Source organism: Bos taurus, chromosome 5, assembly GCF_002263795.3.
Source record: "Bos taurus isolate L1 Dominette 01449 registration number 42190680 breed Hereford chromosome 5, ARS-UCD2.0, whole genome shotgun sequence".
NCBI classification, from domain to species: Eukaryota; Metazoa; Chordata; class Mammalia; order Artiodactyla; family Bovidae; genus Bos; species Bos taurus.
Genome location: NC_037332.1, coordinates 77,480,952 through 78,057,667, shown reverse-complemented (window position 1 = coordinate 78,057,667; position 576,716 = coordinate 77,480,952). Strand labels below are relative to the sequence as shown.

Here is a 576,716-nt window from a genome sequence, read left to right as displayed (position 1 = left end):
ACTAGCTTTGTTTGTAATGATGCTTTCTAAGGCCCATTTGACTTTGTATTTCAGGATGTCTGGCTTTAGGTGAGTGATCACACCATCATGGTTATCTGGGTGATTAAGATCTTTTTTGTATAGTTCTTTTGTGTATTCTTGCCACCTCTTCTTAATATCTTCTGCTTCTGTTAAGTCCATACTGTTTCTGTCCTTACTGTGCCCATCTTTGCATGAAATGTTCCCTTGGTACCTCTAATTTTCTTGGAGAGATCTCTAGTCTTTCCCATTCTATTGTTTTCCTGTATTTCTTTGCACTGATCACTGAGGAAGGCTTTCTTATCTCTCCTTGTTATTCTTCGGAACTTTGCATTCAAATGGGTATATGTTTCCTTTTGTCCTTTGTCTTCAGCTTTTTTTCTTTTCTCAGCTATTTGTAAGGCCTCCTCAGACAACCATTTTGTTTTTGCATTTCTTTTTCTTGGGGATGATCTTGATTGCTGCCTCCTGTACAATGTCACGAACCTCTATCTGTAATTCTTCAGGCACTCTGTCCATCAGATCTAGTCCCTTGAATGTGTTTGTCACTTCCACTGTATAATTGTAAGGGATTTTATTTAGGTCATACCTGAATGGTCTAGTGGTTTTCCCTACTTTCTTCAATTTAAGTCTGAATTTGGCAATAAGGTGTTTGTGATCCGAGCCACAGTCAGCTCCTGGTCTTGTTTTTGCTGACTGTATACAGCTTCTCCATCTTTGGCTGCAAAGAATTTAATGAATCTGATTTCAGTGTTGACCATCTGTGATGTCCATGTGTAGAGTCTTCTCTTACGTTGTTGGAGGAGGATATTTGCTATGACCAGTGCGTTCTCTTGGCAAAACTCTGTTAGCCTTTGCCTTGCTTCATTTTGTACTCCAAGTCAAATTCGCCTGTTACTCCAGGTATCTCAGCAGTATCTTCTAGTTTTCATTGTTTCCTATTCACCACTTGCTTTGGGAAAAAGCTGTTTTGTTAACAATGTTCTAGAACAGGTGACATTGTCAGTACCTAGCTAACTTTACTTTCCAGGGAACATTTTTGAGACTACTCTGCTCATTACATGAAGAGTAATTATAAAGATTTTAGAGAAGAAATCCTGTAGCCTGCGATTTCCCCTTCATCTTTTTTTTTCTTTTTGGCTGCCCTACGTAGGATGTGGGATCCTAGTTCTTGGACCAGGGCTGGAACATGTGGTCCCTTCATCAGAAGCATAGAGTCTCAATCACTGTGCCACAAGAGAAGTTCTTCCTTTTTCATCTTTAATTAGGTTTCTCTCTTCCACTCCTGTAACATTCCTTATAGCTACTTTAAAAGGAAAACTCTGGGACTTCTCTGGCGGTCCAGTGGTTAAGAATCCACCTACCAGTGCAGGGGACATGGGATTGATCCTTGGTCTGGGAAGATTCCACATGCTGTGGGCCGACTAAGTCTTGTACACCACAACTACTGAAGCCCTTGGGCTCTAGAGCCCATGCTCTGCAACAAGAGAACCCATTGTAACTAGAGAGTAGCCTCTGCTTGCTGCAACTAGAGAAAACCTGTGTGCAACAAAAAGTTAATTAGTTTATTTTTTAAGAAAGAAATTGGGACTCTGGGACTTTTCTAACCTTCCAGTTGTTAAGACTCTGAGTTTCTAGTGCAAGGCACACAGGTTCCTGGTCAGGAAACTAAGATCCCACATGCTACGGGATGCAAACAAAAAAGCATTAAGGAAAAAAAACAAAAACAAAACTGAGGCTTCTGTCATCAGCTGTTACCATTCTATATACCACCTTCTTTCTGCAATGTAAGGTCTACTGGCTCTATTCTATTAATAGATCTGTGCAGGAAGCCTGTTCACTTTTTCTGGATTTGTGTTGTCAGTCAACCTGAAGCAAGAGGCTCTTTAAATACTAGTACATGGCAAGAGCAAAAAGATTGCTTTAAAGGAGAGAAAAAGGAAGCAATTGGCAGTTTGTTTTAAGAAAATGAACTTCCATATCTTTAACTTCTGTATATCAGATCCGATGTTGGTTGAAAACGCAGATGTGGAGTGCCAATTGTAAAAGATTTGAGCTCCTGAGGATTTTGGTATCTGCAGGGGCCCCAGAATCAATTCCCCATGGATACTGAAGAATGGCCATACTTTTCCTTAAACTAGATCTGCTTGAGAACTTACCTGTAGTCAAGACATCATGCTGGTTCTCAGATGTTAAACATGTCCCACTTTTCCAGCTTCCCACTTTTCCACTCTCCTCCCAATTCATGAACCTATTACAGATATTGCTTGTGGAAGAGGAAGACTCCAGGGTTCCAGGAAGGATTAACTTGAAACACAGCATTGGCTATTGAGAAAGTGATGGACTCTAATGATAGAGCAATGCACCCTTTGCAAGTCAGGTGTTTCTAAATTCTTTGCTTTCAATAAAATTGAAGGAGGATATGAAGAAGTTGACAACCAAAATTACATTCAAAACTCAACATTTGGGGAACTTCCCTGGTGGCCCAGTGGCTAAGAATCCACCTTGCAATGCAGGGGACTCTGGTTCAATCCTTGGTCAGGAAACTACGATCTCACATGCCATGACGCAACTAAGCCCGTGTGGTGCAACTAGAGAGTGACAGTGAGACTACTATGGAGCAGAAGCACTCTAGAACTGGTTCTCCACAACAAGAGAAGCCTGTGCACCGCAACAGAGACCCAGTGCAGCCAAATATAGAAAAATAAGACAAAATAAAATTTTTTTAAGTTATCTCACACTCTCAAAGAAATCAACATTTGGGAACTGCCCGGTGGTCCAGTAGTTAGGACTCCATGCTTTCACTGCCAAGGGTGCAGGTTCAAACCCTAGTGGGGCAACTAAGATCCTGCAAGCTGCTTGGCACGGCCAAAAAAAGAAAAGAAAAGAAATCAACATTTTCTGATGGATAATTATTGTCATATATTTCAGAAAGACTTTAAATAAACTAATGACATCACTATTATAAAATCTCTTTCATTTCCATTTCCTCATTTAAACTACAAGGCATCAAAAACAAATCCAGAGTAGGTAAGGAGAAACTTTTTTCAGAAAGACTGTTGTATTGGGATACTCTGTTGGAGTAAACAAAGTCAGAAGGAACAGGGTGTGGGTGAATGGCATCAGCAGATAGCACCCTGAGCAGAGGGCATAACTGGATAGTTTTTCCTTGCAATCACCAATCTTGGTAATGCCATTAAGGAGATTGTTCCACCTTCCAGGGCTTGTTTAAGCACAAGGGTCCAGGAAAGATTAGGAGTCCTGAGGAAGGAGAGAAGTCCAATTAAAGCTTTGTCAAGTCAGATTGTTACTGTACTCAATGGGTCCGTCACTCGAGGTTCATGGCCAACAGACACGCTATTGCAGGAGTGGGAATCCCTCCCAGGACCTGAAAGTGGGCTCTTGTCTAATGCTCAGAAATGAATTATCTGAGGAGATACATAGGCTGACAAAGCAAGAGATTTTATTGGGAAGGGGCACCCAGGTGGAGAGCAGTAGAGTAAGGGAACACAGGAAGACTGCTCTGCAAGTTTAGGGTTTTACAGTGATGGGATTAGCTTCTGGGTTGTCTTTAGCCAATCGTTCTGACTCAAAGCCCTTCCTGGTGGTGCACACCTTGTTCAGCCAAGATGGACGCCAGCGAGAAGGATTCTGGGAAGTGCTCAGACATGTGGTGTCTCCTTTTGACCTTTCCTGAACTCTTCCGGTTGGTGGTGGCTTAATAGTTCTGTGTTCCTTACCAGGACTTCCTGTCATAAAACAACTCATGCAAATGGTTACTATGGTGCCTGGCCAGGGTGAGTGGTTTCAATCAGTGTGCTTCCCCTAACAACTCACCCCGTGAAAGACTTCTACTCAAGATACTTCTTGGGAATTGGGGAGGAAGTCTCTTTCTTCTGTAACTTTTTCCTGCTGTGTATGGGTGTAGGCCTGCATAGCAGAGCAGAAGTCTCTCTCTACCTGATCTAAGTAAAGGTATTCTGTGCCTGAAACCAGCATTCAACCTTTTAAGAACAGCAATTTAGCTTAAAACTGCTGACCCCTGTCAGAGATGAAATAGACAGGACCAAACAGGAGGCCTAAAGGGACGGTCATCACTGGGTCCCAGAAACAGAAGGCAACATTTGGGGTGAGGGCTGCAGGGTATATGATTTTGTCCTGATTGATTAGTGGTGAGGCAACAGAGCAGTGCTCCAGAAATCTTGTGCTCAGCCTGAAGTTACATCCTCCACCGGGGTGGGGGCCCCAGTTCTGCAGATGAACTCAAACATATTGTTATGCATATTTCTTGAGTAGGAACCAGGACCCTGCCTCAAGGCTGTACCACCATTTAATTGTTCCTTCTCGGTTTCTGTATCCTCTCCCTTTCTTGATTAGCAACTGCTTGAATCTACTCTTTGGAACTCGGGGAAGGTCAAGGAGGCTGAATGAAACCTATAACCTACAGACAAGAAATGGACAACACAGAGCAGATTGGTACTCCAGAGCCCCATGGAGTTCTGCACAGTTTTAATTTAGGGAACCTGGCAACTATGACTGTGATAACTTTCTGTCAAAATGGGACATAGGACTGCCTCAGCTTGGAGAATAGACCCTAAATTGCAAGTCCTATATCTGTGTCTTGTATGAACAAAATCTCAGTCCCTTGATCTGCCATTTTGGTGTAACAGACCAGTTAGAAGTACTGGGAGTGACAACTGGAATTTTAATAGACAAAATAAATCTCATTTCTTTTCAGAAGAATAGGCCTGAAACCCAAGCTGGACATGGCACTCTGGGGAGACTTGTAGCCAGTTGCCTAGTTTTATAAAAAGTAAGGTTATTAGTTGCCAGCAGACACTGTTTTGAGAATGGTGGCATCCAAACCTGACATGACTCAAAAAACTCAAGTATTTAGCAATACAAGGTCTAGTCTGAAATTACACCCATAGAATCATCTAGTTATTTCCTTGGATGTTTAAACCATAGTGACTCTATTTTGACTTTTAATTGTAAAATTTTCTTTAATAGCCAAAGCAGATGTCACCATTAACGATGTCAGTGTTTCTCTGGGTATGAGAAGATGCAAGAACTGGGACTCATAAAAATCTTCTTCTAAAAAGATCTAACTGCCTGAAGGCCTGTTCTGTCAGGTTTTCCCAGAGCTCAGAATGCCTCATTCCTGATTTCTACCCTGAACTCCTTTCAAGGGTGTTGAAGATCAGCAGCTGCAGTGGCTATGATTTAATCTTTGTAGAGGTATATGGCAAGCGTCAGTTTTTAGTTGGCAGAGCCCTTTCTTGGTCATAAACTTGACCATGATTTTGAGGGGGGCATTTCATGACCATTTTATCCCATGGTGCTGAGAATGTCCATTCTCAGGTTATGGTAAAGATTTTGTTGACAGGCCACTCAGTGTGCTGTTACTGCACTAGGCCAAAACACAGTATTCAAAATTCTCTGGACCACCTGTCTTACTAGCCTCTTGGTCCAGGAAAACATACCTTCTTGTTGTTTCTTCCCATATCTAGAGTTACACTGTTACCATCATCAATCTCATATGGAACTATATATTATTTTATCAGAGGCCTCAGTCAAACATTTGGCAGTATAAGAAACAACAATTTTGTAAAACAGGTGAAATACAAATAACATAGCCAGCAGTATTAGTAAAGTCATAAGTAAGACTTAAGCTAAGAATTTCCACTAGATGCAGCCCAGTATATCCCAGGTTATCTGACCTAGTCTACTCTGTACAAATCTTTATCTTCCAGGGAAATTATATATTGGCATTGTCTATAAGGCACATAGCTCAGTTTTTTAGTGTTACTGGGTTGATTATCCTTCAGTCAGTTCAGTTCACTTCAGTCCCTCAGTTGTGTCCGACTCTTTGCAACCCCATGAATCGCAGCACACCAGGCCTCCCTGTACATCACCACCTCCCAGAGTTCACCCAAATTCATGTGTATCGAGTCCGTGATGCCATCCAGCCATCTCATCCTCTGTTGTCCCCTTCTCCTCCTGCCCCCAATCCCTCCCAGCATCAAGGTCTTTTCCAATGAGTCAACTCTTCGCATGAGGTGGCCAAAGTACTGGAGTTTCAGCTTTAGCATCATTCCTTCCAAAGAAATCCCAGGGCTGATCTCCTTCAGAATGGACTTGCAGTCTGTTGGGACTCTCCTTGCAGTCCAAGGGACTCTCGAGAGACTTCTCCAACACCACAGTTCAAAGCATCAATGTTACCAGGTATTAATTTAATATTGAATACTTCCCAGTTCACATGAACCTGGAATTCATTGTTTAATTTAGAATTATTTGATTTGTAAGTGCTTACTTTTCTTTAAGCCAATTAAATAGAGCTCATTTACAAATTAATCTCAAAAATATTATCCAGAGACAAAGACATATGGAGACATACACATATTCAGATATAGCTCAAGATCTAGCTTCATTTTCTAAGCTTAGTCATGAATTAAATATTATGATATAAAATGCACTAGTTTTTAAATAACAGTTGGAATCAGTAAGAATTTAAAGGCTTCTTCCTATTTTTCCTCTGTCTCAGGAGTTAGAGATGGTCTAGATAAGAGTTCCTGAGAGCCCTGGTCTCAAGGCACAGGGAATGAAAATCAAATTCTAACAAAATAGCAGCAGGTCAAAACCAAATGGTGGCCACACAAGGCAAAATGGCCATCACAAATCACAATGCAGAACACAGAGTATAAAACACACACATAGGCCTGGCAGTCCTAATCAGACCCTTCCTGAAATACAAGATTACAGTCTCTCAGAAAACTTCCTATAGGCTCAGAACTTCAGATCCAAGTACTAACAGAATAAATGAAAATGTCTCAGGTCTTCAAAGATTTCAAAGGGAGGAAAAGAAGCCAGGTTGAAAGAAGAGGCGGGAGGAGGTGGGAAAGGAGGGCAAAAAGGGTGGCCTGCCACCTGCAGATACCTAGGCATTACAGGACTTTACCCTGAGCCTCCAGAGAAGGGAGGATTGAAACTTGGCCCTACCAGAAACCAGACCAGAACAGAACCAGAATTCGAGTTCTCTGCCAAGAGGAGGTGATCAGTCTCCAATCCTCAGCTCAGGTTGAGGCCCTTCAACCAGATTCCTGTGTCCAAGATGGGGGGACTAGAAAAAACTGTAGGATAGGATAGGAAGGGTTAAGGAGAGGAAAAAAGAGAGACAAGGGGAGAAAGGTCAATAAAGTCTCTTGTTCCTTACTGGGTCAGGGCACTCTAGCCAGTTGTCCACATCAGGAGGAGACCAGGGACAAAAGGGTCCCTGTTGTGGCTTCTGGGTCTGGTCCATCGGCAGGCAAGCTGCTCCCTGAGCACCCCAAGTGGTCAGGATGTCAGTCGCAGCAGAGAAGAGTCCCCACCAGAGTCACCATTTGTTGCAGGAAGGGGGACCACTTCCAGGGCCCGAAAGTGGACTCTTGTCTAACACTCAGAAATGAATTGTCCGAGGAGACACGTGGGCTGACAAAGCAAGCGATTTTATTGGGAAGGGGCACCCAGGTGGAGAGCAGTAGGGTAAGGGAACCTACCCTACTCACAGTCTTGGTTTTTATAGTGATGGGATTAGTTGTCTTTAGCTAGGCTTTTAGCTAGGCTCAAAGTCCTTCAAGTGGTACACGCCTTCTTCAGCCAAGATGGATGCCAGTGAGAAGGATTCTGGGCGGTGCTCAGACATATGGTGTCTCCTTTTGACCTTTTGAACTCTTCCAGTTGGTGGTGACTTATTAGCTCCATGTTCCTTACCAGGACCTCCTGTAGTAAAACAACTCATGCAAATAGTTACTATGGTGCTTGGCCAGGGTGGGCAGTTTCAGTCAGTGTGCTTCCCCTAATAATGCCAGGTACTTTCCATCAAAGTGGAAGCATTTATTACTTGTGGCAAGTAAAGTCTTAGTCCCTCAGTCGTGTTCCACTCTTTGCAACCCTATGGACTGTAGCCCACCATGAAAGTGCCATGGATGACTATAGTTCCTCTATCCATGGAATTCTCTAGACAATAATACTGGAGTAGGTAGCCATTCCCTTCTCCAGGGGATCTTCCCAATCTAGGGATCGAACCCTGGTTTCCTGCATCACAGGCAGATTCTTTATCAACTGAGCCAAGTAAAAAGGTGAAGAAACATCTCTTAAAGAACTGTCTATCCAAACAACAAGATCAGGGAATTCCCAAAGAGCTTCCTTAGTGGTTCAGACAGTAAAGAATCTGCCTGAAAACATGAAAAATTACAGTACCATATATAAAATAGATAGCCAATGGGAATGTGCTGTATGGCTCAGGAAACTCAAACAGGGGCTCTGTATCAACCTAGAGGGGTGAGATGAGGAAGGAGATGGGAGGGAGGTTCAAAAGGGAGGGGATATATATGTGCCTATGGCTGATTCATGTTGATATTTGACAGAAAACAACAAAATTCTGTAAAGCAATTATCTTTCAATAAAAAATTAATTAATTAAAAAAAAAAAGAATCTGCCTGCAATTCAGGAGACTCAGGTTCAAGTGCTGGGTTGGGAAGATCCCCTGGAGAAGGGAATTGGCAAACTACTCCAGTATTCTTGCCTGGAGAATTCCATGAACAGAGGAACCTGGTGGGCTATAGTCCTCAAGTCCAAAGAGTTGGACACAACTGAGTGACTAACACTTTCACTTTCAAGCTAAGGGCGGCTGCATATTTATGAAAGGACAAGTGCAATCTTTGACATAGAGGTGAAGTTCTAGAGGTGCTTGGGCAGTGGGACAATGGACTCAGACAGATGTCGCTGTACAAAGCACAGCAGCTATCCCTGCCCCTGGGGTGGAGATTTTAGCATTAAAATGAGGCGAGGTTACTCTAGGTTGACAAAATCCAGGCATCTAATTGAATGAAGTCAAGAGGGTCAACAAAGGTCAGCATCATCAATTCTTACACTCCACTTACTCTTGAGGTTGAATTCTCCAGGGGGTTTGGATCCTGCAAAACAGCTCAAGAATGTACTTCAGGGTGATCTGTACCATTATGGTCTGGGCACATGTTGGAAAAGAATTTCCAGTCATGAGACAGAATGAGAGGGAAATAAAGTTTATTAGAATGGCTCAAGGGAGAACCAACATTGAACAGGGGTCCCAGGTCCACTTTTATAGCCAGGATACAAGGAGTGGGATAGGGATATTGTGGGTCATTTGCTGATTGGATGAGGCATGTATACTGGGTAGGGGGAAGAATGAGGTAAATGCCTTCTCTTTATGGAGTAGGAGGGGAGACAGGTTATACTGCTCTGAAATCCATTAATAGTTAGAACATGGGGCAGGGAAGGACAATAAAGGCTTGGTTTTTCAATTCCTGTATTGCAAACCCTCCTGGGTTTTATCTGCTCTTTCGTCCTTGGATCACCACATTCCTCTCCTCTTTTAGGGCCAATTCTTTGGCCCCTGTTGATACCCTGCTCATGTTTAACTATCTACGTATTTCCCTTCTCAGGCATTTGGGAACACAGTCTCAAAGGAAAAGGGGCAATGACCGCTCTGACTTCTTCAGGCTGTACAGGGGCATTGTGGGGCTCTAGGTTCCCTTTGCTGGCTCTCTCTCAGGGTGCATTTACAGAGGGAGATGACAGTCCATGGACTAATAAGGTGACTTGTTTCAGCATTGTCTAGATGTTGGTCAGGGAATATTCTTGTCATACTACAACTTTTTTTTTTTTTCATACTACAGCTTTAGATTTGTTATATTCTAGAAGAAACAAACTTAACAAAAAAGTTAAAGGTACATGGCCCAAAGATTAATAGAAATAGAAAAGCTGATCAGGAGCTAGCCAGGAGAACCAGGACCTGACATTGGTTCGTGACATTAGTATTTCTCTAGGTATGAGAAGATGCAAGAATTTGGGCTCATAAATTCTTTACCTGAAAACATCTGACTATCTGAAGGCTGATTCTTCTGGGTTTTCCCCAGAGCACAGAATGCCTTATTTCTGATCTCCACCCTGAACTCCTTTCAGGGGGTGTTGAAGGTCAGCAGCTTGCAGTGGTCATGATGTAATCTTTGTAGAGGCAGCTGGCCAGTGCCAACTTCCAGTCAGCAAGGCCTCTTCATAGCCCCATGTTCAACCATGCTTTGGGGCATTTCATGGCCATCGTGTCCCACGGTGCTGGGAAGGCTCATTCCCAGATCTACCAAAGATTCCATTGACAAGCCACTCAGTGTGTTGTTACTAGACCAGGCCTTGCAAGTGGCAAAAGTGTCTGGACCATACCTGTCTTACTAGCCTCTTGGTCCAGGAAAACATTCCCTCTTGTTGCTTCATCACATATCTAGAGTTCAGTTCAGTTCAGTCGCTCAGTCGTGTCTGACTCTTTGTGACCTCATGGACTGCAGCACGCCAGGCCTTCCTGTCCATCACCAACTCATGGAGTTTGCTCAAACTCATGTCCATTGAGTCGGTGATGCCATTCAACCATCTCATCCTCTGTCGTCCCCTTCTGCTCCAGCCTTCAATCTTTCCAGCATCAGGGTCTTTTCAAGTAAGTCAGTTCTTCACATCAGGTGGACAAAGTATTGCAGATTCAGCTTCAACACGAGTCCTTCCAGTGAAAATTCAGGACTGATATCCTTATCTAGAGTTACACTAGTACAATCATTGATCACATATGGAACTTCATATCAACATTTTATCACAGGCTCAGTCACACATTTAGTAACATAAGAAACAATCTTCTGAAACAAGCAACATAGAAAACAATATAACTAGCAGTTATTAGTAAGGTCATAAGTAAGAATTATAAGTCAAGAACTTTCATTAGGTAGAGCCCAGTATACCCCCAGTCATCTGACTTCATTTGTTAAATGACTGGTGTTAATCTCCTGGTTGTATATCATGGAGCATCTGATCTTTATCTGAAGATTGCTTACTGAGATAAGCTTTAGAAACAAACTTAGAGTGTCCTTTTTAGTAACTTAATTAAATCTTTCAGCAATATAACACAACAACAAGGAACTATCTCAGAACTGAGTCTTAGTAAACACTAGACCTTAATTAACAAAACTAGAAACTTAGTTTTACAATTAACAAAAACTTAATATTCAGTGAAACACAATTTTTTCCCAAGAAGATTGGAAAATGTACCTTTAAAACAGAACTAGGAGTCTTTGTAACTGATTTATTGCATTTACTATTGTTAATGTTCTTGCTTGATAATAGTGCATTTGTTCCTGAATTCTTTTCTCTTTCAGAAGTCTGATGGGACAGAGTAACTGCTAGATCTAAAGCTGATCAGATTTGTTTTTTTCAAAATCATTGATTACTGAAACCTATTCTTTGATCTGTATGAAAACCTAGAAGACCATAATTTACCTTTCCCCAAATCATCAGTAAAGAGAAAAAAGATGAATTTTTAAGTTCACTCTGAAATAAGTTTTGTCCAGTGTGTTACAGTTTCTCTGATTGCCTGGTATTCTACTTCTGAAAGATATGACATACTGATGTAAACATATCCCTTCCTTATTACTGTCTTGCTAACAAGATTAGTGGCATTTTGTTTAGACTGGTCAGTGAAGACTGTTCAGCTAATCATTTATGGGACAAAGAATGGAAATTTAGAGGATCCGAGTCTGGCTTTGTCATAGGGATGTGACATAGACCTTGAATTAAAAGGCAGTTGAAGACAGTATTATGATAGGAGTGGAGGCTGAACTCTGTAACATTTGCAAGTTTTCTTCTCCACAAAATGTTAGAGATAGTAACCTAACTGGTCCTGTGAAGTTAATAAAAATAAACCCCACAAAATCAGATGCCAAATGTGTTTTTGTGTTTAACTGATGTATCCCTGGTACATAGCTGGTACATGCTAAGGATCCTCAATAGATATTTACTGATTCAAAGATCTCATAAGGCAGAAGGACTCCTGCTTCTCCAACATACATAAACCCTATAAAGTGATGACTCAAGGGTCTTGGAAAGGTGTTTCTGTTGTGATGACGTGGCATGTATAGATCTTATGCTATTAATTTATTTTCAGTGTGTATCATCATCCTGCTACTGAGTCCAAGCTGACTCTGCTTAATGCACAACAGACCAATGAATCTGAGAGACAAGTTGCTGAGGCAAGGAATATGACTTTATTCAGAAAATTGGCTGATCAAGAAGATTGGACTAACATCTCAGAGTAACCATTTTGTTGGGTCCTAGATGCCAGGTTTTTTTAATAGAGTCAGAGAGAGAGGCAAAGAGGAGCTTAAAGTCAAAAGGCAGAAAAGAGAGGGAGAGGCAGTGAGGAAGTAAAGTAAAAAAGGGTCTTCAGTCATGCAAAACATCGGGAAGGGTCAGCCTTTAGAGGGATGTGTTAATTTCTACTACTTACAGGTGGCCAGGGTCAGATTATCTCTCTATGAGCTGAACAAAGGCACTTCAGTTTATAGGCAGGCAGAGGACAGGAACTGAAGAACTATGGACAGAGATTCCTAACATTGAACAGGAGGCAGTGACCAAAACCATCCCAAGAAAAAGAAATTCAACAAGGGAAAATGGTTGTCTGAGGAGGCCTTACAAATAGCTGAGAAAAGAAGAGAAGTGAAAGGCAAAGGAGAAAAGGAAAGATATACCCATCTGAATACAGGTTTCAAAGAATAGCAAGAAGAGCTTTTAAAAAGCATTCTTAAGTGAACAGTGCAAAGAAAAAGAGGAAGAAAATAGAATGAGAAAGACTAGCAATCTTTTCAAGAAACTCAGAGATACAAAGGGAACATTTCATGCAAAGATGGGCACAATAAAGGACAGAAATGGTATGGAACTAACAGAAGCAGAAGATAATAAGAAGAGGTGGCAAGAATACACAGAAGAACTATCCAAGAAAGATATTAATAATCCAAATAACTAAGATGGTGTGTTCATTCACCTAGAGCCAGATATCCTAGAGTGTGAAGTCAAGTGGGCCTTAGGAAGCATCACTATAAACAAAGCTAGTGGAGGTGATGGAATTCCAGTGGAACTATTCCAAATCCTGAAAGATGATGCTGTGAAAGTGTTGCAGTCAATATGCCGGTAAATTTGGAAAACTCAGCAGTGGCCACAGGACTGGAAAAGGTCAGTTTTCATTCCAATCCTAAAGAAAGGCAATGCCAAAGAATGCTCAAATTACTGAACAATTGTACTCATTTCGCATGCTAGCAAGGTCGTGCTCAAAATCCTTCAAACTAGGCTTCAGTAATACATGAACCAAGAGCTACCAAGTGTACAAGTTGGATGTAGAAAAGGCAGAGAAACCAGAGATCAAACTGCCAACATAAACTGGATCATAGAAAAGGCAAGCGAATTCCAGAAAAACATCTGCTTCATTGACTGTGCTAAAGCCTTTGACTGCCTGGATCACAACAAACTGTGGAAAATACTTCAAGAAATGGAATACCAGACCACCTTACCTGCCTCCTGAGAAATCTGTATGCAGGTCAAGAAGCAACAGTTACAACCTAAACAGAGTACAGGGGAATGGTTCCAAATTGGGAAAGGAGTACATCAAGGCTGTACATTGTCACCTTGCTTATTTAACTTATATGCAGAGTACACCATGTGAAATGCCAGGCTGGCTGAAGCACAAGCTGAAATCAAGATTGCCGGGAGAAGTATCAATAACCTCAGATATGCAGATGACACCACCCAAATGGCAGAAAATGAAGAAGAACTAAAGAGCCTCCTGATGAAACTGAAAGAGGAGCATGAAAAAGCTGGCTTAAAACTCAACATTAAAAAAACGAAGATCTTGGCATCCAGTCCCATCATTTCATGGCAAAGAGATGGGGAAGAAAAGGAAACAGTGACAGACTTTTTATTCTCTTGGGTTCCAAAATCACTGCAGATGGGGACCTGAGCCATGAAATTAAAAGATGCTTGCTCCTTGGAAGAAAAGCTATGATCAACCTAGACAGCATATTAAGAAGCAGAGACATCACTTTTCTGACAAAGGTCCGTATAATCAAAGCTATGGTTTTTCCAGTAGTCATGTGTGTATATGAGAGTTGGACCATAAAGAAGGTTGAGCACCAAAGAATTGATGCTTTTGAACGGTGGTGTTGAGAAGTCTCTTGAAAGTCCCTTGGACTGCAAGATCAAACCAGTCACTCCTAAAGGAAATCAACCCTGAATATTCATTGGAAAGACTGATGTGAAGCTGAAGCTCCTATACTTTGGCCACCTGATGTGAAAAGTCAACTCATTGGAAAAGACTCTGATGTGGGGAAAGATTGAGGGCAGGAGAAGGGGGTGACAGAGGATGAGATGGTTGGATGGAATCACCAACTCAATGGACATGAGTTTGAGCAAACTTGGGGAGATAGTGAAGCACAGGGAAGCCTGACATGCTGCAGTCCATGGGGTTGCAAAGAGTTGGACAGGACTGAGAGACTAAACACCAACAACTACAAGAAACTGTTGATATAAGAAGGACACCTTGACCTCTTCTCTGTCTTCCTGAAAGAAGGAAATGAATCCTCAATGTGAAAGGTGCCCTCCCTGCACTGAGAGGTAGAAAGACATCCTTACCACCAAAGACAAGGAGTTCAGATGGAGAAGCCTATGTAGACAAACTCACCACTTCTTTACTCATATACTCAGTTTAAATTCCTTACTAATTAGGCACACAAACCTAAGTTTTTTTGTCCTGTCAAATCCTCACAAATGTATTGTTTCTTTATATGTGTGTGTATTTAGTCGCTCAGCCATGTCCTACCCTTTGAGGCCCCATGAATTTTAGACCACTAGGGTCCTCTGTTCATGGAATTTTCCAGGCAAGAATACTGGAATGGGTAGCCATTTCCTTCTCCAGGGTATCTTCCCAATCCACGGATCAAATCCCAGTCTCTTACATCGCCTGCACTGGCAGTTGGACTGTTTACCACTAGAGCCACCTGGAAAGCCCTATTGTTCCCTTATATGACAAGATATAAGAGTTCCCTGCTTTTGGTCACTCTCTGAGTATCATTTTATAATCTCCTGTAGATGTGAAATTTAAATGGCTTCTCTTCTGTTATTCTGTCTTGTGTCAGTTTTATTATTTGTCTAGCCACAAGTGCTCAAGATGGGTAGAGGAGGAAATTTCGTCCTCTCCAACAAGGAACTGCCAGGCTGTTATCCAAAACAAATGCACCATTTTATATTCTCAACTGCAACATGGCAGAGTTCCAATGTCTACATCTTTACCACATTTTCTGTCTTTTTGATTATGACCATTCTAGGAGCTGGAGTCGGAAATGGCAACCCACTCCAGTATTCTTGCCTGGAAAATTCCATGGACAGTGGAGCCTAAGGGGCTACAGTCCAGGGGGTCACAAAGAGTCAAACACGACTGAGCACACACACACACACACACACACACACACTGTAGGGAGCATGAAGTATAGGTATCTCATTGTAGTTTTGATTTGCATTGCCTTGATGGTTAATGATATTGATTATATTTTCGTGTGCATATTGGCCATTTATATATCTTCTCTAGAGAAGTATCTGGAGAAGACAATGGCACCCCACTCCAGTATTCTTGCCTGGAAAATCCCATGGATGGAGGAGCCTGGAAGGCTGCAGTCCATGGGGTCGCTGAGGGTCAGACACGACTGAGCAACTCCACTTTCACTTTTCACTTTCATGCATTGGAGAAGGAAATGGCAACCCACTCCAGTGTTCTTGCCTGGAGAATCCCAGGGACGGGGGAGCCTGGTGGGCTGCCGTCTATAGGGTCGCACAGAGTCAACACAACTGAAGCGACTTAGCAGCAGCAGCAGCAGCAGAGAAGTATCTATTCGGATACTTTGTCTATTTTTAAGTGGGCTATTCATCTTTCTATTGTTGTGCTTTAAGATTCTTTAAAATATATTCTGGATATTAATCACTGGATATGATTTTCCCAAATTCTGTAAGTTGTCCCTTTACTTTCTTGATCATGTCCTTTGAAGCACAAACTTTTTAATTTTGATGAAAACAGAAATTCTTTTCTTGATTGCACTTTCAACGTCATGTCTAAGAAATGACATTGCCTAACCCAAAGATTTATGCTTAAGTTTACTTCTAAGAGTTTTAGCTCTTACTTATACATCTTTGATCCATTTTGAGTTAATTTTTGTGTGAAGGATATTAAGTGTTGGAAGGAAGAAGCTTGAAGTGGAGCCCAACATCATAATTTTGTATGTAGATTCAATTGTCCCAGCACCATTTGTTGAAAACACTAGTCTTTCCCCCACTGAACTGTCTTACATCCTTGTTGAAAATCAAGTGACCTATATTTTTCTTAAACTCTTTTCAATGTCTCTACTTAAATGTGCAGTTTCCTACTGGATCTTGACCACCAGAAGTGGTCCCAGGAAATAGCCCTTCAAAAAGTGACACTGAGATTAGGTTGCTAACATACTTGAGAAGCAGTGGCTACCCACCTTGCTGAAGGAAAGTGAACACTGATAATCCACAGAGTAGTGGCATCATGATTACTCAAGTATCAGTTGTAGCCTAGGTTGATGTGCAGGTTGAAGGCCCTGGGAGATCAAATCACTTATGGCATGTAGCTGCTGTGGTGACATTAGAGATTATAAGCATTTGGGATATTTCTGGTGGCCCTACAAAAGGCAAAGGACAAATTGATTCAGAAACTGAGTAAAACATTAAAAAGCCTTAAAAGCAGCTTTGAGGTTGCAAAGCCAATGTAGGCAAACATCAAGCACAGGGCCTAAATGTAATTATTAGTGTTGTAACAAAACATACTCAACCCTATCAGGATCTCTTTTATAAAAGTAAAGGTACTTGTGGGTGAGAGGTAGACCCTAAGACATAGGATAGACTCATAGGCAGATGTGAATGAGGTGAAGAATTTTAAAATCCTGAATACTCACTGGTCCCCATCCACCACCAAACCATTTTCCTGACAGAAAGCAGATCCTCCTTAGCTATTTGAGGAAACTGGTCTTCCCCTGAATAAAATTCCTTTGATGAATGTACCTTCACTTCCGAAGACCATGATAATTCTCTGAACCCCCTGTACTATTTTCATTCTTTGTAGTCCCACAGTAAGGGTTATATCCAACATAAATGTCTTTGTTTGCTTTGGTTGCTGTAACAAAGTACCACAAATTGGGTGACATAAACAACAGAATTTATTATCTCACAGTTCCGAAGACTAGACTCCAAGATCAAGGTATCAGCAAGATTGGTTACTTCCAAGGACTGTGAGAGAGACTGCTCATCTGTGCTGCTGGTTTGTTGACACTCTGGTATTTCTTTCTGGTAGAAATATAGTTTCATCTGCTTTTGTGTTTACTTGGTGTTCTCCCTGTGTGCATGTTCTGTGTTTGTAAGGACAAAAGTCATATTGGATTAGAGTGTACCTAATGCCTTCATTTTGACTTGGTTACCTCTATAGAGACCCTATTTCCAAATAAGGCCATGTTCTGAGGCAGCGAGCATTAGGACTCAACATATAAAATTTGGAAGAGATACAATTCAACCTATAATGATAACACAGGTACAGGACCTTCAGTTCAGTTCAGTTCAGTCACTCAGTCATTTCTGACTCTTTGAGATCCTATGGACTCCAGCATACCAGGCTTCCCTGTCCATTACCAACACCTGGAGCTTGCTCAAACTCATGTCCATTGAGTCAGTGATGCCATCCAACCATATCATCCTCTGTCATACCCTTCTCCTCCTGCCTTCAACCTTTCCAGCATCAGTGTCTTTTCTAATGAGTCAGTTTTTCGCATCACGTGGCCAAAGTATTGGAGCTTCAGCTTTAGCGTCAGTCCTGCCAATGAATATTTAGGATTGATTTCCTTAAGGATTGATTGGTTTGATCTCCTTGCAGTCCAAAGGACTCTCAAGAGTCTTCTCTAGCACCACAAGTCAAAAGAATCAATTCTTTGGCACTCAGCCTTTTTTATGGTCCAACTCTTACATCTATACCTGACTACTGGAAAAACCATAACTTTGACTATAGGGACCTTTGTCGGCAAAGTGATGTCTCTGCTTTTTCATATACTGTCTAGATTTATCATTGCTTTTCTTCCAAGGAGCAAGTGTCTTTTAATTTCAAAGCTGCAGTCACAATCTGCACTGATTTTGGAGCCCAAGTAAAGAAAATGGGTCACTACTTCCACTTTTTCCTTTTCTATTTGCTATGATGTGATGGGACTGGATGCCATGATCTTTGTTTTTTGAATGTTGAGTTTCAAGTCAGCATTTTCACTCTCCTCTTTCATCCTCAAAATTTTCTGCCATTAGAGTGGTATCATCTGTATATCTAAGGCTGTTGATATTTCCCCCAGCAGTCTTGATTCCAGCTTGTGATTCATCCAGCATGGCATTTCCCATGATGTACTCTGCATAGAAGTTAAAAAACGAGGGTAACAATATACAGCCTTGTTGTATTCCTTTCCCAATTGTGAACTAATCAGTTGTTCCATGTCCAGTTCTAACTATTGCTTCTTGACCTGCATATAGGCTTCTCGGGAGACAAGTAAGATCTCTTTAAGAATTTTTCATTGCTTGTTGTGATCCACACAGTCAAAGGCTTTAGCATAGTCAATGAAGCAGAAGTAGATGGTTTTCTGGATTTCTGTTGCTTTTTCTATGACCCAATGTATGTTGACAATTTAATCTCTGCTTCCTGTGCCTCTTCAAAACCAAGCTTGAACATCTGGAAGTTCTTGTTTCAGGTACTGCTGAAGCCTAGCTCAAAGGATTTTGAGTATTACCTTGCTAGCATGTGAAATGAGTACAATTGTGCAATAGTTTGAAAATTATTTGGCATTGTCTTTCTTTACAATTAGAATGAAAGCTGATGTTTTCTAGTCCTGTGGTCACTCATATAGTCACCTGGAACAGACAAATTCACAGAGACAGAAAGTAAAATACGTTACCAGGGGCTGGGGAGAGAGGAGAATGGGTAGTTATTGTTTAATGGGTAAGGAGTTTCAATTTAGGATGATAAAAATGTTCCAGAAAAGAACAGTGGTTGTACAACATTGTGAGTGCAATTAACGCTACTGATTCTACACTTAAAAATGGCAAATTTTATGTTATGTATATTTTATCACAATAAAAATGTAGACAAACATTACTAGCTCTATAAATTTACATATAATGTAAGCTTTTCCTTCATTTTGTGGTAGAAACATTAAAGCAATGATTCTTAAATAATTGAAATTAAAAGAATTTCAAATATCACTTATATTAGAGAAGAAAACACCAAAAAAGAGAAAAGCCCACCACGCTTTTAAAAATAATTAACAAAATGTACTCCATAACATGTGCATATTTTTTATTTATGTTCATATGTTATACATATGAACATAAATGTTATAAAATTTTTAACTATATATGTAATATATATTTGTGGGAAATGACATATATCATGAGAAAGAAAAGTTATGTGACAAAAAATAAATAGCTTTCAGGGAAGAATACAAACTATCTTAAACAATTTACAAAATTCACAGTTTCCTGAACTTTAACAGCATCAACAAGGACCATTTACTGAGAGGATGTGGCTAGAGGTTTTCTAATGAACTCTGTTCATTTCCAAAGCAAACCATTCAATATCACAGTAATCCAAGTCTATGCCCTAACCAGTAACGCTGAAGAAACTGAAGTTGAACGGTTCTGTGAAGACTTACAAGACTTTTTAGAACTAACACCCAAAAGAAGATATCCTTTTCATTATAGGGGACTGGAATGCAAAGTAGGAAGTCAAGAAACACCTGGAGTAACAGGTAGATTTGGCCTTGGAGTATGGAATGAAGCAGGCAAAGGCTAATAGAGTTTTGCCAAGAGAATGCACTGGTCATAACAAACACCCTCTTCCAACAACACAAGAGAAGACTCTACACATGGACATCACCAGATGGTCAACACCAAAATCAGATTGATTATATTCTTTGCAGCCAAAGAAGGAAAAGCTCTATACAGTCAACAAAAACAAGACCGGAGCTGACTGTGGCTTAGATCATGAACTCCTTTTTGCCAAATTCAGATTTAAATTGAAGAAAGTGGGGAAAACCACTAGACCATTCAGGCATGACCTAAATCAAATTCCTTATGATTATACAGTGGAAGTGAGAAATAGATTTAAGGGCCTAGATCTGTCAGATAGAGTGCCTGATGAACTATGGAATAAGGTTCGTGACATTGTACAGGAGACAGGGACCATCCCCATGGAAAAGAAATGCAAAAAAGCAAAATGGCTGTCTGGGGAGGCCTTACAAATAGTGCTGAAAAGAAGAGAAGTGAAAAGCAAAGGAGAAAAGGAAAGATATAAGCTTCTGAATGCAGAGTTCCAAAGAATAGAAAGGAGAGATAAGAAAGCCTTCCTCATCGATCAACCCAAAGAAATAAGGAAAACAACAGAATGGGAAAGACTAGAGATCTCTTCAAGAAAATCAGAGATACCAAGGGAACATTTCATGCAAAGATGGGCTCGATAAAGGACAGAAATGGTATGGACCTAACAGAAGCTGAAGATATTAAGAAGAGGTGGCAAGAATACACAGAAGAACTGTACAAAAAAAATCTTCATGACCCAGATAATCACAATGGTGTGATCACTGACCTAGAGCCAGACATCCTGGAATGTGAAGTCAAGTGGGCCTTAGAAAGCATCACTACGAACAAAGCTAGTGGAGGTGATGGAATTCCAGTGGAGCTATTTCAAATCCTGAGAGATGATGCTGTGAAAGTGCTGCACTAATATGCCAGCAAATTTGGAAAACTCAGCAGTGGCCACAGGACTGGAAAAGGTCAGTTTTCATTCCAATCCCAAAGAAAGGCAATGCCAAAGAATGCTCAAACTACTGCACAATTGCACTCATCTCATACGCTAGTAAAGTAATGCTCAAAATTCTCCAAGCCAGGCTTCAGCAGTATGTGAACTGTGAACTTCCAGATGTTCAAGCTGGTTTTAGAAAAGGCAGAGGAACCAGAGGTCAAATTGCCAACATCCACTGGATCATGGAAAAAGCAAGAGAGTTCCAGAAAAACATCTACTTCTGCTTTATTGACTATGCCAAAGCCTTTGACTGTGTGGATCGCAATAAACTGTGGAAAATTCTGAAAGAGATGGGAACACCAGACCACCTGACCTGCCTCTTGAGAAACCTGTATGCAGGTCAGGAAACAACAGTTAGAACTGGACATGGAACAATAGACTGGTTCCAAATAGGAAAAGGAGTACGTCAAGGCTGTATCCTGTCACCCTGTTTATTTAATTTCTATGCAGAGTACATCATGAAAAACGCTGGGCTGGAAGAAGCACAAGCTGGAATCAAGATTGCCAGGAGAAATATCAATAACCTCAGATATGCAGATGACACCACCCTTATGGCAGAAAGTGAAGAGGAACTCAAAAGCCTCTTGATGAAAGTGAAAGAGGAGAGTGAAAAAGTTGACTTAAAGCTCAACATTCAGAAAAGGAAGATCATTGCATCCGGTCCCATCACTTCATGGCAAATAGATGGGGAAACAGTGTCAGACTTTATTTTTTTGGGCTCCAAAATTACTGGAGTTGGTGACTGCAGCCATGAAATTAAAAGACGCTTACTCCTTGGAAGGAAAGTTATGACCAACCTAGATAGTATATTCAAAAGCAGAGACATTACTTTGCCAACAAAGATCCGTCTAGTCAAGGCTATGGTTTTTCCAGTAGTCATGTATGGATCTGAGAGTAGGAATGTCAAGAAAGCTGAGCACTGAAGAATTGATGCTTTTGAACTGTGGTGTTGGAGAAGACTCTTGAGAGTCCCTTGGACTGCAAGGAGATCCAATCAGTCCATTCTCAAGGAGATCAGTCCTGGGTGTTCTTTGGAAGGACTGATGCTAAAGCTGAAACTCCAATACTTTGGCCACTTCATGCCAAGAGTTGACTCATTGGAAAAGACTCTGATGCTGGGAGGGATTGGGGGCAAGAGGAGAAGGGGACAACTGAGGATGAGATGGCTGGATGGCAGCACTGACTCAATGGATGTGAGTTTGAGTAAGCTCCAGAAGTTGCTGATGGACAGGGAGGCCTGGCGTGCTGCGATTCATGGGGTCTCAAAGAGTCAGACACGATTGAGTGACTGAACTGAACTGAACTGATTTTTAGGTAAGCATGTCAGGTAACACCAAAACAATTACTGTTAAAAGATACATAGCAACTGTCTTATAATTCTTCACGTTGTTCTATAGATGAGTTGAAATAGTCCAAAAGAAGTGTAATTTCATATTTCAGAGTATTTTCAAAAGTTTTAAGTGCTTTATGTAATGTGAAAATGAAGAGTATGATGTGAATGCCTGACCCAATGACAATAAGCTTCATTTTGGCCATGAACTATCAAACAAACCTCTTTTTTCAACAAACCCCATGTGAGTGCTTACATGGCATAAGCTCTGGAATCCGACAGACAATGGGGTCTTCTAGAGGCTCCATTTGAAGCTGTGTAGAATACACAGAAGAACTGTACAAAAAAAATCTTCATGACCCAGATAATCACAATGGTGTGATCACTCACCTAGAGACAGACATCCTGGAAAGTGAAGTCAAGTGGGCCTTAGAAAGCATCACTATGAACAAAGCTAGTGGAGGTGATGGAATTCCAGTGGAGCTATTCCAAATCCTGAGAGATGATGCTGTGAAAGTGCTGCACTCAATATGTCAGCACATCTGGAAAACTTAGCAGTGGCCACAGGACTAGAAAAGGTCAGTTTTCATTCCAATCCCAAAGAAAGGCAATGCCAAAGAATGCTCAAACTACTGCACAATTGCACTCATCTCACACACTAGTAAAGTAATGCTCAAAATTCTTCAAGCCAGGCTTCAGCAATATGTGAACCGTGAACTTCCAGATGTTCAAGCTGGTTTTAGAAAAGGCAGAGGAACAAGAGATCAAATTGCCAACATCCGCTGGATCATGGAAAAAGCAAGAGAGTTCCAGAAAAACATCTATTTCTGCTTTATTGACTATGCCAAAGCCTTTGACTGTGTGGATCGCAATAAACTGTGGAAAATTCTGAAAGAGATGGGAATACCAGACCACCTGATCTGCCTCTTGAGAAATTTGTATGCAGGTCAGGAAGCAACAGTTAGAACTGGACATGGAACAATAGACTGGTTCCAAATAGGAAAAGGAGTACGTCAAGGCTGTATATTGTCACCCTGTTTATTTAACTTCTACGCAGAGTACATCATGAGAAACGCTGGACTGGAAGAAACACAAGTTGGAATCAAGATTGCCGGGAGAAATATCGATAACCTCAGATATGCAGATGACACCACCCTTATGGCAGAAAGTGAAGAGGAACTCAAAAGCCTCTTGATGAAAGTGAAAGAGGAGAGTGAAAAAGTTGACTTAAAGCTCAACATTCAGAAAAGGAAGATCATAGCATCCGGTCCCATCACTTCATGGGAAATAAATGGGGAAACAGTGGAAAGAGTGTCAGAATTTATTTTTCTGGACTCCAAAATCACTACAGATGGTGACTGCAGCCATGAAATTAAAAAAGGAAAGTTATGACCAACCTAGATAGCATATCGAAAAGCAGAGACATTACTTTGCCAACAAAGGTTTGTCTAGTCAAGGCTATGGTTTTTCCTGTGGTCATGTATGGATGTGAGAGTTGGACTGTAAAGAAGGCTGAGAGCCGAAGAATTGATGCTTTTTAACTGTAGTGTTGGAGAAGACTCTTAAGAATCCCTTGGACTGCAAGGAGATCCAACCAGTCCATTCTGAAGGAGAGCAGCCTTGGGATTTCTTTGGAAGGAATGATGCTAAAGCTGAAACTCCAGTACTTTGGCCACCTCATGGGAAGAGCTGACTCACTGGAGAAGAATCTAATGCTGGGAGGGATTGGGGGCAAGAGGGAAAGGGGACGACAGAGGATGAGATGGCTGGATGGCATCACTGACTGGATGGATGTAAGTCTCAGTGAACTCCGGGAGTTGGTGATGGACAGGGAGGCCTGACGTGCTGCAATTCATGGGGTTGAAGACAGTCGGACATGACTGAGCGACTGATCTGATCTGATCTGATCTGAACTTGGGAACAGTTACTTAATTTTTCACTGCTTCAATTTCCTGTCCACAAAATGGCAGTTAATAATAATCTTGTTTGAATGACTAATAAGATAATGTATATAAGATTCTTATATCTCAGATGGTAAAGAATCTGCCTATAGTGCAGCAGACCTGGGGTTTATCCCTGGGTTGGGAAGATCCCCTGGAGAAGGATATGGCTACTTGAGTATTCTTGCCTGGAGAATCCCATGGACAGAGGAGCCTGGCAAGCTACAGTCCATGGGGTAGCAAAGAGTTCGACATGATGAAGTGACTAAGGCTTTCATTTTCACTTCACATATAAGATTTTTAGTACTATGCCTGGCACAAATGAATGACATGGTATTACAAGTGATGGACTGTGTAACGGGCTGAAAATGACTTACATGGCACAAGGTGCAGTTTGAGCCTGTGGTCTGCTCACTCTAGGTTCGGACAATGTGGTGGGTGTGCTAGACTGGTGGCCAGATTTAAGAGGAAGAGAAGAATCTCCTGAAAACCTCTCTTTCCTCCGAGAGGAAGACAGGGTTAAGAAGAAAAAGTTTAGTTCAAGGAAAAGAGGCTAAAGTAAGAAAGTAGAATAGCAATGCAATACTCAGTGTAATCTACTGGTCACAATCTCTGTCTACAGTGCAATTCAATTAAAAATTTATTGTAAAAATAGAGTGAAATGTATTTGGTAATTTAAAACACACCACTAAATAACCCATGGAACCAAGCAGAAATCTTAATAAAAATTAAGAAATCTTAAACTGAGTAATAATGAAAAGTACCAAATATCAAAATTGGGGTGCATCTGAAGCAACAAGAAGTGAGTGGTTCTCCCCTGCTGGTCTAACAGCTAAGACTCCATGCTCCCAATACAGGGGACTCCCACTTTATCCCTGGTCAGGGATCTAGAGCCTGCATGCTGAATGAAGACCGAGTATAACCAAAATAAATTAAAAAAAAAAAAAAAAAAAAACCACCATGTAGAGAATTTTTTCTTTCTCTCTCTCTCTCTCTTTTTTTTTTTTGGTTTTATGTCTATAAAATGTCTATATCAAGAAATAGGAAAGGCTGGAAATTAAGCTTAAGGAGTTTTTTTTGTGTGTGTTTGTTTTATGTCTGTAAAATGTCTTTATCAGGAAATAGGAAAGGCTGGAAATTAAGTTTAAGGAGTTTTTTAAAAAATGAGCAATTGAGTAAATAAAAGTTCAGTTCAGTTCAGTTCAATTGTTCAGTCGTGTCCGACTCTTTGTGACTCCATGAATTGCAGGACACCAGGCCTCCCTGTCCATCACCAACTCCCAGAGTTCACTCAGACTCACATTCATCGAGTCAGTGATGCCATCCAGCCATCTCATCCTCTGTCGTCCCCTTCTCCTCCTGCCCCCAATCCCTCCCAGCATCAGAATCTTTGCCAATGAGTCAACTCTTTGCATGAGTTGGCCAAAGTCCTGGAGTTCCAGCTTTAGCAACATTCCTTCCAAAGAAATCCCAGGGATGATCTCCTTCCGAATGGACTGGTTGGATCTCCTAGCAGTCCAAGGGACTCTCAAGAGTCTTCTCCAACACTACAGTTAAAAAGCATCAATTCTTCGGTGCTCTCACATCCATACATGACCACAGGAAAAACCATAGCCTTGACTAGATGGATCTTTGTTGGCAAAGTAATATCTCTGCTTTTGAATATGTCATAACTTTTCTCCAAGGAGTAAGTGTCTTTTAATTTCATGGCTGCAGTCACCATCTGTAGTGATTTTGGAGCCCCAAAAATTAGTCTGACACTGTTTCCACTGTTTCCCCATCTATTTCCCATGAAGTGATGGGACCGGATGCCATGATCTTTGTTTTCTGAATGTTGAGTTTTAAGCCAACTTTTTCACTCTCCTCTTTCACCTTCACCAAGAGGCTTTTGAGTTCCTCTTCACTTTCTGCCATAAGGGTGGTGTCATCTGCATATCTGAGGTTACTGATATTTCTCCCAGCAATCTTGATTCTAGCTTGTGCTTCTTCCAGCCCAGCGTTTCTCATGATGTACTCTGTGTAGAAGTTAAATAAGCAGGGTGACAGTATACAGCCTTGACGTACTCCTTTTCCTATTTGGAACCAGTCTATTGTTCCATGTCCAGTTCTAACTGTTGCTTCCTGACCTGCATACAGGTTTCCCAAGAGGCAGGTCAGGTGGTCTGGTATTCCCATCTCTTTCAGAATTTTCCACAGTTTATTATGATGCACATAGTCAAAGGCTTTGGCATAGTCAATAAAGCAGAAGTAGATGTTTTTCTGGAACTCTCTTGCTTTTTCCATGATCCAGCGGATGTTGGCCATTTGATCTCTGGTTCCTCTGCCTTTTCTAAAACCAGCTTGAACATCTGGAAGTTCACAGTTCACATACTGCTGAAGCCTGGCTTGGAGAATTTTGAGCATTACTTTACTAGCATGTGAGATGAGTGCAATTGTGCAGTAGTTTCTGCTTTCTTTGGCATTGCCTTTCTTTGGGATTGGAATGAAAACTGACCTTTTCCAGTCCTGTGGCCACTGCTGAGTTTTCCAAATTTGCTGGCATATTGAGTGCAGCACTTTCACAGCCTCATCTCTCAGGATTTGAAATAGCTCCACTGGAATTCCATCACCTCCACTAGCTTTGTTCATAGTGATGCTTTCTAAGGCCCACTTGACTTCACATTCCAGGATGTCTGGCTCTAGGTCAGTGATCACACCATCGTGATTATCTGGGTCATGAAGATTTTTTTTGTACAGTTCTTCTGTGTATTCTTGCCACCTCTTCTTAATATCTTCAGCTTCTGTTAGGTCCATACCATTTCTGTCCTTTATCTAGCCCATCTTTGCATGAAATGTTCCCTTGCTATCTCTAATTTTCTTGAAGAGATTTCTAGTCTTTCTCATTCTATTGTTTTCCTCTATTTCTTTGCATTGATCGCTGAGGAAGGCTTTCTTATCTCTCCTTGCTTTTCTTTGGAACTCTGCATTCAGAAGCTTATATCTTTCCTTTTCTCCTTTGCTTTTCACTTCTCTTCTTTTCACAGCTATTTGTAAGGCCTCCTCAGACAGCCATTTTGCTTTTTTGCATTTCTTTTCCATGGGGATGGTCTTGATCCCTGTCTCCTGTACAATGTCACGAACCTCATTCCATAGTTCATCAGGCACTCTATCTATCAGATCTAGTCCCTTAAATCTATTTCTCACTTCCACTGTATAATCATAAGGAATTTGATTTAGGTCATGCCTGAATGATCTAGTGGTTTTCCCTACTTTCTTCCATTTAAGTCTGAATTTGGCAATAAGGAGTTCATGATCTGAGCCACAGTCAGCTCCTGGTCTTGTTTTTGTTGACTGTATAGATCTTCTCCATCTTTGGCTGCAAAGAATATAATCAGTCTGATTTTGGTGTTGACCATCTGGTGATGTCCATGTGTAGAGTCTTCTCTTGTGTTGTTGGAAGAGGGTGTTTGCTCTGAAAAGTGTGTTCTGTTGGCAAAACTCTGTTAGCCTTTGCCCTGCTTCATTCCGTATTCCAAGGCCAAATTTGCCTGTTATTCCAGGTGTTACTTGACTTCCTACTTTTGCGTTCCAGTCCCCTATAATGAAAAGGACATCTTTTTTGTGTGTTATACAAGTAAATGTATGCAAATTAATTTGAAAATTTAGATCAAAAATTCAAAATTTTAGACTTCCTTGATGGTCCAGTCGTTAAGATTTTGCACTTCCACCGCAAGCAGTGAGTGTTCCATCCCTGGGCAGGGAAATTAAACATGACTTGAGGCATGCCTCCACCCACCAAAAAAAAGAGAGAGAAAAATTTTTAATTTTAGAAAAAAGATAACTTACCAAAACTTATTGAAGAAGAAATAGAAGCTTAAGTAGTTCCATCACTAGTAAAGTACTTCAAATACAGTAGCCTTTCCTTCCTTCAGGAGATCATCCAAACCCAGGGATCAAACCCAGGTCTCCCGCATTACAGGTGGATTGTTTACCAGTTGAGCTACAAGGGAAGTCCAGAAAAATATATGAGACCCTTTAGATTTTAAATGCATTGTATTAGACCTTTAAGAAATAGATCATTGTGAGCATATGACTCTTCCAAGTAGTAGGAAAAGAGACAAAGCTCTTGGTAGGAAAGCTGTCAATTGTACACTTAAAATCTTTTCCCCCTTCTTCCAAAGGCAAGAAGGCTACAGTGGACATGTATCACCTAGCCAGAGCCTCTGTTCTCCCTCTGTTGCACTTAGATGCGGTTACGTGAATAAGTTCTCCTCAACTGAATGTGAGCAGACATAAGTACAATGTCCTTCCCTTAATACAGTTTGTGTCCCCACAGCACACACTTCTTACCTTTTCCTGCTGGATGAAACATGGATGTAGCTGCAGCTCTTGTTTCAACCATGCAAAGGGAACATAATCCTAAAATCTGGCTTATCCTCAAATTCGAAGAAATCTGGGTTCCTGAATGACAAGGACTGGATCCACCTGGCAAGTTGGGACCCCTGTCCTTGACTTTAATATATTAAATGGAAAACTATATTAAAATGAAAGAGTCAGTTTTTTAAAAATGGAAAAGATATGTCATAAATTAAGAGAAGATATTTACTATACATATTATCCCTGAAAGATTAGTATTCAAAATATATTTTAAATATCTGACAAATCAGTCAGAAAAAGACATCTTTTAAGATGGGCAAAAGCTATAAACAGTCATTGATATTGATGGTGTTCAGAACATGGTACCACTAAATATAGCAAGTTGGCATTCTAAATATCATAAGCTGAAAGAGTCTGAGAGAACAGCAGAAGCAGAAAGATCACTTTGATTTCCTTCCTTGCCCTTCTTCCCCTAAAACAGGTCATAAAATCCTTCTGTGAAAGGTCTCTCCCTATACCCCTAGGAAACAAGCATCTTTATCTCCAAAGAGGAAGGCACACTGAGAATGTAAACAAACAAGACTTGCTAAGTTTTTCCTAGTTTACTGCACTTCCCTCATACTCCTTAACCTGTCATATTCCCCCACACCTATCCACTCTTCATTAAACCTACTGTAAAAATACTGTTTCTCTGGGTCTTCATTTTCTTATCAAGGCTTCCCTGTGCATAAAACTTATACTAAATAAATTTGTATGCTTTTCTTCTGTTAATTTATTTTTGTAAGTTTTATTTTTAGACCCAACTGGGGACACTAAAAAGGTTGAGGAAAACTTTTTCCTCCTCTACACTATTCAGTCAACTTATATATCTTTGTTAACCAAATATTCAACTAAATATGTATTGAATATCCACAATGTTTTAGGCATTACTCTTCATACTGGGGCTACAAAGTTCTTGAACTCCTGAACTTAAATCCTTGTAGATATGTAATTCACAAAAGTGAAGGGCACAATTAGCCAATAAACATGAAAAGATTCTCATTGCTCATCAAAGCAGCAATCAGATACAATTTTAAACCCATCATGGTTGCAAAATTTAAGTTAGACAATACCAAATTTGGGGAAAATTTTGAAGCAGAAGATATCTTATATAATACTAGGGGTGGGGCACATGATGGGGATTGTAAGTTGCTAAAGCAACACTGGAAGATATGTTGATAATATTTAGTAAACTTGAAGATGTGCCTACATTGTATCTGTATTGTATTATTTTCATCTCTAGGTATGTGCTATTCATCCAAAATAAAAAGCTGTGATAGAATGAATATAGTATAATACCACTGTGTAAAATAAAAACCACACAAAACGATTCTATGTTTTATTTAATAATACATACATATATTGTGAAATAATATAACATGTAATGGAATGATGAAACAACAAACTCAGGGTAATACTTAATTCTTAGAGAGAAAGGTGGGGATATATAAACTAAGGATTTAAATGCATTGGTATAACTTTTTCCTTTGGCTGGGTAATGAGTATTTTTGTGTTTGCTGAGCTATTCTTTACATATTCTTTACATGTCTTAAATATCAGAAGAAAAAAAAATTGGGGAATTTCCTGGTGGTCCAGTGGTTGGGACTCAGTGCTTCCATCATGGGGGTCCTAGGTTCAATCCCTAGTCAGGTAACTAAGATCCCACAAACCACACAGCATGGCAAAAAAAAAAAAAAGGTAAATAATAAGATTGGGACTATCCCAAGTTAAATCACAATCAGAAAGGCATGATTGAAATGTTACTGTAACTAAAAAACTGAGGCTTATTGAACAGTGCTTCATTCTCTCTACGGAAGGAATGTTTTTAACTGTCTTGAATTGATCTGTAAGGCATAATAAAAGGGAAGTTGCAGAATAAGAAACTCTAAGCTGGTAAAAAATCCACCTGCAATGCAAATCGAACCCAGTTCAATTCCTGGGTCAGAAAGATCCCCTGGAGGAGGGCATGACAACCCACTCCAGTATTGTCCCTGGATAATTCCAGGACAGAGGTGCCTGGAAGGCTACAGTCAATGGGGTCTCAAAGAGTCAGACATGACTGAGCAACTAAGCACACAGAATCTGGGAAGGATGCTGGGGAGAGGATTCTATACCTGCTTGACTTGCCTGAAAACCATGTAATGTACTTTCAGAGTAACATCTGGCATGCTCATTGATAGTAATATTTATCACAGTAAAATGACAAATATAAAAGCCAAAATCTCTATATGAGATTTTGAGCCTATGTACCATAATGGCTAGGATTATGTCTGTTTTGTTCACTTTGTATTCTCGACACATGGCACCAAGATAAACACATAATTATTTAATGAAAGAATGGTTAAATGAATCTCTTGAGTTGGTTCAATCAACTTTGGGTATATTTAACAATTTAGTTTGTAAACTAAAGAACAGACCTTGAACTGGATGGTCCTGGCACGATAGCATGAGGAGCCTGTGCACAAGTCTGCTTGTCCTTGAAGAGTGGCAGAATTTGCCACCATAACATGTGCATTTTTGGCCATAAGGATTATTTTGAGGTGAAGGTACTTGAAAAATAGCAAATGCAGGAATGCTCCTTATCTGCCTAAAGACAGATCCTCCAAAGGAAACTCAGTTGTCATAAATCTCTTCCCCAAGAGTTTCATCAGTCAGGTAACATTGACTCTTACCACAGGAGAGGAGTTTAGAAGTCAACATCACACCCTGATATACTTGTCATACTATCTCTTTTAAGGATTCATTCGATTTTTCTAAAAACAACTTACTTTCCACTAAGAAGCCTAATCCTCCTTCCCTTACCTCCCTATGACCATATATAAACCCTTCAAATCTCACTGCTATGTGGGATGCTCAGTTTTTTCCCCCCTGATGTCTTCATGCTGATACTGATTTCAGACATGTGCAGCAGTAAATGGTAGCAAGCAGTAGCTGGAAGTAAGGTCTTAGTTTCCAAGACCAGGAGTGCTAACCACTGGAGCACAGGGGCCAGCAGTTAGGGCTAGAGCCGCTAGTCCTTGTCTGTCTAGTCAAGAACAAATTTAGGTGAGGTGGCAAAAGGTAAAGCAAGAAGTTTACTGAAAAGTACATGTGGAAAGGCAAAAGGGCAAACTCGGAAAGAGTCGCCCCTTTGGGAAGTTTAAATCCTTTATAAGGGGGCAGTTTTCTGGGTCTTTGTCTCCTTTCAGGCCAATCATCTTGCTTTGTCTCCTCCCCACCTCCCCGGTTAATTTGTCTCAAGACCCTCTCCTGGGGTGCCTTTGCCCTCCTCAGCCAAGATGAATCTCGAAGTGAAGGCTTCTGGAAGGAGCAAGACTCGTTATGGCCTGGAATTATCCTTTGACTTTTGACTCCAAGGAGCCTTTTTGTAGTGTCTCCCTTGTCCTAAAAAGGGTGGGGAGAGAGAATCCCTTAATCCTTTACTCAAATAGAGTTTTGCCTCTCTTTGTCCTTGCCATGACTTGAGATGTTTACAAGAGACAAAGACTGGCTGTCTGCCCTATTTCTGTTGCTACTTCCCTTTAAGAGGGTAAACAGGAATCCCTCAACTGGAGCCCATCTATCTCTTAGCTCAATACTACTAAAAATTAATGAATTGGTATGTCTTTTCTCCTGTTAATCTTCCTATTGCTGGTATTTCATAGATCCAGCTATCAAACATAAAAAGAGTATAAAGAAAGTCTTTCCTCTCATACTCTTTATTCAGGCATAATTTAATTCTTCTCACTCACCCTCCAACTTCTTTTACTCTCTTCCTCTCCTCTCTTTCCTCCTCTTCTTTCCCCTTCAAACCCAGTGTATGCTTTACATTATAATACATTTGACTTGTGATTCAGAAAATGCAAAGTAAGAGAATTTTGAAAGAGGAAGCTGTTGTTTCTGTTTCCTAATGATATACACATGAAAGACCTGAGTATTCTGAAGTTAAACCAGTTCATTGTTTACTCTTACGATTTGCTTAAAATGTCCTGAAAACAGATTTGCTATTGGTGAGTAAGCCTTTACAAAATGATAAACTCTACATATGCGTTTCCAGTGGAATGCCAATGGGAGGCCGCAAGGTTAATGAAAAAGCTTTAGAAGCATTCCAGCTTAAGATGGTGGATAGAACACATCAATCTAATCGTTCCCTCCCGAAAACTACAATTTTTATGAGTCATGTCCTACTCTTTGCGACCCCATGGACTACATAGTCCATGGAATTCTCCAGGCCAGAACACTGGAATAGGTAGCCTTTCCCTTCTCCAGGGGATCTTCCAACGCAGGGATCAAACCCAGGTATCCCACATTGCAGGTGGGTTCTTTACCCACTGAGCCACAAAAGGGAAACCCAAAACTACAATAGTGATTTTTTTTTTTTTTTTAAAGAAAAGACTGGAATGCATGAAGAAGGGGACAACAACAATAAATTTCTGGAAAGCAAACACTGAAAACTAACTTAGAAAACCTGAGAAAGCTGAAATCTATAGCAATGGTATAGAAAATTGAAAATAGACATAATTTTATCAAAGAACTACCCACAAACTCAAATCCTCTCCCTAACTCCACGCTACTGAATGACCGTTTGTCCCTGACTCTAGGAGAAACTCCAGAGTCTCTAGAGAGGGTAAAGAGAAAAGTCTCTGGACAGGGAACAGCAGGCAGTCTGCCAACACGAGTTCATGTGCTTGATGCACAGTGAGGCCAAACAAACTGAAATGGTGGCCAGAGTTTTGAGCAGAGATAGGTCTACTACAGAGCCTAGCAAGCAGAAAAGCCCCAAACTTCCTGAAGGGGTTTCGCAAAGGACTTTTAAAAGTCAGGTGAGGGAGGAGGGTCTCAGTGTGTGTGATCTGCTCGTGCACAGTTCTCTGATTGGCTGATGATGAGGTAGCAGAGTGCTGTCAAAGGGGTTAGCATTACCAGTCCCTAGGCTCCAGAAGGCCTGGGGCTAGGGGCTCATGGTCATCAAGTAGTTAACATTTTCCATTTGTTAGAAAGGAGGAGGTTTTTAACATCTGCAAAACAATTCAGGTATTGTGCATCAGATACTATTATCTAGGCACTTCAGAGAGGAACTAAAGCAGAGGATATGGAGGAAAGTTTATTACCCTCTCTCACTCCCCTGCAAGGCCCCATGGGGTCTTGCTCTGTTACAAGTTAAGGGCATTGACACCATGAGAAAGTGAAGGTTTACATAGTCACATGTATCCTGCTTGCTAAGGCTCCACCTCCTTCTCCATAGTACTCAACTATAAGATCATGGCATCTGGTCCCATCACTTCAAGGGAAATAGATGGGGAAACAGTGGAAACAGTGTAAGACTTTATTTTTGGGGGCTCCAAAATCACTGCAGATGGTGATTTCAGCCATGAAATTAAAAGACATTTACTCCTTGGAAGGAAAGTTATGACCAACCTAGATAGCATATTGAAAAACAGAGACATTACTTTGCCAACAAAGGTCCGTCTAATCAAGGCTATGGTTTTTCCAGTGGTCATGTATGGATGTGAGAGTTGGACTGTGAAGAAAGCTGAGTGCCAAAGAATTGATGCTTTTGAACTGTGGTGTTGGAGAAGACTCTTGAGAGTCCCTTGGACCGCAAGGAGATCCAACCAGTCCATCCTAAATGAGATCAGTCTTGGGTGTTCATTGGAAGGACTAATGTTGAAGCTGAAACTCCAATACTTTGGCCACCTCATGCGAAGAGTTGCCTCATTGGAAAAGACTCTGATGCTGGGAGGGATTGGGGGCAGGAGGAGAAGGGGACAACAGAGGATGAGATGGTTGGATGGCACCACCAACTCGATGGACATGAGTTTGAGAGAACTCCGGGAGTTGGTGATGGACAGGGAGGCGTGCTGTGATTCACAGGGTTGCAAAGAGTCGGACACGACTGAGTGACTGAACTGAACTGACTAATTCTGTCCCCAGACCAAGGCAGTCAGATGTTTACCCTTTAGGCCCAAGATTGGCACCCTTCCTTGGGGAAATGTGGGCAACCCAAAACAGACTAAGTAGAGAAACTGACATTTGGGATTATCCAAATGTGTGCACACTCAGTCGCTTAGTAGTATTCGACTCTTTGAGACACCATAGACTATAGCCCAACAAGCTCCTCTATCTATTGAAATTTTCAGACAAAAATACTAGAGCGGGTTGCCATTTCCTTCTTCAGGGGATCTTCCCAACCCAGGGATCAAACCCTTGTCTCTTGAGTCTCCTGTATTGGCAGGTGAGTTCTTTACTACTAGTGCCACCTGGGAAGCCCAACAAATAAATGGTCCTACGGTAAATTTAAGAAATTAATTCTTAAGCAAGTTCTCTTTGTATTCAGAATTTCCAGTCATCTCTTTAGTCCATCTCTCTCAGTCATCAGGACAAACACAAGATTACCAGAACTCTAGAGAAAGTCTCTTACTATGCAAGATGAAGCCCAAAGGAACAGAAACACACCTTGAAGGAAATAGACTGTGTAGATGAAAGAAAACTTTATAATATTTGTGTTCAGTCAAAGCTTTCCAGAAGAAAAGCATGAAAGTGAAAGTCACTCAGCAGTGTCCGACTCTGTGACTTCATGGACCATACAGTCCATGGAATTCTCCAGGCCAGAATACTGGATTGGGTAGCCTTTCCCTTCTCCAGGGGATCTTCCCGACCCAGGGATCAAACCAGTGTCTCCTGCATTGCAGGCAGATTCTTATCAGGGAAGCCCAAAGAGACCAAAAGAAATTTGTTTAGTTCAGTTCAGTTGCTCAGTCGTGTCTGACTCTTTGTGACCCCATGCACTGCAGCATGCCGGGTTTCCCTGTTCTTCACCAACTCCTGAAGCTTGCTCAAACTCATGTCCACCAAGTCAGGGATGCCATCCAACCATCTTATCCTCTGTTGTCCCCGTTTCCTCCTGCCTTCAATCTTTTCCAGCATCAGGGTCTTTTCCAGTAAGTCAGTTCTTCACATCAGGTAGCCAAAGTATTGGAGTTTCACCTTCAGCATCAGTCCTTCCAAAGAATATTCATGACTGATTTCCTTTAGGATTGACTGGTTTTATCTCATTGCTGTCCAAGGGACTCTCATTGCTGTCCAAGGGACTCTCAAGAGCCTTCTCCAACACCACAGTTCAAAAGCATCAATTCTTCAGTGCTCAGCTTTCTTTATAGTCCAACTCTTACATCCATACATGACTACTGGAAAAACCATAGCTTTGACTATCCAGACCTTTGTTGGCAAAATAATTTCTCTGCTTTTTAATATGCTGCCTAAATTGATTATAACTTTTCTTCCAAGGGGCAAGCATCTTTTCATTTCATGGCTGAAGTCACCATCTGTAGTGATTTTGGAGTCCCCAAAAATAAAGTCTCTCACTGTTTCCATTGTTTCCCCATCTATTTGCCATGAAGTGATGGGACCAGATGCTATGATCTTAATTTGCTGAATGTTGAGTTTTAAGCCAACTTTTTCAGTCTCCTCTTTCACTTTCATCAAGAGGCTCTTTAGTTCTTCACCTTCTGCCATAAGGGTGATGTCATCTGCATATCTGAGGTTATTGATATTTCTCCTGGCAATCTTGATTCCAGCTTGTGCTTCATCCAGCCCAGAATTTCGCATAAATACTCTGCATATAAGTTAAATAAGCAAGGTGACAATATACAGCCTTGATGTATTTCTTTCCCAATTTTAAACCAGTCCATTATTCCATGTCCAGTTCTAATTGTTACTTCTTGACCTGCATACAGATTTCTCAGAAGGCAGGTAAGGTGGTCTGGTATTCCCATCTCTTGAAGAATTTTCCACAGTTTGTTGTGATCCACACAGTCAAAGGCTTTGGCATAGTCAGTAAAGCAGAAGTAGATGTTTTTCTGGATCTCTCTTGCTTTTTTGATGATCCAACAGATGTTGGCAATTTGATCTCTGATTCCTCTGCCTTTTCTAAATCCAGCTTGAACATCTGGAAGTTCTTGGTTCACATAATATTGTACAATAAACACCAAGCTTGGTTTGTTAGAAACGTGCCAGGCAAGGGAGACATTGGACAAATGAAACCAGTCAAATGAACTCTCTGAGACTTTATGTAGTTTTGTTGGGGAGGAGTTAATCAAAGGATGGAAGTTAGCAAGGGTGAGGGAGGGGCAGGAAGGAAGGTTAGGCTAAGACAGGAAAGAAGTAGTCAGATTGCAAGTGAGTTGAGTCTCTGACTGCTTTGATAGGCTAGGCAAGGCTGTTTGTGAACAAGCCTGTGGTTTTATCTTTCTTGAACACATGTGTTTAAGCTGAGCTCTTGCTGAAACAATTTGTTTTGCAAGTTGTGGAACTAAGATCTCACAAGCTGCAAGGCACAGACAAAAAAAAAAAAAAGAAAGAAAAAATTCGAAGAAAATTCCCAGAACTGAAGGATCCAAATTTTCAAATTGAGAGTCATCATAACAGATTAAAACTGCTCTACACCAAAGCATATGATTGTAAAATTTAAACATTTAGAACAAAAGAAGAGATTCCCAAGCTTCCAGAAAAGTAGGTGAAAGCGAACAAGGAACAAAAAAAGAGAAAAAGAAATTAGAATACCTTTGGACTTCTCAACAACAAAGTGGTGAGAAGAGCAACATGTTTCTCATGACCCTCTAAACATCCCTGACTGGGTCTGAAAATTGAACTGACAAAGACAGATTTACAGGAGAAAAGCATACAAATTTTATAGGGATTTTACATGTCCATCGGAGCCTTCACAGGAGAATAAAGAACTGAAGAAGTGATTGGAGCCGAAGGCTTTTATACTTTTTAGACAAAGAAACAATACCTTTTGAAGAATTGACAAGACAAAGGTTTTGGAGTATGGGTGGTAAAAAGTGAAGAAGTAACAAGGTTTGTTTATACAGACTTCCAGGCCCTGGACTCCTGTCTCTGCTAATAAGTTTTTCTCCTGATACAGGAAGGGTACCTAGAAGATTTATCTCCTGCTTTTGGGGAAGTGTATGCCAAGGTGCCATATTTTGGGGGTAGCACATCCTGGTATACTGCAATGCTTTAAAAATCCCGAAGAACAATTTATTCCAGCAGACAACTCTATTCAACCAAATTATCAAACAAGTGCTGGTTTATACAAAAACTTGCAAAGAGTAAAAAGAATACTTTCATATGCTCTTCTTAATGAAAATGCTAAAGGAAATGTGCCACAAAAAAATGACAAAACAGAGAAAAGAAGGTGTGAAATATAAGAAACAAGATAGAGGCAAAGGGATGCCTGAGATGATGGTGACAGAAAATCACAGGGTGAAAACTGATATCGGGTGGCCTTGACGTGCAATGGCTTAGAACAGGACTTGGGTTCCCAGCTGGAAATTGGGCTGTGTCACAGCAGTGAAAGCACCAGATCCTAACCACAGAACAGTGGTCAGTGACAAGGGCCCTGGCCCTTCGGCTTTGCAGAAAAGAATTTCCACAAAGACGGAAAGTAGTGAAGCAAGTAAAGTATTTATTAAGGGGGAAAAAGTACAGTACACCACAGGCGTACTCAGAAAGAGAGAGAGTCAGAGTTGCACCCTCATGGCAGTTTGAATTACTTTTATGGGGTACTTATTCCAGGTTTCCTTTGGCCAATCATTTTGATAAGCTTGGCTCACAGTCTGTATTGGTATATCTCTGGATCCTCCCATATGTGCGCACGTATCTCTCAGCCAAGGTGGATTTCACCGAAAAGGCATCTGGATAGAGCATCCCTTGACATAACTACCCCTTTGACCCTCAAGGAGCCTTTTCTGAGGGAAGTCTCCTGACTTTGGGAACGAGAACTATGTGGTCTGAACAGGGTCCATCCTCCCCCTTTAACTGCCCTGCTATTCTTGTCTTCGAGTTTCAATCCACAGGGAATGGATCTCCAATCACTTTATGCTGGGTAGGGGTCCATATACTTCCTGCCTCAAAAACTAGGTACCAAGTGTAGAAGGCAACTGACCCAGATCGGGAGCAATGTAGCTCAGGAGACAGACGCATTGAGAATCATGCCAATGATGCTTACTGCCCTATTTGACCTGAGCTCAGAATCTTGTCTCATTTGGCTTGTTTGTATTGCTTGTGCTTCTCCCTCACTGCCTGATCATATGAGAATCCTTTTATCCCATAAGTGTTCTGCTTTGGTCTATTCCTGAGATCTAGATGTAGGCCACAGTTAGCTAGAAATAGAAAATATAGAGCATTGCATGCTCCCTTACCATATTCCTGCTGGATGTCCATTCCTGAGCCTACACCACACCCTTGCATTTTTCAGGATTCATGACCCTGCCCTCATATTGCCCCAGATGGGGTTCTTACAAACTCTCAGAAGACATTCAGCTCTGCCTGAGAATTTTTCACTAAACAGTGGCAATGCTACATTTTCTTATCCAGATAATTTTGTTCTTGCTATACAGTGTTTTACAACCAAAAGTACAGCAAATTATTTCTTAATGAATGATGAATGGTCACCCAAAATTGAATTGCAAAATGTTTAGGGTCATTTCAGCATAATGAAATGATCAGGTGCATCTGCACAGTTAGCTTGCTGAGAATTCCAAGGAACAGAGAATTGTCTTTCTTCCTAAAAGACCACCAAAAAGATCCAATGATCAAACAAAGCTAAGTTTATTGGGCTTACTGCTGAAAGAAAAGACACCACTTTGACACAGTCTCAGTAGTATCTCAAAAGCACAAAGTCTCAAAACAATATTTTTAGGGTTTTAGGGCCAGTGCAGGGGGGTTTATGATGGGTCTCACAAAGCAGAGAGTTTAATGCGATTAGACAAAGCTACTCTATAATGGTTTTGAATTGTGTAGGAGGGCCAGATGAGTGCCTTGATGTAAGTACTGACTAGCAAGCTTGATGAATAAACTATTTTATTTGGTTCCTAGTTTCATGTCATACTATGAAGTATTTCTATGAAAGAGTAACTATGTTATTTTTGTTTATCCTAGCATTGTTTAGCACAAAGGCAGGAAAGAATCCTTCATCTCAGAGTTACTTAACACAAAGATAGGGAAATATGTTGATTTTGCTACTGAACTCCAGTTCATGTGCCTGACACAGTGAGGTCAAACAAACTGAACCACGGAAGATTGGAGCAGAGAAAGGTTTATTGCAGGGCCAAGCAAGGGGAACAAATGGCTCCTGCTCAAAAGCCCTGAACTCCCTAATAGTTTTCAGGGAGAAGCTTTTATAGGTAAAAATTGGGGTGAGAATGAAGCCAAATCCAGCCTTTGTACCCCAACATTGCAATTAAATCACAGAGTTTTTGGTGAACTAGAAAAGAATAGCTTTTAACAAGGTCTTACTGTATACCACAGGGAATTATATTCAATATCCTGTGATAAACCATAATGGAAAAGAATCTTTAAAAAGGACATGTATATGTGTATAACTGAGTCAATTTGCTATACAGCACATTGTAAATCTACATCAATTTGAAAAAAAAAAATAGCTTTGTTGCAGGGAAAAGCCAATTTTGACTGTATGGTAGAACTGTTTCCTTGACTTGCTTTTTGTTGTTTTTGTTATTATAATCATACATAATGGCCTGCCTCAGAGAACACTTTGTCTCACTGTTACCAAGTGGCTTTGTTCAGAACCCTGTCCATCTATAGATGACAGGAAGGAAAAAATTAACACATCCTCTGCCTGAGACTTTGCATTTTAGGAGATATTTATAAGATTACTGGCTTTTTCACTTTGTTTCCTTACCTCCCCCGTCTCTGATCTATAAAAGAACCTGGCTTCCAAACCCCGACAAGATGGCTATTTTGAGACATTATTCTGCCGTCTTCTCTATCAGCCAGCTCTCCAAATAAAGTTGTATCTTTGATTCAGCACTTTGTCTCAGATTCACTTGCCTGTCGTGTGGCAAGCAGAGCGAGTTTGGATTCCTTAACAGCTTTGTGGCTTTGGCAGGCAAAGAGAGGTACAGCAGACTAATGCCCTCAAAACTGTGTGTCCCCACTTGCAAGGGGGAGTGAGGAGTTTTATAGTAATAGTTCAAAGAGGGCATGATCAGCTTGTGAGCATTCTTCTGATTGGCTGATGGTGAGGTAAGTGGAGTTAGCATCATCAACCTTCTGGTTCCAGCTGGCCTGGGGTCTCTGTGTTTACCTGCCCATGGGCAGCATAAAGATAACTTCTCCCACCTAGAAGTGAAGTGAACTTGCACAGTCGTGTCTGACTCTTTGCGACCCCTTGGACTGTAGCCCTCCAGGCTCCTCCGTCCTTGGAATTTTCCAGGCAAGAGTACTGGAGAGGATTGCCATTTCCTTCTCCAGGGGATCTTCCTGATCCAGGGATCGAACTCGGGTCTCCTGCATTGCAGGCAGACGCTTTACTGTCTGAGCCACCAGGAAAGCACCTCCCACCTAGGAGGGATTTTAGTATCTACAAAACAACTAAAAGATATTGTTATGTATATCCTTTAAGGGGGAACCAAGACTCTGTCCCAAGGCTTCACTATTGTTTCTTGACTGCTCCTCCCTTTGTCACCACACCTTCTCCCTTCCCAAATTAGCAAATGTTTGAACTTTCCCCTTGGAACTCAGGGAAAGTCCTGGCAGCTGAAAGGACAGGGAAAGAATTTGTACCCAGGAGAGCCACTCAGAGGCCTGATCAGTTTCAGTTATCATAACTATTATCTAAGATCCAAATAAGGTAAGAGACTGAAGAATGTTGGGATATTTTTATTGAATTTGTAAATCCCACTGGCATTATGGGAGAAGACTGTGCCAATCTCAAGTAACTGGAAATATTTACAAGTATTTTTCTAAATGAATCGTGACATCTACAATAGCATCAATTCCCCACAGTTAAGGCACCAAGTCCTCACCATTGGACCGCCAGGTAATTTACTATATTCTATTTTGAAATCATCAAACCTCAATTGTGTTTAAGAGTGGAACCCTTTTGGGTAGGATGTCATGAAGGAGTAAGAAAGGCAAAATCTACATGGGACATTATCATATTGGATATTATCTTCAATCAAAGAGCAAGATGAGAAAATCATAATTTGCTCGTATTTGACATTCAAGCATCTTTCATATATGTTTCCTCAAGTAAATTTGCATCTCATGAAAATGTTGCAGGAAGGGGGACCCCTTCCAGGGCCCAAGAGTGGGCTCTTGTCTAATGCTCAGAAATGAATTGTCTGCAGAGATATGTGTGCTGACAAAGCAAGAGATTTTATTGGGAAGGGGTGCCCAGGTGGAGAGCAGTAGGGTAAGGGAACCCAGGAGAACTTCTCTGCTTTGTGGCTCGCAGTCTCAGGTTTTATGGTAGTGGGATTAGTTTCTGGGTTGTCTTTGGCCAATCATTCTGACTCAGAGTCCTTCCTGGTGCACACACATTGTTCAGCCAAGAAGGATGCCAGCGAGAAGGCTTCTGGGAGATGGTAGGACACGTGGCGTCTGCTTTTGACCTTTCTCAAACTCTTTTGGTTGGTGGTAGCGTATTAGTTCCATGTTCCTTACTAGAACCTCCTGTCATAAAATAATTCACACAAATGTTTACTATGGTGCCTGGCCAGGCTGGGTGGTTTCAGTCAGTGTCATCCTCTAACAAAAAGAGCTTTGTGTGCTGTTTTCAAGGACTGAGGGAGTAGGTACAGAAGAGTATAGACTTCTGTCTCACATCTAACTTGAGACAGAAAAAAATGAGTGGTAGGTGTTTGGGTGACTTTCCTTCCAATATCATGTGAAATATTTTCTTCAAATGTTATTTGAATTGTTTGGCATTATTTCACAGTGTTATTGAACATGGCTTCTGAAGTTAGAAAGACTGGTTTAATTCTTGTTTTGCCATTTAGTTGCTGACTGGTCTTGGCACAGTTACTTAATCATTCTGAGCCTTAGCTCTTGCATCTGATAAATGGGGATAAATAATAATATCTATGCACTGTATCACTGAGAACATTAAATAACATAAAGATTGTCAAACACTTAGTACCATGCTCAATAAATATTAGTGGAGGTTTTAATAACTTTCCAGTATTGTCCTAAAAATCTTAAAAATAAAACTCAAGATGGCATTTTTTAAAAAGACTTTCCTAATCTGGCTCTTGCCAATCTCTCCAGCTTCACCAAACTTCAGATAGTTTCCTCCACAAACTATAGAGTTCCTTGAGTCCCAGCCTTCTTTAAGCCTTCACATTCTCTACTCCCAGAAATATCCTTCTCTTCTTAATTCATTATCCTCACCTTGGCATTACTTCCTCTCTGAAGTCTCCATTGACTGGATTAAGGTGCTTGTTTTTTGCACTTATCATAACTCCTGTTCATACCTTTCTATAGCTTTGTACTGATGACTTGGTTAGTTTAAATGCTGTGAGCTCCTTGGGAGTACAGATTATGTCTAATTCATGTTTTGAACTCCAGACGCTAGTGCAGTGGTTTGTAAATGGTAGACATTCAAAGAGCCCTAGATAATTAAATAACGAATGAATAAACTAATTACCTCCAAGTTCTAATCTGGTGTTTTGCAGGTCCTGGACCTCTTTTGCTTGAACATTCAGGAACACACAAGCTTAAGGGAACTGAATCACACTAAATAGACTCTCGATGTAGTGTGTAAAACAGAATGCAGCCTATTGAAAAATAACTCCTGTCAATGTGATGGAAGAAACATTCCCCTATTGAGTTTTGAGAAAGCTATTCTGGCTCATACATGAACTCGATCTCTACCAGAACAGCCTATATTATAGCCTGTCAAACATGCATTGTACTTCTACTTTAACCATTAAAAAAAAAAAGATTATCCAGAGGTTAATAGTGTCCGTTTTGAAGACAGGAATAAATATCCCTTCCTCTCTATGATACCAATGCTAGTACTCCTTCAAAGATAAGACTCCCTTTTCAGACACCAAGGTCATACTGACTTACTGTGTATGCTAATCTGTCTTTCTTTTTTTCCCCCAAAGTACAGCATGTGGGATGCTGTGAAAGTGCTGCACTCAATATGCCAGCAAATTTGGAAAACTCAGCAGTGGCCACAGGACTGGAAAAGGTCAGTTTTCATTCCAATGCCTAAGAAAGGCAATGCCAAAGAATGCTCAAATTACCGCACAATTGCACTCATCTCACACGCTAGTAAAGTAATGCTCAAAATTCTCCAAGCCAGGCTTCAGCAATAGGTGAACTGTGAGCTTCCAGATGTTCAAGCTGGTTTTAGAAAAGGCGGAGGAACCAGAGATCAAATTGCCAACATCTGTTGGATCATTGAAAAGCAAGAGAGATCCAGAAAAACATCTACTTCTGCTTTATTGACTATGCCAAAGCCTTTGACTGTGTAGATCACTGTAAACTGTGGAAAATTCTGGAAGATAAGAATGCCAGGCCACCTGACCTGCCTCTTGAGAAATCTGTATGCAGGTCAGGAAGCAACAGTTAGAACTGGACATGAAACAACAGACTGGTTCCACATAGGAAAAGAAGTATGTCAAGGCTGTATATTGTCACTCTGCTTATTTAACTTATATGCAGAGTACATCATGCGAAACGCTGGGCTGAAAGAAGCACAAGCTGGAATCAAGATTGCCAGAAGAAATATCAATAACCTCAGATATGTAGATAATACCACCATTATGGCATAAAGTGAAGAAGAACTAAAGAGCTTCTTGAGGAAAGAGGAGAGTGATAAAGTTGGCTTAAAACTCAACATTTAGAAAACTAAGATCATGGCATCTGGTCCCATCATTTCATGGCAAATAGATGGGGGAAGAGTGGAAATAGTGTCAGACTTTATTTTTTTGGGCTCCAAAATCACTGAAGATGGTGACTGTAGCCATGAAATTAAAAGACACATACTCCTTGGAAGGAAGATTATGACCAACCTAGACAGCATATTAAAAAGCAAAGACATTACTTTGCCAACAAAGGTCCATCTAGTCGAGGCTATGTTTTTTCCAGTAGTCATGTATGGATGTGAGAGTTGAACTATAAAGAAAGCTGAGGGCCAAAGAATTGATGCTTTTGAACTGTGGAGTTGGAGAAGACTCTTGAGAGTCCGTTGGACTGCAAGGAGGTCCAACCAGTCCATCCTAAAGGAGATCAATTCTGAGTATTATTGGAAGGACTGATGTTGAAGCTGAAACTCCAATACTTGGGCCATCTGATGTGAGGAGCTGACTCATTTGAAAAGACCCTGTCGCTGGCAAAGATTGAAGGCAGGAGAAGAAGGGGATGACAGAGGATGAGATGGTTGGATGGCATTACCGACCCAATGGACATGAGTTTGAGTAAACTCCAGGAGTTGGTGATGGACAGGGAGGCCTGGCATGCTGCAGTCCATGGGGTCGCAAAGAGTTGGACACGACTGAGTGACTGAACTGAACTGAACTGAAAGTGTGTGGGGCTTCCCAGGTGGTGCTGGTTGTAAAGAACCCACCTGCCAATGCAGGAGATGCAGCTTTGATCCCTAGGTTGGGAAGATCCCCTGGAGAAGGAAGTGGCAACTCACTTCAATTTTCTTGCCTGGGATATCCCATGGACAGAGGAACCTGGTGGGCTACAGTATATAGAGCCACAAAGAGTTGGACACTACTGAAGTGACTTAACACACATGCATAGTGTGTAGATTTATTTAAGCTTCCTCCAAGTTACATTTGTTACATCTGTGATGCAGGCAATGAGAAGAGAGATATAGGATGCTATCGAGAGCAGACATGCAGGTGGTGGAGAGCACGGTGCCTGGACCTCCTCCATACTCGCTCAGCTTGACTAAGGGCTCCTGCCTCTCGGCCCAGGACACAGACACCCAAAACTGTTAACGGATATAGGAACAGTTGACAAGGACCCTCCACTGGGGGCCTTGGCTCTTCATAAGAGCACAAAGAAGAATCTGAGGTCTTACCTGTGACAAAAACAAGTTTATTAAGCAAAGAACAGAAAGAACACCTCAAGGGAGAGGCAGGCCAAAGCAAGAGAGGCAGTATAGGGGTTTTCAAGACAGGGCTTTTATATAATCATTTAGGTGGGTGTGGTCTGACAATTTTGATTGACAATTACAAGCTACAAAATAACAGGCTCTCTTGTGCATGTCTTTCCCATAATTCAGTTTGTTATAATCAGATGTGTGTATGTATAGAATATTTATGAACACTTAACAGACTCTCCGGAGAAACCAATGGCACCCCACTCCAGTACTCTTGCCTGGAAAATCCCATGGATGGAGGAGCCTGGTGGGCTGCAGTCCATGGGGTTGCTGAGAGTCAGACACGATTGAGCTACTTCACTTTCACTTTTCACTTTCATGCATTGGAGAAGGAAATGGCAACCTACTCCAGTGTTCTTGCCTGGAGAATCCCAGGGATGGGGGAGCCTGGTAGGCTGCCGTCCATGGGGTCTCACAAAGTCGGACACGACTGAAGTGACTTAGCAGCAGCAGCAGCAGCAACAGCAACAGACTCTCAGATGCCTAAGGTCATTTGAGGACACAGCTGTGCACCAAGAAGGGTGTGCTAGAATTGGAGAACTCCCTGTGGTTAGTTTGTATCCACTGTACCCCTAGGGCACAGGAGCTGGATTTGGAAAAGTTGTCATTTTTGTAGCATATCTGTGAGCTCTCCTAGGCTGCAATGGAGTATGTCTGGAGGCGGAGTTTAGAAATCAGTTTGAACCTTTTTCAGCTAGGTCACCCCTTGTTCCTCCTGCTAAAGTTTCTACCAAACAAAACAATGGCATGGCTCAGGGTCACAACCACTCCCTGGTGATGTTGAGTTGGGGAGCTGGTCCTCCAGCCACTGGTGTTGGGGGAACTTAGCCACCTTCCATGCCTTGAGGGCCTGGACGGCAGCCACCCTTGTGGCCGCCTCGTGGCTGTGTAACTGCTGGGCTGTGAGAAAGGGCGATTCCAGGCAGCAGTGATTCTCCACCTGAATCTCCAGGCAGTGGACGTACACGAGCCTCAGCCTGGGTGCTTTCTGATGCACTGGCAGCCTGGATGCAGCATGGCACAGGAGCATGGTAGGAACACGGTGCCAGTCACACCTCAGATCTGCCCTCCGAAGCAATCTGTGTCTTTTGAAACTTTCAAGGAATGTTTCCCCATTATGTTTGATGTTTGTTCTTTGTTCTGACAAGATATAAAAATGTGCTGAAAACCATGCATCTCCAGACCACTTTCTTCCTTGGTGGAGACCACACTTTTGGGCAATAGTCCTCAGTTTCACTCAGATAAAACTCTTCGATTCTTATTATAGATTGTTTGTTGATTATTTGCATCAAAAATGCATTATCTCTCCCAGAGGAAAATGTTTAGTGATAATCAGTGTAATTTTTCAGGAGCCTGATGTGTTCTGGGTACTGCCCTGTACTCACCAAAAGCAAGTCCATCCCCCTAATATATAGCACAGGGAATTCTGCTCAGTGTTATGCAGCAGCCTACATGGGTGGGAGGCTTGGAAGAGAATCAGTCAGTTCAGTTTAGTTGCTCAGTCGTGTCCAACTCTTTGCAAACCCAAGGGGGAAAATCAGTTCAGTTTAGTTCAGTCGCTCAGTCATGTCTGACTCTTTGTGACCCCATGAACTGCAGCACGCCAGGCCTCCCTGTCCATCACCAACTCCCGGAGTCCACCCAAACCCATATCCATCGAGTCGGTGATGCCATCCAACCACCTCATCCTCTGTTGTCCCCTTCTCCTCCTGCCTTCAATCTTTCCCAGCATCAGGGTCTTTTCAAATGAGTCAATTCTTCACATCAGGTGGCCAAAGTATTGGAGTTTGAGCTTCAATATCAGTCCTTCCAATGAACACCCAGGACTGACCTCCTTCAAAATGGACTGGTTGGATCTCCTTGCAGTCCAAGGGACTCTCAGGAGTCTTCTCCAACACCACAGTTCAAAAGCATCAATTTTTTGGTGCTCAACTTTCTTTACAGTCCAACTCTAACATCCATAAATGACTACTGGAAAAACCATAGCCTTGACTAGATGGACCTTTGTTGGCAAAGTAATGTCTCTGCTTTTTAATATGCTGTCTAGGTTGGTCATAACTTTCCTTCCAAGGAGTAAGCATCTTTTAATTTCATGGCTGCAGTCACCATCTGTAGTGATTTTGGAGCCCCAAAAAATAAAGTCTTACACTCTTTCCACTGTTTCCCCATCTATTTCCCATGAAGTGATGAGACCAGATGCCATGATCTTAGTTTCTGAATGTTGAGCTTTAAGCCAGCTTTTTCATTCTCCTCTTTCACTTTCATCAAGAGGCTTTTAAGTTCTTCTTCACTTTCTGCCATAAGGGTGGTGTCATCTGCATATCTGAGATTATTGATATTTCTCCCGGCAATCTTGATTCCATCCAGCTTGTGCTTCTTCCAGCCCAACATTTCTCACGATGTACTTTGCATATAAGTTAAATAAGCAGGGTGACAATATACAGCCTTGACATACTCCTTTCCCTATTTGGAACCAGTCAGTTGTTCTACTGTTCAGTTCTAACTGTTGCTTCCTGACCTGTATTCAGGTTTCTCAAGAGGCAGGTCAGGTGGTCTGGTATTCCCATGTCTTTCAGAATTTTCCACAGTTTATTGTGACCCACACAGGCAAAGGCTTTGGCATAGTCAATAAAGCAGAAGTAGATGTTTTTCTGGATCTCTCTTGCTTTTCTGATGACCCAACAGATGTTGGCAATTTGATCTCTGGTTCCTCTGCCTTTTCTAAAACCAACTTGAACATCTGGAAGTTCATGGTTCAAGTATTGCTGAAGCCTGGCTTGGAGAATTTTAAGCATTACTTTACTAGCATGTGAGATGAGTACAATTGTGCGGTAGTTTGAACATTCTTTGGCATTGCCTTTCTTTGGGATTGGAATGAAAACTGACATTTTCCAGCCCTGTGGCCACTGCTGAGTTTTCCAAATTTGCTGGCATATTGAGTGCAGCACTTTCACAGCATCATCTTTCAGGATTTGAAATAGCTCAACTGGAATTCCATCACCTCCACTAGCTTTGTTCATAGTGATGCTTTCTAAGGCCCACTTGGCTTCACATTCCAGGATGTCTGGCTCTAGGTGAGTGGATACATGTATATGTATGGCTGAGTCCCTTTGCTGTCCAGCTAAAATTATCACAGCATTGTTAATTGGTTATACGCCAGTACAAATTAAAGGGTTTCTTTTTGTTCGTTTACTTTTTTAAAAAGCAAGTCCATCTCTTGATAATGGACCAATGTTAAGTAGGCTGTTGAGATTGCTTTACAGATCTGTTATGTCATTGTGAAACCATTTACCTCAGATTGGGACTTGAACCCATGTTCTGGGATTTGAACCCAGCCAAAACATTGCTTGTGACTCAAACTCACGTGGCTGGGACTGGAACCCAGCCAAAACCCTGCTTGGGACATGAACCCAGCCAAAACCTAGTTTTAGGACTCAAACCCATGTGGCTGGGACTCAAACCCAGCTAAAACCATAAGACCTGGTTTCAAGACATAATGAAGCTCAGGTTCTTGATGTCACATCACAGAAAGAATTCAGTGAGAGACAAAGTGATAGGTAAGAAGTGAATTTATTCAGATTCAGAAAGAAGCACACTCCACAGAAAAGGGTGGGACATGGCAGAGGGTGAGTGCAGCCTTGAAATTTGGCACGATTAGTTTTTATAGGCTAGGTAACTTCATATGCTAAGGAGTGGGAGGATTATTCCAACTATTTTGGGGAAGGGCAGAGATTTTCAGGATTTGGTCCACTGCCCACTCCTTGGTCTTTTAACAGTGTCTTGGAACTGTCATGGCACCTCTGGGTATGTCATTTCACTTGATTATTGAGGATCAAGGTCTAGTCTTGTCTGCCAACTTGGTCCCATTTGATTCTAATCAATTTATGTTGTGTCCTTGGGCTACGTCCTTCTTTCAAAGGTTGTGACCTGCACCTTTCCCTCCCATTACAAATGTATTAATTTACAATTTCATTGAGCTCAGAATGTTCACTTCTATGTGAGGAGCATATTCTCACCCAGCACTCAAGCACTCAAGCTTCAACAGGAAGCTGTAACAGGAGGGAAAAATCCTCCCAGTCATTAGCATATGAATTCACCCAGCATTTAAAAACTGACTACCCTGCATTTCTTAGCTGAATTCACCCTCTGCAATGGTCCACATTCTGCCTGTGAAGTGTGAGCCTCTCTGAATCTGAATAAATCCACTTCTTACCAGTCAGTTTGTCTCTCACTGAATTCTTTCTGTGATGAGACATCAAGAACCTGAATTTCATTAGGTCCTGAAACCAAGTATCATGGGTTTTGGCTGGATCCGAGTTCCAGCCAAGCAGTTTGAGTCCAAGCAGGATTTTGACTAGGTTCAAGTCTTGGTCATGTGGATTTGAGTCCCAGTCTGAGGTAAACAATTTCAAAGCCAATGACAGTCATTAAATCACAAGGTAAAATCATTAATTCACAATGTAAAATCACTAAGACAAGAAAGAAAAATACCAGTTACCGATAGTTCACTGTTGCCAATAAATCCAAGAGACGAGGGTGGAGGCAAAGGATATTTTGCCTTTATTCAGAAAGCTGGTAGACCAATAAGATGGCAGACTAATGTCTCGAAATGCCAGCTTCTTTTATAGAGCAGAGATGGGGGAATGTGAAGAAATAAAGTAAAAAGGGCAGAATAGTTAAGGAAAGGTAGTGAGAAAGTAAAGTAAAAAGGGCCATCAGAATTACAAAATGTCTCTGTGAAGGGCCAGCCTGTGGAAGGGATTAAACTCTTCTTTCCTGTAGTCATTCACAAGTGGGCAGGGTCAGATTATCTCCCTGTGAGCTGAACAAATGCACTTTAGTTTAACAGTCAGGCAGAGGAGCAGGGTTTTCTGAGGTAGGCTATTACGTAGGATTATAATAACAAAAGCAACAAAAAGCCAGTCAAAGAAACAGTCCCAACATGAAGTCAGAATAGACTCTTTCCTGCAACATACCCAGCGACTTGATGATGAGAACATTGTCTCTACAGACTGAACTACCTCCAAAGCCAAGTCAAAATTAGAATGAAAGAGCCTAGATGCTCCCATCATTTCATAGCGTATAGAAGGGGGAAAAGTGGAAACACTGACAGATTTTATTTTCTTGGGCTCCAAAATTGTTCCCAGAATCTTGGCTCTCTGCACCCAGTGCCAAACAGAAATACAGAGACAGAGTTTTGGAGGAGAAGGAAAGACTGTCTTTATTACTTTGCCAGGCAAAGGGGAGCACAGTAGACTGGTGCCTCAAGAACTGTGCCCCCATCCCTAGTGAGTAGGAAAAGGTTCTATAGTCAGGCAGGAGTATGTGATAAGGATCAAGGCAGTAGCAGTCTTGTGAATGAGTGAGTGAGTGGGTCGCACAATTGTGTCCGACTCTTTGCGACCTCATGGACTATAGCCTGCCAGGCTCCTCTGTCCATGGGATTTTCAGGCAAGAATACTGGAGTGGGTTGCCATTTCCTTCTCCAGGGGATCTTCCTCACCCAGGGATTGAACCTGGGTCTCCCACATTGCAGGCAGACTCCCTACCGTCTAAGCCACCAGGGAAGAACAGTCTTGTGATAGTGTCAGTCGCTCAGTCGTGTCCAAATCTTTGTGACCTCATGGACTGAACTGTAGCCCGCCAGACCTCAAATAGTCTTGTATTCTTCTGTAATGTTTCAAAAGGGTGGGGTTGCTGACTGGTTAGGGTGTGTGCTGGGTCTTAGGTGGTCCATCTCCTAATCTTGATGAGCCTTTCTTGTCCTTTAATCTTGCCTCAGGTGGTTTTGTTGCTGTTCTTCCTTTGACTAGCAACTGTTTTGCCATTTGGAACTGAGATAAGGTCATGGAGGCTAGAGTCTTGCCTATAAGAAATGGGGGACAAAAAGGCCTCCGTGCCCAGGAGTCCCATAGGGCCCTGCTAGGCATCAAAATCACTGCAGACACTGACTGCAGCCATGGAATTAAAAGACTCTTGCTCCTTGGAATGAAAGCTATGACAAATCTTGAGAGTCCCTTGGACTACAAAGAGGTCAAATCAGTCAATCCAAAAGGAAATCAACCCTTAATATTCACTGGAAGGCCTGATGCTGAAGCTGAAGCTCCAATACTTTGGCCAACTGATGTGAAGTGCCAACTCATTGGAAAAGATGCTAATGCTGGGGGAGATTGAGGGCAGGAGGAAAAGGGGGCAGGCAGAAGAGGATGAGATGGTTATGTCGGGAGAGTACATAATTTCTTTGGCTTAGTCTCACCACAACGAAGATTTGAAATGACAGGCCAGTGTGACAACTCTGTTACAGTTCAGAATTTTACTTGGTAAACAGAAACACCACCAACTTGTGAGGGTGGGCCGACCCTGAAGGAGAGGCCTCAATCCATCTTGACTCACTCTTTTTGTACTTTTTGTCCTCTCTCTCTCCCTCCCAACCCCCAGCCTGCCCTATGCAAATTAGGCCCGCTTCTGCTGCTGCTGCTGCTAAGTCGCTTCAGTCATGTCCGACTCTGTGCGACCCCATAGACGGCAGCCCACCAGGCTCCCCCGTCCCTGGGATTCTCCAGGCAAGAACACTGGAGTGGGTTGCCATTTCCTTCTCCAATGCAGGGAAGTGAAAAGTGAAAGTGAAGTCTCTCAGTCGTGTCCGACTCCTAGCAACCCCATGGACTGCAGCCTACCAGGCTCCTCCATTCATGGGATTCTCCAGGCAAGAGTACTGGAGTGGGGTGCCATTGCCTTCTCTGAAATTAGGCCTAGCACCCATCATTGATCAAGAAGGGGATGCATTTGTTTCATGTGAGGTTTTCACTCCAGTCCTTGGATTTTTCCTTTGTTCCCTTTTTGTGGGCTTTTCTTCTTTCTTTGTCTGTCTTTTAGCTGCCATGATTTTGGATTTTTCTATTCTAATTACCTAACAGTTAGCATCACCAACTCAGTCGACCTGAATTTAAGCAGACTCTGGAAGATAGTGAAGGACAGAGGAGCCTCATGTGCTACAGTCCATGGGCTTGCAAAGAGTCAGACAAGACTTAGCATCTGAACAGAGAATATAAGGCTAAAATAGAGATAATATGTTAAAGGGAACTGGATACTTAAAGTCTGTGGTTTAAAGCCTCTTCCTTACTGTAAAACCACCAAAGAAAACTTGTGAACTGTATCTTTTATAACATTTACTTGGCTGACCTATCACCTTCACACTAAACCACTGTGGGTGGGTTAATCTAGTAGGCAAACTTTTCCTTGAAGGTGCATGCATGCTCAGTCATGTCTGACTCTTTGCTACCCTATGGACTACAACCTTCCAGGCTCCTCTGTCCATTGGATTTCCCAGGAACGAACACTGGAGTAGATTGCCATTTCCTCCTCTAGAGGGTCTTCCTACTCAGGAAGAGAACCTACGTCTCCCTCATCTCTTGCATTGGCAGGCAGATTCTTTACCACTGAGCCACCTGGGTAGCCCCTTTCTTAAAGGACCAAGTAATAAATATTTTCAATTCTGTGGGCCATGTGGTATCTGTTATAAGTACTCAACTGCCGTCTTAGCTCAAAACCAACTACATGTACTACTTAAGTAAGGAAATTCTCTGGCAGTCTAGTGGTTGAGACTGCACCTTCACTCCAAGGATGCAGGTTTAACACTGGTCAGGGAACTGAGATACCTCCATCCTCAAAGTGCACACACACACCAAAAAAATAACCCAAAACAAAACAACAAAAAGCCCAAAACTAACAACAACAACTTAAGTGAATGAGCTTGGCTATACTCAAATAAAATCATTTATGGGATGTCCCTGGTGGTCCAGTGGCTAAGATGCCACACCTTCAATGCAGAGGGCCTGGGTTCAGTCCCTGGCTAGGGAACTAGAATTCCATATGCTGCAACTGTTTGCATGCCATAACTAAGACTTGGCAAAGCCAAATAAATAAGTATATTAAAAACAATTTTTTGGACACTGAAATTTGAACTTTCATTTAAAAATAAATCTTTCCTTTTCTATAGCTCTTTGGAATTCCTTCCTATTTGCTAGGTGAGATGCAGCCCAATTTATAAATTGTTGAATAAAAACAATTCAATTTTCAACTTATACAGTTGAATTTTGTTTTTTAATAAAGAACTTAAAAAATGTTTTTTTCCTATTAGTGATATAAAGGATTAAAGTGGAATCTGGTTGTAAAGTAAAATCCTACTATTTTCATTTATATTACACACAATAATCTGAATATTCACAGCATGCCAGTATCTAGGACTCTTCACTGAATGGTTCTGATGTGGGTTTTCCACATGTTGAGCTGAAATAGTCTACCAGATATTTCTCCAGCAGAGATGGGTTCATTTGGGATCAGTAGAGAATTGCAATTTGGGGTCTGCAACTATGAGGAGCCATGTGCCTGTCTCCACACACAAAGAAAAGGACAAAACTTTAATGAAAAGGAAAGGGAGTTGGGAGGGCTATAGTGAAAAAAAAAGCCCATGGCTCTTCCTTGGCTGAAAAACTGCCAGGAAAGAAGAGGGGTCTTTCCTCTTTCTCTTGGGCTCTGCTATCATCTCAGGATAGGAGAGTTTCTCCATCTTGTCTCTCAACTCTTTTTAACTGAAGTTTCTGGGTATTACTTTTTTACATTTTATCTTTAAAAAACGCAATAACTTTTTACTTCATATTGGAGTATAGCCAATTAACTACATTGTGATAGTTTCAGGTGAATGGTGAAGGGACTCATAACCATTCTACCCCAAACTTCCCTCCCATTCAGCCTGCTCCATAACATTGAGCAGAGTTCCATGTGCTATACAGTAGGCCCTTATTGATTATCCATTTTGAATATAGTGATGTGTACTTGTCCACCCAAAACTCCCTAACAATCCTTTCCCTCCATGCTCCTCCCTTCCCCTACTCTGGTGACCATAAGTTCATTCTCTAAGTCTATGAGTCTCTTAATATTTTACCTTATTGATCAAGGTCTTCCTCTGAAGGCATCCCAGATCAAGAGTCAGGTTTTCTAGTTTTAGCAGCTTTTTGTATCTCTGTCTAGAGGAAAGACCTTTCTTGGGTGTAGTGCTTCACATCAGAGGGAAAGTACACGAATTGGAAACCTACTGAGGTCACATTCAAGTAACAAGAGTAGAGAAGGAGACAGGATGGAGAACTCTCAGGCACATTTTATCTAAAGTTCACATGTAACCAAGATCATAAACTTTGGATAGTCTCTGAATCATTTTGTCATCATTGTAAGTTTGCTCAACAAACGTTCGTAAAGCCTAGCCTAGGTGTCTTGGGAAACTTGTCTCATCAGATGTCATTTGCTTCATTTCTGGGAAATCTTCACATTCAGGTGACCAGATGATGTACTGGTCCAGTAGGGATTCCATGTTTTCTTTAGATGTGTCATATGCGGACACGACTGAGCAACTGATCTGATCTGATCTGATGAATCCAAGAGTCTATTTCTGGAGTTTGGTGACACAAAGGTTGGTTATCACTGCCTGATAAGGGCCTCTCCAGTGAGGTTGAAGAATATTCTTCTGGAAGTGTCTTTTCCAATAGACAAAATCTCCAGATTGCAAGTTGTGATGCTTAAGGTCTTCATCTCTCAAGGGTGAAAAGATTGCTCTACAAACTGTGGTTATTTTTAATAGAAGCAATTAGGCCTTTGCAAAATTGGAACATCTCTCCATTTATCAATTGTGAGTCAAAAGAAGCAGGAGCCAAGTGGATTGAATGTCCTGTGGCCATCTCAAAGAGTGAGAGTGTGAGTTTCTAAAGGGGTAGATCTGAGATTAGAAGCACCCACAGCAATGGTTTGGCCAAGTTAGTCTTAATAAAGCCATTAGTGTGTTCAACTAAACCAGAAGATGGAGGATGGTAAAAGAGGAACCTTTGTTCTTCCTGTTGACCTCTATCATCCAAGGGCTCCTCCTTCTGGTCTCCCAATTCTGTTTACTTGAGGTTTCTATTCATTAATTTTTTATCCATGCTCTCAGCAATTCTGTGACACCAGCTGGGTATCCTACAACATAATTCTGACAGTATCTACCTGGAGATAGCATTAGAACCTTTAAGAGCTTAGTCTTACAAGACTCTTCCCTCACCTCCACTTCAGAGTCCAACTGCTAGTCCAGGTGGTAACCTGTGCTTCTGACAAGCCAGCTGTAAATTAAAATTTCTCATCACCTCCTCCTTGGGTTTGATTAATTTGCTAGAGCAGCTCATAGAACTCAGAAAAACACTTTACCAGTTTATTACAAAGAATATTAAAGGATATGGATAAACAGTTAGATGAACAGATACACAGGGCAAGGTTGGGGAGAAAGGTGGGAAAGTGTGTAGAGTTTCTATGCACTCTTAGGTATGTCAGTCTGTCAGCATTTCCATACATCCAGCCTGGAAGCTCTCCCAACCCTGTAGTTCATGCTTTATTACTTTGACATGACTGGTTAAATCACTGGTCACTGATGACTGATTCAACATGCAGTCCCTCTTCCCTCCCCAGAGATGGGTGGTGGGGTGAGACTGAAAGATCCAACAGTGTAAATCACCAGCTAGTTTCCCTGGCCACCAGCTCCACTTTAGGAGTTTACCAAAAGTTGTCTTATTAACATAAACTCCTGCTTGATTGAGAGAGGATTGCAATATGAATAACAAAAGACACCCATTTTACCTTAATTCCTCTAGAATGATTTCAGGACCTGGGAACATAACTAAATATTAAAACAACAATTGAACATCTTATATTGGAAATTACAAGGGTTTTGCCAGGAACAATGCACGAAGACTGAAAACTAATCAAAGGAAACCTCAAATAAAGTTAGAGTTGGGGAGCCCTGTAAAGAGGGCTCTCACACCCTACCACTCATCCCCAGTGACATGACAGATATGAAGAGAGGCCTAGAGCCTGGGCTTCCATTCTGAATGCTTAACTTGTGTTTTTCTTAATTTTCTAACACATAGAGGAGTTTTTCTAGTTATCATTTTATTTTTTTTTAATTTGTGGCACAGCAGGTGGGATCTTAGTTCCCTAACCAGAAATCAAACCTATGCCCCTGCAGTGGAAGCTCAGAGTCTTAACAATTAAACCACCAGGAAAGTCCCTAGTTATCATGTTAACTTATGTTATATACATGCTTTTAATCTTGTGAGTTTTGTTAAGATTTGTATTATGGCCAAATAAATGGTGTCATTTGTGCTTAAGGAGATATTTATTTATTTATTTGCAGTGCAATACAGTGTTCTATGTTTCCATTACATCAAATTTTGTAAATCATAGAAATCAAATTATCTACATTCTTTTTTTGATAATATGAATATTTTATTGATTCACTGATTGATTAACTGAAGTATTATTGATCAACAACATCAGTTTCTGGGACTTCCCTTGTGGCCTAGTAGGTAAGAATCCTTGCTTCCCATGCAGGGGGTGTAGGTTCAGTCCTTGGTGTGTGAATCCTACATGCCACACTGTGTAGCCACAAAAAAAAAAAAAAAAGATTATACTTTATTAAAAAATGGCTGTATTTCCCAGTGCTGTACAAAAATCTTCTGTGTTCTTGCTAAACATTTTTTGTCAATTACTAAACTTTTCCATGGTGATTATAGACTTGTTTCTTCTGTTAATTATGTTAGTCTTTCTTTTACATATATGTGTGTGTGTGTGTGTGTGTGCGTGTGTGTGTATTTTAAGGCTATGGTTTTATTTTCTTGGGTTCCAAAATCACTGTGGACCATGACTACAGCCATGAAATTAAAAGACACGTGCTTCTTGGAAGAAAAAAATATGACAAACCTAGACAGTGTGTTAAAAAGCAGACAGTCACTTGGCTGACAAACCATGGATTTTCCAGTAGTCATGTACAGATGTAAGAGTTGGATCATGAAGAAGATTGAGTGCCAAAGAACTGATGCTTTTGAACTGTAGTGCCAAAGAATGAGGGTCCATGGAATTGTAAGGAGATCAAACCAGTCAATCCTCAAGGAAATCAACGCTGAATATTCAATGAAAGGGCTGAAGCTGAAGTTCCAAAACTTTGGTCACCTGATTCTAAGAGCCAGTTCATTAGTAAAGACCCTGATGTAGGGAAAGATTGAGGGAAAGAGGAGAAGGGAATGACAGAGGATGAGATGGATGGATGGCATCACCACTCAGTGGACATGAGTCTGAAACTCTGGGAGATAGTAAAGGTAAAAAATATATATCAACATTGGATAAATCTAAACAAATGTCAACTACAAAATAATAATAGACTAATAATTAAATTTAAAAGAAAAAATCCAAAATAAAATTAAAATATACAGTAGGTTCATCTTTTGGAAGAGACAAAGATATTGATTAACTTTAGACATTGTAATTTAAGTAATCATATTGCAATGTATAGAATAAATACCATCAGAGAACAAAACCACATTCTAAATACAAATATGATGTAAAACTTTCAAAGTAATAGGAAAATAATAAAATTCTGCTAAAAGAAGGCAAAAGGGAATAGGAAGTAAAAGAGCATAAACTAGTATAGGAGATTTTTAGGTGACTAATTTCCTAAAAGATGAATGAACTTGATTCTTTAATAGTTAAAAATCAGTTCAGTTCAGTTCAGTCGCTGTCATGTCTAACTCTTTGCAAACCCATGGACTACAGCGCAGAGGCTTCCCTGTCCATCACCAACTCCCAAAGCCTACTCAAAGTCATGTCAATCGAGTCAGTGATGTTATCCAATCATCTCATCCTCTGTCGACCCCTTCTCCTCCTGCCTTCAATCTTTCCCAGTATTAGAGTCTTTTCCAATAAATCAGTTCTTCACATCAGGTGGCCAAAATACTGGAGTTTCAGCTTCAGCATCAGTCCTTCCAGTGAATAGTCATAACTGATTTCCTTTAGGAGTGACTGGTTGGCTCTCCTTGCAGTCAAAGAGACTCTCAAGAGTCTTCTCCAACACCACAGTTCAAAAACATCAATTCTTCAGCCCTCAGCTTTCTTTATAGTCCAACTTTCACATCCATAAATGCTGCTTATGCTGCTACTGCTAAGTCGCTTCAGTCGTGTCCAACTCTGTGCAACCCCATAGACGGCAGCCCACCAGGCTCTGCCATCCCTGGGATTCTCCAGGCAAGAACACTGGAGTGGGTTGCCATTTCCTTCTCCAATGCATTAAAGTGAAAAGTGAAAGGGAAATCGCTCAGTCGTGTTCGACTCTTAGAGATCCCATGGACTGCAGCCTACCAGGCTCTTCCATCCATGGGATTTTCCAGACAAGAGTACTGGAGTGGGTGCCATTGCCTTACATGACTACTAGAAAAATCATAGCTTTGACTAGACAGAACTTTGTTGGCAAAGTAATGTTTCTGCTTTTTCATATGCTGTCTAGGTTGGTTATAGCTTTTCTTCCAAGTAGCAAGTGTCTTTTAATTTCATGGCTGCAGTCACCATCTTCAATGATTCTGGAGCCCCCCAAAATAAAGTCAGGACTGGAAAAGGTCAGTTTTCATTCCAATCCCAAAAAAAGGTAATGCCAAAGAATGTTCAAACTACCGCATGATTGCATTCATCACACACATTAGCAAAGTAATGCTCAAAATTCTCCAAGCCAGGCTTCAGCAGTACATGAACCATGAACTTCCAGATGTTCAGGCTGGATCTAGAAAAGGCAGAGGAACCAGAGATCAAATTGCCAACATCTGTTGGATCAGCAAAAAAGCAAGAGAGTTCCAGAAAAACATCTACTTCTGCTTTATTGACTATGCCAAAGCCTTTGACTATGTGGATTACAACAAACTGTGGAAAATTCTGAAAGAGATGGGAATACCAGACCACCTGACCTGCCTCTTGAGAAATCTGTATGCAGGTCAAGAAGCAACAGTTACAACCGACATGTAACAACACACTGATACTAAATCAGGAAAGGAGTACATCAAGGCTGTATATTGTCACCCTGCTTATTTCGCTTATATGCAGAGTACATCACAAGAAATGCTGGGCTGGATAAAGCACAAGCTGGAATCAAGATTGCCGGGAGAAATATCAATAACCTCAGACATGCAGATGACACCACCCTTATGGCAGAAAGCAAAGAAGAACTAAAAAGCCTCTTGATCAAAGTGAGAAAGAGGAGAGTGAAAAAGTTGGCTTAAAAGTCAACATTCAGAAAACTAAGATCATGGCATCTGGTCCCATCACTTCATGGCAAATAGATGGGGAAAGAATGAAAACAGTGACAGCCTGTATTCTTGGGGGCTCCAAAATCACTGCAGATGGTGACTGCAGCCATGAAATAAAAAGATGCTTGCCCCTTGTAAGAAAAGTTATGACCAACCTAGGCAGCATATTAAAAAGCAGAGACATTACTTTGCAAATAAAAGTCCGTCTAGTCAAAGCTATGATTTTTCCAGTAGTTATATATGGATGTGAGAATTGGACTATAAAAAAAAGCTGATCACTGAAAAATTGATGCTTTTGAACTGTGGTGTTGGAGAAGACTCTTGAGAGTCTCTTTGACTGCAAGGAGAGCCAACCAGTCACTCCTAAAGGAAATCAGTTATGACTATTCACTGGAAGGACTGATGCTGAAGCTGAAACTCCAGTATTTTGGCCACCTGATGTGAAGAACTGATTTATTGGAAAAGACTCTAATACTGGGAAAGATTGAAGGCAGGAGGAGAAGGGGTCGACAGAGGATGAGATGATTGGATAACATCACCGACTCGATTGACATGACTTTGAGTAAGCTCTCAGAGTTGGTGATGGACAGGGAAACCTGGTATGCTGCAGTCCATGGGGTCACAAAGAGTCAGGCATGACTAAATAAAGTCTCTCATTATTTCCATTGTTTCCACATATATTTTCCATGAAGTGATGGGACTGATTGTCATAATCTTGGTTTTTTGAATGTTGAGTTTTTAGCCAGCTTTTTCACTCTCTTCTTTCACTTTCATCAAGAGGCTCTTTAGTTCTTCTTCACTTTCTGCCATAAGGGTGGTGTCATCTGCATATCTGAGGTTATTGATATTTCTCCTGGCAATCTTGATTCCAGCTTGTGCTTCAACCAGCCAGGCATTTCACATGATGTACTTTGCATATAAGTTAAGTGAGCAGGATGACAATAAACAGCCTTGACGTACTCCTTTCCCAGTTTGTAACCACTCAGTTGTTCCATGTCCAGTTGTAACTGCTGCTTCTTGACCTGCATACAGATTTCTGAAGAGGCAAGTAAGGTGGTCTGGTATTCTCATGTCTTTCAGAATTTTACACAGTTTGTTGTGAGCTTCACAGTCAAAGGCTTTGTCGTAATCAATAGAGCAGAAGTAGATGTTTTTCTGGTTTTCTGTTGTTTTTTTGAGGATCCAATGCATGATAGCAATTTGATCTCTGGTTCCTCTGCCTTTTCTAAATCCAACTTGATCGATCATCTGAAAGTTCACAGTTCACATACTGTTGAACCCTGGTTTGGAGAATTTTGAGCATTACTTTGCTAATGTATGAGATGAGTGCAATTTTGCTGGGTTTTAAAATCCATTCTAGGGTCTGCCTGCATAACTTTAGAAATGTTGAAAGAAAATAGTAATAGGAAAGAATAGAATAGAAATAAATAGACGGAAAACTTTTACCAGGCAAAATAAAGCCAGTATATACACATTAAAATGAGAAAACAATACAGTTCAATACAAGTAGAATTATTAGAAACAAAGGGGTGCTAACACTGACTGAGGTAAAAGCGTAAGGACTTCCCGGGGGTCCAGTGGTTAAGAATCTGCCTGCCAATCCAGGGGACACCGGTTTGACCCTTGGTTCTGGAGGACCTCACATACCTTGGGGCAACTAGGCCCATGTGTCACAACTATTGGTCTGAGCTCCTAGAGTCTGTGCTCTGCAACATGAGAAGCCACCGCAACGAGACGCCTGAATACGGCACCTGGAGAGTAACTCCCACCTGCTGCAAAAAGCCAGTGCACAGCAATTAACAGTCAGCACAGCCAAAAATAAGTAAATACATTTTTTAAAAAGATAAAAACATCAAATTGTTATTGGCTCACTAATTCTTGTCATTTTATAATTTGATCCAACATGGTGGTATGTCATATTCCTCATTATCAAAACAAAGATTTGTTCATAAAACTTTGCCTTTCTTCTTCAAATATCTCATTCTCCCTCTCCCCCTCTGCCTTCTCTTCATGCTCCATCCACCCTCCTTATTTTTTATTTCAATAAACCACCAACATTAATCTTATAGGGAAAAAAGCATTTCAAGATTTTACTTTGAATTTCTACTATTACTTGTAAGGTTGAAAAAAAGTGACTGGGCCATTTTTTCTTTTTCTTTTTTAATATTTATTTTTATTTATTTGGCTTCTCTGATTTTCCCTCAGGATCCTAAATACTCACTGCAGTGTGTGAAAGCCCAGCAGTGGTGTGTGGGATCCAGCTCCCTGACTAGGGATCAAACCCATGCCCCCTGCATTGCAAACAGGGTGCCCTGGCCACTGGACCACCTGGGAAGTCCTGAACATATTATCTTTTTTTGGCATTTGAATTTACTCCTTTCTGTATTATTGTCTCACAGACTACATATATATCTAATGGCATAATTACACATTTATATGTAAATTATTCAAAAGGGGAGACTACCACTCTGTACCTGTAACTAAACAGATGAATTTATGACTTAAGAAAGACAGAACTGTTAAGAAACCACTGACCTAAACAGTTCGCTTTGGCCAGGCAGGATGACAACTACCTGTCTGAGTTTTCTCACAACAAGAGGTTCTGATAAAGATGGTGCAGCTGCCTCTGAAAACTAACCTGGGGAATTCAGGAGGGACCAAAAGGAGGAAGGAGGCACCAGCCTATTGTATGTCTTATAAAACTAACCTAAAAATTTGGGAGGGGCCAGAAGGTGGAGGGACAAGACAATACGTCCTACCAACCTTTCAGAAGCCATGGAACTGCAATCCATCTTGGCTGAGAGAGGGAAGGACCCTGAGTCAGATCAAATAGAGGTAAAAGAAACATAATCGGCCAGAGGCAATCTGGAAACTAACCCCACTGTCATAAAAACTGAGACTGAGAGTCACGTGACAAAGTAGTTCTCCTGGGTTCTGTTACACTGAGGCTCTCTTCCTGAGCACCCCCTTCCCAATAAAGTCATTGGCGTTGTCAGTACATTTGTCTTTTCAGACAATTTATTTCAGAGTGTTAGACAAAGGTTAGAAAAAGGAATGCAAAAAGGCAAAATGGTTGTCTGAGGAGGCCTTACAAAGAGCTGAGAAAAGAAGTGAAAGGCAAAAGAGAAAAGGAAAGATATACTCATTTGAATGCAGAGTTCCAAAGAATAGCAAGGAGAAAAAAGAAAGCCTTCCTAAGTGAACAATGCAAAGAAATAGAGGAAAACAATAGAATGGGAAAGACTAGAGATCTCTTCAAGAAAATTAGAGATACCAAAGGAACATTTCATGCAAAGATGGGCACAGTAAAGGACAGAAATGGTATGGACCTAACATAAGCAGAAGATACTAAGAAGAGGTGTCAAGAGTACACAAAAGAACTATACAAAAAAGATCTTAATGACCCAGATAACCATGATGGGGTGGTCACTCACCTAGAGCCATACATCCTGAAGCTAGTGGAGGTGGCGGAATTGCAGCTGAGCTATTTCAAATCCTAAAAGATGATGCTGTTAAATGCTGCACTCAATATGCCAGCAAGTTTGGAAAACTCAGCAGTGACCACAGGACTGGAAAAGATCAGTTTTCATTCCAATGCCTTAGAAAGACAATGCCAAAGAATAAACTACTGCACAATTGGACTCATTTCACATGCTAGCAAGGTAATGCTCAAAATCCTCCAAGTGAGGCTTCAACAATAGTGAACCAAGAATTCCAGATGTACAAGCTGGATTTCAGGAAGGCAAAACCAGAGATCAAATTGCCAACATATGTTGGATCATAGAAAAAGCAACAGAAATCCATAAAAGCATCTATTTCTGCTTCATTAACTACACTAAAGCCTTTGACTATATGGATCACAACAAACTGTGGAAAATTCTTAAAGAGACAGAAATACCAGACCACCTTACCTGCCTCCTCAGAAACCTGCATTCAAGTCAAGAAGCAACAATTTGAACCAGACATGGAACAACAGACTGGTTCCAAATCAAGAAAGGAGTACGTCAAGTTTGTATATTGTTACCCTGCTTATTTAACTTCTTTGCAGAGCACATCATGTGAAATGCCAGGCTGAATGAAGCTCAAGCTTCAGTCAAGATTGCCCGGAGAAATATCAATAACCTCAGATACACAGATGACACCACCCTTATGGCAGAAAGCAAAGAGAAACTAATAAGCCTCTTGATGAAGGCAAAAGAGGAGAGTGAAAAAGCTGGATTAAATTCAACATTCTAAAACAAAGACCATTCCATCTGGTCCCATCACTTCATGGCAAATAGATGGAGGAACACTGCAAACAGTGACAGGCTATTTTCTTGGGCTCCAAGATCACTGCGGTCGGTGACTGCATCCGAGGGAAAGACACTTGTTGCTTGGAAGCTACGACAAACCTAGACAGAGTATTGAAAAGCAGAGACATTACTTTGCTGAATAATGTCAGGATAGTCAAAGCTATGTTTTTTCCAGTAGTCATGTATAGATGTGAGAGTTGGAGCATAAAGAAAACTGAATATTGAAGAATGGATGCTTTTGAGCCGTGGTGTTGGAAAAGACTCTTGAGAGTCCTTTAGACTGTGAAGAGATCAAACCAGTCAATCCTAAAGGAAATCAACGCTGAATATTCATTGGAAGGACTGATACTGAAGCTGAAGCTCCAGTACTTTGGCCACCTGGTGCAAAGGGCCCTCTCATTGGAAAAGACCCTGATGCTGGGAAAGACTGAAGGCAGGAGGAGAAGGGGATGCCAGAGGACGAGATGGTTGGATGGTATCACTGACTCAATGGACATGATTTTGAGCAAGCTCTGGGAGATGGTGAAGGACAGGGAAGCCTGGCATGCTGCAGTCCATGGAGTAGCAAAGAGTCAGACCAGACTGAGCAACTGAACAACAGACAAGGGCTCACTCTTGGGCCCTGGAAGAAGTACCCTTTCCTGCAACAAAACTATGCTATTGAGCACAATATCCTTGAGACAAGCTGACTTCCTGTCTTATGAGGGCTTTGGGAAGCAGAGTTCTAGTAGTTTTATTGACTATAGAGGTAAAAGTGGGTTTACACCAGTTGTAGAAATGTGACTTGTGCTAGTTCCTGAGATGAGAGTCGGTCATTCTGGCAAGACTTGTTGAATAGCTGATTTCAGGAAAACTAGGCTGTCTCTGATTAGTCAACGTTCAAAGGCATTTCCAGGAAAGCAAATTGATTTAAGAGGGTTACTTTATACCATGGCTATGAAACTATTAGTCTATCCTAGGAGCATAAGGACTTTATAATATTCAGCTTGCCATATTAAAGAGACTAAGCTTTTGTCATGTTGTATAAATTTATGTTTACACTTTTTCTTTTAATTTAGAGACTCTTCAAATGTAAAAATCTATAGTTTGTCAAATGTTCTTTTTTTCACTTTTGGCCAAGACCTACCTGCACCTTTCAGGATCTTAGTTTCTAACCAGGGATTGGAACCAGTCTGTTGTTCCATGTCCAGTTCTAACTGTTGCTTCCTGACCTGCATACAAATTTCTCAAGAGGCAGATCAGGTGGTCTGGTATTGCCACCTCTTTCAGAATTTTCCAGTTTATTGTGATCCACACAGTCAAAGGCTTTGGCATAGTCAATAAAACAGAAATAGACGTTTTTCTGGAACTCTCTTGCTTTTTCCATGATCCAGGGGATGTTGGCAATTTGATCTCTGGTTCCTCTCTACCAGTAAACAAGCCTTTTCCAAATGCAAATTTCTGAGCCCAGGTGAAATAAAGCCAGCTATTTAAGCCATTAGCCACTTCCTCCTCGGTAAACACTGAGGAGTTGGGGGGAGGTGGCCATCCCCCATATTCACCATCTTTTACAGTAAACAAGGAATTAGTATGTGAACAATAAGGAAAGCAGGATTGGCCCCAAATAGCTAGAGGCATATGAAAGAAATGATTTTGGCACACTTGGACACTTGCTTCTTCCCATATATAGAAGATAGCTAAATCTCTTCATGTGAGAGATTTAGTTTTCTCTTCATTAACAGTAATGTTTTAATATTCAGATTAACTGCCCCTTGCTGCAAACTTGCATATAGCCTGGCTCCTCCTTAGTCTCCTTGGAGTCAGCTCTCTCCAGATCACCTGAGATACTGTCTCCCAGGCTCAAGTGTTAACATTCCCACTAAATAAAACCTAACTCCCAACATTTATGTTGCATGTATTTTTTAGTTGATATAAACTTGAGAGATAATAGACTATCAAGTGCAATAAGAGTTAGTAAGGACTGATGTAAAACAAGGATAAGTTGTGTTGCAGGAAGGGGGACCCCTTTCAGAGCCCGAAAGTGGCCTCTTGTCTATCACTCACAAATGAATTATCTGAGGAGACACATGTGCTGACAAAGCAAGAGATTTTATTGGGAGGGAGTGCCCAGGTGGAGAGCAGTAGGGTAAGGGAACCCAGGAGAACTGCCCTGCCTTGTGGCTTTGGTTTTATGGTGATGGGATTAGTTTCTGGGTTGTCTTTGGCCAATCATTCTGACTCAGAGAACTTCCTGGTGGTGCACACATTGCTCAGCCAGGATGGATACCAGCAAGAAGGATTCTGGGAGGTGGTTGGATACATGGTGTCACCTTTTGACCTTTCCCGAACTCTTCTGGCTGGAGGTGGCTTATTAGTTTTGTGTTCCTTACCAAGACCTCCTGTCTTAAAGTAACTCACACAAATGGTTACTAAGGTGCCTGGCCAGGGTGGGTGATTTCAGTCAGTGTGCATCCCCTAACTGCTGGATGTGGGAAAAGATTCTGGAAGGGATAACTGAGGATTCAAACTTGATACAACTCAACTGGTCAACAAAACTTGTTCTTTTGGGCAACACAAATTTCAATCATATTTTTTTTTTAAATTCTGCCCTTTATTTGGCATTAGTTCAGTAGATTGCAAATAGTGGAGTCCTCTTGTGGGATTTTAGTAAGGGAAGATGATTAAGCATAAAGACTGGTCTTGTAAAAAGAGCCCCTAAAAACTGAACTTAATAAATCCTCAGGGAGGATTAGAAGACTGAGAACTCAGGTGGCAGCTTTATTTAAATGGCTATTCTAAACCTAGCCAACAAAAGTAATCATGATTAGTGTGCTTACCCTGGGGTGGTTCTCAAAGGTGTATAAATCCCTAAGTCATACCTAGGACATCCCTACAGATAAGTAAAATGAAAAGTTGCTTTCCATTCCCAAAAAAATTCTCAAAAAAATTTGTAAATATTGTATTATGTTAAAAGGCAGAAAGGCCTACATCTGGACCTCACATTACATGAGATAAAAAATTTCCACATGGTGATGAAAGAAAGGGGAAAAGAGTGGGGGAAGGGAAAGGAGGCAGGGAGGGAAGAAAAGAAGAGAAAGGGAAAGAAGAAGGAAGAGAAAGGGGAAGGAAAGAAAGAGAAGCAAAAGGAAAACCAAGCAGCTTAGAAATGAAAACTCACATTCAACTAATTGGTAGATGTGAAGGAGAGAGGCCTAGAATCTGGGTTTCCTTAAGAAAAGTGCTACGCCTTTTATAGGCTAATTGTATACTACTGTTTTTTGACAGACAAAGATATCTGGAAGCAACCTAGTTCAACCTAGTTGAATTTTTTAAAGAAAAAAATCAAATGCCCAAAGGTTAAATTACTTATGAAAATTTAGTACCGGAGTTGGAGCTTTAACTGAGATCTTCTGATTTGTAAACTAATAGCAGGTACTTTCGGAGAAGGCAATGGCACCCCACGCCAGTACTCTTGCCTGGAAAAACCCATGGATGGAGAAGCCTGGTAGGATGAGGTCCATGGGGTCGCTAAGAGTTGGACACGACTAGCGACTTCACTTTTGCTTTTCACTTTCATGCGTTGGAGAAGGAAATGGCAACCTACTCCAGTGTTCTTGCCTGGAGAATCCGGGGGATGGAGGAGCCTGGTGGGCTGCCGTGTATGGGGTCGCACAGAGTCGGACACGACTAAAGTGATGCAGCAGCAGCAGCAACAGCAGGTACTTTACAATATGCTTTATTGCACCCCTCAACCTCAACAGCTAATGCGTAAGAGAGGAAAAACTCAGCTAAACAGAGATGTTCAGCTATATCTTAAAGATTCTGCATAAGATTATCCCTTTGGATGAATTCCCAAGAATGTAAATTAATATTTCCCAAGAGTACTAAAGTCAAATTTTTAATTTCTTATGCACCTCATATGACCAAATTTTCATCCCAATCCCAAAGAAAGGCAATGCCAAAGAATGCTCAAACTACCACACAATTGCACTCATCTCACACGCTAGTAAAGTAATGCTCAAAATTCTCCAAGCCAGGCTTCAGCAATATGTGAACCGTGAACTTCCAGATGTTCAAGCTGGTTTTAGAAAAGGCAGAGGAACCAGAGGCCAAATTGCCAACATCCGCTGGATCATGGAAAAAGCAAGAGAGTTCCAGAAAAACATCTACTTCTGCTTTATTGACTATGCCAAAGCCTTTGACTGTGTGGATCACAATAAACTGTGGAAAATTCTGAAAGAGATGGGAATACCAGACCACCTGATCTGCCTCTTGGGAAACCTATATGCAGGTCAGGAAGCAACAGTTAGAACTGGACATGGAACAACAGACTGGTTCCAAATAGGAAAAGGAGTTCGTCAAGGCTGTATATTGTCACCCTGATTATTTAACTTATGTGCAGAGTACATCATGAGAAATGCTGGGCTGGAAGAAGCACAAGCTGGAATCAAGATTGCCGGGAGAAATATCAATAACCTCAGATATGCAGATGACACCACCCTTATGGCAGAAAGTGAAGAGGAACTCAAAAACCTCTTGATGAAAGTGAAAGTGGAGAGTGAAAAAGTTGGCTTAAAGCTCAACATTCAGAAAACTATGATCATGGCATCTGGTCCCATCACTTCATGGGAAATAGATGGGGAAACAGTGGAAACAGTGTCAGACTTTATTTTTGGGGGCTCCAAAATCACTACAGATGGTGATTGCAGCCATGAAATTAAAAGACGCTTACTCCTTGGAAGAAAAGTTATGACCAACCTAGATAGCATATTCAAAAGCAGAGACATTACTTTGTCAACAAAGGTCCATCTAGTCAAGGCTATGGTTTTTTCAGTGGTCATGTATGGATGTGAGAGTTGGACTGTGAAGAAAGCTGAGCACTGAAGAATTGATGCTTTTGAACTGTGGTGTTGGAGAAGACTCTTAACAATCCCTTGGACTGCAAAGAGATCCAACCAGTCCATTCTGAAGGAGATCAGCCCTGGGATTTCTTTGGAAGGAATAATGCTAAAGCTGAAACTCCTGTACTTTGGCTACCTCATGCAAAGAGTTGACTTATTGGAAAGGACTCTGATGCTGGGAGGGATTGGGGGCAGGAGGAGAAGGGGACGACAGAGGATGAGATGGCTGGATGACATCACTGACTCGATGGACATGAGTCTGAGTGAACTCTGGGAGTTGGTGATGGACAGGGAGGCCTGGTGTGCTGTGATTCATGGTGTCGCAAAGAGTCGGACATGACTAAGCGACTGAACTGAACTGAACTGAGGAAGAAGATAAATCACTTATGATGACTCTAACAAATGTAGCCTTTCTCCCTATAACTTGAAAAACAATGAATTCAGTTCAGTTCAGTTCAGTTCAGTCACTCAGTCGTGTCTGACTCTTTGCGACCCCATGAACCATAGCACCCCAGGCCTCCCTGTCCATCACCAACTCCCAGAGTTCACCCAAATCCATGTCCATTGAGTCGGTGATGCCATCTAACCATCTCATCCTCTGTCATCCTTAAGAACCCCATGAACAGTATGAAAAGCCAAAATAATGAATAGGGATAGCATACAACAATCCAAGAAATGACTCTACACATGGACATCACCAAATGGTAATATAGAAATCAGATTGATTATGTTCTTTGCAGCCAAAGATGGAGAAGCTCTATATAGTCAGCAAAAATAGGACCTAGACCTGATTGTGGCTCAGATCATGAACTCCTTATACAAAATTTAGGTTTAAATTGAAGAAAGTAGGGAAAACCACTAGGCCATTCAGGTGTGACCTACCCTTATGATTATACAGTGAAAATGACAAACAGATTTAAGAGATTAGATCTGATAGACATAGTACCTGAAAAACTATGGATGGAGGTTCATAACATCATACAGGAGGCAATGACCAAAACTTTCTCCAAGGAAAAGAAATGCAAGAAGGCAAAGTGGTTGTCTGAGGAGGCATTACAAATAGCTGAGGAAAGAAGAGAAGCAAAAGGCAAAGGAGAAAGGGGAAAGATATACCCAACTGAATGCAGAGTTCCAGAGCATAGCAAGAAGAGAATAGAAGGCCTTCTCAAATGAACAATGCAAAGAAATAGAAAATAATAAAATGGGAAGGACTAGAGCTCTCTTCAAGAAAATTCGAGATATCAAGAGAATATTTCATGCAAGGATGCACATGATAAAGGACAGAAACAGTAAGGACTTCACAGAAACAAAAGAGATTAGGAGAGGTGACAAGAATACACAAGAACTATACAGAAAAGTTCTTTATGGTTAGATCTTTGGCCACCTCATGCGAAGAGTTGACTCATTAGAAAAGACCCTGATGCTGAGAGGGATCGGGGGCAGGAGGAGAATGGGACGACAGAGGATGAGATGGCTGGATGTCATCACCAACTCAATGGACATGAATTTGGGTAAACTCCAAAAGTTGGACAGGGAGGCCTGGCGTGCTGTGATTCATAGGGTCACAAAGAGTCGGACATGACTGAGTGACTGAACTGAACTGAACCATGATGGTGTGGTCATTCACCTAGATCTGTACATTCTAGAGTGTGAAATCAAGTGGGCTTTAGGAAGCATTACTATGAACAAAGCTAGTGGAAGTGATGGAATTCAGCAAACTATTTCAAATGCTAAAATCTGATGCTGTGAAAATGCTGCACTCAATATGTCAGCAAATTTGGAAAACTCAGCAGTGGCCACGATACTGGTAAATGTCCCTTTTGACTCAAATCCCAAAGAAAGGCAATGCCAAATAATCTTCCAACTACCATATAGTTGCACTCATTTCCCATGCTAGCAAGGTAATGCTCAAAATCCTTCAAGTTAGACTTCAGCAGTACTTGAACCAAGAAATTCCAGATGAACAGGCTGGATTTAGGAAAGGCAGAGGAACCAGAGATCAAATTGCCAACATTCGTTGGATCATGGAGAAAGCAAGGGAGTTCCAAAAAAACATCTACTTCTGTTTCATTGACTATGCTAAAGCCTTTGACTGTGTAGATCATAACCAAATGTGGAAATTCTTAAAGAGATGAGAGTATCAGAACATCCTACCTGTCTCCTAAGGAACTTGTATGCAGGTCAAGAAGTAACAAAATCAGACATGGAACAATTGACTGGTTCAAAATTGGGAAGGAAGTATGACAAAGTTGTATATTGTCACCCTATTTATTTAATTTATATTACTTCATGGAAAATGCTGGGGTGGATGAATCACAAGCTGGAAACAAGATTGCAGAGAGAAATATCAACAACCTCAGATATGCAGATGATACTACTCTAATGGCAGAAAGTGAAGAAGAATTAAGAGCCTCCTGATGAAAGTGAAAGTGGAGAGTGAAATATCTGGCTTAAAGCTCAACATTCAAAAAACTAAGATCATGGCATCCAGTCTCATCACTTTAAGGCAGTAGAAGGGGAAAAGGTGGGAGCAGTGACGGATTTTATATTGTTAGGCTCCAAAATCTCTGAGGACAGTGACTGCAGCCATGGAATTAAAAGACGCTTGCTCCTTGGAAGAAAAGGTATAACAAACCTAAATAGCATACTAAAAAGCAGAGACATCACTTTGCTGACAAAGGTGGGCAACTAGAGAAGAGTGGGCATAACAATGAAGACCCAGCACTGCCAGAAATTAATACATAACTTAAGAATTAAAAACAGACAGGAAAGGAGATTGATTTTATTCAGATCAGAATACCTCAGCAAGGTGGTCTTGCCTTAGACTTTTATAGGTAGGGATAAGTAAGTATTGTTGGGGGTGATTTCCAGTTGACCTTGTTTTGTAAGCAAGGTAAGTCTTGGTCAATTGCTGGAACAAATATTTTTCTCTCTAGTTAGCTAGTTTCAGGGAGACAAATAGTTCTAATCTTAGCTGAAAATCCCTAATAGTTGGAAGATTCTTGGGCATTGCCCTTCTTTGGGATTTGAGTCAAAAGGGACATTTACCAGCTAAGAAGACAAAGAATGAGAAGTTGGTTGGATACAAAGCAGGTTCAGGCAAATGAGAAGAGACTGTCTGCCCTTGTTGCAGCCTTTTCCTAATCAACAATTATTGAATCACTGATTATTTTCTTCATTAAACTAGATTCCTCAAGTAATCAAATTCTTCATTGCTTTAAGTTTGATGGAAAGCTCTCAGTTAAAAAAATTAATTTATGGAAAATAGAACAGTTTGCTGTGAATGCTTTTAAGTTTTTAGTTATCAATGTTTTTGCAAATGAAATTGTCTAAAAACAGCTCTCAGAGTAGACTTCAGTAATGTATGCAGGAATTACATAAATACAGTATAGAAAAAAATCAGGTCCTCCCTGGTAACTCAGTGGTAAAGAATCTGTGGGTCAATGCAGGAGACACTGGTTCTATCCCAGATCCAGGAAGATCCCATATGCTGCAGTGCAACTAAGCCTGTGTGCCACGACTACTGAGCCTTTGCTCTACAGCCCATGCTCTGAAACAAGTGAAGCCACCACAGTGAAAAGCCAATGAGCTCAAACTAGAAAGTTTCCCCTACTTACCACAACTACTGAAAAGCCCATGCAGCAATAAAGACATTGCACAGCCAAAAATAAATTTATAAATTTATTTTTTAAAACAGGAAAAATCAGAGGATAGTATGGCAGTGACAGTTGTACATTGCGAATGTACTTAATGATACTAAATTGTACATTTTAAATGGTATATTTTTGTCACAAGTATTTTACCACAATTCTTTTAAGTGTATAAAAAAAGATGAAATCAGAAAACATGATTGGAAAAATCTTTATAACAGCAAGAGAAACTAGACTATCTCAGAAGAAAATTATAACTATAAAAAAGCATAAAAGAACACAAAGATAAAGAGAAAAGAAAAAATAAAAACAAAACAAAGAGAGACAAAAAAAAAAGAATAACAGAACATGAAGACAAGTGGAGAGATTTACTATGCTCCTGGATTAGAGGACTCAATGTAAAAAAAAAAAAAAAAAAAGGAAAACCTAGTCTACTGGTTAAGTCTTCAGGCTTCTACTAGACAGGGAATTTCCACATACTATGCTGCTGGTGATGCTAAGTCGCTTCAGTTGTGTCCAACTCTGTGTGAACTCATAGATGGCAGTCCACCAGGCTCCGCCGTCCCTGGGATTCTCCAGGCAAGAACACTGGAGTGGGTTGCCATTTCCTTCTCCAATGCATGAAAGTGGAAAGTGAAACGTGAAAGTGAAGTCAATCGTGTCCTACTCTTCACGACCCAGTGGACTGCTGCCTATCAGGCTCCTCCATCCATGGGATTTTCCAGGCAAGAGTACTGGAGTGGGGTGCCATTGCCTTCTCTGCCACATGCTATGATAGATGGCTAAAAATTAAAACAAACAAACAAGCAAGGAAGTTCTCCAATTTACCTATGCACTTTATGTAATGTAAAGGAAGTCTTAATAGAATTTACATACACCCATTCCCACCAGAGATGCTCAGAGGGCTCAAACAAACTTTGTGCACACCAGGACCCAGGGACCCCACAGAGACTGAGACAGAACTGTGAGCCTCTCCTGTGGAGGTACAGGTCAGCAGCGGTCTGCCGCAGGGACAGGGACTCTGGGTGTGGGTATGGCATAAGTCCTCTTGGAGGAGGTCAACATTAACCCACAAGACAGCTGCCAGAACTTACCCAGGACAGAGAATAGACTCTTGGAGGGCACAACAGAATCTTGTGCACAAGGACCCAGGAGAAAGGAACAATGATCTCACAGGAGATTGTCCCTGACTTGCCTGTGGGTGTCCAGGAGTCTCCAGCAAAGGCATGGGTTGGTGGTGGCCTGTTGCAGGGTTGGGGGCACAGACTGTAGCAGTACATGAACAGGATATTTTGAGGGAAGTCATCATTATCTTCATTACCTCCACCATACTTTCAGTTCAGTTCAGTTCAGTCACTCAGTAGTGTCCGACTCTTTGCGACCCCATGAATCACAGCACGCCAGACCTCCCTGTCCATCACCAACTTCCGGAGTTCACTCAAACTCCCGTCCATCAAGTTGATGATGCCATTCAGCCATCTCATCCTCTGTCGTCCCCTTTTCCTCCTGCCTCCAATCCCTCCCAGCATCAGAGTCTTTTCCAATGAGTCAACTCTTCGCATGAGGTGGCCAAAATACTGGAGTTTCAGCTTTAGCATCATTCCTTCCAAAGAACACCCAGAGCTGATCTCCTTTAGAATGGACTGGTCGGATCTCCTTGCAGTCCAAGGGACTCTCAAGAGTCTTCTCCAACACCACAGTTCAAAAGCATCAATTCTTCAGTGCTGAGCTTTCTTCACATCCAACTCTCACATCCATACATGACCACTGGAAAAACCATAGCCTTGACTAGACAGACCTTTGTTGACAAAGTAATGTCTCTGCTTTTGAATATGCCATCTAGGTTGATCATTACATTCCTTCCAAGGAGTAAGCGTCTTTTAATTTCATGGCTGCAGTCACCATCTGTAGTGATTTTGGAGCCGAGAAAAATAAAGTCTGCCACTGTTTCCACTGTTTCCCCATCTATTTCCCATGAAGTGATGGGACCAGATGCCATGATCTTCATTTTCTGAATGTTGAGTTTTAAGCCAAGTTTTTCACTCTCCTCTTTCACTTTCATCAAGAGGCTTTTGAGTTCCTCTTCACTTTCTGCCATAAGGGTGGTGTCATCTGCATATCTGAGGTAATTGATATTTCTCCCGGCAATCTTGATTCCAGTTTGTGCTTATTCCAGCCCAGCGTCTCTCATGATGTACTCTGCATAGAAGTTGCATAAGCAGGGTGACAATATACAGCCTTGACGTACTCCTTTTCCTATTTGGAACCAGTCTGTTGTTCCATGTCCAGTTCTAACTGTTCCTTCCTGACCTGCATATAGGTTTCTCAAGAGGCAGGTCAGGTGGTCTGGTATTCCCATCTCTTTCAGAATTTTCCACAGTTTATTGTGATCCACACAGTCAAATGCTTTGTCATAGTCAATAGAGCAGAAATAGATGCTTTTCTGGATCTCTCTTGCTTTTTCCATGATCCAGCAGATGTTGGCAATTTGATCTCTGGTTCCTCTGCCTTCTCTAAAAACAGGTTGAATATCTGGAAGTTTATGGTTCACATATTGCTGAAGCCTGGCTTAGATAATTTTGAGCATTACTTTACTAGCATGTGAGATGAGTGCAATCGTACAGTAGTTTGCGCATTCTTTGGCATTGCCTTTCTTTGGGATTGGAATGAAAACTGACCTTTTGCAGTCCTCTGGCCACTCCTGAGTTTTCCAAATTTGCTGGCATATTGAGTGCAGCACTTTCACAGCATCATCTTTCAGAATTTGAAATAGCTCCACTGGAATTCCATCACCTCTACTAGCTTTGTTCGTAGTGATGCTTTCTAAGGCCCACTTGACTTCACATTCCAAGATGTCTGGCTATAGGTCAGTGATCACACCATCATGATTATCTTGGTCGTGAAGATCTTTTTTTGTACAGTTCTTCTGTGTATTCTTGCCACCTCTTCCTAATCTCTTCTGCTTCTGTTAGGTCCATACTATTTCTGTCCTTTATCGAGCCCATCTTTGCATGAAATGTTCCCTTGGTATCTCTAATTTTCTTGAAGAGATCTCTAGTCTTTGCCATTCTGTTGTTTTCCTCTATTTCTTTGCATTGATCACTGAGCAAGGCTTTCTTATCTCTTCTTGCTATTCTTTGGAACTCTGCATTCAGATGCTTATATCTTTCCTTTTCTCCTTTGGTTTTCACTTCTCTTCTTTTCACAGCTATTTATAAGGCCTCCCACCATACTTTGGCCCCTGGAAAATAGCAGGGAGGGAACACAGCTCCACCCATCAACAGAAAATTGGATTAAAGATTTACTGAGCATGGCCCCGCCCATCAGAACAAGACCCAGTATACCCCTCAGTCAGTCTATCCCATCAGGAGGTTTTCATAAGCCTCTCTTCCTTCTCTGAGCCACCAGGGAAGCCCCCATCAGAGGGCAGAAAGACTTAAAACCACAGTCACAGAAAACTAATCAATCTGATCACATGGACCACAGCCTTGTCTAACTCAGTGAAACTATGATCCATGCCATGTAGGGCCACCCAAGATGGACAGGTCATGGTGGAGAGTTCTGACAAAATATGGTCCACTGGAGAAGGGAATGGCAAGGAACTTCAGTATTCCTGCCTTGAGAATTCCATGGAGAGTATGAAAAGGCAAAAAGAAAAAGACACTGAAAGATGAACTCCCCAGGTCAGTAGGTGCCCAGTATGCTACTGGAGATCATTAGAGAAATAACTCAAGAAAGAATGAAGAGACAGAGCTAAATAAAAAACAACACCCAGTTGTGGATGTGAATGGTGATGGAAGCAAGGTCTGATGCTACAAAGAGCAATATTTCTTAGGAACATGGAATGTTAGGTCCATGAATCAAGGCAAATTGGAAGTGAACAAAAGAAGACGGCAAGAGTGAACGTCAACATTTTAGGAATCAGTGAACAAAAATGGACTGGGATGGGTGAATTCAACTCAGATGACTGTTGTATCTACTACTGTGGACAAGAATCCCTTAGAAGAAATGGAATAGCCATCACGGTCAACAAAAGAGTCTGAAATGCAGTACTTGGATGCAGTTTCAAAAATGACAGAATCATCTCTGTTCATTTCCAAGGCAAACCATTCAATATCACAGTAATCCAAGTCTAAGCCCCAAACAGTAATACTGAAGAAGCTGAAGTTGAACCATTCTGTGAAGACCTACAAGACCTTTGAGAAATAATACCCAAAAAAGATGTCCTTTTCATTATAGAGGACTAGAATGCAAAAGTAGGAAGTCAAGAAAACACCTGGAGTAACAGGCACATTTGGCCTTGGAGTACAGAATGAAACAGGGCAAATGCTAACAGAGTTCTGCCAAGAGAATGCACTAGTCATAGCAAACACTCTCTTCCAACAACACAATAGAAGACTCTACACATGGACCTCACCAAATGGTCAACACTGAAATCAGATTGATTATATTCTTTGTAGCCAAAGATGGAGAAGTTCTATACAGTCAGCAAAAACAAGACTGGGAGCTGACTGTGCCTCAGATCCTGAGCTCCTTATTGCCAAATTCAGACTTAAATTGAAGAAAGCAGGGAAACCCACTAGACCATTCAGGTGTGACCTAAATCAAATCCCTTATGATTATACAGTAGAAGTGACAAATAGATTTAAGGGACTAGATCTGTTAGAGTGCCTGATGAACTATGGTCAGAGGTTCGTGACACTGTACAGGAGACAGGGAGCAAGACCATCCCCAAGAAAAAGAAATGCAAAAAAGCAAAATGGCTGTCTGAGGAGGCCTTACAAATAGCTGTGAAAAGAAGAGAAGTGAAAACCAAAGGAGAAAGGAAAGATATACCCATTTGAATGCAGAGTTCCAAAGAATAGCAAGGAGAGATAAGACAGCCTTCCTCAGTGATCAATGCAAAGAAATAGAGGAAAACAAGAGAATGGGAAAGACTAGATCTCTTCAAGAAAATTAGAGATACCAAGGGACCTTGTCATGCAAAGATAGGCTCAGTAAAGGACAGAAATGTTATGGACCTAACAGAAGCAGAAGATATTAAGAAGAGGTGGCAAGGATACACAGAAGAACTGTACAAAAAAGATCTTCATGACCCAGATAATCATGATGGTGTGATCACTGACCTAGAGCCAGACATCCTGGAATGTGAAGTCAAGTGGGCCTTAGAAACCATCACTACGAACAAAGCTAGTGGAGATGACGGAATTCCAGTTGAGCCATTTCAAATCCTAAAAGATGATGCTGTGAAAGTGCTGCACTCAATATGCCAGCACATTTGGAAAACTCAGGAGTGGCCAGAGGACTGGAAAAGGTCAGTTTCCATTCCAGTCCCTAAGTAAGGCAATGCCAAAGAATGTTCAAACTACCGCACAATTGCACTTATCTCACACACTAGTAAAGTAATGCTCAAAATTCTACAAGCCAGTCTTCAACAGTACGTAAACCATGATTTTCCAGATGTTCAAGCTGGTTTTAGAGAAGGCAGAGGAACCAGAGATCAAATTGCCAACATCCACTGGATCATTGAAAAATCAAGAGAGTTCCAGAAAAACATCTGTTTCTGCTTTATTGACTATGCCAAAGCCTTTGACTGTGTGGATCACAATAACCTGTGGAAAATTTGAAAGAGTTGGGAATACCAGATCACCTGACCTGCCTCTTGAGAAACCTATATGCAGGTCAAGAAGCAACAGTTAGAACTGGACATGGAACAACAGACTGGTTCCAAATAGGAAAAGGAGTTCATCAAGGCTGTATATTGTCACCCTGTTTATTTAACTTATATGCAGAATATATCATGAGAAACGCTGGACTGGAAGAAACACAAACTGGAATCAAGATTGCCAGGAGAAATATCAATAACCTCAGATACACAGATGACACCACCCTTATGGCAGAAAGTGAAGAGGAACTCAAAAGCCTCTTGATGAAAGTGAAAGTGGAGAGTGAAAAAGTTGGCTTAAAGCTCAACATTCTGAAAACGAAGATCATGGCATCCAGCCCCATCACTTCATGGCAAATAGATGGAGAAACAGTGGAAACAGTGGCAGACTTTATTTTTGGAGACTCCAGAATCACTGCAGATTGTGACTCTAGCTATGAAATAAAAAGATGCTTACTCCTTGGAAGAAAAGTTATGACCAACTTAGACAGCATATTCAAAAGCAGAGACATTACTTTGCCAACAAAGGTCTGTCTAGTCAAGGCTATGGTTTTTCCAGTGGTCATGTATGGAGGTGAGAGTTGTGCTATAAAGAAAGCTGAGGGCCGAAGAATTGAAGCTTTTGAACTGTGGTGTTGGAAAGAGTCTTGAGAGTCCCTTGGACTGCGAAGACATCAAACCAGTCAATCCTAAAAAAATCAGTCCTTAATGTTCATTGGAAGGACTGATGCTGAAGCTGAAACTCCAATACCTTGGCCACCTGATGCGAAGAGCTGACTCATTTGCAAAGACCCTGATGCTAGGAAAGATTGAGGTAAGATGGAGAAGGGGACAAAACAGAGGATGAGATGGTTGGAATGCATCACCGACTCAATGAACATGAATTTGAGTAAACTTTGGCAGTTTGTGATGGACAGGGACGCCTGGCGTGCTGCAGTCCATGGGGTAGCAAAAAGTCAGACATGACTGAGCAACTGAACTGACTGACTGGCTGACAGTGTTGATAGATAAGCATACATAAACATGTACATGTATTGATTCTATATTATCAATTATCTGGAATGAATTATTCAAGGAATAGTATTATGAAGAGTGACTAACTAGAAAGTGATCGTTGAACTCCTACAACTGAAACGGTGTAACTCACACTAGGACTTGAACCCACTTGGCCAGGACTCGAATCTGGCCGTACCCATGGTCTTCCAACTGAGATCACACACCTAGTTTTAACACTTAATGAAGCTCATGTTCTTGATGCCTCATCACAGAAATAATGCCATAAGAGAAAAAATGATAGGTAAGTAGATTTATTGAGAGAGAAATACACTCCACAGACAGAATGTGCACCATTGCAAAAGGCTAAAGCAGCGTTGATATGCGGTGTGGTTAGCTTTTATCGGCTGGATGATTTCATAGGCTAGTGAGTGGGAGGATTAATCCAACTGTTTTGGGGAAGAGGTGGAGATTTCCATGAATTGGGTCACCACCCACTTTGTGGTCTGTGATGGTTGCCAATGGAAATGTCATGGTGCCTGTGGGTGTGTCACTTAGCTTGCTGATATATTACAATGAGCTTGTATACTGAGGCTCAAGTCTAGTGGAAGTCTGCCATCTTGGACCCATTTAGTTCTAATCAGCTTATGCTGTGTCTTTGGTCTATGCTTTATTTTAAAGTTTGTCCCCTGCCCCCTTCCGTCCTGCTTCCCAACTTACCTTACACAAAAATCAATTCCAGAAAGATCAATAAAAACAAAGAAAATCTAGATATTTTTTCTCCAAATGTACTAAAAGCTTAAACAGGCATCACATTGATGGTGAAATTTGGCCTCTGTACACTAGTGGGTGCTCAGTCGCATCTGACTCTCTGCAACCCCATGGACTGTAACCTGCCAGGCTCCTCTGTCCATGGGAGTATCCCAGCAAGAATACTGAAATGAGTTGCCATTTCCTACTGCAAAGGATCTTCCTGACCCAGGGATCAAACCCAAGTCTCCTGTGTCTCCTGCTTTGGCAGGCAGATTCTTTACCGTTGCGCCACCTGGGATTGAATCTCAGATAGAGTATTGGGTGAATTAGAAAAGAACAGCTTTACTGCTTTGCAGGCAAAGGGAGCTCCGGTGTCCCAGTTCTGGTGCGAGGGTTGGGAGGAGGGATGAGTTGTGAGGAGTTTTATGGTCAAGGGGTGGAGTTGTTGATAAGGATCAAGGTGTGTCCAGGGCCTGCATTCCTTCTTCCTTTTGAAGATCTTCTGGAATCATTTGGTCTCCTGATCTGTTGTTCCTGAGGTTACTGAGTTGTGACCTTCTCTTGAATATCTTCCATTTGGTGGAGGTTTTAGTTTTTAGCTGCAGAAAAGCTCAAAGATACTGTTCTGTATATCCCTTGAGGAGAAACCAAGACCCTGCCCCAAGGCTGCCCTATTGTTTCTCCTCCCTGTCTCTGTATCCCCTCCCTTCCCTGATTAGCAACTTCTTGAACCTGCTCTTTGGAACTCAGAGAAGGGGACACTGAAGGGCTTTTGTGTCCAGGAGCCCCAAAGGGTCCTGCCCAGTTTCAACATCAAATAGAAACTCCATGAGGAGGAATGGAGTGGAAAGTTGCCTTAGCATATGTAAACTTTTATATATAGAATGAATAAACAACAAGGCCCAACTGTGAAGCATGTGTGCTTGCTCAGTCATTAAGTCAAGTCTGACTCTTTGGGGCCACGTGGCCTGTAGCCTACCATGCTCCTCTATCCATGGGATTTTCCCAGCAAGAATACTAGAGTGGGTTACCATTTCCTCCTCCAGGCCTATTGTATAGCACAGAGAACTATATTCAATACCTTATGATACATTATAATGGAAAGAATATAGAAAAAAATGTATAAATATGTATTACTGAGTGACTTTGCTCTATAGCAGTAATTAACACAACATTGTACATTAGCTATACTTAAAAAATAAATAAAAATAAACAGAAATTCCAAACAGCAAATAGGTTAAGGTGCTAATCAATTCCCATAATAATCAGTAATAGCACATTAAGTTATGTCTATATATGCACCAGAATGACTGATTTTAAAAGGCTGATTAAAAAAACCACATATTGGTTTTTTTTTTTAATTTTATTTTATTTTTAAACTTTACAATATTGTATTAGTTTTGCCAAACGTCAAAATGAATCCGCCACAGGTATACCTATGCTCCCCATCCTGAACCCTCCTCCCTCCTCCCTCCCCATACCCTACCTCTGGGTCGTCCCAGTGCACCAACCCCAAGCATCCAGTATCGTGCATCGAACCAGGACTGGCGACTCATTTCATACATGATATTACACATGTTTCAATGCCATTCTCCCAAATCTCCCCACCCTCTCTCCCTCTCCCACAGAGTCCATAAGACTGATCTATACATCAGTGTCTCTTTTGCTGTCTCGTACACAGGGTTATTGTTACCATCTTTCTAAATTCCATATATATGCGTTAGTATACTGTATTGGTGTTTTTCCTTCTGGCTTACTTCACTCTGTATAATAGGTTCCAGTTTCATCCACCTCATTAGAACTGATTCAAATGTATTCTTTTTAATGGCTGAGTAATACTCCATTGTGTATATGTACCACAGCTTTCTTATCCATTCATCTGCTGATGGGCATCTAGGTTGCTTCCATGTCCTGGCTATTATAAACAGTGCTGCGATGAACATTGGGGTACACGTGTCTCTTTCCCTTCTGGTTTCCTCAGTGTGTATGCCCAGCAGTGGGATTGCTGGATCATAAGGCAGTTCTATTTCCAGTTTTTTTAAGGAATCTCCACACTGTTCTCCATAGTGGCCGTACTAGTTTGCATTCTTGGCAATAGGAAACTTTATGCTCTGCTGCTGGGAATGTAAACTGATACACCTTCTTTGAAAAACAGCTTGAAATTGAACATACACAATAACTCTAAAATTCTTCTTCTATCACTTCAAAAGAATATGATTTGTTAATTAAAAAAAAAAAAAATCAGGAAGAGTAAATTCACATAAAGGGAGTAATACCAAGCTTCTGCCCCGAAAAACTTTGTGTCCCCATCACAGAGGATTTGATTAAGGGTTTTATAACAGTAGTTCTAAGTGGGGTCTCTGACAAGATTAGGGTGTGAGTGGGACTTGTAACCCCTTATTCTCTAGTGATTGGTTTCCTAATCTTGATGAACTTCTCTGGTCCTTTTAATCTTGCCTCAGGTGGTTTCTTGGCTGCTGCTGCTGCTGTTGCTGTCGCTTCAGTCATGTCTGACTCTGTGCGACCCCATAGACTGCAGCCCATCAGGCTCCCCCGTCCCTGGGATTCTCCAGGCAAGAACACTGGAGTGGGTTGCCATTTCCTTCTCCAATGCATGAAAGTGAAAAAATAAAGTGAAGTCGCTCAGTCGTGTCCAACTCCTAGCAACCCCATGGACTGCAGCCCACCAGGTCCTCTGTCCATGGAATTTTCCAGGCAAGAGTACTGGAGTGGGTTGCCGTTGCCTTCTCCGGGTTTCTTGGCTACTCTTCCCTAGATTAGCAACTGTTGGAATCCATCTTTGGAACTAAAGAAAGATCAAGGATGCTGGAGTTTTGCCTACAAGAAATGGAGGACAGAAAAGGGTCTTCATGCCTGGAAGCCCCACAGGGCGTCATTTGGTTTCACTTCCCCAACCAGGGATTGAACATGTACCCCGTGCATTGTAAGTGTGTAGTCTTAACTACTGACTTGCCAGGGAAGTCCCTGAACTGTTTTCTTAAGAAAACAGCACTGGAGACTTCCCTGGTGATTCAGTGGCTAAGACTTCGTGCTCCTCATGCAGAGGGCTTAGTTTGATCCTTGGTCAGGGAACTAGATTCCACATGCGGTAACTAAGAGCTCACATGCAACAGCTAAAGATCCTGCATGCTACAACCAAGATCAAAGATTCTGCGTGCTGCAACTAAGACCCATAGCAGCTAAATACATAAATACATTTTGCAAATAAATAAAAATAAAAACTATGCATAATAAAGCAAACATGAGAGGAAAAACATCACAACAAAGAAAAATTAATGAATAGTTGATTTATGGGAGAAATAGAGAATTTTATTCAAGTCAACTTGAGGATTGCAACCCAGGTGACGGTCTTTTAGGAAACTCTGAATATTGTTCCACTTGTTAGAAGTCAAAGATACAGTTTTATACATTTTGGACACAAAAGATGTCCACTGTCATTTTACATGAAGTTTACCAAAGATACTTAGTCTCGACCTACAGGTACCAAGAGTGTAGCAGGTCACTATGACTACTTACAGCATTAAGAAAAGAATGTTATCTTCCAAGTGTTGTGGAATCCGGAGTCGCAAAACACACCTCAGAGGACACTCAGGACAGTGGAGTACAGTTTATTACACCAGCAGGTCCAAGGGGAATCAGTTCCCTACAAGGACCCTGACGTTTCTGAGAGGCCCAGTTTTATACCCCCCACTACATGACTGGTTACATGTTAACAACCTCTTTGTTGTATATGATTGCGTTTTACAACAAGTAGGTGCTAGCAGAACAAACAATTAAGGTTAAAGGGGGGTAACGATGAGTATACATCAAGGGAGGATGTCTCCATGGTTAATCTAACAGGTACAGCTTGACCTCAACTACAATCTCCGTTTGTCATCTGTAGGGAGGGAAGTCTTCAGGAGACATGGTTTTCATAGCAACGGTTTCCTCACTTTTGGGCAGGGTTAAGGCCCAGTTTACATCCTGTCTTTAAGGTGGATGACAGGCTTCAAGATGGAGTCTCTCCTGCTTTCCTCACACTGGCCCCAACATAAGTAGTTATGTTTCTAGAGTCAGAAGAAGGGGAAAAAATTGATCTTTATGGTTGAGCGGACATTCCCACTTTTAAGGATGTCTGGTTAATGTATAATGCTGATGCACACTGCACATTTAGGGAAGACCCAATACAGACAGCTAATACGTTCTGCTTAATTTTCTTAACCCAGCTTAAAACATGAATTTTACTTCATCAATCAGTATATTAATATATATCTTTGAGAAATATATTATTAATAATATTTTATTAAAAATTTTTTTCATCGTCTAATGAGCATTTATTATTTTTAAAATTATTTTATTTTTGGCTGTGCTGGGTTTTCATTGCTGAGCACAGGCTTTCTCCAATTGTAGTAAGTGGAGGCTTCTCTCTAGTTTTAGTTCGTGTGCTTCTCATTGTGATGGCTTCCCTTGTTTCGAAGCATAGTCTATAGGCACACAGGCTTCAGTAGTTGTGGCTCACTGCCTTAGCCGCCCCACTGCATGTGGAATCTTTCCGCACCAGGGAGCAGACACAGAAAGTCCTATTATTTTTATAAGAAGGAAAATGGTGGTACAAACAAAACACAGCATGTTTCAGCATGTCCTGACTCTTCTTTTAAGATGGGTGATGCAATAAGCTGGTCTCTTGTGGGTTTTACAAAAACATGTAGTTTGTGTTTTTCCCCATGCCTGAGAATTTTACCTCATATAATGAGCATTTGATAGGTCTGTAAAACAGGGCAAGTTAATGCTTTAAACTGTGATTGAATTACACAGACTGCAGGTCTTTTCCAAGTTCTGACTAGGAAGACATTTCTGTACTGTGTGGTTAATCAAAGCAACTTCTTTGGATAGTATACTTGGAAAACAGTTAGTTTTAACCTAAGGCAATGAGAGGAAAAACCCTACTTGAAAAGGTTTACTGCCTGGAGGTGTGCTAATTAAACTAACAAGACAGATTAACAGGAGAAAAGTTTTTTTTTTTTTTTTTTAATGTGAGTAGGAGTTCACAGAAAAGAAGTGAAGTGAAGTCGCTCAGTCGTGTTCGACTCTTTGAGACCCCATGTACAGTAGCCCATCAGGCTCCACCATCCATGGGATTTTCCAGGCAAGAATACTGGAGTGGGCTGCCATTTCCTTTTCCAGGGGATCTTCCCAACCCAGGGATCGAACCCAGGTCTCCTCATTGCAGAAAGATGCTTTTACTATCTGAGCCACCAGGGAAGACCATTCACAGAAAAGAAGTGAAACTCAAAGAAGCAGAGTTTCGTCAAAAGAAAGGGGTTTGAGAGACTTCTCTGGTTGTCCAATGGCTAAGATCCTGCACTTCCAATGGGCATGGGTTCAATCCCTGGGCAGGGATCTAAGATTCCACATGCCACTAGGGTAGCCAAACAAACAAACAAACAAAAAAAGTGGAGCCTGGGAGGGATTGAACTTCAAGGGACAAAAACTCCTAATGAAGTGAAACTAGTGAAAGATAAAGGCTCTTTTAGAAAGAGTTTGTTTATGCAAATTGACATTCTTCTCTCCCTGTTGGGGTGGGAGGGTAGGGATAGCAGGTGGGAGTGTTTCTTAATGCCTTCAGCTCAAAATAGTCTTTATATCAATGTGGCATATTTAGAGGTGTCATATTCTGATCCCTTTCAAAACTCTATCCTACAAAATAAAACAACCAGTTATTTGACCAGTGTAATGGGTTTATTCAGGAATAGGAGAGGAATTGCAATTAGAGACAAGAAATTTATAGCAAAAACCATAGGCAAGCCCAATTAGCAAAGGAGAGGAAATTTTATTTTATAGAGAAAGACGAGGAAGTTGGGAGGTGTAGTTTTGAACAAAAGTCCATTGGAAAAAAGTGAGAATCAGGGTGGCCGAGCTTTTCCCATTGGCCGGACTTATTGCCTGGCAAGAAGAACTCTTCCTGTTTAGATCTGTAATTGATGGTTCCTGTTGGGATTTGTAATTGATGACAAGTGGTAGTGCAGGAGGGCTCCCCATTCTGGCCCCTTAACTCCATTTAAAATGAGGTTTTCTTTATTCTGTTTCAAAAACAAAAATGAATGAAGTCAAAATACCCATGAAGTAAAAAAAAAAAAAATTTACCATTCTGTGCCCAGAAATCACTGCTGTGCAGAGTTTATGCCCCTTGGGGAGGCAGGATGACACAGTATTTTTGAGTAGAAGCTCCCAATTCCCCAGCTTTTGATATTTTAGCAGTGTGTTCCTGGGCAAATTTATTAATCTCTTTGAGCTCAATTTCCTTACCTGGAAAATAGTGTTGTAGTAGAGATCAAAAGAGATAAGGCACACTTAGTAAAATGTCTGGTGCCTAGCACACAATGAATGTACCAAATGTAATTTTATGTTCCTTCTTTGTTGTTGTTCAGTTGCTCAGTCATGTCCGACTCTTTGTGACCCCATGGACAGCACACCAGGCTTTCCGGTCCATCATCGCCCAGAGCTCGCTCAAACTCATGTGCATTGAGTCAGTGATACCATCCAACTATCGAGTCCTCTGTCATCCCCTTCTCCTCCTGCCTTCAATCTTTCCGAGCGTCAGGGTCTTTTCCAATGAGTCAGCTCTTTGCATCAGGTGGGCAAAGTATTGGAGCTTCAGCTTCAGCATCAGTCCTTCCAATGAATATTCAGAGCTACCTGATTTCCTTTAGGATTGACTGATTTGATCTCCTTGCAACCCAAGGGACTCTCAAGAGTCTTCTCCAACACACAGCTCAAAAGCATCAATTCTTTGGCACTCATCCTTCTTTATGGTCCAACTCTCACATCCATACAAGACTATTGGAAAAAACCATAGCTTTAATTATCTGGACCTCTATTGGCAAGGTAATGTCTTTGCTTTTTAATATACTGTCTAGGTTTGCTTGGCATGCTGCAGTCCATGGGGTCTCAAAGAGTTGGACACGACTGAGTGACTGAACTGAACTGAACTGAGGTTTGTCATAGCTTTTCTTTCAAGGAGCAAGCATCTTTTAAGATGCTTTTTGCATGTGTACTGACTTCTTGTATCAGGCAGAGTTCAAAGACAGAAGCAGAAACACCATGGATAATTCAATAAGAAATTCATTATAGGCATTAGACCTTAGACAATTATGGTAGCTGATTAAGAAGTCTCTGCAAGGCTGTTGGCTCTGTATTGTGTAGGACTTGAAGTCATCCAGGCTAGTAACCAAGGGAGCTGGATATTAAAGTAGGGATGAGCAAGAACTAGAATCTATAAGGATAAACTAGAAACCACAAGGGTAAATCATGATATTGAGTGAAATGCAGGAGAAGCCAGTGCCCTTCACCATGAAACTACCTATGCATTTGACCCAGGACTAGGAAAAGTTGAATGAGGAGATATGGGTTTGCTTGAGAAACTATGCATCGGGTACTACTGTAACCTCACAATGTGCATTAGCAGATCAGTGACAGTATGTGCTCACTATGGCAATGCCTGACACATTATACTGACTTTCAATGTGAAAAAACGTGACAGTTAATTCACTCAGGCCTTCCAAAAAATGCTCATGCTTCTCCTGTGGCCAACTGTAACTCAGAATCATGCAGGGAAAGAAATTTTTGGAAAGTTAGTTTGAACTTAGCTAAGTTGACATAATACAAAAACATTATACTACTTGTATTGTTTATGATCCTGTCTACTTTGGTCTGGAACTGAAAACTTGAAGGAAAAAACACACCATAACATTTAGCATTCTTTTATTTTGAAATTTGGGGCCTTCAAATAGCAAAAACCATTACCTTCTTTGTTCTATTTAATGAATTTTTAGTTAAGAAAACAAATATTTCTTCAAAAGATATAATTTTTTTTTTTTTGGGTCATGCCACATGATTTGTGGGATCAGGAACACCCTGATCAGGGTGTTCGGCCGCTGGCCCCAACAGTGAAAGCCCAGAGTCCTAACTACTGAGCCTCCAGGGTACTTCAAAAATGTAATTTTTATCATATCACATAATTTGTTTCAGAAAAGACTGTCAAACTCTTGTGCAGATTTGGCCTTTGGTAGAGGGTTTTAGTGCATGCTAAGTCACTTAAGACTTAAGTGTTCAACTCTCTTCAACCCTATGGACTGTAGCCCGCCAGTCCCATGGACTCTTCTGTCCATGGGATTCTGCAGGCAAGAAGACTAGAGTGGGTTGCCATGCCCTCCTCCAGGGGATCTTCCTGACCCAAGGGGCAAACCCATGGCTCCTGCAGCTCCTGCATTGCAGGAAGATTCTTTACCGCTGAGCCACTGGGAAAGCAAGGCTGAGTGTGTTGTGCCAGCATGTCTAGCTTGACTGCATCCTTGTTTGGTACTCAACTAGTGCCCATCCACACAGATGTGGATGTTTAGACGAGTTTCAAAGAAGTCAGAATGAGGCAGGTAAATTCCCAAATAAGCACATGACAGTTGTGATGCCTGCTTTCCACTGAGTGAGACAGAACAGTGGTGGAGCCTAGCGTATTTCTGCAATGGATGACATATGTGCAGGAGGAGAGGATATGGTTTTTTAGGAAGGCAATCTAGAGGCAGAAAAATGAAAAGTATTTTTGTCAAAAATAGGATCTGGGATTTCCCTGATGGTCCAGGGGTCCAGTAAGAATCTACCTTATGATGCAGGGGATGCAAGTTCAATCACTAAGATCCCACATGTGTCAGGGCGGCTAAGCTGGTGCTGCAACTATTGCTTTCACACACTCCAGAGCCCATGGGCCAAAACTAGAGAGTGTGTGCACTGCAATGAAAGATCCTGCATGATGCAAAAAAGATCCCTTATCCCGTAATTAACTAATTAATTAAAAAAACAAGGTCTGAACAAAACAAAAGAAACAAACAAACAAAAAAACATAATAAGGTCTGAACTGCATCAGGGACCATGAAGTTAAATATAAATAGTAAAGTTTAGTTCCAGCTGCTGCCATTGCCCCCAAAATTGTTGGATGGGCTTTTGCTATGGGGTGAAAATAGGGGGATATAATCAACTGGTCTCTGATTCCATTGTGCTTTGTTAAGAGCCCTAGAATTTGTCCTGATATTTTATACACAAATAGAAATAAAGGCTTATGATAATTAGGGAGTCCAAGGGTGGTGAATCTATTCAGGGCAAGGATTCAGGTCTGTCTACTAGTTAAGGTCTTACAAAGAGGCAGCCAGTAGAGAAAGTTAGGAATCCATGTCTACCATGCCCCATGAATTAAGAACTCTTTCAAAGTATGCTTTGGTAATTAGCCACGTAAAGTTATGAAGAGTTTCCATTCTCTGAAGCAAAAAATACTTTCCATTTTATATGGTGATGTCATGACTAACACAAAGAACTTTGACTTAAAAATTGTAGTTTATCCATTGAAAACTTGCATCTCTCATTTGATAATACTATCATCGAGTGGACAGAATCAATTCTTCAAGAACTTTCTATCTGGAGAGCATAACAGAAGACCTACACCTTATATTAGACCTACACCTTATATTAGACCCATCTCTGGGTCTCATAAATAGATGAAACAATTGGTGGAGTTTAGAGATTCCATAGAGGGCTTCCCTGGTGACTCAGTGGTAAAGAATTCGTTCGCCAATGCCAATGAGGTTCCATCCCTGGGTCGGGAAGATCCCCTAGAGAAGGAAATGGTAACCCACTCCAGTATTCTTGTCTGGAAAATCCCACGGACAGAGGAGCCTGACCAGCTACAGTCCATGGGGTCTCAAAGAGTCAGACCCAACTTAGCCCCTAAACAGCAACAAGAGAAATTTCTCTCTTCCCTTAGGAGGATTTAGACAGTTTTTTTTTTTTTTTTTTTCTCTCTCTCACTTACCATTTTATTGTTTTAATAGCAAATATATATATAAAATATTCATTTATATATTTAAAATAACCTCCACATGGTCCTACAGAAGGTACTGCAGGGTTTGTGGGAACCCAGCCCTGTGCTTGGCCATACTCCTGACAGGGCTCCTACTCTCTCTGCAGGACCACTTCCCCAGCTTCCTAGCGTGCTCACAGACCCGATGTTTTTGTCATTGTTTAGTTTCAGTGACAGAAGATAGAAAAGCCAACTCTGTTTTGGGGAAAATGGTGTTTAATGATGCTGCCCTGTTAGCCTTAAAAATAGCCTTGGTGCATTCATTCTTAGAAAACCTTTCCCCTCCATTACGTGCGGGCAGGTTGGTCCTAAAGCTGCTGGGGGCAGCACTCACGGAAGTGGGCGCTAGGGAAGCAGTCATGGGGGCAGAAGAAAGGCGGACATGTGGCTCCATTTGCTCGTCTGAAATGTGGGTGAGAACTGCCTCCTGTCTCCTGGTCTGGCGGCTCCAAGGAGTTGAGCACACCGCCCCTCCATTTCCGGGTACGTTCCAACAGACACAGGTGAATTTAAGGGGAAAAAAAAGACAGATCATTCCTTGCGATGGTGGCTGAGCCAGCGGAGGGCCCCAGAGGGCACACAACCTCTTCCGGGCCTGCTCACCGTGCGCGGCAGGAACACAGAGGCGCTTTCCTGAGCAGCTCGCCCAGCGAAGAGCACTGTCCATCCGTGGAGCGATAAGAGAGTATCAATTCTTAAAGGCGATGGGGATGGGGAGACAAAAGTTTGTCAAGCTGCCTCAAGGAGTAGCTAGTTGGAGCAGCTGTCCTGGGGCAGGATTTCCAGTGCCCCACCTCTCTATATAACTGAACTGGGCTGGGTGGGGACGGTGCTGAGGTGCTTCTGTGTCCTGGGGATCATGCTCATTGCAATTGCAGTGAAGCTCAATAGTCCCTCCTCGCTCATCGGTCAGGCCCTCACCGAGATCCTCCAGCACCAAAAGCATGCGTGACGCCCCTTGAGTGCTGCTGCTCCTAGTAAGGGGCTCGGGGCCCTCGAGGAGGCTGCTGCAATGCACAAGAGCAGGGCGAGGCTTGGGACATCCTGCAGCACCGGGGAGGGGTGAGCAAATGGAAGGGACCTTGTCCCCAGACATCCGAGGGTCAAGCCACGGACTTGGTCCGAGCAGTGGGCACAGTGTACGGTGTCACATCCATAGCTCACCATCCTCGCCCAGAACCTGGGGTGGGGGCAGCCAAGGGGGGACCTGGCGCAAGGCCTGACCACAGCCACTTCCAGCCACGTGGCTTTCCGCAAGTGACCTTCACTCTCTGAGCCTCAACTTCCTCCAGTGGAAAGGGGTAAAACTTTACCTTTTCAAGGTTATCTTGAGGGTTAGAGAAAAAGTGAGTAGCACACAGTAGAGCCAGTAGGCAAGAACTGGTATTATCAGAGGACACGGGCCTCTCTTTACACTCAGTTAGAAGAATCCAAGCTTGACCCTGCCCTGGGCAGAGAACACAGTCAGAGCCCCCACACCATTGTCTACAGAACTGAAAGACTGTAAACCAAGCCAGGGAACAGTGACATGAAACTTGTTCTACCTTTCCATCTTGATAACCTGGAAGGCAGTTTTAATTAATTTAGAATTCGTAGCTTTCTTGGATTTCTGCCAGAAAGATGAGCCCCATCTGGGCCCTGTCTGGTACAGGCTGGCGGCTGGCACTGCATCCGTTGTTGTTTAGTTTCTCAGTCATGTCTGACTCTTTGCGACTCTATGGACTGTAGCCTACCAGGCTCCTCCATCCATGGGATTTCCCAGGCAAGGATCCTGGAATGGTTGCCATTTCCTTCTCCATAGATAGTTGTTAATGACATTATGCAAAGCTGATCTTGACCAAGCTTAAAGCTATGAGGTCAGCACACTTGGTCATCATCTTTACCTCTGATATAAGACATTATGAGGGGACATTGTTTGGTGAAAGGGGTATGTTTAAAAAGGAGCAATGGAGAGAAGAGAAGAGAATCTAGGGAAGGCACAGGAAAAAGAGGATGAGCAGAATGAGAGGTAGGAGGAAGAGGAGATACAGGGTTCAAGGAGGAAAATCAATGTAGGTTTGGATCAGAAGAAAGAGAAGAGATTTTAAGATTGGATTTTAGATCTTCCACATGTTTATTAGCCTTTCCTGAGGCATCATTAATGGCAGGAATTTTCAAATTTTCCTTTAGAGGGTTCTTCATGCTGTTGCCAGACTCAATGAGTCTGTGCCAACAAACACGCTAAGTTCAGTTCAGTTCAGTTCAGTCGCTCAGTCGTGTCTGACTCCTTGCAACCCCATGAACTGCAGCACGCCAAGCCTCCTTGTCCATCACCAACTCCCGGAATTCCTCAAATTCATGTCCATCAAGTCGGTGATGCCATCCAGCCATCTCATCCTCTGTCGTCCCCTTATCCTCCTGCCTCCAATCCCTCCTAGCATCAGGGTCTTTTCCAATGAGTCAACTCTTCGCATCAGGTGGCCAAAGTATTGGAGTTTCAGCTTCAGCATCAGTCCTTTCAATGAACACTCAGGACTGATCTCCTTTAGGATGGACTGGTTGGATCTCCTTGCAGTCCAAGGGACTCTCAAGAGTCTTCTCCAACTCCACAGTTCAAAAGCATCAATTATTCGGCATTCAGCTTTCTTTATAGTCCAACTCTCACATCCATACATGACCACTGGAAAAACCATAGCCTTGACTAGACAGACCTTTGTTGGCAAAGCAATATCTCTTCTTTTCAATATACTGTCTAGGTTGGTCATAACTTTCCTTCCAAGGAGTAAGCATCTTTTAATTTCATGGCTGCAATCACCATCTGCAGTGATTTTGGAGCCCCAAAAAATAAAGTCTGACACTGTTTCCATTGTTTCCCCATCTATTTTCCATGAAGTGACGGGACCAGATGCCATGACCTTAGTTTTCTGAATGTTGAGCTTTAAGCCAACTTTTTCACTCTCCTCTTTCACTTTCATCAAGAGGCTTTTGAGTTCTTCTTCACTTTCTGCCATAAGGGTGGTGTCATCTGCATATCTGAGGTTATTGATATTTCTCCCGGCAATCTTGATTCCAGTTTGTGCTTCTTCCAGCCCAGCGTTTCTCATGATGTACTCTGCATATAAGTTAAATAAGCAGGGTGACAATATACAGCCTTGACGAACTCCTTTTCCTATTTGGAACCAGTCTGTTGTTCCATGTCCAGTACTTTCTGTCAAAGCAGAAGTATTACTTGTAACAAGTAAAAGAGGTGAGAAACTAGCTCTCAAAGCACTGTCTCTGCAAACAGCAGAATCAGGGGAGTTCTAAGTTAAAGGCATCTGCATATTCAAGAAAGGATGAGTGTGATCTTCCACTAGAGGTGGAGTTCTAGAGGTGATTTTGCAGTGTGACAACAGGCTCAGACAGATGTTGCTGTTTAAAGCACAGCAGCTATCCCCGCCCTTGGGGCGGAGATTTTAACTTTAAAATGAGGCAAAGGTTACTCTAGGTTGACAAAATCCAGGCATCTAATTGAAAGAAGTCAAGAGGGTCAGCAAAGGTCAGCATCATCAATCCTTAGGCTCCACTTAGTCTGGTGGTTGAGTGCTCTGGGGGGGTTTGGATCCTGTAAAACAGCTCATGAATGTGCTTCAGACTGATCTTTACCTTTGAAACAGAACTAGAAGTCTTTATGACTGATTTATTATCTTTCCTGTGGCTACTTCTCCTTCCTGCTAATAGTCATTTGCTCCTGCATTCTTTGTTCCTTTTAAAATCATTAACTGCTGAGATCTATTCTTTGTTTCCACAGGAACACCAAGGAAACCATAGTTTATCTTTCCCCCAGTCATCAGCAAAGAGAACACAGAGGGGTTCTGAAATAAGCTTATCTAGTGTATGCTACTATAATATTTCTCTTTTACATGTTAGTCTACTTCTGCAAGATATGATACAATCTCGTTCAACCCCATCCCTTCCTTACTAACAATGCTCATTTGAAAATGCAAATGGTTAAATTTTTAGAAGCTTTCAACCACTGTTTCTAAGGTAGCAAGCAAATGAATTGTCTTATTCATATCCCAAGTCCCCCAGAATAACCACTGAAGTTCTGAAGTGTCTTTTGTGAGGCACTTCCCTGGTGGTCCAGTGGTTAAGACTCCCCATTTCTACTGCAGAGGTATGAGTTCTATCTTTGATTAGGAAACTGAGATCCCAGATGCATATGGTGCAACCGAAAAGAAAGAAAGAAAGTGTCCTTGGTAAGATCCTGCCAGACCTTCCAATATTGAATACTTGTTGCCCCTCAAATTTTGATGCCATTTTCAAATGACAAGAGCAAACAAGAATAAGTGGGCCAGGAAGGTGTCTTGGAGGTATGAGCCCAGTTCATCTGTGAGAACCTGAAATAGTGAAAACAAATAAGTAGGCTTGCACCACAGATAATAAAAAGAATAAAGTTTTAGGTGGTGCTTCAATACAGACAGCAGATCAGGAGCCGGGCTCCTTGCAACATGAGAGGACATGAAAAGGGGTCTCAGGCATGTTCTTTTCTCCTTGTTGTGCCCGGGGTCTGAGTAGCAAGGGGTCCAGTCCTCATTGGAACTGAAGTGCCACAATATTAGAAAATGGGCCGGAACACTGTTTGCACAAACCTTTATTGAAGAATGCTGCGTATGAGCAAGGGTGGTATTTTAGCAAGAGGGGCCCATTGAAATTTAGCCAATTTGAGAAACAGATGGCCAAAGATGGGTCCTTGAGAAAGAGAAATGATTCTTAAGTATCGGTAGCCACTGTTTGGTAAAGAGGAATTGAGGGGTGGTGACAGGTAAGGATTATGGTCAGGTGCAAGTAGGGGTAAGGAGGAACCACTGTGGAGTCAAGGACATGCAAAGGCCACGCACGTCTTTCAGTCTCTCACAACCTTCAGTATCACCTTGGATATCACCACTGAGAAGGAACAGACCCGACAGAACGGGGTTAAAGTAAGGTCTTTAAAAACAAGTTGAATTTATCCTCCTTAATCACGAATCTTGAAAGAATAGTAGCTTCAACAAAGAGTGAATTGATTAGCAGCACCAGTCTCCAAGACTCAAAGCTTTTAGCACCTGAATTGCTGGGCTATTTTCTTTTTTGATTGCTGAATCCTGTGGCTACCTTCTCCCTTTTTGTTCTTTGTTTTCCAAATTAACCTTGAATTTTGTTTTCCAGTTGGTATTTCAACTCACCAGGTCTTTCTGACTGTTCAAATACACACAACAATGAGATCACTTTACTTAGATTGAGACGTTAATACCCATTGTCAATCATAGCAAAAGAATAACTTTCTTGGCACTACTGAAAACTGTTCTAGCCTTTAAAGGAAGTAATCTGGCAATACCTGTTATGTTGAAATTCCAGTTCATCCTAGCAATTCTCCTCCTGGGAATTCTTCGAATACTTGTGGATTGTTCACAAGTGGCAAAAGTTGGAAACAAAGCAAGTTTCATTAGAATAATAATGAATTTTAGGTAATTATTAAAAATGGCTTAGTGCTATAACCTGGAGGGATTGCTATGGCTTGTTGAATAAAGTAAGAATCAGAAAAGAATGAACCATATTCTATTTAATAAAATGGTGAGTAATATCTCTGTATATGTATATTAATATATGGTTAAATGAGCATGGATAAAAGTACTGATGTACACACGGATTAGGGGGAATTCTTGCCTGGAAAATCCCATGGACAGAGGAGCCTGGTAGGCCGCAGTCCATGGGGTCGCGAAGAGTCGGAGACGACTGAGCAACTTCACTTTCACTTTTCACTTTTATGCATTGGAGAAGGAAATGGCAACCCACTCCAGTGTTTTTGCCTGGAGAATCCCAGGGACGGGGGAGCCTGGTGGGCTGCCGTCTATGGGGTTGCACAGAGTCGGACACGACTGAAATGACTTAGCAGCAGCAGTGGTTAATATTAGTGGTTTATACTTATACCAATACCACACTTCTTGGTTATTATATAGCATGTCTTTAAATCAGGTTGTGAAAGTCCTTTTTAACTGTTCTTCAGGACTGTTTTCATTGTTCTTGGTCCTTTGCATTTCCAGGCTTAGGTCTCCAATTATTCCCCTTCTTGTCAAATCCAAAGAATATTTTCCAGTTTATTCTTACTTGATCTTTAAGAGGACTGAAAGTGTTTTTTTTTTTTTTTTTAACTTACGTGAACTGCTCTCTTTCTCTGCCTCTGTGAGTATTCTTCTAGTTTTCCTTCTGTTTTTCTGGCTGTTCCCATTTCTCTTTAAGGTGTATCTTCCTCCTTTTCTATTAAACATTAGAATTTTTCAAGACTTGGTCTGGACACTTTCCTCATTACACACTTCACATAAACTAATACTGTTTCATAACCAGAACTTTAATCAACTTAAAAATGAGAGAAATTTATCTTTTTCTCTGTAATAGTCCTTTCCTGGTGGCTGGCTTAGTGATAAAGAATCCACCTGTCAATGCAGGAGATGCCAGTTTGTTCCTGGAAATGGAAATGGCAACCCATTCCAGTATTCTTGCTTGGAAAATCCCATGGACAGAGGAGCCTGGTGGGTTACAGTCCATGGAGTTGCAAAGGAGTTGGATACAACTGAGCAACTAAACAATAGTAATTTCCCCAGCTGGTGGAAAACTCTTCTTTACAGAACTTTCAGTACCTAGTTTACTTCTATTTTGTTCCTTAAACATTCCCTTGGGCAGAGGTTATAACATGGAGTTCATTATATTGATTTTTCTGTTGCTGACACAACAAATCACCACAAACTGAGCTGCTTGAATAACACCTACTTATTATCTCTCACAGTTTCATTTCCAAGCTTATTCAGGTTGTTGGCATAATTTATTTCCTTCTCATGCTTTGCACATGGCCCCTCCAATTTTAGGCCAGCAACAGTTGAGCCCTCCTCATGCTTTCATTCTCACATACTCCCTGTGATGGAGAAGGAAATGGCAACACACTCCAGCATTCTTGCCTGGAGAATCCCACAGACAGAGGAGCCTGGCAGACTACAGTCCATGGCGTCGCAAGAGTCGGACATGACTTAGTAACTAAACCACCGACGACCACAACCTGTGCCACCTCTCTCTGGCTTCCTCTCCTATCCTCATTGTTTGGGTTTTAAGGTTCAAATGATTATGCTGGCTGCCTCACCTAGATCCAGATAAATCAAGCTAATCTGCCTATTTGAAGGTATATGGTTTTTCCTGTGGTCATGTATGGATGTGAGAGTTGGACTGTGAAGAAGGCTGAGCATTGAAGAATTGATGCTTTTGCGCTGTGGTGTTGGAGAAGACTCTTGAGAGTCCATTGGACTGCAAAGAGATCCAACCAGTCCATTCTAAAGGAGATCAGCCCTGGGATTTCTTTGGAAGGAATGATGCTAAAGCTGAAACTACAGTACTTTGGCCACCTCATGTGAAGAGTTGACTCATTGGAAAAGACTCTGATGCTGGGAGGGATTGGGGGCAGGAGGAGAAGGGGACGACAGAGGATGAGATGGCTGGATGGCATCACTGACTCCATGGATGTGAGTCTCAGTGAACTCCGGGAGTTGGTGATGGACAGGGAGGCCTGGCGTGCTGTGATTCATGGGGTCGCAAAGAGTCGGACACGACTGAGCAACTGAACTGAACTGAACTGAAGGTCAGCCGATTAGTGATTTTAGTTATATCTGCAAAGTCCCTTTTGTATGAAAGCAATAATAACCGAGACTTAAACTGAAGTAAGTAAGGAAAACCACTAGACCATTCAGTTCAGTTCAGTTCAGTTCAGTCCCTCAGTCGTGTCTGACTCATTGCGAACCCATGAACCACAGCACACCAGGCCTCCCTGTCCATCACCAACTCCTGGAGTACACCCAAACTCATGTTAATTGAGTCAGTGATGCCATCCAACCATCTCATCCTCTGTCATCCCTTTCTCCTCCTGCCCTCAATCTTTCCCAGCATCAGAGTCTTTTCCAGTGAATAAGCTCTTCGCATCAGGTGGCCAAAGTATTGGTGTTTCAGCTTCAACAACAGTCCTTCCAATGACCAACCAGGACTGATCTCCTTAAGGATGGACTGGTTAGATGTCCCTGCAGGCTAAGGGATTCTCAAGAGTCTTTTCCAACACCACAGTTAAAAAGCATCAATTCTTCTGCGCTCAGCTTTCTTTATAGTCCAACTCTCACATTCATACATGACTACTGGAAAAGCCATAGCCTTGACTACAGACCTTTGTAAATGAAGTAGTCTCTGCTTTTTAATAAGCTGTCTAGGGTGGTCATAACTTTCCTTCGAAGGAGTAAGCATCTTTTAATTTCATGGCTGTAATCACCATCTTCAGTGATTTTGGAGTCCCCAAAAATAAAGTCAGCCACTGTTTCCCCATCTATTTCCCATGAAGTGATGGGGCCGGATGCCATGATCTTAGTTTTCTGATGTTGAGCTTTAAGCCTACTTTTTCACTCTCCTTTCACTTTTATCAAGAGGCTCTTTAGTTCTTCTTCACTTTCTGCCAGAAGGGTGGTGCCATCTGCATATCTGAGGTTATTGATATTTCTCCCGGCAATCTTGATTCCAGCTTGTGCTTCTTCCAGCCCAGCATGTCTCATGATGTACTCTGCATATAAGTTAAATAAGCAGGGTGACAATATACAGCCTTGATGTACTCCTTTTCCTATTTGGAACCAGTCTGTTGTTCCATGTCCAGTTCTAACTGTTGCTTCCTGACCTGCATACAGATTGCTCAAGAGGCAGGTCAGGTGGTCTAGTGTTCCCATCTCTTTCAGAATTTTCCACAGTTTATTGTGATCCACAGTCAAAGGCTTTGGCATAGTCAATAAAGCAGAAATAGATGTTTTTCTAGAACGCTCTTGATTTTTCAATGATCCAGTGGATGTTGGCAATTTGATCTCTGGTTCCTCTGCCTTTTCTAAAACCAGCTTGAACATCTGGAAGTTCATGGTTCACGTATTGCTGAAGCCTGGCTTGGAGAATTTTGAGCAACACTTTTCTAGCGTGTGAGATGACTAAAACTCTACAGTAATTTGAGCATTATTTGGCATTGCCTTTCTTTGGGATTGGAATGAAAACTGACCTTTTCCAGTCCTGTGGCCACTGCTGAGTTTTCCAAACTTGCTGACATATTGAGTGCAGCACGTTCACAGCATCATCTTTTAGGATTTGAAATAGCTCAACTGGAATTCTATCCCCTCCACTAGCTTTGTTCGTAGTGATGCTTCCTAAGGCCCACTTGACTTCACCTTCCAGGTTGTGGTGAGTGATTAGACTATTGTGATTATCTGGGTCATGATGATCTTTTTTGTACAGTTTTTCTGTGTATTCTTGCCACCTCTTCTTAATATCTTCTGCTTCTGTTACGTCCATACGATTTCTGTGCTTTACTGTCCATCTTTGTATGAAATGTTCCCTTGGTATCTCTAATTTTCTTGAAAAGATCTCTAGTCTTTCCCATTCTCTTGTTTTTCTCTATTTCTTTACACTGGTCGCTGAGGAAGGTTTTCTTATCTCTCCTTGCTATTCTTTGGAACTCTGCATTCAAATGGGTATATTGTTTCTTTTCTCCTTTGCTTTTTGCTTCTTTTCATTTCACAGCTATTTGCAAGGCCTCCTCAGACAGCCATTTTGCTTTTTTGCACTTCTTTTTCTTGGGGATGGTCTTGATCCCTGTCTCCTGTACAATGTCACGAACCTCCATCCATAGTTCATCAGGCACTCTATCAGATCTAGTCCCTTAAATCTATTTGTCACTTCTACTGTATAATCATAAGGGATTTGATTTAGGTCATACCTGAATGGTCTAGTGGGTTTCCCCGCTTTCTTCAATATAAGTCTGAATTGGAAATAAGGAGTTCATGATCTGAGCCACAGTCAGCTCCTGGTCTTGTTTTTGCTGACTGTATACAGCTTCTCCATCTTTGGCCACAAAGAATATAATCAATCTGATTGCAGTGTTGACCATCTGGTGATGTCCATGTGTAGAGTTTTCTCTTGTGTTGTTGGAAGAGGGTGTTTGCTATGACTAGTGTGTTCTCTTGGCAAAACTCTATCAGTCTTTGCCCTGCTTCATTCTGTACTCCAAGGCCAAATTTGCCTGTTACTCCAGGTGTTTCTTGACTTCCTACTTTTGCATTCCAGTCCTCTATATAATGAAGGGACATCTTTTTTGGGGGATAGTTCTAAAAGGTCTTGTAGGTCTTGATAGCACTGTTCAACATCAGCTTCTTCAGCATTACTGGTCGGGGCATAGACTTGGATTCCTGTGATATTGAATGGTTTGCCTTGCAAACGAACAGAGTTCATTCTCTCATTTTTGAAATTGCATCCAAGTAGTGCATTTCAGACTCTTTTGTTGACTATGATGGCTACTCCATTTCTTCTAAGGGATTGTTGCCCACAGTAGTATATATAATGGACATCTGAGTTAAATTCCCCTTTCCAGTCCATCTTAGTTTGCTGATTCCTAGAATGTCGATGTTCACTCTTGCCATATCCTGTTTGACCTCTTCCAATTTGCCTTGATTCATGGACCTGACATTCCAGGTTCCTATGCAATATTGCTCTTTACAGCATTGAACCTTGCTTCTATCACCAGTCACATCCACAACTGGGTGCTGTTTTTGCTTTGACTCCGTCCCTTCATTCTTTCTCGAGTTATTTCTCCACTGATCTCCAGCAGCATATTGGGCACCTACCGACCTGGCTGCATGGTGCAGGAGCAGTGGTTGTGAGGTGCAGGAGTGGATAAGAGGAGATATCCCACGTCCAATGTCAGGTGTGGCGGCCATAAGGAGCTCCCCCCCAAATCCAAGTTAAGGAGCAGTGGCTGTGCTTTGCTGGAGCAGCCATGAAGAGATACCCCACGTCCAAGATAAGAGAAACCAAAGTAAGATGATAGGCGCTGAGAGAGGTCATCAAAGGGCAGACAGACTGAAACCACAATCACAGACAACTAGCCAATCTGATCACATGGACCACAGCCTTGTCTAACTCAGTGAAACTAAGCCAAGTCATGTGGAGCCACCCAAGATGGATGGACGGGTCATGGTGGAGAGGTCTGACAGATTGTGGTCCACTGGAGAAGGGAATGGCAAACCACTTTAGTATTCTTGCCTTGACAGCCCCATGAACAGTATGAAAAGACCATTCAGGTATAACCTAAATCAAACCCTGTATGATTATACAGTGGAAGTAATGAATAGATTTAAGGGATTAGATCTCTTAGACAGAGTGCCTGAAGAACTATGGAAACAGGTTCATGATATGTACAGGAGACAGGGATCATGATATTGTACATCCCCAAGGAAAAGAAATGCAAAAAGGCAAAATGGTTGTCTGAGGAGGCCTTACAAATAGCTGTGAATAGAAGAGAAGCAAAAGGCAAAGGATAAAAGGAAAGATATACCCATTTGAATGCAGAGTTCCAAAGAATAGCAAGGAGAGATAAGAAAGCCTTCCTCAGTGATCAATGCAAAAAAGAAATAGAGGAAAACAACAGAATGGGAAAGACTAGAGATCTCTTCAAGAAAATTAGAGATACCAAGGGAACATTTCATGCAAAGATGGGCTCAATAAAGGACAGAAATGGTATGGACGTCACAGAAGCTGAAGATACTAAGAAGAGGTGGCAAGAATACACAGAAGAACTGTACAAAAAAGATCATCATGACCCAGATAATCACAATGGTGTGATCAATCATCTAGAACCAGACATCTTGGAATGCGAAGTCAAGTGGGCCTTAGAAAGTATCACTACGAACAAAGCTAGTGGAGGTGATGGAATTCCAGTTGAGCTATTTCAAATCGTTAAAGATGATGCTGTGAAAGTGCTGCACTTAATATGCCAGTGAATTTGGAAAACTCAGCAGTGGCCACAGGGCTGGAAAAGGTCAGTTTTCATTCCAATTTCTAAGAAAGGCAATGCCAAAGAATGTTCAAACTACCGCACAATTGCATTTATCTCACACGCTAGTAACATAATGCTCAAAATTCTCCAAGCCAGGCTTCAACAATATGAGAACCGTGAACTTCCAGATGTTCATGCTGGTTTTAGAGAAGGCTGAGAAACCAGAGATAAAATTGCCAACATCCGCTGGATCATGGAAAAAGCAAGAGAGTTCCAGAAAAACATCTATTTCTTCTTTATTGTCTATGCAAATCCTTGGACTGTATGGACCACACCAAGCTATGGAAAATTCTTAAAAACATAGGAATTCCTGACCACCTGACCTGCCTTCTGAGAAACCTGTATGCAGGTCAGGAAGCAATAGTTAGAACTGGACATGGAACAACAGACTGGTTCCAAATTGGGAAAGGAATATGTCAAGGCTGTATAATGTCACCCTGCATATTTAACTTATATGCAGAGTACATCATGAGAAATGTTGGGCTGTATGAAGCACAAGCTGGAATCAAGATTGCCAGGAGAAATATCAATAACCTCAGATATGCAGATGACACCACCCTTATGGCAGAAAGTGAAGGAGAACTAAAGAGCTTCTTGATGAAAGTGAAAGAAGAGAGTGAAAAAGTTGGCTTTAAAGTCAACATTAAGAAAACTAAGATCATGGCATCTGGTTTTATCACTTCATGGCAAATAGATGGGAAAACAGTGGAAACAGTGTCAGACTTGATTATTTGGGGCTTCAAAATCACTGCAGATGGTGACTGCAGTCATGAAATTAAAAGATGCTTGCTCCTTCAAGGAAAAGTTACGGCTAACCTAGACAGCATGTTAAAAAGCAGAGACATTACTTTGCCAACAAAGGTCCATCTAGTCAAAGCTCTGGTTTTTCCAGTAGTCATGCATGGATTTGAGAGTTGGACTATAAAGAAAGCTGAGTGCCAAAGAACTGATGCTTTTGAACTGTGGTACTCAAGACTCTTGAGAGTTCCTTGGAGTGCAAGGAGATTCAACCAGTCCATCCTAAAGGAAATCAGGCCTGAACATTCATTGGAAGGACTGATGCTGAAGCGCCAATACTTTGGCCACCTGATGAGAAGAACTGACTTATTGGAAAAGACCCTGATGCTGGGAAAGATTGAAGGCAGGAGGAGAAAGGGATGACAGAGGATGAGATGATTGGATGGCATCACTGACTCAATGGATGTGAGTCTCAGTGAACTCCGGGAGTTGGTGATGGACAGGGAGGCCTGGTGTGCTGCAGTATATGGGATTGCAAAGAGTCGGACACAACTGAGTGACTGAACTGAACTAAATAATAACTATGGAGTAATACCAGGAGGTGAAAGTCATATGGTCCAAACTTATGCCTACCACATCCATGGATAGAATTCAGGAATACCATGAATTTGGATGGCAAACAATTTATTTTCACTAAACATTTTATCGAAGGATACCATTTCCTTCAAATGTAAATGTTGGTAACAAAGCCACAGAAATATAGCACTATTAATGATTTTTCACCATAAAAATCACAGGTATTCTTATGTTATTAGAGTTAATGCAGATAATCTTGAAATGGCATTTATGTCTATCACTTTTAAAATCACAGTTGCTATTAGATCTGCTACTAGATCTTATTTGTTTTGTTAATACAGAAACATTATCATATCACACATTTGTTTTTTAAAATATTTTGTTAAGTTTTTATACTCAATTTCTTTTGTAATCATATATATTTTATTTTAAGCATTCCAAAACATTATTTTATGAAGGGGTCTATAGGCTCCACCAAACTGCCAGAGAAATTCATGGCACAAGAAAGGAAAAGAATTTTTGCCTTCAGGAACAGTTTTCCTTTCTGAGGTTGAAATTAGGTTACTGCCATTTCTACATTCCAGTATAAACAAATTAGAGAGAGGAATTTCAGGGTAAGACATTCCTTCACACAGAAGTTGCATACAACATTTTTTGCTCTTATGTCATTGTGAGATCTGAAATGTGGCAATATTTAGCTGCAAGGGAGGCTTGGGGAATGTATTCTCCAGGAAAGTGACCTTGTACCTAAATACTACTAACAAGGAGAAACAGAATATTGGGGACAACCAGGGCTTCCCTGGCGGCAGTAAAGAATCTGCCTGCAATGTAGGAGATATGGGTTTGATCCCTGGGTGGGAAGATCCCTTGGAGGAGGGAATGGCAACCCACTCCAGTATTCTTGCCTGGAGAATCCCCATGGACAGAGGAGCCTGGTGGGCTACAGTCTGTTTTGTCGCAAAGAGTCAGACACAACTCAGCGACTAAGCACAAGAAAAGAAAATCAATGACCTCATTTATATCTTAAATGAATAATAGGCATCTTTATTTATTTTTTACAAATTTCTTACTATGGACTTGCTAATGATGTCATGCATTTTTCCAAAACATGTTTTTTAAGTTAAGGCATTAACAAGCCTGGAGTCTAAGTATTATGCCTTTGAAAGACTGAGATAACATCTATAGCCAAAGTAATTTGACTTGAGAGACTTTTCTTTTGAATACTGTAAAACACAGGGAGAGGATCTGTAATCTATGATAGGGGACACAGCATAGAACAATCTGATCTTTTGAGGGCTCTTTCCCCAGCCTGACCAGTCAGATAACAAAGTTATTCATTTGGCATACTGAGTTATAAATGTCTTAAAGAGAAGGCAACTTATAGTCCAGCCCCTGATTAAACAACTTTCAGGTCTTGGAAATTGTGTCCTCCCCATGCAAGTCTCCTTGCTGGTGACCCTTCAGGGCTGTTGTATTGACAAACGTCAGTTGTACTTTAAGAGTGGTGGAAAGACTACACTTTGGAAAATCAGACAGGCTTTCATTGTCTAAAGCAGACAGGAGAAAGTCAGCACAAACACAGGCAAGGATACACAGCACGGAGATCAGCAACTCCATCTCAAATAGAGTTGTAGCTTCCTGGGCACTACATCTTGCTGGAATAATATCTTCCTTAGGCTTCCTTCCTTAGGCACTATAGGGGGCTTCCCTTGTAGCTCAGTTGGTAGAGAATCTCCCTGCAATGCAGGAGACATGGGTTCAATTCCTGGTCAGGAAGATCCCCTGGAGAAGAAAATGGCAACACACTCCAGTTTTCTTGCTTGGAGAATCCCATGGACAGAGGAGGCTGGCAGGCTACAGTCTATGGGGTTGCAAGAGTTGGACACAACTCAGCGGTAACAGGGAGACAGGCTCTATAGGAGTGGGATCTGTGTCAGACTTTCCTGCAACAAAACGCCTTGTTTCTTGGGTACATTTCTGTTTGCTGACTTGTGTGGCTTAGGTTCTAGAAAACCCCTTATGTGACCCAAGTATACCACCCCATATTCCCAGAAACTGCTTTTAGCCATGTGTTAGTTGATGTAAGTATCCCAACAATCCTGAGGTAAATATTAATGTTATTCTCAATTTACAGATGAGAAAACTGAGCAGAGACAGGTTAAGTAATTTCCCCAAAGCTGTATGTCTAGTGAATGGCAGGGTCATGAGGGCAAAGGAATACCCTTTCCTGTATATTGCAAGAACTAAGCACCTCTGCCCTTTCTCATTCTTATTCACTCAGATTGGATTACTTGTTTACTTTGTTGACTTTAAAAATGAAAGTTATTTTCCCAGCTAAAAATGGGTTTATTCTAGAATAGCAGGGGACTTGTAACACAGAAGAACAAACCTGACTCCATATTGGATCTGTTCCTTTAGCTCTAACCTTTTGCTGGTGCTCAGTCATGCTGGTTCTGCAGTTTTGTACAAAAGAATGTTGCCTGTAGCCTGAAAGGTACATGATAGTCCATTCTCAAGGCTCTGCTTCCCAGGCTTGACCTTTAAATGTGTAACAGTTTTCGTTTGTTGTTGTTTTGTTACTGTTACCCTTTTATGACTCCATAGACCATAGCCCACCAGGCTCCCTGTCCATGGGATTTCCCAGGCAAAAATATTGGAGTGGGTTACCATTTCCTTCTCCGGTGGATCTTCCTGACCCAGGGATCAAATCTGGTTCTCCTGCATTGGCAGGCAGAGTCTTTACCACTAAGCCACCAGGGAAGCCCAATTTTCTTTTATGCAGAGATAAAAAATTGCAGAACAGAGAATAACAATTGTCTTGTTTTATGTTTACAGGACCATCCTAACCAGACCTATGTGGATGGCTGCAGGAGCAGAGGGTTATCATATCACCTTGGGGGCATGACCTGCACCAAGAAGGTCACACCTTCATACCTGCAACACCCAACCACACTCCCTCCCCATTTAGTATAAAAGAAGCCTGAATTCTAATTCAGGTTTAAGATGTTTCTTTGGGACACTGCTCTGCCATCTCTTCTGTCTGTTGGTTTTCTGAATAAAGTCGCTATTCTTTGTTCCAACAACTGGCCCCTCGATTTATTGGCCAGTCATGCAGCAGGCAGTGTCAGTTTGCAGTTGGTAACTAAATGCAATTTGGGTCAAGCAAACTGTAGCAAAAGCCAGAGTCCAACAAACAAAGCAAAGTTACTTTATGGAGAAAAAGGAGTTTGGGGGCAGTTCTTTTGAAGGAAGTTTCATTGGGGAAAAGTGAGGGTGACAGTTTCTCATTGGCTGAGTTGTGGGGTAGTCTATTTCTTTTAGCAGCCGCAATGTATGGGTTGGTCAAAAAGTTTGTTGGACAGCTTACATCTTTTCCTGTTGGGCCCTGTAATTGACAATTCTTTCTGTAATTTACTGAGAGTGGTACCGTACTGTATGACAGCTCCCCCTTCTGGCCTCTCAACTCTATTTTGGTGAGGTTTCCCTTTACTGTATTAATTTTCACAACTTTGATCTATAGAAATCCTCAGGCAAAAAGAGTCTATTTGCTTTGAGAAAGTTTTTCTGTGTTAAAGGATGTTCCCCTTTGTTAGAAATATACATTTTCAGCCCGGAGTTAGACTTACTGAATGGGTAATTTTGTAGGTGGTGCTTTTCAGTCCCTTTTTAACCTTCAAAAGATTCTGATGCAAGTTAAAGACAAAGAGCCACTGTTGGAGAAGTTTTCTTCTTCAGATACATGAGCTAGCTGTGCAAGCTTGGGAGATAACCGAAGGGCCGGGCTCCCCGGACTCTACTTTATCCGAGCGGCACTAGGACCCCGGTACCGGATACCGGGTCTCGCTACAGCCGTTGCGCCGGGGCGGGGTTGGCTTTCCGGGAGTGGGCCTCCCCCTCGACCCGCCCCTGGAGGCGGACCCGAGTTGACTTAAACTCCGGGGCCGAGAGGAGCTGCGTTTTCCCGGCTCGCCCCTGTTGGGTTCAGCTCCGGTAGGTAAGTAGGGACCTGGTTCCCGCCGGCACTCGCACGTTTCCTCGAGTTCTCGGCGGGGCGGGGGGGCACTGGCAGCCCAGGTGACCGCAGGCGGGGACTGGGTGTGCGCGGCGAGTGCTTTTGTTCTGTGGTGGGGACTGAGCGGCGGCTACGGGCTCTCCGGGGGCTCGAGTCTCTGGCCAGCGGTGAAGGCTGGCCCGCCGGGCTCGGGTCGGTGCCCGCCCACCGCGCGGGGTGGGCCGGGAACCGGGGCGGACGTCGACTCCGAATCAGAGGGCGGCGCCTCGCCGGGTGTTTCTGTGGAACGCCTTTCCTCACCACAGAGGTCGCGGGTGGCGACTGCGAGGACGCATTTTGTTAAACTGCAAGGCGATTGGTTAGACTGATGGATGTGAGAGTGGCTTATGTTTTTAATGATTTCCTGTCGCTGGCTTGAAAAAAAAAAAAATCTTTGTTTTGAATTTATTTTTCCAGTGTTCCCTTCTTCCCCACCCCCATTAGGCCGAACCTCCCAAAACAAAATTGCTCAGCTTGGGTCTCCAAGTGGCCCGCAAACACGTTGGTGCCGGAGTCGCTTTCCGTTCCTCAGCAGTAGTTAGCCCCTCGAGGCATTTTTAAATGCACAAATGCGTACCGATTTTAGATGTTCTCGAGGGATACGAATTTCCTAAGCAGATGTCCTTTGGGAACAGCAAGTTTTCAGAGAATGGTTTCAGTGAAAACAATTTATTTGTAATATTTTAGTGTCTGCCTTCAAAATAAAAAGAAGAGTAGGTGAAGGGGATGAGCTGGGGTGTATTTAAATAAACGCGTCGCAGAGCTTGTTTGGGGATTTTTCTGATTAATGTGTTAACTCTAAATCAAACGAGTTCTATTAGGTGTTAACATGAAAGAGTTATGGTTTTATTTTTTTCTGTGCAGTTGGATTCTCATTTTCTAATTCGATAAAGAATTGTTAAGTTGAAAGTGTTTAGAGTGATAGAAGGAGTGGGTCAGGAGGCGTGCACTTGAATTATCACTTAAAAAGTAAATGGTAATATACGGCAGACCCAGTTTCTATTTGTTACTTTGCCTTCTTAAGAATTCAGTAAGCTTAGTTTGCTTTTGATCCAGCCTTAACACGGTTTGAGCAGCGATGTCATATTCAAGTAAGCAAATGAGTATGTATCTTTATTATAAGTTTAATGTGAATTTTATATAAATAACATAAAATTACAAATTTTATGTTGAATTTATTATCAATTATAAAATGTTTATTGCTGTCCCTAGGACCAAAGAAGTAAACACTGTGTGGAGTGGTACTGACAAGTTTGGAGGGAAATGGTAGCATATACAGTAATAAAGGAGTAATGATTTAAAGGTAAGTGTGTTAGCTTTAAGTAGTCTACTCTAATTTATCTGTTGTGGAACAGAATGATTAAGCTGAACTAGTATTGGTTCAGTATTAAACTACAATGGCTCAGTAAAGAATCCACTTGCAATGCAGGAGACCTGGGTTTGATCCCTGGCTTGGAAAGATCCCCTGGAGAAGGGAATGGTTACCCACTCCAGTATTCTTGCCTGGAGAATTCTGTGGACAGAAGAGCCTGGTGGGCTACGGTACCTGAGGTCACAAATAGTTGGACAGCACTGAGTAGCTAACACCACCACCAGCTTACAATGGATTTGATGACAAAGTTTGAGGAGAAGTAATACAGTTGACATAACAAGGAATTTTAAATTACTAAGGAAGAGGTCTACTTAACATTATTCTCTACATGGTCTCTTTCTTATTTTATTTTTCAAATTCATTACTTGTGGCACATGGGATAAGGCAGCACAGAGCAGAACTCTGAGAGAACCGATCCCTAAAATAGGGACCTGTACAGCCAAAGTGGTCATTTCTGGGGCGTCCATTCTGTAAACTCCAAGTAGTATTAGGAAACTTTCTGTACTGATTTGAGACCATTGTCCCTGCAGTCACACTGCTGAGCATCAGATCTTGGCTCTTCCACTTACCATCTATGCAGCCTTGGGAGAATTATTAAACTTCTCTATCAATTTCCTCATCTTTTGTAAAATAGGGATAACAATAGTATCAACCTCATGGGATCGTTACAATAAGTTAATGAGTTTTGTAGATATAACACACTTGGAAGAGCTCCTGGTAAATGGTAAGTGCTTAATAAATTTTAGCTGTTGTCATGTTAGAGAAAATATATTTTATGGCCTGTCTTATAGGAGATGTTTCACTCATTTAAACTCTAAGTCAAGTTATCAGCTTTGTGTTGATTAAACCCTTCCCTGTAGATCCTGTAAGTTCTGTTTTTGTAAGGAAGTACCAGATGCAACTCTAGTTTTTACCTGCAGGAATGTTTGAAGTCAGCAATGCTTCTACAAAATTTTCCAGCCAGGGCAGATTTGTCCAAAAGCCTTATATTCCCTGTTCTGGATATACAGGACTCTTCTTCCCTGATAGCTCAGTTGGTAAAGAATCCATTTGCAATGCAGGAGATCCTGGTTCAATTCCTGGGTTGGGAAGATCTGCTGGAGAAGGGATAGGCCACCTACTCCAGTGTCCTTGGGCTTCCCATGTGGCTCAGCTGGTGAAGAATCCGCCTGCAGTGTTGGAGACCTGGGTTTGATCCCTGGGTTGGGAAGATCCTCTGGAGAAGGGAAAGGCTACCCACTCCAGTATTCTGGCCTGGAGAATTCCATGGACTGTATAATCCATGGGGTCGCAAAGAGTTGGACAGGACTGAACGACTTTCGCTTTCATTTTTGGAGAAGGAAATGGCAACCCACTCGAGTATTCTTGCCTGGAGAATTCCATGGTCAGAGGAGCCCAACAGGCTACAGTCCATGGACCTCCAAGAGTTGGACACGACTTAGCGACCAAACCACCACCACTTCCCATTTAGATTAGCAATGTTTTAGATGTGATAAAGTGCAAATGTTCAGTGCAAGTGATCCTACCTAATGTTTAAAAAGGATTTAGAAAGGTGAATTTCAGGAATTGCTTTTCATTTTAAATCAGTCATCTCTGCACTGCCACCCCTAGCCCCACAAAGGCATATTCTGTGTGAAACAGGCTCAGAAAACATTCAATTTGAGACTTTATGACTCTGACCCATGCTCTGCAGCATGCTAGACTTCCTTTTCATTCACTATCTCCTGGAGTTTGCCCAAATTCATATCCACTGATTCCAGTGATGTCATCCCAACTATTTCATCCTTTCTCGCCCCCTTAACCAGACAGTTTACCAACCCAATCTATTGAAATGTGAATTAAAATGTACTTTGTAATAAACCTTGTAAAGAAGTATCTTACGGACCTTTGAAGAATTCTGACAGCTCTGTGGTATATCCATCCTTGATATCATAAGAGTGCTTATAAACTGAAGGGCAATGTTAGAGGCTAGCCTATTGTAAATGTCTCAAGTGAAGCATATAGTTCCATGTAATGGTTGCAGAGAATGTCTCAAGTGAAACATATAGTTATATGTAATGGTTGCAGAGATTTTGTGACAATCACCAGGATTCTCTTGATATGTATTAAATTGCAAGGCTTCACTTGTAAATGAAAACTGTGTCCAGTACTTTGTCCACCTGATGTGAAGAACTGACTCATTGGAAAAGACGCTGATGCTGGGAAAGATTGAAGGCAGGAGATGGTTGGATGGCCTCACCAACTTGATGGACATGAGTTTGAGCAAGCTCTGGGAGTTGGTGATGGACAGGGAAGCCTGGTGTGCTGCATTCCATGGGGTCTCAAAGAGTCAGACACAACTGAGCAACTGAACTGAAATCACTTGTAAATAAAATCTTGTGGTTAAAATTGCAGAGTGTTACAAGAAATTATGTTGTCCAGTTAGGTTTTAAGAAACAAAAAGTCATAAGCAAGTTTTTAGTTTTTAAGCTCCCAAAGAGAATTTATTGGATCATATAAATTAAAGGGTTCCATGTGGCTTGACTTTCAGGTTTGACTGGATCCAACATTTGAATCTGAAAGTTGTAAAGACTTGAAACACTGTCTTTGAGCTCTGCTGTCTGCTTTGGCATTGACTTCATTCTCAGGCACACATGCCTTCATTGGATAGCCCTAACATCTCCAGGTATATGATCAGTCAGCTTCAACTTGCACAGAACATGCCTTTTGTCTGTGCTCTGCCAAAAGCCTGTAGTTCATTGTGTCATGTGCCCATGTCTGTGCTAATAACTGGGGAAAAAAAAATTTAAGCTACAGTTTAGAGATATAATTCATATGTTATATTCATACAATTCAATTTATCTATTTACCATGTACAGTGGTTTTGCATATACTCAGTACTATGTAACCAATACCATCATCACTTTTGGAACATTTTCTTGACCCCAGAAAGAATCTCTGTACTCATTAACGGACACTCTCCATTCTACCCATCTGCAGGCAACCATTTAATCTAGTTTGTCTCTATAGATTTGTGTATTCTGAACATGTGGTCTCTTACGACCCTGAACACCTTGCATGATGTTTTCAAGATGCATTCATATTAAAGCATATAAAAGCATATTAAAGCATGTCTTTCATTCCTTTCTATTGCAAAGTAGTAATTCCATTGTATAAATATACCACATTTTGTTTTCCTTTCATCAGTTCACACACATTTGGATCATTTATGCTTTTTGGATTTTCTGAATGATGTTGCTGTGAGCATTCATGTACAAGTGTTTGTATGGACATATATTTTCGGTTCTCTTAGGTATATACCTGGGAGTGAAACTGATCTGTTTTATCATTTGGTAACTATATTTGGCCTTTTGAGACATTGCCCGATTTTTTTGGCCACACCTTGTGGCATGCAAGATCGGGGATCAAACCTGTGCCCCCTGCAGTAGAAACACAAAATCTTAATCACTGGACTGCCAGGGAAGTCCCTGCCAGACTATTTTTGATGAACCCTGTACATTCTCAATAGCAACATATAGGAATTTTAGTTTGTCCACATCCTTACCACACTTGTCTTTTTGGTTACAACTACTGTAGTGAGTATTAAGTGGTATCCTGTGATTTTATTGCTTTCCCATGGTAGTTGGCAACCCACGCCAGTATTCTTGCCTGGAGAATCCTGTGGATGGAGGAGCTTGATAGGTTGCTATCCATTGGGTCACACAGAGTCGGACACGGCTAAAACAACTTAGCATGCATTGGAGAAGGAAATGGCAACCCACTCCAGTATTCTTGCTTGGGAGTTCCATGGACAGAGGAGCTACAGTCCATAGACTGCAGTCCATGAGGGTTGCAAAGAGTTGGACACAACTGAGTAACTAACACTTTCCCTAGTTCTTTGTATATTCTGGATTCTAGTTTCTTGCTAGTGATCATGTATGTGAGGACTTGTTTTTGGTTTCTGTTCCATTGATTAGTGTCTATCCTAATTTAGTCCCACGTGGCTTTGTTTACTGTAGTTTTGTAGTTTAAGTTTTAAAATTGGGAGGTGTGAGTCCTTCAACATTATACTCTTTCAAAATGAATTTTAGGATCGGGTTCTCAATTTCTGCAAAGAAGACATCTGGAACTTCGGTAAGGGTTGTCCTGAATCAGATCAATTTGAGAAGTATTGCCTGCCACCTTGAGAGTGTCTGAATGTGGCATACTTTTCCACTTGTTCATTTAGGTCTTTAGTTTCTTTTGAAATTATATAATTTCTGTATAATAATTTCTGTAAATTTTCCACATTTGTTAAATTTATTCCAAAGTGTTTCATTCTTTTGCTGTTAACTGTAAATACATTTGATTTTTGTATATTGAGCTTGCTAGGCAACCTAGTCAAAGTAGTTCTATTAGTTTTTTTAGTGGATTCCTTATAATTTTCAATATATGAGATGCCATATGCAAGTAAAGGTAGTTTACTAGGTAGAGGGAAAACATTCAGGCTTTAAAGCTGTGGCTTTTTTTTAGATGTCTTACTAAATTGAGGAAGTTCCCTTCTGTTCTAGTTGTAGTGTTTTTATCTGAAAGGACATTAGATTTTAGGATGAATTTAATTTCAGTCATGTTAGATGCTTTTTATACCTCCATTTCAGATGGTCATGTGGTTTGTGTCCTTTATTGTATTGGTGTGTTACAGGATATTGGTTCTACATTAAAAAAAAGAAAAGTCAATCTTGTATTTCTGGGATAAGTCCCACTTCATTATAGCATATAATTATTTTTATATGCTGTTATCTTTGTTTTGCTAGCATTTTGTTGGTTTTTCCATCTATATTCATAATAAATTGGTCTGTAGTTTTACTGTTTGTTTTTTCCCCTTTTTCTGCTTTTGGTATCCTTAGTTTTCTTAGACATTAAGTCGCCATCCCTTGACCTTTTCTCATGACCCCCCACCATTTTACAGTGGACCAGATGAAGGGGCTAAAGATTAATGATCACCAGTTGTTTATCCCTCAGGCATATGGAACAGAAGTTAATTACTACCCTTTCCTGGATCCGAGAGCTGATAATTTATCAGACCAAGGACACATTCCTCTGAGAGCCAGGAATTCAAGACAAAGGATATAGTTTTAGGTTAATGGAGTGGGATGTTTGTTGCAACAGGCTGAGGTCTCAGAGTTCCTATACTAACTCCCTAATGATTTCTACCTCAGTATTTTATAGGATGATGGAAATTGATCTCCAGTGGGTCACTGCTTCATTAGGTCCCTAAAGAGTCACTGCCACAAACTCTATGAGATTTTACTTTTTCCTTCTATACAGTCATGTTATTTGAAAAAGTGTTGTGGCTCAGGTGCATGGGATTGCTCACTTTATACTTTCACATTATTTCTCATCCAGCAGAATTTGAGTGGCTCCCTTGTGCTTGCTGGGGAAGGAAGACAGTACTGATCAGGGGGTTGAGGGTACATAGAAGTCATTAATTTACCCTAGATTGTCACCACTATCTTCAACATAGCTGCAGGCCAAATGAAAATCTTAATTATAAGGACACTTGGAAACTCAGCAGCTGCTGATTCGGGGAGTGGACGTCCTTGGAGCTGTGTCCTTGGGCAAAGGCCTGAAAACCTCATCCTATTAGTCATGATTTCTCACGGTTTTCTGATTAAGGGGAAGCAGAACTCTCTTGTATACATTTTCTAGAATGTAGTTATGGCTCTGAATTTAACTGTTTGCTGGATCTGTCATCCTTTACTTGACCCTGTTAAGATAAGGTAGATTATGTCCTATATGTCTCTTCTGGTACTTGGGGGTCTCTCTGCGTCATTAACGTCAGCCTCTGGTTTTATAAAATCTGGATCTTAACCCCATGACAACAAAATGCCTCCATTGCAGTTCTTAGAATCCTGTCAACAACCCGGGACTACCAAAGCAATCACTATAATGTGCCTGTAATGACAGGAATAACTAACAGAGTAAAAGATTATATCAGTTGTCCCTTTAGAGACATTTCATCCTAACTTTATGGGAGCTGAATGGTGAACCTTAGTGGCCTCTGGAACATATTGGGAGCCTGGTTATAGCGTGATCACCATCTTGCTGGGACTTCCTGTCTAGTCACCCTTACCCAGTGTTAACTAAGTAGAAATATACTTAAATAGGAGGTTGAGTGCCAAAGAATTGATGCTTTTGAACTGTGGTGTTGGAGAATATTCTTGAGAGTCCTTTGGACTGTAAGGAGATCAAACCTAAAGGAAATCCTAAAGGAAATAATCCTGAATATTCATTGGAAGGACTGATGCCAAAGCTGAAGTTCCAATACTTTGGGCAACTGATATGAAGAGCCGACTCATTAGGAGAGACCCTGATGCTGGGAAAGATTGAAAGCAAGAGGACAAGGGGACTACAGAGGATGAGATGGTTGGAGGGTGTCACCGACTCAGTGGACATGAGTTTGAACAAACTCTAGGAGATGGTGAAGGACAGTGAAGCCTGGCGTGCTGCAGTCCATGGGGTCGCAAAGAGTCAGACACCACTGAGTGACTGAAGAGGGTATCTGATTGAGTTGACCTGTGCTTCTGAATCATGTTTGGAGCTGGATACCTGAAAGACTGGAGAGCAGAGATGGAGGTGAACAGTTTCACCATGGTGCTCTGGTGACCTTTTGTAGGGCCTCACAGGAAAGCTTTGATTAATCTCAGGTGACTGATACTTTGACAGGACACCCCACAGGTCTTTCTGGTACAAACGTTGATAAGCAGCTTCCTGAAAAATGGTACAAGGTGATTCTCTCTGCCTCCCTTGTTTCAGTTGCACCAAAGACTTGACTGTCTCCTTCCTTTGGGGGTGTAGTGGTAGGCTATGAAATGACTGCAGTTTAGAATTCTCAGTAGTCTGTTTTCTCATCCACCTCTGTATTGCCTTATGGGACTAAGGACACTGATGTTGGTTTTGCTATTTGTGTTAGAAAAAAAACTTCATGAGAACCCATTCAGTCTTAATCTTTTTTTCTGCAGCAGTGTAGAAAGCCAGCCTAAAAGCCGGGACAGTGGGACTTCCAGCCCTGCCAGCCCTGGTCCTTCTGCTTAGGACTGCTTGGCTTCATGCATTTGTTGTAACCATTAAATGTGACAGTGCACTCAAAGCATTCAGTACAGTTCTTGACATAAATTTTCAAAGGTTAGCTCTTACTACTTATGGAGTTGTATTATAAATGTAAAATTTAGGATAGTCTATTCTTGAAAGCCTAATTCAAGGGAAGGGACACAAAAGCCAGACCTGAAATAGCTTGAGTAAATCTTGATGCTTTGGAATTCTTCGGAAGTGGGTTTTATATTTGCTGGTATTTGTGGTCTCATTGAGTTTTTTAAAAGTATCTGTACCTTTTTCCATTGCAGATCAGTTTTTAAATGAAAAACTCTAGTTTTCCTCAATTTAACCACATCAGGGGACTCTGCAAAGAAACAGAAGCAGAATGAAAGCCATAAGGAAAAGGTCCAATTTAAAATACCAGAACAGATACAAGTGTTTTTGAGGTATGAGAAGAGTATCATATTTTTTTAAGAAATCCTATATTTTTGAGGTACTGGAATGCTGACAGATGAAATCATGCGATGTTTATGGTTGACACAGATGTGAAGGGAGGGGTGGAGACTTTCCCATCTACAACTTTAAATAGGGACTTCTCTAACTTGGTCTTCAGCAATTATAGGTAATGTTTATTCATTTGACAAACATTTATCAAAGCTTTCTAGACAACTACTATAGATATACATCCTTTTAAAAAAATTTCTTGGCCACAGAGCACTGCATGTGGGATCCTAGTTCCCTGACCAAAGATCCAACCTGTGACCTCTGCCATGGAAGCATGGAGTCTTAACAAGTGAACACCTGGGAAGTTCTTATATATGCATCTTTTAGGTTACCCTGAAACAGCCTTTTTAAAAACCCATCTCTCTTGATTTTAATAGCTTTATCTTTCACTATGATAATGTTCCAGTTTCTTTGATAAATTAATGGTTACCCTTGCATATAAGATAATCATGTGGCCTAATTTGTCCTCTCATGTTCTGTTTCTTACTATTTTGTCTAACCTAAAGTAGGCCTAGCCATGGGAAACCATGAGAGGTCCATTTCAGTAGAGTTCTTTCTGTTGGCGGTTGTATGTGCTTGTGCACATGTGCTTAAGATAGGTATTAATATGATTATTCTTTAAAGGTATGATTTTTAGGTTATTTTTTGGTTTGTAATTTTCTGTGATAAGGCTGATTTTAAAATAAAGGAGGCTTTCCAGTTAAACCATATGTGCATTGTATGGATATAGAATATTTTTTAAAAACTCACAAGTCTTAATGTTAGTGAGGTCTTCATGAAAATTTTATGTGAAAATCCACAGGCATTGTTACATTTAGTCTACTGTAGCCGTTGACTTCCCTTTTTTTTCCTGCTTCACAAATTGATCTTAATTTTGCAGTTTACAGCTTGCTGTTCACTGCTTACTCAGCCATGGATTTTAGTGACTTGCTTTCTTCTCACTTTTTCTCACCAAGTAATATTAATAATATGTAAGATTTAAATGTAGGGATCGTCAAAGCTAAATTTTTGTCTATTTTCAGGATTAAAGTTTTTTTTTAATTAGGAAATTTGAAAGATTGTTTTTGTGATGACACAGAACGTTTCCATGGATTCTCTTTGAAATAGGAGTATATGAATTATGACTGTGAACCACCCCCGCCCAGTGTAGACACTAGCACTTTATCAATATCAACACACCCGGACTGCTTGCCTCCCCTCCTGGTGAGGGCCACCTCACCTTATCAGCATCAGCAGATTAATATTGCTTGTTCTCCAAACTGTAAAACCGACATTCAGATGGATGGGTTAGTAGAGCCAAACTTTGTGCCAGCTATATCAAGGATCATTATTTAGGGCTTGCTAATTTACCTGTAGCTGTTCATAGCTAGGAGCATTCCCTGCAGCAGAATATAAAAATCTAGAGCTAGGTGGCTTACTGGCATGTGCACCCGTCACTAGACTGCTTGCTGACCCTTTTACCACTTGACAAAAGTACATGAACTGTTGGATCCAACCTGTAGTAACTGCCAGAGAGCAGACAACCTTAAAACTACAAGCATCCAATGGACAGCTGTGTACTAACCTACAACCTAAAGGTACTATAGTTTTTTAATTTTTTTAAAATCTCCAGTATAGAAAGGTGGGTGTGTATAGTATGTTCAAAACTCCTATTTCCTTGTGTGATTTTTTTCCCCCTGCCAATTCTGTTCATTACCAAAAGTGGGGAATTGAAGTCTGACTTTTGGTGAATTGCCTGTTTTTGACTTGTCTATGTTTTACTTATGTTTTAATGCTCTCTAAAGTGCATATATATAGTTGTTATGTATTGGTGGATTGACCCTTTTATGGTTATAAAATGTGTCTCTTTATGTAGAGAAAAATTTTTTGTTTTAGTCTTACTTTTTTCTGATAATGTATATAGTTATTCTGCCTTTCTTGTGGCTGTTGGCATATCTTTTTTTTATCCTTTTGTTTTCAATCATTTTTATCTTTGAATCGAAGGTATACCTATTCAAATATATAGTTGGCTAGCCCTTTTAAAAAAGTAATCTGACATTCTGTCATTTGAATTGTTTAATCTACTCACTTTTAGTGCAAATTGTTAATGTGGTTGGATTTATATCTGCTGTTTATACTTTTTATTTTCTGTCTCATGTGTTTTTGTTTCTCACTATTTTCTTTTCCATTAAGTGAATATTTTCTAATGTATCATTTTAGCTGCTTTAATAATTTTTTCAATGTATATTTTAAAAGTTATTTTATAAAAGCACAAATTACTTTTGAAAGTCATTTTGGGGGCTTCCCTGGTGACTCAGTGATAAAGAATCCACCTGCCAGTGCAGGAGATGTGGATTCAGTCCCTGGTCTGGGAAGAACCCACATGCTGCAGAGCAACACTTGAAGAAGTTTCCATACAGGCCATGGAAAACATTTTTCACAAATTCTAGAAGTCCTGTGACTAGCCTATGTGCATCACAGCTTTTGAGCCTGTGTTTTGAAGCCCAGGAGCAGCAACTGCTTAGCCCATGTGCTGCAGCTACTGAAGCTTGTATGTCCTGGAGCCCATGCTGCACAAGAGAAGCCCCCACAATGAGAAACCCAAGCACTACAACTAGAGAGCAGCCGCCTCTCACCACAAATAGAGAAAAGCCCTTGCAGCAACAAAGACGTAGCATAGCCAAAAACAATCAATAAAATCATCTTTAAAAATCATTTTTGTTTCTGTCTTTAAGGGTGTTAAGTAAGCATCCTAAAATCTGATTTGTTGTATTTGTGATTTTATATTATTTTAATGCCATAGCTCAAGGTAGGCATGTGGAATCTTAGTTCCCTGACCAGATATCAAACTCAGGCCCAAAACAGTGAAAGTGCTGTCCTAACATCTGGACCACAGGGAATTCCCAGAGGTAGGATTTTAAATACAGAGATTTGATACTGTAAATACAGATTACATTTACGAGGCTGTGATTTATAGATTTGGTGATAGTAGGGTGGCAGATAGTGCTATTTTTTTTCCCTCTGAAATATAAGCCCCTGAGTAGGGGGAGCATGTTTATAGGTTGGTGTCTCTGGGGACCAGGGAGGAGAGAAGAGTGGGAAAAATAAAACTACTTTAAAGTTACAGCAGAATAAAGTAGAATTGTTGTACACCTATTGATGTTTATATAAACTCAGTCCATTGGCTTGTGTGATTTTTTTTTCCCCCCCAGATAACTTTGGCTACTCCTGTGCAGAGAGGTTCTTAAAGTTCAGCCTTCGTTGGAATTTGTTAGGTAAGTGCCATGGCTGTCAGAAGTTGGGAGTGATCAGAGGGTATGGAGATTTGGGGGCAAAAGTTTTTTTCCAAGAAAAAGTTAAATGATACACCATTGAAATCCTGACTCTGGTAATCTCCATTAAAATATATTTTTGAAATATCTAAGAATATATTGTATCCAGAAGTAGAAACTGTAGTCAGGAAAAAGATCAGAAAACTTTTAACTCCCCCTTTTTGTGGGGGGTGGGTGGCACACTAAGCAGCATGTGGGATCTTGGTTCCCAGACGAGGGATGGAGCTTGCACCCCTGCAGTGGAAGTGCAGAGTCTTAACCTTTGGACCCCCAGGAAATTCCCTTAACTCCTTCTAATTTAGTTAGTTCAATGTTGAGTTTTTCTGTGCCAGCGCGAGAGGTCGGGGGGGGGGGGGCGGGGAGCGCGGAATCCGACAACCCCAAATTGCTCCTAAAGAGCATCCAAATTACTCCTAAAGAGCATTTTTCTTCCTACCCGTAGGCTCTTTTGGAGAAGGGAATGGCAATGCACTCCAGTATTCTTGCTTGGAGAATCCCATTGACAGAGGAGCCTAGTGAGCCACAGTCCATGGGGTTGCAAAGAGTCAGACACAACTGAGTGACAAACAGTACACTACTATAGGCTCTTTTATTAGTCTGCCGGGACTGCTCTGACAAAATGACCAAAGTTTGGTCATTTTTTTTTTTACCAGCTGAGCTTAAACAATAAATTTCTTACAGTTCTAGAGTCTGGAAGTCTAAGATAAAAGTTTCTGGTTTCTTCTGAGGTCTCTCTTGGCTTGCAGACAGCTATCTGTTTATGTCTCCTTACATGGTCTGTGTGTGCATGTACCTGGTGTCTTTCTTGTAAGGTCACTAATCCTGTTGGATTAAGGTCCTAACCCTTTTGACCTCATTTAACCTTAATTCCCTTCCTGAAAGCTGTATCTCCAAATTCAATCACACTGGAGGATAAGACTTCAATATATGAATTTAGGGGGGGACAGAATTCAGTCTGTAACAGTGTCCCACCCCCCCAAGCTCACATAAGAAACAGGGAATTATTGGGAATTCACCATCAATATTTTCAGTACTACTGTTTATGGCTGCACTGGGTCTTCTAGCTGTGAATGGGATTTCTCTAGTTGTAGTGTGTGGCCTTCTCATCACCGTGGACTCGGGGTATGCACGGGCTCAGAAGTTGCAGTGCAGGGGCTTCGTTCCCCTGCAGCATGTGGAATTTTCCTACACCAGGGATCAAACTCCTTTCCCTGCATTGGCAAGTGGATTTTTAACCACTGGACCACCAGGGAAGTCTTATAGTTAAAGCTTTTTACTTTGTATTATACTTCTCCCTGGTCACTTGTCTTATTCAAGGAGCTTTGCTGGGAGAAGGCCTGTGAGGAAAATATGGCTCTTTCTTCTTAGCACCTGTTTTTAAACCAAAATATATGCTGTCATGATGGATACGGATGATCTGGTTCCCTGACAAAGTAAAATCTCAAAGAGAGGAGGTTTCTTTAGTACCTTGATCAAATGACAGGTCAGGACAAACAGATTTCACAAGGCCTTGAAAGGCTCCCTCCTATTACATTGTGTGTGTGAGTGAGTCAGTCATGTCTGACTCTTGATGATCCCATGAACTGTAGCCCACCAGTCTCCTCTGTCCATGGAGTTCTCCAGGCAAGAATACTGAAATGGGTTGCCATTCCCTTCTCCAGGGGATCTTCCCAACCCAGGGATTGAACCTGGGTCTCCTGCATTTCATGCAGATTCTTTACCCTCTGAACCATCAGGAAAGACTATTAAGTTAGTTATGAGCAAATACAAAAGTAAACATAAATATTCCCAAGAATAATACACATAAAACCAAAACTTGTGCCTTCAATCTAGTTTGAGTGCACTATGATCCATAATGTAATAGATCTAAAAGATCTACAGATTATTTTGGATATTCTACACAACTGATACAAATAGTTTGTTGTATATTTTCCTTCTCAATTCTTAACACTTTTTACCATCTTCAGTGCAACAATGAACAGAAGTGGGTGATAGTGGTGCCTTTATTTAAATTGTTTTATTACTAATAATTTTACTGTTTGCTAAATTTTTTTAAAGTTACCATTTATCAAAATTAAGGAAACTTCTGTTCTTTGTTTCATACAATTGTCCTTTTAATGAATTTTATCACCTGTTCTTAGTCAGTTCAGTTGCCTGGTTGTTTCCGACTGTTTGAGACCCAATGGACCGTTGCACACTAGGCTTCCCTGTCCATCACCAACTTCCAAAGGTTGCTCAAACTCATGTCCGTCAAGTTGGTGATGCCATCCAACCATCTTATCCTCTGTCACCCCCTACTCCTTCTGCCTTTGATCTTTCCCAGCATGAGGGTCTCTTCCAATGAATCAGTTCTTCGTATCAGGTGTCTAGGTTGGTCATAGCTTTTTTTCCAAGGAGCATGTGTCTTTTTGTTTTGTGGCCGCAGTCACTGTCTGCTGTGATTTTGGAGCCCAAGAAAATACAGTCTGTCACTGTGTGATATTTTGCTCACATTTTGCTTAGGACTGTTGTGTTTGTTTCTGAGAGATTGACGTCTTAATTGTCTTTCTTTTCAGCCTTGGTATCAAAGGCTCAGTAAATAAGTTATGAAGTGTCCCCTCTTTTAAAGAGAGAGTATTTTTATTATGTCAACTCTGGTTAGGGTATGTTTTTTTCAAGGAATTTCTCTATTCCACGTACATTTTAAATGTTTTGAAAATAGTTAATAAATACACTATCATTTTAATGTCTATAGGGTCTAGTGATACTCTCATTTCCCAATATAGGGTTTTTTTTTAAATGACCAGTGTTGACAGAGGCTTATTAGTTTTTATTCTTCACCAACTTGTGACTTGTTTAATCTCTGTTTTCATTATTTATTTCACTCTGTCTTTTCCTTGGATTAATTTGTCATTCTTAAATTTATATGATAAATACAGAGATTATCTCCCAGTCTTTTTTTTTTAAACATACATCAACCCATTTTATTTCTCCTTTATTGACTTCTCTGTTTCACATGTCCTAGTGGATCTGTCAGCAAATTTTGTGATTTCCTCCTTCACAACATACACAGATTCTAATCATTCCTCACCACCTCCTCCAGTCTCCCAGTCTTCTATTAAATAAGTCAAGTCTTATGTTAATATGAGGATGGGACCTGTTATGAACTGAACTGTCTTGTCCAGTCTTATGTCTTGTCCTCTATTATACCCTCCCACCAAATGTATATATTGAAGCTCTAACCTCAGTGAGACTATTTAGAGATGGGGCCTTTAAGGGAGATAATTAAGGTTAATGAGGTCATAAAGTGTTGTGGTCTTTTACAGACTGGGACCTGGGGACTGGAGTAAACGAAAAGAGAGAAAGAGCAATATCCCTTGGGTTACGGGGAAAACCAGTAAAGCCCATACATAGGACTTGTACTGCTCACGAAGGCCGACTGCATCCTCTCAAGGAGGTCTTGAAAGCCTGGGTGAGAAAGTGAGCTTGGTAGGCTTCCACGCTCCGAAGAACTATCCAGAGACAGAAAGAAGGACGTGGGGGACCCAAGTCTCTAGTGGAACAAGGGTATTTTATTAGCAGAAATGCATGCTTATATATCTTCAGTAAAATGATTACTCAGCCGTTAAAAAGAATGAAATTCCACCAGTTGCAACAAAATGGATAGTGTGTTAAGTACAAGGTTACTGAAGGGAGTCACTGAAGGGAATCCAAGCAGGTGCTCTTTCCTGTGATCTCAGTCATGAGAACTGTGTACAGCTCTACTTGTTCCTGTATTCCAGGAACTGATAAGGAACAGAGAATCCTTGAGAAATGACACACAAAGAAAGAAAATGCAACATATTGGATCCGTTAAACGTCCCTGACAATAAGGGTGGAATCTTATTCAGTAGGACTGATATCCTATTGGATATTTAGAGGAAGAGACACCAGAGCCCACTGCATTCTTTGTTTCTGAATTATTGGCAATTTCCTAGTTCCTTCTATAATTTCTAGGTTAATTCCACTGTGAATTAATCTGAAATATTTATCCTTCAAAAATGAGATCTGTTTATGGCCTAGCAATATGGTCAATACTGGTAAAAATTCCCTGTGCTCTTAGAAAGAATGTGTATTCTGTAGTTGTTTGGCATATTATTAATATGTTTGAGTCAAATTTGTTTACCCTGTCATTTAATACGGTTGTGTGTGTGTGTGTGCACACATGCACACACATGCACTCATTCACGTCTGACTTTGTGACCTCATGGACTGCAGCTCACCAGGCTCCTCTATTGATGGAATTTTCCAAGCAAGAACACTGGAGCAGGTTGCCATTTCCTTCTCCATGGGATCTTCCCGACCTAAGAATTGAATTCATGTTGCTCGCGTCTCCTATATTGGCAGGCGGGTGTGTTTTTTACCAGCTTAGCCATCAGGGAAGCCCATTATGGTTACACATTTGTCCATTTTTTAGATATGTCCGTGTAAGTGTTCTGGAGAAGGAAATGGCAACCCCACTCCAGTATTCTTGCCTGGAAAATCCCATGGATCCTGGTGGGCTACAGTCCCATGGGGTCGCAGAGTCAGACACGACTGAGTGATTTCACTTTATGTAAGTGTTGGTGAGAGTATAATTTATTTCAATCTGTTTGAAAGGCAATTTGTCACTGACTATGAAAACAATTTTAATGTCTTTTGAATTTCACTTGTAGAAATTTCCAGGAACATATAGCACAAATATAAAAGCATAAATACATGCTTTAGTGTAGGATAGTTTACAAGTGCAAAAACCTAAGAAAACCAAGTATTCATCAATAGAGAAATGGTTAAATATTGATATACTCATAAAGTGGAATGTTTATGCAGACAGTGAGATAGGTATATGTGTAATGGAATGATAAGATGTCCTAGTTATTGGGATGAAAATCAGGCAAACTGCAGGCAGCATGTTTGGTAGGATTCTGATTTAAAAGAATGAGATTTTATGTGTTGGTGATTTTTATGTATAGAAATTTTCTGAAAGAAAAGTTCACAGTAGTAGATAGCCCTCGGGAGTTAGACACTGGAGATGAACAGTAGTAGTAAAGACTTCATAGTATATGCTTGATTATTTTTAAAATTTTTTTACAGTGAGTATCGGTATCTTAGAATAAAGAGCTGGTTAAAATAAATAAATACAGAAAGTACTTGTCTCTTAAGTGTAGCAAAAAAAATTGCTAATTATATTGAGTAGAATGAGTTTCTGTTAAACACCACTGAAAATTTTATTGAGATTTTCCATATTTATTGTTGGATCTTCCTTTGCCGTTTCTCTTACCTGAATTGAAAATGAGGCTTTGTCTAGTGTGAGGTTTCAGGAATTTTGATTGACATGGTCAGCATTAGTAATAAAGCATTATTAATAAAGTAATAAAGTAAGCTGAGAAAATTATCTTAAAAATTCTGACCAGGCCAAACAGCTTTTTAATAAAAGATGTTTATTTCCTACAGATTCCTGGCATTCAAAACAGTTGGCTTTCAACACACTGATACTGCATCAACTTGACAATGAATTGGAATGCAAAACCAGAGAGTGTCACCTTACCACCACAGTATCCTAAAAAACAAGCATCTTTTTTGGAGCAAGGTTTAGTAAATACACTTAGCACAACATCTCAAAGTTCTTTCCATACTGGAAGTAACCAAGAACCATGCCTGTTTCTCAGTAATTCACATCCAGTTTCACAGCCGCTACTCAACATCAGGAATCATAAGACTCCTCCACAAATCCCTATTTCTGATTTGCATAGTGGGACCATTGTGACCTCACAAACTTCAGTAGAAAGAATAACATATGCAAATGTTAAAGGACCCAAACAACTAAGTCATGATTTGCAGATTTCTTCAGGAGTTACACCAGATGTATGGTTGAACTCACCAATGGGGAGTTCTACGCTTTCTCATACAGGGGCAACTGTATCTCATCAAACTGGTTTTGGAACGAATGTACCCAATGTGCATGCACTACAGAATCAGTTTCTAACATCAGATACCTATTCTATGCAACTACATATGATCCCTTCTAATTCTGGAAGAGTTCCTATAACTTACCAAGGAAACACAAGACTAAACCTACCTTTGTCAGAGCAACAGGTTGATTGGGCACCTCAGCGAGCATCCAGTGGACTGACTTATCAAGATTACAGACCACTTCCAAAGCAATACAATTATTCACCACGAAGCTTTTTGCAGGAGCCTGCTCTTCAGAAACAAAACGCTATGTCATCTGTATCATTCCAAGTTAAAAATAATCAATCTCCAAATCCTGCACTGACATTTAAGTCAAAGCAGATTGCAGCTGTACCATCATATCAATATGCAGTTACTCAAACTGACAAAAGACCTCCTCCTCCTTATGACTGTAGATATGCAAGCCAGTCTTTGCAAAGTACTCCACGTGTTGTTAAACAATCCTCTATGGAAGTTCCTCAGAGTCAAGAAATGCACTTACCTGAAATGAGGAAAGACTTTTGTAGAGACTTTCAACAGCAGTGGCAAAACCTGAATGAAAATTTCAGTATGATGGGAGGTTCCTGTAACTTGAAAGTAAATACCAGTGTCAATCATCCTTTTAATGAACCTGTTAGATCATCTGTGACTGGTGCTCAGGCTCTTGCTCAAAATAATCAGGAGAGAACAGTGGATTCTCAAAATCTAACTTCAAATCAAGCACTAGACACAAGTGCCACAAAAGAAAAGTTAGTGAGGGATATTAAAACATTAGTAGAGATAAAAAAGAAGTTTTCAGACCTTGCAAGGAAAATTAAAATTAATAAAAGTCTCTTGATGGCAGCAGGTTGTATTAAAACACCTAATACCTCTTACAGTGAATCAGCTCAAAATTCTGGATTGTCTCTGAAACAAACTGCCAAAATCCAGTCTGAACCACAGCTAACTCTAGTCACTCCAGAGATTGTGGAGGATAAACCACCAACAGTAATGGAATCTGCAGAAGAAACTAATAGACCACAGAGGGTGTTGAGTTCCAACCTTCAGGACAGAAATTTTAACCAAGTCAGTTCTGTTTCACTAAATTCTGCCTGTTCAGAAAAGTTGCCAATACCAGAACAAGTCCATGATTTGGAAGTTGTAAATTCTTTAAAGACATCAACTGTTGAGGTAACTCAGGCACCATTAAATAACACCCAGCTTTCATCAGGAAATTCTGTCAGCATTGCACAAAATGTGCCAACAAATTCTGAAGTAACTTTTCTTCCTCATTCTACATCATCTGAGGAATATATTTCAAAATATCCAAATAAAAATAGGCTAATTCTCAGTTTACTTACTTCTGGAAGTAAAACTCAGAAGAAATTATTAAAAGACACTGGTGAATGTATTCATGATTCTAAACTGCATAATTTTGAAATGAATGCAAATACCGAAAACACTGGTAACCAACTGAAAACCACGGAAACTGTAAATCTTCCAAGGACTTGTAATAGAAATGCCAAAGTTGCAGACACTTCTTGCTTGGAGTGTAAATCATTTAATGGGGTGTCTTCTAACAGTGGCTCTCGCTTTTCCATGGAATTGCTAGCAACATGTCTGTCTTTGTGGAAAAAGCAACCTTCAGAACCTACCAAAGAAAAACAGGATAATGAGTCAAAAACAAACATAACAGCCATTGCAGTTTCAAAGCCTGCGCCCATCTGTGAGAGTAGTCCATTTTCACCTGTGGGAAATTCTCAGAATAAGATAGTAAACAGCTCACTAGAAACTATTTCATCAGTGGTAGCACAAAATTATGAGTCTTCAGGAACAACTACTACAAAAGGAATTGCTGTAGTATCACCCTTAATTCTTTCAGATGTCAATACATTGTCTGTCAAAGATACAACATCTGAAGCTTTACCTGAAATGGTGTATCCAGTTATTAAAGAAGGCAGTGTTTGTAGCTTACAAAATAAATTGACGGAAAATACTGCTGCTTTGAAGATTAATGTTAATGAACCAGTAACAAGTACTACAGGCATTATGATTTTCCCACTAATTGAGGACAAGCAAAGTGAGTCAACTAATACTAATTCAGAAGGCATACCTAATACCAATCAAGGAAAGCACAATGAATCAGAACCAGATATCCAGTGTCCTGTGAGTGATCAGCAAACGTCGTATATATCAAAGGACAGTAGTAGTGTGGGCAGTGATGTATTACAGATTGGCAGTATTTGTTCTCTTGTGGAAGGTGATACCTCTTATGATTCCCAAATAGCAGAGATATTCAACTTGCTCCCTTTGCAAAAAGTTGAGCCACAGAAACCTCTACCCAATCACCAAATGATGAGTAGTAGACAACAAAATGAACATTTAGAAAACATCACTGAAAGTAAAGACTTTGACTTTAAAAAAGATGAATTTGTGCAGTGCACAGATGTTTCAAATAAAATAACAGATCAGTCAGAATCACTGCAACTTCCAGCACTGTCACCTTTGAAATGTGTTGAAGCAAAGAGTGGAATTCTAGAGGAAGGCAGTTTGGAGCATATCACTGAAAATGAAAGCATGGCAAATGATACATGTTCATCAGCTGCTACTCAGCAGGACAGTTACCCTCAGGAAGCTGATACGTCCTGCAGTTATACTGAACAGGATCCTACTACAGATGAAAGTCTCCATGATAAGACATCTATCTTATACCTACATGATCAGCTGTCAGAACTTTTAAAAGAGTTTCCCTATGGTATCGAACCTGTGAACATGCATGAAAGTTCTGTGGTACAGCAGATGGCAAACCAAATTTCAGAAGCTCAAACTTGTGGTAAAACTGACTGTGACTCCAAAGGTTCAACAGACCAGATACAAATTACAATATTAAACACAGATCAGATGAAAGAATTGTTTCCTGAACAGGACGATCAACCCAGCGAGGTAGACAAATTGACAGAACCTCAGAAAGAAAAGCCTGTAACAAAGGAAGAGAAGCAGTGTGACCCACAGGCATGCAGAGTTGAAGAACGCTGTGCTTCTGTACCATTGGATTCGGAAAAAGATGATATCCGCTGCTGTGCTTTGGGGTGGCTCTCTATGGTTTATGAAGGAGTACCTCAATGCCAGTGTAATTCCATCAAGAAGTCAGATTCAAAAGAAAAAAAACAGATAAATCCTTGTTCTCCTTCAGAGGCCAAGAGTTATAAACAAGGAGAGAGAACCTCTGACAGAGATGTTCCTGTTGCATTAAACAGTCCTCCAAATAATCCTCCAAAGAGTCCTCTGACTTCTTCAGTTGAGAAAAAACATTTTCCTGAAACAAAGCAAAGCAGCAATATAAAAGACAAATCCAAAACAGAACGTAACAGTTCACTAAGGACAGAGCAAGAATTATCTGGTCAACTTTTATCTAAAGGTGATAAAAAACTGGATTCTTTGCAGAGTCACAAAAGAAAGAGAAATCTGCAATTTCATGAGGTAAATTTTAATTCTGCTAATAAAATTACAAAATTTTCTCAGGAGAGCCTGCAGAGGAAGTTCATGGCACAAAACTTAGGGCCACTAAAACCAAAGATGAGTTTTTTGACAAGCAAAACTAAAGATTTGAATATGAAGAATGGTTCTTCGGTACAGTCAGTATCACCAGAAAAGAGAAAATTGAAATCAGCTGGCTCTAAACAAAAATCTTTGGAAGAAAGGAAATTAGATGAAGGGATCACACTTGATTCAGAGATAAAGAGGAAGAAACATGATAAACAAGAGCAGAATAAAAATGTGGGAGGTGGTGCATTTAAATTCTGTAATTTTTCAACGCCAAATGAAAGAGCTTGGATTAAAGAAAAGACAGTATCAAATGTTAAATCCTCGGGCTCTAAGGATAGCTCATCTAAAATGAATAGAGTTCTATCACCAAAGGAGTATTTATCAAGGCAGAAGCATAAGGAAGCATTAAAGAAAAACTATCTGAAAAATAGTGATTCTCAGTATATGAGGCCCAGTAAACTTTCTGTGCAAGTGGAAAGTTCTGGGAAATCAAATGAGAGACCCAATGGCAGTGTACAGACCTGTAAGGAATCATTAAATATTGGTACAGGCCATGGTAAAAGCATCAAAACCCATCATTCCAAAGAGTCTAAAACATATATTTCAAGGAATATTAAAGGAACAGTTGGTGGAAAGCAGTCTGATAAAATGTGGATCGATAGAACCAAGCTAGACAAAAATTTAAATAATATAAATAATGAAGGTGAATTAAGCCAAATGTCTTCCCAAACAAAGGATCAAAGGAAGCTGTATCTGAACAGAGTTGCATTTAAATGCACTGAACGTGAGCGCATTTGTCTCACAAAATTAGACAATTCACCCAGGAAGCTTAAAGAAAAGAGACCGGAAAGTAAATGTAAGAACCCATTACCTGTGAAAGATACCACGGAAAAACTAAGCATGCTGGAGTTTAAATTATGTCCAGATGGAGTGTTTAAAAATACAAACACTGTTGAAGACCAGAAGGATCTGCAGCACACACCTAGGAAGGAGCAAGCCCCTGTGCAAGGTCCAGTATGATTTTTTTTTGCTGGTGTCTGCAAAAGTGTAATGCATTGTAGGTCAGCAAGTGGCAGAGCACCTCTCTCAATGTCTGGGTAGCTCGGGAACACTTAAAACTTATTTTGCGTTTACTGAGGTTTTATCAGTATGTTGATAGTTAATTGGTCAATATTTGTTTTAAAAGTTTTTGCCCCACTTGTTGTAAATTATATTGCATGCACATTAATGACAAGGTTTATAAAATTTGCAAGGTTTTCCAAATACAAAAGATCTCCCTTTTCACTAAGTAGTGAAGAACATTCTTTGAGCAGTTATAAAAGTATCAGGTAAACATTATTTTAAATCTTGCTTTTTGTTCAGTTCTTTGGGCTTACAATTTCAGACCCCCAGTGATTTTGAAGTTTTGGTCTAAATATTAATAGCTGTAATTGTTAATGAAATCTTTTTGTTTGTACAGAAGTAGTTCAACTTCTTGCCATCTTTGAGTCAGTTGGTGACTATTTTATCACTAAGGTTAAAGTGGTACCTTCTCATATACCCCATAATGGCAATCATGACTTTTCACTAGCTGAAGGATAGAATTCTCAACACAGTGCAAGATGGAATGAGAAAATAGGGGACTCAATATTTGTGGTAGTAAGGAAATATTTAAGGGTGGTGGTTAGTAAATGTAAAACATTGTGTTGCAGAAACCCAGATTGGAAAACTAAAGGATTTGAATGGAAATCTTAGTTTTTCTTGCACTGTTCAGACAGTGTCTGTTGGGGTGTATAAAATTACAATGAATAAGTTACTTTTTCTTGGAAGGTGTATGGATATGTGAGTATATAGAGTATAAATTTGTATTGATTACACTTCATTCTTAAAACTAGATTATTAGAATCTGAGGACCTGATAGTAACAGAAATGTTGGGTGTAGATGCAGCAGTGTGAGGTATGTTCTGTGTCATGCCTTTAAGTCATTGACATGTGTTGGTGTTCAGTCCAGGTGAGAGAAGCATAGTTACATTATGAAGATAAACTTTTTAATTGTGAGATTCAGTCACCTCATATGGAGAAAGCATTTTTCCAGGCCCTTTTTAGAGTTAATGTGTGAGTATACCTAATGCCTTCTAAAATCTGTTTTAGGCTTACGTGGTTTTCCTTCATTATAGTACTAGAAGAGATGAGTAGCAAAGTCTAGAGATCTGAAAATGAATATTTAAATAGTTTCAGGAATAAAAAGTACAAAAGAAGACTGGTTAAAATGTGTGACTGAGGAGAAAAGGATGCCGGAAGCCAACCAAGAAATAGGTAAAACTTATCTATTTGAAGTTTTTATTTTACTTACCTGACACTCATATCTAAGCTGGATTAGTTCTGAAACTATTGTGAAGCTTGGTTTTTATCCATATTTCTTTTAAAAAAATGATTCAATGTTTGAGTAGTGGGAAGACATTCTCCTATGTTTTCTGTCATGCTTTGGACAGAAAAGTAGTGATCTGTTTCCTTTTAAGAAGAAAATTCTCCCCTTGACTTAGGCAAGGGGTTGGCATACTTATCCTGTGTAGACCATGTCCAATAAATATTAGGTTTTGCAAATCATGTTCCCTAAATACTAGACTCTAATGTTACGATAACATGAAAAAATGGCTGTAAAATAACAAATGAATATGGGCTATGTTCCAATTAAAGTTTACTAAAACTTGTAGGGGCTGGGCTTGGCCCACAGGCCTTTTAGCTTACCCTCAGGCTAGATTATTTGCAAGTTAATTTAATTTTCCAAACCAAGTAGACAAAGATATTCACATTTATCAGTGAAAGGTTAGATCATTTGATTAAAGTTACATAGCACCAATAAAGAGAAGCAAAAGAGGAAGTGTGACAAAGGTTTATTATTGTTGTTTAGTTGCTAAGGTGTGTCTAACTCTTCTGCAACCTCATGGACGATAGCCTACGAGGCTCCTCTGTCCATGGGGTTTCCCAGGCAAGGATACTCGAGTGGGTTGCCATTTCCTTCTCCAGGGGATCTTCCAGACCCAGGGATCGACCTCATGTCTCCTGCATTGGCGGGTGGATTCTTTACTGTCGACCCATCAGGGAAGCCCACAGAAGAGTTAAAAAACAAATATATATAAACAGGCATGTATAATTTGAGTCTTCTACATTGAAGATGTATATGGGAAAAAAATTCAGCTGAATCAAATTGAAAGAAAAAGGAATGAAATCTTAATTAGAATAGGAAAACAATGGAAAGTGCAAAAAATGAATTAGTGAGAAAGTAGAAAACACACTCCTAAAGTTGGAACACAGACATGAGAAAGATGTAAATGGGTGTGGTGATTGGGGCAAAAAAGGTCTTTGGAAGTGGGAGGGGACATAACTTGCCTCATTGCCTCAGAGATGGCATGACCTGAGTCCGAAAATACTCAGAAGACAGACACATTCGCAGTGACCAGAGAGGCTCAGGAAACGTCATGAGCTAAACAACAGACAAGAAGATAACTGCAGACAGGATGAGCAATAAACAGTGAAGGTGGGACATAGTGCTCAGGTTCATGATGAAAAAAACACAAACCGGGGCCCAGAGCAGAGCTGCACGCAGCGGGGTGAGGGGAAAGCTAAGAAACAAGTTTGGAGCTCTGTCAAAAGTCTAATAAGACTCAAGGAAATCATGAAAAAGCATACCAAGATGAAGAGGCTAAAGAATTAGAACAAGCTTAAAGCAAAGGTCATCAATTCTTAGATGGCTATAAAAAATACATTTTAGATAAGTGACAGTAAATTTGGTGGCAAAAGTTGGAATGTAAATGGAGCAAGTGGTGAAACTGTCAGGCTGAGGTAGAAGAGGAGGTGACAGAATCCAGTGGAAAACCACTTAGAGCCCACCTCAGTGATCAGCATTGGGGACAGAACACTAATGTGGTCAGAGAAGAACTTGAAACATTAAGAATTTAACAGTAACCATACTCTGTTACCAAAAAATGAAGAATAATAATTAAGAGGACAGAGTACTTGACCCATCTGGCTGGAAGAAGTAAAATAAGACTTTTAATCCAGAAAGGAATGGCTAGAGCAGGAAGGCAAAGTATAGGAACTCAGAATTGGAATAGCTTCTCAGATAAAGAGGTACATTTTAAAATGCACAGAAAGAGGAATAGCTGGCTGGGCCCATCAAAGGGTAGTGAGACTAATGATAGCACTATAGTTGAAAGAAACAAATACAGATATTTCTTAGAATACCTCATGCATAGTAAGGCCAGAATATGCAAACTGTACTTCCATGTGCTCTTTGGAACTGGCTTGCCCTGGTGCATTTTATATTGCTAGTTTAAATGGCTGTTAGGAGAGTCACATTCTTAAAAGTATGCAAGTGATAAGACATTTTCCTTGGTAGGGGTATAGATAAAGGAGAATAGCCCTGGTCAGTGAAGAGGGGAATGGGGTAGTAAAGGGGAGGCAAGATGTCCTGTTTATATACATTATAATTCTGTAGGTAAAGATCCATTGTTTGTTATACTTTACTCTTTATTGCAGATAAGAATACATGTTTTCCCTCTCAATTTATATTGATTGTACTGGTCACTAACATTAAGAGTAACAAAGTAAAATTTTTGTTTCCTTAGATGATAATGTTTTGGCTAATTCAAGGCTCTCCAAGAGAAACTGCAGTGCAGATGGATTTGAGATACTACAAAACCCAGTAAAAGATTCAAAAGCAATGTTTCAAACCTACAAAAAGCTGTACATGGAGAAGAGAAGCAGGAGTCTTGGTAGCAGTCCTTTAGAATAATTTTGAGACTTTAATTCTTCTTACCACCAGAAAATTTCTGTTAAATATTTTTCTGGAAATACTCAAGATTGCCATGATAAAATTTCTGAGTCTGGTTACCCGTTAGGTTATACATATCATTGAAATTAATTAAATTGGCTTGAGAACCTTATTTTGTGGGTAGCAGACATAAGAAATAGGTGGTATTTGTCAAGGAAACCATAAGCTATTGAATTCTGACATTACTGAACCAAATGTACCATTATCTTAAATTTTTATACAAATCTTGTTTTGAAATGCGAACTATCCATCCTAAGGGAGATTTGTTCCTTATTTAAGGACTAGTTTATTTCCTCTGGGACTGTATTTTTGTTTTGAAAACTTTTTAGCAAAACTTATTTTTTCAGAAATGCTCACTGTGAATGTCGAAGTATATTCTTTAGTATTTTATACTGAATTGTTAACTTTTTGTTGGAAGTCTCATTTTATACTTATTAAACTGAATACAGTTTTTGGAATAATGTTTAAACATTACTTTTCATACTTGAAATAAACATTTATTTTTTAAAAACTAGGTTGGAAATGGTTTTAATTTTGTTGCCTATCCTCACAGCAGCACTTTTTAGAAAGGTGTTTTTAAAAGAAATGTTAAATATTTTCAGGTTTATTCAGAAGAGGAGCAAAAATTTTTCTAGGTTTAGGAAATTTCAAGGAATGCAAAATAAAATTGTTCATATGTTTCTGGGCTTTACTCTATATGACAACTAGAAGTACGGATTTGTTGTTTTCATAAAACCTTAATGTTACAAGGTTTTAAAAATACATTTTAAAATTTTTTCTGGGAGTAGGGAGAAATGGAATATTCATTGAAAGTACTGATGCTGAAGCTGAAGCTCTAATACTTTGGCCACCTGATGCCAAGACCTGACTCATTAGAAAAGACCCTGATGCTGGGAAGGAGTGAGGAGAGGAGGGAAAGGGGATGACAGAGGACCAGATGGTTTGATGGTATCACTGATTCAGTAGACATGAGTTTGAGCAAGCTTCAGGAGATGGTGAAGGACAGGGAAGCCTGGTATGCTGCAGTCCATGGGGCTGCAGAGTCAGAAAGGACTAAGCAACTGAAAAACAAGGGAGAAATGGGGAGTTACTTAATGGATGTATAGTTTCTGTTTTGCTAGTGTCAGTATTCTTAGCACTGCAGAAATATGCACTTTAATAAACATCTCTGAGGTGGTAACTCATTCTTCACAGGTTTTAAAATTATTTTCTGAAGAGTTCAGAAGATGGGGTATATCAATATATTAAGCAGCATGCTTCCATAGGAAAAGTCACTGTGCTCATCCTGAGTATTTGATGGTTTAAATGTCAATAGAAGATTCAGTTAGAAAAGCAAAATTGTAAAATGCCATCAGTTGAGGCAATGCAATAGTTGGAGACTAATAATGGTCATCAGGTTGGTCGTTGTGTTCTTTACCGATGGGATCTCTCAAAAAAAGTCTCCCTTAAGAATGTCTTTGATAAAGTAGTGCAAGTTAAGTCTTAGCCCCTGAATATACATCTTTTAAATGTCCTAGGTGATGAAATAGCAAGCACATATAAACTAGATGCATTCCAGAATGATGTGAAGCAAGAGATAAAAAAGCAATGGTGATGTTATGGTCATTGAGTAGTCCCATGGAACATCATTTTTACTTGAAGTCATCTGACATGTTTGTCTCAAACTACATCATCCTGATAATTCAAGGTGAATAAAAGTATTTGTTGCCAGTGATAAAATTTAAGCTTTCAAAGAAAAATTGGGATTTGGGGAATTTTTTATCTAAGACCGTGCATTTGATAGTATCCCACTACCTGGACCCATACTCAACTCAATGAGAATATTAATGAACATAATTATTTTTGATATTATACACCAAAATGCCAGTATTTGGAACATCTATATAGCTTAGTGGACCAATATTTCTGATGACCAATGCAAAGAGATAAGAGATCCATTCAAAATGCCAGGTAGACCAATGGATTTTAATAAAACAATGTGAAAATTTCTTTGTGGTATCAGCTTCTTACCAGCTGAGAAGTAAAGCTAAATTCATTGCCACTAAGTCTTTATGGAACAGTTGCTTGTCAACTTTTGATAAAGTATCAAGAATGATGCATGATTATCTGAAAAGGCTGTGAACACTATAAAAAACAGATTGGATTTTGTTGATGTCAAGACTGTATCAGCAACAGAAGGCGCAAATAATTAGGGAATTCAGTTGTATGCTATAAAGTTAGATTTGCAAAAATGTAAAACAATGCTTTTCTCAAATTTGTTTTTAGATAATTATTTTTTGTAACTTTCTTTTCTTTTGGCTGTACCACTCAGCATACAGATCTTAGTTCCCCACCTGAGGAAGTATGGAGTCCTAATCTCTGGACTTCCACGGAAGTTCCAAAATGTTATCATGTAATGGGGTTACTTTAAAATGAAAAATGCTTTTAAAAATGTGTTTAATCTCTATGAGAGATTAAATTTTGAAAAACATCTATTGAGTTTCCTCAGTTTTTTAAGATTGTAGAAAAAAAAAATCTCAGTGGTTAAAGTGGTGATTCTGGAACAAGCACAATTAGATGGATAAGTTTGGTCTCACCTCTATCAAATAACTTGCAAATATTTTTCTCAAATCAGGTAAGATATTTAGGGTTGCACATGTGTACTTAACAGTGTTGAGGGACTTCCCTGGTGGTTCAGTGGCTAAGGCTCCTTGTTCCCAAAATAGGGGTTCTGGGTTCAGTCTCTGGCCAGTGAACTAGATCCCACACACTGCAACTAAGTTCACATGCCTCAGCTAAAAGTCCTGCATGCCACAATTAAGGCCTGGTATAACCAAACAAGTAAAGAAATATATATTTTTTAAATGTTCAATTGGCTGCTGTCACTATTTTTTGTTTAGAATTGACTGGGTTGATCTTGCTTTCCAAGGGACTCTCAGGAGTTTTCTCCAGTACCACACTTACAAGTACCAATGAATAATTAATGACATTGAATTTCAGCAGAGAATGAAAGAAGACTGCACTGATTTAATAAAAAGAAATTAAATCTTTTAAGTGATGTGAGGTTCAGGGGAATTGTGTGTAAAATATTACTTTATGCATAATACAAAGAAAAACCCCCGGGGAAAGAAAGGATGAAGAGGTCCTTCAGGAAGAAGGGAATTTAAAAAATAGTAGAAAGTAGGATGCAAGAGTGAAAGATAAATCAATAAATACCCACCTAAAGAATTGACTGCAGAAAGTAAACTGTAATTAATAACTAATTTTAGAGGAGAAATATAGAGTAAAAATATTCATCCGAATGGTGACATTCTGGAGGAGACCCAATAGGACTTAATAGTAGGTAGACAGGGTAAGGGAGAAAAGGGAAGAACCTTGTTTCTGGATTGTGCCACTGAGTGGGTGGTGAGGTCTCCCTTGCCTGTGTGGGACCAGATATCTTGGGACTGGGGATTGATTGTCTTCAGCGAGTGGCCAGCTTTAATGGAGGTTTTGCAGTGACCAACTCCTTTTCTTGGAGGACAGGCTGTAAGGCCACAGTCTTAAACAAGTTAACCCGCACTTCTTAGTGGTTGAGTCAGGGATTGACTGTCTTAAGCAAGTGGCCAGCTTTAATGGAGGTTTTGCAGTTGAGCTATTTTAAATCCTAAAAGATGATGCTGTGAAAGTGCTGCACTCGATATGCCAGCAAATTTGGGAAACTCAGCAGTGGCTACAGGCCTGGAAAAAATGAGTTTTCATTCCAATCCCAAAGAAAGGCAATGCCAAACAATGCTCAAACTACTGCAGAATTCACTTATCTCACATACTAGGAAAGTAATGCTCAAAATTCTCCAAGCCAGGCTTCAACAGTACATGAACTGTAAACTTCTGGATGTTAAGGCTGTATTTAGAAAAGGCAGAGGAACCAGAGATCAAATTGCCAACATCTGTTAGATCATCGAAAAAGCAAGAGAGTGCCAGAAAAACATCTGCTTTATTGACTATGCCAAAATCTTTGTGTGGATCACAACAAACTGAAAAATTCTTAAACAGGTTGGAATACCAGACCACCTTACCTGCCTTTTGAGATATCTATGCAGGTCAGGAAACAACTGTTAGAACTAGACATGGAACAACAAACTGGTTCCAAATTGAGAAAGGAGTATACCAAGGCTGTATATTGCCACCCTGCTTATTTAACTTATATGCAGAGTACATCACGAGAAACTCTGGGCTGGAGGAAGCACAAACAAATCAAGATTGCTGGGAAAAATATCAATAACCTCAGATATGCAGATGACACCACCCTTATGGCAGAAAGTGAAGAACTAAAGAGTCTCCTCATAAAAGTGAACTAGGATAAGCTGTGGTACATATACACAATGGAGTATTACTCAGCCATTAAAAAGAATACATTTGAATTAGTTCTAATGAGGTGGATGAAACTGGAGCCTATTATACAGAGTGAAGTAAGCCAGAAGGAAAAACATAAATACAGTATACTAACGCATATATATGGAATTTAGAAAGATGGTAACAATAACCCGGTGTATGAGACAGCAAAAGAGACACTGATGTATAGAACAGTCTTATGGACTCTGTGGGAGAGGGAGAGGGTGGGAAGATTTGGGAGAATGGCAATGAAACATGTAAAATATCATGTAGGAAACGAGTTGCCAGTCCAGGTTCGATGCACGATGCTGGATGCTTGGGGCTGGTGCACTGGGACGGCCCAGAGGGATGGTATGGGAGGGAGGAGGGAGGAGGGTTCGGGATGGGGAACACATGTATACCTGTGGCGGATTCATTTTGATATTTGGCAAAACTAATACAATTATGTAAAGTTTAAAAATAAAATAAAATTAGAAAAAAAAAACTCAACATTCAGTAAACTAAGATCATGGCATCCGGTCCCATCACTTCATGGCAAATAGATGGGGAAACAGTGGAAACAGTGTCAGACTTTATTTTTCTGGGTTCCAAAATCACTGCAGATGGTGACTGCAGCCATGAAATTAAAAGACGTTTATTCCTTGGAAGGAAAGTTATGACCAACCTAGATAGCATATTGAAAAGCAGAGACATTACTTTGTCAACAAATGTCTGTCTAGTCAAAGCTATGGTTTTTCCAGTATTCGTGTATGGATATGAGAGTTGGACTATAAAGAAAGCTGAGCGCCAAAGAATTGATGCTTTTGAACTGTGGTGTTGGAGAAGACTCTTTAGAGTCCCTTGCACTGGGGAGAAGATCAAACCAGTCCATCCCAAAGGAAACCAGACTTGAATATTCATTGGAAGGACTGATGCTGAAGCTGAAACTCCAGTACTTTGGCCACCTCATGCAAAGAACTGACTCATTCGAAAAGACCCTGATGCTGGGAGAGATTGAAGGCCGGCGGAGAAGGGGATGACAGAGGATGACATGGTTGGATCACATCACCAACACAATGGACATGAATGAGTTTGAGAACTCCAGGAGTTGGTGATGGACCAGGAGGCCTGGCGTGCTACATTCCATGGGGTCGCAAAGAGTTGGACACAACTGAGCGACTGAACTGAACTTGTAGTAGCCAACTCCTTTTCCTGGAGGACAGGCTGTAAGGCAACAGTCTTAAACAAGTTAACCCACACTTCTTAGTGTTGAGTCAACCCGGTATAGATTTTACAGAGGAATGGAGCTATGAACTTGGACCCAGGGCACCATCTTCCCAGACAGCATTCTTTTCTTGGATGGTATTTTAGGATAAATTTTAATAGAATGTCTGAGGTTTAATATGGAACCTTTATAATTTATCCTACCATTTGCTTTGTCTAATTAGGATAGATTTATCTGTGAGATAAACGGATTTTTTTTTTAAGATAGCCAGAAACCTACACTCTTAACCTGAATTGAAAGAGAAGGGCACGAAAGAAAATATAGCCTTTCCTGTTTTAAGTCCTTTAGTTGCTTCCTTCCTGTCTTTTATTCTCTTCTCTCTCTCTGTAACTCCAAGTTGGTGATTTGCTTGAGATTCCAGGCAATTGTGGAGATCCAGTAATCTGGGAACTGCTGTATTTTAGGTATGTTACATTCCATTGGTCACTGGTATGGCATGCTCTGATTGCTATGATTATACAGTGGAAGTGATAAATAGATTTAAGGGACTAGATCTGATAGAGTGCCTGATGAACTAAGGACGAAGGTTTGTGACATTGTACAGGAGACAGGGATCAAGACCATCCCCAAGAAACAGAAATGGAAAAAAGCAAAATGGTTATCTAAGGAGGCCTTACAAATAGCTGTGAGAAGAGAAGAGAAAAACAAAGGAGAAAAGGAAAGATATACCCATTTGAATGCAGAGTTCCAAAGAATAACAAGAAGAGATAAGAAAGCCTTCCTCAGTAATCAATGCAAAGAAATAGAGGAAAACAACAGAATGGGAAAGACTAGAGATCTCTTCAAGAAAATTAGAGATACCAAGGGAACATTTCATGCAAAGATGGGCTCGATAAAGGACAAAATGGTATGGACCTAACAGAAGCAGAAGATATTAGGAAGAGGTGGCAAGAATACACAGAAGAACAGTACGAAAAAGATCTTCACGACCCAGATAATCATGATGGTGTGATCACTCACCTAGAGCCAGACATCCTGGAATGTGAAGTCAAGTGGGCCTTAGGAAGTATCACTATGAACAAAGCTAGTGGAGGTGATGGAATTCTGTTGAAATATTTCAAATCCTAAAAGATGATGCTGTGAAAGCGCTGCACTCAGTATGTCAACAAATTTGGAAAACTCAGCAGTGGCTACAGGCCTGGAAAAGATCAGTTTTCATTCCAATCCCAAAGAAAGGCAATGCAAACAATGCTCAAACTACCGCACAATTGCACTCATCTCACATGCTAGTAAAGTAATGCTCAAAATTCTCCAAGCCAGACTTCCAACAGTACGTGAACCATGAAATTCCAGATGTTCAAGCTGGTTTTAGAAAAGGCAGAGGAACCAGAGATCAAGTTGCCAACATCGGCTGGATTATCGAAAAAGCAAGAGAGTTCCAGAAAAACATCTGCTTTATTGACTATGCTAAAGCCTTTGACTGTGTGGATCACAATAAACTGTGGAACATTCTGAAAGAAATGGAAATACCAGACCACCTGACCTGCCTCTTGAGAAAGCTGTATGCAGGTCAGGAAGCAACAGTTAGAACTGGACATGGAACAACAGGTTGGTTCCAAATTGGGAAAGGAGTATGTTCAAGGCTGTTTATTGTCACCCTGCTTATTTAACTTATATGCAGAGTACATCATGAGAAACTCTGGGCTTGAGGAAGCACAAGCTGGAATCAAAGATTGCCAGGAGAAATATCAATAACCTCAGATATGCAGATGACATCACCCTTATGGCAGAAAGTGAAGAACTAAAGAGCCTCTTGATGAAAGTGAAAGTGGAGAGTGAAAAAGTTGGCTTAAAGCTCAACATTCAGAAAACTAAGGTCATGGCATCCGGTCCCGTCACTTCATGACAAATAGATGGGGAAACAGTGGAAACAGTGGCTGACTTTATTATTTTGGGCTCCAAAATCACTGCAGATGGTGATTGCAGCCATGAAATTAAAAGATGTTTCCTCCTTGAAAGTTATGACCAACCTAGACAGCATATTAAAAAGCAGAGACATTACTTTGTCTACAAAGGTCTGTCTAGTCAAGGCTATGGTTTTTCCAGTAGTCATGTATGGATGTGAGAGTTGGACTATAAAGAAAGCTGAGCACTGAAGAATTGATGCTTTTGAACTGTGGTGTTGGAGAAGACTCTTTAGAGTCCCTTGGACTGCGAGGAGATCAAACCAGTCAATCCTAAAGGAAATCAGGGCTGAATATTCATTGGAAGGAGTGATGTTGAAGCTGAAACTCCAATACATTGGCCACCTGATGCGAGGAGCTGACTCATTGGAAAGTTGAGTTGGGATGTTGGGAAAGATTGAGGACAGGAGGAGAAGGGGATGACAGAGGATGAGAAGGTTGGATGGCATCACCGACTCAATGGACAGGCGTTTTGGTAGACTCCCGGAGTTGGTGATAGACAGGGAGGCCTGGCGTGTGCAGTTCATGGGGTCGGAAATAATCGTTCACAACTGAGTGACTGAACTGAACATATCCAAAATGTGGCTCCTACCTTGTAATACTGTTGGGTTACTGAAAACATAATTCCAATTTTGGACTTTGAATTTTAAATAATTATAACTAGGCTCAAGCTCTTCTTTATTAATCAAAATAGAAACTATTCATTACATTCAACACATTTTTGACAATGAGAATTAACTTTATTTATTCCTGTAGTGTAAAAATCTGTGCTTGGGATTGAACAAACTCTTGGAAAGCATCCTGCTGGTTGTGGAAGTGTTTTCCCTACAAAAAGTTGTCAAGATGCTTGAAGAAGCGGTAGTTGTGAGAGGTCAGGTGAATATGGCAGATGAAGCAAAACTTTGTAGCCCAGTTCATTCAACTTTTGAAGCGTTGGTTGTGTGACATGTGGTTGGGCTTTGTCATGTATAACAACTGGGCCCTTTTTGTTGTCCAAAGCTGGCTGCAGGCATTGCAGTTTCCAGTGCTTCTCATCAATTTGCTGGGCATAATTCTCAAATGTAATGGTTTCACTGGAATTCAGAAAGCTGTAATGGATCAGATGGGCAGCAGACCACCAAACAGTGACCATTGCCTTTTTTTAGTATAAATTTGACTTTGTGAAGTGCTTTGGAGCTGCTTCGGAGAAGGCAATGGCGTCCCACTCCAGTACTCTTGTCTGTAGAGTCCCACGGATGGAGGAGCCTGGTAGGCTGCAGTCCATGGGGTCTCTGAGAGTTGGACACGACTGAGTGACTTCCCTTTCACTTTTCACTTTCATGCATTAGAGAAAGAAATGGCAACCCACTCCAGTGTTCTTGCCTGGAGAGTCCCAGAGACGGGGGAGCCTGGTGGGCAGCCATCTCTGGGGTTGCACAGAGTCGGACACAACTGAAGTGACTTAGAAGTAGCAGTTGGAGCTGCTTCTCTGTCCAATCATTGAGCTGGTCATCACTGGTTCATATACAAAGTCCACTTTTCATCACACATCACAGTCTGAAATCATTTGTTATTGTTGCATAGAATAAGACAAGATGATACTTCAGAACAACAATATTTTGGGTTTCTGGTCAACTTATAAGGCACCAACGTATTGAGCTTTTTCACCTTTCCAATTTACTTCAAATTGTTGACTGTAGAATAGTCAACATTCAGTTCTTAGGCAACTTTTCATGTAGTTGTAAGAGAATCAGCTTTGATGATTGTTCTCAATTGGTTGTTGTCAACTTCTGATGGCCAGCCACTACCCTGCTCATCCTCAAGGCTCTCGTCTCTGCAAAACTTCTAGAACCACCACTGGACTGTATGTTCGTTAGCAGTTTCTGGGCCAGTTGTGTTGATGCTGCCAGTTGTCTCTGATGCTTTACAATCCATTTTGAACTCGAATAAAAAAAAATTGCTCAAATTTGTTTTTTGTTGAACATCATCTCCATAGTCTAAAATAAATATAAAATAAGCAGCAAGTAATAAGTCATTAATAACTATAAAGCAGGAAATGCATATTAAAGTGATATACAACATAACCACATTATTAAAGTGTATTCTAATATCAAATGGCAAATTTTAACAATGCAAAACCACAGTTACTGTACCAACCTAATATATTTTCCAAAGTCTATTTTTAAGATATCAAATTATCAAGTGTAAATCATTTATTTACTCATGACTGTATGGCCTGAGTTAAATATCAAGTTGTTTGGCTTGGGGAGAATTACCTCAACTCAGTTCTTTTTATTTTTTGTTTTTTAAAATTGATCTATAAATTCAAAGTGCTCCCAATCTTAATCAAAACAAGTTATTTGTGAATTTCAACAAACTAATTCTAAAAAATTTATGGACAGGCAAAAGACCCAGAACACTCAATGCAATACTGAAGGAGAATAGAGTTGAAAGACTGACATTCCCTGACTTGAAGACTTACTATAAAGTCACAATAATCAAAATAGTGTGATATTAAATAATAAATAGTAGATCAGTGAAGCAGAGTAGAGAGACCAGAAGTTGTTGCTCAGTCGTTGTGTCCAAATCTTCATGACCCCATGGACTGAAATACCAGGCTTCCCTGTCCTACACTGTCTCCCAGAGTTTGCACACTCATGTCCATTGAGTTATGCCATTCAATGTGTTCATAATCCTCCTGCCCTCAATCTTTCCCAGCATCAGGGTCTTTCCTAATGAGTCAGCTCTTCACATGAGGTGGCCAGAATATTGGAGCTTCAGCTTCAGCATCAGTCCTTCCAATGAATATTCAGCATTGATTTCCTTTAAGATCGACTGGTTTGATCTCCTTGCAGTCCAAGGGACTCTCAAGAGTCTGCTCCAACACCACAGTTCAAAAACATCAATTCTTCAGCATCAGCGTTCTTTATGGTCCATCTTTCACATCCATGCATGACTACTGGGAAAACCATAGGTTTGATTATATGTACCTTTGTTGGCAAAGTGATGTCTCTGCTTTTTAATATGCTGTCTAGATTTGTCATAGCTTTCCTTCAAAGAGCAACCGTCTTTTAATATCATGGCTGTAGTCATCATCAACAGTGATTTTGGAGCTCAAGAAAATAAAATCTGTCAACTGACAGAGGATGAGATGGTTGGATGGCATCACCAATTCAATGGACATGAGTGAGCAAACTCCAGGAGATAATGAAGAACAGGGAAGCCTAGAATGCTGCTGTCCATGGGGGTCACAAGAGTCTGACATGACAGAGCAACTGAACAACAGCAATACATCTATTAAAGGAGACAAAATTCAAAATACAAAACCAAATGCTAGAGAGCCTTTGGAGCAATAGGAAGTCTCATATATTGCTGGTCAGAATGCAACGCATTTCACCCACTTTGGAAGAGAGTTTGTGGTTTCTTACAGAAATAAACTCTTTTACCATATAATCCAGCGATCATGTTCCTTGGTATTTAGCCAAAGGAGTTGAAAACTTGCACACAGATGTTTATAACAGACTCTTTGCAACTCCATGGACTGTATCCTGCCAGGTTCCTCTGTCCATGGAATTCTCCAGGCAAGAACACTGATGTGGGTTGCCTTTCCCTTCTCCAGGGGATCTTCCCAACCCAGGTACTGAACCTAGGTCTCCCGCATTGTAGGCAGATTCTTTACCATCTGAGCCACCAGGGAAGCCTTATAACAGCTTTATTCATATGAAAACTTACAAGCAAAAACATTGTCTTAAGTAAGTGAATAAATAATGGTACATCTAGACAACAGGATATTATTCAATGCAAAAAAGAAAAAAAAAAAAACCAATGAGCTACCAAGCCATGAAAAGACATGGGGGAATCTTAAAAGCATATTACTTAGTGAATAAGAAGCCAATCTTAAAAACCTACCTCCATACTATACAATTCCAACTAAGATATTCTGGAAAAGGCAATGAAAATTCTATATATGATACTATAATAATAGGTACATGTCATTATTTGTCCAAATCCATAGAATATACAACACTAAGAGTGAACTCTAAGGTAAAATGTGGATTTTGGATCACTACAGATTCATCAGTTGTAACAAATGTACCACTCTGGTGGGGATATCAGTAATGGGAGAACCTATGCATGTTTGGGGCAGGAGGTACTTGGGGTTCCTTCCTCAATTTTGTTGTGATCTTAAATCTACTAAAAAAATAAAGTCTTGGAGTGACATCAGCATTATAGGGGCATGATACCCTCCTTTGTCTCTCATCTTCAATTTACAATCAGTAAAACATCCATGACTCAACCAAGGTTCCTCTGACCAACACACCAAGACACCAGAGTTCTACACATCAATACCTCAAAAGGGTGTGCACTGGAACACATAGTGGAGGCAGAACTAGGGGAAAAGTGGAGACCACGCTTTCAATCCTAGCCATCAACCACCTGAAAGCAAAAGTATACAAACCCTTGAATAAGGTGATTATTTCAGAATCAGAAAATTACAACTCTATATCAGTATAGGCTGTTAAACAATTACAACATAAAGGTTAAAGGTGGGGGAGGAGCAGTAAAAATAACTATTTTGCTGTTGTTTGGTCACTAAGTCACATCTGACTCTTTTCCAACCCCATGGACTGTAGCCCAACCTGCTCCTCTGTCCATGGAATTCTCCAGGTAAGAGTACTGGAGTGGGTAGCCATTTCCTTCTCCCGGGGATCTTCCTGACCCAGGACTATAGGTACTTCAATACCTTACTTCAATACCAAACTTACAACATAAAATGAGACAATTTGCGACAACAAAAACATAAAAAGGTAAGAGGAAAAGGACAGAACTCACATAGGCAAGTGAAGATAACATGTTATTGACAGAAAAAGGACTATTTGAGACATTTTATAGAAACCTCATGTTGATCTTTTTGAACTGTGGTGTTGGAGAAGACTCTTGGGGAGATCCAACCAGTCCATTCTAAAGGAGATCAGTCCTGGGTGTTCTCTGGAAGGAATGATGCTAAAGCTGAAACTTCAGTACTTTGGCCACTTCATGCAAAGAGTTGACTCATTGGAAAAGACTCTGATGCTGGGAAGGATTGGGGGCAAGAGGAAAAGGGGACGACAGAGGATGAGATGGCTGGATGGCATCACCAACTTGATGGACGTGAGTTTGAGTGAACTCCAGGAGTTGGTGATGGACAGGGAGGCCTGGCACGCTGCAGTTCATGAGGTCGCAAAGAGTCGGACACGACTGAGCGACTGAACTAAACTGAACTGAACATGTTAACTACAAGGCTAGAGCAGAGACACAAAGCCTATTAAAAGAGGAAACTGAGTAGAACAGGAGTTGCAACAGCAGCTCAGGCTGCGCAGGCAGTGAGTCTGTGACCCTGAGTGCAGACAGTAAGGTACCTTGTTTTTCTGATGAGTAATGACCATGTTGGAATGAAAGGAAGCTATCTGTGCAGACCACTGTCTGTGAAATCTTTGAAGGTGATAAAGTAGTGTTGGATTCTGCAGTGAGAGCCTCTGGGTCAGCTATGTGGTAAGATGTTTCAGAAAGATAAGAAGCAATACAATAGTAGCAATTCCCAGAGCAGAGAAATCAGTAGTAAGGGCAAGTCTGTAGATTCCAGCCTTGGGAGGCTTTCACAGTCCAGCAAGGTGGCAAACCTTGACACCAATTCCACCAAGACCTCAGGACAAAGCAATAATAATTCAGATACCTGTGCAGGATTTATATAAAAAAAAAATACATTGATGCAATTGAGAAACTGAAACTCTCTGAAGGGTAAAGTCTTGAGGGGCTACTAGAACTGATAAATTATAAAGAAGTCACTCAGGAAGATAAAAAATTGCCTTTCGTCCCTTTGGAGGAAGAATTTACTATGCAGGTTACCAAGTTTGGTATAGAAGTATCCACATCAGATCAGTATGATGTTTTACATGGGTGTGCTCTGTATTTAATCATCCAAATGGTATGTTATGATGATGATCTGGGTGCAGGAAAAAGCTTATTGGCTTTGAAGACTACAGATGTGAACAATGAAGAATACAGCCTGTGGGTTTACTAGTACAATTGCCTCGAACAAGCACAAGCAATCTGTAAAGTTTTATCCACTGCTTTCAACACTGTACTGACATCTGAGAAACCTTGAATTTTGCAGTCAAGGGGAAGTTGACTTCAAGTGCAAGTTCAGCTGTTTTCTCAGTAGTTCTGTTTTCAATCTGTGGTGTTGAACTATTATGGACATATAAATGATCCTTTGCTCTAGATTTTCTGAAGAAAATGCAATGTACAAAATATCAACCATCTGTTTTTCTATTGTGTCTTATTTGCTGCTAAGTTGCTTCAGTCGTGTCCGACTCTGTGCGACCCCATAGACGGCAGCCCACCAGGCTCCCCCGTCCCTGGGATTCTCCAGGCAAGAACACTGGAGTGGGGTGCCATTGTCTTCTCCGATGCAGGAAAGTGAAAAGTGAAAGTGAAGTTGCTCAGTTGTGTCCGACTCTTAGTGACCCCATGGACTGCAGCCTACCAGGCTCCTCCGCCCATGGGATTTTCCAGGCAAGAATACTGGAGTGGGGTGCCATTGCCTTCTCCGATGCCTTATTTAACAGTGAAAAAGAGGAAACTGAGAAAAACAAAATAGAAAACCATGAAACTAAAATGGCAAACAAAAATTCAAACAAAAAAAGAAACAATGGACATATAGAGCAACTAGAAAATAAAAGGTAAAATGGCAGTACTAAGTCCTCATTTATCAATAATCATCCTGGAAATTGAATCCATGAATTAAAAGACAGAAAGTAGCTGATAAGTTTGAAAACAAGACCCAACTAAATGCAGCCTCCAGAACACTTAGTTCTAAAGACAAATGTAAGCTCAAAAGAGAAGGGATGAAAGATGATACTCCAAGTAAATGAGAGCCCAATAAAGCAAATGTAGCCATACTTATATCCAACAAAAATAAACTTCAAGCCAAAAAACATTACAAGAGACAAAGATGGACATTATATAATGATAAAGGGGACAACTCAAGAAGAAGATATAATGATTATTCATATATATGCATCTAACATAGGAGCACCAAAATATATAAGCTAATTATTAACAGATTTAAAAGAGAAACTGACAGCAACACAATATAGTGGACTATTTTAGCACCCTACTTATATCAATGGATAGATCATTCAGGCAGAAAGTCAACAAGGAAACAGTGGCTTTAAAATAAAAATTTATATCAGATAGGCTTAATAGAATCACAGAGAACATTCCAACCAAATGCAGCAGATTACACATTCTTCTCAAGTGCATATGGAAAATTCTCCAGGATAGACCATAATTTGGAAAACAAAACTAGTCTCAATACATTTAAGAAAATCAAAACCACATCAGGCATTTTTTTTTTTTTTTTGCCACAATGATTATAATCTAGAAGAAAGCTGGAAAAATCACAAATATGTGGAAACTAAACAGCATGTTATTTAACAGCCATTGGATTTAACATAGAACTCAAAAGAGAAATAAAAACATATCTGAAGACAAACTAAAATGAAAACATGATATATCAAAATCTAAGGAATGCAGCAGAAGTGGTACTAAAAGGGGAGTTTATAGCAATGCAGGCCTATCTCAAGAAACAAGTAATAATTCAAATAAGCACTCTACCCTTACACCTACTGGAACTAGATAATGAAGAGCAAACAAGGCCCAAAGTCAATAGAGAGAAGGAAATAATGAAGATATGAACAGAAGTAAATAAAATAGAGACTAAAAAAACAACAAAAAAGATCAATGAAACTAAGAGCTGGTTCTCTGAAAAGAGAAATAAAATGAACAAAGTTTTCCCTAGACTCACTAAGAAAACAAAGAATAAAGTCAGGAAAAAAGCGGGGAAATTACAATTGATACCACAGAAAGGAAAAGAAGTAGAATACCATGAACACCTATATGACAACAAATTAACAACCTAGAAAAATGGACAAATTCTTAGAAGCACACAATCTTCCAAGTCTGAATCACGAAGAAATAGAAAATCTGAACAAGCCAATCACTAGCAAAGAGATTGAAACAGCAATCAAAAACTTTCCAAAAAACAAAGTCCAGGACCAGACAGCTTCACTGGTGAGTTATCTCCCCAATTCAGAAAAGATATAAGACATATATTCTTCTTAAACTTTTCCAAAAATTGAAGAGGAGGGAACAATTCCAAAATTTTACAAGACCAACATTACCAAAAGTTAAGTGAGGACAATAAGAAAAGAAATTTACAGGTCAATATCCCTGATGTACATAGATGCAAAAATCCTGAACAAATTATTAGAAAACTGAGTATTAAAAATACATCAGAAGGATTATATACTATGATTAAGTGGTATTTATTCCAGTGGTGCAAGAATTGGTTCAATAGTCACAAATCAACCAATGTAATACACCACATTAACAAACTGAAGTATAAAAATTATGTTATTTTATCAATAGATGCAGAAAAGGGCATTTGACAAATTAAACCTGTTTTTCAAAGATTTCAATCTCATTCATGCACAATAAAGCTACTAGCCCTTGCAATGGCCTGTGAGCCCAACTTCAGCAGGAGCTAAAGTATCTAGGATTTAGTCAGAGAGTAGTGATTTCATCCTGACTTTCCAATGAGCTGATAGGCTGTGACTGCTAAGCACTGAGATACAGAATTCAAAGATGTACTATCTGCCTTTGTTCCTGGCAGAAAAAGAATTTAATGTTTTTGCCTTGTTGTGAAAGAATTCAGAGATGAAGCAGGGAGGTTAAAGAGTAAAGTGAATTTATTTAATCAAGAATACTCAGAGGGAGAGCAGGTTGACAGGTGAGGAGCTGCTGTCCTGTTTCTCTTTGGCCATCTGGTTATGAGGGCCATACAAATGAAGGGGCAAAATATTCATTGGGGAAGGAGGAATTTGGGGGTCATATTCCTGATTTTCCTCCCCACTCTATCTTCCTGAGGGCAGGAGGGATTTTTTTCTTACTTAGCTTAGATAGGAAGTGTCACAGCATAGGTGCATGACGGGTACTTCTTATCTCCAAGGCTAGTTTTATTGCAATGAGTGCATATTAAATAAGTTACATTCACATGCAGGAGATTCCTGCCTTTATCTTTCTTTATCTGCTTCCAGGACACTTATTGCCCAAAAGGTGTGGTTTCCTGTCAGTCCGCATGTTCCTGATTTCCTCTGTCTGCCCATGAACCCCCGCTGTTTACAAGATGCATGATTTCCTGCCACCTGGCCCCTGCCCCCATTTCTCTGCTCTTATCTAACTACCTACCTGCTGTAACACCTTAAAATTAAACACTAGCTGGCAACCCAGGCAAAGAAAGATTACAGAAAAACATTTTTTATCTCACTAGCATTCACTGAGCACCTACCATGCACCAGATATTATTCTTCACAGCATGGAATCATGGTCAAAAGTACAGACTCTGGAATCAGCCTCCCGGAGTTCAAATCCTAGCTCTGCCATTTACTAGTTGTGCTACCTTGGACAATGTATTCAATACTTTACCTCTCTCTGCTTTACTTTCCTCATCTATAAAAGGGCACTAATAGGAATTCCCTGTCAGTCCAGTGGTGAGGACTCTGTGCTTTCATTGCCAAGGGCAGAGCTTCCGTCCCTGGGTCAGAGAACTAAGATCCTCCATGCTGGGTGGAGGATTTATTTTAAAATTTTAAAGGGGAAAATAATAACAATACATACCTCAGAGCACTATAATAAAATGAGTTCCTAACTGTAAATGACTTAAAGACAATGCCTGGTCTTCCCTGGTGGCTCAGATGGTAAAGAATCTACCTGCAATGCAAGAGACCTGGGTTTGATCCCTGTACTGGGGAGATCCCCTGGAGAAGGGAATAGCTACCCACTCCAGTATTCTGGCCTGGAGTATTCCATGGACAGTATGGTCTATGGGGTTGCAAAGACTCAGATATGACTGTGACTTTCACTTTCACTAAGACAATGCCTAGCACATCGGAAATTATATTTAAGGTTTTGTTAAAAATTAGTCTTAAAATCTGTCTATCAGGACCTTGGTGTCATGGTCCAGGAGTGGGTTGGAAAAGAATTTCCAGATATGAGACAGAATGAGAGGTAAATAAAGTTTATTAGAGTGGGAGATGCTTTTAGAACAGTGGGCCAGCTCAAAGGAGAACCGACTTTGAACAGGGGTCCTTAGTCCGCTTTTATACCCAGAGTACAAGGAGTGGGATAGGGGTCTTGCAGGTCATTTACTGATTGAATGAGGCACATGTACTGGATGGGGGAAGAGTAAGGCGAATACCTTTTCCCTGTGTAGGGTAGGAAGGGAGACAGGTTATATTGCTCAGGAAGACCTGAAATCCATTAATAGTTAACAGCATGGGGGAAGGAAGGACAATAAGGGTCTGATTTTTCTGTTCCTGAATTCCAAGACTCTCCTTCGTTTTATCTGCTCATTAGTCTTTGGGTCACCACACTTGGCATGGAAAAGGAACAATTTATTTTATTTAACACACTTTTCCTATTTTGAGAGGAAGATTATGAAATAAAGCACTAATTTAAATGTCAGTTTTAGAAATTCTTTCATCTGCTCCACAAATATCTATAGAGTCCTCCTCCGAGACAGGCACTGTCCTGTCCAGTAAACAAAGTGTCAAAGAATTTAGAGCCCAGTGGGAAAGACAGCATGGAATAAGCGTGCAAATAAACATAAACTTAAAACTGAGGTTTGTGCCAGGAGGGAAAAGGCAGAGTGCAAAGAAAACTATAGAAGGAAGACAACCTAAACTGGGAAGCCTGGGGAAAAGTCCTAGGAAGTGATATTTAAGGTGAAATCTAAAGGATAAGGCTTAGAGGAGCAAAAGGAATGTAGAAGGGAAGTGGGGAAACATTCCAGGAAAGGGCACTGCAAAAGTGAAGGCCTTGAATGTCAGAGGAATTTGGGGGTCCTTGAAGAAATGCCACAGGAATCTGGGGCCTTGGAAAACAGTGAGAGAAGAGCAAACTGAGACATGAAAACTGACACTTAGGCAGGAGTCACAGAATGCAGTGCCTTTTGCCCATACTAAGGATGATGACAAATTACCTTTGGAGCAATAGAAAGGCATTAGAAACCATGCACAAAAGTGCTGACAAGATCGTATTTGTACTCTAAAACATCCCTCTGAATAATGAAGAATCAAAGTGTAGCAGACCTACCATATTCTATTTTCTATAAATTCTCGCATTAAGTTAAAGTAACTAGGGATGTTTTAGATGTAAAACAGGTAAAATTAATTGTTCAGCTTCTCCCTTCAAAGATGCAAGTCCTAATCTTGACTAAATATATTTACTTGTTATATTGAGAAAGTGAAAGTGAAACTCACCCAGTCGTGTCCGACTCTGCGACCCCATAAGACTGTATAGTCCATGGAATTCTCCAGGCCAGAATACTGGAATGGGTAGCCTTTCCCTTCTGCAGGGGATCTTCCCAACCCAGGGATCGAACCCAGGTCTCCCACACTGCAGGTGAATTCTTTACCAGCTGAGAGCATACTAGTAATCATATGGCAAAAAAAAAAAAAAAACCCTGACCGTGAGAATGTTAACAAATTTGTACTATTTGGCCTCAAACGGCCAAGTGTTGTCATTTTATTTATCTTTGACATTTTTCCCTGGCTGAACATCTTGTGGAATCTTAGTTCCCCAACCAAAGAATGAACCCTGACCCTTAGCAGTGAAAGTGTGGAATTCTAACCACTGGACCACCAGGGAATTTCCAAAGTATCGTTATGTTAATTTGATTTTGATAAGTGATAGGAAAAAATGAGAGTAGGATATAAAAGAATAGACTGTACAAAACTACAATGAGTTATCATTTTATACTGGTCAGAATGGCCATCATCAAAAAATCTACAACCAATAAATGCTGGAGAGGGTGTGGAAAAAAGGGAACCCTTCAATACTGTTGTGGGGAATGTAAATTGATACAGCCACTATTATGCAGGTTCCTTATAAAAATAGATATACTATATGACCGAGCAATTCCACTCCTGGGCATATACTCAGAGAAAAGCATAATTCAAAAAGATACATGCAGCCCAATGTTCATTGCAGCCCTGTTTACAATATCCAGAACGTGGAAGCAACCTAAATGTTCATCAATGGAAGAATGGATGAAGAAGATGTGGTACATGTATACAGCAGAATACTACCCAGCCATAAAAAAGAATAAAACGATGCCATTTGCAGCAACATGGATGGACTGAAAGACTGTCACATTAAGTGAAGTAAGTCAGACACAGAAAGACAAATATCATATGATATCACCTATATGTGGAATCTTAGAAAAAGGGTACAAATGAACCTATTCACAAAACAGAAGTAGAGTCACAGATATAGGGGAAATAACATGATTACCAGGGGATAAGAGGGAGGAGGGATAAATAGGGAGATTGGGATTGACATACACACACTATAATAAGAACCTGCTGTATAGCACAAAAAACATGGCTCAATATTCTTTAATGGCTTATATGGAAAAGAATTTTAAAAAATGGGTGACTCTATGTATATGTATAACTGATTCACTTTGCTGTACACCTGAAGCTAACATAATATTATAAATCATGTACTCCAATGAAATTTTTGGAAAAAAAAAGATTATATTATTGTTAATTTTTCTCTATTTGACAGAGAATTTTATTTACCTAAAAATTGTGAAAAAAATACCCATTTTATTGTCAAAATTTTCTCAGCTTCCCATAAGACCACCAAAGAAATCTACTCAATCAAGCTGAGTTCACTGATGTTACTGCAGCATAGAAGAGACCACCTTGATTCAACTGTGACCTGGGAGCGAGGCTGCTGATTAGGGTAGGGCTGAAGATTAAGAGTTTGAAGGCCTACACTCATGGTTTAAAGATGGTTCTTCAAGGCAGGGGCTTGTTTGGAGCTAGGCAAAGTTTATGACTGCTAAGTGAAGATTTTAAAATAATTTTTGATAAGCAAACTGGTGTCAGAGAAGCAAGCTCTTTGTCCAAGTTACCAAGCTGTTATTTTAATAGGAGAGCTATTCCTGTGGATGATCTGCCCAGACACACTGCTTGGCAGACATATCCTGAGGTAAGCAGTGAAGTTATTCATTCCTCTTAGTCCTATCTCCCTGGGTAAAAATTTCCTGGAACAAGAATTAAGGCATGTAAGTCTCTATTTTCCAGAGAAGGCAATGGCACCCCACTTCAGTAGTCTTGCCTGGAAAATCCCATGGATGGAGGGGCCTGGTGGGCTGCAGTCCATGGGGTCACTAGGAGTCTGACACGACTGAGCAACTTTACTTTCACTTTTCACTTTCATGCATTGGAGAAGGAAATGGCAACCCACTCCAGTGTTCTTGCCTGGAGAATCTCAGGGACGGTGGAGCCTGGTGGGCTGCCGTGTATGGATTCGCACAGAGTCGGACACGACTGAAGCGACTTAGCAGCAGCAGCAGCAGCAGCAGTCTCTATTTTCACTTTCCCTTCAAAAATTCTCCTTTCAAAATCCACTAATAGGAACTTCCCTGGCAATCCAGTGTTAAGATGCCGTGCTTCCAATGAACAAGGGCACGGGTTCAATCACTGGTAGGGGAACTAAGATCCCACATGCTATGTGCTGTGGCCAAAAATTAAATAAATAAAATCCACTAATACAAGAAATTGATGGGATGTAGTTCAGGAAAGTAGTTGGACTACAAGTATAGTAAAGGATTAATATCTTAATGTATAAAAAATGATATTAATATTAAATATATATACATTGCTATATATTGTTCATATAAGCTTTAAATATGAAGACTCAAATAGGTTAAAATTAAAAGCACGAAAAAAGTTACACCATGCAAACTCTAGTCTTAAGAAAACGAGTGGCTGTGTGTGTCAGACAGGCGGACTTCAGGACAAGGAATGTTAGTAGAGATAGAGATATATTTCATGGTGATAAAAGGATCAATCATCAAGACAACATAACAGTGCAAAATATGCAAAATATATATGCACTTAATAACAGAGTTTCAAAACAGACTGTTATGTAGGAATGAAAGTGACAAAACTGAGAATTTGACTTTCTCAGTTATTATTAGCAATGGTTTTCAATTATTTTTTCACCTCTCTCCCAATAATTAATAGAAAAATAGAAAGCAAAAAAAAAAAAAAACAGAAAAAGATAAAGAAAAATTAAAGAAAGAATGACAAAGTCAAGAGTCCTTCCTTGTCCTCAATCTGTATGCCTCATCAGTCACAAAGTCTTGGAAATATAGTTTCCTCTACATTTCTTAAATCTGTTCTGTCATCCCCATTTCCATGAATTGCAGACATGAACTGATCTCCTTCCCTCATTAGCTAGCAGCAATCTGATTTTCCCGTGGCAATCAGGATAAAAAGCAGAGACATTACTTTGCCAACAAAGGTCCATCTAGTCAAAGCTGTGGTTTTTCCAGTAATCATGTATGGATGTGAGAGTTGGACCATAAAGAAGGCTGAGCGCTGAAGAACTGATGCTTTTGCACTGTGGTGTTAGAGAAGACTCTTGAGAGTCCCTTGGACTACAAGGAGATCAAACCAGTTAATTCTAAAAGAAATCAGTCCTGAATATTCATTGGAGGGACTGATGCTGAAGCTAAAGCACCAATACTTTGGCCACCTGATGTGAAGAACTGACTCATTGGAAAAGACCCTGATGCTGGGAAAGATTGAACGCAGGAGGAGAAGGGGATGACAGAGGATGAGGTAATTGGATGGCATTAGCGGATGGCATCATGGCTCAAACTCATGCTGGACATGAGTTTGAGCAAGCTTTGGGAGTTGGTGATGGACAGGAAAGCCTGGTGTGCTGCAGTCCATGGGGTCACAAAGAGTTGGAAATAACTGAGCAACTGAACTGAAATGAAAGGAACCAGATGCAAAAGGCCACCTATTACATGATTTCATTCATATGAAATATCCATAATAGGCAAATAAATCCACAGAGAGTAGATTAGTGGTTACCTAGGATTGGGGGAGGAGGAATGGAGGTGACTGCTGAGGGTACAGGATTTATTTTGGAGATGATGACAGTATTCTGGAATTAGTGGTTATGGTCGCAAACTTAATGAAAATACTGAATCACTGAATTGTACACTTTATATGTATTGTGAATTATGTCTCAATTTTTAAAAAGCGAGAGGAAAAATCACTTCATGGCAAATAGATGTGGAAACAGTGTCAGACTTTATTTTTCTGGGCTCCAAAATCACTGCAGATGGTGATTGCAGCCATGAAATTAAAAGACACTTACTCCTTGGAAGGAAAGTTATGACCAACCTAGACAGCATATTGAAAAGCAGAGACATTACTTTCTCAGCAAAGGTCCATTTAGTCAAGGCTATGGTTTTTCCAGTAGTCATGTATGGATGCGAGAGTTGGACTGTGAAGAAAGTTGAGCACCGAAGAATTGATGCTTTTGAACTGTGGTGTTGGGGAAGACTCTTGAGACTCCCTTGGACTGCAAGGAGATCCAACCAGTCAAGCCTAAAGGAAATCAGGCCTGAATATTCATTGGAAGGACTGATGTTGAAGCTGAAACTCCAATACGTTGGCCTCCTGATGCAAAGAGCTGACTCATTTGAAAAGACCCTGATGCTGGGAAAGATTGAGGGCAGGAGAAGAAGGGGATGACAGAGGATGAGGTGGTTGGATGGCATCATTGACTCAATAGACATGGGTTTGGGTGAACTCCAGCAGTTGGTGATGGACAGGGAGGCCTGACGTGCTGTGGTTCATGGGGTCGCAAAGACTCAGACACAACTGAGTGACTGAACTGATCTGAAGGGGAGAAATGAATAGAACCTTTGTGAACCTCCATTCCTTGGCTCCTCGGCTCATGTATTTAGCTATGAGGGAGAGGTTGCGATGTATTTCCACTGATTTAAGTCACACATTAACCTTGTATAACAATCCTGTTAGGTAATTTTCTTTTAGCTGATGTGGTCACTGAGCCATTCTACCACGTTGTCAAGCCAGATGCTTCTGGGTTGCTGGGGCTTGTGATAATGCTAATGAATTCTGTAAGTATAATTTCAATCTATTATGTCCTTCTCTGCAGTCTCCTTGGTCTGAAGTGGTTTGAATGGAATATGAATGGCAATGAATGAGGCCTTCTGTTTAGTGCCAGTAGAAGCATTTTACACAGGAAAGGCAAATTCGTATCTGGAAAATGTTTCTATTCCCAAGAGGACAATATCTGCTCCTTGTATGATGGAAAGTGTCCAATGCATCAGTTTGCCTCCAACCGGCTCACTGGTTCCTGGGAGAATGGTGTGTTCAATAAGGGGCTCAGCATGGCCTTGGCTTTTATCACATGGAAACTCAGAATAGGCAGAAGCCAGATCAACCTCAGTGAAGAAAAGCTCAATCACAGCCTCCTTTCCTGTTGTCATATCACTTCATAAATGGGCCTGTTAAGTAAGTACTAGGCAGCTGGAGAAAGAGATTGATTGACATCCATAGGATAGAATGTACTGTCTGTCTGATTATTGAGAGCTTTTCTGCCATAGATGTCCTCTGATGAGCATTGATATAGGTCATGGATTTGTCATACATGCCCATTCTGTGAAGTCCTCCACATAACTTTTCCCCTAGACTTCACCAATCTTCCAATTTTGTTCTTCCTAAGCTTTCATGCAATAGGTCAACCCATTAGTCACTGTACATGAATTAACATTTTCAAAATAGGATACATAGCCATCTATTTCCAAAGTTAATAACCAAATACACTGGCTCTTCAGGCACTCTGGTACTTGTTTAATAGGTTTATCAAATGATACACTCTGGCATTTTGTACAGATTTCTGGTAGTTATTGTTAGTTTTGATCTGTCTGGACTAGTTTGTAGATGCTACACAGGTAAATGAAGCAGTACTTTCTGTTTCTGCTCTACATTTAATCCCAACCAAGAATTTGCTCTTGTAGAGGCTGTGGGGTATTGGAGTATAAGTAACTAGAAATGATTTAGAGTATTGATTCCTCTCTGTTCTTGGTGGCAGGCTATAATGACTTTGGCTTCATTACTGTCTTTTAGTATCATCTCTGAGATAAGCTATAAAATACTTCTCTTGAAGTCAGCATACTGTACAAACCATATTTGGGTATACTCAAATACTGTAGGGTACACCAGGACCCTACTTTCTTTCCTCACTCCTCATAAGGCCGTACATGTGGTCTGAGGGAAAGCTAGTACAGAAGGAGCGGTTATGACAGAATGCTGGGCTTCATGTTTATGTTTTAATTATGACTTCAAGATCTGTATGAGCTGGTAATGTACATACTATTTTCACTTAACAGTGAAATGCTGCTGCACTGGTTCAATTATAGAGCTTTGTGAATCAGATAACACTGCATTCCTGGGCAGTTGAGTCTGCATAGTCAATTCGTGTCCTAAGAACAGGGCACAGTAGCAACCTAGGAGCTTTTCTCAAATGGATAAAACATGTTAACAAAAGAGGACATAGTGCTAAGGAATTTGCTAGGATTCTCCTAAAAGATGCTTGTGGGAGGTTTCAGACAGCACTGAAACTCCTTGTACCAATGGGCTTGTGGGGCCACTAGACCTGAGGAGTAGGGCAGGTTGCACCACCCCCTGGGCCTGCTGGGGAACTTTCTCTTATCTGAGGCCCCGCAGAGATCTGGAGTCCTGCGAGTTACTTGATAAATTGCTTAGGGCAACACATCCAGAGGCCCATCAAATACCATGCCTCTTTGTGGTAGTGTTACTGAGTCCAAGCTCAAATTGAGAGACAAGCTATTGGGGCAAGGAATAGCAATGGAAAAGATAGCAGGCTAGTATCCCTACCATCTTACATGAGTTAGAATTCAGGCTTCTTTTATATTAATAAGGGAGGTTAGTTGTTGCAGACTTCTTGGTGTAGGTTATACCCCAGAGAAGATGTGATAATCCTTTATTCTTGCAGCTATCCACATAGGTCTTGTATAATGTTCCTGTAAGCCTCCAACAAGACAACTGTTATTCTGTTCTGCAACAGTTTATCTCTATTTGAATGGAAAATGTTGTACCTTTAAAGGTCAAGCCTGGGAGGCAGAGTCTTGAGAATGGGCTATCATGCACCTTTCACTCTGTAGGCAACATTCTTTTAGACCAAGGCCCAGAGCCAGCATGACCAAGCACCAGCAACAGAACACAAAGGTTACAGCTAAAGGAACAGATCCAATATGGAGTCAGCTGTGTTTTTCTCTGGAAGTGGTACAATTTGCACCAGACTACTTCTAGACACCCAAAACATAATTAATGTACCCAGCCCTTGAATTTTTTACAAGGTTTATTTCATATCCTCTGGCATACGTGTGCTTTATTAAGTCTTTGGACTAGGTAGCCATTCCCTTCTCCAGTGGATCTTCCCAACCCAGAGGCTGAAACTGGGTCTCCTACATTGCAGGCAGATTCTTTACCATCTGAGCTACCAGAGAAACCCTTATTAAGTCTTATAGAATGGTCATTAGTTTCTGCTTGTCAGGTCCAATTAGCATATCATCAAAGAAATGGACCAATGTTCTGTAGGATGTCAATATGACAAATTTCACTCTATAACAGAAAGCAAAGTGCTTGAAGGCAGATGAGTAAGTTACAACCAGGTACATGTGCTGTTGTGGGCCCACATCCTAGTGCTGCTGAAGCTGGTCCGTTGAGAAACCAAGTACTGCTCTTAGAGGGTTAGAGAACTCAGGTTTATTATACCAGCAGGCCCTGAGGAGCTAACACTTTCAGCTCTGTGCCCTGAATAAGGAGTTACAGAGTTTTTAAAGACAGTGCATAACACCAGACTTTAGTGGGCAGTGCTGACTGTTAATAGACCAGTTCAAACTAGGAGTTCCACTCAGGAGTGAACAGCAGTTAGGACACAGCAGAGGGGATGCCTGATCTTTACAGAAACAAACATGGCTAAGCAGGATTACAGGGGCTGGATAATTGACAAGGGTGAGTGAGGTAAGTTTCTGTTCCTAGCATTGTTGCAAGTTTCTGTCTTCCCAAAACTATGTAACCTACATGACTTTGAAAGGAGCTAGCTGAGTTGCAGAAGCAGAATATGAGATTATTTCTAGCTGGGTGCAAGTTTTTAAATCTTCCTCTTCAATCTCCCCTCTTGATGCCCCTTAAAGCTTTATATATTATAAAAGGCATCAACCTCTTGAGCTTCTTGGCTCAAGGGCTGATAACTTTTCAGTGCTAGGAAGAGTGTGGTGGCCTTCCTGTTTGCAACGGCCTCAGCTAGGCTGGAAATTGTCCTCACAAATAATGGCAAGAGACGAGGAAAGAGGAGAAGGTTTGTTTTGAATCCTCCTAGATAAGAAAACCATCCCCCCAGATAACTCTCCAGATTACATCCCTTCCAGTCTGGACTGGAACATGAGCTATGTTAGTCATCTTTCTTGTTATTTCTTCTATAATCTTGCCCTTATCATCTATTTGTAGGCAACAGTTACTAAGATTGAACTTTCCACACATGCCCCCTTCTGCAGTCAGTAAGTAATCTAGGGCCAGGCAATTTTGATAAATAACATCCTGGTTTGTTGTTCTGCCAGTAAATTATGAGCCTTGGACATTTCATTAGTAATAATTTCAATCACCTCCTGGAGCCAGATAATTCTGTTAAGCATGTAAATTGGGGTTTGGTAGTCCCAGAACCCATCTTCTGCCTGTGTGGCTGGCCTATAGGATTGGATTATGCATTCAGGAGGATACTCGTCATCTTTCCAGTCTCCAATCTGTAGAGACCTGCACTTTTTGGTGGGGCCTCTCTCTTTATAAACTGGGACTCCCAGTGATTCATCTTGGGCTAGGGGGAATAGGAAAAAGGAGAGATGGATAGTCCCCAGTACACATATCCCTGACCAGTTGGCTGGCAAAACTGAATATGCGTTAGTTCCACAAATCCAGTATAATCTATCTGGAGCAGGTCAATGGCCTTCAGTGGATAGGTCATCCCACTGGGTATTTAAATTGGGGAAGCTTGCTAGAGGTTGAGGATTAGGCTCTGTATAGTTGGGGCTTCCCCACCAACTAGAAGTATGAGTAGTTGTATTTGGCCAAGACAAGTGAGGTTTCCTACCAGATCATTTGGGCCCCACCGTGTCAGGCAGGTTTTTTTTGTTTTTTTTTGTTTTTGCCAATTATGGAAGTCTTTAAATGCCAAATTCTGACCCTGGTCTTCTTGAATTTTTCTGAATTGTTGAAGGGTCTTTGTGGATCTAACACTTTAGTTCCCAGGGCCATTGGTCTTCCATATTAGTTCCTCCACACATAACAAGAAGTAACCATCAAAGTCTGGGCTATGGTCTCTGCTAGGGCTAGAAACAGATTTTTAGTCTTGGCTGAAGTAGGAGGGTGGCCACTTTCCATCTCTTCATAAAAGAAATGGAAGAGCTTGTGTGTGGAAATCCGGAGTGGAACAGAAACGCTCTGAATATCAATACAGTTCTTGAGTCACTACCTCTCTCATTAATACAGATTTGATTTGATGACCCTTTTTCCATTTTGGGTCTCTGAGGTTGAAAATAGTGAAATTGACTGGGTTACATGTCCCCACCTTACATTTGGGATCAACATTTCTCTTTTGGAGGAGTGCTACTTTGTCCTTATTCTCCCAAGCTGCTTATGTATTTTCCAAGGTTGAGCAACTGACACAGGGGCCAGGTCCAGCAGCAATACCAGGTATCTTCATAACACCCAGTGTTATGGCATGCTGGGTTACATATATATTTGTCATTGAATGTATATTCTTGTTCCCATGATAAGCCCTTGCAATTTAGAATTAGGGTTTTTGTCAGCAGCAGGGCATACATCAAAATACACCAACACCAGGTGTTCTAAATTCGTAATTTGTGTTCAGTTAATCAGGAGTCTTCCTTCTAGGTGGCAAATTTCTAATGAATTTTCATTGAGGGGGAAACTGGGGGTCAAAACAAATATATTGGTCTTCTTGTTGACAAATAGAACAGGTTGTTTTGTTATGTACATAAGTTTCCTTTACCTCTCCTTGGCAAGAGAAGTGAGTATGATAAAGCAAGGTTCAAGTGACCCCCTGACCTGATCTAGTCATGTGAATGCATGAAATACATGTGGGGTCTGTTTTACTCTCTAATACACTACAGCTCAAAGCTTGTGGCTCAGACGGTAAAGCGTCTGTCTACAATGCGGGAGACCCGGGTTTGATCCCTGGGTCGGGAAGATTACTGGAGAAGGAAATGGCAACCCACTCCAGTATCCTTGCCTGGAAAATCCCCTGGACGAAGGAGCCTGGCAGGCTACAGTCCATGGGGTCACAAAGAGTCGGACATGACTGAGCGACTTCACTTTCACTTTCAGCAGGATATAAACCGCTATTATACAAAACATTTGATTCCACTTAACAATCCTTTAGGTAGACTGTAGTCAAGGCAACCTTTTGTATCTGACTCACAGAAAGCATCAAAGCCAGTAGAATAACCAGCCCCATTCAGCAGAGTGTCATCATAACCCTGACTCTCTGATGTCCCTAGTCAAAGAAGGGAAGGCAAGGGGTGGGGTGGAGGGATGGGATAGCTGACCGGGGAGTGATTACAACAGGCTCCTAATAGGGATGATACTCCCCACTACGATGAGATAGCAGACAGCTAACAGCAGCTTCTGACCCAAATTCCAGTCCTGGGGTGTGGCTGAAACTAGTTCTATAGCAAAGAGCACAACAGTAATGCCGATCGGGGAAGGGGCCAGGGTGACAATGGAAGCCCATTCATATCTTGATGACTGGATCCTCAAGCTTCCACCGTACGTCAACCAGCCAGTTGACAGGATGTAACTGGAACAGGGCTGAAGAATCCTCAAGCTTCTGCCATGCGTTGACTAGTCATGTCCCAGAGTGACTAGAGCAGGACTGTTGATTTTGGATCCAGACCTTGAGTGGGTTCTCGGAGTCTTGAACTCCTTTCCAGATGTCCTTATCATGGAGAGCTGCTGTCTTAACTCTGGTGTGGTGGATCCAAGGGGTGACATCTGTAACTTAAACAGCAGTAGGGGTTGCCAGGATGAACATATGGGGGCCTGTCCAAACTGGTTGAAGTGGTTTCTTTTTCCAGTCTTTAACCCATACCTCATCTCCTGGCTGATAGGGATGAACCCAATGGCAAAAAGGAATGGGAGTCCTTTCTAAAGTTTCTTGGGTGATATGACATAAGACTTCTCCCAGGGCCAGGAGGTGTCGGGACATCTCCAGGTCATCTAGTTGCTGGGGGTCTCTCTTGAGCTTTCCTATCACTGGGGGTGGTCTCCTGCCGGGGTCCAGCCCTGGTGGATCCAGGGAATTCGAAGCGGGGACGGCGTCGGCGAGGATCAGGAAACAGCTGCTTAATTAAACGTTAATTAAGGATATAAAAAGTAATAGAATGAGGATAGCTCAGTGAGGAAATTCAGTGGAGAAAAGAGGCTGAAATAAGGATAGCTCAGTAGGAAAATTCAGTGAAGAAAAGAGGCTGAATAATTCAGCCAGAAGGTAAGAGAAAGAACGACATGGGGAGACCAAGTTTCGGTGAACAAGGCCCGCACTTTATTTTCCAAAGTAGTTTTTATACCTTAAGTTATGCATAGAGGATAATGGGGGAAGGGGTAGAGTCATGCAGCAAGCCAGGCTTTCTTCCTGCAAACTTATCATATGCAAAAGCTTAGGTGATTTGCATTATCTTCTGGCCCGGAGGCCTGTTAACATTTTAAGACCCTTTCTTCAGAAAACTTATTTTTCTCTAAAGGTAATAAGTCAAGCGCCACCCTCCAAAAGCATTAGATAAAGTTGCATTCCTACAGAGCAAAGGTGTGGTGGGCTATAACAAAAAAAAGAATTAACTCAAGGGTCCCAGGTTACAAACATTAAAGCTACTATTTACACCAATTATATTAATCAATACACTGCCAAGGACACAGCAGGTAAGGGATATGGAGACTTAGCAGCAAACATTGGCCCAACAAGTGAAAATCCCTTCACCAATACAATTTCTAATCAATCTTTTAACTGCTCAAGGGAATCTGTATTTAGACAGTTTAGAACATCTCATGCCTCTCACAGTTGGGAGGCTCTGAGCAATCACATGTGGCCGGAAAACCTATTCAGGCAGGCTAGAGGACTTCCAAAGGAGTTTGTAGGTTGAAACACTGTCACACCCAGGAATTATTAACTGGAGCTGTAAGCTAACTCTTGTTTCAGAGAGAGGTAGTGGGGGACAGCCCCCCGTAAAGTCTGAGGTGTAGGTGAAAGCACAAAGCAGAAAGTAGGCAGACTCTGGTTTTGGGGGTAGATGCTCGAGAATTTCCAGGGAGACTCCTGAGGCTTGATCCCGCCTTTGCGTATGCCAAGCCTCCTTCCTCATGACCTTTGCCATGGGCGGAGCTCGTTCCCCGCAGTCTCCCATATAAGATCTCAAAGGGAGAATAGCCTGAGGACCTCTGGGTGCATCAGGTTCAGAGTAAGGCTAGGGGTAGCATGTTGACCCAAGGTAACTGGATCTCCTAACAGAGCTTAGCTAACGTAGTCTTGAGGGTCCGATTCATTCGCTCAACTTGCCCAAAGCTTTGTGGCTTTTAAGCAGTATGGAGCTTCCATTTGACTCCTAGTATCTTGGACAAGGTCTGAATTATCTCAGACACAATGGCTGGCCCGTTGTCAAACCCCATGAAGAGAGGTAGCCCACATCTCTGGATTATGTCTCTTAGTAGGGCCTTGGCCACCTGTCATGCCCATTCAGTGCACATGGGTTAGGCCTCAGCCTATCCCAAATAGGCACAGACTACCACAAATAAATACTTATAGCCCCTATAGGGCTTGACTTCAGTAAAGTCCACTTCTAAATCTTTAAAGGGCAGTGTCCCAACTATCTGTACCCCTGGGCTGGGTCTTGGTCTTTGACTGGCATTGTTTTGTGCACAAGTCACACATCTAGCACTGATCTGGGCACACAGGGTTGGGAACTTAGGAACTAAATAGTAATAACTCAGTAAACTTTCCAGCGCAGTTTTCCCTAAGTGAGTTGTCTCATGGTGCTGTTTCACCAGCTGGACTGTATATTGCTGGGGACAAAGAGTCTTGGGTCTGGTAGCTTCTACCAGCCCTCTTTTCCTTTTGTTCCTCCCTCTCTAAAGCCTTTTGATCTTCTTCCTTGGTATATCTCAGGGACAGAGGCAATTCTGGTGCCAAGAGGACCTTAGAGAATGGTTTAGGGCCCAATGTGGGACTCAGTTGGGTTGCCACCTCCTTGGTTGCCTGGTCGGCCAACTGATTTCCTTTGCTGACTAGATTGGTTCCTCTTTGATGGCCTTCGCAATGGATGACTACTCCTTGGGAAGGCTTCCAGACTGCCTCCAACAGCTGAAGGATTTCTTCTTTGTTTTTGATCTCCTTTCCCCTCCTGTTAATAGTCCCCTTTCTTTATAAATGGCTCCATGAACATGTAACGTAGCAAAGGTGTACCTTGAGACAGTGTAGATGTTAACTTGCTTTCCTTCAGTGTGCCTTAGTGACTGGCTGAGTACCCACAGCTCAGCCCCCTGTGCCAACCAAGGCCTCAGTCTTTACTATCTCATCTGTTGTCATTATTGCATAGCCTGCCTTGCATTATCCATCCTGGACGAAACTGCTTCCGTCAGTAAATAGTTCCAGTGCCGGGTTCTGGAGGGGAGTGTCCATCAGGTTTGGCCTGCTCAAAAAAATTTCATCTATGACCTCCTTGCAGTTATGATCGAGGGTTCCCACCTCTGTAGGTAAGTAGGTAAGTAGGTGGTGGGATTCAGTGTCCGCACAGTCTCGAGGTGGACCTGTGGGTTTTCACAAAGCAGTCCCTGACAGTGAGTCATCCTGGTATTGGTCAGTTACTTGTGCCCTTGGCTGTTCATCAGCACAGTAACAGCATGGGGAACTTTTACATTTATATTTTGTCCCAGTATAAGCTTATCTGCTTCTCTGACCAGGACCACAGTGGCAGCCAATGCCCAGAGACATGGCAGCCATCCCGTGGCCACACAGTCCAGTTGTTTGGACAGGCATATGACCAGGCGCTGCTATGGTCCAACTGTTTGCATGAGGACCCCCAGTGCAGTGTGATTTTTCTCATGCACAAATAAGTTAAAGTCCCATGTCACATCTGGCAGCCCTAATGCTGGAGCGTTGGTCAAGAGTCTGTTTATCTCCCTGAAGGCTTTTTCTAGGGGGTCCTTACGAGATCCTGCTGTGCCTTGTACAATGCTTTAGCAATTTCAGGAAAGCCTGATATCTGATCTGGCAGAATCCAGCAGCCCTGAGGAACTGACAGACTTCTTTCTTGGTACTTGGCCTGGGTATTGAACAGATGGTTTGCTTCCTCTCATATCCCAGCACCCGATGCCCTTTCTCAATGACAAATCCAATGTACTTGACCTCCTGTTTGCAGATCTGAGCCTTTTCCCATGACACCTTGTAACCCATGGGGGAGAGTAGAGCCAAAAAGGCATACAATCTAAAACCACTGGCTTAGAGGAACTTGCCCCCCACCCCCATCATGTTAACAAATATAATCTACCTTTCTGACCAGGAGGGAGAGGGATGTGCATGGGAAGGGCCATGTCTTACGGCCTTATATCCTAGATAGCACTGATGTCGCCACTCCTGGAAGGCCTAATATTCCCAGACAGCAAGATTACGTGCCTCCTTGAAGACAGCCTTGATTGCTAAATGCTTCAGCGGGTCAGAACTGAAAGGAGGTGATCCGTTGTAATGGGATTCATGGAGGAATAACTTCAGGCAGATCTTCGGAGAGGATCTGGGTTGATTGACCATCTCAAGGGCACTGAGCAGGTGGAGAGAGCAGTATATGTACTCCTTGCTTAGGTGAAGGGCCTGAAATCCTTGGGGAATCAGGGGATTATGAAGGAAAAGGTGACAAAGGAAGGTACCTTTGTAGTGAGAATTCAAAAGTGTGCAGGAGCAGATCAGAGTGTGCCACTCCACACAGGCTGGCTCAGGGAATCAAGAGAGAGGGATACAAATCAGTCTGGCAAAAGGGGCAAGTTTTTCAAGGGAAACCTAATTTTTCAATACATTAGTTCAAAGAGTCAGCTGACAGAAGGGGAGAGTGAGGCTTAAAATTTTAGGAAAATAATTTTGATGGAGGGCCCTAAGGCAAAGGGCTGTTTGGACATAATACAATTTTAAATAAAATCAGTAACCAGTTGTTCCCCCTCCTCATGTATCCCGCCCTGTGTCGGTGGCATGAAGACAAACAAGGGTGGGTGCTCCCTCAAAAGAAGAGTTCATTCAGGTGCTCACCTGGCCACATCCTCGTGGAGAACTTAGGGGTCTCTTAGCTTTGATGGGTCAGTATAAACCCCTGACCCAGATCTGACTCGCAGGGAGGGACTGGGTCCCCCAGAGACAGACACTGTGTTGAGCCATATGAGGTCACCCTGAAACCACATGTTAGGGCCCACTTGGACTCCATAGCCACAAAGGCTGTGAAGTCACACAATCCCACTGGAACAAGACCATCCAGGGCACTCACTCACACACACATTCAGGCCAGAGCTTGTCACAGTACCTCCCCTCCCTGGGAAGGTCCCTAACTGGTGGTTTTCTTACTGAAGATCATAGGAATTGATCAAGCTCCTCTTCCATCTGGAGATGGGACTTGACTGGGTTCTGTGCCCTGGGGTCTTAACCTTATTATGTGGCTGTGTTCCTGGTGAGTTGGTCCGTCCCTCCAATAAGTCCAGTTGGGGCTTGGCCATCTGGAGAGTTGGAATCCTGGTCAGAAAGAGAATCCAGAAAACTGTCAGGTGGTGTGCCTCCTTATTTGTCTTGGAGTTCCTCTGCTCTGGCCTGGTCAAGCCACTGGTCTGGCAGCTCAAGGGGCCAGCATGGTTGAAATCTCGCTGGTGCCTCCATAAATGTTGCAGAAGTCAGTCTGTGGAGAAACCAAGCACTGCTCTCAGAGAATTGGAGAACTCAGGTTTATTATGCCAGCAGGTCCAGAGGAGTTAACACTTCTAGCTCTGAGCCCCAAACAAAGAAGTTACAGAGTTTTTATACAGACAGTGCATAACACCAGACTTTAGTGGGCAGTGCTGACTGTTGATCAGATCAGATCAGATCAGTCGCTCAGTCGTGTCCGACTCTTTGCGACACCATGAATCTCAGCACGCCAGGCCTCCCTGTCCATCACCAACTCCCGGAGTTCACTGAGACTCACATCCATCGAGTCAGTGATGCCATCCAGCCATCTCATCCTCTGTCGTCCCCTTCGCCTCCTGTCCCCAATCCCTCCCAGCATCAGAGTCTTTTCCAATGAGTCAACTCTTTGCATGAGGTGGCCAAAGTACTGGAGTTTCAGCTTTAGCATCATTCCTTCCAAAGAAATCCCAGGGCTGATCTCCTTCAGAATGGACTGGTTGGATCTCCTTGCAGTCCAAGGGACTCTCAAGAGTCTTCTCCAACACCACAGTTCAAAAGCATCAATTTTTCAGTGCTCAACCTTCTTCACAGTCCAACTCTTACATCCATACATGACCACAGGAAAAACCATAGCCTTGACTAGACGAATCTTTGTTGGCAAAGTAATGTCTCTGCTTTTGAACACGCTATCTAGGTTGGTCATAACTTTCCTTCTAAGGAGTAAGCGTCTTTTCATTTCATGGCTGCAGTCACCACCTGTAGTGATTTTGGAGGCCAGAAAAATAAAGTCTGACACCGTTTCCACTGTTTCCCCATCTATTGCCCATGAAGTGTTGGGACCGGATGCCATGATCTTCATTTTCTGAATGTTGAGCTTTAAGCTAACTTTTTCACTCTCCACTTTCACTTTCATCAAGAGGCTTTTGAGTTCCTCTTCACTTTCTGCCATAAGGGTGGTGTCATCTGCATATCTGAGGTTATTGATATTTCTCCCGGCAATCTTGATTCCAACTTTTGTTTCTCCCAGTCCAGCGTTTCTCATGATAGGTCAGTTCAAACTAGGGGTTCTGCTCACTCTGGAACAACTTGGTTATAACACAGCAGGAGTGGAGGGGGGGAATGCCTGGCCTATATACAAACATGGTTAAACAGGATTACAGGGGCTGAGTAATTGACAAGGGTGAGTGAGGTAAGTTTCAGCTCCTGGCATTGTTGCAAGCTTATGTCTTCCTAGAACTATGTAACCTACATGACTTTGCAAAGAGCTAGCTAAGTTGCAGATGCAGAATGAGCATGAGGTTATTTCTAGCTAGGTGCATGTTTTCAAATTTTCCTCTTCACTAGAAGTTGAAAAAATTAAGATGAGGAGGCGGGAGGGCTGCCAGGTCCTAGGTAGGACCCACAAGGGACCTGGGACCCACAAGGAACCTAGATAAGGCCTCTGACAGGCTTTGCCAGGTCTTAATCCTATCTGGCAAAAACCTGTGGGAATCCTAGTGACTGAGAGATCCACTTGTGGGAATTTTCCACCCATTTTATTAACTCTATACCATCTAGTAAGAAACATATAGCCAAATAGCCACATGAAGTATTTAGGTTTAAATTAATTAAAATTAAATACGATTAAATACGGTTAAAAATTCAATTCTTCAATAGACACACATGCCTAGAAGCTACACTGTTAGCCCGATATAGAACTACTGGACGCTGCTACTATGAAGTCAGAGTGGAAGTAGCCAATGATATCCCCCTACTTAACCAACAAACAAGATTCCCAAAGGCCTGTCAAACCAACCCACACACTTATGGTCAATCAATCTATGACAAAGGAAGCAAGAATATACAACTGAAAAAAGACAATCTCTTCAGTAAGTGGTGCTGGCAAAACAGGACAGCTACTTGTAAAGGAATGAAATTAGAACATCCTCTAGTACCATACACAAAAATAAACTCAAAATGAATCAGAGACTTAAATATAAGGCAAGAGACTACAAAACTCTTAGAGGAAAACAGGCAGAAAATTCTTTGACATAAATCTCAGCATTGTCCTCTTTGATCTGCTTCCTGGAGTAATGAAAATAAAAACAAAAATAAACAAATGGGACCTAATTAAACTTAAAAGCTTCTGCACAGTAAAGGAAGCCATAAACAAAATGAAAAGACAACCTACAGAATGGGAGAAAATATTTGCAAATGAAGTGACCGACAAGGGATTAACCTCCAAAATATACAAATAGCTCATGCAGCTTTTTGTCAAAACAAAAAAAAAAAAAACAAAAAACAAAACCCAAAGCAAAAGAACAACTCAATCAAAAAATGGGCAGAAGATCTAAACAGATACTTATCCACAGAAGGCATACAGGTGGCCAAAAAGCACATGAAAAGGTGCTCAATATCACTGATTATCAGAGAAATGCAAATTATAGCTAAAATGAGCTAAATCACTGCACACTGGTCAGAAGGGCCCTTGTCAAAAAGTCTATAAACAATAAATGCGAGTGACAGTGTGGAGAAAAGGGAACCCTCCTTACACTACTGGTGGGAATGTAAATTGGTACAGTCACTATGGAGAACAAATTGCAGGGTCCTTGAAAAACTAAAAATAGAATTACCATATGATCTTGCAATTCCACTCCTGGGAATATACCTGAAGAAAATTCAAAAAGATACATGCATCCCAATGTTCATTGCAGCACTATTTGCTATAGACAAGACAAGGAAGCAACCTAAATGTCTATTGACAAAGTAATAGATAAAGAAGATGTGGCACCTATGTAAATGGACTATTACTCAGCTATAAAAAGGAACAAAATAATGGCATTTGCAGGAACATAGATAGACCTAGAGATTTTCATACTGAATGAAGTAAGTCAGGCAGAGAAAAACAAATATCATATGATATCACTCATATGTGGAATCTAATTTTAAAAAGCAGTAAATGAATTTATTTACAAAACAGAAACAGACTCAAAAGACTTTGAAAACAAACTAATGATTACCCAAGGGGAAACTTGGTGGGGAAGGATAAATTAGGAACTTGGGCCTAACTACACACACTCCTATGTATAAAATAAATAACCAACAAGGACTACTGTATAGCATAGGAAACTCGACTCAATATTCTATATGAGAAAGAGTCTGAAAAAGAATGGATATATGGATATATATAACTGAATCACTTTGTATATCTGAAGCTAACACAACATTGTAAATCAACTATATTCCAATAAAATTATTTTTTTCTAAATGTTGAAAAGGCAGACATCCCTGGTGGTCCAGTGGTTAAGAATCCACCTGCCAATTCAGGGGACATGGGTTCGATCCCTGGTCTGGGAACTAGGATCCCTCATGCTGGGAAACTAAACCTGTGCAACACAACTACTGAGCCCACACATTCTAGAGCCAGTTCTTCACAAGAAGAGAAGCCACCACAATGAGAAGCCCACCCACTGCAACTAGAGAGTAGACTTCCCTCTCTGCAACTAGAAAAAAGCCCATGTGCAGCAACAAGGAGCCAATGCATGGCAAGGAAGACCCAACACAGCTTTGTTGTTGTTCAACCTCTAAGTCATGTCTGACTTTCTGCAACCTCATGGCCTCTAGCATGCCAGGCTCCTCTAATCCTCCACTATCTCCCAGAAATTGCTCAAATTCATGTCCATTGAGTGAGTCAGTGATGCTATCTAGTCATCTCATCTTCTGCCACCCCATTTTCCTTTTGCCTTCCATCTTTCCCAGCATTAGGAACTTTTCCAATGAGTTGGCTCTTTGCATCAGGTGGCCAAGTATTGGAGTTTCAGCTCCAGCATCAGTTCTTCCAATTAATATTCAGGGTTGATTTTCTTTAGGATTGACTGGTTTGATCTCTTTGCTACCCAAGGGACTCTCAAGAGTCTTCTCTAGCACCACAATTTGAAAGCATCAATTCTTCAGTGCTCAACCTTCTTCATGGTCCAACTCTCACATCTGTACATGACTACTGGAAAAACCATAGCTTTGATGATAGGGACCTTTGTCAGCAAAGTGATGTCTTTGCTTTTTCATATGCTGTCTAGGTTTGTCATAGCTTTCTTTCCAAGGAATGTCTTTCAATTTCATGGCTGCAGTCACTGTCCACAGTGATTTTGGAGAACAATAAAATAAAATCTCTCACTGCTTCCACTTTTTCCACTTCTGTTTGCCATGAAATGGTGGGGCTGGATGCCATGATCTTAGCTTTTTGAATGTTGAAGTTCAAGTCAGCTTTTTCACTCTTCTTTCACCCTCATCAGGTAGAGTCTTGGGAATAAACATCAGGACTAAACAGAGTAACAATATACAGTCTTAATGTACTTCTTTCCCAATTTTGAGTCAGTCTGTTGTTCCATGTCCATGTTGTTCCATGACTTCAAACTGTTGCTTCTTGACCTACCTACAGGTTTCTCAGGAGGCAGATAAGGTGGTTTGGTATTCCCATCACTTTAAGAATTTTCCACAATTTGTTGTGATCCACATAGTCCAGAGCTTTTGTGTAGTCAATGAAGCATATGTAGATGTTTTTCTAGAACTCCTTTGCTTCTCCATGACCTAATGAATGTTGGCAATTTGGTCTCTGATTCCTCTGCCTCTTTGAAAGCCAGCTTGTGCATCTGAAAGTTCTCAGTTCCCGTACTACTGAAGCCTGGCTTGAAGGATTTTAAGCACATCCTTGCTGGCATGTGAAATGAGCACAATTGTATGGTAGTTTGAACATTCTTTGACTTGCCCGTCTTTGGGATTGTAAAGAAAACTGACTTTTCCAGTTCTGTGGCCACTGCTACGTTTTCCAAATTTGCTGACATGTTGAGTGTAGCACTTTTTTACAGCATTATCTTTTAGGATTTGAAATAGCTCAGTTGGAATTACATCGCCTCCATTAGCTTTGTCCATAGTAATGTGTCCTAAGGCCCGTTTGACTTCACACTCCAGGATGTCTGGCTCTAGATGAATGACCACACCATCATAGTTATCCAGGTCATTAAGACCTTTTTTGTACAGTACTTCTGTGTATTCTTGCCACTTCTTCTTAATCTCTTCTGCTTCTGTTAGGTCCTTACCATTTCTGTCTTTTATCATGCCCATCCTTGCATGAAGTATTCCCTTGACATCTCCAATTTTCTCAAAAAGATCTCTAGTCTTTCCCATTCTATTGTTCTCCTTGATTTCTTTGCACTGTTCACTTAAGGAGGGCTTATTATCTCTCCTTGCTACTCACTGGAACTCTGCATTCAGTTGAGTATATCTTCCCCTTTCTCTCTTGCCTTTCACTTTTCTTCTTTCCTCAGCTATTTTAAAGCCTCCTCTGACAATCACTTTGCCTTCTTTGCATTTCTTTTTCTTTTGGTAACTGGCTCCTGTACAGTGTTACAATTAGACCTGATTCCTTGAATCTACTTGTTACCTCTAGTATATAATCATAAGGGATTTGATTCAGGTCATACATGAATGGCCTAGTGGTTTTCCCTACTTTCTTCAACTTAGGACTGAATTTTGCAATAAGAAGCTCATGATCTGAGCCATGCTTAGCTCCAGATTTTGTTTTTACTGACTGTATAGAGCTTCTCCATCTTTGGTTGCAAAGAACATAAACAATCTGATTTCAGTATTGACCATCTGGTGATGTCCATGTGTAGAGTCATCTCTTGTATTATTGCAAAAAGGTGTTTGTTATGACCAGCATGTTCTCTTGACAATATTTTGTTAGACTTTGCCCTGCTTCATTTTGTACCCCAAGGCCAAACTTGCCTGTTACTCCAGGTATCTCTTGACTTCCTACTTTTGCATCCCAATGTCATATGAGGAAAGTTAGTTAGTTATAGAAGGTCTTGTAAAATCTGTCAACTTCAGCTTCTTCAGCAACTGCTCCTCCCACCCCCAAAAAAGATTAAAGGAAAAGTCTGTCAAACCACATAGGAAATCTTTATACAGATTCTGCTGGTCACTTAGTCTTGGTTTTGGCTTTCAAGATCATGTCTGCTTGTAGTTGCTACACAGGTAAATGAACCAGTCCTCTCTCTCTCCTTCAAATTTAATTACATCCAATAATTTATTTTGCTCATTAAAAGACTGTGGGATGTTGCACTCAAAGAAACTCCTGGGCTGTTTAAAAGAGTTATTTTCTTTCTAGTGATAGATATAATGATGTTGGTTGCAATCAGGATTCACTTTTTATTGGTCACATGACACCACATGTCATGATATGTGTCTTAATATTTATTTTTTAATAATCTCACTTTAAAAAATTTTTTGATCCACTAGTGCTTCACATAAGTGATACATGATGGATTCTTATATTTTTGGTTAGGTTTCATGTTCTTATCAATGTGATAGTTATTAATTAACATATCAGTTCTTTCATCTATCTATAGAGGAGGCATTAAGAAGAGTGAGGAGCTCTGGAGTCAAGTCAGAGAGCTGGATTTGAAACTTGGCCTCTATTACTCACTTAACACAAGTTATCTAACTTTTTTAAGCCCAAACATTCACTGTTTAATAGTCATTCACTTATTCATAAAATAAATAGTTTTAAAAAATAAACTAGAAATTGGGTAAATAATGGTGAAGAAAACAAGTGCTTTTTCTCTTTCACAATGGAGATAAAGATTCCTGCACCTCAAGGTGGAGTGTGCACTAAACGAAATAATATGTGCCAAGTGTTGAACAATAAATTGGCATAGCACTTGACAAATCCTAAAAAAATGAGGACATTTCATGTACTTATAGATACTTGAGCACCTTTTATGTGCTAGCCTGTGCTGTCCAATTCAGTGGCCACAAGTCACATATGGCTATTAAGAATTTGAAATTCATACAACTTAGGATGAGCTGTACATGGAAGATATATACACCAGAATTCAAAAGAAAAAAAAAGATATAAAATATCTCATAATAATTTTTATACTAATTACATGTTGATAATACATTTTAAATATATTGAGTTAGATGAAATACATTGTTAATTTCACCAGTTTCTTTTTACTGTTTTTTAACACAACAACTAGAAAACTTAACATTCTATATGTAGTGCATGTTTCATTTCTATTGGACAGCACTGTGATAGACAAGAGGCACTGTGAATACAAATATAACTAACTCAGGGTTCCTGCACTCCACGAGCAGCTAGAAACTGAGAGTAATTGTAATATAATGCAATAAGCACTCCTACAGCAGTAGAAAACTCAGCAGGGTAATGTACAAAGAGAGAAACAGTAAGAGAAAATGTCATGAAGAACAGTGCAGAAAGAAGTCTAACTGCAAGAGAAAAATTGATTCTAGGGAAAGGCATTTAATCAGGTTCTTTGCAGATGATTTGACTGATGCTAATGGTGATTGCAGGTATGAAATTAAAAGACGCTTACTCCTGGGAGGAAAGTTATGACCAACCTAGACAGCATATTGAGAAGCAGAGACATTACTTTGCCAACAAAGGTCCATCTAGTCAAGGCTATGGTTTTTCCAGTGGTCATGTATGGATGTGAGAGTTGGACTGTGAAGAAAGCTGAGTGCCAAAGAATTGATGCTTTTGAACTGTGGTGTTGGGGAAGACTCTTGAGAATCCTTTGGCCAGCAAGGAGATCAAACCAGTCAATCATAAAGGAAATCAGTCCTGAATATTCATTGGAAGGACTGATGCTGAATCTGAAGCTCCAATATTTTGGCCACCTGATGCGAAAAACTGACTCATTGGAAAAGATCCTGATGCTGGGAAAGATTGAAAGCAGGAGGAGAAGGGGACAACAGAGGATGAGATGGCTGGATGGCATCACCGACTCGATGGACATGAGTTTGAGTGAACTCCGGGAGTTGGTGATAGACAGGGAGGCCTGGCATGCTGCAATTCATGGGGTTGCAAAGAGTTGGACACGACTGAATGACTGAACTGAACTGAATGGAGTTTCCAAAACCCCTTGAATACCAGTGGAATTTAGACATAGTGGAGATATCTCAAGTGCACACAGAGTGGTGATAGTTCTGCCCAAATGAAGCAATTCTATGGGACTGGATCACTGAAAGAGTTCCTGTGACTTTGCAGGATACACTTTGGTAATTTTTAAAAAGAAGTATGTAGTACAGCAGAGGTAAAAAGTGCAGACAGCCAGAGAGAGCTGAGTCTTCTGGGCACAGCTCTCAGGGCCCTCTCTTAGTCTGTGGACTATGAACCACCAAGACAGGGGTGAGATGCAGCAGTCTCAGGGACGCTGAAGAACAGGTCTACCCAGGGGTCTTTTATCCTCTGCACTAGGTAACTAAAACCAGTCTATGCAGCTGGTTAACCAGGTGCATCACTGTCTATTCTTATCTTGGCCCAGGAGCCAGACTTCCAGGCTTCTCTGGAATAAGCATAGAGTTACTCAAATTACACAGAAAGTTCATGTGTCCATTTAGCCTTCCATCCCCAAAGAATAAACGATGTAGGATTTCATTTAGGAAAAGACTCTTAGGTAGCCTCTAAGATGGTCCATAGTGATCTCTTCACCTTCTTTTTTTAAAAAAAAATTTATTTATTTGCCTGTATTGGGTCTTAGTTGCAGCATGGAGGATCTTTCATTGAGATGCACAGACTCTAGTTGTGGCACACGGATTCTTTATACATTAATACTTGAGGTGTTGCAGGAAGGTGGACCCTTCCAGGGCCCAAATAGGGCTCTTGCCTAACACTCAGAAATTAATTGTCCGAGGAGACATATATACTGACAAAGCAAGAGATTTTATTGGGAAGGGGTGCTCAGGCAGAGAGCAGTAGGGTAAGTAACCCAGGAGAACTGCTCTGCCATGTGGCTCGCAGTCTCAGGTTTTATGGTGATGGGATTAGCTTCCAGGTTGTCTTTGGCCAATCCTTCTGACTCAGAGTCCTTCCTGGTGGTACACCCATTCCTCAGCCAAGATGGATGCCAGTGAGAAGGATTCTGGGAGGTGGTTGGACACTTGTCTCCTTTTGACCTTTCTTGAACTCTTCTGGTTGGTAGTGGCTTACTAGTTCCAAGTTCTTTATGAGGACCTCCTGTCATAAAGTAACTCATGCAAGTGGTTACTATGGTGCCTGGCCAGGGTGGGCAGGTGCTTTCTCTAACAGTGGCACTTGGCAGACAAGATCTTAGTTCCCTGACCAGGGATCAAACCTGCATCCCTTAAAGGCAGATTCTTAGCCTTGCATTCAAAGGCTCCCAGGGAAGTCTCCCTTATTTATACCCTTGGATAACCCCCTCATCTTCAGTGCACCTTGAACCTGGCGATCTACTCCTAACAAATAAAACAGCAAAAATAATAGGATGTCACTTCTGAGAATAAGTTACAAAAAGATTGCGACTTTCATCCTTCCAGCTCTTTCTCACATCCATGTTCTATTGTTTTGACAAAAGTTAGCTGCCATTTTGTGTTGCAGGGAAAAGCCAATTCTGAATCCATGTTGAAACTGTTTCTTTGACTTGCTTTACATTGCTTTTGTTATTATAATCATGAATAATGGCCTGCCTCAGAGGACCCTGCCCCAAGAAGAGATGGCAAGAATACACAGAAGAACTACACAAAAAAGATCTTAATGACACAAATAGAGACGATGGTGTGCTTACTCATCTAGAGCCAGCCATCCTGGAGTGCAAAGTCAAGTGGGCCTTAGGAAGCATCCCTAAAAACAAAGCTAATGGAGGTGATGGAATTCCAGCTGAGCTATTTCAAATCCTAAAAAATGATGCTGTGAAAGTGCTGCGCTCAATATGCCATCAAATATGGAAAACACAGCAGTGGCCACAGGACTGGAAAAGGTCAGTTTTCATTACAATCCCAAAGAAAGGCAATGCCAAAGAGTGCTCAAACTACTGAACAATTGCACTCATTTCACATACTAGCAAAGTAATGCTCAAAATTCTCCAAGCAAGGCTTCAATATTACATGAACTGAGAATTCCAGCTGTTCAAGCTGGATTTAGAAAAGGCAGAGGAACCAGAGATCAAATTGCCAACATCCGTTGGATCATAGAAAAAGCAAGAGAATTCCAGAAAAACATCTACTTCTGCTTCATTGACTGTGCTAAAGCCTTTGACTGTGTGGATTACAGTAAACTGTAGAAAATTCTTGAAGAGATGGGAATACCAGACCACCTGACCTGCCTCCTGAGAAATCTGTATGCAGGTCAAGAAGCAACAGTTAGAACTGGACATGGAAAAATAGACTGGTTCTAAATTGGGAAAGGAGTACGTCAAGGATGTATGTTGTCATCCTGCTTATTTAACTTATATGCAGAGTACATCATGCAAAATGCCGCACTGGATGAAGCACAAGCTGGGATCAAGATTGCCAGGAGAAATATCAATAACCTCAGATATGCAGATGACATCACCCTAATGGCAGAAAGCAAAAAGGAACTAAAGAGCCTCTTAATGAAAGTGAAGGAGGAGAGTGAATAAGCTGGCTTCAAACTCAGCATTCAAAAAACAAAGATCATGGCTTCTGGTCCCATCACTTCATAGCAAATAGATGGGGGAAAAACGGAAACGTGAGAGACTTTATTTTGGGGGGGGGGCTCCAAAATCACTGCAGCCATGAAATTAAAAGACACTTGCTCCTTGGAAGAAAAACTATGACAAACCTGCTGCTGCTGCTGCTAAGTCACTTCAGTTGTGTCCGACTCTGTGCAACCCCATAGACGGCAGCCCACCAGGCTCCCCCGTCCCTGGGATTCTCCAGGCAAGAACACCGGAGTGGGTTGCCATTTCCTTCTCCAATGCATGAAAGTGAAAAGTGAAAGTGAAGTTGCTCAAACCTAGACAGCATATTAAAAAGCAGAGACATTTACTTTGCCAACAAAAGTTCATTTAGTCAATGCTATGGTTTTTCCAGTAGTCATGTATGGACATGAGAGTTGGACCATAACATAGGCTGAACACTGAAGAACTGATACTTTTGAGCTGTGGTATTGGAGAAGACTCTTGAGAGTCCCTTGGACTGCAAGGAGATCAAACCAGTCAATCCTAAAAGAAATTAACCCTGAATATTCCTTAGAAGGACTGATGCTGAAGTTCCAATATTTTGGCCACCTGATGTGAAGAGATGACTCATTGTAAAAGACCATGATGCTGGGAAAGATTGAAGGCAAAGAAGAGGGCAGCAGAGGATGAGATGGTTAGATAGCATCACTGACTCAACAGACACGAATTTGAGCAAACTCTGGGAGATAGTGAAGGACAGGGAAGTCTGGCATGCTTCAGTCCATGGGTTGCAAAGAGTTGAACACGACTGAGATACTGAAACATCAAGGCCTCACTGTTAAATTAAAGTGACTTTGTTCAGCTCACAGAGAAATAATCTAACCCTGCCCACCTGTGAACAGCTGCAAGAAAGAAAAGATGAAACATCCCTTCCAGAAGTTGGCCATTCCCAGAGATTTTTTGCAAGACTGATGACCCTTTTCACTTTACTTCCTCATTGTCTCTCTCTCTACTCTGCCTTCAACTTTAGCTCATCACCGCTTCTCTCTATGGTTCTGTAAAGAACCTGGCATCCAGGCTCCAATAAGTTAGCTATTTGGTGACTCAGCTGGTAAAGAATCCACCTGCAGTGCAGGAGACCTGGGTTCGATCCTTGGGTTGGGAAGATCTCCTGGAGAAGGGAAAGGCTACCCACTCCAGTATTCTGGCCTGGAGAATTCCATGGAGTTAATAGTTATAGTCCATGGGGTTGCAAAGAGTTGGATATGACTGAACGACTTTCACTTTCACTTTGAGACATTAGTTTGCCATCTCCTTGGTGAGATGGCTTTCTGAATAAAGTCATATTCCTTGCCTCAACAGCTCATCTCTTGGAATTATCGTCCTGTCGTGTGGCAAGCAAAGTGAGCTTGGACTTGGTAGCTGTGGTAGAGAATGAAGAGACCTGCATGGCAAAGAATTGAAAGAGGTTCCAGGCCAATGCCTATAAGGAACTAAGGCTCTCAGTCAATCTGACAGCTTGAGAAGCCTGAATCCTGCCAAAAATCACATGAGTGAACTTAGAAGTGGATCCTTTCAGTCAAGCCTTCAGGTGAGACCACAAGCCCAGCCAACACTTTGATGGCAGCCTTATGACAGACCTTGAGAGCACTCAGTTAAGCCACTTCCAGACTTCTGACCCACAGAACTGTGGCACAGTAAATGCTTATTGTTTTGAGCCCTGCACGATGACAGTAATGTATGCAAGGATCTAACACTGAGCTGATCAGATCAGATCAGATCAGTCGCTCAATCGAGTTTGACTCTTTGCGACCCCATGAATTGCAGCACGCCAGGCCTCCCTGTCCATCACCAACTCCTGGAGTTCACTCAGACTCACGTTCATTGAGTCAGTGATGCCATCCAGCCATCTCATCCTCTATCGTCCCCTTATTCTGCCCCCAATCCCTCCCAGCATCAGTGTCTTTTCCAGTGAGTCAACTCTTTGCATGAGGTGGACAAAGGACTGGAGTTTCAGCTTTAGCATCATTCCTTCCAAAGAAATCCCAGGGCTGATCTCCTTCAGAATGGACTGGTTGGGTCTCCTTGCAGTCCAAGGGACTCTCAAGAGTCTTCTCCAACACCACAGTTCAAAAGCATCAATTCTTCGGCACTCAGCCTTCTTCACAGTCCAACTCTCACATCCATACATGACCACAGGAAAAACCATAGCCTTGACTAGACGGACCTTTGTTGGCAAAGTAATGTCTCTGCTTTTGAATATGCTATCTAGGTTGGTCATAACTTTCCTTCCAGGGAGTAAGAGTCTTTTAATTTCATGGCTGCAGTCACCATCTGCAGTGATTTTGGAGCCCAGAAAAATAAAGTCTGACACCGTTTCCACTGTTTCCCCATCTATTTCCCATGAAGTGGTGGGACCGGATGCCATGATCTTCGTTTTCTGAATGTTGAGCTTTAAGCCAACTTTTTCACTCTCCTCTTTCACTTTCATCAAGAGGTTTTTGAGTTCCTCTTCACTTTCTGCCATAAGGGTGGTGTCAGCTGCATATCTGAGGTTATTGATATTTCTCTCGGCAATCTTGATTCCAGCTTGTGTTTCTTCCAGTCCAGCGTTTCTCATGATGTACTCTGCATAGAAGTTAAATAAACAGGGTGACAATATACAGCCTTGATGAACTCCTTTTCCTATTTGGAACCAGTCTGTTGTTCCATGTCCAGTACTAACTGTTGCTTCCTGACCTGCATACAGGTTTCTCAAGAGGCAGGTCAGGTGGTCTGGTATTCCCATCTCTTTCAGAATTTTCCACAGTTTATTGTGATCCACACAGTCAAAGGCTTTGGCATAGTCAAGAAAGCAGAAATAGATGTTTTTCTGGAACTCTCTTGCTTTTTCTATGATCCAGCGGATGTTGGCAATGTGATCTCTGGTTCCTCTGCCTTTTCTAAAACCAGCTTGAACATCTGGAAGTTCACGGTTCACATATTGCTAAAGTCTGGCTTGGAGAATTTTGAGCATTACTTTACTAGCGTGTGAGATGAGTGCAATTGTGCGGTAGTTTGAGCATTGTTTGGCATTGCCTTTCTTTGGGATTGGAATGAAAACTGACCTTTTCCAGTCCTGTGGCCACTGCTGAGTTTTCCAAATTTGCTGGCATATTGAGTGCATCACTTTCACAGCATCATCTTTCAGGATTTGGAATAGCTCAACTGGAATTCCATCACCTCCACTAGCTTTGTTTGTAGTGATGCTTTCTAAGGCCCACTTGACTTCACATTCCAGGATGTCTGGCTCTAGGTCAGTGATCACACCATCGTGATTATCTCGGTTGTGAAGATCTTTTTTGTACAGTTCTTCTGTGTATTCTTGCCATCTGTTCTTAATATCTTCTGCTTCTGTTAGGTCCATACCATTTCTTCCCTTTATCAAGCTCATCTTTGCATGAAATGTTCCTTTGGTATCTCTGATTTTCTTGAAGAGATCCCTAGTCTTTCCCATTCTGTTGTTTTCCTCTATTTCTTTGCATTGATCACTGAAGAAGGCTTTCTTATCTCTTCTTGCTATTCTTTGGAACTCTGCATTCAGATGTTTATATCTTTCCTTTTCTCCTTTGCTTTTCACTTCTCTTCTTTTCACAGCTATTTGTAAGGCCTCCCCAGACAGCCATTTTGCTTTTTTGCATTTCTTTTCCATGGGGATGGTCTTGATCCCTGTCTCCTGTACAATGTCACGAACCTCCATGTATGGTTCATCAGGCACTCTATCTATCAGATCTAGGCCCTTAAATCTATTTCTCACTTCCACTGTAGGATCATAAGGGATTTGATTTAGGTCATACCTGAATGGTCTAGTGGTTTTCCCTACTTTCTTCAATTTAAGTCTGAATTTGGCAATAAGGAGTTTATGGTCTAAGCCACAGTCAGCTCCTGGTCTTGTTTTTGCTGATAGTACATTCCAAATATAGAAAGTTGGTAGGTTGTACCGAGTCGTAAATGAAGAAAGTGAGGCAGTAAGCAAAGTTAAGGTCATACTGACACAGGAAAAAGTTAAGGTAGAAAAGCACAAGGCCACTAGAAATTTTAAGTGCAAAGCCAAATACAGGTGGAAGCTGAAGGACAGTCTGAGTACTATGCTGGGATTATTTAGAAGGCATATTCTGGCCAATTAGTCCAGTACTTATATTCATGGAGAAAGGGCAAGTGTTGATAATATTCACCATGGAACAGAAATGCTTCTTGGTAACTGTATGCAATTGTTAATTTTAGTATTTGAGGTCAAATTAGAGGATTTTTGATGATTATATTCTTAGGCACTATTTTATTAGCATAAAAGCTGTTTAATCTTAAATTAATTTTCTATAGTTCGGTTTTCTCATATGTATAAACAAGGACAATGTAACTTCCTGGTTTACTGTGAATATTAACTTTTCATTAATGAGAGACAATGAGTATGGGTTAATTAATAAACAGTGTACTTGAATCTGACCAGAAAAATTAACTATTCATACATTTTGTTTTCTCCAAGATTCTCTGAAACATCTAAAAAGAACTGAGAGATTTCCTTGATGGTTCAGTGATTAAGACTCCACGCTCCCAATGGAGGGGGCATGGGTCAATCCCTGGATGGGGAAATAAAATCCTGCAAGAGGCAGGGCACAGCCAAAAAAAAAAAACCACAATGTGAAAGTGTTAAGGAACACAAGTTCAAGTTCATGTGCTTCCTGCACAGTAAGGCCAAACAAACCAAAACATTGAAGTTGGGAACTAAAAAATGTTTATTGCAAGGCCATAGAAAAAGATGGGTGGCTCCTGCTCCCCAAACCCCAAACTCCCAGAAGGGTTTCAGCAAAGCAATTTTGAAGGCAAGTGAGGCAGGGGTGAGGTTGGTTATTGCAGACTTCTTGGTGCAGGAATTCTTTGTTCTTGCAGAGGTCCGGGAAGGTCCAGTCATGAAGTTTCCATAAATCTCCAACAAGACAAATGTTATTCTCTGTTTTGCAACTTTTTACCTCTATATGAATGGAATCTCAAAGATCATAGCCTTGAGAATAAAATGTCCTGTATATTTCAGGCTATATGCAACATTATTAACTCAAAGCAAAAGCAGTAGAAAATAAAAGTTAAAGTTAAAAAAAAAAAACAGATATGATATGGAGTCAGATTTGTTCTCTGTAACAAAAGGCCTGGGGCTTCTTTGGTAGCTTAGCAGAAAAGAATCAGCCTGCATTGCAGAAGCCAAAGGAGACAAGGCTTCGATCCCTGGGTGAGGCAGACACCCTGGAGGAGGGCATGGCAACCCACTCCAGTATTCTTGCCTGGAGAATCTCATGGGCATAGGAGCCTGGTGGGCTACAGTCCATAAGGTTGAAAAGAATAGGACATGACTGAAGCAACTTAGCACACACACACGCATAACAAAAGGCCTAGCGAAAATCTAGAAAAGTTTCTACTATTTTTCATCATAATTCATTTTTTATTGTTCAGTGATTACAATCTTAATTCATTGCATTATTATTATTGTTATCTTAGTTATGAAAATATTCCCACCACCAAGTCTTTTGAAATTTTCATAATCTCATGTTTTTTATATCTGAAGGTTTTTACTTACTTATTTTTATTGAAGTATAGTTGATTTAATGCTTTTGAACTGTGGTGTTGGAGAAGACTCTTGAGAGTCCCTTGGACTGCAAAGAGATTCAACCAGTCGATCTTAAAGGAAATCAGTCCTGACTATTCATTGGAAAGACTGATCCTGAAGCTGAAACTCCAGTACTTTGGCTACCTGATGGAAAGAACTGACTTATTGAAAAAGACCCTGATGCTGGGAAAGATTGAAGGCAGGAGGAGAAGGAGACAACAGGATGAGATGGTTAGATGGCATCACTGACTTGATGGACATGAGTTTGGGCAGGCTCCTGGAGTTGGTGATGGACAGGGAGGCCTGGCATGCTGCAGTCCATGGTGTCTCAAAGAGTCAGACACGACTGAGCAACTAACTGAACTGATAGTTGATTTACAATGTTGTATTAATTTCAGGTTTTACAGTAAAGTGATTTAGTCATATATATATATATATATATTGACATACATATTTTTGCCATATTCTTTTCCATATGGGATTCACTGGTAGCTCAGCAGGTAAAGAATCTGTCTGCAATGTAGGAGACCCCGGTTCAATTCCTGGGTTGGAAAGATCTGCTGGAGAATGGATAGGCTACCCACTCCAGCATTCTTGAGCTTCCCTGTGGCTCAGCTGGTAAAGAATCTACCTGCAATGTGATAAACCTGGGTTCAATCCCTGGGTTGGGAAGATCCCCTGGAGAAGGGAAAGGCTACCCATCCCAGTATTCTGGCCTGGAGAATTCCATGGACTATATAGTCCATGGGGTCGCAAAGAGTCGGACATGACTAAGCAACTTTCACTTTCACTAAAGTGATATCACATGATGTTTGTCTTTTTCTCTCTGACTTACTTCACTTAATATGATAACCTCTGCTGCTGCTGCTAAGTCGCCGCAGTCGTGTCCGACTCTGTGAGACCCCAGAGAGGGCAGCCCACTAGGCTCCTCTGTCCCTGGGATTCTCCAGGCAAGACTACTGGATTGGGTTGCCATTTCCTTTTCCAATGCATAAAAGTGAAAGTGAAGTCGCTCAGTCGTGCCCAACTCTTAGCGACCCCATGGACTGGAGCCTACCAGGCTCCTCCATCCATGGGATTTTCTAGGCAAGAGTACTGGAGTGGGGTGCCATCTAGGTCCATCCATATTGCGGCAAGTGGAATTATTTCATTCTTTTTAATGGCTGAGTAACATTCTATTGCATATACATGCTATCCACATCTTCTTCATCCATACATATGTCAACAGACATTTAGGTTGCTTCCATGTCTTGGCTATTGTAAATAGTGCTGAGGAGGTTGTCTGAGGAGGCCTTACAGATAGTTGAGAAAAGAGAGGGGAAAGACATTAGAGAAAAGGAAAGATATACCCACCTGAATGCTGAGTTCTAAAGAATAGCAAGGAGAGATAAAACCTTCTTAAGTGAGCAATGCAAAGATAGACAAAAACAATAGAATGGGAAAGATTGGCGATCTCTTCAAGAAAATTAAATATGAAGGAAACATTTCATAGGCACAATAATGGACAGAAATGGTACGGACCTAGCAGAAGCAGAAGATACTAAGAAGAGGTGGCAACAGTACACAGAAGAACTGTACAAAAAGGTCTTAATGACCCAGATAACCATGATGGTGTGATCATTCACCTAGAGCCAGACATCCTGGAGTGTGAAGTCAAGGGGGGTCCTAGGAAGTATTACTACAAAGTTCGTGAAGGTGATGCAATTCCAGCTGAGTTATTTCAAATCCCCAAAGTTAAAGTGCTACACTCAATACGTCAGCAGACTTGGAAAACTCAGCAATGGCTACAGAACTGGAAAAGGTCAGTTTTCATTCCAATCTCAAAGAAGCGCAGTGCCAAAGAATGTTCAAACTATTGTACAGTTGTGTTCATTTCACATGCCTGTAAGGTTATGCTCAAAATCCTTCAAGGTAGGCTTTAGCCATATGTGAATGAAGAACTTCCAGATGTACAGCTGGGTTTGGAAAAGGCAGAGGAACCGGAGATCAAATTGCCAACATTTGTTGGATCATAGAGAAAACAAAGGAATTCTAGAAAAACATCTACTTCATTGTTTATGGTTAAGCCTTTAATGTGTGGAATCACAACAAACTATGGAAAATTCTTGAAGAGATGAGAATATCAGACCACCTTACCTGCCTCTTGAGAAACTTATATGCAGGTCAAGGAGCAACAGTTAGGATGGGACATAGAGCAATGAACTAGTTCAAAATTGGGAAAGGAGTATGTCAAGGCTGTATATTGTCATCCTGTTTATTTAACTTATATACAGAGTACATCATGTGAAATGCCAGGCTGGATGAAGCTCAAGCTGGAATCAAGATTGTCGGGAGAAATATCAATAACCTCAGATATGCAGATGACATCACCCTAATGGCAGAAAATGAAGAGGAACTAAAGGGCCTTTCCATGAAGGTGGAAAAGGAGAGTGGAAAAAAAAAAAAAAAAAAAAAACTGGCTTAAAACTCAACATTCAAAAAACTAAGATCATGACATCCAGTCCCATCATTTCATGGCAAATAGATGGGGGAAAATGGAAACAGTGAAGGACTTTATTTTCTTGGGCTTCAAAATCACTGTGGACAGTGATGTAGCCATGAAATTAAAAGACACTTGTTCTTGGAAGAAGAACTATGACAAACCAATACATGATATTAAAAAGCAGACATTGCTGACAAAGGTCTGCATAGTCAAAGCTATGGTTTTTCCAGTAGTCATGTACAGATGTGAGGGTGGAACCATAAAGAAGGCTGAGCCCTGAAGAATTGATGCTTTTGAATTGTGGTGCTGGAGAAGACTCTTGAGAGTCCCTTGGACAGCAAAGACATCAAACCAGTCAATCATAAAGGAAATCAACCCTGAATATTTTTTGGAAAGGCTGATGTTGAAGTTGAAGGTATGATATTTTGGCCACCTGATGTGAAAAGCCACCTCACTGGAAAAGACCCTGATGCTGGGAAAGATTGAGGGCAGGAGGAGAAGAGTATAGGAAGGGTGAGATAGTTGAATGATATTACTGACTCAATGGACATGAGTTTGAGCAAGCTCCAGGAGATGATGAAGGACAGGAAAGCCTTGCGTGCTGCAGTCCATGGGGTTGCAGAGTCGGACACAACTGAGCGACTGAACAACAGCAACAGGAACATTAAGATGCCTGTGTGTTTTCAAATTAGCGTTTTTGTGTTTCCTGGATATATATCTAGGAGTGGGATTGCTGGATCACATGGTGACTCTGTTTTTAGTTTTTGGGGGAACCTCTATGCTGTTCTCCTTGTCGTCTGCACATATTTATTAATATATTCCCACTAACAGTGTAGGAAGGTTCTCTTTTCTGTATACCCTCTCCAGACATCTTTTCATGTGCCTGTTGGCTATCAGTATATCTTCTTTGGAGAAATGTCTATTTAGATCTTCTGCCCATTTTTTGATTGGGTTTTTGTTTTTTTGATATTGAGTTGTATGAGCTGTTTGTGTATTTTGGAAATTAAGCACTTGTCGATTGCATCATTTGCAAATATTTTCTCCCATTCTGGAGGTTCTGTTTTCATTTTGTTTATGGTTTCCTTTGCTGTGCAAAAGCTTTTAAGTTTAATTAGGTCCCATTTGTTTATTTTTGCTTTTACTTCCATTATTCTAGGAGACAGAGTCAAAAAAATATTATTGCAATTTATGTCAAAGAATGTTCTGCCTATATTTTCTTCCAGGAGTTTCATAGTTCACATTTAGGTCTTTAATCCATTTTGAGTTTATGTTTGTGTGTGGTGATAGAGAATGTTCTAATCTCATTCTTTCACATGTAGCTGACCTTTTCCCCTACAACCACTTATCTAAAAGACGTTCTTTTCTCTACTGTATATTCTTGCCTCCCACCATGTACTGAATTAGTACATCCATCACCTCAAATATTTGTCTTCTTTGTTGTTAAACCATTTAAATTCTACTCTTTTAGCAAATTTCAATTATATAAGACAATTTCAATTACCATTTAATATAGTGTTATTAACATAGTTACCATGTTTTACATTCGATCTTCTATCTTATTCATTTCATAGCTGAAAGTTTGTACTTTTATCAAATTTTCCCTATTCCTCCACCTCCCAGTCCCTGGTAAACACTTATCTACTCTGTTTCTATGAATTTAACTTTTTTTTTTTTTTTTTTAGATTTTGCATGTAAGTGATACCATGCTGAATGTGTTTCCTCTGTCTTTCATGTTTCACTTAATATAATGCTGTCAAGTTTCATCCAAGTTGTTGCAAATGTGAGGATTTTCTTCTTCCTCCTAGCTGAATAACGTTCCATGTATGTATCTTCCTTATACATTCATCTGTTGGACACAAGTAATTTCCATATTTTGGCTATTGTGAATAATGCTGCAATGAACATGCAAGTGCAGATATCTCTTAGATATTCTGTTTTCATTACCTTTGAGTATATACCCAAAAGTCGGGTTACTGGATGATGTTGTAGTTCTATTTTTTGATTTTTGAGAAACCTCCATACTGCTTCTATAGGGACTATACCCTATACATTCCCACCGATAGTACACAGTAGTTCCCTTTCTCTATATCCTTGCCAACACTTGTCATCTCTGGTCTTCTTGATGATAGCCATTTTAATAGACATGAAGTAATAGATATCTCATTGTCATTTTGACTTGCATCAGGGAAATCCCTGATGATTAGTGATGCTGAGCACCTTTTCATGTACTTTTTGGCCATTTGTGTGTATCCTTTGGAAAAATCTCTATTCAGATCCTCTACTCATTTTAAAATTCAATTAATAAATATATAATGATTTTATAAATAAATCCTAATTCATTGAAAAATGTAAATGCACATTATTTCCATACTCCTTTTCTTTGACCCAGATCAAAGTTTTTCTAAATTTCTCTTTACAGTTAATGTCTGCGTAGCATGACTGGATGAGGTCCAGATTCCAATTCTTATGGTTAATCCAATATAAAGTTTTCAGGCAGCCCGTGTCAAAATCCGGAAACCGTTGAAAATAAAACCAAATCAATAAAGCTGTATCCAGTAAGAGTTTATTGTGCATAGAAGAATAGTTTTAAAACCGGGAGTTTTCAGGTGAACAGTGGCATTAAGCACAGAGACATGTTATAGGATGGCTTATACGTTGAAACGGAGAAGGCAATGGCACCCCACTCCAGGACTCTTGCCTGGAAAATCCCATGGATGGAGGAGCCTGGTAGGCTGCAGTCCATGGGGTCGCTAAGAGTAGGACACAACTGAGTGACTTCACTTTCACTTTTCCCTTTCATGCATTGGAGAAGGAAATGGCAACCCACTCCAGTGTTCTTGCCTGGAGAATCCCAGGGATGGGGGAGCCTGATAGCCTGCCATCTATGGGGTCGCACAGAGTCGGACACAACTGAAGTGACTTAGTAGCATACATTGAAAACACAAAAACTAGTTCATCTTTATAATCATTGGTTATAGCAGTGGGGTTTTTCCAAATGACAGGGATTTGTTAAAGTGGTCTTCATATGCCATTTTGGGCAACCTTAAACAATTTAGGTCAATTTAGGTTTAGTTTATGATTTTCAGGGACATTTACAATCCAAGTTAAGTTTCGCTTACTCTGCAGAATAAGCTATACTAGGTGTTGCTTACGTAGCTTAACTGGTTCTGTCTGCTCAGGAAATTTTCAAGTGTGATCTCAATTTTGTATTTTAACAACTTTATTCTTGTTCACTCGAGAAATGAACTTAAATGCTTTCCCTTACACAATGAGCAATTAAGGAAGGATATAACACACCTGCCCACCAAAAGCATAAGCAGACAAGTATAAAATTAAAAGTTAAATTTGAACCATGTGATGCTGAAGCAAAATTATCTCATACAGCATCTCATCCAACCTTCATTTGAGGATGAAACTTTTAGTTAATGAAAGAGCCTGAATGAGAACTCAAGTTGCCTCATTATATTCATTGGTCATTGAATTACCATGTATTTATTAAGCACAACATTGTGCCAGACACTAGTGAGTGCTCATTAGACAAAAAGAACAAGAGAGATAAGGTTTCAGCCCTTGCCAAGCTTACAATCCAGTGGGGAACAGACTACAAAAATTGAATAAGGAAACTGTATCATAATAAATTGCATTAATGCTATAAAGATAAAAGTAAGAGTGCTTTATAAAAGAAAAAAGGAGGGGAAATAACTAAAACAGATCAGATGGCTAAGTTTCTCTTAAAAGAGATAACATTGAAGTAGAAAACTAAAGGATGCTAGAGAGCCTACTATGGTTGTTTCAGGGAAAAGCTTCAGGAAGAGGGAAGACCATGTGAAAGCCTGGGATAGGAATCAGATCAGATCAGATCAGTCGCTCAGTCGTGTCTGACTCTTTGTGACCCCATGAATTGCAGCACACCAGGCCTCCCTGTCCATCACCAACTCCCGGAGTTCACTCAGACTCACGTCCATCGAGTAGGTGATGCCATCCAGCCATCTCATTCTCTGTCGTCCCCTTCTTCTCTTGCCCCCAATCCCTCCCAGCATCAGAGTCTTTTCCAATGAGTCAACTCTTCACATGAGGTGGCCAAAGTATTGGAGTTTCACCTTCAGCATCATTCCTTCCAAAGAAATCCCAGGGCTGATCTCCTTCAGAATGGACTGGTTGGATCTCCTTGCAGTCCAAGGGACTCTCAAGAGTCTTCTCCAACACCACAGTTCAAAAGCATCAATTCTTCGGCGCTCAGTCTCCTTCACAGTCCAACTCTCACATCCATACATGACCACAGGAAAAACCATAGCCTTGACTAGACAAACCTTTGTTGGCAAAGTAATGTCTCTTCTTTTCAATATGCTATCTAGGTTGGTCATAACTTTTCTTCCAAGGAGCAAGCGTCTTTTAATTTCATGGCTGCAGTCACCATCTGCAGTGATTTTGGAGCCCAGAAAAATAAAGTCTGACACCGTTTCCACTGTTTCCCCATCTATTTCCCATGAAGTGATGAGACGAACCTGTGTATTCCAGAACTAGAGAAAAGACCTGGATACTAGGAGCTCAGTGAGTAAAGGGTGCAGCTTGTTTTGTCTTTGCTGCTGCTGCTGCTAAGTCCCGTCAGTCGTGTCCGACTCTGTGCAACCCCATAGACGGCAGCCTGCCAGGCTCCGCCGTCCCGTCTCTGGGATTCTCCAGGCAAGAACACTGGAGTGGGGTGCTGTTTCCTTCTCCAATGCATGAAAGTGAAAAGTGAAAGTCAAGTCACTCAGTCGTGTCCGACTCTTTGCGATACCATGGACTGCAGCCCACCAGGCTCCTCCGTCCATAGGATTTTCCAGGCAAGAGTATTGGAGTGGGTTTCCATTGCCTTCTCCATGTTTTGTCTTTAGCATCCTTAAAAAAAAAACAACAAAAAAAACTTATGCTGCAACCCAGTAAATAAAATACCTGAGAATACCCTCTTCTCTGGGGCTTCCTTGGTGGCTCAGTGGTAAAAAATCTGCCTGCCAATGCAGGATATGTGGGTTTGATCCCTGGGTCAGGAAGATCCCCTGGAGAAATGGCAACCCACTCCAATATTTTTGCCTGGGAAATCCTACGGACAGAGAGCCTGGTGGGCTACATTCAATAGTGTCACAAAGAGTCCAATGCGACTAAACAACAGCTTCTATGATGGAAAAGCTGGGTGGAATTGACCTAAATGAAGGCATTAGCATGTGAAGGGACCAGAACTATGCCTGGTTCATAATAGGTACTCAACAAATGTTGGCTTCAAAAAAGACAAGAATAAGAAGCCTTATTCTTCCTCCCTCAACTTTCCAGGTGTCCCCTCAGGAGACTCAGAGAAATACCTCAGCTTCCAAAGAACAGAGCTTGATAATCACTGCACTGTTGCTGCTGCTTCACAGAAGAGTATGAATTTCTGAAACTATTGCTTATAAAATCAACTTAATACAAGGAGTATGAAGGAACCTTGATTAGTGAGGAATTCTGATTAAAAGTTGCTTATGGGTCTTGATTTATGGAGAATCTTGAACAACACATAATGGTAAGAGAGAAGTAGCAATGTGAAGAATCTCAGATAAGGCCCAACTGGTGCAGTAAATGAAGTAAAAATGAGAGCAAACAAGAAAAGATAGCTAGATGGCAAAATGCAATCTGGTCCAGTGCTTCTCAAACATTCAAGCATAAGGATCACCTGAAAAAGTAAAAACAGCTCCAGAGCTTCTGATTTAGCAGATCCGAGCTGGGTCTTGAGAATTTGTACTTCTAACAAGTTTCTAAATGATTCTGGTACCTCACTTTGAGAACCACTGGTCTAGATCCTAGAAACCTGAAAAAATTAAAAAGAAGCAAATGGAGGGACAGGTCATACTCAACTATGAGGTCCTTTTGACTGAGTCTCACACAGTCACAGGGGGGTGAGGGTCAGCCACTCACGTGCACTCTCCCTGCCAAGTTACAGTGAAAGCATGTCTGTGAAGCCCTGCTCTATGCGTTCAATCCGCTGTCACTTTAGAGGCCCAGAGCACACCTAGCCAACAAGTTCTTTCAGTTAATCAGGATAAGAGTCAGTCTCACAGACCCCAAATCCTCTGAGCTGATGGCTGGATGCAGGTTGTTTGGGGATCAAGATTTGGATACTGTCCTTTAGGTCTACAGACTTCCAGAGCTCTGTTCACAAAAGCATGGGAACCTTCCTAAACTATTTCAGCCAATCCACTTTTCTTGAATATCACTAATTACACTAATAAAAATCCATTTTTAAAACTCACTATGATAATTTGTAAAGATGCTGGGCTTTTAGAAGCAGAGAACTCAAGTTTGTAGTGCTAACTTCTAGATTATGGCCTTCCTAGTAAAATGCTAGATACCCCTTTGGTGCGCTACCTGATAGGACACCTACTCTGCTTATCCTAATGTGTTTGATGACAATTACTTTGTAAGGGTCACAAGACATTGTAAGGCGAGCACGAGAAAAAAAAGAGCGAGCCAGGAAGTCAGGCAGAGAAAGATTTGTTACAGGAAGAAAAAAAGTGACTGGCTTTAGAGAGAAATCCGTGCTCCCCCTTTTACAGCCAATCATTCTTATACCCTAGTGGTGGAAAATTGTGCCCTGAAGGAAGGGGTCCTTAGTTTATCTTTAGCTTGCAGCTGGGGTCTTGTGATCACATAGTCGGAGGGGTCTCATGGTCAGGTGGTCTTGTAGTCTTGAGAAACTGGCACCAGCAGGGAAAAACAGGATGTCTCCTTAAGGAAAAAAGAGGATCCCACCAGGGCAATGTGGCCACTGTGACTTCATCCCGTGTTTGTCAGGTCACCACAATGGGCCATTTTTTTAACAATACACTATGAGCCCCTTGTGGATCCTAATAGATACAGTAAAATTTCAAAAGTGAAAAATGATTTTTAATAAAGTTGAGGAAAGATAATATTCACAGATATAATGGAAAGTGGGGTATACTCTATTTTTTCTTGGCCATGTGGCTCATGGAATCCTAGTTCTCTGACCAGAGATCAAACCTCTGAAGTGAAAGCACATAGTCCTAACCACTGGGCAACCAGGGAAATCCCAGGGTATATTCCAATTTAGCTTAGCATGTTGTTGGTGGACTAAGAATGATCTGGGGGGGAGGAGATCTTAACATTCTTTAAGTTCTGATTGCAACAGTGTCTGCTCCTGCTCTCCCTTCTTCCTTTCTCACCCTCCCAGCTCCTTCATGAGACACCTTCTTTAAATAACTTGTGCTGCAATGCATCCGTGTGCTATTTATGGTGCTTTATCCTGAGTCAGATAGAGTGGAGGACCAGTTATACAGAGTCACAGAGCATGAATCTATGAATAGGGAGGTTCATCACACATATTATCTTCCAAACAGTACCATTTTGAGATTAAAAGGAGGTGTGAAAAATAATTTATGGTTACTTCCAAGATTTTTGAAATATATGTGTATTGATCAACAAATTAGTTATATTATTTTGGTGGATCTATGAAAAAAAATTAATTCCAAACTAAGAACTAAAGAGCCTCTTGATGAAAGTGAAAAACCTGGCTTAAAGCTCAGCATTCAGAAAACTACGATCATGGCATCTAGTTCAATCACTTCATGGCAAATAGATGGGGAAACAGTGGAAACAATGGCTGACTTTATTTTTCTGGGCTCCAAAATACTGCAGATGGTGATTACAGCCATGAAATTAAAAGACGCTTACTCCTTGGAAGGAAAGTTATGACCAACTTAGATAGCATATTAAAAAGCAGAGACATCACTTTGCCAACAAAGGTCCATCTAGTCAAGGCTATGGTTTTCCCAGTGGTGATGTATGGATGTGAGAGTTGGACTATAAAGAAAGCTGAGCGCCGAAGAATTGAAGCTTTTGAACTGTGGTGTTGGAGAAGACTCTTGAGAGTCCCTTGGACTGCAAGGAGATCCAACCAGCCCATCCTAAAGGAGATCAGTCCAGGGTGTTCATTGGAAGGACTGATATTGAAGCTGAAACTCCAATACTTTGGCCACCTGATGTGAAGAGCTGACTCATTGGGAAAGACCCTGATGCTGGGAAAGATTGAAGGCAGGAGGAGAAGGGGATGACAGAGGATGACATGGTTGGATGGCATCACTGACTTGATGGACATGGATTGGGGTAGACTCTGGTAGTTGGTGATGGACAAGGAGGCCTGGTGTGCTGCAATTCATGGGGTCACAAAGAGTCGGACATGACTGAGCGACTGAACTGATTTTCAAAATAATATTCTAAGAAATAAAAAATAAGATCTATCTGTATATGTTAGACCAAAAATTAAAAATTTTATGTTGATTATACAAATATTAAAAAAACATGAGCAAAATAATTATCTTAGGTATATATTCACATATCTTAATCAAGTTTTCTTCTATTTTTCAGCTTTATTGAGGAATAATATATAAATAAAATTGTTCATATTTAAGGTACAACATGATGATTTGACATACATATATACTTTGTGAAATGACCACCACAATCAGTTTAACTAATACATCCATCTACTCATATAGCTATCTGTGTGTGTGTGTGTGTGTGTGTGTGTGTGTGTGTGTGTGTGGTAAAAATGCTTAAGGTCTACTTGTGGCAAATTTCAAGCACACAACAAAGTAATATTTACTATAGTTACCATGTGGTACATTAGCTCCCCAGAACTTATGCTTCTGACAAATGAATCCTTTGACTAGCATTTCTCATCTTCCCCACATCCACCTTTCCCCTCAACTCTCTGGCCCTGGTAAACATCATTCTGTTCTATTTCTATGAATCAACTTAAAAAAAAAAAAAAGATTCCACAAATGAGCGGGATCATGCAGTTTTTGTCTTTCTTTGGCTAATTTCACTTAGTATTATATCCTCTGGATTCATTCCTATTTTTGCAAATAGCAGACTTTACTTTCTTCTTCATTGTGTGTGTGTGTGTGTGTGTGTGTATGATATATCACATCTTTATCCATTCATCTATTGACAGACACATAGTTTGTTTCCATAGCTTGGCTACTGTGAGCAATGCTGCAATGAACACGGGAGTGTGGCTACCTCTTTCAGATAATGATGGTTTCTTTCAGATACAAGCATACCTCAAAGATATTGTGACTGCAATTGCAGACCACTGAACTAAAAAGTTGTAATAAAGCGAATCAATGATTTTTTTCTTCGTTTCCCAGTGTATATAAGTTATCTTTACACTATATTGCATACTCTTAAGTGTGCATGTCTTTAAAAACAATGGACATACCTTAATTTAAAAGTACTTTATTGCTAAAAAATGCCAACCATCATCTGAGCCTTCAGCAAGTCATAGTCACATTTGGACAAGTGGAGGGGCTTGCCCAAATGTGATGATGGTTGCTGACTGATCAGGGTAGCAGCTGTGACAATTTCTTAAAATAAGACAACAATGAAGTTTGCCACGTTGATTGACTCTTCCTTTTACAAACGATTTCTCTATAGCATACAATGCTGTTAGATGACATTTTACTCACAGTAGAAATGCTTTCAAAATTGAAGTCAATTCTCTCAAACCCTGCCACTGCTTTACAAACTAAATGTATGTACTATACTAAATTCTTTGTTGTCATTTCAACGGTTTTCACAGCATCTTCACCAGGAGAGATTCTATCCCAAGAAACCACTTTCTTCATTCATAAGAAGCAACTCCTCATCCACTGGAGTTTTGTCACGAGTTGTAGCATTCAGCCACATCTTTAGGCTCCACTTCTAATTCTAGAATCTAGGATGGTGAATATTTTCCAGAAGGTTTTCAATTTACTTTGCTGAGATTCCATCAGAGAAATCACCATCTATGGTAAGTTATAGCCTCACAAAATGTGCTTCTTAAATAATAAATTTGGAAAATTGAAATTACTCCTTGATCCATGGGTTATAGAATGGACGTTATGTTAACAGACATGAAAACATTAATCTGGCTGTACATTTCCGACAGAGCTTTTGGATAATGAGTGCCATTTTACATGCCAGGAAGAATATCTGTGATTCATGGAAAGATGGCAAAGTATCAATATTGATAGGAGTTTGGAGGCAAGTAATTCCAGTCCTCATGGGTGACTTTCAGAGGTTTAAGACTTCAGTGGAGGAGGTAACTGTAGATGTAATGCAAATAGCAAAGGAATTAAAATTAGAGGTATTTTTAAACTGTGGTATGTACATTTTTTAAGACATAGCTGCCGTCTATGGGGTCACACAGAGTCAGACACGACTGAAGTGAATTAGCAGCAGCAGCAGCATGGTTGTACACTTAATAGACTACAAGTATCAGTTCAGTTTAATTCAGTCTCTCAGTCGTGTCCAACTCTGCAACCCCATGGACAGCAGCATGCCAGGACTCCCTATCAATCACCAATTCCCGGAGCTTGCTCAAACTCATGTCCATCGAGTTGGTGATGCCATCCAACCATCTCATCCTCTGTTGTCCCCTTCCCTTCCTGCTTTCAATCTTTCCCAGCATCAGGGTCTTTTCCAATGAGTCAGCTCTTCATATCAGGTGGCCAAAGTATTGGAGTTTCAGCCTCAGCATCAGTCCTTCAAATGAATATTCAGGACTGATTTCCTTTAGGATTGACTGGTTTGATCTCCTTGCTGTCCAAGGGACTCTCAAGAGTCTTCTCCAACCCCACAGTTCAAAAGCATTAATTCTTCAGTGCTCAGCTTTCTTCATGGTCCAACTCTCACATCCATACATGACCACAGGAAAAACCATAGCTTGACTAGACAGACCTTTGTTGGCAAAGTAATGTCTCTGCTTTTTAATATGCTGTCTAGGTTGGTCATGGCTTTTCTTCCAAGGAGCAAGTGTTTTTTAATTTCATGGCAGCAGTCACCATCTGCAGTGATTTTGGAGCCCAGGAAAATACAGTCTGTCACTGTTTCCATTGTTTCCCCATATTTTTGCCATGAAGTGATGGGACTGGAAGCCATGATCTTAGTTTTTTGAATGCTGAGTTTTAAGCCAGCTTTTTCACTCTCCTCTTTCATTTTCATCAAGAGGCTCTTCAGTTCCTCTTCACTTTCTGCCGTAAGGGGGGTATCATCTGCATATCTGAGATTATTGATATTTCTCCCTGAAATCTTGATTCCAGCTTGTGCTTTATCCCACCTGGCATTTTGCATGATGTATTCTTCATACAAGTTAAATAAGTAGGGTGACAATATACAGTCCTGACATACTCCTTTTTACTTTCACTTTATCAGCTAAAGAAGTAATAAAATAATTTTATAGATAGGGGAGACATACCACTGGTTTGTCTGTATGGTTCCTACATACCAGAGACTTATATGTTTATTTGGAGAAAGTGAGAAGTTTAATATGGCTGGCACACACACAAAAGCCATGACGTTGGAGCATGGGATGAACGTAAAAATCATTTGTAAAAATAAAAATAGTTTGTGAAAATAAAGACTAACTGAATGAGAACAAGTGAAAGTTATTCAGAGATTGCTATAGCAAGGGAATCAGTCACCATTGCTTGTGTTTGGCAGAGACTCAAAGGTATGCAGATGAGTGGGAAATTTTTATAGTGGAAAAAAAAGAAGACTTTGGTCAGTAACTGCCAGCTTCCCTAATTTTCTCCATGGATTCCAACTAGGAACCAACCAGAGAAAGCCAATTATGCTCTTCTAACCAATCACATAGGATGTTTCATTTCTAGTTAGCTGGTCACCAGCTTCTCCATGCCAACAACCTCTGATTGTAACATACATGGAGGCTTCCCTTTTTCCACTATAAAGATTTCCCTCTCCTCGGCCTGCCTTGTCTTTATTAAATTGCAAGTAATTGTGGCTGACTCCACAATAGCAAGCTCTGCATAAAGAGCCTTTTCTTTTTCTCATTTGGGTGGTCTTTGTTTATTTCCACATGGTCAAGTTTAAGCTACTATCTGGACCTCCTCAAATTTCCTCTTCAACTCTTGCCTCCTCCAATAATATAAATTGATACCAATTACCTGGTACTAGTGGTAAAGAACCCATCTGCCAATGCAGGAGATGTAAGAGATGTGGGTTAAATCTCTAGATCCCTTGGAGCAGGGCATGGCAACCCACTGCAGTGTTCTTGCCTGCAGAATCCCGTGGACAGAGGAGCCTGGTGGGCTGCAGTCCATGGGCTCACAAAAAGTTGGACATGGCTGAAACGACTTAGCATGCACTCATGCACATATCTAAATCTTCTAAAACATACAAAATAATACAGTGTTGCATTACTTGTAGCTGCCACTGTTGGTGCCCCTATCCATGTTCCTGACACTATAGTGTATCCTTAGCCGATTTCCAATGCTCTGAGGGTTTTCTCTGATGCATTTAAACATCCACCCAGGAGTCTGTGACCACTTACTGAAGGCAATTAGTATATAAATACCTCAGCTCTCTCACCCCTTTCGTGGGATGAATGAGAGGCCTGCTTTCTACACAAATTCCCAGAGTTTCCCAGCAGGATTAAACTGCAGTTGCTCACAATGGCAGCTGACTTGATAACTCATCCTTTCTTTAGTTGCCTTCCTTTTCATCTTTGTCTCACTTCTCTATTCCTCTCACCTAAAATCACATCCCAAATAAATTACTTGCTTTCAAATCCTTTCTTTAGCATCTGCTTCAGTGGAACCCAAGTGAATATAGCATCTGAACTAAGAATAACCCAAATCACCTTTATTCTAATACCTAACAACTGGAGAAAGAAGAGGAGGCCACCCCCCAATAAGTTTTCACTGCAATATATGTCATGAAAAAATAAAGAAAAGAAAAAGAAGGGAATTGGTAATTCCATAATAACTTAAAGTATAACATGTATCTTATTCATTAAATAATTTTCTAATGAGAATAAGTTACATTTCTCTATGCAGTTATTTAAGACTTTCGAATTAACACAAAATTAAATGTAGAAGATTTCAATGCAAATGGTTAAAGACAGAATCAATAGCAAAAACAAAGTTTTGGAAGAGTTTAATTTCTTCATGGAATGGAACAAAACTCAACCAGAAATCTATCATTTATGGTAAATGGGGAGTTTCATCAATAGTTAAATAAAGAAGCCAATGTTTTAGCAGTGGTTCTCAAATGTTTTTGACTCAGAACACATTAATACTCTTAAAAATTATTGAGAACTTCAATGAAGTTTTATTTACATAGTTTTCATTTATCAATATCTATTGTATTACAAATTAAAACTAAGAACTTAAAAGGTTTATTAATAACCCATCTTAAATTGCAATAAATAATTGTGAAAAACACAATTTATTATTGAAAAATAATAAACCTCCCAAAACAATTTTCTCTGAGAATGGAGGCATTGTTTTACATTTTTACAAATCTCTTTGATGTTTAGCTGTTGAGGTCCTTTAATGGACCGGAACCTGGTGGTCTGGAGTCGACCGATAAGAAACTAAAGGAGAGAGAAAGAGGCTTATATTCCTTGGTTTACGCAGAAAGCCAATAAAGGCCCTGCCCGGGGCTTGCTCTGTTCACGAAGGCCTCAGGGGCCCTCTCGATGGGGTGAAGGCACAGAGCACCTTCTCGAGAGGGTCTTAGAAGCCCAGTCAGGAAAGTGAACTCAGGGAGCCTCTGCACTCCAAAGAAATAGCCTGAGAGAGAGAGAGGAAGAAAGCAAGACACGGGGACCAAAGCTCTGATGGAGCAAAGGTGTTTTAATCAACATGGTGTGGGCATATATACTGTAGTTATTCTCAGCAAAGATAAAGATTAAAATTCCAGACTTACAAAACATAGGTGATCCATATTAAAGAGAGAGAGAGTTGTAAATAATCACTTTTACCATATGGTTCATAAAAAGGAGGAGGGTACTTATCACCCTATAGAAAAACTAACGAAGGAAATGCCGGGATTCCTCAGTCCCGGGGAGAGGCTTGCCTCTCCTCTTAATAAAACACAGAATTCCTGACAGATCCAAAACAGCACACAGGAAGCCTCCTGTTAAATGCTTCCTGACATTTAGCCAACCAGAAGACAGCTTGATTCTCATATCTGCTGTAGATTCATTCTGTTACGATACCAATGTCATGCAGCCTCTGGAACACTTCATTCTACATTCATAAGAGAAAGAAAGTAAAAAAAACAAATAATGACATAGCATTATTTTGAAAATAAGTTTTGACCTTATGGAACCCCTGTAAAGATTTGAGAGTTCCCCAGGGTCTCTGAACTACACTGGAAGAACTGTTGCATTAAAGGATACACAAATCAGGGCGCACACATTCCAGTGAATATTGTTACACCATAAGAGGTAGATGTTGAGATATCCAGTCTTTCTTATCTTGGTCTTTTGGTACCGTTCTAACCTCGGGAGCCACGTCATTATCTCCTTATAAGGAAGTAACACCCTCTCGCAAATTGACAAGTCTCCAACATCTGTTGCTCATATTCTTCCTATTGCTATTTATTGCTGCTGCACATGCACCCTGAGCATAAGGATAAGAACTTTCCAGCTTCTGAAGCACAGAGGCTTGGAGGAATCAAGCAGGGGAAATATGCCAGCCACTGGTAGGAATCTGACAGGCCTAGCTTTTGGAGCATGACTAATCTTCACATGACTTGACCACATTTCTTTGGTTGGATCATGGAGGGAGAGTCAAGCTTCTTTCTCTTATAGCAATGTGATTCAGTTATACATGTGTATGTGTGTGTGTATTATTTTTTAATATTCTTTCCCACTATGGTTTATCTCAGGATATTGTATATAGTTCCCTGTGTTATGCAGTAGAAACTTGTTGCTTATCTGTATTGTTCCCTTCTTAATACAGGCTAGGCAGCAGGGAAGTTATCTCACTTATATGCCATATTTTTCATTACAAAAGAGAGAGATTATCTTTCTTTTACTTTTATTTTTCAATTAAAATTGATATGATGTACATATATGTAGCAAAAATATTCCTGCATGCTAAAGCCACTTCAGTCATGTCAGACTCTTTGTGACCCTATGGACTGTAGCTCCTCTCTCCATGGGATGCTCTAGGCAAGAGTACTGAAGTGGGTTGCCATGCCCTCCTCCAGGGGACCTTCCCAACCTAGGGATTGAACCTGCATCTCTTACCTCTCCTGCAATGCCAGGTGGATTATTTACCACTAGTGCCACCTGGGAAGTTCAAAGTATCTTTCCAACAAGCTAATTCATCCTATAGACTGCAACTCAACATCTCCCCATTTTCCCCACCTCTCTCTCCCTCCAAAAACTAAAAATAGAACTATATGATCCAACAATGTATCACTGTATATATATTCCAAAGAAATAAAATCAGTACCTCAAAGAGACATCTGCACACCCAGGTACATTGCAGTATTATTCGCAATAGCCAAGAAATGGAAAAAGAAACAAATACCCAAGTATCAGTTGAGAGATGAATGGATAAAGAAAAATGCAATGCGATATACACATGCACATGTACAATGGAATGTTATTCAGCTTTGAAAATGAAGGAAATCTTGCCATTTGCCACAACCTGGACACAGTATGCTAAGTGAAAGAAACTAGACACAGAAAGAAAAAAAAAATTGTAATCTCATGAGTATGCGAGATCTAAAAAAGTCAAACAGAAGTGGAGAGTAGAAGAGAGACATTCTGTAACTCCAAAATTGTAAGAGTAAACAAAACATACAACTGCAATTGGAACTGTCAACTTAAAAAAAATGCACAACTTGAGAGTTGTGAGTTAAGTTTTATTGGGGGCAAAATGAGGACTGCAGTCCAGGAAACAGCACCTCAGAGAGGTCAGAGAAACTGTTCCAAAGAGCTAGGGGGGAAAGGTCGGTATATATGTGATTTTGGTGAAGGGGGAATAGATGCAATTAAGTAAATATTTTCCCAGAAGTTTTCTGCTGGTCTTGTGAAGCTTTGCTAGTCATGAGAAACAGTAGTCACCCTGAAGGATTTTAGTGCCTTTCTAGATATGGGAGATAACAAGAATTTGGCTCATAAAATTGGCTCCTAAAAATATCCAACTATCTGAAGACCTGCTCTGCTAGTTTTTGTCTGAGCAGAATGCCCCATTTCTGCTTTGCACCCTGAGCTGCTTTCAGGGGTTGTTGAAGGTCAGCAGCTGCAGCAAGCAGCACACAATTTAATCCTCATAGAGGTACCTACCTCATAGAGGTGGATAGGTAGGTGCCCATAGTAAGTGCCAATTTATAGTGGACAGAAAAAAGCACACCAAATACAAAATAGTGGTGGCTTGAGACTGAGGGTGGAAAGCATACCAGAGGGACTTTAACTTCAATATATTTTTCTTTTATTAAAAAAATTCAAAGCAAACATTACTAACTTAATACTTGCTAATTGCGGGAGGTAGGTATTTTGGTGTTTAAGGGCAAATATAAATAGTAAGAGACTTAATTCCCCCTCTTAAAAATGAGGGAAGAGGGACTTTTCTGGTTGCCTAGTGGTTAGGATCAGGGCTTTTACCACCATGGCCTGGGTTCAACACCTGGACAGGAAACTGAGATCCCACAGGGCAAGACCAAAAAAAAAAAAAGTGAGGGAAGGAACTCCTCTATTTTCTTAGAGCATTTTCTTTAGAAAACTTGTAAGTGTAAATTTCTTCTCTGCCTCTTTGAGATGTATGTAAATCTTTTAAAAAGACTTTTTACTAGTTTTGTAACCCAGGGACACTTTCTCAAGGACCTGGGGGGCCATCTCTTTGAAGTGTAAATATCAAGGGAGAGAGTGCCTTTGTCTAGCAGTTGAGATTCTAGGAACCTACCTTTGGTGGGTTGCTGCTGCTGCTGCTAAGTCGCTTCAGTCATGTCCGACTCTGTGCGACCCCATAGACAGCAGCCCACCTTTGGTGGGTACTTAGCTCCAAATTGGCTTAGAGGATAAAACATCTGCCCACAATGTGGGAGACCCAAGTTCAATTCCTGGGTAGGGAAGATCCCCTGGAGAAGGAAATGGCAACCCACTCCAGTACTTTTGCCTGGAAAATCCCATGGATGGAGGAGCCTGATAGTCTATAGTCCATGGGGTCGCAAAGAGTCAGACATGATTGAGCGACTTCACTTCACTTCACTTAGCTCCAAACTGCAAAACTAGATCCTCTCAGAAAGACATGATAAGTCCATTTTTCTTCATATAAAGTCAGTTAACACAGATGGCTACTGCAATTTCCAGGTGAACTTAGAATGTGTGCCAAATTGTGTTCTTTTACTTGAGGGCTAGTTATTGTTTATCTTCAGAACATGTGTTTGATGGGTTGTATCTGTCTGGCTATACAAAAGGGTGAGATTTTTTTCTATCTTTGCAATCTCTTAAGACACCAACCTGGGCTTCCCAGGTGGTGCTAGTGGTAAAGAACCTGAGTGCAATGCAGGAGACATAATAGGCATGGGTTCAATCCCTGGGTCAGGAAGATCCCCTGGAGGAGGGCATGGCAACCCACTCCAGTATTCTTGCCTGGAGAATCCCATGGACAGAGGAGCCTGGCAGGCTACAGTCTATAGGATCACAAAGAGTCGGACTGAAGCAGCAGCAGCAGCAACAGGACACTGCCTGTGATACACATTACATTCTAGTTTAATACTTACTCAATTAAAAAAAAACTGGTTTCTTTTTCTACAACCTTCATGGAGAGGTTTGAGAACTAGAATATTTCTTGCCATGTAAGTAAACAAGGATGTCACAGTCATCAGTGATAGCAGTCTTCCAATGTGAGCCAGTGAGCCCTGAGGGAACTCAAGAAGGAGAATACCTGCCATCTAGCAGCCTTCAGACTACAGCCAATCCCTATGGTGAGCCCTGAAGAAAGGAGGCTCAGGATGTGAAAAACACAGGAAACTGGCCCCAGATAGATGAGGTGCATATCAGAGGAATGATTTCAGTGAGCCCAGACGCTTGCATCTTCCCATAGAAAGAAAAGAGCTAAATTCCTTAATTTGAGATGTCTGATTTTCTTTAATTAACAATAATCTTTTGATGTTCAGACTATCTGCTTTTTGTTGTGAAACTTCTATATTACCTGGCTCCTTCCTTTGCCTCCTCAGAGCATGTTTCTCAGGGTTATTCAAGATACTGTCTTCTGGGCTTGAAGTCTTAAAAATTCCCACCAAATGAAACATAATTCTCAACTTTGGAGCTGGAGATTTTAAGTCAATAAATTTCTTTTAAGTCAATAGATTTCTTGGGCTGGAGAAAGATTTTTTTTCTAATACTTTCCCCGCACACCCCAATAAGGAAGAAAAAAAGATATACTCATGAATGACTACTAAAAAAAGTTGTCTATTTTCCTATACTGCTCTTTCCTAAAGCAAAATTTATTTTGTTTAGTAACTAAGCTATTTTTCCTCATGCAGTTAATTTATGAAAGGAGTTTTTGCCTTTAAAAGTCTAAAAAACTGCATTAAGTCCTTAGTATTAAATACATTTTCAAGATTAAGAGGCTTTAGAAGGAGAGTTTTTCTCTCTCTTAAAAATGTTTTCTAGTATCTGTCAACTAAAAAAAAAAAAGCACAATGTAAATCTTGAGAATTATGTTTTATGTGGGGAAAATTTAAGCCTTAGGTAGCTCTGAGAGACTGTTTTAGAGAGGCAAGAGAGGAACAAGGATACATAGACATTTTTTAAAAAACAAAAACATGTAAGTAGTTGACCATTAAAAGATAACTGCCACTTAAAGACAAGGTCTTCCCGGATGACACAGTGGTAAAAAATCTGCCTGCCAGTGCTGGAGATGCAAGAGACATGAGTTCAATCCCTGGGTCAGGAAGATCCCCTAGAGGGAGAAATGACAACCTGCTTCAGTATTCTTGCCTGAAAAATCCTATGGACAGAGGAGCCTGGCAGGCTACAGCAAAGAGTCAAACATGACTGAGCATACACCCACACAATTTAAAAAAAAAAACAAAAAAAACACCTGATATCTCAAGTTAATTTGGCACTTTTCTATGTATGAGAAGATGAAAGAGTCGGGGCTTAATGAAATTACTCCTTTGATATGCACCTTATCTAGGGCCAGTATCCTGTATTTCTCAGTCCTGAATTCCTCAGCAAGCACCATCAGGAGGTAGATGGCTGCAGGGGCTGATGGCTTGATGACTATGATGTCCTTTATTTACTGATAAGGTAGATGACATTCTTTGTCCACAAATCCACTGCAGTTTCTTCTTTGATCCAAGATTTATTTATCTTATTTGCTTATTTTTTTATTGAAGTTTATAGTTGACTTATAATATTATGTTAGTTTCAGGTGTATAACAAAGTAATTCAATGTTTGTATAGATTACAGTCCATACAAAGTTTTGTAAAATATTGTAAAATATGTCTTCTGTGCTGTACATTATATCCTTGTAACTTATGTATTTCACAACTAGTACTTTCTAGCTTTTGACCCACTTCACCTATTTTGTCCCTCCTCTCACCCTCTCCCTTCTGATAACCACTAGTTTGTTCTCTGTACTTATGAGCCTGTATTTGTTTCTAGAAGAGTTTTAAATCTAAAACAGTACAATGAAATTCATAGAGGGACATTTAATTAATATAAATTAATTAATATATAAATTAGGGACATTTATAGAGGGACATAAATTAATATAGTATATGCTTTAAAAATATAACATAATTTTTCCTAGCTTTACTGAGAAATCCTCATCCATCAGAGGGCAGACTGAATGAAAACCTCAGTCAGAGAAAACTAACCAAAATGATCACATGGATCACAGCCTTCTCTAATTCAAGGAAACTATGAGCCATGGCATGTAGGGCCACCCAAGGTCCACTCCACAGGTCTTGGTGGAGCGTTCTGATAAAACTTCTAGTAAGTTTTATCAGAGTTCCGATAAAACTCCAGTGGTCCACGGAGAAGGGAATGGCAAACCACTTCAGCATTGGTGGAGAGTTCTGATAAAACTTTTAATAAGTTTTAGAGTTCTGATAAAACTCCAGTGGTCCACGGAGAAGGGAATGGCAAACCACTTCAGCGTTCTTGCCTTGAGAACCTCATGAACAGTATGAAAAGGAAAAAAGATATGACACTGAAAGATGAACTCCCAAGGTTGGTAGGTGACCAATATGCTACTGGAGAAGAGCAGAGAAACAGCTCCAGAAGGAATGAAGAGGCTGAGCCAAAGTAGAAACAACACCCAGTTGTGGGTGTGTCTGGTGGTGAAAGTAAAGTCTGATGCTGTAAAGAACAATATTGCGTAGGAATCTGGAATGTTAGGTCCATGAATCAAGATAAAATTGGAAGTGGACAAACAGGAGATAGCAAGAGTGGACATCGACATGTGAGGAATCAGTGAACTGGAATCAGTAAAATGGACTGGAATGAGCAAATTTAATTCAGATGACCATTTTATCTACTTCTGTGGGCAAGAATTCCTTAGAAGAAATGGAGTAGCCCTCATAGTCAAAAAGAGTCTGAAATGCAGTACTTGGGAGCAATCTCAAAAACAAGAGAATGATCTCTATTCATTTCCAAGGAAAACCATACAATACTACAGTAATCCAAGTCTATGCCCCAACCACTAATGCCAAAGAAGCTGAAGGTGAAGACGTACAAGACTTTCTAGAACAAACCAAAAAAGATGTTCTTTTCATCAGAGGGGACTGGAATACAAAAGTAGGAAGTCAAGAGATACCTGGAGTAACAGGCAAGTTTGGCCTTGGAGTACAAATGAAGCAGGGCAAAGGCTAACAGAGTTTTGCCAAGAGAACGCACTGATCATAGCAAACACCCTCTCCCAACAAGACAAGAGATAGCTCTAGGACGGTCCTAAGATGGTGGAGGAATAGGACGGAGAGACATTTTCTCCCCCCCAAATTCATCAAAAGATCATTTAAATGCTGAGCAACTTCCACAAAACAACTTCTGAATGCTGGCAGAGGACACCAGGCACCCAGAAAGTCAGCCTGTTTTCTTCAAAAGGAGGTAGGACAAAATATAAAAGACAAAAAGAGAGAGACAAAAGAGTTAGGAACGGAGACCCATCCCAGGGAGGGAGTCATAAAGAAGTTTCTAAACACCAGGAAACTCTCTCACCTGTGGGTCTGTGAGGAATTTTGGAATTTCAGAGGGCAACATAACTGGGAGGAAAACACACACACACACAGAATACACTCCTAACAGCAACTCTCAGTGGAGAAGTAGCCCAGATGTTCACCTCCATCACCAGCGAGTGGGGCTGAACAGGGAGGCGTGGGTTGCATGCTTAGGGTAAGGACCAGGCCTGAATGCCTTGAGGGCAAACTGAGGGAGCTAACATGAGATAGCAACCCAAACTGAGGGATAGTCAGAGAGAGAAAAAAGAGAGAGAGAACTTTCCTGCAAAAAGCTCTAACCTAAGGCACAGCCTGGTATGCTCACAGAACAAAGGACTGAGTGAATTCCAAAGGAGAACTAGCCAGCTGCGGACTGGCCCATCCCCTTGTTTGAGGCAGAGAGGCAGGTGGGCAACAGCCGGAGCTGGAAGGCAAGGGGCAATCTTGGGCTCAGAGACAGCATCCTCCACCAAACTGTGAGCAGGCTTCCAGTTGCTAACCAAGTTTTCCTGGGATCCTGGACGGTTGACATCTACCAGGATTGTCTCAGCCAGAGATCAACTCCCCAGAGGAGACACACAGCACACCTGAGACGGCACTCTCGTAGCGCACCCAGGAAGCCAAGCAGCCGGGACTAGGGAGGTGATTAAGTCACACAGACCACCTGGGACAGTGCGTTCGCCAAGCACCTGGTTGCCTGAGCTGCTTGGACCTGGGAAGGGCACAAAATCCAGGGTCCACCTTAGACAGTTCCCCTGTAGAGCAACCTGGAGCCTGAGCAGTGTAGACTGGGACAGCACATGCACTGTGAGCTGGGGAAAAACCCAATGTGGTCTATACACTGCGAGCACTCCCGACTCACACCAGCGATATTTGTTTGCAGTGTTTCTTTCTACCCACAGCACAACTGAACAAGTGAGCCTAAATAAGTGACCACCTTCGCCCCCTTGTGTCTGGGTGGAAATTAGACACTGAAGAAACTTGCAAACAGAGGAAGCCAAAATAAGCAAAGAAGAGGGAACTGCTCTGAAAGTGACAGATGCAACAGATTAAAACCCTGTAGTTAACATTGACTAAGCATTGAAAGGAGCCTGTAGACCTTGAGAAGAAGTATAAGCTGAAACAAGAAACTATCTGAAACTGAACTGACCCCACACTGCCCTCAACAGCTCCAGAAAAATTCCTAGATATATTTTACTATTATCATTTTTTTATTTTTAAGTTCATTACTCCTTTAATTTTCATCTTTATAACCTACTATTACCTTGCAAAAAGAGGCCCTATTTTTAAGGCAAATTTCATATCAGTTCAGTTCAGTTCAGTTGCTCAGTCGTGTCCAACTCTTTGTGACCCCATGAATCGCAGCATGCCAGGCCTCCCTGTCCATCACCAACTTCCGGAGTTCACTCAGACTCACGTCCATCGAGTCAGTGATGCCATCCAGCCATCTCATCCTCTGTCGTCCCCTTCTCCTCCTGCCCCCAACCCCTCCCAGCATCAGAGACTTTTCCAGTGAGTCAACTCTTCTCATGAGGTGGCCAAAGGACTGGAGTTTCAGCTTTAGCATCATTCCTTCCAAAGAAATCCCAGGGCTGATCTCCTTCAGAATGGACTGGTTGGATCTCCTTGCAGTCCAAGGGACTCTCAAGGGTCTTCTCCAACCCCACAGTTCAAAAGCTTCAATTCTTCGGCACTCAGCTTTCTTCACAGTCCAACTCTCACATCCATACATGAACACTGGAAAAACCATAGCCTTGACTAGACGGACCTTTGTTGGCAAAGTAATGTCTCTGCTTTTGAATATGCTATCTAGGTTGGTCATAACTTTTCTTCCAAGGAGTAAACATCTTTTAATTTAATGGCTGCAGTTTTATAATTTTTGTGATTGATTGTGTTTTGTATTTTTAATATTATAATTTTGAGAGTCTAACCTTTAGATTTTTAATCTTTACTTTTTTGTTATTTTTAAATCAGTTTTGTACCCTTAAGAATCTAATCTTTGGTACCCATTTTTACTTAGGGGTTTGATTACTGGCTTGATTGCTCTCTCCCCTTTTGACTCTCCTTTATCTCCCCCAGGTCACCTCTATCTCCTCCCTTCCCTTTCTCTTCTCTGCTTAACTCTGTGAATCTCTCTGGGTGTTCCAAGCTATGGAGAACACTTAGGGAACTGATCACTGGCTAGATTGATCTCCCCTCTTTTGGCTTCCCCTCTTCTCCTGGTCACCTCTATCTCCCTCCTCCCTCTTTTCTTCTCCATGTAACTCTGTGAACCTCTCTGGGTGTTCCAGACTGTGGAGAGCACATAGGGAATTGATTACTAGCTAGATTGCTCTCGCCCCTTTTGATTCCCCCTCTTCTCCTCCTGGTCACCTCTATCTCCCTCCTCCCTCTTCTCTTCTCCATGTAACTCTGTGAACTTCTCTGGGTGTCCCTCACTGTGGAGAATCTTTTCACCATTAGCCTAGATGTTTTATCATCTGTGCTGTATGGATGGAGAAGTCTTAAGGCTACTGTGAGAATAAAACTGAAAGCCAGAGGCAAGAGGCTTAAATCCAAAACTTGAGAACACCAGAAAACTCCTGACTTCAGGGAACATTAATTGACAGGAGCTCATCCAAAAGCCTCCATACCTACACTGAAACCAAGCTCCACCCAAGAGTCAATAAGTTCCAGAGCAAGACATGCCATGCTAATTCTCCAACAACACAGGAACATAATCCTAAGCATTAAAATACAGGCTACCAAAAGTCACATCAAACCCATAGACACCTCAAAACTCACTACTGGACACGTCATTGCACTCCAGAAAGAAGAGATCCAGCTCCACCCACCAGAACACCAATGTAAGCTTCCCTAACCAGGAAACCTTGACAAACCACTAGTCCAACCCCACCCATAGGGACCAACCTCCACAATAAAGAGGAACCACAAACTTCCAGCATACAGAAAGGCCACCCCAAACACAGCAATCTAAACAAAATGAAAAGGCAGAGAAATATTCAGCAGGTAAAGGAACATGATAAATGCCCACCAAACCAAACAAAAGAGGAGGAGATAGGGAGTCTACCTGAAAAAGAATTCAGAATAATGATAGTAAAGATGATCCAAAATCTTGCAAACAAAATGGTGTTACAGATAAATAGACTGGAGACAAGGGTTGAGAAGATGCAAGAAATGTTTAAAAAGGACCTGGAAGAAATAAAAAAGAGTTAATCAATAATGAATAATGCAATAACTGAGATCAAAAGCACTCTGGAGGGAACCAACAGTAGAATAACAGGCAGAAGATAGGATAAGTGAGGTGGAAGATAGAATGATGGAAATAAATGAAGCCGAGAGGGAAAAAAGAAAGAAGAATTAAAAGAAACAAGAGACCTCTGGGACAAGGTTAAACGCCCCAACATTCGAATCATAGGAGTCCCTGAATAAGAAGACAAAAAGAAAGGCCATGAGAAAATACTTGAGGAGATAATAGTTGAAAACTTTCCTAAAATAGGGAAAGAAATAGCCACCCAAGTCCAAGAAACCCAGAGAGTCCCAAACAGGGTAAACCCAAGGTGAAACACCCCAAGACACATATTAATCAAATTAATGAAGATCACACACAAAGAACAAATATTAAAAGCAGCAAGGGAAAAGCAACAAATATCACACAAGGGAATTCCCATAAAGATAACTGATATTTAAATAGAAACTCTTCAGGCCAGAAGGGAATGAACATACTTAAAGCGAAGAAAAAGAAAAATCTACAACCCAGGTTACTATACCCAGTAAGGATCTCATTCACATATGAAGGAGAAATCAAAAGCTTTCCAGACAAGCAAGCCGAGAGAATTCAGTACCACCAAACCAGCTCTTCAACAAATACTAAAGGATCTTCTCTAGACAGGAAACACAGAAAAGGTTTATAAACTCGAACCCAAAACAACAAAGTAAATGGCAATGGGATTATACTTATCAATAATTACCTTAAAAGTAAATGGGTTGAATGCCCCAACCAAAAGACAAAGACTGGCTGAATGGATACAAAAACAAATAATATATGTTTATAAATATAATATATGTTTATAAATATAAATATATAAAAAGTATATGCTGTCTACAAGAGATTCACCTCAAAACAAGGGACACATACAGACTGAAAGGGAAGGGCTGGAAAAGATATTTCACACAAATGGAGACCAAAAGAAAGCAGAAGAAGCAATACTCATCTCAGATAAAATAGACTTTGAAATAAAGGCCGTGAAAACAGACAAAGGACACTATATAATGATAAAAGGATCAATCCAAGAAGAAGCTATAACAATTATAAATATATATGCACCCAACATAGGAGCACTGCAATATTTAAGGCAAATGCTAACAAGTATGAAAGGGGAAATTAACAGTAACACAATAATAGTGGGAGATTTTAATACCCCACTCACACCTATGGATAGATCAACTAAACAGAAAATTAGCAAGAAAACACAAACTTTAAATGATGCAATGGACCAGTTAAACCTAGTTGATATCTATAGGACATTTCACCCCAAGAAAATGAATTTCACCTTTTTCTCAAGTGCACATGGAACACTCTCCAGGATAGATCACGTCCTAGGCCATAAATCTAGCCTTGGTAAATTCAAAAAAATTGAAATCATTTCAAGCATCTTTTCTGATCACAATGTGGTAAGATTAGATGTCAACTATGGGGAAAATATTAAAAATACAAACACATGGAGGCTAAACAACATGCTTCTGAATAACCAAGAAATCACAGAAGAAATAAAAAAAATCAAAATATGCATAAAAACGGATGAAAATGAAAACACAACAACCTAAAACCTATAGGATTCAGTAAAAGCAGTGCTAAGGGGAAGGTTCATAGCAATACAAGCTTATCTCAAGAAACAAGAGAAAAATCAAATAAATAACCTAACTTTACACCTAAAGCAACTAGAAAAAGAAGAAATAAAGAAACCCAGGGTTAGTAGAAGGAAAGAAATCATAAAAATTAGGGCAGAAAAAATTGAAAAAGAAACAAAGGAGACTATAGCAAAAATCAACAAAGCTAAAAACTGGTTCTTTGAGAAGATAAATAAAATTGACAAACCATTAGCCAGACTCATCAAGGAAAAAGGGAGAAGGATCAAATCAACAGAATTAGAAACAAAAATGGAGAAATCACAACAGACAACAACAGAAATACAATGGATCCTAAGAGATTACTATCAGCAACTATATGCCAATAAAATGGAGAACTTGGAAGAAATGGATGAATTCTTAGAAAAGTATAACCTTCCAAAACTGAACCAGGAAGAAATAGAAAATTTTAACAGACTCATGACAAGCACAGAAAACGAAACTGTAATAAAAAAAATCTTCCAACAAACAAAAGCCCAGGACCAGATGGCTTCACAGGTGAATTCTACCAAAAATTTAGAGAAGACTTAACACCTATCCTACTCAAATTCTTCTAGAAAACTGCAGAGGAAGGTAAACTGCCAAACTCATTCTATGAGGCCACCATCACCCTAATACCAAAACCAGACAAAGATGCCACAAAAAAAGAAAAAGAAAGAAAAGAAAACTACAGGCCAATATCACTGATGAACATAGATGCAAAAATCCTTAGCAAACTTCTAGCAAACAGAATCAGTTCAGTTCAGTTCAGTCACTCAGCCATGTCCGACTCTTTGCGAACCCATGAATTGCAGCATGCCAGGCCTCCCTGTCCATCACCATCTCCCAGAGTTCACTCAAACTCACGTCCATCGAGTCGGTGATGCTATCCAGCCATCTCATCCTCTGTCGTCCCCTTTTCCTCTTGCCCCCAATCCCTCCCAGCATCAGAGTCTTTTCCAATGAGTCAACTCTTCGCATAAGGTGGCCAAAGTACAGGAGTTTCAGCTTTAGCATCATTCCTTCCAGAGAACACCCAGGGCTGATCTCCTTTAGAATGGACTGGTTGGATCTCCTTGCAGTCCAAGGGACTCTCAAGAGTCTTCTCCAACACCACAGTTCAAAAGAATCAACAACAGATTAAAAAGATCATACATCATGACCAAGTGGGTTTTATCCCAGGGATGTAAGGATTCTTCAATATTTGCAAGTCAAACAATGTGATACACCACATTAACAAATTGAAAGATTAAAACCCATATCATTATCTCAATAGATGTAGAAAAAGCCTTTGACAAAATTCAACATCCATTTATGATAAAAACCCTCCAGAAAGAAGGCATAGAAGGAACATCAGATCAGATGAGATCAGTTGCTCAGTCGTGTCCGACTCTTTGCGACCCCATGAATCGCAGCACGCCAGGCCTCCCTGTCCATCACCAACTCCCAGAGTTCACTCAGACTCATGTCCATCGAGTTCGTGATGCCATCCAGCCATCTCATCCTCTGTCGTCCCCTTCTCCTCTTGCCCCCAATCCCTCCCAGCATCAGAGTCTTTTCCAGTGAGTCAACTCTTCGCATGAGGTGGCCAAAGTACTGGAGTTTCAGCTTTAGCATCATTCCTTCCAAAGAAATCCCAGGGCTGATCTCCTTCAGAATGGACTGGTTGGATCTCCTTGCAGTCCAAGGGATTCTCAAGAGTCTTCTCCAATATCTCAACATAATAAAAGCCATATATGATAAACCCACAGCAAACATTATCCTCAGTGGTGAAAAATTGAAAGCATTTCCCTTGAAGTCAGGATCAAGACAAGGGTGCCCACTCTCACCACTACCATTCAACATAGTTTTGGAAGTTTTAGCCACAGCAATCAGAGAAGAAATAAAAGGAATCCAGATTGGAAAAGAAGAAGTAAAACTCTCACTGTTTGCAGATGACATGATCCTTTACATAGAAAACCCTAAAGACACCACCAGAAAATTACTACAGCTAATCAATGAATATAGCAAAGTTGCAGGATATAAAATTAACACACAGAAATCCCTTGCATTCCTATACACTAACAATGAGAAAACAGAAAGAGAAATTAAGGAAACAATTTTATTCACCATTGCAATTAAAAAAAATAAAATACTTTGGAATAAATCTACCTTTATTGTGCCCATCTTTGCATGAAAATTTCCCTTGCTTGGTATCTCTGGTTTTCTTGAAGAGATCTCTAGTCTTTCCCATTCTATTGTTTTCCTCTATTTCTTTGCATTGTTCACTTAGAAAGGCTTTTTTTTTCAATCTCCCCTTGCTGTTCTTTGGAACTCTGAATTCACATGGGTATATCTTTCTTTTTCTCCTTTTCTTTTCATTCTCTTATTTTCTCAGCTCTTTGTAAAGCCTCCTCAGGCAGCCATTTTGCTTTTTTGCATTTCTTTTTCTTGGGGATGATTTTGATCACCACCTCCTGTACAATGTTATAAACCCCTGTCCATACCTCTTCAGGCACTCTATCAGATATAATCCCTTGAATCTATTTGTCACTTCCAGTGTATAATTGTAAGGGATTTGATTTAGGTCAAATCTAAATAGCCTAGTGATTTCCCCTACATTCTTCAATTTAAGTCTGAGTTTTGCAATAAGTTGCTTCAGTCGTGTCTGACTCTGTGTGACCCTACAGACGGCGGCCCACCAGGCTCCCCCGTCCTTGGGATTCTCCAAGTAAGAACACTGGAGTGAGTTGCCATTTCCTTCTCCAATGCATGAAAATAAAAAATGAAAGTGAAGTTGTTCAGTCATGTCCAACTCTTAGCGACCCCGTGGACTGCAGCCTACCAGGCTCCTCTGTCCATGGGATTTTCCAGGCAAGGGTACTGGAGTAGGGTGCCATTGCCTTCTCTGCCACTCTGTTGTAACAAGTAAAATGCTGAACAGACTGAAAAATCAACTTTTCTTGGATCTGTAAGTGGAGAGGCCACAGGGCAAACTGCTCAGTATGAAGAAGTATGTAAGTTAAAAATTCTAGGGGGACTCAGTCATAGAGGGGACACTACATTTTTGTGAGTTGTACCTCCAGGAGCTCAACAGGTTCTCACAGTAAATATCAGAGAAAATATCAGTGCTTCTGGCCAGGGGATAGGACAGGAACTATTTTGAAATATACCAGAGCACTCGGTTCTAACAAGGCCTGCCCTCAGGGAAAACTAGTTAACCAGATCCTAATGAGCTGGGATATTATAATATCAGAGACTAATCGAACTGGGAGAAGGAAAATAACCAACTCCCACACACTCTAGTTATGCTGTCCCACCTAAGCAGGGAGAAAAGGCTGAGAAACACTTGTGAAGTTCATAGTTGAGAGGCAGAGGCTCACTAAGATTGAGACTTACCCATATAACTATGGAATGCTTCTTATCCCCCTCACACTTCACCACATTACTAAACTCCCATTTATAGTAGTTTTTACCTTGTATATACTGTGTGGCTATCAAGAAAAAAATTTCAAGGCACTCTAAAAGGCAAAAAAACACAGTTTGAAGAGGTAGAGCAAGCATCAGAGCCAAATATGTCAAGGATGTTGAATTTATTAGACTGGGAACTTAAAATATCTATAATATGCTAAGAATTACATCTGACTTCTCAGAAAACATGCAAGCAAGAAGAGAGTGGAATGAAATACTTAAAGTATTGACAGGAAAAAAACCACCAATCTAGAATTCTGTACTCTGTGAAATTATCCTTCAAAGGTGAAAAAGAAATAAAGACTTACTCAGACAAATAAAAACTGAGAGAACCTGATGCCAGTAAACCTGCCATGCAAGATACTAAAAAAAAGTTCTTCAGAGAAAAGGAAAATTGTATAGGTTGCAAACTCAGAGGTACATTAGGAAAGGAACAGCACTGAAGAAAGAACAAATGAAAGTAAAACAATAACTTTTATTTTTCTTATTCTTAATTGATCTAACAGATAACAGCTGCTCAGAATAATAGCAGCAATGTACTTGATTATGTATGTTTATGTCTTATATATGTATATACATGCTTGTTGTTGTTGTTGTGCTCAGTCATGTCTCACTCTTTGCAACCCCATGGATTGTATAGCCCACCAGGTTCCCTTATCCACGGAGTTTTCTAGGCAAACATACTGGAGTGGGTTGCCATTTCATACTCAAGGAAATCTTCCCAGTGCAGGAGTCAAACCAACATGTCTTGCATCTCCTGTATTGGCAAACAGAATACTTTTACCACTGTGCCATCTGGGAAGCCCTATATATATGCTATATATACTTTTAATAAGTGAAATGAATGACAGCAATGATACAAGGGATAGGATGAAGGAGTTAAGATTATTTTATTATAATAGGTACTCATACTACCTCGGAAAAGGTATACTACTGTTATTTGAATGTGAACTTGGATTAATTATAAATGTATATTGCTAACTCTAGGGAAACCACTAAAAATGATAAACAAAAAAAAATGATACATATATGTCTGTGAGTATTTACATATATCTGTGCAGGAGATATATGCAAAAAAGCAAAGAGTGAAAAACAAACAAAAAAAAAAAAGGAACAAAGAACAAGGGAAAAATATATAGAAAACAGTAATAAATAGGATAGATATTAATCTACTATATCAATAATCACTTTGAGGGTCTTCCCTGGTGATATAGTGGTTAAGGGGGCAAAAGTTCAATCCCTGGTCAGGGATCTAAGATCCCGCATGCTGCACAGAGTTCCCAAAAGTTTTTAAAAAATTATTTTGAATGCCAATAGTATAAATGTACCGGTTAAAAGACAGATTGTCAGAATGGATCAAAACACACAAAAAATTTTGCTTTCTACAAGAAATTCACCTTAAATATATTCATTAAAAACACATATAGATTAAAAGTAAAGAAAATATGCCATAAAAACACTAATCAAAAGAGAGCAGGAGGAGCTAGCTAAATTAACTTCACACAGAGCAGACTTCAAAGCAAGGAAGGGTATCAGGCATAAAGAAAGGCATTCAGTTCAGTTCAGTTGCTCAGTCATGTCTGACTCTTTGCAACCCCATGAACTGCAGCACGCCAGGCCTCCCTGTCCATCACCAACTCCCGGAGTTCACTCAGACTCACGTCCATCGAGTCAGTGATGCCATCCAGCCATCTCATCCTCTGTCGTCCCCTTCTCCTCCTGCCCCCAATCCCTCCCAGCATCAGAGTCTTTTCCAATGAATCAACTCTTCACATGAGGTGGCCAAAGTACTGGAGTTTCAGCTTTAGCATCATTCCTTCCAAAGAACACCCAGGACTCATCTCCTTTAGAATGGACGGGTTGGATCTCCTTATAGTCCAAGGGACTCTCAAGAGTCTTCTCCAACACCACAGTTCAAAAGCATCAATTCTTCGGTGCTCAGCTTTCTTCACAGTCCAACTCTCACATCCATACATGACTACTGGAAAAACCATAGTCTTGACTAGACGGACCTTTGTTGGCAAAGTAATGTCTCTGTTTTTCAATATGCTATCTAGGTTGGTCATAACTTTCCTTCCAAGGAGTAAGTGTCTTTTAATTTCATGGCTTCAGTCACCATCTGCAGTGATTTTGGAGCCCAAAAAATAAAGTCTGACACTGTTTCCACTGTTTCCCCATCTATTTGCCATGAAGTGATGGGACCAGATGCCATGATCTTAGTTTTCTGAATGTTGAGCTTTTAGCCAACTTTTTCCCTCTCCTCTTTCACTTTCATCAAGAGGCTCTTTAGTTCCTCTTCACTTTCTGCCATAAGGGTGGTGTCATCTGCATATCTGAGGTTATTGATATTTCTCCCGGCAATCTTGATTCCAGCTTGTGCTTCTTCCAGCCCAGCGTTTCTCATGATGTACTCTGCATAGAAGTTAAATAAGCAGGGTAACAATATACATCCTTGACGTACTCCATTCCCAATATAGAACCAGTCTGTTGTTCCATGTTCAGTTCTAACTGTTGCTTCCTGACCTGTATTCAGGTTTCTCAAGAGGCAGGTCAGGTGTTCTGGTATTCCCATCTCTTTCATAGAAGATAGAAGCAAGGTCCGATGCTGTAAAGAGCAATATTGCATAGGAACCTGGAATGTCAGGTCCATGAATCAAGGCAAATTGGAAGTGGTCAAACAGGAGATGGCAAGAGTGAATGTTGACATTCTAGGAATCAGCAAACTAAAATGGACTGGAATGGGTGAATTTAACTCAGATGACCATTATATCTACTACAGCAGGCAGGAATCCCTCAGAAGAAATGGAGTGGCCATCATGGTCAACAAAAGAGTCCAAAATGCAGTACTTGGATGCAATCTCAAAAATGACAGAATGATCTCTGTTCGTTTCCAAGGCAAACCATTCAATATCACAGTAATCCAAGTCTATGTCTGAACCAGTAACACTGAAGAAGCTGAAGTTGAATGATTCTATGAAGACCTCCAAGACCTTTTAGAACTAACACCCAAGAAAGATGTCCTTTTCCTTATAGGGGACTGGAATGCAAAAGTAGGAAGTCAAGAAAACACCTGGAGTAACAGGCAAATTTGGCCTTGGAATACAGAATGAAGCAGGGCAAAGGCTAATAGAGTTTTGCCAAAAAATATGCACTGGTCACAGCAAACACCCTCTTCCAACAACACAAGAGAAGACTCTGCACATGGGCATCACCAGATGGTCAACACTGAAAGCAGATTGATTATATTCTTTGCAGCCAAAGATGGAGAAGCTCTATACAGTCAGCAAAAACAAGACCAGGAGCTGACTGTGGCTCAGACCATGAACTCCTTATTGCCAAATTCAGACTTAAATTGAAGAAAGTATGGAAAACCCTGAGACCATTCAGGTATGACCTAAATCAAATCCCTATGATTATACAGTGGAAGTGAGAAATAGATTTAAGGGCCTAGATCTGATAGATAGAGTGCCTGATGAACTATGGACGGAGGTTCGTGACATTATACAGGAGACAGGTATCAAGACCATCCCCATGGAAAAGAAAGGCATTACATAGTGATAAAGGGATGAATTCTCCAAGAATACATAATAATCTTAAATGTGTATGAATTTAACAACAGAGCAGAAAATGTAAGACGAAAACTGATAAAACTGCAAAGAGAAATAGATGAATCCACTATCATGGTAGGAGACTTCAACAGTCCTCTGTCAGAAGAGGACAGATCCAGCATGTAGAAAATCAGTAAGAACACAGTTGAACTCAATAACACCATTAATCAACTAGATGTAGTTTACAGGTAGGGATTACTTCACCCAGCAGCAGCAGAATGTACATTGTTTTTAAACTTATATAGAACATTCACCAGAATAGACCACATTCTGGGCCATAAGACACACCTTAACAAATTTAAATAAGTAGAAATCATACAATCTCCTCTCTAAACACAATAAAATTAAACTAGAAATCAATACTAGAAATACAACTGTAAATACTAAAATGTGGAGATTAAACATCACACTTCAAATAACATACAGTTTATGTATGTTATTCTTGGGCTTCAAAATCACTGCAGACGGTGACTGCAGCCATGAAATCAAAAGACGCTTGTTTCTTGGCAGGAAAGTGATGACAAACCTAGACAGTGTGTTGAAAAGCAGAATCATTACTTTGCCGACAAAGGTCCATATAGTCAAGGTTATGGTCTTCCCAGTGGTCATTTACAGTTGTGAGAGCTGGACTGTAAAGATGGGAAAACACCAAAGAATTGCTGCCTTTGACCTGTGGTGCTAGAGAAGACACCTGAAAGTCCCTTGGATAGCAAGATCAAATCAGTCAATCTTAAGGGAGATCAACCCTGAATCTTCACGAGAAGGACTTATGCTGAAGCTGAGGCTCCCTGTGTTTTGGTTATCTGATGGAAACAGACAACTCATTGGAAAAATCCCAGATGCTAAGAAAGATTGAGGACAGAATGAGAAGAGGGCATCAGAGGATGAGATGGCTGGATGGCATCACCGATGCAATGAACATGAACTTGGGCAAACTCTGGGAGATGGTGAAGGACAGGGAGGCCTCGCATGTGGCAGTCCATGGGGTTACAAAGAGTCAGACATGACTGGGTGAGTAAACAACAATAAGGAAAAAAATCTCAAGAGAAATTTTAAAATATTTTGAACAAATGAAAACACAACTTATAAAGACATGTGGGATGCAATGAAAGCAAAGCTCAGAGGGAAATTTATAGTACTGAATGTATATAAGAGAAAAAAAAGAAAGATCTAAAACCAATGATTTTTTTCTACCTTAGGAAACTAGAACAAAAATAGCAAATTAAAAGCAAAGTAAGAAAAAATTAGAGCAGAAATCAATAAAACTGAAAACAGGAGATCAGTAGAGGAAATCAATGAAACTAAAAGCAGTTTCATTGAAAAGATCAATAAAATCAATGTGCCTCTAAACAAGATAACTAAGGAAAAAAGAGAGTAGATACAAATTACTAATGTCAGAAACAAAAGGGAGAACATCACTAGGACATTAAAAGGATACTAAAGGAATATTAAAAACAACTCTTGCCCACAATTTTGATAAACTAGATGAAATGGACCAATTCTACGGAAGACACAATCTGCCAAAACTCAAGCAAGAATAAACAGGCACTCTGAACAGACCCATATCTATGAAATAAATTGAATCAGTACCTAGTAATATTCCAAAACAGGAAGCACCAAGCCCATGTGGTTCATTGGTGAATCCTACCCAACATTCAAGGATAAAATTATGCTGATTCTTTACAATCTCTTCAGAGCGCAGAAGCAGAGTGAATACTTCTTCTGTGAGGTTCATATTGCCCTAATGACAAAACTAGACGAAGACAATAGTAGGGGGAAAAAAACTGCAAACCAATAACTCTCATGAACATAGATGCAAAAGTCCTCAACAAAACATTAGCAAATTGAATTCATTAATGAATGAAAAGAATTATACACCATGATGAAGTGGGATTTATCCCAGGTGTGTAAGACAGGTTCAATACTCAAAAATCAATGGATGTAATTCATCAAACAGAGAGGCTAAAGAAGAAAAGTCAGATAATTGTGTCAATGGATGCAGAAAACACATCTGACAAAATCCAACACCCACTCATGATTAAAACCATCAATAAACTATGAACGGAGGGTAATTTCCTTAATTTGATAACAAATATCTACAAATTCCTACAGCTAACATCATGCTTCTTGTGAAAAACTAGAAGCTTGCCCACCAAGATCACAAACAAGGCAAAGAAGTTCTCACTCACCACTCCTTGTCAACTTTGTACTGCTAATGCATCTTAAGACAAGTAAATGAAATAAAAGGTATAGTTTAGGAAAGAAGAAATAAAGTCTTTGTACATGATATCTGTATATAACCATGCTCAACATCACTCATTATCAGAGAAATGCAAATCAAAACTACTATGAGGTACCATTTCACGCCAGTCAGAATGGCTGCGATCCAAAAGTCTACAAGCAATAAATGCTGGAGAGGGTGTGGAGAAAAGGGAACTCTCTTACACTGTTGGTGGGAATGCAAACTAGTACAGCCAATATGGAGAACAGTGTGGAGATTCCTTAAAAAACTGGAAATAGAACTGCCTTATGATCCAGCAATCCCACTGCTGGGCATACACACTGAGGAAACCAGAAGGGAAAGAGACACGTGTACCCCAATGTTCATCACAGCACTGTTTATAATAGTCAGGACATGGAAGCTACCTAGATGCCCATCAGCAGATGAATGGATAAGAAAGCTGTGGTACATATACACAATGGAGTATTACTCAGCCATTAAAAAGAATACATTTGAATCAGTTCTAATGAGGTGGATGAAACTGGAGCCTATTATACAGAGTGAAGTAAGCCAGAAAGAAAAACACCAATACAGTATACTAACGCATATATATGGAATTTAGAAAGATGGTAACAATAACCCTGTGTACGAGACAGCAAAAGAGACACTGATGTATAGATCAGTCTTATGGACTCTGTGGGAGAGGGAGAGGGTGGGGAGATTTGGGAGAATGGCATTGAAACATGTATAATATCATGTATGAAATGAGTCGCCAGTCCAGGTTCGATGCACGATACTGGATGCTTGGGGCTGGTGCACTGGGACGACCCAGAGGGAGGGTATGGGGAGGGAGGAGGGAGGAGGGTTCAGGATGGGGAACACAGGTATACCTGTGGCAGATTCATTTTAATATTTGGCAAAACTAATACAATATTATAAAGTTTAAAAATAAAATTAAAAAAAGAATCAACCCAAAATCTCCTGGAACTAGTAAATGTTTATAGCAAGTTTGCAGAACACAAGATTAATATAGGAATTCAATTTAATTGCACTGTGTTTTATTGTTTTGCTGATGTTGTTTTGTTTTTTCCTTTGAAAATTGAAGATTTTTGGCAATCCTGTGTTGAGCAAAATCTACTGATAACATTTTTACAACAGTATTTGCTTACTTTATGTATATGTGTCACATTGTGGTAATCCTCATAACATTTCAAACCCCAGTACCAGTAAAATGTGAACAAGGCAAAGAAATGGAGGAAAACAATAGAATGGGAAAGACTAGAGACTTCTTCAAGAAAATTTGAGATACCAAAAGAACATTTCATGCAAAGATGAGCACAATAAAGGATTGAAATAGTATGGACCTAACAGAAGCAGAAGGTATTAAGAAGAGGTGGCAAAAATATACAGAAGTACTATTAAAAAAAAGGTCTCCATGACCCGGAAAACCACGATGATGTGATCACTCACCTAGAGCCAGACAACCTGGAGTATGACGTCAAATGGGACTTAGGAAGGATCACTATGAACAAAGCTATTGGAGGTGATGGAATTCCAGCTGAACTATTTCAGATCCTAAAAGATGATGCTGTTAAAGCGCTATACTCAACATGCCAGCCAATTTGGGAAGCTCAGAAGTGACCACAGCACTGGAAAAGCTCAGTTTCATTCCAATCCCAAAGAAGGGCAATGCCAAAGAATGTTCAACTTTCTTAAAGAGTTATTAAAGAAAATTCTTAAAGAGATGGGAATACCAGACCACCTTACCTGCCTCCCGAGAAACCTGTATGTAGGTAAAGAAGGAACAGTTAGAACTGGACATGGAACAACAGACTGATTCAAAATTGAGAAAGGAGTATGTCAAGGTTGTATATTGTCACCCTGCTTATTTGTGAAGCTCAGAAGTGGCCACAGCACTGGAAAAGGTGTTTCATTCCAATCCCAAAGAAGGGCAATGCCAAAGAATGTTCAAACTATACACATGCTAGAAATTTAATGCTCAAAATCCATCAAGCTAGGCTTCAACAGTACAAGAACTAAGAACTTCCAGATGTACAAACTGGATTTAGAAAAGGCAGAGGAACCGGAGATCAAATTGCCAATATCCACTGGATCACAGAAAATGCAAGGGAATTACAGAAAAGCATCTACTGTTTCACTGACTACCCTAAAATCTTTGACTGTTAGATCACAACAAACTGTGGAAAATTCTTAAAGAGATGGGAATACCAGACCACCTTACCTGCCTCCCGAGAAACCTGTATGTAGGTCAAGAAGGAACAGTTAGAACTGGACATGGAACAACAGACTGATTGAAAATTGGGAAAGGACTATGTCAAGGTTGTATATTGTCACCCTGCTTATTTAACTTATATGCAGAGTACATCATGCAAAATGTTGAGCTGGATGAAACACAAGCAGGAATCAAGATTGCCAGAAAAAATGTCAATAACCTTGGATATGCAGATGATACCACCCTAATGGCAGAAAATGAAGAGGAACTAAGGAGCCTCTTGATGAAGGTGAAAGAGGAGAGTGAAAAGCTGGCTTCAAACACAACATTCAAAAAACAAAGATCATGGCATCCAGTCCCAACACTTAGTGGCAAATAGATGCAGAAACAATGGAAACAGCGACAGATTTTATATTGTTGGGTTCCAAAATCTCTGCAGACAGTGACTTCAGCCGCGAAATTAAAAGACTTTCTCCTTGGAAGAAAAGCTATCACCAGCCTAGACAGTATTAAAAAGGAGAGACATCAGTTTGCCAACAAAGGTCTGTAGAGTCAAAGCTACAGTTTTTCCAGTAGTCATGTATGGATGTGAGAGTTGGACCATAAAGAAGGTTAAGCACCAAAGAACTGATGTTTTCAAACTGTGATGCTGGAGAAGACTCCTGAGAACCCCTTGGACAGCAAGATTAAACCAGTCAATCCTAAAGAAAATCAACCCTAAATATTCGTTGAAAGTTCTAATGCTGAAGCTGAGACTCCAATATTCTGACTATCTGATGTGAAGAGCTGACTCATTAGAATAGATCCTGATGCTGGGAAAGATTGAAGACAGGAGAAGAAGGGGGTGATAGAGGATGAGATGGTTGGATGGTCTCACTGTCTCAATGGACATGAGTTTGAGTAAACTCTGGGAGATAGTGAAGGACAGGGAAGCCTGGCATGCTGCAGTCCATGGGGTTGCAAAGAGTTGGACATGACTGAGCAACTGAATGACAACAACCAGCAAAATGATTATGACTTGCTGAAGGCTCAGATAATGCTTCACATCTTTTTAGCAATAAAGTATTTTTAAATTGTTATGTACATATTTTAAACATAATAGAAAGTGAAAGTGAAAGTGAAAGTGAAGTCGCTCAGTCCTGTCCAACTCTTTGTGACCCCATGGACTGTAACCTACCAGGCTCCTCTGTTCATGGGATTTTCCAGGCAAGAATACTGGAGTGTGTTGCCATTTCCTTCTCCAGGGACTCTTCCCGACTCCGGGGTTGGGCCCAGGTCTCCCACATTGTAGGCGGACGCCACAATGTGTCTGAGCCACCCAGACACGACTGAGCAACTTCCTATATACCACAAATAAACAAAGGAATTTGAAATTAAAACACAATACCATTAACTTTCAGTTCAGTTCAGTCGCTCAGTCATGTGCGACTCTGCGACCCCATGAATCACAGCACACCAGGCCTCCCTGTCCATCACCATTTCCCGAAGTTCACTCAAGCTCACGTCCATCGAGTCGGTGATGCAATCCAGCCATCTCATCCTCTGTCGTCCCCTATTCCTCCTGCCCCCAATCCCTCCCAGCATCAGTCTTTCCCAATGAGTCAACTCTTCGCATGAGGTGGCCAAAGTACTGGAGTTTCAGCTTCAGCATCATTCCCTCCAAAGAAATCCCAGGGCTGATCTCCTTCAGAATGGACTGGTTGGATATCCTTGTAGTCCAAGGGACTCTCAAGAGTCTTCTCCAACACCACAGTTCAAAAGCATCAATTCTTCAGCACTCAGCTTTCTTCACAGTCCAACTCTTCACATCCATACATGACCATAGGAACAACCATAGCCTTGACTAGACGGACCTTTGTTGGCAAAGTAATGTCTCTGCTTTTCAATATACTTCAGAACCCCTCAAATAAAATACTTAGATATAAATTAATAAAATATGTACAAGATTTATGTGAGGCAACTACAAAACTCTGACAACAAAATTAAAGATCAATTCCACATTGTAGAATTTTGCTGTGGAATTTAGGTGAAAAAAATTCTCTTCTTTTCCTCCTCTTCCTCGTTCTCCTTCTTCCTTCTTGTCTTCGTCTTTGCCTTCTTCCCCTTTCCCTTCTTCTTTCTGTCTTATTGAGGTAAAAATGACGGAAAATTTTAAGTTTCAAACTACTTGCACTTTGGGTGGTTTTTTTTTTTTTTTGGTTTTGTTATGTCTTTGTGTGTTTTAATAAACTGTGGATAAACTTTCCATCAGTTGTCAGTAAGCTGCAGATATGGAAACACAATCTTCAGAACACCCTTGGGAGTCACCATCCTCAGCCTCAGTAAGACAACTGCTGTTTGATAGTGATGCCAAAGTGGACTCAGAGTCTAATCTCCAGATGCTTTGACTTCAGGTAAATTGAGGAATAATGGAGAGGAACACCAGCTACACTTACCACCATCTAATGTCTTCTAGACTGTCCAGAGGGCAAACTCGAGTAAAATTCAATAAAAACATATTCACATCTATGTGCAATTCACACACCTCTCAATCAGTGGGCATGATGCTAGCAGGAAGAACTCTGGTAGCAAAATATGAAGATGAAGTTTCTCATTCTGAATTTATCACTGTTTCTATTAATATATGACCTTGAGTAAATAACTTCATGTCAATGGCATTAACTTTTTCTCATTTGTAAAAGTAATGGAGCTTGTTTTAAGATATTCTTTACAGTCCTTCAGGATTATTTTTGTCTATATCTCAGGTGAGGGAGGAGGGATCACAGGGTACGCGATCATCTCTTGCATAGTTCTCTGATTGGTTGATGTTGAGGTATCAATCCTTAGGCACAGTAGTTCTGAGTGTTCAGCATCATCAAGTAGTTAGTTTCTCCCATTTGGTGGTAGTTTTAGCATCTGTAAAATAACTTGGGAAGTGTGCGTCAGATACTATTATCTAGGTACCTCGAAGAGTAGTTAACAGCAGAGGATAATAGGCAGAGGTCTGTTTCTGTAAACTCTATAGGGTCCTGCTCAGTTACAAAACAAGAATTGATATGTTTTTTCTTCATTCATATCTGTCCACTTTATTCCCTCCTGTCTACCAGAAACAAGTGAAAAAGGCTGCTTCCCACAAGGTGAGAGAAACAGGAGGAGAGTGGTAATTCAATGAGTACTGAGTTTCATATGCAAAACTTAGGATAGCCAAAATTTCCCAAAATTATTACCAGTAATATTGATTGGTAGGTGAATTGAAGGAAATAGGACTAGATCTCAAGTCCTGACCTTTAGATATCTATGACACCTAGTATTACCTTGTTTATTTTTTCTTCAAGTAATGACTGGGCATTTCCTAGAATAGTTCTCAAAGGAATATACCTTATATTATGTTCTAGGGTAAATACATACACACGTGATTGAATTAGCACTTAGCCCTGACATCATACAATGCATTCTCTTCTTTTCTATTCTGTTTGTTTGTTTCTGTTTTTAAATTTTTGGTATCCAATAGCAATTTAAAAGCATTGTCTTGGGGTAGAGGGAATATGGCTAGCAGCTGTCTCCTTCTTGGACCTGGGCTGTGGATTTTAGAACAGATGTTTGTTATTCACTTCCAAGCTTCCTGGGCTATTTGCCAGTGTGGTTGTCCTGCTGTTGGTCTTTGAGTATTGATGGCCCATCTGTCCTGGCTCTTGATGAGAGTGGGGTTAGAAGTGGGGTACTCAGAGAGAAAGCTCATTAAACATGGCCTTGTTTCAGGATTCAGAATGTGGTGGGTCTGCTCTAAATCACCCTGTCAAATAGGTAGATCCTTAAAGGAAATTTGGGGATATTCCCTGGCCGACCAGTGGTTAGGACTCCATGCTCTTGCTGCTGAGGGGCTGGGTTTAGTCCCTGGTCAGGGAACTAAGATCCCATAAGATGTGGCAGGACCAAAAAAAAAAAATTGGATCTATGATTTTAAAAATTCTTTAAAATAGTTAACCAATTTAGAAATGTAGTCACCTCCTGCTGCATATCAGGAATCTGTTACTAAAAATTTAGTTCTGCATGAAAATGCTTATCTGGAGCCTTTTTACAATTATTCAAACAGGAAAAAAAAATTAGTATGTCAACTCCAATTCCTTAAGCAATTTCTTAAACAGTTAGCTAAAGTGTGCTAATACACCTAAATATAACTTAAAAATCCAAACCATCTTGTTAAGTGTCAAGTGCTTAAAACTTTGTTTCTTAATCAACAAGTTATTAATATGGTTGATAACAAGCAGCAGCCTTTGTGCAGGAGAAGGTCACTACCAAGATGGCTTTAATGTTCCCCTTGGGCTTCCCTGGTGGCTCAGACGGTAACAAATCTACCTGCAATGCTGGAGAGCCAGGTTTGATCCCTGGGTCACGAAGATCCCTGGAGAAGGGGATGGAAACCCACTCCAGTATTCTTGTCTGGAGAATTCCATGGACAGAGGAGCCTGGAAAGCTACAGTCCATGGGGTTGCAAAGAGTCAGACTGAGCCACTAACATTTTCACTTTCAGCCTAACTAAACTTAAACTGGCTTTTTTTTTTTTTTTTGAGTTGAGGCCCTTTGGCTCCTTTTACTTTGGAAGACTTGTAATTTTTTTTTCCTCTGCCCTTTTGATATGTTAAATCTTTTTAATAGCCTCTTAGTTTTACAACCCAGGAAAGTCTTTCTCAAGAATCTGGGAACCCTCCTTTTGAAATGTAATCAGCAAAGGAGATTGCTTTGCCCCAATTTTCCAGCTACTGAAGGACGGTAGGCACCAACTCCACATTTCCTTGTTCAAGATTCCACAACTGTCTCTTGCCATAAATATGAAAATTTTATTTTTCATTTCAGTTCAGTTCAGTCGCTCAGTCGTGTCCGACTCTTTGCGACCCCATGAATCACAGCATGCCAGGCCTCCCTGTCCATCACCAACTGCCGGAGTTCACCCAGACTCACGACCATCGAGTCAGATATGCCATCCAGCCATCTCATCCGCTGTCGTCATCTTCTACACCTGCCCCCAATCCCTCCAAGCATCAGAGTCTTTTCCAATGAGTCAACTCTTTGCATGAAGTGGCCAAAGTACTGGAGTTTCAGCTTTAGCATCATTCCTTCCAAAGAAATCCCAGGGCTGATCTCCTTCAGAATGGACTGGTTGGATCTTCTTGCAGTCCAAGGGATTGTTAAGAGTCTTCTCCAACACCACAGTTCAAAAGCATCAATTCTTCGGCACTCAGCCTTCTTCACAGTCCAACTCTCACATCCATACATGACCACAGGAAAAACCATAGCCTTGACTAGACAGACCTTTGTTGGCAAAGTAATGTCTCTGCTTTTGAATATGCTATGTAGATTGGTCATAACTTTCCTTCCCAGGAGTAAGCATCTTTTAATTTCATGGCTGAAATCACCATCTGCAGTGATTTTGGAGCCCCCAAAAATAAAGTCTGACACTGTTTCCACTGTTTCCCCATCTATTTCCCATGAAGTGATGGGACCAGATGCCATGATCTTCATTTTCTGAATGTTGAACTTTAAGCCAACTTTTTCACTCTCCACTTTCACTTTCATCAAGAGGTTTTTTAGTTCCTCTTCACTTTCTGCCATAAGGATGGTGTCATCTGCATATCTGAGGTTATTGATATTTCTCCCGGCAATCTTGATTCCAGCTTGTGTTTCTTCCAGTCCAGGGTTTCTGATGAGGTACTCTGCATATAAGTTAAACAAGCAGGGTGACAATATACAGCCTTGATGTACTCCTTTTCCTATTTGGAACCAGGCTGTTGTTCCATGTCCAGTTCTAACTGTTGCTTCCTGACTTGCATACAGATTTCTCAAGAGGCAGGTCAGGTGGTCTGGTATTCCCATCTCTTTCAGAATTTTCCACAGTTTCTTGTCATCCACACAGTCAAAGGCTTTGGCATAGTCAAGTAAGCAGAAATAGATGTTTTTCTGGAACTCTCTTGCTTTTTCCATGATCCAGCGGATGTTGGCAATTTGATCTCTGGTTCCTCTGCCTTTTCTAAAACCAGCTTGAACATCAGGAAGTTCATGGTTCACATATTGCTGAAGCCTGGCTTGGAGAATTTTGAGCATTACTTTACTAGCGTGTGAGATGAGTACAATTGTGCGGTAGTTTGAACATTCTTTTGGCATTGCCTTTCTTTGGGATTGGAATGAAAACTGACCTTTTCCAGTCCTGTGGCCACTGCTGAGTTTTCCAAATTTGCTGGCATATTAGTGCAGCACTTTCACAGTATCGTCTTTCAGGATTTGGAATAGCTCAACTGGAATTCCATCACTTCCACTAGCTTTGTTCGTAGTGATGCTTTCTAAGGCCCACTTGACTTCACATTCCAGGATGTCTGGCTCTAGGTCAGTGATCACACCATCGTGATTATCTGGGTCATGAAGCTCTTTTTTGTACAGTTCTTCTGTGTATTCTTGCCATCTCTTCTTAATATCTTCTGCTTCTGTTAGATCCATACCATTTCTGTCCTTTATCGAGCCCATCTTTGCATGAAATGTTCCTTTGGTATCTCTGATTTTCTTGAAGAGATCTCTAGTCTTTCCCATTCTGTTGTTTTCCTCTATTTCTTTGCATTGATCGCTGAAGAAGGCTTTCTTATCTCTCCTTGCTATTCTTTGGAACTCTGCATTCAGATGTTTATATCTTTCCTTTTCTCCTTTGCTTTTCACTTCTCTTCTTTTCACAGCTATTTGTAAGGCCTCCCCAGACAGCCATTTTGCTTTTTTGCATTTCTTTTCCATGGGGATGGTCTTGATCCCTGTCTCCTGTACAATGTCACGAACCTCCGTGTATAGTTCATCAGGCACTCTATCTATCAGATCTAGGCCCTTAAATCTATTTCTCACTTCCACTGTATAATCATAAGGGATTTGATTTAGGTCATACCTGAATGGTCTAGTGGTTTTCCCTACTTTCTTCAATTTAAGTCTGAATTTGGCAATAAGGAGTTCATGGTCTGAGCCACAGTCAGCTCCTGGTCTTGTTTTGGTTGACTGTATAGAGCTTCTCCATCTTTGGCTGCAAAGAATATAATCAATCTGATTTTGGTGTTGACCATCTGGTGATGTCCATGTATAGAGTCTTCTCTTGTGTTGTTGGAAGAGGGTGTTTGTTATGACCAGTGCATATTTTTTGGCAAAACTCTATTAGCCTTTGCCCTGCTTCATTCCATATTCCAAGGCCAAATTTGCCTGTTACTCCAGGTGTTTCTTGACTTCCTACTTTTGCATTCCAGTCCCCTATAATGAAAAGGACATCTTTTTTGGGTGTTAGTTCTAAAAGGTCTTGTAGGTCTTCCTAGAACCGTTCAACTTCAGCTTCTTCAGCGTTACTGGTTGGGGCATAGACTTGGATTACTGTGATATTGAATGGTTTGCCTTGGAAACGAACAGAGATCATTCTGTCATTTTTGAGATTGCATCCAAGTACTGCATTTTGGACTCTTTTGTTGACCATGATGGCTACTCCATTTCTTCTGAGGGATTCCTGCCCACAGTAGTAGATATCATGGTCATCTGAGTTAAATTCACCCATTCCAGTCCATTTGAGTTCGCTGATTCCTAGAATGTCGACATTCACTCTTGCCATCTCTTGTTTGACCACTCCCAATTTGCCTTGATTCATGGACCTGACATTCCAGGTTGCTATGCAATATTGCTCTTTACAGCATCGGACCTTGCTTCTGTCACCAGTCACATCCACAGCTGGGTATTCTTTTTGCTTTGGCTCCAACCCTTCATTTTTTCTGAAGCTATTTCTCCACTGATCTCCAGTAGCATATTGGGCACCTACTGACCTGGGGAGTTTCTCTTTCAGTATCCTATCATTTTGCCTTTTCATACTGTTCATGGGGTTCTCAATGCAAGAATACTGAAGTGGTTTGCCATTCCCTTCTCCAGTGGACCACATTCTGTCAGATCTCTCCACCATGACCCACCCGTCTTGGGTTGCCCCTAGGGCATGGAAAGCCTATTAGCAAACACAGATGGCTTGTGACTTCCCCATAATGTCCTCCAGTACTTTTCTACTAGCTCACCCCAGCCCTTAAAAAGCCCTACCTCACTGTTGTCACGGAGTTGAGTTCACACTTAGTCCTGGCCTCTCCCTCCAGCTGCAGGAGCATTGAATAAAGTCTTACTCATCCGATTAACTTTTTGTTGTTGTTGTTCTTTTTTCCTCCTTAATAATATACATATTTTATTGAAGTATAGTTGACTTACAATGTTTCAGGTGCACAGAAAGGTGATTCAGTTTTACTTATACACATATAATTTTTCTGAATTATTTTCCATTGCAAGATATTGACTATAGTTTCCTGTGCTATAGAGTAAAATTTGTTGCTCATTGCATATCTCTCGGAGGAGGCAATGGCACCCCACTCCAGTACTCTTGCCAGGAAAATCCCATGGACAGAGGAGCCTGGTGGGCTGCAATCCATGGGGTCTCTAAGAGTCGGACACGACTGAGTGACTTCACTTTCACTTTTCACTTTCATGCATTGGAGAAGGAAATGGCAACCCACTCCAGCGTTCTTGCCTGGAGAATCCCAGGGATGGGGGAGCCTAGTGGGCTGTTGTCTATGGGGTCACACAGAGTCAGACACGATTGAAGTGACTTAGCAGCAGCAGCAGCAGTAGATCTTTTTTTAAACTAGAAATTTAGCATTCTTACTAAATCAAACAATTGGAATCAAAATGTCAAAATTTCTTAAGCAAAAATTCATAAACTTTCTAAAAATATATATATATTATACATTTATATATATACAAAAGCTTTTCTACCACATCTGATAAAAGCCTGAGAAAGAACATCATTAAAAAAAATTATGAAATAGAAAAACTGAAACAAACTAGATAAAAGTAAAAGATCATCACATCATCCAGTTGTTTTTAAACATGGCTGCTCATTAGGAACACATCTGGAGCTCTAGAGAAAAAAATGCAATACCTGGGCATTTGTATTTTTCAAAAAATTCCAAGATAATTCTGATATGCATCTGGATTTTAAAGAATGATTACAGGTTTTTCTATCAAATTATAGTTTTGGTGATACAGAGTTCTATTATTTTTCTGTTGACCAAACATGATACAATGGTATTAAGTTAGTAAAAGATGTTTATCGGTTTTCCCAATCAATATATTGACAGATGAAAAATAAGATAATTACAATTGCAAGCCACAATGGGAACATGAGTAACCTAAAAATAAAAAATAATTACACACAATTGAGGGCAGGGGGAATCAAACAGAGTGATGTTGTAAATGAGAGTGCATATGTGCACATGTTTTCATCTACTCAGCCAGTCTATGTCTTTTGCTTGGTGCATTTAATCTATTTAGATTTAAAGTAATTATCAATATGTATGAGGCCAGGGGCGGTGGCCGGGAGGACCAACCCCACACCGTGGCTGCATGGGCACAGGAGGGCCTAGAGAAGCTATCCCATGCTGAAGGTCAGGAAGGGCGGCGGTGAGGAGATACCCCTCGTCCAAGGTAAGGAGCATTGGCTGCGCTTTGCTGGAGCAGCCGTGAAGAGATACCCCATGCCCAAGGTAAGAGAAACCCAAGTAAGATGGTAGGTGTTGCAAGAGGGCATCAGAGGGCAGACACACTGAAACCATACTCACAGAAAACTAGTCAATCTAATCACACTAGGACCACAGCCTTGTCTAACTCAGTGAAACTAAGCCATGACCGTGGGGCAACCCAAGATGGGCGGGTCATGGTGGAGAGATCTGATAGAATGTGGTCCACTGGAGAAGGGAATGGCAAACCACTTCAGTATTTTTGCCTTGAGAACCTCATGAACAGTATGAAAAGACAAAATGATAGGATATTGAAAGAGGAACGCCCCAGGTCAGTAGGTGCCCAATATGCTACTGGAGATCAGTGGAGAAATAACTCCAGAAAGAATGAAGGGATGGAGCCAAAGCAAAAAGAATACCCAGCTGTGGATGTGACTGGTGACAGAAGCAAGGTCCGATGCTGTAAAGAGCAATATTGCATAGCAACCTGGAATGTCAGGTCCATGAATCAAGGCAAATTGGGAGTGGTCAAACAAGAGATGGCAAGAGTGAATGTCGACATTCTAGGAATCAGCGAACTCAAATGGACTGGAATGGGTGAATTTAACTCAGATGACCATGATATCTACTACTGTGGGCAGGAATCCCTCAGAAGAAATGGAGTAGCCATCATGGTCAACAAAAGAGTCCAAAATGCAGTACTTGGATGCAATCTTAAAAACAACAGAATGATCTCTGTTCATTTCCAAGGCAAACCATTCAATATCACAGTAATCCAAGTCTATGCCCCAACCAGTAACGCTGAAGAAGCTGAAGTTGAACGGTTCTAGGAAGACCTACAAGACCTTTTAGAACTAACACCCAAAAAAGATGTCCTTTTCATTATAGGGGACTGGAATGCAAAAGTAGGAAGTCAAGAAACACCTGGAGTAACAGGCAAATTTGGCCTTGGAATACAGAATGAAGCAGGGCAAAGACTAATAGTTTTGCCAAGGAAATGCACTGGTCATAACAAACACCCTCTTCCAACAACACAAGAGAAGACTCTATACATGGACATCACCAGATGGTCAACACCAAAATCAGATTGATTATATTCTTTGCAGCCAAAGATGGAGAAGCTCTATACAGTCAACCAAAACAAGACCAGGAGCTGACTGTGGCTCAGACCATGAACTCCTTATTGCCAAATTCAGACTTAAATTGAAGAAAGTAGGGAAAACCACTAGACCATTCAGGTATGACCTAAATCAAATCCCTTATGATTATACAGTGGAAGTGAGAAATAGATTTAAGGGCCTAGATCTGATAGATAGAGTGCCTGATGAACTATACACGGAGGTTCGTGACATTGTACAGGAGACAGGGATCAAGACCATCCCCATGGAAAAGAAATGCAAAAAAGCAAAATGGCTGTCTGGGGAGGCCTTACAAATAGCTGTGAAAAGAAGAGAAGTGAAAAGCAAAGGAGAAAAGGAAAGATATAAACATCTGAATGCAGAGTTCCAAAGAATAGCAAGAAGAGATAAGAAAGCCTTCTTCAGCGATCAATGCAAAGAAATAGAGGAAAACAACAGAATAGGAAAGACTAGAGATCTCTTCAAGAAAATCAGGGATACCAAAGGAACATTTCATGCAAAGATGGGCTCGATAAAGGACAGAAATGGTATGGATCTAACAGAAGCAGAAGATATTAAGAAGAGATGGCAAGAATACACAGAAGAACTGTACAAAAAAGAGCTTCACGACCCAGATAATCACGATGGTATGATCACTGACCTAGAGCCAGACATCCTGGAATGTGAAGTCAAGTGGGCCTTAGAAAGCATCACTACGAACAAAGCTAGTGGAAGTCATGGAATTCCAGTTGAGCTATTCCAAATCCTGAAAGATGATGCTGTGAAAGTGCTGCACTCGATATGCCAGCAAATTTGGAAAACTCAGCAGTGGCCACAGGACTGGAAAAGGTCAGTTTTCATTCCAATCCCAAAGAAAGACAATGCCAACAAATGTTCAAACTACTGCACAATTGCACTCATCTCACACGCTAGTAAAGTAATGCTCAAAATTCTCCAAGCCAGGCTTCAGCAATACGTGAACCGTGAACCTTCTGATGTTCAAGCTGGTTTTAGAAAAGGCAGAGGAACCAGAGATCAAATTGCCAACATCTGCTGGATCATGGAAAAAGCAAGAGAGTTCCAGAAAAACATCTATTTCTGCTTTCTTGACTATGCCAAAGCCTTTGACTGTGTGGATGACAAGAAACTGGAAAATTCTGAAAGAGATGGGAATTTCAGACCACCTGGTCTGCCTCTTGAGAAATTGTATGCAGGTCAGGAAGCATCAGTTAGAACTGGACATGGAACAACAGACTGGTTCCAAATAGGAAAAGGAGTACGTCAAGGCTATATATTGTCACCCTGTTTATTTAACTTATATGCAGAGTACCTCATGAGAAACCCTGGACTGGAAGAAGCACAAACTGAAATCAAGATTGCCAGGAGAAATATCAATAACCTCAGATATGCAGATGACACCACCCTTATGGCAGAAAGTGAAGAGGAACTAAAAAGCATCTTGATGAAAGTGAAAGTGGAGAATGAAAAAGTTGGCTTAAAGCTCAACATTCAGAAAATGAAGATCATGGCATCCAGTCCCATCATTTCATGGGAAATAAACGGGGAAACAGTGAAAACAGTGTCAGATTTTATTTTTCTGGCCTCCAAAATCACTGCAGATGCTGATTGTAGCCATGAAATTAAACGACGCTTACTCCTTGGAAGGAAAGTTATGACCAACCTAGATAGCATATTGAAAAGCAGAGACATTACTTTGCCAACAAAGGTCCATCTAGTCAAGGCTATGGTTTTTCCTGTGGTCATGTATGGATGTGAGAGTTGGACTGTGAAGAAGGCTGAGTGCCAAAGAATTGATGCTTTTGAACTGTGGTGTTGGAGAAGACTTTTGAGAGTCCCTTGGACTGTAAGCAGATCCAACCAGTCCATTCTAAAGGAGATCAGCCCTGGGATTTCTTTGGAAGGAATGATACTAAAGCTGAAACTCCAGTACTTTGGCCACCTCATGGGAAGAGTTGACTCATTGGAAAAGACCTTAATGCTGGGAGGGATTGGGGGCAGGAGGAGAAGGGGACAACAGAGGATGAGATGGCTGGATGGCATCACTGACTCGATGGACATGAGTCTGAGTGAACTCCAGGAGTTGGGAGGCCTGGCGTGGTGCAATTCATGGGGTTGCAAAGAGTCAGACATGACTGAGTGACTGATCTGATCTGATCTGATTTGATGATCCTATTAACATTTTTGGGGGTTTGTCTTCTTTAGATCTTTACCTTGTGTTTCCTAAATTTCCTTTGGCATTTGTTGTAAAGCTGGTTTGGTGGTGTTGAATTCTCTTAACTTTTGCATGTCTGTAAAGCTTTTGATTTCTCCATCAAATCTGAAGGAGAGTCTTGCTGGGTAGAGTATTCTTGGTTGTAGGTTCTTCCTTTTCATCACTTTAAATATATCATGCCATTCCTCTCTGGCTTGTAGAGTAACTGTTGAGAAAACCATTGATAACCTGATGGGAGTTTCCTTATATGTTATTTGTTGTTTTTCCCTTGTCACTTTTAATATTCTATCTGTGTCTTTAATCTTTAATTTTTGTCTGTTTGATTGCAATGTGTCTTAGTGTGTTCCTCCTTGTGTTTATCCTGCCGGGGACTCTCTGTGCTTCCTGCATTAGGTTGACTATTTCCTTTCCCATGTTAGGGAAGTTTTCAACTATTATCTCTTCAAATACTTTTTCAGGTCCTTTCTCTCTTTCTTCTCCTTCTGAGACCCCTATAATGTGAATGCTGGTGTGTTTAATGTTGTCCCAGAGGTCTCTTAAGACTATCTTCATTTCTTTTCATTCTTTCTTCTATATTCTGTTCTGCAGCAGTGATTTCCTCCAGTCTGTCCTCCTGTTATTCTGCTATTGATTCCTTCTAGTGTATTAATCATCTCTGTTTGTTCTTTAGTTTTTCTAAGTCTTTGGTAAACAATTCTTTCAACTTCTCTATTGTTTTCCTGAGATCCTGAATCATCTTCACTATCATTATTCTGAAATCTTTTTCTGGAAGGTTATCTATCTCCCAAAAAAACCTACTGGTTTTTCCAGTAGTCATGTATGGATGTGAGAGTTGGACTATAAAGAAAGCTGAGCGCCAAAGAATTGATGCTTTTGAACTGTGGTGTTGGAGACAACTCTTGAGAGTCCCTTGGACTGCCAGGAGATCCAACCAGTCCATCCTAAAGGAAATCAGGCCTGAATATTCATTGGAAGGACTGATGCTGAAGCTGAAGCTGAAGCTCCAATACTTTGGCCACCTGATGCAAATAACTGACTCATTGGAAAAGACCCTGATGATGGGAAAGACTGAAGGCAGAAAGAGAAGGGGATCATAGAAGATGAGATGGTTGGATTGCATCACTGACTAGATGGACATGAGTTTGAGCAAGCTCTGGGAGTTAGTGATGGACAGAGAAGCCTGGCGTGCTGCAGTCCATGGGATTGCAAAGAGTCAGACACAACTGAGTGACTGAACTAACTGAACTGACTGCTTATCTACAGTTCATTTAGTTGTTTTTCTGGGGTTTTATCTTCATCTGTGACATAACTTTCTGCTTTTTCATCCTGATTAACTTTTTGTAATGTGTTTTTTGTTTTTTGTGTTTTTTTTAGCTCCTGTGGGACTGTGGTTCTTCTTGCTTCTTCTGTCCACCCTCTGATGCAGGAGGCTAAGAGGTTTGTATAAGCTTCCTGTTGGGAGAGACTGGCAGTGAGAAAAACTGGGTCTTGCTCTGGTGGGCAAAGCTTCATTCAGTAAAGCTTTAATCCAATTATCTGCTGATGGATGGGGTTGCACTCCCTCCCTGGTAGTTGTTTGGCCTGAGGTGACCAAGCCCTGGGGTCTATGGTCTCTAGTAGGGTTAATGGCAACGTCCAAGAGGGAGCATGCTAAGACAGACCTTCCCGGATTGCTGCTGCCAGTGCCCCATCCCTGAGGTGAGGCCCTGCTGATCCGTCCAACACTAGCAGGTAGTTTTAGTTCAGTCTCCTGTGAGGTCTCTGCTCTTTTCCTCTGAGTCTTGGTGCATACAAGATTTTGTTTGTGCCCTCCAAGACTGGAGTCTCTGTTTTCCCCAGTCCTGTGGAAGTCTTGTAATCAAATCCCAGTGGCTTTCAAGGTCAGATTTCCAAGGATTCCCAGTTCCTTTGTCAGATCCCCAGCTGGGAAGCCTGACATGGGGTTTAGAACCTTTACAACAGTGGGTGAATTTCTTTTGTACTATTGTTCTCCAGTCTGTGGGTTACCCACCAACGGGTATGAGACTTGATTTTATCGTGATTGTGCCCCTCCTACCATCTCAATGTGGCTTCTTCTTTGTCTTTGGATGTGGGGTATCTTTTTTTGGTGGGTTCCAGAATCTTCCTATTGATGGTTATTCAACAGCTAGTTGCAATTTTGGTACTCTTGCAGGAGAAGATGAGCACTCTTCCTTATAATCTGCCATCACCTGTTTAACTTTGTCCAGTGTAATTTTTTTTTTTTTAACTCTGTCAATTGTCCTGTATATCATCCTTTTGAGAAACACTCAATTTCTCAGTTTTCAAAAAATTTTTATGGAGGCTCTGTATTAGTTTCCTGGGGCTATCATAAGAAAGCACAATAAACTGGATGGCTTAAAAACAAACAAACAAATTCATTCTCTTACAAATTTGGAGGCCTGAGCCCAAAAGCAAAGGAGCTGACAGGACCATGCCCTTTCTGAAGGTTCCTGGAAATTCTGTTCCATGCTCCTTGGTGCTCCTTGACTCGTAGCTGCATCATTCCAGTCACTGCCTTCATGGTCTTGTGGCATTCTCCCTATGCATTTCTCTCTCTCTGTCTTTTCTCTTTTTATAAGAATACTAGTCATACTGGATCAAGGGCCCACACTACTTTCCTATAACCTCATCTTAACTTACATCTTAATTATATCTGCAATGACCCTATTTCCAAATAAGGTCACATTCACAAGTACCAAGGATGAGACTTCAACACACTTTTTTCAGGGGGCACAAGGCAACTGAAAACTCACACTGTAGAAACATCAATAGTACTTAGAATAAAAGGCTTCCCCTGCATTTAATATTTTGTTAAAATATTGTATTATGTTTGTACAGGGGAGAGTCTATTTGGACTGCATGTTAGATCTGCTTCTTTTGACTTTAACTCTTGTTTTTTGTTGCTTTTGTTATTACAATCATACATAATGGTCTGCCTCAAGGGACCTTGCCCTTCTGCCTGACTGTTATACCAAAGTGCCTTTGTTTAGCTCACAGGGAGATAATCTGACCCTGCCTTCTTGTGAATGACTGTAAGAAAGAAGAGACTAACACACCCCCTCCAAAGGCTGGCCCTTTCCAGAGATGTTTTGAAAGAATGAGTTCCTTTTCACTTTACTTCCCCACTGCCTCTCCCTCTATTTCTGCTTTATTGACTATGCCAAAGCCTTTGACTGTGTGGATCACTATAAACTGTGGAAAATTCTGAAAGAGATGGGAATACCAGACCACCTGACCTGCCTCTTGAGAAATTTGTATGCAGGTCAGGAAGCAACAGTTAGAACTGGACATGGAACAACAGACTGGTTCCAAATAGGAAAAGGAGTTCGTCAAGGCTGTATATTGTCACCCTGTTTATTTAACTTATATGCAGAGTACATCATGAGAAACCCTGGACTGGAAGAAACACAAGCTGGAATCAAGATTGCCGGGAGAAATATCAATAACCTCAGATATGCAGATGACACCACCCTTATGGCAGAAAGTGAAGAGGAACTAAAAAGCCTCTTGGTGAAAGTGAAAGAGGAGAGTGAAAAAGTTAGCTTAAAGCTCAACATTCAGAAAATGAAGATCATGGCATCTGGTCCCATCACTTCATGGGAAATAGATGGGGAAACAGTGGAAACAGTGTCAGACTTTATTTTTCTGGGCTCCAAAATCACTGCAGATGGTGACTGCAGCCATGAAATTAAAAGACAATTACTCTTTGGAAGGAAAGTTATGACCAACCTAGATAGCATATTCAAAAGCAGAGACATTACTTTGCCAACAAAGGTCTGTCTAGTCAAGGCTATGGTTTTTCCTGTGGTCATGTATGGATGTGAGAGTTGGACTGTGAAGAAGGCTGAGCGCTGAACAATTGATGCTTTTGAACTGTGGTGTTGGAGAAGACTCTTGAGAGTTGGAGAGACTCTTGAGAGTTGGAGAGACTCTTGGACTGCAAAGAGATCCAACCAGTCCATTCTGAAGGAGATCAGCCCTGGGATTTCTTTGGAAGGAATGATGCTAAAGCTGAAACTCCAGTACTTTGGCCACCTCATGCGAAGAGTTGACTCATTGGAAAAGACTCTGATGCTGGGAGGGATTGGGGGCAGGAGGAGAAGGGGACGACAGAGGATAGATGGCTGGATGGCATCACTGACTCGATGGACGTGAGTCTGAGTGAACTCCGGGAGTTGGTGATGGATAGGGAGGCCTGGCGTGCTGTGATTCATGGGGTCGCAAAGAGTCGGACACGACTGAGCGACTGATCGGATCTGCCTCTCCCGCTCTATACTGCCTTTTGACTTTAGTTCCTCATTGCCTCTTTCTCTGGCTCTACAAAAGAACCCAGCTTCCAGACCCCGACAAGACAGTTACTTTGAGACATTACTGTGCCATATTCTCAGTCCGTTGGATTTATGAATACAGTCACTTTCCTTGACTCAACACCTCGTCTCTCAGATTCATTGACCTGTCTTGCGACAAGCAGAGCAAGTTTGGGCTTGGTAACATGTTTAAGATGCAAACAGATTTGTCTGTTGGCTGGAATGCTATATTGAGAAATACATATGTCTACAAAGTTTGCATATTAAAAATAGAGAAGCATCTGTCTCTCTGGGGAGAAGGTTTACCTGGAAGATACTGTGCAGGGTAGGTAGTACTCTGTCTGCCTGGACAACAGGTTAGGTCTGGTGAAGGTGATGCTTCTTTAAGGAGGAATAAAGGAATATGTCAAAGACAAAACCCAGCAAGTAAGGAGGTTGACTTTATTCAGACTGACTTTATTCAGTTGTGGTAAGGAGAACACCCGGATCCAACATCAAAGTGCCTCTATGGGATGGCTTTGCCTTAAAAAAGATGCACAACATGAGAGTTGAAAGTTAAGTTTTATTTGGAGCAAAATGAGGACTGCAGCCCAGGAGGCAGCACCCCAGTTAGTTCTGAGAAACTGCTCCAAAAAGGCAGTGAGGAAAGGTCAGTTATATATGTGATTCTCATGAAGGGGGAATTCATACAGTCATGCACATATTTTTCCAGAAAGTTTCTGCTAGTCTTTGAAGATTTTGCTACTCATGAAAAACAGTAGTTAACATAAAGGATTTTTAGTACTTTTTGAGAATATGAGGAAATACAAGAATTGGGCTCATAAAAATTAGCTCCTGAAAATATCCATTTGAAAACCTGTCCTGCCAGTTTTTCCCTGAGCACAGAGAACATTTATGTTCTCCACACTGAACTCCTTTCAGGAGATGTTGAAGGTCAGCAGCTGCAAGCAGCACATGATTTAATCCTGTAGAGGTAGATGGCAAGTGCCCATGGCAAGTGCCAACTTACAGTTGACAACTTACATAGGGAGAGGACATAAAGAGGTCATAGTGGAGGGTATTACACTTGAAGTTGCTCTGTAGGCAGGAGAAATCTGTCGGCAGCCAACTGAGGCTAGCTAGTTTCAGGGGAACAAATAAATAGCTAATCAATTATAACAAAGAATGGGAAATTGGAGGATCTCTGTATGGTCTTGTTGGCAAGTTCAGGCAAAAGGAGAAAGAAATATCAGTGTTTGGCCTCATCACAGGCACACAGAGGATTATGAGACAATTATGGGAGTCATGAGATTTTTGAGTCAAATGGGGAAGGTACACAGTGGATTTTTATGAGTCAAATGGGAAAGAGTGATTCTTTGAATAAGCCCTTTCCTAGAACACAAAAGAACGTGGGGGTTAGGAGTGGGGATGGATTTTGGAAAACAGAATGTTGCAGGAGGTGTTCTTTATCACTGCTGCCTTCCAGAAGCACAGGATAAAATTCAACAGTGTCAATTGTCAGAAGGAAGGACCCATGTATGGCTGACTGCATCTTGTCATTGCCTGCCTTTAACTATTTACAGTTCTCTTTTAAGAAGAGGCTTATTTATCCTTGCAAAAATGAATTCCACAGTTCCAGGATGCCACTGCCACCAAGTGGTGATATCCACTTAGTGACTGCCAAGCCTCAGGTTGTGTGTACCCCAGGAGCATGCAAGAAAAACCACTGGGATGCAGTAAGAAAATACCAGTTTCTATTTTACTTGTATCAAAAAAGCAAGAAGAATTTAAAATTTAGTACTGATATTTAACATACCGTTCATGCTGGGTTCCTCATTCTGAATCTGTGAAGGTGTCACAAGTCACATTCTCAGGGAGGAGATGAAGCTTCACACTGTGGTAACTTTCCTTTCTGAACTCCTTCTAAGTGTAGTAACTTTGCAGACTGTAAGTGCCTGATTACGGGCAGATAATATTACCTTGTTGTTGTTCAGTTGCCCAGTCATGTCCAACTTGTTGCAACCCCATGGACTGCTGCACGCCAGGCCTCTCTGTCCCTCACCATCTCCCAGAGTTTGCCCAAGTTCATGTTCATTACTCTGGTGATGCTGTCCAACCATCTCATACTCTGATACCCTCTTTTCCTTTTGCCCTTGACCTTTCCCAGCACCAGGGACTCTTCCAATGAGTCATCTGTTTGCATCAAATGACCAAAATATTGGAGCTTCAGCTTCAGCATCAGTCCTTCCATCAGAATATTCAGGGTTGATCTCCCTTAAGATTAACTGGTTTGATCTTCTTGTAGTCCAAGGGACTTTCAGGGACTTCTCCAGCTCCACAGTTCGAAGGCATTGATTCTTTGGCTTTCTGCCTTCTTTACAGACCAGCTCTCACAACCCTACGTGACCACTGGGAAAACCATAGCCTTGACTATATGGACCTTTGTCAGATGAATAACATCTCTGCTTTTCAACACACTGTCTAGGTTTGTCATTGCTTTCCTGCCAAGAAGCAGTTGTCTTCTGATTTCATAGCTGCAGTCACTGTCTGCAGTGATTTTGAGCCCAAGAAGGGGAAATCTGTCACTACTTCCACATTTTCCCATTCTATTTGCCATGCAGTAATGGGGCTGGATGCCATGATCTTAGTTTTTTAAATATTTAGTCTTCAGTCAGTTCATTTGCTCAGTTGTGTCTGACTCTTCATCCAAATATTTAGTCTCAAGCCAGCTCTTTCATGCTCCTTCTTCACCCTCATCTAGAGGCTCTTTAGTTCCTCTCTACTTCCTGCCAGTAAGAGTGGTAGGTATCATCTGCTCTGAGGTTATTAATGTTTCTCCCACCTATCTTAATTCCACCTTGTAACTTATCCAGTCTGGCATATCTCACAATATGCTCAGCTTATAGATTAAATAAACAGGGTGACAACAGACAGCCATCATACTCTTTTCTCTATCTTGAATCAATCTTTGGTTCCATACAGGGTTTTACTGTTGCTTCTCGATCCACATACAGGTTTCTCAGGAGACAGGTAAGATGATCTGGTATTCCCATCTCTCTAAGAGCTTTCCACAGTTTGTCATGATCTACACAAAGGTTTTAGCGTAGTTAATGAAACAGAGATAGATGTTCTGAAATTCCCTTGCTTTTTCTATAATCCAGTGAATATTGTTAATTTGATCTCTAGTTCCTCTTCCTTGTCTAAACCCAGCTTGGACATCTGGAAGTTCTTGGTTCACATAATGCTGAAGCCTAGCATGCAAGATTTTAAGTATGACCTTACTAACATGGGAGATGAGTGCAATTGTCCGATGGTTAGTACATTCTTTGGTACTACCCTTCTTGGGAATTGGGATGAGGATTGACCTTTTCCAGGCTTGTGGCCACTGCTGAGTCCTCCAGATTTGCTGACATAATGAGTGCAAAACCTTGATGTCATCTTCCTTTAGGGATTTGAATAGTTCTGCTGGAATTTCATCTCATCCACTAGCTTTATTAACAGCAGTGTTTCTTAAGGCCCATTTGACTTTGCATTCCAGAATGTCTGGCTCTGGGTGACTAATCACACCTTCATAGTAATCTGGTTCATTAAGATCTTTTTTTATGCAGTTCTTTTGTGTATTCTTTCCATCTCTTTTCTTGATCTCTTCAGCATCTACTAGGTCTCTATCATTTTCATCCTTTATTGTGCCCATTTTGGGGTAGAATGTTCCCTTGATGTTTTCAAATTTCCCAAAGTGATCTCTAGTCTTTCCCTTTTTGTTGTTTCCTTCTATTATTAAACACTATTCATTGAAGAAGGCCTTCTTGTCTCTTCTAACTATTCTTTGGAACTCTGAGCTTAATTGGATGTACCTTTCCCTTTCTCCCTTGTTTTTGCTTCTCTTCTTTCTTTAATTATCTGTAAAGCCTCCTCAGATAACCACTTTGCCTTCCTGCGTTTCTTTTTCTTTGGGATTGTTTTGTTCACTGCCTCTTGTACAATATTATGGACCTCTGTCCATAGTTCTTCAGGTACACTGTTATCAGATCTAGTCCCTTGAATCTATTCATTACCTCTACTGTTAATTCATATGTGATTTTATTTAAGTCATGCCTGGCTGGCCTAGGGTTTCCCCAGTTTTCTTTAGTTTAAGCTTGAATTTTGTTATAAGGAACTGATGATCTGAGCCACAATCTGCTCCCAGGGAAGCCCCTAATATTACCTTAGTTTCAACTAAATCTAGTCTTACACAATGGACAAGTAGCTTTAAGAGACACTTGCAGAGGATCCACTGGTTTATAAAAACAACTTGAATAGTGCATATACCAATAAACAGGAATCTGTGATATCACTGACAAATATTCCTACAAGAGTAGAAGCTCTTAGACAGCTGCTTGACCAAAAAAAAAAAAAAAAAATCTAGCATATTTTACAAGAAGCTGATCAAAACATTCAAAATTGTCAATACTGTTTGAAATATGGACTTACTTTAACATTGTTGAAAAATGGAATATTCCCTGCCATATCAGTACACAAGGATGTCATAATAATCAGCAATTGCAGCCACCATGGATGGTGAGCTGGTAAGCCTGGAGGGAACCCAGGAAGGAAAAAATACCTGCCATCTAGCATCCATCAGACTGCAGCCACTCCCTATGGTGCACCCTGAGGAAGTTCAGGATGTGAAAACACAGGATACTGGCCCCAGATAGCTGAGGTGTGTATCAAAGGAATGATTTCAGTGAACTCAGACTCTTGTATCTTCCCTTGCACAGAAAATTGCTAAATTCCTTAACTTGAGTCATCTAGTTTTCTTCAGTTAACAATATCTTTTGAAGTTAAGACTACCTGCCTTTTGTTGCAAAACTTCTATATAACCTGGCTCCTCCCCTCACCTCCTTGGAGCACTTTCTCAGGGCTATCTGAAATGCTATCTCCCAGGCTGCAGTTCTCATTTTGGCCCAAATAAAACTTAACTCACAACTCCCATGTTATGAACTTTTTTTTTTTCAGTATTGTTAATCTGAGCCTCACCCTAATTGTTATGGTGAAACCTAATTGAAGAGGTTTCATGAGATACATGTTTGGGTTATTACAGCCACTTGCCCACCAAGATTTGAAATAAGCTGAATTTATGTCTATATTTCATAGTGTTAACACAGCCTTTTCAAAATTTGTGAAATGCAATATATTCCATCACTAGTCCTGTCCCCATTACAGTGGAGAAGATCAGTAACTAGAGTCTATGCACACTTAGGAGATATAAGTATAAACTCTAGGTTAAGCATAATTTTTGAAAAGGTAAAATCATGACACTCTGGCAAATATAAAATGAACTCATGTCAAAGATTTAATTAACTCATTAATTAATAAAGCAACCAATAAAAATGCTATGATCAATTCAAAGAACATCTTAGAAGCAAAGGAATTTATATGATAAGATTTATAGAGTATAAAACTGATTAATGCTCAACTGGCCACAAATCTTTGAGTTACCTATTCTACCTACGGGAGAAGGCAATGGCACCCCACTCCAGTACTCTTGCCCGGAAAATCCCATGGATGGAGGAATCTGGTAGGCTGCAGTCCATGGGGTCGCACAGAGTCAGACACAACTGAGCAACTTCACTTTCAATTTCCACTTTCATGCATTGGAGAAGGAAATGGCAACCCACTCCAGTGTTCTTGCCTGGAGAATCCCATGGACGGAGAAGCCTGGTAAGCTGCAGTCCATGGGGTCGCACAGAGTCAGACACGACTGAAGCGACTTAGCAGCATTCTACCTGCAGAGTTACTTGCAGCTCTACCAGACAAAAATCTCCAAGCTAACAAGTAACTTCACTAATTCTAGGACCTTTAATCAATAGTAAATAATGGGATAAATTTATGTTACCATAACCTTCTGGCCAAATTCAGGCCATGTATTTTGTAAATAAATTTTTATTGGATCTCAGTCATTTCTTAACTTATTACCTATGACTGCTTTTGTGCTATATTGGAAGCACTGAGTACTCAGGGTCCTAAAGCAACCAGACCCTTAATATTTATTATCTGGACCTTTACAGATAAAGTATGTTAGCCCTTGGCCTGGACAATCCTTGGGCAGATTTTGCCTCCATATGGTACTGAAAGGGTTTCTACTCATCATTTTTGCCTTATTTCTAAGTTTTGGGTAATTTTCTTGACAGCTGCTTGAGAATTCTTTAGTTAACTTATCCATTTCCATTATCGTCAAATAGGTCTTTTGGTTCAAATTCCCCATGTTTTATTTTTTTTTAGTATTTTTTCCCTCAAAGTGTTTTAGATATCAGTTTTCTCTATATTGTTTTATTAAGTATAAGTAATTCAAAGGGCATTTACTTTCATCCTTTTAAATGAACTGCAACATTGCTCAAAGTATAAAATTTTGCATTTTTTACTTTGAAGTTTAATTGATCACACCATGATATATATTGTATTATTTCAATTTCATGGGGTACAGTGAGACTCCCATCCACACATCTAATTCAATAACATTTCCTTTGGTATGTTTTCTTGAATTTACACACCCATCATTGTTTTGTATTATGTTGTCTATTTTCCATTTCTCTCATTTTCCTGTAAGTCACTTCAATCACTTTGCACATTTTCTTTATAATTGATGTCATTTCCACAAAGCGCTCTTTCAGGTTATTGCTTTACATTTGTTACAGTGTCACTTTTCTTTGTATAATCAAAACAATTTCAGCAATAGCATTAACTTTATCTTAATTTATGTACTTAGTTCCCCCAGCTCCTTTTCCCCCCTGATCTTATGTAGCCTTCTTCATTCAGTCTTAATCAAACATTTAATTTTGCCCATGTATTCTTTAGTTTTCCAGATCACCAGTTCATTGTAAGAGGATATACTTCAGCACCAGAGAGACGGAAGAAATGCATAAAGCAAGGTATGTGAGAAGCGATGCAGAGCCTCCACATTCTCTGAGTGCACATGTCTCACCTAATCTCCATGTTTGCCAATATGGAAACTCCCAGTTCCCTAAGTTTTTGTTCAGCAAATGAATGTTTATGGAACACATACTATGAGCCAGATAGATACTGCAAAAAATAGACCTCTCTCTGTTACTTCCACAGTATAGTAAGGAAGTCATGTGTGTTATGGTAAAAAGGTTTTCTCTAGGGGCAAACTCTGAGTCAGTCTGAGAAAGACACCCTAAATGTGTGAAGACTGGAGACAGGGGGAAAAAGGGAAATGAGACACAGTCAATATATGCTAGAGGAGAAATCTGAATTGCTATTGGGATCCCTTTGGTTTTGAAAAAAAACACGTCAATATACCTTTTGATTGTTGTTGTTTAATCACCCAGTCACGTCCAACTCTGTGATCCCATGGGCTGCAGCATCCCAGGCTTCCTGTCCTTCACTATCTCCCAGAGTTTGCTCAAACTCACATCCATTGAATCGATGATACCATCCAACCATCTCATCCTCTGTCACCTTCTTCTCCTCTTGCCTTCAATCTTTCCCAGCATCAGGATCTTTTCCAATGAGTCTGCTCTTCACATAGGTGGCCACAGTATTGGCGTTTCAGCTTCAACATCAGTCCTTCCAATGAATATTCAGGACTGATTTCCTTTAGGATTGACTGGTTGGATCTCCTTGCAGTCCAAGGGAATCTCAAGAGTCTTCTCTAGCACCACAGTTTGAAAGCATCAATTCTTCAGTGCTCAGCCTTCTTTATGGTCTGACTCTCACATCTGTACATGACTACTGGAAAAATCATAGCTTTGACTTTACGGAATTTTGTTGGCAAAGTGATGTCTCTGCTTTTTAGTACACTGTCCAGGTTTATCATAGCTTTTCTTCCAAGGAGCAAGTGTCTTTTAATTTCATGGCTGTAGTCACCATCTGCAGTGATTTTGGAGCCCAAGAAAATAAAGTCTGTCACTGTTTCCATTGCTTCCCCATCTCTTTGCCATGAAATGATGGGACTGGATGCTATGATCTTCGTTTTTTGAATGTTGAGTTTGAAACCAGCTTTTTCACTCTCCTCTTTCACCTTCATCAAGAGGCTCTTTATTCTTCTTCACTTTCTGCCATTAGGGTGGTGTTACCTGCATATTTGAGGTTACTGCTATTTCTCCTGGCAATCTTGATTTCCGCTTGTATTTCATGTAGTCCAGGATTTCACATGATGTACTCGGCATATAAGTTAAATAAGCAGGGTGACAATATACAGCCTTGACATACTCCTTTCCCAATTTTGAACCAGTACATTGGTCCATGTCCAGTTCTAACTGTTACTTCTTGACCTGCATACAGGTTTCTGAGGAAGCAAGTAAGGTGGTATGGTATTTCCATCTCTTTAAGAATTGTCCAGTTTGCTGTGATCCACAGTCAATGGATTTAGCCTGGTCAATGAAGCAGAAGTATATGTTTTTCTTAAATTCCCTTGCTTTTTCTGTGATCCAACAGGATGTTTGCAATTTGATCTTTGTTCCTCTACCTTTTCTAAATCCAGCTTGTGCATCTGGAAGTCCTCAGTTCACATGCTGTTGAAGTCTAGCTTGATGGATTTTGAGCATTACCTTGCTAGATGTGAAATGAGTGCAGTTGTGTGGTAGTTGGAAGATTATTTGGCATTGCACTTCTTTGGGATTGAAATGAAAAACTGAACTTTTCCAGTCCTGTGGCCACTGCTGAGTTTTCCAAGTTTGCTGGAATACTGAATATAGCACTTGAACAGCATCATCTGCTAAGATTTTAAATAGCTTTTCAGGAATTCCATCACCTACACTAGCTTTTTTCATAGTAATGCTTTCTAAGGCCCACTTGACTTCACACTCCAGGATGTCTAGCTCCAAGTGAGTGACCACACCATCATGGTTATCTGGGTCATTAAGACCAAAAGTCAAATCAAAGTGGTATTTTGGAATGGAGATGTATCAGGCAGTGTGAAGCTAGGCTGTTTTTCTCAGGACTGTAAAATGTCTTCACATGTGTCTCCTTTCAGTAGTAAATATATTGGAACACCCACTTCACTACATACCTACTCATGCTGACTGTATTTTGGGGGGCTCCAAAATCACTGCAGATGGTGACTGCAGCCATGAAATTAAAAGACACTTACTCCTTGGAAGGAAAGTTATGACCAACCTAGACAGCATATTAAAAAACAGAGACATTACTTTGCCAACAAAGGTCCGTCTACAAGGTTATGGTTTTTCTAGTAGTCATGTGTGGATGTGAGAGTTGAACTATAAAGAAAGCTGAGTGCTGAAGAATTGATGCTTTTGAACTGTGGTGTTGGAGAAGACTCTTGAGAGTCCCTTGGACTGCAAGGAGATCCAACCAGTCCATCCTAAAGGAAATCAGGCCTGAATATTCTTTGGAAGGACTGGTGTTGAAGCTGAAACTCTAATATTTTGGCCACCTGATTCAAAGAGCTGACTCATTTGAAAAGACCCTAATGCTGGGAAAGATTGAAGGTGGGCAGAGAAGGGGACAATAGAGGATGAGATAGTTGGATGGCATCACAGACTCAAAAAACATGAGTTTAAGTAAACTCCAGGAGTTGGTGATGGACCGGGAGGCCTGGTGTGCTGCAGTCCTTGGGGTTGCAAAGAGTTGGACACGACTGAGTGACTGAACTGAACTGAAGGTAACAAAGTGAAAGTCACTCAGTCGTGTCCAACTCTTTGTAACCCCATGAATTACACAGTCCATGGAATTCTCCAGGCCAGAATACTGGAGTGGGTAGCCTTTCCCTTCTCCAGGTAATCTTCCCAACCCAGGGATTGAACCCAGGTCTCCCGCATTGCAATCGGATTCTTTACCAGCTGAGCCACAAGGGAAGCCCAAGAATACTGGAGTGGGTAGTCTATCCCTTCTCCAGCGGATCCTCCTGACCCAGGGATCAAATCGGGGTCTCCTGCATTGCAGGAGGATTCTTTACCAACTGAGCCCTCAGGGATTGGGACTATCCAAAAGACTTCCTAAAATTTCCACATTGCCCTCTAGAGGGCAGTACAGTTCCTGCGGAATATCACTGAAATCAAAAAGATCTACTACAGGCTAAACCACCCTGGGTTGCCATTCCCTTCTTCAGGGGATCTTGCGGACCCAGGGATCAAAACCAGGTCTATTGCATTGCAGCCAGATTCTTTACCATCTGAACCGCCAGGGAAGTCCCTCAGGATTTAGGTAGGGAGCATTATTCTCCTGCCTGGAAGGCTGGCTTAGGGTGAGGGTGAGTGGTCGGATCAAAGGTATATTTTTTTCTTTGCCTAGCCCCCCAGGAAGTTCCTCTGGAGAGGGGACTGGCAATCCACTCCAGTATTTTTGCCTGAAGAATTCCATGGACAGAGAAGCCTAGCGGGCTACAGTCCTTGTGATCGCAAAGAGTTGAACATGACTGAGTGACTAACACGTATAACACACACACAGTCCCCAGGAAAGGCTGGAGTTTTGGTGCTTCCACAGAAATGAAAGCCAAAGGTAACATTTGATACCTTTCTCCTGCATTTTAAATTTTCCTTGATCAGTTTGCCTGGCATAGAAAGCTAGGGTCAAAAACATTTCCCTACAAAAAATGATGGAATAAATGCAGAGATTTCCATCTGTATCTATATGTGGGGATGCACATATAGGCATATTGTATCCATACGCTCATACATGTTGATTGTGTCAATGTATTGTAGAAAAAGTGAAGGCAATCTAAATGTCTGTGTACAGGAGAGTTGATTTTAAAAAGAAAAAACAAACCTATGGCACATCACTAAAATGAAATTCAGGAGATATTTGGAGGTATTTCAAGTATAGTAACCAAAAGTGAGGGTTCAGCTACTTGCTGCTCAAAAGTCACTAAAGAAACAAGGCTGGTGGAAAGGAAATGCTTTATTTTGGAGGAGGGCAACCTGGGGGTTGGGGAGGGCAAATCAAAGGCTGACCCCCTCTTACCTCTCACTCCCACCAACAATCAATGGGCAAGAGCTTTCGTAGATGGAGGGATGGGGCTACATGAAGAAACAGCAGTCAGCTCTGACAGTCATGCAGTGGTCTGATCAGTCCACTGATTTGCAACTGTTTTAAGTACAATTAATTTCGATTCCAGAATCGGTTTGTTCTTATTTCTTTGAGGCCAGTTCTTGGAATTGTAGCAGCTTATGTCATGGCTACGGTCTGATTATCAGTTAATTTCTTTCACCTGATAAGGGTTTCCATATTTATAAGACAGCTCACAGGATATAGCTCAGAATATTTTCTATAGCCCTTGAGGAAGAACTAAAAGTCCTGGACTTTGCTTAATAACTATATTATTATTGTTGAATTTCCTTTGACTATTTTCCTTTCTTTTCTTTTCTGCATTTTCTCACTTCTCTGATTGAACTTTTTCTTTAGCTAAAATTTTTCTGCAGACAAAAGGCAGACTGAGGACATGGGGGGCAAGGACCATATGCTCTGTTTCAGTACTGTTCCAGACCACTGTAATAAAGCAAATAATGCAATAAAGCAAGTCACAAGAATTTTTTGGTTTCTCAGTGTGTGTAAAAATAATGTTTACACTGTAATGTAGTCTATTAAGTGCACAATAGCACTACATCTAAAAAACCAATGTACATACCTTAATTTAAAAATACTTCATTGCTGGGAGTTCTCTGGTGGTCTAGTGGTTAGGATTGAGTGCTTTAAACTGCTGTGGACTGGGTTTACTCCTTGGTCAGGGAACTGAGATGTGGTGTGCCCCTCCTCCAAAAAAAGAATTAAATGTTCATTGGCTACATTAAAAAAACAAAAACTTTATTTGCTAAGAAATGCTACCCATCACCTGAGCTTTCAGTGTTATAATCTTTTAGTTTGTGGAGAGTCTTGCTTGTAATTTATGGCTGCTGACTGATCAGGGTGGTGGATGATGAAGATTGGGGTGGGCTGTGGCAATTTTTTAAGATAAGACAATGAAGTTTGCCATATCAATTGACTCTTAACTTTCATGAACAATTTATCTGCAGCAGTCAACGCTGCTGCCAATAGATAGCATTTTACTCAAGGGAGAGTTTCTTTCAAAATTTGAATCAATCCTCTCAAATCTTGCCACTGCTTTATCAACTCAGTTTGTATAATTTTCTAAATCCCTTGCTGTCATTTCAACAATCTTCACCAGGAGAGATTCAATCTCAAAAAAACCACATTTTTTTGCTCATTCATAAGAAATAACTCCTCATCCATTTGAGTTTTATCATGAGATTGCAGCCATTCATCCATATCTTGAGGTTCCACTTTTAATTCCAGTTCTCTTGCTATTTTCACCACATTTGCAGTGACTTCCTCCACTAAAGTCATGAACTCTTCAAAGTCATCCATGAAGGTTTGAATAAACTTCTTCCAAACTCCTGTTCATGCTATTTTGACCTCTTCCCATGAATCACAAATGTTTTATATATGCATATATATAATTGTATTTATTTATGTAGACTGTGCTGGGTCTTCTACGCAGGCTTTTCTCTACTTTGGAGAATAGGGGCTACTCTCTAGTTGTGGCTCACAGGCTTCCCATTGAGGTGGTTTCTCTTGTTGCAGAGCATGGGCTCTAGGGAGTGCGGGCTTCGCTAGTTGTGACTCTTGGGCTCTAGATCACAGGCTCAGTAGTTGTGGCGCATGGGCTTAGTTGCTTTGTGACATGTGGGATCTTCTGGGATCAGGGTCAAACCTCTCCTTCATTGGCAGTCAGGTTGTTTACCAGTTAGCCACCAGGGAAGCCCTCACAAAGGTTCTTAATAACATCTAGAATGGTGAATCCTTTCCAAGTTTTTAGTTTATTTTGCTCAAATCTATTAGAGGAATCACTAATTAAGTCAGCTACAGTCTTGGAAAATGTATTTCTTAAATACTAAGACTTGAAATTTGAAATTACTTCTTGATCCATGGGCTGCATAATTGATGCTGTATAAACAGACATGAAAACTACATTAATCTGGTTGTACATCTCCCTCAGAGCTTTTGTGTGTCCAGGTGCATGTCAAGGAGCAGTTATATATGTTTTTTAAATATTTTTTAATGTGGACCATATTCAAAGTCTTTATTGAATTTGTTACAATATTGCTTCTGTTTTATGTTTCTGTTTTGGCTGAAAGGTATATGGGATATTAACTGCCTGACCTGGGATCAAACCTGAATCACCTGCATTGGAAGGCAAATTCTTAACCACTGGACCACCCAGGAAGTCTTTGAGCAGTTATATTTTGAAAGGAGTCTTTTTTTTTCTGAGCAGTAGCTTTCAACAGTGGGCTGGAAAAACCCACTGTTTTAAACCATGTTGTAAACAGATGTGCTGTCATTCAGGCTTTGTTGTTCTCTTTACAGAGTACATACAGAGTCGATTTAGCATAATTCTAAAGGCCATAGGATTTTTGGAATGGTAAGTGAGCATTGGCTTCAACTTAAAATCACCCGCTGCATTAACCCCTAACAAGACAGTCAGTCTGTCTTTTGAAGCTTGAAGCCAGACATTGACTTCTCTGTAGTCATGACAGTCTTAGATAGCATCTTCTCCCAAGAGAAGGCTGTTTCATCTACAGTGAAAACCTGTGTGTAGTGTAGCCACTTTCACTAATGATGTTAGGTATGTCATCTGGATAACTTGCTGCAGCGGCTACATCTGCACTTGCTGTTTCACCTTGCACTTTTATGTTTAGAAATGGCTTCTCTCCCTAAGCCTCATGAACCAGCCTCTGTTAGCTTCAAATGTTTCATCTGTAGCTCCCTCACCTCTCTTAGCCTTGCAGAATTGAAGATAGTTAGGGCCTTGTTCTAAATCAGTCTTTGGCTTAAGGAATGCTGTGGCTGATTTAATCTTCCATCCAGACTGTTACAACTTTCTCCGTATCAGCAAGAAGGTTGTTTTGCTTTCTTATCATTGGTGTGTTTACTGAAGTAGCACTTTTAATTTCTTTCAAGAACCTTCCCTTTGCATTCATAACTTGGCTAATTGTTTGGCAAAGAGCCCTGGCTTTCAGCCTATATCAGTTTTTGAGATGCCTTCCCCACTGAGCTTAATCATTCCTTTTACTTGAACACTTAAGAGGTCATTGCAGGGTTATTAATTGGTCTAATTTTGATATTGCTGTGGTTCAAGGAATCAAGAGGCCTGAGAAGGCAAAGAGAGATGGCTGGTCCATGAAGCAGTCAGAATATACATATTTATCAATTAAATTGATCATCTTACATAAATGAAGTTCATAGTCCAAAATAATCACAATAGTAACATTAAAGATCACTGATCACAGATCACCATAATAAAATAATAATGAAAAATTTGAAATATCATGAGACTTACCAAAATGTGACACAGAGACACAAAGCAAGCAAATGCTATTGGAAAAAATGGCACCAACAGATTTGCTGGTTGCTGGGTTGCCACAAACCTTCAATTTCAACAAAATGTAATATCTGTAAAGTGCAATAAAATAAGCACAATAAAATGAGGTATGACTGTGTCACAGTAGCCATTAAAAAGTGATGTATATCAATTCACTGACTTTGAAGAATTTTCTCAGTAGCAACAAAACTATAAATTTGATATGTATAGAAATTGAATTGAAACAATACAAACTAACATATTAGTGGTTAACATATTAGTAGTAACATATTATGATTAGTTATTCTATCATCTGAAAATTGCAGGAAATGTTAGGAGGTTTACAGTAGAATGACCCTGTAAGTCATGACTATAAGCCACAGAAATCCATGTGTGATGTCTCAATTTTAATCTGGTCACTCTCATTTTTTTTTCTTTTTCCAATATAGCTCAAATTTATGTGACTATGAAACCCTATTTTCATGTGAAATTCTTTTAGAACTATTTTGCTACATCTTTCAGAGAAAGCAGAATTTGAAAAAATTGGTAGATAGTGAGATGAATACAAATGCATGAATTTTCTTGTGAAATAATACTGTAAACATACAGAGCTCTAATTATGTTCTAGGTATTGTTTTAGTGCTTTACAAGTATTCACTCATTTAATATTCATGATGAGCCTATGAGATGAGTTACACTTATGGTCTTAGACAGATCCAATTTCATAAAATTATTAAGTGGTAGAGCTGAAAGTTGAATCTGAATAACTTGGCTCCAAAATCTATCCTACCTGATGATTATCCATTTATGTTGTTGCAAATGGCAAGATCTCATCTCTTCATTGGCTGAGTAGTGTTCCATTATATGTGTGTGTGTGTATATCTATATATATCTATATAGATATATATATCTCAGAATCTTTATTCATTCACTCATCAATGGCCACTTAGGTTATTTCCAAGTCTTAGCCATTGTAAATAATGGTGCAATAAACACAGATGTACACATATCTTTTCCAGATAGTGGTTTCATTTCTATCAGATAAATACTGTGAAGTAAAATTTCTTTTTTTAATTTTATTTTATTTTTAAACTTTACATAATTGTATTAGTTTTGCCAAATATCAAAATGAATCCATCACAGGTATACATGTGCTCCCCATCCTGAACCCTCAATTGCCAGAGTATATGGTAGCTCTACTTTTAATTTTTCAAGCAGTCTGCATACTGTTTTCCATAGAGGCTGCACCAATTTGCATTTACAAGGTTCCCTTTTCTCCTCATCCTTGCCAAGGTCATTTTCTATTGTCTTTTTGATAAAAGCCATCTTAACAGGTATGAGGTGATAGCTCATTATGGTTTTAATTTGCATTTCCCTGAAGATTAGTGATGTTGAGCACTTTTTCATGTAATCTTTGGCCATTTGTATGTCTTGTCTAGTGAAATGTCTAGTCAGATTCTCTGCCCACATTAAAAAAATTTTTTTTTATTGGAATATAGTTGTTTTACAATGTTGTGTTAGTTTCTGCTATACAACAAAGTGAATCAGCCATAAATATGCATGTATCCCTTCTTTCTGGATTTTTTCCCATTAAGGTTACCACAAAGCATTGAGTAGATCTCCCTGTTCTATACAGTAGGTTCTCATTAGTTATCTATTTTATAGCAGTGTATATATGTCAATCCCAAATCCCAGTTCATCCCACCTCCCCTCCCCACCACTTTGGTGTCCATGCATTTGTTCTCTACATCAGTGTCTCTATTTGGCTTGGCAAATATGGTCATCTGTACCATTTTTTTCCCATATTCAACATATATGTGTTAATATACAATATTTGTTTTTCTCTTTCTGACTTACTTCACTCTTTATGACAGTCTCTAGCTTCATCCACATCTCTGCAAATGGCATCATTTCATTCCTTTTTGTTGTTGAGTAATATTCCACTGCATATATGTCCCACATCTTCTTTATCCATTCCTCTGTTGATGGACATTTAGGTTGCTTCCGTATCCTGTTTATTGTAAATAATGCTGCAATAAACATTGGGGTACATGCATCTTTTGGAATTTCATTTTTTTTTTTCAGGTAAATGCCCAGGGTAGGGATTGCTGGGTCATATGGTAATTCTGTTTTTAGTTTTTTAAGGAATCTTCACACATTTCTCCACAGTCTCTGCTCATTTTTTAGTCAGATTTTTTTCTATTAAGTTGTATCAGTTCTTTTTGCATTTTAGACATTAGCCCCTTATCAGATAGATGATTTACAAATATTTTCTTCCATTCAGTAGCTTTTCATTTCCTTTACTATACAGAAGGTTTTAAGTTTGGTGTAACCCATTTGCCTATTTTTACTTTTTCTGTCAAATCCAAAAAAAAAAAAGGAACACGCAAAAAACCATTACCAAGATGTCAAAGACCTTATCCTCTATGTTTCCTTCTAGGAGTTTTTATGGTTTCTAGGAGTTCTTCAGTTTTTATGGTTCTGTGTTCAAGTCTTTAATCCATTTTGAGTTGATTTTTATGTATGGTGTAAGTTAGTGGTCCAGGTTTCTTTGTAAGTGGCTGCAAAGCGGCTGTCCACTTTTCCCCAACACAATTTACTGAAGAAACTGTAGTTTCTCTGCTGTGTATTATTGGCTCCGTTCTCATAAATTAAGGGACCTTATATGTGTGAGTTTATTTCTGGGCTCTCTATTCTGTTCTACCAACCTAAGTATGTATTTTTATTCCAACACCATATTGTCTTAATTACTAAAGTTTTGTAATACAGTTTGAAATCAAGAAATGTGATTCCTCTAGCTTTGGTCTTCTTTTTCAAGATTTCAAGGGTGGCAGAGTTGGTAAAGAATCTGCCTTCCAATGTAGGAGATGCAGGAGATGTAGGTTTGATCCCTGGGTTGGGGAGATTCCCTGGAGTAGGAAATGGCAACCCACTCCAGTATTCTTGCTTGGAAAATTCCATGGACAGAGGAACCTGGTGGGCTACAATCCATGGGGTCACAAAGAGTTGGGCATGACTGAGTGACTGAGCATGCATGCATACATGTCCAGATATCATTTTTTTATTTTTTAAAGTAATAAATTCAACTTTTTTCTTTTATTTTATCAACTTTTTTCTAAGAAAACTTATCTACAACTTGAAGATAGAGCAAAATTATGACTGTATGCTTTCAAAGTTATACTAAAATAAGTTCTGCCAAATATTGCCTAATTTTCTGGGACACTGGTTTTCAAATGTGTTGGCTTTACACCTCCCATAAATTCTAAAAATTATTGGGAATCTCAAAAACTTGGTTAGATGGGCTATGTCAATCAATATTTAATGTATTATTTAAACACAACAATAACAAATTCATTCCAGATCAGCAAAAATAACATATTGTTTAAAGATAACTTATATTTCCCCAAAATAAAATAATTACTGAGTAGAATGGCATCATTTTACATGTTTTCGAATCTCATTAATATCTGCCTTAATAGAAGGCAGGTGGGTTTTCATATCTGCTTCTATATACAATCTGCAGCAATATCACATGTAAACTCCATAACCTTGTGAAAGAAAGAGAGAGAAAAAGGCAAATAATGTCTTAGTAGTATTACAAAAACAGTTTGACTCCACAGACCTCTTTAAAGGATTCTGTGGCCCCTACCATCCCGGGGTCTCAAAGACCACACTTGGAGCTCCTGCTGTAGGGGAACACAGAGTTAGGATTCAGACCCTGTGAAGTTAAATGTTAAGTGGATGGAAAATTTCCAAGTGATATCTTCTTTTTCCTCACTGGGCCTCCGTGTGGCCCCCAATATATTGTCTTTACCAACTGAGCTATCACGGAAGCTCAGTTGGTAAAGAAACAAAAGAAAAGTTTTTGGATTTTTTACCAACTGAGCTATTCTGTACCAACTGAGCTATCAGGGAAGCCCCAATGTATTTTCTAGTACAGATTTAAATGATTTCTGTCCCATAGAAAAGATAACTCAAAAAGTTACAATTTTCATTTTAATTAAACAGTTTTCTATTTAATTTAGCAATCACATGTTCACATTTTCCCCCCTTAGTGGTTGTGTGTGTGTTTGTGTATACATATATACACAGTTCTTCAAATTCTCCTTTGAACCAGTTTTTCCATCCAGCTGGTCCCCCTCATTAATTAGTTAAATAAACTTTTAACCTAGATTCACCTTTGGTAGTTTCTCACCTTATATTTCTTTAATTCATGTTTGTAAGTATTTGAAAGTTATACTTTGATGTTTCTCAACGTTTTATCTTGAAAATTCCAAAATTTTAGAGAAGTGGCAAGAGTACTGCAGTGAGCACTCTTACACCACTTACTTCAATTCAATCATTACATTTTTACATTTGCTCTAACTAATTCTCTCTCTCTTTCCATTCACCTATTAGTCTATAGTAAAGATAAGGATCGGTGGCTGGCTGCAGGGGCACAGGAGGGCCGAGAGGAGCCACTCCACATTCAAGGTCAAGAGGGGCGGTGGTGAGGAGATACCCCTCGTCCAAGGTAAGGAGCAGTGGCTGCGCTTTGCAGGAGCAGCCGTGAAGACGTACCCCACGTCCAAGGTAAGAGAAACCCAAGTAAGACGATAAGTGTTGTGAGAAGGCATCAGAGGGCAGACACACTGAAACCATAATCACAGAACTAGTCAATCTAATCACACTAGGACCACAGCCTGGTCTAACTCAATGAAACTAAGCCATGTCGTGTGGGGCCACCCAAGACAGACGGGTCATGGTGGAGAGGTCTGACAGATTGTGGTCCACTGGAGAAGGGAATGGCAAACCACTTCAATATTCTTGCCTTGAGAACCCCATGAACAGTATGAAAAGGCAAAATGATAGGATACTGAAAGAGGAACTCCCCAGGTCGGTATGTGCCCAATATGCTACTGGAGATCAGGGCAGAAATAACTCCAGAAAGAATGAAGGGATGGAGACAAAGCAAAAACAATACCCAGTTGTGGATGTGACTGGTGACAGAAGCAAGGTCTGATGCTGTGAAGAACAATATTGCACAGGAATCTGGAATGTTAGGTCCATGAATCAAGGCAAATTGGGAGTGGTCAAACAAGAGATGCCAAGAGTGAACGTCTACACTCTAGGAATCAGCGAACTAAAATGGACTGGAATGGGTGTATTTAACACAGATGACCATTATATCTACTCTGCAGGCAGGAATCCCTTAGAAGAAATGGAGTAGCCATCATGGTCAACAAAAGAGTCCAAAATGCAGTACTTGGATGCAATCTCAAAAACGACAGAATGATCTCTGTTCGTTTCCAAGGCAAACCATTCAATATCACAGTAATCCAAGTCTATGCCCCAACCAGTAATGCTGAAGAAGCTGAAGTTGAACGGTTCTATGAAGACCTACAAGAGCTTTTAGAACTAACACCCAAAAAAGATGTCCTTTTCATTATAGGGGACTGGAATGCAAAAGTAGGAAGTCAAGAAACACCTGGAGTAACAGACAAATTTGGCCTTGGAATAGGGAATGAGGCAGGGCAAAGGCTAGTAGAGTTTTGCCAAGAGAATGCACTGGTCATAGCAAACACCCTCTCCCAACAACGCAAGAGAAGTCTCTACACATGGACATCACCAGATGGTCAACACCAAAATCAGATTGATTATATTCTTTGCAGCCAAAGATGGAGAAGCTCTATACAGTCAGCAAAAACAAGACCAGGAGCTGACTGGCTCAGATCATGAACTCCTTATTGCCAAATTCAGGCTTAAATTGAAGAAAGTAGGGAAAACCACTAGACCATTCAGGTATGACCTAAATCAAATCCTTTATGATTCTACAGTGGAAGTGAGAAATAGATTTAAGGGCCTAGATCTGATAGATAGAGTGCCTGACGAACTATGGACGGAGGTTCATGACATTGTATAGGAGACAGGAATCAGGACCATCCCCATGGAAAGGAATGCAAAAAAGCAAAATGGCTGTCTGGGGAGGCCTTACAAATAGTGCTGAAAAGAAGACCAGCGAAAAGCAAAGGAGAAAAGGAAAGATATAAGCATCTGAATGCAGAGTTCCAAAGAATAGCAAGAAGAAATCAGAAAGCCTTCCTCAGCAATCAGTGCAAAGAAATAGCAGAAAACAACAGAATGGGAAGGACTAGAGTTCTCTTCAAGAAAATTAGAGATACCAAGGGAACATGTCATGCAAAGATGGGCTTGATAAAGGACAAAAATGATATGGATCTAACAGAAGCAGAAGATATTAAGAAGAGGTGGCAAGAATACATAGAACTGTACAAAAAAGATCTTCATGACCAAGATAATCACGATGGTGTGATCACTCACCTAGAGCCAGACATCCTGGAATGTGAAGTCAAGTGGGCCTTAGAAAGCATCACTACAAACAAAGCTAGTGGAGGTGATGGAATTCCAGTTGAGCTATTTCAAATCCTGAAAGATGATGCTGTGAAAGTGCTGCACTCAATATGCCAGCAAATTTGGAAAACTCAGCAGTGGCCACAGGATTGGAAAAAGTCAGTTTTCATTCCAATCCCAAAGAAAGGCAATGCCAAAGAATGCTCAAAGCAAAGCCAAGCAAAGCACTCAGTCAGTCATGTCCGACTCTTTGCGACTCCGTGGACTGTAGCCTACCAGGCTCCTCCATCCATGGGATTCTCCAGGCAAGAATACTCGAGTGGGTTGCCATTTCCTTCTCCAGGACATCTTCCCAACCCAGGGATCAAACCTGGGTCTCCCACATTGCAGGCAGACACTTTACCATCTGAGCCACCAGGGAAGAACGCTCAAACTACCGCACAATTGCAGTCATCTCACACACTAGTAAAGTAATGCTCAAAATTCTCCAGGCCAGGCTTCAGCAATACATGAACCGTGAACTTCCAGATATTCAAGCTGGTTTTAGAAAAGGTAGAGGAACCAGAGATCAAATTGCCAACATCCCCTGGATCATCAAAAAAGCAAGAGAGTTCCAGAAAAACATCTATTTCTGCTTTATTGACTATGCCAAAGCCTTTGACTGTGTGAATCACAACAAACGGTGGAAAATTCTGAAAGAGATGGGAATACCAGACCACTTGACCTGCCCCTTGAGAAACCTATATGCAGGTCAGGAAGGAACAGTTAGAACTGGACATGGAACAACAGACTGGTTCCAAATAGGAAAAGGAGTACGCCAAGGCTGTATATTGTCACCCTGATTATTTAACTTCTATGCAGAGTAGTACATCATGAGAAATGCTGGGTTGGAAGAAGCACAAGCTGAAATCAAGATTGCCAGAAGAAATATCAATAACTTCAGATATGTAGATGACACCACCCTTATGACAGAAAGTGAAGAGAGACTAAAAAGCCTCTTGATGAAAGTGAAAGAGGAGAGGGAAAAGTTGGCTTAAAGCTCAACATTCAGAAAACAAAGATCATGGCATCTGGTCCTATCACTTCATGGGAAATAGATGGGGAAACAATGGAAACAGTGTCAGACTTTATTTTGGGGGGCTCCAAAATCACTGCAGAAGGTGATTTCAGCCATGAAATTAAAAGACACTTACTCCTTGGAAGAAAAGTTATGACCAACCTAGATAGCATATTCAAACGCAGAGACATTACTTTGCCAACAAAGGTCCATCTAGTCAAGGCTATGGTTTTTCCAATGGTCATGTATGGATGTGAGTGTTGGACTGTGAAGAAAGCTGAGCACCGAAGAATTGATGCTTTTGAACTGTGGTGTTGGAGAAGACTTTGAGAGTCCCTTGGACTGCAAGGATATCCAACCAGTCCATTCTAAAGGAGATCAGTCCTGGGTGTTCTTTGGAAGGAATGATGCTAAAGCTGAAACTCCAGTACTTTGGCCACCTCATGCAAAGAGTTGACTCATTGTAAAAGACCCTGATGCTGGGAAGGATTGGGGGCAGGAGGAGAAGGGGATGACAGAGGATGAGATGGCTGGATGGCATCACCGACTCAATGGACGTGAGTTGAGTGAACTCCCGGAGTTGGTGATGGACAGGGAGGCCTGGCGTGCTGCAATTTATGGGGTCTCAAAGAGTCGGACATGACTGAGTGACTGAACTGAACTGAACAGAAATATAATTAGTCTATTAGTACAGATAATTTAAAAGATAAATTTTCCAGTGTCTAGGAAGGAAAGGAAAGAATTTCCCCCTATTTCCCTTCTTTTTTTAAAAAAATTAATTTATTTTTTTATTGAAGGATTTTTGCTTTACAGAATTTTGTTGTTTTCTATCAAACCTCAACATGAATCAGCTATGGGTATACATATATCCCCTCCCTTTAGAACTTCCCTCCCTTTTCCCTCCCCATTCCACCCCTCTAGGTTGATACAGAGCCCCTGTTTGAGTTTCCTGAGCCATAAAGCAAATTCCTGTTGACTGTCTATTTTACATATGGTAATGTAAGTTTCCATGTTACTCTTTCCATACATCTCACCCTCTCCTCCCCTCTCCCCATGTCCATAAGTCTATTCTCTATGTCTGTTTCTCCACTACTGCCCTGCAAGTAAGTTCTTCAGTACTATCTTTCTAGATTCCATATATATACATTAGAATATGATATTTATCTTCCTCTTTCTGACTTACTTCACTCTGTATAATAGGTTCTAGGTTCATCCAACTCATTAGAACTGACTCAAAGACATTGCTTTTTATGACTGAGTGATATTTCATTCTGTATGTGTACCACAACTTTATCCATTCATCTGTCGGTGGACATCTAGGTTGCTTCCATGTTCTAGCTCATGTAAATAATGCTTCAATGAACAATGGGATACATGTGTATTTTTCAATTTTGGTTTCCTTGGGGTGTATGCCTAGGAGTGGGATTGCTGGGTCATATGGTGGTTTTATTCCTAGTTTTTTAAGGAATCTCCATACCATCTTCCAAAGTGGCTGTATCAATTTACACTCCCACAAACAGTGCAAAGTGTTCCCTTTTCCCACACCCTCTCCAGCATTTATTGTTTGTAGCCTTTTTGATGATGGCCATTTTGACCGGTGTGAGATGGTACCTCATTGTGGTTTTGATTTGCATTTCTCTAATAATGAGTGATGTTGAGCATCTTTTCATGTGTTTGTTAGCCATCTATATATTTTCTTTGGAGAAATATCTGTTTGGGTCTTTTTTCCACTTTTTATTGGGTTGTTTGTTTTCCTATTTCCCTTCTTTAGAGCATTTCTGTGAGAAAGGCTGTGAATCCGTTCTCTATTTTTTTTAAAATAAAAATTTTTACTTTAGATGCTAAATGTAAGGGCACTCTCCTACAGATCCAAACACAGTGATCTCACTCAGAAAGTTTAGAATTTATATAGTAAGCCAGCCTATTATCTAACATACATATTCATATTCTAATTTCCCCAATAGTTTTAATAATCTTCTTTAGAGCTTTTCCTTTGTTTCTTTTTGTTTCAGGATCCAACCAGGATTACACATTTCTTCTTTAGGAATTTAAACCCTCCATTGGCTTGATAAGAGCTTACAACTTTAACTTTTCCTCAGTCAGAGTTTCTGCTTTATACACAAAAGTATAAAGAAAGAAACAGGTAGATCATAGCTTAATGTACTAGATTCAAGTCTTTATATTTGCAAATTAATTTCACTAAGCCTCAGTAAATCTGTTAAGATGCTTTTGGTTGCAAGTAACAGAAAATGCAAAATAAAAATGACTTAATTACAGTTAATATCTCATATTTAAAAACTTCTAGAATTAGAGCAGCTACTCAGTAATGCTATCAAGAAACCAGGTTTCATCCATCTTTCCATTGTGCCATTTTCAGCGTATTGGTTTGTTTCCTTAGACTGCTCCCCTCATGGTTCCAAGATGGCTGCCACAATTTCATGGTCACATAAGAATAATAATGTTCACAGGCAGAAAAAATCATTTACCTCTACTTGACTCTGTTTTTTAAGAGCTCAGAAAAACCTTTCTAAATGTTTCCTCTCACACCTGTTCTCCCTACCCTCCCAGTGGTGGATTGCCCTGGCTAGAATTTCATTCCGTACCCTTGTTCACATAAGCCTTTTGTCAAGCTCCATGAATGCTCAGGCCAATTAAGATTTCTCTCCTATCTGGCAAGGGGCTCAGATTTTCATGAAGAATTTGTCTACATGATAAACAAAATCAGGCTTAGGAAAGATGACAACAGTGTCTGCTATACTCAGTTTTCTCCCTTATCAAAAGGAGGATGGTAATACCTACAGAAAGTTGCTATGAGTATAAAATGAAATGTGTGAAATTCCCTAAGCTAGTGACTGGCATAAAATATGTGTTGATTAAAATTAAATTTCTTTCTTTAATTTCTGCTTAATATTTTCTACTGTTGTTCGGCCAAAAGATGGCAGCAGAGGGGAAAATCTTTAATTGAATAGGCTCTGCTAGCAGTTACCCAGAAGAGAATATTAGTTTGCCTAATTCATTACAGTATCTATTTTAGATTTTATCTGAATCTTTAGGCACTCTTAATTTTAACATTGCTAGCAGAACAATCCTTAACAGGTCATGACTTGCATTTAAAATTTTTTTTAATTTATTTATTTTTTGGCTTCACTGGGTCTTCACTGCTGCATACCAGCTTTAGTTGCGACGAGCAGGGGATACTCTCTGGTGCAGTGTCCTGGCTTTTCATTTTGGTGGTTTCTCTTATTGCAGAGCAGGGGTTCTAGGGTGTGCCGGCTTCAATAGTTGCAGCATGTGGGCTCAGTAATTGTGGCCCACAGGCTCTGTTGTCCTGCAGTAGATGGGATCTTCCCAGACCAGAAATTGAACCTGTGTCCCCTGCATTGGCAGGCAGATTCTTAACACTGGACCACCAGGTAAGTCCCCATGATTTGCATTTTTAATGTTATAATAACTGTTCTTGAATCATATATGATTTCCACATGTATCAATCATCATATATCAATCATTTTAGAAGAAAAAAGTACTGTAATTACAATTCTTAGCTAAGTGAAAAATTAAATTGACTGGAAAACAAGCTACCAAAAACCACCCTATTTCTCCAATTACTTATATTTGAGGGGCAAATGACTTAATAATTTCACAAAGCCTCTATCAATATATATTAATCAACTACCAACTGATTAATACTTATATCTTCCAATGGAATTTGCTATAATAACTTCAGAAAACATTTTTAAAGCACCTGTATATGCCAAGCTTTGTGCTCTGTGCTGCCTTGGAAGAGTGTACTGGTTTGGGCAATGACATGAATAGAAATTCCAACAAGTAAGGTAAGTGCTAAGGTAAATGTGTGTACATGGTACATTAATAGCATTGTGAAGGGAAATAAATCCGTCTTAGAAATTAGGGAAGTTTTTCTATGGTAGATGAGGCCTGAGCTGCTGTTCAATGAGTGGGATGGGTTTAGAAGAGCAAAAGTTGGCTAGCAAATAAAGTTGGGAAGACATTGTAAGATGAGAACAATCACAAGCCATACCATAAATCTCAAGATGTTGGAAGAGAGGGAGCTCTGTGCAGGTAGCAATATTATTGAGACTAAAGTTTATCATAGGAAGAAGAAGGAGATGAAACTGGGGACCTAGGGGGCACAGTTCACAGAAGGCTTTGCAGACTTACTGAAGAAGATGATTTAAAATTAATAAAAATTATTTATTAAAAATAAATAAAAGTTTATTAAATCAATAAACTCTGAAGAGTTTTAGGCAAAGAAGTAATACGGTGAAAATTTCCACTTTGGGTAGTTCAGTCTGACAGATGTGGCAGATGGGTTTAGGGAAGACAAGATAAGCATCAGTCATCAGACTAGGGGTATTTTCTAGGTGAGAGGTTACATGGGCTTGAACTCGGATAGGGATGTTAGGTGGAAAGGATTGTTTTAATGATTGCAGAGAGTTAAAAAATTTTAATTTTGACAAAGGATGAACAAACAGATATAGAGAACTTAAGGATATAAGTGAATGGGGAACAATTAATGCATAAAGGTACTGAAGAAGATGTTTCATACAACCAGGTTCCTATTCATAGCTATCCATAGCTATGACTACTCATTCAATTATTCTTGTGAATGTTTGCAAGGAGGCTCTGGATGGTGGGTTTGTCCCATTTTTTTGGTCTACCCAGCAACAGAACTCCTTGATAAACGATTGGGAGAACTTCTCCAATGAATCTTAGTTGGAGGCAGAGATTACCTTCCACAACAATAGGCCAGATACTAGTACTTTCTCAGTCCATGTTAACTCAAGTACACAGACATGTCACTGGCATGTCTGGCAGTGTTCCTGTTTGACTTTTAATTTTAGGCAGAGTGGTAGAAGAAACAAATATGATGAAATTTCTCTGTAGCATCTGCTGGCTGCTCAGATTTAAGCATGGTCCTCTCAGTTCAGTTCAGTTCAGTCGCTTAGTCATGTCCAACTCTTTGAGACCCCATGAATCGCAGCATGCCAGGCCTCCCTGTCCATCACCAACTCCCAGAGTTTACCCAAACTCATGTTCATCGAGTCGGTGATGCCATCCAGCCATCTCATCCTCTGTCATCCCCTTCTCCTCCTGCCCCCAATCCTTCCCAGCATCAGGGTCTTTCCCAATGAGTCAACTCTTCACATCAGGTGGCCAAAGTATTGGAGTTTCAGCTTCAGCATCACTCCTTCCAATGAACACCCAGGACTGATGTCCTTTAGGACGGACTGGTTGGATCTCCTTGCAGTCCAAGGGACTCTCAAGAGTCTTCTCCAACACCACAGTTCAAAAGCATCAATTCTTCAGCGCTCAGCTTTCTTTACAGTCCAACTCTCACATCCATACATGACCACTGGAAAAACCATAGCCTTGACTAGACGGACCTTTGTTGGCAAAGTAATGTCTCTGCTTTTCAATATGCTATCTAGGTTGGTCATAACTTTTGTTCCAAGGAGCAAGTGTCTTTTAATTTCATGGCTGCAGTCACCATCTGCAGTGATTTTGGAGCCCAGAAAAATAAAGTTTGACACTCTTTCCAGTTTCCCCATCTATTTCCCATGAAGCGATGGGACCAGATACCATGATCTTAGTTTTCTGAATGTTGAGCTTTAAGCCAACTTTTCACTCTCCTCCTTCACTTTCATCAAGAGGTTTTTAAATTCCTCTTCACTTTCTGCCATAAGGGTGGTGTCATCTGCATATCTGAGGTTATTGATGTATCTCCTGGCAATTTTGATTCCAGCTTGTGCTTCTTCCAGCCCAGGGTTTCTCATGATGTACTCTGCATACAAGTTAAATAATCAAGGTGACAATATACAGCCTTGGCATACTCCTTTTTCCTATTTGGAACCAGTCTGTTGTTCCATGTCCAGTTCTAACTGTTGCTTCCTGACCTGCATACAGATTTCTCAAGAGGCAGGTCAGGTGGTCTGGTATTCCCATCTCTTTCAGAATTTTCCACAGTTTATTGTGATTCACACAGTCAAAGGCTTTGGCATAGTCAATAAAGCAGAAATAAATGTTTTTCTGGAACTCTCTTGGATTTTTGATGATCCAGCGAATGTTGGCAATTTGATCTCTGGTTCCTCTGCCTTTTCTAAAACCAGCTTGAACATCTGGAAGTTCACGGTTTACATATTGGTGAAGCCTGGCTTGGAAAATTTTGAGCATTACTTTACTAGTGCGTGAGATGCGTGCAATTGTGCGGTAGCTTGAGCATTCTTTGGCATTGCCTTTCTTTGGGATTGGAATGAAAACTGACCTTTTCCAGTCCTGTGGCCACTGCTGAATTTTCCAAATTTGCTGGCAGCCCTCCAAATAATTATCTGAGAAAAGTGATATCTGTTGAGTAAACTTTCTATCTGCTTAAATCAGCCAGAATTGACTGCTGTGGCTCACAAGTGGAATGTCAGGTAGGTAGAAACTCATTCCAATGTCCTTTGGAGCCATCACTAGTCACTTGCTGAGAAAATGACTCTTTCCCACTTTGTTCAGGCAGAGGTACATCTGCTAATCCTATCTTCTGTGTGCTGTGTCTCCTGTCACCTCCAAAACCAGATTGGTATGAGGAAAGAAATCGTATGTGAAAGATAGGCTGTGCTGAGGTGACTGCTGTGTAGTGAGAGGAGCCTGAAGCATGGGGACAGAAAAAATATCTATGCATGCATTTTGTTGTGCTTCAGAGAAAATCTTGTACTTGTTATATACTCTGTGGTACTTAAAAGTTGTGTGATCAGTGTGGAAAAAGAATAGCATAGGCTTAAATGCCCGCCTATGCTAGAGGGGCTGTTTGAATCCAAATTAAGTGGATTATTTGAATATGAAGATCTAGGGCTCAAGTTGGATGAAGCTCTTGGCTGCCTGACACCTGACTCTTACAGACACAGCAGGCATAAGGTTTTGTCATATGCAAAGTCCTTGAATAAACTGATTTCCATGGCTTAAATTTGTTCCAACCCAAATCTATTCTGTTTATAATCAAAAAACCAAGGTGATGGATGCTGGGGCATCTCATGTATACATCAGTTGGAAGAGAGATGCTTGCACATTTACTCCCTGTTTCACATCTTAAATCCCCTTAAATTCAACCTTCCCCAGGAAGGAGTTAGGGGATGTTACAAAGACACAAGTGGAAAGAAATGTGGAAGTGGTAAAAGCATCTGAAACAGAAGTGAGCATACAGTATTGCCTATGAGTCTGGCTCCTCTTAGATGCAAACATCAAGATGAGTTTAAACATGAAGTATTTTATTAGAGAAGATGCTAGTGTGAAAGGAAATAGGGAAGGAGTTGAGGAAGACAGAGTGATCAGAAACATCAGACTGATGCAAAACTGACCCGGGAAGCACCTTACACAGTCTGCAGCATAAAAATGATTCAGCCAAGCCTTTGAGGAACCCTTGAGCTAAAAGTAACAATAATCTTTCAATATCACCCAATACCCACATTCAAAGTTCTACTAGTAAATCTTGATTCAAGTTTTTTCAAGGGTCTAAAAAATCTATATTATTGGTTTTCTTGAATTAGGGTACAAAAAAGTCTACTGCTGCTGCTGCTAAGTCGCCTCAGTCATGTCCAACTCTGTGCGACCCCATAGACGGCAGCCCACCAGGCTCCCCTGTCCCTGGGATTCTCCAGGCAAGAACACTGGAGTGGTTTGCTATTTCCTTCTCCAATGCATGAAAGTGAAAAGTGAAAGTGAAGTTGCTCAGTTGTGTCTGACTCTTCGAGACCTCATGGACTGTAGCCTACCAGGCCCCTCCGTCCATGGGATTTTCCAGGCAAGAGTACTGGAGTGGGATGCCATGTCCTTCTCCAACAAAAAAGTCTACTTATCACATTTGTTGTCTCTTAAAAGTGTTTTGAAACTTTCTTGGGGAAACAAGAAATTTAGACCCAAAGGAAGACTCAAATTCATAAACATAGAATTAGCTGTTTATTATTTTTTAAAAATTAAAAGATTTAAATTTTTTAGCTTTACTGAGGTGTAATTCACTAAGTTGTAAGATATTTAAAATGTACAATGTGATAATTTGATGCATGTATACATTGTAAAAAGAATTTTCCCCATCAAATTAATCAACATATCTGTCACCTCACTTTTTGTGTATAAGAATTCTTACTTTTAAAAATTATAGTTGATTTATAATATTGTGTTAGTTTCAGATGTACAGCAAAGTGATTTAGTTACATGTGTTATATATTTTTCAGACTATTTTCCCCTATAGGTTATTAGAAGATATTAAATGTAGTCCCTGTGTTATACATTAAATCCTTGTTGCTTATCTATTTTAAGTACGCTGGTTTGTATCTATTAATCCCATACTTTTTTTGTTGTTGTTTAGTTTTTCCATGCTGAAGTTTGTAACCATTTTTCACATTAAAAAAAAAAGTTTATCTATTTAGTTTTGGCTGTGCTGGGTCTTGTTGCTGCGCTCTCTGGTGACAATGAGCAGAGGCTGCTCTCTAGTTGTGGTACTTAGGCTTTTCATTGCTGTAGCTCCTCTTGCTGCAGAGCACAGACATGAGTGCTTCAGTAGTTGTGCACAGGCTTAGTTGCCCCCTTGCATGTGGAATCTTCCCAGACCAGGGATCCAACCCATGTCCTCTGCACGGCAGGCAGATTCTTAACCACTGGACCACCAGGGAAGTCCAATCCCATACTTCTAGTTTATCTGCCATCCCCCCACCCACTGCACTAAGGAAAAAAAAGTTCATGCACTCAGGTAGTTCATGCGTGATTACAAACCTTGGTGGATTTTCAGCTCTGTTTACCTAAAATTAAAGCTACAGATGTTATACACCATCCTACTGTTGGTGAACTCAGTTTACTTGTTGCATTAACACCGTAACACTGGACATTATTTTGATGTCCTGTTTTCATAATTCTTTATCAATGCTCCCTACAGTTGCCCCTGAAAGTGCATTTGCTTGACAGTATATATGACCAGTCACAGTATTCAACATTTTTCAGTAAAATTAGGTTGCATTCAGTTTCTCACAGTGTCTTTTGACCTATCATAGCCCACCAATTCTTTGTTTGCTTGTTTGTTTTTGGCTGTGCTGGGTCTTTGTTGCTGCGCTTGGGCTTTCTCTAGTTGCTGTGGGGTGAGGTGGGAGCAAGGTTATTCTCTGCTGCTGCTGCTGCTAAGTCACTTCAGTTGTGTCCGACTGTGTGACCCCAGAGATGGCAGCCCACCAGGCTCCCCCGTCCCTGGGATTCTCCAGGCAAGAACACTGGAGTGGGTTACCATTTCCTTCTCCAATACATGAAAGTGAAAAGTGAAAATGAAGTCCCTCAGTCGTGTCCGACTCCTAGAGACCCCATGAACTGCAGCCCACCAGGCTCCTCCGTCCATGGGATTTTCCAGGCAAGAGTACTGGAGTGGGTTGCCACTGCCTTCTCCAGGTTACTTTCTAGCATGTGGAATCTCCCCAGACCACCGATCCGTTCTGTGTCCCCTACACTGGCAAGTGGATTCTTAACCACTGAAACACCAGGGATGTCCCATAGCCCACCGCTCTTAATAAAGAACGCTATTGACTTGATTACAAAGCCAGGTCAGTTGCTCTGCATAACGTACTAAATTCTGGTTTTAACCAAAGATTCATCCTTAACTTTTCCCTCTATTCTCCATGTTTCCTATAGACATTAGGATTGATTGGATTCAGGCTCAAGGGTTTAACTTTGTTTTGTTAAGACTATTTCATGGGTGATGCTGTATACTTCATATTGCCTTGTATTTGAAAGCGTGTTATATCTGATTGTTTCACTTCTAGTGGATGCTAAGACTGATCAATGAGTTCAAGTGTTGGCAACTTGATTCCTTTATTGTAGTTTTCCATTTATCTTAATGATTTTATCATATATTGATAACCATAGTTTGAGTCATTTCATTAGGAGTTGCAAGATGTTGACTTTCTAATTCTAGTATGACTCTTACCCAATAGAACTATTAGATTTCCAGGAAGCACTATTAATACTGCAAAAACAATATAAAATCTCAGTTCTTTCGCTTTAGTTAGCAGTTTTAAAAATAATGAGTTGGTGCCCAACAACCTTTAATTATGGCCATGAAGGCTTATATTTTTCCTTTCTCATTTTATATTTTTCATTCATTTTAATCACTTGGAACAATAGTGTTTTTGAATCATCAAATCATCTCACCTTTGGCCAATGGGAGCCTCCTCAATCTGTCTCATGAGTTTTTTGTTTTTGTTTTTAGATGTGTACCCATTATTAGCCTTTGATAGCTTCTTTGCTTTCTGGTACAACAATCTGTTCCAAGCTCATCTTGTATATTTTCTGCCCCAGAATTGGATTAAGCTTGGTGCCTTTTAGTGAAAATCATATTTAATTGTAGCTATTCTAACTGGGGGTATAGTGGTATTTCATTTTGGATTTAATTTGCATTTCACTGATAGCTAATGATTTTGAACCTCTTTTCGTGTGCTAATTGATCATTCATACATCTTCTTTGGTGAAAGTGTTCAAATCATTCACCCATTTTAAAAACTGGGTTGCATTTTTATTATTAAGTTGCAAGGATTTCTTTTTGAGTTCAGGATGGGGAACACATGTATACCTGTGGTGGATCCATTTTGATATTTGGCAAAACTAATACAATTATGTAAAGTTTAAAAATAAAATAAAATTAAAAAAAATAAATAAATAATGTATATTCTGAATATAAGTCCTTTGACAAAACATGTATTATGAGTATTTCTCCCAGTCTGTGGCTTGCCATTTAATTTCCTTAATTGTGTCTTTCAAAGAGTAGATGTTTTAATTGATGAAGTCCCACTTATTAATTATTTCTATTATGGTTTCTGCTTTTTTACGTTCTAAGATATCTCTCCCTACTATAAGATTATAAACATTTTTCTCCCTATGTGTTTTAGAAATATTATGAGTTTAGCTATTATCTTAGTTCTATGACCCATTTTGAGTTAACTTTTGTGTATGGTATGAGGGTAAACATTGATGTTTATTTTTTACTGTATGGATATGCTGCTTTCCACTCATTTGTTGAAAAGACTTTTCTTCCCATCATTTTTGAAAATCAGTTCACCACATGTGTATGGGTCTTTGGACTCTCTATTCTGTCCTGTTGCCCCATATATCTACCCTTATGCTAATATAAAATTGTCTTGATTACTCTTGCTTTATGGTAAGTCTTGAAATCAAGTAGTATAAGTCTTTGAACTTTGTTTTTCTTTTTCAAAATTGTTAGGTTCTTTGAATTTTTATATTAATTGTAGTTTGTCAATATCCACAAAAGAGACTCTCAGAATTTTGATTGGAATTGCATTGAGGCTATTGATCAACTTGTGGAGCATGGGCATTTTAATAATATTGGTTGTTCCCATCTATGAACATACATTATGTTCCATTTATTTAGATCTTCTTTAATTTCTCTCAGAAATATTTTATAGTTTTAGTGTACAGGTCTCATAAGTATTTTGTTAACTTTTTTTTTTAATTGGCCACACTCCATGTAGCATGTAGGGTTTTCCCAGACCAGGGATTGAACCTGTGTCCCCTGCGTGGAGAGCACAGAGTCTTAACCACTGGACCACCAGGCAAGTCCCTAAAATTTTTTCTAAATAGTTTATGTTTCGGATGTTGCTATAAATGGTATTTTAAATTTCAGTTTCCAGTTGTTCATTGCTAATATATAAAGGTTTGTATCCTGTAACTTTGCCAGATTCACTTATTAGCTTTAGTTACTTTTTGCAGATGAAAAATGATATTTGAAGACTGCAGTCTAGATTTGGGGAACATTCATTGCTATTAATACTTGATTGTCCTTGTTTCTAGGGCTCTTCATTGGATAGCTACAGGAAGAAATTGTGAGTATACACTGATATTTCCAACTCAAATCTCAGATTACTAGGTTTTTACTTCAAACCTTTGATTTAAATGAATTGTATCTCAAGTTGAAAACTCTGTTTCCAAATAATATTAGCATAATTACTTATTTTAGCTTGCAATATGAATATATTTGTACCAATGTATCAATATTAATGTCATTACTAACAATAACAGTGTTGAATGAAGTTCAAGATTTTTTTACAGGTCTTTTATCTTTAGAATATGTATCATTGAGAATGTTCAAATATACTGTGCATATAGTGAATATTCGTTTTGATTTATTTTCAATTTCTGTACCTTGATTTTTAATTTAATTTATTATTATGTGAACATTTTTATTACTACAAAGTTAAAACTAAATAAACACATTCAGATAAGTCTCATTTCCATAACTTCTCCTTCCATCCTGTTTCTTCATGGGCAACTATTTTCATCAGCATTTCATTAACTTTTAATTGATGGATTATGCAAATATAAGCAAATATTTTTTGTTTATTTATGCTTACATCTTTGTGATAGACTACTAAAAATGGGAATGTTGGACCAAAAGATAAATACACCTGCAATTTTGTTAGATATTGACAAATTCTGCTTTATAAAGCCTGAACTAGTTTTAATTTCCATCAGAAGTGTATGACAGAGCCTAATTTTCCCACAACCTTGCTAGCAGTATAATGCCAAATTCAGGGGTTTTGCCAAAAGTTGAGAAATGGTATTTCAATATTATTTTAATTTATATTTTATACCATATTTCAAAGATTTTTTAAAAATATTGCTGATGCTACAAAATTTGCCTTTTAACATGTACTGCTGATCCTTGGAAAGGGAAGTGGATTTTATTACATGGATTTGACATTAATTATCTTCTGTGTTGAATTCTTGATCAACAATCAATTATATGCTAATTACATATTAATTAATGTAAATTCAGAAACTGGCTATCTACATCATGGATTAGCTAAATCCATATTTCCTCTCTTCCTTCTTCTGTCATATTATCTATAATTATTTTACCAATAATTAATGCTTTTCTCATTAGCTGACTCAGTTCAGTTCAGTCGCTCAGTCGTGTCCGACTCTTTGCGACCCCATGAATCGCAGCACGCCAGGCCTCCCTGTCCATCACCAACTCCCGGAGTTCACTCAAACTCACGTCCATTGAGTCAGTGATGCCATCCAGCCATCTCATCCTCTGTCATCCCCTTCTCCTCCTGCCCCCAATCCCTCCCAGCATCAGAGTCTTTTCCAATGAGTAAACTCTTTGCATGAGGTGGCCAAAGTACTGGAGTTTCAGCTTTAGGATCATTCCTTCCAAAGAACAGCCAGGACTGATCTCGTTTAGAATGGACTGGTTGGATCTCCTTGCAGTCCAAGGGACTCTCAAGAGTCTTTTCCAACACCACAGTTCAAAAACATCAATTCTTTGGTGCTCAGCTTTCTTCACAGTCCAACTTTCACATCCATACATGGCCAATGGAAAAACCATAGCCTTGACTAGACAGATCTTTGTTGGCAAAGTAATGTCTCTGCTTTTGAATATGCTATAAAAAAATAATGGAAACTTAACTAAATTAATCAGTTTCACTGTGTACTGATTATTCAACATTACAGTTAGTTAAACTGTAAACTTCCCCCTGCATTTTTTATTTTAATAGTGCATGTTAACTCTACCACCTTGGAAAGCTGAGTGTTGTCTGAAAGACACATGTGCCCTGATAACATATGCTTTAACAGGCTCTCTGGAGAATGGAATAAGAAAGTGGTGGTTTGCTTGAGTGAGTTTACATTTCTGAACTGTTTTTCAGCTCTATTCATAACTGTAATTTAGGTTATCTTGTTAGTAAAGTGAACCATCACTGACAGAGTTTTCAGGCCATATCGGGCAACATGGAGGAAAAATGAAGACCCAGTCACAACTGTTAGAAGTATAGACACCTGCACTGACAGTTTATTATTAATGCCATATGTCGCTGACTCTCCTGTTCTCGATGTATCCTGATTATCAGTTAAACTGGTAATGCCCACATTTACCAGGGGAATATTGGGCTCTGAAAACCTAACTGGTAAGATGCAAAGGCTGGGGACAAGTGACACGTGTAGGGTGCTCCAGTTGACTCTCCTTGTACTAGAGGAAGAGTAACTCTAGTTGTAACCCTTGCCCTTTGTGAAACGGTGGGAACACTTTCTGAGAAGCAGGGATACTAGTTTCCTGAAGCTGTCATGGTCTTAGTGTGAGTGGTCTGTCCCTTTGGAAATCTCCTGAAATAGTCTCCTGACTGAAACTTTCCTTTTAGACTGTCAGGTCCTTGAAGACAGGACTCCTGTCTTGTACACTTTTGATCCCTACATGAAACTCATTCCTTCCATATTAGAGGGTGCTGAAGCCTTGGTAAGTTGTGGCCTTGGACAGTAGTTACTGTTCAGGGGAAGCTAGTGAACTTCATGAGGGTAGGGATTACATGCTTTGCCTTCTATTGTATGTCCAGCACTTAGAATGTTTGGTGCTCAATGGGTGATCAATTTGCTAAAGGAACAAATTTCCCTCTTGCAACAGCTGAGTGTCACAGCCTTGCTTTACACCTGCAGTCTCCAAGTCAATGAAAAACAAATCTGCCTGGATTAGGGCCTCCAGCGTCTCACATGGGTAGGATCTAGAGTTGATTTGCTTACCTGAGCCCAGGGCAAATTTCAGATGCACAGCTCTTTTCCCTTCCTCACTGCATATTTTGTGTGTCTAATTTGATTAATGGGAGTCTGTGCCTATCGGGATTTGAGTCCTACCATTAACCAGTCCACCTGGTGATGGACCAAATCCCCTGCATAGCTCTAGTTAACCTTCTTTTTTCTTCCCAGTAGAATTGGTCTCAGCACCCAAACACTCCAGCTTTGTTCTGTCTCTTGACTATCCCTGAGTCCACAATGGTGCTATAATTTTGACATCAATTTTTGCCAATATGCGTTGACTCTTACACCAAAGTCCCTGTCTATCAGAAGGGATTCCTTAGCTACTGACTTGACCTGGATCAGACATGAATCAACCTATACCTCCACAACACAGACACACACACACACATACACACACAGGACTTTGGACTTCCTAAGTTTAAGGAACTGTCAATAGGTTGGGGTGTGGTTCTATTACCAGTATGCTTCCTAGTCACATTCATTAATTTCTTGGGCATATCTCCATCTCTCTGCCAGTTCCTGTTGGATTTCCAGCAGATCTTAAGACAGGGCTATATATGGTTATAAGAAACACTTCTCTTCTTGGCACTGCACAAGAACTTTCAGGGATAAATAGAAAAGGAAAAAAAAAGCTTGCCTTTATTGTTTCAATTCACCCTTATGTGTCCACTTCTTCAAAACAGGAATATTTTGCTTTCCCTTTATAAACCAAACAGCTAACATGATATATTTTTTAATTAAAGAGTTCCTTATGATTTTGTTTCCTTAGCTAATAATTTATTTAAAGTGGATACATGAGCCAATTCCGGCAAATGAGATGGAAGTAGAGCTGACCTAGGAGAGTTACCTTTCCTGAAAAATAAAACAAGCACACCAAAGGAAAATGCTCTTGCCCCCTCCATCTTTTCTTGGCTTGAATTGGGGGATTGCTTGGAGCAGTATCCCTCCTGCTACACGTAGAGGACAAAAGCCAATGATAAGCACAGCAGAGCCAGAGGAGAGCTGAATCCCTCATGGCATCATTTCGCAGCTGAACTGATGCAGCAACAATCTACCTCTGGCCATGTTTTATGAGAAAATTTATTTGTTACTTGTTTAAAAATGAAATTAAATTTTCTTTTACTTGTTAAAGCATGAATTCCTAACCTATAGTTAACTTTCTCTTTTTAGCACATCAGTCTGGTCTTATTTCTAAGCATTATCTCATCTGACACTGTGAGCTCACATTCACATATTCCTGGCCCAATCCTCTCCTGTAATTTTATTTTTTGTTTTGTCCTAGTTTGAACTGAATACTTTTCCCTGCCCACCACTGGATGTCTTTAAACAGTTTTGTAGTCTACTCCAATATAAATATTATGCTTTTAATATGTAAGACACAATGATGTATGAAGAACCTATTATTAATGAATTATCCTCCCCCTACCCCAATCCCTACACTAGTTATGTTATTAACATCACCTCACTGTCTCTTCATAGCATCCCCATGTGGTAGGTATTAGCCTCCCCCAAACCTCCTTTTGTAACAGTGGAACTTAAGCACAGAGAGTTTGGGGAACTTGCCCAAGATGTCTCAGCTAACAATTATAGAGTCAGTTTTCACATCCAGGGATACTGGATCCTCAAAATGCCCTTGCATTTAGGGACCAAGCTTGTATTTGTCAGGATTTTAGTTGAAACAAAGTAATGCACTCTACCTCTTTATTTTAGAATATAGGGTAGCTTGTAGAATTTCCAAGAGCTTGAATGATGCACAGCTCAAAGAAATACCCTACAACACCATGGGCTGCCAACACAGAAACCCCACTGCTACTCATGCATGTAGGCACTGGGGACCCATGATACTAGGGCTTGGTCAGTAGAACCTCTGCCTGGAAGAACAAATGCCTCTGCAACAACTGTACAGCCTTTTCATCAGATCTTTGTCAACTTTCCAAATCTCCCAGGCTTGCTTGGCAAAACCTGGGTCATATATGTAACTGTGGCCACAGGGAGTCTAGAAAACTGAGTTCTTAGTTTTCCAGTATACACAGTGCAGGATGGAAAGCTAGAAGGGGTTGGAAATAGCACTAAGTGAGCCAATAGGAGGCTCTTCCACAAGATTTCCTAAACAAGGATTATTCTTTACAGGAGATACTTCGTAAATTTAGTGACTGCCACAAGACACAGAAAGCAAATGGATTGCAAGTCAGCAGTATCTCTGAAAAAGCAGCTGTGTTAGAATGATTGAGATGGAATTTCATAATGTTGGCCATGACGAATGGATGATACCTCCCATGGCCTGAGGAGGAGGAAATGTGGATTCTTGCTATAGGCTAAGAGTTATTCCCAAGAAATTTCTTTTTGGTAGCTCAGTATATAAATTAATTACAATATTTATAAATGTTTAAATAATTGTAATATAATTATATAAATATAAATTAGATATAATTTATATGGTATTCTTAAAAAGACGATCTGTTTCAAATAAATTAAAAGCTTAAAAATTTTGTTTTAACTTGTTTTAAATTGATTTCTGAAGGAATATGGCCAAATAAAATCTGCTCCTACCTTGTGTATATGAAAACTCCAACCTGTGGACATACCTTTTGCGTTGCTGTGATCTTGAGATGTGATCCTGAGATCTTCCTTCCTTACAAAGGGAGAATTTTGTGTTGCTATGATTAAAGTGAAAGTGATGTCGCTCAGTCGTGTCCAACTCTTAGTAACCCCATGGACTTCAGCCTCCCAGGCTCCTCCATCCATGGGATTTTCCAGGCAAGAGTACTGAAGTTGGGTGCCATTGCCTTCTCCAGTTGCTATTATTAAGACACACTAAATAAAAGGTCTTGTAGAACTGAAATGTAGAAGAATGCTTGCTAACTGCTCCCACACTCAACACTTCAGTAATGGGGACATTTTAACACCTTAAAAAAAAAACTGAAAGTTTTTTCATTGATTATTCTATGCTAAATTGTTAGTTTTGTGGGTTTTTTTTTTTTCTTTCAATGTCGTTATTCATTAATTTAGTACCACCAGCTAGCTGACAGGTTGTCCTATAGCCTGTCAAGGGCATTGACAATTGACAAGGATACTGCTTTTCCTGAAGGATTCTTGGGGGCTCTTCACCCTCCAAGAACAGGGTCTGACAGCAGAGAATGTCAGTGCACTGATGAGGAGTTTCCAAATGGCAGACTGAACATTTCCTGCTGCTGCCAGAAAGCAGATACCACAGAGTGAAGCTCTTATTTGCATTCAGTTCCACCCCTGTTCATTCATTTTCAGAGCCTGTTTTTCCTTTGACAGTATTTCTCAGAGAGAACTATGACAAGTGTACAAATGAACTGTCTATTTCTACTTTGAAGTACAGCAACATGTCTACTGTCTTAAATCCTCAAACTTAGCAGCTTCTAGTTCATTTTCTTGATGTATCCATTATGGTAGCTCTACCAGGGTTCTCTAATCAAATTTTCTTTAGTGAATATCTCAGAAGATACAATATGTCTCTTTATAGGATTGCATAGCTTTCATAGAATTTACTATGAAGTTACTTGAAACTGAATCATACTTTTCTTATTAACATCATCTTTTGAAGGAAGAATTTCATGTGTAAAAAAAGACTAGTCTGAACAGATAAACAGAAATACTCAACAGAAATACTCAAATTAAGATATAGATTTTTAAAGGAAAAAAGTGAAAGTGTTAATTGCTCAATCATGTCTGACTTTTTGCAACCCGTGGACTGTAGCCCACTAGGCTCCTCTGTCCATGGAGTTCTCCAAGCAAGAATACTGGAATGGGTTGCCATTCTGTTCTCCAGGGGATCTTCCCAACACACGGACTGAACCTGAGCCTCCTGAGTTACAGGCAGATTCGTTAACACCTTGGCCAACAGGACACCAATTATAACATTTATTTATGTTAAGAACATATATTTGTTGTGGCATAAATATAAGATTCAATGTTTTCTGAAAACAAATCATGCTGTATTAAGGTTAATCTCCCTTGGTTATTAGGCCTAGTTAATAATGCCACCCGCAAAAAGGCAATGCCAAACAATGCTCAAACTACCGCACAATTGCAGTCATCTCACATGGTACTAAAGTAATGCTCAAAGTTCTCCAAGCCAGGCTTCAACAATACGTGAACCGTGAACTTCCAGATGTTCAAGCTGGTTTTAGAAAAGACAGAGGAACCAGAGATCAAATTGCCAACATCTGCTGGATCATTGAAAAAGCAAGAGAGTTCCAGAAAAACATTTATTTCTGCTTTATTGACTATGCCAAAGCCTTTGACTGTGTGGATCACAATAAACTATGGAAAATTCTGAAAGAGATACCAAACCACCTGACCTGCCTCCTGAGAATCCTGTATGCAGGTCAGGAAGCAACAGTTAGAACTGGACATGGAACAACAGACTGGTTCCAAATTGGAAAAGAAGTATGCCAAGGCTGTATATTGTCACCCTGCTTATTTAACTTAAGAACAGAGTGCATCATGAGAAACACTGGACTGGAGGAAACACACGCTAGAATCAAGATTTCCAGGAGATATATCAATAACCTCAGATATGCAGATGATACCACCCTTATGGCAGAAAGTGAAGAAGAACTAAAGAACCTCTTGATGAAAGTGAAAGAGGAGAATGAAAAAGTTGGCTTAAAGCTCAACATTCAGAAAACAAAGATCATGGCATCTGGCCCCATCACTTCATGGCAGATAGAAGGAGAAACAGTGGAAATAGTGTCAGATTTCATTTTAGGGGGCTCCAAAATCACTGCAGATGGGGACTGCGGCCATGAAATTAAAAGACACTTACTCCTTGGAAGAAAAGTTATGACCAACCTAGACAGCATATTAAAACGCAGAGACATTACTTTGCCAACAAACGTCCGTCTAGTCAAGGCTATGGTTTTTCCAGTAGTCATGTATGGATGTGAAAGTTGGACTATGAAGAAGGCTGAGCACCGAAGAATTGATGCTTTTGAACTGTGGTATTGGAGAAGTCTTGAGAGTCCCTTGGACTGCAAGGAGATCCAACCAGTCCATACTAAAGGAAATCAGTCTTGAATATTCATTGGAAGGACTGATGTTGAAGCTGTAACTCCAATACTCTGGCCACCTGATGCAAAGAACTGACTCATTTGAAAAGACCCTGATGCTGGAAAAGATTGAAGGCAGGAGGAAAAGGGGATGACAGAGGACAAGACGGTTGGGTGACATCACCAACTCAGTGGACATGAGGTTGAGTAAGCTCTGGGAGATTGTAAAGGGCAGGGAAGCCTGACGTGCTGCAGTCCATGTAGTTGCAAAGAGTCGGATATGACTGAGCAACTGAACAACAACAATAATGCCAACCATATCCTTTTCATCATAGGGGAGAGTAATGCAAAATTAGGAAGTCAAGAGATACCTGGAGTAACAGGCAAGTTTGGCATTGGAGTACAAAATGAAGCAGGGCAAAGGCTAACAAAGTTTTGCCAAGAGAAACCACTGGTCATAGCAAATGCCTTCTTCCAAAAACACAAAAGATGACTTTACACATGGACATCAGCAGATGGTTGTTATGAAATCAGACTGATTTTAGTCTTTGCAGCCGAAGATGGAGAAGCTCTATACAGTCTGCAAAAACAAGACCGGGAGCTAACTCTGTCTCAGATCATGAACTCCTTATTGCAAAATTCAGGCTTAAATTGAAGAAAGTAGGGAAAACCACTAGACCATTCTGGTATGACCTAAATCCAATCCCTTACAATTATACAGTGGAAGTGACAAATAGACTCAAAGGATTAGATCTGATAGAGTTCCTAAAGAACTATGGGCAGAGCTTTGTAACATTGTACAGGAGGTGATGATCAAAACCGTCCCCAAGAAGAAGAAATGCAAAAAGACAAAATGGCTGTCTGAGGAGGACTTACTAATAGCTGAGAAAAGACGAGAAGCAAAAGGCAAAGGAGAAACGGAAAGATATTCCATCTGAATGCAGACTTCCAAAGCATAGCAAGGAGAGATAAGAAAGCCTTCCTAAGTCGTCAATGCAAAGAAATAGAGGAAAACAATAGAATGGGAAATAGAGATCTCTTCAAGAAAATTAGAGATAACAAGGGAACATTTCATGCAAAGATGGGCACAATCAACAATAGAAATGATATGGACCTAACAGAAGCAGAAGATATTAAGAAAAGGTGGTGACAATACACAGATGAACTATACAAAAAAGATCTTCATGACCCAGATAACCACAATGGTGTGATCACTCACCTAGAGCCAGACATCCTGGAGCACAAAGTCAAGTGGGCCTTAGGAAGATTCACTACGAACAAAGCTAGTGGAGGTGATGGAATTCCAGTTGAGCTATTTCAAATCCTAAAAGATGATGTTGTGAAAGTGCTGCATTCAATATGCCGGCAAATCTGGAAAACTCAGCAGTGGCCACAGGACTGGAAAAGGTCAATTTTCATTCCAATCCCAAAGAAAGGCAATGCCAAAGAATGTTTAAACTACCACATAATTGCACTCATTTTACATGCTGGCCAAGTAATGCTCAAAATTCTCCAATCAGGCTTCAACAGTGAACTGAGAACTTCCATATGTTCAAGCTGGATTTAGAAAAAGCAGAGGAGCCAATATCAAATTGCCAACATCTAGTGGATCATAGGAAAAACAGAATTCCAGAAGAACATCTACTTCTGCTTTATTGACTATGCTAAAGCCTTTGACTGTGTGGAGCACAACAAACTGGAAAATTCTTCAAGAGATGGGAATACCAGACTACCTGACCTGCCTCCTGAGGAACCTGTATGCAAGTCAAGAAGCAACAGTTAGAATTGGACATTAGAACAGTTTGAACCAGTAACAATGGACTGGTTCAAAATTGGGAAAGGAGTACATCAATGCTGTATATTGCCACCTTGCTTATTTAATTTATATGTAGAATACATCATGTGAAATGCCTGGCTAGTGAAGCCCAAGCTGGAATCAAGATTGCTTGGAGAAATACTGATAACCTCACATACACAGATGACACCACCCTTATGGCAGAAAGTGAAGAGGAACTAAAGAGCCTCTTAATGAAAGTGAAAGAGGAGAGTAAAAGAGCCGGCTTCAAACTCAACATTCAAAAAACTAAGATCATGGCATCCGGTCCTATCACTTCATGGAAAATATGGGGAAACAATGCAAACAGTGACAGACTCTTTTCTTGGGCTCCAAAATCACTGCAGATGGTGATTGCAGTCATGAAATTAAAAGAAGCTTGCTCCTTGAAAGAAAAGCTATGACCAACCTAGACAGCATATTAAAAAGCAGGGATTTTACTTTGTCAACAAAGGTCCATATAGTGAAAGCTATGGTTTTTCTAGTAGTCACGTATGGATGTGAGAGTTGGACCATGAAGAAAGCCGAGCACAGAAGAATTGATACTTTGGAACTGCGGTGTTGGAGAAGCCTCTTGAGAGTCCCTTGGACAGCAAGGAGATCAGTTCCATGAATCCTAAAGGATATCAGTCCTGAATATTCATTGGAAGGACTGATGCTGATGCTCCAATACTTTGGCCACCTGATGCAAAGAACTGACTCATTGGAAAAGACCGTGATGCTGGAAAAGATTGAAGGCAGGAGGAGAAGGGGATAACTGAGGATGAGATGGCTGGATGGTATTACCAAATAGATGGACTTGAGTTTGAGTAAGTTCCGGGAGTTAGTGATGGACAGGGAAGACTGGCGTGCTGCAGTCCATAGGGTCACAAATAGTTGGACATGACTGAGTGACTGAACTGAACTGAATAAAGTCAACAAAAATTTAATAAATAGTCCGAGAAAGAAATGGAATTTTTTATTTCAGCCAAACCGAGGATTATGGGAGACAGTTTCTCAGAAAGTTCAGAGAGGAAAATGAGGAGGTCAGTATACATGTGATTTTGGTGAAGGGGTACATTCAACCAAGCTGACTTCTCAGTGGAAGGTTGCTGCTAGCCGTGAGGAACAGATATCTTAGTTAATGGTTTTAGCGCTGTTCAAAGTATGGGAAGAAGTAAGAGTCCAAGTTTACAAAAAATATCTCCTGAAATATTTCTAACTACCAAGAGCCTGTTTTTTCCTGTTTTCCCAGAGCCAAAAGTGCCTCATCGTCATCTTTGCCCTGAGTTTCTTTCAGGGTATATTTTTGTTGGTCAATGGTTTCAGTAGCTAATGACTTGATTCTTGTAGAACTGGATGGTGTGCAACATGCTTTTTCTTCCCCCAACATTCTTTATTTTACAATTCCCCTTCATTCTGAATTTTGACCAAGATTCAGGAAGCGTTTTATGACCCATTTGGCCCATGATGCTAGGAATGCTCATTCCCAGGTCAGGGAAGATTTTGTTGATAGGCCACTCAGTGTGTTATTGCTGGACTGCATGCGTGCATGCTCAGTCATGGCCAACTCTTTGCAACCCCATGGACTGGAGCCAGCTAAGCTCCTCTGTCCATGGGATTATCCAGGCAAGTCTACTAGAGTGGGTTGCCATTTTCTTCTCCAGAGCATCTTCTTTACCCAGGGATTGAACCCATGTCTCCTATGTCTCCTGCATTGGCAGGTAGATTCTTTACCACTGAGCTACCTGGGAAGTTCCTCATTGCTGGACTAGGCCTTGTTAAAAGTAACCAAAAAGTCTCTGGACCACCTGCTTTACTAGGCTGTTATGATCCTGGGAATGGTTCCCTTTCATTTCTTCTTCCTATGTCTAGAATTGCAGTATTACAATCATTGATCTCAGTCCATCCTAAAGGAGATCAGTCATGGATGTTCATTGAAAAGACTGATATTGAAGCTGAAACTCCAATATGTTGGCCACCTGATGCAAAGAGCTGACTCATTGGAAAAGACCCTGATGCTGGGAAAGATTGAGGGCAAAAGGAGACGGGGACAACAGAGGATGAGATGGTTGGATGGCATCACCGACTCAATGGACATGGATTTGAGTGGACTCTGGGAGTTGGGTGGACTCAATGGACATGGGTTTGGGTGGACTCTGGGAGGCCTGGCGTGCTGCAGTTCATGGGGTCACAAAGAGTTGGACACGACTAAGTGACTGAACTGAACTGAACTGAATCATTGATCTTATTGAACTATATATGTGATCCATCATTTTGAGGCTCAGTCGCCCATTTGGCAAAGCAAGAAATAATAATCTTGTAGAAATAGGCAGAATATAAGTAACATAGCTAGTAACATTTATAAGGTCACAATTAAGTATTTAAGCTAGGAACTTCCATTAGGTGTGGCCCAGTATCTCCCCAGGCCATAATATCTCCCCAGGCCTGACCAGTCTGTTCTGCACCAACCACTATCTTTAAGGGAAATGATATATTGGCATTCTTCATGACGTTCACCAAAGATGTCTGCACATACAAGGCAAGTGGTGAGTCACTGTGATCCCTTAAAGAATTGAGAAAGGAATATTATCTTCTATGGTTGGTGCCAGAAAAAAAAGATTGATCTTTATGTTTGAGTGGGTATTTCTGCCTTTGGGAAGGTCTTGTTAAAACAGTATGCAGATGCACAATTCACACTAGAGGGGAGGGAAGAGGCTGAAATAGAGAAAAAAATCATGTTTAAATTTTTCTTGTCTGGCCTTAAAATGTGAATTTTTATTTCACCAGTAAGTAACCCTTTTAAAATCTCAGATATTGTTTGTAGCCATTTGTTTCAAAGGAGTCTGTGTTTTACTCTCTGCTCATCAATTTGATTTATTTCATTAAAGGCTTCTGTTTGTATAACAGGTCTCACTATCTTCAGTATATCAGATAGATAAAATGCTCTATTGTCTTTTGTTAAGAGTTTCATGCTATTTTTATTAAGCCTGAATGTTTGATTGAACACTTGTTACTAGTTGAGGGTTGGTTTAACCCAGGGCAGGAGTTGGCAAGCTGGGGGTCTTTGGCCAAATCTGGCCCAATGCCTGTTTTTGTTTAGCCCATGAATCAAGAATGGTTTTTATATTTTTAAATGATTGGGGGAAACAGGTCTATTTTGTAGCATGTTAAAATTATAAAAAATTCAAATTCCAACATCCATAAATAAACTTTTATTGGAACATAGCTGCTGTGTTTGTGTAAACATGGTCTATGGCTGTTTTTATACTGTAATAGTTGACTTGAACAGAGATCATGTAGCCTGAAAAACCTAAACTATTTACAATAATTGGCCTATTATGGCAAAAGGTTGTTGACCTGGACTAGATTTCTGAATTTCAATGTTGATACCTTTCTCTCTTCGCTTCTCCTTCCCTATGTTCCTCCTTTCTAAGTACTTCTCAGGAGGTCCCAATCTGATCAGAGGTGGCAGTCTGGTTAAAGTGAGGGTCTTGGTTTATACCTAAATCTGAAGTGGATGAGGTCCAGAAAGAACAGAGGAGAACTTTAAAAAAAATCTTTTTATTTTATATTATAGTTGATTAACAATGTTGTGATAGTTTCAGGTGAACAGCAAAGGGACTCAGTCATACATATACATGTATCCATTCTCTCCAACCCCTTTTCCATCCAGGCTGCCACATAACATTGAGCAGAACTCCCTAAGAGCAGAGAACTTGATAGAAGATAAACCTGGGTTTGGATTCTGGCTGTGCTGGATAAATATCTCTACTTAATGAACATCAGTTTTGTCATCCATAAAGCAGTAAAATACTTCATAGATGTGTACTGTGGAGTTAAAAAAATTGACTATGTACAGCCTGATATGTACTAAGTTTGCAAAAAAATACAAATTTCCTTTCTGTTTCTCTGTGTTCCATGCTTGTGGTTGTTGACCTAAATTTGTAGAGATGGCCTGGAGACAAAGAACTCCTTACATGGAGTAGGTTTTTCTTTGGTTCCTCTCTCAGTGGGTTGATTAAAACAGCATTTCTGGCTTAAGTGAAATTTCTCTCAATACTGCACTAAGGCAATTTCAGCATAGGTCTGAGAAAGTCTGCCTGCAAAGTAATATTGTGGCTGATGTGTGGAATTTGTGCTTTAATGACTTTTTATTGTTTTGCTGAAGTTCATCAACTTTGTTTTCATGTCCATTAGCTCTTTTTAAAAAGTAAACAATATATGTCTAAATTTACATTTATAATGAATCTCACTATCCTATAATATGTCTTTTTTTGTGTGGATATCCCTAAAACAAGATTCTGGTCACTATCAACACATTTTTTTGACCAAAATGCCCTGAAATTCTTTGACCATACACTCATCTTTTAAAAAATTAATTTTTATTGGAGTATAGTTGTGACCATATGCTCTTAAAGATATACTGTAAACCTTAAGCAATTTGCTGTGTTTTTTAAGTGCTACTCTTTTTTGCTATGCCAAAAAGTATTTAACAAAGTTCTTGCTGTTAAAAATGCTTCCATGATCATTGCTATATCTCTGCTTTGTTTTTGTTCTGGATAGAAGCCACAGTAATAACTTAGTTCATTCCATGAATTCTGAGTCTATTTTGCTAAAATAGACAACAGCTGAACCATACTTACATAATAATCTAATGACCTAACAGTGTATAAAATAACATTATAAATCTGGTTCCTTTTTTTTTGAGAAGGAAATTTACTTAAAATACAATTTTCTTTTATACTAACAAAAGTTTTCACCATGATTTATATATATATATGTATGCATATAGATGAGATGGCTAGATGGCATCACCAATGCAATGGACATGAACTTGGGCAAACTTCAGGAGATGATGAGGAACAGGAGGCCTGGCGTGCTACCGTCTATGAGGTCACAAAGAGTCGGACACGACTGGGTGACTGAACAACAGCAACATATATATTTTAATACTTGATCTCTAGAGATAATATTAAATATTGTTTTGTATAATGTTTAGAGTTTTTGCTAAATAGACTCAGTCCTAGTGTCAAAACTAGGCTTTGACGATTAGAACAAACTTTGCTTTTTCATCTTTATGAAATGAGAATGAATTTAATTTCACAATCTTAATCCCAGGTTCATGATTGCATAAAGGAAGCACCAAGAGCAGAAGGAGGGAGCCCTTTGAGTCTGGAAGGAGCAGAGAGTGAGTTTCTTCACAGCTGGCACAGAACATAGATCTCCTCCCTGCAGTACCCTGGAGGTGGCAGGGCTGCTGATGGGGCCGGTTGTGGGTAACTGGGTACTGTTTCTTGAGAGCCATGGTATGGGACTGCGGGGGGGTCCTTTCATATGAATCACGTGATATGTGCAATTCTTTGTGACCGGCTTCTTTCACGCAGCACGTTTTCAAGATTCACCTACGTGCAGCATGTATCAGTACACATTTCCTTTTATTGCTGAATAATAGTCCACTGTATGGACATACCACATTTTATTTATCCAATTATCAGTTGATGGACATTTGGGCTGTTCCCACTTTGGGGAAAATAATATAAGGTCCCATGCATGGCAAATTTGTTTAATTCTCTCTCCCTCTTTTTCCAGCTCAATGAAGGGAGCTACTAGGTATATGTATCTGCTCTACTGTGCCAAACTTGTCCTCAGGGGAGCTATTCTAAGGTCTAGACTGGAGGATGAAGAGTTAATAAATCATTTTGTCCTCTGCACAAAGCTTCATCTTCCACATTAAACTTAATCAGCACTAAAAGTGTATTTGGGTTTCCTATTCCTTTGTAATATTTCTCAGTTAGTCCAGAACCTAGGTGGGAAGAGAAAGACTGTTACCAAAAGGAGTGTGGGGTCTCATTGCTTGGCGCTCAAAAGACAACAAACAAGCCAGGTTGGTGGAAAGGCAAGTTGGCTTTATTTCAGATATCTGCAACCTTGGTGGGGGAGGGTGGCAGACATCTGTACAAAGGCTAACTACCCCACACTGGCAACCAGTGGGGCAAGAGCTTTTATAGACAAAAGGAGGGGGCTACATGCAGAAACAGCCTAGTCAGCTCTGAAAGTCATCTTCAAATTGGTCACCGTGGTCTGACCAGCAGCATCTTAGTTGTTTTAGGTACAGTTAATCTGCAGTTCTAGGGTCCATTTGTTCCCATTTCTTTAAGGCCAGTTCTCGGAATTGTGGCAGCTTATGTCGTGGGTACAGTCTGGTCATCATGTAATTAACTTCTCCCACCTGAGGTTTCTGTATCTATAAGACAACTCACAGGATATGGCTCAGAATATTACCTATTGTCCTTAAGAAGGAACTAAGGTTCCTTGACTATGCTTGATGACTATATTATTATTATTTGGTCTCTTTTTACTGTTTTCCTTTGTTTTTATATGTTCTCATTTCTCAGATTAAACTTATTCTTTGACTAAAGCTTCCCACAGATAAAAGGCAGGGAAAAGGACATGGGGTAGGGACAAGGACCATAGGGTCCTGCTCCATTTAGGCCTATTTGTGAGTTCCCTTCAAAGATTTGATCAATAATCAATCTCAAAATGTCATGACTTTCACACAAATGAAGAGGAATAAAATGAATATTGGACATGGTTGTTAACTGGTATACAACAAGTTATTTCTTGATAAATAACTGGTTCACTGCCCTTAGTTAGAAATAGGTCAGGGTTAAGTACTCTGCCGGGAGCCAGCGAGAGACATTCCACTCGTGACAAAGGTCATGAGGAAGGAGGCTCGGCATACGCAAAGGCGGGATCAAGCCTCAGGAGTCCCCCCGGATATTCTCGAGCATCTACCCCCAAAAAACCAGAGTCTGCCTACTTTATTGCTTTGTGCTCTCACCTCTGACTTTACTGGGGGCTGTCCCCTACCACGATCTCGCTCTTTCTGTCAAAGAGTTAACTTACAGCTCCAATTAATAAAGTTCCTGGGCAATTAGGAGTGTTTAAATCCAAACCCCTCAGATGGTTCTCTAACTCGCCTGACAAGTTTACCCGGACTCCTGCAGCTATGCATATGATTGTTTACAGTCTCCCAGCCTCGAGGGGCACGGGAAGCTTAAGATATTCAAATAGCTTAGAGCCTCTCAGAGAGTTAGAAACTGTCAGAGTAGTAAAAGATTTCATTGATGAGCCAATGCTTGTTGCCAAGTTTCCACATCCCCTGTGTTGTATCCTTGAATGTGTATTAATTAATATAGTTGGTATGTAGAAAAAATAAGTAGTGGCCTTGGTGTTAGTAACTTTAGACCCTTAAGGTAATAAATTCTTTCCTTTGTTGTAAACCCATTACACATCCGCCCTATAGGAATGCAATTTTATCTTCGGAAGATGGCGCCAAACCTTAAAATAATTACTCTTAGGGAAAATAAGTCTTTGTTGATAAGTCTTTGTCAAGAGTCATAAGATGTTAATAAGCCTTCTGGCCAGAAGATGATGTAAATCACCTAAACCATTTGTATACGATAAATTTGTAGGAAAGAAACCCTGGTTTTTGATAAGGATCAAAGACTGCTGACTTTGCATCCCCTATTATCCTCTATGTGTAACTTAGGGTATATAAGCCCCTGTTAAAAATAAAGCTACAGGCCTTGCTCACCAACGCTTGGTCTCCCCATGTCATTCTTCCCTTTAACTTCCAGCTGAGTCTCCATCTGGAGCGTGGATATCCTCTGCGACCATTTATTTGCCTGGGCTTCTAAGACCCACTCGAGAAGGTGTCTAAGGTGGGGCACCTTCCGCTATTTGAGAGGGCGCCTGCAGCCTCCATGGTCAGAGCTAGCCTGGTGTCACGAGTTATATTGATTTTCCGCGTAAACCAAGCTACTCAGCTTCTTTTCTCCACTGAATTTTCCTACCGAGCTATCCTCATTCTATTACTCTTTATATCTTTGAAAAATAAATAAATAAATAAATAGTCGCCTAGGCTGTCTCTCCTTCGAATACCCTGAATCAGCCGGGGCTGGACCTCGGCAGTACTCCCCATCCCTCACTACCAGGTTATAATGAAAGAAAGTTTCAGACAAAATTAGACCACCCATACAGATGTCATGGAGCATGAACTTATCAGCAAGCGGGCACACAAAGCTCATACAATCTGTCCTATTTGGTTAGACGGAGGCCCAGTCTGTCTCCTTAGGCTCTGAAGCATCTCTCACACAAAAGGTTCATTCTGAGGCATAGGTGTCAGTATTTTGGAGTCTGGATGTGGGTAACTTCGTCACTGTTCCTCAGGCAGCTGAATCCTCTGAATCAATGGCTGAACATGGGAGGCTGAAGGCCAAAACTGGGCACCTTCCCTTAGGCACAGGCACTAAAATTCCTAGATTCTTTTTCCATTTTTAAGATTATTTTACTTTTAAAATTTTAAGGTTTTTTTTTTTAATTGAAATATAGTTGATTTACAATATTTTGTTAGTTTCAGATATACAGCAAAGTGATTCAGTTATACATACATATTTTTTCAGATTACTTTCCATTACAGATTAATATAAGATATTGAATATTGTTCTCTGTGTTATACAGTAAATCTTGTGGCTTATCTAGTTTTTGTATAGTAGTTTGTATTTGTATCCCTGGTGACTCAGATGGTAAAGTGTCTGCCTGCAATATGGGAGACCTGGGTTCGATCCCTAGGTTGGGAAGATCCTCTGGAGAAGGAAATGGCAACCCACTCCAGTACCCTTGCCTGGAAAACCCCGTGGATGGAGTAGCCTGGTATGCTACAGTCCATGGGGTTGCAAAGAGTTGGACACGACTGAGTGATTTCACTTTCCTTTCTTTCCTTTCCTTTTGTATCTGTTAGTCCTATACTCTTAATTTACCCCTTCCCTCCCCCACTTTCCCCCTTTTAACCATAAGTTTGTTTACTATGTCTGTGAGTCAGTTTCTGTTTCATGTATAGATTCATTTTTATTATTATTTTTTAAATTCTACATATAAGTGATATCATATAATGTTTGTCTGACTTCTGATTTTCTCTGCTGCTGCTGCTAAGCCGCTTCAGTCATGTCCGACTCTGTGGGACCCCATAGATAGCAGCCCACCAGGCTCCCCCATCCCTGGGATTCTCCAGGCAAGAACACTGGAGTGGGTTGCCATTTCCTTCTCCAATGCATGAAAGTGAAAAGTGAAAGTGAAGTCGCTCAGTCATCTCCGACTCTTAGCGACCCCATGAACTGCAGCCTACCAGGCTCCTCTGTCCATGGGATTTTCCAGGCAAGAGTATTGGACGGGGGTGCCATTGCCTTCTCCTCTGATTTTCTCTAGGTTCATCCATATTGCTGCAAACAGCAATATTTTGTTCCCTTTTATGGTGGAGTAATATTTCATTTTGAAGATCCAATGGATGTTGGTAATTTGATCTCTGGTTCCTCTGCCTTTTCTAAATCCAGCTTGAACATATGGAAGTTTATGGTTCATATACTGTTGAGGCCTGGCTTGAAGAATTTTGAGGATTACTTTGCTAGCATGTGAGATGAGTGGAATTGTGCAGCAGTTTGAACATTCTTTGGCATTGCCCTTCTTTGGGATTGGAATGAAAACTGACCTTTTCGAGTCCTGTGGCCACTGCTGAGTTTTCCAATTTGCTGGTGTGTTGAGTGCAGCACTTTCACAGCATCATCTTTTAGGATTTGAAATAGCTCAACTGGAATTTCATCACCTCCACTAGCTTTGTTCATAGGGATGCTTCCTGAGGCCCACTTGACTTCGCATTCCAGGATGTCTGGCTCTAGGTGAGTAATCACACCATCGTGATTATCTGGGTCATGAAGATCTTTTTTGTATGGTTCTTCTGTGTATTGTTTCCACTTCTTCTAATATCTTCTGCTTCTGTTAGGTCCATATCATTTCTGTTGTTGATTGTGCCCACCTTTGCATGAAATGTTCCCTTGTTATCTCTAATTTTCTTGAAGAGATCTCTAGTCTTTCCCATTCTATTGTTTTCTTCTATGTCTTTGCATTGATCACTGAGGAAGGCTTTTTTATGTCTCCCTGCTATGCTTTGGAACTCTGCATTCAAATGGGTATATCTGTGTGGAACACAACAAACTGGAAAATTCTTCAAGAGATGGGAATACCAGACCACCTTATCTGTCTCCTGAGAAATCTGTATGCAAGTCAAGAAGCAACAGTTAGAACCAGACATGGAACAACAGACTGGTTCCAAATTGGGAAAGGAGTACATCAAGGCTGTATATTGTCACCCTGCTTATTTAACTTATATTGAGAATACACCATGTGAAATGCTGGGCTGGATGAAGTACAAGCTGGAATCAAGATTGACAGGAGAAATGCCTGTCAGATATGCAGATGACACCAGCCTTATGGCCAAAAGCGAAGAAGAACTAATGAGCCTCTTGATGAAAGTAAAAGAAGAGAGTGAAAAAGCTGACTTAAAACGCAGCATTCAAAAAACTAAGATCATGGCATCCGGTCACATCACTTCATGTCAAATAGATGGGGAAATAGTGAAAGACTTTAGTTTTTTGGGCTCCAAAATCACTGCAGATGGTGACTGCAGCCATGAAATTAAAAGACGCTTGTTCCTTGGAAGAAAAGCTATGAACAACTTAGCATATTAAAAAGCAGAGACATTACTTTGTCAACAAAGCTCCATCTAGTCAAAGCTATGGTTTTTCCAATAGTTACGAAAGGATGTGAGAGTTGGACCAAAAGAAAGTTGAGCACAGAAGAATTGATGTTTTTGAATTGTGGTGTTGGAGAAGACTCTTGAGAGTCCCTTGGACTGCAAGGAGATCAAACCAGTCCATCCTAAAGGAAATCAGTCCTGAATATTCATTGGAAGGACTGATGCTGAAGCTGAAACTCCAATACTTTGGCCACCTGATGTGAAGAACTTACTCATTTGAAAAGACCCTAATGCTGGGAAAGATTGAAGCCAGGCAGAGAAGGGGACAACAGAAGATGAGATGGTTGGATGGCATCACCGCCTCAATGGACATGAGTTTGAGCAAGCCCCAGGAATTGGTGATGGACAGGGAAGCCTGATGTGCTGCAGTCCATGGGGTCACAAAGAGTCAGACATGACTGAGCGACTGAACTGAATATTTCATTTCATATATATATATGTACATATATACCATATCTTCTTAAATCAATCAGATGGGTCTTTAGGTTGTTTCCATGTCTTGGCTATTATAAATAGTACTGCTATGAACACTGGGGTTCATGTGTCTTTTTGAATTAGAGTTTTTGTCTTTTCCACATATATGCCGAAGAGTAGGAAGGACTGCTGAATCATATGGTAATTCTAGTTTTAGTTTTTAAGGAACTTTCATACTATTTTGCATACTGGCTACACCAATTTACATTCCCACCAGCGGGGTTCCCTTTTCTCCACACCCTCTCCAGTATTTATCATTTGTAGACTTGATGATGGCCATTCTCACTGTTGTGAGGTGATCATTGTGGTTTTGATTTGCATTTCTCTATTAGCAAGAAAATCTTTGTTCCAGCAAAGAGTGAATAAAACACTTTAGTCTCTCCACATATCCTGTTGTTGCTGTTGTTCCATTGCTCAGTCATGTCTGACTCTTTGAGACCTCAGGGACTGAAGTATGCCAGGCTTCTCTGTCCTTCACCATCTCCTGGAGTTTGCTCAAATTCATATCCACTGAATCCGTATGCCATCCAACCATCTCAACCTCTGCCGCCCCCTTCTCCTTTTACCTTTAATCTTTCCCAGCATCAGGATCTTTTCCAATGAATCAACTCTTCACAAAAGGTGGCCAGCTTCAGCTTCAGCTTCAGCATCCCTCCTTTCAATGAATATTCAGGGTTGATTTCCTTTAGGATTGACTGGTTTGATCTCCTTGCTGTGCAAAGGAGTCTCAAGAGTCTTCTCCAGCACGACAAATTGAAAGCATCAATTCTTTGGCGCTCTCCTTCTTTATGGTCCAACTCTCATATTTGTACATGGTTGGTGATGGACAGGGAGGCCTGGCATGCTGCAATTCATGGGGTCGCAAAGAGTCGGACACGACTGAGCGACTGAGCTGAACTGAACTGAACTGGAAAAACAATAGCTTCGACTAGATGGATTTTTGTTGGCAAAGTGATGTCTCTGCTTTTTAACATGCTGTGTAGGTTTGTCACTATTTCCATTTTTTCCCCATCTATTTGCCATGAAGTGATGAGCTTGTATTTCTGGAAGTTCTTGGTTTACATATAGTTGAACTCTAGCTTGGAGAGTTTTGAGCATTACCTTTCTAGCATGTGAAATGAGTGCAGTTATACAGTAGTTTGAACATTCTTTACCAATAAGAACTCTTCTAACATCAAGATGCTAATTAACAAAGTCTCCTGCTGATTAAAGATAAAGAACTTGCATGGTACACTTTCTGATTAGCATGCTGGCTGGCCCCCTGAAGGGGTGGAGAAGTTTCAAAGAAGGGCATTTGACCTGCGTCTGTCTCTCATGTTCTATAGAGCACCCAGCCTCTGCAAATGGCTGGTTCAATGTCTTTGCAGCAAAGGACTTCAAAAATATGCTGATTTGAGTTATTGACTATTTTGAGCTGAAGGCTCTTGAAAAACAAAGTGTTAGAGGAGGCTTTCTTTGAACTCGCCTTATCTGCCTAAAGACAGATCCTCCAAAAGTAATTCAACTGTCTTAGATTCCCATCTTGCTAGTTTTATCAACCAGGAAAAACTGACTCATCACAGGAGAAAAGACCTGAAGTTAACACCACACCCTGACACATTTGTCACAAACTATCATCTCTCCCATCTGTTCTAATGCCCATTTATCATTCCTAAAAATCAGTTACTCTTTCCAAAGTGGCTTACATCCCTCTATCACTACCTCATAAAGACTGTATATAAGCTCTCAGATTGCATATTTTTGGGGGATATTCTCTTTTTTGCCACATCCCTGTAATATTAAAAATTACTAAATTTGTGTTCCCTTTGTTAATTTGCCTGTTGCCAGTTTATTTATTGACCCAGATATCATACCTAGAGGCTTCCCTGCTGGCTAAGTCATAAAGAATCCACCTGCCAATGCAGGAGACACAGGAGACACATGTTTGATCCCTGGGGTGGAAAGATCCCCTGGAGAAGAAAATGACAACCCACTCCAGTATTCTTTGGGGGGAAATCCCATGGACAGAGGAGCCTCGTGGGCTAGAGAGTCCATGAGGTTGCAAAGAGTTGAACATGACTTAGCAACTAAACAACATTAATCCAGAAGGGTAAAGTCTTTATGCCCCTACAAAGGTTTGTAAGCTTATATTTGCCCATAAACAGAAGAAAAACACAATAACAAGGTTCCTATTTCCATACATATTTGAATTCTCCAATAAAGAGAAAGTATAAAATTTATAAGCAATTATATTTTTTCCATTTATTGTTTGATCACCAATTTTGTTATTCTTTTTTCCTTCCTTTTCAATGTTTGAATATATTCCTTATTATATGTTATAAATGGAATGATTTAGGATTTCTTAGTTCGTGCTGCCTGCCCCTAACATTTTTAATTTTTCCTCAGGCAAATTAATGGCCACAGTTCAATTTTCACTGGAGGCTTTGTTGAATACCATTATTATCCTAACTACCATTTCATTGGTTTCCTTAACCCAAATTATTCCATGTCTCATCTTTTTTTAAAAAACTATAGCATTTTGCACAGGTTTTTTTTTTTTTTTTTTTCAGGTCTTAGTTCACAAGTTTATTATGAAAAACACTGCAATATCCTTGTGCAGTAACATCATCTTGCACAGGTTTTTTTTTTTTTTTTTTTTTGGGGGGGGGGATCATGTTTTTTTTATTTTTTTCTTCTTCTTTTGCCAAATATCAAAATGAATCCACCACAGGTATATATGTGTTCCCCATCCTGAACCCTCCTCCCTCCTCCCTCCCCATACCATCCCTCTGGGTCGTCCCAGTGCACCAGCCCCAAGCATCCAGTATCGTGCATTGAACCTGGACTGGCATCTCGTTTCATACATGATATTTTACATGTTTCAATGCCATTCTCCCAAATCTTCCCACCCTCTCCCTCTCCCACAGAGTCCATAAGACTGTTCTGTACATCGGTGTCTCTTTTGCTGTCTCGTATACAGGGTTATCATTACCATCTTTCTAAATTCCATATATATGCGTTAGTATACTGTATTGGTGTTTTTCCTTCTGGCTTACTTCACTCTGTATAATAGACTCCAGTTTCATCCACCTCATTAGAACTGATTCAAATGTATTCTTTTTAATGGCTGAGTAATACTCCATTGTGTATATGTACCACTGCTTTCTTATCCATTCATCTGCTGATGGACATCTAGGTTGCTTCCATGTCCTGGCTATTATAAACAGTGCTGCGATGAACATTGGGGTACACGTGTCTCTTTCCCTTCTGGTTTCCTCAGTGTGTATGCCCAGCAGTGGGATTGCTGGATCATAAGGCAGTTCTATTTCCAGTTTTTTAAGGAATCTCCACACTGTTCTCCATAGTGGCTGTACTCGTTTGCATTCCCACCAACAGTGTAAGAGGGTTCCCTTTTCTCCACACCCTCTCCAGCATTTATTATTTGTAGACTTTTGGATCGCAGCCATTCTGACTGGTGTGAAATGGTACCTCATAGTGGTTTTGATTTGCATTTCTCTGATAATGAGTGATGTTGAGCATCTTTTCATGTGTTTGTTAGCCATCTGTATGTCTTCTTTGGAGAAATGTCTATTTAGTTCTTTGGCCCATTTTTTGATTGGGTCATTTATTTTTCTGGAGTTGAGCTGGAGGAGTTGCTTGTATATTTTTGAGATTAGTTGTTTGTTGATTGCTTCATTTGCTATTATTTTCTCCCATTCTGAAGGCTGTCTTTTCACCTTGCTAATAGTTTCCTTTGATGTGCAGAAGCTTTTAAGTTTAATTAGGTCCCATTTGTTTATTTTTGCTTTTATTTCCAATATTCTGGGAGGTGGGTCATAGAGGATCCTGCTGTGATGTATGTCAGAGAGTGTTTTGCCTATGTTCTCCTCCAGGAGTTTTATAGTTTCTGGTCTTACGTTGAGATCTTTAATCCATTTTGAGTTTATTTTTGTATATGGTGTTAGAAAGTGTTCTAGTTTCATTCTTTTACAAGTGGTTGACCAGATTTCCCAGCACCACTTGTTAAAGAGATTGTCTTTAATCCATTGTATATTCTTGCCTCCTTTGTCAAAGATAAGGTGTCCATATGTGCGTGGATTTATCTCTGGGCTTTCTATTTTGTTCCATTGATCTATATTTCTGTCTTTGTGCCAGTACCATACTGTCTTGATAACTGTGGCTTTGTAGTAGAGCCTGAAGTCAGGTAGGTTGATTCCTCCAGTTCCATTTTTCTTTCTCAAGATCGCTTTGGCTATTCGAGGTTTTTTTGTATTTCCATACAAATTGTGAAATTATTTGTTCTAGCTCTGTGAAGAATACTGTTGGTAGCTTGATAGGGATTGCATTGAATCTATAAATTGCTTTGGGTAGTGTACTCATTTTCACTATATTGATTCTTCCAATCCATGAACATGGTATATTTCTCCATCTATTAGTGTCCTCTTTGATTTCTTTCACCAGTGTTTTATAGTTTTCTATATATAGGTCTTTAGTTTCTTTAGGTATATATATTCCTAAGTATTTTATTCTTTTCGTTGCAATGGTGAATGGAATTGTTTCCTTAATTTCTCTTTCTGTTTTCTCATTATTAGTGTATAGGAATGCAAGGGATTTCTGTGTGTTGATTGCAAATTGTGTCCCTCAAAGATGGCAAATTGTGTCCCTCAAAATGAATGATTTATAGAAGCCCAAGTTGTGAACTGGTGAGCTCAATGAAGACATAATTAAAATAGTTCCCAGTCCGTTGTGTCTGACTCTTTGTGGCCCCATGGACTGTAGCCCACGACCCTCCTCTGTCCTTGGAGTTTTCTGGGCAAGAATACCAGAGCGAATTGCCATTTCCTGCTCCAGGGGATCTTCCCAACCCAGGGATCCAACTGCATTTCCTGCCCTGGCAGGCAGATTCTTTACTACTAGCACCACGTTAGGGATTGGTTGTATCTACAAGATCTCCCTAGGTAAGAGAATTCTCTTTAGGACAAAGTTAGCTTGGGCTTCCCTTGTGGTTCAGCTGGGAAAGAATCCACCTGCAATGCATGCAGGAGACCTGGGTTCGATCCCTGGGTTGGGAAGATCCCCTAGAGAAGGGAAAGGCTACTCGCTCCAGTATTCTGGCCTGGAGAATTCCATGGACTATACAGTCCATGGTGTCACAAAGAGTTGTACATGACTGAGCGTCTTTCACTTTCAGTGTGGCCTGGTACAGTGACTCTCCTGGTGATTAAAATTTCTTCTACTCACCTCCCATGTTCTCCACTAGGAGTCCTTCTTAGTCCACACCTTCACTCTAATAGAAGAACAAGTTTTGCCTGCTGCTCTGCTGCTGTCTATTCCCAGCCACTTTTGAAAGGTGTAATAAGTATTTATGGAGAATGCTTTTCATAGGGTAAGATGGGTCCTGAAAGCATCAATCTTGCCTGAGCCACAATGGAGACAGAGCCAACCTTACTCACTCAGCTCAAGAGAATTCTACCTGTCACATTCCGGTAAACAAAAATCAAAAGAGTTTGGGATTTCTTTAATTTTGTCTTGGGGCTAAGTGACAGAATTTCTGGTATTGACGTGAAAAAATGATTTTAAAAAATTAATTTGATGTGTTGTGATATGATTCACATACTTCATCTAGTTGTCTTTTCTTGGGACATGTTCAGCTTCATTATATGTTTCCATAGTCTGGAAAACCTGCCCCTCATGTTCTTGCTGCCTCCTATTTTGTGCAGCAATTGCTTCAATGGTCCATTTCAATTTTTAGTCATATTAACTGCTTCAGGAGTGTTGTTTGGAAACATGAACAAAAATCATCAATGGTTTTTCAGTTGACTCATTCCACATTGCTTAAAATACATCCCCAAATTTGTGGTTATGTCAGTTAGGAGTATGTTCTCTGGACAACTCAGGTTTCTAGACTTTTCACTGGGGTCTCTTGTTGTGCCCTTGGTCTGACTGAGCAGGCAAAGCTTAAGCCAGAATGATTGTCAAAACTAGTAAAGAAAAGCCTCTTAAGTCTCCCAATGCCAGTTATGTCTCAGGATGTGTCTGCTAACCAAAGTGAATTGTCCCCATCATGTCTTTATTCAGCTCATCAGGCCGTGGTTGGGACAAGAGTCACCACATTCAAGGCTTGTGCAGTTCATGGTTCCAGCCACCAGCACTTCTCTCGTTGGGCTGTGACTGGTGGATGGCATGGCAGATCCATTCTTGAATCATGCCAACAGTATTTACATGAGTAAGGTGGGTAGGAACTAACTGAATGACCTCTTAGAGTTGCTGTAAGAGTTAAATGAGATAATGCATGTAAAACCCTTTGCACAGAGCCTCAGTTCAGTTCAGTTCAGTCACTCAGTTGTGTCGACTCTTTGCGACCCCATGAATTGCAGCACCCCAGGCCTCCCTGTCCATCATCAACTCCCGGAGTTCACCCAGACTCATGTCCATCAGTCAGGGATGCCATCCAGCCATCTCATCCTCTGTCATCCTCTTCTCCTCTTGCCCCCAATCCCTCCCAGCATCAGAGTCTTCTCCAGTGAGTCAACTCTTCACATGAGGTGGCCACAGTACCGGAGTTTCAGCTTTAGCATCATTCCTTCCAAAGAAATCCCAGAGCTGATCTCCTTTAGGATGGACTGGTTGGATCTCCTTGCAGTCCAAGGGACTCTCAAGAGTCTTCTCCAACACCACAGTTCAAAAGCATCAATTCTTCGGCGCTCAGCCTTCTTCACAGTCCAACTCTCACATCCATACATGACCACAGGAAAAACCATAGCCTTGACTAGATGGACCTTTGTTGGCAAAGTAATGTCTCTGCTTTTGAATATGCTATCTAGGTTGGTCATAACTTTCCTTCCAAGGAGTAAGCGTCTTTTAATTTCATGGCTGCAGTCACCATCTGCAGTGATTTTGGAGCCCCCAAAAATAAAGTCAGCCATTGTTTCCACTGTTTCCCCATCTATTTCCCATGAAGTGATGGGACCAGATGCCATGATCTTCATTTTCTGAATGTTGAGCTTTAAGCCAACTTTTTCACTCTCCACTCTCACTTTCATCAGGATGCACATACATCTTTCAAAACTTAGCTCCAATATTGCCTCTTTTGTGAAGCCTCCTTGACAAATTCCCAAGAGCATGGATATAAAAAGTCACTGGAGTTGCTCAAGATTTTTCACTTTAACAAAGACCTTTCCTCTCCATCATCTCATTTGACTACTATGACTGCCATGGGAGGTTATTATTATTATTCCCATCTGACAGATGGTAAGACCAAAGCCCAACAGGATGAAATGACTTTACTGAAGCCACACAGGACATGAATCCAAGTCCTATGACTACTAGTCTACTGTTTTGTCCACTACAACATTGTGGTAGCAAACATGATCTGTAATTCTTAGTTATTCATTGGGGATAGAGGCGAAAGGGGTAGAAAATTCAGTAGGTGAGGAGTACATGGCCTAGGAGAGAAGTTTGTATTAATAGCCAGTAAACATCATTTGCCAGCTGCAAGATCTTCGGCAAGATACCTAATTTCTCTGTGCCTTCATTTCCTCTGTCAAACTGGAATATTACCCTATCATTAAAATAATTCAATCTCCTTAGTTAATATATGTAAAATGCTTAGAACAGGGCTTGGCATAGAGTGGTATTCAAGACAAATTATCTTAAAAAAAAAAAGTTGAAGAAAAAACTATGAGTTAGGAAGGAACCAACCTTTCTATCTGTTTTCCAAATTGGATTTCAAAAGCTTATAACTGGGTTTCCCTTAAGTACCCAAAGACTGTATTTATACATGAAATAAATTGCCAGTGGTTTGTCAAGTTTGGCTATGGGCTAGGCACATCTTTTTCTCAAAGTAGCCTCGTGAAAATAGGCTTCTGCTATACACAGGGACCTTATTAGGAGAAATCAGAAAACAGATGAGAGAGCTATTATAGCATGTGCTTTGTGCTTATTAAGAATCTTTAGAAAGAAGACAAAAAGCTAAATTGTCACAGAAGAGAAACTAAGAAGTTGAGTTAGGTGTGCAACACAATGCCAAACCATTTAACTTCCCTCCACTGCCAATGAGAGAACACATTTCTAAAATGAAATGATTTTAGAGGAATTCCCTGGTGGTCCAGTGCTTAGGACTCTGTGCTTTCACTGTTCTGGTTGGGAAACAAAGATCATGCAAGTTGTAAAGCCAAAAACAAAAAAGTAAAGTGAAATTATTTTAGTATAGTGATTTATTTGACTTTGTTACTAAAAATTGTCTGTGCAAGCTGGTTGTGTAGCCATGACATCAGTTGGGTTTCCATGGTTATGAAAAATAATTACTCTCCTACAAACAATCTTTGCAACAGAGAAGTCTTTGATTATGATTTTACAGTTGTATTGTAATTCAAAGAATGCTATTTCTTTGAAATAACAAAGAATGTTAAAACTTAACATTTAACTATTTTTTTTTTTCTGGAATTGGTCGTATTTTAAAGTATAGAGCTTAGGTGGCTCAGACAATAAAGAATTTGTCTGCAATGCAGGAAACCCTAGTTCAATCCCTGGGTCAAGAAGATCCCCTGAAGAAGGAAATGGCTACCCACTCCAGTATTCTCGTCTGGAGAATCCCATGGACAGAGGAGCCTGGTGGGCTACAGTCCATGGGGTCACGAACAGTTGGACACGCCTGAAGCAACGGAAAAACAACAATCTATTTAAATAGATATAAGGACAAATACCGGAGAAGGCAATGGCACCCCACTCCAGTACTCTTGCCTGGAAAATCCCATGGACGGAGGAGCCTGGTGGGCTGCAGTCCATGGGGTCGCTGAGGGTCGGACTCGACTAAACGACTTCACTTTCACTTTTCACTTTCATGCATTGGAGAAGGAAATGGCAACCCACTCCAATGTTCTTGCCTGGAGAATCCCAGGGACGGGGGAGCCTGGTAGGCTGCCGTCTATGGGGTCACACAGAGTCGGACGTGACTGAAGTGACTTAGCCTAGCCTAGCCTAGCCTAAGGACAAATACAAAGACCTCAATAAGAAAATTGTGAATGATGGAAAGAGAGAGAAGAAATATAAATGATAAATAAACAAACATAGCAGTTTTGATCAAAAGGCTCATTCTCATTCAGTTCAGTTCAGTTCATGGGGTCGCAAAGAGTCGGACACAACTGAGTGACTGAACTGAACTGAACTGATACTTCAATTAAAAAAAAAAAAAAAGTGTATTACACTTCCTCCCACCAAAAAAAGAGAAAGAAATTAAAGAAAGAAAAGAGTACTCACCTTCGTGTTGCCAAATTCAGTGACATTTCTGTGTACACATCTTATTTGACTCCACATCTTACTCGACCTTGATCTCTCAATGGCATTGACTTGGTCCTTATTCTTTTACACTTCAAACCTTCTCTTCTTTTGTTCCCTTCAGATGTTTCTCTCCTGATTTTCCTCCTACCACACTGAATGGTCCCCTTTCTGCAGGCTTCTCCTCTTCCAACTCAACATTTACTAGGGGTTCCTGAGGGATAGGTCCTGGATCCCTTCTCTTCTCTATTTACATTCTTTTACTAGATAATCTTATTCATTTTCTTTGCTTTAAATACCAATTTAATACTAGTGATTTTTCAGAGGAGAATTTTTTGTATCTCCCAAGAAGTCTTTCTTAAATCTGGTCTTACATTCAATTATCTACTAAACATTTCTATTCAAATGTCTCAAAAGTGTCTTGAACTTAATATGTCCAAAATAGAACTCTTAATCTCCAGCAACTCCCCTGCCCCAGCCTTCCAATCTAACTAATGCAAACCATTGTCCTGATTGCCCAAGTCAGGAAATTAGAATTTATTAATGGTTCCTTTTTCTCTCTTCTCCATCCTATATCTACTCTCCAATCAAGTCTTGAGACTTTTTCCATCCCCTCTCCCAGTATATTCTGAACGCATCCACTTCTTTTTTCTACTGCCACCACCTTAATTCAGGCCACCATTTTTTTTTTTTCCTCTCGGACAATTGCAACAGCTTCCTAACTAGTGACCCGCTTCTATCTTTTGATACCTCCAAGCTTTTTTGTGCATAGAAGTGATATTCTTAAGATACAAATAAAAAAATTTCATTCCTGGCTGAATAACCAATAATATCCCACTGCATTGAGACTAAAACCCAAATTTCTTATTCTTTTTTTTCTTTTTGACTGTTAGGCAAAGGAAAGCTTCTGAACAGATTTGGGATCGCTATATAAATTCTGAGGCCACCAAAAACCAAGAGAAAAGACCATATGTTGACAAAAAGAAGTAATTAAGGAATTCTACTCAAATCTTGAAGAGTTGTGAAATGAAAGTCACTCAGTCGTGTCCGACTCTTTGAGACCCCATGAATCACAGCACACCAGGCCTCCCTGTCCATCACCAACTCCCTCAGTTCACCCAAACCCATGTCCATTGAGTTGGTGATGCCATCCAGCCATCTCATCCTCTGTTGTCCCCTTCTCCTCCTACCCCCAATCCCTCCCTGCATCAGAGTCTTTTCCAATGAGTCAACTCTTCGCATGAGGTGGCCAAAGTATTGGAGTTTCAGCTTCAGCATCAGTCCTTCCAGTGAACACCCAGGACTGATCTCCTTTAGGATGGACTGGTTGGATCTCCTTGCTGTCCAAGGGACTCTCAAGAGTCTTCTCCAACACCACAGTTCAAAAGCATCAATTCTTTGGCACTCAGCTTTCTTCACAGTCCAACTCTCACATCCATACACAACCACTGGAAAAACCATAGCCTTGACTAGACGGACCTTTGCTGGCAAAGTAATGTCTCTGCTTTTTAGTATGCTATCTAGGTTGGTCATAACTTTCCTTCCAAGGAGCAAGCGTCTTTTAATTTCATGGCTGCAATCACCATCTGCAGTAATTTTGGAGCCCCCCAAAATAAAGTCTGACACTGTTTCCACTGTTTCCCCATCTATTTCCCATGAAGTGATAGGACCAGATGCCATGATCTTCATTTTCTAAATGTTGAGCTATAAGCCAACTTTTTCACTCTCCTCTTTCACTTTCATCAAGAGGCTTTTTAGTTCTTTTTCACTTTCTGCCATAAGGGTGGTGTCATCTGCATATCTGAGGTTATTGATATTTCTCCTGGCAATCTTGGTTCCAGCTTGTGCTTCTTCCAGCCCAGCGTTTCTCATGATGTACTCTGCATAGAAGTTAAATAGGCAGGTGACAATATACAGCCTTGATGTACTCCTTTTCCTATTTGGAACCAGTCTGTTGTTCCATGTCCAGTTCTAACTGTTGCTTCCTGACCTGCATATAGGTTTCTCAAGAGGCAGGTCAGGTGGTCTGATATTCCCATCTCTTTCAGAATTTTCCACAGTTTATTGTGATCCACATAGTCAAAGGCTTTGGCATAGTCAATAAAGGAGAAATAGATGTTTTTCTGGAACTCTCTTGCTTTTTCGATGATCCAGCAGATGTTGGCAATTTGATGTCTTGTTCCTCTGCCTTTTCTAAATTCAGCTTGAACATCTGGAAGTTCACAGTTCACGTATTGCTGAAGCCTGGCTTGGAGAATTTTGAGCATTACTTTACTAGCATGTGAGATGAATGCAATTGTGCGGTAGTCTGAGCATTCTTTGGCATTGCCTTTCTTTGGGATTAGAATGAAAAACTGAACTTTTCCAGTCCTGTGGCCACTGCTGAGTTTTCCAAACTTGCTGGCATATTGAGTGCATCACTTTCACAGCATCATCTTTCAGGATTTGAAATGGCTCAACTGGAATTCCATCACCTCCACTAGCTTTGTTTGTAGTGAGGCTTTCTGAGGCCTACTTGACTTCACATTCCAGGATGTCTGGCTCTAGGTCAGTGATCACACCATCGTGATTATCTTGGTCATGAAGATCTTTTTTGTACAGTTCTTCTGTGTATTCTTGCCACCTCCTCTTAATATCTTCTGCTTCTATTAGGTCCATACCATTTCTGTCCTTTATCGAGTCCATCTTTGCATGAAATGTTCCCTTGCTATTTCCAATTTTCTTGAAGAGATCTCTAGTCCTTCCCATTCTATTGTTTTCCTCTATTTCTTTGCATTGATCACTAAGGAAGGCTTTCTGATCTCTCCTTGCTATTCTTTGGAGCTCTGCATTCAGATGCTTCTATCTGTCCTTTTCTCCTTTGCTTTTTGCTTTTCTTCTCTTCACAGCTTTCAATACTGAGTAAAGGTTGTGACTGTCTAGCTTCATCTACCCTCTGATATTACCTGGGACCTCAGGCTACCTGGCAAAAAGAAATCAGCTATAAAGAGAAACACTTCTCGAGTGTCTGCTTTACCCTCAATTACTACCACACCAGTTGTGTCAGTTTTCCATACATCAGACAATTCTGCAACACCAGCTAGATGTCTTACAACTTAATTCTGACACTACCTACCTTTAGATAGTGTCAGATCCCACAGGGTTAAAGGCTCAGTCCCATAAGATTGTCCTCTCTGCCCCCTACTTCAGACACCAGTTTAAAGTCTAGGTTGTTACCTGTGCTTCCCACTGTTGTTGAACCAAAGTTTATGTACCTGATGCACAGTGAGGCCAAACACACTGAAACATCAGTTTGGAGCAGAGAAAGATTACAAGAGGCAATCAAGGATAATGGGCCACTCATGCTCAAAAGACTGAACTCTCCTATGTGTTTCAGGGAAGAGTATTTAAAAGCAAATTTGGAGTGAGGGCCGCACGGTGTGTGACCTTCTTTTGATTCATTGGTGGTGACGTAACAGGATGGTGTTCTAAGAATCTCAGTCCTCAGTCTTCTGGTTTTGACCAGTCTGGGGTCCATGTACTTAAGTTCAGCCTAAAGTTACTATCCTACACCTGGATGGAGGCCTTAGTTCCTCTAGAAGAACTCAGAGACATGCATCAGACTGTTATCTATTTATATCCCTTGAGGAGGAACTAAGGTTCTGTTTTTATCAAACTGTTTGAATCTCCTTTGGAACTCACAAAAGGTCTAGGAGGCTGAAGCTCTTTTCCCTACAAACAAGAAATAGGGAACATGGTCTGGCTTGGTTTCACTGTCAGCTATAAACCAGAGGATTCCACACCCTAGTCTTCAGCTTCAATTAGTTTGTTGCTCCAGAATTTAAGAAAATAGTTTACTTGCTACATTACTGATTTTTAAAAACATTGAATATATTTTATAAAGTGTTATCTCTCTTTTTAAACAGAGATTTCTTTAACTTATGTGTGCCCTGGGTCTTTGTTGCTGCATGCAGGCCTCCTCCGTTGCAGCAAGCAGGGGCTACTCTCTACTTGTGGTGCATGGGATTCTCATTACAGTGGTTTCTTTTGTTGCAGAGCACAGGCTTTAGAGCACTGGCTCAGCAGTTGTGGTACAGTGGCTTAGCTGTCCCATGGCATGTGGGATCTTCCTGGGCCAGGGATTGAACTTATCTCCCCTGCATTGGCAGGCAGATTCTTTACCACTGAGCCACCAGGAAAGCCCAATTACTGATTTATTATAAAAGATATAATAATGGATATAGATAAATAGATGAAGAGCTACATAGGGCAAGATTTGGAAAGGCCTCAAACATAGCTTCTCTCTTCATGGAAGTGGGGTGTATACTACCTTATTGGCACATGGATGTGTTCACCAACCCAGAGGCTCCCCAAACCACATCCTTTTGGGTTCTTATGGAGGATTCATTACGTAGGATTGATTAATTAAGTGCCCAACAGTGATTGATTCAATTTCCAATCCTCCTCCCCTCCTTGGAGGTGGGGCTGAAAGTTCCAACCCTCAAATTTTGATTGATCTCCTTAGCAACCAGCCCCCCTCCTTAGGAACACTTCAAAAGTTACCTACCTCATTAACATAAACTCAGATGTGGTTGAGAGGGGCTTGTTACCAACAACAAGATACTCTTTCACCCTTATGGATCTGGAGCTATTCAGTACCAAAGACCAAACACTATAACAAAAGATGCTCCCGCTGCTTTTATCACTTAGGAAATTCCAAGGGTTTAAAGAGCTCTATGCCAGCAAACAAAACAATGAACAAGGTGAAAAGACAACCCACAGATTAGAAAATATTTGCAAATGATGTGACTGACAAAGAATTAGTCTCCAAAATTCACAAACAGTTCATGATGCTTAACAGCATCAAAACAAACAATCCAATCAAAAATGGGCAGAAGACCTTAGTAGACATTTCTCTAAAGAAGACCTACAGATGGCCAAGAGACACATGAAAAGATGTTCAACATTGCTAGTTATTAAATAAATGCAAATCAAAACTACAATGAGGTATCACCTCATACCAGTGTGATTGGCTATCATCAAAAATCCACAAACAATAAATGCTGGAGAGGGTGTGGAGAGAAGGGAATGTTCCTACACTGTCAGTCGGAATGTTAATTGGTTCAGCCACTATGGAGAATAATTTGGAAGTTCCTTAAAAAAATAAAAATAGAGCTATCATATGACCATGCAATCCCACTCCTGGGCATATATCAGGAGAAAAACATGATCTGAAAGAATACATGCACCCCAGTGTTCACTGAAGCACTGTTTATAATAGCCAAGATATGGAAGCAACCTAAATGTCCATGGACAGAGGAGTGGATAAAGAAAACGTGGTACATATATGCAATGGAATATTACTCAGCTATTAAAAAGAATGAAATAAATGATATTTGTAGCAACATGGATGGACCTAGAAATTGTCATAATGAGTGAAGTCAGTCAGATAGAGAAGGAGAAATGTCATATGACATCCATTATAGGTGGAATGGAAAAGAAAATGATACAAATGAACTTACTTAACAAAACAGAAGGAGACTCACAGACTTAGAAAACAAATTCATGGTTGCTGGGGGGAGGAATGGGGGATGGAATAGTTAGGGAGTTTGAGATGGACAGGTACACAATACTGTATTTAAAATGGATAACCAACCAGAACCTACTGTATAGCACAAGGAACTCTGCTCAAAGTTATGTGGTGCCTGGATGAGACGGGGGGTTGAGGGAGAATGGATACATGTATATGTATGGCTGAGTCCCTTCACTGTTCACCAGCAACTATCACAACATTTTTGTTAATCGGCTATCAGTTCAGTTCAGTTGCTCAATTGTGTCTGACTCTGTGACCCCATGGACTGCAGCACGCCAGGCTTCCCTGCTCATCACCAACTCCCGGAGTTTACTCAAAAACTCATATACTCTTGCCTGGAAAATCCCATGGACGGAGGAGCCTGGTAGGCTGCAGTCCATGAGGTCGCTAAGAGTCGGACACGACTGAGAAACTTCACTTTCACTTTTCACTTTCATGCATTAGAGAAGAAAATGGCAACCTGCCCCAGTGTTCTACCCTAGAGAATCCCAGGGACAGAGGAGCCTGGTAGGAGGCTGTCTATGGGGTCGCACAGAGTCGGACACGACTGAAGCAACTTAGCAGCAGCAGCAGCATGTCCACTGAGTCAGTGATGCATTCCAACCATCTCATCCTCTGTCGTCTCCTTCTCTGCCCACCTTCAATCTTTCCCAACATCAGGGCCTTTTCTGATGAGTCAGTTCTTCACATCAGGGTGGCCAAAGTATTGGAGTTTCAGCTTCAGCATCAGTCCTTCCAATGAATACTCAGGACTGATTTCCTTTAGGATGGACTGGTTTGATCTTCTTGCAGTCCAAGGGTCTCTCAAGACTTCTCTAACACCACAGTTCAAAAGCATCAATTCTTTGGCACTCAGCTTTCTTTATAGTCCAACTCCCACATCCATACATAATTACTGGAAAAATCATAGCTTTGACTAGACAGACCTTTGTTGACAAAGTATGCTGTCTAGGTAGTCATAGCTTTTCTTCCAAGGAGCAAGCATCTTTTAATTTTGTGATTGCAGTCACCATCCACAGTGATTTTGGAGCCCAAGAAAATAAAATCTGTCACTGTTTCTATTGTTTCCCCATCTATTTGTCATGAAGTGATGGCACCAAATGCCATGATCTTAAAGTTTTCTGAATGTTGACTTTTAAGCCACTTTTTTCGCTCTTCTCTTTCACTTTCGTCAAGAGGCTCTTTAGTTCTTCTTAACTTTCTGCCATAAGGGTGGTGTCATCTGCATATCTAAGGTTATTGATATTTCTCCCAGTAATCTTGATTCCAGCTTGTGCTTCTTCCAGTTCAGTGTTTCTCATGATGTACTCTGCATATAAGTTAAATAAGCAGGGTGACAATATAGAGTCTTGACATACTCCTTTCCCGATTTGGAACTAGTCTGTTGTTCCATGTCCAGTTCTAACTATTGCTTCTTGACCTGCACACAGATTTCTAAGGAGTCAGGTCAGGTGGTCAGGTATTCCCATCTCTCGAAGAATTTCCCACAGTTTATTGTGATCCACACAGTCAAAGGCTTTGGCATAGTCAATAAAGTAGAAGTAGATATTTTTCTGGAACTCTCTCACTTTTTCTAAATTCAATGGATGTTGGCAATTTGATCTCTGGTTCCTCTGCCTTTTCTAAATCCAGCTTGAACAGCTGGAAATTCGCAGTTCACATACTGTTGAAGCCTGGCTTGGAGAATTTGAGCATTACATTGCTAGCGTGTGAGATGAGTGCAATTGTGCAATAGTTTGAGCACTCTTTGGCATTGCCTTTCTTTGGGATTGGAGTGAAAAACTGAACTTTTCCAGTCCTGCAGCCACTGCTGAGTTTTCCAAATTTGCTGGCATATTGAGTGCAGCACTTTCACAGCATCATCATTTAGGATTTGAAATAGCTCAACTGGAATTCCGTCACCTCCACTAGCTTTGTTTGTAGTGATGCTTCCTAAGGCCTACTTGACTTTGCATTCCAGGATACATTCCCCTTCTTTCCCTTCCAGGTAAGGGAAGTTATACCCTTACCTCACTCAGTATATGAATATTAAATTCAAAGTGGATCAGAGACCTAAATGTAAGGGCTAAAACTACTAAAATACTGAGAATAAAACATAGGTTTAAATCTTCATAACTTCAGATTTGGTAATGGATTCTTAGATATGACACTAAAAGGAAAGGGAAGGGGAAAGGGAGAAGGACACTTACCAGCAGTTCTACACACATTTTAAACCCAGTTAGCCAGATCTTAGTCACTAGCAAGTGACTTAATGTCCTAACTTAAATGGCCATATTTATTACATGACCATGTACACAGTGAGAAATTGGAGATGTAATCATTATAGAAGAAGGGAATAGATGTTGAAAGACATGAAACAGTGAGCCATATGCCATGATTTAACTCATCAGCTATCTTTTCATCAATATCTTCAGTTTCCATGTATCCTAGTCCTCTTGCACACTCACAGATAAAACTATAATCCTACATTGATACAACTACTATTAATATCATCTCTACTGTTACAACTCGGTCCTCTAAAAAAAAAACCATACAGCTATGTGGTTTTTAGCACTTCTATAAATTCATTGTTTTTAACTTCAGCTGGACTTTTTACTCAACTGGGTGACAAAAATTTATTAAAAAACAATATTTATAGTTCTTTGATCCATGCATGTGGTGCTAAGTTGCTTCAGTTGTGTCCTACTCTGCAACTCCAGGGACTGTACCTCACCAGGCTCCTCTGTTTATGGGATTCTTCAGGCAAGAGTCCTGCAGTGGGTTGCCATGCCCTCCTCCAGGGGATCTTCCCAACCCAGGAATAGAACCCATGTCTCCTGTATTGGCAGCTGGGTTCTTTACCATTAGTGCTACCTGGGAAGCCACTCTTTGATCCATGTGCATGCCAAGTAGCTTCAGTCCTGTCCAACTCTTTGCCACCCAGTGGACTGTAGACCCCCAGATTCCTCTGTCCATTGGATTCCCCAGGCAAGAATACTGGTATGGGTTGCCATTTCCTACTCTGTCTTTGATCCATAGCACCTTATAAAACTTTAGCTGGATTTATCACTTGAACTGCTAACATATAGTTCTGCACACTAGAGTGGTTCTCAAAATAAACTTTATAAAAAAGAGGAATTGGTATTTTAAAGCAGGTGACTCAGAACATTGTCTTAGATCAAGAAAATCAAGGCTCATCAGAGGACAAATGCTAAAGAAATAATGTTACAGGGAAGAACTGACTCCATGTTGGATCTGTTTCTTTTACTTTAATCTTTGCTTCCTGTTGCCTTTGTTCATTGAAAGGATACTGTTCATACATAATGGCCTGCCTTGGGGAACGCTGCCTCTCTGCCTGAATGCCTTTAAACCAAAATGCCTTTGTTCAAAACCCTGTCTACCTGTAGATGGCTACAGGAAGGAAGAAATTAACACATTCCCTTTCCCAGGCTGACCATTCCAGGAGATAACTGCAAGATTAATGAAATTTTTACTTTACTTCCTCACCTCCCTCCATCTCTTTTCTTTTTTTTTTTTCCCCCATCTCTTTTCTACAACAGAATCTAGTGTCCAGACCCTGATAAGACGGCTATTTTTAGACATTAGTCTGCCATCTTCTTGGTCAGCTGGCTTTCAGAATGAAGTTGTATTCCTTGCCTCCACACCTCATCTCTCATTTAACTGGCCTGTCATGTGGCAAGCAGAGTGAGCACAGACTCAGTAACAATAAGACCTGGTAGTCAGAATTTTTTAGTCTTCTATGAATGAAAGAGTAGTTAACATTAGCTTGTATGCTGTTCAGTTCAGTTCAGTCACTCAGTCGTGTCCGACTCTTTGCGACACCATGAATCGCAGCACGCCAGGCCTCCCTGTCCATCACCAACTCCCGGAGTTCACTCAGACTCATGTCCATTGAGTCAGTGATGCCATCCAGCCATCTCATCCTCTGTTGTCCCCTTCTCCTCCTGCCCCCAATCCCTCCCAGCATCAGAGTCTTTTCCAATGAGTCAACTCTTCGCATGAGGTGGCCAAAGTACTGGAGTTTCAGCTTTAGCATCATTCCTTCCAAAGAAATCCCAGGGCTGATTTCCTTCAGAATGGACTGGTTGGATCTCCTTGCAGTCCAAGGGACTCTTAAGCGTCTTCTCCAACACCACAGTTCAAAAGCATCAATTCTTTGGTGCTCAGCTTTCTTCACAGTCCAACTCTCACATCCATACACGACCACTGGAAAAACCATAGCCTTGACTAGATGGACCTTTGTTGGCAAAGTAATGTCTCTGCTTTTCAATATGCTATCTAGGTTGGTCATAACTTTTCTTCCAAGGAGTAAGCGTCTTTTCATTTCATGGCGGCAGTCACCATCTGCAGTGATTTTGGAGCCCAGAAAAATAAAGTCTGACACTGTTTCCCCATCTATTTCTCATGAAGTGACGGGGCCGGAGGCCATGATCTTCGATTTCTGAATGTTGAGTTTTGAGTCAACTTTTTCACTCTCCTCTTTCACCTTCATCAAGAGGATTTTTAGTTTCTCTTCACTTTCTGCCATAAGGGTGGTATTATCTGCATATCTGAGGTTATTGATATTTATCCCAGCAATCTTGATTCCATCTTGTGCTTCTTCCAGCCCAGCATTTCTCATGATGTACTCTGCATACAAGTTAAATAGGCAGGGTAACAATATACAGCCTTGATGTACTCCTTTTCCTATTTGGAATCAGTATGTTGTTCCATGTCCAGTTCTAACTGTTCCTTCCTGACCTGCATACAAATTTCTCAAGAGGCAGGTCAGGTGGTCTGGTATTCCCATCTCTTTCAGAATTTTCCACAGTTTATTGTGATCCACACAGTCAAAGGTTTTGGCATAGTCAATAAAGTAGAAATAGATGTTTTTCTGGAACCCTCTTGCTTTTTCGATGATCCAGCAGATGTTGGCAATTTGATCTCTTGTTCCTCTGCCTTTTCTAAAACCAGCTTGAACAACTGGACATTCATGGTTCACGTATTGCTTAAGCCTGGCTTGGAGAATTTTGAGCATTACTTTACTAGCATGTGAGATGACTGCAATTGTGCGGTAGTTTGAGCATTCTTTGGCATTGCCTTTCTTTGAGATTGGAATAAAAACTGACCTTTTCCAGTCTTGTGGCCACTGCTGAGTTTTCCAAATTCGCAGTTTCACAGCATCATCTTTCAGGATTCAATTCTGGTTCTTTCCAGATGAAATAAATGAAGGATAGATTTAACAATGAAGAAAGAACAAATGAGATGAGACTGTCCCCCAAATAGGCAAATGGTAAAAACAAAGACTTTTGGGAAAAAAAAAAAAACACAAAATACATCATTTAGAAAGTAAATGAAAAAAAAAAGTTGGAAAAATGCAATCCCAACTAAAATTAAATTGAGTGCTTTGAGAATACCAATGCTGTTCTAGTGGGAAGATCCTTAAGTATTCAGGCTGTGGCTAAGAGAAAAACCTAGAGAAGCTAATCATTACTCATTTTGAATATATAAAACAGGGAGAAAACAGTCATGTGGCTCCCCCCCCCCCCCCGCCAACATAAAATATTCCAGCTTTTATTAATTAGCATCAGGCATCTTAGAAGAGACAAAAGATGAGGCAGCAGAACTGGGAAGGCTGTCTGAATAAACACACAAAATAGAGCAGACAGGACTCCGGAAGTCATGTGAGCAGAGGGAGCCAGCCTCCTCTGGGAGTGCCCCTGGACCCAGGGGTGCTCCAGGATGGGCCAAGGGCAGCTGCCCAGACGGCTTGTATTTGAGCAGCTTGAAAACCAAGTCCCAGCTTCAGAAGGCATTGATGGGGGAACCTCACATCTACCTTGAGGATTCATTTGGAGGTCTCAGTGCATGAGGTTGTTTCGAAGCGTGGATTTCCTACCAGCAGTTCATAGCAGAGGATTCCAATGAACCACAGATGCACCTTCTTATTGTATGTTTTCCCCTCCATGTTTCTCCAGTCATGGAACTGTCTGCTCAGGCTGTCTCCACATCTTAAACTTCTCCTCATGACTTAATCTGCAGCAATCTGGTTTCTACCATCTATGTTCCATGCAAGCTACTCTTGTCAAGAATATGAACCTCTGAGGGATGTAACATACAATATGATAAATATAATCAACATTGCTGTATATTATATATGAAAGTCGTTAAGAGAGTGGGTTCTAAGAATTCTCATCACATGAAAAAATGTTTTGTTTCTATTTATTAAATTTTATATCTATATGAGATGGTAGATGTTCACTTACTGTGATAATCACTTCATGATGTATATAAGTCAAACCATTATGCTGTACTTCTTAAACTTATACCATGCTGTATATCAATTATATCTCAATAAGACTAGAAGAAAAAATAAACTTATAGGGAAAAATTTTTAAAAGATCTATAATCTGAGAACTATAAAACACTGATGAAGGAAATTGAAGGTGATTCAAAGAAATGGAAAGACATCCTATGCTCTTGGATTGGAAGAACTAATATTGTTAAAATGGCCATAATACCCAAAGCAATCTACAGATTAATTTGATCCCTATCAAATTACCCATGATATTTTTTCACAGAACTAGAACACATAATCCTAAAACATATGTGGAACAACAAAAGACCAAAAATTGCCAAAGCAATCCTAAGAAAAAAGAATGAAGCTGGAGGTATAACCTCCCCAGACCTCAGGCAATATTATAAAGCTACAGTAATCAGAACAACATGGCACTGGCACAAATAGACATTTACCTCAATGGAACAGAATAGAGAGCCCCCAAATAAATCCATACACCTATGATCAATTAATCTTCAACAGAAGAGGCAAGACTATACAATAAAGAAAAGACAGTGTCTTCAGCAAGTGGAGTTGGGAAAGCTGGACAGCTACATATAAATCCATGAAGTCTTCACACAGTATACAAAAATAAACTCAAAATTGCTTAAAGACCTAAATGTAAGACCATATACTATAAAACTCCTAGGTGAGAACACAGGGAAAACATTCTCTGACATAAATTGTAGCAATATTTTCTTAGATCAATCTCCCAAGACCAAAGAAATAAAAGCAAAAATAAACAAATGGAATCTAATCAAACTTAAAAGTTTTTGCACAGCAAAGGAAACCATAAAATAAACCAGGAAAGACAACATGCACCCTAATGTTTATGATAGTATTATTTACAATAGCCAAGATATGGAATCAATCTAAGTGCCCATCAAGAGATGAATGTATAAAGAAGATGTATACATATACAATGGAATATTGGTTTCCCAGGTGGCGCTAGTGGTAAAGAACCCACCTGCCAATGCAAGAGTCATAAGAGATAAGAGTTTGATCCCTGGGCCAGGAAGATCCCCTGGAGGAGGAAATGCCAACCCACTCCAGTATTCTTGCCTGGAGAATCTCATGGACAGAGGAGCCTGGGAGACTACAGTCCATGGGGTAACAAACAGTTAGTCTTGACTGAGCAACTTAGCACAAACAAATGAGATAATCCCATCTGCAACATGGATGTACCTAAAGGTTATCATACTGGGTGTATACTGGGTGAATTCAGTCAGATTGAGAAAGACAAATATATGGTATCACTTACATGTGGAATCTAAAAAATAATACAAATGAACCTATATACAGAACAGAAACAGAATCAAGCACAGAAAACAAACATGGTTACCAAAGGAGGAAGTTAGCAGGGGGGATGGATCAATTAGGAATATGGGATTAACAGACACACATTATTATATATAAAAAACAAGAATTGACTGTACAGCACAGGGAAATATATTCAGTATCTTATAATAACCTATAATGGGAAAGAATCTGAAAAAATATACATATAGCTGAATCATTTTGGTATATATCTGAAACTAACACAATATTTTAAATCAACTATACTTGTCAACAAAGGTCCATCTAGTCAAGGCTATGGTTTTTCCAGTGGTCATGTACGGATGTGAGAGTTGGACTATAAAGAAGACTGAGCACAGAAAAATTGATGCTTTTGAACTGTGGTGTTGGAGAAGACACTTGCGAGTCCCTTGGACTGCAAGGAGATCCAACCAGTCCATCCTCAGGGAAATCAGTCCTGGGTATTCATTGGAAGGAATGATGCTAAAGCCGAAACTCCAGTATTTCGGCCACCTGATGTGAAGAGCTGACTCATTTGAAAAGACCCCGATGTTGGGAAAGATTGAAGTCAGGAGAAGGGGATGACAGAGGATGAGATGGCTAGATAGCATCACCGACTCAATGAACATGAGTTTGGGTAAGCTCTGGGAGTTGGTGATGGACAGGAAGGCCTGGCACTATGGTTCATGGGGTCGCAAAGAGTCGGACACGACTGAGCGACTGAACTGAACTGATATTTCAATTAAAAAAAATAAAGTGTATTACACTCAGTTCAGTTCAGTTCACTCAGTCGTGTCCGACTCTTTGCGACCCCATGAATCGCAGCATGCCAGGCCTCCCTGTCCACCATCAACTCCTGGAGTTCACTCAAACTCATGTCCATCGAGTCAGTGATGCCATCCAGCCATCTCATCCTCTGTTGTCCCCTCTTCCTCCTGCCCTTAATCCCTCCCAGCATCAGAGTCTTTTCCAATGAGTCAACTCTTCGCATGAGGTGGCCAAAGTACTGGAGTTTCAGCTTTAGCCTCATTCCTTCCAAAGAACACCCAGGGCTGATTTCCTTTAGAATGGACTCCCTACCACCAAAAAAAGAGAAAAAAATTAAAGAAAAAAAGAGTACTTACCTTGGTGTTGCCAAATTCAGTGACATTTCTGTGTACACATCTTATTTGACTCCACATCTTACTCGACCTTGATCTCTCAATGGCATTGACTTGGTCCTCATTCTTTCACACTTCAAACCTTCTCTTCTTTTGTTCCCTTCAGATGTTTCTCTCCTGATTTTCCTCCTACCACACTGAATGGTCCCCTTTCTGCAGGCTTCTCCTCTTCCAACTCAACATTTACTAGGCGTTCCTTAGGGATAGGTCCTGGATCCCTTCTCTTCTCTATTTACATTCTTTTACTAGATAATCCCATTCATTTTCTTTGCTTTAAATACCATTTAATACTAGTGATTTTTCAGAGGAGAATTTTTTGTATCTCCCAAGAAGTCTTTCTTAAATCTGGTCTTACATCCAATTATCTACAAATATTTCTATTCAAATGTCTCAAAAGTGTCTTGAACTTATGTCCAAATTAGAACTCTTAATCTCCAGCAACTCCCCTGCCCCAGCCTTCCAATCTAACTAATGCAAACCATTGTCCTGATTGCCCAAGTCAGGAAATTAGAATTTATTAATGGTTTCTTTTTCTCCTTTCTCCATCCTATATCTAATCTCCAACCAAGTCTTGAGACTTTTTCCATCCCCTCTCCCAGTGTATTCTGAATGTATCCACTTCTTTTTTCTACTGCCACCACCTTAATTCAGGCCATCATTTTTTTTCCTCTGGGACAATTGCAACAGCTTCCTAACTAGAGAACCTACTTCTATATTTTGATACCTCCAAACTTTTTTGGGCATAGTAGTGATATTCCTATGATACAAATCAAATGATTTCATTCCTGGCTGAATAACCAATAATATCCCACTGCATTGAGACTAAAACCAAAATTCCTTATTCTTTTTTTTTTTTGACTGTTAAGCAAAGGAAAGCTTCTGAACAGATTTGGGATCTCTATATAAATTCTGAGGCCACCAAAAACCAAGAGAAAAGAACATATGTTAACAAAAAAGAAGCAATTAAGGAATTCTACCCAAATCTTGAGGAGTTGTGAAATGAAAGTTGCTCAGTCGTGTCCTACTCTTTCAACACTTTGGACTATACAGTCCATTGAATTCTCCAGGCCAGAATATTGAAGTGGGTAGCCTTTCCCTTCTTCAGGGCATCCTCCCAACCCAGGGATTAAACCGCAGTATCCTGCATTGCAGGCAGATTCTTTACCAGCTGAGCCACAAGGGAAGCCCAAGAATACTAGAGTGGGTAGAATATCCTTTCTCCAGCGGATCTTCCCGACCCAGGAATCGAACTGGAGTCTCCTGCATTGCAGGTGGATTCTTTACCAGCTGAGCTACCAGAGAAGCCCTGAAGAGTTGCCTTAGGCACAAATGATATTTGTCTTCAGTGTTCCTAGCCTCCTCCTTTTCAACCATTCTGTTCTTTCTTTGGTGTAACTATCAGAATCAGGGGGGGAAAAAGCAATTATAACTGTAAGTTTAGTAACTTTTTGCATTTTTAAAAAATGTACTTCTAATTACGAGATAATAGACTTCTTTTTTTATTACCAAAGAAGTTTCAGACGTCATTGAGGGGGATTAGAAAGAAGGGGAGAGGGTTAAAAAAAGTCCTTTCTAGGAGTCTCAAAAATCATAACTCATAATCCATCAGCTCTTCTGACTTTAAGGCTGATTCAGTTGTGCTAAGTTACTTCAGTCGTGTCTGACTCTTTGTGACTCTGTGGACTGTAGCCTGTCAGTCTCCTCTGTCCGTGGGATTCTCCAGGCAAGAATACTGGCGTGGGTTGCTGTGTTCTTCTCTAGCAGATCTTCTCAACCTAGGGATTGCACCCGCGTCTCTTATGTCTACCTGCATTGGCAGATGGGTTCTTTACCACTAGTGCCACCTGGGAAGCCCAGGTTCGGTTAATAGGGCTATTTAACAAGTTTTGTAGTTCATGTTGAGAAGCTAAACAGAACTATCTTGTCTCTTCTTGTTTCTGTGATGTGAAACTCATTTCTCTTGGAAATTTTTACTCTGTGAACATTTACACTTTGAAACATCAGACTCTTTTTCTAAATTGAGATATAATTGACATAGAACATTGTATTAGCTTCAGGTGGGCAACAGCCAAAGTCTCTATCCTAACCTGCAAGGTAGACATGATTTCCGAGTATGTTTCAGTGTTGCCTGTCTCTCTAGCGTAGTCTTAAACCATCTCCCCTTTGCTTAATCAACTTCAGCCTCTGATTTTTATTCTTCGCACTCACCAAGTTCTTTTGTGCCTTAGGTTTTTACACACGCTGTCCCCACTCCCTGGAAAGGTCTTCCCCTGCATTTTCCATGTCTAATTCCTTCATGTTCCTTAGATACTAAGATAAAATCACGTCTTCAGAGAGATCTCCATTGATTATCCTGTTATTTATTTTTTCTATCTCAATTTTATCCTTATGTGTATGCTCAGCCGTGTCTGACTCTTTGCGACCCTGTGGACTGTAGCCCTCCAGGCTCTTCTTGTCCATGGAATTTTCCAAGCAAGAACACAGGAGTGAGTGGATTGCCATTTCCTCTTCGGAGGAGCTTCCTGACCCAGGGATCAAACCCTTGTCTCCTCTATTGGCAGGCGGATTCTTTACCACTGTGCCACCTGGGAAACTCCAATTTTATCCTTATTTTTCTTCAAAAATTTAAAGAAACAAGCACACATATGCTGCTTGAAAGCAGAAAGTGTTAGTCGCTCAGTCGTATCCAACTCTTTGAGTCAGTATGGACTGTATAACCCACCCAGCTCCTCTGTCCATGGAATTCTCCAGGTAAGAATACTAGAGTGAGTTGCCATTCTCTTTTCCAGGGCATCTTCCCGACCCAGGGATTGAATCTGGGTCTCTGGCACTGCAGGCAAATTCTTTACTGTCTGAGCCATCAGGGAAGCCCATATGCTGTGTATTAGGTATCAAATACTATTCTATTCACAGCAATCTCACTAGTTGATTAAGTTATTATTCCATCTTTAAGGACGAGGCAACTGAGGCACAATAACTAGTAAGTGGTGAATTTGGATTTCGCCCCAAGCCAACTAGCTTGTGCTCTTAACCATTTATGCTGTATTTTGCCTGTCAATAGAAGAAGGCAATGGCAACCCACTCCAGTACTCTTGCCTGGAAAATCCCATGGACGAAGGAGCCTGGTAGGCTGCAGTCCATGGGGTTGCTAAGAGTCTGACACGACTGAGCGACTTTCACTTTCACTTTTCACTTTCACGCATTGGAGAAGGAAACGGCAAACCACTCCAGTGTTCTCGTCTGGAGAACCCTAGACAGGAGCCTGGTGGGCTGCCGTCTATGGGCTCTCAGAGAGTCGGACACAACTGAAGTGAATTAGCAGCAGCAGCAGCCTGTCAATGTCAAAATTTGGAATTATTGTATTACTTTCCTTTTTTGTTGTTGCTGTTTTTTTCATTTACGCTATTCTTTCCCTGTCCCTCCCAGAACATAAACTCCGTGAGTCAGGGATACTTGAACATTGTCATCTTATTGGTCATTGATTTCACAAGGCTTAACTGTTGTACCTCGGACACAATGAGTACTTAATAAACATTGGTTTAACTACTGAATGAATGAATGGGAGCAAGAGAAAACAATATTCATGCTGACAAAGTTGGTGAAAGGTTGGTTTGAGGTGGTGGTGGTGGCAGTTTAGTTGCAAAGTCATGACAGGCTCCTCTGTCCATGGGATTTCCCAAGTAAAAATACTGGAATTGGCTGCCATTTCCTTCTCCAGGGGATCTTCCCGACCCAGGGATCAAATCCACGTCTACTACTTGGCCGGCAGATTCTTTGCCACTGAGCCACCTGGGAAGCTCTGGTTTGAGGTACTAGACCACAAAAACACAACTTTTTAAAATATATTTGTTAGAAAGTATCATAAATGACTGGAAGTTGCAAAGATAAAGAAATATGAGGGAACCGTGCTTCTACAAATGATTTAAGAAATTATTTTCTGGGTACCTGACTTTGATTTATATATATGTATGCACGTATATATGATATGGGAGACAGAAATGGTAACCCACTCCAGTATTCTTGCATGGAAAATCCCATGGATGGAGGTAGCCATGGGGTTGCAAAGAGTCGGACACAACTGAGCGACTTCACTTTCTTTCACTATGACACATATATGAATAAAGAGAGAAATATAACTGCAATACTGGAAGAGTATGATATATAAGGAAATGCTTACTTTTTTCAAGTTAAATACTGACTTAGAAAGGATCAAAGTTGTAATCAAATCTTAAACTATTAAACTAGTATACATGTCTTAATGAAGTTAGGCTGAATATATTAACAAAATTATATCAATCAGGAAAATGGGGCATAGGCAATGGGTGGCAATGGAAACTTAGGAAAGTTACAGAATAAAACTCCATTCTTTGTTCTATCCAGAGGAAAAAGAGACACAGCGATCTACCCCAAGTGTTGTGATCCCTTTGAAGAACTGTGCTTATACTTTGTGGCGTGAGGGCATCCTGGGAAGAAGGCAGTTTAGCTAACTGCAATTACAGGTTTCCTCTCCTTTTCTTCAGCAGTGCACGGTCATTCGTCCTTGTCACGGAGACTGGACACTAAAGGAGCACATGGGGTGGGGATGGGCTTCTTAACTGCAGTGAGATCAAGACTGCAAAGCTGGAATAGAATTTCCTGCTGCTAAGTTGCTTCAGTTGTGTCCGACTCTGTGAGACCCCATAGATGGCAGCCCACCAGGCTCCCCCATCCCTGGGATACTCTAGGCAATAATACTGGAGTGGATTGCCATTTCCTTCATGGTGATCCAAATCCAAAACAAATTTCATGTGTTTTCTTTTTCCTTTCCCTTCCCTTTCCTCCTCTCCCCTCTCCTTCCCTTGCCTTCTCTTCTCTCCTTTCTTGATCAGATAATCACAAGAGAATATCCTGTTGTAACTGTGAGCATGTGGAAGGAATCTCTTGTTTTGGTCTATTTTTGAAGAATCACATCCAGAGAACCTGTTAGTCAAGGCTTTATAAGGACATTGTCATTTGCTCTTCCTCCCACACTATCAACCACTGTCTTTTTTCCCTTCACCTTGTACACAATGGAGAGTCCTGCTTAAAGAGAGAGCATGTGTGTGTGTGTGTGTGTGTGTATTTGAACACTTCTTGGCCACTTAGAAACAACTCTGCAATAAGTGCCACCAGGAGAGAGGGAAGAAACTGGTCAGGTCCTTGATCTATTGACTCCATAGCCTATTGCATGCTAAGTCACTTCAATCGTGTATGACTCTTTGCAACCATAAGGACTATAGCCTGCCAGGCTCCTCTGTCCATGGAATTTTCCAGGCAAGAATATTGGATTGGGTTGCTGTTTCATTCTCCAGAGAATCTTCCTGACCCGGGCATCAAACCCATATCTTTTATTGCCACATCTCCTGCACTGGCAGGCAGGTTCTTTACCACTAGCTCCACCTGGGATGCGCCTCCACAATCTACTAGTTACACAGAAATAGTGTAATTTTTTCATTTTCTGCTCCTATTGCTGCCTTTCTTCTTGGTTGTTCTCAATTCCCATTTCTTCTTCATTCTTTATTCTCTCTCACTCTGACCTTGCCTTCATTTCCTTTTGTGACTCTTCATTATCACTCTTCATATTGATTACAGTGGTCATTTTATAAGCATGTAATATAATTGTTGGTTTTGCATTAGTAATGAGTGAAGGTGAATAAACATAATGATTCAGGTTACAGCTCTAGAGTTATGATTAAATTTTGGCTTCATCAGTTAAGAGTTGCCTGACTTTGGGCAAATCACTCAAATTCCCTGTGCCTTTCTTTCATCACCTGTGAATTGTAATGGTTCAGACCTCAGAGCTGCTGTTAGGATGGGAGAGATTGCATATACCATACTTCGAATGCTTGGCACATGGTCTCCAGAACTGTTAGCTCTTTTTAAGACTATTTATTGTAGGGTACTGTTGATACTATATAGAGGGAATTTCATGCAGTTTTCCTTTATTGAAGAATCCGTGGAGTAGAACTACTGGGGCAAGAAATAATAGTACCCAGAGGCCTACATTATAGATCTTTTTCTAAGCAGTGATGTGATAAACTGGACACAGAAAGCTTGGGTGAGGGCAAACAATCTTTAGCGAAGACTGTCCTGAGACAGTAAGGTTACTTGGAGAGGGCAGAGGTGAAGGATAGGGAAAGGAGCGGGCACAAGGGGAGACGAAGGAGGCGGAAGGGGCGGAAGCAGGAACCTTGTGTGTGTGTGTGTCGAGGGGCGGGGTGCTCCTAGAAGGCTTTGGAAGCAGAGCGTTTGGGTGCAGAAGACCGGGAAGGGTACTGCGAGACCGGGGCGTCTGAAAGAGGATGCTCGGGCCCCGGGCACAAGCGCGCTAGTTCCCGTTTGCTTCTCTTCGAGGAAGGCACCGATTCCAGGCAGCTTCCTGAGCTTGGGCTCACGTCTCAGCGAGAGCCAGGCGCCTAAGCCACCCTCTGGGGCCTCGACACCCATCCGGCGGCCAGCCGGGCGGGCAGGGCCAGGCCGGGCTGGGGTCCCACCCCGCACGCGTCCAGCTTTCTCAGCCTCAGCCCCCGGCACCCGCGGTGCGGACCGGCGGGAGGCGCCTCCGGAGGTTTCCGTCTGGTCCCTCCCCCTCCCCCCGCGCCGACTCCGTCCGCCTCCCCGCCTCCCGCTCTGAGCCCCGGCCAGCGCGCAGGGAGGGAGCGGGCCGACGCTGCATCATTCCGCACCGGCTGCAGCGCGGCCGGAGGGAGCAGGTGGAGCGGGCGGGCGCGGCGAGCCGGAGCGCTGGACCTGGGGAGACTGCAGTGACGCTGCCCCGAGACATGGCGGCCGCGCGCCTCTGAATAAGCAGAATCGGAGCCCCTTGTCGCCCCCGGCCGCCGCAGCTGGGCCATGCCGCACCGCTGCTGACCGCAGGCAGGGTCCGGCCCGGAGGACACATGCCGCAGCAGCTGCCACCTCGCCGTTGATCCTCTCCCCTGCATTCTCCATGTTGCGTTTCTCGCCAGGTTCTCAGGCAGTGTAGCTGCGGCTGCCAGAGAGGCAATTCTTTTCCCATTTTCATCCTTCCCTCTTTAGTTCCTTCTCCCTTCCCCCGCCTGCTTTGCATCCATCTCCTCCACCCGGTTACCCACTCCTACCTCCGTCCACCGGGGCTATGGCCGCGGAAGAGGTATTGCAGACTGTGGACCATTATAAGACCGAGATAGAGAGGCTGACCAAGGAGCTCACGGAGACCACCCACGAAAAGATCCAGGCGGCCGAATACGGACTGGTGGTACTGGAAGAGAAGCTGACCCTCAAGCAGCAGTATGATGAGCTGGAGGCTGAATACGACAGCCTCAAACAGGAGCTGGAGCAGCTGAAAGAGGTGAGTTGCCTGTCACCTCTTCCCCGCTCGGCCTGGTCCCCCCACCCTCGGCGCCCACTCATCATTTATAAAGTAGTCGGGAAGCTTACTATTGAAAGGACTGTTTCTTCACTTAGAACCCTTGTAGATAAGAAAAGATTGAAAGAGTCCATTGTTTTAGCCCCAAGAGGGAAATTGCCCAGGAAATGAATGTATAATCTGGAATTTGGGAGGCGACGGCTGTTTGGCCTGTGGGGGAGGGAGATTCGTAAGAGTCCTCAAGTCTCAGCACTCAGAGGCGACATTCAGCCGGGTCGGAATGCATAAATCAAACTTCTCAAAACTGCTGTTATATCAAGCTCAGGTTTCAGTGACAATCCCATAATCCACAAAGGCTTTGAGTAGGTTTGTGTTGAGGAGCCACAGTTTCAAAGGATGTAGAACCTCAGCCTTCTGATGAATGTAACCACTCCTTGATGAGATTGGAAACTGTTATTAAGAGAATTCCCCGCCAATCCCATTTGAAAAAGAGTGAGCACTCTTCCTTCTCCTTGGCTTTAGTTATCCTTGTCTGGCTGCAGGAGAAAAACAACTCTACTGCTGGGGATTGCTGCTGCCTCAGTTTCCCCTCTGAGTGAGGATGGGCCATGCCCAAAGTCTTATAAGGTCACCCTGACCAGGGAAAATTAAGTCCCCTACAGATGGTCTGAAAGAATGGCATACATCAAATGCATGAGTAGCGGTGCATTTCAAATAAGGCTCTTCTGTTTTAAATGACTGTGTATATAAAACCAGAATGTCACAAATGGACCGTGTATATCTAACAGTTGTCCTCTTTAATCTTTTGGTATTGGCTTCTTTTAAAGACTAGCTAATGTTTGGAAAAAAATAAGTAGTGAATATACTTTGATTTCCTATCAAAAGACTTAGAGGAATATACATATTGTTGAAGAAATTCAGTCTGTTTTACCCAATTCCTGAGGTACTATGTGTAGCATAAATGAAAATGTACACACTGCTTTTCTGTGTGGCACGCCTTTATTTTTATGTGCCTGTTGGCATTTAAAATGTTAATTTTAATCTCGTATATAATGTTAATCATACATGTTTTTCTTATAATGTACTCAAACAGTTTCTCAGGGGGCTGTCTTGTTTTGTATTATTATATTTAAGAAGCATGATCTATGACATATCTAATCAACCTGCCTTCTAATTTAATACATAATATGGTAAACATTTATACTTTCAGATATATATTATTTTTATTCTTATGCCTAAATGTAAAAAAAAAAATAAACATATGGTAAAAACCACAATTGGAAATCTGATTTTTTGTGTGTTAGGCTGTAAATTTCTAGTTTATGTTCTTTTGGTTTTGTCTTTTGTTTTTGTTTTTACCAAGTATATGTCTGTTCTTAACTACAACTAGATTTAATGGTATTTTCCAACTTAGATTAGGTCTTTACCTGATACGTTTAAATTCAATAATGCTAAACCTGGTGAAGTCAGCAAACAGGATGGTGATTGTAATTTTCAGGGATGTTTTGATGTTGTCTACACTTATCAACACTGTTTTACCAAGACAAGGAAGTGCAAACCAGGCAATGTTAAGCCATCACCTCTTTGATAAAGATGGTAGACTTAATTTAATGAAATGAATATAACTGTTGACTAGCTTTCCTGCTTGATTCAAATAACCCTACTACGGTTTTTCTGTGTCATTGCATTCACCATATATAGTAAACTTTAATGCAATTGTCGTTTGCCTTTACTAGACCGTGTGTTCTCTAGGCAAGGAATCTGTCTTAATTAATATTGCATCCAAAGTCTTTAACACAAAGCCCACTACATAGTGAGCCTACAGTAAATATTTTATGAAAGAATAAATTTATACTGGAAGAATATATACTTTATCAAGCATTCACCAGTCCATATTGGTTAGCGTCAGAGAAAGACTAAGAAAATGAGGAAGTATATGTAGTGACTAGTGTTAAAAGCTACCTGTATTACTTTCATCAGCATCATAGGAAAAATGAGAAAAAATGTTTTATAAGAATATTGTGACATTTTTCTTAATATAGAATAATGCAAATACCAATTACAATTTTTTTCCTACAAAAATTGAGGTGTATTTTGTTCTGTATATCAGGAGATTAACAAATATTTATCAAAATTATTGTCAGCAAATGATACTTGTTTACATATGTATTTTGAGTTTGCATTTAGCATAAATATAATTGAAAGTTCCCAGTGAACTGGCTTATACAATTATATAAAAGTGTATTTTAGGGTAATAAAATTAATCATTATATTTGATAGTGAGACCTGTTATTTTGACCCTTTAAACACAATGTATCCTTTAGGTGGGAGTATTATTTAAATGAGCTAAATCAGTCTCAATAATATTTCCTGTGTGAAAAGTAAATGTAAAATAATTGTGGAAACTAAAATATTGCGGTGATGATATCACATAGAAGTCATTTTTGAAAAACACATTTTATTAGTGCTCTGATTTATCAAAAGGAAGTTTCGTTCGTTTGAAGGTATATATAGGAAATGATGTTGCTGCACTAAACTATAAAGCCAAGTATAAAATCTTTGGTTTATTTCCTAGCTGTTTCAACAGATATAATTTATTTAAAAGTAGTTGGACCAGTCAACAGAAAAATACTGTGCTAAGTTCAAGTTGGACATTAGTAATTTGCAGTGTCGCGACATGGCTCAGTCTTTACAGGTCATGTTGTTTTCAAGAGTCAGCACCCAGCAATGCTGCTGCCCCCCTTTCCCAGGCTGTGTACAGCTCTGACTGTAATGCATGTGAGCAGTATTGCTGAAGATGTGCAGAATCAAAATGATTAATTCATTAATTGTTATCTAGTTACTTTCTTTCCTAAGCCTGGAATGTTCTTTGTCTTGGCTTCATAACATTAGGGCTCTGCCCTGTGCCTACATGACTGTTGTAATTACAAAAGAACATGCTAAGTTGCTTCAGTCGTGTCCAACTCTGTGCGACCCCATAGATGGCAGCCCACCAGGCTCCCCCGTCCCTGAGATTCTCCAGGCAAGAACACTGGAGTGGGTTGCCATTTCCTTCTCCATACTTGAAGGAAAAAAAATACTAATGCTGTGAAAAAAGAATGACTTCTGACATCATCATACTGCTCTCCTTTTCATTATCTTTGGAGAGCGGGACAAAGTACATGTCCACTAAAATACTTGACCATGGCTTTATGATTTCACGGATAATGCTTGCTTTTCAGTGGCCTGAGGGCCTGGCTGGGCGTAATTTTGGGATGTGTGTAAATGAGCACTGTGCCTGTCACCCAGGCCAAAATAGTATTTGAAGAAGAGTCATGGTTCTAAAATAATTTGAAAATTAAACATTCATTTAAAAAAAAAGAAAAAAATCCTAAAATTTAACTTTAAGAGTTGTGTTTTTTGGCTTTAAAAATGTTTAAAATGTAGAGAAGTTTGTTTTTTTTTTTAAATGTAGAGAAGTTTTAAGAGATCCTCTTCGAAAGGAATGATTCAGCATTCCTGGTAGCATGAAAACATGTCCATGTGACAACTTTAGAAAAGTTTGGCAGCTAGGTTACAGTGTACTCTCTACTAAGAATCTTTTACCTCATTTCCTCCTTTTGTCAGCCTGACACTAAGGATAGACACAGGGTGCTGAGGGAGCATTTTGTGGACACAGAGCAGCTTTTCCTCTTATAGCCAACTTGATGCTTTTTCAGGATTCTAATTAAATCGTCCAAGAAATAAACACTGAACTTAAATGTTTTTAGAGATTGTCATATTAGGGACCTGACGAAAGTCATTTAAGTACCTGAGTTCATCTTTAAACAGAACTCATTTTTTTCCCCTCTTATGGTTAGAAAGATTGTTAGTTTCTCTTCTCTTTGTAAATTCTAAATCATAAAATCATATGGGGGGAAAAACCCAGATTTATTTTCCAGTCTATGAAGAAACATAGAGAAAGTATTTATTTATCTAAGCTAGTAGTTTTATTGTTTTTAAAGAAGAAATGTTATACTTACAGTTGCATTTATTATCAAGTTAATGAAAACATCTAAAGTATGTGGACATATACTTATGGAAAGTGTTTATAAGCAACCTCAACAAGCAAACATAATCACACTTTCAATCATATTTCTTCTTTATTTATTTATTTTTTTACCTAGTTTCTCTAACTTGCGGGCTTCCCTTGTGGCTCACCTGGTGAAGAATCCTCCTGTAATATGGGAGATCTGGGTTCTGTGTCTGGATTGGGAAGATCCCCTGGAGAAGGGAAAGGCTACCCACTCCAGTATTCTGGCCTGGAGAATTCCATAGACTGTATGGTCCATGGGGTTGCAAAGAGTCGGACATGACTGAGCAACTTTCACTTTTTCTCTAACTTGCACCATTTTTTTTTCTTTTTATTTCAACTCAAAATTTCATCTCTAGCGAAGTTATTTCTCAGATACTACTTAGCAAAATTTTATCGTCTCTCATCACATTCATCATGTTTGCATGAACATGTACAGCAGCCATGATTTGAAGATGGTTTTCAAAATTTAATACTTACAAATATTCTCCCCTGTCTTCCTCTTAAATATGCTTGTACTGTATGGATATTGCATTCCAAATTTGAAAATACGGTAATTAGCTTGCATGTTGAAATACATAGTAAAGGACTTTCCCACACCTAAGATTTTACCTGTAAACATGGCTTTGAAGGAGAGGAGGGTATAAAGAGGTGCAGAGTCTGACTGTTAAATAATTGATTATGCTGAAGGAGAAGTGGCAGAAAATGAAATTGGGAAAGTATCAGTGACTGTATTTTGTCTTAGAGATGGGGAACCATTAAAAGGAAATGAAAGGAAACAGTAACTGTTTGGTGCCTTACATCTTATTTAATCTTCAAAGTAACTCAGAGGTTTATTGCCTTTTTTTTTAACAGATAAGAAAATAATTAAAGTAATAAAGACTTGAACTATGTATACAGCCCCATTTAGGACTAGGCACTTTGCATGCCTTATCCGTAATTCTTACAGCAATCCTTTTACAAGATAGATATGGCTTGCATCATACAAAGAGAAAACCTAGTCTTAGGGAAGCTAGGGGTCCTTCCCAAGGCCACAAAGTGAAGTGGTGAAACCTGGTTCAGGAAGAAACTCATTTTCTTTGCACTTATTACCTGAGAGGCTCCAACACCTGAGTCAGCATGTGGTTAAGAAGGTCATGGTGTTGGTCATAGAGGGTGGATTGGAACTGCAGAGGCAGTAGGGGTAGTGGTGTGAGGGGGTACAAAACCTGAGGGCTGTTAAGGGGATGTAGGGTGGAAGGTGGTGTTGGATGTGACCGGTTGTGGAGAGTGAAGAAGAGAGTAGGTTTGAGAATACCAGGATGGATTAGAAGGTGGTTTCATTCACAAAGGAAGGTTCTAGGGGGAAAGTTTTAGAGGGCAAAGTTGATGCCTGAGTTATATGAGTTTTTAAAATTCATGTTTTCCTTGAGGGGAGGCATAAGTTGCTTGATAAATTAAAATACTCACCTCTTAGTTTAATAAAACAAATGAATAATTTTTGCAGTTGGTTGTCATTTTATTCAGTCCTAATTTCCAGAATATGGAATACACAAATAATTTAACAATGTTTTCACCAGTTACTCTGATTGCATTCTGAATTAGGAGATGTGCCAACTCATAAACAGTGGGCAAGAAGCTGGGCTGGCCCAGTGAGGAAAACCAGCCCTTGCAGACCTCGTGGGTTAGGGGTGGTAGGAGCAGCAGCACCCCAACCCTCACTGACTGAGTGCATTAGCACTTTTTCTTTTTTTGGCCACAAGAGTTTGACTGCTCTTTAAAAATTATAGCTGTATAATTATGACCATTTGTGGCAATGATCCTAGTCAAGTAAAAGCGTAGACAATTAAGTAGTTTCCCCTGCCTTTCCTCCCCGTTCTGTCTCTGTGTTAGCACTTTGGTGAGTATTCTCTTATACTTGTTTTAAATATCTTTAAACATGTGAATCCACATGCAAGTTTTTTGTTGTTCTTTTGTTTTTTATTAAAATGAAATAATATCATACATATTACTTTGTAACTTGACATTTAAATTTAATAGTATATCCTTTTAAAATGAAGTATTTCTAGGGCAGGACTGTATTTTTAAGGCACTGATGTTTCAAGTATGAAGCAAATGGGACTGATTTGGGAAGAAAACCAGAGAGCCTCAGGGAGTGTGGTTGGCACTGGAGGCTGGAGAGGGTGGGGAGGTGACCAGAGTTGGCCCTAAGGCTAGCTTGGGTGGTCTGTGAGAGAGAAAACATGTGTGTGTGTGTCATAGAAACTGATGGAATTTGTTGGGTTGCCCCATGACAGGCCTGTGTGATAATACCAAGGGAAATGATGGAAAGTTTTCTGGGTGAATTAGCAGTGATTTTGATTCCTTGTCTTCTTGGCTGGTGTTGGAGCTACATGGATCACCATAATAGGTGGCTGGTTTCCAGGGCCAGCAAGAGCTGGTCCTGCATCCTGCAGTATGGCCACATCCTGTCCATGCCGGGTCCTGGGGAGAAGCCAAGATGATGCAGAAGCAACTGGGATTCATTACGTGATCCCTTCTTTGCCCTGTGATACTTGAGGTTTTGTTTTGTTTTTAACTTTTCAGAAAAAATTACTTTTATTATAATACTACTTTGGTTATAACTATAAATATAATTTACTTTTATTGAAGACAATAAAGTACCCAAAATTATGAAGAAAATTAAAACCATCCATAATTTTTATTGGCCTAGTATTTTATAATCTACATTGTCAACTATTTTACATTTTATACCAACTGGATTTTTTTTTTCTTTAGATTGTCCATTACTTCTTTTTTTAAAAACACAGGCTTCATCAGAGGCATGTCCATTACTTCTTGTTTTATTTCATTTATTCATTTAAAAATTTTTACTCAGTGGCTACTATGTTGGTGGCACTGTGCTGCTTTCTGAAAATAGCAAGATGGGACTCCCTGAATGAAGCTTATGGGGAGAGAGTCAGCAATCACACACACATGTCAGATGTGAGAAATGCCATGAGTGAAGAGATGAAGGCTTGCTGGGGAAAACACGATCAGGAAAAACCTCTCCCAGGGATGACATTTGAGCCCAGATCTGAGTGATTAGAATGAGCCAGTCAGGTAGAGATTGAGGGAAGTGAATTTTAGGAAAAGGAACAAGTACAAAGATTGTGGAACTCTGCTGGTGGTTGTTAGGGGAAATGGTGGGTCATTTTGCCCTGTAAAATCAACTGTTCATATAAAGAAGATGTGGTACAGTGGAATACTACTTAACCATAAAAAGGATGAAAAGTTTTGCTGTTTGCAACAACGTGGATGGACCTGAAGGGTATTATGCTTAGTGAAATGTCAGACAGAGATGAGACTTCCCTGGTGGTCCAGTGGTTAAGACTTTGCTCTTCCACTTCAGGGGGCTTGGGTTCAATCCCTGGTCAGGGAACTAAGATCTCGCATGCCACATGGCATGGCCAAAAAAAAAAAAAAGAGGAAGGCAGAGTGTTATCACATACGTGTGCCTGCTTAGTCGCTTCAGTCGTGTCTGACTCTGTGACTCTATGGACTGTAGCCCATCAGGTTCCTCTGTCCATGAGATTCTCTAGGCAAGGATACTGGAGCCGGTTGCTATGCCCTCCTCCAGGAGATTTTCCCGACCCAGGGTTCAAACCTGCATCTCCTGTGTCTCCTACATTGCAGGCAGATTCTTTGCTAAGCTACCTGGGAAGCCCGTTATCACTTGTATATGGGATCTAAAAAATAAATGAATGAATGTATCAAAACAGAAACAAGCTCCCAGATATAGAAAACAAACTAGTGGTTACCAGTGGAGAGGGGCAAGACAAGGATAGGGGATTAAGAAATACAGACTATTATGTATTAAATAAATAAGCTACAAGAATATATTGTACAACATAGGGCCTATAGCCAATATTTTATAATAACTTTAAATGGAGTATAATATATAAAAATTTTGATTCATTATGTTATACATCTGAGAACTAATATAATATTGTAAATCAATGATACCTCAGTAAAAAGGGAAAATTAGAAACATTCATTTGAAAAATGAACATCCATAAAGTGGTATATTATCTTTAGATTCTTCAAATAAGATTTTGGAGCTCAACATTGGAAGTGTTTGTACAGAGCCTGGATACCCCGTGAGGTCTTCTTTTTGAAGAGGTGACAGACTACTCACTAGGATCAGTTGGCGGGTGATTTGTAAAGCTACTGCTGCCTGGACCCCATCTGAGACAGTTCAGCCATTGGAAGTAGAGCGGGGCTTCAGCATGTTAACCCCACTCCCCTCATGGGTGCAGCCAGGGCTGACAGCCTCTCTCCTAGAAACTTCCAACTCTAGGAGTAAGTGACTCTGTAGAAATGTGAGTGTTTAGTAAGAAAAACTGGAAAGTCATGAGCTAGTACGTAGACCTCAGTCACACGTGTTTTTACTTCTCTAATTCCTATAAATGAAGACACGGGAAAGGCTTTTTTTCTGTAATTGAAGACATGAGAAACCAACAGATATCATCAGAAGCTTAATTGCATTAGACAGTTAAGATGTGTGCTAAAAGTATATATTTTCTGATCTTTCAGGGTTCTTTAAAGTTTTTTTTAAAAATTTATTTGTCTCCTTTTGTATGAAATTTATTTTAAAAGTTATTTGTCTCCTTTGTTGTGTCTGTTTTCTTGCTCTGTTACAAATTTTGTTGTTGTTCAGTCACTAAGTTGTGTCTGACTCTTTGCAATTCCATAGACTACAGCGTGCCAGGCTTCCCTGTCGTTCACTATCTCCTGGAGTTTGCCCAAACTCATGTCCATTGAGTTGGTGATGCCATCCAACCATCTCATCCTCTGTCATCCCCTTTTTCTGCCCTCAATCTTTCCCAGCATCTGGGTCTTTTCCAATGAATCGGCTCTTTGCATCAAGTGGCCAAAGTATTGGAGCTTCAGCTTCATCATCAGTCCTTGCAATGAATATTCAGGGTTGATTTCATTTAGGATTGCCTAATTTGATCACTTTGCAGTTCAAGAGACTCTCAAAGAGTCTTCTCCAACACCACAAATCAAAAGTATCAATTCTTCGGCGCTAAGCCTTCTTTATGGTCTAACTCTCACATCCATATATGACTACTGGAAAGACCATAGCTATGTCTATACAGACCTTTGTCAGCAGGGTGATGTCTCTGCTTTTTAATACACTGTGTAGATTTGTCATAGCTTTTTTTCCAGTGAAAGTGGAGTTGCTCAGTCATGTCTGACTCTTTGCGACCCCATGGACTGTAGCCCACCAGGCTCCTCCGTCCATGGAATTTTCCAGGCAAGAGTACTGGAGTGGGTTGCCATTTCCTTCTCCAGAGGATCTTCCTGACCCACGGATTGAACCCAGGTCTCCTGCATTGTAGGCAGCCGCTTTTACTGTCTGAGCCACCAGGGAGCAAGCATCTTTTAATTTTGTGATTGTAGTCACCATCTGCAGTGATTTTGGAGCCCAAGAAAATAAAGTCTGTCACTGTTTCCATTGTTTCCCCATCTATTTGCCATGAAGTGATGGGACTAGATGCCATGATCTTAATTTTTTGAATGTTAAATTTTAAGCCAGGTTTTTCATGCTCCTCTTTCACCTTCATCAAGAGGCTCTTTAGTTCCCCTTCACTTTCTGCCATTAGGGTAGTATCATCTGCATAGCTGAGATTGTTGATATTTCTCCCAGCAATCTTTTTTTTTTCAGTTGAAGGATAATTGCTTTACAGAATTTTGTTGTTTTCTGGCAAACCTCAACAAGAATCAGCCATAGGTATACATACATCCCCTCCCTTTTGAATCTCCCAGCAATCTTGATTCCAGCTTGTGCTTCATCCAGCCCAGCGTTTCACATGATGTACTCTGCATGTAAGGGTCACATAAGCAGGGTGAAATATACAGCCTTGACATACTCCTTTCCCAATTTTGAACCAGTCCATTGTTCCATGTCTGGTTCTAACTGTTGCTTCTTGACCTGCACACAGGTTTCTCAGGAGGCAGGTAAGGTGGTCTGCTACTCTCATCTCTTTAAGAACTTTCCACAGTTTGTTGTGATTCACACAGTCAAAGACTTTAGTGTAGTTAATGAAGCAGAAGAAGATTTATTTTTGGAATTCCCTTGCTTTCTCTATGATCCAGTGGATGTTGGCAATTTGATCTCTGGTTCCTCTGCCTTTTCTAAATCTACCATGTACAACTGGAAGTTCTTGGTTCTTGTACTGTTGAAGCCTAGCTTGAAGGATTTTGACTATTACCTTGCTAGTATGTGAAATGAGCACAGTTGTACTGTAGTTTGAACATTTTTGGCATTGCCCTTCTTTGCGATTGGAATGAAAACTGACCTTTTCCAGTGCTGTGGCCACTGCTGAGTTTTTCACATTTGCTGGTATGTTGAGTGCAGCACTGTAACAGCATCATCTTTTAGTATTTGAAATAGCTCAGCTGGAATTCCATCACTTCCACTAGCTCTGTTCATAGTAATGCTTCCTAAGGCCCACTTGACTTCACAGTCCAGGATATCTGGCTGTAGGTGAATGACCACACCATTATGGTTATATGGGTCATTAAGACCTTTTTTGTATAGTTCCTCTGTATATTCTTGCCACCTCTTCTTAATCTCTTCTGTTTTTGTTAGGTCCTTACCATTTCTGTCTTTGATTGTGCCCATCTTTGCATGAAATATTCCCTGGTATCTCCAATTTTCTTGAAGTGATCTCTAGTCTTCTCCATTCTGTTGTTTTCCTCTATTTCTTTGAAAATTCATAAATATTTATTAATTTAAAGTTTGCAAATTCATAAAGAGAATTGCTTTGGTGGGTTGATCTTTAACTTCCAGGGGTTATTCTCACCTGTTCTTTTAGTTATTCTTAGTGTTTCAAACACTATTTTATGGAGAAATAGCACAACTCTAAAATGTAATATTTAACCGCTGTGTTTCTATCTTTCTATTTAGAGTTGAAATAAAGAGACCTGTCTACATTCATGGGCAGTACATAATAACAGTAGCAATTTCCTTAAGAATGTTTTTTGCAGTTTGGCCTGAGTCTGTAAATAGAAGGCTCAGAATGATGGGTCTTTGTTTTTCTCTGGCACCCTGCAGAGTAATGTGGAATCAAATGCCACTGCTAAAGAGCTCTTAGCCGTCAATTTTTGAAATTGAAAAAGGTTTATATTATAACATGAATGTGCCTTGTTGATAAGCCTCACTGATTGCCATTCTCTAGATAGTATTAGATTTTTTGAAGTTGATCTCAATGTGAGATAACTAGATGGAGACAGGATAAATTTAATCTTGTACATGATTTTGTTTGATGAGCTGAAAGTAATGTCGTCTTACAGACTATCTTTCTGGCATACATGGCCATTTTCCTCCCCTTTAAATTGTAATCTGATATTCTTTCTCCTAATGCTGATATATGCATGGAGCCTTTAAGCTCAAAACCTCAAGGACATACAATTAGGAGAAAAAGCAACCATTAGAAAGAAGGATATATTATGTAAAGTTTAAAAATAAAATAAAATTAAAAAAAAAAGAAGGATATAATACACTTGAAAACAAATTATAAATACTTTTGAATTTTTGGCCCTTTGATTTATATTTAAGTTGATAAAGGTTCTTAGTGTCGGTAATTCACAATTAACTATGATTTAATTATTTCATTCTAATGATCTAAACAGCAATAACCCTTTTGTTAATATTTTAAAATAATTTAGAACTAGAATCATTTTTTTTTAAGAATTCTTAGGTTCTCTATCTTAATCACTGCAGTTATTTCCAATCAAGTTTTATATGCTCTTTTCATTTTAGCCGAATAGATAATATATCTTTGCAAGACACATTGAAGCATTTGGGATAATATGAGCTATTATTTGCTAAAATTGAGACCAGGATCTCAAACCACAATTATATTTTTAGACAATGGTTACAGTAAGACATTTCAGGAAATGACAATGAAAAGAATCGTCAATTCCAAGAGAAAATTTTATAAGTTGCATTTTAATTTGTGATGCTAAATGTGATTTAGAAACGTGGACAATGGACACCAAAGTAAATACCAAGAACAAGTAGGTCATTGCATAAAGCTGACTAAGGTTCATTCATTCTTTTCTACAATAACAATATATTTAATACCTCCTATGTGTTAAGCACAGATCTAGGTGCTGAGAATGCAGCAGAGACAAGACCAACAGGAATATACATGCTCATGAAGTTTACATTCTGCAGGAGAATGGAAGGGGAGACAATAAACAAAATAAAAAGTAAAGTAGAATGTTAGATAGAGAAAAATAGAGCAGGGAAGGGGGAAATGGCAAGATAAGTGGGGAAAGGTCAGAGGGAGCCTGGAGAGGGATGGCCAAGAGAGTGTATAGCTGGAAGGAGGTGGGGAGTGGTGTGAGCAGTAGATGAGGTCAGAGAAGGAATGAGTATCAGTGATGCAGCAGCTTTTAAATTATTACCAGGACTTTGGCATTTGTTCTGAGTTATATGGGAAATTTCTGGAGGTTTTGAGCACAAGAGTCACAATGGCCTACTCTTCCCTCCCCCTGACCTGTGTGTACATTCAAGGACACTGTAACCTCTTTCAGGGAAAGGATTTTAATTAATCTGGTAATTTATGAGATTTGTTGCATTCTCCTCTCTGCCTTACCTATAGCAAGTGTTTAAGAGATATTTATGGTATTGCATTCATTTAGGGTGAAAAAAGAGATGAAATAATTAAGGTAGTTATTTTGAAAAGAAGTTGAACTAGACTGTCCTTGTTTTAAAAATAATTATGTGTTTGACGAATTAAACCAGCTTCCAAAAAAAGATACTGTGTTGTCTTGCCTTGTTCCTTGAACCAGAATCTTTACCTAACTTTCTTCTACTCTCTGTCCCTTCTTCTGGACCATCTGAGCCACTTGGTAGCCGCTAGTCTAATGTGATATAAGGACAATTTTATATTGTATTACTGGTTCTGTGCCATGATATTCTAGTCCTTGAGGGACTGGAATGGATGCTTGGTCATTGATTCATTCATGTATTTATTATTTAGAGAGCATCGGTTATATGCCAAGTTTCTGCTGAGTGTATCAATCCAAAAATGAGGAAGATATGGTCTTTAAGTTAGTTATTTGTTGTTAGAAGGAAAGACATGAGCAAATATGATTAAGGTATTTTATTGGAAGGATCACAGGTTTTTGGGTCAGAACAAACTGCATTAAAAGTGTTTAGTAGCTCTGCGATCTTGGGCAAATACTTAAAATTCTGTGAATCTCACTTTCCTCCTGTAAAATGGAGGAAGATAGTAACTATGAATGTTAAAGAGAAGTCCATGTAATAAAGCATTTAATACAATCCCTGACACATAGTAAGCACTTGATAAATGGTGGATGTGGTGATGATAATTCATCATAATAATAAAATAGTAAAAATAATAGTTTTTTGGCTGTGTTTGATAGGCCACCAGAGTGGAGGGCAGTAAACTCAAAGGAATCAGGAAACTTTCTGATCCAGGAGGACATGTGAGGAGGCATAAAGAACATGTGAGGAGGGATTTTCCAGGCATGTAAGGGGCAGAGTCATTCAGGAAAAAGAAATAGCCTGCAGAGAAGGGAGGATTGGAGAGATTGTTGCTCATCAGCATCTGTGTTGTTGCAGGTGGTATTTAAAAGGGGATGAGGGGTGGGAGGTGAACCTTGGGGAGGTGGTTTGGGGCCTGACCACAGAGGGCCTTGTAACGAGGCTTGGCGAGGCTAACTCTGTGATCTCTGCAGGGAAGGCTTTGCCCCGAGAGCCAGACTTTGATAGGGTGAGAAGTACCTCTAACTAACAAGGTGTCTTCAAGTCTCTGCTGCTCATGTGCCCCGTTTGTTTTAGCCTCCTGGCCTCTTGTCTGGCAGCTTCTCCGTCTTACCTCCATTGTGAACAGATTGCCTAATTGCCCCTTCTTTCTGGGTCCTCAGTGCCGCTGGCCTTCCTTGAGGCTGGGCTGCTCCTGTTCCTTACAACCCTCATCACTCCCACTCCCTCTAGTTCCTGATTCTCTTGGCTCTGAGAGTCTCATGCCCTGTGGTCCTGACCTAGATTCTAACCTGTTGATCAAGCCTCAGATGTTGAGTTCGGTTCATACTAGACTTAATATTTCCTTGGCTTTGCTGCTTAGGATTCATGGCTGTTTTCCTCCTCTCTTGTGTTTTCTCTCAGTTGCCATTGATTCAGCTTCAGCCTCCATTTTGCTGCTGTTCTGGGAGTCTCCTTTATGCCTTTAGAATGGAGTCAGGTCACTTGTGGGAGTGATAAGGAGCTTCATCTATTTACCGTGGGAAAAGCATTGATAGTGTCAAAGCAGGACAGTAATATCATTAACTTTATGTTTGAAAACAGTGATTTTTGACTTTTGATTCTGACAGTACAGTAGTCTAGGACCTCTGAGTAACCCTTCTGCTGGGAACAATTAAAAATGCTAGATAAAATATAAAACTATAATATATGCATATACACTATACTATATAGTTTTATATAATATATAAAAATATAAAATGCATGAATGAATTGACTTCTTAGTAAGAATGCTCAGAGGCTAAATGGAAAAGCAAGAACCTTTAGAAGAAAGCAGTGTATCAGCACTTTTGCCTTGAGTAGCAAAAGGTATTTATTACCTGTAGCTCTATAAAAATTCTGCCCTTAGTTATTTTATCTCAGGCATTGGAAAAATAAATTTCTATACTAATTCTCAATAACTGATCTCTTTAATAATAAATAATATCATACTCCTGTAAAATTTAAAACTTTTATGAAAAAGACTCAGATGAACTATCACCTAAGCTGAAATTTATTTTTATCATCTTATGTTATTTCATTTTTCACAGTATGAAAAATATAATAGTTTCTCTTTTTATTTTAAAAAAACCTTCATAGTGTTAACTTGTGTTCAGATAGTTATAAATCAATACTTTCCCCCTTATGTTTATAGCTTAATTATGTTTTCAAGTCAAAACTATTTGAGGTTTTCCCCTTTGATAATCTAATATTAATAATATGGATAGTAAAAACTCAGCGATCCAGCATCACATTTAAAACTCCCTATTTAATGTTTTAAAAATAAGACTTCTTCAGTCCCTTTTTTCTCCTTGTATACTTTTCTTTCTCATCTTCTTTTATCCCCTCACTTTACATTAACTTCACACCAGAATATCAAGGATTTAATGGAATATGAAAGAATGAACTCTAATTAGGAGAAAATTCCCAGAATTTTATATGTCAGTGTGGAAGAAATCTTCTAAGCAAGATATAGAACTTAGACTCAAAAGGCAAGACTGACATACTCAGTTACATAGAAATTTTTTTTGAAAGTGGATAGGCATCAAAAGCAGAAGTGCAATACAGACAACAGACTAGAAAAAAATGCAATATGTTTGACTTACAAAGGATTATTACCCCTAATATCCAGGTACCCTTGAATTGATTGAAAACAGCAATAATAGAAAATGGGCAAAGACTGTAACTAGACAAACAGAAGAGGGTTTGCAAATAATAAATACGTAAAAGATGCTATATGTCAGTAGTCAGTTAATGCAAATTAAATAATAGGGAGTTTTCACTTTATTACTAAGCAACTTACAAAAATTTTAAATATTGATAACATACAGATTGCAGAGTGTGTAGAAATGTGAGCATTCTTATACATTGTTTGTGGTGGTATGAATTGCTGTGAGCTTTGAGAATGTGATTTAGCAGTCTGTATTAAGGTGTAACATGCATATAGTATTCGAGCCCAACAGTCTCTCACAAACCATAGGTAAGTGTATACCAGTTCTCAAATACCATGCATCAAACCGAAGCACTGGTTAGCATTAGTACCTAACTAGACCCTCATAACTCTAAACATGTATCGTATATGTGTGGAACATAAAAGAAATCAAATTATACTGTTTTTTTTTTTTATGTATCCTAACAGATTGCTATATGTTTAGGTAAAATCATATCTTAAAATCTAGCTGTAATTCCATACTTATCACTCCTCTCTTAGCCCATTTCATAGACCTGGTTTAAGCTTTTGGCCTAGTGGTCTTGGAGCGTGACTTTTAAAACATTTATTTTGCATTACTTTCAACTCTTCTTGATCTTGAAAATATGTTTGTGAGCATTTTTGGCAAAAAAGTGATACTTATACTCTATTCTGGTGGCTTCGGGGGCTGCTCCTCTCAACAACAACTGTGCTTGTTGTCCTCAGAAGCAGTCCTAGCACTGGACTCCTGACCCTACGGACTGAAGAAGTAACATATTCACTCTGAGATTTACAAAAATATTTATAAGAAAATTCTCTTTCACACTCTGTGAACAAGCTAGGTGCTGATTTGAGATGTTCTAAGCTTACTGTTACCTCTCTGTATTTACGTATTTATGTAATAATAAAAGTTGTGGCATGTAAAAGCAACTTTTGACTGAGAATCCATTACAAAAAGGAAAACTTAATATAGGAAAAAGTAACTAGAAATGAAGGTTAGATGATCCTTTAGGTCCAAATGAAGTTTTTTTCATTCCTAATCCTAAACAGGAAAAATTATTGTGGACATTTATTTTTTCACAGATGATAATTGAACACCTGCCATGTCCTAGGCATTGCAGTTAGGTGCTGTGGCGTACAAAGTTCCTGCCGGAGGGACTTGACATACCATTGGGGGAGAAAAGCATAAAAGAGTAAGAAAATAAATAATTTTGCATAATGATGTGTGCCAAACAGTGAAGAAAGCAGTAAAGAAATAATAAGACTATTATTATGCCAGGTATACTGGTGGGGGAGGCTGTTCAGAAGTGAGGGCCAGATATGGCCTTTCAAAGGAGATTGCATCTCAGGTGATGAGAAACAGCAAGCCTGGAAAAGATTTCAGTGTCCTGGGCTGAAGGTAACAGCAAATATGAAGGCCTTGAGATGTGAATGAGCTTGGTGTTACTGGCATTTTGGGTACAGCAGTCCGTGCAGCAAGAATATTTCTGTAATCACAATGACCTGAGAGTGGGGACACCCTGGCACATTGTGGGTGAGGCCAGGGGTGCTAACATCCTCCAGGAGCCCCTGGAGGATGATTTCTGTAATCATTGTGATTACAGAAATATTCTTGCTGCACAGCATAGTGGCTATAGTTAACATTACTCTTTTATATATTTAAAAGTTGCTAAGAGAAGACTCTTGAGAGTCTCTTGGACTGCAAGGAGATCCAACCAGTCCGTCCTAAAGGAGATCAGTCCTGGGTGTTCATTGGAAGGACTGATGCTAAAGCTGAAACTCCAGTACGTTGGCCACCTCGTGCAAAGAGTTGACTCATTGGAAAAGACCCTGATGCTGGGAGGGATTGGGGGCTGGAGGATAAGGGGACAACAGAGGATGAGATGGCTGGATGGCATCACCGACTCAATGGACATGAGTTTGAGTGAACTCTGGGAGTTGGTGATGGACAGGGAGGCCTGGCGTGCTGCGATTCATGGGGTCGCAAAGAGTCAGACATGACTGAGTGACTGAACTGAACTGAACTGAACTGAAGACGGTAGATCTTAGTTCTCATCATTAGAAAAAAAATAGAACTATGTGAGATATTGGCATTAGACTTCTTGTGGTGATCTTTTTGCAATGTACCATATAACAAATCGTGTTATATACCTAAAAACGGATACAATGTTATATATCAATTATATCTCAAATAAAATTTTAAAAAACAAAGAATAAACAAAAAAACCACCCTCACACTTTTCCCTCCCTTCCCCCCAGGGTGAGGCTATACTACCCTCAATAGAGAACCCATACAGTCTGGAGCAAGGGGATAGTATGGATGTTAGGAGGATGGAGCAGTGGACAGCAAACAAATCCTTGAGCCCTGGCAAGAAGTCTGGACTTTATTTTAAGCATAACCGGCAGCCACTGGAGTGATGTGATCTGATAAATATTTCAGGAAAGATTACTCGGTCTCCGCCTTGCAGACTGTCGAAGGAGTGATCCAAGGAAGGGAGCTATTACAGTAGTTCCAGTGTCAGGTGATGGTGGCTTGGGCTGGGGGAAGAGCTACTTGGGGGTGAGAAAAGAATAATTAAGAATGCATGTTGAAGGATTTGCTGATTAATTGATTATGAGAGCAAAAGAAAGGGAGAAATCAGGATGGCTCCTAAGTTTCTTTATAACAAGCTAAGAAGATTATAAAGGAATATACATGATGAGATACAGACGTAAAGGAATAATATTTCACAAATTTAGGAAATGAAATACATATTTATTTGAATTTGAAAATTCTTATGGATCCCAATTTTGATGCTTTTGTTTAAAAAAGAATTTTAAAATGTGTCTGCCAAAAGCATTTAACATTTGGAAAGGATTCATGACTTTGACAGAAAAACAAGCATCCTATAGTTATTATGCTCAATGATGTAATTTACTGGACTTAAGTTGGCTACATTTCACGATACACATTATGTAGCCATATTTCTTCATTTTATTACAAAGCTAAAATGTTGTCATTTTTCTTCCTATAAAATAAAACAAGCTAGCCATATATACTCTCTTGATTTTCTGTGATGGCAACCCCGTCCAGTTACTAAAATGGATATCAGTGTTTTTTAAACTAAAGAGTTAATTATTTATAGGAAGCAATGTGTATACTCTAGATTAGAAACAAGGAGAGTGGGGCATAGATATATCCTTAAACTGGAATTAAAGTAAAAAATGCGACTGGTACAAGTTAACAGCTTTCCTTTTCCTCTGCTGTGGGTCTTTGTTGGCTCGCTTGCAGTGCTAGATCATATTGTAGTCCCTAAGGGCCAGGGAGGCAAGTGTACAAGACTGTGAACATGTTGATGTGACCCTAGTCTGCAGGAACAGAAACGCTGTCCAGAAGGTAATGGTAAATGTCTGTCCATCCACTCCAGGAATATTTTGTTCTAGGTATCATGATCTAGGCAGAAACAATGGACAGCAGAAACAAGAGAACAGAGCTCAACTTAATATGAAGAAGGACCTTCCTTTATGGAAGACTAAGAGCAGAGGGGAGAAGTAGCAGACTTTCTGAGGAGAGAGACTTCCTTGTTGGCTAATGGAGATGTTTAAGCAGAAGCCAAAAAGCTGTTTGGTAGGAATGTCAAGGAAGTGAGTCAGGCATTGATGGACTTTGGAACAGAGGTCATCTAAATTGTTTTCAGCATTGTAACTCTATCATTAAACATGCCTGTCTCACTGATACTGCAGAATTATAGTCCTGATGACAACAGCTGTACCAGTCCTGTTTTGCAATGGCTGCTTGGTTGTTAAACTCTGCAGGTGAAATACCAGAGTGACAGAGAACAGTGGAGAACAGTGCCCATGAGATTGGCCAACCTCACCAGAGCAGAGATCACACACTCTACTCTCATAGGCGAAAAGCAGCCCATTGATTTAGGAACATTTGATGTAGGGAGCTTCTTTTTATTTACAAAAAGGAAAGTCATGTGAAAAATCTGGATTTGAAAGCTCTCTCAGAAAACTGGAAGGTTTCACGAAGCCCGTGGCCCTCATTTCTTTATGAACGCAGTATGCTGGAGCCAAGTCTCTTTTTTTCAGAAAGGGCGTGAGTCTCCGGTTCATCACAGTCCCCACCATTCCATCTCTTCCATAACACCTTACTGTCTGCCTCTCTCATTTGTATTATCTGTCACTTCCTTGTTGGCATTTGAAGGTTGTTGGGTTTGTGTGTGTGTGTGTGTGTGTGTGTGTGTTTTGGCCAGGTAGCTCTCAGGATCTTAGTTCCCAGACCAGGGATAGAAACCGTGCCCCCTGCAGTGAAAGTTGGAGTCCTAACCACTGGACCACCAGGGAAGTCTCTGACATTTGAGTTTTGACTTCTGATCTAGATGCTGACAGTCTTGACCTTCTATGGAAAAACAGAGAAAGGAAGAAAGCAAAGTCAAGAATGAGAAAGCAGAGGAGTTGGAGTCAGATCATTGTACATTTCCAAGAGCTCTGGATTTGGGTTAAAAGGACTCAAATTTTATTCTGAGTCTTCCTCATATCTCAAAGCCTCCATTTCTTCATCTACTAAATAAGGACAGTAAACAGGTCTATGTTTACTTTTGAATGAGATGGTAAGTGCAGGAGTGCCTGGCACGTGACTTTGCCCAAAGTACATGTTCTGGTTAGCTAATGTCCCTCTATGCTCTCCTGTATAACTGAAGGCATCTCTAGTGTTCCCCTGTTCAGTGATTGTTGATTTTCATGTCTGTTTTCTGTTTCTGTCTTATTCAACTTTATATCACCAAGCACTGAACTTGACATTTTGATGAATGAATGGAGTGAATTTTGAGAGTGAGGGAAGAGAGAACTGAAAAAGTATATGACTGGGCATCCCCTTCCTTCCCTGTTTCTCAGATGCTCCTCCCCTCCTTCCTGGATCCTCAGTCTCCTAGGCCTGCCCTGAACTCCAGTCTCTAGATGGATGTCCACCCGTACTCTGGACCACAATGTGCCCACGTTGAACATTCTTAAAGAAATTACGAAGGTGGTTCTTTGTTAAGTGTATCAGGAGCTTTATTATCAGGTTTGCTTAAGGCTTCTGAAACAGTTACTAACAGTGGGTGTATAACACTGTTTTGGTTTATCATGACTCTGGTTTTCACTGAATACTTAGTATTTTAAAGTGGTTGTTTTATTAATAAGTTATTTTGCTTTTGTGGCCTGAAATACTCTCAGATTTTTACTGTGGTGATTCATTACTCAGATATATGATTTTTCTCTGTGTTTCAAAAAGGAAACAAATCATAGTAGAAAAAAAGAGAATGGGGTAGCATGTTTGGTGGTGTATGTTTCAGCTGGGGCATCTGGCTTGATTATCTTACATCATATAAAGCCTTTCCACACCTAGTGTCAGCATATGCAACCAATATTACTTATCGTTTCTGTATTATATTAATATGTGGGTGTATCTGTTTGATTAAATGGACTGTTTTATGTTTCCCAGCAGTGTGGCTATAGAAACTACTCTAAATGTTGTCAGGAAACCTGAGTTTTAATTCCAGTTCCCTATGTACTTGCTAGGAGACCAAGACCAAATATTTAAACTGTTAAAACTGCTAAACTGTGTTCACTGCCTACCAGACCAAGTAGTCTGCTAAATATGTAGTCTGTGTGATCTCAACACCCTCAATAGTCTATGAAATAGATTTTTTTATTATTTCCATTATATAGACGAGAATATTGAGTCAGGTCGATTAGGTAACTTGTCCAGTTAATGATGGTACCAAAATTTGAGTCAGGCAGTATGACTTTAAAACTTGCATTAACAATAATGGTAATATTAGCAATAATATTACTGTAATGGTAGGAGTAATAGTTGGACTAAGAAAGTGTTGGTTGTGTGACAAGCATTTTTCCAGGTATTACACATTCATTTGATTTATTTGAATGTATTGAACTGTGCTTTCTTAGTTCTTAGATTTGCTACAAGTATTAAATATGAATTGTGTATACTATAGAAATTGTAAGTTAACTCAATTTCTTGGGTGGCATTATTGTACAATCACACATACGAATGAAGAATTCTATGATTTTTGAGAATTCCCTGGTGGTCCAGTGGTTAGGACTTGGCATTTTCAATGTCGTGGCTGGGGAACCAAGATCCTGTAAGCCATTACAAAAAAAAAAAAGCATGAATTTTATTATTTTGATTAATTCATATCATTTAAAGTGACCAGGAAGGTAGAATTTGCTGCATGCAGAAAGGCAGCATTTGTAATTAGTTTATTTAAAAAGTATGACAGTAATAGCTTGGTCCTTCTTTAGTAAGTTTGTAGTTAAATTTTCATTTTCCTTAAAACTTTTTACAAGATAGAATTTACTCAGGGCTATTATTTAGTGACTGTATTATAACTTCATAATTGGAGGGGCTAATTATCTGTCTTGTGCCCTAGTCGCTGTGGTTGCTATGGTGACTGCTTTAATAACATTCAGTTACCTTGACTGCTGAATTAAGTTTCAGTGCACCATCACTTGTTTAAAACCATGTTTTCCAGTGTGGAACCACTCTGCTTCTGTAAATTTGTGTTTGTTATTATCTAAAAAATTTTAAGGCAGTTGTTTTATGGCTTCTGCTGTAATTTTGTGTGTGTGTGCAGCATGATGAAAAAACCAAAAGCCCTTAAATTAAATCAGAGTTTAATCCATGTCCTTAAACTCTATGGTAAGCTGATTTTGGCCTTTTCTTATCCCTTATACACAGTCCCAGCTCAGTAAATCCTTGCTGACTGACTCTCAAGTTATGGATTATTTTTATAGTAGCATATGGTAGGCTTAAAAAAAATACTGGTAGTTGAAAGCTTGTTGGCATGTATCCATTTTCAGATTTTTCTAGAAGGTCTCATACTAAACAAGAAGCAAAGGAACCATCTGTCCCTGCACCTCGGGTGGATCTCAGTGGTCTCCTTTGGGTTGCACTGTCTTTGTAGTGGATCGCCTTGCTGCGTTGTAATTAAGTCAGCTGGTGGGGTCCCAGTATTGAAGGGGTTCTCTCCCTGCTGGATAAGTACCACTGCCTTTGTGTTACATGCCATGTTACTGTGGAGTGGATAATTTTTTTCCCTGCACAGCTCTTGATTTAACAGCAGGATCCTCGGGGCTTCTTCCAAGAAGCACCACATCTCCCTGAAAATAAATGGAGGATGAATTCTTTCTTGAGATTCTGAAAATAAATAAAAGCTTTTCTGTTTCTCATGTTCAAAACAGTCCGAAATGTTTATAGTTATGTTCCCAGCGAGTAACTTGGTTCACTGGCTTCCTTCCTGCTCTGGCAAAAATGGTTTTTTTATGGCAGAGAAATTTTTATAAAAATGTAAAATTTTTTAAAAATGCCTAAAAGTCAAGAACATAATATCCTTATTAACCTCTCACTGTGGGCTAATAAAAGAAAGGCTATAAATAAAATGGTTATACTTGGATTTGAATACCCTTTATTCATCTTTTCTCTTATTCTTATCTTCATAAAGCCTTGTGTTCTCTCCCCTAAGCAAGCCTCCTTCCTCTCATCCATTTTCTTACCCTCTCACCCATATCCTGCCAAACTTTCTACTTACCTGTTTGCTACCCTTCTCCATGGTAAGAAAACATTCTTGTGTCTTAATCTCCTCCCAGAACATTCTTTCCATAACCTCAACTGGGTTTACTTATCTGTCCCTGCTGCGCCCTGTAGAAGATAGTGCTCGTTTTCTCGCATATCCTACAAATCTAAGACTCCAGAGCCAATGGCATAGTCTCCCCTCAACCCCCATTGCAATCTCCAGGCCATTATTCTTCTGTCACTGCCTCTACTTTTGCTATGCATCCTTGTCGTTAGTCTTTTTTGACTGAATCATTCAGTGAGAAAGAATAGACTCAAGTGCTCAGATGGGGAGACACAGGGGGAGAATTCTTCAGCAAATATGTTATGATGTAATGCTTTTACTCCTTTATGAGAACCTATCACTGCATTCATAAGCACACAATTCTGACTACATGGCTGAGTACAAGGCAGCTCCAAGAATAATAATATAAAGTTTGGATATTTAAGCTGAAGGTAGAAACAGTATTAGTTCACTGGTAAGATGCATAATCTTATCTTAAAATGTCTGGTAAATCAAGTAAAAAATGGACTTCAGTTTTTCAGGAAGCATTTTATGGCACTTTCATTTCTTGCCGGAAGTCTTCGCAGGGCTGACCTTTGGGAGCCTGCTTTGCCCTAAGGATGTATCAGTAGGAACAAACATGATTAGAAATGTAGGTTATAAAAAATGCTGGAATTTATTTGCAGTTACAAGTGTTACTGACCTGTCACATAAGAAATAGAAATCTACTGCCTTCTTTGCCAAAAATTCTTACTTATTGGGTAGGTGAAACATAGAATGTCACTCTATTTTGAATTTTTACGGTATTAATAAAGTTGAACAATTTTTTTCATGTTGCTTACCATTTTAAATTTGTCTTCTGTTAGATTGTTTTGGGGGTGTGTCCTTTGTCTTATCAAACTGCATGTCAATGCTTCCACTGAAAGAAGTGCCATAAAGTTTGAGAGGACTTATTTTCTAAGCAGATTATTTGATTAAATGTTTATAAGAACTAGATCCTCAAATAAGAAGCAAAATGTTGGGTTTTAATTTGTTTGGAAAAATAAAATTTTATATGTGTATCCTCATTCTCATGGGGTTATATATTTAAGAGTAGCAGTTTTGCATTTGAGAAAGCAGAACTGAAAAAAAAAGACATTAATAATTGCATTAACAGAGTGATATATACCAGAGGAAATGCGGTGACTTAAATTCAATGACTGAAAACTTAATTTTTCATTGTAGTTGAAATCTTCCTTAGAACGTACTTGTTTCCTTGATTCAGAAAGGAAAATGTGTTGGGTAACACTAGGTACCTTATAATTCTGTGAAAATCTGTTACCTTCTGAGGGTATGAAAGTTCAGAACTAGGGTTCTCTGTTTTGTTTCTTTGCCCTGACAAGTAATTACTTTTTCTGAGCCCTTGGCTCTCCTTCTGTGAACAGAAGGTGCTCCATCTGCCGTTTTAAAGTGAAGATTTACAGTTCAAACAGGACAGCGTTTAGATCTTACACATGTTTTCTGATACCCACTTAAAATTTAAGACAATAGAATTATTCAAGACCTTGCTATCTTCTTTGTGACTTATTCAGAATTTATATTTTTGATTTATTTTTGCCCTTTTATTTTATCTGCTTTTCGCCAATTTGTTGTGTTTTTGTTAGGTTAAACATGTATGAAAAGATGTCTCAGAACAGTAGCCTGTATTTCTAATGCCCAATAAGAACTTCGGTGTGGAGTCCCTTCCTTTGGACAAACTTTTGTATAGCACATACCACACTATCCTCTACATGTTGGTTTCCTTACCTTTTTTATTCCGCATTCTTTTGTGAATTTCATGAGTCAGCAGCCTTGCCTTACTTGTTTTGTGTCTCCTTAGGGCCTAGGGCACCGAAGGTGGTCAACTAATGTTTATTAAATGAAGACCTAAGTCTTCATAGTCTCATGGTCTCATTTCTTAAAAGGTATAAATTTTATCAATGTTTTCCATTTTGCTGAACAAAAGAGGAGATAATGGATTCCTTTCTCCTATTCCTTTCTCCTATTATTCCTATCTCCTTAATAGAAAGGAAAAGTCATAATAAAAACCATAAAAGTCTCTTCACTTTTCTCTGCATAATGTCAACTCTTCAGGCATCACTGGGCAAGACCTGTGCAGGAGGGATGAATTGTATGAAATTTCCATTTTTATAGATCCAAAATTATAGGATACGTAACCCCACATAGCTCAGTCTAATATAATAAGCAAAAAGGTATGGATGTGGGGGCTTAAAGTTTAATCCATTTTGGGAATCTCTGTTATCTGAGAACAACTGATAAGCACAAAAAGTCAAAGCAAAATAATTTACTTAAAAATTAGGACCAACATTTCATAGTGGATAGTCAAGAAAAAAATTAAAATTCTTTATTAAAAAATATACATATATATACATGTGAAACTATGCATATGTATGTGGAAATATGTTGGAAAAATAAAAGTAAACCAATTTTCAAACTGAAAATGGTTTATTGTTACCTATGGCATTTTTTCCTCTACAAAAAAGCACATTGCAACAGAATTCACTTCACATATGACTCTACAAGCATTTCTTTAAATAGATCCCAAACTAAATTTGAGGACTTCATTAACTTTCCAGGGTTAAAAAAATACTTAAATCATTAAAATTATTTTCTTATGAAGCGTCCAAAATATAAACAGGCTTTCTTATTTTCTTTTCTTCAATTATGAACAGTCTAAGTCTGCAAAACTCTTATCTATCAGGGACTTGGGGTGTTACTGGAGCCATATTTTGTGGGTTTTAGGAAATCCTGCATCTTTTGTGGACCTTATGAAATCCTAAACAATTTGAAATTTTATAGTGAATTCTGTTTGGATTGCCTTTGCTATGTCCACAGTAGCACTCCGTGAAACCACTGCAGAGACTGATTCTCTGACTATAAATAGTTCTCTCAGTTCTACCCATGCCCCTTATCCTGCTTTCTGTTTTTTTGTGGGTGTTATTATCTCTTGACTATATTTTTTTGTCATTTGTCTCCTCCCATCTAGTTTCCAGAACTAGTCGTATATATTTGCATCAGTTCAATTCAGTTCAGTCGCTCAGTCGTGTCCCACTCTTTGCGAACCCATGAATCACAGCACGCCAGGCCTCCCTGTCCATCACCATCTCCCGGAGTTCACCCAGACTCATGTCCATCGAGTCAGTGATGCCATCCAGCCATCTCATCCTCTGTCGTCCCCTTCTCCTCCTGCCCCCAATCCCTCCCAGCATCAGAGTCTTTTCCAGTGAGTCAACTCTTCGCATGAGGTGGCCAAAGTATTGGAGTTTCAGCTTTAGCATCAGTCCTTCCAGTGAACACCCAGGACTGATCTCCTTCAGAATGGACTGGTTGGATCTCCTTGCAGTCCAAGGGACTGTCAAGAGTCTTCTCCAACACCACAGTTCAAAAGCATCAATTCTTCAGTGCTCAGCTTTCGTCACAGTCCAACTCTCACATCCATACATGACCACTGGAAAAACCATAGCCTTGACTAGACAGACCTTTGTTGGCAAAGTAATGTCTCTGCTTTTGAATATGCTATCTAGGTTGGTCATAACTCTCCTTCCAAGGAGTAAGCGTCTTTTAATTTCATGGCTGCAGTCACCATCTGCAGTGATTTTGGAGCCCCCAAAAATAAAGTCAGCCACTGTTTCCACTGTTTATCCATCTATTTGCCATGAAGTTATGGGACCAGATGCCATGATCTTAGTTTTCTGAATGTTGAGCTTTAAGCCAACTTTTTCACTCTCCTCTTTCACTTTCATCAAGAGGCTTTTGAGTTCCTCTTCACTTTCTGCCATAAGGGTGGTGTCATCTGCATATCTAAGGTTATTGATATTTCTCCCAGCACTCTTGATTCCAGCTTGTGCTCTTCCAGCCCAGCGTTTCTCATGATGTACTCTGCACATAAAAAACATCTTAAACTGTGAAATATGCTATATGTTCAGGAAAAGTACACAAACACAAATGTACAGTCTAATAAATAATATAAAGCCACTATTCATGTAGTCATCACCCAGGTGACTGAATAGAATACAGGAAATAGAGTATGTGAGCATCCCAGAATCTCCCTTTGTGCCCCTCCGCCATTGCAATTCCTCCACCCCAGGTAATGCATAATTTTGAATTTCCGGTTTTATGAAATGCCTGTTTAACTCTTTAGCCATTTGAAATATTAGGTTATCTGTCTTTTTTTTAAAAAAAAAGATATAGGAGTTCTTTATATATATTCTGAATTCTAGTCCTTGGCTGCTGCTGTTGCTAAGTCACATCAGTTGTGTCTGACTCTGTGTGACCCCATAGACGGCAGCCCACCAGGCTCCTCCGTCCCTGGGATTCTCCAGGCAAGAATACTGGAGTGGGTTGCCAGTTCCTTCTCCAATGCATTAAAGTGAAAAGTGAAAGTGAAGTTGCTCAGTCGTGTCCGACTCTGTGTGACCCCATAGATGGCAGCCCACCAGGCTCCGCCATCCATGGGATTCTCTGGGCAAGAGTATTGGAGTAGGTTGCCATCCCCTTCTCCCCTAGTCCTTGGGATGAATGCCAAATATTATGGTTTAAATCAGCAAAATATACTTTCTTAGATACAAGAAATATTTTGTCAGATATAGCCTCTAGCTATATCTGGGCCACTTGACAAATCACCCAGAGATGTTATATAGAAAAATGAATCCATTTAGGCTAACAGCATTTAGTAATTGCTGTCATTAATCAAAGCAGGTTAATTTACTGTCTACTTGCATAACAATGTCAAAAAAATCTCTCATCTACTAAAATCTTTTATACAGCAAGTTTAGGTGTTTATTTCCTTCATTAAGATTCAAATATTAATCCAAATTACTCAGAATCATGTTGTCTCCTTCACATTTCTGACACCCCTCCCCATTCTCCTGCAAGAGAGGCCAAGCTGCATAATCAGCCATCCCAGAGCTCAGAGTCCTTCTCTTTTGTGTTCAGATACCATGCTCCTGGGCTTTCCCCATGACTCAGTGGTAAAGACTCCACCTGCCAATGAGGAGCCTCAGGTTTAATCCCTGAGTCGAGAAGATCCATGGAGAAGGAAATGGCAACCCATTCCAGTATACTTGCCTGGGAAATCCCATAGACAGAGGAACCTGGTGGGCTGTGATTCATGGGGAAGCAAAAGCACTGGACATGACTTAGCAACTAAAACAACAGCAACCATCCATTTACTTTTATGGACAGATGCCAATGGCATTGCTATGGGAGGGGGCAAATGAAATTGTCTCTTATCAGGAAAAGAGTTGATTGTCTCCTGGTGGTTGAGTGATACACATAGATGTTGAGGGAGATCTAAGTGTTTTTGAAAGCAGTATTCCTTAATTCTTGTCAGTGTTTTCATCAGTACCACTATGCATGTATTTGGAGAAGGAAATGGAAACCCACTCTGGTATTCTTGCCTGGAGAATTCCATGGACAGAGGAACCTGTTGGGCTATAGGCCATAGGGTCACAAAGGGTCGGACACGACTGAATGACTGAGCACATGCATGAATTGTCTCTGCATATCTTAGCACTTTGTTTTGGACTCATACCTTTTGGTCTTTGCTTTTGCTAAGGGGCTGAGTAAGAGAGGAACAAGAAAGTAAAGAAGCCTTGATACTAAGTACATCCATTCAGTGCCCACAGCTACACATTATTGAAATATGAGGAATGCTCTTAACACATGTTAACGATCATGGATATGACAAAAAGTGGTAGAGAACAAAGTCATGGAGAGGTGAAGTAGGAGGAATGAAAGAATTCATCTGTGCTGTCAAAATCTGTTTGTTGTTGTTCATTCACTAAGTCGTATCCAACTCTTTTTGACTTCATGGACGGCAGCATGCTAGGCTCCACTGTCCTTCACTATCTCCCAGAGTTTGCTCAGATTTATGTCCATTGAGTCATTGATGCTATCTAACCAGTTCATCCTCTGCTGTCCCCTTCTTCTTTTGCCTTCAATCTTTCCCAGCATCCAGGGTCTTTTCCAGTAAGTCAGCTCTTCGTATCAGGTGGCCAGAGTATTGGAGGTTCAGCTTCAGTATTAGTCCTTCCAATGAATATTCAGGGTTGATTTCCTTTAGGATTGACTGGTTTGATCTTGTAGTCCAAGGGCCTCTTAAGAGTCTTCTCCAGCATGACAGTTTGAAAACATCAATTCTTTGGGGCTCAGCCTTCTTTATGGTCTAGCTCTCATATGCATACATGACTACTGGAAAAACAATAGCTTTGACCATACAGACCTTATAAAATCTTTTATCTATATTCCTAAATCCCATTTTTTCCTTCTTTTGACTATTTAGGGGTTACCAATTAAATTACCAGACACCATGTTATTACATAGGAGATCCTGAACATCTTTAAGTAGCTCCTAAAGGAGATCAGTCCTGGGAGTTCATTGGTAGGACTGATGTTGAAGCTGAAACTCCTGTACTTTGGCCACCTGATGCGAAGAGCTGACTCATTTGAAAAGAGCCTGATGCTGGGAAAGATTGAGGGCAGGAGGAGAAGGGGACAGAGGATGAGATGGTTGGATGGCATCTCCGACTCAATGGGTTTGGGTGGACTCTGGGATGGACTGGGAGGCCTGGCATGCTGCAGTTCATGGGGTCACAAAGAGTCAGACATGACTGAGCGACTGAACTGAACTGTATCTGAGAAGAGGAGAAGAGGCGGGAGATGCTAAAATAATTATAATACACTCTTATAATATACTATAATGTGAAGAATGTGTTGGGAGCACAGAGAACCAGTAATTTTACACAGAGAAAACAGTTTTTGAACTGATCTTGAAGGGCCAGCTTGATAAACTTTGATGTTCAGTTAGATTTGATGTGTTACAGAGAGGGAGTTTTTTCATTTGGTTGTTTTAAGGCTAGATGAATATTATTTCTGAGTGACGAAAGTGCTAGAAGACAGCAGATTTCTATTTTCTGCATATTTATACATTATGAGAATTCACTTACAGACATGCTCATCCTTGTACATAAATTATTCATGTAATATTTACCTTCCCCCAGTCTGAGTTGTCAGCTTTGGACATAGAGAACAGGGAGCCAGTTCCTCCTCCAGTGGGTATTTGGGTGGAATGCTTTCAAAGAAGCTTCTTTCTCTTAGTTCTTTTTATTTTTCCACAAGTTCAAAGATTTTGATTAGATATTTTGCTTGTGTCATACCTTCCTGATCTATTGATGTCCAGGAAATCTGATAACAGAGACGTTTAGACCTGTTTAATCTTTGAAATGACCCTCAAAGCCAGTTCAGTTTTGCTGAAGTGAAGATCACTGTCACGATTTGAGTCTTTGAGCTAGTGAAATAGAGAAATTTCTGGTCAAATGATGAACTGAAGACTCAGCAGATATGCTGAGACAGTTTTATTTGTCCCACTAGACATCTTTCCTTTTTTGTGGTGGCATTAGACTGATATTATATATTGGCATTCTGTAAGCCTACTTTTATCTACTTTGACAAGTGAAAGTAGAGATCAATTGTGTTTTCACCTTATTGTGTTTTCACCTAATTGTGTTAGCAATTATGTATCCCAGCAGGAGTTTACTAAGTACCTACTATATGTGAAACACTGTATAGGTGCTAGCCACACAAAGATGAGCAAAATAGGGGTGAGTTCTGTCTTCCTAGCACTTAGAGTAGGAAAAATGGAATTAATCAGCTTTCCATGTTTATAATTACAAATGACATACACAGAAGTAAAGGCTCTCTCATAACCCATTCATTCTTCTTTTTCAATCTTCTTCCTAATTATACCATATGTATAAGTTAACAGTTATATGTCAGGCTTATTCATCAACCAGCTAGGACATTTTTACTAACAACTGCTGTTTATTTAGTCACTCTTACATATTGGCCAGTAGTGCATCACAGCCACGTTGGCTTCCAGATTTTCACCTTGGGAAAGCAGGAGATGAAGAGATCATCAACTGAAGTAGAAAACATAGGAGGAAAGATTTGAGACTAAGAAAAAAATGTTTTGAATACATGGAGTTTAAGGAATTATAAGACATTCGAGTGAAGGTACTAAACAGTACCGAACAGGCTAGTGCAAATACACTTCTGAATCTCACCAAATGGAAAAGCAAGAAAATTAATAAGGAGCCATTACGTATCTTGCTCTGATTGTGCAATATATGATGTCAAATTATTGCATATAAGTCATTCTTGGAGTCATGGAGTGAGTGAGATGAAAGACCCCCAAGACTCACCGTCCTCAGAGCTGGTGGAGGAAGAGGATGCAGGGAAAGGAGAGCTGTGAGAAGGACCAGGTGGGAGTGGTGAATGGAAACCAACGTGGGAAGTGTTTCAAGAGAAAACACTTCAAATGTTTCATGAGAAAAACCAAAGCTGAGAGAGGCCAGGAAATATCAGAGCTAGAAAGCAGCTGGATTGGAGGTTCACAGGAACATGAGCAGAATTCTGAATTCTGAAACTCAGCTCTCATTTTACTAAAAGGGCAATTGGGTGATGATTTTTTTCCCCCTGGCCACCATTTTGGATATTTGATTACCTATTAGACAGCTAAACTTCCTATTTCTTGGTAGTTAAGATTTACCAAGGAGAATTTCTGTGCTATTTAAATGATTTGTGATTAAAATCATTCAAGTTAATTGTTCACTGCTCACTCAGTTTATTTCTTTTGTTTTGCTTTTTAACGTCTGCTTCAAGGCTACTATCTTTATAGTTTCCATGGTGATAATTTTTAAAGCTTTTTCAAGTTTTCTTGAAACATAAATGCACAATGGCTTAGCGAATGTGGGCAGTGAATAACTGGCTCTGTGATTAACAGCTGCCATCTCAGGCAGCACTTAAGTATCGGCAGCACTTTGAGAGCAAGTCTAAATGGACCCATGTGTAATCTGCTGTGAAAAACCATTTGTATAGTTTCACTATTTAATGTGTAAAAATAAATCAAATTAAAAGATTTCTATACAAGTCACATTTGGTTTTAAGTTTTACTAATTTTTATATGTAAATATGTAAATAAAGGATACAATGTGCAAATTGAAAAAAAAGCAACTTTTGACAGCAGCTGTTAATGATTGTGCAAATTGAAAAAACCACTTAAAGGGCCAGAGAAGGAAAAACCTGAGAGAGACAGCATAGCCAGCAAGCTTTGACTACAATCTTAAGAAAAAGTGATATTTGTACAAGACTGCAGCAATCCAAGGTAGCTTTGTTTTAAAAAATAAGCAAAGAACCAGAAGGATCTGGAAGCAGTTGTTTGCCATGTCCATCCAAGATCTGAGCAGGGGTGGGTACCCTGCATGGACCTGTAGTGGTCAGTTCTCCTAAGAGACCTGTGCTGTGGAGACAGGTGTACTGGGTTGTTAGGGTCTGATGCAATTACATTTAAAGCAGGCAGATCTCATGTTGACTCTTCATCCATGATCTTCCAACTTGCATACTTGGTTAATTCGTTTCTGGAGAGCTTGCCTTTGAAGAGAAAATGTGATTTTTCTACTGATGTCTTTCCCTGGCCTCTTGGCAGTTCTCTAAGTTTTACTGTAAAATAAATGTCTAAGAACTTCCCTGGTGGTCCAGTGGTTAAGCCTTCATGCTTCCAATGCAGGGGGCATTGTGCCCAATCCCTGGTTGGGGTACTAAGATCCCACATGCCACAAGGCCAAAAAAAAATTTTGTCTGTTCTGGTTTTTTGCATCAATCTCCTGTGGGTTTAATTCATGTGCCAGACTATCACGAGCCTGAATGAGTCTGGAAAGGGATAGTTTCCTCATCCACGACTCATGACCTAGATCATCAGATTCATCAAGTTATGCTCCTTGTTAAGATCTCTAGGCCTGCAGGCAGGTAGGCACTTTCCTGAAGAGATTCCTCCATTTCACCATAAGGCCTTCCACTGGGCAATTACATGTTAGTTATTTTTCTAAAAATGATAAAATTTAATATAGTAAGACTTAATTCTGTAATAGTAAAAATGTGAAACAGATATTACCTGAATGACTGATCAGTTGTAAATGTCATAATTGTTCCCATATTGCATTGTGTCTCCTTGTGCTAAATTGCATGAGCTAGGCCATTTCTATAGCATGGATCTCTGAATAGGTCTTCTGAATCATCCTTTGAATGATGCTCCTAAACATGTATTAAGTATAGATCCTGGGTAGTATTGGAGTCAGTGTTGGTCATCAATAAAGATTTTCTCTGTGGTGATGGGCTGGTTTCTTATGAATGACAGCATTTATACAGCTATATGTTCTTGTATATTGACATTATTTAATAATGCATGTAGCTTTGTAATAAGTTGCATAAGCCACATTACTTAATAATCCAGTCTGCCTTAAAGTGAAAGTGGAGAGTGAAAAAGTTGGCTTAAAGCTCAACATTCAGAAAATGAATATCATGGCATCTGGTGCCATCACGTCATGGGAAATAAATGGGGAAACAGTGTCAGACTTTATTTTTTTAGGCTCCAAAATCACTGCAGATGGTGACTGCAGCCATGAATTAAAAGAGGCTTACTTCTTGGAAGAAAAGTTATGACCAACCTAGATAGCATATTGAAAAGCAGAGACATTACTTTGCCAACAAAGGTCCATCTAGTCAAGGCTATGGTTTTTCCAGTGGTCATGTATGGATGTGAGAGTTGGACTGTTGAAGAAAGCTGAGCGCTGAAGAATTGATGCTTTTGAACTGTGGTGTTGGAGAAGACTCTTGACAGTCCCTTGGACTGCAAGGAGATCCAACCAGTCCATTCTGAAGGAGATCAGTCCTGGAATTTCTTTGGAAGGACTGATGCTGAGGCTGAAACTCCAGTCCTTTGGCCACCTCATGCGAAGAGTTGACTCATTGGAAAAGACTGATGCTGGGAGGGATTGGGGGCAGGAGGAGAAGGGGACGACAGAGGATGAGATGACTGGATGGCATCACTGACTCAATGGACGTGAGTCTGAGTGAACTCCGGGAGATGGTGATGGACAGGGAGGCCTGGTGTGCTGTGATTCATGGGGTCACAAAGAGTTGGACATGACTGAACTGAACTGAACTGATATGTGTTACACAACAAACCATTTTTTTCTGAAGTCAAGAAATACATATTGTTTTATGTTGCTAAATTTGTGTGCTTTGTCAGAGAAGTACTGCCAGAAAATCATCTGAAATGTAGAACAATAAAGTTGGGGCTTTAGATGATTTAGGTGAACCAAGAAAAAAACTAATGTCAGAATTAAAAAGATGCAAAATAAGAATAAAGGCAAAACATCGACCCTGTCTGACTTGGGAGAATACTGGTCACTTGATCTTAAGACATGTGAGTAACCAGTTTGAGATTCTGCAGTAGTCCTTAGTATTTTGGTCTGTCTGAAAGTTTTGTCAAAAGAAAGAAGAGAAAATGCATGTATTTTCTTCTTGACCTGGAGAATTTAGCTTGGTTTGCTGTGTACAAACAGGACGATCCTACGAGTTGCCCACTCAGTTTTAGAAAGGCGTGTGGATAAAGATAGGGATTAGAAGAACTGGGCTTTGGGGCTGAACAGAGAGAATGATGATCTGAAAGGACACCCAGGAAGATGCTTATCTTTAGCTGCACCCATGTAGTGCTTGTTAACATCTCTGAATTCCTGTTTTTGCTTTCCCATGCTATAGACATATAATTTCCAGGGCTACTGTGTTGTACAGCTTTGCAGAGTAGTGACAGAAATGCTACCCCAGATGTTATGCAATGCAAGTCTGCACAGCCTGATACAGAAGCCTTGGTTGGGTCCATGGTGGGTACTGAGTATATGATAGTCTGATATCCCACCAGAGAAGAGGTTTTCTCGTATCTTATGAAATAGATAAGACTATGCTGGCTATTGTTTAGAGACAGTAGTCTGAAGAGGAGAGCCCTTTCCATAGGGAAGGAGGCAGACAAGACTCAAATAAATTCTGTGACTCTTTTTTCTGAGCATTTCCCTGTCATTTTCATTATAGCTCTTGTAATCTTCATATAAACTGCACTGTGCTTCTCAGCAATTATGATAAATCTTTTGTACTTCAGCAAATATTCCCCAAAAATGTAGGGTCCGCTGGCTTGTGTCTTTACTGTAGGCATCAAAACAGATGGTGGTGGCATTGTCAGAAAAATGGAGCAGACACAGTTGCTTAAAGATATAAAATTTCCTTGATGTAAAAGAATACTGAGATTTATGTGACTGGGACTTTCTGCTCAGAGCATGTAACAGTGTGTTGTTGTTCAGTTGCTAAGTCGTATCCAACTCTTTCCAACCCCGTGGACTGCAGCATGCTAGGATCCTCTGTCTACTATCTCCCGGAGCTTGTTCAAACTCATGTTTATTGAACTGATGATGCCATCCAACCATTTCATCCTCAGTCATCCCCATCTCCTCCTGCCTTCAGTATTTCCCAGCATCAGGGTCTTCTCTAATGAGTCGGCTCTTAGCATCAGGTCAACAGTCCCAGTGAATATTCAGGGTTGATTTCCTTTAGGGTTGACTGCTTTGATCTTGCAGTCCAAGGGACTCTAAAGCACTACAATTTGAAAGCATCAATTCTTTGGCACTCATCCTTCTTTATGGTTCAACTATCACATCCGTACATGAATACTGGAAAAATCATAGCTTTGACTATACAGACCTTGGTCAGCAACATGATGTCTCTGATTTCTAATACACTGTCTAGGTTTGTCAGCTTTGTGATGGTCATATTTCCAGGTATCCTTAGGCTTTTAACTGTACATTGTGGTTACTATGTGTTGGGTGATGACTAACCAAGCTTTAGCAGATTCTCCTCCTGGAAATTTGTGAGACAGGGAGGAACAGAAGTGCCAGCTGTGGAATCAGAGGCTGTAGAAGGAAGAGGAGCAGACCCTGAGAGCAGGTGAGTCACAGTGAATATCTGAGTGGACTCACGCTGAAGGGTGTCCCCAACTCTGCCTCTCTTTTCCTGCCTCGGGTTTGCCGTTTTCTTCATGGTGGAAGGCTTCTCCAAGGCTTCCCTGGTGGCTCAGTCAGTAAATAGTCTTTCACAATGTGGGTGACCTGGGTTTGATCCCTGGGTTGGGAAGATCCCCTGGAGAAGGAAATGGCAACCCACTCCAGAATTCTTGCCTGGAGAATTCCATGGACAGAGGAGCCTGGTGGGGCTACAGTCCATGGGGTCACAAAAAGTCGGAGATGACTGAGTGACTAACTTTAACTTTCACTTTCCATGGTGGAAAGTGGATGCTCCACAGTTCCTGAGACTATATGTCTTTAGTTTAAGCAGTTGGCAGAGGCTGGTGCAAATCCCAATTGCACCTGCCAGTGAGAGAGAAATGGGTTGGCCCACCTGGGATAAGCAGTTGGTCCATTTATAACCAGGGAGATTTGTGTGTGCAAACATGGCTTCTGGGACCCAGTCCTGAGAAAACAGAAATATGAGCAAAGTGAGAATAAGTTCTCCTGTTTAAGGAGTTATTTCTCCCGTTTAAGGATATAAACAAGCATATATGCTAATCTTTTATTTCTTTATTTTTTTTTTTAAAGAAATCAAACCTACTTCATATAGTAGTAATATCATCAAAGAAATGCACAGCTATATATCTGGTTAGATTTGAGTGGTCATCTGACACCTGGGTCTGAGAGCAGATTCTTCAGTTCATTCGAGAAGCTTCATAGTAAAACTGCTCTGAAGAAGTCAGTCCACAAAGCCCACCTGACAGGAGAGGAAATTCAAAACCTTAAATCAGTTAAGACTTACCAGATTCCTAGTGCTTAAAATCAGAAACATGAATCAAAACTTAACCTACTCTAAGATTTTTTGGTAAAATCCCCAAGTTCATCACGGACCTTATCTTAAAGTCAGGAATATTGTTTTTTCAGTGTTGAGTGTTCTGGACATAACACTTTTAAATTATTTCCTTCATCTCTAAGCTTCTATGACATTCTTTTCCCTCATTCTCATTTTAAGTCTCTTCCTCCAAATTTCCCCAAATGCTCTTTATCTCTCCCCTCTGTGAATAGGGACCCAAGTTAGTCCTTGGCCTCTGCTCTTCATTTTTACTCTTTTTCATGAGTTTTTCCAACATCTTGGTATTAAGGAGGCACATTTCTAGGCTTTACCTCTCATTTAACCATTTTTTGTTAGACACAGATGCCAACTGAGTGACAACTCTGTGGCTTCATGTCGTTCAATTAGTAACATTCCCATAATTTTATCAATGCCAGTGAAATTCTCCCAGTTGCCTATGCTTAATACCGTGAACTCATCCATCTTTGGCAGCTTTCCTTCCTTGAGTCCCATTACCAAGTCCAGTTGAGTTTTCCTATGTAGTGATTGTAGGAATAATTCCTTCTTCTCCATTCCTGTTGCCATGGCTACATATTCTCATTGAAATGTCTTCCGTGTTCTCCCAAGAGGGTTTTGTTGTTGTTGGGTTTTTTTTTTTTGGGGGGGGGTGGGCATTTGTTTTGTTTTTTTAAAAACTTCTGGTTTAGTAAGTAGCTCAGACACGAATCATAACAGAATTACTTGAAGAATTACTCTGAGCTCCATTACAATCACAATATCTGGAGTGATCTTGAAAAATAAAGGCAAGATTTAGAGTAGAAATGTTCCTAGGTAATTCTGTTGTGTGCCCTGGGTTAAGAATTACTGCTCTGGTCTCCACTTCAGTTTATCTTACTCACCATTGTTAGATCTGTTGTTTAAATACCACTTAAAACCTTCCTTTGCGAACAGCCTCCTCAGGTCTGCCAGCTCAAGGTCAAGTTTCTTAATCGGACATTCACAGCTGCTCACTATTCCTGCAAGTGAGCCCTGAACTCTGAGTAGCTAGTGTTTCCTTTGTCTGTCACATTTGTGTTCACTCCGTGACCTTGCTGGTCTCAAAAAAGTAGGTCTTTTTTAACTTCCCTCAAGACCCACCTTCTCCTCGAAGCTTTTCCAATGAATGTAGCTCACTCATATTCTCCTTTCCTCTCCTCAAATTCCTGGGGTCTTATGACCTGTACTGCTTGTAACCTAATACTTTATTATGTTTTGTCTTGTATGCATGACTCTTTTCTATCAAAGCAGATTTTCAGTTTCTTAAGAGAAGGAACATATTTGATATCCTGTATATAGTTCAGCATAGCCTGGTACTGTAAATCAACTTAATCATACACTAAATAATATCTGTACTGTGGATAAACCTCTTGCTTTATTCTGCATCCAGTTAAAATGAACCCATTTAAGGCTTTCCCCTAATTCAGGCATTTTACCCCGTATTGTTTCTGCAATTAGGCAGAGAAATGATCATCTGCAAAATTAACCTTTTTGCTTTTCTTACTTGAAATGCAATGCAAAAAAAAAGTTGTCGTTTTCTTAAAATCAAGTATCTTGAATACAATTTGTTGTTATTTTTTCAGTTAATCAACATATTTTTTAATTTATTTAATTCACAATGCAGACAGGGCCTAAAAGCAAATGTGAACTTTGTCCACAGCTGTACCCTATCAGCCACTAACAGTCCACATTATTTCAGACATAGCAATCATTTACACTCTTTATTACCCAGGGGCATTTCAAACTGTTACTGAAATGCATCCATCCCCGGAGTAACCATCTGTGAATTGTAACACCATAAGGTAGAATGATGAGCAGCTCCATCTAATTGATATGCAAAAAGGAGGGTTTCAGCTGTCCAGCTATGGAGATTAAAATTCAACCTTTTAGTAGGCTATTTCAGCTGAATTTTTTTTATTGTAGTATCTATTTCAAGGACCCACTGTTTTAAGATTCTCAAAAAGAATAATATAGCCCTCTTCTCCACTGAGATAAGAACATCTCAAAATGAAAGTATCACCTTTAATAAATGTTTATGGTAAAAAAAAAATTCGAACCCTACAAAGAAAGGTAAATTATTGTAAAAAGCAAGATTACCATTGGTGTTCTAGAATATCACAAGAGCAGTGCATTTCTTTCATACATCTGTTTGCACTCCAAAATCCTAAGAGGAAAAAAAATGCTTTATTTTTAATGTTTCAACTGCATTAAAATAAAAGAAACTGTTGGGAGCAGTATGTGTTTAGATAGTAAGATATATTTGCTTATATTAAATGGGTTTTATAACAATGACTTGAAATCGTTGAAAAATTTCTGCCCCTTTATTACAACATGTAACCCTGAAAAGGTCTCAAATTTAACTGTCTGGCTAGAGGTACTAAGCCCTCCCTTCCAGTGACACCAGCCTGTTGGGAATTATTCAGGAATCCTACTGACCAGTATAGTTCAGAGAAGTAGTTCCATGGTGACTTTTTTAACTCTGTGGAGAATAACATTTTCAAATTGCAGTGCGGTCTTGAAATAGCCATTGCTGTTGCTGCCCACTGAGAGATAACTACTCTCCTGAGGTCTGTCCCAACGGCTGGAAGGAAAATAGCACCTCCTGTCAGTCTGTGACAGGAGTGGATTATCAGACATTTGTAAAGAGACAGAAGCAGACTCAGGCCTTTCTTCAGTAAAACTGCACTTAAAAATGGTTGCTCCTCCAGGGTTTCTGTGTGCGCCATTAAGACTCACTGCAGTCCAGGCAGCAGGCAAACAGCTCTCATTGACTATCCGTGTGTGCAAAGTGCCTGCCTGTACCTACAAGGATGCAATGCCATCATCTCTGCTCCTCAGCACAGCTCAGGCCCAGCCCCAGGGATGAATTAGTAATGGGATAGAGCCGAGGGCGGCTTTAGCCATGGCTCGGGTTCCCAGCTATCATGTTGCCGGAGTCTAGGGACACGCTTAAAGTACTGAAGCAAAGCACAGCAGGATCGTATTGGCTCCAGATGGGACACTCTGGGAGATCACTGTGTGAACAGCCTTGTGGGAGTTATTTGGTACTGGAAGCCTAGACTATTTCCCCTAAAATTTTTAAATATTTTTTGGTGTTTTGATATTATTCTTTTTGAAAGAGCTATGAGCTGCCTGTCAGTTTACACTTTGAGATTATACTGTGATGACATCTCTAAGCTTGTCTTGGTGTTACTTACTGCAGGCAAAACATGTATGTATTTCAGAACACATATGTTTAGATCAACTAGGAGAGCTTCTGTAACACAGCAGTTGAAGCTAGAAGCAGTTGAAACTACTTTTTGTATTCTTAACAAGTCATTTGAAATTATTTGTTTTCAAGAAAAACTCCAACTATTTGCATTCTCTTCTGCAAAGCAAAAAATTCTTACATATACATGTACATATATAAATGTAAATACCAATACACATAAATTTAAATATGTGCGTATAAGAGATTTTGTTTCATGTCATGCAGGGTGTGATACTGTTTTGTGATGTGTGTATGATGCACTGTTTACTAATGTATTTTTGATTCTGTATCTTAAGATTACTACCCATTTGACAGTATTGACACTATAATGTTGTGATATAAGAATAAATCTCAGGAAATCCTTACGTTTTACCTCTCAAAACAATTTCTCAAAAATTATGGTACTGTTTTATACTGGATAAATGCTTTACTGGTAGTGGTGGTTAGTTGCTAAGTTGTATTTGAGTCTTATGACCCATGGACTGTAGTCTACCAGGCTCCTCTGTCCATGGCATTTCCCAGGCAAGAATATGGGAGTGGGTTGCCATTTCCATCTCCAGGGGATCTTCCTGACCCAGGAATAAACCTGCATCTCCTGCATTGGCAGGCAGATTCTTTAACCCTGAACCACCAGGGAAGCACAGCCCATAAATGCTAGTCAATCAGTTTAGTCAGTCAGTTGTGTCCAACTCTTTGCAACCCCACGGACTGCAGCACACCAGCTTCCCTGTCCATCACCAGCTCCCAGAGCTTGCTCAAACTCATGTCTATCCAGTCGGTAATACCATCCAACGATCTCATCCTCTGTCGGCCCCTTCTCCTCCTTCCTTCAATCTTTCCCAGAATCACCGTCTTTTCCAATGAGTCAGTTCTTTGCATCAGGTGGCCAAAGTATTGGAGTTTCAGCTTCAGCATCAATCCTTCCAATGAATATTCAGGACTCATTTCTTTTAGGATTGACTGGTTTGATCTCCTTGCAGTCCAAGGCACTCTCAAGAGTCTTCTCCAACACCACAGATCAAAAGCATCAGTTCTTTGACACTCAGCTTTCTTTATAGTCCAGCTCTCACATCCATACACAACTTTTGGAAAAACCATAGCTTTGACTAGATGGACCTTTGTCAGCAAAGTAATGTCTCTGCTTTTCTATATGCTGTCTAGGTTGGTCATAGCTTTTCTTCCAAGGAGCAAGCATCTTTTAGTTTTATGGTTATAGTCATCACCTGCAGTGATTTTGGAGCCCAAGAAAATAAAGTCTGTCACTGTTTCCATTGTTTCTCCATCTATTTGCCATGAAGTGATGAGACCAGATGCCATGATCTTCATTTTCTGAATGTTGAGTTTTAAGCCAGCTTTTTCACTCTCCTCTTTCACTTTCATCAAGAGGCTCTTTATCTCTTCACTTTCTGGCATAAGGGTAGTGTCATCTGCATATCCGAGGTTATTGATATTTCTCCCGGCAATCTTGATTCCAGCTTGTGCTTCATCCAGTCCAGCATTTCACATGAGGCACTCTGCATATAAGTTAAATAAGCAGGGTAACAATATACAGCCTTGATGTACTCCTTTCCCAATTTGGAAGCAGTCTGTTGTTCCATGTTCCGTTCTAACTTTCCCAATTTGGAAGCAGTCTGTTGTTCCAGTTCCGTACTAACTGTTGCTTCTTGACCTGCATATAGATTTCTCAGGAGGCAGGTAAGATGGTCTGGTATTCCCATCTCTTTCAGAATTTATTGTGATCCACACAGTCAAAGGCTTTGACATAGTCAATAAAGCAGAATTAGATGTTTTTCTGGAATTCTGTTGCTTTTTCTATGATCCAACAGATGTTGGCAATTTGATCTCTGGTTCCTCTGCCTTTTCTAAAACCAGCTTGAACATCTGGAGGTTCATGGTTCACATACTATTGAAGCCTGGTTTGGAGAATTTTGAGCATTTCTTTGCTAGCGTGTGAGATGAGTGCAATTGGGCAGTGTTCTGAACATTCTTTGGCACTGCCCTTCTTTGGGATTGGAATGAAAACTGACCTTTTTCAGTCCTGTGGCCAGTGCTGAGTTTTCCAGATTTGCTCGCATATTAAGTGCAGCACTTTCATCTTAGGGTTTGAAATAGTTCAACTGGAATTCCATCCCCTCCACTAGCTTTCTTCGTATGATGCTTTCTAAGGCCCACTTGACATTGCATTCCAGGATGTCTGGCTCTAGGTGAGTGATCACACCATGGTGGTTATCTGGGTCATGAATATCTTTTTTGTATAGTTCTGTGTATTCTTGCCACCTCTTCTTAATATCTTCTGCTTCTATTAGGTCCATACCATTTCTGCCCTTCATTGTGCCCTTCTTTGCATGAAATGTTCCCTTCAGTTCAGTTCAGTCACTCAGTCGTGTCCAGTTCTTTGCGACCCCATGACTGCAGCACGCCAGGCTTCCCTGTCCATCACCAACTCATTATCTCTAATTTTCCTGAAGAGATCTCTAGTCTTTCCCATTCTATTGTTTTCCTCTATTTCTTTGCACTGACCACTGAGGAAGGCTTTCTTATCTCTTCTTGCTATTCTTTGGAACTCTGCATTCATATGGGTATATCTTTCCTTTTCTCCTTTACCTTTTGCTTCTCTTCTTTTCTCAGCTATCTGTAAGGCCTCCTCAGACAACCATTTTGCCTTTTTGCATTTTTTTTTTTCTTGAGCATGGTCTTGATCACTGCCTCCTGTACAATGTCACCAACCTCCGTCCATAGTTCTTCAGGCACTCTATCAGATCTAATCTCTTGACTCTATTTGTCACTGCTGCTGCTACTACTGCTAAGTTGCTTCAGTCGTATCCGACTCTGTGCGGCCCCATAGATGGCAGCCCACCAGGCTCCACCGTCCCTGGAGACGTCCAGGCAAGAACACTGGAGTGGGTTGCCATTTCCTTCTCCAGTGTGTGAAAGTGAAAAGTGAAAGTGAAGGCGCTCAGTTGTGTCTGACACTGTGCGACCCCATGGACTGCAGCCCACCAGGCTCCTCCATCCATGAGATTTTCCAGGCAAGAGTACTGGAGTGGCTTGCCATTGCCTTCTCTGCTATTTGTCACTTCCACTGTATAATCGTAAGGGATTTGATTTAGGTTTTACCTGAATGGTCAGTGGTTTTCCCTATTTTCTTCAGTTTAAGTCTGAGTTTGGCAATAAGGAGTTCATGATCTGAGCCACAATCAGCTCCTGGTCATGTTTTTGCTGAGTATATAGAGCTTTTTGGTGACTGTATAAATGCTACTGACCTATTTTAAAAATAATAACTTTTAACTTGACATTTGCAAATCAAGTAGTATTTTCATAGTCAAGCTAATTCTCTGACTTGTAGATTACTTTTTACAATCATTTAATCCTCAAAATTATTTTATGGTGTAATTGTTATTTTTGTGTTTGAAGTGAAAGTGAAAGTCCCTCAGTCATGTCCAGCTCTTTGGGACCCCATGGACTTTATAGTCCATGGAATTATCTGGGCCAGAATACTGGAGTGGGCAGCCTTATCTTCTTCAGTGGATCTTCCCAACCCAGGGATCAAACCCAGGTCTCCCACATTGCAGGCGAATTCTTTACAAGCTTAGCCACAAGGGAAGCTCAACAATACTGAAGTGGGTAGCCTATCCCTTCTCCAGCGGATTTTCCTGACCCAGGAATTGAACTGGGGTCTCCTGCATTGCAGGCAAATTCTTTACCAACTGAGCTATAACGTAGTAAATAATTTGCTTGAGGATACATAACCAGGATAGGAGCCAATACTAGATTTTCCAGACGTCAAATACTGTGACCTTTTGTACCATGTTGTCTTCCAAGAAGGAGTTGTAGACTGTAGTTTAGACTTTTATTTATTTCTTAAATTGTTTATATTATATAGTGTAGTTCAGTGTTTAGGAGCATGGCTTCTAGAGTAAAAATGTATGGATTTAATTCTAGGTTCGTTACTTGCTAAACTGTGGGACATTACTTAACATCCCTGTGCCTCAGTCTTCTTATTTGTAAAATGTATGTATTATCTTGTGGGGTTTTACATATTTATCTATACATATTTATCTATTTATTGGAGAAGGAAATAGCAACCCACTTCAGTATTCTTGCTGGAGAATTCTGTGGACAGAAGAGCCTGGCAGATTACAGTCCAGGGGGTCGCAAGAGTCGGATATGAATAGTGACTAAACTGCCACCAAATCACCACCACCGTTTATCTATTTATACATAGGGCTTCCCAGGGGGCACTGGTAGTAAGGAACCCACCTGCCAGTGCAGGAGATGGAAGAGACACAGAGTCAATCCCTGCATCAGCGAAGATCCCTGGAGGAGGGCATGGCATCCCACTCCAGTATTCTTGCCTGGAGAATCCCATGGACAGAGGAGCCTAGCAGGCTACAGTCCATAGGGTCACAAAAAGTCGGACACAGCTGAAGTGACTTAGCACACACACACACATGCATATTTACACATCATTTTTCCTCGCTCTCCATAGATGTATAATATAGATATATATACACATCTCCACCCCTATATACATATACAGAACGAATTAGTATGTATTTGTGGTTCTTAACTGGGAGTAACTTGCCCTCTTCATCTCCATCCTCCACCTTGGGAGACATTTGGCAGTGTCTGGAGACATTTTTGGCCATGGCAATTGGAGGTTGCTGCTGGCTGCTAAATGTCTTACAACGCATTGGACATCCCTCCAAAACAAAGAATGATCTGACCAAAAATGTCAATATGGCTAAGGTGACTGTCTCTGGATTAGTATAAATTAGCTATTGTCTATCTGAATATATTTGTGTGAGTGTGTATCATGTATATACATATATAGAGAGACAGACGTACATACACTAAATGAGTTAGTAAATTGCCTGAAATATAATTACTGGTATGTGTGTATTAGTTATTATTTTTCTAAATGAAAGGTCTGGTTTTTACAGATTTAGCAAATGTGGGTGTATTTGGCATATGTTTTAAAATATTAGATGTTAATTCAACAGATGAAGTTCTTTAGAAATCACACTTCTGCACTATTATAATTATTTTGAGTCTAGAGCCTTATTTTCAGAAATAAGTACTTGATCCCTGCCTCTCTGTGTCCATTTGACTTTCATTTTTTAATGCTTATTTCTTTTTGTAGTATCCTTTATGTACAGATACAAATGTTAATGAAGAACTGATTCACTTTTATGGATGCTAAGGAATCTAACTTCTGTAGAATGATGAAATGTCAGGAGGACAAACCTCTTTGTCTAGGAGAAAAATGCAGCTGTTGTGTTATTATTTTGGCTAGTTTACATTAATAGATTTTCAGAGCCACCCCTAAGCACTTTGGGGGCCTAGGACAAGAGGATAAACAGAAGCCTGCACAGTCTATGTCCAGATATTAAAAATGATAAATCAAGGGTGTACCCCCACATTTTCTGCTCATTCTGGAAGGAAACAAGATTCTGGGAGCTCAAGGGTACCTACTGGGAGGTACTAGGAGGCATCCAGCCCTAAATCTTCTTGCCGCCATTTCTTTGTCTTCTCAGCATGATAGTTTATTTCCTAGGTATTCTTTCAATCTCTCTCTCCTTTTATTCCTGTCTTCATTGGGCATAGCTTAATGAATTGTACCTTGGAAATTTACTTTTTCACCTATTCACTTAAAAAAAAAATTCCCATATTCACTTTGCTGTCATGATTAAGAGTGTGGGTTCTGAAGACTGACTGCCTGGACCAAATCCACTGTCTGCCTTGGACTGGCTGTGTGATTCTGGGCAAGTTTAACTTCCCTTTGTGTCAGTCTCTACATCTGCAAAACGGGGTAATAATCCCCAAAGGGTTTTGATGCCAAATGAAAATATACATGAAGGTTGGTAATAAGGGTGGCTTCCTCTACAGTTGTGCCTTTAGTACCTAAAGGACCTTTAGCCAACAGATGTCACAAAATGGCAACCCACTCCAGTACTCTTGCCTAGAAAATTCCATGGATGGAGGAGCCTGGTGGGCTACAGTCCATGGGGTCACGAAGAGTCGGACACGACTGAGCGACTTCATGACTTCATGATTAATTATTGGGTACCTACTGTGTGCTGAGGATTGAGGCAGTAACATAGTTAAGTAGTTAAGGTGTGGGCTTTGGAATTAGACTGCCCGGTTTTAGATCATGGCACCTCTAGAGGTATGAGCTTGGGCATGTTATTTAATTTCTCTGTGGGTCATTTTCCAGATGTAAAAGGAAAATAAAAATAATAGCAACACATTAAGGTTGTCATAAGAACTAAATAAGTTAATATGTGAAAAGAATACCTTTGACACAGAGTAAGCATTCAACAAATGTTAGCTATTCATCTTCTTTAAATTCTTATGGTGGCAGATTTGGCCCCTGTCCCAGGATGCAGAGAAGTTCATGTAATTTATTTGCCAACAACCCTCCATGAGTCTCATGAGAGCTTTGCTTCCAACTCTATGCAACTTTCACACTTGTACAGAACTCTGTTACAGCCCCTGTGAGGTCCCGAAGTGTCATTTTATAGTCCCTCTTCTCTGTCCCTGCTGGTTTATGAGCTCTTCAAATGCAGAAACTTGGTCTTTGGTGTTCTTTTCCTAGGGCCTTGCACAATGCCTGCCACTTTTGATTAAAGATGCTTAAGAAATGCCTGTTGCATGGGTGAATGAAAGAATGGGACCAGTGATACGAGTATAATTTGTATACCATCAAAAAGTTCGGTTTACAAGTTTCCTAGAATATAGAGTTAGCTATATTAGTAAGATGTTTGATTTTGGTGAGGCTGATAGGGAGAGTAGGGGAGAGAGAAGTTGCTCATCAGGCATACTGACAGCAAAAAGTGACTCCCAGTAGGCTGCCAGGGAAGGAAGAGAGAAAAACCACAAGAAATGTAGTGGTCTAGGGCTATTCATTGTAGACTCAGTAATGCTACACATACCTGTAGCCCTGTCGGGCATTGCTGTAACATCATGGTACAGTAACCAAAATTTATGTGTCCTCCTTCCTGTTAGCCTCAGCCTTTACTGTTCTTCATCTGTCAATGCTGCTCCAACATCTTGGTTCCAAGAGCCCATCCTGGCAAAATGTTCAGAGAGAACCAGTTTACCAGCAGGTGGGATTCTGGAATTGTTTTGCATCCAAAGACCCAGTGTTTGATATGTCAAAATGATTGCTAGTTATATATGTCCCCAAGCAAAAGTTGCCATGTTTACCATCTTCCTGGGATTCTGGCTTGAACTCTGTTTCCCTGGTGTATTGACATTCTTCCCCAATTGCCTTGCCATCCCTGTGCCCAGGGGGGAAGTAGGGCAGTTAATTCCTACCTATAGTTGGGCTTCCCCTTCAGCAGGAGTCACACGGCTACCCACTTGGATCACAGCTTTCTTTGTGTAGGATGCATTGGGCCTAACAGGCTGAAGTTCAAATCCAGGCCCCACCATGCCCAGTTGTCACTCTTGGGAAGTATTGATCTCTCCAAGCCTCAGATTTCTCACTTGCAAAATGGGGAAGATATTGCCCACTTGTGACAATGACATGTGTGTATTGGCATCTGACACCTCTAACACAAAGCTAAACTATTGCAAGCTAAAGAAAGTGAAAGTGAAGTCACTGAGTCATGTCCGACTCTTTGCAACTCTGAGGACTGTAGCCCACCAGGCTCTTCCGTCCATGGGATTCTCCAGGCAAGAATACTGGAGTGGGTTGCCATTTCCTTCTCTAGGGGATCATCCCAACCCAGGGATCGAACCCAGGTCTCCTGCATTGCAGGCAGATGCTTTAACCTCTGAGCCACCAGGAAAGCTAACGTATCTTTAAAAATCTATCATATCATATTCCATAAATATGGTTCAAAGTAACCACTCTTGTTGAGATTTTGTTCATTTATCTTGAAAATGGAAGTGCCTCACTTAAAAAAAAATTTTTTGTGTGTGCCTCAGTACAGATTTTGGACAGTCAGGAAGCATGAGTTTTTCAATATTAAATCTGGGTAAGAAGAGCTAGTTTATTGAAATCAGTTTTAATCCTTATAATCTGGTATGAAAATATGAATTATTTTGAAATACAGTGGTGCCAGTTAAAATTGTTTTTATCTTTCATATTCATTCATTTATGCAACAATTTAGAGTATATTATGTATAAGATACTGAGTAGATTTTCCTGTTATTGGTGAAACCTATTTTTATATAATTAAGTTTCAGATCTCTCCCTCTCTCTCTTTCACACGTACACACACACACACACACACACACAAATATACATACCTTACTAATTTTCCATTTTCCTCCTTATATAATTAAGTTAAAACAAATGAAGGTAGATAATGTTTCACTTGTACTTAAACTCTACCCAAATTTGCTTTTTTTGCAACAGAACTATGTATGATATAACCTTATAAATATCTAACATCATTTATTTTTTTAAAAACTATTTTAATGGGATAGGTTAACTCTACCACTCTATGAGCAATATATTTATCTTTTGTCTGGAAGTCTTAATGTACAATATTACCCGATATTGCCCATAATCTATTCAGATCCAGAAAGAAGAAGATTTGGATGACAATATTTCTTGAGACTCACCTAAATCCAATCTTTTACATGACTTGCTGAACCCCGCCCCTCCACATTGTCAAGAATTTGAGCCTGATGACAACCTTGTGAAATTATTGCTTATCCTAATGCTGAGTAGTAATCCTTCCAAGCTGAAAAATGGCATGCAGTATAACAAATGAAAGGGAGCTGACATTAGAAAGAACATTAGTGAGATCAATGTCATTCAACCAGAGACATAGACTCCATTAAAGGCATGTCAATATGACCAATTATTTTCCATAGCACTGACATCATGATTATATTTTTTTTTCTTTGTCTTTAGGAGAGAATGCTTTTGCTTACGGTAACTGTTGAACTGTAGTCATTTGCCAGAAGATCTTCTTGGAAGTTTTGCATTGTCATCATTACTGGCTTGAATTTGTCTTTATTTGATATCCAAACTCCTGATTATAGCTTACCTTAATTTGAAATTTTTGATCAATAAACTGGACTAAACATTGAGTAAGTTGAAGTGAATTCTAGAAATTCTTGATGGTATTTACTGCCCAAGGAGTAAGATGAAAGCTGAACTTTAAGGGTAATCAGTATTTGTAAATAAACATTTATTTGTATAATTAATTTGTTAATTTCTGCTCCCCCCACCCAACTAGGCTGAAAGCTCCCTAAGTACAGGGACATGTATATTTTACTTGTGATTGTATTCCCATCACATACTACGGAATAGTGTGTACAAAGAGAATGCTCTGATGAATATGTTTTAATGCGTCTATGACTCTTCATGGATTTTTGTCCAATTTTCTGATATTGGGAAGCTGTCAGCTTCAGAGTTATACCACCATGACAGTAGTAAAGAAGCCAACATCATCAGGAAACTGCAGATGCTGTTGCTAGTTGCAGAATCATGCCCTGCCTGCTGTAATATGCCCAGTAAAAGGATGTCCCTCGTCACACCCTTCAACATCCATGAAGCAAGGGAGTTGACGCTGCAGTCTCTGGTAGGATTGTAACTGAGAAGGAAAATTCCACCATGCTGGATAGCAGAACCAGCGTTAACCTCAGCCTTACATCCTCCAGTTAAATCCCACAAAAGTGTTTCTACGGTGACTCTAAATCACACTCAAAAACCTAGCAGCAAGGCAGTCCTATAAAATGTAATTTTTAATATTCCAGCTTCTACTTGGAAAGAAACCTCATTAGAAAGAAGTTAGAATGAATGTTAAGCACCAACCTACAGTATCCATTTTGCCTCCTTGGAAGTTTACATTCGTTTAGCAATCTCTGGAAGAATGCTATGTAAATTATGATTTACTGCAGTAAAGATGAATGGGGTTCGTGAGTATGTAAACTCATGATATCGAATGTATAGAGAGAGTATTTATACTCATAGAATATTATGAGAACAAAGACTGGAATTACTAGAAGTCTCTTTGAAAAGAGACTGCAGGAATTGACTGTTCAGATTTCTATAAAAGTATTTGAGGAGATACTTGGCTAAAGTTCATTTTTCAAGATTTGGCAGTTAGCCTTAAGCTGATTTATAATTTGACTGATTTGAAGATTTGTAAGGATTCGACTATTCAAAAACTAAACTGTAAAATGATGCAGAATACCTAGAAACTAGAGAGAAGTACATGTGGACCCTTTTAAGAATTCTGAAGGGCACCTTTATAAAAGGAGATTTGTAGGTAATTTTTATTGAATTAGTTTTATAAGAATAGTCTGTTTCAGTTAACAGACTATCTTAAAATCAGGCTTTAACAGTTGGGAGCTATATTGTCCACCTCCCCCTTCCGCAGTGTCTGTGACATTTTTGGTTTTCACAACTAGGGGAGCAACGCTCCTGGCATCTAGTGGGTAGAGGCTAGGGATGCTGCTAAACATCCAAAGTCCTGCGTTGCACAGGACAGGGCCCACAACAAAGTCATTCAGCCAACAGTGTCATTACTGCCCAAGTTGAGAAACCCTGAGTTAAAGTAAACCTGTGTTTAAATGAAAAGGGATAAAACTGGGGGAGAATGAAAGCTAACCACATTTGTTAAACCTCTATCCACAGTGCCTAAAGTAGGGTTGTAGGTGGGGTACCTGCCTCATTGGACTCATTGTATTAGCAATTTTCTAGTCCTAGGTTGGGACACTTGGCTGAGGTTTCTAGACTTCTCTAAGCCTCAGTTACCCCCCAAAATGGGAATAATAATAATATTTGCCTTGTAGGTTTTTGTGAAGATTTAACAAGGAAACAGAAGGGCTTGGCATGGTGCCTTACAATCTTTAAATTCCAAGTAAGTGGTAGCTGGTTTCAGCATAGAAATAAAATGGACAGTGTTTGCATTGGTTATCACTGGGCCATAAGTTTTAACTTTGTTTTTCTCAGATCGTATTTTTAAAATTTCTACCATAACATGCATTATTTTTATAAGAAGAAAATAACTTGTTTTAAATCAATTCAAAAAAAATGCTTCAGATTCCATTTCTTAAATTCTAGATATTCTTTTCTCTTTTCCAGAATCAAGTCTAGGTTATATAGATCACAAAATAATCAGATATTTTCAGCTACTACCTAATTCATAAGTATACAAAAGCTGTGTTATTGGAATGAAATGAAAATGAGAAGTAAAGTGTTTGCCAATACTCTGAAATAGAAGAGCAAAGATGCATTTATGACAGACTGGAGAATAGATTACAGGACCTGGCTTGGTTGAAGTTACTCATATGTATTCATGTTTTGCTTAGAATTTAAAAATATTTCTCCTTTTATGGGCACCTAGCAGTTATAAGGAAGTAGCTGAGAGTCATTCTTATTTGACATGGATCTTCCTAATGTTAGGTCACATGTGAAATCCAGAGAGGATCTTTCATAGTGGTTAAAAGCACAGATTCTGCAGACCAGCTTCCTTGCATCAAATCCCAGCCTTGCAGGACATTTGGTTCTGTCCAGAACATCCACGAGCCATTTGGTCCATGCCAAAAAAGTGCTTGAAATTTGGTCCAAATGTCCATGAGCATATTTGGTCTTTGCCAAGGGGTTTGAGCAGGACTAAATATCAAGGACCTTTTGGTGTGGACCAAATGACTTAGGGACGTTTTGAACAGAACCAAATGTCTGCAAACCAATCCCAGCCCTACCACTCATAAGCTTGTGGATTAGTTTCCTCACATTTAAAAAGGAAATAATAATGTACTCAATAATGTTAAGGAGATGGCATGTATTTATATTTATGTAAATAAATGTATTTTTTTCCCTCTAAATAATGTCTGGCTTATAGTAGGGCCTATGTAAGTGTTTGCTATTATTATTGAAAGTTGGGTTTTATTTTTTATTAAAATTTTTTTTTTTTTTGACACAAAGAGAGGCATGTGGGATCTTAGTTCCCTGACCATGTTTGGAACCCATGCCTCCTGCATTGAGAGTGCAGAGTCTTAACCACTGGACCACCAGGGAAGTCCCTGGATATATTTTTTAATGTCTGTGTATTTAACCTATTTACAAAGAAGAAATTCGCAATACTAATTTTGATAAAGCAAAGATAATTTTGATAGACTCTTTTCAATGTGTAAATGAGAAGTATCAGACTGCTCTGTGTTATTTAGTTCAGTTACAGGATTGCATTCTGTAGCTTATTCATGCTGTCAGTTACATCGGATTATGTAATGTTATTTAGAACTAGCTACTAACACATGACTAAGCTTTGCCAAGTTATAGTTCTTGGTCAAACACCTTTCTCCCACTCTTCTCAAAGAGGACCTCGAATATACATTTGAATCATAAAATAAATCTGAGAATGCATACTTTTGTATTCTTGGTGGGAGGGAGAGTGAAGGTTTCAAAGTTCTGTTTCCCCGGCGCAGTTTTTTGTTCCTTGTTTTGTGTGTGTGTGTGTGTGTGTGTGAGCAACGTTAGTTGCTCGGTTGCGTTGGACACTTTGCAACCCCATACACTGTAGCTCACTAGTGTCCTCTGTCCATGGAATTCTCCAGGTCAGAATACTGGAGTAGGTTGCCATTCCTTTCTCCAAGGGATGTTCCCAACCCAGGGATCGAACCCTGGTCTCCCACATTGCAAGCAGATTCTTTACTGTCTGAGCCACCAGGAAAGCCCCATTGTTTTCTATGCAAGCCCCTTGCTTTCTACTTACCTGTTAAGACAGCCTCAATGAGCCTTCTGCTTAAAAGACCTCACTCAGGACAGAGGGGCAAGGCCTGGTGAGGGGTTCAGGGCAGGGAATGAAAGCCAGCTGCTCGGGGTGGTTCTTGCCTGACCTTGAGGGAGAGGGGTCAGGGAGGCAGTCCTTGAGGCTGAGGTGAGAACAGTTACCTGGCATTTGGCTGACAGGAGCCAGAAAGTCAAAGCAGTGGATGGTCGCTGGTAACATTAATGTTGAAAACTTTTTAGGCTCAGATTGCCTCAGCAACTCTGAGCAATGTAGCAATTTTTATGTGAAACAATCATTAGGTTAGGTCCTGAGTGGATCCAAAATAGATTTGTGAGAAGAATCCTGACTTAAATGGGACTGCCTGCACGTGGCGGAGAAGGCAATGGCACCCCACTCCAGTACTCTGGCCTGGAAAATCCCATGGATGGAGGAGCCTGGTGGGCTATAGTCCATGGGGTCGCTAAGAGTCGGACACGACTGAGCGACTTCCATTTCACTTTTAACTTTCATGCATTGGAGAATGAAATGGCAACCCACTCCAGTGTTCTTGTCTGGAGAATCCCTGGTGGGCTTCCGTCTATGGGGTCGCACAGAGTCGGACACGACTGAAGTGACTTAGCAGCAGCAGCAGCAGCCTACACCTGGAGTGAATCCTGGTCAGGAACTTTCATTTCTGTGATGTAAGTGGGCTCAGTGATAAACTCTCTTAAGTCTAAGCATCTGGGCTTATTTAGCACTTTAGGCTCTGTTGGAATTGTACTGGGAACTGTCACTTTTCTCATTAAAAGTGTAACTGAAAAAAATATTTTAAGGATAATAATATATACAACAATGGTTATTCTGGTACTTAGCATGGAACATAACATATATTTGTTGAATTGTTGAATCCATTCTAGGCATTTAAAGTTTTATTCTCTAGGTTGGTGCCTTTTGAATTTTGTTACAGGAGCCTTCTGAGCAGGACAGACAGTGATGGGAGGGAAAGTGCAGCTTTACCTCAGTCTGACTTTTCTAGAAGGTTCTCTCTGAAGAAAAGTTTTCTCCACCAACCACATTTTGAAAACCACTTTTGTAGGCAAATGACATCTCATCCTTGGATCACCTAGGTCACTCCAAGCTTTTATGGAAAGCTCTTCATGTTGCTTTAGCTTACCAAAGAAATACTTTCACCAAATTGTGTTTAAAAGAGATGTTTTTAAATTATATTCAGCTATTATACAAGAAGCACCTTTTCCTGTGAAACCATAGAATATGAGTCCTTCTCACATGAAACATATCTCTGAGTTTAATCCTAAATAAAACCTTGTTTCTCTAGAAAATAATTTTTCTTCTCTGACAATGCAAATGTGTGCTTGTGTGTGCTTACTTGCTAAGCCATGTCCAACTGTTTGCGACCTCATGGACTATAGCCCACCAGGTTCCTTGGTCCATGGAATTCTCCAGGCAAGAATAATGGAGTGGGCTGCCATCTCCTTTTCCAGGGCATTTTCCTGACCCAGGGATTGAACCGGGGTCTCCTGCTTTGCAGGTGGATTCTTTACCAACCAATAATGCAAATTATATAATTATTTTATTTCTGACTTTTATTTAGACATCCTGAAATTCTGAGCTACATTTTATGCACAATTGCAGAAATGATGCTGACTTTTAGGACTAGAATATTTGTTTCTTCTTGTTCATTACATATTTCCCTCTATTTTTATTACATTATTTCCACTTTTGTTATCTATGCTTCTTTGCAACCTGCCACAGATGCTTTTTGGAATTAAGGCAGGATATAAATTCAATAAATAAAATATGTCTAAACCACTTAAACGTTTGAAACCTTTTTGGGACAGAGCCTAAGCATTACTCACATAAAAGGATCTGGTTCCCTGCCTTCTGCAGAAATATTGTTTGCTCATTTCCTTGTAGTGTACTTTATTTTTTTAAAGGTTACAGAACTTTAATTAGCATAATAGAAGGCTGATGGATCTATATTTTGTGTTTACAGCAAGTGAAGCCTCACTTTCAAAATGTTACTTTACAGATTGTAGTTATTACTTTCCTGAACTGGCATATTTTGTATGCCCAAAATTTGGCAAAGAGTCTTATTGGTTTAAACATAGGTTAGTGGAGCATTGAATTTGAGAATTTGAAGTGACATAAGAGAGAATCTAGCCCTCAATGTCTGGAGACATTTTGGTTGTCACTTCTGGGTTGGGAGCTTTGGTAGCCTGAAGTAAAGGCCAGCCAGGAATGCTGCTAAACACCCACAATATGCAGGGAAGCTTTCACACCCAAATGTCAATACTGCTGAGGTTGGAAACCCTGATTTAGTCCAATGACAGTATTTCAGGCAAATTGAGGCCCACAGAGGTTAAGTGACTTGTCCTTCAAATATAAGATTTCAAATAATCACCCAGATTCATTCTTAAAATAGTTAAGTGATAAGAAATTCCTTTTTGAGACTGAGATCAAAATAAAGATGTTCACTATGGAAGAACACCCTCTCTGTGCGTGCCTCTCTATAGGAACATTGTACATTCCTGCCCTGGTGAGCTCAAACATGGCACCTTGACTAGTCTGGACCTATGAAATGTGAGACAGACATCCCTCTCAAGTGGGAGCCTTGGGAGCTTGCACCGCGTGCCATGTTTCTTCTCCCTCTGCCAGCGTGGTTGGCGGTGCTCCAGGCAGGGCAGGTCTGTTAGCCTGCTGTCAGAGCCACAGCCAACTCCTGATGGGGATGTGGTAAGAACTAGAAATTAAGACTTTACTGTCATTTTAAAAATGTAATCACATCATAAATTAGGTCCCTAGGAAGTGTGATATATAGTATTCCCACATAGAACAAAATTTTGATGCTTCCCTTTCCTTTATAACTTAAGATCAACACACAGCAGTCAGTACTTTTTTCTTTTGCTACGGTACCTCACTCAGGGTACCCTTTGTTCTTCCCCATCTGGAGTAAACAATAAGGCTTACATCACAGTTATGTTATGGCTGAGCTAGCAATGTAAATGCTTTTCTTTTTTTATTACTTATGTATCTGTACTTTTGAAAATAAAGTACTAAAACTGCTAGAACTGAGCATTAGTCTTTAAGATAGCCTTTTCTTTCCTTTCTCCCCTCTTTGCATCAGTTTTCCCTGCCTTCCTCCCTTCCTTATTTTAATATTTGTTTCTACTTAGGACTGAGTGCTAATGTATTCATTACTGGCTTGCTTTTATCTGTCTCCATGTGGTAAGTGTAGAACAACCAGTTATCCAACGAGGACAGAGTCAGTGGCTGGTGGATTATTGTTAGTTGGGGTCACCACTGCTGCTGGGATCTTTGTGAGCGGGAGGGATTGGTTTTCTTTTATACTAGGTACTGGTGATAAAGAGAGGAAAAGACAAGATTTCTTTACCCAAAAACCTTAGAGTCTTTTTTTACAGGAAATAGACTTGCCAGCAAGCTACTTTGCCTCTTTATCCCTAAACTCACATTTGAATCTCGGATCATAGCACTTTGCTGTGGAAGAAAAAGCCCTTCCAGAGAAAAAGCAGTAGCAGAGTCAGAGTCCAGACCTTTCTTAGAGTAGATCTGGCTCCATTCACCTTCTCACTCACCTCTTGCCCACCGTTAGTCCTACCCACCATTTCACATCTTTTGAAGGGGTGGAGTAGTCCCAAGGCTCAGGCCTTCTTACCTCTTTCCTGTGTAGAGAAGTCTGAAGTGTTTAGTGCTCTTATGCTTTTGTGAATGGTTGGTGGTTAGGACAGAATATCTATTCATTCCTTCATGTGCTTTCCTGGCACCAAATTGGGGATAGTCTGCTAAATAAGACAGGCCTTGTCTTTGCCCTCAAGGTGCTTATGTTCTAGACATTAATTATATTAATCTCTATTCTATACTTTCCCTAGGCCAAGTCATTGTCTGTTGTGATTATTGTCTTTAATAATGCATTGTTCAGTTTTTCAGTCAGCATCACCAGGTACGGTTATGCCTATATGGTTATGCTGTTGGGTTATGACAGCTGCTGCTGCTGCTAAGTCACTTCAGTTGTGTCCGACTCTGTGCGACCCCATAGATGGCAGCCCACCAGGCTCCCCCGTCCTGGGATTCTCCAGGCAAGAACACTGGAGTGGGTTGCCATTTCCTTCTCCAATGCATGAAAGTGAAAAGTGAAAGTCAAGTCGCTCAGTCGTGTCCGACTCTTCGCGACCCCATGGACTGCAGACTACCAGGCTCCTCCATCCATGGGATTTTCCCATTGGGTTATGACAGCATAACCCAACTAATACCAGCAATGTAAAGTGTATGAATTTACTACCTACCTCTGCTCTCAACTCTCTGGCCAGGGCTGCTACTCCATCTAGAGCAGAGCTCTAATTGCCATCAGTACTAATTTCCCCTTAAATTCCTTAAAGCTCTATCCTGCTTACCTGATTAGCTATCTCAACACTAACTGCTGTTGAGATAAACTTGCTACTGCTGCTGCTAAGTCGCTTCAGTCGTGTCCGACTGCCCACCAGGCTCCCCGGTCCCTGGGATTCTCCAGGCAAGAACACTGGAGTGGGTTGCCATTTCCTTCTCCAATGCATGAAAGTGAAAAGTGAAAGTGAAGCCGCTCAGTCGTGTCTGACTCTTTGCAACCCCATGGACTGCAGCTTACCAGGCTCCTCCGTCCATGGGATTTTCCAGGCAATAGTACTGGAGTTGGGTGCCATTGCCTTCTCCGGAGATAAGCTTAGTATTGACTTATTTCTCAGCTATCAATGAAAACTTTAGCTTACAAGATCATTTTTATAAATGCTTTCTTAAGGAAGGGAAGAAGCGCAAAAGGATGGAGGAATATGGAAAGTTGAAAGAAAATAAGGGAAAGGAAGGGAGGGAGAGAGAGAAAGGAAAAGACAGAAAGAAAACAGAAAACAGCTAGGGAGTCATGCTCACATAATTTTAACTTTAGAGTGTTGCCTCTTTTCTTAAAAATGCAGTAACTCAGAACTAGATCAAATACCCTAAAGTAATCTCTCACTCCATACGCAATTCTTACCAATCCTTTAGAAATTATTAGCCACTTTTTTCATTTTAGTTTTCCTCTGAAAAATTATTTAAATACAGCTGCCATCAAACATTTCTTAAGAAACTTGCACATATTTGGGATTCAATAAATATTGAATAAAGGAATGTGAAGTCTGTAGGAACCACTTATTCCACAAATTATCCCTCACCAAGATTTTCAAAAACTATTTTTGTATTATATCAAAAAAGAAAACACAGAGAAACTGTCTGCTTCTTCCAACAGAGTTTTAAAACATTTTTTGCGTAATAATCTTGAACACATTTTGATCTTATTTATGGTTGACATAAAAAGGCATCATCACATTTTTCCTTTGGGTATTTCATTGTTTTCCCCCATAATTCATAGATATTCTTTGTCAATTATGAATATTGTAACTTTGTCTCAAAAATAGTTTTTCCTGGTATACAATTTCTCTATTGGATATTTATACATCTTTTGCCTTGTGTGCTCAATATTGTCTGACTCTTTGCCACCCCATGGACTATAGCCCACCAGGCTCCTCTGTCCATGGGATTTTCCAGCAAAAATACTGGAGTGGGTTGCCATTTCCTCCTCCAGGGGATCTTTACCACCCAGGGATCAAACCCGCATGTACTGCAGCTACTGCACTGCGGGCAGATTCTTTACTGCCAAGCCATTGGGGTTTGTTTCCTTGGGTTTGCTTTTTCTGGGCATTTCATATAAATGAGATCATATAATATGTGATGTTTGTGACCGACTTCTTTCACTTAGCATAATGTTAATTAAGGTTCATACATGTTGTAGCATGTGTTGTAGCAGTACTTTTTTCCTTTGTTGCTATGCTTTGCTATGCTAAGTCACTTCAGTTGTGTCCAACTCTGTGCGACCCCATAGACGGCAGCCCACCAGGCTCCCCCGTCCCTGGGATTCTCCAGGCAAGAACACTGGAGTGGATTGCCATTTCCTTCTCCAGTGCATGAAAGTGAAAAGTGAAAGTGAAGTCGCTCAGACGTGTCCAACTCCTAGCGACCTCATGGACTGCAGCCTACCAGGCTCCTCCGTCCATGGGGTTTTCCAGGCAAGAGTACTGGAATGGGGTGCCATTGCCTTCTCCTCCTTTGTTGCTAAAAATACTCTATTGAAAGGATATACCACATTTTGCCTATTCATTCATTAGTTGTTGGATTGTTGTTTCCACTTTTTGGTTATTGTGAAAAATCCTGACATGAACATCACATGCAAGTCTTTTTGTAGATATGTTTTCATTTTTCTTGGATAGGTACCTTGGAATAGAATTGCTAGTTCATTTTCTGGTTTTTGAGAAACTACCAAACTGTTTTCCAAAGTGACTACACCATTTTATATGCAATACCAAAGTTTTTCAGTTTCTCCTTTAACTTTTTCCTCCCAATTTTATTAATATATGATTGAGATATTATTTGCATCGAGGTATAGTCTACATGCCACAGTACTCAGATCTTAAGTGTACAGTTCAGTGACCAGTATGTCAGTCAAGATATGGAACATGTCCATCATCTAGAAAGTCCCCTTGTCTCTTGCCCCTCAGATATAATTACTGTTTCTATTCCTGTCGTTATAGATTGGTATTATCTACTCTAGAATATCATATAAACCAACTCATAGAGATCTGCTGTTTTGTGTTGATTTCTTTCACTTAACATAAGGTTTTTGAGGTTCATCAGTATTACTGTGTTTATCTCAGTAGTTCTTTTGTTTACTGCTGAGAGTATTTTGGTTTATGAATGCATCACATTTTATCAATCTACCTATTGATGGACCTTAGTTTATAGTTATTAGGATAAAAGATACTATGAAGCATTCTTGTATAAGTCTTTTGATGGACATGATTTTATTTTTCTTTTGTAAATAGGCAAGAGTGTAATTTCTAGGTCATAAGACAGTTGTATGGTATCTACTGATACGTATGTGACATTAAGTCACCTTACAAAATTCTATAAGAATCACAGTTTTTTTGCCGTATAACCCAGCAATCCCACTGCTGTGCATACACCCTGAGGAAACCAGAATTCAAAGAGACACATGTATTCCAACGTCCATTGCAACACTCTTTACAATAGCTAGGACATGGAAACAACCTAGATGTCATCAGAAGATGAATGGATAAGGAAGTTATGGTTGGGATTCTCAGTTATAAAAAAGGAATGTATTTGAGTCAGTTCTAATGAGGTGGATGAACCTAGAGCCTATTTTACAGAGTGAAGTAAGTCAGAAAGAGAAAGACAAATACTGCACATTAATGCCTATATATGGAATTTAGAAGGGCGGTACCAACAATCCTACATGCAGGGCAGCAAAGGAGACACAGATGTAAATAAGAGACTTTTGGACTCAGTAGGAGAAGGCAAGGGTGGGATGATTTGAGAGAGTAGCATTAAAACATGTACATTACCATATGTAAACTAGAAGACCATTGAAAATTCAATGCATGAAGCAGGGTACCCAAATCTGGTGCTCTGGGACAACCCAGATGGATAGGGTAGGGAGGGCGGTGGAAGGGAGTTTGGGATGGGGGAGACGCATGTATACCTGTGGTCAATTCATGCTGATGTATGGCAAAAACCATCACAATATTGTAAAGTAATTATCTTCCAATGAAAATTAATTTAAAAAAAGGATCACAGTTTTTGAAATATCATGTCTTTGGTTTTCTAAATAATTGTACAATTTCCTGATATATGATTTTATCTTTTATGATATTTTACTGAATGTTTACCTACAAAGGTCCATATAGTCAAAGCTATGGTTTGTCCAGTAGTCATATATGGATGTGAAAATGAAAGTGTTTTCAGCCATGTCTGACTCTTTGCAACCCCATGGACTTTAGTCTGCCAGGCTCCTCTGTCCATGGAATTCTCCAGGAAAGAATACTGGAGTGGGTAGCCATTCTCTTCTCCAGGATATCTACCTGACCCAGGGATTGAACCTGGGTTTCCCAAATTGTAGGCAGATTCTTTACCATCTGAGCCAACAGGGAAGCCCATTTGGATGTGAGAGCTGGACAATGAAAAAGACTGAGTGCCTAAGAATTGATGCCTTCCAGCTTGGTGCTGGAGAAGTCTCTTGAGAGTCCCTTGGGCAGCAAGATCAAACCAGTCAATCCAAAAGAAAATCAACCCTGAATATTCACTGGAAGGACTGGTGCTGAGCTGAAGCTCCAGTACTTTGGTCGCCTGATGCAAAGAGCTGACTCATTGGAAAAGACTCTGATGCTACGAAAGATTGAGGGCAAGAGGAGATGGGGACCACAGAGGATGAGATGGTTGGATGGCATCACTGACTCATTGGACATGAGTTTGAGTAAACTCTGAGAGACGGTGAAGGACAGGGAAGCCTGGTGTGTTGCAGTCCATGGGGGTAGCAAAGAGTTGGACACAACTGAATGACTGAACAACAACAACTGAGTATTTATTTTCTTGTATCAGTTCAGTTCAGTCACTCAGTCGTATCAGACTCTTCTCGACCCCATGAATCGCAGCACGCCAGGCCTCCCTGTCCATCACCAACTCCCGGAGTTCACTCAGACGCACGTCCATCGAGTCAGTGATGGCATTCAGCCATCTCATCCTCTGTCGTTCCTTTCTCCTCCTGCCCCCATCCCTCCCAGCATCAGAGTCTTTTCCAATGAGTCAACCCTTTGCATGAGGTGGCCAAAGGACCGGAGTTTCAGCTTTAGCATCATTCCTTCCAAAGATATCCCAGGGCTGATCTCCTTCAGAATGGACTGGTTGGATCTCCTTGCAGTCCAAGGGACTCTCAAGAGTCTTCTCCAACACCACAGTTCAAAAGCATCAATTCTTCGGCACTCAGCTTTCTTCACAGTCCAACTCTCACATCCATACATGACCACAGGAAAAACCATAGCCTTGACTAGATGGACCTTTGTTGTCAAAGTGATGTCTCTGCTTTTGAATATGCTATCTAGGTTGGTCATAACTTTCCTTCCAAGGAGTAAGCGTCTTTTCATTTCATGGCTGCAGTCACCATCTGCAGTGATTTTGGAGCCCCCAAAATAAAGTCTGACACTGTTTCCACTATTTCCGCATCTATTTCCCATGAAGTGGTGGGACCGGATGCCATGATCTTCAATTTCTGAACGTTGAGCTTTAAGCCAACTTCTTCACTCTCCACTTTCACTTTCATCAAGAGGCTTTTGAGTTCCTCTTCATTTTCTGCTATAAGGGTGGTGTCATCTGCATATCTGAGGTTATTGATATTTCTCCCGGCAATCTTGATTCCAGCTTGTGTTTCTTCCAGTCCAGTGTTTCTCATGATGTACTTTGCATATAAGTTAAATAAGCAGGGTGACAATATACAGCCTTGATGTACTCCTTTTCCTATATGGAACCAGTGTGTTTTCCATGTCCAGTTCTAACTGTTGCTTCCTGACCTGCATACAGATTTCTCAAGAGCCAGGTCAGGTGGTCTGGTATTCCCATCTCTTTCAAAATTTTCCACAGTTTATTGTGATCACACAGTCAAAGGCTTTGGCATAGTCAATAAAGAAGAAACAGATGTTTTTCTGGAACTCTCTTGCTTTTTCCATGATCCAGCGAATGTTGGCAATTTGATCTCTGGTTCCTCTGCCTTTTCTAAAACCAGCTTGAACATCAGGAAGTTCATGGTTCACATATTGCTGAAGCCTGGATTGGAGAATTTTGAGCATTACTTTACTAGCATGTGCTGCTGCTGCTGCTAAGTCATTTCAGTAGTGTCCGACTCTGTGCGACCCCATAGACGGCAGCCCACTAGGCTCCCCCATCCCTGGGATTCTCCAGGCAAGAACACTGGAGTGGGTTGCCATTTCCTTCTCCAATGCATGAAAGGGAAAAGTGAAAGTGAAGTCGCTCAGTTGTGCCCGACTCTTAGCGACCCCATGGACTGCAGCCTTCCAGGCTCCTCTGTCCATGGGATTTTCCAGGCAAAAGTACTCGAGTGGGGTGCCATTGCATGTGAGATGAGTGCAATTGTGCAGTAATTTGAGCATTCTTTGGCATTGCATTTCTTTGGGATTGGAACAAACACTGACCTTTCCCAGTCCTGTGGCCACTGCTGAGTTTTCTAAATTTGCTGGCATATTGCGTGCAGCACTTTCACAGCATCATCTTTCAGGATTTGAAATAGCTCAACTGGAATTCCATCACCTCCTCTAGCTTTGTTCGTAGTGATGCTTTCTAAGGCCCACTTGACTTCACATTCCAGGATGTCTGGCTCTAGGTCAGTGATCACACCATCGTGATTATCTGGGTCGTGAAGGTCTTTTTTGTACAGTTCTTCTGTGTATTCTTGCCATCTCTTCTTAATATCTTCTGCTTCTGTTAGGTCCATACCATTTCTGTCCTTTATCAAGCCCATCTTTGCATGAAATATTCCCTTGGTATCTCTAATTTTCTTGAAGAGATCTATAGTCTTTCCCATTCTGTTGTTTTCCTCTATTTCTTTGCACTGATTGCTGAGGAAGGCTTCCTTATCTCTTCTTGCTATTCTTTGGAACTCTGCATTCAGATGCTTAAATCTTTCCTTTTCTCCTTTGCTTTTCACTTCTCTTCTTTTCACAGCTATTTGTAAGGCCTCCCCAGACAGCCATTTTGCTTTTTTGCATTTCTTTTCCATGGGGATGGTCTTGATCCCTGTCTCCTGTACAATGTCATGAACCTCCATCCATAGTTCATCAGGCACTCTATCTATCAGATCTAGGCACTTAAATCTATTTCTCACTTCCACTGTAGAATCATAAGGGATTTGATTTAGGTCATACCTGAATGGTCTAGTGGTTTTCCCTACTTTCTTCAATTTAAGCCTGAATTTGGCAATAAGGAGTTCATGATCTGAGCCACAGTCAGCTCCTGGTCTTGTTTTTGTTGATTATATAGAGCTTCTCCATCTTTGGCTGCAAAGAATATAATCAATCTGATTTCGGTGTTGACCATCTGGTGATGTCCATGTATAGATTCTTCTCTTGTGTTGTTGGAAGAGGGTGTTTGCTATGACCAGTGCATTTTCTTGGCAAAACTCTATTAGTCTTTGCCCTGCTTCATTCCATACTCCAAGGCAAAATTTGCCTGTTACTCCAGGTGTTTCTTGACTTCCTACTTTTGCATTCCAGTCCCCTATAATGAAAAGGACATCTTTTTTGGGTGTCGGTTCTAAAAGGTCTTGTAGGTCTTCATAGAACCATTCAACTTCAGCTTCTTCAGTGTTACTGGTTGGGGCATAGACTTGGATTACTGTGATATTGAATGGTTTGCCTTGGAAATGAACAGAGATCATTTTGTTGTTTTTGAGATTGCATCCAAGTACTGTATTTCCGACTCTTTTGTTGACCATGATGGCTACTCCATTTCTTCTGAGGGATTCCTGCCCACAGTAGTAGACAATCATCTGAGTTAAATTCACCCATTCCAGTCCATTTGAGTTTGCTGATTCCTAGAATGTCAACATTCACTCTTGCCATCTCTTGTTTCACCACTTCCAATTTGCCTTGATTCATGGACCTGACATTCCAGGTTCCTATGAATATTGCTCTTTACAGAATCGGACCTTGCTTCTATCACCAGTCACATCCACAGCTGGGTATTGTTTTTGCTTTGGCTCCATCCCTTCATTCTTTCTGGAGTTATTTCTCCACTGATCTCCAGTAGCATATTGGGCATCTACTGACCTGGGGAGTTCCTCTTTCAGTATCCTATCATTTTGCCTTTTCATACTGTTCATGGGGTTCTCAAGGCAAGAATACTGAAGTGGTTTGCCATTCCCTTCTCCAGTGGACAGCATTCTGTCAGACCTCTCCACCATGACCTGCCCATCTTGGGCTGCTCCACGGGCATGGCTTAGTTTCATTGAGTGAGACAAGGCTGTGGTCCTAGTGTGATTAGATTGACTAGTTTTCTGTGAGTATGGTTTCAGTGTGTCTGAAAGTGTATACATTTTCTTTTATAGAACCTCTTAAAAATTCAGTTATAATGACGATGTTTGTCATTCTTGTTTTGTTGCTGATTTTAGTGGATATGATTTCGATGCATCATTTTGTATGATGTTTGTGTTTGGTAAATTGTCTTTCAGTTCAGTCAGTTCAGATCAGTCGATCAGTCGTGTCCGACTCTTTGCGACCCCATGAATCGCAGCACGCCAGGCCTCCCTGTCCATCACCAACTCCCGGAGTTCACTCAGACTCATGTCCATCGAGTCAGTGATGCCATCCAGCCATCTCATCCTCTGTCATCCCCTTCTCCTCTTGCCCCCAGTCCCTCCCAGCATCAGAGTCTTTTCCAATGAGTCAACTCTTTGCATGAGGTGGCCAGAGGACTGGAGTTTCAGCTTTAGCATCATTCCTTCCAAAGTAATCCCAGGGCTGATCTCCTTCAGAATGGACTGGTTGGAATCTGTCTTTATCATATTTAAAATTTTAAGCTTTCCCTATTTTTCCTAACTGCTGAGTTTTACCAAAATATTGTGGGAATCTCTCAGTGTCTTTTTGTGTCTCTCCTCTTTTTGTTGATATAGTACATTATGTTAGTAGATTTCCAAAATGAACTATTTTAGCATTCCTGAAATAAGTCTTACAAAAGACAAAAAATAGGAATAGGATTCTACAGAAGAGGAAATCTAAATGACCAACAAACATGAAAAGAGGCTCAGCCTTAGTCTTAGTTAGAAAAATGTGTATTAAAATAATGTTGAAATACTATTGTTTATCTGTCAGATTAGCAAAAAGAGTGATGATAACCTGGTGCTGGTGAGAATTTAAGAAGAGAACACACTCATATTTACTGGAGGGAATGTGAATTACTTTTGGGAATTACAGCTTTTTGGGAAAGCTATCTGGGAAATATATAAAAACTAATAATATATACAATTATTAGATCATATATCTAAGATCTGTGACCTAATAATCATAGTTTTTGTTTATGTTGGAGTAGCTTTATGTTTTTCATGAATTTTATGCCATGTAAGAGTTGAATTGTATATTGGGAGTGAGTGAGACAGTCTTAAAATCAGAACATTGAGTTCTTGAATAATTAATGCTACCTCTGATTAGCATATAAAGTAACAGTACACATCCAGGCTTTTGATTGTTTTGAAATAACATTATAATAAAGTTCTAATTATCAGGTCATTATTTTTATAGTGTAATAAACACCAGGATTTTGTATAGTAATAAACAGAATAAGGAGAATAAGTGAAGTAAGAATTAAAGAGTGGCATCCTTTAAGAAATTTATAATAGAAATGATAATGGTCTTCCAAAAAGGACAAGTCCAAGAGTTAATGAGATATTTGTTTTGTAAAGTAATCAATGGCACCCCACTCCAGTACTCTTGCTGGAAAATCCCATGGGTGGAGGAGCCTGGTAGGCTGAAGTCCATGGGGTCGTGAAGAGTCGGACACAACTGAGCGACTTCACTTTCACTTTTCCCTTTCATGCATTGGAGAAGGAAATGGCAACCCACTCCAGTGTTCTTGCCTGGAGAATCCCAGGGACAGGGGAGCCTGGTGGGCTGCCATCTCTGGGGTCGCACAGAGTCGGACACGACTGAAGCGACTTAGCAGCAGCAGCAGCATTAGTGTTTATAAGTTTAAAGTTTCCTACATGTACATAAAAGTTTATTGTATTGAGTGCTCCTGGCTTCTAGTAAAAATGTTTTACAGTACATATACACAATGGAGTATTACTCAGCCATTAAAGAGAATACATTTGAGTCGGTTCTAATGAGGTGGATGAAACTGGAGCCTATTGTGCAGAGTGAAGTAAGCCAGAAGGAAAAACATCAATACAGTATACTAACGCATATATATGGAATTTAGAAAGATGGTAACAATAACGCGGTGTACGAGACAGCAAAAGAGACACTCATGTATAGAACACTCTTATGGACTCTGTGGGAGAGGGAGAGGGTGGGAAGATTTGGGAGAATGGCATTGAAACATGTAAAATATCATGTAAGAAACGAGTTGCCAGTCCAGGTTCGATGCACGATACTGGATGCTTGGGGCTAGTGCACTGGGGACCCAGAGGGATGGTATGGGGAGGGAGGAGGGAGGAGGGTTCAGGATGGGGAACACATGTATACCTGTGGCGGATTCATTTTGATATTTGGCAAAACTAATACAATTATGTAAAGTTTAAAAATAAAATAAAATTTAAAAAAGAAAAAAAAAATGTTTTACAATAGAAAAGAAAAAATGCTTTATTTTCCACACTTTTTAAGTAAGAGTAATTTAAAGATAGCATATGTTCTTTATTTTCTACAATTCTCTTTCTTTAACATTGTATATTTTTCTTAAACTGTGCATTTTCTCCCCTTTAACATATTAGATTTCTATTTATTTAGACTTAATGTATTTAGTAATAGTAGTAATAGTAATGTTTGAATTAAAACTCCAGCCAAATTGTATATTCTTCAATATTAATATTATGGGTAGTTTTCTGTTCTCATTATTCTAATAAAATAAAACTTCTTACAGTTAAAAAGTATCTATCTTAAAGAAATAAAAGTTCCAGGATTCAAGTGTATGTATGCAAAGTCAATTTTATGTTATTTTTCTTAATGTCAAGGATTAAAAAATAATAAAGCCCATCAGTAAGAGAATGGTTGAATAAAATCCATACCATGGAATTTATACAAGTAATAAAAAAATGAGTTAGATCTTTATCTGTTGATTAGGAATAATTTCTGAATTTTTTTTTAAATTTACTTATTTTATTTTTGGCTGTACTGGGTCTTTGTGCTGCATGGATTTCTATAGTTGTGAAGAGCAGGAGCCACTCTCTAGTTGAGGTACACAAGCTTCTCACTGCAGTGGCTTCTCTTGTTGCTGAACACGAGCTCTAGGGCTTGAGGGCTTCAGTAGTTACAGCACAAGGGCTCAATAGTTGTGGCTCACAGGTCTAGAGCCAGCCGCGATAGTTGTGGTGAATGGGCCTAGTTGCTTCTTGACATGTAGGATCTTCCTGGATCAGGGGTCAGACTCATGTCTCCTGCGTTGGCAGATGGATCTTTACCACTGAGTCACCAGGGAAGACCTCTAGGATTTATTTTTTAGTGAAATAAGCAAGTTGCTGAGTAAATATGCTATGTACATATTTGAAAATGTAAATAATATAAAACAAATTTTATAAGACAAGCATTAATATGCATTTGTTTTGTTGACTGAAAAAATACACACGAGAGTGCATTTAAGTGAGCTAAGTCTTATTTGGGGCAAAATGAGGGCAAGCTGAAATCAAGATTGCTGGGAGAAATATCAGTAACCTCAGATATGCAGATGACACCACCCTTATGGCAAAAAGCAAAGAAGAATTGAAGAGCCTCTTGATGAAAGTGAAAGAGGAGAGTGAAAAAGCTGGCTTACAACTCAACATTCAGAAAACTAAGATCATGGAATCTGGTCCCATCACTTCATGGCAAATACATGGGGAAACAATGGAAACAGTGACAGACTTTATTTTGGGGGGCTCCAAAATCACTGCAGATGGTGACTACAGCCATGAAATTAAAAGACACTTGCTCCAGTGTCAGACTTTATTTTTGGGGGCTCCAAAATCACTGCAGATGGTGACTGCCGCCATGAAATGAAAAGACGCTTACTCCTTGGAAGCAAAGTTATGACCAACCTAGATAGCATATTGAAAAGCAGAGACATTACTTTGCCAACAAAGGTCCATCTAGTCAAGGCTATGGTTTTTCCAGTGGTCATGCGTGGATGTGAGAGTTGGACTGTGAAGAAAGCTGAGCGCCGAAGAATTGATGCTTTTGAACTGTGGTGTTGGAGAGTCCCTTGGACTGCAAGGAGATCCAACCAGTCCATTCTGAAGGAGATCAGTCCTGGGTATTCTTTGGAAGGAATGATGCTAAAGCTGAAACTCCAGTCCTTTGGCCACCTCATGCAAAGGGTTGACTCATTGGAAAAGACTCTGATGCTGGGAGGGATTGGGGGCAGGAGGAGAAGGGGACGACAGAGGATGAGATGGCTGGATGGCATCACTGACTCGATGGACATGAGTTTGAGTGAACTCCAGGAGTTGGTGATGGACAGGGAGGCCTGGCGTGCTGCGATTCATGGGGTCGCAAAGAGTCGGACACAACTGAGCGACTGAACTGAACTGAACTGAACTGCTCCTTGGAAGAAAAGCTATGACAAACTTAGACAGCATATTAAAAAGCAGAGACATTACTTTGCCAACAAAGGTACATCTAGTCACAGCTATGGTTTTTCCAGTAGTCATGTATGGATGTGAAAGTTGGACAATAAAGAAAGCTGAGCACCAAAGAATTGATGCTTTTGAACTGTGGTGCTGGAGAAGACTCTTGAGAGTCCCTTGGACTGCATGGAAATCAAACCAGTCAATCCTAAAGGAAATCAGTCCTGAATATTCATTGGAAATACTGATGCTGAAGCTGAAGCGCAGGTACTTTGGCCACCTGATACAAAGAACTGACTCGTTGGGAAAGACCCTGATTCTGGGAATGATTGAAGGCAGGAGGAGAAGGGGATGACAGAGGATGAGCTGGTTGGATGGCATCATCGACTTGATGGACATGAGTTTGAGCGAGCTCCAGGAGTTGGTGATGGACAAGGAAGCCTGGCATGCTGCAGTGCATAAGATTGCAGAGTCAGACACAACTGAGCGACTGAATGGAGCTGAGGATTGTAGCCAAGGAGACAGCATTTCAGGTAGCTCTGAGAAACTGCTCCAAAGAGATAGGAGGGAAGGTCAGTGTATATGTAATTTTGGTAAAGGGGGAGTACATGCAATCAGGCACACATCTTTTTGTAGAAGGTTTCTGCTAGTTTTGTGAAAGTTACTGCTAGACATGAGGAGGAGACACCACTGAAGGATTTTAGTGCTTTTCTAGATACTAGGAGATGTTAAGAATTGGACTCATAAAGTAGTCTCCTGAGAATAGCTATCTGAAGACCTGTTCTGCCAGTATTTCCCAGAGCACAGAGTGCCTCATTCCTGATCACCACCCTGAACTCCTTTCAGAGGGTGTTGAAGGTCAGCAACTGCAGCGGCTCTTAATTAGATCCTTGTGGAGGTAGATGGCAAGTGCCAATTTGTAGTGAGTGTTTACAGTCTTACAGGCAAGGGAAAAGATTCAAACCTGTCCACTGGGATGCTAACCCTGGTTTTCTGGCTGGAGAAGTGAGGATGGCAAAGGAGAAGAGGGAAGGAGCTGAGTTTTTATTTAAGGGAATCAAAAGTAAAAATATATTGAAAAAAAAAGTGATTTTAAAAGAGTCTAAATATTTATATAAAATAACTTCATATAATGGTAAAAATTTGGAAACAGCATTAATGATTAGTGAAGTTATTTGCAGCTGTTATAAATAATGATATAGATGTGTTTAGAATGTATATCAATGAAAATTTAGATTGCAGAATTGTATACATATGATGATCCAGTTTACAAAGTAGACATATATATATATATGATAATATGGTTTGTGATGGTGGGCATTTTTTGGTTTGCTTGTTTAATTTTATAGAGAAAATGCACAAAAGTTATTTCTAGGGATATGAACTACTAAACCACTTGTAGTCTGTATTACCTGAATTATACTCTTCCTGGTATAGCTGTAATTTCATTTAGTTATTTAGATTTAGTCGTATCTTTAATTTGTGTAGAAGGCTGCTTGAGGGGAAGAATAACTTCTGTGTGTCACTCAGAACTCAGAGCAATTCTGGTTCATAATATCAAGAGATCACCATTGTACACAGCCTAAATGAGAGAATGGGCTCAGCATCAAAGAGATCAAAGCAGGAGCTTTAAAAAGAGCAGGTCATGGCGAAAGTATTATCCACTGACTGCAGTGGTGGCTGCCTGCCTGTTGTGATTATAAGTCTTGACTGCAGTTCTCACTGGGACTTAAGGTTCAGTTCCTGGGAAAAGGACAAAAAGGTGACATAGGGCAGGACCAGGGTTAAATGGAACTAATCTGTTTGCCAGGTCAGCAAATCAACCTCTGATTTACAGAAATTTAAGATTGGATTTTATTTAAATTTGATTAACTTCAGTACTCCAGGATATACTGTCTAGTAGACAGACCACAAAAGCATGAATCTCATGACTTCGAAATATTAAGAAGTCAGGCAGGTTTGGTTCTCGTGCATGCATGCTAAGCTGACTCAATCTTGTCCAACACTTTGCGAGTCTGTGGACCATAGCCCGCCAGGCTTCTCTGTCCAAGGGATTCTCCAGACAAGAATAGTGGAATGGATTGACATGCCCTTCTCCAGGGGAATCTTCCTGACCCAGGGATCAAACTTGCGTCCCTTACATCTCCTGCAGTGGCAGGCTGGTAATTTACCACTTGCACCACTGGGGAAGCCCTGATTGTCTCTACATCTGTGCAGGAGCCTGGGAACTGGTCAGGTTGGTAAAAAGCAGGTAGCCCTCCCTACTGCTGATGTAGGGAGTTGCTCTGTTACTGCGGTGACTGTCCTATAGCACTGCAGGCTGGCATCTGGGGGTCACTCAATTCAAACCTTTCCCCTGGGATGGGTGAGGCTTTGTCTTGCATTGTGTGTAAGGGGCTTCATTTCCACTAAAATCGTTGTTTCTTAGATAAAGCAGCACACCGTTTGTAACAGAAAGCAGCCACTTCTTTCTGCATATGACAGGAATAAGCTTTGGAGAGTGTAAAATATTAACCAGTAGAATGCGAAGTACTTCATAGTTATTTTAAGCCCACTGAAAAGTAAATAATTCTTTAAGAGGGATTACTCCACAAGTGAACGGATTGTGCTTTGCATTTTTCTGTGTAATCTGTTTATGCCTTTATAGAAACCGCAGGCCACACCTCAAGTGATAAAGCAATTCTGCAGAGAAACCCATTTACACAAGATTCCGGATGCCATTTCCACCAGAAACAATTCCAAGAAAATACTTACATTTTAAATAAATGATAAAAGCAATTTCTAGATGATGTGCGCATTGCAAGATAGAAACTTTGTGTTATTGGTGTTTTTATCAATCCATATTAACTAAAGTTAAAGCTAACAGAAAATATTGACCCCTTCTTAAAATAGGTAAAACATATTTTGAAGTAAATTATTTTTTTTCCTATTTGTGCCGGTGCTTAAAATCTAATGATAGGATAGTACAGGGGTAAAAGAAGCTTTCCTCGACTCTCTTAGGGTCCCTGACAGGGTCTGAAAATTAAACTAACAGACAGGTTAACAGGAGAAAAGAATACAAATTTATTAAACATACATTTTATGTGATATGTTTATCAGGAAGTGAAGACCCGAAGAAACTATTATACCTGAGGGTTTTTGATAATACTCAGTATTTTGAGTAAGTCTGATGAAGTGTGAACATTTGTGGAGAAATATGGTGGGTTAGAGTATGAGATTACTGAAGTAAGCTGGGGGAAACTTAGCAAGGACTGTTTCTTTGCATTCTTCTGGGTCCCTCTGTGTCCAGAATGAAGCATGTGCCTTTCTACCTATGTAAGAAGGGCATGTCTCACATGAGAATTTTATGACTTTCCCTGACTCTGTCATTTTCTCAAACTCCTATATCCTAAAATATTTGATATACCAAGGTACCATATTTTCAGATAGCATGTACTAAATCCCAACAGTAGGTTAAATAGTAAAGGAATTTAAATTTCTACTTTCTTGATACTAAAATTATGAATATAAGCAAAATATTTTAATAGCTAAAATACTGAATTTTAAAAATATATGTATATATGCAGTTTGTGTATTAGGCTGAAGTAATCCATATTTTTGTAGTAGGACTAAAGGGGAACCTAAAGTGGAGGATTCCCCTCTACCAGGCAAAGAAGCAAAGCCCTGTATATTCACTGAGCCCAGACCAGAATTTCTTTCCAAATTCATCCTTTCCCTTATTCAGTGCACAGCTGGTGATGTCCAGATGTGGGCTTCAGTGCTTCAGAGCTATTAGTTTGACCTGATAGCTCTAGTGTGCTCAGAGAACCCTGAGGATTTCTGTCTGGACCTTGAGGTCAGCCACTGAGATTTGTCTTCCAGGTCTGCTTTCCCACCTTCCTCGTGGATGTGTGGGTGTCTTTTCTGATATCTTCTGGAAGAGCACCAGCTGCACTCAGCTGTCCATCTAAAGAGGGACTCAGATGCCTTAAGATAGGTACCTGGTACACATCTACTTATGATTCTGGAGTGAGGCCCTTCTCTTGATAATTCCCGTGGTCATATTTTTTGTTTCTGACCTTTATCAGATTTCCGAAGATACTTTTCCCTTGGGTCTCCTCATTCCCTTCTGCGAAGGGTTTCCTACGCAAGGTTACCCTCATCCTGCTGCAGGTACACAGTCCCCTAGAGGAGTCTATGGAGAAGGCAATGGCACCCCACTCCAGTACTCTTGCCTGGAAAATCCCATGAACGGAGGAGCCTGGTAGGCTGCAGTCCATGGGGTTGCTGAGAGTCGGACACGACTGAGCGACTTCCATTTCACTTTTCACTTTCATGCATTGGAGAAGGAAATGGCAACCCACTCCAGTGTTCTTGCCTGGAGAATCCCAGGGACGGGGGAGCCTGGTGGGCTGCCGTCTATGGGGTTGCACAGAGTTGGACATGACTGAAGCGACTTAGCAGCAGCAGCACCAGCAGAGGAGTCTATAATAGAGCCTTTCCTTCAGTAACTCACAACTGGTATCAAGAGGTTACCTTTTCCTCATAGGTTTCCTGCTAAATCAAATATCATGCCATCTTCCAAAAGGTCACCATTTATAAACATTTTATTAATAATAAAACTGCATTTATTGAACATTTTTTTTAACATCCATTATCTCATGTAATCCTTACCATAATGTTATTAAGAGATGTTTGCTTTCTCAGTCTGGGATGTCAGTGACTCCTCATTCCTGTGTATCCCAGCTTTTAACAGATTGTTGCTGTTGCTTCCTATCACATTCTTTTATATTTGTGTGTGTGTATATGTATCTATATTTACATACACATATAAAATTTTTTTTTCTACTGTAGCTTTAGAGGAGTTTCAGGAGGTAGAAAAATAATGGTTTTAATCCATCTTTACCCAGAAGCTGAAATATTATCTTTCACAGTAGAATCAGAAGTGAATTTAGAAATATTTTTGGCACATGAACAGATGTATAAAAGAACTAAAGAGTTGTTTATAAAAGATTCCACTTTTTATTAATTTGTCAAATTGAATGCTGTGTGTATGTGTTCAGTTGCTAAGTTGTGTCTGACTCTTTGCAATCCAGTGTACTGTAGCACATCAGACTCTTCTGTCCTCCACTGTCTCCCAGAGTTTACTCAAATTCATGTCCATTGAGTTGGTGATGCTACCTAAACATCTCATCCTCTGCCATGATGTATAGTCATTCTGGCTATAAAATGAAAATAATTATTTTTAGACTTGATTTTTTCTCTAATTAACATTTGAAATCATTTGGAGTTACTATTAGGAGCCCTTCATTTTATGCATATAAATGCTACACGACAGCTGGTTATCTTATGCATTATAGGAAGGATTCTATTTTAGGACATTTTCAAAGTCAGCTAAGCTAATTATAAAGAAAATATTTTTTACTTACTGGCTTTTGGAACATAATTCAATTTTCTTAGCAAATTTTGCTTATTACTGGGATATACTTGTTATAATTCTAACAGAAAAAAAGACACTGACCTATATAATTTTGGGCTTTCCTGGTGGCTCAGATGGTTAAGAATCTGCCTATAATTTGGGAGACCCGGGTTCGATCCCTGTGTTGGGAAGATTCCCTGGAGAAAGGAATGGCAACCCACTCTAGTATTCTTGCCTGGAGATTTCCATGGACAGAGGACCCTTTGTGGGTTACAGTCCTTGGGGTCACAAAGAGTCAAACTTAGTGTCGTTAAATTTGTCTCTTTACATTTATTTGTACCTTATCAAATTAGCCAAAACAAAAGCAAAGCTAGAAGTCCCTGCAGCAGATTGCAGGGGAAAAGGTATTTGCTGATGTTTCTCCACTGTAAGACCCTGGAGTCTGGTGGAATTATGATAGTAATTGCTCTAAGATGCATTCTGTTTACAAAGACTAATGTTGCAGCTGTTTTTAATTAGCTGCTGCAAATGAAAAATTGCCAATGTATGCTTGTTAGATCTAGTTAAATTTATTCCATTCCAAATAAAGGAGAATTTAAAGATATCAGTGTAGAAGAGGAAACTGTACATTAACTATTAGGTTCAAGGAAAAGTTATTGAAAATGAAAGTCTCTCATTCGTGTCTGCCTCTTTGCAGCCCTATTGACTATAGTCCAGGGAATTCTCCAGGCCAAAATACTGGAGTGGATAGCCATTCCCTTCTCCAGAGGATCTTCCCGACCCAGGGATCAAACCCAGGTCTCGCGTATGGCAGGTGGATTCTTTACCAGCTGAGCCACCAGGGAAGCCCAGGTTCAAAGAGGTTGGTGGTAAATATCTGAATATACCCTTATGGTTTTATGGGAAGGAGAAAAACTCAATTTCCTAATGTACAGACAATTACATTCTATATTGTAGTTTTCCAGTTTTTATTTATGTAAATTTCTGTCCTAAGCAGATGATTCATTCCCAAAGAAAAGGATCTTTGCAGTCCCCACTGTCTGGCACTGTGCATAGAAAATACATGAGATTTGTAGTATTTCCATTCATGAGAAGTTTTAGAATCGTTTTGAGAAAACCAAAAGGTTGGAAATGAAGGAGAATTAAAAGTATTATTATAATTTATCATGAAATTTGGTGGCTATCATCCACAGAGTTTTATTTGTTCAATGGATTTGAAAAAAACCTGTTCAGTTCAGTCGCTCAGTCGTGTCCGACTCTTTGCGACCCCATGAATTGCAGCACGCCAGGCCTCCCTGTCCATCACCAACTCCTGGAGTTCACTCAGACTCAAGTCCATTAAGTCAGTGATGCCATCCAGCCATACCATCCTCTGTCGTCCCCTTCTCCTCCTGCCCCCAATCCCTCCCAACATCAGAGTCTATTCCAATGAGTCAACTCTTCGCATGAGATGGCCAAAAGACTGGAGTTTCAGCTTTAGTATCATTCCTTCCAAGGAACACCCAGGACTGATCTCATTTAGAATGGACTAGTTGGATCTCCTTGCAGTCCAAGGGACTCTCAAGAGTCTTCTCCAACACCACAGTTCAAAAGCATCAATTCTTCGGCGCTCAGCTTTCTTTACAGTCCAACTCTCACATCCATACATGACCACTGGAAAAACAATAGCCTAGACTAGACAGACCTTTGTTGGCAAAGTAATGTCTCTGCTTTTGAATATGCTATCTAGGTTGGTCATAACTTTCCTTCCAAGGAGCAAGCGTCTTTTAATTTCATGGCTGCAATCACCACCTGCAGTGCTTTTGGAGCCCCCAAAAATAAAGTCTGAAACTATTTCCCCATCTATTTCCCCTGAAGTGATGGGACCAGATGCCATGATCTTTGTTTTCTGAATGTTGAGCTTTAGGCCAGCTTTTTCACTCTCATCTTTCACTTTCATCAAGAGGCTTTTTAGTTCCTCTTCACTTTCTGCCATAATGGTGGTGTCATCTGCATATCTGAGGTTATTGATATTTCTCCTGGCAATCTTGGTTCCAGCTTGTGCTTCTTCCAGCCCAGCATTTCTCATGATGTACTCTGCATAGAAGTTAAATAAGCAGAGTGACAATATACAGCCTTGACGTACTCCTTTTCCTATTTGGAACCAGTCTGTTGTTCCATGTCCAGTTCTAACTGTTGCTTCCTGACCTGCATATAGGTTTCTCAAGAGGTTAATTTTCTTATTTTCTGTGTTTCTACAGGCTTTGAGGCCATTTTGCTATTAGTTGAAAAGAAAGCTGACATTTTAGGTTCTTGTAAAGTGAAGTCACTCAGTCGTGTCCTACTCTTTGCAACCCCATGGACTATATATAGCCTACCAGGCTCCTCTGTCCATGGGATTTTCCAGGCAAGAATACTGGCATGGGCTACCACTTCCTTCTGTAGAGGATCTCCTGACTCAGGGATTGAAGCCAGGTCTCCCACATTGCAGGCTGACACTTTACCATCTGAACCACTCTGATGGTATCTAATGCAGTGCCTTGCACGGAGAAAACATATTTATTGATTTGATTTCATGGTACACTGTACACTGATCTCTTGCTACTCTGTGGCCTTGTATAATCAGTAATTGTAACTAAAGTATTATATGAAATATGATTGTTTTCCATCCTAGGTGAATACCTAAGGAGAATTTGCTTAAAATAACAGCAAAGAGACTTAGACTTTAGAAAAGCAAAATGAGAATGATAAAAATCCTTTTGCTGTAAGACTCCTTTTGTCTGAAACTTTGGAAATAATTAGATAAATTAGATAGCCAAATCGTCTTGATTTCTTGATTTTCATTGTTTTGTGAAACGTTTATGAACCCATTAAATTTTCTTCAAACTTCAGCATTTTAGAGACTTGAAACAACAAAGGTTTAAGTCTCTCATGCTGTACCTCCATTGCAGAAAATTTAAGACTCTATTAATACGTCAGTGTCATTCTGAGACATGAGCTGAAGGAGCAGTCCCTCTCTGAGGGAGAAAAAAGGTGGAAACATGACACATCTTAAAGCTTCTGCTTGAAAGGGATGCATGTCATACCTCACACATTTCCAAACCCAGTCAGATGGCTGCTCTGGGGATGTGTGGTCCTACAAAGAGGAACAGTGAGGCTTGGTGTCAGTGGGTCCAGGATGTATAATTATTTCATGGTGAGGGACAACAAATACTTTTGAATAAGGACATAGTCTATTACAGTTATGAAACCTTGAGACTTGCTGTAAATAATTTCTCATCTGTTTGTGTGATAAGATCTGAATGTTGCTGACTTCTGTGGCAGAGATAGCCCTGTGTACTCACCACCTCATTTTATTTTCTTCCTCGGTCTATCGGAAGATAACCCTTCTCAACCCCTTTACATATGTGTGGGGCCAGGAAACTATTGATGCCCAGTGGATTATGAGAAGAAGTGGCATGTGGCATGTTTGGACCTAGCTCCCATACATCTGACAAAATCCATTTCCTCTCTCTCTCTCAATATTGACTAGGTGAACACAGAGGAGCCTGTCTCTTCAAATCACTGCTCAGAGACAGTATTCAGGAGAACCATCTGTCCAGAAACATCTACTTTGAACTGTGGGTTAGAACAAGTGAACCTTTGTTGTGTTAAGTAAGACACTGAGGTTTTGTGGTTCCATGGTTCTGTGTTACCCTGTCCTTATCAATATAACCTTGCTTTCTGGGTTTATTTAATGATACACATTTACTGGAGTGATGTACATTTTGGAGCCAAGTGGCCAAATACAACATATCCCCCCAAATGGCTAATGTACATGAACAGTTCTACTGTAGAAATATAAATATGTGAACAAAGAATTGATTTAAGTTTTTTATTTAATTTTAATTAGTTTAAATTTAAATGGCCACATATGGTGGTGAATAGCTACTTTATTGGACCGCATAGCCTTGAGAGTAGAAAGATTTTTTGGCTATGTGATGTATTATAAATCTTACCACTATCTCAGCAATCCAAACATAAAACCAACACATTGTCTAAATTAGACACTTTCTGGATGACTAAGAGCCATAAAAGTGAGCATCAAAAATAACTATGTCTTTATGTAATGTTTCATTGGTGATGGTTGTAACATTGGAGTACTAGTCAAAGTTCTTTTCTAGTACAAATTGAGATGAAGGGTATATGTTAATTAGCTTCCAAGTGTAAAGTACAGAAGAGCAAATGGTGGAATGGACGTTTTTTCCCCAAAGGATAAATGTGGTCTTTAGTGACATAAAATAAATGTAAAATGAATGAGACTTCACATTCATTTCTGAGTTTCACATTGTGAAGTATGTGAGGTGTTAGAGTTGATAACCTTGCTTAAATTTCTGTATTACATTTGTAGAGGTGCTTGCAACGCTGAGAACCATTTACAAGTATTATAAAAGGCTAAGTTTTTCTACTTTAAAGGACTATTTCAAGGAGCTGAGTCATGCAATGAAAGAACATTGGATTCAGAGCAAAATATCTAGATATTTGTGTTGTCCACTCTCTCTATATGTCTATATGAATTTGGGTGGGTTATTTAAACTCTTTGAGTCTCAGTTTCTTCCACAGTGAACTTATGAGCTTGGACTACTCAGTTCAGTTCAAGTCAGTGATTCAATCATGTCAACTCTTTGCAACCCCATGGAGTACAGCATGCCAAGCTTCCCTGTCCGTCACCAATTCCCAGAGCTTACTAAAACTCATGTTCATGGAGCTGGTAATACCATCCAACAATTTCATCCTCTATCATCCCCTTCTCCTCCTGCCTTCAATCATTCCCAGCATCAGTGTCTTGTCAAATGAGTCAGTTCTTTGCATAAAATGGCCAAAGTATTGGAGTTTCAGCTTGAGCATCAGTCTTTCCAAAGAATATTCACGACTGATTTCCTTTAGGATGGACTGGTTGGATCTCCTTGCTGTCCAAGGGACTCTCAAGAATCTTCTCCAACACCACAGTTCAAAAGCATCAATTCTTCAGCGCTCAGCTTTCTGTATAGTCTAACTCTTACATCCATATATGACTACTGGAAAAACCAAAACTTTGACTAGATGGACCTCTGTTGGCAAAGTAATGTCTCTGCTTTTGAATATGCTGTCTAGGTTTGTCATAGCTTTTCTACCAAGGAGCAAGCGTCTTTCAGTTTCATGGCTGCAGTCACCATCTGCAGTGATTTTGGAGGCCCCCAAAATAAAGTCTGTCACTGTTTCCATTGTTTCCCCATCTATTTGCCATGGAGTGATAGGACCAGATGCCAATATCTTAGTTTTATGATTGTTGAGTTTGAAGCCAGCTTTTTCACTGTCCTCTTTGACTTTCATCAAGAGGCTCTTTAGTTCTTCTTTGCTTTCTGCTGTAAGTGTGGTGTTATTTGCATATCTGAGGTTATTGATATTTCTCCCAGCAATCTTGATTCCAGCTTGTGCTTCTTCCAGCCCAGCATTTTTCATGATGTACTCTGCATATAAATTAAATAAGCAGTGTGACAATGTACAGCCTTGATGTACTCCTTTCCCGATTTGGAACCAGTCTGTTGTCCATGTCCAGTTATAACTGTTGCTTCTTGACCTGCACACAGATTTCTCAGGAGGCAGGTCAGGTGGTCTGGCATTCCCATCCTTTTAAGAATTTTCCACAGTTTGTTGAGATCCACACAGTCAAAGGCTTTGACATAGTTAATAAAATAGAAGTAGATTTTTTTCTGGAACTCTCTCACTTTTTCAATGATCCATCAGATGTTGGCAATTTGATCTCTGGTTCCTCTGCCTTTTTAAATCCAGCTTGAACATCTGGAAGTTCACAGTTCACAAACTGTTGAAGCCTGGCCTGGAAAACTTTGAGCATTACTTTGCTAGCGTGCGAGATGAGTGCAATTGTCTGTAGTAGTTTGAACATTCTTTGGCGTTGCCTTTCTTTGGAATTGGAATGAAAACTGACCTTTTCTTGTCCTGTGACCACTGCTGAGTTTTCCAAATTTGCCAGCATATTGAGTGCAGCACTTTCACAGCATCATCTTTTAGGATTTGAAATAGCTCAACTGGAATTCCATCACTTCCACTGGCTTTGTTCGTAGTGATACTTCCTAAGGTCCACTTGACTTTGCATTCTGGATGTCTGGCTCTAGATGAGTGATCACACCATTGTACTTATCTGGGTCATTGAGATCTTTTTTGTATAGTTCTTCTGTGTATTCTTGCTACCTCTTCTTAATATCTTCTGCTTTTTTTAGCTCCATACCATTTCTGTCCTTCATTGTGCCCATATTTGCATGAAATGTTCCCTTGGTATCTCTAATTTTCTTGAGATCTCTAGACGTTCCCATTGTATTGTTTTCCTTTATTTCTTTTGCGTTGATCACTGAAGAAGGCTTTCTTATCTTTCCTTGCTATTCTTTGGAATTATGCATTCAAATGAGTATATCTTTCATTTTTTCTTTGCCTTTTGCTTCTCTTCTTTTCACAGCTACTTGTAAGGCCTCCTCAGACAGCCATTTTGCTTTTTTGCATTTCTTTTTCTTGGGGATGGTCTTGATCACTGCCTCCTATACAATGTCACGAACCTCCATCCATAGTTCTTCAGGCACTGTGTCTATCTCAGATTGAATCCCTTGAATGTATAGTCACTTCCGCTGTATAATCATGAGGGATTTACTTTAGGTCATACCTGAATGATCTAGTGGTTTTCCCTACTTTCTTCAATTTAAGTCTGAATTTGGCAATAAGGAATTCAGGATCTGAGCCAGTGTCAGCTCCCAGTCTTTTGTTGACTATATAGAGCTTCTCCTCTTTAGCTGCAAAGAATCTAGTCAATCTGATTTTAGTGTTGACCATCTGGTGATGTCCACGTGTAGAGTCTTCTCTTGTGTTGTTGGAAGAGAGTGTTTGCTATGACCAGTGCATTTTCTTGGCAAAACTCTGTTAGCCTTTTCCCTGCTACATTCTGTACTCCAAGGCCAAATTTGCCTGTTACTCCAGGTATCTCTTGACTTCCTAGTTTTGCATTCCAGTCCCCTGTAAAGAAAAGGACATCTTTTTTGAGTGTTAGTTCTAGAAGGTCTTGTAGGTCTTTATAGAATCATTCAACTTCAGGTTCTTCAGTGTTACTGGTGGGGACCTAGACTTGGATTACTGTGTTACTGAATGGTTTACCTTGGAAATGAACAGAGATCATTCTGTCATTTTGAGATTGCATCCAAGTACTGCATTTCAGACTCTTTTGTTGACTATGATGGCTACTCCATTTCTTCTAAGGGATTCTTGCCCACAGTAGTAGATATAATGGTCATCTTAGGTAAATTTACCCATTCTAGTCCATTTTAGTTTGCTGATTCCTAAAATGTTGATGTTCACTCTTGCCATCTCCTGTTTGACCACTTCCAATTTGCTTTGATTCATGGACCTGACATTCCATGTTTCCTATGCAATATTGCTCTTTACAGCCTTGGACTTTATTTCCATCACCAGTCACATCCTCACTGGATGTTGTTTTTGCTTTGGCTCTGTCTCTTCATTCTTTCTGGGCTATTCACCAACCTCTAAAACTATAGGGTTGAACATCTCTCTGTTTCAGTCCCTTTTTTCCTCCTTAACCATTTATTTTCACATATGGAAAGGGAGGTATTAGAATGAACCTGTCCATGTCAGCATGACTTGACTCTTTACTCCAGGAAATTCTTGCCCAGAGAGATGAGATAGTAAATTAATAAATAACTCCACTGTTTGCTTTACGGAATTCTTGCAAATCAATTTATCAGGACAAACAGTTTTCTCGTCTGGGCAAACAGCTGTCTTATTAGAATAATATATCATTCACCTGGGTAAACAACTTGACAAGTACATGGAAGAATGATATGCATCGTGGTCTTGAAGGTGGATATACTGTAGATGCTATATTATTTTACTTTCTAACTGGGAGGAAAGCATCTTAGTATGTGAGTCTAGCGTGTGTTTCATGTCTGGCATGAGACTACATAGTTTGTAAATGGTGAGGTTAATTATAACAAGATGAGTGAAGTCATAGCCATTGAGTTAATTATAATAAGGCAGGTGAGCAAAATCAGTTTCCTGTGTCAAACGTAGTTTATAACCTTACATAAACAATCACTTGTCTGTAATATACATTCTAAGAAATTCCGTTTTCTATGACAGACATACATACTCTTTTTTTGTCACCAAACTAAATTTTTTATTTTGTTTGGATGGCGCTAGCGGTAAAAATCTGCCTGTCAGTGCAGGAGCCACGGGTTCAATCCCTGGGTTGGGAAGATCCCCAAGAGGAGGGCATGGCAACCCACTCCATTATTGTTGCCTGGAGAATTCATGGACAGAGGAGCCTGATGGCCTATCCATAGTGTCCCAAAGAGACACGACTGAAGCGACTTCACGTGCACATAGCCAGTTAACAATGTTGTGGTAGTTTCAGGTGAACAGTGAGGGGACTCAGCCATTTATATACATGTATCCATTCTTCCCCAATCGCTCCTCTGATCAAGGCTGTCACATAACATTGAGGAGAGTAGTTAAAGCTTAAAGACTTTGTAGTTTGAAATTACAAACCCTGGAGATTCCCTGACATTACTTCCCCAACGTTAACAGCCACTTTTTCGACAAGAGACAGAGCAGGTGCAAGTTTAAACTGAGAGCAGAAGTTTGTGCCTGTTGCTTAAGTGTTCTTTGTTCAACATGCTCTTAAGAAAGTACTCTGAATTTTTAAATAACCTGAGTTATATTTCTCGAAGTTTCTCACTAAATACCTTTATCACTCATGAGCTCTCATTAATTTTAACTAAGGCTGAATTAAACTGTTCTCAAGTTTCTGGTTTTTATTTCTTCATGAAGCTCAATAGGAAAAGCTTTGTCTTTAGGTTCACAGCTTTTCCTCAGGAAGTTTAATCACAGATCTGAGAGTGGCTTGTTGAGGATATGAAGTTAGAACTTGGAATGTGCCCTGAGAAAGAGTTCCGTGACATTCACATCTATTGCTTTGACATGGCCATTTTGATGTGGAAGCATTTGATATAGACTGGAAAAAACACTGATTTTCATTTAAAAGAGATGTACAAAGTGTACACCCTCACTTTCCAAGCCTCCCCCTCACTGTTGATCAGCCTCTTGTATTTGCTTTCTCTTCCTCCCCCCAGTTCCCCTTCATCCTGCCCTGCCCTGTCCACTTAGATTAGAGATGTGGTGACTTAAAATCAAAAGGAAGTGTGAGATGCGTTGGCAGTTAACTAACATCTGGCAGGCCAACCACATATGATTGACATTAGAAGTTTACCAGCTGTCAGTTTACCAGCCACCATCTTAGGAAAAGCTGTCTGTCACTCAAAGCAAAGCATCTTCTCCTGTCTGAGATTTTACTTATATCTTTAATGTCCTTACGTCAAATTCCACGTCTCTCTTTTCTCACCAAAAGTTAAAGTCATTGATGGTGGTAGGGGTGGGGTGAAAACGTTTGAGCCTGTGGAAGAAAAGTTCATGTTAGTATTTTTTTGTAATTTCACTGAGTCTTTGTTGCCGTGTGCGTGCTTTCTCTAGTTGCGACAAGCAAGGGCTACTCTCTGTTGCTGTGTGCAGCCTTCACTGTGGTGGCTTCTCTCATCATGGAGCACAGTCTTTAGGTGTGTGAGCTTCAATACTTGTAGCATGTGGGCTCTGTAGCTGCATCTTTTGGGCTCTCTAGTTGCATCTTGCAGGCTCTAGAGCACAGATTCAGTCGTTATGGCGCTGGGCTTAGTAACTCTGTAGCATGTGGAATCTTCCTGGACCAGAGATGGAACTCCTGCCCCCACAGTGGCAGGTAGATTCCTATCCAGTGTACCAACAGGGAAGTCCTCATATTAGTATTTGTTCAAAGAAAAGAATCTGCTTATGGTTATCAAATTACTGCAGTCAGGCCCATGAGAAAAAGCTTTTAATGTTTTCTTATTGGCAAAGGAATTTTCAGCACTTACCAAAGGGGGACCATATGGAAAGCAGAAGACAGCTTTCTTGACAGCCTATTGGTTATGTATACCTTCAAAATTAATGACTATATTTCCCAAGAAATAGGATTAACCTTATGAAGTCTAGATATCTCAAAGTAACTTGCTACAAACTAGTTAAGACACTTTTTATGATGACAAGGTAAAGATCAGCCATAGGAAAGAAAGAGCCTTTGGCTGATCTTTATCTTGTCATCATAAAAAGTATCATAACTTTGGTCATAACTTTCCTTCCAAGGAGTAAGCGTCTTTTAATTTCATGGCTGCAATCACCATATGCTACCTAGATAGCATATTCAAAAGCAGAGATATTACTTTGCCAACAAAGGTCCATCTAGTCAAGGCTATGGTTTTTCCAGTGGTCATGTATGCATGTGAGAGTTGGACTGTGAAGAAAGCTGAGCACTGAAGAATTGATGCTTTTGAACTGTGGTGTTGGAGAAGACTCTTGAGAGTCCCTTGGACTGCAAGGAGATCCAACCAGTCCATCCTGAAGGAGATCAGCCCTGGGATTTCTTTGGAAGGAATGATGCTAAAGCTGAAACTCCAGTCCTTTGGCCACCTCATGCAAAGAGTTGACTCATTGGAAAAGACTCTGATACTGGGAGAGATTGGGGGCAGGAGAAGGGGATGACAGAGGATGAGATAGCTGGATGGCATCACCGACTCGATGGACATGAGTTTGAGTGTACTCTGGGAGTTGGTGATGGACAGGGAGGCCTGGCGCATTGCATTTCACGGGGTCGCGAAGAGTCGGACACAACTGAGCGACTGAACTGAACTGAACTGATCCTAAATAAGTAGTCTGACTGGCCTCTACCTGTATCATCTAGCTGTAAAACAAATCTGTGAATAACTAATGTGAATCATATTTTTTTAAATCCTTTATAATGATGATTTTTGGGAAAGGACCAAAATGTCCTTGAAATTCTCACAGACTTTAAAATACATTTTAGGAGAGGAATGGTTATAAGAGTAATACATTTTGAAAACTACTCCAAAAGTACTAAAAAGAAAATTCATGAGGAGGCTGAAAGTCCTCCATACTCAGAACAGGGTTAGAGATGAATGTTGCATTATTTGGTTGGAAAAAAAAACCCCAGCAATTGTGCATTTTGACAAGACTGTCTTAATACCCTGCTTTGTAGCTGGGTGCTCCCACTTGTTATTCTGTTTTGCCACCCACATCCTTCCCATGCTTAGGTACCTCTAAGCCTACTTACTTTATTACCTCACACTACCCCTTTAGGTCCTTGTACTTCGCCAGGCTCTGCTTTTCTTAAATTAGCCCCCACTCTCTTGGCTTCTGATGGTCCATGGCAAGGACTCTTTACCCTCTTCCTCTCCCTCCAAGGCCTTTGCTAAACTTGTCACCCTCAACTTCTTTCCACTTCCTTCTTGCTGGTTCAGTCAGTGGCATCCTTTAAGACCAACATCATGCTGCTGCTGCTGCTGCTAAGTCGCTTCAGTTGTGTCCGACTCTGTGCGACCCTATAGATGGCAGCCAACCAGGCTTCCCTGTCCCTGGGACTCTCCAGGCAAGAACACTGGAGTGGGTTGCCATTTCCTTCTCCAATGCATGAAAGTAAAAAGTGAAAGGGAAGTCACTCAGTCATGTCCGACTCTTAGCAACCCCATGGACTGCAGCCTACCAGGCTCCTCCATCCATGGATTTTCCAGGCAAGAGTACTAGAGGACCAACATCATAAAGGAGTCTTTATGTTTCAGCCCTGGTTTCATCAATTACTGAACCTGTGTTTCTGAACAAGATTCTTAAATTTAATTTCCCATGATCTTTTTTCCCTTTGACATCATGAGTCAAGCTGTTGACTTCTGCACCTAACTTTCATTGCTTGCTACCTTTACTGATATTTCAGTTTTTTCCTATTAACAGTATATACTATGAACCCTGTGAAAGGTCAGTGTTACTATGCTCCTAAGTAGGACTGAGAGAAATTCACATCTTTTAGAAGAAATGAATTTGGTACTAGTAGGGATGAGTTGTAGAGAGAAATAAATGGAAGAAAAAAAGGAAGTTATTGTGAATTAGAATAAAATTTATTAAGAGTTCTTATATATTTCTGGCAAGAAAGTATTGAGGATTATTAAAAATTTAAAAATTATGTAAGATATATATGTAATCTGATTGTAATGTGATTACATTATGTAATCACCTAGGATTCCACAGTGTTTCATGGAAAAAATTCAAACAGGAGCAGTTTAAACATAAAAGTCCCGAGGTAAGTAGTTCAGGCCTAATATGGCAAATCCATAGTCACAAGGGACCCAGGCTCCTTTTTATCTTCTTTTCTACAATCCTTAGTGCCAGTTTACTTGCCAGAAGTCTCCTCATGGTCACAAGATGCTCCTAGTGCTCCAGTCATCATGTCCACATTCCAAGCTGAAAGAAAATGGAACGACCAAAGAGCATATCTCTCAACGGATATAGCCCCCTTTGAAAGAGACTTCCTGGTTTCTATTGATTTGACTTCTGCTTACATTTCCTTGAATATCCCTAGAAGCCAAGGAGATTAAGAAAAGTAGTCTTGTAGCTGGGCATATTGCCACCCCAAATAACATCAGCATTTCTTACTATGGAAGAGGGAAAAGTGCATTTGTATAGGCAGCTCACAGGCCCTTCTACAATTGCAAACTAGGGCAGAGATAATTTGATGATGATTTTGCTCTAGTTTAGCCTAGACAAGCTCATATCTTTCTCTGCTTAAGCTACTTCAGTACTTCTTAACTTCCTATAAGTTCATAGCAAAAGTTTCATGTTATTTTATTAATGCTTCTTCTTATATTCCTTAAGTCTAATCTCTTGCTGCAGTTCTACTATACACAGTGTGGGACAGTTGATGCACCAGCTCTGGGATGGGACAATTCACTGGACTTTGAATCCTGGCCGTGCCACTTATCAGCTTGTGACTTTGGCAAGTTAGATGCAAAATAGGAATAATGTTATTTGTTATCATAAATAATGCTTTTAAGGCTGAATCAGTTTTTAATTGATTTTTTTATTGAAGTATAGTTGACTTGGAATGTTGTGTTAGTTTCTGCTGTACAGTAGTGATTCAGTTATACATATATATACATTCTTTTTCATATTCTTTTTTATTATGGTTTATTGTAGGATACTGAATAGAGTTCTATGTGCTATATAGTACGGTCTTGTTGTTTATCCATCCTACATACAATAATTTGCCTCTGCTAACCCCAAATTCATAATCGATCTCTACCCTCACCTTGGCAACCACAAATCTGTTCTCTATGCCTGTGAGTCTGTTTCTGTTTTGCAAAAATGTCCGTTGGTGCCATATTTTATATTCCATGTATAAGTGATATCGTATCGTATTTGTCTTTCTCTTTCTGACTTTATTAGTTAGTATGATAATCTCTAGGTCCATCCATGTTGCTGCAAATGACATTATTTTCTTCTTGTTATTGTTAAGTAGTATTCCATTGTGTGTATGTATATATACCACATCTTCTTTATCCATTCATCTGTTGACGGACATTTGGATTGTTTCCATGTCCTAGCTATTATAAATAGTGCTGCTATGAACACTGAAGTGCATGTATCTTTTTTAATTATACTTTTGTCTGGATATATGCCAAGGAGTGGGATTGCTAGGTCATATAGTAACTCTATTTTTAGCTTTTTGAAGAACCTCTCTACTGATTTCCAATTTAGTGGCTGTTGAATAAATTGGATGGCTGTTCCAATTTATATTCTCACAAAGAGTATAGAAGGGTTCCCTTTTCTCCACACCCTCTCCAGCATTTGTTATTCATAGAGTTTTTAACAATGGCCATTCTGACCAGAGTTTGATGGTACCTCACTGCAATGTTGATTTGCATTTCTCTAATAATTAGTGATGTTGAGCATCTTTCCATGTGCTTGTTGGCCATCTGTATGTTTACTTTGGAGAAATGTCTGTGTAGACCTTCTGCCTATTTTTAATTGGGTTGATATTTTTTGTATCGAGTTGTATGAGCTGTTTGTATATTTGGAAATTCAGTCCTTGTCAGTCTCATTATTTGCAAATATTTTCTCCCAGTCCGTAGGTTGACTTTTCAGTTTTTTTATGGTTTCCTTTGCTGTGCAAAAGCTTATATATTTGATTTGGTCCCAGAAAAACAGATTTACCTATTTTTTATACATGTTTTGTTCAAAAAAAAACAGAATTTATAAGAAAAGTTGAATAATTTCTGGTTATTATACTCCTAAAATGTGTACATTTGAGTTTTGCTTCTGGACAGACATATTCTGCTTAGCAGTCTCTTTTGAGATTACTTGTTATTTTTCCCTTTTTTTCCTACTGCCTTAGGAGACTGACCTAAGAAAACATTGATCTGATTTACATTAGAGAATGTTTTGCCTGCGTGTTCTCCTCTCATAGTTTTGTGGTATCATGTCTTATATTTAAAGTCTTTAATAAACTGAGGCAATTTTAAAACCTTCAAGTGAAAGATCACATTGCTTCTTGTGGGGAGAAGACACACTCAAAGCATATGTTTCATTCTCTTTGTTAACCAGTAAGTCCTAAGTGCCCATGTACAGAGCAAAGGAAACATGTCTGAGAAACGTTTTTCTTTTCTTGCTGCTACTAAGTTGCTTCAGTCGTGTCCAACTCTTTGCAACCCTATGGACGATAGCCTGCCAGGCTCCGTTGTCCAATGGATTCTCCAGGCAAGAATACTGCAGTGGGTTGCCATTTCCTCCTCCAGAGGATCTTCCCAATCCAGGGATCAAACCTGCATCTCTAACATCTCCTGCATTGACAGGTGGGTTCTTTACCACTAGTGCCACCTGATAAAAAGATCCTTCCATCCAGGTTGGAGACAGTTTCTTAAATTATGTATTTTTCCAGTCTTGGTTGCAGGTTGAGATTAGAAATAAGGGTCACTTGATCTATGCTTTTACATTCCTAGTCACTGCCATCTATGGGGTCGCACAGAGTTGGACACGACTGAAGCGACTTAGCAATAGCAGCAGCATCCCCATCCTTACAATACAGGTAAATTGAGGACCTTCAAATCTTAGGCAACCATACATGACTCCTGGAAAAACCATAGCTTTGATTATCCAAACCTTTATTGGCAAAGTGATGTCTCTGCTTTTAACATGCTGTCTAGGTTTGTCATAACTTTTCTTCCGAGGAGCAAGTGTCTTTTAATTTCATGGCAGCAGTCACCATCTGCAGTAATTCTGGAGCCCAAGAAAATGAAGTCTTTCTCTGTTTCCATTGTTTCCCCATGTATTTGCCATGAAGTGATAAGACCAGATGCCATGATCTTCATTTTTTGAATGTTGAGTTTTAAGCCAGTTTCTTACTCTTTCACCTTCTTTAAGAGTCTTTTCAGTCCCTCTTCACTTTCTGCTATAAGGATGGTATCATCTGGATATCTGAAGCTATTGATATTTCTCCAGGCAACCTTGATTCCAGCTTGTGCTTCATCCAGCCTGGCATTTCACATGATGTAATTTGCATATAAGTAAAATAAGCAGGGTGACAAAATACAGCCTTGACGTACTTCTTTCTCAGTTTGACCCAGTCATTTGTTCCCTGTCTGGTTCTAAGTGTTACTTCTTGACCTGCATACAGGTGTCTGAGGGGGCAGGTAACGTGGTCTGGTATTCCTGTCTCTTTAAGAATTTTCCAGTTTGTAGTGATCCACACAATCAAAGGCTTTGGTATAGTCAATGAAGCAGTAGATGGTCTTCTGGAATTCTCTTGCTTTTTCTATGATCCAGTGGATGTTGGCAGTTTGATCTCTGGTTCTTCTGCCTTTTCTAAATCCAGTTTGTACATCTGGAAGTTTTCAGTTCGTGTACTATTGAATCCTAGCTTGGAGAATTTTGAGCATTAATTTGCTAGTGTGTGAGATGAGTATAATTTGCAGTAGTTTGAACATTCTTTGGCACTGTCTTTCTCTGGGATTGGAATGAAAAACTGATCTTTTCCAGGCCTGTGGCCACTGCTGAGTTTTCCAAATTTGCTGTCATACTGGGTGCAGCACTTTCACAACACCATCTTTTAGGATTTGAAATAGCTCAACTGGAATTGATCACCTCCACTAGTTTTGTTCATAGTGATGCTTCCTAAGGCCCACTTGACTTTGCACTCCAGGATGTCTGGTTCTAGGTGTGTAATCACACCACCATGGTTATCTGGGTCATTAAGATCTCTTTTGTATAGTTCTTTGTATTCCTTCCACCTCTTCTTAATAATCTGCTTCTGTTAGGTCCATACCATTTCTGTCCTTCATTGTGCCTATCTTTGCATGAAATGTTCTCTTGGTATCTCTAATTTTCTTGAAGAGATCTCTAGTCTTTCCCATTCAATTATTTTCCTCTATGTCTTTGCATTGATCATATAGGAAGTGATCATTATATCACTTACATAAAGGGAAAAACCCTAGGTTTTATGTATTCACTGACTAAATTTCAGTGTGTCAGTGGAGTCAATGTGGATTCACTCCTTTTCTAGGAAACATGTTTTCATTGCCATTAGTGTACTTTAGAAGAGACATCCAGTTTGATGGAGATATTTCAAGGTTTAAATAACTTAATGTATAAAGTTTAGTTGGTACAAGCTACCCCTTCGTCTTTTGAACACATATATTCAGAGCACCCATCATGGCAAATAGATGGGGAAACAATGGAAACAGTGGTGGACCTTATTTTCTTGGGCTCCAAAATCACTGCGGGTGGTGACTGCAGCCATGAAATTAAAAGGCGCTTGCTCCTTGGAGGAAAAGCTATGACAAACCTGCTGCTGCTGCTGCTAAGTCGCTTCAGTCGTGTCCGACTCTGTGCGACCCCATAGACGGCAGCCTACACCAGAGACATTACTTTGCCAACAAAGGTCTGAGGAGTTAAAGCTATGTTTTTCCAGAAGTCATTTATGGATGTGAGAGTCGTACCATATAGAAGGCTGAGCGATGAAGAATTGGTGGTTTTGAAGTGGGGTGTTGGAGAAGCCTCTTGAGAGTCCCTTGGATTGCAAGGAAATCAAATCAATCGATCCTAAAGTAACTCAATCCTGAATATTCATTGGAAGTACTGATGCTAAAGCTCCAGTATGTTGGCCACATGATGTGAAGAGCTGACTCATTGGAAAAGACCCTGATGCTGGGAAAGATAGAAGGCAGGAAGAGAATGGGACGACAGAAGGTGAGATGGTTGGATGGTATCACCAACTCAATGGACATGAATTTGAGCAAGCTCCGGCAGATGGTGAAGGACAAGGAAGACTAGCTTGCTGAACTACTTGGGGTTGCAAAGAGTCAGACGTGATTGAATGACAGAACAACAGCAGCAACATTCAATGCACCTTTATCTATAAAGCCAACACTGAAACAGGTGTTCAACAGAATCGTATTTCCAAATGGAATGCTACTCAGCAGTAAAAAGTAACAACTTACTTATTTTCATGAATATATGAATCAGTCTAAAATACATTTAAAGCAAAAGAAATCTTTCACATACATACACAGGACACAGTATAATTTTATTTAGATGGAATTCTATGACAGGTAAGACTAGAGTGAAAAATTCTGAACAGTGTGGATGGTGCATGACTAGGAAGGAATAGGAGAGAGTTTTTCCTGGGATTATGGTAACCTCTCAATAGGGGTTCAAATTATGCAGGTGTATACATTTGTCAAAACTCAGAATTGTCCTGTTTAAGATTTGTGTATTTCATTGACTATAAATGTCACTTCACTAAAAGAACAATGAATAAATTTTGAACTCTAGTTAATGGATGTGCATGCTGAAATGTTTGAAGATAAAGAATACTGAAGCCTGAAGCAGATTCATCAAAAAAATAAGATGGTTTAAAGTATGAAGAATGTGATGGAAATAATAGAAATTAGGTGTGATTATACAGAGTGGTGTTCATGCCACAATTCTTTCTACTTGTCTGTATGTTTGAATTATTTTATACTGAAAATGCTGGCAAGGAAAAAAGTTGATGAGCCTTTCCTCAGGAAACACAGTATTGTACTTTTCAAAAGCTCTTTCCTAAAGTAAATGGAATATTGCAATATTGCAGATGAGAAAACAGAGATACCATATAAACCCTAAAGTCAGTAATCAAACCTAATTTCTTGTCCAGTACTCTTGCCATGATATATAAACATGTAACATTTCAAGTCACTTTAATGTTATGGGGGGCCTCACAAACTCTCATTTAGTAAGTAGAGATGATTTCTCTTAATTTGCATATTTTAAAGTCATGCTCATTGGGATGAAATGGTTTCCTCATTGTTGTCGTTCAGTCACTAAGTCATATCCAACTCTTTGCTACCCCATGAACTGCAGCACACCAGCCTCCCCTGTCCATCACTATCCCAGAATTTGCTCAAACTCTTGTCTATTGAGTCAGTGATGCCATCCAACCATCTCATCCTCTGTCATCCGCTTCTTCTCTTGCACTCAGTCTTTCCCAGAATCAGGGTCTTTTCCAGTGAGTCATTCTTCACATCAGGTGGACAGAGTATTGGAGCTTCATCTTCAGCATCCGTCGTTCCAATGAATATTTTGGATTTATTTCCTATAAGATTGACTGGTTTGATCTCTTTTCCGTCCAAGTGACCCTCAAGAGTCTTCTCCTGTGGCACAGTTCGAAAGCATCAGTTCTTCAGCAGCAGCCTTCTTTATGGTCCAACTGTTACATCCATACATGACTACTGGAAAAACTATGGTTTTGCTATATGGACCTTTGTTGGCAAAGTGCTGTCTCTGCTTTTGAACATGCTGTCTGGGTTTGTCATAGGTTTCCTTCCAAGGAGCATCATCTTTTAATTTCGTGGCTGCAGTCACAGTCCAAAGTGATTTTGGAGCCCAAGAAGATAGTCTGTTACTCTTGCATTGTTTCCCCATCTCTTTGCCATGAAATAATGGGACAGGATGCCATGATCTTAGTTTTTTGAATGTTGAGTTTGAAGCCAGCTCTTTTACTCTCCTCTTTCTCCTTCATCAAGAGGCTCTTTAGTTCCTCTTCACTTTTCTTCCATTACAGGGGTATCATCTGCATATCTGAGACTACTGATATTTCTTCCAGCAATCTTGCTTCTAGCTCGTGATTCATCCAGCCTGGAATTTTGCATAATGTACTCTGCATAGAAGTTTTATAAGCAAAAATATAGAATAGCTTTTTGACTTTGGAAGATGGAAAGTTATTAAATGAGATGGGAAAAGTGCTAGCCAGAAAGCAAGATTGGTCATTGGACTACTTTAAAATCAAGGATATTACTTTATTAAAAGACATCACCAAAAAGAGCTTGGAGAGGTGGAAACCACCAACTGTCAGAAAGTATTTGACACCCATGTAACTGAAAAATGATAAAGATACAGGAAACTGTCCTTCAGACAATGATTTCATCAAAAGATGCTGTGATATGGGTGAAAAATCAAGCCATAAATTCTGGGGAGAGATATTTGTTTTGCATATGGCTGACAAATCATTAAAGATGGTAAAAAGCATTCTGTTGAAAATTGAAAAAAGCCTTGAATAGAAATTACACAGAAGTGGAAATGTGAATGGTCAATAAAATATGAAATACTTTGTACTAAATAAAGTATATACTTTATACTAAATACTAAGTAGAGAAGGCAATAGCACCCCACTCCAGTACTCTTGCCTGGAGAATCCCATGGATGGAGGAACCTGGTGGGCTGCAGTCCATGGGGTCGCTAAGAGTCTAGTTTCAGTAGAAATTAGGAAAATGCAAATTAAAACCGCCAGATGTCACACTATGTCACACTCCCCAGAGTGGGAAAAGCTTTAAAGTCGAAAAGTCAACAGTAAGAACGTGGAACTCTTAGACGCTGGTGGCAGTGTGAATCAGGGCAGCCACTTCCTAACAACCTTGCAGTCTTGTTAGGAAGAGTTGAAGCTGTGTGTGATCTATAGGCTGGTCATTTAGCTCCTGATCCACACTCTAATATAGTGATTCTCAACCCTTATGTTAGAATCTAAAAATGCTGTTTTTCAGTCACTGGTCATGTCCAACTCTTTGTGACCCCATGTACTGCAACACGCCAGGCCTTCACCATCTCTCAGAGCTTGCTCAAACTCATGTCCATTGAGTCAGTGATGCCATCCAACCATCTTGTCCTCTGTCGTACCCTTCTCCTCCTGCCTTCAATCTTTCCCAGCATCAGGGTCTTTTCTGATCATCAGGGTCAACCCTTGTGTTAGAATCTAAAAATGAGCTGATCAGAAATAGTTTGGCTGGGCATTTCCCCAGACGTGTAGTTACCAGATTGTGTTTGTAGGTGCCCAGGGGCACTACCACAAACTCACAGAGGACTGTGGGGTATTTTACATGTTCGAGAGAATACTGTGATACTCTGCTGGACACTGCATGAACTGCTAACTCAAGGTGGTTCAGGTCACAGTTTCCTTGTTAGACTTGCTCCATTCTTTTCTACTATGCAATATTTTGCAAAACTAGATCTTTCAGTGGTTGCTCAAGTAAAAAGCAGATAGGAAAACCATAGGAAAATCACTGTGGAACAAGAAATGAAGATGGCTTAGTCCACTCTGATTCCAGGGTTTGAGAAGTTGTACAGAGTCAAACAGGTGCATGTATACCATTCCTAAGCAATTGTGGTTTTTTAAGAATGAAACTAATATTTTTTCTTTCAGTTTTTGCACATTAGTTTTTCAGACAGATTGTGCATCATTTTGGAGAAGGAAATGGCAACCCACTCCAGTATTCTTGCCTGGGAAATTCCATGGACAGAGGATTCTGGTGGGCTACAGTCCATGGGTTGAACAGTCAGACACGACTGAGCTACTAACACACACAGTGCCTCATTTGGATGTGAAGACTTAGTAAGTTGTTTGGAACTATTTAGTAAATGGACTTGTTCGGTATTTCTTTTGTCCTGGGGTGCCATTAAAAAAAAGTTTTGAGACACCAAGTGTATCTTGAACCAAGAATGTTTGACAATCTCTATCCCAAATTAGTTAACTGAGAATATTTGGGGCTGGAGTCTGTGTGTCTTTGTTTTTGAAAAACTTCCTAGGTGATTCCAATGGCCCCTAGAACTGAGAAGCACTGCTAGGGAAACTCATACACATGTGGCTGAGGATAATTCTATTCAAAGTATATCTGGGGACCAGTGCCGTTTTGCACATGATTTTCTACAGGTCTTTGTCAAGGTGTAGTTTGTATTAATCACATCTTCAGTGAATAACAATACAGATTTTGTAATTTTTTTTATCCCTATGTTACATTTGTTCTGGTTAAATTTATTGAAGTGTAATTTCCTGACTGTTAAATCTAATAATAAAATAATAATAATAAAAAAATGGATAGTTGGACAACATGAACTCACTCATTGCAGCCAAATGGTGCAGTCATTTTGGAAGACAGTTTGGTGGTGTTTTACAAAAGTTAACGTACTTTTACCATACAATCTACTAATCATAATCCTTGGCTTTCCCCAAAGGAGTTGAATACTTATATCCACATAGAAACCTGCTCACATATGTTTGTAGCAGCTTTGTTCATAATTGTCAAAACTTGTAAGCAACCAAGGATGTCCTTCGGTAAGGTGAATGGACAACTAAACTGTGGTACATCCAGACAATGGAATATTATTCAGTGCTAAAAGCAAATGAGACATAAGCCAAGAAAAGACATGGAGGAAACTGAAATGCACGTTACTAAATGAAAGAAGCCAATCTGAGAAGACTTCATACCGTATGATTCCAAGTATATGACGTTCAGAAAAAAGCAAAATTCTGGGACTGTGAACAAGTCAGTAGTTGGCAGGAATTGGAGGGTATAGCAGAACAGATAGAGCAGAGAGTTTTTAGGGCAGTGAAACTACTCTGTATGATAGTGTAATGGTAGATACATGTCATTCCAGCTGTGTCCGAATCCACAGAATATATACCACCAAGAGTGAACCCTAATGTAAACTGTAGACTTTGGGTGATTATGATGTGTGAGTGTAGGTTCTTCAGTGAAACTACTCTGTATGATAGTGTAATGGTAGATACATGTCATTCCGGCTGCGTCCGAATCCACAGAATATACACCACCAAGAGTGAACCCTAATGTAAACTGTAGACTTTGGGTGATTATGACGTGTGAGTGTAGGTTCTTCAGTTGTAATGAAAGTAGCTCTCTGGTGGGGGAGGCTATGCATGTCAGAGGGCAGGGAGTATTTGGGAAATCCCTGTACTTTCCTCTCAATTTTGCTGTGAACCAAAACCACTCTAAAGGAAGTCTTTAAAAAAACCATTGGGGCTTACATTCTGTGTTTTTCTTCTAGTATTTTTCTAGTAATTTATTATTTATATAGTTTTATTAAAGTATAATTGACATACAACAAACTGCACATACTTAAAGTGTACAACTGGATGAATTTTGACATATGTATACATTTGTGAAATCATCATCACAAACAAGATAATGAATATATCCGTTAGTCCTTAAAGTGTTTTAGTGTACCATCATAATCCTTCCTTTTTCCTTTCCACACTGCTTCACTGCTTCCTTAAGCTCCCCCAGCTCTCCCCGACCCACACCCCTCTCCAGGGCAACCACTCATCTGCTTTCTGTCAAGTAGATAAGATTTGTCTGACCTATTTTACTCAGCATACTTATTTTACAATTCAACCATGTTGCATGTATCAATAGTTCATTCATTTTAACTTCTGAGTAATAATCCATTTTATGGATATACTGCAATTTCTTTATTCATTCATCTGTTGATGGACATTTCAGTTTTTGTCTATTACATATAAAGGTGTGCACATTTGTGTACAAATCTATATGGACATGGTTGGGTCATGTCATAGATACATGGTTCCAGTAGTACATTTTTATTGTATTTTGCAAAAGTGTTAGTCCACCAATGATTGGAAATAAAACAAATCCTTCCCAAAATGTATTTTGATAAGTACTAACCAGGGAGATATGCACACTGTTATGATAGCAAAATAACTGGATGCAATGGATCCAGTCATCCATTGTTAAGATTAGGAGAATGGAATATTAAAATGAGGTATATACTTATTCAAAGTAATATAACAATGAAAATAGATCAATAATAGCTACATTTATCAAAATGGTTAAATATTAGCCATTGAAAGTTGAGTTTAAAAAGCAAATTGCAAAAGAATGCCTATGAAATGATTCCATTATGCAAATTTTAAAAGAAAATGATATTAAATATTCAGAAGATGTGGCAAGAATACAAAGAAGGACTGTACAAAAGAGATCTCAGTAACCCAGATAAGCAAGATGGTGTGATCACTCACCTCGACTCAGACATCTTGGAGTGTGAAGTCAAATGGGCCTTAGGAAGCATCACTACAAACAAAGCTAGTAGAGGTGATGGAATTCCAGTTGAGCTATTTCAAATCCTAAAAGATGGTGCTGTGAAAGTGCTTCACTCAATATGCCAGTAAAATTTGGAAAACTCAGCAGTGGTCACAGGACTGGAAAAGGTCAGTTTTCATTCCAATTCTAAAGAAAGGCAATGCCAAAGAATGTTCAAACTACCACAGAAGTGCACTTATTTCACATGCTAGCAAAGTAATGCTCAAAATTCTCCAAACCAGGCTTCAACAATATGTGAACTGAGAACTTCCAGATGTTCAAACTGGATTAAGAAAAGGCAGAGGAACCAGAGGTCAAATTGCCAACATCCACTGGATCATCAAAAAAGCAAGAGAATTCCAGGAAAACATCTAATTCTGCTTCATTGACTATGCTAAATCCTTTCACTGTGTGGATCACAACAATCTGTGGAAAATTCTTAAAGAGGTGGGAATACCAGACCACCTTACCTGCCTCCAGAGAAACCTGTATGCAGGTCCAGAAGCAACAGTTAGAACTGGACATGGAACAATGGACTGGATCAAAATTGGGAAGGGAGTACGTCACCCTGCTTATTTAACTTATATGCAGAGTACATCATGTGAAATGCTGGGCTGGATGAAGCACAAGCTAGAATCAAGATTGCTGGGAGAAATATCAATAACCTCAGATATGCAAATGACACCACGCTTATGGCAGAAAGTGAAGAGGAACTAAAGAGCCTCCTGATGAAAGTGAAAGAGGAGAGTGAAAAAGCTGGGTTTAAATTCAACATTCAAAAAAACTAAGATCATGGCATCTGGTCCCATCACTTCATGGCAAATAGATGGGTAAACAATGGAAACAGTGAGAGACATTTTTTCTTGGACTCCAAAATCACTGCAGATGGTGACTGCAGCCATGAAATTAAAAAAGACACTTGCTCCTTCGAAGCAAAGCTATGACAAACCTAGACAATATATTATTTATTTATTTTTATGCAGTGACAATCTTGTTTCTTCCTTGATTTACTGTGGATTAAAGATCAATACAGAGTTATGTAGTTCATGTACATCTTATTTCAAATCTAACAGACCTCCTAGCATTCGAGTATCCCAAAACTCATTTATATAAAGTAATTTTCTTATGTTTATTTTTTTAATTTATTTATTTTACTTTACAATATTGTATTGGTTTTGCCATACATTGTCTTGAATCCACCATGAGTGTACATGTGTTCCCCATCCTGAACCCCCCCTCCCTCTTCCCTCCCCATCCCATCCCTCTGGGTCATCCCAGTGCACCATCCCCAAGCACCCTGTATCATGCATCAAACCTGGACTGGGAGAAAATAATAGCAAACAAAGCAATGGACAAAGAATTAATCTCAAAAATATACAAGGAACTCCTGCAGCTCAATTCCATAAAAATAAAAGACCCAATTAAAAGTGGGCCAAAGAACTAAACAGACATTTCTCCAAAAAAGACATACAGATGGCTAACAAACACATGAAAAGATGCTCAACATCACTCATTATCAGAGAAAAGCAAATGAAAACCACAATGAGGTACTATTTCACGCCAGTCAGAATGGCTGCTATCCAAAAGTCTATAAGCAATAAATGCTGGAGAGGGTGTGGAGAAAAGGGAACACTCTTACACTGTTGGTGGGAATGCAAACTAGTACAGCCACTATGGAGAACAGTGTGGAGATTCCTTAAAAACCTGGAGATAGAACTGCCATATGACCCAGCAATCCCACTGCTGGGCATACACACTGAGGAAACGAGAATCAAAAGAGACACATGTACCCAGTGTTCATTGCAGCACTGTTTATAATAGCCAGGACATAGAAGCAACCTAGATGTCCATCAGCAGACAAATGGATAAGAAAGCTGTGGTACATATACACAATGGAGTATTACTCAGCCATTAAAAAGAATACATTTGAATCAGTTCTAATGAGGTGGATGAAACTGGAGCCTATTATACAGAGTGAAGTAAGTCAGAAAGGAAAACACCAATACAGTATACTAACACATATATATGGAATTTAGACAATATTTTAAAAAGCAGAGACATTACTTTGCCAACAAATGTCCATATAGTCACAGCTATGGATTTTCCAAGAGTCACGTATGGATGTGAGAGTTGTATCATACCAAAGGCTAAATGTCAAAGAATTGATGCTTTTTAAGTGGGGTGTTGGAGAAGACTCTTGAGAGTTCCTTGGACAGAAAGGAGATCAAACCAGTTAATCTAAAGGAAATCAGTCCTGAGTATTCACTGGAAGGACTGATGCTGAAGCTGAAGCTCCAATTCTTTGGCTACCTGATGTGAAGAGCTGACTCACTGGAAAAGATCCTGATGCTGGAAAAGATTGAAGGCAGGAGGAGAAGGGGATGACAGAGAATGAGATGGTTGGATGGTATCACCAATGGAATGGACACGAGATTGAGCAAGCTCCGGGAGATGGTGAAGGACCGGGAAGCCTAGTGTGGTGCAGTCCATGGGGTCTCAAAGAGTTGGATACGACTGAGCAACTGAACAACAACAACAATATTAAATTATTTGTTGCTTCCAAGTGCATAGATATATAGTAAAGTATAAAGAAAGCAAGAAAATGGTAAATACAAAATAGGGTATTGCTTCCCTGAAGAGAGGTTGGGGTATAGCAGAGGAGATAGAATCAAGGAAGGGTATACAGAAGCTTTTGAGGCTAATGTGTCATAATCTCTTTCCTATGATCCACATAGTCAAATGCTTTGGTGTGTTAAGAAAGCTGAGGTAGATGTTTTTCTGGTACTCTCTTGCTTTTTTGATGATCCAGCGGATGTTGGCAATTTGATCTCCAGTTCCTCTGCCTTTTCTAAAACCAGCTTGAACATCCGAAAGGTCATGGTTCATGTACTGTTGAAGCCTAGCTTGGAGAATTTTGAGCATTACTTTGCTAGTGTGTGAGATGAGTGCAACTGTGTAGCAGTTTGAACATTCTTTGACATCGCCTTTCTTTGGGATTGGAATGAAAACTGACCTTTTCCAGTCCTGTGACCACTGATGAGTTTTCCAAATTTGCTGACATATTGAGTGCAGCACTTTCACTGCACCATCTTTTAAAATTTGAAATAGCTCAACTGGAATTCCATCACCTCCACTAGCTTTGTTCGTAGTGATGCTTCCTAAGACCCACTTGACTTTGCATTCCAGGATGTCTGGCTCTTGATGAATGTTCACACCATGGTGGTTATCTGAGTCATGAAAATCTTTTTTGTACAGTTCTTTTGTGTATTCTTGCCACCTCTTCTTAATATATTCTGCTTCTGTTGGGTCTGTACCATTTCTGCCCTTTATTGTGCCCATCTTTGCATGAAATGTTTCCCTGTTTTGTCTAATTGTCTTGAAGAGATCTCTAGTCTTTCCCATTCTGTTGTTTTCCTCTATTTCTTTGCATTGATCACTGAGGAAGGCTTTCTTATCTCTCCTTGCTATTCTTTGGAACTCTGCATTCAGATGGGTATATCTTCCCTTTTCTTCTTTGCCTTTAGCTTCTCTTCTTTTCTCAGCTCTTGTAAATCCTCCTCAGACAACTATTTTGCCTTTTTGCATTTCTTTTTCTTGGGGATGATCTTGCTCCCTGCCTTCTGTACAATGTCAAGAGCCTCTGTCCATAGTTCTTCATGCACTGTCTACCAGACCTAATCCCTTGAATCTATTCATCATTTCCACTGTATAACCATAAGGGATTTGATTTAGGTCATACCTGAATGAAATTAAAAGATGCTTACTCCTTAGAAGTAAAGTTATGACCAACCTAGACAGCATATTAAAAAGAAGAGACATTACTTTGCTGACAAAGATCAATCTAGTCAAGGCTATGGCTTTTCCAGTAGTCATGTATGGATGTGACAGTTGGACTGTAAAGAAAGCTGAGCGCTGAAGAATTGATGCTTTTGAACTGTGGTGTTGGAAAAGACTCTTGAGAGTCCGTTGGACTGCAAGGAGATCCAACCAGTCCTAAAGTAAATCAGTCTTGAATATTCATTGGAAGGACTGATGCTGAAGCTGAACCTCCAATACTTTGGTCACCTGATGTGAAGAACTGACTTATTTGAAAAGACCTGATGCTGGGAAAGATTGAAGACAGGTGGAGAAGGGGATGACAGAGGATGAGATGGTTGTATGGCATCACTGACTCAATGAACATGAATTTGAGTAAATTCTGGGAGTTGGTGATGGACAGGGAGGCCTGGCATGCTGCAGTCCATGGAGTCGCAAAGAGTAGAAACACGACTGAGTGACTGAACTGAACTGAACTGATCTGAGTGGTATAGTGGTTTTCCCTACTTTTTTCATTTTAAGTCTGAATTTGGCAATAAGGAATTCATGATCTGAGCCACAGTCAGCTCTGGGTCTTGTCTTTTGTTGACTGTATAGAGCTTCTCCATCTTTGCCTACAAAGAATATAATCAATCTGATTTCAGTATTGATCATCTAGTGATGTCAGTGTGTAGACTCATCTCTTGTGTTGTTTGCTATGAACAGTGAGTTCTCTGTACAAAACTCTGTTACCCTTGCCCTGCTTCATTTTGTACTCCAAGGCCAAATTTGCCTGTTATTCCAGGTATCTCTTGACTTCCTACTTTTTCATTAGAGTCCCCTATAATGAATAGGATATCTTTTTTGGGTGCTGGTTCTATAAGGTCCCGTAGGTCTTCATAGAATTATTCAACTTCAGCTTCAGCATTACTGCTTGGGGCATAGACTTGGATTACTGTGATCTTACATGGGTTGAGTGAGTGAAGTCTCAGTTGTGATTGACTCTTTGCGACCCTTCCATGGGATTCTCCAGGTAAGAATACTGGAGTGGGTTGCTGTTTCCTTCTCCAACATGGGTTAGAGTACATAAAATTAAAAACTTATTTCTTTGGTCATATTGCCACATTTCAAGAGCTCTTTTGCCACACGTGGACAGTGGTTACCATATTGGACAACACAGATATATCATTGATGGGAGTCCTATTTGGCAGTGCTGTTTTATGCTCTTACCCTGAATTTCATTTTATTTTTAAATTTTTCTAACATTATACCACATACTTACTGATTTATTTGTGTTCCACTAGAATTCTCCCAAAAGCAGAGATTTTTTTTCTAAAATGTTGCTGAATCCTTAGTGCCTCAAGCAATGCCTGTTTACAGTTATCTGTAAATGCTTGTTTAGTGAACAAACAAATGTATGAACAAGTTTTAGGATTTCAAGTAAAAACTACTTTGTCTACTGTCCTTGAATAACCTAGTATACCCTTTTGTCACAATTTTTAAGATGAAAGAATGAAAGTCCTGTAACCAAGGATCATATTTGAGAGATAATATGATATTATTAAATATACTAGCTGAACTTCGTCTTTCATATTATGAAAGACAAGAAGCATGAAAATTCCACTTAACGGTTAACATATTGTCTTGAATATGAAGGTAAAAAATACCAGTTTTCTTTGGATTAAGAGGTCATGTGAGTAGAATAAGAAAGCAAGGTATACTTATTATATAGCTAAATGGACTTAAACTGCCTCACAGTTGAAATCAACTGATACACTGTGATGCACTATATTAAAGGTGATAACTGTGGAATTATAGCTACACATATGATGAGAAATCCTAGTACATTCTAAAATTGTATAGAAATGTCAGTTTATCTCAAACTAATTTCAGATAAAGATTGTCCATGAAATGACTGCAGTGCCTAAAAAGAATTTGCTATCTGAACAAAATATAACTAGAATCATGACTGCCCTACGTTTGCCTATAAATAGCAAAGCTAGTTTTGTGATTTCTGCCAAGCATGCAGCTTCAGTAGTCTTATAAGAGACTGCTTCTCTTCTCTTGGGTCCAACTTTGTCAGGAGTTACTTGGAATGGTGGTGGAGGAGGGAGGTACCTGGCAGAGCCACACAGGCCTGGTAAATCAGCATCAACAATTAGCCGCATGATAGTTGTCAGCTGGCTGTCATGGCCAGTTCTGGTTACCAACAGTTAGGAATTGGGTAAAATAGGAGTGTTTTCTCCTTCACTCTCCCTTAATGCAGATTTTTCTGAGTCGTGTTAGTTCTCAAAGAATTTGCAAATGTAGATCATGGAACATCTGTAGCCTGTGCTGGATTGGTGTTATTTTTATATTAAAAAAAAAATTACACCATAATAAATGTTCTTGAATAACTTTCCATACTTACACTGGTTTTAAATCAGGCCTAGTGAAATTACACATTCCTCATAAAAATGATGACTAACTTTTGGATACCCCTATGCTCAGTTAAAGTTTCTGAGCTGCAATAAATATGAGTTAAGGATTCATCAAAGATGAATTTGTCAAAAATTGAATTCATCAATTTGTATTTTCAGTTTCAATTCTTGACTGTATTTTGAAGATCTCTTCTGTGTATATACTGAAATGTTTTATTTCCTTTGGTGCTGGATCCAGAGTACACTTGCTATTAATTAAGATCTTAGGGGTCAATTTAGCCACCAAGCGAGCATTGCCTGTGTGCTGAGAATAATGTGAGAACCATAGGTTGCCTTAGTCTATTGATTTTACTCAGGCAGAGTTAAGAAAATGGCCTGTGGAAGTTTTCTGTTACCTAGTAGTGAGGAAGTAATTGTGAAAAAGAAGCAGGCTGAGGTGCCTGACACAGAGTTCATGCTAATTTTAGATTTCACTAGTACTTAAGTATATAGTCGGGCTTCACTGGTGGCTCATTGATAAAGAATCCACCTGACAATGCAGAAGACCCAGGTTCAATCCCTGGGTCAGGAAGATCTGGTGGAAAAGAAAATGGCAATCCACTCCAGTATTCTTGCCTGGAAAATCCCATGGACAGAGGAGCATGGTGGGGTATAGTCCCTGGGGGTAGCAAAAGAGTTGGGCACAACTTACTGACTACACTAAGAAGAAGATATAGTTAAGGTTCCTTTGCCAGGGTGAGGGTCTACTGAAGATGTCACCAGGTCACCACGGAGAGATGTGCTGCCAGACATCTTTCCAAAGGCATTTTAATGAGTAATGAGTTCAGAATTGCTCTCACAGAGTCTGATCATTACCAATGGAAAAGCAAGGTCAGTGGCACCTCCAAAGTTAATTTTTCATCTGTTCATAAGTCTATACATGTATTATCACATGTAGAATCTTGGCTACTCCAATAAAGTATGTCTTTCTGTCCTGAGACTGAAGAAGCCAAACACCAAGAGTATCCTTCTCTGTTGATTCTAGCCTTATTTCTTCATGATCTGTACACAGTCCAGAAGCATCATTTAATAACATTTGAAATTTTAAAATATATGTATGTATGTATGTGTGTGTGTGTGTATGTGTGCTGAGTCGCTTTAGTCATGCCTGACTCTTTGCAACCCCATGGACTGTAACTCGCCAGGCTTCTCTGTCCATGGAATTCTCCAGGCAATGATACTGCAGTGTGTAGCCATTCCCTTCTCTAGGGGATCTTCCCAACCCAGGGACTGAACTTGCAGGCAGGTATTTTACCGTCTGAGCTACCCTAAGGTAATCAGAGTACAATTATGGGGACCAGAAATTGACATTGCTACAATATTATTAGCCAATATTAAGAGTATATTCTGATTTTGCCAAATGTCCTACTAATATCTTTTTTTCAGGGCTGGCTGCAATCTAGGTTCCTGTACTGCATTTGTTATGTTTCCTTTGTCTCATCTTGTCTAGAGAAGTCTTTCTCTCTTTTTCCTAACCTTAATACTTTTGAAGGGTCCTGGCCAATTCTTTTGTAGAATGTTTCCATTTTGATTTGCTTCATGCTTTCTTGTGGTAAAAACTGGCTTATGCATTTTTGGTAAGAATATCACAGAAATGACCCTGTGCCTGCTGCATGTGTTGATCAGAGGGTACACAATGTCAGGATGTCTTGTTGCTGCTGAGCTAAGTTTTGGTCACTTAGTTAAGGTCTACTGGGTTACTCCATTGCAAAGTTACTGTTTTTCCCATTGGAATTAATAAATATCTTGGGAGAAAATGCTTTAAGACTATGCAAATATCCTGTTTCTCATCATATTTTTTACCTGTTATTTTATATTCCATATATTTCATTGATAATCTTTACCTGCAATAATTATTACTTGGTATCTGCCAAGTAATGCTGATGTATTTTATTTCTATTAGAATTAAATTATTAGAATTCTACTGTGAAGAAAAGCTGTTTCTTCTTCCCTTATTTATTCAGTTATTACATCAGTGTGGACTCATGAATATTGATTTTGTTTTGTGGATTATAATTCACTACTGTAACTCTTTTGTCTCCCCCAATTATCCCAGATTTGGCCATTTGGGAGCCTCTTTAGTTAGACTCTTGTGTCCTTTGACATATCCACGTCATTTTTAAAAAGCATTTTGTTACTCTTTGGCACCACAGCTTGCACCAAGTTCATTTTGCTCCAGCCAGGGACTCAGTCATTTCTTCAAAGAACCCTAGTTCTTTTAATTGGGGATTGATATTTAGAAACAAAATTTGGCTGCAAGGTTTGCTGACAGAGCTAGAAAATCTGTGTACACAACCACACATAAGCACTTTGGTCTCTCCATCTATTGAACTACTTCCCTGTTAAAGACTATCCTGATACTTCTAATTACAACTCAATACTGCTAGTTTCCTTCTCCCTTTCTTTATTTGTAATGCCTTTCTCCAGCAGGGAGAAATTTGGCTTTCATTATCCATAATATGTTTACTTTTTTCCTCAAACCTAGTATACAAAGGAGTTTTAGAATTGTGTCTCTGTAATCCCCATGAGAAACAAATTTACTAACTAGACTATAGTGTTGGGTACAATTTGTTTTGTCTTTAGCTTTATAGTGTATAGCAAAAATACCCATTTCCAAAATTGCTCAGGTTAGATCTTTTTTTCTCGACTCCTTTCAATGTAGTCATGTTGTTCATTTGTAGTACAGCTGTGTTCATTTGTTACTATTTGTGTTCCATTGGGTCCCTGGACACATAGAGGCTGATCTAATTATTATTTATTTGGGAGGGACATGAAACATTATAAAGAGTAGAGGCCTTACTTTGCTAACAAAGGTCTGTATAGTTAAAGCTATCATTTTTCCAGTGGTCATGTATGGATGTGAGGGTTGCACCATAAAGAAGGCTGAGCACCAAAGAATTGATGCTTTTGAACTGTGGTTTAGAGAAGACTCTTGAGAGTCCCTTGGACTGCAAGGAGATCCAACCAGTCAATCCTAGAGGAAATCAATCTTGAGTATTCATTGGAAGGACTAATGCTGAAGCTGAAGCTCCAATACTTTGGCCACCTGATGCAAAGAGCTGACTCACAGGAAGAGACCCTGATGCTGGAAAAGAAGGCAGGATGAGAAGGGGATGACAGGATGAGATGGTTGGATGGCATCACCGACTCAATGGACATGAGTTTGAGCAAACTCTGGGAGATGGTGAAGGACAGGGAAGCCTGGCATGCTGCAGTTCACGGGGTCGCAAAGAGTCGACACAACTGAGCGACTGAACAACAAAATGTGAAACTGCATACTGTAGTTCTAAGAGTGAGAATGATATGATAAGACAATCTCAAAAAGTGTCACTCCTATGAAATGTGATCTGTTGTATAGCATTTCATTCCCTCATTCTTTCTACCTCGTTCCTACTCACCAACTGTAGCTTATCAATTTCATTAATTTCTGGGTTTTTAAAATTTCTTTATACACAGATATATTTTCTTAAATATTGATCTCATTTTATGTCTTTTTTGGTACCAGAAGTTTGAATGCTGTTTGGTAGTTTTCTCTCTTAAAGGTATTGTTTGTAATTGATATATTCTTACCACTAATGTATTAGAAAGCTAATGAAACTATCATTTTCTTTCTCGAAAATTATTTTGGGGATTTTTTTTCTAGACTGAAAATTAGAATATGAATTTTTATGGTTTCCTTAGCGCTTAGCTGTCTATTCCTTGATTCTATTCCTTGATAGGATTTTTCTAAAAAATGGTAACATAAAACAAGCAGTAATGTTTTTCAAGTTTTAACACATTATATCTATATTTTAGCAAAACATTTAAAATTTTCTTTCTCCTTGTTAAATTGAATTATTTCAAGTGTCAGTGAGAGCTGCTAGCCTGTTACATGAACTGTGTAGTTTTTGCTTCTGAAAGTCTTGCTGAATAGCTTTTCTTGTACACAAATCAAAATGAATCATGTTCCCAATTCTGTTGAGTAGTGCAGTGGTGCATTTCATTTTGTGCTCTTTCTCTTTTCAAATCCTCCGCAGGCGTTTGGGCAGTCCTTCTCCATCCACCGTAAGGTTGCTGAGGATGGAGAGACTCGGGAGGAAACGCTTCTGCAGGAGTCAGCATCGAAGGAAGCTTACTATCTGGGGAAGATCTTGGATATGCAGAACGAACTGAAACAGAGCCGGGCTGTAGTCACTAATGTCCAGGCAGAAAATGAGAGGCTCACAGCCGTCGTGCAGGATCTGAAGGAGGTAAACAAATAGCAAACATATTCCCTGTGAGAGAGCTGTGGGAGAGAGAAGATAAAATTCTTGCTAGGAAAGAGGAATAAAACTTTTTCACTAATCAGAGGGGCTATATTAAACAAGAAGCACATAATGTCAATGCTAGCAATTTTTTCTGCTTTTTTAGTGAAATGAAAGCTTATTCTGAAGTGAGCTTTTCTCTCTCTTATCATTATAAAGCCTTTATTTATTGAGTACTTGGGACCTGGTCTTGCTATTTCTGCAGAGGTGTTTAAAAAATATAGTGAGCTTAACACTTCCCTCCCTTTACCTGTTTCAATACAATGTGGAGAGGAATGGTTGGCTCTTATGCTCAGCATCAGCACTAATTCAAAATGACAGTGGTGTTAGCACAGGCCTCTCCTCACTGAGGGAGAGAGACTGGCGGAGGAGTGTTTTGAGGGAGTCCGAGAGTCTGGCGTTAGAGAACCGTAAATTGTTTTGCTGGTTGTAGACAAGCAGCAAATTATAGCTGGTATGAATCAGATTAGGAGCCTTCTTCATTCCAAGGCCTCCCCTGAACTCGCTGTTTCCCTTCAGCTTTGTACTTAGCAGCATCACATGCCAGATGGTTTCAGAGTGGCAGAGTCATTCTGCCCTGCACGGAGGAGGTGATCCTGGGGACAGAAATAGCCAAAAGCAGCTTCATCCACTACCCGTTTAGGAGTAGTTTTGAAAATTTCATATTAAATTGTTCACTCCATTTTTTGATTAAGAAAGCTGTAGAAGAGGTGCAGGTATCCTTTAATTCCTACACCAGTGCAGTGGAGGTTAATGAACAAATGCCGGGTACACTACCAAGTAGGCTCATTAACTGAGCATAATAATAGAAAAACATCGGATGAAAAAATTGTTTGATACTGTGAAATGCAACCAAAGCAACCCACTGATACCCTTCTCTTGAAATTAGTGGCGTATTACAAGTAAAGTTTCATTATTACAAGATATAAGTTGTCCAAAATTTACTTAAATTTAATCAATAATTTACATTAGCCTGTGTCTATATTACAATGAAGTCAGTGAATATTGACAGTAAAGTATCTGCTTTACCTAGTTTGTTGCCTTTGGGCATGCTCCAAATATAGCAGTATGACTCTGGAGACAAAGAAAGGAGCCAACCAAGGGGAATTCAGTGCTGAGTACCGAGAAGAACGTGAGCGTTTTCAGGACACTCTGCCTTACTTTCCTAAATGATTGTTAAAAAACAAAGCCCATCTCCAGTTCTTCATTTGTCGCATCTGTATGTGCTGGGTTTTCATCATCACTTGCTTATCCTTTTATACCAGACCTCCTCCTCCAAGGGGACTCAAGGTGCCATAGGCTACCTTCCTGGATTAAGCAAAGCCCAAAGCATCCACAGGCAGGGCCCTCAGCCACCATGAACAGCAGGCTCACATAGCAGGTTGGCAGGGGGGCTGTGACATGGCAACCTGTGCCTTGGGTACCCATGTGCAGGTGGATTGTACAGAAGGACTGAAACCAGTGAGTCGGGCAGTTTTGGTTGCCAATTGGATGGATCTTCTGAAAGCTGCACACCCCATCTTGTGCGTGGCAGTTGCAGCTGAGGGAAGAATAGCAAAGGTTGAGGAAAGGGTATCCATTGATGTTTTTCTGTTGATGCAAGACAATGAGGATTGACAGAGCATCCTCACTTACACCATGCTTGATTGCAGTTTCCAAGGAGTAGGCTTATGATAAGCAACAGGAGTTGGTTATGAATGAGCATGCAAGGTAGAAATGAACTGAGGCCATAAAGGAAACAAAATATTAAGAACCCCTTCATTCAGATCATTTCTCGAATTTTAATGAGCACCAGAATAACCTAGACAACTCATCAAAACCTAGTCTTGTGCTCCAGCCCCTAAAATTCTGATTCAAAGTCTAGGTGGAATTCAATAATTTGCATTTCTAACAAATTCACAGCACAAAGAGACCATGCTTTAAGAAACATTAATTTAGACTTTTTTTTTGGCTGGGTATTGGAGAATAATAAGGCTCACAATTTGGGGAATTGCTGAATGATAACTTGGTTATAATCCTTTGATTTCTATGTATTTTCGATAGTTGATTTGCAGTAAGAGAATAACTTATTACATCCAAATTTATGTATTTTTTCAATCAAGGCACTATAGCCATTTGGGTTTGTTGGTAACTAAAAGGGAAAAACAGGTGGTCAGTTTCCTGGTTTTCTAAGTGTGTCAACAGTGTATCTGTTAATATTCTTTCTGATGGGCTGAAAGCTAGTGAGTGGTATTACTACACCCTGGAGCCCTGCTGTTTTTCATGCAGACCTTAGGTTTTAATGTCACTAATAAAATTATTATTAGCATGCAGGGTTGAGTACATTTGAAAAAGGAGAAAAGGAATAAATTCTATTTCTTGGTATGTTGATATAGACTTTTGATGACTTGTGTTAAATTGAAATCCCGGATTTGTGTTTATTGTAGGCTCAGTTTTATTTGTCTTTTTGTATTCTGGGTACAGATGGGTGCATAGTGACTGAAAGAGAGACGTGATAGGACCATGAGAAGTAGACAAAGATAACCAATGCAAAACACAGTAAATCATCAGCTTGACAGATGCTGCGTGAATTTGATAAGTTAATTAATGGAATTATTTTTATTTATTAAAAGGACTAATCTCTAATTTCAGTAGAATCATCAGTACTGGTAAAGGTACCTGTGTTTGTATGTGTGCTGTGTGTGTTATGGACATTTTACACTCACATGTGCATGCATGTGTGTGTGTATGTATCTGTAATTCCATGGCCAAATTCTTTTCTATATGTGGTATGTATAGGATAGTATAGTGAAAAAAATGGAAGCATTTATGAATTGGGTTTGCTGCTGCTGCTGCTGCTAAGTCGCTTCAGTCGTGTCCAACTCTGTGCGACCCCATAGACAGCAGCCCACCAGGCTCTGCCGTCCCTGGGATTCTCCAGGCAAGAACACTGGAGTGGGTTGCCATTTCCTTCTCCAATGCATGAAAGTGAAAAGTGAAAAGTGAAAGTGAAGTTGCTCAGTCGTGTCAGACTCTTAGCGACCCCATGGACTGCAGCCTACCAGGCTCCTCTGCCCATGGGATTTGTCAGGCAAGAGTACTGGAGTGGGGTGCCATTGCCTTCTCTGAATTGGGCGTTAGAAAATCGATATTCTAGTCTCAGCTCTGCTAAAAGTTTTAGAATTATACTTGTGGTATTTGTTAAAGATTATTTTGTTATATAGTAAATATATAATAACATAAACTGTTATTATTAATAACTTTCTGAATCCTCCATAAAAATATTATTGAAGATATCATTTATTATGTAGGTCCATGTTCTTAGGTTAAAGAAACATTAGGTAAATACCTCTCTGAATTTATTGCCTTGAAAATTCTTTCTGTTGAGATATGAATCAGATGGTAGGAATTACAGTATGTTTTTATTATTGCTTTAGTTGTTGAAAAGCTCCAGCACTATGTGTGACTGTAAAACCTAACTTAGATTTTTCATGTAATTCTCATTTTTAGACATTTTAAACAGCATTATTATATGTGTTTTTAAAAAGTGAAAGTGTGAAGTCACTCAGTCGTGTCCGACTCTTTGCGACCCCATGGACAGCAGGCTCCTCCGTCCATGGGATTTTCTAGGCAAGAGTACTGGAGTGGGTTGCCATTTCCTTCTCCAGGGAATCTTCCCAACCCAGGGATCGAACCCAGGTCTCCTGCATTGTAGACAGATGCTTTATCGTCTGAGCCACCAGGGAAGTAAATAAGATTTTTAAGGACAGGGAGTATAAAGGAAAAATGTCATCCAATCAAAGGACCAAATGGGAGCTAATCAAATTAAGTGTTAATCCTTCAGGTCCAGTAACAAAATGTTACCTATTGGTAACATTAGGATATGGTCATTTTATATTTCAAAAGTTGCTTAATTCATATAATTTTTATCACATCTGAAGCTCCATTTTCCCCTCAGTGGAATAACCAGATTTTATAATATACCAGCTCAATTTCCAGAAATCTGTTATAGCCACATCTATGAATTTGGGCATGTAGGCACCTTAAGTGATTATTTGATAAAGACTACTCCCAGATCAATAATTCTTTCTCTAGTAACCTGGAATGGTCATGTAACCTTTATTCAGACACTTCTAGCACTGTGGAGATGGTAAACTCTGAATCTTTCCAAGGAAGGAACTGTCTTCTGTCTGTCATTTATCTTGGTATTTCTCAGGACTCAGTATAGTTCCTGGTCAAAAGCAGACATTAAAAAAAGAATGTTTGTTGAGTTGAACTGAACAGAAATAACTTATGTTAGGAGTTAGCTACCTCTGGTTTGAGTTCCAGATGTGCCACTTAGCAACTGTGTGATATTGGACAAGTCACTTTTGTTCTGTAAGCATCACTTTCCTCACTTCTGACCTGGAGATGGTAATACTAATGTAAGGTCCTATACATTATACAGGTCCTATGTCCAACACCACGCACATAGGAGATGTTAAATTACTGTTCACTCCTGTCTTCTAGCTCCCTCCCAAGCCTGCCCATCCTGGTGCTTGGCAGCTCCAATTGCTAAACTGCCCTGTTTTGTTCAGTGAAAAATTGATTCTCTGTAATTTTCACTAACTGGTCATATTCCTAGCCACTGGATCTACAGAAAATACATTTTTTTTTAAGTTTTCTATTCCACTTGACAATTTTAGCCCATGCCCATAACTTAAAATATTTGGAAAGAGCAATCTTATTTTCTCTTTTTCAAACTAAACATATCTAGATCCACTAGCACTTCCTCATGTGACATGGTTTCAGGATGCCTGAGCATCCTGGTTATTACCTTCTTAGACTGACATCCAGTGTCTCTTAAAAATGTGTGTCTGCTCTTTAACCACATACTATTGACTATCTTTACCCCACTGGAAATTTTTGAAAATATGAACTGCTGGATATAGGGTTTGAGTTTCTTATCCTATGGTTTTCATCTTTTTAGATTTTCTACTTTGAAATCACACATTAATTTTTTCAACAGAGGTCTCTTCAGTGATTGCTATGAGTCAGATGCTTGGGTACCTGAAAGCATCAATGAACAAAAATTCGACAATGAGTGGTTGTTTTCAATGCTAAGGCAACTCAGTGTGTTCAGGAACTCTTTCTTTCTATGTTTAGTATCTCCGGAGATAGTGAGCTGTGTTTTGACAGCATGTACTATAGATTGAATGTCTGTGTCCCCCCAGCATTAATAGGTTGAAACCTAATCCCTGATGTGATAGTGTTTGGAGGTAGGGCCTTTGGGGATGATTAGGTCATGAGAGTGGAGCCCTCATGAATTAGACTCTATAAATACTGCAGAGAAGCTCCCTTATCCCTTCTACTATGTGAGGACGCAGCAAGAAGATGGCCAACTCTGAACCAGGAAGTGGGCCTTCACCTGACTTCACAATGTGAATGACTTCACATTCATATGGTAGATATGAATCTGCTGGTGCCTCAATTTTAGACATCCTAGTCTCCAGAGCTATGAGAAATAAATGTCTGTTTAAGCAGCCTAGCCTATTGTGTTATTGTTAGAGCAGCTCACATGGACTAAAAACACATATAACATTTTGTATAGTAAATTACCCTTTAAAACCACAGATAGATGGTACCTGCTGTGACTAAGCAAGAAACATCTAAACAGTCAATCAGATGTGTGATTAAACTTCTCATTTTTCCACATAAACATTATAATAACACCTCTCCTACTTCTCATGGTATTTATAAGGATAAAATTTTTTTATGAAACTGCTTCACAAGAAGTAGAGGACTATGTTAATGTTATTTATTGTTTCAAAGTTTGGTAATCAGACTTATTTACACACAGCAAGACAGAAACAATAAATGTAGAAAGATGTATTGGGGTCTACTGTCAGAAGGCCCCAGCACCTTCTGACAACAAGAAGCAATGGCTGATATCCTGACACCAAAATAAGAAACATCACGTGTTTAAAAGCCCATAGGTTGCCAGAGGAGAGCCTTCTAGGTGTTTTTAAATACCATCAGTGTAAATAACCTGTTGTACCTGTCTGGTTCTCAAAAGGGTCACAGCATTATTTCTCAGTACAACATTGAATGTGCTTACTGGTGGGGAGAAGTTGAACTATTTAAATTAAGGCATCCAATAATAACAAAGCTTTTCTTCTAGTCTCTAAGATCTGGTTAAATGATTGGTCAGTGAGAGCTGATTTACACACAGCTGAATAAGATTGACACTTCCAATGAATGATGATTTTCCATTCTGTAAAGGCATGGCTTGGCTATAGCTGAAAAGTTATTTCCCTAAAATGTTCCAGTTTCTGTCCTGCTCTTTGTATTTGTTGGGAATGGACCTCATACCTCCCTGGAATGTTGCGAAGTGTCAAAAGTGATTTTTAAAATTTAATTTAAAAAGAATGATCAATCTTTTTAATTGGTTTAAATAATATGATACCTAACATTTATGAGAGCTTATCATGTACCAAGCACAATACACAGCATTTTACGTTCCTTCAATTATCTCACCTAATTCTCTTAAACTTATGAGGCATGTACTATTTCTATCCCCTCTTTACAGGTGAGACAGAGAGGCTAACAACTTGTCCACCAAGCAGTCAGACTGTTGTCCTAAACCAGGCATGGTTAAGAGTCCTTGCTTCTTTCCCACACTTGCTGAGCTGTAGTAAACACAACATCCCTATTACCATCATATTACCATCATCAAGAATTTGAAAGCAAAGTTCAACAATATTCAAACAATTCGCTTTTGAATTATTGTGATTTCATTGTGCCTTTGGGAATAATGATTTACATTAATGAGTTTGTTTATAGGATTAATTTAAAGTTACAGGTTTACAGAATTTTTAAAATGTATGTGTGGGTAGTTCTGTGAATTTTAACAAATGTAGATTTATGTAACTACACTTAGGATGCAGAAGTTTTCTCACCCCCCAAATCTCCCATCTCTTCTACTCCTTTGCCGTCATACCCTCCCCTCTTCAATCTCTGATAGTCAGTGATGGTTCCTGTCACTGTAGTTGTGTCTTTTCAGGCATGTCATGTAAACGGACCTGTATGGTATGTAACCTTTGAGAGTGGGTTCTTTCCCGCAGCATAATGCCTCTGAGATTCATCTAGTTGTTGCATGTTAGTTGCGTTCCTTCCTTTTTATTGTCAAATACTACCATATGCATATACCACAGTTTTGTTTTACTTTTTAATCAATTCACCTATTGAAGAACATTTGGGTTATTTTCAGATTTTGGCAGTTACAAATAGAGCTGCTATATACATTCATGTACATTTATATTTTAATGTGAACATAAGTATTCATTTTTCTATGGTAGATAGCCAGGAAAAGAGGAGTTTGTGGATGCATTGCTGGTACCCTCGCAGGTTTGAATGAAGAGAGTCTTTGCAGGTTCTTTTCAGGTTGCTTCAATTTTTTCACTGAAGGAAGCAAGGTCAGCAGCTGAGAGGGAAGATGGGCTGTGGGGTATTTGAGGATAGAGAAGTGGTGACATAATCACTTAGAAAAGCATGAGTCACTAAGGTATGATCTTGGAAATGAGTGGTTGACAGGAGAGGATCCCCCAAGAGGAGGAATTCCAGGAATTGAGATCATCTTTATGCATACTGAGAATACTAGGAATTAAGACCAGGAGTTCAGGAAACATTGGCAGTGAACCAGGAGGTAAAGTCTTAGAAAAATGAGGGGGAATAAGTTGGTGTTTGATAAGGGACAAGAACAGTGCTGAGCAGTGGATAGTATGCAGTGTCTGAGCCTCTCCTACTGCTGTTACCCTGTCCCTTGAGGAAGTTAGTGTTAATTTGATTTTTAAAAATATACATTTACTAACTTAAAAAATCTCATGATGACATGAAATTTAAAACAGATAGTTTTAGATGTGAAGGAGAAGGAGAACAAATGAAACAGCCATGAGAGGCAAGAGGAGCACCCATCTCACCTCCAGGTCCACGCTCGAGAGAGTTGCAGGGGAAACAATGTCCCCAAGGGAGAATCAGGTTTCCATTAATTGAGGAGTGCATTATTCACATCTGTAAAATCATCATGCCTGCTGTCATCCCATATGCTCATGGAGTCAGTGAATACTGATTAAAATGCATGCCTTGTTGTAAGGAGCATATACATTTAATTTCTCTTTGTTTTTAAAGTCAGAAAGCCAGTTTTTTTGCTTGTTTGTTTTAATTTTGAAAGCTCTGCCATGTTTGTTTCTAGCAGGTGTCGATGGTCACTTGCCACATTCCTACCGGGTTGTCCTTGTAGCCAGCAAGTAGATTCTGGTCATCTTCAGATAATTTCTCTTTTTAAGAGTTGAAAATACTTTTTCCCTATGATTTAGAAAGTTGAGTTGTTGTATTTGTCAATGAGAAATAACAGAACAACTTTTAAATAGCTCTCAAAACAACATCAGTTGATCTTTAGTCAAAAATAAATTTAGTCTTTTTTATCATTGTTTTGGGGAAGTAATAAGGACCAGCATCTCCATAATCCCAAACATTCTAGGGAAAACTTCACAATTGAAGGCATGTGTAAATGTTGCATCCAGCATCCAGATGTTGGACAGCATTAGGACACAGGTTCAAAATACTACCATTTTCATTTGTGAATCATTTCTTTCTGCATTAGACAATAAGAAGAGGCATAAACTTCTGGCCTGCTAACGACAATTGGATCAACTTCCTGTGTAACAGCCAGTCATTAAACTAGTGTCAAATATAGAATTAAATGGGAAACTTCACCGCAGTCAAGCTAATGTTAGAAATGGCGAGGGAGCTTTGCTTGGGGCAGGATGTTGTTGTTTAGTCGCCAAGTCATTTCCAACTCTTTGCAGCCCCATGGACTGTAGCCCACCAGGCTCCCCGACAATGGGATTTTCAGGCAAAAATACTGGTGTGCATTGCCATTTCCTTCCCTAGGGGATCTTCCCAACTCAGGGATCAAACCCACGTCTCCTGTTTGGCATGTGGTTTCTTTACTACTGAGCTACCTGGGATGCCCTTGGGGCAGGACACAGAAATGGCAGATCTGGAGCTGGCATAGATTAAAAAATAAAATCTTTAAAAAAAAAATTCATGTGTAGTTTCTTTACAGTTTCTAAGGTAATCGGGTTTTATCAGTTATCATTCAGCATTAAAAAAAAAAAAGCAGCAAAAGCCAACCTACTTTTTAAAAAGGTAGAACTGGTATGGTATATACTTGATGTATATATCATATATATATATGTTATATATATGAATTACATATATAATATATAGATAGCTATCTTTCCTTTCCTTTCCTTCCTTCTTTCCTCCTCCTACCTACCCTCCCTCCCTTCTCTTTCCTGTCTTGTGAATTATGGTCAAACACCAGACTTCCACCTCTTGGAACATAAGAATAAAGATCAGTGCACAGTCCATTTTGTACACACTGATGTTTCGACTATAAATAGCTTGATTCTGTTTCAAAATTTTTCTCCCACCCCAGGCTCAGATTTTGCTCCCAGTGTGGACTGAGTAGAAGGCATAGTAATGCACAATCAGCATGTCTGCTAGAATGCTTAGTGGACAATGTTAATCTTTTTTTTTTTACATCTTGACCTCTTTCCAAAGAAGACCCTGGTTGGCAGATCTAGCCTGATTAAGATTCTATTCAAGCATTTAATGCTCCTAAGGGGATTTATAGCTTAATCTTACAGTCAACAATACCTGAATCTACTCAGAACTTAATTTCTTGAAGGTTACAGGAAACTTTTACTTGAGCAAGGCAGAAAGAGCAAATTAATGAGTGAGCTTAGTGATATAATGAATGTTGATATGTATCTTGACTTATTCTTTTTAATGCTTAATCAACAAAGATATTTTTAAAAATACTGTAGACTGAATCATAATAGATATATTAATATACACAGATTTTTAACTTTCAGTTTGTGTGAAAGCTGAATGTATCCTATAAGAAAGGCTACCCACTGGTTAACTACTTATATAGCTTTTTCATCATCACTTGTTCAATAATGCTAAAAGTACATTAGAAATAGGTTTCTGATAGAGTTTTGGTTTCACTAAAACAATTATGCCAAAGGTAGAATTATGATTAAACAATCTCTTCCAAGGCTGTCACAATAGTCATAAACCTTCCTGTGTTACATTTTAAAAATCTGGAATATTAAAATGTACTTTGTAATGGGCTTTGGCACACAATTTCAAACATACACATAAATAGATTGACACTATTTATGGGCCAAATTATTCCTATACTCATAGGAGAGAATGCCTGTCTAAAAATGAGGTAGAGGTTTGGCTACTTGCACAAAGAAGTGGTCAGCAAGCCTTTTCTGGATTGGTAAATTCTGTTGTTAGAATGAAAGTATAGAAGAACCTGTCAAGATAGTAATATCTATTTTGTCTAATGGTGTCAAGGTAGCAATGTTTTTTTTTTTTTTTTTTTTTTTTGTCTAATAGCATTATCTAACTGCTAATGGTGATGAAATGGGCCTTGAGAGTAATAAAAAGTGTTGCTTCAATATTTGAATCAAACTGTCATTGACAGTGCTTGCCAATGAACTGTTGTTTTACAACCTATTTTTCATACTCAACTCCTTAAAGAGCAATTTGGGGGCTTCCTTGGTGATAGAATCTTCCTTGGTTAACAGTCTACCTTACAATGCAGGGGATACCTGTTCAATCCCTTATCTGGGAAGATCCCACATGTCATGGGGCAAGACCAAGTTCCACAACTATTGAGCCTGAGCTCTAGAGTCCTAGAGCCGCAACAAGAGAAGTCACAAGAATAAGAAGCCTGAAAACTGAAACTAGAGAGTAGCCCCCACTCTCTGTAACTAGAGAAAGCCTGTGTGCAGCAAAGAAGACCCAGCACAGAAAAAAAAAAAAAGAGCAGTTCAGATATTTTTTTCCCTAATTGCCACAAAACAAAATACTGAGGAATAAGATTTTGTAGGGTAGTGTTGAGCTTGAGAGGATCACAAGCTGTTGTAATATATGACTTTTTTGCTTCCCCAAGAATTAATTTTTACCCCTTTGGGGGCTGTATTAATTCTTGTGAGATACTGTAACAAAATACTTAATATTTGGTGGCTTAATGAAAATACAGACTTATTGTGTTACACTTCTGCAGGACAGAAGTCTGCAGTTTACTGGACTAAGTTGTTGGCAGGGCTCTACTTCCTCTGGAGGTGCTAAAAGAATGTCCTTCTCTTCCAGCTTCTAGGACTGCACCCCTTGCATTTATTGACTCATAGTCCCTCTCTCCATGTTTCAAAGCCAGCATTATAGCATCTTATTTCAGTGTCATATCACCTTCCTCTTTTGTGTCAAATCTTCCTCTGCTTCCCTCTGATAAGTGTAAGTGTTAACTCCCTCAGTGTGTCCAACTCTTTGTGACTCCATGGACTGTAGTCCAGAAGAGCCCATGGACAGGCTCTTCTGTCAATGGAATTCTCCAGGCAAGAATACTGGAGTGGATTTCCATGCCCTTCTCCAGGTATCTTCCCGATGCTGGGATCAAACTGGGGCCTCCTGCACTGCAAGCAAATTCTTTACCGTCTGAACCACACTAATCTACCTGGAATCCAGGATAATCTCTCTGACTCAAAAGTCTTAATCACATCTGCAATGTCTCTGTTACCACATAAGCTACCACATCCACAGACTCTAGGAATTAAGACCTAGATATTTTTGGAGGCCTTTATTCAGGTTACCACAGAGGTGATACCAACCCCTACTGGAAATACATATTCTACACCATTAAAAAAGAAAAGAAAGATAGAAGAATAAAGATAATAAATATGCAGCTTTTAAAATATATATTTTTTAATTTTATTTATTTATTTTGGCTGTGTTGGGTCTTTGCAGTGTGGGCCTTTCTCTAGATGTGAAGAGCAGGGGCTCACTCTCTAGTTACAGTACGTGGGCTTCTCATTACAGTGGTTTCTCTTGTTTCAGAGCACAGGCTCCAGGGTGCTCAGGCTCAGTCTTGTGGCTCCCAGGCTCTAGAGCACAGGCTCAGTTGTTGTGGCACATGGTCCTAGTTGCTCCACAGCATATGGGATCTTCTCGGATCAGGGACCAGACCCGTGTCTCCTGCATTGGCAGGTGGATTTTTTACCACTGAGCCACCAGGGTAGCCCTGTAACTTTTGCTAGTAATCAATTTTTTTACTATATCCTAATCTTCTTGGGGCATTTGCCATTAGAACGGAATATATGATTAACATTAGTAAGATTCAGAAGCCAAATAGTTGGTGATGCTCATCTCATTATGATGTATTAACCCATCCATTTACTTTGCATCACTGTTTCTGCTGGAGTCAGCAGAGAGGGCAATGACACTCCAAGGTCAGACAGTGTTACTACCTAATTCTAATTATAATGGGCAAATCCACCATTAAGCTTCAGATTGAGAGAAATTCTACTGAGTTGGCAAATGTTTTCAATGTGTATATGTAGATCATCATATGTAACCACAATTTTTTAGACTCTGTGGCAAAGAGAAATGAAAATTCTGTACTGTATTTTAATTTGCTGCAAAATTTCTCCTTTAAGAACGACCATTCTATTGAGCACCACTCTGCAAATCAGCCTCTATTAGAATGTTGAGGAATAAAATGAATACATAATTAATTATAGTACTGGAAGCATGTCTCTCCCCTTGGGCTGCTTCTTTGAACCTGAAGTAAAACAGGAAATACCTACCTGACATCCTCTTAAGCACACAGCCTGATTAAAGCCCTCTGGGAAACATCCAGTGGATACCACTTGGCTCTCCAGCCTAAGTATTATTAATTAAAGACTCAATGCCAAGGTCTTCTTTGTTTATTGTAATGGTGATTTTAGATGGTGCTGATTGATCACTTCTCTATTAAGAATCCATGTATTATACTCTCATTTGAAATGCATAGAGGTTATCATGGAGATTGAGTAATATATTTAATACAAAAATAAGGTTGAATTCAACAAGAATACTTTTGAAGTCAACTGGTTTCTTAGTACTCTGCTCCAGCTGCTTTTGGAGATAGAGTTTCCCTGATACAGACCCCATGCTCCTAATGCAGGAGAGCTGGGTTGAATCCCTGGTCAGGAAACTAGGTCCCACAAGCCACAACTAAAGATCACACAAGTCACATGCCACACTAAGACTCAGTGTGACCCAAATAAATAAATAAATATTTAAACAACAAGATTGTCAGAGAATGTTACTGAAGCCTAGTAACAAAATATTTCACGTTGGATAGAGCAGATGCACAAAAATAATTGTATTCAGTACAATTCCTTGTTATTGACTAGACAGTCACTAACTCATGTCTCACTCTTCATGACCCCATGGACTGCAGCACACAAGTCTCCTCTGTCCTTCACTCTCTCTCAGAATTTGCTCAAATTCATGTCCATTGGGTCAATGATGCTGTCTAACCATCTCATCCTCTGCCTCCACCTTCTCCTTTTGCCTTCAGTCTTTTCCAGCATCAGGGTCTATTCCAATTAGTTGGCTCTTTTCATCAGGTGGCCAAAGTATTGGAGCTTCAGCATCAGTCCTTCCAATGAATATTCAGGGTTGATTTCCTTGCTTCCCAAGGGACTCTCAAGAGTCTTGGTATGGGGAGGGAGGAGGGAGGAGGGTTCAGGATGGGGAACACATGTATACCTGTGGCAGATTCATTTTGATATATGGCAAAACCAATACAATATTGTAAAGTTAAAAAATAAAATTAAATTAAAAAAAAGGAAAAAAAAAGTCTTCTCCAGCATCACAGTTTGAAAGCATCAATTCTGCAGTGCTTAGCCTCCTTATGGTCCAAATCTCACACCCATACATGGTTTCTGGAAAAACCATAGCTTTGACTGTATGGACCTTTGTTGGCAAAGTGATGTCTTTGCTTTTAAAACCCTGTCTAGGTTTTTCTTCCAAGGAGCAAGTGTCTTTTAATTTCATGGCTGCAGAAAATCTGTCACTGCTTCCACTTTTTCCCCTTCTATTTGCCATGAACTTATGGGACTGGATGCATGGTCTTAGTTTTTTGAAAGTTGAGTTTTAAACCAGCTTTTTCACTCTCCTCTTTCACCTTCATCAAGAGGCTCTTTAATTCCTCTTCACTTTCTGCTGTTAGAGTGGTATCATCTGCATATCTGAGGCTGCTGATATTTCTTCGGGCAATCTTGATTCCAGGTTGTGATTCATCCAGCCTGGCATTTCACATGATGTACTCTGCATAGAAGTTAAATAAGCAAGCCTTTGTCTTACTCCTTTCTCAATTTTGAACCAGTTGTTCATGGCCAGTTTTAACTTTCCTACTTGACCTGCATACAGGTGTTTCAGGAGACAGGTAAAGTGCTCTAGTATTCCCATCTCTTTAAGAATTTTCCACAGCTTATTGTGATCCAAACAGTCAAAGGCTTTAGGATAGTCAGTGGAGCAGAAGTAGGTGTTTTTCTGGAATTCCCTTGCTTTCTTTCAGTTCAGTTCAGTTCAGTTCAGTCGCTTAGTCATGTCTGACTCTTTGCAACCCCATGAATCGCAGCACGCCAGGCCTCCCTGTCCATCACCAACTCCCGGAGTTTACCCAAATTCACGTCGATCGAGTCAGTGATGCCATCCAGTCATCTCATCTTCTGTCGTCCCCTTCTCCTCCTGCCCCAACCCCTCCCAGCATCAGGGTCTTTACCAATGAGTCAACTTTTCACATGAGGTGGCCAAAGGACTGGAGTTTCAGCTTTAGCATCATTCCTTCTAAAGAAATCCCAGGGCTGATCTCCTTCAGAATGGACTGGTTGGATCTCCTTGCAGTCCAAGGGACTCTCAAGAGTCTTCTCCAACACCACAGTTCAAAAGCATCAGTTCTTCAGTGCTCAGCTTTCTTCATGATCCAACAAATATTGGCAATTTGATCTCTGGCTCCTCTGCCTTTTCTAAACCCAGCTTGTACATCTGAAAGTTCTCGGTTTACATAGTGCTGCAGCCTACCTTGAAGCATAACCTTACTAGCGTGTGAAATGAGCACAGTTGTACTGTAGTTTGAACATTCTTTGGCATTGCCCTTCTTTGGGATTGAAATGAACACTGACCTTTTCCAGTCCTGTGGCCACTGCTGAGTTTTCCAAATTTGTTCATATTGAATGCAACACTTTCACAGCATCATCTTTTAGGATTTGAAATAGCTCAACTGGAATTCCATCACCTCCACTAGCTTTGTTCATAATAATGCTTCCTAACACCCACTTGTCTTCACACTCCAGGATGTCTGGCTCTAGGCGAGTGAACATACCATCATGGATATCCAGGTCATTAAGACCTTTTTTGTATAGTTCTTCAATGTATTCTTGCCATCTCTTCTGCCTCTGTTAGATCCTTACCATTTCTGTCCTTTGTCATGTCCATCCTTGCAAAAAATGTTCCCTTAATATCTCCAATTTTCTTGAAGAGATTTCTAGCCTACCCCTTCTATTGTTTTCTTCTGTTTCTTTGCATTGTTCATTTAAGAAAGCTTTCTTATCTCTCCTTGTTATTGTCTGGAACTCTGTATTCAGTTGGGTATATCTTTCCCTTTCTCCTTTACCTTTCATTTCTCTTCTTTCCTCAGCTATTTATAAAGCTGCAGCCTTCAGAATGGGAGAAAATAATAGTAAATGAAGCAACTGACAAAGAATTAATCTCAAAAATATACAAGCAACTCCTGCAGCTCAATTCCAGAAAAATAAAAGACCCAATCAAAAAGTGAGCCAAAGAACTAAATAGACATTTCTCCAAAGAAGTCATACAGATGGCTAACAAACACGTGAAAAGATGCTCAACATCACTGATTATCAGAGAAATGCAAATCAAAACCACTATGAGGTACCATTTCACTCCAGTCAGAATGGCTGCTGTCACAAAGCCTACAAGCAATAAATGCTGGAGAGGGTATTGAGAAAAGGGAACCCTCTTACACTGTTGGTGGGAATGCAAACTAGTACAGCCACTATGGAGAACAGTGTGGAGATTCCTTAAAAAACTGGAAATAGAACTGCCATATGACCCAGCAATCCCACTGCTGGGCATACACACTGAGGAAACCAGAATTGAAAGAGACATGTGTACCCCAATGTTCATCGTAGCACTGTTTATAATAGCCAGGACATGGAAGCAACCTAGATGTCCATCAGCAGATGAATGGATAAGAAAGCAGTGGTACGTATACACAATGGAGTATTACTCAGCCATTAAAAAGAATACATTTGAATCAGTTCTAATGAGGTGGATGAAACTGGAGCCTATTATACAGAGTGAAGTAAACCAGAAAGAAAAACACCAATACAGTATACTAACGCATATATATGGAATTTAGAAAGATGGTAACAATAACCCTGTATATGAGACAGCAAAAGAGACACAGATGTAAAGAACAGTCTTTTGGACTCTGTGGGAGAGAGCGAGGATGGGATGGCTTGGGAGAATGGCACTGAAACATGTATATTATCCTATGTCAAATGAATCGCCAGTCCAGGTTTGATGTATGATACAGGATGCTCGGAGCTGGTGCACTGGGATGACCCAGAGGGATGGGATGGGGAGGGATGTGGGAGGGGGGTTCAGGATGAGGAACACATGTACACCCATGGCAGATTTGTGTCAATGTATGGCAAAACCAATACAATATTGTAAAGTAATTAGCATCCAATTAAAATAAATAAATTTATATATATATATATATATATATATATATATATATATATAAAGCCTCCTCAGACAACAAATTTTCCTTTCTTACATTTCTTTTTCTTGGGATTGGTTTTGGTCACTGCATCTTGTACAATTTACAAATATCTGTCCGTAATTCTTCAGGTACTCTGTCTTCCAGATCTAATCCCTTGAATCTATTTGTCACTTCCACTGTATAATCCTAAGGAATTTGATTTAGGTCATACCTGAATGGCCTAGTGGTTTTCCCTACTTCTTTCAATTTAAGTCTGAATTTTGCAATAAGAAATGCATGATCTGAGCCATAGTCAGCTCCCGGTTTTGCTTTTACTGACTGTATAGAGCTTCTCCATCTTTGAATGCAAAGAATGTAATAAATCTGATTTTGGTATTGACTATTTGGTGATGTCCATGTATAGAGTTGTCTCTAGTGCTATTGGAAAAAGGTATTTGCTATCACTAATATGTTCTCTTGGCAAAATGCTGTTAGCCTTTGCCCAGCTTCATTTTGTACTCCAAGGCCAAACTTGCCTGTTACTCCAGGTATCTCTTGACCTCCTACTTTTGCACTCCAGTCCCCTCTGATGAAAAGGACATCTTTTTTTGATGTTAGTTCTATAAGGTCTTGGAGAAGGCAATGGCCACCCACTCCAGTACTCTTGCCTGGAAAATCCCATGGACGGAGGAGCCTGGTAGGCTGCAGTCCATGGGGTCGCAAAGAACCGGACACAACTGAGTGACTTCACTTTCACTTTTCACTTTCATGCATTGGAGAAGGAAATGGCAACCCCCTCCAGTGTTCTTGCCTGGAGAATCCCAGGGATGGCGGAGCCTGGTGGGCTGTCATCTATGAGGTCGCACTGAGTCGGACACGACTGAAGTGACTTAGCAGCAGCAGTAGCTATAAGGTCTTGTAAGTCTTCATAGACCCGATCAACTTCAGCTTCTTTGGCATAAGTGTTTGGGGTATAGACTTGGATTACTGTGATAAAGAATGGTTACCTTGGAAGCAAACCAAGATCATTCTGTCATTTTTGAGATTGCACTCGGTATTGCATTTCGGATTCTTTTGTTGAACCTGGGGGCTAGTCTGTTTCTTCTAAGGAATTCTTGCCCACAGTGGTCATTTGATGAATGAAATACAGTCATCTGAATGAAATTCACCCATTTCCATCCATTTTAGTTCACTAATTCCTAAGATGTCAATGTTCACTCTCGACATCTCCTGATTGACCGTGTCCAATTTATCTTGATTCATGCACCTGTCATTCCAGGTTTCTATGCAATATTGTATTTACTGCATTGGACTTTAGTTTCACCATCAGACACATCCACAACTGAGTCATTTCCACTTTGGTCCACTCACTTTGTTCTTTCTGGAGCTATTAGTAATTCCCTTCCACTCTTCCCCAGCAGCATTTTGGACACTCTGTGACCTGGGTGCTCATCTTCCAGTGTCATATCTTTTCGCCTTTTCATATGGTTCATGGGGTTCTCGTGGCAAGAATACTGGAGTGGTTTGCCATTCCCTCCTCCAGTGGACCATGTTTTGTCAGAACTCTCCACTGTGACCCCTCTGTCTTTGGTGGCCCTGCACAGTATGACTCATAGCTTCATTGAATTATGCAAATACCTTCACCATGACAAGGCTGTGATTCATTGAAGTTAAAAGCTTTACATTTTATTTTAGAGTTAAGTGCAGATTTTTGAGGTGTATTTATCTCCATATTTGCCAAGGTTTAACACTGGGTTATGCACATATTAGGAATTCCCTGGTAGCTCAGTGGTAAAGAATCTGCCTGTAATGCAGGAGACCAAGGTTTAATCCCTGGGTCGGGAAGATCCCCTGGAGGAGGGCATGGCAACACACTCCAGTATTCTTGCCTAGAGAATTCCATGGACAGAGGAGCCTGGCGGTCTGCAGTCCATAGGGCGGCACAGAGTGGTCACAACTGAGACGACTAAGCAGCAGCAGCAACATGCACATATTAGCTGAATAAACTTACACAAATGATTATCCTTTCTGTATCTCAATATTGTTGTCTTGTAAATGGAAATAAAAGTAACACCTACTGCCACAGGGCTGTTGTGAATACTTACATGTGATGCACTTGACACTCAGCAGGCAGTGAGTCAGAGTTGGGTTTTGCATTATTTCACTGCTGTTTGCATATATTTTGGAGATGTATTTAGGATTATTTCTTCAGAATAGCATTCTAGAAGTAGAATTGCTGGAGGAAATGGTAAGAGGTTTTTTTTTTAATGTTATACATGTAGTTATATTGGTTTTCTAGAGGATTAAAACAATTTCTGCTTTCATTAGTAATAGAAGAGAATTCCCATTACACTGAGTCCTAGGAAGCATTAAGCTTCATAATTCTTTCAGGTGCTTATTTGATAGCTGAATAGTGGCATTTCAGTATTAATTTATAAGGTCATTGATGGTAGGGATATGGTCTATCTTGTTCATCACTATATCTTAGTACAGAACGTGGTATGTACTGGACACTCATTAAGAAAAAAAAAAATAACAAATGAGTGAATAAGAAATTTGCCATTTTCATTAATTTTTTTGACTAATACATAAACAAATTCATTAATTAAGGGGTAATTTCTATAACAATTTTTTGCACATTTATTAGGTTTTAACTTTTCTATTATTTATGTGTGCTTCAAGAAATTATTATTTTTCTTAATCATTTGCTATGAGTATTACCCCCAGTTTATTTACCTTTTGACTTTATTTTACTTTTGATACCTTTTGACTTTATTTTACTTTTACATTGAAATTTTGCTCTGTTTTTACATCTACTGCTTGTTTCCTTTGGGATTCCTTTTAGTGGTTTTAAAAGTAGGATGCTTCCCTTTCAACAAAAAGAATTAAATATCTAGGAATAAACTTACCTAAGGAGACAAAAGAACTGTACTCAGAAAATTATAAGACACTGATGAAAGAAATCAAAGATGACATAAACAGATGGAGAGATATTCCATGTTCCTGGGTAGGAAGAATCAATATTGTGAAAATGACTATACTACCAAATGCAATCTACAGATTCAGTGTGATCCCTATCAAATTATCAATGGCATTTTTCACAGAACTAGAACAAAACATTTCACAATTCACATGGAAACGAAAAAGACCCCAAATACCCAGTCTTGAGAAAGAAGAATGGAGCTGGAGGAGTCAACCTTCCTGACTTCAGATTATACCACAAAGCTACAGCCATCAAGACAGTATGGTACTGGCACAAAATCAGAAATATCGACCAATGGAACAAGGTAGAAAGCCCAGAAATAAACCCACGCACCTATGGGTACCTTATTTTTGACAAAGGAGGCAAGAATATACAATGGGGCAAAGACAGACTCTTCAGTAAATGATGCTGGGAAAACTGGACAGCTACATGTAAAAGAATGAAATTAGAACACTTTCTAACACCATACACAAAGATAAACTCAAAATGGATTAAAGACCTAAATGTTAGACCAGAAACTGTAAAACTCTTAGAGGAAAACATAGGCAGAACACTAGATGACATAAATCAAAGCAAGATCCTCTATGACCCACTTCCTAGAGTAATGGAAATAAAACCAAAAATAAACAAGTGGGACCTGATTAAACTTAAAAGCTTTTGCACAGCAAAAGAAATTATAAGCACGGTGAAAAGACAGTCCTCAGAACGGGAAAAAAATAATAGCAAATGAAACAACTGACAAAGGATTAATTTCCAAAATATATAAGCAGTTCATATAACTCAATGCTAGAAAAGTAAACAACCCAATCAAAAAGTAGGAAAAACACATGAACAGACATTATTCCAAAGAAGACATACAGATGCTTAACAAACACATGAAAAGATGCTCAACATCACTCATTATTATAGAAATGCAAATCAAATCTACAATGAGATATCACCTCACATTGGTCAGAGTGGCCATCATCAAAAAGTCTACAAACAATAAATGCTGGAGACTGTGTGAAGAAAAGGGAACATTCTTGCACTGTTGGTGGGATGTGAATTGATACAGCCACTATGGAAGTCGGTATGGAGATTCCTTGAAAAACTAGGACTAAAACCACCATATGACCCAGCAATCCCACTCCTAGGCATATACCCTGAGGAAACCAGGATTGAAAAAGACACGTGTATCCCATTGTTCATTGCAGCATTATTTACAATAGCTAGAACATGGAAGCAACCTAGATGTCCATCGATAGATAAATGGATAAAGAAGTTGAGGTACATATACACAATGGAATATTACTCAGCCATTAAAAAGAACACAGTTGAGTCAGTTCTGATGAGGTGGATGAACCTAGAACCTATTATACGAAGTGAAGTGAGTCAGAGAAAAATAAATATCATATTCTAATGCACATATACAGAATCTAAAGAATGGTACTGAAGAATTTATTTACAGGGCAGCAGCAGAGAAACAGACATAGAAAATAAACTTATGGGCATGGGGAGAGGGGAAGAGAGGGTGAGATGTATGGAAAGAGTAACGTGGAAACTTACATTACCATATGTAAAATATCAGCCAATGAATTTGCTGTATGGCTCAAGAAACTCAAACAGGGGCTCTGTATCAACCTAGAGGGTTGAGATGGGAGGGAGGTTCAAAAGGGAGAGGATATATGTATACCTATGGCTGATACATGTTGAGGTTTGATAGAAAACAACAAAATCCTGTAAAGCAATTATCCTTCAATTAAAAAAAAAAAAAAGACGAGGATGCTTATTCTTCCTTCTTCTCGCCTTGAATCTTCTCAAAACTGTAAAACTGTAATGTTCACTTATATCAGTTTTTATGGTTTAATTTTTACTTTTAATGGTTTAGTCTATGTGAGATTCAGTTTCATGTGTGGAACAGTGTCAGAGTTTAAATTTAAAATATTCCCCTAGGACTTTCCTGGCCATACTTACTCCTTGGAAGGAAAGTTATGACCAACCTGGATAGCATATTGAAAAGCGGAGATATTACCTTGCCAACAAAGGTCTGTCTAGTCAAGGCTATGGTTTTTCCAGTGGTCATATATGGATGTGAGAGTTGGACTGTGAAGAAAGCTGAGCACCAAAGAATTGATGCTTTTGAACTGTGGTGTTGGAGAAGACTCTTGAGAGTCCCTTGGACTACAAGGGGATCCAACCAATCCATCCTAAAGGAGATCAGTCCTGCGTGTTCATTGGAAGGACTGATGCTGAAGCTGAAACTCCAGTACTTTGGCCACCTCATGCGAAGAGTTGACTTATTGGTAAAGACCCTGATGCTGGGAGGGGTTGGGGGCAGGAGGAGAAAGGGATGACAGAGGATGAGATGGCTGGATGGCATCACCGACTTGATGGATATGAGTCTGAGTGAACTCTGGGAGTTGGTGATGGATAGGGAGTCCTGGCGTGCTGCTATTCAAGGGGTCGCAAAGAGTCAGTCACGACTGAGTGACTGAACTGAACTGAACTGAACTGATAGTCGTTAAGACTCCAGGTTTCCAATGCAGGGGACATGGTTTTATCCCTGGTCAAGGAACTAAGATCTCACATGCTGCAGCAAGGCAAAAAAATATAAATAGATAAATGATAAAAATAAAAATGTTCCCTTCATTGGCTAATGGCCCAACACCATTTACACCATGAGGCTTCTCTTTTAATAAAAATGTTAAATTCTTATCTATACTTTGTATTCAAACTTATCATAAACAGTGAGAGAATTGGAATAGACTATAGTCTCAAAAAAAAAAAAACAACAACAATATTTTTATGTTACAGAGCAAAATAAATGAGAAGAATGAATTATTATTAAAGTTATTTTCAATTTGAGATGAAAAATAAGCATATTTAATATATTAATACTATTTCCTATAATATACAACTTTTGTGATTTGACATAGATCTTTAAGACATGATTTATAAACTTTTGGAAGTAGCATAAGTCCTGGGGTGGTTGTTGTTATTCAGTTGCCCAGTCATTTCTGACTCCTTGTGGCCGCATGGACTACAGCATGCCAGACCTCCCTGTCCCTCACCATTTCCCAGAGTTTGCCCAACTTCATGTTCATTGCATCAGTGATGCCATCCAGCCATCTCATTCTTTGACCTCCCTCTTCTCCTGCCCTCAGTCTTTCCCAGCATCATTGGGACTTTTCCAATGAGTCATATATTCGCATCAGATGACCAAAATACTGGAGCTTCAGCTTCAGCATCAGTCCTTCCAGTGAATATTCAGGATTGATCTCCCTTATTATTGACTTGTTTGATCTCCTTGCTGCCCAAGGGACTTTCAGGAGTCTTCTCTAGCACCACAGTTCTAAGGTATCAATTCTTTGGCGTTCTGCTTTGTTAATGGTTCAGTTCTCACAACTCTATGTGACCACTTGGAAGACCATCAGATCAGATCAGATCAGATCAGTCACTCAGTCATGTCCAACTCTTTGTGACCCCATGAATCACAGCACGCCAGGCCTTCCTGTCCATCACCAACTCCTGGAGTTCACTCAGACTCACGTCCATCGAGTCAGTGATGCCATCCAGCCATCTCATCCTCTGTTGTCCCCTTCTCCTACTGTCCCCAATCCCTCCCAGCATCAGAGTCTTTTCCAGTGAGTCAACTCTTCGCATGAGGTGGCCAAAGGACTGGAGTTTCAGCTTTAGCATCATTCCTTCCAAAGAAATTCCAGGGCTGATCTCCTTCAGAATGGACTGGTTGGATCTCCTTGCAGTCCAAGGGACTCTCAAGAGTCTTCTCCAACACCACAGTTCAAAAGCATCAATTCTTCAGCATTCAGCCTTCTGCACAGTCCAGCTCTCACATCCATACATGACCACAGGAAAAACCATAGCCTTGACTAGACGGACCTTTGTTGGCAAAGTAATGTCTCTGCTTTTGAATATGCTATCTAGGTTGGTCATAACTTTCCTTCCAAGGAGTAAGTGTCTCTTAATTTCATGGCTGCAGTCACCATCTGCAGTGATTTTGGAGCCCAGAAAAATAAAGTCTGACACTGTTTCCACTGTTTCCCCATCTATTTCCCATGAAGTGATGGGACCGGATGCCATGATCTTCGTTTTCTGAATGTTGAGCTTTAAGCCAACTTTTTCACTCTCCACTTTCACTTTCATCAAGAGGCTTTTGAGTTCCTCTTCACTTTCTGCCATAAGGGTGGTGTCATCTGCATATCTGAGGTTATTGATATTTCTCCCGGCAATCTTGATTCCAGCTTGTGTTTCTTCCAGTCCAGCGTTTCTCATGATGTACTCTATGAGAGTATGGCTATAGCCATATGAGAGAAAGACCATAGCCTTGACTATATGGATCTTTGCCGGCAGAGTATGTCTCTGCTTTTCAACACACTGTCTAGGTTTGTCATAGCTTTCCTGCCAAGAAACAAATGTCTTCTGATATCATGGCTGCAGTCACCATCTGCAGTGATTTTGGAGCCCAAGAAGAGGAAATCTGTCACTATGTCCACCTTTTCCCCTTCTACATGCTATGTGACTAGACTGCATGATCTTCAGTTTTTTTAATATTAGTATTTTTTAATAGCCGGCTCTTTCACTCTCCTTCTTCACCCTCATCAAGAGGCTCTTTAGTTCCTCTTTGCTTTCTGGCGTTAGAGTCATATCATCTGCATATCTGGGTTGTTGATGTTTCTCCTTCCTACCTTGATTCCAGCTTGTAACTCATCCAGCCCGGCATTTCTCATGATGTGCTCAGCATATAGGTTAAACAAATATGGTGACAGCAGACAGCCCTGTCACTCCTTTTTCGATCTGAAACCAATTATTTTTTCCATACAGGGTTCTACTATTGCTTCTTGACCTGCATACAGGTTTCTCAGGAGACAAGTAAGATGGTCTGGTATTCCCATCTCTCTAAGAGCTTCCCACAGTTTGTCATGATCCACACAGTCAAAGGCTTTAGCGTAGTAAGTGAAACAGAGATAGATGTTTTTCTGAAATTCCCTTGCTTTCTCTATAATCCACTGAGTGTTGGCAATTTGATATCTAGTTTCTCTAACTTTTCTAAACCCAGTTTGGACTGGGTTTAGAACTGTATAGAACTGTTTAGAACTGTAAGAACTGTAAAAAGTTCTTAATGATCCAGATTACTGTGATGGTGTGGTTAGTCACCCAGAGCCAGACATTCTGGAGCGCAAAGTCAAATGGGCCTTAAGAAGCACTGTTGTTAATAAAACTAGTGGATGTGATGAAATTCCAGCAGAACTATTCAAATCCCTAAAGGATGATGCAATCAAGATTTTTCATTCATTATGTCAGCAAATCTGGAAGACTCAGCAGTGGCCACAGGACTGGAAAAAGTCCTCATCCCAATCCCCAGGAAGGGTAGTACGAAAGAATGTGCTAAGACCTGGGATTAAGGGTTTCCATTTCTGATAAGTTTCAATCTAGGAAAATATAAAAATATAATCAATAATCAAATTTAATCTTATTTTCCCCAGCCTGATTCATCAGCAGTAGGACTTGATTGGCTTCCTGTGACCTAAATATTCACTAGCCTAAGGGTTTCTTATTAGGTTTCTGAATAAATAAGGCATTCTTTTTGGCCTGAATGAGTTTCTTCGTGATTTTCCTTTAATTAAAATTGATTCCTGTTTCAAAAGACACTTTTATTTTCTAAAAGAACCCCCACAGTACTCTATCTTCACTGTATTGTGTTCTTATATCCTGTCTACCTATCTATCCTATTTCTGGCCTATATTGTCTTATTTCTATCATATTCTGTTATTCTCTCTACCTACTCTTATGCCAGAGATTCACTTTGTAATGATCACCATGTAACAATATGTTAACGATTACTGGTACTGTTTCTCTCTCCCTTTCTTTTTAATATTTCACTTACTTTGGTGGCCCTTTCATTTTTATTTCATGTTAAATGGTCAGGTTCAGTTTTTAGATTATCAGTATACTTGTATGCTTGATTTGTAAGACAAGCTTAGGCTCTCTTGCATTTTTTTTCCTGTGCTGATATAATTTTTTTTCTAGGAGTGACTTTAAAAATTCATTAATTCAGTTGTCTCCAGGTAAGAAGAGTTATCCTTAATCAACTGTTGCAAAATTAAAGTCATTGATTTCATATACATTCTTTAAAATGAAATATGGACACAAAATCATATTCACAACCAGAAATTGCACAAATCAATGCTAAGATTCTTTCATATTTGAAATAGAAAGCTAGTAATATCTACTCATAGAACTTTCCAATCTCATCTCTTTTTCTGCTAATGGATACTCATTCTGACAGAAGTCTTAAGGACCATTTCACCCTGTGACTCTCTTTACCCGTCCCCCTTATGCAAATAAGATGACTCTTACATCTAGTCAAATCATCACAACAGACTTTTAATCATTTTTAATGGAATGTCAGCTTTGCCACCTGCTTTTATCCCCCTTCAGTCTGCAATGTAAACTAGTCAACAAAGGCTGTCATCAGAGAGAGTTATTGTCAGTGGCCTACTTGTTATTCTATTCCCATCAGAAATTCAGCTGACAGATATCCAAAGGTCATAGCCCAAGTGACATGCAACCTGCCAATTCCCACATTTTTGTCTTAAATTTTAGCCTTCTCTTGATATAAAGTATTAGAAAGCTGTAAATGCTTACAGCAGTATGATGTAATGTTTAAAAATAGAGACCCAGAAGTCAGATAAGAGTTGAGTTCAGAATGAGACCCCACCACTTACTTTCAGTGGAACCTTATCATAATCTTTCTAAACTTCATTTCTTTATCTTTAAAATAGGGACAAAAAATAATGGTGAAGAAATATATTTCTCTCGATAAACCAATGGTATTTTGTTAAACCAAATAACTAGAATTGTTATGACTCTTTTGTATTTCCTTTTTTACTTGTTGGCTGGGAAACAGAGAACTCACTCGGTTTAAAGCTCAATTAAAATTAGTATTTGAGATCTGGTCAAATATCACTATTTGGTAAGGTGAGCAGTCTTTTGCCTAAGATCAATGGATTTTCCATAATCTTATCTGCTCTGAGCAGTTTCCCTGGAACAAACAACTAAGCCATATTGACACGGGGGTTTCTCAGTCCCAGTATCTCCATCATGTCAGTGTTAATAGTCATGCTTCTCCCATACAAGTGCTAACCTGGCCTGACTACTTAGCTTCTGAGATAGATGAGATTGGGTGCATTCATGGTGGTATGGCCGTAGACTGGTCATGCTTCTCAAGGATATTTGCTGCTGCTTTTTTTCCCCCCAAATTTCCTGTTTTAACTGCCTTGTTATGTACACATATTTTACTGTAATGGCCTCAAAACATTTAAAGCAGAAGTTATAAACGGTAATAATAATAATAAAAGTGATAGTATCCAAACCATCAGCAGGTGCAAAGAAAGCAAAGGACGCTGTATGCTATAATGGTTAATGTATGGGATCTTGGTCAGACATGGGTTTTAATCATGGCCCTGAGCAAGTTATTTACTTCTTGCTGTCTCAATTTCTTAATTTGTTAGAAGAGCATAATATTGCTAAATAGGGTTACTTTGAGGATTAAATAAGATAGAGCAAAACGTTTGGAGTAGTTAAGTTCCCAGTAACAGTAGTTTAAGAAAAAAGGATGAAATCACAACTTGGCATTTTAAATATTGTTGGTGAAGCAAAATTGAGATTTGGAGAGAAAAAGTGTCCCTTGGCATTTTTAAATCAAGAAACATGAACTGCAGTAGACAAAAAAGTGCTTAACTTTAACCTGGTCCTGCTAAGTTTAAGGATTATTTAAAGAATATCACAAAGCCCTGATTTTGGTTAAATTTTCTGAAATAGCCTAATTCCAAATTCCAGAGCTGGAAATGGACCTGGTAATCACTTTAGTCTCAAAATCAAGATATCCAGATATCCAAGGAGCAGCCAACATTGCTTCCATTTCTTTCTCTACTAAATGGAAAATTTATGAACTGCTGCCTAACTTGACTTTTCCATTTTGGTGTAGAAAGAACATTTAGACTGAAAAACAACTGCCCACTGGTAAATAAGGCAATTAATACCTTTGAGTCTAGGGACACTTGAATGGCCTTTCAGTTCAGTTATTTGTTCTCCTTCTCAGGATAACTAGGAGAAGGATGGATGAGATTAGTCTCTGAAGAGGAAAATTTATTATCTCTACCTTCAGAAATACCACTATATTTATATGGCAGATTTCTACTAAACCCTTTTTTAAAATGCACTTTTCTACTGATTAGGAAGAACTACTACGAAAACATTTTATATTTATTTGATATTTGTATATTAAATATTAAATAGCATATTAAAAAGCAGGGCCATTACTTTGCCAACAAAGGTCCATCTAGTCAAGGTTATGGTTTTTCCAATAGTCATGTATGGATGTGAGAGTTGGACTGTAAAGAAAGCTGAGTGCCAAAGAATTGATAATTTTGAACTGTGGTGTTGGAGAAGACTTTTGAGAGTCCTTGGACTGGAAGGAGATCAAACGAGTCAGTCTTAAGGAAATCAGTCCTGAATATTCATTGGAAGAACTAATGCTGAAGCTGAAGCTCCAATACTTTGGTCACCTGATGTGAAGAACTGATTCATTGGAAAAAACCTTGATGCTGGGAAAGATTGAAGGCAGGAAGAGAAGGGGATGACAGAGGATGAAATAGTTGGATGGGATCACTGACTAAATGGACATGAGTTTGAGTAAGCTCTGGGACTTGGTGCAGGACAGGGAAGCCTGGCGTGCTGCATTCCATGGGGTCACAAGAAGTTGGACACAACTGAGCGACTGAACTGCACGGAAACTTGTAGTTTTTCAAGTGCTTATTGTTTTTACTTTCTTATTCCCACTATACTGCATTCATGAAATATTTATTGAACATCTTTTAGTTGATACTGGTCTAGGCCCTGAAGACAAGACAACAAGACAAGAAACAAGACAACATCCTTGTTCTCATGAAATTTGTGTGGGTGAGATGGACAGCAAATATAATTATAATGTCACATTATAAAATGAGAAATCTTCATGGAGGGACTGGGTTGGTGTGTTGGGGTGTGGTGACATCAGGATTTCTGTTTTGATCACATTAGGTTTTGAGATGCCTATTAGATATCCAAGTGAAGCAGATAATCCAAGCCATGGGCCCAGATGTGATCACCTCTGAAGTGACAAGAGAAGACATCCGACGATCAGACCTCAGACACTCCAATATACAGAAGTCAGTGAAGAAAACAAGGAGTCATTAAAGGAGACTAAGTCCTAGAGATAAATGTGCTTCCAAAAGGAGAAAATAAAGAACTGTGCAAATAAGATGAAACTAAGAATTGATCATTAGATTGGGAAGATGGAGGTGGCCAATTACCTTGGCAAGAGATTTCCCTGGAGTAGAGGGAGTCAAGGCCTAATTAAAGTGGGCCATAGACAGAATGCAAAGAAATGGAGATATCAGGTATAAGCAAATTTAGTTGAGGATTTTGGCATCTGTGGTGGTGGTTTATTTTAATGGGAGATGTGTGTGTATTAACTGAAAAACCTTAAAGAAGGATAAATTGGAGAAGAGAGGTAGAAGGGGTAATTGCAAAAGTGAAGTCCTTGAGCAGTTGAAATCTGCTTTCCTGATATGCATGAAAATGCAAATCTTAAAATGAAAACGAAAGATTCTTGTACGGATTTCAAGAACTCGAAGTTAGGATAGGGTGAACATGATGTGGGTAGGGGAAAAGGGGAACTGGTAAGCTGAGGTGCCAGTATGTTACTCAGTACTATTTTCTAGGGAGAAGAACCCCACATAGGTAGGGTCACTCAGTCATGTCTGACTCTTTGTGACCCCATGGACTGTAGCCCTCCAGGCTCCTCTGTCCATGGAGTTCTCCAGGCAAGAATACTGGAGTGGGTTGCCATTCCCTTTTCCAGGGGATCTTCCCAGCCCAGGGATCGAACCCAGGTCTCTTGCATTGCAGGTGGATTCTTTACCAGTTGAGCCATAAGGGAGGCCTAAAAAGTATGGTAACAGCTGGCCAATAAAAAAAAAAAAAGATTTGAACAAGCAAACTTCCTGGTGACCCGGGATGAAAAAGTGGGTCTGGCAGGAAGCCTGATATGTATGAGTATCTCTTTAAAACAAAATATATTCTTGTGCATGTTCTTTCAAATGGTGTAATTGATCCTGTATTATGGTTCAGTTCAGTTCAGTTCAGTTCAGTCACTCAGTCGTGTCCGACTCTTTGCGACCCCATGAATCACAGCATGCCAGGCCTCCCTGTCCATCACCAACTCCCGGAGTTTACTCAAAATATAAATCTACTTTAAAGTTGTTTATTGATTTGTCTGTGAGTGTGTCTTTCCTTTTCTCTCTTCCTCTCTCATCTGGAGTTAAAACAAGAGAGAAGAGACTTTCTGGTTTGATTTTCACAGAGGAAGATGATACAGATCATTATAGCTGGAGAGGGAGGGAATATATATATATAGTTGTCCCTGACAACATTCAAATGGAGTCTAAGTTAAAATGCTATGTGTTTGGGACTGTTTTCTTAGAGATCACTAAGGGGTACAGGGACCTGAAGATGAGTTTGTTTGCTTTCTCATATTTTAAATTTTAATTGTTTAATTGGCAGCATTGAATTGAAGTTTTTCCATTATTTTATTCTGTTTATTTTTATGCACAAATATCTTCCTACGTGAGTTGATAATACCAGTCATTTGCAAGTGATTCTGTTGCCGCACTAGGTTGTGTTCCAGGAATACTGAAGCATGGGTCCTACAATAGAGACTTGAAAAGGACAAAAATGGGATTTAATAATAAATGTTGGTATACCAGTCCATTTTAGTTACTGATCCACCCCTTGAAATAGGAGACACAAGAAGGATTGTTGGGAGAACCTGTATGAAAGAGACACTAAACTATTTTAATGAAAAATACTAAAAAGCATATCATTATGTTAATTCCACAGCCTTAGATCTGTGATGCTTAAAGTACCAGTAAAACTAAAGCTTTTCCTACACTATATTAATCACAAGGTACACATTGAGTCAGACTTTCCTGACTATATTATGTACAGGTAATACTGTACACTCTGCAATTTTCCTCTAACTATTCAAATCTGGGTGTCATCACTTATTAGCTATGTGGATTTGGGGCAGGTAACTTCCTTGTTACTCAAAGAAATAGGCATGATAATAGTGCCTACCTTAGTAGGTTATGAAGATAAAATGCAATACATAGTAAACAATTAGAACAATATCAATGGCATGGGTTAGATTTTTTTTTTTTTAATTGCATTATGATATAATAAGAAGACTGTCTGGCTTCCCAGGTGGCTCAGTGGTAAAGAATCCACTTGCCAGTGCAGGAAACTTAAGAAACATCAGTTTGATCCCTGGGTCAGGAAGATCCCCTGGAGTAGGAAGTGGCAACCCACTCCAGTATTCTTGCCTGGAAAATTCCATGGACAGAGGCGCCTGACGGGAGGAGGAGGAGTCCCTGAGTTTGCAAAGAGTCAGACACGACTGAGAGCACATACATGTACACACACACACACACATACAATGACTGTCTAGAAAACATTGTGCAACTAGCAGTGCATATTTATCACTTAGTTAATTTTAAGAGATAGTGAAACTATAGGGCAATGATGCACACCTATTGAATACTCAGGGATGAGAAAGAAAACTCGAGTTTTATCTTGTTTTGTTTTTGCCTTTCACTAGGTATTCCGCCTACTTTTTTAAATTGTGTTAATCTTTTAATCTTTTTACACACAGACATACTCTAAGTATGTTTAGGTCACCTTGTGTAATTTGTAAGGGTGAAACTGCAAACTCAGTTTCTAGTCCTTTTGAGTTTACTAGCACCTGTACAAAATTTCCCCTCTTTAAATTTTTTATTATGTTTACCTCATTATTTCTGGCTATAATAAAAAATTTTCTTTAAATTTATTGCCACTATAAAGGAAAAATACAGTTCTCAAAGTACCAGTTAACTCAACCCTTCATTGTTGTTATGTATTTTAAAAGTTACATATACATGTCAAAATACTTAACTAAAGTGGAATGACATAAACATGAAATCTTTCTTCACACTGCCCAACCTCCAGCCCCACTCTACAGAAGTAACCACTTCTGTTAGTTTGTTGTGACAAATTACCATAAACTTTGTGGATTAAAAAAATACATTCTTATAGATCTGTAGTTCAGAAGTCTGAAATTCATCTCCCTGGGCTAAAATGGAGATGTTAACAAAGCTGTCTGTTTCTAACTTCAGCTAAATGTCATCCTGCATAGCACATCCCTGACACCCAATCACAATTTCCCTGGCTTGCTGCTCTGTGCCAGATGCTTTGCTGTACGTAAAAGAAGACAAAGATCAGTAGTAAAAAGCCAGGCTTCTTATAGTGTTGTTATTGTTCGGTTGCAAAGCCGTGTCTGATTTTTTGTGACCCCATAAACTGCAGCACGCCAGGCTTCCCTGTCTTTATAGTGTTACCCTTAGTAAATGTTGGCATGTGTGTAGTGTTATTAGTAATAGCTAGCATATATTGAACACCTAGTATGTATGAAGTACTATGCCAAAGATTTACGATTATTTCTCTGATTTAATCCTCTGATGTACATATGATTGTTATCCTCATGTTGCATCACATCAGTAGGCTGCAGTTTAAGGAGATTCACTCACTTGCCAAAGGCCATTCACAAAAAAGTAATAGAAAGTAATAGGTATTTAATCAGTTTCCTTGGACTTCAAATTTTAGGCCCAACAGGATTTCTCTTTTGCCAAATGATAAAAATAAAAATTACAATGTATCTTTGTTTTGAAAGACTGGGAAAATAATAGCTCAGAAACAAAATTATGAAAAGAGGCAGTGATGATTCATAAAGATAAAGGTATTTTGTAATCAGACAGACATGACTTTGAATTCTGACCCGGCCACCTCTGTCACTTCTCTTATCATCTTTTTCTTATCTGTAAAAAGGAAATTATGAGATTACATGAGATAAGAAACATTGGCTTTCATGAAAAAGAGGGCTTTCCTGGTAGCTCAGCTGGTAAAGAAGCCACCTGCAACGCAGGAGACCCTGGTTTGATCCCTGGGTCAGGAATATCCACTGGAGAAGGGATAGGTTACCCACTCCAGTATTCATGGGCTTCCCTGGTGGCTCAGCTGGTAAAGAATCCGCCTGCAATGTGGGAGACCTGGGTTCAATCTCTGGATTGGGAAGATCCCCTGAAGAGAGGAAAGGCTACCCACTCCAGTATTCTGGTCTGGAGAATTCCATGAACTATCCATGGGGTCACAAAGAGTTGGATATGACTGAGCGACTTAAGTGAAACATTGGCTTTCTTAAAAAAGAACGAAATAATGTCAGTGCAGCAATATGAATGCATCTAGAGACTGTCTTACTCAGTGAAGTAAGTCAGAGAAAGACAAATATCATATGATATCACTTATCTGTGGATTCTTAAAGAAAGGTACAAATAAACTTATTTACAAAAGAGAAATAGAGTCACAGATGTAAAAAGCAAAGTTACAGCTATCATTGGGGAAAGGGAGGAATGATAAATTAGATGAGGATTGACATATACACACTACTATGTGTGAAATAGGTAACTAATAAGGACCTAATGTGTAGCAAGGGAACTCTTAATACTCTGTAATGACCTATATGGGAAAAGAATCTTAAAAAAGATTATAGCTGATTCACTTTGCTGTACAGCATACACTAACACAACATGTTAAATCAGCTATATGCCAATAAAAATGTAAAATAAAAAAGAAACACTGGAACTAACAGATTCATTCAATGTTAATTTGATTTCTTGGATATTAATAAAATCCAAGTACCTAATTATTTTGTGCAGTTCACCACAAAGCACAAATATGCATTCAATAATTTCTTTTTAATGATATAAACCTTTTTCTAAACATCACTAAAATTAGAAATGTAAATTTTCTGGAAATGTCCAAGCTGTGGAGAAAAGATCAGGTATTGTGTTAGGGAAGTAGAAATATATACAATTATATAAAGTTATTTTACTTATTCTGGAATATGAAGTATATTACTTGTATTAGTGTGGATCCAATGATCATTCACATTTGTGTAACAGTTGGTTGAGCCTCTCTATCTCTTCAAAGCTGCACCAGGGTATAAAAAAGGTATGGATAACACCAAATGTAAGTGAAGTTGGGACCCTCAGGAGCATTAAGGGTGGGCATGCAATTTAGTACAACAACCTTGAAAAAATAGTGGGTCTTATCTAGTAAAACTAAAGCTGTATAGATCCTAAGATCTGGCCATTCCAATCCTAGGTCTATACCCTAGAAAACTTCACTTTTGAGTCAGGAAAGGTACACAACAAAGTTCATAGCAACTTTGTATATGATATACATTGTATATCAATTATACATATATGTATGTATGCATATATCTCATTGTATGAATATATCAATTTATTTTTCCATTGTCAATTGGCATTCGAGTTGAGATATTTGGCTATTAGAGATGGCTTCCTTGGTGGCTCAGCTGGGAAAGAACCCGCCTGGCAATACAGGAGACTCAAAAGATGTGAGTTAGATCCCTGGGTCAGGAAGATCCCCTGGAATAGGAAATGGCAACCTGTTCCAGTATTCTTAACTGGAGAATCCCATGAGCAGAGGGACCTGGCGGGCTACAGTCCATGGCGTCACAAAGAGTCAGACACGACTGAGAACACGAGCATGCAATTAGGAATAAGGCTGCTGTGAACATCTTTGTTTGTGTATTTTGGAACAGGTATATGTACATTTCTGTCAGTTATGTGCCTGGTAGTTGAACTCCAGCAGAGTATGCCTGTTCAGCTTTAGTAGAGATTGCCAAACAATTTTGCAGAGTGATTGTACATGCCTAGGAAGTGAGAGCTTGGTTATATCACATCTTCACCAGTGCTTGGTATTTTCTTTCTTTTCCATTTTAGTTACAGTGAGTGTAGAGTGGTAGTAGACCATGATTTTAATGTGCAATTTCCTGGTGACTAATAAAACCGAAGTTCTTTTAGTATGTCTGTTGGTCATTTGGTATGCTATTATTTTAAAAGTAAGATATTATTATCCTTAGAAGCACTATTTAATAAAGTTGGTTATGAAATGTCTGTATAAATCATCATATCAATGAATTAAAGCTGAGTTATCCTACAATGTGAAGAAGGAAATGGCAATCCACTCCAGTATTCTTGCCTGGAAAATCCCAGGGACGGAGGAGCCTGGTGGGCTGCTGTCTATGGGGTCCCACAGAGTCGGACATGACTGAAGCAACTTAGCAGCAGCAGCAGCATCCTACAGTGTGATAAAACTTAAGAATCTCAGTGGCTTAAAATAGCAAGATCTAATTCTTGCTCTTGCCACATGTCTTTTTCTGATGGTCGGCAACTCTGCTCCACGTGCCAACCATTATGGCCGCTTGGGAAGGGACAGCCCCCAGTTGTGTCATTGCTGGTCTCCAGACAGTAAAAAAAGAGGTGGCAATGCAGCAGATCACACTCAAGCTCCTAAAGCTTCTGCTTAGAGGTGGCAAGTACTTCACTTCCTCACATTCCACTGGCCCAAGCAAATTGTGTGTCCATGATTAACATCAGTGAGAGCATTGTGTGATCTTCCCCAAAGAAGAGGCTCAGAGGAAAGGGCATTAAATATTTGTAAACAAGAGAGTGACGCATAGCATCTCTTTCTGCAGAGGAAGTTTATAATAATAATAGTCTAGGATGGAATACTCAAACTGTTTGTCTATGGGTGGGCTGTCTTCAACACACATACTTGTGCTGCACCTCTGTTTTTTTGATCAGTTGTCATCATTTAAAAATCGTGGCATTTCACAAAGATGCAGATTTCTGGCTTTTCTTGGAAATCTAAGTTACAGGAAGAACCATTTGGAGCTGAGTGGCATCACCATTCTAGATGGGGTGTGCACTGCTCTGGTGCCTTGCAAACATTTCTTACATAACCCACAATAAACAATGCATTTTGCATTACTCCTCACATGTGTACATATGCAGGTGTACACGTTCAGGTACAGGTATAAGTGTGCATATACTTACATATTTCCAAAGCAAATCCGTGAAATAAAGCTTATTGTTTTCTACAGTGCATGCTGATATCATCTCTTCTCTTCTATCCTACTTTACCTTATTCTTTCCTTTCTTTTTTTTTTAAATTTTTTTAAATTTTATTTTAACTTTACAATATTGTATTGGTTTTGAAATCAACCTCTAAATTGATTTCACAAACCCTTGCTAGGTCACGGGTCACAAGTTGAAAACACTGCTTTCGAACATATTACTTGTCTGCTGTTCCTCTGGATGCCACTGGGTTACTTTTCTAGGTTGAATTTCTGTGTAAACATTTCCAGATTCCCGGGACAGCTTGTTGTGTGGGTGAGCAGCAGCTGCTTTCCCTCAGTGATTTAAGCCTGTGCATTTACTGGCTTTGCCCAAAGGTCTTAAATAAAATTTATACTGCTTGAATGCCTGCAAGTTACTATGATTACCCTTCCCTTATTTGACCTTCTGTTTCAATCAAAATAGCTTTTTAGGCAATAGATCTCCAATTCAAAATATCACAACTTCCTGGCTGGGCTAGGGAATAAAGGATGAAGTGTAAGTGAGTCTTGGGCTTCCCAGGTGGCGTTAGTGGTAAAGAACCCACCTGACAATGCAGGAGACAGATGCCAGTTCAATCCCTGGGTCTGGAAGATTCCCTGAAGGAGGTCCCCACTCCAGTAGTCTTGCCTGGAGAATCCTATGGATAGAGGAGTGTGGTGGGCTACAGTCCATAGGGTCACACAGAGTCGGACACGACTGAGCAACTGAGCAGCACAAGTGAGTCTTTCTTTGGGTGCAGGAAGGAGCGTTCTCAGAGGCTGAGCACTTTATTACCTCGGGAGACCCAAGGACATGTTTTCCACAGATGAATTCCTCTGTATCATGGATTCACTTAACAAATATTTATTGTTCACCTGTGTTCCCTGTCCTAGGGAACTCATCCAAACTTTATACAAAGATCTAGTGTAGATAGTAGTCATTTATTTCTGTGTTTTATTGCCTTGTTGTTTGCTGTTTTCTTCACTTGACCCAGAAATTCATGCATTGTCAGAGGGCAATTCTAGTTAAGGGTATGTTACTCAGATGTGTCCTCCTGCTCAGATGTTTGTTGATTCTAACTGCTGTCTGTCTGTATGTGTAAGTGATGGGTTTATGTGTGGTGTTGTAGGTAGAGGGTATGGGAATGATGAGACACCAACTAAAAGTCTCTTAGCCACTATGACACAAGCAGTATTGCTATAAAACCAAGTGAAAAGGGTTGTACTAGAGGGAAAGAAGTACCTTCGTGTTTTCATAGGGTTCGGTGAAGCTTTGCATTTTGAGGAGCAGTGCACTTGTGATACCGAGGGGATTCCACCATCTCCATGGTGTTGGTCTCTGGAAGCAATTCAACCACCTAAGTAGCGTTGGTGTCAGGTGTACCCAGCATAATTGGGCAGCAAGGCCTGGTGGAACATGGCAAGAGGGGCTTACCAGGATCATTCAAAGCAGTAGTAATGCCCCTTCCTGCCAGCTGGAGGCAGTGGAAGCCCCACAGTGGACATTGCGGGACAGGGCCAGAACGGGAGAGGAAGGAAATGGCTAACATGTTTCTGATTCCAGGAGGACAGCTAAAGGAGACTCCCAGAAATAATTATAAGGATGAGATGAGTTCATATTTAGAGATATTGCAGTAGCTGATAGAGGCGAGAACCAGTAATATATGGACTGTTACTATTAGTAATGTGACCCCAGGGTAAGTCATGGATTTAGACAGCAAGATTATTTCTCCTTCTCTATGTATGTACTTTACCTAAAAATGTCCTTTTATAGAAGCATGAATGTAGCTCATTACCAAAAATTCCTGAACACTGTCTCCAAACCTGATCTCTTGTGTCTATATTCAGGCCTGATGAGAGGAGAGTCATGAACTCCTTGGCTGCGCTGTTACTTGTGTCTTCTATTTGTATCTGCTTTTTCTTTTTAAAAAAATTTTTTTAAAATAAATTTATTTATTTTAATTGGAGGTTAATTACTTTACAATATTGTATTGGTTTTGCCATACATCAACACGAATCCACCACAGGTATACATGTGTTCCCCATCCCAAAACCCCCACCCTCCTCCCTCCCTGTACCATCCCTCTGGGTCATCCCAGTGCACCAGCCCCAAGCAACCAGTATCATGCATTGAACTTTACCTGGCGATTTGTTTCATATATGATATTATACATGTTTCAATGCCATTCTCCCAAATCATCCCACCCTCCTCTATTCTTGTTACTACCAAGTCCCTCCCTGATGTCCTGGCCATATCCCCTTTATCTTCCTACTGTCCTCAGTTAGCAAAACAGCAAAAAATAATAGCTAAGGTGGATATAGTTGACAGAATTATGGCTCCTAAATTAATGTCATATAGCTCAACACATGCTAACCTCTAGTACCTCAGACTGTGACTTTATTTGTAATAAGTGTCTTTGCAAATGCAGTTACCGTAAAGATCTTGACATGAGATCATCCTGGATTAAAGTGTGCCTTATATCCAATGACAAGTGTCTTATAAGAGACAGATGATGAGAAAACAGACAGAGACCCAGGGAAGACGCCATGTGAAGACAGAGGCAGAAATCACAGTTCTGCTGACTGAGACAAAGAATGCCGGGGGCCACAAGATGCTGGAAAACTCAAGGAAGGATTCTCCTCTAGTGCCTGCAGAAGGAGTGCTGTGCTCCCCACCCCTGAATTTCAGACTTCTGGATCTAGAACTGTGAGACAGTAAATTCTATTGTTTAAGCTAGCAAGCTTACTGCAGTTAGTTATGGCAGGCCTGGGAAACTTGGACAGTGAAACACCAAACAGCACCAAAGAAACATTTATTTCACAATTGGTGAATATTTTAAAATAATAAAAAATGTTCTAGAAAAGACTATGCAAATATTTTCAATCATTAATAATTAAAAGACTTTGCTAAATATTTTTAACATTTGCTAAATAATTATTTTTAACACAATTATAGAGCCAGTTTTCATCTGACAATAAAGTCCTCCTAAAGTTAACATGCGAAAAGTTGACTCATTGGAAAAGACTCTGATGCTGGGAGGGATAGGGGGCAGGAGGAGAGGGGGACAACAGAGGATGAGATGGCTGGATGGCATCACTGACTCGATGGACGTGAGTCTGAGTGAACTCCAGGAGTTGGTGATGGACAGGGAGGCCTGGCGTGCTGTGATTCATGGGGTCGCAAAGAGTCGGACACGACTGAACGACTGAACTGAACTGAACTGAAAGTTAACAGTCCTGGGTGTTCACTGGAAGGACTGATGTTGAAGCTGAAACTCCAATACTTTGGCCACCTGATGCGAAGAGCTGACTCATTTGAAAAGAGCCTGATGCTGGGAAAGATTGAGGGCAGGAGGAGAAGGGGACGACAGAGGATGAGGTGGTTGGATGGCATCACTGACTCAATGGACATGGGTTTGGGTGAACTGAGGGAGTTGGTGATGGACAGGGAGGCCTGACGTCCTGCGGTTCGTGGGGTCGCAAAGGGTCGGACATGACTGAGCAACTGAACTGAATCAAAAGTTAAGACATAAACAAATTGTTTGAGACTCATAATACATCTTTTCCTACAGGAGTCATGTGATATACTATGGATATTTTCCAGATATTAACCCATAATAATTGTTTTAATGGTAGTCACATGTGGACTATAGATTTCCTAAAAGTCAGGATTATGCTGTATATATATAAGTTCACTACCTCGCAGACTGATTTGCATATGATAGACACCCCCAGTACCAATAAACTCTCTTTGAATAGTTCATTTTTGAGCATCATACAATAGTGTTTAATAGCATCTGTTCTGGAATCTAAAAATCTTGGCCCTGCCACCTCCGGAACGTTTAAGCAAATTATGTAAACTCTCTGTGCCTGACTTTGTTTATCAAATTGGAATAATAATACCTACCACATAATGTTGTGAGGAGTTAGTAAATTATTAGTAAATTATTACATATAGACTGCATGCTCAGTTGTGTCCAACTCTGCGACCCCCTGGACTGTAGCCTGCCAGGTTTCTCTGTCCATGGAATTTTTCAGGCAGGAGTACTGGAGTGGGTTGCCATTTCCTACTCTGTATTACATATAAAGTACTTAGAATTAAGACTAGTACTTGCATACCAGGATTCAATAAATGTTAACTATTATTAGTGCTAAACACATTTACCAACTAAATTACAAACTCTTTGAGATAGAGAAATGCCCAGTGTTTTTTATAATCTTAGAACCTACACAATTTTTTGCATAGTATATTCATTTAATATGTATTTGTTGAACTAATAGAAGGAATGAATGAGTGGTTACCTGTTTATAATACTTTCTTGCCCCCAAATCATGCAGAATCAATAAACATTTGTTGACATGTTACAATAAAAATGTATTAAGAAATTAAACGGTTAAATGATTATCAAAGAACTACAAATATAATTAAGAAAAGAAAAAAATTACTACCAATGTGAAATTGTTCATCATATTTTAGCCCCTGGACGCTGGCAACTTGTGCTGTGTTTCTTGTTAATTCGAGAATTGTGCATCATGTTTTGCTTCCAACCCAGGAAGAACACAGGAAACACACAGATTTCTGGAGGTCTCTCTCTTTGTCCGTCCTTTCCGGAATTCTGCCCTGCAGCTTCCTTCCACCTCAGCTTCCTGAGCTCTGAACTCCTCACCTCAGCGGGGCCTCTAGGTTCTCTAGGGTCCCACTCCCTACATCTGCAGTCCATGAATTGCATCCAGGGTGTTCATAGCACTCATCTCCTGTTTCCCTTCTTCCGGAGGTCAGTCTTACAGGCCCCTTGTTCAGTGTCTGAAAACAGCTGTTTCATGTGTTTTGTTTAGTTTTCTAATTGTTCACAATGAGAGTGAAGTTCTTGTTGCTTTTAACCAAGCAGGTATCTTGGTTAAAAGAGAAAAAAAAAAGAGTTAACTATAAACTAAGACTTCTACCTTTATTTCGTTGGTTCTTTTGTTGATGAAGAACTACAGAGCCCTTCCTTAGTTTTGAAGAGGTTCTGCTAGGCAAGTTTTCAGGCTATGTCGGCAGTTGGCTTCAGGGATACACCCTTCCATCTTTACTTCTGGCTTAAAGAAATAAGAGTGGAGAAGAGAATTCTAAAGTATAAATAAAGACTGTATACTGTTGCCTGTACCAAAGCACATATCTCATAACTTGTTAGGCAGAGTGGTAAGATCTCTCTCCCATTTATTTGTGCATTCCTTTTCATATAGTCATATTCTATTAGGATCCTCTATTGCTTTTCACAAATTGGTTTCAACTTTTAACAATGATAGATACAGATTTGCTCAGCTGAGCACAGAGGCCATTTCTGTTTATGTTATTTCTGTGCAGTCAGTCATTCCCCTTCAAGGTCATAGCCCTATAGCTGTGTCATACATAAACAATCTATTTTAATAGATGGTTGTGGGAGTCATTTCATCAAAGAAGTGCATTATATCTACTGGAGGATTTTCTTGTCTGAGAACACTCCTGAAATTATGTTTTCCCAAGATTTCAAACTTTATTAAAATTTTCAATTTTATAAAAAATGATTTTCTTTTCGGCATAATTATTATCTACTGTGATAGCAATCAGGTCACATTCTGAGTATTCATTTCCTTGTTAATTTTTATCTAACTCTTAAAAGCTCCTTTACGTGAGCTGCCAGAACAGTGAAGGAGCTCCATCGATTAAGAAATTTGGGGGCCACATATGGTCCAAAATCCAACATAATGATAGCTGGAATAGAATGAACAAGAAGTTAATGAATTATAACCTCAGTCATTTCAGGGGAATTAAGCCCTGCTGGAGAACTCTGACCCTGAGAATTGAAGTCTGTTATCTACAGAGAGAACCTCCCTGTATCCCACTACCTTCATGGCTCCATTTGTCAGCATGAGACTTGCTGGTGACAGAGACTGGCAGATGTCAACGTATAAGGCATTCTTTCTGCTGGGATGTTTATTGTCTCTTCCATGGTAGATGTTCTCTAAATGTTAATGGAGACAAAGGTCTCCATACTGTGTGAGCACTACCACATACCCATCCATACACCTCTTGTCCAGACCTCCCCAGTATAAACTTTCTTCTGAGTCCCTGTATACATGTATATGTGTGTGTATATAATATATACATATAATTTAAGTAAATAAACTACATAACTTACTTATGTCTGTTGTAAGCAAGGCATATAAGTTTAAGAACACAGATTGTCATAGTTTTTTGTTGTTTACTGTATACCTGTTAGCAACCAGGGTTCTTGGCCTCCTTAATCAATAGAAATTGATCAGAAATCAGACAGGAAATTCAGGCAAGGCTTTATTGGAGCCCCTGCTTTTCAGCAGGAAGGAGTAAGAACAAGTAACAGGTTCTCTTGTTTGCCTGCTCCTGGGTGGGTGTGTGTCCAGGGGTCAGGTTAGAGGGTGGCTTAGGTAATTTGCTTACCCCTTAGGTGGTGTCGTGTTCAAGAGACATGTGCAGTCTCCTACTTTTGCTCTCAACCCTCTGCTTTTGTTCCAGGCTCTTCAGAAGTGACAGTTGGGTTTTTTGGTCTCTTTGTATCTTTTGTCCAAAATTTGATCTAACCGTACATGCATGCAGTTATTTTTAGTCCCATATAGTTTCTTGTATTTTGTGCTAGAGGAGAGGTGTGTCTAGGTAGGAGCATTGCAGCACTGCAGCAAAGGGTCCCAGGTCCCAGACTGTCTCATCCCTAGCACTTGTAATAGTGTCTTGTGCATTTGAATAAATACTAAATACAAGTCTTTGCCAATATGTATGAGAAATATATTCCTAGTTATACTTTTGTCTTATCATTAAATTTATTGTAAGTGATACTCAGAAGAACAGAAATATTAAATTTTAGTGTAGTTAAGTATATCAGTCTTTTCTTCTACAAGTAGAAGGCGTCCCTGGTAGCTCAGATGGTAAAGCGTCTGCCTACAATGCAGGAGACCCAGGTTCAATCCCTGGGTCAGGAAGTGCTGGGGACCAGCCCCAGCTGATCCAGGGTATTCGAAGGAGAGACGGCCTAGGCGACTATTTATATGCTAATTAGAGATATAGAGAACAATAGAATGAGGATAGCTCAGTAGGAAAATTCAGTGGAGAAAAGAAGCTGAGTAGCTTGGTTTACGCGGGAGACCAATAAAACTTCAAGACAAGAAGTTTGCACCACTTACGTAGGCCGCAGGCGCCCTCTCGAATAGCGGAAGGTGCCTCACCCTAGACACCTTCTCGAGTGGGTCTTAGAAGCCCAGGCATAATTAGTAAGTGTGGTGGGTTCCGCGCTCCAGATGGAGACTCAGCTGGAAGTTAAAGGGAAGAATGACATGGGGAGACCAAGCGTTGGTGAACAAGGCCCGTAGCTTTATTTTTAACAGGGGCTTTTATACCATAAGTTACACATAGAGGATAATAGGGGATGCAAAGTCAGCAGTCTTTGATTCTTATCAAAAACCAAGGTTTCTTTCCTGCAAATTTATCGTATACAAATGGTTTAGGTGATTTACATCATCTTCTGGCCAGAAGGCCTACTAACATTTTATGACTCTTGACAAGGACTTATCAACAAAGACTTATTTTCTCTAAGAGTAATTATTTTAAGGTTTGGCACCATCTTCCAAAGATAAAATTGCATTCCTATAGGGCGGATGTGTAATGGGCTTACAACAAAGAAAAGAATTTATTACCTTAAGGGTCTAAAGTTACTAACACCAAGGCCACTACTTATTTTTTACTATATACCAACTATTAATTAATACACATTCAAGGATACAATTCAGGGGATGTGAAAACTTGGCAACAAGCATTGACTCATCAATGAAATCCTTTACTAGTTTATTCTGACAGTTTTTAACTCTCTGAGAGGCTCTAAGCTATTTGAATATCTTAAGCTTCCCGTGCCTCTGGAGGCTAGGAGACTGTAAACAATCGTATGCATAGCTGCAGGAGTCCGGGTAAACTTGTCAGGCGAGTTAGAGAGCCATCTGAGGGGTTTGGATTTAAACACTCCTAATTGCCCAGGAACTTTATTAATTGGAGCTGTAAGTTAACTCTTTGACAGAGAGAGAGCGAGATGGTGGTAGGGGACAGCCCCCAGTAAAGTCAGAGGTGAGAGCACAAAGCAATAGAGTAGGCAGACTCTGGTTATTTGGGGGAAAATGCTCGAGAATATCCGGGCGGACTCCTGAGGCTCGATCCCGCCTTTGCGTATGCCGAGCCTCCTTCCTCATGACCTTTGTCACGAGTAGAATGCCTCACCGGCTCCCGGCAAGGAAGATCCCCTGGAGAAGGAAATGGCAACCCACTCCAGTATTCTTGCCTGGAAAATCCCATGGACTGAGGAGCCTGGTACGCTACAGTCCATGGGATCGCAAAGAGCCAAGCACAAGTGAACGATTTCACTCACACTGATGAATAGTGGCTCAAACGGTAATGCATCTGCCTACAATGCTGGGGACCCAGGTTCAATCCCTGGGTCGGGAAGATCCCCTAGAAAAAGAAATGGCAACCCACTCCAGTATTCTTGCCTGGAAAATCCCATGGACGGAGGAGCCTGGTTGGCTACTGTCCATGAGGTCGCAAAGAGTCGGACATGACTGAGCAACTTCGCTTCACTTCAAGTATATCAGTCTTTTCTTCTACAAGTAAGCCATCTTTGTTTCTTATTGAAGAAATTCTGTGCTGCAAAGTCATAAATATGTTCTTCTGAATTTTCTTGTAGCCCATAATTCCCCCGTTGATCTGCAGTGACATTTCTGTTATTTATTAAGTTTCAATATAAATGTGGTCTGTTTCTAGGCTGTCTATTTTGCTCCATTGTCTGTTTGTCTATCCTGTTTATGTCATTGAGTAGATAATAGACCAACCTGCTATGAGCATTTGTTTTCTGGATGAACTTCAGCTTTTATTAATTGATCTTTTTTATCTGGACTAGTGGTTGTCAGACTTAAGGTGCATCACAATTGCTTATTAAAACGCAGATCACTGGGAGTTCCCTGGTAGTCTAGTGGTTAGGATTTGGCATTTTCACTGCTGTGGCCCAGATTCAGTCCCTGGTCAGGCAACTAAGGTCCTACCAAATAATATGATTTCAAGTAGTCATTATTTATTTCTTTTCCCCTAGAATTCATGTTACTAGATTTAAACAGTAGTGTATATATTAATATGGAATATTATATTAGAAAGGCAGATGTATTTAAAATATAATATTGAAAATAAATACATGAATACATAATATTTTGGACTTCAAGTAAATGTTGCCATGATTTTTTTTAAAGGACTTTAAATATGAATACTGTCCTCCCAGATTTTGATAGTAGGAATTGTTGGGTTTTTACTGCAAACTATCTTCTTAGACTGAAATGTAGAGCATATTTCTCTTCAGACTTAATTATAGGAGCTAAATACAAGTTGAGTAATTTAATAGTATATTCTCCATATGCAAAAAAATCATTTTTACTAGTCAATACAGCTTTCTAATTTGATCTTAATCCACAGAAAAACTCATCAGCAGAGATAAGTAAATAATGCATCATTTTAGTATTTATGATGCAGTTTTATGGAGAAATATTAAATTCTCTGGGTTTATAACACTTTAAAAGTGTCTTTTGAGTGTCACCATAAATCTGATGGCTGAGACACTCGTTGGTAACTCATTAGGAATACATGCTAAAATTATTTGCTTTGATTTTTTTAATGATGTTTAATTTTATGTTCCCCTAAAATTGACTTATATTAAACCAATCATATCTTGGGCCCCAGGAGTATATTAATTTACCATTGTGATTGCTTCAAGATATTGTTATTTAGACTTATATCCTCAATTCACTAATGAAAGGTATTAAAATAATGATGAATAAAATATATGGATAGTAATAAAATTATATAATATATCTTCAAAGTCTGAATATAACTGATAACATGTTTGTGTTATGGCTGATTCTTTACAAAAAGCAGCTCTGACTTAATGAAAACTTTTTATTTTAAAAGTCTATCAGTAAAATGTTTCTGGAGAATGTGAGCTTTACTGAAAGTATACATCATTAACAAGAGTAGAATTAAATAACTGAGGTGCCACTAAAAAATCAAAGATATCTCACACATACTTTGATGAAACAAATGGTGAGTGGAAACATATTTTATCCCACTATGTAACTCAGTAAAATGTTAAATAGGTAAAACAAAGAAGGGCATTATCAGGAGTTTTTAGGTAAGATTAAAAAAATATGAGACTCCAACAGAATGCTCTTAGGCAATATTCCTCTCATGTACATGCTGAGAATTCATTTGGCTAATCATGATTCTCAATATATACTTTATGTCTTTGGCTTGGACCCACAGACTAAATGCAGACATTTCTGTCATTTTCAGGTTTGTTGCTTAGGATGCTAATTGAAATTCAGGGCAGGGAAAACTACATCACTGGCTTTTGTGTGTCTATGAAAGGCCTTCTTATTAGACTTTGTTCAGTGTAAAATCTTCTCTTCTCTGCAAACTGAGAGGGACCCTATGTGTGAAGTGTGTCCAGTCGTGTCTTCAAGAACAATGTAGACACCAGTCGCTCACCAGCCAGAAGCCCTCATGCACACTGCTCAGCAGGGAGCCCCTGACCATCAGGTGCCAAAAGAAGACGCCCACTCATCTTTCTAAAATTCTTTCCCAGGGGTGGGGGATGGGAGCCATCTTTTGAGCCTCTGTACAGAACTTTGAATTTCCAAGGAAGGAAATCATGTTTTCATCCCCCCAATACTATTTTGTCCCTGAGTTAATGTCCTTTGAAACTTTGAGCCAAACTAGATAGCACTCAGAACTTAAGGCTATGGCCCCTTTATTCTCTATTTCATAGTGCTCCCAGCCTTCTCCTGAGTTTGGAGGCCTGGAAAATGAGGAATTCATTTTGATTTGGAGAGAATTCTTAGTTTTCCCTTTGCATATTTTATTCTTTTTGTTTCAGTCTGTTTTCTTTGGCTTTTGGCATGAACCCAGGAGGCAAAGTCAAGGTGTCTTAATGAAAAGAGCTCAGAATTAGGGTGTGGAGTACTTGGATCAAAGCCTAGAGCTATCATTTCCTACTTCTATGACCTACTTCAATTTCCTTAATCTCCTTCCTTAATCCCAAAGAGATTTATTGGTGTATATTGTAGTAAAATATATACTACGAGTTCTTTTTATTTAACTACTTGTACCATATTTAATTACCAGCAATTAATATTACGTATTAGTTGAATATGTTTGAATCATAGCATTCTTTTGCTGTCTTTTCTTTTATGCCCAAGAAATTTCTATCCTATGTCTAATAAGTAATTTGTAAGCATTAAAACAACTATTTTAAAAACAAATAGCTGAGAAAAGATGAGAAGCTAAAGGCAAAGGAGAAAAGGAAAGACATATCCATCTGAATGCAGAGTTCCAAAGAATAGCAAGGAGAGATAAGAAAGGCTTCCTCAGTGATCAATGAAAAGAAAACAAAAGAATGGGGAAGACTAGAGATTTATTCAAGAAAATCAGAGATATCAAGGGAACATTTCATGCACAGATGGGTACAATAAAGAACAGAAACTGTATGGACCTAACAGAAGCAGAAGATATCAAGAAAAGATGGCAAGAATACACAGAAGAACTATATAAAAAAGATCTTCATGACCTAGATAACCGCAATGGTATCATCACTCACCTAGAGCCAGACATCCTGGAATCCAAATTCAAGTAGGTCTTAGGAAGCATCACTACAAACAAAGACAGTGGAGGTGGATGGATTCCAGTTGAGCTATTTCAAATCCCAAAAGATGATGCTGTGAAAGTGCTACACTCAATATGCCAGCAAATGACACTCATGGCCAAAGGACTGGAAAAGGTCAGTTTTCATCCCAATCCCAAAGAAAGGCAATGCCAAAGAATGTTCAAACTACACACAATTGCACTCATCTCACATACTAGCAAAGTAATGCTCAAGAACCTCCAAGCTAGGCTTCAACAGTACATGAACCACGAACTTCCAGATGTACAAGCTAGATTTAGAAAAGGCAGAGGAATCAGAGATGAAATTGCCAACATCCATTGGACCATAGAAAAAGCAAGAGAATTCCAGGAAAACATCTACTTCTGCTTTATTGACTATTCCAAAGCCTTTGACTGTGTGGATCAAAACAAACTATGAACAATTCTTAAAGAGATGGGAATACCAGACCACCTTACCTGCCTACTGAGAAATCTGTATGCAGGTCAAGAAACAACAGTCACAACAGACATGGAACAACGGACTGGATCCAAAATAGGAAAAGGAGAACATCAAGGCTGTGTATTGTCACCATGCTTATTTAACTTATATACAGAGTACATCATGAGATACGCTGAGGTGAAAGAAGCACAAGCTGGAATCAAGATTGCCAGGAGAAATATCAATAACCTCAGATATGCAGATGACAGCACCCTTATGGCAGAAAGTGAAGAAGAATTAAAGAGTCTCTTGATGAAAGTGAAGTGACGACAGAGGATGAGATGGTTGGATGGCATCACCGACTCAATGGACATGAGTTTGGATGAACTCTGGGAGTCAGTGATGGACAGGGAGGCCTGGCGTGCTGAGGTTCATTGGGTCGCAAAGAATCGGACACGACTGAGTGACTGAACTGATGCAAGGTACATCATGCAAAATGCTGGGCTGAATGAAGCACAATCTGGAATCAAGATTGCAGGGAGGAATATCAATAACCTCAGATATGCAGATGACACCACACTTATGCCAGAAAATGAAGAAGAACTAAAAGAGCCTCTTGATGAAAGTGAAAGAGGAAAGTGAAAAAGTGGGCTTAAAACTCACCATTCAAAAAACGAAGATCATGGCATCTGGTCCCATCATTTCTTGGCAAATAGATGAGAGAAACAATGGAAACTGTGACAGACTCTATCTTCTTGGGCTCCAAAATCAGTGCAGATGGTGACTGCAGCCATGAAATTAAAAGACACTTGCTCCTTGGAAGAAAAGCTATGACCAACCTAGACAGCATATTAAAAAGCAGAGACATTACTTTGCCAAAAAAGGTCCATCTAGTCAAAGCTATGGTTTTTCCAGTAGTCATGTATGGATGTGAGAGTTGCACCATAAAGAAAGCTGAGTGCTGAAGAAATGATGCTTTTGAAGTGGGGTGTTGGAGAAGAGTCTTGAGAGTCCCCTGACTGCAAGGAGATCAAACCAGCCAATCTTAATGGAAATCAGTCCTGAATATTCATTGGAAGGACTGAGGCTGAAGTTGAAGCTCCAATACTCTTGGCCACCTGATGTAAAGAGTTGCCTCATTAAAAAAGACCCTGGTTCAGGGAACAATTGAAGGCAGGTGGAGAAGGGAATGACAGAGGATGAGATGGTAGGATAGCATCACTGACTTTATGGACATGAGTTTAAGGAAGCTCTGGGAGTTGGTGATGGACAAGGACGCCTGGCATGCTGCAGTCCATGGGGTTGCAAAGAGTCGGACATGACTGAGAGACTGAACTGACTGAACTGAAAACAACTTTTATTAAAATGTTAAATAATCAAGATTTTCCACTTCAGTAGTACTGTAATTGAAAAATACACTTTGAGTGATTGTAAAATAAACAGTGAAAACAAAGCAGTTGTTACTTTTATATAAAAGAGAGAAAACCACAAGACTTAGAATCTATTGACCTTCACCTGCCAAGAGGAAGGGCTTCCCAGGTGGTGCTAGTGGTAAGGAGCAATGCAGGAGCCTTAGGAGACACTGTGTTGGATTGCTGGGTCAGGAAGATCCCATGGAGAAGGAAATGGTAACTCACTCCAGTATTCTTACCTGTAGATTCCCATGGACAAAGGAGCCTGGAAAGCTATGGTCCATAGGATCAAAATGAGTTGGACACAACTGTAGTGACTTCGCACACACACTGAGAAGATAAAATATTATTGGATATATTTATTCAATGTATGTATATCTCTCAGATATTTATAAAATAAACTGAATTTCTGTTAAGTGAATGGTATTCAAATGTTTGTTTTATTTTGCCTTAGTTTAAGGCAGAGGAACCAGAGATCAAATTGCCAACATCCGCTGGATCATAGAAAAAGCAAGAGTTCTAGAAAAACATCTATTTCTGCTTTATTGACTATGCCAAAGCCTTTGACTGTGTGGATCACAATAACCTGTGGAAAATTCTTCAAGAGATGAGAATACCAGACCACCTGATCTGCCTCTTGAGAAATTTGTATGCAGGTTAGGAAGCAACAGTTAGAACTGAACATGGAACAACAGACTGGTTCCAAATAGGAAAAGGAGTTCGTCAAGGCTGTATATTGTCACCATGTTTATTTAACTTATATGCAGAGTACATCATGAGAAACACTGGACTGGAAGAAACACAAGCCGGAATCAAGATTGCTGGGAGAAATATCAATAATCTCAGATATGCAGATGACACCACCCTTATGGCAGAAAATGAAGAGGAACTCAAAAGCCTCTTGATGAAAGTGAAAGTGGAGAGTGAAAAAGTTGGCTTAAAGCTCAACATTCAGAAAACGAAGATCATGGCATCCGGTCCCACCACTTCATGGGAAATAGATGGGGAAACAGTGAAAACAGTGTCAGACTTTATTTTTCTGGGCTCCAAAATCACTACAGATGGTGACTGCAGCCATGAAAAGATGCTTACTCCTTGGAAGGAAAGTTATGACCAACCTAGATAGCATATTCAAAAGCAGAGACATTACTTTGCCAACAAAGGTTCGTCTAGTCAAGGCTATGGTTTTTCCTGTGGTCATGTATGGATATGAGAGTTGGACTGTGAAGAAGGCTGAATGCTGAAGAATTGATGCTTTTGAACTGTGGTGTTGGAGAAGACTCTTGAGAGTCCCTTGGACTGCAAGGAGATCCAACCAGCCCATTCTGAAGGAGATCAGCCCTGGGATTTCTTTGGAAGGAATGATGCTAAAGCTGAAACTCCAGTCCTTTGGCTACCTCATGCGAAGAGTTGACTCATTGGAAAAGACTCTGATGCTGGGAGGGATTGGGGGCAGGAGGAGAAGGGGATGACAGAGGATGAGATGGCTGGATGGCATCACTGACTCGATGGACGTGAGTCTCAGTGAACTCCGGGAGTTGGTGATGGACAGGGAGGCCTGGCGTGCTGCGATTCATGGGGTCGCAAAGAGTCGGACACGACTGAGCAACTGATCTGATCTGATCTGATCTGATTTGGTTTTAGAAGTCTTATCTGCAAAGATGAAGCTTATAGAAAAATATTCTAAATTTCCTTACTGCTACAGAGTGTGTGAAAAAAATGAAAATGCCTTGGAGTACTCTCTTAGGAAGGCAAAAATTTCTGATGCAGCTTGTAGCCTTGACACTTCTGTTTCCTTTCAGGACTGACTAGTATGCTCTGCCTTCTCATGACTGAGCAGCTTACTCTCATCTGAATGTTCAGGGTATGAGCAAGGGGGTCTGCACCTTGTTTTCTGTGCAGTATCTTTCTGGATGGTTGCTGGAACTTATAATTATGCACTCTGCTCTCCTAGCCTCAATTCTATTTCTGTTGGCTTTTCCTGAAGTTGCAGCAATTACACAGTGTCAAAAAATTGATTTCTATTAGGATTGGCTGGTTTGATCTCCTTGCCGTCAGGGGACTCTCAGGACTCTTCTCCAACACCCCACTTCAAAAGCATCATTTCTTCGTCACTCAGCTTTCTTTACGGTGCAACTGTCACATCCATACATGACTACTGGAAAAACCATAGCTTTGACTAGATGGACATTTTTTGGCAAAGTAATGTCTCTGCTTTTTAATATGCTGTCTAGGTTGGTCATAGCTTTTCTTCCAAGGAGCAAGTGTCTTTTAATTTCATGGCTGCAGTCACCATCTGCACTGATTTTAGAGCCCAAGAAGATAGAGTCTGTCACTGTTTCCATTGTTTCCCCATCTATTTGCCATGAAGTGATGGGACCAGATGCCATGATCTTCGCTTTTTGAATGTTGAGTTTTAAGCTAAACTTTTCACTCCTCTTTCACTTTCATCAAGAGGCTCTTTTAGTTCTTCTTCATTTTCTGGCATAAGTGTGGTGTCATCTGCATATCTGAGGTTTTTGATATTTCTCCCTGCAATCTTGATTGCAGCTTTTGCTTCATTCAGCCCGGCATTTCACATGATGTACCTTGCATATAAGTTAAATAAGCAGGGTGACAATATACAGCCTTGACATAATCCTTTCCGAATTTGGAACCAGTCCATTGTTCCATATCCAGTTCCAAGTGTTGCTTCTTGACCTGCATACAGATTTCTCAGTAGTCAGGTAAAGTGGTCTGGTATTCCCGTCTCTTGAAGAATTTTCCACAGTTTTTTGTGATCCACACAAAGGCTTTGGTATAGTCAACAAATCAGAAATAGATGTTTTTCTGGAACTCTCCTGTTTTATCGATGATCCAGCAGATACTGCCAATTTGATCTCTGGTTCCTTTGCCTTTTCTAAATCAAACTTGAACATCTGAAATTCACAGTTCATGTACTGTTGAAGCCTGTCTTGGAGAATTTTGAGCATTACTTTGCTAGCATGTGACATGAGTGCAATTTTGAGGTAGTTTGAACATTCTTTGGCATTGCCTTTCTTTGGGATTGGAGTGAAAAATGACCATTTCCAGTCCTGTGGCCACTGCTGAGTTTTCCAAATTTGCTGGCATGTACTTCTTGCATTGAAAACCCCATGAACAGTATGAAAAGGCAAAAAGATATGATACTGAAAGATGAACTCCCCAGGTCAGTAGGTGCCCAATATGCTACTGGAGAAGAGTTGAGAAATAACTCCAGAAAGAATGAAAAGATGGAGCCAAAGTGAAAACAACGTCCAGTTGTGGGTATGACTGGTGATGCAAGTAAAGTCCAATGCTGTAAAGAACAAGTCTGCATAGGTATGTGGAATGTTAGATCCATGAATCAAGGTAAATTGGAAGTGGTCAAAACAGGAGATGGTAAGAATGAACATTGACATTTTAGGAATCAGTGAACTAAAATGGACTGTGATGGGTGAATTTAATTCAGATGACCATTATATCTACTACTGTGGGCAAGAATCTCTTTAAAAAAAAATGAAGTAGCCCTCATAGTCAACAAAAGAGTCTGAAATGCAGTACTTGGGTGCAATCTCAAACATGACAGAATGATCTCTGTTCATTTCCAAGGCAAACCATTCAATATCACAGTAATCCAAGTCTATGCCCCAACCACCAATGTCTATGAAGACATACAAGATGTTCTAGAACTAACACCCCAAAAAGATGTCCTTTTCATCAGAGGGGACTGGAATGCAAAAGTAGGAAGTCAAGGGATACCTGGAGTAACAGGCAAGTTTGGCCTCAGAGTACAAAATGAAGCAGAGCAAAGGCTAACAGATTTTTGCCAAGAGAACACACCAGTCATAGCAAACACCCTCTTCCAACAGCACAAGAGAAGACTCTACACGTGGACATCACCAGATGGTCAATACCGAAATCAGATTGATTATATTCTTTGCAGCCAAAGATGGAGAAGCTCTATACAGTCAGCAAAAACAAGACCAGAAGCTGACTGTGGCTCAGATCATGAACTCCTTATTGCCAAATTCAGACTGAAATTGAAGAAAGTAGGGAAACCCACTAGACCATTCAGGTATGACCTAAATCAAATTCCTTATGATTATACAGTGGAAGTGACAAATAGATTCAAGGGATTAGGTCTGATAGACAGAGTGCCTGAAGAACTATGGACAGAGGTTCGTGATATTGTACAGGAGGCAGTGATCAAGATCATCCCTAAAAAAAAAGAAAGACATAAGGAGACGCCATAAAATATGAGACTCCCTGGAAGCCAGATAATCAAAGCTTCTGTACCATCCTGAGCTCAGAAGGAGGAATTATGGGTCTGGAACTTCAAAGGGGAGGCAGACAATTCACAGAAGATTAGAAGAGCAAATGTTTGATGAACAAATGTTTGCTGCACCATGCAGACAAGTCTTTCTGATACAAAAAGTTACATCTGATAATAGCTGTTTTCCTGATTTAAGCCCTCGATCTAAATTCTTTTAAACAAGTAAGAGGCAGATTAAAAGCTCTTCCTAAGTCTGCTGGATCCCTATGGTTTTCAGCTCAAAATAATCCACGTTCCAAAGTGGCATATACTGGGATGACTTATTCCGCTCTCCCTCAGCTTTGATCAACTGAAGAACAGGTACAGCAGAGGAGAGGAAACAGTCAGAGGTCTGAGACTTCCAGCGCAGCTGCAGGGCCCTTTCTTAATACCACTGGATGTGTTTTGTTTTCAGGTTGTGAAGCACTAAGATACACACGCGATACCTGTTTTCATATAGTTTTACAGAAGAGTCTTTTATACCCAGCTGCTCATAAATAGCTAAAATTAGACAGTATAACTTATGGAGCCAAGTACCAATCGTCAGCTTATAAATGTTCTGTAAGTAATGGAGACAAACTAGTAGAGTGTGTGTCAAGGGAGTTTCAGGTTTAAGCAGCACATTATAAGTCACTGGTAAGTCACTAATTAGTCACTAGTTCATCCTATTAGGGGCCAGGGTCAGTTGCAGTTGTCTGGGGTCTCTGAAGATGAGCAAAGAGTGAACTTTAACTACCGATTAACCCCAACCTTACACAATAGTCCATATTCTTTGCCAGTATTGCTTCCCTCTCACCTGGACCTTACCAGTTTTAAATTTCACTACTTAGGTCTTCACCTGTCTCTCAAGTTATCACTCCTGCCATAGCAAAATTCCTTTCTCTAGGTTTTTCCCAAGTTCAGTTTCCACTTATTTCAAAACAAAAGGAAAAGCCAGTACCAGGAAGATGTTGGTAAGGAGACATCTTTTCGAAAGGTTAATGTAGATTGCAATGGTAGCAAATTGATCACCTTTAATAATTACCTAAAAAAATATATCTCGAATTTCTTAGACTTTTAATATAAATGTTGAAAAGCAGAATGCCGGGCATCTTAAGATACTTCAGGGTTTTGAACTTACATTTTAATAAGCACATATACAGCAGAATTCCTGTAGTATTAGTTAGCCTATAGTACTCACATGCCCAGAATATTGAAAGCCTTTGGAAGGGAAAGATTCTGGAGACACTGTAACAGTCAGGGTCAAGGTTATGGCTTTGCTTTAGCAGTCAGAGGTTTTACTCTGAAACTTAATAGACAATGAATGGTCAAAACTTGGGCATCTCTTGGTACTATTACATCATTATCTCTAGAATCAGTTCTTTGCAAGAAGTTATGTGTTGAAAATAATAAAATAATTTATTTTTCAGAAATAGTATCCACTAACGTTATAAAATGGAGCAAATTTACTGAGGCATTTGAATTTCTATTCATTCCTTATTTCATAGAAGGAAACTAAATCCTAGAGAATTTACAATAATCTGGTTCATAATAGCCATCATAAGCCATTCAAGCAACAGTTCACTTAATAAGCCATTTTTAGGCTTGGAACTTCCCTGGTGGTCCAGTAACTGGGACTTCATGCTCCCAGTGCAGGGGCCCCAGGTTCAGTCCCTGATCAGAGACCTAGATCCCACATGCCTCAATTAGGAGTCCACATGTCACAACTAAAGATACAGCATGCAACTAAGACCCCAGCGCAGCACATTAAAAAACATCATTTTTAAAAAGAAGAAGAAAGCAGATTTTAATGGTTCAGAATACATGTTCTAGAGCTAGATTGAACTCCTGACTCTGCACTTATTCTTGAACTTGGAGGAAATCATTATATAACCTACCCATGCCTCCATTAGCCTAGCTGTAAAATGGGATTATAATGGGCTCTACTTCATAGAGTTGTTATGGAGACTAAAAGTTTAAAAAGTTTTATATTTCTGAAGTGCTTAGAATGGTCTTGGCACATTGTAAACATTATATAAGTGCTTATTAAATAAATAAATTCTAGCTTGTAACTGAAGAATGCTATACGAGATACGGATTCTAGTGATATGTATGTATATCACTAAATGTGTATGTGATATATATGTATATATATGCCACATATACATATATATAAATAATTTTATCATGATTAGTCCATTATATAATTATGTTAACCATGTTCATTCTCATGTGGGAACAAGTTGGCTTTGTAGATACAGTTTGAAATAAGCAAAATGTAAAGAAACTGCGAATATACATGAGATACTAAGAACAGCAGGTTGGAGGGATGGAAAAAGTTGAGAGTGAGATTTTTATTCATTGCATATATTTTTATAATTTCTGGGTCTGAAATCAGTATCTCCTCATTTTAAATTATTCATATGATGAGCTAGAAGCATATCTACATGTTGATGGGGTTTTTTTTAAGAATCTTCAAATGGTGATTGATAAAGAAATTCTGAAGAATTTCCAACACTGTTCTATAAAAGCGTTTAACTGAGCTTTTTTTTTTTTTTTTTGAGAAACCATTTTTTTTTTCATTTTATTTATTTATTTTTAACTTAACAATAATGTATTGGTTTTGCCATATATCAAAATGAACCCACCACAGGTATATATGTGCTCCCCGATAAAAGAACTACCTCTTAATAAGGATGTAGGATGGCTCGTTACAATTTACAAAGTGCTTTTAGAAATATTTTCTCATTATTTCTGACTACTCTGGAGTGAAGTAGAAAGCTATTTTTATGTTTTTAGAGGTAAGAAAATTGAAAGTCCTGGAAATTTTTTGGTGTAAGCTAGCATTCAAATCCAGGTCCAGAGCTATTTTTACTCTACCACCCACTTCTTTGTAAAATAGTTGTTTTTCTGAAGGTGTTATTTTTCATACTGTTCTATATATTGAAAACTTCATTTGAGTAACTATATTCACTATTAGTTTAAATTTTCTTCTTTATTACCAATGTTTGGGTTATTTGTTTCCTGGGTAATAAAGGTGCTTTATAATGGCTCAGACAGTAAAGAATTGCCTGCAATGCAGGAGACCCAGGTTTAATCCCTGGATGGGGAAGATCCCCTGGAGAAGGAATTGGCAACCCACTCCAGTATTCTTGCTGGAGAATCCCATGAACAGAGGAGCCTGGTGGCCTACAGTCCATAGGGTCGCAAATTGTCGAACATGGCAGAGTGGCCAAGCACATGTGTGTGCATGCGCACACACACACACACATATTAACAAAAATAAGCAAGTAAATCAGACCAGTCAGATACCCTGTAAAAGTTTCAGAACTATCTGGATGAATCAATCAGCCTCTACTATATGCACATACTTAAGGAATAAATAAAAATAGTGTCTCTAATAACCTTCAGCCCCCCGAAGGGTTAACTTGTATCTTTCAATCAAGTTATAAATTGCATCAATACCTCCCTTTCTGTTCAGGATTTTATCCCCCTGATACTTATCTCACATTTTGTCATTTTTCAATCCCTTCTTCTTTTTCATTCCTCTAATTTTTTATTTCAGTGTTCACTGCTATTTTTAAAAATTGTTTTAAATACATACCATTACTTCCACTTTTGTTCACTTCTTTCCTTTTCATGGTCTTTCTTCTCATTAAAAATCTTTATATAGGGTGTTCCCTTGGAAATGGAAACTAAAATTAATTATTATACTCAGTGATTTTGAAACTATTGATTCTATTCTTTACAGCAAGGTCACAAGAAAGTCTGTGAAGTTGAGGTGAAATAGGTGAGGTGCTAGAGATCCAACTATCTCTGGAATATCTGTCAATTGAGCCTTGATGTTTATTGCACAATCTAAATTTCAAATCTGTTTAGTGTACATTTCCCTTTCCCTAAATTTCCCTTTTCCATTTAATAAATTATTACAATAATTGTGTAATCAGGGCAGCATGGATATTCATAATTATAAGGAGATACTATCAGAAAAGAAAACTGTCATACCATCATTCATTATGATGTTTTGCATCGTTAAATTAAAAAAAAGAGAAATTTTAAAAAGAAAAACCAAAGTAGTAAGTAAGAGGTAACTAGACTCTTTTGGGAAATGATCATGGTTTCCTGACTTCAAGTTTGAGTATGGAAAGAAGAAAAGATCCCAGTATTTTAATATCTGCAAAAGCTCATTCCAAAATGAGTCAGTATGTCCTGATTGCAATACCCACCTCTCAAAGCCACACTTTCACTGATTAAAAAGTAATTTACAGGACGGAGGAGCCTGGTAGGCTGCAGTCCATGGGGTTGCTAAGAGTCTGACATGACTAAGCGACTTCACTTTCACTTTTCACTTTCATGCATTGGAGAAGGAAATAGCAACCCACAACAGTGTTCTTGCCTGGAGAATCCCAGGGACGGGGGAGCCTGGTGGGCTGCTGTCTATGGGGTTGCATAGAGTCGGACATGACTGAATCGACTTAGCAGCAGCAGCAGCAGAGTCAGACACCACTGAAGTGACTTAGCAGCAGCAGCAGCAACAGTTCCTTGAGTGAACCTCAAATGAGCATACTACTTTGTGAAACATAGTATCTCTGTTACTGGATCTGATATGTACTGGACACTATCAGTGTCCATATCATACTGAACACTGCCAGATATCAGCACAATTTGCTGATATCATGTGGAATATTCATGCTGCAGGAAAACTCTTATCTGTTACTGAAAGAATGTGGAGGGTCCAGCTGCTCACCTCTCAAAAGCCAATAGACAGTCCAAGTTGGTGGAAAGGAAAGTTTGCTTTATTTCAGATGCCTCCAGGTGGTGTAGGGAGGAGGGCGGACATCTGTCCAAAGGCTGATTTCCCCCCAGTGGCAGCCACTGGGGCAAGAGCTTTTATAGACAGAAGGAGGGGACATATGCAGAAACAGTACAGTCAGTTCTGACAGTCATCTTCAAATTGATCATCTGTGGCTTGACCAGCATGATCTTGGTTGTTTTAGGTACAGTTAATCTTCAGTTTCAGGTCCATTTGTTTCCATTTCTCTGAGGTCAGTTCTCGGAATTGTGGCAGCTGATGTCGTGGATACAGTCTGTTTATTATATAGTTAACTTCTTCCCCCTGGTGTTTTAGTATCTATAAGACAGCTCACAGGATATGGCTCAGAATATTATCTATAACCCTTGAGAAGGAACTAAAGGTCTTTGACTATGCTTAGTGACTACATTATTATTTGGTCTCCTTTGACTGTTTTCCTTTGTTTCTGTATTTTTCATTTCTCTGATTAAACTTATTCTTTGACTAAAGTTTTCTACAGACAAAGGCAGGCAAAGGACATGGGGACGGAGGGGTAAGGACTGCACTGTTTCATATCAACTTTGCAAAAAAAAAAGATATTTTATCAGCAGTTAAATATTTTATAGTCTCTCAAAAGACTATAAGCAAATAAAAAGTAGATTAGTGGTTGCCTTGGGCTAGAGGGGATGGGAGTGGCAATAGCTAAAATACATGGAATATTTTTTTTCTTTTTACCTCACTGTACAGCTTTTTGTGATCTGAGTTCCTTGACTGAGGATTGAACCCGTGCCCTCAGCAGTGAAAGCGCAGAGTCCTCAGCACTGGAACTGCCAGGGAAGTCCCTGGAATTTGTTTTTTGCGGTGATGAATATGTTCTGAAATTGAGTGTGGTTATGGTCACAACTCTGTGACTGTATTAAAAACTATTGAATTGTATGCTTTAAATGAGTGAATTTTAGGTATGTGAATTACATCTTTAATAAAGTTGATACCAAACAAATTTTTACACAAAAAGTTCTGTAAAACACATCTTCCACCCAATTAAGATGCAATGTAAATGTTTATTAAGCTATTAAAATAATATCTGTATTATTTTAATGTCCTTTTATACAAGTAAAAGAAGGAGAAAATGGTAAATCAGGGTATAAGAAAATCAGTCATCTCTTATTTATTTTGTGCCATCTCAAATGTTTACACTAAAAAGGTGGATTTTATGTTGCTGTCGAGATTTTGCTTAAGAAGAATGTTTAAAATGAGGTATTGAAATGTGAATTGCTTGTGAGATGGCTGGTCCTTGACTTCTAATGGAGGCTGATATCCCCTGGGAAAGATGCTGATATTGCTTCAAATTCAATCTAGAATAGATAACTCTTGATGATGCCACTTTCTTCAGAACAAGATTTGCAGGTACTTTCAAAGTGAGGATTACAGAGTCTTGCTTTGTTATAGCTATATTACTCTTGTATACTTGATCATCTTGTCTCACCCCTTTTCATACCTATTCACTCCTCTCCTTTTAATCTCCATTATTTAAATCTGATGATCCATTCAGTGCTTGGCAATTGGAAGGAATCTGGAGTTGTGCTGTAAAGAGCTTGGTGGTTTACCCCACTCAACTGTATAGGTACTGTCATTTTCTACTGCCTTAGTGTAACAGTTTTCAGTGGTTTGGTCTGTGGATTGATCAAAATGCTCCTTTTAAAAGGCAAAGATCTTGTGGTCAAAAAAATTTAGCAAATGCTACATATCACATCTTACTCTTAGAAAGTCTCAATGCATGTTAGCATATCAAGGGCTCTGAGAAGTCTAGCAGAAAAAAGATGCGTGTAACTTTAATATTCCAGTAACCCTGCACAGAACTAGCCTCATGTGGAGCTTACTAATGGACAGTGCTGTCCTAAAGTGGTAATCCTCTCCTCTATTTCTCTTCCCCAGCCGTGGCAAATCTTGTTACGTGCTTTTTTTCCTCACTGAGCTTGTTTGTTTTAAGCCACGTTTCAAACTCACCTTGTTTGTTTTTCCTAGCTATTTCCCAGTTGTTTAGTCGGGATTGCACCTGGAGATGCTGTCTGTATGGTGCTCTGGTCATCTCGTTTTCTTCACTGATAGCTCTCCTGAAGACTGTGAAGCCCACATGACTGCCTGATAGAGCAACTGGTCTTCCTTTATTGTGATTTTGGAAAAAGATCTCTTTGTCTATCAGCTTGTTATTGGCTGATCTCACAAAGACATCACAGTGTCAATGTCCCTCATGGATTATACCCATTCTTAAGAGAGATTACATAATAAGTTGTGTCAGTCCTATGCATCTACATCTATAGATGTTTATCAAACCCTTTTCTTGTTACAAATTTCTACAGAGATGGAATAAAGTATAAATATACATGGATTGGATGTCATTAAAAGGGTTTTTAAACACTGGAGAATTTTACCTGTGGCTTGCTTTGTAGATGAGCATTTTTTTCCAATCTATAAACTCACATATATGAAATGTACAAATATACCTGTACTTTTTTGGCTATACCCAGCTAAGTTCACCCATTCAAAGACTTCCCAACTTTCTTCACAATTACCACCAATCCACCCCAGGCTGGAAGTGATGAGTCTGAGCTGTGGGATATGACTACCATAAGTGACGTACTTCCCTGGGTTCTGAGGTACATGGGGACCAATTATTGAAAACTAGTGAAGGACATCTGGTCCTTCTGACATCTAGTGAAGGAAAAATAACCAATACCCAGAAAACAAATAAATAGTGATAAACACTTTTCAGACCATTAAAACAGGGTTATGTGAGTGTGACTGGGCAGCTATTGGGTACTTTAGATTCAATGGTCATCTCTTGTGGAGATGACATTTGGGATCCTAATAAAGAGACCAAAAAAAGTGTGAACAAAGAGGGAAATCTAAGCAGAGGAGACACCTGGTGCAAGGACTCTAAAGCAGGACCCAGCTTGAGATGGTTAGGAAATCAGAAGCTCAGAAAGCAGGGGCATGATGTGTTTGTTGGAGAAAGCTATAGGATGAGCACTTTAAGTAAGCAAGAATCAGGTCCAGTAGGGTTCTGTTAGCCCTGGTGGGGATTTGAGAGTCATCAGCATATCGGTGGTATATTTAAAGCCAGAGCCCTGGATGAGGTTACCTTTGGAGAGTAGTCAGAAAAGGGAGGGGCTCAGTATAGATTTGGTACACTGAACAGTAGAGAGGTTGAGCTGAGAAGGAGAAGAGCAAGTCAGAAAGAACTGCAAAGAAACAGCCAGTGAGATTAGAGTTTAGATGTCTGAAAAGCCAATAGCATAAAGAAAGAGTTTCAGAAAGGAGGGAGTGGTAAACGCTGTTGAAGGAGTGGGGTGAGAGGAAAACACAGGCATGGCCCCCAAATCCAGTGGCAACATGGAAGTTATTGATGACTTTGACAAGAGCAGATGCAGTGTTCATTGGAACGGATTGAAAAAAAAATCATGACTATAGAAATTGAAATATGGATGTAAAAGTTAGAGTTTCTTTAAGACTGGATTTAGTCTTTAAACTGTGTACAGTAGCTTAGAAGAAAGTAATGAGAATGGGAATATGAACCATACCTCCTTATCTTCTGTCCCACCCCCAACCCAAGTAAACATGAGGCAAGATTCTCAGGATAGAGGAGACTGATCGTAGGAAGAGAGAAGCTGGGAACTTACCACACTGTGGATATGTTTATGAATGACCAATAAAGAATGCCTAAGGTCCCATCAAGTCATGGAAAATAGATGCAGAAACAGTGGAAACAGTGTCAGACTTTATTTTTGGGGGCTCCAAAATCACTGCAGATGGTGATTGCAGCCATGAAATTAAAAGACACTCTTTCGAAGGAAAGTTATGACCAACCTAGATAGCATATTCAAAGCAGAGACATTAGTTTGCCAACAAAGGTCCGTCCAGTCAAAGCTATGGTTTTTCCAGTGGTCATGTATGGATGTGAGAGTTGGACTGTGAAGAAAGCTGAGTGCCAAAGAATTGATGCTTTTGAACTGTGGTGTTGGAGAAGACTCTTGAGAGTCCCTTGGACTGCAAGGAGATCCAGCCAGTCCATTCTGAAGGAGATCAGCCCTGGGATTTCTTTGGAAGGAATGATGTTAAAGCTGAAACTCCAGTCCTTTGGCCACCTTATGTGAAGACTTGACTCATTGGAAAAGACTCTGATGCTGGGAGGGATTGGGGGCAGAAGGAGAAGGGGACGACAGAGGATGAGATGGCTGGATGGCATCACCAACTCGATGGACGTGAGTTTGAGTGAACTCTGGGAGTTGGACAGGGAGGCCTGGCGTGCTGCAATTCATGGGGTCGCAAAGAGTCGGACACGACTTAGTGACTGAACTGAACTGAACTGAAGGCTTGTTTGAGAGATTCAGAACTGGTTTGTTTTTTTAATCCACCACTCATACCAGGCACCATTCTGATCCACCTAACAGATGGAGGTTATTCCCCTGACAGGAAAAGAAACAGGCACAGAGAATTAGTAACCTTGACCAAAGTTACTGTGTTGAAGCATGGGTTTGAACCCAAGAAAGTTTGGTCCAGAGTCAGGGCCCTTCACCACCACATCCCACTACCTCTTCATGAGTTGTAATTGAAACCACAGGGCATGGATCTGTATTTTGTCCAGTTCTGTCCTTCTTTGAGCATAACAAGGCAGAAAGTTGGGTTCTGTGTTCGAGAGAGAGAGATGCAAGGGAGTAAAATGTGTTTGAAAGACAGTATGTGATAATAGTGGAATCAAACATGGGTAAAGAAGGAAGTAAAAACACAGGGTTGAAGATAATGAGAACATTGGAGATAAAAGCATAACAAACTTTGATGGAAGAATGTCTTTCCTCTGGGGAGAACTGGAGATGATTTAGAAAAATATGAAGTAAGTTATTCATTATGTGGGACAGAGAACAAATCACCTAAGCTGAGGACATGAGAGGTCAGGCAAGAACTGTCATCCACTCCTCTCACCAGCAAGAGAAGAGTTAATTTTTGGCCAAAAGAAGGAAAATAAATATTAAGGTCTTGAAGTGCCAGAACTCCCCATCAGCAGCAACTCTATGGGAGAGAAGTAAGAAAGTCAGTACTGCATATCCCATTCTTTCCCCTCTCCAGTTGTCTTCCTCACTCCGCTCACAGATCCAGAAATTCCTGGTTTGACTACCCAAATTAATATTACATGTAATTATTAAGAAGACAAGTCTTTAACTCTCATGTTCACTTTGTTGTAAAATTTCTTCCTTTCTTACAGTTCTGTTATCCTTATTAGGCCGTTGTTTTTTCACTCTACTCTTCTTCCTCTTTCATTTATTATTACATCAGTCAGTGCCCAAGTCTTGTTCATGCTGAGATGTTCCTCAATGTTCCTTATCCTCTTCCTCATGCTGACTTTTAGGGGATGGCTTAGCTTGTTCTCCTGTCCACCTTCCCACCTCTCAGAGTGACTTTTCAAGACATGGGTCTTGTTACATGACGACTTTGTTTAAAAGACTTTGATGATTCCCCAAATTCCTTTGTTTAATATAGAACTTCCTGCAAAGTCTATCTCATTACTTTGCACCAACCATACCAAACTGCCCTATTTCCTAAACCACAGCCTAGTAAAGAACTTGAAAGATTCCAAGTAATGAAAATATTTTGGTTCCTCCTACTACCTCATAGGTTAACCACACTAGACGGTAATTTAACATTTTATTTTATGAAATAACACCAAATGTAGACATAAGCTGAAAATAATTAGCTTTTTTAGATTTTCCTGAATTTCTGTCTTCTCTTTCTCTCTGTCAGTGCTCCAGCTTCACTGGTGCCCTAAGGAATGCTCAGTCTGGCTATTGGCTATTTTAGTATTGTCCTCAACACAAATAATACTCTCCTTTTGGCCAAAAGTTTACTTTGAACTGGAAGGTTCATCCACCTCTTTACCATTTAGTCAACTCTACTTGTCCTTCAAGGTTCTAGTCAAATATTATGTCCATTATAAAGCTACCCCTGACTCATCCAGGAGTAATTAGAAATAATAATAATTGCTCTCAGCCTTTAGACGTGAATGTCTCTCTGTAGAAGCACATATTCCACTGTTAGGGAAATTTTCTGTGTGCTGGGCATCTCTGCTCATTTCCCCATATTATATCATTAAATTCTCATAACTACCATATAATATTAAGTATTAGTATGCCCAATTTACAGATGAGTAAGCTGTGGGCAAGAACTTGTCACCCAACTCACACAAGCTATTATTGAGATCTAATATGACAATGAATATAATTAAGTTATAAAAAGCTAAGAGCTATAGACCTGGAAGGCACTGTTAGTGTTTACACTTTTTTAGCCTTTGTGTAGTAATAAGTGCTTATATTTTCATATCTCTGGCCAATAGTAGAGGGAATTTATTATTCCCACAAAAAGAAATCCTCTTAACGTTAATCAAAAGAAAACCCTCAGAATGCTGCTACAGTCAAGTACAATGCAAACCATGAGGATCGTCTACCCCAAACATTTCAGGGACTCCCCTGTCCTCTGAGAAGAGGCTGGGACTCAGGTCTTTGGAGGTGAAAGCCTAGAGTATTCCCTGGTTATGCCATTTTCTCTACTTTCTCATGCTTTAGTTTCTTCACTCTAATTATTCTTGATAAGGGTTTTTAGTAGAGCTCAGCATCATCTTATCCCAGAAAGAAAAAAAAAAAAAATGTCAGTGATGAGTGGATGATGAGTATGCAAAAAACAAACATAGCAAATTTTTAAATTTGCTGTGGAAGCATTGCCTGAAAATTTAACTGTGGCAATTCAAAAAAACATGCGTTTCTAGCAAAATAAATGAGATCAGTTTTCTTCCTCTGGGTCTTATGTCTGTTTTATTGCTAGAAAGTCTTTCAATTTAACGGTCTCCACACCAAGCTCTTCCTTTTCCTTAATTAACATCAGAAGTTTTCATTCGCTGTCTTATGAGTTATTTGTTGGTGACCCTTATTAGCTTTGCCATGGCCTTAAATTTGTCCTTACATTTACTGTCTTACTATGTAAGATTTTATGGTTAATTCTGAGTTTATATGAGCTAGATTTCCTGGGCATTATATTTACATTGTATGCAGTCACATTTTATAGAATTTTTGTCTATAATTTTATGTAAATGACTAGCATCCAGTTTGTTAGCTTCCTCATATGTTCATGCATATAAATGAGGAGAACTAAATAACTATAAATCATTCAGTTAATGGTAAACCTTTAAAGATACAGAAAAATATTATTTAAGATTTCCTATTTCTACAAAATAAAAGAATTTAATAAAATATTGTAATTTGGCTTTACCACCAAACTCTACTGTTTTTCATTCTATACTTATTGAACATGTATGCTTAAAGTATTTTTCAAGGAGCAGGGAATAAAGTAATGTTTCTGCCTCCAAATAGCTGGACAGTATATTGAAGAATTGTAACAAGTCAAGGCATTTCACAGATTTCACAGATTTGGGTATGTTTATTTGAAAATGTGTTTTCTCACTTTGTTCCCTGCTCTAAGAACCCAGAAGAAAACCATAATCCCTACAATAATATTTTTTAGATCTTGTTTTCAGCTATTTGTACACCTGTTTATTCATTCCATGGTTATAAAGACCTAAAATATGTCAGGTATTAGGGACACATGAGCAACACTATAGAAAAGATTGATTATATTCAGATGTTAAAAATGTAAAAGGTATGTAAATTACTAATTTCAAGTAATGTTTAGTGCTGTTCTTTCAACAGTTATTTTTTCAATATCTACTCCATACTAAAATTCTGATCTATAAAGGAAATCATGTAAGAATATGGGAGACTGAAGGGCAGAGGTGGGGGAGTTGTTCAGGGAAGGCCTCTGTGAAGAAATAACATTTGAACTGAGACCTAAATGACAAATAGAAGCAGAAAAGTTTCCTAACTTGGGTCAAGGGAATCTGTGGATCAAATGCAGAAGACCTGTAAACTTGGAGGGAAAAATTATTACATCTCCTTTTTCTCTAGACTCAGACTAAAATTTAACGTTTTCTTCTGTTTGAATGTAGGCAACAAACTTCAGTAGCATTAGCAACACCGTTACTTTGTATATTTTCATACCACATCATATTGTAGAATCTTTAAATATCATCATTGCTTTGAAAATATATTTCTTAGATCTACCACTAGATCTGATTATACATTCCATTAATAAAGAGTCACATGTATTAGTGTGTCAATTATGTATTACTAATCACCCCAAATTTAAGGGCTTAAAATAATACCCCATGATTCTGTAGATCAGATATTCAAGCTGTACTCAGCTGGGCAGTTTTTACCAACTAGCCTGTGGTCACTCATGTGGCAGCCATCATCTGGCAGCCATTCAAGGTGTCTCACTCCCGTGCCTGGCAGCGGGTGCTGACTATTTGCTGAGGCACATGCTCCAGCAGGCTAGCCTGGGCCTCTTCACGTGGTGGTGGAGTTCCAAGAGAGGAAGAACAATAGCTTCAAGGCCTTTTAAGGCTAAGGCTTCCACTGCATTCTGTAGGCCAGTTCAGGGTTGGCTTGAAAGGAGACTGTACTGCGTGTGACCACAGGAAAGTATGATTAATTGAGGGCCACTACCATAAATAATCTGGGGCTTCCCTAATGGCTCAGATGGTAAAGAATCTGACTGTAATGCAGGAGACCCAGGTTCCATCCCTGAGTCAGGAAGATCCCCTAGAGAAGGGAATCACTACCCACTCCATATTCTTGTCTGGAGAATTCCATGGACAGAGGAGCCTGGTGGGCTACAGTCCATGGGGTTGCAGAGTTATACATGAATGAGCAACTAACACTTTCTTTTTACCATAAATAATCTACCTGATTACCATATCATAATTTTATAAAATACTATATTAACTTAATTTTAACATAGTCAGTGTCCTTTATAATGTTGTCTTTTATGCTGTAAGGGAAGAAAATTTCCATCTATCTTCTTAGATTCTGTGACTAGGATGAAGAATTCAATTGACATAAAGCTGATTAACAAGAAAAAAAGTATATAAATGTATTGAATTTTTTTACAAGTACATGGGAGTCTTCAAAAGGAAAATGAAGGCCAGAAATCATTAGGCCCCAAAACTTATATACCTTTTTTGCACAAAGAATGATAAATTATGGGGATATGAGAAGACAAAGGAGCTTGGACTGGGGGTAGTATATCATGGGACAGTGACTAGGAACTAACTAGACGGAACTAATGGAAGATCATTTTAGTAGGTCTGTTTGCACAGGTCCATTTTGGCACTGACTCCCAGTCTCTGGCGATGAGTGTTCTCTTCCAGTACAAAGAAGGCACCTTTCCAAGGGAAATTTCATGTCCAGCTTTTATGTAGAAAAGGAGAGGGAAGAGAGCCCTTCCTGAATCTGCTGTCTGTCAAATGCCTTCAGCTCAAAATAATCAATATACCAAAGTGCCATATTTTGGCATTGGAAGATCTGAACTCGTTCAGTGCCCTTTAAAATATTCTGAGAAGTGGTCTGTCAGCTTCACCACATTGTCAGAGAGGCTCATGGCACCTTGATCTGGAGGCAGGGAGTCTGGGAGGGGAAATGCAAAAGTCTGAAGGCAGGAATGAGCTGCCAAGTTCAACATCTTGTGGGAGCAGAAAGAAGTTTCTGTGGCTGAAGCCAGGGTAGCTGGAGCAAGGCAGAATTAGGCCATGTGGCTTTAGTTGGGAGATTTTGAAACTTGTAGAAGGACTCCCCCATCAAAGTTAGGAAAATTGGTGGTTTTATGCATGTGTGCGTGTGTATGTGTGTGTGTGCGTGCACACACACATGTGTGCATGTTCAATCGTGTCTGACTCTTTGCAACCCAGTGGACTGTAGACTGCCAGGCTCCTTTCAAGAATACTGGAGTGGGTTGCCATTTCCCATTCCAGGGGATCTTCCCGACCTAAGAATCAAACCATATCTCCTGCATTGACAGGTGGATTCTTTACCACTGTGCCACTTGCGAAGCATATTAATCTATAATTTTCTAAATATATGGTGGCTAAATTTCCATTTTAGTGCATAAAACTACTACTTATTCCTTTTTCTCAAATAAATTATTTTAAATAATTTTATATTTTCCACTAAAGGATGCATGATCATTTCATTGTTCCCTATTATTGGCAAATATTTAAACTTTTCCTATTCTTTGTGTAAGTATGTATGACTGTATTTTTCTTTTTGTTTATGTCTAAGAAAGTATGCTTAAGAATGATTTTAGAATTGCTGGGTTATGTGTATGTGCTTGTAAAGTTTGACAGATTTTAAATTGTTACTCAAAAAAAGATGGTACCAATACCAATTTACACTCCATGTAATATTTTTATTATTATTAACTACCAGGACTTTATCTACACTTATTAAAATCTATTGTAAGAAACTTTTGTATTTACTGTTTATTCTCTTGTTTCAGAACAATGAGATGGGGGAGCTACAAAGAATACGGATGAAGGATGAAATCCGAGAATATAAATTCCGAGAGGCCCGTCTCCTTCAGGACTACACTGAACTAGAGGAGGAAAACATCACGCTGCAGAAACTGGTGTCCACATTAAAACAGAACCAGGTGAGGTTTAAGACTTTTGGTTGCACTCCAAATGGATTCACACCTTCTGAAATCTTAAATCTTCTTCCTTCTTAATCTTAAATCTTAAACCTTCTTAAGTCTCTATACTAAAATTCTGATCTATAAAGGAAATCATATAGGAATATGGGAGACTTTATCAGAAAATAAACTGTTGAAGTTTGCCTCAATCTCCCAACATTAATTATGTGCTGAAATTTCCCAACTCTCCTATTTTAGCTAAAATTTAAAAGGCAAACCTAGAAGTACTATAATTACCAAAAAACTTTATTGGATAGAAAAAATTTACTTTATTCTTTAGTTATATGTTAATTTATTTCTGGAGTAAGCTAAATGTGTTGTAATTAATCTAACCTGACAACTTATTAAAAACCTTATTTTAAACTTATAATACAAGCTTAAAGTTTCCCTGCAATCTATCTCTTTCACTCTCTCTCTCGTAAATTGTTTTCAAACCATGCAAGGAGGGGTATTATGAAACGTAAATCAGTAAGAAAAACATTATAAGAAAAAGAAGATGCCTAAATTCTTTGTTCTGCTGTAACCTGACAAAAAAGATTGCATGTGTACATTTGAATAATTTTGTGAGTAATGAGGCTTAGAAAACGTAATCATTTAATTTTCCTGATCAGTTTGCTTTGTGGTTTGTTATAGCTATTAGTGGGCTTTCCTGGTAGCTCAGACGGTAAAGCGTCTGCCTACAATGTGGGAGACCTGGGTTCAATCCCTGGGTTGGAAAGATCCGCTGGAGAAGGAAATGGCAACCCACTCCAGTATTCTTGCCTGGAAAATCCCATGGACTGAGGAGCCCGGTAGTCTACAGTCCATGGGGTCGCAAAGAGTCAGACACGACTAAGCGAATTTGTATTGTATATGTGTATAGCTATTAGTAATAGCATTCTTGAATCTGTACTTTTAGTAGGATTTATTTATGAGTAAAATTTATAGATAGTTAAGCAAAGATAAGCTGGATTTCAAGGTGTTTTCAAAGGTGGTTTTTCCACCACAGCCCTATTCTGGTCTAAATGTTGTCATAAGCTCTCAGATCAGGTCAACAAACTGCACCAGACACTGTGCTAGGCTGAATTCAGAATCCAAAAGGTAGGATTCTCTGTCAATTCGGAGGTCAGTCCAGATGTATGCTTCCACTTCTCTCCCTTCCCAAGTTAGTATCTCCTTCTAAAACTGATCCATGGGGTCTATGTTTGCAGTTTCAACCAACCACAGATTGAAATTTTTCTTTAAAAAAAAAAAAGAAAGAAATTCCAGAAAATTCCAAAAAGCAAAACTTGAATTTGCCTCACACTGCCAGGTACATAGCATTTATATTGTATTAGGTATTTTTAAATAGTCTAGAATTGATTTAAAGATGTGTCAGTGTGCATAGGTCATATGCAAATCCTGTGACTGCTTTATCTAAGGGATTTGAGCAGCCACAGAATTTGGTATCTGTGGGAGCTCCTGGAACCAATACCCTATGGATACTGAGGGACAATGGTGTGGTTTTGATAGATATAAAGATGAAGAGGGGAATGGTAAAATCCAGAAGGAAAAAAAAAAAAATCCATGTATTGACACAATTGAAATCTGATTTCCCATCATTGCCACTTTCCCCTAATGTTGGGGAGCAAGATGTCTACTAAGGAGTGCAGAGGGTGGTTCTAGACCATTAAAAAAGAGTTACCTGTATATTCCATGTGTTTTTACCTCATTCCTTTCCCTTTAAGCACTGAATCATTGTGTGTGCTGAGGCTGGCAGTACTTGAGGTCCCAGGTCTTGATTTGGCTGAGGTCAGTAAGCTCACAGTGGAGAAAATTAGAAAATTAAAAAAAAAAAAAATGTTTTTCAGAAATGTCTTAAAATAAGAAAGGTATTTTTTGTTGTTTTGGTTTTTTGTTACTGATGAAGAATGTAGAGGACTTGAAGTGCAAAGAAAGTGGTCATTTCCCCTGATCCCCAAAGCCCTCACAGCTCTCTGCAGGGGCGGGAGTGTGAGAGCACCCATCTGCACTGTAGGGAACCCATCACTGCACGTGGTAGACTGATGTCCTCAGGAGGTTAATTTAGGCCAGTATTAGGTATTCTTGAAAGACTGCCAAGGTATCCTGTGAGGATTCATTAGCCCAGATGCTGTTTCTATGGGAATTTGTACTACGAGTCTGGCTGATTACTGTTTACTGTTTACTCATGCCCTCCCATGAGTAATTGAAACATGGAAATCAAATGCTTAACTCAGAAGTTGGAAAAAAAAAAAACAGGAAAATATTTGCATCTTTTAAATTTTATTTTCTAGATATAATATGGTAATTTTCCCAGTTAAGTGTTGAATTAATTAATTTAAAATCATTTTCCATGCAAAAGGTCATTCTGGCTTATTTAACAAGTGAGAGCACTGTAGTACCACATGTTTCTCCTAATTAACAAAACGCTGATTTTGTTTTTTTTCTTCCTATTGGCCTTTACTTACAGAATTTAGCATTCAAATACATAACAATGGCTGGCTTTCACTTTCAGAATTGGTCTGAATGTTGCTTTGTACCGAAGTTTCCTATACACAATATACTCCTCCAGCCTGGTTTGAGGTTTCCCTAAATAGCAAAGCTGCTAGGATTGTGAAGTGTTTAGTTCTAAGAACTAAACAATCAATAGATTATTTTCTAAATAGTTATTTAAATAGCACTTCTTACTCCCTATGTAGCTTCCATATTTTATAGTCTGTTTCTAGCTCTCTTCATTACAACATAACACCTAAAACAGGGCCTGGTCCGTAGTTGCTGCTGCTGCTAAGTCGCTTTAGTCGTGTCCAACTCTGTGCAACCCCATAGACGGCAGCCCACCAGGCTCCCCCGTCCCTGGGATTCTCCAGGCAAGAACACTGGAGTGGGTTGCCATTTCCTTCTCCAATGCATGAAAGTAAAAAGCGAAAGTGAAGTCGCTTAGTCCTTAGCGACCCCATGGACTGCAGCCTACCAGGCTCCTCCATCCATGGATTTTCCAGGCAAGAGTACTGGAGTGGGGTGCCATTGCCTTCTCTGACAGTAGGCATTAAATAATTGTTAAAGAATAAGTAAATTTTTTTTCTTTATCTTACATCCACAAGTCAGCTTAGAGAGGAAACTAAAATTTAAGATTGTTGTTATTAACCATGTCAATTTTTATTTGTGATCCTAATTATGAAGTATAGGAACACCAAAGAGTTGACTCTGAAAACTTTAGCCACATTCCTCACATTTGGGTCTATGTCCCAAATAGCTCAGTTGGTAAAGAATCCGCCTGCAATGCAGGAAACCCTGGTTCAATTCCTGGATTGGGAAGGTCTGCTGGAGAAGGGATAGGTTACCCACTCCTGTATTCTTGGGCTTCCCTTGTGGCTCAGCTGGTAAAGAATCCACCTGCAATGCAGGATACCTGTGTTCGATCCCTGGGTTGGGAAGATCGCCTGGAGAATTCCTTGGATAGTCCATGGGGTCGCAAAGAGTTGGACATGACTGAGCAACTTTCACTTCACTTTGTCTGAAATAAAACCAGACCTTGCTTTATATTAAATATGCTTTATACCTTTATACTTTTCAAACCCAAATATCTGAAAGTGCAATAAGCAGAAGTCATATGAAGGTATCAATTGTCATTTCCCCAACAAACCATCAGAAAAATTCGTTGATTATAAAAAAAAAAGCTGATAATTAGACCTCTTGCAGTAAGATATCACCTCAATAGAGATTTAGCAGAATCTCAAAATGAGGTGTCCAGGGGAAGGATGTTCGTATGATTTGAGGATCTGACCTGGTGGCTCTTGCATGGTGGGAAAGTGGTTGGGATAGACAGAGTTTATGACATAATAGCTTTGAGTAGGGAGGTACAACAAAGTGAGGGTCTTGATTCGCGTCTTGAGGAAGCTGTTTTAGTTGAGTGTTATCTTCCAGGAGCATATTGTCACTCAAGTAGCTAGTTTTATATGCCTCGTCCCAGTATCGGTTAACATAGAGGAAAGACTAACATGGAACAGGAAATCATATTCAATTCTTAGAGATGTGATGGTAGGAGAGAGAAATAATAAATTCCATGTCCCTCATGTCTCACATACTGAACTAAGGCACTCAATATTTATTGTTTGAGCACTGACAACTATAGTTTTCAATTAACAAGTTAATCATATTTTTATTATGAAGAATATTTCCTCTAGGGATATTTTTCTATATTAAGTAATTATGTCATAAGAGACCCTGGAATCAATTCAGTTTGATTTCATTTAACCAATATTTCAGATGTAGCTTTCTATGAAGCCATATTTTTTAATTTATTTTACTTTATCTTTAATTGGAGGATAATTGCTTTACAATGTTGTGTTGGATTCTGCCATACAACATTGTGAATCGGCCACAACTATGCATACATCCCCTCCATCCTGAGCCTCTCGCTCACTCTAGCCCCCATCCCACTCCCTTAGGTCATCACAGAGCAAGGCTGAGCTCCCTGTGTTTTACAGCAACTTCCCACTATCTCTTTTACACATGGCAATATATATAGTTCAATGTTATGCTCTCAATTCCTTCCACCCTCTTCTTCCCCCACTATGTCCACAAGTCCATTTTCTACATCTGTGTCTCTGTTCCTGCCCTGCAAATAGTTTCATCAGTACCATTTTTCTAGATTCCATATTGTTGTTGTTGTTGTTCAGTCACTAAGTTGTGTCCGACTCTTTGCAACCCTAGGGACTGCAGCACGAGAGGCTTCCTGTTCTTCACTATCTCCCGGAGTTTGCTCTAATTCATGTCCATATAGTCAGTGATGCTATTTAACCATCTATCTCATCCTTTGTCGCCCTCTTCTCCTTTTGCCTTCAATCTCTCCCACCATCAGGGTCTTTTCAAATGAGTCCCCTCTTCCCATCAGGTGGCCAGAGTATTGGAACTTCAGCTTTAGCATCAGTCCTTTCTATGAATAGTTAGAGTTGATTTCTTTTACTGGTTTGAGCTCCTTGCAGTGCAATAGACTATCAAGAGTCTTCTCCAGTACCACAATTGAAAATAATAAATACTTCAGCCCTCTCTTTATGGTCCAACTCTCACATCCATACATGACTACTAGGAAAATCATAGCTTTGACTATATGGATCTGTGTCAGCAAAGTGATGTCTTCGCTTTTTAATACGCCGTCTGGGTTTGTTGTAGTTTTATTCCAAAGAGCAAACGTCTTTAAATTTCTTGGCTGCAGTCACCATCCTCAGTGATTTTGGAGTCTAGGAAAATAAAATCTGCCACTGCTTCCACTTTTTCCACTTCTGTTTGCCATGAAGTGATGGGACCAGATGCCGTGATCTTAGTTTTTTGAATATTGAGATTAAGCTAGATTTTTCACTCTCCCTTTTCACCCTCATCATGAAGCTCTGTAATTCCTCTTCACTTTCTGCAATTGAAGTAGTATCATCTGCATTTCTGAGGTTGTTGATACTCCTCCCAGCAATCTTGTATCCAGCTTGTGATTCATCCAGCTGGCATTTCGCATGATGTAATCTGCATAGAAGTTAAATAAGCAGGGTGACAATATACAGCCTTGACATACTCCTTTCCCAACTTGGAACCAGTCCGTTGTTCCCTGTCCAGTTCTAGCCATTGACTCTTGACCTGCATATTGGTTTCTCATGAGACAGGTAAGGTGGTCTGGTATTCCTATCCCTTTAAGAATTTTCCACGGTTTATTGTGATCCACACAGTCAAAGGCTTTAGCATAGTCAATGAAACAGAAGTATGTGTTTTTTTTTTTTAATTCTCTTGCTTTTTATATCATCCAGTGGATGTTGGCAGTTTGTTCTCTGGTTCTGCTGCCTTTTCTAAATCCAACTTGTATATCTGGAAGTTCTTAGTTCACATACTTTTGAAGCCTTGCTAGAAGAATTTTGAGCATTACCTTGCTAGCATGTGAAATAAGCACAGTTGTATGGTAGTTTGAATATTATTTGGCATTGCCTTTCTTTGGGATTAGAATGAAAACTGACCTTTTCCAATACTCTGGCCATTGCTGAGTTTTCCAAATGTGCTGGCATATTGAGTGCAGCCCTTTAACAGCATTATCCTTTAGGATTTGAAATAGCTCAGCTGGAATTCCATCACCTCCACTAGCTTTATTTGTAGTAATGCTTCCTAATGCCCACTTGACTTCACACTCCAGTATGTCTCCTAGGTGAGTGACCACACCATCATGGTTATCCAGTTCATTAAGACCATTTTTGTACAATTCTGTGTATTCTTACCACCTCTTCTTAATCTCGTCTGCTTTCTGTTAGATCCTTGCTGTTTCTGTCCTTTATTATGCCTATCTTTGAAAGAAATGTTCCCTTGAATCTATAATTTTCTTTAAGTGATTACTAGTCTTTCCCATTCTATTGTTTTCCTCTATTTCTTTGCATTGTTCATTTAAGGAGACTTTCTTATCTCTCCTTGCTATTCTCTGGAACTCTGCATTTAGTTGGGTAAATCTTTCCCTTTCTCCCTTGCTTTTCATTTCTCTTCTTCTCAGCTATTTGTAAGGCCTCCTCAGACAACCATCTTGCCTTGTTGCATTTCTTTTTCTTGGCAATGGTTTTGATCATTGCCTCCTATACAGAGTTACTGACCTCTGTTCATAGGTCTTCAGGCACTCTCTCTATCAGATCTAATTCCTTGAATCTATTTGTCACTTCCACTGTGTAATCATAAGGGATTTGATTTAGGTCATGCTTGAATGGCCTACTGGTTTTCCCTACTTTCTTCAATTTAAGTCTGTACTTTGCAATGAGAAGCTCAAGTGATCTGAGCCATAGTCAGCTCCAGGTCTTGTTTTTGCTGGCTGTATAGAGCTTTTCCATCTTCAGTTGCAAAGTATATAACCCATCTGATTTCAGTATTGACCGTCTGGTGATGTCCATGTGTAGAGTCATCTCTTGTGTTGCTGGAAGAGGGTGTCTGCTGTGACCAGTGTGTTCTCCTGGAAAAGATTTTGTAACCTTTGCCCTGCTACATTTTTTACTCCAAGGCCAAACTTGCCTGTTAGTCCAGTTATCTCTTGGCTTCCTACTTTTGCATTCCAATTCCCTGATGAAAAGGACGTTTTTGTTTTTGTTTGTGTGTGTATTAGTTCTAGGTCTTGTAGGTCTTCATAGACTCTTTAACTTCAGCTTCTTTGGCATTAGTGGTGGGGGCATAGGCTTGGATTACTGTGATGTTGAATGGTTTGCCCTGAAAGGAAGTCAAGATCATTCTGTCATTGTTGAGACTGCACCCAGTTACTGCATTTCAGACTCTTGTTGACCATGATGGCTACTCCATTTCTTCTAAGGGATTCTTGCCCACAGTAGTAGATATTATGGTCATCTGAATTAAATTCATCCATTCCATTCCATTGTAGTTCACTGATTCATTTGTATAATGTCGATCTTCACTCTTGCCATCTCCTGTTTGACCACATCCAGTTTACCTTGATTCATGGACCTAACATTCCAGGCTCCTGTGCAGTGTTGTTATTTCCAGCACTGGCTTTACTTTCACCACCAGACACATCCACAACTCAGTGTTGTTTCCACTTTGGCTCAGCCTCTTCATTCTTTCTGGAGCTATTTCTCTGCTCTTCCCCAGTAGCATATTGGACACCTATGACCTGGCAGGTTCATCTTTCAGTGTCATATCTTTTTGCCTTTTCATACTGTTCATGGGGTTCTTAAGGCAAGAATACTGAAGTGGTTTGCCATTCCCTTCTTCAGTGGACCACATTTTGTCAGACCATGACCCATCTCAGACTCTCCACCAGACCTGTCCCTCTTGGGTTGCTCTATACTACATGGCTCATAGCTTCATTGAGTTACACAAGGCTGTGATCCATGTGATCATTTTGGTTAGTTTTCTGTGATGGTAGTTTTCACTCTGTAGGCCATGAGATTGTAGTTCTTGCTTCTTCTGTCTGCCTTCGGATGGATGAGGATAAGAGGCTTGTGCAAGCTTCCTGATGGGAGGGACTGGCTGTGTTCCATGGGGAAAACTGAGTCTTGCTCTGGTGGGCTGGGCCATGCTCAGTAAATCTTTAATTCAATTTTCTGTTGATGAGTGGAGCTGTGCTCCCTCCTTGTTAGTTGTTTGTCCTGAAGCAGCCCAGTCCTGGAGTCTGCAGACTCTATGGTAAGGCTAATGATGACCTCCTCCAAGAGATGCCAAGATGTGCCTTCATGGACTGCTGCTGCGAGTGCCCCTGACCCCACGGCAGGCCACTGTTGACCTATACCTCCACAGAAGACCCCCAAACACTCACAGGCAAGTCTGACTCGGTCTCTTGTGGGGTCATTGCTCCTTTCCCTTGGGTCCTGGTGCACACAAGGTTTTGTTTGTGCCCTCCAAGAATCTCCATTTCCCATAGTCCTGTGGAAATTCTGTAATCAAATCCCTCTGACCTTCAAAGTCAAATTCCCTTGGGATTACCAGTCCTTTTGCCAGATCCCCAAGTTGGGAAGTCTGATGTGGGGCCTAGAACCTTTGCAACAGTGCAAGAAACTTCTCTGATATGATTGTTCTCCAGTTTGTGGGTTGCCCAGCCAGCAGCTCCATGTTAGGGCTGCAAGCTCTATGGTAGGGCTAAGGGCAACCTCCTCCAAGAAGATTTAGGCCACATGCCATGCCTACTAGGACTGCTGCTACCAGTGCCTCTGTTCCTGCAGCCAGCCACTGCTGACCCATGCCTCCACAGGAGACCCTCAGACATTCACAAGCAGGTCTGACTCAGTCTCTTGTGGGGATCACTGTTCCTTTTTCCTGGATCCTGGTGTGCACAAGGTTTTGTTTGTACCCTATAAGAGTCTCTGGCAGGTATGAGTTTTGATTTTAACATGATTGCACCCCTTCTACTGTCTTGTTGCAGCTTCTTCTTTGTCCTTGGATGTAGGGTATCTTTTTGGTAGGTGTCAACATCCTCCTGGCGATGGTTGTTCAGCAGCTAGTTGCAATTTTGGTGTTCTCACAGGAGAAGATGAACGCACATCCCTCTACTCCACCACCTGAACTGAAAAGCACAAACTTCTCCCCCAGGGCATCCGAGTTCAGAAGAGAGGTTTACAGGGAGAATATCCTCCTCACCATGAATCTTGGAGGGTACTCAGTAAGTGTGGGGTCCTGGCACTGACTGCTCCCACCCTCGCCTTTGGACTTTGGCCCCTTTTTGTTTGTTTATTTGGGTTGTTTGTTTTTCTGATATTAAACTTTGTGAGTTGCTTGTATATTTTGGAAATTAATCGTTTGTCAGTTGCTTCATTTGCAATTATTTTCTCCCATTCTGAGGGTTGTTTTCTCATCTTGTTTATAGTTTCCTTTGCTATGCAAAAGATTTTACATTTAATTAGGCCCCATTTGTTTAGTTTAGTTTAGTTTTGTTTTTTTCATTAATCTAGGAGATGAGTCAAAGAGGACCTTGCTGTGATTTATGTCAAAGAATGTTTTGCCTTTTTTCTCTAAGAGTTTTTAGTTTCTGGCCTTACATTTAGGTCTTTAATCCATTTTGAGTTTATTTTTATGCATAGTGTTAGAAAGTGTTCTAATTTCATTCTTTTACACATAGCTGTAAAAGAATTTTACAGTTTTTCCAGTGCCACTTATTGAAGAGAGCCTGTCTTTTCTCCATTGTATATTCTTGCCTCCGTTGTCAACAATAAGCTGCCCATAAGTGCATCAGCTTATCTTTGGGCTTTCAGTCTTGTTCCATTGATCTATATTTTGTTTTTGTGTCAGTACCATACTGTCTTGATGATGGTAGCTTTATAGTATAGTCTGAGGTCAGGAAGGTAGATTCCTCCAGCTGCATTTTTCTTTCTCAAGATTGCTTTGGCTATTCAGGGTCTTTTGTGTTTCCAAACAAACTGTAAAATTTTTTTTTCTAGTTCTGTGAAAAATGCTATTAGTAATTTGATAGAGATTGCACTGAATCTGTAGAAGGCTTTGGGTAGTATAGTTATTTTCACAATATTGATTCTTCCAATCCAAGAGTATGATATATCTCTCTCTGTGCCATCTTTATTTCTTTCATCATTGTGTTATAGTTTTCTGCATGTAGGTTTTTTTTTTCCTTAGGTAGATTTATGCCTAGGTATTTTATTTTCTTCTTTTGTTGAAATGGTGAATGGGTTGTTTCTTTAATTTCTCTTTCTGATTTTTCATTGTTAGTGCATAGTAATTCAAAGAATTTCCGTTAATTTTGTATCCTGCAGCTTTACTAAATTCATTGATTAGCTCTAAGATCATGGCATCTGGTCACATCACTTCATGGCAAATAGATGGGGAAACAATGGAAACAGTGACAGACTTTATTTTGGGGGGCTCCAAAATCACTGCAGATGGTGACTGCAGCTATGAAATTAAAAGATGCTTGCTCCTTGGAAGAAAGGTTATGACCAACTTAGACAGCATGTTAAAAAACAGAGACATTACTCTGCCAGTAAAGGTCCATCTAGTCAAAGCTATGGTTTTTCCAGTAGTCATGTATAGATGTGAGAGTTGGACTATAAAGAAAGCTGAGCACTGAAGAATTGATGCTTTTAAACTGTGGTACTGGAGAGCACTCTTGAGAGTCCCTTGGACAGCAAGGAGATCCAACCTGTCCATCCTAAAGAAAATCAGTCCTGAATATTATTGAAAAGACTGATGCTGAAGCTGAGACTCCAATACTTTGGCCACCTGATGCAAAGGACTGACTGTTGGAAAAGACCTTGATGCTGGGAAAGATTGAAGGCAGGAGGAGAAGGGGATGACAGAGGATGAGATGGTTGAATGGCATCACCGACTAAATGGACTTGAGTTTGAGTAAATTCCAGGAGTTGGTGATGGACAGGGAGGCCTGGTGTGCTGCAGTCCATGGGGTCGCAAAGAGTCAGACACGACTGAGCAACTGAACAGTGAGAGTTTTACTTCTTCTTTTCCAATCTGGATTCCTTTAATTTCTTTTTCTTCTCTGATTGCCATGGCTAGGACTTCCAAAACTATGTTGTGTAATAGTTGCAAGAGTGGGCACCCTTGTCTTATTCCTGATCTTAGAGGAAATGCTTTCACTTTTTCACCACTGAGAATGTTTGCTGTGGGTTTGTCATACAGAAGCCATGTACTTTTTTGAGGACAAAAAACATTGTTACTGGCTCAAAGAGCTTAGGGTCCCATGTAATTGAAGAGTAAAGCTATCTGTTAGTCTTAGCAATACAGGTTGAAATTAAGATCTTCACAATTCCCAAATAAAACCCAAAAGGAAAACAAAAAGAAAACAAAAGATCTTTAGAGTTCCTAAACTCTGAAAAGATTACAGTGTTAAATGCTGTCTCCAACCCTCACATAGTTAAAAATAGAATTACTAAACTATGAAGCTGTTGTAAGGAAATGCAACTAAGTATTGATTTTTATAATGGTGACTACTTTGATGCTGTCTTCAAAATGTCAATTACCGATTTTTAAGTGCCTTCCCATTCTATTTCTGGTGCTTCCACTTTGCTGTGATTCTAATCCTATGATGCAGCCTTGCTATAATGGTAGAAGAATAGAGTGATTTGTTTGCCTGAGTGGGTCAACAAAGACTTCAGTTAGTATCAGAGTCTTGATTTGGGTCTTGAAGAATGAATAAGAGTTTTCAGGAATACTGTCTTTGCCTAGGCAGAGAAACATGAAACAGCTGGGTAAATAGAAGCACAAACCACATTTGAGTGAGTATGAGTGAAGCTGACCAGATAGAAAGAGATCAAGTCGTAAGGAAGTCTGCTATCAATTAAGTAAAAGTTACAGAATAAAAAAATCTACAATACAAACTAAATCAATGTCTTACTTCATTAATTAATGTCTTCTTTCCTTCCTCCTGTAGACCAGGAGTCAGCAAAATTTTTCTATAAAGGGTTAGGTAGCAAATATGTTAGGTTTTACAAGCCATATAGTCTTTCTTGCAACTACCCTACTCTGCTGTTCTGGTGTGAAAAGCAGCCATAGACAATATAAAAATAAAATAATGTGACTATATTCCAATAAAATTTGCTTATAAAAATAGGCTGTGAGCTGGATTTAGTCCAGAGGACACAGTAATATTTGAAAATGCTTGGTCTAAGACATCAGTCTATCAAGGATTACAGGATAAAATTTCTGCATTGCCAACTAAATTAATATCTGCAAATGTAAGCTATCACATAATCTGAGGCCAGTCAGAAGATTGCTTGAAATACTGGGAGAGACTGGCAAGCCAGTATCCCAATTTGTCCAGGGATAGAAAAGGTAAAGATCAGGAGGAAAATGATTCTATAGTATCTAAGGCCTGGAAGAAACCGTGGTACAAGGAAACAGACTCTTTTATACTAAGAAAATTTTATGATTTGACTCTTTTAAGTGATTCTATCATGGACCTGTGAATTTCCACAGGTCACCACCACTGTCTGAGTGAGTGGTGGTGAGTGCTGACTATTCATCAATATCCATTGTTTCCTTCTTCCAATATATTACCCAATTTTTAACTGGGCACAAGGCTACTGAGAGTGAAGACTACATTCTTCACCGTCTTTGCAACTGGTACTAGCCAATGGGATGTGAAAAGAAATGATATGGCCAACTTTGAGACAGGTCTTTAAAGAGACAGGAGGTGTACCCTTATTTTGTCCCACTTCTTGGAACATGATCAAGAAGTCAAGCAACCCTAGATCATGTAGACTAGTGTAGGAGGCAGTGCAATAAGATGGGAGGAGTCTGATTCTTGGATGACCTCATTAAACAGAGATTTTATACTGACCCTTGACTGTTTGATGCTGTTCACTCGCTAAGTTGTGTCTGACTCTTTGCAACTCTATGGACTGAAATGCACCAGGCTTCCCTGTCTGTCCCTATCTCCCAGAGTTTCCTCAAACTCATATTCATTGAGTCAATGATGCCATCCAACCATCTTATCCTCTGTTGCCCCGTTCTCCTCTTGGCCTCGATCTTTCCCAGCATCAGTCTTTTCCAGTGAGTCAGCTCTTCACATCAGGTGGCCAAAGTATTGGAGCTTCAGAATCAGTCGTTCCAATGAATATTCAAGGTTGATTTCCTTTAAGATTGACTGGTTTGATCTCTTTGCAGTCCAAGGGACTCTCAAGAGTCTTCTCCAGCACCACAGTTCAAAAACATCAGTTCTTCTGTGCTCAGCCTTCTTTATAATCCAGCTCTCACATCCGTACATGATCCTGGAGAAACCACAGCTTTGACTATACCTTTTTTGGACCTTTGTTGGCAAAATAATGTCTCTGTTTTTTAATACACTGTCCAGGTTTGTCATAGCTTTTCTTCCAAGGAGCAGCATCTTTTTAATTTCATGGCTTCGGTCACTGTCCTCAGTGATTTTGGAGCTCAGGAAAATAAAATCTGTCATTATTTCCATTTTTTTTTCCCTTTTATTTGCCATGAAGTAATAGAACCAGATGCCATGATCTGAGTTTTTTGAATGTTGAATCTTGACTATTTACCTCCGTACTATTACATGCGAGAGAAACAAATTTCTTTCTCAAATAAGTCACTCTTACTTAGGTCTCTCTTACATCAGCCAAACCTACACCCTAATTAAATCTGTATCAAGACTCTTATCTAAAGTTTGCAAGACAAGCCACTGAATTGAGATTATGTGAAGAAGATGTAGGGGTGTGGGAAGGAATACAAATATATGAAAATGATCATTATCTATGATCTCTATCCTTTAGTGTTTTTTTGTTTATTTAAGATTTATTTATTTATTTTGTTTGTGCTGGGTCGTCATTGTTGTGTGCAGATTTTCTCTGGTTCTGATGAAGGGGTACTATTTTTGCTGTAGTTCACGGGCTTCTCGTTGCCATGGTTTCTCTTGTTGCAGAGCACTGGCTCTAGGCATGTGGGCTTCAGTAATGGCAGCGCATGGGCTCAGTAGTTGTGACACATGAGCTTAGATGCTCTGGGACCTGCAGGAATCTTCACAGACCAGAAATCAAACCTGTGACCCCTGCATTCGCAAGCAGATTCTCAACCACTAGACCACCAGGGAAGCCTTGTCCTTTAGTTTTTAAAATCCTTTACAAAACAAAGGTTTAAAGTCATATAAATATTAAAATATATTTAAAGGTAAACACAGTTCATATTACTATCTAAAATCATAATTGACATTGTCATATTTTTTCCATTTTATTTTTTCATTCACAATAGTTTATTCAGCAAATATTTATCAGGAGCAGAATTTTATTGAGACACAAGAAGGGATATTAAAGCACTCTGAGGGACACCTAGGTGCATAAAAAATATTTCCTCTTAGTAGTTGTGGAGATAAAAACACTTATTAAAGGATGACCTGTGGCAAGAGCCATGGAAAAGGCCCCAAAGAAGGCAGTTGTGTTCAGAGTGGGATATCTCTTTCATTTGTGGACTTTCACAACCAAGGAGGTGTTTGAACAGGCTCTTATTTGGTTGTAATTCAAAAGAATATTATATTGATAACAATATATAGGTATTTTTTTCTTAAAAATCACCTTTATTCCCACCATTAAAGATCAACTATTAACATTTTCTTAAGTTTCCATTTGCTCTCTTATGTTGCACGGTTGTAATAATATATTATCCTTTTTCACTGAGTTTTATTTATTTCCTATATCAATACAAACCAATTGTTGACATTGTTTTTGATAACTAAGATTATATCTTGTTCTTAAGAAATTATTTAAGGAATTATGGCTATGCTTTTTTAAAAAAGTCATCTTTGAGAGATAGATCCTAAAGTACGTGATATCTTGGAGTTAATAAATCCAGCTAGGAGAGTGAATGAAAATATAGATGAAAGGAGTGGCCAGGAGTTGATGATTGTTGAAACTGAGTGGTGGGTTTCCTGGGAGTTATTGAACTCTGCTCACTACTTGAGTATTTTTACATTACCCACAATAAAAAGTTTTTTTAAAAAGTCTCATCATGTGATTATAAAAGTGTGTGGTAGATTTAGATTGTTCTCAATTCTTTACTCTCTCCCACTGCCATAACCTGGTAGTGCCTTAAAAGTAGCGGAATAAATTCATCGGCTCCATTGACATTGGAATATTAGCAGACATAATGGAGCACAGATTTCAGACATCCAACCTTGGTTTGACTAATCCCCTTATTTTCCTGTATCACACTGAGAAAAACCACACCCCAGGAAGCGTGACCCTTCAAGTTTGGTCCTAAAACAAGACATGTACAGCAGACTTGAACACAATCTGAAGCCTGACGCCAAGTCTGTCCAGCTGGCATCCTGAAGCAGAGCTGCCAGGGCTGGTACACAATCACCTGGTTAGGGGGGGCTCTTCCTTGCAGCTTTGCTTGTGTGAGAGATCTTCTGCCAGTCTCCAGTTGGTTTTCTGTGAGAATTGTTCCACATGCAGATGTATTTTTGATGTGTTTTGGGGAGGAGGTGAGATCCATGTCCTCCTGCTGTACTATCTTGATCCACTTCCACTTTTGTTTTGGAGTAATTGGCACTGTTATTCCAGGTTCTTTCCTTAAGCATGTGAAGTATTTCTTTGCTTTCTCATCTTACCCTCATACATATTTTATTGAGGTTATATTCATACTGTGATCTTTTAACTTAGCCCTAAGTATAAAAATTTCCTCATTATTAATAATTTAAAACAAAGTAATAGTGATGATAAAAGCCTTTTCTTGGATTGTGAGTATTCTGATATACTATTACAAAACATGATATTGATTGATTAGGCAAGTAGTGTCCCCTTTTGATCATTGGAACCTATAAAAGAAATTCTAAGAGAGGTACCTTTTTCATTTCTGCTAAGAACTGAATTTATATAAATATGGGTATCTAAAGAAACCATTCTGTTACCTTAAATGTATATATATACATCATGTGCTTTTTAGATTTATTTTGTAGACTTTTAATTTTTTAAATGTTAGGTCCACTAGAGTGTTTAATGGCAGTTTTGTAAGACCCAAATTTTAGTTTTATGAATCTTCTTTATCCTATCTAATTCAGGTTGAATATGAAGGCTTAAAGCATGAGATTAAGCGATTTGAGGAGGAGACGGTGCTGCTGAACAGCCAACTGGAAGATGCCATCCGGTTGAAAGAGATCGCTGAGCACCAACTGGAAGAAGCCCTTGAGACCTTAAAAAATGAAAGGGAGCAAAAGAACAGCCTGCGGAAGGAGCTCTCCCAATACATCACCCTCAATGATAACCATATCAGCATCTCAGTTGATGGGCTCAAGTTTGCTGAGGATGGGAGTGAACCCAACAATGATGACAAAATGAATGGACATATCCACGGGCCCCTTGTGAAACTGAATGGAGACTATCGGACTCCCACTTTAAGGAAAGGAGAGTCTCTCCACCCTGTTTCTGACTTGTTCAGTGAGCTGAACATTTCAGAAATACAGAAATTGAAGCAGCAACTTATGCAGGTAAGAACTCTGTTTAGGGCTTGTTTAGTGACTTTTCTGGAAGTTACGTGTAGCATGGTGTGGGATTTCTTATTGTCATATTTTACTTGCCGATTATTTTTTTAAATTATTCTTTAACTAGCCACTTTGAAAGTACAATATTTTAGAAAGATACAAAAGTGGTGTTAAGAGAATATCTCATTTACATTGTTTTATGAAATTTATCTCTTAGATAAATTAGATGACAACTGAGTGTGAAGGGGGAAAGATGGCATCTTGATGCATTTCTCACAAAAAAATTCAGAAGATTTATACAGGAAAAATGATAGAAAATGAAGTTTCCCATCATAAGCGACTCTATGTATATATTCAAGATTAATGGTTATGCTTCACAACAGTATTTTAAGCTCTAAAAGACAAGAAGGATTTTCTGTATACAAACTAGCTAGGATATTGTATGATTGAAAATACAAAATAGGTATAAATCTGAAAGCAAGGCATTCTTACTCGTACATGAGCTAAGCCTTAAATTTTTAGCATCTTCAAATCAAACATCTTGGGGAGAGTCCCAATTTTTAAGCTTATGTCACTGTAAAATGGCTTTCTGTTAATAGTGTAGAGTCTTGCCGCCCGACCATACCTTAATCCTATGATAATGGAAATGCTGTCTGAGGAACAGCATCACCACAGCCACCATCACGTGGGGGTTTCTGAGGAGACAATTGTTGGGCTCTTCACAGATCTACTGAGTCAGGAATCTAGTTCAACAAGCTTGTCAGGTGATTCAGTTCAGTTCAGTTCAGTCGCTCAGTCGTGTCTGACTCTTTGCAACCCCATGAACCGCAGCACGCCAGGCGTCCCTGTCCATCACCAACTTCCGGAGTTTACTCAAACTCATGTCCATTGAGTCGGTGATGCCATCCCACCATCTCATCCTCTGTCATCCCCTTCTCCTCCCGCCTTCAATCTTTCCCAGCATCAAGGTCTTTTCAAATGAGCCAGCTCTTCACATCAGGTGGCCAAAGTATTGGAGTGTCAGCTTCAGCATCAGTCTTCCCAGTGAATATTCAGGATTGATTTCCTTTAAGATTGACTGGTTGGATCTCCTTGCTGTCCAAGGGACTCTCAAGAGTCTTCTCCAACACCATAGTTCAAAAGCATCAATTCTTCAGTGCTCAGCGTTCTTTATAGTCCAACTCTCACATCCATACATGACTACTGGAAAAACCATAGCCTTGACTAGACAGACCTTTGTTGGCAAAGTAATGTCTCTGCTTTTTAATATGCTGTCTAAGTTGGTCATAACTTTCCTTCCAAGGAGGCAGTGTCTTTTAATTTCATGGCTGCAATCACCATCTGCAGTGATTTTGGAGCCCCCCAAAAATAAAGTCTGACACTGTTTCCACTGTTTCCCCATCTATTTGCCATGAAGTGATGGGACCAGATGCCATGATCTTAGTTTACTGAATGTTGAGCTTTAAGCCAACTTTTCACTCTCCTCTTTCATTTTCATCAAGAGGCTCTTTAGTTCTTTTTCACTTTCTGCCATAAGGGTGGTGTCATCTGCATATCTGAGGTTATTGATATTTCTCCGAGCAATCTTGATTCCAGCTTGTGCTTCATCCAGCCCGGAGTTTTGCATGATATACTCTGCATAGAAGTTAAATACGCAGGGTGACAATATACAGCCTTGACGTACTCCTTTTCCTATTTAGAACCAGCCTGTTGTTCCATGTCCAGTTCTAACTGTTGCTTCCTGACCTGCGTACAGATTTCTCAAGAGGCAGATCAGGTGGTCTGGTATTCCCATCTGTTTCAGAATTTTCCACAGTTTACTGTGATCCACACAGTCAAAGGCTTTGGCATAGTCAATAAAACAGAGATGTTTTTCTGGAACTCTCTTGCTTTTTTGAGGATCAGGTGATGAGTTTAAGACTTATTCTTCAGTCTGTTATCCTGCCAAGGTTCTTTGCATAAAGCTGATATTTAGAGGCCTTAAGACTCTGGCAATCACTTATTTTTATAGCAAACAGGGCTTATAATTTTCTGCATCTACAGAAATGATGACTGAAAATGTAGTTAGCAGAAAGAAATGAGAGAAATTAATATCATAGACTCATTTTTAATACTATATCAAAAGTTAACATATCTTTTTACTTTTAACTTTACCTGCCCAGTGCTTTTAGCTGCTGCTAAGTTACTTCAGTCATGGCCGACTCTGTGTGACCCCATAGACGGCAACCCACCAGGCTCCCCCATCCCTGGGATTCTCCAGGCAAGAACACTGGAGTGGGTTTCCATTTCCTTCTCCAGTGCATGAAAGTGAAAAGTGAAAGTGAAGTCGCTCAGTCGTGACTGACCCTCAGCAACCCCATGGACTGCAGCCTTCCAGGCTCTGTCCATGGAATTTTCCAGGCAAGAGTACTGGAGTGGGTGCCATTGCCTCTCCAGTGCTTTTAGCTGCTGAAAGATAATTAGTGAGAATTTGTTTTCTCAGTGTTCAATTTCAATCAAGGTAAGAAAATATGGACACTGGAAGAAAATTAATTTCTTATAGTTTTAGTTGGCTGCAAAGTCCAGTTCTGTGTAGTTAATACTTTTCTATTAGTTTACACTAATATATGCAAGTGAATAGAAAACATATTTCCTTGTAAAAAAGAGTTTATGTGACATGTATTTATAAGAATGTATGCCCTCAAACTGAATAGAATTAATGTAAAATTTTTCTGAAACTATCATGTTTGTTGCTTTAGGATGAAAGGTTACTGAATGGAAGCTTTTGTTTCTTTTTATTTTGGTGATAGTGTGTAAAATATATGAGGAAGTAGGGGTTTTATGGGTAAAAGAGCTTGAAAGTTTTCAACCAGATCACCTATTTGGTTGAAAGCTCAGAGCTGTTCTCAGTTTTATATAATGCTAAATGTCATCTGAGCTGGGGAATACAAAAGTCCAAAAGAGAAGAGTAGTTTAATAAAAAGAATGATGGAGAACACGTTCTCAGTAAGAGAGTGGTTCTCAGTGGGAACCACCTTGCAGCATTTGTGATGGGGTAGTTCCTCATTGTCTGAGCCTGGCTGATGATTTACAGGAGGTTTAGCATCTCTGCTCCCAACCATTAAATGCTAGTTACCTCTCCTCATAGATGTACTGACCAAAAAGTCCCACACTTTTCAAACATCCCAAGGGTCAGCCTCTAGTTGAGAGTCATTCTTAGAAGGACAGCATTTTCTCCCATAAAATTGGGACACATTTTACTTTCCTCAAAGTGTCATGAACTTATGAATTAATGTACATAGAGTGCTTAGAACAAGGCCAAACACATGATAAATGCTCAATAATTATGAACTATTATCACTATTTCAACTCCACAGTGTCTTTAATTTGTTAAGCACTCCATTTATTTAACTATTATTATTACTATTAACTGTTACTATTGGGTGATTAGCTCAAGAATTATAATCTCACATGGGAGTAATGTCGTTGCTGGTGGGAATACAGAAAGGTGACAGCTAAAACTCAAAGCATGAGACAGTCTGAAAAGCAGTGTTCATTCAGCAAAAAGTTACAGTGAGAAAAACTTGGCTAGGTAAACTATTCTTTAATATATGAGAAAACTTTGTACCTTTGAATCTTTCATGAGTGCTTAATTGATGTGACAATTTGTTAAGCTGTAGAGGGATATGCATAGGGCCTTTTATTCCCAAAGTATGCTTCTAATTTAGTTACAAAAACTAGGCTTAACACAGGAATGAATTTGAAGCTTCTAGTCTCACACTAGGAACAGTAACTTCTAATTTTGTTGTAAGTAAAGTGAACACCTGTTTTTCTTGTAATCAGCATTTTTTGTAAGAACTTATCTCATTCGAACTGTTGAACACAAGTATAGCAGAACGTATACTCTCGTGCATAATTTCTTTATAATCTGAACTTTTCCTTAGCTGTGTGTTTCTTTATGTTTAATCCCTGTAAATTATATAAACATTACAGTAGACATTGCCTAGAAGTTATTGCATTTGGCACTGATGTGAATGAGCCTTGAAAATAAAATGGCAATTCTAATAAACAACACTTAGGCACTGTTGACTTTAAAAATATTCATAACGTACAAGTTGAGAAGTAAAGGGAAGTAAAATTTGCTCAGTCGTGCCTGACTCTTTGCGACCCTAAGGACTATACAGTCCATGGAATTCTCTAAGCCAGAATACTGGAATGGGTAGCCTTTCCCTTCTCCAGGGGATCTTCCCAATCCAGGAATCAAACCCAGGTCTCCCTCATTACAGGCAGATTCTTTACCAACTGAGCCTCTCAAAGGTCGAGAGTTATGTTTTATACAGCGACAATTTTTAGGACTTCAAGCCTGGGAAGCATCATTAAAGGTAACCCTGAAGAACTGCTCTGAGGAGGCAAGGGAATGAGCCAAGTTATACAGAAGTTTTGCAACAAAGGGCAGATGGTCTGAAAGTCAACAGATTATTGTTGATTAAAGGAAAACCAGATATCTCAAGGAATTTAGCGCTTTTCCGTGTAAGGGAAGATGCAAGAGTCTGGGCTCACTGAAATCATTCCTTTGATATGCACCTCAGCTGTCTGGGGCCAGTATCCTCTGCTTTCACATCCTGACCTTTCTCGGGGTTCACTGTTGGAAGTGGCTGCAGTCTGATGGCTGCTAGATAGCAGGTATTCTTTCCTTCCTGAGTTCCCTCAGGGCTCACCAGTTGTGGGTACAATCGCTGATGCCTGTGACATCTTTTGTTTCCTGATATGACAGGAAATATTCCATTTCTCAGCCCCTTGTAACACATTCTGTGTCAGCATCATTGTTTTGGACCTTCAGAGGAGGCAATAAAATGCCCTTTCACTGTGGCCATCTGAAACACTTGGGGCCAGATGTGTTTTGAAATTAAATATTCTGACTATAGAAAGTATAGGGATGGAAAAAATTTCCCCTCTTCCCTTCTAGGTTCTTTGGCTGGTCTAATAATTAAAGTGAAGACAGATTCACAAGTGAAAAACAAATTTAATTTCATTTGTAGAAGGGCAGAGAGAGGGATGTGACACCCTCTACCAGGGAATATGCAGCTTTTAAGATTTTCTTTCTTAGGGTTAAAGAAACCCTCTGAAAACAGCAGGCCTGAGTCAAAGCCTATCATCTTTTTCTTAACTTATACGATTCCATCTGTGCGTATAAATTGTTTTCCCATCTAAGAGTATTTACTCAACTTCTTTCTGAAAAGAAAAAACAAAAACAAAAACCTCTGTTTCAGCCGTGGGTATCAGGAATGTTGGGTGAATTGCTTCACTTCTCTGAGGTGCATTTACAAAGGGGAAGGTAATAAATTAGCCCCCATCACTAGTCTCTATGATACCTTGCTTGGAAATGGTGAGGGAGGAGGCGGGTAGGGGAGATCCCCTTTATATTTATAATTACCATTTCTCAGCAGATGGAGATGGCAGTATTATATCTTGAGGAAGTGGACCTTTTTTTTTCAGGGTATCATACTGCCATCTGCTGGGAAATGGTAATAATAAATACAAAAACCTATACTAACTACAATTTAAATAGTGACTCCCAGAGTTGGATCACTGTCAAAACTCAGTTATTTCAAATAGAGTACAATAATAATTCCCAGTGACAACTAGCTTAATTCATTTTATTAGAATGAAAATAAGTAGATCCTGCCTGGGAACACTAAATAATATAATCTATTAAAGGAGTCTCTATGCTTGTGCTAAAATTTGTACCTTTGATAAATAATCTCTGTTCATTGTGAACTTCTGTTCATGCAGCCTGGAGTGCTGTGTCCATGGGGTCACAAAGAGTAGGACACGACTGAGCAACTGAACTGAACTGAACTCAACTTCATATCACACAGAGTCAGACTAAACAGGAGAAACTCTCTGGATTGTTTTCTTTAATATCATTCTAGCTATGTAATTTCATGTGTGATGTGAGAAAACAGTAATATTTCTGTAAAACTGAAATTAATAAGTTTTGTTGTTTCCTTATGGATGTGGAAGAAATGGCGATTCATATTGTGTTCAGATACAGTTTGTTAAAGGCAATTTTAATTTTTCCTATAGTGATAGAAATGTTATGTATGTCTCCAAAGAGTTCAAAGCAATTTATGTATGTTTGCTTTATTGGTGGGTGTTTATAACAACTAAGAGGTATATGGTGTTATCCCCATTTTACAGACAGGGAAACTGAGGCACAAATATGTTATGTCATTTGTTCAAAGTCAAAAGCCTTGGAAGTGGAGTTGCTACACAGAAAGAAAGTCAAACCAATCAATTATCTGTGTTTAACAAAGACTCACAGAATATTTATGAGATGAAATTAATTAAGACAAGATTGGTCAGTTCCTGGTTTTTAAAACATAATGTGACAAATACAGTTTCCGAGGACAAAGTTGACAGCTTAAGTTGTCAAACTATTATAAACTTTACAGTTAAAGATTACTTTTAATAAGCTTTAGGCAAACATATTTCTCAGAAGTCTTACTTTTTTTTTAAACCATCCACCAGTAAACATTTACTTTTTTTTTAAACCATCCACCAGTAAACATAATAAAAGCATCCATGATTGAACAACAAGGAATGAGTCTATACAGTTTTTTTTTAAGAACTGCTTTATGGTGATTATTCACACAATCCACCCATTTAAAGAGTGTAATTCAGTGTTTTTTAGTAAATTACACAGTTATGTAGTCATCACCACAGTCAATTCATTACACCAAAAAAAAAACCCCACTTGGTCATGTTTTTTAGCTGGATTCAGTTTGCAAGTATTTTGTTCAAGATTTTTGTGTCTGTATTCATAAGAGACACTGGCCTGGGGTTTTCTTTTCTTTGTCTGGTTTTGGTATCAGAGTAATATTGGCTCTTAGAATGACTTGAAAAAGTCCCTCCCCTCCCCCCTGCGCCTTTTTTTTTTTTTTTTTTGAGTCTTTGTCCAGTTTGCTGCTGCTGCTGCTGATAAGTTGCTTCAGTCATGTCCGATTCTGTGCGACCCCATAGATGGCAGCCCACCAGGCTCTCCTGTCCCTGGGATTCTCCAGGCAAGAATACTGGAGTAGGTTGCCATTTCCTTCTCCAATGCATGAAAGTGAAAAGTGAAAGTGAAGTCGCTCAGTTGTGTCCGACTCTTTGTGACCCTATCGACCATAGCCCGCCAGGCTCCTCAGGAATGGGATTCTCCGGGCAAGAATACTGGAATGGGTTGCTATGACCTCCTCCAGGGGATCATCCCAATCCAGGGATTGAACCCGTCTCTTATGTCTTCTGCATTGACAGGCAGGTTCTTTACCACACCTGGGAAGCCCTTACTATGTATCCCATTACAAAAATCACACCAGTCATTCAGGTGTCAAATTGAGAGTCAGATGACCAGGATAAAGACTTTATGGAAATTAATAACTCATAGAACAGCTTTTATTTCTTTTCCTGTCAAAGTCCTAATATTAACAAGCAAATCCCGGTATCTTTTCTTTTGTTCCTTCACAAAAGAATTTATCAGTACTCGATACATGTTAACGTGTTTATTTAAAAGTAAACACTCAGTGAAATTAAACGTAATTTCTATGGGATGGGACTTCCCTGGTGGTCCAGTGGTTAAGGTTCTGTGCTTCCACTGAGGGTACACAGGTTCAATCCCTAGTCAGGGAACTAAGGTCCTGCATGCCGTGTGGCCAAAAAATTACTCACTCAGGTTTTCTGGCAAAACAACCAGCCCTACTACACGAAATAAAATCTTCAGTTTCAGATAGAAGATAGAGATTGTAGGACGAGAAATAAAGCAAATGTTCTTAGTCATTGTAGATTATATATTATTTATATATAATTATAGAAGACTATAATATTTAACTCAGCTAGTCTCTCTTGAATAAGTTCTTCACAAATGGAGATTAAAATATACAATTAAAATGAATAGTAATTTTAAACTTTAAAGTGCCTTGCATTTAATAATTCAAAGCACAATGTATTTTAAATAGTTTAAACTCTGCTCTCTGAAATTCAAATACAGTTTAGTACTTCAAGCCTCAATAGTACTTCAAGCCTCAATAGCTGAGTGAAAAATGTAATGCCAGAGTTATACAAAATTATCCACAATTTAGTTATCTTTTTTTTGGAGGAGGGCAGAGCAGCCTTAATTGTCCGGAAAAAATACACACACACACACACACACACACATATACGTGTGTGTGTGTATAAAATTTGGATATCATTCCCTATTCAAAAGATTCCACCAGAAATATATTAAGTGTAGAAATTAGTACTGTATGTGGAGCATATATATATGACAGAGACAGTATTCTATTTGATGTTTTCTGGAGGTGCTATTATGAAGAAACTGATAGATTTATAATTGAGACTTAGAAAATATTTACATTAAATGAGAATTAGCAAAGTCCAGGGTTGGAAACTCTCCTAAAGGCATTATCTCAATCATCATAATACTGCTGCCTCTAAAACAAACCTGAGACATATTCAGTACATTTTGTTTTGATCCAGTTTTTAGCTTATCCAAAAGCTTTTTTTTTTTTAAGTTTATTTTATTTTTTAACTTTACAATATTGTATTGGTTTTGCCATACGTCAACATGAATCTGCCACAGGTATACATGTGTTCCCCATCCTGAACCTTCCTCCCTCCTCCCTCCCTGTACCATCCCTCTGGGTCGTCCCAGTGCACCAGCCCCAATAAAAAGCTTTCTGAACTCAGCTTTTCGTATTGTATTCTTGTATACTAATCAAATAATGACTTAGACTGTTCAGGAAAAATTCACTTAGTTTTCAAGAGAAAGAGAGGGAAAAAAAAAAAACTCCTGAAACAATCCATTTCATTGAGATTGTGTACATTACCTACATAGACTATTTAGGAGATTTTCTGTCTCTTTTATCATCAAAAATTCAAATGTCTTGACTTTTCATCAACTACCATATGGATTTTCACTTGAAATTATTGCTTAGTAGTCTGACTAAATCAGTTCATCTTCAGCTATATACAAATACAATCTGTTGTATCTAATGAAACCCAGCTAAGAGGATTTATATTCAAATATATCCTAACTCTGAGATGAGTTATTTTTGCATATACAAATACAAATTTGTAAAATAAATGTGTTTGTCATGTAGAACCATATAAGCATGGGAACTGGACCACAGTTACCCAAATGTTAACAAGCTCTAACATTATAATTGTTGTTGTAGTTTTTTAGTCACCAAGTGGTGTCCACTTCTTTGTGATGCCATGGACTGTAGCCCACCAGGCTCCTCTGTCCATGGGATTTCCCAGACAAGAATACTGGAATGGGTTGCCATTTCCTTCTCCAGGGGATCTTCCTGACCCAGGAATAGAACCCGTATCTCCTGCACTGGCAGGTGGATTCTTTACCACTGAGTTGTCAGGGAAGCCCAGCATTATAATACCTTTTAAGTTCACTGTCTTACTGAATCACCCAAATGTCCCTAGGAGACAAGGATTGTTATGCTCATTTTATAGATTATCAAACTGAAGCTTATCCAGATTTACTTGTGTATAAGGCATAAGAATTTGGATAGGTAAATATACAGAGCATAATTCTTTTGGAATGATGTACCTTTTGATTGATTGACCTACCAGAACTGAAATAAAAAAACACACTCCAATTCAATTTGTAGTAACAGGAGTATCGTCTCTTCTGCATTTTTAAAATGTATATGTGTCCAAATGTGAATGGGTCAAGTTCATCACTGGCATTGCCTTGAAGTCACTCAAAGACTTTCTTTTACCATTGCAGGTAGAACGGGAAAAGGCCATTCTTCTGGCCAATCTCCAGGAGTCACAGACACAGCTGGAACACACCAAGGGGGCACTGACGGAACAGCACGAACGGGTGCACCGGCTCACGGAGCATGTTAATGCCATGAGGGGCCTACAGAGCAGCAAGGAGCTCAAGGAGCTAGATGGGGAAAAGGGCCGGGACTCAGGGGAGGAGGCCCATGACTATGAGGTGGACATCAATGGCTTAGAGATCCTTGAATGCAAATACAGGGTGGCAGTAACTGAGGTGATCGATTTGAAAGCTGAAATTAAGGCCTTAAAGGAGAAATATAATAAATCTATAGAAAACTATACTGAAGAGAAGGCCAAGTATGAGAGTAAGATCCAAATGTATGATGAGCAGGTTACAAGCCTTGAGAAGACCACCAAGGAGAGTGGAGAGAAGATGGCCCACATGGAGAATGAGTTGCAAAAGATGACCAGCATAGCCAATGAAAATCACAATACCCTTAATACAGCCCAGGATGAATTGGTGACATTTAGTGAGGAGCTTGCTCAGCTTTACCATCATGTATGTCTGTGTAATAATGAAACCCCTAACAGGGTCATGTTGGACTACTACAGGCAAAGTAGAGTCACCCGTAGCGGCAGCCTGAAAGGCCCTGATGATCCCAGGGGACTTTTGTCTCCACGGTTGGTCAGGCGGGGTGTGTCATCCCCGGTAGAAACAAGGACCTCACCTGAACCAGTTTCAAAAGAAAACACAGAGGCCAGCAAAGAACCAAGTCCAACTAAGACCCCCACCATCTCTCCTGTTATTACTGCCCCACCATCTTCTCCAGTATTAGATACAAGTGACATTCGCAAAGAGCCAATGAATATCTACAACCTTAATGCCATAATCCGGGACCAAATCAAACATCTGCAGAAAGCTGTGGACCGGTCCTTGCAACTGTCTCGTCAAAGAGCTGCAGCACGGGAGCTGGCCCCCATGATCGATAAAGACAAGGAAGCCCTAATGGAAGAGATCCTCAAGCTCAAGTCCCTGCTGAGCACCAAACGGGAGCAGATCGCCACACTGAGAGCGGTGCTGAAAGCCAACAAACAGGTGATCTCATTCTACTGATGAGCTATGCTAGCCAACACTTTAGTTTATGCCTGAATGTTTTTAGTGTCCACTACCATCAGGATGGGAGAAGGAAATGGCAACCCACTCCTGTATTCTTGCCTGGGGAATTCCATGGACAGAAGAGCCTGGAGGGCTATAGTCCATGGGGTCACAAAGAGTCAGACATGACTAAGTGACTAACACTACTATTACCACCATCAGGATGAGAGTTCAGTTTCCTGGTCAGCAGAGAAATAAAATGAACTGTGATCAGAGCCAGATCAGAACCTAATAGTTTCCTTGAAGTGCGTGAATGGATGAGACAGGAGAGTAGCTATGCCTTACTAAGGTAGAAGTGAGGAATTTAAAGCAGAAACAGAGAAAATCCAGTTGCATATGTACAAAGGCAGTCCCGGCAGTACTTACCTGGAGCCCAGCAATCATTGAGTGTAGAAAAGGGAGATGGAGGGATGCAGAATAGGCTGGCAAGGCTCTCTGGTAGGCAGCTGGAGCAGAGAGAGGCAGAGAGAGAAAATAAATTATGCACTAACTCTGTCAGTGACCACTTATCTGAAATTTAGGTCCATTTGGGATGTTAATTCACCTGAGTCACAGCTTAAACAGTAGAAAAAATTTCCTAACCATAGATCTTGTCCTTAGGGCATAAGCAGGAATGCTACCACATGATTCTACCAACTCCTAGATCTCTTTGATGTCTGTCTGTATTTGTGTTTTACCCTCAAACTTTACCTGAGTGACAGTGCTGTGAAATACAGGTGGGAAGATATTTTTAACTTCTGTCTAGTTTCTCTGGAAAGTGAGACTTGACAAACACCTTTGAAAAGGGTGGTGAATAAAGAATATCAATAAAGAGAAGCAACAAAGCATCAAATAACTTCTTGCAAATGTAAGCAATACTAGTGTTGGAAAGTGAAAGTTAATTTCAGATTCAGACGTCCTTTTCCGTTTGCATTTAAATGGGTATCTACAGTCAAGCTTTCTACCCTCTTTATCTTCAGTTACCATAAACCTGTTGGTATAATTTGGAGGTCTATAATACAGGTGTTGAAATGTTTAACTGACATAGATGTATAGGTAAGCATGGTTGATCAACCAAGAGAATTTGTCAATAAGCATTCACTAATTGCATATTTTATGGCAGTTAGTAAGTAGGGATGCAAAAATAAGTGACTAGTAATCTAGTAGAATTTCAATATATGCCTGTAACTGTTTACAAGATAGGACCAATCATCAAGCACTTTAGAGTGGTGTAAACAGTGCTGTAGGAATTAAGAGCAGTACAAAGCATTTCTGGGTGAATTTTAATTTTCACAGTGGTTTGTGGTACTATTTGCATTACATTAGTGTCACATCCCATATGGCCTCAGTAAATTAAATGTAAACACATTTCTAGCCATGCCTTTAGTTTACATTTTAATGATGTTAGGGCTATTGCTGTGATGCTGTGTGCCATGAATGGCTCAGGTATCTACAGAGGACATCCAGTATATTTAGACATTGTGGAATGTTTATCATTAAGGCTAAGCTAAGAATTCTGTCATAGAGGAAAAAAAGAGAATCCTGTTTTTATTAAAATAAGTGTTCTGCATTCTTTATAACTCTTTTCATATATCTTAGGGTTTTTAATAAGCATAGTGTCTTCTGATGAAATAAGTAAATGTTTAGAAAGGACCCTCTGTATACTACTAGGCTATGATGAATGCCAAAGATTCAAAGAAGGCCAGTACATGGTCCCTGACTTCCAGAAAAGGATTCACAGACTTATGGGGATGTCAGAGTAGAACAGATAATTACAATTTGATATTAGATATACTGTAATCCAATTTATGGGAACATTGCAAAGAAAGTAACTAATGAATCTAGATCTCTGTGGCTAGAAACAAGATTTTTTTATTTAAAAAATAAACTTCAGGAGAATGTGGTAAATGCAGATGTCAGCAAGTCTGCTAATGGGTCTTAGACCTCCTTAATTCCGAAAAAGCTTTATGCAGTCTTGTGGACAGAAATCTACAAACTATGCTGAGTCCTTTGGGGGCATTTTTCACAAATAATAAATGACTTTGTACTTCTATTTCAGATCTTGCTCTACTATCACTTTCTTCTCTTCTCCTCTTAGATAACTGACCATGTGGTTCCACATGCTTACAAACTCGTTACATTTACATTTTCACAACTTCACTCTCTGTTCTTAATGATTTTGTGTCTAAATTTTTAAAAAATTTAAACAGCTCCCATTTTCCCCAGGTTGATTTCTGCATTATGGGTAACTTTCTGAATCTATAATATTTCTAAAGATTCCACTGAGTTACAGCACTACAGAACATACTGAAGTATTTTATGAGTAACTTCTTTTAATCTAAAGTTAAATTCAATCAAAATTATTGTTAACAATAAAAATTTGTAAAACAATTAAGTTGTGACTTTAGAATAAAAACATTAACCAACTACATTGCTATCCCAACATTGTTTTAATTTAAAAAAGAATCTATTTATCTCTATAGATGGATTGGCACTTTGTATAAGAAAGTTGAAGCTGAAGCTCTCCACTTGAAGCACGAAAAGAAATGCTAAGGAACCATGGTAGTCTTTCTGGGAAATCCTGTTACTAGTGGGTTTTTTCATTAGTAATGGGCTTTTTTCATTAGCATTGAATATTTTACACACTCTGAAAAGCTATAGTTAGTAGTTTGTAAAAATGGTTTGTTTCTAGTTTGGCTTCAGTATGAATACCATGGAAGCTACACTTCAAACAGGCAGTCCCTAAATGTATATTGATTTTATACATTGATTTAGCCAGCATTTTTTTTTTGGTTTTTATTTCGTACTCTGTGTCAGGCTAGTTCTCACTTAGAAACCCTCTTAATTCCAAGAACTTTAAACATGCCCAAATTCAAACAAATATTTTAATTCATTCAATATTGTGGTGCTTGCTTGGGTAGCACATCCAATTTTACATATATATATATATATATATATATATATAGCTGGAGTAGGAAATGGCAACCCACTCTTACCTAGAGAATTCCATAGACAGAGGAGCCTGGAGGGCTACAGCCCATGAGATCACAAAGAGCTGGACATGACGGAGAAACTGAGCATGCACATGCATATATATATATATATATATATATATATCTGCTTTTATGAAGATTGTGAAAAAGAATTTGACTGTAATTTATTAAAGAAATTATATACTAAGACGTAGGAAAGAATTGATTCTTTGTTAATTCTTTTCCTTAAATATATAATACAGATTTATAGTTTGTCATACTCATGTTATAAATCGCAATGACTTGTGCCTTTTATTCTATTATGTTTCAGATCCACTGCGCAGAGATGACACAAGTATATTTGAGTTCTATTGTATTTCCTTTGGAAGCTGTGCTTCTTCCCTAACTTCTTGATAAAATCCTTCTTATATAAAGTTTCATTTTGATTCCTTCATATCTGAAAATCCCATATTCTCAATAATCTGCATTAAATATTTACTACACTATTATATATCTTTCCCTTAGTCACTGATAATGACTCTGGTTCACAGCTGGCTTCTAGGGCAATTTATCCATATTATAGATTGATATTTATGTTTTGACATAAAAAATTGCCCTATGTCCAAAGTATACATATATGTTTATATGAAATTCAACCTAGACAATTTTACTTTTTATTTATGAAAGAAATAGACCCAGCATGAAGAAATGTGTATGATAGATTTTCCTGATAGAAAATTGTAAGCCCTGTCATTTTTCTGCTTTAGACAGCTGAGGTGGCATTAGCTAATCTCAAGAACAAATATGAAAATGAAAAGGCGATGGTGACTGAAACTATGACAAAACTTAGAAATGAACTGAAGGCTTTGAAAGAAGATGCAGCAACTTTCTCATCCCTGAGAGCAATGTTTGCAACAAGGTAACAGTTTTCTCTTGCAAGGTTAGGTGTGGTACATGGGGATAAGGTGTGGTACATGGCTTCCCTGGTGGCTCAAATGGTAGTGTCTGCCTGCGATGTGGAAGACCCGGGTTCAATCCCTGGGTCAGGGAGATCCTCTGGAGAAGGAAATGGCAACCTGCTCCAGTACCCTTGCCTGGAAAACCCCATGGACAGAGGAGCCTTGTTGCTACAGTCTGTGGGGTCATAAAGAGTCGGACACAACTGACCAACTTCACTTTCCTTCATGGGGATAAGACTTTAAAATGTACGTGTTCGTCTTCCTGCATCATGAGTGTTATTTAGCGTGTCATCTAAAAGGGCAAAGTGCAAAGAAAATACACGAGATTCCACTCTAACAAATCTAAAATAAAACCTTTTGTGCTGTTTTCCAGAGCCCTCTACTGGACACCCTGGATCAAGCAATTCTTTTACATGAAAGTGTTTTTATTTTATTTTATTATTTTTTGGCCATGCCATGCAGCTTGCAAGACCTTAGTTCCCCAGCCCAGGGTCGAACCCGGGCCCCCATTAATGGAAGCACAGAGTCTTAACCACTGGCCCTCCAGGGAATTCCCTATACAAATGTTTTTAAGTTAATACAATAGATATTTTTCCTAGAGCCTTCTGTACCCAAAAGAATTAGACCAAGGAAAACAAAACCTCCAATAAGGGGGAAAAACCCACTTCCTGGAATAGCTAAATATTACATTATCACCATTGACATTTATTTTTGTGTACATAAAGTGTTTAGCAAGTATTTGTATGAAAAGATATCTTCATAATGAAGATTAATATTTATCATATCAGCTAATCACTTAGACTTAATATGTTGTTCTTGTTTAGTTGCTAAGTTGTGTCTAACTCTTTTGCAACCCCATGGACTGTAGCCTGTCAGACTCCTCTGTCTGTGGGATTTTCCAGGCAAGAATACTGGAGTGGGTTGCCATTTCCTTCTCCAGGGAATCTTCCCATCTGAGGGACTGAATCCATGTCTCTGTATTAGCAGGCAGATTCTTTACCACTGAGCCACCAGGGAAGCCTAGACTTAATATACTGTAAATTAAATTATGATTTCTAAGATGTTATATATCACCAAATTTTTCACACTACCCAACTAATTATTTAGGCAAATGTTAGTTACTACCTCCCCCAACCAGTTTTGTTATGAAGCACCTCTGTATTTTATTTTTAGACTTGAAATGATTGTTCAAAAAGTATTGATTCAAAAAAAAAAAGTATTGATTCGATGGTTTCAAAATCTTGAGATGTTCAGTACAGTGATGCAATTCCCTTTTTGCTGTCACAATTCAGTGCCAAAACAAAAATAATTCTATATTTTATATGATGCAAATGGTATAAAATTCACAAAGCATAACTATGGTTATGCTTTATTTTCATATTCAATAAATTACTTGCATATAGCTAATATAAATGTAAAAATAAATCCTGGGCCCTGGAATCTGGCCAGCTTCCTTTTTGTGTCAGGAGAGAAAAGGCTCAAGCTCATACTTTTTGATCGACTCTTGGAAATGACAATGAGGTGACTAAGTGCCTAAGAGACCACAGGGTACAGGAGAACTGAAGGGAACTGACTTCTTGGTCCGAGCACAGAAGAGTTTGCATACCTCTGGCCTCTATGGGGAGGTAGGGACAGGAGAATGGGTTTCATGCATAATGCCTCCCTCTTTGAAAAGGAAATCAAAAAAATTTTAAAGGGACATTTAATGTCTCGATCTCCTTATATAAGAATTATTACCCCAAAATAATGTATTCTCACAGAAACTTGTTTTTTCAGGTTATTAACTTCCTACTCCATTGTATTTTTTTAAATATTGTTATCTAACCAAGTAAAATAAATCCAGGGTCCCAAAAGCCACATGTTATTTTACTAAGCCCTGATTTTTCTTATAATATTCCTACTGTGCTTCTTGACATTCAGTGTTAAAAAATAATGAGACCCACCTGGAGCTCAAATTCTTTCACTACAAAGTCTATTTTTTTTTAATGCCATAAGTCTTGTGTTAATTTCAAAGTTTATACATTTGGTAACTCCGGAAAGTCATTAACTATCTTCTGATTTGTGAAGAGTGTTTTTAGTGGGTTAAAAAACTCAGAAAAAGCTCTGAATAATTGTGTAAATAATTCTTCATTCCAAATGAACATGTGCTCACTCAGGTGTCACTTTGGTGGAAAAAAGACCACTGAGCTTATCCTCCTGGTGCAGCAGTATCAAACCTGAACAAAGTCAACTATATCTGTATCAAACCCTCTGCAAATCTTGGTCTTCTCTGACACTTATTGCTTTATCATTTGGTTGGGAAATCATTGAAAATACTCAGGTTTCTAGTTCAAGCAAATGTGCCATGTTGAAGTCAGTAGCAACTATAATCTGAACTCAAAAATATAAATAAACTACATGTTTTCTTTACAAATAGTTATTCTTTTGTATGCTAAAGGCATAGACTATAAAGTTGTTATAACACATCTATGATGCTATGTACATTACCTGATACTTCACTGTTGGTTTTTTTTGCATCATGGAGCAGCCCTTACAATAATTCTGTCTCTGGAGTTTAAGATACTGCCTATTAAGAGTGTCCCTGGTGGGCTGCCATCTATGGGGTCACACAGAGTCGGACACGACTGACACAACTTAGCAGCAGCAGCAGCAGGACTTCCCTGGCCAGCCCAGTGGTTAACGTTCTGTGCTTCCACTGCAGGTGGTACGGGTTCAATCCCTGGTTCCCTGGTCAGGGACCTAAGATCCTGCATGCTTCACAGCAAGGCCAAAACAAAACAAAAAGAATGCCCCCATATGTACTTCATTGTATAGATGAACTGTCAGTTATTGAACCTGCTCTGTTTCCAACTTTCTACTCTAATAGATTACTTGTATCCCATTACTTCCATTATAATGGACTTACATCCATTACTTCCAAATCCTAGTAACATTCATTACTTTCAACTGAACCCCAAATTTAATTGCACAAAGATTTTCCCCTGACCACTTTTCTGTTGTGGTTCTAGATGTGATGAATATGTCACACAGTTGGATGAGATGCAGAGACAGTTAGCAGCTGCAGAGGATGAAAAGAAGACTCTGAACACTTTGTTACAAATGGCTATCCAGCAAAAACTCGCCCTGACCCAGCGGCTGGAGGACTTAGAGTTTGACCATGAGCAGTCCCGTCGCAGCAAAGGCAAACTTGGAAAGAGCAAGATCGGCAGCCCTAAAGTAAGTGGGGAGGCATCAGTCACCGTGCCCACCATAGACACTTACCTCCTGCATAGTCAGGGCCCACAGACACCCAACATTCGGGTCAGCAGTGGCACTCAGAGGAAAAGGTATGCATGCAGCGATCTTCATAGTATGGTGCAGTGGCCAGATTTTAGTTAACTGCAAAAATTAATGTTCTCTCATTGTGGAGGATGGAGGAAGGGAAGGAAGAGAAACAGTGGGAGTGGGTGTATAAATGGGCCTTGCCATTGTTGGTTTTTCCAAATTAAAACCTTTTGATCATTGTGTTTATTTGTTTCTGTCCCCCACACCCCATCTCTTGGTTAACCATAATATACTTTTCAAGTGTCTGTTAACATTTTTGCTGTTCCTTGTATGCGTAAATATGCCTCTCCCTTACCTCCAACCTAAAAATTGGTAGATGAAAAGTGGATATTAAGAATGAAGCTATGTTTTACATGGGTGATAATTTGAATGGTAATGGTGCTATTTACCAGCTTCTCTCTAATGAGGCAAGAATATGAATGTGTTCTCTTAGGGGAACTTTTGTTCATATGCCGAAAACTGATCACCGACTGAAAGGAAATGTCTCTATTTCAGTCAAATAGAATGGAATATGTATAGTGTTTTTCTTAAAAGTAGGTTTTTTGTGCTTTTTCTTTTAGTATGTAAATATTGTTTAAAAAAATCACTCATAAGGTTATTAATGGCTTGATTTTATGACCTTTCTCTAGAGTCCTGGATATTGAATTACTTACCCTGTATTTTTCAGTTAATAGTGAAATTTTATTTTAGGAGCTTTCAATTAAGAATCAAACAATATAAATATTTTCTGTTTGTGGTTCAAACTGACTAACTATAATAAATCTCTTTTCCAGTATCCAGTACAATTTCCAAATAGGGTTGTATCCTGGTATGGAAACTAAACATTTAGTGAAAATCTTGATTTACTTGTTAAAAAAATTAAATGCCAATATAAATAATGTTGTCACTGGTGAGGCTTTGAAAGGTAATTAAAGTAAAACTTTTTTGTTTCCTATATGTATTTTCTTGGATCTCCTGCAAGACAATTTTCACCTTCCCTTTGTGATCAGAGCCGTCCCAGGACTTCAGGGGCTTCCTACCTACAGAATTTATTAAGAGTTCCCCCTGATCCCACCTCCACAGAGTCATTTCTTCTGAAGGGCCCCCCTTCCATGAGTGAATTCATCCAAGGGCACCGGCTCAGCAAGGAAAAAAGGTTAACCGTGGCTCCACCAGGTAAACATTTTTTCCTTGGGTGCATGTGATGCAAATGATGAGTTGAATAGACCAACTCTCCCCTTCCTTCCAGCTACTCACACCCACCCATCCACAGAGTCTAACTTTGATGATGATAAATTCCTACTGTTAAAGTAAAACACCTTTATACTTTGCTTCCGGTTTCCTTCTTTACTCAGCCAGACAGTCATTTCTTAGGCGTCTCCAGGGACTTCCCTGTTTAGCAGCCAAGGATGAAAAATGAGAGTTGGAAGGAATGGGATAGGTGAAGGGAAACTAGCAGCAGGCACAAGGCAAGACACACAGTCCTATTTGCAGTTTGGTAGCTCCTAGCAATTCTGTCTTGGTCAAATTTTGTCATTTTCTTCTGATCATTTTTAACATAATTTCAGTCAAGGGAGCCATCTTTATAAAAAGCTCTTTGGGCTGATCTCCTTTTGCAGTGACTCAGAATGTCTTCTCAATTATAGAAAATATAAAAGTAAAATCCTCTGAGGTTTTGCTCCTCAGGAACATTTAGGTCTTAATATAATGTTCTTATAGTTTGTAAGCCCTTATTGATTTGTGCTTATCAGCATGCTCACAACTTACTTTAGCTTCACTGTTTTGCATTTTTCTAATATTTTTTGTTTTTTCTCTGAAGGGCCTCATTTGAAAATATGACTTCTGGCAGATAAACATTCTTTTGGGAAATCCCTGCATATTAACTATAGGCCAAAGGTGGTGCACTTGAATTCTGTGAAACAAAATAAGCCCAAAGGCAGCTGTTATTAGCCTATCTAAGAAATGAAAAATTAAAAACTAATTCTAGTTAGTTGTCAACAGTTAGAAATTCAAGAGATTTCACCGGGACAGCTGTATTTCTGGCCTCCCTTGAATGATCCTGGCAGCCTTAAGTCTGCATTCATGCATGTCAACAACCTGCTGGAGCTATGTAGTGGCTGCTGCTTTTACACAGGGCAAACTGCAGTTTACCACAGGTCCCCTCACTGCCAATTACATATACCCAGCCTGCTGCATTTGTTTCTGTTGTCATCTGACCCCTAATGTAACCTTTGAGTTTGTCACCTTTGCCACAAAAAAAAAAAAAAAAAATTTAATTACTTCAATTTTACCTTAATTCCTTTTTGGAAACCTCAGCCTTTGGACCTCTAATACTGTACTTCCCTTATCTGATTCATGAATCAGCCTGCTGATTGGGATTAAAAGATATGGTGTGAAAATTTATAGCACAAGTTAAACATTCTAAGAATCTTTGAGGACATAGGCAGTGTGATAAGGAGTTGGAGGAGACTAACAGTCAAAATGTTCACCTAAAATAAAAAGCCAGACTTTCCTGGAGGTTCCTCCTTTCGTGACTCTTTTGCTCTTGTTTTAGACCCCTTTGGAAGCTACCTTGAAGTATCTGTGAGTCCCAAAGTGGTCCTGATTCATCAGAACACCTAAGTTAAATAAAATCCAAAGATCTTATTGTGTTCCAACTGGACCTAGTAGCATTATCTCCTAGAACTTAGAAAAGAAATTCTGTGATTAATAAGTAAATCTATTGTATTTTAATTTTTAAAGTGACATATCAATAATACTAAAATTAATAATAAATAGTAATAACAGCTATTTTCATTTTGTATATGACTACTTGATCCTTATTTACATTAATATCTATTTTATATCATAGTCATTACATTGCAGAAACCACTAACAGATATCATAAATTGTTCTGTTACTATCTAGTCTTATTTTTATTTTTAAAGGTTGTATCATAAATTTTGCTTCAGATATTATCATTTCATTAATCACCACTTCCTCTCTTGTTAACCACTGAGATGGTTTTCCATTATTTGTTATAAGATGCTGTTAGAAATATCACGCATTCAACTTCTCATCTATTCCATTCTTTTCTCAAGAGTGAGATCACTGGGTTAAAAATGAACATCTTTATGTTTTTTGCTCTATTTTGATGTTCTGATGTGATGTCCAAAAGGGCATATCAGTGTACTGAAATTCTTACATTTCCCCCATTTTCACACATTCTGAATCTTTCTGCTACTGCTAGTCAGAATACATGAGTGAGAATACTATTATGTGGCCTGAAATTCTTTAGTTTTGAATAATGAGAAAATGCCATAGACCTTAGAAATGATTGCTATATACAAGATGAGATATAAATAATGTGGAATTCAGAATCATCACTAGGCCAGAAAAGCATTTTAATTACAACTTAGCACATTGATAAAACTTATATTTTAACCATTTATTTGAAGTTAAAGTAATAAAAGTATGAAGGAAGTAAATCTGTTATTATAGCCTGAAGATTTTTCAATCTTATAAGATGTATCATGGAACCAACCAGATTAGTCCTTAATAAATTCTTAGATCAACCCAGCAACGTTTTCTAAAAGGTTCTGTTTAAATAAATAGAAACTGATTAGCCATGTACACCAAACTCTACCTTCTAAAAATATTTGCATTATTGACAATATATATTTTTGCTAAACTATATTGGATAAGGCATATTAAACATTATTTACAATGTTTTCACTATATAAAATGTTTCATTAAGCTGAGGGAGGGGAAGTGTGCCATTTATATCCAATCCTATGTTCTATGCAAGAATATCTTAAACCTATGGAAAGTAATAGGTTTTATGAGTATTTTTTATTCTTGAGTTTAATATAAGTTATTGATTATTATAGATTTACTTGCTGGTAACAATCTATATTCATCATTTTAAAAGAACGATTTCCTGTTAATTTATCAGAATTTTTTGATACGCGTTGTTTTCTAAAATGTATTTTTAATGTTTTCTACAATGTATTTTTTAGTTTTTTAGGTGATTTTAATTATTCTAGTAAGTCTATAAACAGATTGTTTCTATTGAGAATCATTGAAGAAATTAAATCAATGTAAATGATATTAGTCTAATTTGTTTTGGATTCTTTGGTTGAGGAATTGCAAGACATATAAATCTAATGTAAAATTTAAAATAAAACATAGAATATTATTTACCATATATAGAATATTTACAAATATATTTCACTTCTATGATATGGTTAGCAGAAAACCCCATCTTCTTCAAGGCACAATTTCTCAATTTCTGGAAAATCAGTTCTAGAATAGGGCATTAATTTTCAAAATTAGTAGACTGTTTTGTGCTAATTTATTAGTACATTGTTCTGATTGATTTCTAATATTAGTAAAACTTTGTGGAGGAAAATTCTGGCTATGGCTCAGCCTCTGCTACCTCAGCTCTAGAAATTCCAGAGTTTCTGGCCATGACTTACTTTCTTTCTCCTGACTTATCCTTATCCAGCATAAAAACTTCAACATCCTCCCCTCATGTAGCTTTGAAGAACTTGAATCAAAGGGTTCCCTTCTGATATCAACAAGTTTGCAATCAGACAGCAGATAGTATATCTGCATAATATTAGTGGTTATTTTGTAGCCAACATTTCATCTCAAAGCCTTCACTGCTGCTGCTGCTGCTGCTAAGTCGCTTCAGTCGTGTCCGACTCTGTGCGACCCCATTGACGGAAGCCCACCAGGCTCCCCCGTCCCTGGGATTCTCCAGGCAAGAACACTGGAGTGGGTTGCCATTTCCTTCTCCAATGCATGAAAGTGAAAAGTGAAAGGGAAGTTGCTCAGTTGTGTCCGACTCTTAGTGACCCCATGGACTACAGCCTACCAGGCTCCTCCATCCATGGGATTTTCCAGGCAAGAGTACTGGAGTAGGGTGCCAATGCCTTCACTACCTAGGTCTATATAATTAATAGAAACTTACAATTTAATCAATAATTAAAATCAATCTACCAGAGTATATGAAGGGAATCTATTCAGATCATAGGCCAGAGATGTTATTTCTGTGGTAAAGACCTAACTGCATCATTTGTACAAGTGAATTAGGTTCCTGGACCCAATTGCAGTGTGAGCAGGGGGAGAAGGGAATGCTTCAGCACACCAAGCAGTTCTTTGATATCAGCTGGTTGCCATAGGATTCAACTCAATTCTGACACTATCTACCTGGAGATGGCATCCAATTCCACACACTGAGGACTCAATCTGACAAGATTGTCCCACACCATCATCCCCACTTCTTAAGCCAATCAAAAGCCTGGGCTATTTATTACCTGTGTCTCCGACCCACCACTATAGATTGGGGTTCCCATGACCCCTCTTTAGACTCCAGATGCCAGTCCAAAGTCCAGGTTGTTTGCTTAGTTCTGAAGTCTAAAGTCTACAGTCAAAAGTCTAAAGTCAAATAAGTAATGACTGACTATAAACCAAAGGTTCCCACGACTCCTGTTCAGTTTCAGTTAATTTGCTACTTCCTCAATCACTGGTTTATTATTAAAAAAAAAAAAAAAGTAACTCAGGAACAGCCAGACAGAAGAAATTTGTAGGGCAAGAAACAGGGAAAAGTGCCACAGTTTGCCTACTCTTCCAGCGTGACACTCCTCCCGTAATCTCCATGTGTTCACCAACCCAGAAGTTCTATGAACCTGTTAAGATTTCTATGGCAGCTTCATTTCAGAAGCATCAAACTCATGGCCCTTTGATTGATTCAACCTTCAGGGGTTGAAACAGAAAGTTCCAACTCTCTAATTCTGTGGTTGGTTCCCCTGGCAACCAGCCTCCACCCTTAGGCAGGGTCCTAAAGTCATCTCATTAACACAACAAGAGACACTTTTGTCATTCTTAGCACTTAAGCTAAGAGCCAGGAATCCTGGAGGAAGACCAAATATACGTTTCTTATAAATCATAGTATCGCAACAGGATAAATAAGAAATCTGAAACTTGAAAAAGCAAGCTTTCTTCTTGAAGTAATAGCCTGAGCAGTTTGCTCTTCATGAACTTGTGTTTTCCCTGTAGAAACTTTTTCTCTTGAATGTTCTGCTTCCTGGTGTCATTTCAGTTCCTCTGTTCCTCCCTACTTCACTCTTTTCCTTCCTCCTCGCTCTCTGAAACCATTACTGAACTAATGTGAAAGAATGGTTTTGAAACCTGAAATTTTTCTATGGTATTTTAGATCTTACAATTTTTAAAGCTCATAGAAATATATTAACCTTAGTATGTACTCACTCCTTCAGTACCAAATATGCTACTAAACATGTTCATTAGTAAAAATTGCCTTTACATTTCCCTACATTCAAATAGTAAATATGTATGTGTTTGTTGTATTGCAAAGCCTATATTCTTAAATATGTAGCCAAATCACATTTCTTTCATTAACTCATTTTCTCATTCACTTGTTTGTCAAAATTTAGCAAAGTATATTGTTCACCTACTATGTGTCAGGCACTTTTTTTTGCTTTTGGTATAATCCATGGTATTGCAAAGAGTTGGACCTGACTGAGCGATTTTCATTTACTTACTTATGTATAATGTGAAAGTGTTAGTTGCTTAGTCACGTCTGACTCTTTGCAACCCCATGGACAGTATCCTGTTGGGCTTCTCACTCCATGGGATTCTCCAGGCAAGAATACTGGGTTGCTATTTCCTTCTCCAGGGGATCTTCCCAACCCAGTGATATTCAAGTAAAACATCACCTCTGTTCTCCCCTTTAAGGGGAGGTAGACAGGCAAATAAATAATGATATTAGTAAATGTTCCTGGTAAATAGAAGGATTGGGGTGATGAGGAAATCCTGCCTGAAGAAATGCAAGTACTGGTCATGAAAGGTAACTGTAGACCTTAATAGGCAGAAGGCAGAGGTGCAGGTGTGGGTAAAGAGAAAAGCCTTAAAGGAGATCAGCTTGCACAAAGGCTGATGAATTAGGGGCTAGAAACTGGATCAGGACTTGGGAGTGATGGGAATGACTCTAGGAAGGCAGACAGGGACTTGAAAGTAGAGGGCCAGGTTAGTGAGAGTAGACATTATTCCAAGGGCACAGATAGGTTTTCAGAAGAGGAGAAGATTTTTAGTTTATAAGTCTAAATAGTGTATTTAGTCTCCACCTGACAGCGAGGTGGAGAATGGATTAGATGTGGGTAATGTTAACCGATGCTAGGAAAGATTGAAGGCAGGAGGAGAAGGGGACAACAGAGGATAAGATGGTTGGATGGCATCACTGATGTGATCGACATGAGTTTTAGTAGGCTCCAGGAGTTGGTGATGGACAGGAAAACCTGGCATGCTGAAGTCCATGGAGTTGCAAAGCATTGGACATGACTAAGTGACTGAACTGACTGACTGAATGTTACCAAAAAAACTGGGTTCTCCTCTTGATGGGTGTCAAGCCAAAACACAACTGAAACCATATAACTCAGATTGGGACTTGAACCCATGGTCTTTTAACTGATATCACACTTAATCTCAGGACTTAATGAAACTCAGTTTCTTGATGTCCCATCACAGAAAGAATTCAGCAAGAGGCAAAGAGATAGGTAAGAAATGGATTTATTTAGCGAGAAATACACTCCACAGAGTGTGGGCCATCTCAGAAGGCAAGAGCAGCCCCTGAGTATGGCCTGGTTAGTGTTTTTATGGGCTGGGTAATTTCATAGGCTAATGACTGGAAGGATTATTCCAACTATTTCGGGGAAGGGGCAGGTTTTTCCAGGAGTTGGGTCACTGTCCACTGTTTTGCCTTTGATGATCAGCCTCAGAACTGTGATGGTGCTGGTGGGTGTGTCATTTAGCATATGCTGGTGTACTCAGTTCAGTTCAGTTGCTCAGTCCTATCTGACTCTTTGTGACCCCATGGACTGCAGGACTCCATGCTTCGCTGTCCATCACCAGCTCCCAGCTCTTGCTCAGAGTCAAGTCCATTGAGTCCGTGATGTCATCCAACCATCTAATACCTCTGTTGTCCCCTACTGCCTTCAGTCTTTACCAGCATCAGGGTCTTTTCCAGTGAGTTAGTTCTTCACATCAGGTGGCCAAAGTATTGGAGCTTCAGCTTCAGCATCAGTCCTTCCAATGAATATTCAGGACTGATTTCCTTTACTATTGCCTGGTTTGATATCCTTGCAATCTCAAGAGTCTTCTCCAACACCACAGTTCAAAAGCATCAATTCTTCCACGCTCAGCTTTCTTTGTGGTCCAACTCTCACATCCATACATGACTACTGGAAAAACCATAGCCTGGACTAGATGGAATTTTGTCAGCAAAGTAATGTCTCTGCTTTTCATGTCTATGCTGTCTAGGTTGGTCATAGCTTTACTTGAAGGAGCCAGCGACTTTTAATTTCATGGCTACAGTCACTACAGCAGTGATTCTAGAGCCCAACAAAATTAAGTCTGTCACTATTTCCATTGTTTCCCATCTATTTGCCATGAAGTGATGGGACCAGATGAAATTATCTTCATTTTTTGAATGTTGAGATTTAAGCCAGCTTTTTCACTCTCTACTTTTACTTTCATCAAGAGGTTTTTTAATTCCACTTCTCTTTCTGCCATAAGGGTGGTGTCATCTGCATATCTGAGGTTATTGATATTCCTCCCTGCAATCTTGATTCTAGCTTGTGCTTCATCCAGCCCAGCATTTCACATGATGTACTCTTCATATGTTAAATAAGCAGGGTGACAAAATGCAGTCTTGATGTACTCCTCTCTCAATTTGGAACCAGTCCATTGTTCCATGTCCATTCTAACTGTTGCTTCTTGACCTGCATACAGATTTCTCAGGAGGCAGGTAAGGTGGTCTGGTATTCCCATCTCCCAAAGAATTTTCCACAGTTTGTAGTGATCCACACAGTCAAAAGCTTTGGCATAGTCAATAAAGCAGAAGTAGATGTTTTTCTGGAACTCTCTTGCTTTTTCAATGAACCAGCAGATGTTGGCAATTTGATCTATGGTTCCTCTGCCTTTTCTAAATCCAGCTTGTACATCTGGAAGTTCTCAGTTCATGTACTGTTGAAGCCTGGCTTGTAGAATTTTGAGCATTACTTTGTTAACATGTGAAATGAGTGCAATTGTGCAGTAGTTTGAGCATTCTTTGGCATTGTCTTTCTTTGGGATTGGAATGAAAATGGACTTTTTGCAGTCCTATGGCCATGGCTGAGTTTTCCAAATTTGCTGGCATATTGAGTGCAGCACTTTCATAGCATCATCTTTTAGGATTTGAAATAGCTCAGCCGGAATTCCATCACCTCCACTAGCTTTGTTCATTGTGATGCTTCCTAAGGCCTCCTTGACTTCACCTTCCAGGATGTCTGGTTCTAGGTGAGTGATCACACCATCATGGTTATCTGGGTCATGATGATCGTTTTGTATAGTTCTTCTGAGTATTCTTGCCACCTCTTCTTAATATTTTCTGCATCTGTTAGGTCCATATGATTTCTGTCCTTTATTGTACCATTTTTGCATGAAATGTTATTTTGGTATCTCTAATTTTCTTGAAGAGATCTCTAGTCTTTCCCATTCTAGTGTTTTCCTCTATTTCATTACATTGATCACTGAGGAAGGCTTTCTTATCTCTCCTTGCTATTCTTTGGAACTCTGCTTTCAAATGGATATATCTTTCCTTTTCTCCTTTGCCTTTTGCGTCTTTTCTCCTCAGCTATGTAAAGCTTCCTTGGACAACCATTTTGCCTTTTTGCATTTCTTTTTCTTGGGAATGATCTTGATCACTGGCCTCCTGTACAATGACACAAACCTCCATCCATAGTTCTTCAGGCACTCTGTCTATCAGATCTAATCCCTTGAATCTATTTGTCACTTCCACTGTATAATCAATCGTAAGGGATTTGATTTAGGTCACACCTGAATGGTCTAGTGGTTTTCCCTACTTTCTTCAATTTAAGTCTGAATTTTGCAGTAAAGAGTTCATGATCTGAGCCACAGTCAACTCCCAGTCTTGTTTTTGCTGACTGAATAGAGCTTCTCCATCTTTGGCTGCAAAGAATATAATCAATCTTATTTCAGTATTGACCATCTGTGATATCCATGTGTAGAGTCTTCTCTTGTGCTGTTGGAAGAGGGTGTTTGCTATGATCAGTGTGGTCTCTTGGCAAAACTCTATTAGCCTTACTTCATTTTGTACTCCGAGGCCAAACTTGCCGGTTATTCCAGGTTATCTCTTGACTTCCTACTTTTGCATTCCAGTCCCCTGTGATGAAAAGGACATCTTTTTTGGGTGTTAGTTCTAGAAGGTCTTGTAGGTCTTCATAGAACTCTTCAACTTCAGCTTCTTCAGCATTAGTGGTTGGGGCATAGACTTGGATTACTGTGTTATTGAATGGTTTGCCTTGGAAACAAACAGAAATCATTCTGTTGTTTTTGAGCTTGCACCCAAGTACTGCATTTCAGACTCGTTTGTTGACTACGAAGGCTACTCTGTTTCTTCTAAGGGATTCTCACCCATGATAGTAGATATAATGGTCATCTGAATTAAATTCACCCATTCCAGTCAATTTTAATTCACTGATTCCTAACATGTCAGTGTTCACTCTTGCGATCTCCTGTTTGACCATTTCCAACTTACCTTGATTCATGGCCCTTACATTCCAGGTTCTTATACAATATTGTTCTTTACAGCATTGGACTTTACTTCCATCACCAGTCACATCCACACCTGGGTGTTGTTTTTGCTTTGGCTCCGTACTTTCATTCTTTCTGGAGTTATTTCTCCACTCTTTTCCAGTAGCATATTGGGCACCTCCTGACTTGGGGAGCTCATCTTTCAGTGTCATATCTTTCTGCCTTTTCATACTGTTCATGGGGTTCTCAAAGCAAAAATACTGAAGTGGTTTGCCGTTTCCTTCTCCAGTGGACCACACTTTGTCGTAACTCCCCACCATGACCTGTCCATTTTGGGTGGCCTTCCATGGCGTGGCTCATAGTTTCATTGATTTAGACAAGGCTGTGAGTGTCCAGGAGTCTCCAGCAGAGGCGTGGGTCAATAGTGGCCTGCTGTAGGGTCAGGGGCACTGACTACAACAGTGCATATACAAATCCTTTTGAAGGAGGATGCCATTACCTTCATTATCCCTTCCATAATTTGGCCTGAGGCCAAACAACAGAGGGAACACAGCCCTGCCCATCAGCAGAAAATTGGATTAAAGATTTACTGAGCATGACCCTGCCCATCAGAACAAGACCCACTTCCTCCCACAGTCAGTCTCTCCCATCAGGAATCTTCTATAAGTCTCTTACCATATCCATCAGAGGGCTAATGTATTACAATGAGCATAAAATGTGACTAAATTCCACTGGAAGTCGAATCTTTTGCCACCTTGGACCTTGTTAGTTCTAACCGGTTTTCTTCATGTCCCCAGTCCATTCTGAAGGAGATCAGCCCTGGGATATCTTTGGAAGGAATGATGCTAAAGCTGAAACTCCAGTACTTTGGCCACCTCATGCGAAGAGTTGACTCATTGGAAAAGACTCTGATGCTGGGAGGGATTGGGGGCAGGAGGAGAAGGGGACGACAGAGGATGAGATGGCTGGATGGCATCACTGACTCGATGGACGTGAGTCTGAGTGAACTCCGGGAGTTGGTGATGGACAGGGAGGCCTGGCGTGCTGCGATTCATGGGGTCACAAAGAGTCGGACACGACTGAGCGACTGAACTGAACTGAACTGAACTGATGGTTATGTTTTTTTAAAGGTTGTACCCTGCCCCCTTCCCTCTTGTTTTACAACCAAATCAAAGATTGGGGGAAGGAAAGATTTATTACTTGCAGCAAGTAAGAATACTAGGGATCTTGCCCAAAGCAGTGTCTCCCCGAACAGTAAAATTGAGAAAATTTTAAGTATAAGTGTATTCATGAAGGGGTTTGATTGAGTCCAAGCTATAGCTGGTTGAAGTCAGGAGGGTCAGAAAAAGGTCAACATCATCATTCCTCAGGTTCTAGTTGATCTGGTGGTTGAGGGCCCCAGGCTGATCTTTACACAGATTTGGGAGTGTCCTTACTTCTCTTGCTTGATAACAGGCAATGTTTCTGCATTCTTTAGTTCTCTTAAAATGTTAATTACTGGCTTAGATCACAAAATGGCTTAGGGCAAAATGGTTTCTCTTCTGTCAAGAAAGCTGTCTTGGTTCTCTTTCTCTTCAACCCTCTTGCCCTAACTGCTTACAGCAATACCTGAGATAAAGAAGCAACTACAGAGTCTAATGAAATGTGAGATGAGAGGTGGCAGAGACTCAGAAAGGAGACTGTGAGGAATATGAATGTTTGTAAGTGTCTGAAATCAGAGAGATTCAACTCTGTGCTCAAGCCAGAGTGTCCTGTGTGCATGCAACCGACTCTAACTGCGCCTTCATCCTCTCATGGTTTGTCTGTGGAAGGAGCTTGGCTAATGCTAATTGAACTGACTTCCTGAACTAACAGCCTCACTGGTTTTTTGCCTAAAGTTGTGTTTATTCCCTATAGAGGCTTCTCCATTTTTGTCTGTTCCACTTCCCCATATAGTTTCTTTGTTCACAGGATTCATTTCTTGAAATAGCAGGAGTGAACAGCATTGTGTTGAAACCTGTAACCTTTTAGGGTTGTATCTGCTTTTAACACAGCTTCTGCAGTTTTCCCTCCAGAGGAAAGCTTGGGCATTTTCTCATGCTAGAGCGTGTTGCCCTTAGTTTGGAATCTGCTGAAACAAAAATTAATTTAAAAATGCTAATTCACAAAATTATCAACCATATGTTTAAAAATACATTTTTGTATCTTGCTCCAATGTAATATGCAATCAAAAATTTGTTCAGATTTCCAGATTTTAGTGAATCTTCTATGCTTGTTGTTGTTGTTCAGTCCCTAAGTTGTGTCCAACTCTTTGCGACCCCATGGACTGCCCCATGGACTGCAGCATGCCAGGCCTCCCTGTCCCTCACCATCTCCCAGAATTCACCCAAGTTCATGTCCACTAAATTGGTGATGCTATCCAACCATCTCATCCTCTGCCTCCTTCTTCTCCTTTTGCCTTCAATCTTTCCCAGCTTTAGTGTCTTGTCCAATGAGTCAGCTGTTTGCATCAGGTGGCCAAAGTAGTGGAGCTTCAGCATTATTCCTTCCAGTGAGTATTCAGGATTGATTTCCCTTACAATTGACTAGTTTGATGTCCTTGCTGTCCGAGGGACTCTCAAGAGTCTTCTCCAGAACCACAATTCAAAAGCATCGATTCTTCAGTGCTCAGCCCTCTTTATGGTCCAATTGTCACATCCGTACTTGACTAATGAAAAGACCATAGCTTTGACTATATGGACATTTGTTGGCGAAGTGATGTCTTTGCTTTTTAATACACTGTCTAGGTTTTTCACAGCCTTCCTTCTAAGAAGCAAGCATCTTCTAATTTCATGGCTGCAGTCACCATCCACAGTGGTTTTGGAGCCCAAGAAGAGAAAATCTGTCACTGCTCTCACTTTTCCCCCTTCTTATTTGCCATGAAGTGATGGGACCAGATGCCATGATCATAGTTTTTTAATGTTGAGTTTTAAGCCAGCTTTTTCACTTGCCTCCTTCACCAAGGAATCATGTATGCTACAAGAGTATTTTCTCTCTTCTTCTGGGTTAGCTCCGATTCATTGCACAGTGGAAATGTGCACATCATCGAATTTCAATTCTTTCAGTATTTCTTCAAGTAGCAATTCCATTTTTGCAAGAAATCTTTCAGTATAGAATGGTCTTGGGTTGGAATGTGCAAAGAATGTCATTGGAGAAATATATCTCATCTTTAGATTCTGTCCACCTATGTGATGACAGATGTTGTTGTTTAGTTGCTAAATTGTGTTCAACTCTTTTGCAGCCCCATGAACTATAGCCTGCCAGACTCCTCTGTCCATGGGACTCTCCCAGGCAAGAATACTGGGGTGGGTTCCCATTTCCTTCTCCAGGGAATCTTCCTGACCCAGGGATCAAACCCATGTCTCCTGCATTGGCAGGCAGATTCTTTACCACTGAGCCACTAGGGAAGCCCATAATGACAGATACCTAATGGAAAACCGAAAAATATAAGAAATTACTTCATCTTTCTCAAATAGCTCTGTATTTGCATTGTTTAAATAAGTCTCAAATATCCTCCAGTTTAGCTGAATGTTTTGATTTTCATCCAGATAACTAGTTTCATATAAAAATATTTTTGAATTTTAGGATTTTTTTTTCCCTTCTTTTTCTTGCAAAGAGTTTAAGCTAGATGTATCTTTTATACCAGTTTTGAAATTGTGTGCATAAATGCACAAAATTTTTAAGTTTTCTGATCCCTTGCCTCCACTGGGTCAAATTAGCTGCTTAGCCCTCTATGCCTCACTACAGATTAACACAAAGTTTGTATTAAAAACAAATTCCTTTATAAGTCTGTAAGCTTTTGGGCAGAAACCTTGTCTCTTTTAACCCCCAGAATCTTCCACTGTACCTAGCACATAGTAGGCCCTCAATTTGTTGGATAATTGGTAATTAATCCAAATTTTCTACACTATCTCAAAATATACAGCTTTATTGTGGTTTATCATCTCTACATGTAATTCTTCATGTACAGAAATATAGTACATTTCAGATGTGGTTTAAAGTAGGTGATGTAATAAAGATCTATATAACAGTTGCATTAGGAAAATTTTCAAATGAGTTATTCATTTCTCTTACTGTTTAATTTAGGCAGCATATGTATCATTTAAAGGTTCTTGATTTGGTTGTTTTAATATATTATGCCTGAAAATCAAGGCAGTTATAAGAAAATACTCACTTTTTTTGGCCATGCCCCACAGCATGTGGGATCTTAGTTCACTGACCAGGGATTGAACCTATGCCCCCTGCAGTGGAAGCACAGTGTCTTAACCACTGGACTGTCAAGGAATTCCCTGAAAATATTCATTTTACAGAGCAAAAATGTATGAACCCATGTAATACACACCAGAAGGCTGTGTATAAATACATAGGCTTTCCTTACTTATTACTTTCTTTTATTCCATTTTATGTTTTATATTTTTCAAGTATATTTTTCAATAGAAAATGGTTATTCAAAATTGAAAAGGTATAATTACAAAAGAGTATACAAATAGAAAGGAGTTTTCTCTGCCACAACTGTGCCCAGCCAAACTTGGGTATCCTCTCAGAAACATTCTGCGCATATACAAGCAAATATATGTAAATATATGCATATATAATCACATATATGTATTTTATATATGCATTACAATAACATTGGCACAACCACAAACATCATTATGTATACTATTGTTTTTCACTTAATCTATCTTGGCTTCTTTCTCCTTTCATATTACTATTCATCTTTTTTTTATTTTTAACTAGATGTCTGGAGGAGAAGGAAGATATGCTTGAACCCTTTGAGAAAGTTTGAAATGTCTTTATGTGTAGAATTGAAATACATCTTGCCAAACAATAAAATGACAGCTACAAGAATGTTTCACATTCTAGACCAAAGCTATTCAATTTTAATAATGTGGTAGCCATGTGAGAAAAAGGAAAAAGAAACAGATAAACTTAATTTTAATAATATATTTTATTTAACACAGTATGTCCATAATACTGTGATTGTAACATGGAATAAGTAGAAGCAATTATTAATGAGATTTTGCATCTGTTCTTCTGACTCAGTCTTTGAAATGCAGTGTGTATTTTGCACTGACAGCACATCTCAATCTGAACTAGCCATATTTCAAGTGCCCAATAGCCAGATTTGGCTAGTAGCTTCTGTATTAGACATTGCAGTTATAGACCTTACTTACCAATGGCTCCAACTAGATGTAATTTCTACACTGAAATCTAATCACTAACATCTAATTTTCAAATAAGATTTAAGGTATCACGTTTTGATTTTCTTTTAAAATGAAATATTGGGACAAATGTTTGTTGTTACTAATTGATTCTGCTTTATTTGTCTCTGGTAGCAATATTCTTTCAAATAGATACGTATTAAATGTTTGTGTACCCTTCTCTGTACATCTCCTTTGTTTACTAGGTGTCCTTGTCATTAAGAATTTAATTCCTATTGTTTAGATATCCTAGGAAACCCTACTTTTAAATATTATTGAAATAGTAAAAACAGCTTAATTTGTGTGTGTGTATGTAATCAAGCTTGTAAAAAGTCTATGTTATTTATTCAAAGCAAGGAGTGCCTGGAAAATATTTCCTGCCAATTTTAAATGGCAGCATTTAATTCATATTTAGACTGAAAACACATCAGACTTTTCCAAGGTGTATTCCATGTGTTTTCCTATTTCCAGGATAAAAGAGAAGATAAAGACAATACTAAGTAAACCATTCCATGGTACAAATTGGAGCCACTCAATAAATAATGCAATGATGAACGGAACATTTGATGATCACAGTTCTAGCAGCATCTTTGTTTTATTTTTGGTTTTTGTCTTCTCCTACCTCCTCTGTCAGGTACACTATCCAGAACTTGTGTATTCTTAAAAGATTGCATATCCAAAACCTAAGCATCGTAAGCAAAATAAGTTATGATAAAATGATGGCATAACTTAATTACTGAGGATCAACATGAAAACCAACACTGTAATAGGAATGTACCTATTAAATTAGATCATACTTTCAATCCATGTTGACTCTTTTAATATAACTGTCATATAAGTCTTTTAGTATAATTATGCTTTACAGCCTTCTAAGTTTTATTAATATTTTAATAAATCCATGGAAATTTAAAATTTTTAATTAAAATCCTCAAGGGAAAATAACTACAATCTTTCTCTAATATATCCATTAAGTGAAAAAAAATATACTTATTTGACATTTCTAATTATTACATATTTAGGGCAAAAGTGATCACATTATGCTTGTGTCCGCCAGAATTCACCCATGTGGTGTGAAGAGAGAAGCCTCCAGAAGGGGGCTAAGTCTGGAGGAATAATGGGGAGACACACGGAAGGCCCATGACATTGTAGGTGATTATCCCTCCTTGACCCTGCCCAAATGATACTTCTGGCTCACTACAAAGTATCGTCAGGCAGGCAGGAAACTCCAAAGAGATAAGCACCTAGGTCTGCAAGCAGACTCACGGAAGTGACCAACCTCTGCCACCGAAGGACAGACTTGTCCAGATACTGAATATTAAAACTGTACATTATCTCACCACCTTCTACTATGCACGTTCCTCACCTGTAAATCAGAGAACAGCTTTTGTTCTACCAGACTACAATCAATTACTTGATTAACCCTTGGTTAACCCTTGGTTTACCTTGGGTTAACCCTTGGTTTCTTTGGTATCCTTTGCACCAGGGAGTCATGTGTATAACTGTCTGCCATTGGCAGGCCCTGCCTTCAGATCCCAAAGCCCTCCATAGGCAAAGAAAATGTACAATACTCCATTGTGATGGCCAGTAAGGCCTCCCCCTCATTGTATTCCCAGGAAAATGGCCATCAGCTATGCTATGCTCCTCACACTATTTAATCCAACTTGCTGGCATCAGATATTGAATTCTACTGTTTGTCCTCACTGTAACTACATGTAACCACTCTATTATAAAAATGCTCTGATTATGAGCATTCCCTGGGATGTCATATTCAAACTGCAGTTTTCAAAAGGATGTCTTTTACCTACAAGAAGTACTAAGGAAAACATAATTTTAAAAGACACAGTGGATACCCAGGAAAGCTAATCTTAATTAACAACTGCAGGCTGTCCTTTACATTTATGAGGATACGTGAACAGCTACAGTGAAGGAATAGTGAAGGAGCTCTCTCAACTCTGAGTCTCTCTGATTCAGTGAATACAAATTTTCTTTCCATGACTGGGACTGGGTCTTATTGTGTACAATCCATGTTTTTAATATATTAAAATATCTCAGTACCAGATAGTGTAGTTTTCATCAAGAAAAAGTAAAATTCCCATTATCTAATAATGCAAACTTTTTTTGGTACAATTTAAAGTGTCTAAGTGTTATAATCTGAGTCTACAAGGCACGAGATTCAGAATTAATTCAGAATTAATGCTGAATTCTTGAAGAGTGGTAACATTTTGCTTTCTTTCCCAAAACATATGAGATTCTGTTTCTAAAATATATCTATATTGTTACACTGGCTACAGGGCCACTGACTTAACTGAGAAATCCTTCTCTGGTACTCATCAGCATGGCAGCCATCAGACTCTTCTGAGGCACATTAGCAGTCTGGGGAGTGGCCTTTGTGCACGCTAAACCTGGTTCCAGTGGCTCCCTGAGAGCCACTGTGAGCAAGTCGGGCAGGGTCTGAAGGAGCAGCTTAATTCTGGCTGAGAGCATGGTGCAAACGATAAGCAGTTCTGATGTTCACAAAAAGCCTACACTTGGTACTTTCTATTCCTTTGTTTTAAATTATGTAATATAGTTCCTTACACTTACTAAATTTAGATTACTTAAAGGAACTTAGGCATTGAACTCATACAGCTAATCAACCAGAAAGATTCACAGTGCACTGTATTCGTTGTACAACAGTGAAACACCCTGCCACCTTCTTGTTTTGCTCTTGCATAGCTGTATGTGCCTTCTTTCACACATCCTTCTCTTTAGCCATCTGCTGATGCTTGTTTGGTTTTCTTGGCTGTTTCCCAGTGTATTATGCATAAAAGGTATGAGAGAACAACAAAAAAAAGCACAAAACGGTTGAGTTTATTGCTTTCTATTGTTTACTAAAAAAGTAAATGAAAAGTTATAAAGATATCATATAACCATTAATTTCATAGTCACCTCTCAGCCAAAAAAGAAGTCATTGGTATACTCTCCATATCACAAATTTAAAGTTTTTGTAAACTGTACATATAAGAGCCAAATTTGTTTTGGCTATGCTCATTACTAGAGTATAGATGTCTTCTTTTCTTTCTTTCTTTTTTTTTTTGGTATATACATTATTTTTATGTCACTTCAGTGTGTCCAATTCACAAATCAAGTGTTCTTTAGGGGGACTGCTTCCTGAGCTGAGCTTCTCATGTAACCTCCATTGTCAGTGAATGTTCTTGAAAGATGGGCTAGGTTAGATTGTTACTCTTAAACTAATTATTTAAAAGAAACTTTGATAACTTCAAATATTTGCATTTATATGATTTAAAATTTTATATGAAATTATATGCATTTACTTTGCAGGATAATGGTTTAGAGCAGGACAGTTGTTTTAATGAAACCTGCTTTTGGTGGATATATAATTGGTACATTTTTTAGTTTAAGGATATATGCTTTCCTCATGTTAAGGATGTTTTGCTGCTCCAATGCTGTTCATCTAGTCCATTTTTGCTCTAAATTGAGTTTCACCTCCTAGTTCTTCATCGCACTTAAGATTTTGTCTTATTAACAATGGAAAATCAGCCTATGATCAGTTTGAGTCATAAGAACTGAAATTAGAAATTTAGGGTAGGAATAGATACCCAATGTGGATGTTGTTTAATTCATCTTAAATACCTATTCTGACTTTCCAGGAAGTCCCAGCTCCACCACTATTGGTAGGATTCTGTAAAACAAACAAACAAAAAGTATAGTATAGTCATTTACTCTGAGTAGGTGTTTATGGAATAAGCCATTATGATCCGAGAATCAGTTAAACATAAATTTTTTTCTCTTTTTATGCACTACTTGACATCAAAAGCAAAAAGAGGTAAGTTGGCTATAAACCTGAGTGAACCTTATTTTCTTTAATAGATTTATTTCTGAAAGAGCTTTGCTTCAATTTTCTACAAATAAGTACTTTTACATTAGGAAGCTTGCTATTGTAGATCTTTAATCTTTTCTTTGAAAGCTGAATAAGCACCTTCTGTAAACTTGGGTTTTAAAAATATTTAATATTTAAACATACTGCTTTTCCTTTAACCAAGTTATACATATGGTTTAATTTTCTTGTGAGGAACTTTGGTTTAGTTTTGGGGTTTCTGGGTTGTCCCCCTCCTCAAATATGGAGGATTACATGTTATAAGTAGTTCTTCTTTACTTAAAAAAAAAAAAAAAAAGCCAAGAAACAACTGATATTGGTGAAAATCTATAATTTTCTCATCCATTGCTTTACAGAAGAGGATGCCCTGAACCTCTCAGAATATTTTCTAGTGTGATTTTTTTGTGTGTGTGTGTTATTTTTTTTAATTAATTTATTTTTTGTTGAAGGATAATTGCTTTACAGAATTTTGCTGTTTTCTGTCAAACCTCAACATGAATCAGCCATAGGTATACATATATCCCTTCCCTTTTGAAACTCCCTCCCATCTCCTTCCCCATCCCACCCCTCTAGGTTGATACAGAACCCCTATTTTTTTGAAATGACTATAAAATAAGAAAATCAAACACATTTTACTGAGTGGTGTCTCATATATTTTTCTTGTTTGGGATATATTTTCACTTGATTTTTTAGTGGGCTCTTGTTTGTAGTTTAACTTATTTCTCTCATTTCTTTTTGATGATGAATTAATTCTGACATTTCAAAGGAATAGATGGTCTTCATCTGATACATGCTGTTATTGAGATTGTTTAATGAGAACAGACCATCACACCATCCTGAGTTAACTTTGTACCAGCTGACACTGTTCTTGAGAAGGTCATTTCTGAACAAAGTTATTTTCTAAAAGGTACTTAATTGATGTAAGAATCTGGAAGCAAAATGTACTTTTACCTCTTGGTGCCACTGTATTTAATTACCCTCTTCCCCTTTATCTTCCATGTCTTCCTACATAGGCTCATGCTCATGGTTTAATTGTAAGTTATTCAGAAGCAGAAAGTTGACAATACCGCAGGGCATTTTTATATTTCTCTTTTTCAAGGTTCAAAATAAATATAGATTTATTAATACTGCTTTGTTTTATCAGCTAGTCATGTGATATTCCTCAGGACAGCAAGTGGAAAGCTGTGTGAAAGTTTTTGTCTACTCTATAATCACTGAAATGCCTATAAATGTTCCCTGTCTTTAGCAAATCATGCTCTGATCCTGTATTGTTGAAGACAATTTTAATGCTTGTCCCCTAAGCATGATAACCTATGCACAGTTGTCATTTATATGAAGGCAGAGCCAGATGTTTTAAAGAGTCATATGTTTTTAAAGATCATATTTTTTCATTGTCTATACTGAAATATTTTTACGTGTTTCAACAATTCTGCTTTTTTCCCTGGAAATTTTTAATGAATAATGATTGTCTCTAACTATAATAAGGGTATAAACAAATAAGGGGATTTGCTGTGTTAAACACTGATGTAAAGTTAAGGCTGAAGTGACTGGTGACATAAATTGTAGACTACACTCCTGAGTAGCCGGAAACTATGTAATTGTTTTATTTGTGGGTACTTCCAGAGAAATTCATGTGATATATTTGGCAAAAAGGGATGAGATAGCCAACTCTATGTGTTTGATTATAAAATGTTAAAAGCTGTTCACAGCTATCCATTTTTACTAGTGCTGATGTACCATTAAGTTCATCATTGGATTTTTTAAAGTATTTCAACTTTTCCTATCTACTGTTTATATTCATGTAAATGTTTCTATCTCACGCTCTCATTATTTTTCTTTATATAATGTTTCTATCTTAATTTTTTCTTAAATTCTCTACTGAATATGTCTGTTTTTTCAGTTTATGTGTATAGGCATCCATAGGACTACTTAAGTGTTCAAGTTACTACTACAAGAAGAATGTATTTTGATGCTTTTTCCCATTTACTTTTCTGTTTATTCACTAACACACTATTACTCATTTCATAGATTTAGTGAGGAATAATTTAGTATCGATGTTATTTGACCTATTTTATATAATAGCAATTATAATTTCAAGATTTATACATCAAAGTCTTAAAATTTATTAAAGAATCATTAATCACCTAATATCACTAAACTAGCATTAAAATCTTTGTTGGAGAGTATTTTCTCTTTCCTATTCCTTTTGTTAGGAGGATGTTATGATGATGACAGGAATGTCTAAATTGTACTCTTTCTTTCTTAAGTCAACCCATCACACAATGACATTGATAATGTAACTAATAAACAAATCTAGTGATCCTTTAGGGAAGGCAAAGTCAGTATATTAGCAGGTATTCTGCATCACATGCAAATTCTCAAAGTAAAGGACTGTGGGAAAACAAAGAATTATAAGGCAGGGTCTTCTTTGTCAACTGCATAGCATGACTGAAGAATTCAGATACACTGCAAGGAAAACAGTGTTCAAAAGCTGAAGACAATGAGATAAGTACTATTGGAGTTTAGAGGAAGCAGACACTTCCTTCTGGGGTGGTCAGGAGTAAAAACTGAAACTTGTTAGTTCTGAACAGTCCAAGAGAAGAAAAGAGCATTTTAGATGAATGTAATAAAAGGAGCAAAGACTTGCTGAAATGATTTTATCATACGGTCTATTTTGGCCTTTTAATTTCTGTTTTAATGGCAGTGACTTTGTTTCTTGAAACTGAAAATCTCAAGGTCATCTTGACTTCTCCTTTTGGCCCCTCGTGTGTTATTCGATGACCAGTTCTTACCCATGGGCCCTGGGCTTCATGCTTTCACAAACATCCTCTCACCTGATCTGCAGGATTGATATTTAATGTCCTCACTTAACAGAAAAGCTGAGGCTAGGACTGAATTCACTTCTTCAATGTCCCTCACCTACTGGTTTGTGGAGCAGGGAGTCTAAACATTAAGATCTCTCTGATGGACCTACATCTTATGCTGATACGGAGGAAAGTTGAAGAGCACAGAAGAGAAAGAATAAAGAGGAAGGCAAAGAGACCATAAAAAAAAATTGCTGCAGAAGCATCGCTGGGCAATGGAAGGAAATTGTGATGTACCCATTATCCAGTCCCGTGGATTACTGTGTAAAACCCTCATTTAAGAGCTGAGTATGTGCATAAGTATATCAGTAATTAATTGTGAAGAACACCTTTGTGCTATTATCCACAAATATTCAGAGTTCCTGAGTTGGGAGACTAAAAACATACGATATGCAAGTTTTATGTCTCTACCTTGGTACACAATGCATAAAAATTTGTATTTTCTACCAACTCAAATTTCACATTCTATCATCAATTTTGTTTTCTCCAGGACTGATTTGATCACTTTAACTTCACTCTACTTTGATTTTTGCTAAAAAGAAAGTCAGCTGAAATTGGAGTATGGATTTTCATTTAGAATTTGTGCTTGTGTATATCTTTTCCTGTGAGTTTCCTTGAATTAAAAAATATTTATTTCAACCTTTCACCTGCTTAGAGTTGAGAAGAATCAAGGTCATGACTGTCACATTTTCTAACTTGAGAGGAAAAATAAAAGGAAGAGGAAGTTGATATGGTAGATGACAGAATAGGACCTAAGAGATGCACCAGGTAGGAAGAAGTAAAACTTATTAGAAATTAACATAAAGTTAAAAGTATATAAAATATTGCATTGGAATTCCTGACACTGTAAGTACAGAATGGAGGAGGTATGACCTGACAGCACCATCTTCAAACAAAGTAAGCTCATGTGAAGTTGGCAGTCTGATGTTGCTGCCCAAAAAATGTCATGCAGGCTTCTGTTTTGTTTTGTTTTTAAATAGAATCAGAATGTCTCAGGTGAGGCAGGATGCTGCCACGCCAGTCAAGCTGTTACATCTTACTGTGCATGGTTTCCTCTCTGAGCACCTCAGTTTTAGAAGATTGTACACAACCTGGAGCATGGTCAGAGAGCAAAGAGGAGGGTATGGGAGGTTATGTCCTCTGAGGAAGAACTTGAATTATTTAGCCTGAGGAAAACTCAGGAGATAGAAATCATTCCAGGGGAAAGTATGAAGCATCTGACACAGTGTATGGTCATGAGGGAAGGAGATGTGGTATTGAAAATACCTCATGAAATAGCAAGGATGCATTAATTCTCAAGTCAGGAAAACCAGGCACTGGAGTGCAGGCCATTCTGTAGGAAACTGCCAGCCACAAGCAGCTGCTGCTCTGCCCCCATCAGAATATCCTGGCTGTAGGAAGCCACCCCTGAAGCTGCACAATGTCCTTACCAACTCCTCTCACTGCCATCTGAGGCACACATGGGGCCGAAAACATAGAGGTGTTCCTAGCCTCCTTCGTCGAGAGGCCCTCCCAAACAGTCAGTGGGCTCATGGACTCCCAAAGGTATTGACTTTTAGAAAATTGGTTGGTGTTCTAAACTGCATGAAAGAGTTTAAAAATGGTAGATACCTCAAGGAAAACCATATGACAAGACTTTCCTTCCTGCCAATGAAATTCCCCACTTTCAGCCACCTCTTTATAGAAACTAGATATTATCCTCATTCTTGTACCTTTTATCTTTCTTTGTGTTTTTGAGGTAACTAGCTGCCTTCAAATTACTGTCAATTGTCTAATGAAGTTCTTATGTTTCTTTGGCAATATGGGTCTGATATTTTCTAGAGGTTGGTGGTGTTCAGTTGCCAAGTCGTGTCCAACTCTTCGCAACCCCATGGACTGCAGCATGCCAGGCTTCCCTTTCTCTCACCCTCTCCCAGAGTTTGCCCAAGTTCATGTCCATTGAATCGGTGATGCCAGAGGTATCTAGAGGTATTTCTAGAGGTAGCTGGCATCAATCAGAGAGACAACCAGAGTAGTGAGTATAGAGGTAGCTGGCATCAATCAGAGAGACAACCAGAGTAGTGAGTAGAAAATAAGCCTTAACATCAGAAAAATCTATATCTTTGCTCAGCCGCTTCCTAGCAGGTGGTCATGTATTAACTAAATCAATGAATGTTTGTGGAGAACCTACCATGATGCCAAGTTCTGTATTTGTTTTTGGTGGTAGAGATCATGAAAAATGTAAAGAAAAAATAGTTCTCAGTAGATAAGAGATTTCAATATAGTCCCATAGATCAAAAATACTTACTTTCCTCATGATAGGAATAGTGAAAATAACAACTGCAGAGTGTTGCTAAGATTTAAAACTTATATACAGTTCCTAGGAGAAGTAACATCATACTGATTCATGAAATAATTTCCTTCCTTCCTTCTCCCCTTTTCTATCTTCCTTTCTACTGGAGGCTTTGTTTATGGAGGAATGTCAAATAAGTTCATATGTATATCAGGACATATAGACGTGTTAAACAATAATATCCCTTATTCATCTCTACCCTTGAGGCACTAACAATCTCTTCAGTTTTGTGACATTTCTCAGGCCTATAGCCTTATAATGTAAATGTTCAGTGTTATCAAATTCTGGGCATTTCAAGTAAACACTTTAATTTTGTAAAATATTGTATTACTATTAGTAGAGGCCATAAACAGCTTATAGTTGCTAAATTCTTTAACTAATTTCTTTTCTAGGTGTACAACCTAGATATCACAACCTCTAAGAAGCATTTCCTGACTACTTAGATTAGTGAATTGTTTCTGCTCTGAGAGCCCAACTTTTCCCTATCATGGGGAACAATGCAATGAAGTGTCTCAAAATATAACTCAGCCCTTGGATCATTCAATCCTGGATTCAAATTCCAGCTCCACCTCTTAGTGAACTTTGGCAAGTTATTTAACCTGTTTCTCCCCGTTTTGTAATCCACAAATTGTGGTTAATAAAACACGGTTAAGGGAGAGCACACATATTAAGCGCCCACACAGTGCCTGGTGCATGGTAGGCAATGAATGAGTACTACCAGGTGCTGCCACCACCACTCCATCTCATCATCATCATCGTCATCATGACACTTTATTTTGTTTGTTGAATGTGCTTGTCTTTCTCAATTGACCAGGGACCATATCTTCTGTTTTCCTTTTATCTCTACCACCTAACAGTTGCAGACACACAATGGGAGTTTAGTAACTAAATTGCTGAATGGTTGAAACAAATTCTGGTGGCCCCCGATGACAGCAGTGACTTGCGATGTTCTGAGACTCCTCCTCCTTAAATCACATAATTCTAATCTTCTGTGCCCTCAAAAGCAATGAGGTGAGGCCTAGTTCCTTTGTGAATAGGTCTACCAGAGTAGAACCTACAAAGAACACATGAGATCATGTAAAGCCCACAGCATCTCGTAGCTGGAAGGGATTTTCTCAACCTCGCAACCTCCCCTTTCATTTTCAAAGTACATGCTAAACACACATTGCTGTTCAACTGGGTTAGCAGAGTCCACGACTGGAGGATTGTTGATCACAGAAGAGGAATTCAGAAGACAATTGAGTCAGAGCAATTAATTATTTTTCAGATTTCTTTTTAAAATCTTTTACCACCTTATCTATGGAATTTGTTTTTAATTCTTTAAGTATAACACTTAGCTAAGTACTTGTAAATAATAAATGCAAAATAATAATTAGCTGGAGGCAATATAATTTCTAAAGAGGGGAAAACTTATATTCACTACAAATGTAAGAAATATCCACCACATATCAAACAGTTCATTAAGAGGGTGCATTGTGGTCCTGCTTGCCTGTTTTCTGAATTTCATCACAAAGTATATTTCAAATGAACAAAAGTCTGTGACTGTATTAACCAAAAAAAAAAAAAGGAAAATCTTACAGAAATAAGAGATAGAATTTAAACCATTTAAAAACTCTAATTCTGAGGCTTGCCATTCCACAGATGAAGAGCTGGCAATAGGAAAAAGCAAGCTAGACTCCCAAGTGTTCGTATTTGTTTATTGCCTTTACTCAAATGTAACATAAGAGGGCAGCATACATCTGTTTAACTTAGGTCTGCTGGCGAGATTAAAATAGTTGTCTAAATTTGTACAACTTTGTCTAAAATTATCCTTTATCATGGCTATTGAAAAAAATGAAAAGCGCATAAAGGAATTCATCCTTTAAGACTCCTGAGTTTCTACAAAAGGGAATCATTGAGCTAATCAAGCTGCAAAATGGAAAAACAAAGACTTAAAAAAATGAAAAGAATTTGCCAAAGCTAAGAAAATGGAAATATTTGTTATATTTGAAAGACTTTTACTGAGTATGATAATCTGAACAACAGCTACTCAACTAATCAGATATACTCCCTATTAAAAAACAGTAATTAATAAGTTACTCTGGAACCAAGACCAGTTTATGAAAAGGTCCTCTCTCTTCAGTGATGTTCTCTTGAATGAATTTAAATCAAGCCTATCTTATTTTCTACTTTCCATCACAGACATTTAGTGTATTTGCAATGTCTTCTATAAAAGCATCATGAATTTTGATATTTCCGAGTTATACAAGCAAGTTTTGTTGTAATAGAGAATATATTGACTTTAGAACAAGTAGTGCTTAGATTCAAGCCTTTGAATGTAAATTTCAGTAAAAGCTCATTAATTCAAGACTTTAAATCCAGAATTTGTAATTAATTTGGCTTAACTATTACCTATATAACATATAGGGAAAGATACATAGTCTAAGCAATTAGTAAGAAGAAATTCTGCAATTAAAAATAATTGAAAGTTTTTGTTCTAATTTGAACTTTTTCTGCAAAATCTTTTTGCAGAAATATAATGTATGCATTTCTAACTAGCTTAGCAGGTGATTATAGTACATCAGCAAACAGACTGCTCTTTGATTATTTCAGAACACAGTCTTTCTTGGAGTAGATAAGTAACATAACTGATCAGCTAAAGAATGAACTTTTAACAGCTAGTGATTTGTCAACCTAATGTGAGTTATGTGATTTTCAGAAGACAAAAATAAAAGACTTATCATTCAGATTAGCTTTCTCCATCAATCCAAGTAACTAACAACTTAATATAATAAAATAAACATTCTAAGACTTCTAACTAACAAGTCTTACTTTTGGTAAATAAAATCTATTTTCAGAAAACTGTGAAGCTAATTTTCTTCTCAGATATCCTTCTGTTAATCATAGAAAAGTGTGTATTGCATGCTTTTCTCGATATACCTGTGTGTCCAAATACAAAGTCAGCTATCTGAATATAAAACATTTTGGAATAGCAAATCTAAATGCTAAGCAAGTAACTACCACCATGTTCAAGTTTAGAACTTGAGGATCTTTCATTATGTTAATACATCTTTTATTTTTAGATGTAACCAAGCATCAAATATGAATGGCTGTGTATGTCCTAATGTACTTGAGAAATTTCACTACTAATTTTTTTTCACTAATTTTTAAATACTGTGTTTAATTAAGGAAAAAGCCTTGTCTTCTCTATTGGCATCATTCAAGGGAAAAAAGCTTAATTCAGATGTTTCTGTGTGACTACACATTCCTCACTAAATCTCTCAGGCAACTGCCTAAGTTACTGTTACTAACACGTTGCTCTGCCATCTCTGTATACATGTCTAATTTATCAGTTTCTTATAGATTGTCAGCAGCCTGCTGCCTCCGTACCGCCACAGTGCTCACAACTAGCCGGGAGGCAAGACTGCCCAGCTGTCAGGTAAATTCAGACGTCCTTACTTTCCCACCCAGCCACATGTCAGTTCCACAGACCCCAAGCTCTCCTTTCCCACATGATGACTTCTTATATATAATTATACTTGCCACATTTTATTTCAAACATGGACTATACAAACACACATTGGATTCCTGAAGTTTACATGTGCCCACTGAAAATACAAGAGAGCTAGAATTTATTTTACTGGTCACTAACAGGTAGACTACAGGCTGCCTTCAGCTTCCTTCTGTGAGTAAATCCTTGGATTAGTCCAGGGTTTCATTACCTTTCAAAACATAAAACCTTGAGTTGTTTGTCTTTTGCTTTAGAATATATTACTCAGGCAAACAATTAGGAAAGTATAAAGCATATCTAATGTCTGTTCCAAGACAACTTTACGAAAGTGTTTCCGTTTTCTGTCCACTCAGTACTCTCAGTGAAACTGAAATCGAAAGATGAAGAGAACCTTGTAATTGGCATTCAAAAAAGAATATTTTCAGTGATAGTGCCTTTATGTAAGATTCACTAAACAATTTTAAAGGCAAATCTACAGACTCCCTGGATGGTAACCTGGAGAGTAAGCTAAACAATTTCTATTCCAATGAAAGCATTGCAAATACATCATGAATTTACTTTCATGGTAAATTTCATGGCCGAACTTTGACACAAGCATCAGAGCACCCCATCAAGACCTAAACATTTTCTTGAAATCCTTCATCTCCAGTTATTTGCCTCTGATGGTATCTAGTTTTTATAATCTGGCTGTGGCTTTTATAGCCTGCTTGTTGTTCTCTCCTTATTTTAATATGACTGTTGCTCTTCTCCCAGAGCAAGGCTTCTTTTGAGTAAGGGCAGGCCCAGACGTACTTCCATGTGTGTCTGAGGAGTAGACATCAGTAGCAGGCTGCATGTTGGTCAAGGGTTAGAGCTGAGAGCTGCAGATGCTTTCCACAAGCAGCAGCAGCCAAAGCCCCAGTGTGACTCGGTCTCTGAGGCAGTTGGGCAGCCAGCTATTTAAGTGGAACATCAAGTTAGCAGGAGAAAGTATGTGATTAAATAGGCCCCAAGCCAGTGTCTTCCAACTGATGTCTCGGCCTGCTGTTCCCACCCCTTCCAGCAACAAGGTTTTTACTTCAGGAAAGTTCTTCACTAACATACAAATGCTATTTAATAACAGCAGCCAACTGTAGAGCAATTTCAATTACTAAGTAACTGAATATAATTATAAATGTTCAAATCCACCTCAGTGGGATTCTCTGTTTGTAAGGCAGAAGAACATGGGCTCTAAACTTAGTCGTTCTCCGAAAAGCACCTTCACCCCACCCAAGGCTGGGGTAGTGCCAGGAGCACGACAGAAGTTCAGTGAGTGAATGAATTCTGCAGTCACATTATCTGGGTTTGGTTCCCACTTCTAATACCTACTGGCTGTGTAATCTTGGAAGTTGCTTTTGCTGGCTAAGATTCCATTTCTTTACTTGTAAAGTGAGAAAGAGAATGGATATTGGGAGGATTCAGGGAGGCACAGGCCTGGCCTACAGTGTGTTCTCAATATCTTTAATTACTACTAACCAGTCTTAGTACCTAACCATTTCTCAAGACAGAAATCTGCAATCTCTCATAATCTCTCTAACTTGCTTGGGCAGAGTGGAGAAAGCTACTGTTTTAAGTGTTTCAGTTAGATAAGAAATGGAAAGGCTAATGAGGAATCTTTCTAAGTTTAATTTTACTTCACCTTGCTTCTTTTTCTTTTTTTTGAGAACCAGTTTGACTAAATGATTAGAACTTATTATGATTAAGTGATTATGATTATTATGATTAAATTATTTGATTAGAATTTATCAAATACAGTATTTATATTCAAGAAGTGATTCCTTAATCTGTAAGCCAAAAATATGCCTCTGTCACATAAAATACACAGTACAATTATATTTTGTGCAAGTTAAAAATAGTAATAGTATAATATGAAATATTTGTAACCTGTCACTTTAAGAAATCAGAAATAATGAAAAAGAATTTTAATTATCATGAACAACATAATGTGTTGGGCCAAGTGAGCTGTAACCTGTGTGTGAATGTGAAGTTGCTCAGTCGTGTCCGACTCTTTGCCACCCCATGGACTGTAGCCTACCAGGGATTTTCCAGGCAAGAATACTGGAGTGGGTTGCCACTTCTTTCTTTAGGAGATCTTCCCAACCCAGGGATTGAACCCTAGTCTCCCGTATTGTAGGCAGACGCTTTACCGTATGATACACTGGGGAAGTCGCTGCCACTATACACCTCACCAGGTCAAACAGAAATGCTTGCCTTCCTTTATACAGAAGATTATTGAACTCCATGGGTCTTCAAACACTTATCCCTCTTGTATGATGTGACCACCTTATGCTACTTGCCATAACTTATGCTGAATAATATGTTTCCTTCCCTAAAAAGAAGCTTGTTTTAGATCATGCAAACTTAACAGAAAGAAACTCAGGTCCATGGGAAAGTCTGCCTTTCTATTTCCAGGTCATCTGAGGATGGGGGAAACATCCTGCCATGCAGTATTTTCTTAGTCCTCATGTTGAACCTCTAGCTCTCCCATGTTTACTTACCACATTTTAAAAATAGATAAGAAAAATCGTTTTTATCACTGGTTATCCTAACAAGTGCAGAAGAGTATATCTCCATTTAAACTACATTTATAAGAGTTCAAAGATTTTTGGGAGAGAGACCCGAAGTAGAGTAGTATTGTACATAATTATGATTTTGTATTAAAACTCAAGAGATATACATGAAAAAGCAAAGATAAAAACTGTTAATGCTAATTTTTAATGACTTGAATGATTATATTAGCTTTATGATTAAGTTAATAAATAACAATAATAAACCTAGAATAGCTTTCTCAAATAACACTCCTGGCAGAAATTATTCTGTGGTACTGAGTTCCAAAGTATAAAGGAAAAAAGCAAAGTTTTAGAAAAATGCCAGTCTTTTTCAATTGAAAAAATTCCCCATAATGTGATTTTCCCCCATTAGTCACATTTTAAAAGTTCTGAACCCAAATGTATTTGTAATATTACCTTAGAAAATTCAATGATTTTGCATCCTTATGCTGCAATATTATTCATCAAGCCGTTGATGAGCCTGAGCATTTCTGTGTTCATTTAAACTAGAGGCTCTCAGAAGTGGTCATGTGGGAACAACCATATGCATCATATAGTTACTCTTCAGTCATCTTTATACCACCAAGCTAAAACAGGTAGAGGGAACCCTTACAGCAAATTAGACTTCCACAGGCAAATTAGTTCTACTGAATCTGGATCTACTTGAGAACTGTGGAATCCTCAGAAGCCTTGGTTCAGTAGGTCCATGTCCCCAGGACCTTGTTAGAAATGCAGTTTCTCAGGTCCCACCTCAGACCTATTGTATCAGAATCACTCCCAGGTAATTGCTATATAATCATTAAATTTTGAAAAGAACTAATCTTGCAACTAACCCAGAGACCTAGGGGAATGACTGGGTGCAGAAATTGAAAACAGTGACTGGCGGGAAGGAGTTCATATGTTGTTTCCCTAACATGTTTCATTTTTCTTCTGGGGGGCTTTTTTTTTTTTTTTTAAATCTACAGTTGTCCTGGCATGCTTTAGATTTAGGCCATTTTCTGTGCAAAATTCCTGTGAAAATAATGTCTGTCGAACCGTTACCATTGTGCATAGCCCCTTGCTAATCTGTCTCTCGCTGACATGCTTGTTTCTCATTTGCAGTCCTGACGTAGCTCTGCCTGATGAGCAGCCACATTCCAGCTCGCAGTGCGCCCCTCTCCACTGTCTCTCCAAGCCTCCTTACCCCTAGTCTTCATCTCCCGCGGACAAACACTTGTGGTGAACATTTCGTAGCCATACACAGGATACTGCCCAAGATCCAGCGGCTGGTTTCTTCTCGTTGGTTAGATGTTTGATTGCATTAATGGCCATCATTTTGGAAGATAAGAGGAAGTTGGGAAGAATAACACAAAGCACAGACTCCAGTGTAGCAAAATGCTTTATGGTTTCTCTAAATCACAGATAAACTTCTGTAATCAAATGGCTACAGTTAAATTAAATCAAAATAAAATGAAACAGGAAATATGTATCTCAGATGGCTGGCTTTACCTCGATAGCATAAGAGAGACCTAAGACAATGTAAAATACATATATTGTAAAATCATCTTTCCTTATACTTCAATTTCAGCTATAGAAGTTAATTCTAATTTTTTGGTCATTGATATTTATTTTGTACTTTACTTGCCACATATATATGTCTGTAAAAATCATTTCTGTGAGAGGTGAACATCATTTATTTTAAGATATGCATAATATGCTCAATTAAGTATGAGTTTTAATTTAGTTTGAAATCTGGAATTGGCCAGACTGGTCATTTTTCTTGCACAAAATGATAAACGAGGTGCATCGGAATGTTAACAATAACTGTATTTTGCTGCTACACTGATACTGTTTATGCACTTACTTTCTAATCAGTAGCTCATTGACCGCTGGGTTGTTTTTGTTTTGTTTTTTAACTCGAATTCGTCATTGGACGTTATTAAGTAAATCTGAAAAAGAGACTATGTTATGGTTCATTGACTTATTCAACTTTTGACGGCATCTTTAATTTTTTTTAACGGCAGATAAGTAGACGCACTGGTGCTGCTCCTTTGTGTGTGTGTGTGAGCGTATGTAATAACGTTAAAGAAGGCTAAATAACATGATGGGAAAAAATGGTGTGTTTATTTAATGACCAGAATTTTTTTTTTACTTCTCCCAAATTCAGGGTCCTATTAGGAGTCTTTCCTGCTATAAGATATCAAGTATAAATGGGAAATATATACATATACAGATGTAACTTAGCCTTTGGTTAATTAACTTACCCAGAAAGTGTTCAAATTTTGATTAAAATTGTATGTTCTGTTGTTGTTAGTTTTTCTCATAATGAATCTTCCTTGCCAAAAAAACAAGAGGTAATAAACCTTAGCTCATTGTCTACTTTTGACAAACACTCAGGTGCCTACAATCATTATATTATATTGAGATACTTCATGTTCCTAGTTAATTTACAGATTCTGCTGGGTAACTTTTATGACTTAATTTAAGGCAGTGGATTTTCACAGCAAAATTTATTTTGCACATAATCTGACAAACAAGGAAAACAGCTAATTGAGCTGAAAGGTCTAATACTCTTGGGCTCCTTATATCAAGTGCTGCCCACACACCTGCTCCTAGCCCTGATTCCTTGTCTAGTCAGGTAGCCTTAACTTGTTTAAATCCATAATGGTTTGACCTTTTCCTGTAATGATATCTGTAACTTCTCTTTAAAACAAAAGCAATCCTCACTGTTAACAAAAGATAGTTAACAATGCAGGGCTTTAATAATGATGACCCAGTAGGAGTCACTCAGCTGACTGCGTGGAGGTATCGGAGCACTGGTAGGGTGACCCATCAAAGGTGCCAGCCAGTCGGCAAGTCTTAAAGCACAGAGCAGGAGCTCTATCAGTCATACACCTTTTAAGTAGAGGTCACTATTACCAAAGCCACCAAGAGATTTTGAGTTCCTTACATGTGTGCTATTTTCAACAGTGTCATTTATTATGCAACTTGCAGTAGCTGAAAATCTTTATCCAAATAGAGATTCAGGTTAAAATATGGGAAAAGAAACAAATCTTCATAAAGCCCTGATCATGGCAACCTAACCTTTTGCTCTTTCCACCTGCACTGACTTGCTGTTCCTAAACATTTTCTTTATTTTGTTGGTGTTGTATCTGCCTGGTACTAGTTTTAGTGAGACAGCATGGATTTATTAGAGTTCAATTAAAGGAAGCTCCCCAACCCCTACCCCTGCTTTTTTTTTTCAAGTATCATGTGTTTGGACCTGAAAAGTGGCATAGCTGCTAAGTTGACTTTTAATAAAAACTGTGCCTGGGGGAAAATATGCCTTTTTAAAAAGTACCTCAGAACATTTTCCTATTTTGCCTCCTCAGTTTCATTGGTGGTACAGGGAATTCAGCAGTAAGTATCGTCTGTGTGTAACTACAGGGCATTCGTGCTTCCCCACTCTGTATTTGTGACCAGCTGAAAAGCTGGGTCATAGACAAAACATTTATTTCTTCCAATAAAAGTTTATCATTAATCCTATTACATACTAGTTTAGTTTCAATTCATTATATTAATAGAGTGGGAAATGCTTGTTTTGAAATAGCAATTCTATAAAAATATTAATTTTAGCAAATTTTGCCAAAAAGATATAGAAATTTGGAAATAAATTTCTCATTTTCAGCACAAAAATAGATAATAGTCCCTAAGAGAATTCCATGTATTTAAATTGTGGCATCACTTAGTATAGTTTAAACTGAGCCATATCTATATTTGTTTATAGGCATTTAAAATGACCAAATATGTGTAGCATTGATAAAAATCAGTACCTGTAAACATCAGGATTTAAAAGGAAATTGGAAAACTGAAGAACTAGTGAAAATAAAAAAAGAATGAATCTCAGTAAGGCTACTTGAAGACAGACTTGGGGTAGAAAAATCAACTATAGAACTATAATGAAAACACTGGCTAATTATTACAAACACAGTGGGCAAAGATTAAAAATAACTAGCAAGACTTTAAAAAGTAAGCACAATTACCATACTGGAAAGACTAGAATTCAGAAATGCTTTCCTATTGAGAATTTTTCCTAGGTAAAAAAATAAAAAGGAGCAATAAATTGCCTTTGGTCTGGGTGCACAGGGGTATACAGGACCCTAGAATTAATCTTTCCAATCAATTCATGATTCATCAGATCCTTTTTTCATATCCAGTTCTGTTTCAATAAGAAGAATTTGGAGGACGTGGAGAAAATGGAAAGTTATTAAATAATTAAGAAAAGACCTATTTATAAAGATTATACGTTAGCTTAAAGAAGAAGAGGTACGTAGTGATCTTCAAGAAAAGTTAATAAGGGATAGGCACCCACTATGGCTACTACTAAGTCTAGAATAAGAAAAACAATCATCACTGTGAAGCATTTATATTCACTCTGGGAAAGAGATTTTTAACAGTGGGAAATTTGTCAGTGAAATTGATATTCATAAGGAAGATTTGTTTTTTAAGAATTAAATATTATTGGTTGAGAATTAAATATTATTGATTGTCTAGTAAGGATTAAGTTTTGTGGCAAGATATCTTATGATAATGTGTGATAATTCTGGGATTCCACAATTTTTTGCTGCTTTTATTTAAAACTTAAAAAGTACATTAAAGTTATACTGGTTAGACTTGAAATATTTTGTCCCTTAATAGGATAGCAATCTTAATTTTTCCAAAACATTTGGTGAAAAACAAAACAAAGTTGTTGGTGTTATTTTTCCTTCCAGCTATATTTCATAATATCTTTAAAGAATGTAGTAATTTTACTATAAAAAAGCCTCAATTGTCAGAGTCTAAAAAAACAAATGTCCTCAGGAATATTTCAGAAATAGGTATGCAACCCCTCAGGGGAACAAATGCCTCTCAAATTTTATCTTTTCTTAAAAGAATCTTCAATTTAAAATATTTGCTTTTCCCATGCTTTAGAAAATGCTCCTGTATTGATAGTCTTTCTGTTTCAAACAAGCATGAAACATCACTCAAATAAATCAACTACAAATGTGGACATTTTCTGATATTCTGCTTTAAATAAAGTCCTTATAATTCTCAATTGGAAATTATAAAATATGAAAAGGAAGACATGAAATATATTTTCTACTGGGTTAAGAATGGCAAATTATAATTAACCAGCCAAAAAACATAATCTGTATCTCAGAAAGACACACCATGGGAAGCTGATGGATTTCTACCAAGGAACTGTGCTGATTCAACCCATGGAGGCCACTGCATTAATATCATAAAGAAGAACTAGACTCAAAAGGAACTCTTAGGATAAATTTTAAAAATTTGCCCTCCCTCCATGTTTTTTTTTAAATTTATAAACTAGAGTGATTTTAAATAGTCCTTATATTTAAGATTGCAAAAAATTTACAACATGTTTTCAGTAAAGAGAATATAATTCTTCAAAAAGCTATTAAATTGGAGATGTGATAGAAAGCATGATCAATGCTGATACTGATTAACAAGTTTTTACTTTAAAATCAATTTCTGTGGACATACAAGACCAATCTAACTCCCGAGTGATCTTTTCCATAATAATTGTTTGTAATAATGCCCCCACATGAATTGTATCTGTAATTTAATTCATCTTTATTTAAATGCCATTAACTACCACAGTATGTGGTATATGTATCCTGATTCTTTTTTGTTTACATCTGAAAAATGTCATCTAAACATCTCTTTTGTCCTTCTTACTCAAAGAATAACTTAAAAAAATATTCAGTATTAAGATATATTCCCCAATCAAGAATTTTCCAGAAATAATATTCTGCTTACAAAGAAGAGCAGCAATTAACTGCCTTTAGTGTAAGGATGTGAGTGCATAGAAGTCTACTGTGTAAAATGTTGCATGAGATATTTCACATCATGTAAGCTTTCCCATATTCATAATACAAACACTATAGAAAGTCTTATTTCTCTTGTGACCTCTCGTTAGGAACGTAAGGAGATTGTTAACCTGTATCTGGTCTCCTTCCCATATTGAAATGCATGGCTCTATTCCTCAGTGTATTTTTATCCCTTTCCTCTGGAGTTATTTAAAATTTGCCCTATTTAAACCGAAGCCTGGACAAACTGCAGAGCCAGATTATTTCCGTGATTGAAGTTTAATTGCTGTAGAACTTTGGTTGAGAATACATTTTAAACTTTTTTTTCTGTCAGAATTATTGTTATGGTTCTCTAATGAAAACACTGAGAAGTAAATCTGATGCTTTCTAGTGTGACTGTTTTTCTCTTTAAAAAGTCATTTTAAAACAAAGATCAGAGAACTATAAACAGAAATGTCACCATTTTGTTGACAAATCATTATTTGATGATAATGGAGACAAAGAATGAATTGTTTTGTTGTTTGACTTCAGAGATATGATTGTGCACCAAATCTTAGAGGAAGTAAATGATTTTAATATTATTGTCACAGTTTTTAGCTCAATGGTTTGACTGTTAGCATTGATTAAACAATTCCTTGAAAATATTTTATGACATCTTGGTAATCTACACAGTGTTTTTATTTGCATGAATATGCATATGTGATGAACCATACATAATTCTGGCATTGTATTTCTTCCCAGTATTAACACTTGTGTAATGTATGACCAACCCTGATTTGTATACTGTATGATTATTGTTGTAATGATCCTGCATTTAATTGCAATTTTATTATCCCTTTCAGTGTTAAATGATGTAAAGTGTTTCCACTGAATAATGATACCATATGAAAACATGACTAAAAATCTGACCTAAGAAACTCTTTAGTAGCTAATTATTTTTTAAAATTCGAATTTCAAAGGAAACTTGTTCTTGAAGACAAATGTGTTTAAATCCAAACAGTTATTTTATGAATTCATTTTTGCTTGTCCTTTTAAAGGTTTTTGTTGTTGACAATCCTAAGTGACTGTCTCACGGGAGAATCCATACAATATGTGCTTGTATTTGTATTTGATCATGCACTCAATGGTTGGAAAAGGCACTACAGTGCTAAGAAGATAACTGAGGCCAATACATCAATTCTTTTATCTTGGTTTATGTTGCCAACTGAATATGGTTTAATGTATAACTCTTTCTAGTAAATAAACTGGTTATCTTTCATTCATTTCATCTATGCTACATTTTTATCAGTCTGAGCAGTTTTTCTGTATTTTATATTGATTTGTACTTACAAAAAAAGAAAAAAACATTATGAATTTCTATGATTTATATATTTACTCAAAGTGAGCACTTATTCAAACTAAAAACTGAATGCTTTGCCTTGACATTTCTACACATTCTTATTAAGAAATGTGTATCAACTTTATCCATTTTCTCTTTTTCTTAATATCATCACTCCTACTTGTAATCTTTTCTAAGGTTATTTTGACAGGAGGATATGCTTAGCTGACTTAGATTAGAAACATACCAACATGAAGGAAATGCCTATTCCTAAGAAAGGAAATATTCTTTTAATGAAAGAAGAATGAAGTTTGTATACTTTATTTTGGGAGACAATGCTTTGTTCTCTTTCATATGAAGAAACAGCAGATCCCAAAACTTTAAGGAAGGTTAATTTAGTAACTCCTTCTCCAGATATTTGGGGCTTCCCTGGTGACTCAGACAGTAAAGAATCTGCCTGCAGTGCAGGAGACCTGGGTTCAGTCCCTGAGTTGAAAAGATCCCCTGGA

At 39.7% G+C, this 576,716-nt stretch overlaps 2 protein-coding genes, 1 long non-coding RNA gene, 1 other non-coding gene and 1 pseudogene across 19 annotated transcripts; 4 read left to right on the top strand and 1 right to left on the bottom strand.

Annotated features, from left to right (window-relative positions):
- The first annotated feature begins 106,770 nt into the window (after window positions 1–106,770).
- Window positions 106,771–133,942, top strand: RESF1 (retroelement silencing factor 1). 12 transcript variants are annotated; one of them, XM_059886274.1, is made up of 9 exons: window positions 106,771–106,844; window positions 108,114–108,204; window positions 115,635–115,772; window positions 119,022–119,084; window positions 123,577–123,714; window positions 124,593–129,624; window positions 130,827–130,910; window positions 131,550–131,738; window positions 133,223–133,310. In XM_059886274.1, the coding sequence occupies exons 6-8, from the start codon at window positions 124,650–124,652 to the stop codon at window positions 131,732–131,734; spliced, it is 5,244 nt and encodes a 1,747-aa protein (XP_059742257.1). In that variant the 5' UTR covers window positions 106,771–106,844; window positions 108,114–108,204; window positions 115,635–115,772; window positions 119,022–119,084; window positions 123,577–123,714; window positions 124,593–124,649; the 3' UTR covers window positions 131,735–131,738; window positions 133,223–133,310. The 12 variants fall into 12 exon arrangements, with proteins under 12 accessions (XP_059742257.1, XP_059742256.1, XP_059742259.1 ...); XM_059886273.1 differs by lacking the exon at window positions 123,577–123,714 and adding an exon at window positions 110,804–110,938; XM_059886276.1 differs by lacking the exon at window positions 123,577–123,714 and having other exon boundaries at window positions 106,771–106,840.
- Window positions 133,943–145,762: 11,820 nt separating this feature from the next.
- On the top strand, window positions 145,763–148,327 carry LOC132345321 (integrin beta-1-binding protein 1-like; annotated as a pseudogene).
- A 177,207-nt stretch (window positions 148,328–325,534) lies between these two features.
- On the top strand, window positions 325,535–576,151 carry BICD1 (BICD cargo adaptor 1). 5 transcript variants are annotated; one of them, XM_024992572.2, is made up of 11 exons: window positions 325,535–326,232; window positions 434,329–434,541; window positions 503,416–503,568; window positions 519,569–519,994; window positions 529,752–530,843; window positions 534,622–534,773; window positions 537,822–538,139; window positions 539,099–539,292; window positions 557,749–557,757; window positions 566,347–566,422; window positions 570,163–576,151. In XM_024992572.2, the coding sequence occupies exons 1-11, from the start codon at window positions 326,020–326,022 to the stop codon at window positions 570,248–570,250; spliced, it is 2,934 nt and encodes a 977-aa protein (XP_024848340.1). In that variant the 5' UTR covers window positions 325,535–326,019; the 3' UTR covers window positions 570,251–576,151. The 5 variants fall into 5 exon arrangements, 3 of the variants coding, with proteins under 3 accessions (XP_024848340.1, XP_003586148.1, XP_005206949.1); XR_009494605.1 differs by lacking the exons at window positions 557,749–557,757; window positions 566,347–566,422 and having other exon boundaries at window positions 537,822–538,029; XM_003586100.6 differs by lacking the exons at window positions 539,099–539,292; window positions 557,749–557,757 and having other exon boundaries at window positions 537,822–538,029.
- LOC132345320 (uncharacterized) lies at window positions 362,854–363,769 on the bottom strand. The gene is made up of 2 exons (XR_009494604.1): window positions 363,602–363,769; window positions 362,854–363,058 (listed from the first exon to the last, which is right to left on the bottom strand). It is a non-coding gene; the product is annotated as an uncharacterized lncRNA (long non-coding RNA).
- TRNAC-ACA (transfer RNA cysteine (anticodon ACA)) lies at window positions 477,235–477,307 on the top strand. Its single transcript has one exon. It is a non-coding gene; the product is annotated as a tRNA-Cys (tRNA).
- Window positions 576,152–576,716: the final 565 nt, after the last annotated feature.

Excerpts from the sequence above, each read along its gene's own strand:
- RESF1 (XM_059886276.1), top strand. The coding sequence starts at position 124,650 with ATGAATTGGAATGCAAAACCAGAGAGTGTCACCTTACCACCACAGTAT. Across the intron at positions 129,625-130,826 it reads GGAGCAAGCCCCTGTGCAAG|TTTCAGGAATAAAAAGTACA; the intron begins GTCCAGTATGAT and ends ATATTTAAATAG. Across the intron at positions 130,911-131,549 it reads GGAAGCCAACCAAGAAATAG|CCTACGAGGCTCCTCTGTCC; the intron begins GTAAAACTTATC and ends CATGGACGATAG.
- BICD1 (XM_024992572.2), top strand. The coding sequence starts at position 326,020 with ATGGCCGCGGAAGAGGTATTGCAGACTGTGGACCATTATAAGACCGAG. Across the intron at positions 534,774-537,821 it reads AGAGCAATGTTTGCAACAAG|ATGTGATGAATATGTCACAC; the intron begins GTAACAGTTTTC and ends TTGTGGTTCTAG. Across the intron at positions 538,140-539,098 it reads AGTGGCACTCAGAGGAAAAG|ACAATTTTCACCTTCCCTTT; the intron begins GTATGCATGCAG and ends ATCTCCTGCAAG.